The sequence below is a fragment of the Drosophila simulans genome, chromosome 2L (genome assembly GCF_016746395.2).
Source record: "Drosophila simulans strain w501 chromosome 2L, Prin_Dsim_3.1, whole genome shotgun sequence".
NCBI classification, from domain to species: Eukaryota; Metazoa; Arthropoda; class Insecta; order Diptera; family Drosophilidae; genus Drosophila; species Drosophila simulans.
The window spans coordinates 13,159,067-13,590,375 of NC_052520.2; the positions used below are offsets into that span (position 1 = coordinate 13,159,067).

General features: G+C 41.0%; 48 protein-coding genes and 2 long non-coding RNA genes across 89 annotated transcripts; 29 read left to right on the plus strand and 21 right to left on the minus strand.

Moving 5' to 3' along the window:
• Window positions 1–30,117: 30,117 nt before the first annotated feature.
• Window positions 30,118–31,291, plus strand: LOC6732192. The gene has a single exon (XM_002079285.4). It carries the CDS (start codon window positions 30,154–30,156, stop codon window positions 31,147–31,149), a length of 996 nt encoding a protein of 331 aa, XP_002079321.1. The 5' UTR covers window positions 30,118–30,153; the 3' UTR covers window positions 31,150–31,291.
• Window positions 31,292–34,303: 3,012 nt separating this feature from the next.
• LOC6732193 lies at window positions 34,304–39,564 on the minus strand. 5 transcript variants are annotated; one of them, XM_039294601.2, is made up of 9 exons: window positions 39,404–39,564; window positions 38,529–39,068; window positions 38,172–38,291; window positions 37,777–37,864; window positions 37,266–37,675; window positions 36,412–37,115; window positions 36,179–36,349; window positions 35,962–36,115; window positions 34,304–35,899 (listed from the first exon to the last, which is right to left on the minus strand). In XM_039294601.2, the coding sequence occupies exons 2-9, from the start codon at window positions 38,868–38,870 to the stop codon at window positions 35,360–35,362; spliced, it is 2,529 nt and encodes an 842-aa protein (XP_039150535.1). In that variant the 5' UTR covers window positions 38,871–39,068; window positions 39,404–39,564; the 3' UTR covers window positions 34,304–35,359. The 5 variants fall into 5 exon arrangements, with proteins under 5 accessions (XP_039150535.1, XP_044779192.1, XP_039150536.1 ...); XM_044923257.1 differs by having other exon boundaries at window positions 38,529–39,169; XM_039294602.2 differs by having other exon boundaries at window positions 38,529–38,859; window positions 39,360–39,564.
• Window positions 39,565–44,240: 4,676 nt separating this feature from the next.
• On the minus strand, window positions 44,241–45,904 carry LOC6732194 (phenoloxidase-activating factor 2). Its single transcript, XM_002079287.4, has 2 exons — window positions 45,615–45,904; window positions 44,241–45,144 (listed from the first exon to the last, which is right to left on the minus strand). The coding sequence occupies exons 1-2, from the start codon at window positions 45,828–45,830 to the stop codon at window positions 44,293–44,295; spliced, it is 1,068 nt and encodes a 355-aa protein (XP_002079323.2). The 5' UTR covers window positions 45,831–45,904; the 3' UTR covers window positions 44,241–44,292.
• Window positions 45,905–47,942: 2,038 nt separating this feature from the next.
• LOC6732195 (ribosomal RNA processing protein 1 homolog) lies at window positions 47,943–50,652 on the minus strand. Its single transcript, XM_002079288.4, has one exon. The coding sequence runs from the start codon at window positions 50,518–50,520 to the stop codon at window positions 48,460–48,462; it is 2,061 nt and encodes a 686-aa protein (XP_002079324.1). The 5' UTR covers window positions 50,521–50,652; the 3' UTR covers window positions 47,943–48,459.
• A 208-nt stretch (window positions 50,653–50,860) lies between these two features.
• On the plus strand, window positions 50,861–51,847 carry LOC6732196 (glutaredoxin 3). Its single transcript, XM_002079289.4, has 3 exons — window positions 50,861–51,179; window positions 51,244–51,506; window positions 51,567–51,847. Exons 1-3 carry the CDS (start codon window positions 50,970–50,972, stop codon window positions 51,742–51,744), a joined length of 651 nt encoding a protein of 216 aa, XP_002079325.1. The 5' UTR covers window positions 50,861–50,969; the 3' UTR covers window positions 51,745–51,847.
• Window positions 51,848–52,025: 178 nt separating this feature from the next.
• Window positions 52,026–53,416, plus strand: LOC6732197 (immunoglobulin-binding protein 1). The gene is made up of 2 exons (XM_002079290.4): window positions 52,026–52,272; window positions 52,343–53,416. Exons 1-2 carry the CDS (start codon window positions 52,150–52,152, stop codon window positions 53,360–53,362), a joined length of 1,143 nt encoding a protein of 380 aa, XP_002079326.2. The 5' UTR covers window positions 52,026–52,149; the 3' UTR covers window positions 53,363–53,416.
• Window positions 53,417–53,601: 185 nt separating this feature from the next.
• Window positions 53,602–54,576, plus strand: LOC27206556 (DET1- and DDB1-associated protein 1). The gene is made up of 2 exons (XM_016180090.3): window positions 53,602–53,765; window positions 53,829–54,576. Exon 2 carries the CDS (start codon window positions 53,844–53,846, stop codon window positions 54,171–54,173), a length of 330 nt encoding a protein of 109 aa, XP_016024877.1. The 5' UTR covers window positions 53,602–53,765; window positions 53,829–53,843; the 3' UTR covers window positions 54,174–54,576.
• A 103-nt stretch (window positions 54,577–54,679) lies between these two features.
• On the minus strand, window positions 54,680–55,519 carry LOC6732199 (NADH dehydrogenase [ubiquinone] 1 beta subcomplex subunit 9). The gene is made up of 3 exons (XM_002079292.4): window positions 55,252–55,519; window positions 55,035–55,174; window positions 54,680–54,975 (listed from the first exon to the last, which is right to left on the minus strand). The coding sequence occupies exons 1-3, from the start codon at window positions 55,347–55,349 to the stop codon at window positions 54,779–54,781; spliced, it is 435 nt and encodes a 144-aa protein (XP_002079328.1). The 5' UTR covers window positions 55,350–55,519; the 3' UTR covers window positions 54,680–54,778.
• A 308-nt stretch (window positions 55,520–55,827) lies between these two features.
• LOC6732200 (transcription factor TFIIIB component B'' homolog) lies at window positions 55,828–58,422 on the minus strand. The gene is made up of 3 exons (XM_002079293.2): window positions 57,116–58,422; window positions 56,726–57,054; window positions 55,828–56,664 (listed from the first exon to the last, which is right to left on the minus strand). Exons 1-3 carry the CDS (start codon window positions 58,122–58,124, stop codon window positions 55,909–55,911), a joined length of 2,094 nt encoding a protein of 697 aa, XP_002079329.1. The 5' UTR covers window positions 58,125–58,422; the 3' UTR covers window positions 55,828–55,908.
• A 24-nt stretch (window positions 58,423–58,446) lies between these two features.
• LOC6732201 (stAR-related lipid transfer protein 7, mitochondrial) lies at window positions 58,447–60,652 on the plus strand. The gene is made up of 2 exons (XM_002079294.4): window positions 58,447–59,584; window positions 59,644–60,652. Exons 1-2 carry the CDS (start codon window positions 58,931–58,933, stop codon window positions 60,271–60,273), a joined length of 1,284 nt encoding a protein of 427 aa, XP_002079330.1. The 5' UTR covers window positions 58,447–58,930; the 3' UTR covers window positions 60,274–60,652.
• A 294-nt stretch (window positions 60,653–60,946) lies between these two features.
• Window positions 60,947–62,960, minus strand: LOC6732202 (protein disulfide-isomerase A5). Its single transcript, XM_002079295.4, has 3 exons — window positions 62,119–62,960; window positions 61,448–62,059; window positions 60,947–61,384 (listed from the first exon to the last, which is right to left on the minus strand). Exons 1-3 carry the CDS (start codon window positions 62,774–62,776, stop codon window positions 61,122–61,124), a joined length of 1,533 nt encoding a protein of 510 aa, XP_002079331.1. The 5' UTR covers window positions 62,777–62,960; the 3' UTR covers window positions 60,947–61,121.
• A 292-nt stretch (window positions 62,961–63,252) lies between these two features.
• On the plus strand, window positions 63,253–66,770 carry LOC6732203 (coatomer subunit beta'). Its single transcript, XM_002079296.4, has 4 exons — window positions 63,253–63,753; window positions 63,886–64,505; window positions 64,569–65,151; window positions 65,384–66,770. Exons 1-4 carry the CDS (start codon window positions 63,399–63,401, stop codon window positions 66,568–66,570), a joined length of 2,745 nt encoding a protein of 914 aa, XP_002079332.2. The 5' UTR covers window positions 63,253–63,398; the 3' UTR covers window positions 66,571–66,770.
• A 6,692-nt stretch (window positions 66,771–73,462) lies between these two features.
• On the plus strand, window positions 73,463–76,519 carry LOC6732204 (interferon-inducible double-stranded RNA-dependent protein kinase activator A homolog). 4 transcript variants are annotated; one of them, XM_016180091.3, is made up of 5 exons: window positions 73,463–73,634; window positions 73,743–74,508; window positions 74,571–74,856; window positions 75,479–75,616; window positions 75,817–76,519. In XM_016180091.3, exons 2-5 carry the CDS (start codon window positions 73,787–73,789, stop codon window positions 76,063–76,065), a joined length of 1,395 nt encoding a protein of 464 aa, XP_016024878.1. In that variant the 5' UTR covers window positions 73,463–73,634; window positions 73,743–73,786; the 3' UTR covers window positions 76,066–76,519. The 4 variants fall into 4 exon arrangements, with proteins under 4 accessions (XP_016024878.1, XP_016024879.1, XP_016024880.1 ...); XM_016180092.3 differs by having other exon boundaries at window positions 75,820–76,519; XM_016180093.3 differs by lacking the exon at window positions 75,479–75,616 and having other exon boundaries at window positions 75,820–76,519.
• A 207-nt stretch (window positions 76,520–76,726) lies between these two features.
• LOC6732205 (inhibitor of growth protein 5) lies at window positions 76,727–78,230 on the minus strand. Of its 2 annotated transcripts, none has more exons than XM_016178314.3 (5): window positions 78,071–78,230; window positions 77,651–78,007; window positions 77,421–77,581; window positions 76,990–77,148; window positions 76,727–76,916 (listed from the first exon to the last, which is right to left on the minus strand). In XM_016178314.3, the coding sequence occupies exons 1-5, from the start codon at window positions 78,105–78,107 to the stop codon at window positions 76,815–76,817; spliced, it is 816 nt and encodes a 271-aa protein (XP_016024882.1). In that variant the 5' UTR covers window positions 78,108–78,230; the 3' UTR covers window positions 76,727–76,814. The 2 variants fall into 2 exon arrangements, with proteins under 2 accessions (XP_016024882.1, XP_016024883.1); XM_016178315.3 differs by having other exon boundaries at window positions 77,379–77,581.
• Window positions 78,231–78,423: 193 nt separating this feature from the next.
• On the plus strand, window positions 78,424–85,146 carry LOC6732206 (general transcription factor 3C polypeptide 1). Its single transcript, XM_016180095.2, has 7 exons — window positions 78,424–78,605; window positions 78,664–79,216; window positions 79,271–80,006; window positions 80,065–81,084; window positions 81,143–82,144; window positions 82,204–83,570; window positions 83,636–85,146. Exons 1-7 carry the CDS (start codon window positions 78,521–78,523, stop codon window positions 84,591–84,593), a joined length of 5,721 nt encoding a protein of 1,906 aa, XP_016024884.1. The 5' UTR covers window positions 78,424–78,520; the 3' UTR covers window positions 84,594–85,146.
• LOC6732207 (60S ribosomal protein L24) lies at window positions 84,959–86,044 on the minus strand. Its single transcript, XM_002079300.4, has 3 exons — window positions 85,893–86,044; window positions 85,702–85,777; window positions 84,959–85,636 (listed from the first exon to the last, which is right to left on the minus strand). The coding sequence occupies exons 1-3, from the start codon at window positions 85,895–85,897 to the stop codon at window positions 85,250–85,252; spliced, it is 468 nt and encodes a 155-aa protein (XP_002079336.1). The 5' UTR covers window positions 85,898–86,044; the 3' UTR covers window positions 84,959–85,249.
• Window positions 86,045–86,206: 162 nt separating this feature from the next.
• Window positions 86,207–87,042, minus strand: LOC6732208 (membrane-associated progesterone receptor component 1). The gene has a single exon (XM_002079301.4). The coding sequence runs from the start codon at window positions 86,933–86,935 to the stop codon at window positions 86,345–86,347; it is 591 nt and encodes a 196-aa protein (XP_002079337.1). The 5' UTR covers window positions 86,936–87,042; the 3' UTR covers window positions 86,207–86,344.
• A 92-nt stretch (window positions 87,043–87,134) lies between these two features.
• On the minus strand, window positions 87,135–89,387 carry LOC6732209 (dynein intermediate chain 3, ciliary). The gene is made up of 2 exons (XM_016178313.3): window positions 87,623–89,387; window positions 87,135–87,558 (listed from the first exon to the last, which is right to left on the minus strand). The coding sequence occupies exons 1-2, from the start codon at window positions 89,168–89,170 to the stop codon at window positions 87,223–87,225; spliced, it is 1,884 nt and encodes a 627-aa protein (XP_016024885.1). The 5' UTR covers window positions 89,171–89,387; the 3' UTR covers window positions 87,135–87,222.
• Window positions 89,388–89,733: 346 nt separating this feature from the next.
• LOC6732210 lies at window positions 89,734–97,035 on the plus strand. Of its 2 annotated transcripts, XM_016180096.3 has the most exons (7): window positions 89,734–89,926; window positions 90,003–90,445; window positions 94,056–94,187; window positions 94,308–94,720; window positions 94,783–94,855; window positions 95,237–96,529; window positions 96,586–97,035. In XM_016180096.3, exons 2-7 carry the CDS (start codon window positions 90,005–90,007, stop codon window positions 96,712–96,714), a joined length of 2,481 nt encoding a protein of 826 aa, XP_016024886.1. In that variant the 5' UTR covers window positions 89,734–89,926; window positions 90,003–90,004; the 3' UTR covers window positions 96,715–97,035. The 2 variants fall into 2 exon arrangements, with proteins under 2 accessions (XP_016024886.1, XP_039148719.1); XM_039292785.1 differs by lacking the exons at window positions 89,734–89,926; window positions 90,003–90,445 and adding an exon at window positions 93,675–93,890.
• A 67-nt stretch (window positions 97,036–97,102) lies between these two features.
• On the minus strand, window positions 97,103–97,611 carry LOC6732211 (vitelline membrane protein Vm34Ca). Its single transcript, XM_039292791.2, has one exon. The coding sequence runs from the start codon at window positions 97,546–97,548 to the stop codon at window positions 97,189–97,191; it is 360 nt and encodes a 119-aa protein (XP_039148725.1). The 5' UTR covers window positions 97,549–97,611; the 3' UTR covers window positions 97,103–97,188.
• Window positions 97,612–98,457: 846 nt separating this feature from the next.
• Window positions 98,458–99,469, plus strand: LOC6732212 (FAD synthase). Its single transcript, XM_002079305.4, has one exon. It carries the CDS (start codon window positions 98,549–98,551, stop codon window positions 99,311–99,313), a length of 765 nt encoding a protein of 254 aa, XP_002079341.1. The 5' UTR covers window positions 98,458–98,548; the 3' UTR covers window positions 99,314–99,469.
• A 218-nt stretch (window positions 99,470–99,687) lies between these two features.
• On the minus strand, window positions 99,688–100,589 carry LOC6732213. The gene is made up of 2 exons (XM_002079306.4): window positions 100,390–100,589; window positions 99,688–100,333 (listed from the first exon to the last, which is right to left on the minus strand). Exons 1-2 carry the CDS (start codon window positions 100,485–100,487, stop codon window positions 99,793–99,795), a joined length of 639 nt encoding a protein of 212 aa, XP_002079342.2. The 5' UTR covers window positions 100,488–100,589; the 3' UTR covers window positions 99,688–99,792.
• A 775-nt stretch (window positions 100,590–101,364) lies between these two features.
• On the plus strand, window positions 101,365–152,490 carry LOC27209149. Of its 3 annotated transcripts, none has more exons than XM_016184643.3 (5): window positions 101,365–101,713; window positions 105,987–106,524; window positions 108,799–109,140; window positions 132,342–132,538; window positions 152,208–152,490. In XM_016184643.3, the coding sequence occupies exon 2, from the start codon at window positions 106,158–106,160 to the stop codon at window positions 106,386–106,388; it is 231 nt and encodes a 76-aa protein (XP_016024893.1). In that variant the 5' UTR covers window positions 101,365–101,713; window positions 105,987–106,157; the 3' UTR covers window positions 106,389–106,524; window positions 108,799–109,140; window positions 132,342–132,538; window positions 152,208–152,490. The 3 variants fall into 3 exon arrangements, with proteins under 3 accessions (XP_016024893.1, XP_039146947.1, XP_039146948.1); XM_039291013.1 differs by lacking the exon at window positions 101,365–101,713 and adding an exon at window positions 105,460–105,475; XM_039291014.1 differs by lacking the exon at window positions 101,365–101,713 and having other exon boundaries at window positions 105,975–106,524.
• Window positions 120,537–125,028, plus strand: LOC6732214 (protein toll). The gene is made up of 2 exons (XM_002079307.4): window positions 120,537–122,574; window positions 123,687–125,028. The coding sequence occupies exons 1-2, from the start codon at window positions 121,529–121,531 to the stop codon at window positions 125,026–125,028; spliced, it is 2,388 nt and encodes a 795-aa protein (XP_002079343.1). The 5' UTR covers window positions 120,537–121,528.
• On the minus strand, window positions 129,945–131,518 carry LOC6732215 (very-long-chain (3R)-3-hydroxyacyl-CoA dehydratase 3). Its single transcript, XM_002079308.4, has 4 exons — window positions 131,334–131,518; window positions 130,898–131,249; window positions 130,486–130,831; window positions 129,945–130,419 (listed from the first exon to the last, which is right to left on the minus strand). The coding sequence occupies exons 1-4, from the start codon at window positions 131,412–131,414 to the stop codon at window positions 130,083–130,085; spliced, it is 1,116 nt and encodes a 371-aa protein (XP_002079344.1). The 5' UTR covers window positions 131,415–131,518; the 3' UTR covers window positions 129,945–130,082.
• Window positions 133,387–135,306, minus strand: LOC6732216 (heat shock protein 60A). The gene is made up of 2 exons (XM_016178311.3): window positions 135,214–135,306; window positions 133,387–135,163 (listed from the first exon to the last, which is right to left on the minus strand). The coding sequence occupies exon 2, from the start codon at window positions 135,148–135,150 to the stop codon at window positions 133,474–133,476; it is 1,677 nt and encodes a 558-aa protein (XP_016024895.1). The 5' UTR covers window positions 135,151–135,163; window positions 135,214–135,306; the 3' UTR covers window positions 133,387–133,473.
• LOC27208414 lies at window positions 135,375–137,943 on the plus strand. Its single transcript, XM_016183993.3, is given in 3 exon segments — window positions 135,375–136,355; window positions 136,357–136,416; window positions 136,419–137,943. Coding segments are annotated over 3 exon segments (438 nt in total). The 5' UTR covers window positions 135,375–136,046; the 3' UTR covers window positions 136,488–137,943.
• Window positions 138,093–162,039, plus strand: LOC6732217. The gene is made up of 2 exons (XM_044922317.1): window positions 138,093–140,689; window positions 161,499–162,039. The coding sequence occupies exon 1, from the start codon at window positions 138,206–138,208 to the stop codon at window positions 138,539–138,541; it is 336 nt and encodes a 111-aa protein (XP_044778252.1). The 5' UTR covers window positions 138,093–138,205; the 3' UTR covers window positions 138,542–140,689; window positions 161,499–162,039.
• On the plus strand, window positions 152,632–178,318 carry LOC6732220 (mucin-5AC). Of its 4 annotated transcripts, XM_039291011.2 has the most exons (7): window positions 163,143–163,286; window positions 164,962–165,021; window positions 174,679–174,786; window positions 175,321–175,519; window positions 175,584–175,762; window positions 175,821–175,980; window positions 176,036–178,318. In XM_039291011.2, exons 1-7 carry the CDS (start codon window positions 163,143–163,145, stop codon window positions 177,121–177,123), a joined length of 1,938 nt encoding a protein of 645 aa, XP_039146945.1. In that variant the 3' UTR covers window positions 177,124–178,318. The 4 variants fall into 4 exon arrangements, with proteins under 4 accessions (XP_016024890.1, XP_039146945.1, XP_016024888.1 ...); XM_016180100.3 differs by lacking the exons at window positions 163,143–163,286; window positions 164,962–165,021 and adding an exon at window positions 152,632–154,825; XM_016180098.3 differs by lacking the exon at window positions 164,962–165,021.
• Window positions 178,319–178,929: 611 nt separating this feature from the next.
• Window positions 178,930–222,207, minus strand: LOC6732221. Of its 5 annotated transcripts, none has more exons than XM_039291226.2 (6): window positions 221,982–222,207; window positions 219,651–219,904; window positions 207,735–207,854; window positions 187,514–187,839; window positions 186,612–187,101; window positions 178,930–184,713 (listed from the first exon to the last, which is right to left on the minus strand). In XM_039291226.2, the coding sequence occupies exons 2-6, from the start codon at window positions 219,667–219,669 to the stop codon at window positions 182,534–182,536; spliced, it is 3,135 nt and encodes a 1,044-aa protein (XP_039147160.1). In that variant the 5' UTR covers window positions 219,670–219,904; window positions 221,982–222,207; the 3' UTR covers window positions 178,930–182,533. The 5 variants fall into 5 exon arrangements, with proteins under 5 accessions (XP_039147160.1, XP_039147161.1, XP_039147162.1 ...); XM_039291227.2 differs by lacking the exon at window positions 221,982–222,207 and adding an exon at window positions 220,497–220,585; XM_039291228.2 differs by lacking the exon at window positions 221,982–222,207 and adding an exon at window positions 220,438–220,455.
• LOC123327045 lies at window positions 184,933–186,899 on the plus strand. Its single transcript, XR_006541504.1, has 2 exons — window positions 184,933–186,031; window positions 186,196–186,899. It is a non-coding gene; the product is annotated as an uncharacterized LOC123327045 (long non-coding RNA).
• LOC6732222 lies at window positions 198,822–201,538 on the plus strand. 3 transcript variants are annotated; one of them, XM_039291229.2, is made up of 3 exons: window positions 198,822–199,258; window positions 200,776–201,121; window positions 201,289–201,536. In XM_039291229.2, exons 2-3 carry the CDS (start codon window positions 200,915–200,917, stop codon window positions 201,442–201,444), a joined length of 363 nt encoding a protein of 120 aa, XP_039147163.1. In that variant the 5' UTR covers window positions 198,822–199,258; window positions 200,776–200,914; the 3' UTR covers window positions 201,445–201,536. The 3 variants fall into 3 exon arrangements, with proteins under 3 accessions (XP_039147163.1, XP_016024902.1, XP_039147164.1); XM_039291230.2 differs by lacking the exon at window positions 198,822–199,258 and adding an exon at window positions 199,298–199,681; XM_016180103.3 differs by lacking the exon at window positions 198,822–199,258 and having other exon boundaries at window positions 199,296–201,121; window positions 201,289–201,538.
• LOC6732223 lies at window positions 201,896–202,750 on the plus strand. The gene is made up of 2 exons (XM_002079316.4): window positions 201,896–202,334; window positions 202,392–202,750. Exons 1-2 carry the CDS (start codon window positions 201,945–201,947, stop codon window positions 202,545–202,547), a joined length of 546 nt encoding a protein of 181 aa, XP_002079352.3. The 5' UTR covers window positions 201,896–201,944; the 3' UTR covers window positions 202,548–202,750.
• On the plus strand, window positions 202,755–203,656 carry LOC6732224. The gene is made up of 2 exons (XM_002079317.3): window positions 202,755–203,288; window positions 203,348–203,656. Exons 1-2 carry the CDS (start codon window positions 202,887–202,889, stop codon window positions 203,507–203,509), a joined length of 564 nt encoding a protein of 187 aa, XP_002079353.1. The 5' UTR covers window positions 202,755–202,886; the 3' UTR covers window positions 203,510–203,656.
• LOC27206417 lies at window positions 203,834–204,654 on the plus strand. Its single transcript, XM_016174446.3, has 2 exons — window positions 203,834–204,355; window positions 204,407–204,654. Exons 1-2 carry the CDS (start codon window positions 203,978–203,980, stop codon window positions 204,563–204,565), a joined length of 537 nt encoding a protein of 178 aa, XP_016024904.1. The 5' UTR covers window positions 203,834–203,977; the 3' UTR covers window positions 204,566–204,654.
• On the plus strand, window positions 204,916–205,566 carry LOC6732226. Its single transcript, XM_002079319.3, has 2 exons — window positions 204,916–205,290; window positions 205,346–205,566. The coding sequence occupies exons 1-2, from the start codon at window positions 204,967–204,969 to the stop codon at window positions 205,496–205,498; spliced, it is 477 nt and encodes a 158-aa protein (XP_002079355.1). The 5' UTR covers window positions 204,916–204,966; the 3' UTR covers window positions 205,499–205,566.
• Window positions 205,593–206,598, plus strand: LOC6732227. Its single transcript, XM_016180104.3, has 2 exons — window positions 205,593–206,076; window positions 206,140–206,598. The coding sequence occupies exons 1-2, from the start codon at window positions 205,687–205,689 to the stop codon at window positions 206,317–206,319; spliced, it is 570 nt and encodes a 189-aa protein (XP_016024905.2). The 5' UTR covers window positions 205,593–205,686; the 3' UTR covers window positions 206,320–206,598.
• Window positions 207,776–208,701, minus strand: LOC27207877. Its single transcript, XM_016183516.3, has one exon. The coding sequence runs from the start codon at window positions 208,569–208,571 to the stop codon at window positions 208,248–208,250; it is 324 nt and encodes a 107-aa protein (XP_016024906.1). The 5' UTR covers window positions 208,572–208,701; the 3' UTR covers window positions 207,776–208,247.
• LOC6732228 lies at window positions 213,534–214,525 on the plus strand. Its single transcript, XM_002079321.4, has 2 exons — window positions 213,534–213,901; window positions 213,963–214,525. The coding sequence occupies exons 1-2, from the start codon at window positions 213,640–213,642 to the stop codon at window positions 214,436–214,438; spliced, it is 738 nt and encodes a 245-aa protein (XP_002079357.1). The 5' UTR covers window positions 213,534–213,639; the 3' UTR covers window positions 214,439–214,525.
• On the minus strand, window positions 214,496–215,436 carry LOC6732229. Its single transcript, XM_002079322.3, has 2 exons — window positions 215,011–215,436; window positions 214,496–214,857 (listed from the first exon to the last, which is right to left on the minus strand). Exons 1-2 carry the CDS (start codon window positions 215,297–215,299, stop codon window positions 214,541–214,543), a joined length of 606 nt encoding a protein of 201 aa, XP_002079358.1. The 5' UTR covers window positions 215,300–215,436; the 3' UTR covers window positions 214,496–214,540.
• LOC6732230 lies at window positions 215,481–216,379 on the plus strand. Its single transcript, XM_002079323.4, has one exon. The coding sequence runs from the start codon at window positions 215,481–215,483 to the stop codon at window positions 216,372–216,374; it is 894 nt and encodes a 297-aa protein (XP_002079359.1). The 3' UTR covers window positions 216,375–216,379.
• A 743-nt stretch (window positions 222,208–222,950) lies between the features above and the next one.
• Window positions 222,951–319,592, plus strand: LOC6726634 (disintegrin and metalloproteinase domain-containing protein 10). Of its 5 annotated transcripts, none has more exons than XM_039290991.2 (12): window positions 222,951–223,279; window positions 224,033–224,554; window positions 235,850–235,882; window positions 290,135–290,331; window positions 290,400–290,925; window positions 310,677–311,155; window positions 313,322–313,468; window positions 315,353–315,513; window positions 315,573–315,807; window positions 315,878–316,924; window positions 316,983–317,544; window positions 318,617–319,592. In XM_039290991.2, the coding sequence occupies exons 2-12, from the start codon at window positions 224,491–224,493 to the stop codon at window positions 318,823–318,825; spliced, it is 3,660 nt and encodes a 1,219-aa protein (XP_039146925.1). In that variant the 5' UTR covers window positions 222,951–223,279; window positions 224,033–224,490; the 3' UTR covers window positions 318,826–319,592. The 5 variants fall into 5 exon arrangements, with proteins under 5 accessions (XP_039146925.1, XP_039146923.1, XP_039146922.1 ...); XM_039290989.2 differs by lacking the exon at window positions 318,617–319,592 and adding an exon at window positions 317,713–318,107 and having other exon boundaries at window positions 224,013–224,554; XM_039290988.2 differs by lacking the exon at window positions 318,617–319,592 and adding an exon at window positions 317,713–318,107.
• LOC6732232 (sialin) lies at window positions 276,590–278,339 on the minus strand. Its single transcript, XM_016178305.1, has one exon. The coding sequence runs from the start codon at window positions 278,086–278,088 to the stop codon at window positions 276,640–276,642; it is 1,449 nt and encodes a 482-aa protein (XP_016024910.1). The 5' UTR covers window positions 278,089–278,339; the 3' UTR covers window positions 276,590–276,639.
• Window positions 301,085–302,986, plus strand: LOC27208539. 3 transcript variants are annotated; one of them, XR_006541488.1, is made up of 4 exons: window positions 301,086–301,316; window positions 301,375–301,558; window positions 301,611–301,632; window positions 301,690–302,986. It is a non-coding gene; the product is annotated as an uncharacterized LOC27208539 (long non-coding RNA). The 3 variants fall into 3 exon arrangements; XR_006541487.1 differs by having other exon boundaries at window positions 301,085–301,316; window positions 301,375–301,632; window positions 301,690–302,985; XR_001600914.3 differs by having other exon boundaries at window positions 301,103–301,316; window positions 301,611–302,981.
• Window positions 319,593–320,857: 1,265 nt separating the features above from the next.
• LOC6732234 (ras suppressor protein 1) lies at window positions 320,858–323,754 on the minus strand. The gene is made up of 4 exons (XM_016178304.3): window positions 323,365–323,754; window positions 322,469–322,629; window positions 321,192–321,813; window positions 320,858–321,129 (listed from the first exon to the last, which is right to left on the minus strand). Exons 2-4 carry the CDS (start codon window positions 322,605–322,607, stop codon window positions 321,039–321,041), a joined length of 852 nt encoding a protein of 283 aa, XP_016024911.1. The 5' UTR covers window positions 322,608–322,629; window positions 323,365–323,754; the 3' UTR covers window positions 320,858–321,038.
• Window positions 323,755–337,869: 14,115 nt separating this feature from the next.
• LOC6732235 lies at window positions 337,870–345,203 on the plus strand. Of its 7 annotated transcripts, none has more exons than XM_039297031.2 (6): window positions 337,870–338,512; window positions 340,426–340,804; window positions 341,002–341,117; window positions 341,175–341,696; window positions 342,789–342,948; window positions 345,121–345,203. In XM_039297031.2, the coding sequence occupies exons 1-6, from the start codon at window positions 338,204–338,206 to the stop codon at window positions 345,180–345,182; spliced, it is 1,548 nt and encodes a 515-aa protein (XP_039152965.1). In that variant the 5' UTR covers window positions 337,870–338,203; the 3' UTR covers window positions 345,183–345,203. The 7 variants fall into 7 exon arrangements, with proteins under 7 accessions (XP_039152965.1, XP_039152936.1, XP_039153060.1 ...); XM_039297126.2 differs by lacking the exon at window positions 345,121–345,203 and adding an exon at window positions 344,485–344,790 and having other exon boundaries at window positions 337,871–338,512; XM_039297048.2 differs by lacking the exon at window positions 345,121–345,203 and adding an exon at window positions 343,761–344,069 and having other exon boundaries at window positions 337,871–338,512.
• Window positions 345,204–349,171: 3,968 nt separating this feature from the next.
• LOC6732237 (hemicentin-1) lies at window positions 349,172–389,427 on the minus strand. 6 transcript variants are annotated; one of them, XM_016178302.3, is made up of 13 exons: window positions 389,115–389,427; window positions 386,106–386,299; window positions 362,652–362,693; window positions 362,246–362,451; window positions 362,111–362,176; window positions 362,008–362,047; window positions 361,754–361,909; window positions 361,508–361,636; window positions 359,733–359,870; window positions 356,601–356,765; window positions 356,444–356,503; window positions 355,346–355,432; window positions 349,172–351,436 (listed from the first exon to the last, which is right to left on the minus strand). In XM_016178302.3, the coding sequence occupies exons 2-13, from the start codon at window positions 386,269–386,271 to the stop codon at window positions 350,664–350,666; spliced, it is 2,028 nt and encodes a 675-aa protein (XP_016024917.1). In that variant the 5' UTR covers window positions 386,272–386,299; window positions 389,115–389,427; the 3' UTR covers window positions 349,172–350,663. The 6 variants fall into 6 exon arrangements, with proteins under 6 accessions (XP_016024917.1, XP_039152672.1, XP_039152703.1 ...); XM_039296738.2 differs by lacking the exon at window positions 355,346–355,432; XM_039296769.2 differs by lacking the exons at window positions 386,106–386,299; window positions 389,115–389,427 and adding an exon at window positions 388,177–388,246.
• LOC6732238 (glycerol-3-phosphate dehydrogenase, mitochondrial) lies at window positions 380,542–382,928 on the plus strand. Of its 2 annotated transcripts, none has more exons than XM_016180110.2 (2): window positions 380,542–381,226; window positions 381,302–381,367. In XM_016180110.2, the coding sequence occupies exons 1-2, from the start codon at window positions 380,708–380,710 to the stop codon at window positions 381,365–381,367; spliced, it is 585 nt and encodes a 194-aa protein (XP_016024919.1). In that variant the 5' UTR covers window positions 380,542–380,707. The 2 variants fall into 2 exon arrangements, with proteins under 2 accessions (XP_016024919.1, XP_002079367.1); XM_002079331.3 differs by having other exon boundaries at window positions 380,545–381,226; window positions 381,280–382,928.
• A 4,698-nt stretch (window positions 389,428–394,125) lies between the features above and the next one.
• On the minus strand, window positions 394,126–395,663 carry LOC6732239 (E3 ubiquitin-protein ligase NRDP1). 2 transcript variants are annotated; one of them, XM_016178301.3, is made up of 3 exons: window positions 395,505–395,663; window positions 395,041–395,447; window positions 394,126–394,982 (listed from the first exon to the last, which is right to left on the minus strand). In XM_016178301.3, the coding sequence occupies exons 2-3, from the start codon at window positions 395,407–395,409 to the stop codon at window positions 394,353–394,355; spliced, it is 999 nt and encodes a 332-aa protein (XP_016024921.1). In that variant the 5' UTR covers window positions 395,410–395,447; window positions 395,505–395,663; the 3' UTR covers window positions 394,126–394,352. The 2 variants fall into 2 exon arrangements, with proteins under 2 accessions (XP_016024921.1, XP_016024920.1); XM_016178300.3 differs by having other exon boundaries at window positions 395,524–395,622.
• Window positions 395,664–408,418: 12,755 nt separating this feature from the next.
• LOC6732240 (protein nemuri) lies at window positions 408,419–409,113 on the plus strand. The gene has a single exon (XM_002079333.3). The coding sequence runs from the start codon at window positions 408,509–408,511 to the stop codon at window positions 409,019–409,021; it is 513 nt and encodes a 170-aa protein (XP_002079369.1). The 5' UTR covers window positions 408,419–408,508; the 3' UTR covers window positions 409,022–409,113.
• Window positions 409,114–431,309: the final 22,196 nt, after the last annotated feature.

The following is a 431,309-nucleotide window of genomic DNA, read 5'->3' on the forward strand; positions in this document are numbered from 1 at the left end:
GTGCTCATCTATGCTGACAGTTGAGTGAGAATGCAGCACAAGAAATTTACTGTCAGCCAGAAAGGAATAAGGCTTTTCGCTAGAATTTATTTCGCTGGTCGCAAGAAATTAAAAGACAAAGGTAGCCGCCAGGAAATGCCAGGACAATTGTGGCAGTAGCCGCAGGAGGACTTGTTTCCTGCAACTTTGAGGCATGTCTACTTTAAGACGCACAACAAACGCTTACTTAAATGTTGCATATAATTTTAAAAAGAGAAAATGTTCCAATAGGCGAATAGTAAACGTTTTTACTAATAAGGTTTTTAAGTACTAATATATTTGAATTTTATTGTAAAATCTATATGAAATTTATAGTAATATTTAATATCTATAGGATAACCAGCTAATGAATGATTCATTTTACCAATAAATTTTCTTGTCACCCAAAACATTCGCTTCCGTATTCATGGAAAGGTTGGTATCGCACTGAATACAATTAGTGTGTGATAAATAGTCTCAGAAGACAAGAGTTCCCCCACTTGAGACATTTGATGCAATGCCAACAGGGGGCAACAAACATGATATATCTAAGTTCATCTATTGAAAGTCATTGTGCTGCACTAACTACCGACAGATGGCTGCACTTTCAGTCCTTCGGACTGCCATGAGGCATGTGGTTAGGGCCCCTTGGGTGACCACCAGGCCACCAGAGCACCCGACCGACCACCAACCCATCGGTCCTTCAGCTGACATATTGTGTGAGTCGAGTCAGCTGCTCGGCCTATTTGGCATTTTGCTAGACGACATCTCGGAGCCCTCCTGGCTGCTAGTAGTTTGGGCTGCAATTAAAATTGTTAACCCTTGTGTAAAATCGCATTGGGGCTTGCTGCTCTTGTGGGCCAAGATCCGGCAGCTGTCGCCTCGTTCGGCTAAAACTTGGGATTTATGGCATAAATAATTAAGTATAGGCAATTTAGTGGTGACGAGCAAATATAGAGCAGTTACTAACCCAAATGGAACGAGGCTAACATAGGTTATTGACATTGGCACCATGTGAAATGTGGCCATGACTCAAAGCGATGTGGTTCTCTGTGGTCAACGACCATCCTTTGGGTTCTGCAGTTGATGGCCAAAACATTCATTTTTCCCGGAATGCCAATAAAGCTTCCTTGGCCATTTCGATTCACAGATAAAATGTTCAATGATTTTACCACTCACATCTTGTGAGTGAGAGCATATATATGAACGTATGCGTAAATACGAATTGTCGCCATTATCGGGGGTATAAAAACTGCAGCAGCCAATTTGGGCACAACTCAAATTTGAACTGGAACATGTGTCATCCCAGCGAATGCAATGCCCGGAAATCGACAAGTCGTCCCAAGAACATGCAAATGGATTGCAAAAAGCTTTAGGAACTCTGGTTCTTTTTTATATGTCCTCCAAGGCGGAAGGCGAAAATTGTCAACGGCTTGTCGGCGCCTAAATGTATGCCATGAATTTGTGTGCGCCCGCACATTTGCAGATTTCGCAGAGAAACTTTTGCCATCGGTTCACAACCTTCGAATTTTCGCGGAGGAAAAGTTTTGCTGGCAGGGCCCCTAAAAAATACAAAAATATATATATGAATATATATATTCCCCCAGTTTGTCTGCCAAACAATTGGCAAATATTTATAGTCTAATTGTGAGTGCGATTGAGATTGTACAAATACGTTCTCTTTTCGAGCCTCCAGCCCACACCTTTTTGCAGCAATATCCAGGGACCCACTTTGTGGCCCGGCACAAAGAAGTCTTCAATTTAGTCCTCTAAAGGATGTGCAGTGGGTTAGGTTGCTCGGGTGGAGGACAGGGCAGGTCGGGTCGGGTTGGGTTGGGCTGGGTCGCATTCGCAATCTCATACATATATGTATGCATTCAGATATCTATACATCCATATCGAAGGCGCGCCTTTTGTGCTTCTGACACTTGTCAAAGCTATAGGAATTTCGAAATAAACAATGTAGGTATCAGTCGACAGTGCACAGTGTGCTAAACTAGTTGGAAAAGAGATTTCCGCATGACTTCACATTCGATTCGAAGGGCCTGAACTTGTAATCCTGGGGGATTATTCACTTATCGGTGACAAAATAAGTGAAAAGTGTTTCAACCACTCGGAGATTTGGGGAATTCAAGAAGACAAACTTTTACAGTTGCAAACAAGCATCAAGATGAATATTATAGCATTTATAAAGATTAATTTAAAATTTAACTTAAGATTCTCGAATGCTTATTATTATTAAGCGTGTGTATAAAGTCAGTCATAAAGCAATATTTATTTTGACGATGTTTTCGTTCCTTAGCCCACTGTATTTTTCCACGATACGAGCTTGAACATCCTAATGGTGTATATACGTATACGAAGAAACGGTTTGTTGAGCAGCTGCTGGTTGCAAAGGACATGGGGCACCAACACCACTGCACACCAGCTAACACACACACACAAGCCGAGGACCCCCAACTGTCATAAACTAGGATTATGTTGCATAAGCCTGCTTCCTCCAGCTTCATTGTTATTGTTGTCGTGAATAGAAGTGAGATGCCTACACAGTTTAAGGCAGAAAAAAGCTATGTTGCTCCAAAGCCGATAATTAGATTTTGGTTGAAAATTGATGGGTATGTGTCATTCGGCGACGAGGCCGCACTGCAAAGTCCTCGCAAACTAATTGCTGCCTATCGACCTAACCGGACTCCATTCCCTTTCGTTTGGCAAGCCAATTAGAACAGCCGACATTTGTTAGTCAAAGCTTAAATGCGTAATTTGATCCATTTGCCAAGATAAAATTTGCCGGCCCAGTGGCAAGGACAAGTGGACGAGCGAACTTTCCATTTCCATTACCGCCTCGCCTGGAACTAAATCAAATTTTCCCTTGCACGGCTAAAACGACAGCTTCCGGGGGCCGCATAATCAATAAGTTCGCCTGTGTGTGGCCTCTGTGTTCACGGCACCCAGTTCTCTGTTCTCAGCTCTGAGCTCTGTGGGCGCGGGCACAATGGCGAAAGTTCGACTTGCTGCTTCATTAAATTTAATTTATAAACTTGCCATAAGCACTAAATCACTGTGCAGCATCTGGAGGAGGGGCCATTCCAGTGCCAGGAGATACACGCTGCTGGCTGCGTCTCCGCTGCGTTGGCACACTCCTTGTGGAACTGCATAAAATGGCGACCAGTGGCCAAAATGGCGCTCCATAAACATCCGGTCTCCTCTTGCTCTTCCTCTTCCTTTTTCCCGTTTGCGTTTTTGTTTCTGCAGCTGCTGACCACCGTTATTTACATGGCAACAAAATGGCTGAAGGAAAAGGGGCGACAAAATAAAAACCCAAAATATGAACATATTTATGCAAAATAACCCAAGGCTGCGAGGAATGGAGCACTTGACAAACAATCGACGAATATTCTCAAAAACTTTGCAGATACAGAAGTTTCATCCTCGAATTCTGAAGCTCAGAAAAAGCCAATCAAAATCGTTTATTCTACCATACTTTGAGACTTTTGATTATTGACCAGCAAAAATAGTTTAATATCTATTTATTGAAGCGTTTAACACACTTTTGACTTGTTAAATGTTAATCGCAAAATGAGAGCAGAAAAATAAATAGGGCACAAAAATCAATGGTTGAAAAGCACCAACGACTAACATACTGAAATGGAAAAACAGCGGAATCAACTATAAAAGGGCTAACATTTGTTTAATGTTTTTGTTGAAGCTGTCTAAGTCGACATTCAAGCCATTTGTTTGTTGTTGACATTTTTCGTGCTTTTTCGCCTTCTTGTTGCTCAAGCATTTCCGCTCGGCGCTAAAATGTGTGCTACACTTTTTTGTTCGCCCCACACACACACACAGACTTTTTGAGCTGGCTGCCTGTTTGTGTCAGGGACCGTCTATAAGAAACGACAATTTATAAGACCACGCCCCCAGCTGGCGTGGCCCCGCCCCTATTTTTTTCTCATTCTGCGTGTGACAAGCGCGTGTGTCGAGTGATTTTTGTGCGAACTGACTTCTGATAATCGGAATTAGTCTGCTACAATTCCACTTGCCAACTGTGCGTAGATGGACCTGTTGGTGCCTTTAATTACTTGCTTCACTGCAAGGACGTGATCTTTGCTACATGAACTTAAGACATTTCCCATCATAATGTTCCTCTTCATAGCAAAGCTAAATGAACATATTTCACAATGAAATTGTTGCCCAGAGCTTCAATATTTATTTATTTATTCATAGCTAAAGAAGCTCATAATTAAGCAAATCAATGCCATTTGATTTTATTATTATTGATAAAACGAGAATGTATTCATTTTATTTATTTGCTTAGAAAATACGCACAATTAGCAATAATTGTCTGGAAAATAAATAGAATTGTTTCTAATAACAAGTCAGTTATTTATTTTAAAACTTATGCATCATTTGCTATTTAGTTAAGAAATAATGGATGGAAAATATAGCAAATAGAGCTAAGAAAAGTATTATGATTGAGTTATGTAGCCAAATGCAAATTGTAAGCTGTCTGTTTTGGACCATTTAAGGATAATCACGGCCTAAATCAGCAGCATTTGAGAGGCATTCAGACATCGCGGCGCCCACTAAAAGTGGCACAAGAGCCATTCCACGAAACCCTTCGACGCGGCCCATTGAACCATAATAACAGGTGAGAGACAATTGGCGCCATCCAAAAGGCGCTCCTTTGAATTATGTTAAGTGGACGAGTGTCTCTGCAATTCTGTCCATTCCATTCTGCTCAATTGTGTTTATTTGCGCGAACTGCGCCCAATGGCAGATGACAAAAAGACGCTTGACCTTATGGCGCTAAAGGCAAGTCCTGAGCGCTGAGTGCCCACTCACACAGGACGAAGGCGATGTGTCGCCAGAGAAAAATTCGTTACGCGCAGTGCGAAGTGCCACGCCCTCGGCCGGGCCTTCGCCCACTTTCCCAGGCTCATAATGATGAGATGCTTTTCTCCCCCTCTCTCTCTCTCTATCTCTCGCTCTGTCTTTTTTCGTCTGTCTTTTTCGCAACAACAGCGAAAATTTTCAATGTTGTACGCGAAATTGTTGACAAAGTTTGCCTCAAGGCAAACACAATGCCAAAGTGGGCTGGGAAGTCTCAGTTTCAAGGCAGCAGCAACCAGCCAGCCACCCATCCACGCCCCTCGTTGGCAACATAAAAATAAAATTACACAAGAAATTAAATTAGCGCAAATAGGAGCGCACTGCAAAGGAAAAAAAAGAGGCAAAATTAAAATTTACTTGCCATAAAAACGACTGTTGTGACACTTGAAACGACGCAGGACGACTGAGGGGGAGGGAAAGACAACAGCGGCCAACAAACGAAAACAATAAATTAAATTCAGAGCAGCAGGGCCATAGGCGTCAAAGGCGACTAAGTGCTCCGAGTGGCAGGCTCAAGGATCTGCAGTGCCACCTCCTCCTCCTCCTCCTCCTCTAACCACCTTCCCGTCCAGTCAGACGTCTCGCTATCAACATCAACCCTCCTCCACCTTCGTAGCTTCAAGTAGCCTCATAATAAACAGGCAAGTGCAACAGTGACGCATTTCCAGTCGGCGCCACTGAAATCCTCCAAAGCATCGCTCAAGTGCGGCGATGGATCATTTGGTGGGAATGGATATGGCACAATTAGACCCGAATGAGCGACAGGTGGACAGCTTAACCATCCAACTTAAACAGCTACGAAATACAGCAAAATTTTGATGTTTAGCTTAATGGTAAGCAAAGCTATCTATCAAATTGAACATTTTAAATTCAGTTTTTAAATATTACATAATATTATAAAAATATGAAAGTGTATTATATCACAGTATATTTTATTTCTCATATAATTTACTCATCGAACTTTTAACTTTTTTAAGATGAAAATGTTATAGCAAAGATGTATCTTTAGATGTAACAAAATGTCATAGAGGTATATTATTTTACAACTAATGCTACATTTTTGTGGGCGCTCTATAAGTTATTTGATTTAAAGCCATTATTTTAATTGCTTTCCCTCCGCTCATTTAGCCTCCAGGTCAGTCCGAGCATCTTGACAGCAAATTTGCAAATGGATTTTAGTGGGCTATTTTTGGCATTTGTAGCATACCTCGGGGAAAGTTGCAAGCGAAGGACAAGCGACTGCAATCCCCCCTTTCTCCCACTGCCCTGGCCATATATGTAAATCGTGCCATTTTTGCGCTTTACGTATGTCAATTTAAAATGCAATTCGAATTGCGACAGCTATGTGGCTGAAAACTGGCAGTGGGACTTGTGGCGTGGGAGGATATGAACCAGTTTATCCTTGGTGGCTGCACTGTGTGTGTGTGTTTTGATGAACGGACGTGGCTGGGGCCGTGCCAGCGTAATGAAACAGTGCGTCAAATATTAGCCATTCGAGGTTTTGCGAAAGTTTTGCGAAACTGCAACAAAATGCGGCAAAGGCCGCAGCACAGTAGGCGGGCAAAATTTGTACAGGCGCCCACATGAGCCGAACCAGATACAGATGCAGATACATACATGCAACTGTCTAAATACCCAACTATCTTCTTGTGTTCGTAGTTGCCCAGGGGACAAGTTCTAGGAGCAGGTTTAACTGGCTGCCAAGCTACCTTTTTTCCCAGCTTCCACAAAAATCATGCAACAAAAAATTGACAGATGCTGCAAGTGTTGTTTGTGAAATATTCACCCATGTGAGTGCCAAATTTTGGTCGAGAGTGCGTGGCAAAAATTCCAGAAAGTATTCTCCACGCCAACCTGACCAATTGAAAATAAAACGTGCAAATACCAAAAATGAGCAGTTATTTGCGCACGTTTTCAACAAATTTTCTTCGAAACACATTTGATGATAGAATTTTTGAACAAATTTTGCAAATGTTCAGCTGCCACATGTATATTTATAAAAAGTTAAAAACTAAAGTTGGCAACATTTAACTACTACATTTAACTAGCTTTCAATCAGTAGAGAGAGAAATCCTTTAAAGTATTAAACTTGCATAAGGACCATCTATATCTATCATTGTGTGTTTCAGTCAAGTTATAAGTGGCTGGCTTGGCAACCTGAATTGAAATCCGATTACGCCGTTTCAACCGCGCCCTGAAAGCTAATTAAATTTATAAAGGCCCGCCAGCACTGACTATTTTCCATCAGCCAACATTATGATGCACACACACCGCAAGGCAAACAATATGGGCCACAATTCAAATTTAAAACCGGCTACACGCAAATACAAGTCAATAAAGGTTCAATGCCTACTCATACCCCACACAAAGCTCGTTCATTATTTAAGCAATTTTTTGTGCAAACATGCGGTGGCGTCGAAAAGATACGTATAAATGTAAATTGAAGCGAAATGTAAACGAATTCCGAAGCGGGGGGAAAATCTGTGATGGGGAATGATGATGCTGATGGGCTGACGACTTTAAAGCCAGCGCAGAATGTTGCCTACATTTCGGGCTGCTGCGCAATCAATCATGGCCGAAATCAATTTGAACGAAAGAAGGCGAACGAAAACACATCCCAAACCGGTTGAAGTGCGTAGTTCACGGAATGACATCCTTGCCGGGAATCCATGGATTCATGTATCCATGGCGATGCCCTTGGTGCTGTCTATTATTTTGCCAGCTGCTGGGAGGTGAAGCAATTGCAGATGGGGAATCACAAGCTGCACGGACACAAACAATGCTCATTAAAATTGGCAAATCATGTGGAAAATGTGTAAATAGCAATTACACAGCCACCCAGTGCGCACACTGCGTATGCGTAATACTGACTTTGTTTACTTCACCGCTGTTAATTAGAAATATGCGCAGAACCATTTGCAAAACACTCGCTGAGATTAATTTACATATTTTTGTAGAGCTGTACCACAAAATATTTTCTGATCAGTTGCTTCATTGTTATTATCAGCTGGAAGTGAAATAATAAGTATGTTTTATATGTTAAATTTACCATTAAAAATAATATCAGTCCATTAGGCTTATAATTAAATGTACAATAAATAAATGTTTGTTTCAAGCTTAAAAGCTTAATGTAATGTATTATTTTATAGCTCATAACAGTCACATTTTTAAACATTTTAACAAATAAGGCCTATTTTATGCATTTCCGAAACACATTTTATAATGCAACTTGGTCATTTGCCTAAATTATAACCTTCTTAATTGCCCAAAATGGAATTCATATGAAAATGCTGTGCTCCTCTCGGCAATTTTTAATTATTCCTATTTGGGATACAAAAAGATAAAGGAAAATGAAAGTCACCACCCATGATTGATGGCCAATCGAGCGGCCTTGTTGGGCTGCCGAAATTTGCATTAGGCACGTCGGTCATTTCAGGCTTGATTGCTCGAAAAAAGTACATATTTGCGGTGGAGTAGAAAGTTTGTTTTAAATTATGGTCAATTATATAACGGCACATTAGCTTCGAATTATTTGAGCTATTCAAACGCTTGACTGCAGCTCTTAATGGGCATACGGAGTTTTGGGTGCTCGAGGTGTAATTATCAGTGATGATGCGACTGGGAGGTAACTACCCGATTAGTTTATTGAAACTGAAATTGATTTGCGGTTTTGCGAGTGCTTATGCAGCATACATATGTTTAAATCAACATTTAAATCATCCTGAAGCCAAAAACAAGATTTAATTACCCCCAAACCGCCGCTAGGTGGAGCCTGTGTATAGTGTCAGCAACATTCGTTTTATAGGAAGTGGAAATATAGAGTATCTAATAGTTTAAATGCTTAACTACAGCGTTTTCTAATACCTTAAGGCTAACGTTTTTTTGCTTTTTATGCATAAAATGCTTGGCAATTTGTATCATTTAAAAATTTCTAGAACTTTAGTGTATTGTACTAAGCTTTTCCATTTCCAACGAAGCAGACTAACTCCCCTTCTAGTTCTACGCAGTTGGTTTTTATGCTCCATTGAAGCGCTTAAGTCGTTTCTGCACCTAGACGGCAATTAATTTGGGGCAACTCTCGAAGGGAAGTTGGGCTTTTAGTGCCGCTGGCAGGCGGCTTGGCCCAAAAATCAATGCCACATGTTAAATATCGTGGGAAAAACACAAATACCAGCGGCGGCGCTGGGGGGGCGTGGCAGTTGGAGGGTTAAATGTTGAATGAGGCCAGCAGGCAGAGCAAAACATAATGAACATTGTTGTCGCACTTCCTGTCTCTCAGTGCCTGTTCTTCGGGCCGTTGTCGCTGGGTCATAAAAGATGGAAATACTTCAGGCGCACAAAAGCCAGCAGCATTGACGAAAAGTCAACATATCCTGCGAAAAACGTGGAGCACACTGCCTGGTGGGCCGTTAAGTGTGCAATATTTATTTTGTATAAAACGCGTGCCACGAATAACAACGGCTGGAAAAGGCGATGCCATCAAATGGAACGAAAAGGTAGAGACTAATGCTTTCACTCCACGAAAGGATATTTTCACGCGGTCATGAACTTTGGGCCAGTTAAAGAGTTAGTGCCGCAACTTGGAGGCACTTCATAGAATCGTCTCCTTTCAAATAAATCTATTAAATCATATATATTTTTGGGCTTTTGAAGAAACGCAATATGTTCCATAAATAAATGTAAAGGGTATTATTTTAGCAAGACACGCATTTTCTGCGATGTGCGACTGCGCTGCAACATTAATTGAAATATTCATGCCAGATTTCCTGCTGAAGTTTATTTTTAGCCTGGCCAAAGGACTGGTAATATTTTTTCTGTAATTATTTATTCATGGGCAGACTGGATAATATTTCGTGTTTGCAACCGTGGCTTTTACCAAAGTTAGTCAACTAAAACTGATAATCTGCCAAAAAGAATAAACCGCTTTTTTGTGCGATTTATTTACTGCCAACGCTCAGTTATTGTGAATTTTAAAAATGTATTTTCATTTATCGCCGCTGCCAATCCAAGCGCATCGAAACAGACCAGTTAAGTTTTAAGAAAATCAAACTCAGAAGCACTTATTAATTTACTGCACGTGCAACTTAAACATATTCTGGAATCAAATAATGGTATTAAATTTAAGTGTTTAAGTATGATGGTTCTGAAAGTATTAAACAGCTTAAACGATCAATATGAAATTGCAAATCGCAAAGTTTATGAACTTGTAGATATGTATAACTAAAATTTCCCAGCTAGTTCCGCATACAAGACGTATGAAAAATCCTGCAAATCATTCAATTAACTTTGAGACCTTTTCGGTTAATTGAAATTCGGGCGCTGATCGCACGCACTTGATAATGGCCATAAAACATTTTCCCACAATTTTGATTGCAATTCTTATGCCATTTGTCAATATCAACAGATAATTCAATATATATTTAATTGACTCAATTGAATCAGTTGGCTGCGCCCCTCATAAATTTCAAAATCAGACCAATTATGCAAACCGATCGATCGGTCAGTCGATCGATCAAAGAGGTGATCACCACGGATGCATTGACTTTGAAATATGTTCATTGTGACATTGCCCCCTCATCCGCAGTGGATCAATTTTTCGGGCTGGTGAAAGCGTTGTGTCAATTGAAGGTGATGCTTGCCACAAGCGAATGCGATGCGCGATGCTTCAGTTTGGGGCACGTTGATCAATCGAGCGATCGTGATCGTTCATTTGCCGCCTTGGTTCAATTAAATTGACCGTTCTGGTGACGTCGCACATGCAATAAACTCATCGGCGTGGGAGACCAGCCGCCTTCGCTGATATCTCGATGGTCTTCAGTAGAGAAAGTGCCACTGCCACTGCCGCACAAGTGATGCGTGTATGGCCGCGTGCGGCAAGGTCGAACAGATGTCAATTGGACCGCCGCACGTGAAAAGTGGAAAGTGGCGAGTGGCAGTGGCAAGTGCGTGTGCATCGCCCAAAGAACAAACCATAAATGGATGCAACCTGCAACGTGCAGCAATGCAGCCGTTGCAACCTCTGCTAGGAATTTATGCTCTCCGCTTAAATAATTCACGCGGTGTGGGCTCAAGGACATTGCCACAAATAGCGAGAGCCCTCCGAAGTATGCAACGCCAGGAACACTCGCAGGCTATACAGTATATATACGGTATGGAAGCCGAAAATAAAATGCCATTTTAATTTCATTGCAACGCGCTTCACTAATTTGTTTTGCTTTCTGTTTTAGTTCCCTGCCACTTCCACACCCGCAACCGCATTTTACGAGCCAAAACCAGTCCAAAAAATTTTAAAAGCACTGCCAAAACATCTCATTTTTATTTGTCGTCCATTAAAATGCATTAAGTGCAACGCTGGATTTCTAACACCAAGGAAATGGGGACTGTTTTCAAGTGCTGTTTTCTCTTAAGCCGTCTTTTAACTTTTAAATTTACACACTAAACATTCTATTCTGTGGATGCATCTATATATACTTAAGCTTCTATGTGCTTCCCACTTTTATTCAGAATGTGAATACAATTTCTTCTGGCCAAAAGCCGTTTCTAAACATACTTAAAATCCAATTAGCCTTCCTATTACCAAAATTCTTCCTGCTAGTTTGGCATTCATTTTTAATTTCCTTATTCCTGCTATACGGCAAAATTTCAGATAACAATTTCGAAGAAAAAAAGAATCGTTGTGCTCTGGGTAATTATGCGCTTATCTCTGCTTTCCATCCCCAACAAATTTTACCAAAGCCCGGTCTAATTTCATTAGGCATGCAAATCGCGCAGTTTTCGCCATCTGCCGATTGCGGCCAAGTTCTTTAAAAGAATTTCGAATAGGAATTTTCGATTGTTTCGCCGAAAAAAAAACGAAACGGGGGTGATTTTTAACTGAAAGTATAACGAATTCTAAATACCTAAATGGCGATATTGCCATTTGTTGAACCATAAAAAATAGACAACTAATTTCAGTCAATTTAAATCTGTCTTAAAGAAACATGCGTAAAATTATGAAAATTTAATTTTATAGAATGACAAAAAAAAAATATATATACATATTTATTACAAAATATATACATTTTTTATATATATTTTCTTTCAATGCTTGAAACTAAAAAAAGTATTAGTGTAAGCCCTACTTTTCAAATGTTGCAACAATGAGTTTAAATAGCAAACTGCTCATGATGCCTAATATGCCCCATCAGGCGGAAGGTAAACCAAAATTTGAGCAAAAATCTCATTAAAAGTTTTCGGCATTCTTGGTTCGTCTTTGTTGCGTCTCGAATTTGGCTCACACTTATTATATACATAATCAGCCAGAAGTCGCGTGCTAACCTGTCCAGGACTTTTGAGCGGGTTTATCGGTGGCCATTCAAGCGTGCAGCGAAGGGGATGTGAGTGCGGGGCAGACAAAGGCTACCCTATAATTTCACGTTTTATGTACTTTAATTTGTTTTGTTTTTGGTCGGACAGCCGGCGACTGAGAAACGCGTGCAGCAAACAATTTACAAATACGTTTGAGTCGAAAAAGTAACATGGTTATTAAACTAATTCGAAACCCTTGTGGTTATTTTTTGCGGTTTCAGGATATGAAACAGAAACGTGTGGTTTTAGTTCTTGGTTGTATTTTAATGATTACAAAAACGTGATCATGGAATCATATGCTTTTCTTCAAAAACCATAATTATTACATATATTTAAAGTAATTCAAAACAATATTAAAAATTTCATATGCATTTATGGTTTTTTTTGTTGAAAACTAACTTGTAATTCTGATAATTTTGCATTTTTAAACAAATTTAATTATATATTTAATATTTGTGTAAAGTAAAAGCCTAATTGCAAATATTAAATAAATGTATACAAATTTGTTTTTCTATAATATTTTCTTAAGAATGTATCTTTTAAAAATGTTTTGAACTAAAAATCGTTTAATTTCTTTGTTTTGATCCTGTGTGGGAAAGTTTGAAAAGTAAATACAAAAGAAAGAGGAAACGAAATACATTCTCATCTCAACTTCTATGAAACAAAACGAGAAAAACACACCCAAATACCTATTCAAATTGTTTTTAAACTTTTGCGGCTGCAAGTCGACGCTGTGCGATGGGCGAAAGTAATTTTAAAATTCAGCCGAGGAAAAGGCGCAGGGAAAGTGAATCGGGAAAGGGTGCTCCTAATTCCCTCGGCTGCTGGGTGCTGGGTGCACATGCCCCTGACATTTAAGCTTGATACGAGCCACTGGCTACAGGACGAGCAGGACGAGCTGGAGGAGCAGGGCGAGCGGGGCAAGAACAACAACGTGCCACCGTTTGAGGCAGCCAATGTCAGAGAACGCCACTCGCTGATTGGCTGCGCCCGCTGCATGCTGCAATCGGAATTGTTTTTCGCCTGGCCTGGCTTGGCCCGTGTTTTCGTTACGTCCTGCAGGATTTCTCCAGGACTTGTCGCATTCTCACCTGGACTTTTGGCGCTACATTTGATTGAAGACTGACGTCTGTCGTTCCGCTGCTAAATGGATTTTCCACTGACTTCTCACACAATCGAATCACTTGGCATTTTGTTTGTAAATTGCGCTTTCTGCGGTACAACTTTGCCCGTTTTGGGTCACACACACACGTATCTATTTGGGAGTATCCTTTTTTTTATTTGATTTTGGTGCAGGTGCAGGTGCTGAGTGTTTGCATTAGTTTTCACCAAAGATCTCCAGGTAATAATCACGGACCACAAAATTTCCAAGCTCTCGTTTTTCTGTCGAGTCCAGAGTCTGTCGCCCAACTGAAATTGTCGAGCGAGTCGGCAACGTAGAAAAGCAGAAAAGCTGCCTCACTTTCGTGCGTGTGTGTTGGTGTGCGAGAGCGGGCGTGAGAGTCGCCTGCGTGTGTGTATTGGTGCCAGGAGCCACGTGAACGTGCGTCAGCTGTGCTGGGCCAGAAACCAGCATAATTGCCTCTTTGAGTCGCTCTCAAAGCTCGGCTCTCCGAGCTTCACGTCACCTGATGTGGCGTCACTTGATTCTATTTGTTTTCGTGTTGTTGTTTGTTGCAAAAAGCCGGTTTTTCCTCCCCGTCGAACGGGTGTCCTGGTGCAAGGAGTCACATTAGGACCCACTCGCTTTGCAACAGCACTTCGCAGGGTAAGTCCGCGTATAGCTACTTCACTTCCAGCCAGGTGGACTCACAAATGATGGATGAATCATTTGTCGGTGGCGGGTATTTCGCGCGAATTGCCGAAAATCGATTCAGGGCGGCATACCGAAAAGGATGGAGACCTCAATTGATTTTGAGGTGTTTTGAAGAACGGGAGATTTTATAATCCAATTCAGGACAAAATGTATTTATTATACATTTAGTTTGGTTAAAGTAAAGTCCCACTTATTATTTGCTCAATTCCCATGAGCCCACTTACTTTAATGAATAATATTAAACAGCTCCATATAAGCTATTCTATCTTATAACTGAAATTAAAAATAATACATTTTAAGGACATGATCATAAGGCTTTTTGGAAATATTTGAAATCTAAAATAAATAATTTTATTGAATCATAATATAAATAAAGATCTATTTAACCTTCTAGTCTTGAAATTGAGATGACTGTGGAAGCATCATGCGACGCCTTGAGCCTCTTCCGTTTAGTTAGACACAGAGGCGTCAGCTCTCCCGAACAGGACCCTCAATGGCCGTGCTCTCCGGCTCTCCGGATGTCGCATTCTCTCGCGCCAAAGGATGCCGTGCACCTGCCTCAATGTGCGTGCTCAATGAAAAGCTTGGCCAAGCGAGAGAGCGAGCTCTCCGCTCCGAGAGTTGATGTAACCGAGCTTTTTTTGGCTCGGACTATGCAGGACGCTTCCTGTATGTGTGTGTTTTTTTTGCGATTTTTTTCTTTGCTCACGGGGGGTGGCGCCTCGCTTTTGCGGCCGCTGAAGGCCGTCGCAATCACTTTTTATTAGGAAAGGTTAGTTGTGGTTGCTGCTGTTGTCGTTGGCCCGGTTGTCTGTTAAGCAGACAAAAGCTGCGCGCTGTGCTTTTTGCGTAAGGCGTGGGCGTGGCACTCTTGCGGAGTTGCAACAACGAAAGTTGCAACAACGAAGAGGAACGAAGGAAATGTAATCACAATAGTCAAATAAAGCTGGCCAACAAAAGGATTGTTTACCCGCCGCCAGAGTCTGTAAATGGAAGTGAAAGTTGTGTACCCTTTTTGATGGGTGCTTTTGCTTATACTAAATTTCCTGATTTCAGACATTGATATTTTCCCTTAGTATTTGAGGCTACACGTACAATGACGAAATCAATAATAATTTAACTAAAGGTACTATATACATTATATATTTAATATACATCGAATAACATAAAAAAAAGACTTTACATAAAAAATTAAACATATTTTATGGGAATTAAAACAAAACGTTTAATACTAACTTGTAGGTTGGCCATTAATGGAAGTACCTAAATATTTAAATTTTATAATACTTTTCCATCGTACCAGTAATTTTCTCAGATCATTCAAATTTTATTTTAATGATTATTTTTTAATTTTATTTTTATTTACAAATGGAAACAGAGACTTGTTCGATTTAAAAATTGCAATAACGTAACGACCATTTCTTCTTACGTATACGTAATATGTTTGAATGACTAAAGCTTTCCGCACTGCTTGCTTGACTTGAAAAGCTCACAAACGATGGCTTTCAAATTCTTCAGGCTGGCCAGCTTTTGGAAAAATGAAGCGCAAGGATTGAAGATTTCTTACATCATTAGTACATATTCTTTACATAGATTTTACTTTTTACTTATTAGACATTTTTACAAATTGTATTAATCTAAATTCAAAAGAAGTGTATATTGAATATTTATTTAAATATTTTTGTAAGGCAAATGATTGAGTTTACTTTACCTTAAAATTAAAACTTAACGCTTAAAATTTTTTAAAAATCATTTTCCAAGTTTTTTACAATACAATGTTTACAAAATGTGTAAGTATTCTAAAATAAATATGAATTTGTCTATTTATCATCTTAAACTATAAATTTTAAGACAAGCTGGTTTCCTCGTTGTAGATAGATAATTATAATAAACATAGATAATTCCTGTTAATACTTCCCTTTACTTACAAACTTCTTGTTTTATAGCCTTTATTTAAAATCAATCCAACTGATTCGTATAAGCCCTATCATTGTGATACTTTAATCCGTTTATGTCCACGGGTGACAACAAGCCAAATATTAATTTAATTCCATAATACTCAATTAATTGATAAATATATCAATCTATATACTTACACATATTCACGAACACCCACCGCTGTGACAACACATTAATGTGAACAATTTCTGCATTTGTCAAATGAAAAACAGAAAACCGAAATGAAATTGGTGCTCGGAAATGTCCAGCTGAGTTTTTATTTCGATAAACAAACAAAAATGTGTTTACACGTAAAATATTTATTTTGCAATAAGGCTACAAATGTTTCAAAACTTCTACAGTTCTTTAAAAGGGGCATACCTTGTTTTGATTATTTACATACATTTAATACATTTGTTTAATATTTAGAATGCAAGAAAATACAATAAATAGCACCAGAATATATTTTTTTTATATATTACAATTTTTTCGACATATTATTTATTTTTCCGTTTAAACCGCTTATGAAATTTTAATAAACAGTAAAGCCATAATTTTTTCTGTGCGCCGCAAGATAAGTTCGACGTCAATTGAAGCTTGCCAATTCTTTTTTTTTTTTCATTCACATTTAAATTGTGTTTGCGGTAGTTAATTATGTTTTACAGCTAATGGCGAAATGTCAAAATAATTAAAATGCCCACAACAGCTCAGCAGTGAAAACCGACCAGCCGTAGGTACATATATGTACATATTCGTAATATATGTACATATGTACGATGGAGTTTCATATACGAGTATTCATGCCATAATTGACAAGCGGTTGTCAACTGTCAGCGCCGATTAAGGTGCAAAGCCGCTTAACTATAAATTAAATATAAATATATATGCGCTGTAAGTTACACCATTGTCACTCTAATTGACTTTGGTTTCAGCATTGGTTTAATAAAATTTAATACATTCGTTGATAAACTCTGAGATGGTTGGCTATGTAATTTGTTCTGTGGACAAACGTAGCTAATGCATTTAACTGCCGATTGCCAATGCATTTAATGAAGCGGCCAAATGCACGCAACTCTAAATTGGAATGAGAAATTTATTATTAATAGACAAATGCGACTAAAGCGGCGGAATTCGAAACGTTTTGTAATTAGCCAGCTGGAGTGATGCGCCCAAACAGAAAGGCGCACGCAAAAAAAAGTTGGATAATTACACGGCACGAATACAAGTTTATAATTATATATTAAAATCTAATTAAATTAGCAGTCTGGCAGGCAATTGTCAAACCGGACAATTTGCTAGGATTTGATGGGAATGGGTGCGCATAAATGCATTTGCACCCATTGACCGGGAAAGAGGTCGAAATATTACGCGCCAATGACATCACATACTGAAATGAGCATTTCAATAAATCACCGAACCAATTAAACCATTTGATTGCACTTTACGCTTCGCAAGAGGTTTTAAATTTTACTAAATTATCGTATTAATTTTTCACTGACAGAGTAATGGGTATCTGATAGTCGAGGTGTACAACCATAACGTTCTCTCTTGCTTTAGAAATGTTAATTTTGACATAGTCTAAAGCTTAGCTAGTTGGTAAATAACTTGCTGCTTTAAGCACTCAATATTTCGCTGGCATTTCGCTTGAGTCAACTGAAGTTCTTTGGCTAATTGCCGGCAGAGTTCATTACCAATGCCCTGCAACTTTCTTAAGTGCTACATATGTTTGTACATTTATGCCAGTCTCATTAGCATAGTGATATTGATTTTCTGGTTAACCATCAATCAACAAAACGTTAGACACACAGGCCCCAGATTGCTATGCAATTGAGGCTCCAAACCGCAGCACGCCATGCTCGAATGCCTTAAAGCGCCTGTTGGCATGCAGCAATTTATGTGCACATATCTGTGTGTATGTGTGTGTGTAGCAGGCTCCAAGGATGCGTGGCTGTGGATCCTTCGCCCAGAAGGGAGCTGCGCTGGAGGCAAAGCCAAATTCGTAGCTCAATGTCCTTGCGCGACCATTGGGTCTCGATAAACAATTATGCCAGAGCTTCGCACAGCCAACTGAATTCACAGAACGTCGAGAACAATTAACGTCTGCCCAGATGTCACTAATTAACTATTAAGCTGAATACTTACCACTCCACTCATAACATGTAAATATAACATGGAAAACCCATAGTGAACACAGATTTAGTCACTTGAATTCAACTAATGACTAGCGCACAAGTCAATGGGATATATTGCAAAAAAGTTGTCTTATATTTATTCGGTAAATCTACTTAATACATTACTTAACTATTTTAAATAGATCTATAAACGCAAGTTGTAAAATTCTTTGCATGTAGAGAAGAACAACTATTACAATTCTTTAACAGTCATCCTATAATACTTATTATAATAGCCTCTATATTTGTTGAAATTGTTTTTATTAACCAATTTATTCTTTAGTATTGGATATGGTTTCTATTAGATAACTAGCTCAAACTTTTTCCCACGTAGTTTGAAAATTTCAGCATGGATTCCAAGTTCAAATTTAAAGGATGCCGCACAGATATGTGTAAAGTTGTTTATGCCACAAATATTTCCCACATAAGCTGCAAAATCGCTAAGAATAAGTTACCACTGCGAAAGTGGCATCAGCAACTTGCATTGATTTCCACCCAGACGCACCCTGCCCTCCAGTTATTCTGGAAACCGCATCCGCATCCCCCATCACCCATCCTCCGCCCATTTCTTCGAGTCAAAGACACAATCAAGTCGCCTGAACTTGGTATTGCATTCGTTGACTGACTTCCGCTCTATTTGCTGCGACAAAGTAATAGTAAAATTTCATACTTCCGCAGAATCTGTGTTATCCGTTGCTTCTCAGCTTCACACGCAAAGTTCCTGTTTCTGATTTTGGGGCTGGGGCCACGCCCACATTTTTGTGCCATCGACCGCCCTCTGGCTTCAGTCGCTTGTCGCATATTTTGTGCTCGCTCAATTATACGCTAAAATGAAGCTGCTTTTCAAGTCGCGCCCGGAGGCCAACGTCAGTCCAACAGTCCAGGCCCCAGCAATTCCCGACCATCCTCATCCGACCCATTTACCCATCCCATCCCATCCCCACCCAGCACACCCCATCCCATCCCATCTCATTGCATCCAACCGAACTCTCTCGCATTCCGACTGCAGCCCTTGCCCAAGCGATTTAACTGTTTGGTTTTGTTGGCATTTCATTTAAGCGCAGCAGCATATTTTGTTGCCATTGTTTGCAATGCGTCCGCATCCGCATTCAGTTCGGGGAACACCCATACCATCTCCATCTGAATCCCATCCCATCTCGCATTCTGAATCCCCAGGAGGAGCGACATGGCCGGGCCCGCTGTTTCGCAGCTTATTTTGCGCAGATTTGGCGGGAATGTAAATCAGTTATTGATAGCCCAAGTAATGAACGATTTGCATTTCGATCTTGGGGTTTCTGTTTTGCCAGTGAAAAATTGTTTAAGACGATAAGTCTTGTGGTGAATCAAAAGGGCGTTGGATTCGAACTGAGAATATTATTTATGTACTTTGCGCTTCTAGGAAGTTTAACTTAATGACTGGCATGAATAACTGGGATATTCTAACTTTTATTCATTCTTATAAGTAACTTGTAATCCTTGAAGGTAGATATAAAAACCTGCGAAGCATTTTATTAACTCATAGAATAGCAATGCTTTACGAGTAGATTTCAATCCAAGTTTGTATACTTTGAAGCATGCATCACTAGAACTCACCTTTAAGCTTATCTTGATGCTGAAACTGAATACTTGGCAAATCCACCTGCACGAAAAACATCTCATTACGAAATCCGCTAAGTCAGTTGTGCGGCAGGAGCGGCACCTGCAACTGGAACATCAAAGAAATGTGTCAACTCAGACATGGTCTGTCCATGGAAAACGAGAACGCCAGCGAAAGTTTAGCAGAGAGAGCGCTGCGCCAAAAATTGGTAGCGGGGCAAAAAGCAGGATGCATGGCCATATGATGTATACGCCGTGTGTACTGCACTCACTCCTGGCTGCGGAAGAACAAAAAGCGAAGCAAGCGAAGACCCTTGACACGTGGACAGGTACGGGCACAGGTAGCGGGCAGGTGTGTGTGTGTGTGTCGGTGCAGCAACTGACATTGAGTGTAATATGCCAAACACAAGCCAAAGCCAAAAACCTTCCTGCCACCGCGTTCAACCGTTGCTTATGCGACGACGAGTGGCGAAAAAAAAAGATAAAAACGTGTTGCACATACGCCCCGGCAAAAACTTTAACTACTTTTTCGATTGTTTGTAAAATGCAAATGTGTCGCCTGCTCCCCACGAATCGCTGCCATCCAGGACAGGCTATATCCGTTTTTCACACAATATTATTCCCTTTTTTTTGCACTGCCTAGCACCTTTTTACATCCATTGTTTCTGCCAGTTAGGATAAATAATAATTTAAGCGAAACATGTACTCTATTCTAATCCCCTGCTTATTTAATATATATATTTAAATAATCTTTTATTGTTCTTTTTTACGAGCACATATATTTAATATTTCTTTACACATTTTAAAGCATTCTTTAAGTCCTGTCTTACGCTCTTTCGATATAAATAATATTAAATATTTAAATATTAAATCTTAAAGAAGAGAAATATGTGGCACGCATATACAATCAAATTGTTTAAATCTTGAAATATTTTTTCTTTGATTTGTTCAAGCCTTTTCTCACTTAATTTTGATCAGACTGAGGCATGATGGTTCATCATTGCAATCATCTTAGTCGACGGCAAACATCAATCAGTCTGCAGGCACTGAGCCGCACTGTCAATCGCTTTCCGCAGACAAGTAGGCAGCAATTTGCTCAAAGATACATATATTCCTGCATATTGATATGTACATGTATATATGTCTACGCCAATCTATATATACAACCCGATATCTACGGCACACGGACTAGTTCCCGCCAATTATGGCAGCTTTGATCATCAATCAAAGCGCACAGTGGCGGGCGGCAAACGATTGACCCCAAAGAAGCAGACATCGCCGAATCAGTTGGCCTCGAACTAATAGACCACGGTCTCAAGGACTTTGGGGGTACCGCCTGCTCCGACCCTGAAGCGTGTGTGCAAATTTTTGACAGCTGCCAAACAAACGTTGCACATTAACAGCAATTGCTTTTAAATTGATTGATTTGCCTAGGCGAGGAGATGAGCCGCCGCCGACGCCAAAGACTGTGTGAGCGTGGGAGTGCACATGCAAACATTAGCAGGACGTGCAGGACGAACAGTACGAGCAGGACGTGCAGTCCTGCCACTGACAGAGCGACCTGATTGCATCGCATCCCACCCACCGACAGACAGCGAAACAGCGAACCACCGCCACCCAAAAATCCACCGATGGCAGCCGCACCACTTCGCTCAAGCAGCTCTTGGCAAACAAAATATGATTGCTCGCAATTAGGCGCCACGATTTTGGCAGGCTTCAAAACCAACCGCGCCAGTAACACCCACAATCCACCCACACACCACCCACCAATTTCCCGAAACTCCCGGCAGGCGCATTAAATAAGAAATTTTCAAAAATTGCCCCACAACACGCCAAAAACTAATTACCCGCCGACTGACCCACGGCTGCACTTTCATCTGCAGTCGAATGCTAGTGAGGATGGGCCGCGAATGAGAAGGAGGTCCTGCCGATGGAGCTTGTGGTTGCTTTTTTCTCCGCCATCTGTCAAAATCCTGCCACAACAGCCAGGCAAATATAATCCATTGGTTAATCGGACTATTTTAATCGAGCTGCTTTGATTTATCACTTGGTGCAGTATGCATTTTAATGCAATTATTTTCACATGCCATACTCGTCGTTATGCCTTTAATACAAAATAGGCTTTTCAAATGAGGTATCGAGGTATCTGCATAGGTTCTGTTTTTATTCTTTAAATGATTTTAGTTTTCTTTAAAACAGGTATATTTAGTAGCTTTCATACTGAGTAACTTGCAACAACAAAATTAAGCCCAACGCTATTGGTTAATAACTGATGATTTCTGGTGGCATTAACGCCGAAAAGGATGCATGCTCTCAATTCTGGCCCAACGCACTTTTAATCAACAAACTGTTGATGCAGCATGCGGCTCCATTTGGCTCAGAAATCGACGCCCATCGTTGCCACGCCCACAATGGGGGCAACACAATGCAGTAGGGCAACTGAAATTGCCAATTTTACCGTATCGACAGTTTTCGGTGCAATCAATTTCGATGCAAATGCACTTGTACTTGACGACTCAATGAATGAGGCAGGAGTCCTTCTGCCACTTTTGAATGGCCAGCGACTGAACAATCTTGGTAATCAACATGATTAAATGCTTTAATCTTGCTTCGTTGCCTTGGAATTCCGCATTCCGCTTGATAGCTAGAACTTGAAGGATCCCTTAAACTCACTTTAATGAAGCTGTCTAGAACTATGCAAACAATTAAGTTGAAATCCTCAATGACACAACTGTGTATAAAAAGGAGCTGCAGGACTTAAAGCTCGCTTGTAAAAGCTTTTAAAGTCGTGTTAGACATACAATTAGTCAGTCACCTTTGCAATAAGTAGTAGCAATCAATAATCTGAATAATAATTCGTACTCAATAAAATGTTATTGACTATGGCAGCTCATCTAACTTACTCAACATATGACTCTATGGCCACTAATTAAAATATTTCATAAGCCTATTAAAGCAAAGCGAAAAGAAATAATTATACCCTTATTTATATTCAATTGTTTATTGCGTGGCCAGTATAAAATATGACTGTCTGTCTGGCAGGGAACATGTACGTGTTCGTGTGAATTGCATCAAACTTATGCGCATTCATTTCATGCCTCTTCCCATTCCGGCCAACATGATGCCATTTAAATCGCGCTTTAACTTAATTTTTATTGTTGTCGTGATTTCAAGCCGGCCGAACCGCTCGACGACCACCAGAACCAGCACCATTCCCATCACCATCACCATCCTCGTCAGCATCATCATCGTCCGTGGAATGTGTGGATTGCATTTTTATTTTAATTAAAAAGTCGTCATCACAAAGCGAATCGGCCGAGACCATTGCGCGTTTCAAGTGGCCATCGTCCGATGCCAAATGTATTTACGGCTTCATTTTGTTCGATTGTTTGCTTGCCGGCTCTTTTGAGATCCATCCAGTGCGTTAGTCAATGGTCAATGGGCCCCCTCCATTCGTACTCGCATATTGATCAATTAAAGCGACTTCGGTCTATAAATCCTGACGATAATTTCACATTATTTAAACTGATTACAGTGCGGCAAGCGCAATACTGAAGTATAGTGCAGAGCTGGTTGGAGAAGTCTTAATTGTTTCTTGAAGTACATTTATAATTAAGGTAAAATGTTGCTAAATTGTTTCAAGTAAATGTCTTAAGTTTGATATTTTGAAATAAATAAAACTTAGTAGTTTCAACGTATATATTTCGAGTAAAACCCTACATTAAATTAAAACTCCACTCAATTAACAATGTAGCTCAACTTAAACTCATGTCAGAATTTCTTAACATTTACACTCTTTTTCTCTTAATTTAACGAAAGAGCGGAATTTTTGGCTCAATGTTAGCACTTGAGCACCTTTTGTGCAGTTCACTCAGTGTTGAGCAGAAAAAGGACCTCTTCCTTTGCAACTAAACTCAAAAACAGAGTTGAGTAGATGATTTTGCACTCCACGCATTTTCCATACCGTATCTGCATAACAGCTTGCATTTTCAGTTTTCGCGCACTAACACTTGCACGTGTTGGAAAATTATGGCGCTCACACACACGCGTACAATGCAGCACAATGAAGTGCATACATGGCAGAAGGTGAATAAAAAATTGTAGCAATTTGCAATGATTTATGATTTTGATAAATTCTCTTCGGGTGACTTTATTATTTTTCCTAATAATGATCTATGACAATGTGAAGCTCTGTATAAAGCGGGTATTAAAAGCTGCGCTATAATGCATTTACGTTTAAATGATCTAAAGGTTGAACTAAAATCCCCAAGTAGAAAGGGTATAAAATGTATATTGATCATAAGGCTCAAATTCGTGTTTAATTTCCTATCAAGGTCGGGTATTTCTAATCAACAAATATGTAAACCTCGTATCCCCAATCTAACCATCAAAATGTGGACAAACACAAAATTTTGAACAATAATAAATGCATATTCATGTAATTACCTTGTCTGATAAATAAGTGGGTGGGTGGCCAAAAATATAACAAATTTATTGACGCAAAAAGTTTGGCATGTCAGCAAAAAATATTCGAGGCCACATAACAACAAATGCAAAAATAACAAAAAGGTAGAAAAGCTACAACACATAACTAATGAAACATTTCAACTATAACCCTCGAAAACTTTCAAAAACACCGTGGCCAAAACGAAAAATAAACAAAATTGTGGGCTTACTTCCAAAACGGAAGCATGTAATTAAATTACTATATATTTAATATAAATATAAATAAGTACTACATAGATATTCACACTTCTTCATTTTTAAATTACTGATTGTATATTAAAGCAGGCGTTTCAAAAATGTTAAAAATTTTTTGATATATAAGGATATTTTTTGCTAGGGTATACAAATGTCGCTATAAAAACTTGTTTAGATCTACGCGAAATTCAAAGTGAAATAACGCAGTGCGAAACTAAAGCAAACTAACAACGCGAAAAACACGCAAAATAGCCAGGCAAAAAAACCAACAAACTGGCTATTTCCAAACCAAAAATATAATAACAATCATGGAGTTGGGCAGCCGAAAACTGAACCGTTGCTGACCTTACTTAAATCCTTTAAAATTCAATCACAATCATCGACTTATCAAAATTTTTGGTTGATTAATTTTAATCCGTAAAACCAATTATTCAAAAGCTCACATGATTCGATTGACAGCAAATGCAGAGCATGAGGCAAAAATTCATATGATTTAGTGTAGTTCAACTAAAATTCGGATCCTCCGCCAGGACATTTGGCATGTCAACATAATTGCCTCTAACTTTTCGTTTTTGCCATCCAAAGCCGTTTACCAGCTACAAAATTTTTGGGGAGTCTGGTGTTTTTCCGGTGCGAGCTGAATCATTTTACATGGGCCAAATAATTTGGCTCGGACAAAGTTTGATTATATTTTTGGGGCCAAATAGTTTGGGCCAGGCGTTGTTTTTGGCTGCTTTCTGGCTGCTTTGTTTTGCGTTAGCTGCGTTGATTTATTCAGCACAATTAAATGCCAACGCAGTTGTCTGCGCTTGCTAATTTAATTAGCGGCTTTCATGGGTCTCCATTCTGAGAATAGTTTGCCACCATTCCGTGTCCATGTCCACCACGTCCGTTTGATAGTCGAATATTTTGGTAGGTAAATAAGCCATTTATACGATGCTGCCACATATTTAGCAAGTAGATATGGAAAATTTGCCACAACATTTTGCTATCTATCGATTCTAAATGCTGTGATAGGTATTCTGCACACAGCAAGACAATTAAGTCATTTTTATACAATATTAAAATATCCTTTTTACCAGCCATTACAGTATTGGTTTCTACTGAAGGTAGGGTTTCATTTAAATTACGAGCTAATAAACTGAGAAACTTCACTTGCTTTTGAATGTATAGATACCTTCGAGTATTGTGAATAATTTGAATTTCTTATTATTATATCATTGTCTTACGAACGACATTATCGATCGACTTGTCTTGCCTGTGTGTGGTGTACAACTTTCCATTTTCTGCAATTTAATGAACGAATTTCAATAGTCGCGTTGGGCCTACGGGGAAAATCATATATCGGGCAGATTTTTTAATAATAAATCCCCACGCACACACTCCATGCGTTTGCTTTTGTCACACACAGAGGCGGGCTCACCCACATCCAAAGGATTCGAAGGATGCACGCACACAGACGCCCACATGCATGTTTGCAGGCCTATCGGAGGTCCTGCAGACTCGACAACCACGTCGGCTCAGCTGCCTGGACTCGTGGGCTGATTAAAACAGATTTATTGCTTTAAATGCAATTTACATAAAAATCAGACAATAAGTTCAGCAGAAAACGTTGGCAAACGGAAGGTTTTCACTTTTGCGGGGGGAAATGTGTTCGGAGCTCACCCGAAAATTACTTCACAATACACATTCAATAAATAATTTCAATTTGAATATTTAATTTGTAATACATGCATACATCGTTTAATTATAGAAAATATTTATATATAGTTCAAACGCCATGTATGTAATCAATTTACACCTTGCTATAATTAACATTATATTATAGTTCTATAAATAAACAAATACTAAGCATATGCAACTAATAATATGTCCAAAATCAGTAGGATGTGTTGATAGAATAAGTGACCTAAAATATATATCTCGTTTCAATTAATTAAGTAATATAAATAAATAAACTAAGTGTGCAGCTCCCCAAAAGCCCCGCTTGGAGTAGCAACATGATTACAGTTACTTTTAAATATATAAATTAGCTACATTTCCCTCTTATTTAACGAATTAATTTACTCCCAGCTTTTGTGTCAGCAGATCGCTTGCCGAAATTTGCCTCGGCTGAAGGCAGGTGAATAAAGTGATGGCTCCTGCGGCTGGCCGCATATGTGGGCCAACTTAGTGGCAATAAGTTAAATTAGCATAAACTTAATTAGCATAAGAGTGCTGGGCCAACTGGGAGACGGTAGATAGAGAGACCAGTTGGGTGGCCCAGGTGGGCGGGGATGCTGGGATATATGCTGGAATATATGCCACCCAGGCCACCTCCCACTTTGCATATATTTCACAGCAAATCCGCAGCGCATTAAAAGAAAATACGTGGCAAAAAAAGAGTGCAGGCTTTATATGTATAAAATAAAATGCACAGCAAAACAATGAAGGCAGCAGGGGCGAGCATTTTCGAGTCTGGGGATTGTGCCAATGAAGTAACGACCGCACATACAGATACAATGTTGCCCAGCTCGTAGGTTGGTGGTTTGGATTGCAGAATGGCAGGATGGCTGGATGGCACTGCGCTAAGTGACTGCTGTTATACATTTAGCCAGGGCTGATGGGATTGCGCCGAGCGATACGGAGGAGCAGATATGGCCAGAGATACGTTTACAGTTGGAGCCGGGAGTGCGCGCGGCCTCACCTCATATGCTCGCATACTTGTACACTCGCCTCTGAACAACTGTACAAATGTACAAATGTACTCCGGTGGACTACACCGCGCTGCCACCTGGCGCCACCACCTGATCCCCAAAGCGTCCAGGAGCGCGACAAGATAAAAGCTGGCGCACTAAATCTGCTGCTATGTGCGCCACGGGACACAGTGGGCAACCTTCTACGGTAGCTCCTATTCTCGCACTGCTTCTTTTGGTCGGGCCACGCTGCGTATGAGCAATGCTGTGCGCGTTAAGTATACGTATTTGTTTGTCCTAAAGGATTTAGCCAAACGGCCCTCATCATGGTCGCCTGCATATGCAAAATAATGCGCTCGAAAATTTTCCACTCGTTGCACTCACTTAGAGCAATGGTATTTTAGGAAAATATGCAAGTGCACTCAGTGCTTTTATGTATTTCATTCTGATTTTCATGAAAAGTTATATTTATTGTGCTCTGTAAGTAAAGCAAGTGCACGGAATTGGGAAAATAATATAAAAATGTCCGAACTAGCTGAAGAAAATATTGATATATTTAACATATATTAAGATAATTGCTCAAAAAAATAACCGTGAGATGATTGTTCGGATTATTTTAATCTCACATGTGCAAAAACGAATTAACGCACTTTTATCATCGACTTTTCGCTGAAACTGCAATACATTTTGCAGGCCCCTAAAGCTCGATGGCCATCATTAATGCAGCCATTATTTCCCATATTTTTTATTTTTTATTTATATTATTTCTCCTTATCGGAGGCAGGCCTGAAAGGGGGCCAAGTTAATTTCAGAGCACACTTTACGTGCTGCAATTTGGAGCGTTTCAGTTGCATTCGGACCCGGGCCAGCAGCACATTTGGTAAGCAATAAATTGACCCGCCAGCCGACGCCATCATCTACTTTAAAAGCATTTGTTGCCACACCGCCACCACCCAGAACCAGTGGCCGCACCCCCAATCAGCAGCACTTGGAGCCATCCGCCGCCCTACCTACCTACCCCAATCCCCTCCAGCAGTTGCCAGAGCGCCATACTCGAAGCGGCGACGACGCTAAAAAGATACCGGAAATGTTACAGGAAACAAAATGACTTAATGGCCGCGATTGCAACGGCATGGAATCGTTTCAGGCATCCTCCTGATCCTGGTCCTTTCCATTTTCCTTCATGCTCCTTGGTCCACAGCCTGCTGGCATTCATGGAGGTTGCCGAGGTCAGCAGAAAAGCATAAAGGAAAGGTTATGGCATGGCCATGTGCTGAATGGATACCCTTCTTTAAGTCATCTTTTTTCACAAACATATTTTATTTCAATAAATCATTGTTATTATATTTAAGTGCTCAAAGAATAACTATTAAAAAAAGTAAAAATAACTATTAAAGTCTAGTTGTTGCGATACTGTTTTGTATGCACCCCATTCTAATAAAATACTTAAGACAATAATATTATATTAAGGTCAAGTGATATTTGTGAAGTAATCCCACTTACATCTACTTATTTGAGCAAGCATTTAAGCTCATGCCTCTCGAATGCCCCACATGAATTGCTTTCCCTAAATGGAGCAGACTCCCCCACACCACACATGATGTCCTCCAAATGAAGCCGATGATGAGCGTGATCCGCCAAAGGCAAGTTACTGCCCATACGACCCGACCCGACCTCTTTTTTTAAACAGGTAATTGCAATTGCGACATCATTATCATAAGCTAAACGGAACTGAATGCTATTGAAACGGTTTTGAGGTTTGAATTTCTTTTGAGCTGAAACATATTTCTAATTAAATTAATTAAGCGAAGCGAGAATATGGCAAGTATGCAAGCCAATTAGTGGAAAATGCAAAATTAAATGTCTGTGCATTGAGCAGACTGGGGTGTTGAGTGGATGGGTGTAAAAATAGCTGGGAAAAATGGCAACCAGAAGACTGCGGGAATCGCTCCGCCAACCCATTGTCCTTGTCCATGGAGCACTTTGTTGGCCACTCCGGCTATAATTGCGTTGAGACATGTAAGCTTTTGTTTTGCAGTTAGGCGTGTGGCTGTGCGACAAAGTTAATGACAGCATAATTAAACAAAACTAACAGCAGACTAATAAAATGTTCATAGTGCATGTCGCTCAAGGCCTCGCCACATCACCACCCTATCACCACCTCACCACCCACAATGCCAGCTCCTTTCCATATCACTAAATGTATATACTTATTCATATACCTGGCGAGCATTTCATGTCGTTGTGTGTCAACGTTTGTCAAGCGACAATTAAAGTCATAATAAAGGCATGCTAAAGACAATTATTATGCGCACGTCCTGCCACGCCCCCCAAAAAGGACCTCCCAGCTCGTTCGGTTAGTTATGCATAAAGTTCGCCACAAAAGGGTTTAACCTGAGCGTAAACATGCGCTCCTTTGTCTCGCAGGCATATAAATTTCAAAATTAAAGCAGAGTTTAACCTTTGTCCTTGTGCAAATGGGTAGGGTGGGGCTATAACCCGCATAAAGAGCCTTCGGTTTTAATGCACGCGAAATTGACTTATTTGATTTATTTTCATAGTTTAAGCCAAGGGCTTTTATTATAAGCATGCTTTAAGCGAGTGAATATTAAGAAAATGCAAGGCAAAAGTTTTACTATATTTAAATTCGCGTTCTTTGTGAATTATTTATTGAGTACTGTATTTTGCGGTGATTAAAAAAATAATGCTGTGTTTGAATAAAGAAAATCATTGTGTCCACAACACTGAGAGTACACTATACCATATTTTTTTTTAAATTGCACCCAAGTGCAGAGAGCTTTCTTCGAAAAGTTATCCAACCAGCATGCATTCGCTATTCGCTCATTATGGAAAGCGGCTGATTAAATATTAACTAATTTAATAAAATGCCGGCCTGCTCCAATATTGAAATAGTCAGCGAACGTATTTGCCCAAGCGCACGTAGCCGAGATATATAAAAGGTGGTGCCAGGTTGCGGAATGATTAGGCTATCCCTTGACCGACGATGCATTCGACCAAGTCAGCCGTTCTCCTGCTCGCCCTGGCCATCAGCGCTAGCTGCGTTGTTGCCACACCGCATCTGCCATTCTTGGATGAAATCTTCGACTCCATAAACCAGACTGGCCACCACATCATCAGTGGGTTCGTGAATGCCACCAGGAATGGCACGGCCATTGCTGGTGAGTTCCTGGACAGCATAAGGAACTCCTCCGCCCAGTACACCCACGAAACCGTAGAGTTTGCCCACAAAATCGCGGATGCAGTTCATAGAGCCGCCTCCGAGGCAATCGTCGACTTTTTCGTGACTCTGCAGGCTAGCATCGACATAGTGCATCAGCAGGTTGGTCTGGTGAGAAACATCCTGCAGCAAAAGGCTCTTAAGGATGCCCTCGCCACACTGCAGACCGTCACTGCCGTCGTAAATGATCTGGAAGTGGCCGTGAATAACCTCAATGATCAGTTAGACGAGAAGAAACTGGAGTATTCCGCCATAATCCAGGTGAAGTGGAGCCTGTGGACTGACGACCAATTAAACCGAGTGGATGAGCTGACGAATGGTGTTGGCAACGAGGAGGCCGAGGAGATCATGGATGAGCTGGTCTCCCGCTATTCCGGATATCTGCACAGCTGCCTGGAGGAGTTGCAAGTGCAGCAAGCTACGTATGAGCAAAATGTCCAAGAGGCCATCGTAAAGTACCACAATGCCACCAACAAACTGACGGCCCAGGTCGAGCTCTGCGTCCAGTCCAACCTCAACTACCGGTCCTGCCGCAATGGCATCAATACGGCGCTACGCGCACTCGACTCGGCTCCCGCGGATCTGCTCACCCTGAAGCTTCAGGGCATCCGACTACTGGCCATCGGCCTGAATGCCAACGGATGTGTGGGCCAGACCCTGGCTGATCACGAGCTGGAGAAGCCCAGCGTGGAGCTCAAGCTGGATGAGATCATTAGGCAGTACCAGGAGCAGCAGAATGAGGAAGCGACCACCATAAGTTAGACGGATTCCGAGGAGTCATCCAGCAATGAATATGACAACTCCAACAATGACGACGAATCCTCGTGGAAATGTTTACAAGAACGTATAGTTCTTTTAGGTGTCGGGTAGAAGCAGCAAAATAAATTACTCTAATGCAACTAAATTTGAAAGTGTTTTCCTTCTTCGTTTATCAATGGTGTTTCTTAATGAACAACGCCAAGTTTCTAAAATGATTTCTTACCTTTAAGCAATACTTCAAAAATTCCTCTACAAGATAAAACTTAGCACCCAGATACCGATTAACTTCATCAATGGAGCAGCACATTTTTTGTGTTTGCTCATGCTTTCGACTTTGTCACAATCAGTTATTCAGGTAAGGCACAAGGCGTGGCAATTTAAAGACATGAAGCTTTAGTAGATTAAATATTTAAGTGCATTCGATTCTACCTTTTTATGTAAATTAAATAAGGGTGCTGTTTAGCTATTGAGCTTTTTCAATAGCTGTTGCGAATAATAAACCACAAGAAAGTTTGTTTTATTACGACAGTTTTATTTTCCGAAATAGCGATAATTTACGATAGCGACAATGGTAAGGTTGGTCTTTTCCGAAACGCGAAGAAATTGCAACTGGCGGGCAGGCAGCCGAGAATGCTGCGCCCAAGCTTAGCGTAGGTAGCTAACAACAACAAAGGAATGAGCGCCGTACAGATAAATGCACGCGAGAGCAGCGGTTTGCACTATGGGCATGCTACTGATAATTTGGCTTAAATATTAACAAGTATGAAATTAGTCTACTGCACAGTTTTGGCGGCTGCATGACCCAACATCCTCCCCCCGTTGGAAGCTTGTGTTCCAACAGAGTCCTTAAGGGGGAGCAGACACAGCTTGTTCACTGCCCGTCTTATTACTCCAGACGCGGTCCTCAATTCTGCAACTCGAGCGACGCCGTCTCTGCCAGGAATCAACTGCATGGCTCTCGCCAAAGGCCATCTCATTGGGGGTAGATTCTCGTCCTTAACAAGAACGACGTTGTCCACGGCTGCGCCAGGCTTTGGGGTGCGCCACTTGGAACGCTGCTGGAGCAACGTCAAGTACTCTTCCTTCCATCGCGACCAAAATATATGCTGAAGAAAGGAGATGCGCTGCCAAGAGTCAAGCCGATTATAGTTTAGGCCCGTTATATCTGGCTCGTCAAACGACGAAGGCGGACCACCATTGAGAAAATGCGCCGGAGTGAGGACATCTAGATCGGCAGGGTTCTCTGAAATGGGAACTAAAGGTCTGGAGTTAATAACTGCCGAGATGTGGCAGTTATTCGGGTGGCGGCCATCAAAGTCCAACGACGAATTCCGGAGGCGACCGCCAACTCTAAGAAGTCCGAATTGATCCAGGAACGGCGAGAGTGATGATATGGGACTAGACGAGGAAACTCTTCCCAGCGTTTTTAGGGACTGCAGGTCCTCCCATAAATGCGCGCGCTGCACCAACCGCAGATGTTGGAATTTCTCAACGTTGGAGAGGTCCGGATCGCTGTCGATTATGCTCGTGAACACGGAGTGAAAATCCGCCCAGTTTGCGTAGCCGCCGCCAAACGTTGGCAGCTGCACAGGCGGCAACGGCATCGGCCTCGGCCGCGGCTGCGTTTGAGGACCACTACACTGGTGGGGCACAATACCTTCCGCAAGCGTTGAGTGCGGCGCGAAATGCACATTGCGTTTGGCTATTTCCGCGCGCACCCTAGCCTTGAATTCAACGATGAATTCAAAGAAAGACTCGCTCATTTCACTGCCAATTTCGTCGAAGTCCAATTCCTCCAGTTCTGTATGCAGAACATTGAAGGCACTTTGCAGCTCATCAATCTGCTCCAGCCTCACCGTAAGAGTGAATTCGTCGTATCCGCTTAGCGTCTCTATAGACAGCGACGTTTGTAGCCTCTGCAACCTGCTGAACAGCGCATTGGTTTTGCGCTTTAAAAAGGTCACCCTGTTTTTTTCACCTTCAGCGGGCATAGCAACAAATCGCCTTTGATTCGGTTCAGCGGGAAGATGAGCACAAAATAGATGCCGAAAATGCAAGCGGGGTCAATGCACGCAACGATATATGTAGCAATGTATGTATATATGCAATGCTAGCTAGCTTAAACACAGCCACTATCACCGAAATCTCCACTCACTTGTCCAACCGATTGCGATTTAATGTATTTATATTTATTTATAACAGGGATAAGTGCATTAATTACTGCATGCAAATTAACACAATCACGTCGGGGTCACCAAATGTTTAGCTATTGAGCTTTTTCAATAGCTGTTGCGAATAATAAACCACAAGAAAGTTTGTTTTATTACGACAGTTTTATTTTCCGAAATAGCGATAATTTACGATAGCGACAATGGTAAGGTTGGTCTTTTCCGAAACGCGAAGAAATTGCAACTGGCGGGCAGGCAGCCGAGAATGCTGCGCCCAAGCTTAGCGTAGGTAGCTAACAACAACAAAGGAATGAGCGCCGTACAGATAAATGCACGCGAGAGCAGCGGTTTGCACTATGGGCATGCTACTGATAATTTGGCTTAAATATTAACAAGTATGAAATTAGTCTACTGCACAGTTTTGGCGGCTGCATGACCCAACAGGTGCAAAATAATATAGAGAGGCTAAAACAAAACCAACTTGCACTCATAGCACCTCCCCTACTAACAAATGATACAAATGAACTGAGTGAATTCCCCTTAAAGGACCTCCCCAGCTGCTATAAACATAAATAGTTGTATAACAATAATAACGAACAGTATAACACTGAAAGTACAAGCTCAACTGCTATAGAAGTGAACTTTTGTGCTTTTGTATAACAGTTAATTGAAAAGGACACAGAACGCGTAGTACAGCGTTTATAAACTTTAATGCTGTTATATTTCTCGGTAGAAATGTGTTGTTTTATATCAAATATAACAGATTCCCTATAATATTCAAATTATACCTCCGTTAAACTAGCATACATCTTTGTGATTCTCATTTATAGCTCATACGCCCCGTATACATAACTAACATACAGCTGGGTAAATTACATTTATAACTCATACGCCCTGTATAACACGTGTACGATTTCCCCTTTATGACTTTGCGAGGGGCACTGAATGAACCACTTGAGAATAAATATTTGCTGAAATTAAACGCAGTCTTTCTATCTTAGTTTGCTTACTTGCAATTTTATTGACTTCATGTGTTTGAATAGATTTCTTTAGTATCTGAAATTGCCTCTTAATACCTAAAGACCACTAAATCTGTTTTCTGATTTCTGTTTATTATTTACTTAATGATTACACTTTTTGTGCGCTAAGCCAAACAAAAAGTTTACACATTTCGAAGCATTGGAAATTCGATTCAGTTTCGTGATAATACTAAACTTATCATTTTGCGTTTCTGCCTCATGCACAAGCCAAAAGACAAGGACCTGTAAATATGTCCCAAGCTTTTTTTAGCCCACTAATATATAGGCTAAGCGCATATCTCGAAGGAGCTTCTGCCTTACTAATTGGTAATGTTGCACTAACAGTTCGCTGGCAAAATATCGATACATATTCATTGTTTTGCTGCATGCATCGCCTTAATTTCATTCTTGTATACCTTATTGCTTACTCTACAACACGAAACAATGGCTTAGATTACATATGAATTTCGCATTAGGAATTTACTGAATTTTGTTTAGGAATAATTTTGCATTAGGACTACCAAAATCGGGAAAGCATATTTTCCAAATTAAAGAGAACAACCAAACAGTGATTAGTGATTATAATAATTTCGTAGTTGCTTCTATCTAGCATTTTTTAAGTATTTCTTAAGTCTCTCATCCCTTGTTTCATCGGAAAATATATCAACTAAATATTTGATTCAAAATGTAGATAAGTGAAAATAGGACTTGAACATTATGTAAAGGAATTCAAAATATATTTTTTTTGGAACAACCTACTTGATTTTCGCTGATATCATTGGCTTGAGATCATATTGCTACAATCATGTGTTATTGCTTCGATTCGAAAGTGCGTTCCTTTTATTCCTAGTGTGAGCAAATGAAGATACTTAAATTCTTAGGGTCAGTTACTGTGTTGAGCATTTGGATGATGACCAAATGAAGTTGAAAAACCGCACCGGAACACAACCAACTAAATTCTCAAACTAATTGGCACATAAATGAACCAAATGCCCCAATTTAAATGTTTCCAACAATGTCCCTATCTCATTGGTACTCCACCCTGGCCACGGGCACGCCCAAGTCATTGATCTCGAAGACAATCAGCTTCCGTTTCTTGCGAACATTGGCCGATGGAATCAATTGCTTGGGTGTCGTCGTGGTCCTTGTGGGTGCGGTGACCGGGATGGATTGCTGCTGCTTCGTTGCCGTTCCCTTCGTTGTTGCCTTCGTCGTTGTTGTGGCTGTGGCAGTGGCCACTCCTTTGATTAAACTCTCATTCGTTGTTGCACCCAATTTTCTCTTTGGCTCCAGCAATTTCGGATTTTCCTTGGGCTTTTCCTGGTGCTTCTCTTTAGTCTTATCATTAGTATTTTCCTTGGCTTTCTCCTTGGTCATTTCTAGGGGCTTTTCCTGTGGATTCTCCTTGGTCTTGAGCAACGGTGGCAAAGCTGGAAGATCGCAACGCTGACGAAGATGGCGATACACTGCATCCACGCGCTGGACCAAGCGATTCACATACTTTGTGGTAGTGCGATCTACAATCGAAGGAGCCTTGATGCAGTCGTTGCCACCGAATTCACAGACCTACAGAGGATAATAAATTTATAAAATAAGTATTTTTTGGAAACTTTAGCTTATATACTGACCCGATAATGCTGCAGGATGGCCTCCTTTGGCGGCACGTTGAGGGATCCCTTGCCAGGTGCGAATTCCCACACAAAGTGGTTGCCCGCCTCGACAACTGCCTCCGGTTTACAGATGTACTTGGATCGCTGCTTCTGAGGATGCAGTTTATAGCGCCTGAAGTCGTATAGTGAATAGTATATAAAATCCTTGTTGCTTCCCTTTTAAAAGTAAACTTACCTCCGTGTTTTACGTTGAGTGACTAGATTGGCTCGGACTCTGGCCAGTTGGTCATTACCACCCTCTATTCCAGAACTAGCCAGGCTGTCATCCGCAAACTGAAGATAGTAAAAGGCGTTCTGGAAGGAATAGGCTCCTGTGTTGCGATTGCGAAAGCGCTGATTAAGTGATCTATATATATCAAATATAAAAATATATAACAAATTGAGTAAATATCATGCTTATGTACTTACCCAATGAGTTCATTCAACGTATCCGAGTAGCGTGGCACAATGAACTCGTCCAAATCCACCAGGGCCAGATACTTGTAGCGATACATGGTGCGGTAGAGGCAGTCGTTTAGGGCTGCAAAGAGTCCTTCGGTTCGAATCTCCTTCTGGCTGCGCATGCGCAGATTCCACGGCAGGATGCTGACTGTGGGTCGTTGATATTGTGTCCTTAGAACACGGGGCGTGGCATTGTTGGCTGCCTCCGCTGGTGTCAGTGGCTCCAAATCGTGGGCGGTCAGATTTCCGGGCACCAGACCCCGTTGATAGTTATCCAGGACGCAGGAGGCGTGTGGTCCCAAGGTGTGGTTGTAGAAGGTGAAGTGGGACACACCCAGTAGTGCATAGAACTCCAAGTACTCCATCAGATACAGTGCCTGGTCGTAGTTGAAGTGCAAAGGTTTCACGCAGACGGCTATGCGATCGGGTATGTTATCGCCACTCGGCGGAGGATGACCCACTGGCGATCCTCTCTTGGCACTCGAATTAGGCGCTCTGCTCGCCGCAAAGTCCGCATCCTGGTCGGTGTTCCGCAGAGTCAGCAAATTACCAGGCGGAGCACGCAGACGGGATACCACGCTCACGAAATGAGGAACTGCCAGCGGTGGAGTTCGTACCGGACACAGGATGAAACAGGCGCTGTATTTCAGATTCCAATTCTCACGAATAATCTAGAATAATCAATTTATATTTGTATAACAATATATATCTATATTCGGACTCGATTCTTTTGTATTTCATTGCACGATTATCAGTGCAACAATATCAATTGAATTTCTGTGCGGACGTGTGGAAAGTGCGGAATAAATTGAAGGGCTCACCTTGACGCGAGCCATCACAGTGGCCGAGGAGTACTTGGCACGTGCCGAGGTGGAGCTCGCATCGGTGCCATTGCCAGGACTCGGTCCGTACCAGAATCGACACCACACCCGCTCCGGGCCCCGGGTCTTAGTGGCGCCCACCACTCGCACCAGGCGTGTTCCTTCGCGACGGTCGAAGTAGGCGGAGTAGACAAAGAACTTAAAGCGGGTGCCGTTGACAACCTGCCAGGCTCCATCGGTGGGCCGTGTGCCAAACGGGAAATGGGGCAGGGTCTCCTCCACCTTGTCCGGCAGCACCTGGCCCCAGGGTATGAGCGGTACATTGACGCCAAACGCTCCGGCTCCACCACCACCGCCACCGCCATTGAGAAGCATTCCGGCCAGGCGCTGGCCATCGGCGCCTGCGGCTTCTGTGAAATTGGAAAATGCATGAGACATGCGGCGTATACGTAATGTCCCATTGTCGCAACCATCTTCTTTTTCGCACAGCCTTTTGTGCTGGGATTCTTACCTTGAATTTTCAATTTATTGTCGCGCAGCTGTACAAATCCTAATTTATTATCACTCAAAATGCTGGCATCCAATAGATCGTAATCGTCCTGCAATAACAATTTATTTAGCAATGGAATTAAATGAATTGTAAAATGAAGGGCAACCTTTAACTATTTATTAGGTAAGTAAGTGAAGAAATTTGATTCGAATTAGAAATGTTTTAGGAACAGGAATTAAATAAGATAGTTTGCTAGTTTATAAATTAAGTAACAAACTTCATTGGTTAGTCATTCTTTTCTTTTCTTCAGCCTGTCCAATAGCACATTTTGATGTTCCCACCGCTTTTTTCTTTAGCCCCAATGAACGAGTTGGCCACTAAGCCGTCTGTGGTCCAATTTGCATAGTCCAACTTACCTTAACATTATCATAATCCGGCATGGAGTCGCCCATCCGTCCGCCCAGGCTGGCACCGCCACCGACGCCCGCCCTCATGGCCAACATGCCGCTGTGGGTGCGCTCGTCGATCATGAAGACCTGCGCGAAAAGGAAGGCGGAGGAAAGTCCTTTGGTAAATTTGAATTTCAAGTGGCTTTCGCCGTTTTGATTAAAATTGCTGGGCAAATTTACACTTGCAACTTGAAGATGTTAATCATTTCCAGCTAACTCTTTATGAACCATGCAATTTAATTCCATTCAATGTCATAATTTCAAAATCATTTGTTTATAACAAATCATTTTGAAATTCTTTTTGGTCAATATTAATGGACTTACCTCGGTTAGAATAATTAGTCCAAAGACGGCGAAGAAGGTGATGACGATGAGGAAGCTCATGCCGGATCTTTCCCTGGTGCCCCACTGCTTCTTGCCCCGCTTCATGGTGGGCGTGAGGGATGTCCGGGATCCGTGGTGGTGATGGTGCTGCTGCTTCTGCTGATGCGGCTGCAGTTGCTGCTGCTGCTGCTGCAATTGGTGCTGATAGCAGGCGTGCGAGTGAACCTGCTGTCCGTAGGCGGATTGGTAGTGGCCCAGCAGCTGGGACGCGGAGCTGGCGGAGCCGACGGAGCCCCCCGGCGATTGCTGCTTGTACTGGGGGGGGCTCCGGCTATTCAGCATGTTGGAGTGCAGGGAGCGGGGGATTAGATTTCGGTCTCAGGGCGATACTTTTCCCTATGTTTCGTTAAATTTTTGAACACTCATGTGCAGTTTTTCATCGCTATGTTATCGCTTTTCCAACTTAGTGCTATTCAATTTCCATATTATGGGCAAGCTTTAGGCATTTTGAGGTTTTCGAATTGTTTATTTGCGAAGAAGCTGAGCAAAACAAATGGGAAATGGAGAGCGGCTCTTTTCAGAGAGCGGAAAGGAAAAGCCGTGAGCAAACGGAGATTGCGCTCTCAGGACACTTTTCCTTGCTGGCCAATTGGAAAGGAAAAATCAATAAAATCTGTGCAAAGATTGGCTTCAATTATTTTCTATAAAGAAGCTAGAGTCTTCAAAAATGCCAATTATACATCCGTATAATACTTTATTCAGCCGATTTTTGTTTCAAGCGATTCTTTTATATTATTTTCACATAGTGAATGTAATCACTTTGGTTATCACCTTTTCAATGCAAATTTTATTGGCAAGTAACTTTGATTCTTTACCAATTATCGTAATACACTCGGATTGTATTAAACTATATTCATTGTAAATATTGATTTGATTTGTTTAGTTATTTATTTTTGGCATTTTATACAACATTTTTACTCGCGTCGACAACAGCAGGAAAACAATGCGGCACAGCTGAGTAGCTCAAGGCGAAGGACATGCGCACAGGACATTGAATGCCAACAGATGATATCGAACATTGCCAGATATTCGCAAAATTTGCTGTCAGATATTATATATTATTTATTATTTTTGCACTAAAATTTAAGAAAATGCATTTAAAAGCTAATTTTCAAATACTTTTTAATGCAGGAAGATATTTTTTAACCGAAATCTATTTTATTAAATATTGTTTAACGATTCTTTAATAAAAAGTATGCCTAAAATATCTAAATTGGTCATCTAAAGTTGTGTGTTCGTTAACGTACCTTTCAAACTGAATATTTAAAACAATTTTCTAAATGTGTATTTTATAATATATTTATTCAACAATCTATAATTTTGTATTTGCTTAAATCGTGCAGTTATTATTCAAGAACCAACTTTTTTGAAAGAATATAATAATAGTTTAATCTTGCTTTAAGTGAACCAAAATCAAGAATGAGACCAGCAACGCTGGTCAAAATCAAAGATTTCTCAATTCAATGGATTCAGTTTCCTGGGAAACTTTTCGACCAAGAATGGCTTCCCGAAGAATGGCCCCTCCACATGTCGGATTATTTCCTGCCCGGACTGGACAAAAGAAATTAGCGGAAACAATAAAATTTGCCAAACTTTTGAAAACCAATAAATTCCAAGTGTTTGGAAATCAATTGGGAACAAATTGCAACAGGCAGAAGCTAAGAAAAAGAACGAAAAGCGAGTGGGAGTGAAATGTGTGCTTGGCCAAATGCATATCTACATATTGACGCTCCATTCATGGCATTCCACTTTTCACTTGATATTTTTGCAAGGGAATTGCGGAGTTTGCAGGACAAATAAGCAAAGAAAAAGGTGCTCAAGTGGCTGGGGCAAACAGTTTTGTTTGCTAAACTTTTGTCATTGAGTGCGTTCCCAACAATAGCAAAGCAATCGACTGGGAAACTAAATTCGGGCTGCCAGCCAACCTTAAGTTTCGGGGAGAACAAGCCAAGCAACATTGTGGCAGAAAAATAAACATAAATTGAAGCCAAGTTAATTCTGAACAAACATGCAAAACATGGCCAAGATAGACGGCAGACTAGACAAACTATTTATGGTAAAATTGAAGTTGTAATGTGGCAAGTAAGTAAATACGAGCTGAGGTAACGAAATACCATTCTATAATTAATTTCTAAATTAAATATCACTAGATGCATTGTTGGTCAGTTATTACGATGATTTACATATAATTGTGCAAATTGCCAAATAACCAGAGTCAACAAATAGATTGGAAGGCAGTGCTGCAAGTAATAAATACACAGCACAAGCCCAAGAAATCCCCAACCATTGCTGCCACTCGAGAAGATCCGAACATCCAGTGCTGCACCTCAAGTGAGATTAAATAAAACTGCAGGGAAAATTGAAATGAAAATTCGGCAAGGCAAACACAAATTCGAGACAAGTTATAGCAGCATCTATGAGATACTTTCCCCTTCCCTCCCTGCTCCGGTCCTTCCTCCTTGGTTGCCAAAAAATATTTCATTTATACAGATAGAGAGAGCTCGCCTGCATATATTTGCCGGCAAGTGGGAACTTTCACGTCGAAACGGCGCTGTGGCAGCTTAAGTTACTACCCATTCCACCCAGCTACCAACTCCCAATCCCACCGATATTGGCCAGGCGTAGGCAACTTAACTTTGATGAGTTTGCGAAGAGTTCCTGGGTGGTGGGGTGGTGGTAAAGGCAATAAGGTGTAGCGGACTTAACTTATCCACCTACTTGTGCGGTCGGGTGTGCTCAAAATGATGATTAAAATAACGAAAAGGATGACTCTTCCACAGGCAGCTGAAGATATTAACATGGATTTGAAAACTAATAAAGGTGTAAGGACATGCTCCATTTGAAAATCTCTCTAAAAACTTTTAAGTATGACTCTTTTAATTACTAATTTTAAAGGATATTTTCGAACTCAGAACTTATTCGTATAAAATATATTAGCAACATTGGATTGTATTCAACCACCATGGTGATGCACCAGCAGATATCCGTTAAGAAGGACGACTAGCATGCTTCCAGGCATTTTATTAATTTCACTGCATTTTGATGCTCTCGTTATCCTGGCCAGAGGACGAGGACAATGATGTCTGGAAATGGCTGGCAGCACTGCGGGCGCACAACTGCCGGATGCGCGGGTTGTTTGGTAATTTCCTTAAAGGAAGTGCATGCAGTTGCAGGACCATAATAGGTTCCTCCGCGGTAACCATCCTTATCCTAGCCGCCGGCTGGAGCTGTCCGAAGACCGAAGTTCGTAGCCGGTTGGCTGGCCAGTGGAAAAATATGTGTGGCCAAAAATTTGCTACACACATTTCCGCAGCAATAAAAGAGCAGTCAGTAGAGGAGCATTGAACGCTTCCCAAGGCCGATTTTCAATTGATTAAGCACTTTTGTGGTCGACACCAAGCCACATAATCCAGCACATATGTATGACCACTATAATCGATGGTTGAGAAAATGTGAAACAAATCTACAAGTTCAATTGGCTGATATAACTTTGCACTTTGGAAAAGTTGAAAGCCAGGATCAATATATGAATCAATACTTACAGGACTTAGGGTTTGTTTCTTGGAATAGTTAAATTTCTGTATATTTATAAGTGCTATTATTTTTATTATATTAAAAATGAGAAGCAAAGACTGCTGTAGTCTATGTCTATGCCAACTTAAAAGTAATCGCTTAGATATTAAGTACGACAGCCATTTAAGTAGTGTGTGAAGTTTTTGCAATTGAGCACCACCTCCTTTTAAGCGTTGAAGTTTTGAAATAAGTACACATTATGGCGCTGACCGATTGTGAAGCAGTGCAGCAGGATGTGCAGTGGCACCCCAAAGACCATTAAGCCCAGGATGAATCGGAAGCACAATTAGGCTGAGTGCCAGGGGCGTGGGCCGTGGTAAATGCCACAAAAATTCGCCCTAAATTAGAGCTGAAACAGGAAGGGAAAACCATCAAATGCAGAGACCACAAGTCTGAGACGATTCCGAGTCGGAATTTCCGACATAAATTCAATAGAACGATGGCAATAAGTGCATTAGCAGCATATTTCACAGATTGGCAGACACGTCGCTAGATGTGGTTCCGTGGCCAGTCGAGGAGCATTCAGGAATCGAGCAGCCCAGCCAAGCACACCAGACCAGACCAGACCAGACCACACCACACCAGAATAGACCAGAACAGTCCAAAAGCAGCCAGACGATGGCCAAGACCAAGCAGTAAGCCACAAATTGCATGAGATCATAAATATTTCAAGCATAAAGTACAAAATATGCAAAAGTTTCCTATTTTTCTTTAACGTTCTGTTCGCTTCGGCTATTGCCATTCCCATTGCCAATGCCACTGCATTCGGATGCAGTGCAGCCAATTTATCCTTTTTGGCCGGACAATTTTCACACAACTTCAACAAACTTCAGTTTTGAGCTTGACTAAGCTAGGTAATAATTTTAATAATTGGATCATAATGTACAAGGTAAATGTTTTCATTAAAATTAAATGTATGTTAAAAACAGATCAATATCAATATTATCCAATATTAGTTGTTAAAAATATGCTATAAGAAACGTTTTTAATTCTTTTTTTTATATAAAAAAGAATATTTGTTTATACCCATATAAAAGGTATCCTTTTCGTCCTTTTTTAAATCGCTGCTGGCTGCACCAACTGCTGCTGGCTGCGGACCATTGCAGTTGGCCAGATACGAAGGACGTCAAACGGAGTAAGAAAAATATATTGCTAAATTCTCGCACAGGAAACAGCAGCAGGAGCAGCAGCATCAGCAACAGCCAGCGGGTGGACAGGACTCTTCCGTGCTCCCTGTTCTCTAGTCCGCCATCCTTCGTCCTCCGTCCACCGTTCGAATCCAAGTCCAGTGTCCGCTGTCCGTTGTCCGGCACGTGCACTACGCCAAAATGGCAAACGGAAGTTCAAAAGAGCAAAGAGCATGTAACGATATTTCGGTTCCCTTCTCAGCCATTCCGCATGGCCCAGCGATTGCGGGCAACAAATTTGCAATAAGCAATTTTTCAATTTTCAATTTAGGCACCAAGGCGGGTGGACAAGGATATGCAAAGCGGCGGCCACATATCGCCGAGCCATAATTCAACGCGGGTTGCCACAATCGCATTCGGCCCAAAGGACAAATGAGAGTCCTGCGAGTGACCCAAACCGTCAGTCAAGCGTAAAGCGCTATTAATTAACAGAGATTCTGTTTTAGTGACGAACTAAGCCCCCCATCGAAATGGAAGCTTTACTTACGATTCCGCCCAGAAGGTGATTCTAATACTTATTTTTTATGTTACGCCATCAGCCGGGCAGACAAGCTGATTCCCATGATGCACGCCGCATATGGAAAAAATGGAAGCGTCCGCTTCTTCTAAAATCTCTGAACTTTTCAGGACGAAGACAGAGTTCCTGCCATTGCAATCCACATGCACAATGTCATCCTTCTAAGACTCTTTCCTGGAGAATATATTGAGGCGAGGAGACCATCAGCAGGTAAAGAAGTTGGTTGCCACTTAAAGTAGGAACACTACTGCAGTGACAAATCCCTTGCCGATGGTCTTTATGGGTCAGTAAAAACATATTATATTACATATCGAAGAATCTGGTAAGGAAAGCTGGTCACGAAAGCTGCCTAAAGTCCAACAAAATAGTTTCCAATTCATGTGTTTGATATTGGGTTCAATGTTTTATTAGTTTCTCAATAATGGTTTCAAACCATGTAGTGTCGTATATCAAGATTGCGTTCCCTTAGCTTCAGATCGATCCACTGCCGGTACAACTTGACGTTCGTGTAAATTCCAAGAAGTTGCGGGCCATCGCACCGAGCTGTACGGGTCAGAAGACCGGCCAGGTGGAATCGATCATCGTGGCCGGAAAGAGGACACATCAGCGGCACAGCGGTCATGTCCACATCACCGCAGACGAAGTCACCCTTGTCGCCACCGGCACATAGAAGGCTATCGTTGTGGGCGTGGCGTCGCCCCAAGAGGGACAAACGCAACTTGGTCCTGCATTGATCGGGTGGTAGGACGTAGAGAGTCCAACGCTTGGGCAGGATCGCAGCTCCACCAAAATCACTCCTCTGCCAACCGGACACATAACACTGGCTGTAATTGTACATCATTCGCGGAGGCGGCAGGCAGATGGGCTGAACATTAGGTGCCAGCTGGAATGGTTGGTCCTTGTCCACCAGAAGTATGGCTATGTTGTGGGCCAGTGGCATTTGAGTGTAATTGGGATGCACTAATGTCTCAACCACCGATCTTTGCTGGTGCGCCTGGGGTTCCAGCTCCACAGCGGCATCCCATTCACCGGCCAACAGACGAACCTTCGCCAAGTCCGAATTCTGAACGCAGTGCGCCGTGGTGATCACCGCCAGCGGAGTGATAAGTGCTCCACTGCAGAGGTAAGCATCCGCCCCGTAGACCGCCACCAACCAGGGAAACTCCCCGAACTTGGCCTCCTGCTGTTTATATCCCAGCGGTCGAAGGTAGTACCAGAGATCATGGCGTCCTCCACACGGACAGCTCATCATCTCCCCAGGAAGTTCCGTGTTCGGGAGCTGTTGGTATAAAAGTTCCACTATCAAAAACCTACTGATTTGATTTTACTTCAGGCAATCAAATAAAATTAAGTTAAACATAACATCAGTGTTAAATGCTTGGCTGCTAGAAACTGAAAAACAAACTGTGGATTTTTTCTCGTAACAATGGGTAAAATATTTCATACAAATTCAAATTGTCAGCTAGCATAAAAAAATTTATTTCTTTGCATCAGGTAGAGAATAAAAGAATTTTTTCGATAAATCGCTTTATTTTGTTGACTGATTGTAACCAGTTAATCATTAAATGTGGCCGCAATTCAGAAAGCCAAACGGTTAGAAATCCAAAAGGGATTAAAGTTAAGAGCGTCGAGTGAAGGATTGTTTGTTTTTTATTTGATTTAATTCCAATGCGATTTAAACCATTTTTTCAAGTAGTCAAGTAGTTTTTGATACAGCATGCCGGAAATCGTAACCCTTTCAATACTCACTGTATCGAGTATATTACAGCACTTTTCCATATAGTGACAATTCTCATCCAAAGTCGTTCTACTGCGATCCGGATAGAATTTTCCGTCCACCATCAAGCCCTCGTTGCACTGCTCGTAGGGAACACAATGCTTTTCCGGTCCGCAGGCCTTGAATGCCCCTAATGAGGGCACTAGGGAGCCCAGAAGACAGATGACCACAACCCGATAGAAGCACATATCCGAGGATTCCGAGTCCGATTCCGTCCCTGAACAGGTGCCTTCGCCTTGCACTTGAACTGCGCAACTGGACGACCGATGGTTTTTATAGCCTCGCCAAAGTTCAAGTCGTACACCCCGATTTGATTGGGCAAAAAATAGATTGCGATCCATTAAAGTGCTAAAAATAGTCGACATTGTGCTGGGAAAAAGAGGGGCTGGACCTGGACAATATGATAATTGGTTTAGGCGGCAATGCACTCAGAAAATATTCCTCCTCCTCCTATTAAAAATTCGAAGAGCTGCCTCATAAAATCAAAGTTTATAATACATTTTAAGCCAGCAAATGGTTCTAGCCAAAGATATTTGATAGATAGTTTTGTCCTTAAAGATACTTTGTAAAGTTGTCCCCTGGAAAGGGTACCCATTCTATGCCCAATTACGCAGATGTATCTGGCACTTTCTTTAGTCTGCCGCCACTTACACGTATCCGTATCTATTACATTCGAATGGGACTGAAAGTGGGGGAGGATGCGGATCAGCTGTGCACTGGCTCAGGGATTGCGTCATATCTTAATGTACAATCGTCGCCTAAGTGCACGTAAATTGAATAAAATTTCGACAAAGTTTAATACACCAGACATGCACATGCACACAACACTCAGAGGAAAATGAGGTGGCGACAAGATGGCATGGGTTTTTCCGGGCAGAAATCTGCAGTTTGCCTGCCATTCCATTCGATAGACAACACCCAGCTTTCAGCATCTGGACAAATGTATATATATATATATTTGATGCACCGACTTGTTTGGCTGAGATTTACGCAACTTAAGCAGATTGTCAACAGGAATTGTGAGGGATGAGTTGGAATCGAGGACCCTGAGGTGGGCGAACAAGGATGCCAGGAGGAGAGTACATGCGTCAAATGTGTAGAAAGTTAACGTGTCCTGTGCCTGCCTGCTGGTCCTGTGCGAAACTTAATTTGTTCCATCGTGTTGCAACACTTCTGAACAGATGTTATCCTCGAGGAAATGAATCCTGTTATTGTTGCTGGCCGTCCACTTAAAACAGATTTATGAACATGTCACACCCTCTTCACTCGCCATCGATTCCCCCTTGCGGTGGCAAATATTCAATTATTATGAAAATTTATTATTCAACCAATTGTGCTGGGCGGATCGGAAGTTCATTTTGCATGAATGGGATCAAAACTGTTTGTAAATTGTGCTGTGCATCCGTATGAATCGCTTTTAATGCACCAAATAATACATATAACAACCGCAAAATGCCATCATCAAAGGATGGTTCTTATGCAATTTGCAATCACAATTTAAATAGATAAAGTATAACCAATTGCATTAACATTTTAATATATAGCATTAATCGAATCCTTGTGGTGTGAATTAAATGCCAATCATAAATAAAAAAATTCGAATTTTAAGAAAATTTAATTGTGTCTATAAAAATGCTGCTGCAAAAAAACCGGTGTTGTATTAAATATAAGTACATGTTATTAATACAATTCCATAATTTAAATATAATTCTTTGGCATGTCAAATTAATCTTACCACCGTAACTTTAAGCATTGATAAGTGTCACTAAAATGACATTTAACATTTGAGTATTATTTCTGCAGCTTTTTACACTCATTCTCAGTTTTTTTGGCTAAACTGAGTATTTTCATTGAGTGGGTGTTTTTAACTCTCTTAGCTGCATATTCCTCTCTTAAATGCAGTTTTTTAAGCTCAACTTCCAATTGAGTGAATGTTTACGGAATGTTAACTGCAGTCTCAAGACTCAAGCGCAGTTCTGAGTGAGTCAAATAAGTAGCTTTGAGTGGAACAGACCAAGCTCATAAGAGCCATGAGCAGAATTTTGACGAGTGAATTGGATTCTTTTGTGCAGCAAGACTTTTAAAAAATTATATAAAATAATAATGATATATTCATTTTCAAAATGTTGGTATTATAATAAGCTATTAACTATTAAAAAGTTATTAACATAAATTCGTTTTCCCCATGCTTGGCTCGAAAAAACGAGTTTGAAATTTGAAAGTTGGAATTGTTAGCTCATAAAAATGCTAAATGGCTTGGCTCTTTCCGTACCCCACTGCAAATAAAATAAACTTTGTGATTCGTATTTGATTTTACATATACTACGTTTGCTTTTATTTCAACTCAGATCAGAGGATAGCTTGAACATAAAATGGCCTACAAGCAATAGTATTTTAAGTCGTAATTGTAACTACTAAAAGATTAGGGGATTACATTTAGTACATGTCTTATACGGATTTTATTTGAGTAGAAATTAGTCAAGGCAACACGAAACTATCGTAAATTTCAACTATTTTAGAATATTGAAATATTTAAGAATAGTAACGGTGCTCTCGAAACTAAACAAAAGGGCTTTCACATTGTAAAATAGGAAAATATAGCATGGAAACTGTCGTGTGTATATTATAGACGTGTTTAAAACCAGCATAAGACATGCCTATTGTGTATGTGTTATCTTATACTGCCATGTCAGGAAGTAGTATAATGTGAAGCGCTCCCCCCCTCCTCATCGTCCCTCAGAGCACCAAGTCCAAATGAATCTTCCTCATCCTCTCCTCATCCTGTCCCAATCCCAGTCGCTGCCACTAGACGCATCGTCACAGAGTGTCGTTGAACAAGCGCTTGGCCTTGTAGCTCGGATGAATCGGTCCCGGTATCCAGTGTGGCTTAAGGGCACTCTTGCCGGGCAAACGATTCGCGTCGTAGGGCACCTGCGGAGACAGCTTCAGCTGGCGGTAGTAATCGCTCTTGGGGTAGACGCAGTTGCTCTTGGTCATGATCCGCACACGCTTGCCACTGCTAGTTTGTGGAGTCGCAAACTCTGCGCGCGGAGGCTGCTTGGGTGTGGACTGCGGCAGCTTACTGTTGGCCTGCTTCACTTGCTGTTTTCGAGAGGGAACAAAGATGTCCTGCTCACCGTCCTCTAAAGGGGCATCCCATCCGTTGGCCGGAGCATTATCCTTACCGGCAGCCTTCGTTTTGGGAGTCGGCTTGGCCTTGGACTGTCCCTCCTCCTTGGGTGTGGGCTTGGGCTGCTCGTCTGTCTTCGTCTTGGACTCATCCTCCTTGGACTTGGGTTGGTCAACTTTCTTGCGCTTCGCAGGCACTTCTTTCTCTGCCTTCAAAGACGGTTGCTCCTCTATCTTGGGCTTGGACTGGTCATTCTTCGGCTTAAGCTGGCTTTTCTTCTTCACCTTTGTCTGGTCATCTTTCTTCTGCTCTGACGGTTCTTCCTTTTTTGCTTTCTTCGACTTGGGCTCGGCCTCTTTGACCTCCTCTACTACCCATGCGTTGTTTATGCTGGAACGCACCTTTGCATTGTAATTCACCTTCTTTTGCAACTCAGGAGGCAGTGCCTTGGTAATAACCTCATCGTAGTTGTGCTCATCCACCTCCTCAAAGTTAATAGACTGCAGTAGGCGTTTGCGCTTGGATTTGTTGAGCTTCTTCAGTTTTCTCCCGGTTGCAAAGACCTCGTCCTCCATCTTATCTAAGGCAGTCACTTTTTGCTCCACCATTTCCGCCAGAGTTTGTCCCTCCACCTTTGGCATTGTCCTCACGCCAAGTGGAAACTCTCCTCCCTTGTAAGTCTCAAAGATCTGGATAAGTTTGCGCAGTCCCTTGCGTCTCTTGCTGTTAAAATCGTTGGTGCGTAGCTGCGTCTGCAGCTCATCTAGAACGCAGTCAGCGTTGAGCGGCAGCTCCGGCATGTGAATGTCAACGTTGCCCGCTCGGGGATCCAAGGATGTGGCCCGCGGCTGCTCCTCCTCGGCGTTGACCTCGTCATCCTCCTCGTCAAATCCAGAATCTAGTTTCTCGATGTCATCAATGGAGGCGGTGGGGAAACCCATCTGCTTCCAGGCATTGTACTTTTCGCTGTACTGTCGCCCCAAGTCGCTCTGATATATCAGATGATAGAGCACCCTTGTGCGGCACTGTGCCACTAGCTTAGCATCGCGTTGTGTAGCAATGTAGGTGACAAACGGACGCAAGAACAGGTTGACCTGAGCAGCAGTGATCTCACCATTGGACGCCTTGGCCAGCTCCTCGAAGAAAACATCTAGGTAGTGCATGGTCATGCCGCGAGACTTAGGCTGCTCCGACATCACAGAAAGCTGCATGCTGCTGTTGAAGGCGGCTATCAGTTCCGCATTCCAGTTGTGCTGTTTGAGGAATCTCAGTAGATAACGCACCATGCGGCGGGTGAGCATTAGGAACTTGTCCATGCGCCACTGATCTATGCCAAAGTACTCCTGGCACATTGTGCGCATAAACGCACTAAAGTAGGCCAGACTGCAGGCCGTATTACCGCCGAAGCTGTCCACCATTTGAGCCAACTTCTCGGCCAGCTCCTCCTGCACCAGCGGCTTGTCCGACATCCACATGGTGTAGTACAATCCCTTCCAGATGCGCATAAAGTCGTCCTCGTTAAAGGGAAAGGAGCTACCGGCACGGGCCTTGAACCACTTGCGCAAAATGCGGATCTGGCGATTACGCTCCACAACATCGTTGCAGGCAAGAGCACGTATGATTTTCACCTCCTGGGCGACCACCATCAGCTCCTTAGCCACCTTCGGCTGTGAAGCGTCCTCCTCCTCCTCGACCTGGATTTCGGCCGCCTCGGCGTTGCGCTTAACTGGCTTCTTGCGCGTCACCATTATACGGCTAATTCAACTTTTAGTTGCGAAAAATAAGTGAGCTGTGTATATTGAATACGGTACGGCACGACCGCACGTGTTGCCGTTCGGTGCTGCCAGATGCTGAAACGAAATTTTCCCCAAATTTCGTCTAACAGTTCTAAATGCCTAGCTCAGGCACTGACAACGGAAACTCAAGTTAGAGAAATAATTTTCAAAGCCTACGTGATTTAAATTCCCAGAATAGCTTATAAGAGTTAAGAATATTAAAATTGCTAGTTTCAATACTTAATACAACGCTTGCTTTATACATTTTTATAAATTTTTAGCCATTTATAGCTGTTTATTTTATAGCTACCAGCGCTGACTTTTTACGGAAAGTGGCAACTCTCTTTCACAGCTGATAATTCGGTCTGCCTTTTGTAAATTTTGCTTATCCAGCAAATTTAGTTAAATAATTCAAAGAAATCATGCCCGTGGTGAACGTGTCGGCTGCCGAGGAGTACCAGAAGTACATTAATGCGGACAAGACGACCGTGGCTCTATTCGCCGCCGACTGGGCAGAGCAATGCGGTCAGGTAAAAGACGCGCTGGAGGAGCTGGCCAAGATTACTGGCGAAAAACTGCAGTTCATCAGCCTAAACGCTGAACAATTTCCGGATATTTCCATGAAACATCAGGTACACTCGTATTTATTTTATGAAAATATAACAGTAGTGCATCATTCATTTGCGATGCCAACAGATCGAGGCCGTGCCGACAGTCATTTTCTTCGCCAAGGGCTCCGCCGTTGACCGCGTCGATGGTGTGGATATTGCCGCCATAAGCGCCAAATCCAAAAAGTTGGCCGAAAGCGCCAGCAGCGCGGCGGCAACAGGACAAACGCTGGAGGAACGCCTAAAGGCCCTGATCAATAAAGCTCCGCTGATGATCTTCATGAAGGGCGACCGAAATGGACCGCGTTGCGGATTCTCCAAGCAGCTCATCGGCATTGTGAACGAAACAAAGTATGCAAATCGATCAGTTGTATTTCATTTCCAGTTATAAAAGCAAATATCCTTCGATAGCTTGCCGTACGAGACATTTGACATCCTCGGCGACGAAGAAGTGCGTCAAGGCTTGAAGACCTACTCCGACTGGCCCACATATCCCCAGGTTTACGTCAAGGGTGAACTTATCGGCGGACTCGACATTATTAAGGAACTGCTGGCAAACAATGAACTCGAGTCCACGCTCAAGGGCTAATTCCATCGGATTGCATCTACTCCTACAGACACCTTAAACCAGAAATAAATTTTTTGCTAGATCCTTTGACTTTTTAATAGTTTAATAAAGGATTTTTTCTACATTCGGGTATTATTTTATTCAATTGTATAAAAGGAAATGAACTATAGGTAATCCATAGGACATCTTACACGGGGTTCAATGGTGTCACAATAAAATTTTACAAACTTATTAACGACATAAATAGTTTTTATAGCTAGAAATTTGTAAGAACTATTTATACGCCAACCCTGGTTTATCTGGTATTTTGGATACCTTCACTTTGTAAACAGCTGTTTGGCGTCGGCATCTAGCAAATTATTTTCGCAACATTATTTATATTGTTGAAAATACCCATTAACTACAAATTTATATCCAAATCTTTAAATGGCTGAGGGTAATACCGCTGGCGGAGAGGACCAAAAGCTGTCGGAAATCTTTTTAAAGGGCTGGAACATATTCGACGAGCTAGAAGTCACCGAACTGCCCTTCAATGGTAGCGAATTTCAGGTGTGTCATATTCAGCATGTGCATATATATGTAACTAAATAAAACATTAAATCTTTACCACAACGTTTAGAACAAAGTAAAGACTGCAATGGGCCTTTTCGAGCAGGCCACCGTCATTGTGAACCAGGTTAGCATGTTCAGTGCCAACGAGTTGATCGACGAGGTGTCCACGGAATCGCTTCCCTTCATGCTGCTCCCCTACTTTCTGGGCAAGCTTACCACCAAGATCAACAACCCCAATAGCACACACTCCATAGAGCTGGGCGAGATTTACTTCAAGGACCACCTGCAGCGCTGCCAGGAGTATGATCTCTGTGCAGCGCCCAAGTCTCAGGTGGCTAAGGCGGATAGCCAGGCGGAAAAAAGCGAGCAGCGCGAGCTGGTAGAGGCAGCTTTTAATAGAAACGACAAAATAGCCCAGTATCGCCGGATGAAGGAGATTGACGAGTATATGGCCAAGATGCGAGATGCAGTCAAGAACAAAACGGTCGACGATGAGGATAAACGCGTCTTTTTCCTCAAGTATTTGGACAAGAGCATAATAGACTCCAAGCAGGAATTGGAATCGTTGGGCGTAATGAAGCAGATGGCCCAAATACGCCTTGCCCGATTGGCTGGTGGCGAATCCGACAACGAAGTGGATTCGTTCCGTCCACCGAATCAAAATCAATCTTCCGCATCGTCCAACTCCCGCGGTCATGGTCACAGCCACGGACCAGGACACCACCACCATCATCAACAGGCCGCTAAGCCAAAGCCCTTGCAGCCCTTCATCATAACACGTAATGCCACCCAGAAGGCGGTTTTCGGCTTGGGATACCCCAGTCTGCCCATTATGACTGTTGATGAATTCTACCAGCAGCGCGTCGACGAGGGCATCTTTCCCGATGAGGAGAAGGTTGCCAAGATGAATCAGGCACAGGCCATCGCGGCCGCCCGCGATCCCAACGAAAAGGAGGACGAGGAGAAGGCCGTTGAGGAGCTGCAGGCGGAGCAGGATGATCCCGAGTATATAGACCGCATGAGACGCATGGATGAGTACAAGGATGTGGTGCGTCGCGGGGACGGCAACCGTCATAACCGTAGTTAAGAAACTCAAAATGTATGTATTTTTATAAAACCCAATAAAATGGTTTAACCGCAAGACTGGTTTTAAGTCAGTATACTCAAAAAATAATTCTAGTTTCTTAATTTTTTTTCTAAATCCGAGGGATGAGCTATTTATAAAATAAAAATTCTTTCCTTTTATTGAAAATTATGACAATATTATAGCACGTTACAATTATTTTTCAACGTTTCGAATAGTTCCACTGTTGCAGTATTGGTAGGCGTTTAGCTGTAATCGGGCATTTTGCAGCACTGATAGTCACCACCAGCAACAAAAACAAAAATCTCAAGCACAAGACAAATTTTTGTGAACTGCTACATAAAAAAACGTAAAAAAGAAGACTGTTCTCTCGAAATATTGATAGATCAACAAATATTAAAGTGTGGTGTGTAAAAAAAACAGCAGATAAGTGCTATTATCAAGTGCCAACACTTTTCGTACTCTGCAGCAACCCAAAAGCATAATGTCAGTACGAGACTTCATCAAGGGTCTGCCCATTCACGATTCGAGCAATTTCACCCATTTGAGCAACGAGCATGGGATTCGAACGTCGCAGAAGCGTGCCTCCGTCTACCTGCCCACCGAGGATGAGCATTCAGAGCAGCTGATCGTGATGGACAAGCGATGTGTCCTTCTGCGCTACCTCACTCAGCAGTGGGACAAGAAGACGCTTCAGCGGAAGAGGGAGCACGGTGGCGAGTCGGGAAATGGCAACGGCAACAGCTCCACGCCCAACGGCAACGGCACCAACAGCAAAAAGCGCCCGCGCTTGGACCCCAACGAGCTGAACTGAGCTGAGCGGCAGGACCTTAAGCCAAGCACACGATGGACATCCCGCGCAGCACTACGAACCCGAGCGAACCCACAGCAGCCACCCTTCATTTACAGTCATACATATATATTAAATAAAATATACTAAGTACAAAGGAGTTGCAGTCGAAAGGTCCTTTCAAAGTTTTGTAACACGCTGGTCATTAATCGAAAGCCCCAGTATTTCTTATTCAATTTACACAGCTAAATACTGTTTTTGTGACCAACTTACTTCCTTTTGCATGGAAAAACCAACATTCGTATAAAATGTCGAGTACAAAATTTTGTAAACTTTGTTACTGCTAGTTCATGTATCACGGTATTTTTTTCAATTCTGTGCACTCACCTTAGGCAAATATACTTCTCAAAAAGTTTTTAATTTAAAATGTAATGCGTTTCTAATCTGGGAATTCATCTGCCTACCCAACTGTGAGCACTATTATTGTAAATTGGCAATGAATTATTTTGGCAGAAGGAAGATCAACTGAATTCCAGTACAGCACATTTATAATAGCACATGCTGTGAGTTCCAATAGATTTACTTTTAAAGACAAAGATTGGATGTGATTTGACTACGGTACTCTAAGATTAGTGGTGTCCCAGGTCCTTGGGGTCGGGCTTGCCGTACTGCTTCTCCCACCAGGTCACAAACTCCTTCTTGCGCTGCTCCCGCTTGGCAAAGTACTCGGGGTACTGGGCCTTCTCCAGGGGATGCCAGTAGTCCAGGACCCAGTCGGGCGGAATCACCTCTCGTTCGAAGGCACAGCCACCGGCACTGTTGGCAACTACAACGATAACACACGTTAGATACACAGACATATGACCATACGTTCCATTTGTTTACAGTTTCGGGGCTGGAAATGCTTCGTCTCGAAGAGCTCCCTTTGTCCACAGGCCAGGAGGCGAATGCCCTCGCCCAGATCCTTGGAGCAGTTCTCGTCGAAGCGGGCACGCAGCTGCACAGCGCGGTAGCGGTAGACATCGCTGATGGGCATTAAAAAACAACCAGATGCACTTGCTCATTATATAATCTTTGGGAATTCTGCGCCGAGTGCACTCACCGTCGGTCGTACCACGCCTCCAGGTTGCGCAGTGCTCGCTTGTACAGGCTGCACACCTGGCGCTTGTGCGAGACGATTGCCAAGGGAACTTGGGCCATCGTTTGTTACTAAATTTGTTAAATTGTATTAAATTGCTACCGCAGCCGAGGCAACAACAACAACAGCTGTCAAAAGTCCAGTGCTCTAAAGCGCTGCGCCCGAAAATATGTGTTGCGAAGCGAAAAATAATTTTAGAGGACGACAACTCTGAAATTAATGGAAATTCAAAAAATATTTATAATTCTTAATTTGATTTAAATTTTCTATATAAAAGCAATGGCTATCTTTGATTTTTATATATGCTTTTGTTTTTGCACGACATCGAAACGATCCTGTCTAGAGTAAATACTTATAACCAAACTCTTTTAATACTTAAAAGACTTCCTACCTTATTTTATTTATAAAATAAGACTATTCGAATAATCTGTTATGAAGTATATTTTAATACCACTTTTTTAGGGATACTTAAAAATACCAAGAAACCTGACTTTCCCATATTCACATTTCCCTTTCAATACACGAGGAACAAGAAAGTCATTTTGTAAATACATCTAGCGAAATGCTTTAATAAATTATAACTGTTAACAAATACTCTTAAGACATAAATATAAAATGTCGTTAGTCCTCTGGCTGCATAACATTCATTATGCATTGAACAATATGCTCTGGTATTTTCAGCGGCGTTTCGCACAACTCGCCCGTCTTTTTGTCCAGCATGTAGATTTCGTTGAGCACACGATCCTCGTGCTCTGGATCCAAGGACGAGACGAGGGCCAGAGATCCTTCCGCAAGCTCGGCGAGAATTTGTTCGATATCCGGTTCGGTAGTGGACGGCGGAATGGGGTCATCCGGCGTTATAACTTCATGACCATGATCTTGGTCTCCAATGAAGTTTATTAAATATGTTTCTGCCTTTCGATTGGGAGTCTCTGTGGCGGGTTCAATGTCGCTGACATAGCTTAGGGTACCATCATCCATATTGATCATAGTTTTATCACGTGGCTTGTTTACATCTACGTCATATTCCACCGGATCATCCATCAGGAGGCCATTGAGCTCAGCCTGCAGTTCTCCCCCCGTTGGCAAATGACTACTCGTTTGTTCGGTTTTGATCGTTTTTTCCTGCTTAATGGCCGCCACATCCGACAGACTCTCCGTTGCCGCTGGAACTGGAACCTTGGGAGATCGTCGCTTAGCCTTTGGCTTTCGTTTAGCCGGCCCACTCCCGTCGTTCTCATCGGTCTCCAACTCCTTTCGCCTTTTGGCCCAGGCGTGCTTGCCGAGCTTTGTACTCGTCACGTGCTCGTTTTCGTAGACAACATCACCATCGTTTAGGGCCCTTGATGCCTTGCTCTGCGGCTGTACTCGAGAACGCTAAATATAATTAAGAAATGTTAAATGTTAAAATGTTTACAGTCAGCTATAAACTATTTACCTTCTTAGGGTTTCCCGGAAGAGCTCGTGCGATTTCCCTCCACTGGCGATCATTTTCTTCCCGTTCGCGGTCCTCCTCCTCCAGTTGATCCTTGAGCTCCTGAATGTTAAAGGCCTTAGGATAGAGTAGTGCTTTGTTTATGAGCTGCCCATTGGTTCGCTCTTCCTTTTTGTACTTCAGCTTTAGGTCCCGACGCGAACGTGTTGGAAACATTTGGCACATCAGCGAGAAGTCCGTCCCGATGATCTGCAGACTGCGGTAGAAGCGGACGGTCTCATCGGAGGTCCAGTATGGCGTGCGCTTGTGGCGTTTATAGAATCCATTATCTCCTGTAAAGTAAAAATCAATTCGTTAAGAATTCTACTTTTACGTATTAACTCTGCGGCGCACCCGTAGTCTCGTCCATTAAGATTAAAGATGAGTTGGCTAGCACCTTGCGTGCCTCCACCTCGGCCGTGGTTTCAATCTCCAATGTTTTCTCATCAATGATCATCTCGCCATTGGCATCAAGCTTTAGCTGAGGCACTAACATTGCGGATGTGGACTCTCCCTTGGGCTCCAATAGTTGACCGACTGCGGGCTTGGAATCATCGCCACCAGACTCATCCTTGATGGTCGTCACCGACTGTTTGGGCACCATGGGATTGTTCTCCGGATTGTAGAAAATCATGTCCATCATCTTGAATGTGGACTTGTCGGGCACACCCTTATTGAAACGCGTTTCAAAGTCTCGCCGGGCATTTAACCGCTGCCCACCTTGACTTTGCGACTTATCATCGCCCTTCCTCTGCTTGCTGCCTCCTTCGGAATAGGTGGAACAGGTGGATTCGGTGCGAATGCGTCCCATGCCCGGACTGGCGGGCGGAAGGTATTTATAGGGGGACGGAGGCATAGGCGAGTGCACCTGCTGCTGCAAAGGAGTTCCCGATGAAGAACCGCTAAGATAGCGCTCTCGCCGCGTGGGCGTGGCTGGCGACTGATAGTCGCCCTCATAATCACTGGCCATGGGTGAGCCCACGAAGCTGTTGCGTCGCTGGCCAAATACCGGAGTGGGTCGCACACGCTGACGGGCTTGAGCCTTGCTGGGCGACATAGGGAAGCCATTGGTGGTCTTCTGCAAGTCCATCTGAATGACATTGTCCTCGAGGTCCGAGTGGAATACCTCTTCCAGCTGCCCAGCCGAGCTTGCGGGCATCTTGAAGGCGATTGCATCAGCCTCTAGTTCCAATTCCGCAGCAGGGGCCGATGCAACGGGCGGGGACCCAGCCGCTGCTTCCACCACCACCTCCTCTTCCTCCTCATCCTCCTTTTTCGTCGTTGGGAGCTCCTCCCTGCGTGGCTTGCGTTTGATAAGCGACAGGTTGGCCGAAGCCTTGATGCGCTGGCGCCGCATGGACATCCTGCCTGGGTACTCTTAGGCTTCTTCCAGGCTCAACGGCAGTTTCACACATCAAATCGAATCAAAATCTGCGCAACAAAAACAATGCGGCAGCAACCACGAGTTTCCCAAGTCTAGTGTTGGCTAATGCCAAAAGGCATTCACAGTGGGCTGACCATGTAAGAAAGTATACAACCAATTTATTTAAAGTTAAAAGTTAAAGTTAAAAATTGCTATAGGAAACTTGCAGTACGCAAAAAGATTTTGTCAGAAATAGAAAAAAAAACTACGTTATTATAAAGCATGTCAAGTAAATTTATTCGCAGTGTCAAAAAAATTGGAATAAATTATGGCATACTTCACCAGATTAACGTCAAAAATTTGTACACAGTAAAAGTTTGGTTGAATTTAATATTATTTGTGTTTCAGTGTTGCAGAAAAGTGTGATCACTGATCGTAGCTGTCACCTCTCAGCAGGCGGATTGCGATTTTCCAACACTGCTGCCTGTAACGGCACAACAACAGGAACAACAACAGCGGAATAACAACAGAAGCAGCAGACAAATTGCAAGTTGCACGTTTTTTTTCTTATCGGGGAAACATGATAAGTCCGGTCAGATCGTAACCCAGCTCTCGTGCAGTAAGGCTTCCGGCAAACCGATCGGGCGTGTCCTGGCTAGAAGTACTGAATTCCCTAAGTTTTCTGGCGACAAATGTGCCAAGTGTGCGGGGGCACAGTAATAGCGAAGTAGCATTAACAAGTCGCCGAACTTTTGAGTAGGTTGTTATGCAAGCGGGCAGCCGACGGACAAATTGAATTAGCCGGCATGCTGTTCAATCGATTTGTACTGGCCATCAAGAACCAGTCCCGGGAAACGCTGCGGGCCTGGAGCTACCAATGCGAGTCGATTTTCGCCCAGCGCTCGCGCCGCATTCAGCAGTTGTTCAGTTTCTACCAGTCGGTGTATGGAACTCAGGGTCTGAAGCAGCTATGGCGCGCCTACTACCGCCGGGAGCTGCAGCCTCCGCTGCGGGGAATGGTAATGAGTGCGGTGGGTCTCGTCGGGCTGAATATCAAGCGAATGGGTAGTGATGGCTTCGATTGGAACAAGGAGCGCTTGGCCCTGTCCAACTTTGATCTGTGCCGCCGGGATATTGAGTTCATCAACGCCCTGCCCAACAATCAGCTATGCGACCGCTGCCAGGCCAAGAAGATGAAATACTGCTACTGTCAGCTGGGCAACCAGCGCTGCAAAAAGGGCCAATCCAAGCCGTCCACCAGCAAAGAGGCGGAGTCGGGGACGGATCCGGACACTAGCATCAGCAACTGTCTGCGACCGTTGGATCTGGACGTGCGCAATGCACCGGCCGGAACGGTACGCATTCAAGCCCAGGACGACCAAAAATGGGAGCCGTACTTCAGCAAAAACGAATTCAGCATTTGGCGGCGGCAGGAGCGCTCCTCCTTATACTCATACAAGGTAAGAGGTCTTCTAAAATATTTGTAGGGCTCATTTGTATGACACCTTTCCGATTGCAGGTTTATGCTCGATTCGACGACATCACAGCGGACGACTTCCTACACGTTCAAACGGATTTGGACTACCGTCGTCAGTGGGACGACACGGCCCTAAGACTTGAGCTCATCAGCGAGGATCCCGTCCCGGGCAGCAACTCGCATCTGATATACTGGGAGATGCAGTGGCCACGACTGTTCGCCAATCGCGACTATGTCTATTGTCGCCGCTACATTAAGGACGAAAACAAGAAACTGATATTCATTTGCAACCGCGGTGCCACGCACAACACCTATCCGGCGTTGTCTGGAAAAGTTCGCGTCACTGACTATTGGAGCCTGATGGTCATCAAGCCCTTTCGCGGTTTTCATGAGCCAGGCCTCCACTTTGTCCTCACGTACTTCGACGATCCGGGCATACCCATACCGCAGAATATTAAGTCCTGGGTTACTCAGAAACAAATGCCCGAATTTCTCACCAAGATGTACGTTGCCACCAAGAACTATGCCTGCTCACGGGCCATCAAGATGAAGGACATGTTTCACGGTTTCGCGCTTATCAATGACGAATATACGGCTAATGAGCAACGCGGCAGTTGGCTGGGCAGCTTGAGCCGGCGCAAGGTCAATAGTAAACCCGAAGCAGGTCGCTAAATCTTTTACCATTATATACCTGGCTGCTCCCGCTCCCATGAGACCTCCCTACCCAACAGAGCCACGTATGAAACCATCCGAAAGTCCAGTTCCATTTTATGTTAATACCTTCCATCGGCTTTAAAATCAATTCAGGCGAGAGAAATCGAAACCATTGAACACCAGAGCAAGTGTGCAATAGCTGGAAGTTTTGCTCTTAATATGAGTGCCACTTTGATGAAACTTTAAAATAAATATATATCTACATTAGCTATATGGCTAAACCAAAATATTTTAAGTTTAGAAACTGTTTTAAACGCAAATAGAAATTATTGAAATTAATTGTACAATAAAAGAAACGAAAATAGACACCCAGAGACTGAAGTCTACTAAAAAGCAATGTCTTGCATAACTATTGATATTTTACGGCATTAATTTTCATTCATAACATTATCTACACCAGATAGTAAAACTCGTGCTTATCAAATAATTGGCCAAGCATTATCTTGAATTACTTTCGAAATTTCTCACCCGAACTTCGGCTATTCTTATCGTGCACTGTATACAAATCAAATTGACTTAAATACGAGGATTACACTAATCTGATATGGTATTTCACATACTAGTTTATAACTTCAATTATATTTTATTATTTCAGTAGAGGCATAAGCGCAGTGTAAATGAAATTATACTATTAGTTTTAACATAATTTATTAGTATGCTATATAGTTACAAAATGCGCATACATTCTATAAAATATTCGATAGTCTAGACGACATTCAAGTTGAACGAATACAGTTTATGGTAATACAAGAAGTGAGATTGCAAAGTGGTGAGGGAGAAGCATCGTTATACTTGGCAACAGCGTATCACAGCTCTGTGCGGTCCGCTGAGGTAGGCGGGTTGTTCATATAGGCGATAAAGTCCTTGCTGGTACGTCCGCCATTGTAATCCAGCTTGGTTTTGAGGTAAGAGAAGTACAGAATGGTGGGATATCCGCGTACATTGTACTTTGCGCAGAGCGCAGCAAGCTTTGTGCAGTCGATGGCGACAAACGCTATCCGAGGATCATCCTGTAAGGCCGTGGCAGCCGCTGTGAACTCCGGTTTTGTGTGCTTACAGTGTCCACACCCTGAAGATGAATAGTTTTTGGTAAAGCTTTAAATATGTTTAACAATCAAGCGGCAAAACTTACAGGGTGCATAGAACATGACCAGCGCATGCTTTTTCCTCTTCAGCGTAGAAGTGAAGTTGTCGTCATCCAGAAATAGAACTTCCTTGCTGTCCTCCTCCTCCTCCCAACTCTTCTCGGGCGGCGGAGGCGGTGGGGGCTCCTTGGGATCTCTCATAAATTCAACAATTTTCGATGCTTCGCGTACATTTACTTCAAACTTAAAGACGCCATTCGAGAAAAACTTAACAGTTGGATAGCCCTTGACTTTATATTTCTCTGCGATTGACGGCTCCTTCGTTGCATCCAACGCGGCCAAAAGGCCGGGAATCTTTTTCTGCTTCATCTCCAGAGCAGCCTTTTCGTATTCCGGCTTCATGCGCTTACAGTGTCCACACCAGGGTGCATAGAACATGACCAGGGCGGACTTCTCGTCCTTCAGAGCGGGCTCAAAACCCTGCGAAGTGAGATGGACAATCTCCGAGTTGGTATCCGCCGACCATTCGGGTTCCTTGGGCTTTGGCGTTGGCTTGGCATTTGGGTTGAGCATAAAAGAAACCAAAGCGTCCTTATTGTTCTCTCCTTCGTATGTAAAGCGCAGCTTGCCATTTTCAAAGTAAATCAGGGTGGGAAAACCTGCAAAGGTATTGTTTAATTTAAATCTACGTGAAAATTGTTTATACTTGTTAACTTACCAGTTATGTTGAACATTTTGCGTATAGGAGCGTTCTCCTGTCGCTCTACATTCATTGCTGCCAGAATATAACCGCCCTTAGTTTTTAGCTCCGTAGACGCTTTTCCGTAGTCCGGCTTCATTTTCTTGCAGAATCCGCACCAGGGAACATAGAACATGACAAGCATGGGCCGGATGTCCTTGCGTAAATGCTTTGTGAAGGAAGCGGCGTCGCTGAAGTGCAGAACATCCTTGCCGGCTGGATCCTCCTCCCAGGGCAGATCGCCGGAGGGATCACGCATGAAAGTGATCATGGAGCTGACGCTCAGCTGCCGGTCGTAGTCCTTGTGAAAGTCGCCATCCTTGTAGTGTTTAATGGCGTAGGGGTCCGGCGATACTTTCAGCTTCTTGCACAGTTTCTTGCGATCCTGCTGGCCGCAATCCAGCAGCAACATTGTCCCGGTTCCCCGTATCGCCTCCGCCGCCTCACGGAATATCTTTAGCTCGGCAGCAGCGGACTTCGCACTGGTCACGTATAGCGCGAGGACATTGTTCTTGGTGCGCAGCAGCTTCTTGAAGTCCTTATACTCTGCGATGTCATCCTGCACCGCCGAGGTTTTCGTTTTTGCGGCAACAAGTGCCACCAGCAGAAGAAAAACAAACTGACCGGTGATCCACATCAGGCGGCTTGAACTTTACACCTACAGGTAACAGTTGACTTAACTGAAGCTATACTAGTTAGTGCGCTCTGGATAATTGCATGTTTAACACAACATTTGCGTCATTCTTATTTTACAAAACGAAAAACCGCAAGTAGAAGACGTGGACTAGTTGAGAAACCTATCGATAGGCAACTTTGAAGGAGATGGTAATAACAGCTTGGATCAAAGTGCCGGCTTTTCGAAAAACACCTGCACCATCACTAACCAGTGCTGACGTTTAGCAAGCCTAGTGGCCAAATAACTTAGCCATATGTACTAAAAACACTTAATCCTAAAATTTCCTATACTTAAATATTAATAACGAACAGCTCTTCTTAATTCAGGAACAGCTGTTGATTTATTAATAATATAATTGGAAATTTATTTTATGTACTTAAAAATAGCCATATCCGAAGAGCTTGCGACTATCGATATGCCGATTAGCAGCGCCTGTACGTGGCAGGCGACAACCCTATGCCAGCTCTGACACATTAACGAGCCGAAGAAGAAGAGCAGCGGAGGCAGCAAAAGAGTTTTTCTGGTCTCGCCGCAATTAATTAGTGTTTTCGCAGACAGCCGTAGTTGGCCCAAACCGTGGAAGATGCCTCTGAAACTAGACATCAAGCGTCGCCTGACGTCGCGCTCGGATCGGGTCAAGTGCGTCGATCTCCATCCGGCGGAGCCGTGGATGTTGTGCGCCCTGTACAATGGCCACGTACACATCATGAACTATGAGAACCAGCAAATGGTTAAGGACTTCGAGGTCTGCGACGTGCCTGTGCGCTCCGCCCGTTTCATAGCACGCAAAAACTGGATCCTCACAGGCTCGGATGACATGCAGATCCGTGTGTTCAACTACAACACCCTGGAGAAGGTTCACTCGTTCGAGGCGCACTCGGACTATCTGCGCTGCATCGCGGTGCATCCCACACAGCCGTTGGTGCTGACCAGCAGTGGTAAGTGTGATGTGGAGCGGCGGAGTGGTCTCACTCTCATTTCGTCACCCAATTCGTGTGTTTACCTAGTGCACCAGCTGGGAAGTATGCTTTGGTTTCGTGTCTTATTCCTGTTACCTCTTTTTTTTATAGACGACATGCTCATCAAGCTTTGGAATTGGGAGAAGATGTGGGCCTGCCAGCGTGTCTTCGAGGGCCACACCCACTACGTCATGCAGATCGTGTTTAACCCGAAGGACAACAACACCTTTGCCTCCGCCTCGCTGGATCGCACTGTTAAGGTGTGGCAGCTGGGTTCTAATTTCGCCAACTTTACGCTGGAAGGACATGAGAAGGGTGTCAATTGTGTGGATTATTACCATGGTGGCGATAAGCCATACTTGATTTCCGGTGCTGACGATCGCTTGGTCAAAATCTGGGATTACCAAAACAAAACCTGTGTGCAGACTTTGGAGGGGCATGCTCAGAACATCTCCGCAGTCTGTTTCCACCCGGAATTGCCGATCGTGTTGACTGGCTCAGAAGATGGCACCGTCCGCATTTGGCACTCTGGCACTTATCGCCTCGAGACCTGCCTTAACTACGGATTCGAGCGGGTGTGGACCATCTCCAGCATGCGCGGCACCAACAACGTGGCGCTGGGCTACGACGAGGGTTCTATCATCATTAAGGTTGGCCGCGAGGAGCCAGCAATGTCTATGGACGTCGTGGGAGGCAAGATCATTTGGGCCAAGCACTCCGAAATGCAGCAGGTTAGTTAAATAATAAGCATATCCTTTCAACTTTATTTCTTACTCCGTTCTTTTCCTTTAAAGGTCAATCTAAAAACTATTGCTGATGGCACAGAGATTAAGGATGGTGAACGCTTGCCCGTGGCCGCCAAGGATATGGGCGCCTGCGAGATCTACCCGCAGACCATTGCTCACAATCCCAACGGTCGTTTCGTCGTGGTATGCGGCGATGGCGAGTACATTATCTACACATCGATGGCCCTGAGAAATAAGGCTTTCGGGTCCGCGCAAGAATTTGTGTGGGCCCTCGAGAGCAACGAGTACGCCATCAGGGAGAACAACGGCACCGTTCGACTGTTTCGCAACTTCAAGGAGCGCAAGAGTTTTACTCCAGAGTACGGAGCCGAAAGCATATACGGTGGCTACTATTTCGGTGTAAAAACCTCCTCCGGATTGGCCTTCTATGACTGGGAGACGTTGCAACTGGTGAGGCGCATCGAGGTGCAGCCAAAGAATGTGTTCTGGAACGAAAGCGGCAGTCTGGTCTGCTTGGCCACAGATGACTCCTACTTTGTCCTGGGGGTGGACACTGCCCAGGTTGCCAATGCCGTAGAGACCAAGGAGGGACTGGAGGATGATGGTGTAGAGAGCGCCTTCAATGTGCTGGGTAAGTTGAATAAATATTGATACCAATTATCTAATATCTTATCATTAGAATACGTGTCTCTAACACGATTTCTAAAATGAGATTCCGCTTTCAATTTTTCAATAGAGCGTACAATTGTTTACTCTGTATTTCACCATGACAGCAAACTATTTTAAATTTAAACTAAAACAATATTTACATTTGACACAATAATTAAAGTATTATTGTATTTTATTATTCATTTGTGTTGCAGGCGAGGTCTCGGAGTGCGTCAAAACAGGTCTGTGGGTGGGAGACTGCTTCATCTATACCAACTCAGTGAACCGCATCAACTACTACGTGGGCGGCGAGATTGTGACAGTATCCCACTTAGACCGCACAATGTATCTGCTGGGCTACGTGCCCAAGGACAATCGTATTTACCTCGGCGATAAGGAGTTGAACGTGATCAGTTTCTGTCTGCAGCTGTCCGTGCTGGAGTACCAGACGGCGGTTATGCGAAGAGACTTTGAGCGCGCAGACGTTGTGCTACCAACCATTCCCAAGGAGCACCGCACTCGGGTGGCACATTTTCTGGAGAAACAGGGCTTTAAGTCGCAGGCCCTGCAAGTTTCTACCGATGCCGATCATAAGTTTGACTTGGCCTTACAGATCGGGGATTTGGAAATCGCTTTAAAGCTGGCCCGTGAGTCGGAGAACTCCCAGAAGTGGTCACAGCTGGCAGATGTAGCGTCTAGCAAGAACAACATGGCTCTGGTTAAGGAGTGCATGCAGAAAGCAAACGACTTCAGCGGTCTTTTGCTGCTGTCAACCGCTTCCGGCGATGCAGAGCTGCTCGATGTGGTGGGTGCAGCTGGCTCGGCCCAGGGACGTCACAATCTAGCCTTCCTCTCGGCTTTCCTGCGTTCGGACGTGGAACGCTGCTTGGAGATTCTCATTGAGACAAATCGCTTGCCAGAGGCAGCGTTCTTTGCCCGCACCTACCTGCCCAGCCAGATGTCAAGGATCGTAGAGCTTTGGCGCGAGAAGCTTGGCAAGGTCAACGAAAAGGCGGGCCAGTCGCTGGCCGATCCGGCACAGTATACAAATCTCTTCCCTGGCCTGGGCGATGCGCTGCGGGTGGAGCAGCATTTGCAGGAGGAGCGAGCTCGCAAGGCGCCGGCACGCCTCGCTGCGCATCTTCCACTGAATAGCGAACGTCATCCTCTGCAAGAACTTTTTGCCGCCGAGCAGGTTGGCGCCGGCCAGCAGTTGGAGGAGAAGGTGAAGCCAGCTTACGTTCCCGCCCAAGCTGCTGTTTCCAGCAGCCAGGTGGCCCAGCCTACATCCGCTGCGGATGACGACGACGACCTGGACTTGGAAATAGATGGAATCACGTTGGATGATAACATTGATACGACAGATGTGAACCTCGATGACGATTTTCTAAGCGACGATTAGGACGGGAGATCACAGCCAGATCTAGAATACCATTTAAACTATCGTTTACTGCTACGGGAGTCCCACATTTCGTGCATTTTGAGCCACAAAATTCCGCGCATGCATTCACATTTGATTTGATTGAATGTTGTTTAAATATATATCTATTAATATGTACAACAGTAATGGAGCAAACACTGCAATAAATACTTATACAACAATTTCAAATAGGGCGCTCATTTCAAGGATATCGATTGCATTCTAATATTTTATCGATACAACATTTAAACAACCTCACAATCAGTTAGAAGTACGTTTTTTTTTTGATGATCTGTAATGATGGACTACAAATTATTTGTATTTTTATTTTAGTTAAATTAGTATTCATGATCCATTTTACTATATATTTGTGTCGTCGCTCGAATGGAGTTGTCTTCAACGGCTACTACCCTTGGATCCCAAAGGAAAGGAAAGACTCTTCCTGGCAGTAGTAACTCGCTCGTTTTATTATATGATTGTTCTATAAGATTATTCAGTACTAGCTGACCCGGCGAACTTCATACCGCCTTAGCGTAGCTTTGATGCACTACTTTATTTTGTATAGTTGACCTATCTTAGGTATGAGTACCTATTCAATTTAAACTGGAATCTATAATATCCTCCATATATAAATTAATCCCTTCTGGAAACTGTAAACGCTTAAAGCTGAATGGCATATCGTTGGGTATCATAGGGATTCGTGGGATTAAAACATCTTCGCCTTTGTACTTCCCTTTCAAAATTGTGGCTTCGATGACGTTGTTCAATAATTTCTTCACCGCAAGCCGGGTGCCATTACACAGACGTGGCCGGTTTATGTTCCGTAACATAATAATTACTGATCCGATTTTTAATTGCAGATTATGAGGTGGTAACCCGGGCAATTCCAGCGAATTTAAAAATTCTGTTGGATAATTCACAACTTCATCTTCATTAGTAACGGAATCAACTGATTTGTAATTCTTCTAGCAGAAAAGTACGTATTTTGTTTGTGCTTTGCCAATGGTGTGACCGTACGCGGCTGGTCGCAAAATCACCCATAAATGTGGTGGTGAAAATTCATTAGCCAACACTGAACGCGCGTTTTTTTAAATATGCAAAATTAAATGTATACTTTTCAATATTTCTGAGAGATTTTCTAAATATTTTTTTCCGTAAGAACCATCCTTGGACTTCCACAAACATTTAAAAAAAAGAATTATCGAAATCGCATCAGCCGTTGTTCACACATGAACACGAATATATTTAAAGACTTACAATTTTGGGCTCCGTTCATATCTTATGTAAATGAATCGAGAGCGATAAATTATATTTAGGATTTTGTTATCTAAGGCGACATGGGTGCATTGCTCAAAAACATGTAATTTAAGTGCACACTACATGAGTCAGTCACTTGAGATCGTTCCCCGCCTCCTAAAATAGTCCCTTAGTGGGAGACCACAGATAAGGTCCTCGCCGCTCAAGATAGGCAGATGTGCCCGAGCGTGGGACCTCGATAAGGCGGGGACTATTTACTTAGGCCTCTGCGTAGGCCATTTACTTTAAGATGCGATTCTCATGTCACCTATTTAAACCGAAGATATTTCCAAATAAAACCAGTTTCTTACAAAAACTCAACGAGTAAAGTCTTCTTATTTGGGATTTTACATTTGGTCAATCGAGCCTTTAATCGACTCTGCAGTTTCCCCCTACCAAAGGTAAGGAACTCAGAGAAAGGCCAGCTCCTTTAAGCATCTTACAGCTAAAGGTAGCAAAAATAAGTGACTCTTGTTTCCCCCTACCAAAGGTAAGGAACAGAGTATAAATATAAAAAGCAAAAAGATACAAAAGAATCTTTTATGTTTTAAAACAAGCACCTTATAGTCTATAGCTAAAGGTTGCTTTGTGTACCATTATAAATTGTGGTAAGGCGTGCTTGAGGCCATACATCAGCAATTGTGAAATTAAAAAGTGCATAACAAAAGTGCCTTATAAATGCTCTAATAGCATTAAATCAGCTCATAAATAGAGTGCAGTGTATATGCCATAAGAGCATAAATTAAATAAAAAGTGCCTGAAAACAGTGCCTTATAAATGCTCTAATAGCATTAAATCAGCTCATAAATAGAGTGCAGTGTATATGCCAAAAGAGCATAAATGCCGAAATAAATGGCTAAAAAACAAAAAATCTGACTGGACTACAAAAATAATAAAACGTGCCAAATAAAAAAAAAAAATCATCTTTAAACATCAAAGGAGCCTCTACCAGCAGCAGAAGCAGCAACAACAGCAGCAGCAGAAGCAGCAACAGCAGTAGCAACAGCAGCAACAACAGCAGCAACAGCAGCAGCAACAACAACGACATCAGCTAAGTCAAAACAAGAATTTTCTGTTTATCCAAACACACATATATATATAAATACATATAAAATACATATACACGTACTATATATATTAAGAAATTACAAAAAATTTTTCAAAATGATGTCAGAAAAGACTATTCAATTCCTTAAGAAGCAGTCCGAAATTATTTTGGAAATTAGAAAGTTGGAAGTAAAACCAACATTAACAGATGTAGAAATTCTAAAATTAAATGAGCTTCAAAAATGTTTCATTGCTAATCATAGCAATTTGTTAAAGATCGGCGTTGTCGATCATGAATATTTTAACGCGAAGCAGTATGATTTAATAATGATGGTGTTAGAAAAAATTAAAAATAAAAATGAAAAAATTAAGGGCGAGTCGGTAGAAAACACTTTCCCTAAATCAAACACTGTCCCTAAATCAAACCCTCCCCCTACATTAAACCTTGAAATGTGTGGTCACCCTGAAAAAGAGGGTATAGCACAAAACAACGCTTTAAAAGTAGAGCAGGCATTTCGAAATAATGTTGGCCAATTTCGAGTATATCTAGAAGATACGTCTAAACTAATAGACAGTAGTCCAGATTTCCTTAAAATAAGGAAAAATAAAATTGAATTTTTATGGCATAAAATAGATAACCTGATTGAACAGGTGAATAGTCATTTTGAGAGCTCGCTATTCGAAGAAGAAATTAGCGAACTTGAATTTGACAAACAAAATATTCTTACAGCCATTAATAGTCGACTCAGTGGCACAATAAATAAAGCTGAAATGTCGACGGTTGTTAAGGCGGAGGAGTTACCAACCCTGCCTAAAATACAGATTCCCACTTTCTTTGGTGATTCCAAAGAATGGGATCTTTTTAATGAACTCTTTACAGAGCTCATACATGTGAGAGAGGATCTCAGTCCTTCTCTCAAATTTAATTATCTAAAGTCAGCATTAAAAGGAGAAGCCAGAAATGTGGTTACTCATTTACTGCTCGGCTCTGGAGAAAATTATGAAGCCACTTGGGAGTTTTTGACCAAGCGATATGAGAATAAAAGAAACATATTCTCAGATCATATGAATAGGCTTATGGATATGCCAAATTTAAATTTAGAATCCAATAAGCAAATAAAGACATTTATTGACACGATTAACGAGTCAATTTATATTATAAAATTAAAGGCACAATTACCAGAAGATGTGGATGCAATTTTCGCTCACATAATTCTTCGGAAATTCAATAAAGAATCACTCAATTTATATGAAAGCCATGTTAAAAAGACAAAAGAAATACAGGCACTTTCTGATGTCATGGACTTTTTAGAGCAAAGGCTCAATTCTATATCATCATTCTCACAGGAAGTAAAACCTGTAAAGAAAATGATTAATAATAACAAGAATAAAAATTATAGTGACAATTGTGCATATTGCAAACTACCAGGGCATTATTTAATTCAATGCCATAAATTTAAAATAATGAATCCAGCAGAACGGTCTGACTGGGTAAGAAAAAATGGGATTTGCCTAAGATGTCTGAGGCATCCGTTTGGTAAAAAATGTATAAGCGAGCAGCTTTGTTCGACTTGTCGTAAACCTCACCACACGTTACTTCACTTTGCAGGTCATAATCCAGAAAAAGTGAATACGTGTAGAACAACAGGTCAAGCCTTGTTGGCCACGGCCTTGATTCAAGTAAAGTCGAGGTATGGAGGCTTTGAACAATTAAGAGCATTGATTGATAGTGGCTCTCAAAGCACAATTATTTCAGAAGAGTCTGCACAGATTCTAAAATTGAAAAAATTTCGGTCTCATACTGAAATAAGTGGAGTATCTTCCACAGGAACGTGCATCTCCAAGCACAAAGCGGTTATTTCGATAAGAAATTCTCCGAAAAATTTAGAAATTGAAGCAATTATTCTCCCAAAACTTATGAAGGCACTTCCAGTCAACACGATTAATGTTGATCAGAAAAAATGGAAGAACTTTAAATTAGCCGACCCCGATTTTAATAAACCGGGTCGCATTGATCTAATCATTGGAGCAGACGTATATACTCACATTCTGCAAAATGGAGTTATAAAAATAGACGGTCTCCTTGGGCAAAAAACTGATTTAAGAGAATGTGTAACGTGTGCAAGGTATAAACAAAATACAGCTCAGCAAATAATGGGTAACTTGCCAAAATATAGAGTGACGATGACATTCCCGTTTCTTAATACTGGAATAGATTACGCAGGTCCTTATTATGTTAAATGTTCAAAAAATCGTGGCCAAAAAACATTTAAAGGATACGTTGCTGTATTCGTTTGCATGGCCACCAAAGCCATACACTTAGAAATGGTAAGCGATCTAACTTCAGACGCATTTTTAGCAGCACTCAGAAGATTTATTGCTAGACGGGGAAAATGTTCCAATATCTATTCAGACAACGGAACAAATTTTGTAGGAGCTGCAAGAAAATTAGATCAAGAGTTATTTAATGCAATACAAGAAAATATAACGATTGCAGCGCAGCTTGAAAAGGACAGGATTGATTGGCATTTTATTCCCCCGGCAGGACCTCACTTCGGAGGTATTTGGGAAGCTGGAGTTAAGTCAATGAAATACCATTTAAAGCGTATAATCGGCGACACTATTTTGACTTACGAAGAAATGTCAACTCTTTTATGTCAAATAGAAGCATGCTTAAATTCAAGGCCATTATACACTATAGTTAGTGAGAAGGACCAACAAGAAGTTTTAACACCAGGTCATTTTTTAATTGGAAGACCACCTTTAGAAATAGTCGAACCAATGGAAGATGAAAAAATCGGAAATTTGGATAGGTGGAGACTTATCCAAAAAATGAAGAAAGATTTCTGGGTTAAGTGGAAAAGTGAATATTTGCATACGCTCCAGCAAAGGAATACCCTGGAATTCAGCGAATGATAATGCATGTGAGATTCAGCCTCTAAAGCCAGATAAAGCGGCGAACTGCATCTATAAAACAGTAGTCGACTCTAAAAGTTACTGGGTAGAGTTAGAAAAGAAAAGTAGTTGGTTGTTTAAGGTTCCTGCGAATTCAAAAGTCCGTCTGCAATGTACTGGCTCTCAAATTGAATTGTTTGATTTGCCTCAGCAAGGAGTTTTAAGCATTGCGCCATATTGTACGGCAAGAACCGACGATAAAATTCTAGTTGCCCACCATAACATTCAGTCCGAAAGTGAAGAATTATTATCAACACCTTATATAGGAGAAGTTAGTGAAGTGCCGAAGATTATTTGGGATCCGCTGAAACTATCAATATTAAATCATACTGAGGAATTTGAACGATTGAATAATGAAATTAAATTTATGAAAGAGAACCATCAAAAATTGAAAGATTTACATTTCCATCATATTTCCGGACATGCTGGATTAATTATTGCTTTAATACTAATGATAGTATTAATAATATATTTCATACGGAAATGTGCTGTGCAACAAAGAATGCAAGCAATAACCTTTGCAGGTCCGTTGCCAGTACTATAAATATCAATAGTAAATAAACAATAAAATAATATAACAAATAAAAATATACAGTCCACTATATCGTTGTTTAATAGAAAATGTACTTCTACATAGAAAAAGCAAAATGTTTAAAATAAGTTAATTGAGTACAAATTGTTGAATTAAAAATAATATAAACCATAATTGTAATCCAATAAAATTAAAAGCCAGAAAAACTAGGCCCATTGAAATCTTAGTTGCAAAATAAATGAACATATATCAAATAAATACAGTCCACTACTGTTATAAATGCAACTAATATACTAATGTACATCTCAGCTTTGCTGGCCCTTTGGCAGAATGTTCACACATGAACACGAATATATTTAAAGACTTACAATTTTGGGCTCCGTTCATATCTTATGTAAATGAATCGAGAGCGATAAATTATATTTAGGATTTTGTTATCTAAGGCGACATGGGTGCATTGCTCAAAAACATGTAATTTAAGTGCACACTACATGAGTCAGTCACTTGAGATCGTTCCCCGCCTCCTAAAATAGTCCCTTAGTGGGAGACCACAGATAAGGTCCTCGCCGCTCAAGATAGGCAGATGTGCCCGAGCGTGGGACCTCGATAAGGCGGGGACTATTTACTTAGGCCTCTGCGTAGGCCATTTACTTTAAGATGCGATTCTCATGTCACCTATTTAAACCGAAGATATTTCCAAATAAAACCAGTTTCTTACAAAAACTCAACGAGTAAAGTCTTCTTATTTGGGATTTTACAGCCGTTCACACGTGATGCCGTGACAACGCGAAACGGGTTTCATTTTTATATATATAGAAGAAAGATAGAAGATAGATAAAGTATATTAACTTTATCTTACCGCAGTTTGCCCTCCACACTCTCGATCAACAATGGACGCTAAGTTTTTCGCGCCTTGCGATGGCGCTCATTAGTGTGCCCGCACACATTTATCCACCAAATCCTATCACTATCAGGAAATACTAACTACGCCTATCGATCCAATTGTTCTTTACATACTATTCAACCTATTTACTCTACGAATGGGGGTGAAATAAGTAGGCAATTCAAATAAAGTCTGGCAACCACAACTATCACTAACATACATACATCGTGTGTGCGTCTGGATTTTGCTGTATTTTTTATTTAAGAATGAATTATTAACTAACCATTAATAAATTATTATTGAATAAAAAACAGTTAAAACCGCAATTCAAGCGTGAGTATTCCCCGAATTTGGGCGAGAGTGTAACCTGAACTTCTCACCCGCTATAAGTCGGTGATGTATAGATTTTTCAAACAACTATTACCCCGAAATTTCAAACAGATACACACCGAATCCTTCCGAAAACCGTGCAAAACAAGAACACCATGGAACAGGAGAACTTCCACGCCTCCAGCTTGTCGCAGCAGCTACAGAACCTTCACACCCAGCAGCAGGCGCCCCCCAATCCTGTCCAGACGGGATTTGCTCCACGGCGGCACTATGATAACCTTGGTGGCCTCGGCAATGGCAATGCTGTCAGTGGTAGTCCGGTGAAGGGTGCTTCGCTGGGACAACGCCATGTGAAGCTCAAGAAGGAGAAGGTACCCCCCCAGGTTTCGCAGCTGTCTCAGCCAGGTCAGCTGCAGCTGTCGGATGTTGGTGATACCGCCTTGGCTGGCGGATCGGGCTTACAAGGTGGAGTCGGCCTTATGGGCGGAATATTGCCCAGCGACGAGGCCTTAAAGTTCGTCAGCGAGACGGACGCCAATGGACTGGCCATGAAGACGCCCGTCAGCATTCTGCAAGAGCTGCTAAGCCGTCGGGGAATCACTCCCGGATATGAACTTGTCCAGATCGAAGGCGCCATACATGAGCCGACCTTCCGGTTTCGCGTGTCCTTTAAGGACAAGGATACGCCCTTTACGGCCATGGGTGCAGGACGCTCGAAGAAGGAGGCCAAGCATGCGGCGGCCCGTGCGCTCATCGACAAGCTGATCGGCGCGCAGCTGCCGGAATCGCCTAGCAGCTCCGCTGGTCCGTCGGTGACTGGGCTCACGGTCGCCGGAAGCGGAGGAGACGTCAACGCGAATGCCACGGGCGGAGGAGAGTGAGTTGCTCTATTGATGTCTAATTCTAAGTTATCCAAATCATTGTTTTATGTGTTTGCAGTGCCGGCGAGAAGACCGTAGGTAATCCGATAGGCTGGCTGCAGGAGATGTGCATGCAACGGCGGTGGCCACCACCGTCCTATGAAACGGAAACGGAAGTGGGTCTGCCCCACGAGCGGCTCTTTACGATCGCGTGTTCGATACTCAACTACCGCGAGATGGGCAAGGGCAAGAGCAAGAAGATAGCCAAGCGCTTGGCCGCCCACCGCATGTGGGTGCGGCTGCAAGAGACGCCCATCGATTCGGGCAAAATCAGCGACAGCATCTGCGGCGAGTTGGAGGGCGAAGTGAGTATCATCCAAAACACCGATCGTTACGTGCAAGTCTCTAAAGATTTTGAGTTTATCAAGATCTAACCCAGAAGCAATTTATTAATATTCTTTGTGCAATTATTATGCATGCGCAGTCCCAGATTCACTTTGAATGGTTGCGGACTCTCTAGTTTATATAATAGTAAAAATTGATTTAAAAAATATATATCATTGTTGGTTAATGGTAAATATTATTTACTAGGTTTGTCCTTAATTCTTCCTTAAAAGTAGTGTTGTAAATATCATTGTAATCTTTTTAAAGATGTATCTAGCTGAAGTTCTAATACTAAAGCATCCCTTTTATACTGTGATGTCCGATTTTTATTATTGTCCTTGTTTTTATAGCTAGTAGTTTTGACATAATTATACAAATATTTAACAAAATGCTTAAACCTTATTTATATTTCTGGTTTTATTTATGGTTATTTTGGTTTATATCATATTTCATTGAACTTTTACTTGGCATGGTGATTGTTTTAAAGAACGAATCAGTAAAGCACCTTTTCCACACCTAAGTGATATGTTTCAACTCACCATTGGCGTGTGTGCGAAATGCAATGGAGAAAAGAAACCAACAACTTTGCGCTCTTATTTACAGCCCCGCAGTAGTGAAAATTATTATGGTGAATTGAAAGATATCTCTGTGCCGACACTGACCACGCAGCACAGTAACAAAGTATCTCAGTTCCATAAGACCCTCAAAAATGCAACGGGCAAAAAACTGCTTAAGTTACAGGTAAATTTCAATTCAATAACGCTCTTCAATTAAAAACGATCAAAAACATATATCTAACATTCGAACCTGATTTCCAAAGTACATTTTCCTTAAACATTTTCACTATCATAATAAAATTGATGTGGCTTGAAAGTTCAAATAATGTTTATCTAAAGTTTAATTTGACTCTGCTAATTCGACTCCATTTGTATTGTTTTCAGAAGACTTGCTTGAAGAACAACAAGATCGATTACATCAAGCTGCTGGGCGAAATCGCCACGGAGAACCAGTTCGAGGTGACCTACGTGGACATAGAGGAGAAGACCTTCTCTGGCCAGTTCCAGTGCCTGGTTCAGCTGTCCACGCTGCCCGTTGGGGTTTGCCACGGCAGTGGAGCAACAGCCGCCGATGCCCAGCGGCATGCCGCCCAGAATGCCCTCGAGTACTTGAAGATCATGACCAAGAAGTAGGGGGTGCAGCCAACAGCATAGCAAAATCTGAACGCACACCACGTCCACGAGTATTTGATGCGAGCGATTACCGAGCGCATACGGGATAACAAACGCCACCAGTCGTCAAATTGCTTTTCTTTCCAGTGTTTGGCTCAATCCAGTGGCGTTGTTATATATATTTTGTTTCTTTTCCACCGATTCCTTTGATTAGGCAGTTGTATTTGTTAACTATATATGTAAATGTTCATATATGTACTACACCTACCAATGAATGTATGTACGCTTGCATATACAGACAAGTGTGTAATCTATATTGGAATCTTCTAGTCGCTTTCAAATTCTGAAAAATGTAAAACGGCATATAAAAACCGGATTAATCCAATGAATCTAGCTAACTAGGTTAAGGTAGACTGCGTGCTGGTTTGCGGAGGTAAAAAGGCTTATGAATATAATCGGTATTTGGTAATCGCTACTTTTGCAGTTTTCTTTCACTTAAACGGGGAGATGTCTTTATTTTCCTTTTTTTGGGCTGAAAAACTTTGTAAACTTCAAATTAAAGGGCATGGATAACTGGAATTTATCAATCAACTTGCGGAATATTCTGTGAAAACGATATCTTTTATGATATGGAATTATTTAACTACAAATTAGTTAGGAAATAAATTGACAAATATAATACTGATGTTATATTAGCCGTGGCTTTATTTAAATAGGTAATTTTGTGCTTAATCTAGAGTGATATTCTAAGTTATTATAAAGGATTGCATCTATTTCTTCTTTCGGTCCTGCGTACACTTGGGGCAGAACCACTTGCCCTTTGGCTTTGTGGTGAGGCCAACACACGCGAAGTGAAACCACTCGATGGGGCACTAAAAGTAAGTAAAAAGGTTAAGTAAAAACATCTACAACTGACCACAGAGTACATAAAAATCGGATACTCACGTCGGGATTGTCGCAGCCAATCATCTCTCCATAGGACACCTGGTGGCATAGGCAATATGTGGGCTCATTGGGGTCGACGGGCATGTCCATAACGTCGCTGGGATGAGTGGCGGCCGTGTGGCACGATTCCTTCTCAGAGTCATCAACCTCGACGGTTTTCTAAATGGATATGTTAGCAAAATGCGTAAGAATGGGGTTTCGACTACAGTAGAGGCATGCAGGTACATAAGTGAAAATGCAAACGATATGGAAGACAATGGATAATGCAGGATTTCTATGGGAATAATCTACAAAAGTAAAGAGTATTTCATTTAGGGCCAACTAAAACTGGGAAATAGTAAACAAACGAAAGTTCTAAGAATGTATATATGAGAATGTGGATGGTTTACCTTTTGAGCGCCCCCCTTGCGAGTTTCTTTTTCTTGATTTACCTTAGACTTTTTCTTTTTGCTACCTTGCCCGGCATTGCTGCTCGAATTGACACTGGAATTGGCGTTAGATTGGTTGTTGCCGCGCCCAGTTTCCTCATCCGAGGATGCGGATTTTTTCTTTTTGCCCGTCGTCTTGCTGTCCTTGGTCTTTTTGCGACCTTCTGTGCAAACAAAGGAAACAAAGGAAGGGATCAGCTTAGCGAAGAATAGATACTTTGGAACAGTCTTACTCTTGGCCACCACTTCTTCGGATTTGGCACGCGTAGATGAGGCCTTCTCCTGGATCTCGCCCTCGAAGCGAGCTAAATCGTTGTCCAGTCGCCGGATCTGCTTGTCCACCAGTTCGTAGGTCTGAATGGCCAGCTGCACCTTGTCGTCGCTGTACTCCTTGGCCTTTCCGAACAGCGCCTTGATGTCCTCCTGGCGCTCCCTCCTCTCATCATCGCTCATGGCCCCGTTCTCGCCCAGCTTGCGCATAAAGTCCTTGGCATGGCTATCGATGCTTTTCATCGCTGTTTGTGCTCGATCGTCCAGTTTTCGCATCAGCTTAAAATTTCTCTCCAGCTCCGTTGGCAGACTTTCCAATCCTGTTCGTAAATCGTGAAAAATACATATTTTCGAGTGATTTCCATACTTAATTATCATCTTACCGTCCAAATAGGTCTCTAGGTATATAGCCGAAGACATTTTCGGTGTCAAATATCGGACTTAACAAAGAATATGGAGTGTGTAAGCAAAATTCCAGCGTCTGTTTACGATAGCAACAGCTGTATTGTTGTACATGGGCTATTTAGAAATGACAACTCGCTTTTTAAAGTTATCGATAACTTTACAGTGGTTAAACACATAACCCAAAACAATTGGGCAGAGCTTTTAATAATAAATTATAAGAAAAAAATAAAATAATTACATTAAGTAGGTTTCGGATCCATTTGTGGTAGTTATTTAATAAAACTGTGAAAAACTTTTATTTACGACTGCACATCAGCTGTTTTTGAGCGTGGTTACAACTTTATGATGGTTGGCAACTCTACCTCTAGTATACTCACAATCAAAATCACACTAATTTGTTTTGATAGCTCATAATTAAGTTTTGAAGAATGAGCGCCAGTTCCGGAGGATCCTGGATTAATGCCATATACGATGAGGTAGCCCTCGAGGGTCTGGAGGGTGTGACATTGCCCTGTAAGTGATTTCGATGCCCTCCACACTTCAAGCCCAAGTTATTTGCTTATGATTTTAGATCTCTGGGATCTGCTGGCCAGGCGACTGGAGTTTTTCCCCTCTCCGCTGCCTGACCGCATTCGGGAACAGACGTGGACCTTGCTGCTACGCACTCCGCCTCACAAGATCGAGTTCTTTGAACTGCCGGCGGAAAGACCACTAATGCCCTACTATGATCGCCTCAACGACATCGACGAACAGCTGGGATTGCCGGTGGTGCCTGAGCAGTGTCCGTACATGTTGTTCCCGGCCGCCTATGTGCAAGAGGGCGACATCAAGGGTAACTGCAACGACTTTAAGACACGTAAGCTGATCCCTTCCAGCGATCTGCATTCTCTTAATGCCGCTCAAGCCACGGAACAGTGGGCAGGCAGGCTCGTAGTGGTGGCCTCCCAAGAGCTGCGGGAGACAGCACTCACGCCCGAAAGCCTCCTGATGCCCAAGAATCTGCCACTGCCCAACTACATCTTCCTGGAGGCCATCGGACGGTCTCGGTACAGCGGACACACCACCGCAGGCCCTTGGTCGCTTATAAACTACAGCAAGGACACAGGGATTCTCTTCTATATCAAGTGAGTTTTATGAACTATACTTATATTTAATATTTAAAATTAAATTCTTTACAGAAACAAGTTGATAAATCTGCAGCTGATTATTGCCCAGAACTATAACGAAATTAACAAGGGACGCATCTTGGTATCTTCGCTGCTGATGCTACCGCGCTTTTACCGCATCTACAAGAACCACTCTCAGGAAAATCTTGAAAAACTATACTTGGGGATAATGCGGACGCCAAGCCGCCAAGTACCCGTCACCGAAATAACCGATCTTCTAGGCCGTCCTACCAATTTTAAGACAAAGAAACTCCTAGTGACCCACTCCTTTCGTAAGTTCTTCGAGACTAAGCAAGTTGAAAGGCCCGTTGCGCCACTGACCAAGTCGGGAAAGCAGTCCAAAGCAACCACACGCAAGGTGACAGTGATACAGCTGCGCAATCCGAATATGCAACTGAAGGACCTGTACAAGAACGATGACAGCGAGGAGAATCAGGTATCAGAGTTTTTGGATCTGGGCCACTGCTTTCTTGATATGCCTCCGGAGGAGGAAGTTTTCCGTGCAGTGGCGAGATTCGGCAAACGTGGTCTTAATAGCAACGAGTTGTGCCACTACACGGGCATCAACGCCACCTACATGCGACACTTTGTGAAGCGAGTGAAAAAGCACGGCCTGGTCAAAGAGTACTCGGAGCAGGTGGGAAAGAGCCGGCAGTTCCGCTTTGTGGCCGTAGGACATTTGGGGGACCTTTCAAAAGAAGACGAGATCAAGAAAAAGGCACTGGAAATTAGGTGTAAGGATGAGCCCGTAAGTATATATATAGTAGAAAAAGCGTTTATCCTAATATATCTGTAACCCTATATAGAATATTACCGAAAGCACTGATGTCCTGCTAAAGGACTTGCCCGAGATCGTGACGAATGCCCGACCCATAGCATTCAAAATTAAGAAGACCAGAGCGGCCAATCAGACACAGCGCCAAATTAATCGCCAGAAAATGATCGTGCGCCAGATCGACCAGAATTGTTTGGTGTCCCTGCCCCGCGTATTAAGATCCCTCCAGGAAACGGAGCGGCAGGCCGGCTTCAAGGACAGCCTATGTCGCCGCTCGTTGATGCGCCTGCTGCGTCCCATGGTTGAGGAAAATGTTATAAACGTGTTCGAGATCACACTGCACTACAATCAGCGGGTTCGGGTCTACCGCTTCGCCACGCATCCAAAGATCGGGCTTGACCACGCGGTCATGAAACGCGAGATTGTCAAGCTAAAGAGTAACTTCCACTTGATCACCGAGGAGCGCATGAAGCGGCCATCTCAAATGGCGCCCAAGGAGCGCAAGGAGGTACTCGCTCGTCGAAAACTGGCGCCAGAGCGTTCAAGTGCGGTGTTCAAGACGCAGGCACCCAAACTTCTTTTAGCAAGGACGCTGCACGAGTTTCTCTTCTATTTGCACCACGAGCTGTCGCCGGAACAGAAGCCCCTGTCCATGACCGCCGAGCTTGTGCAGCAGTGGCAGAAGTCAGAACCGGCACTGCAGCCGCGCCAGTTTTTCGACGAGTGGCAGGCGGATGAAACAAAGGTTCAGCCCTACACTGAGGATATAGGCTGGCGCACCTTTATACCGCCCCTGCCGCGCTACGTGGACAAACCATCTGGCTGGCTTTACTTCATGGATGCCATGGACCGAATGCCGCTCTCGCTCTTTATGCGCATTTGCCGCATTGAGCGCGAAGCCAGCGACGATTTGCGTCTACAGCTTCAGCATCCCATCCGTCAGCACTATCTGCTTTCCCAGCTGAAGCTGGAGACCATTGTGCCACGCCTGAAACTGCAGCAGCTTTATGTGGGCACTCTGCGACTGCTCAACAATATGGGTCTGATCCAGGTGGGCGACACTATTTTTCCTGTGCTTAAGTCCACTTATTAGAATCATTCGTATTTAGGTGAGCGAGCAAAAGTTAGGTCGTGACTCCCTGCACCGCTGGGTATTCCTGAACCAGCGAACCAGCTTGCTGGACACGACTTCCAGCACTGAGCACAACTATATGCAAGTGAGCGCCGATCGCTCGTATACGAAGCTTAACTTTGAGTTCTCCAGCGTGGAGCAACTGGGCAACTATTGGGCCAAGTTGCAGCACATCTGCATTTATACGAAACTGGGATACCGCAAATCGTTGAGCACGCAGAGAATTCTGCCGGCGCGTTTGAAGGTCCTAGTCTTCCAGCCAACGGTGGAGTTCGATCAGGCCGTTAAGCTTGACAATGGGACAGTTCCTGGTGATCACCTGGGTGCCGCTGGACTGAGCTCCAATTTGTTTGCCCACCAGTTCCGCCACTGGTCGTGGGTGCAGCGTCAGAATGGTGGTAAGTCGAATGCAGCAAGGGAAAAGGCCAAGAGGACAGTCCGGAAGCGGGCAGTAATTACGCGCCTGAAGATTGGACCCCGACTAGCGGTGCGCAAGGCACGTGAGCTATCTACCGGCAAAACATTAAAGAAGTCATCCGGCCCTCGAGACGATATTGATCGGGATGCCCTGCGGAATATGCGAACATTGCGCGTCAAATGGGCGCCAGAGGAGGATCGTTTGCTCAAGATGGGCCGGGCAGTCTACATGTTCATTGATGCACCCACAATGACCTTGGCCTTGTGCGACTTGGCCGTCGTCTGTCGCGATTTGATTCGCCGCTGGCTGGGCATCTGCAACAAGACAACTCAGGCCTGCGTTCGCCGCGTTCAGTTTATGGTGAAGATGAAGCGTGACATACCGGACGTTCCCAGCTGGATCTACGCTATGCAAACGCAGCCACAGTTCAACACGGTGTACAACGAACGATTTCTCAGCCAGCTGAAGCGGGACTATCCCAACAAGACTGATTTTCAAAACGCTCTGATGACTCACTTTGCTCTCATGATGGCCAAACTGCAGCGTATGATAGCGAAATCTGTAAGTTAAATAGAAGCAGCACATGTTGTTCATGCACTTATATCTTTCTTTATATCCAGCAAGGTTCAGTTAGTCGCCAGTTTTTGCTGCCCGACTCCTTGGACGCCTTCGGTAGCCAACTACGCGAGTGTCGATCGGCGCACGAGGAGCTGCAACTGCTCTTCCAGGACCCCGCTTCGGAGACTGATCTTCAAGTGGCCGTAGCTCATGGCGTGTTGCATAGCAACATATGCTGTGCCAAGGACAAGACTCTGCTGAACCTGCAGACTTTCGAGATATACAAGCACTTCTCCGAGGAAGTGCTCAACTCAGCATTCAACAAAGCGCGCGCAGATTCTTTGCTAGTAGCGGTAAAGCGGCGAAACATTCAGTCGGCGGCCAGCCGACAAATCTCCGGACCGGGACACTTGCTGAGCTCAAAGTACAAGTACCGCTTGATCTACACCAAGCTGACGCACTTCCTCTACGACTGTTTCTTTGCTTTGGACCAGAAGTTGCGGGCAGGCCAGGAGCAGCAGCTATCCTCGCCGCATTTTGGCCAACTACTGGTGATGGGCGAGTGGTTGTCGGAAAACAGGCTGAGTCTTTCACTTCAGCTGCCCGCGAATATCCTGACCGTGGACACAACCACCGTGGGCAGGCAGAGTGGTTGCCACTCGGATCGTATTTTGGATCATTACAGCTGCATCTTCGACAATGCGCCGCAAACCGAGTACTCAAAGCGGTTGGAGGGCGAGTGCAGTGGACGCCAGGCGTCGCGTGTGCGCTTCCATCCGGCCAACCTGAGCTTTCGCCTGCCGACCAGTGCTTACAACCAGCTATCCAAGCTGCAGTTGCGTGCTATGCACTTCTTCTGTGCGTTAGATGCCTTGGGCGAGGCCATCACCTTAAGTCAGTCGCGTTTGGAGCAATTCGATTGTCCCTTCACCAATTGCATTATGCGCAGTGGCAACTATTTAAACGCCGTCGAGCGGATTGCCCACGAGCAGCGACCCATTCTCCGGCAACTGGTGGCCGATGCCTTGCCATCGCAGCAGTTCGTGCTGGAATCGCATCCAGCGGGCACACCCCTCACAGTGACCAACGCGAATCTCCTGCCGTTTGCCCAGCAACTGGAGGCGTTTTGGCGAGAAAAGCAACAAGCAATGGAGCTGAAGGACTTGGGTAAGACACTTTCGGAACGAACCCAGCACAAGCTCACCGACTGGCGTTCCATTTGTGCCGAGCTGCTTGATGACGAGCCACATGCATGGGAGACGGAACGCGTTCAGGAGTACGAACCCGCTCTCAACAAGGAAGAGCGTGCCCGAGCGCAGGATGTGTTTGTTGTTCATTTGCCCACCATTGGAATTAAGGTTGTGGAGCAGCCAGAAGGCAAACAAACAATAGACAGCCTGCGTACTTCAGTGCTCGACAAGGTCCTTAAGTATGTCTTAACTAGAAACTTTTCCGGCTTGTTATCACTAACCACTTCTTTTGGTTAACTCACAGAACTACCTATTGGCAATACACGGAGAACAGCTTTGAAAGCCTTCGGCCGAAACTGCAGGAGAGTGGATATGACGATCGTGCCATCCGCCACATGGAGGACATACTGCACCACATTGAGAAGCATACACTCGGTGTGAAGGGCCTGGAGTTGCGTAGGATATTTCCCCTGGGAGATTTCCTGTTGGAAACACTGCATCTACTGGCTGACCACAGTCTTATCAAGCGAGTGGGCATTGTTAGTGTCATGTACGTTCATAAAAACCACATCCGCAATTGGGTGGTGCACACGTTCCACATCAAGAGATTGGAGCGGGAAAAAGTGCAGCCCATAGTGGCGGCGGCACCTGGAACACTCCTAGCCGTCGTTGGTCACAAGCGCAAGCTGGAGGCTCAGGAGACGACTGGCTCCGTTCCAGAAAAGCGGGTGAAACTTATGGAGCAACTGAGCACGGAGAGTGAGAGCGACGAGCCGAGCGGATCTGCTTCCAAGCGGCCAAAGAGGATTACACGAAAGGAACCCTCCCTCGAAGTGGCCAATGCCACGCTGGAAGCTTCACGGGATGCTATTGCCATGCGACCGCAGCCTTGGATACGGGTGAATGCATCCCTCAATAGACGCGTCCTCGATCGCTGGATGGGCGCCGTTCTCAGCGAGTGCATCGCTCGCGTCGGCTGCACCGTGCACAGTTTGTTTCTGAGGTTCCTCCACTTGGTGCCGGTGGACGTCATGTTCCTGCTGGAGCTTCTGCACGATCTGGGTTGCATACAACTCATGGAGATGCGACCTCACAAAGTGCACGTGGAATCACTGCTGGATGATGAGCATGAAGACGGCGATGAGCAGCCAGTCACGGAGCTCTACGATCCCATGCAGACCTATGTTCAAGTGCATGGCAATGCAATAAGCAGGCTCACCAACTTTATTGGCCTAAAAAAGTACAGCACTGAGTTTATTTAGGATTCGGCAGAAGTTTACCTTGTTAGTAGTTTAGGAGCACTAATTCAATGACTTTTCTTAGATTGTATGATCATATTTCAATGATTTCGTTTTATCTCTCTGACTGTTAGTTTTTTTTCGTTTATCAATTATTGTTATGTTTAAGTAAGTTTATCCTGTCCAACCTATTCATTTTGCATACTTTTTTAAACTTTGATAAATAAATGTAAGTTAACTAACTGATAGTGAAGCTATTGTGGTTTAATCTGCAATTGTAGGGCAACTGCAAAGATTTTTATGCGATTTTTATACTTTCAATCTGACGTCGGCTGTTCAATTGGTTATATATTCCGGATAAGAATAAAAGTCTAGGCTTAAATCGCAGCTATGGTATGAAGGTATATATTTGCCTTTAAATAAACATGACAATTTAAAACTCCGTCATCTGGTCTAAACTGATGGTTAAAGTTAAGTTGATGATTCATGACGTACACAATATAATATTCCTTTTTTGTGTAGCTTCCACACTGTAAGCCAAGCTTGATAGAAAGAACACGCGAAAGTTTTTTTTTTTGTCACCACGAATTCGCATTCGCGGCGTTTGTTTAATTTTCAATTCACGAGTGGTTCCTTAAATCCTGGACTAACTTTAGCACATCACTACCGGCGACAGGTGTTTACCGCTTGCCTCCGACGCGGGGAGCAGCCTTCTGCGTGACCTTGGCGGCCTTCTGCTTGGGCGCCGACTTCTTGGCGGGAGCGGGGGCAGCAGCCTTCTTGGCGGCCTTGACGGCACGCTTCTGCTCCTTGGCCACCTTGATGGCCTGGTCGCGCTGCGCCTTGCGCACCTCCGGCTTCATGTTACGCTTGGCCAGGATCTCGGCCAGCGAGGCGCCGACGATGGCGCGCTGGAACTTCTGGGTGCGGCGGGTGCGCTTCTTGGAGGCCTCCTCCTCGATTCCCTTGCGGTGCTTCCGGCGGTACAGCACGGTCCACGTAACCTTGCGGGGATTGCGCTTCATCAGGTAGGAGCGCTCGCACTTCTTGTCCAGGAAGGTGAACGACTGAAAGCGTAATCAAAGTCCATTAGCCATCCTCTATCGCTAGAGCATCTTCGCCGGAAACTTACCTTGCCATCGATCTTGACCATGGTCTTGCCATGACCGGGGTAGATTTTGTACCCGCTGAATGCGCACAAGCCAATTCTGTAAATACAAACACTCTCATTAGCAGGGGCACTGTTTACTATTGCCGAAATGGGGTTAGACAGTGCCGAATAACACAATTAACCGAGCATTTCAACGCTTTTCATTAACGTACTTCATCTTGCTGGCGTAGAAACACGAAAAGAAAAGAAAACGGAAGTGGAAACGAAAAGCAGAGCCAAATTAGTGTGGCTGCCACGGGCAGACGAAAATACCTAAAAAATACCACCACGTGCCGAAGGCGTGCTGTTAACTGCGCGCTGTTAGGCGCACAGAATTCAAAAATTAAAATAATAAGGGCATTCTTTTTGTATTCTTATTTGTTGTTTGTTATAAAATACACACAAAACATACAAATTATTGCAATGCAAAACCACCAAAAACTTCAAATAAAAACTAAAATAAATTGAGTTGTAAAATTCTGTGCAATTTTTCTGTACTTTTTAGCTTTTTCTAATTTTATTTACGTTTTTCTCAATTTTGGAATGGACAAATTAAAATTGTAAAAGTCATTTACAATGGAAGCTACTCTTATTGGGTCGATGCGCGCATAATTTGAAACGAAAGTCATATTTGGTCCACCAGCGGATCTGCTTGCTGCAGCTCCAAATCCTCCTCGTCGGTGTCGTTTATTTGTAGTTTCTCCTTGAGTTTTCCAACAAATGGGTACTTCTGCTTGTACTGCTGTTCCCACTCCCGCAATGTGTTCATTTGGTTGGTTGAGAGGTCGCTCAAATCATCAAAATCCTCGCTGTCATTTAAGTACTCTGGTGAATTGATCAAAATCCTCGAAATATCCCGACCGGCATAGTTTGGATTAACGCCATTTCGTCCGTAATAGTGAACGGATCGCGAGACATCGTAGATATTAAAAATGATAGCCACCAGGATGCGACCGTCCGCCCGTGTGCCGTCATATTTCCGAAGTTCCCTAACCGTAAAGTCCTGCCGCAATGGCTGAAGATCCACTTCCTGATCATCATCATCACTGAAGTGTGGTTCCTCGCCGCTCAGACGACGCACAAGAAACCCCAACTTGTAGAACAGGACACACGATATGATCAAAAGGGGGACATTGATGGGTGCTTCCCTAACGGAATTGTAGAATCTGCAGTACCAGCTGGTGGGGTGTTCCATGCCCTTGGAGCTGTCAGCCATCCTGGTGCTCCCAATTTCAGAGTCTGGATGAATAAAGTGAAAAAATTGTATGTAAACTCCCCTGACGAATGCCTTGTGCTGGATGCCCTTTGTTTATTGATTGAATTATTTAGTTAGGCCTTCTTTTTCTAAAAATTTAAGTAGTAAATTGAGATACCTTAAACCTTGTGGAACATCCATATCGATTATATTACACTCCTTAATAATAGTATAGCTATTGCTTTATTGAAATGCATAAATGGGTATAAATGCTGTAAGAAAATGCTGGTCAAGGTATAACAGGGAAATCAAGGGATGGGCTGATGCATCTCGAATACAGTGCGCTCCATGGCGAAAGTGCGCTTGGAACGCTGTATGGCGATATTTTCCATGGCTTCGTTGAAGTCCAGAAGGGCCTTGCTGAATTCCGAGTCGCTCTCGATCATCCTGAGGAAAATGGTCGCCTCGTCCTCAACCTTCGGCTCCATCTCCTTTTTGGCCTGACCCTTCTTCTTCTTGGCCTCCAGCTTTTCCCTGGACTTGCGTTCCTCCTCCAAGAAGATGGTGGTCAGGCGCTTCTTCAACTTGATCTCCTCCTCGCGAGCCTCCAGAAGTTTGCAGCGCTGTATCTCCCGTTCAAACATCTGAACTTTCAGGAAATACATTAGAAAACATTGGGATCTGAAAGAGATGGTAATCACCACTCACCGACATCATGAGAGACTTCTCCTTGATGGTGGCACTTCGCATACCCTCCTCCAAGCGGAGCATCAGGCAATCGCCGTTGGCCAGGCTCACGGTTAGCATTGTTCCATCCGGCTTGAACACCAGATGGGTGACGGCGTACTTGTATTTGATGGTGAGAATCGGTCGGGTGTGGGACATCAGCAGGTCCCAAAACTCCAAATTGCCCTTGTCGTCACCGATGCAGAACAGCGAGCAGCGTCCCGTGCTCCAGGCACCGCTCAGCACCTGGTTTTTCCGGCGGAAGTAGAAGGTACTGGGGCAGTTCTTCACCTCCTCCGACCAGATCCGCACCCGCCAATCACCCACCACCAAGAAATTCTTTACAAAGAACGGATTACGCATTACGCAGCGAATGGGACCGGCAAAAAGTTGATAGGCAGCAACAATAGTATCCTGCGGATTGGTGCCCTTGCGATTGCCCACGAACAAGTAACCCATATCGGTGCAGAATATGAAGCGCACTGGGATGGTGTACTCGAACTCGAGGAAAGTTACCCCATGTGCATCCTGGCGATTTTGAACTGTCTGGGGATCCGGTTCGGCCAGCACCTCATGCACCGGCATGAGAAGATCCCGGGTATCCCAATACTTGATGGACCCATCCAGCGACCCTGAGTAAAACTCCGTGTTGAGCTTCGAGTGCACCCAGCAGATGGCCGTGGTGGCCTCGCGATGACACGCCTCCAGAGGGCACATGCTCTTGGGACCACCCTGGTTCTCGGTTAGCCAGAAGCCCACCTGGCCCTCCTGGAGTCCACCCACCATGTAGCTCTCATCGCGCATGCACACCTTTGCGACCCGCACGACTCTACTGGAATCGTAGTGGGCAACCGGTCGGGTGGCATCATCCAAGTTCCAAATGTAGAATGCATGCGGATTATCGTTGCCGAAATCGGGAAGCGTGTTCAACTGCTTTGTGTAGTCCGGTGTCAGGCTCATTCGATTGGAAAAGAACAGGAGAAACTGATTGGGATCATTGTTAAGCCATTCGCACGTCATCAGCATTCGCGATGGTATCCACAGATCATGAAAGACATGGGTACCCCTGGCAGCGATCTTCATGCTGATGCCACGGCCCAAATCCTCTGGTAGATCCACAAAGAAGTCCTCGTAGATGTTGACTGCATTGTTGGCCGAACTGATGTCCATTGCGTCGTGCATCAATTGGCTCACCTCGATGCCCCAGGAGTCATCGCGTTCGACCTTTTTTCGATAACGCATTGTGGACTCCTCGTCCATCATGTTGACCTCCTTTACGTTCCAGCCGCCTTCGTAGTGATTCAAGCCATGGGAATCCAGGGTCACGTTGTGTGTCAACACCGAAGATGCTGCATACTGTTCGCTCAGCTGCGTACGTTCGTTAATCGGATTGCGCAGTATGTATTTGAGGCGCAGCCGTCCACTCGGCTGCACACTGAGGATCATCTCATTGCGGTCCGTGAAGAGGCACTGCCTCCCGAACCGGCGACGCTCCCGCGAGAGGATGAACTGATTGCCCAAGGTTCCCATTGCAATGATTTAACAGCTATCAAATATATATAAGTTTTGTTTATATCACAGATATCATAAGAATTGGGGAGATATGCGAAAATCCGTGAGTGCTACTTTTCGGAATGATTGTAGGTATTAGGTTTTAAAAATCGTCACTGGATAAAAACAAAGTAATTTTAACGTGTTTCCTTCTTGAACAAATCTATGAAATCGAATGAAACGGTGCGTAGAGATATACTTATATATCTGATTTATTACTCATGGAAAACGTGTTTTTAAAGCTTGTTTCTAAAAACTATTATGAAATATAGTCTACAATATAGGACTTAAATTTATTAGTTACATAACTACTATTATGAAATATAGTCTAGAATGTAAGACTTAAATTTATTAGTTACCTAAAATTTTTTACCTATTTATCTTGTAGTTCCTTCGAAATTTCCTAAAATAAGGCAACTTATTTATATATTATTTTAAATATATTTTAAATCCAACGCTGTTAATTAACAGTGAAATAACAGTTTCCGGTGTGTAATTTAACAGCATTCGGGTGACCACTTTCTAAACGCTGCTAAACGCGTTATTGTGCCTGTTGCGGGAAGTAACAGGTAGCCAAGATGCGGTCACACCGCATTGTTAGAACGCGGAAAACATTCAACTTTTTCGAAAGCAACGCCTAATTAACCCAATTAAATAGTGCGTAAAAAGTACAGAGCAAGCTTTGTTGCATTGGCATTGAATGTCCGAAAGAGAATTGAAGCATTTTGCAATATGGTGAGTTGCGGTCTATGCCAATTGGATGATGTACTTTGTCTGTTTTGATAAGCCTGTGCACTATCTGTTGATTTAGAAATGGATCTGCAAGAATTCCTTTCCCTGGAACGCCAACAACTGCAGAAGGATCGCCAGCGCCTGGGCACCCAAAATACCTGCCCCGCCGCCCAGCTAATGAAGTCAAACGACTTTAAAGTGCAATGTCGCAGGGCCAAGGAGTTTAAGGAGTCCACGGAGTCCAATGAACTCGCCACACAATCGTCTTCCTTGGCAACCGGCGGCCAAAACGAAGAACTTCACTTGGACTTGCACGAGGAGGAGGAGCAGCAGCAGGAGGAGGAGCAGGAGGAGCAGGTTGTGCTGCCCTCCCACCCCTCGAAGTCCACCAAGGAGCTCGCGAATCAGCGCCAGCTGCTCGTCGGCAGCGCTCGTCCGTATAAGTCGCCAGATGCGTCGATGCGACGCAATTTGGAGAACGAGCGGCCGCTCAGTGAGAACCGCTTCCCAATTCATCGTTCGGTAAGTGCACTGAAAGAATAGGGTATTGAATATAATTGTATTAAAGGTAGTACCCATTAATCTAGACCACAAAAGAGCTCATATTATTAAAATTGTTTTGACTTAGGCATGCAAAGCGATATTCATATTAAATTGCATGCACTAAAATTTAAATATTTGTTGAAAAAGTTTATATAGGATGTATTGTTTCGTATTGGGTTTGTTTTCGGTGCAGATCCACTGAATCAGCGTTGAAGATCGAGCTCTAGAATGTGCGTTGCGCTTCACTGGCGCCTCTTACCGCATCGCATCGCCAATTTGTCTGGCGATTGGCCATAAATGTGCGAAATGGTTTTCTCTACGCCTCGTTGCGCTGCTCAGCTTTTCCAAACTCAATTTTTTCGGAATCATCGCCTTAGTTGCCAAAAAGGTTTCACAGTGCTCTTAGTCTTAACTAGCTACTTGTGGGCAATTGGGTGAGTTCTGGACATTTAGAAAGCCTTAAGTATAAAATATATTACTATTTAGTTTGCTATTGATTAAAATATAAAAATTTACATATTTTCGAACAATTTAAATTCAGTTTTAGCCTTTACTGAAAAGGGGCTTCTATAATGCTTCCTAAAACGTTGTTTAAAACAACAATAATAAAAAGATCTGCGTTTGAAGTGTATTTATTAGTTCCTTGTGATTTGCAAGCACCTGTATGCTCATAAGCACCAAGCACTTACAATTTGATAATTTATATTAAAAAAATTTCCCATTACAATTGCAAAACCTTAAGATTTTCTTCGTAACTTATAAGCATACAAAACTGTCCGGTTTTCAATTTGCATTATTTAAATGCTTTGAGTTCTCGGAGGGCTGCTAAATAATTGCTGGCCAAATCGCTCACCCTGCCGCTTGGATTGCATAGCCTATTAGTTTGCAGCCTACCTAACGCGTGTGTGTGGATTAGAGAGCAGCGCAATTAGTTGGACATTTTAATTATTCACATTATTTCGTTAGACTTGTCCTTGTTTTGTTGCGTTTTGAGTGTGGCCTCGTTTCCTTCCGCTATCAATGTTGCATGGCCCGTTTCTAGTTGCTACTATTTTCTACTGTGGCAAGTCGATTCCGTGCTCCAGTTACCAACCATTTTGGCTCTGTGTGAACAGGCGACCATTCGCCTAATGAATTTGCTGGCACCGCTCTCAGTTGTAACTTGAAGCTCGTTTGTTGCGCTTGCTTTTGTTTGGCCTGAACTTGAAATTACCAAGTGCCAATTCGGTTCTCTATAGCAAACATACCCTATATACCCACAAAATACACCTTTATGAGGTGAGGCGTGCCGCTGATGGCCGGCAAATCAAAATCAACGAACGGAACGCCATAGAAAAGGCAGTCTAATTGACTTCATTTGCAAACCGGCGAGCGCCAGAAGTTAACCCAAAAATCAGAGTGACGTAAAGCAAATATTGAACGATTTCTAAAAACGTACAAACAGACCAATAATATATACATAGTTATATACAATATAAATTATTCACATATATCAAGAAACTGTCTGTTGGGCTGCTAGACAGCTTGTTATAAAACAATATTTCTATATATTTCATATTCCAACTTATACCTTCTACCTTATTTCCTAAAAGGTTTCGTTTTGCCGACTCATTTCCCTTTTTAAAGTGCATTGGTGTGAAAGTGCACAATTTTTAAGTGTCAGACACGCCCATATGCAATTGAAATGTTTTTTATAAACTGCTAATGATAATGGATATGGAAGTTATGAATATGAAGTATGCATTTAAAAGCACCTCGGCCACACAAAGCCAGAGAAAGTAGTTTATTTCATATATTTTTTAGAAATAGTCAAACTAGTAAAGCCAAAATGAAACACGAATGTCGATTACCAATAGGTGTTTACAAATGTACTGTGAATAAAAGTCATGACCTGGACAAGGACGTGAGCAGACAAGTGGTGATTAAAAAGGTTGTTAGCGATGGCTGGACTAATCGTTATGATGTACTTTGAATTAAATTGAGGTCATCTGATTGTCGAAGAATTAAAAATACCTTTCATACATCGGTTAAATGTCCTTGAACTTAGAGAGATGCGTGACAACAACAAAGGGATTCCATTCCCGTTCAGCTTTCATACGCATTTTCATTAATTTTCGCGCTTTTCGTACACAAACTACCTGGCACTTAGTTAACCCAATTTTGATGCGACACGCAATCAGATCCGATGAATGGACGTAGTAAGCCGGGTCGTTAAAGTTCGCCACAGTGGGTGCCAGAACTTTAAGGTGGTTTTAAATATAAAAAAAATATTTAAAATGCCAAAGTCGAAAAGGTGGCAGGAATCGAATAATATATGTAGGTTCCTTTATATTGTTGTCGATGTCTGAAAACCTCAATATGAAATTGCACCCACTGTTTGTGGGCTCTTGACTTCGGTTAATGGCACAAGAAAAACTAAGCCCACCTTTTCCCCCACCTGAGATGAACTGCGTGACCCCGTAATTTGGATTCCTTCTTGCCACCACTTACTCTTCCGATTTGCAGTCTTCATTTTGATAGTTCCCTTGACCTAAATTACTGGAAAGGCTTTGCTTTTACAGCTTTCAACGCTGGACTGAACGCTCTGCCAACTATTAACTATCATATTCATAAATTGCACTTAATTATGCAACGCAGAAACGTTACTCGGATATCCTCAGACCATTCAGGCACTTGCCTGAAATGATGAAAACGTTAAAACCCACTTTAATTAAGGCGCACATCATCAGGGCTAATAGTGAGTGAAGCGTAGTAATGCATGCAGCTAATAAATTGAAGTGCAGGTTACCTTCGACTAAAGGAACACCAGTGGGCTGAAACAGCTGGGTTTTGTTGATAACCTGGCGTGGAAAGGCGTCTCAGCCGAGTGCTGAAGGCGCCTTCAGTCGTTTTACGAAGCGCCTCGTCCCTTATGTTTATTATTTTTGTTACCCTTCACAAAACAAAGCATTTGTGGATAATGGTAGCCAATCAAAAACATGGTGACAGCCCCCTAAACACTTGAATACTGCAAAGAAATGATTTTAAGTTATATATTTTGTGATCCATAAATAGAAAAGGGTACTGGAGCCTATAGTACGGATAAAGTATATCTACATAGTATCGCCAGATGTTTTATATTTACTTACTATTTTGTATTAAGCTTATAAGACATGTACATGGGTAGTAGCTTAGTCGACCCCTTGTCTTAAGTTTGATGTTTGTATTATATATAATTTTGTTGATGCCATCGGTGCACGCGATTTGCGCCGTCGACGGCATAAAAATTATGTGCAAAAATGGCAGTAGGCATTGTGGAGTGTTCGCTGGAGCAGCTCCTGGTGAAGTGCTGGTGCTGCTGACCCCAAAAGCAGAGGAGGAACGAAGGCAGAATAATTTGTGGCCCATGCCACATGTAAAAATGTATACGAGTTTCTTGCTGGTGGTTAGTGTCGCCGAAGGGAACACAGGGAATTAGAAACAAGCAATGGGCGCGATAAGGAATAAGGAATATGTGGATATATACATATGTATATACTTACCCCTCAAAGGAACCACTCGCAAGTAAGGACGACGGCCCACTCACGTTCGTTTTCTCTCTCGCACGCAGGATGATATGGAGCAATGGGTTACGGACACATTTTATTCGTACTTCCCCGGCTTTAACAATGAAAATCAGAAGCGGCAAAATTATTTGCGTGAGCGACAGCGCGAGAACCAGCAGAACTTTCTCAAGCACCAGGTAAGCGTTTCAATATTACCATGAAAATAGTTTGATTATGTGCAAACATTCATGACGCCCCGTAGTGTTAGATTTACGAGCTTACAATACATGTTTATCATGTTGCTTTTACTTCTGTAGATGCTCCATCCGCCGGCTAGCAAGCATCACAAAACGGAACAAGTGAGGACAACACAACCAACTGCGGTTCCAGCACCAATCCGCTCAAGCCAATCCAGCACAAGCACCTCGAACCACAGCACAACGGATAAGACTGACCTAGAGTTAATTGTAAATAGTAATCCCAACTATGTGCCGCCCAAAATTCGGCCAGGCACAACACGTCATAAACTCCTCCAGGATTTGGGACATGTAGAGCTGTCGAACATTGTAACAGGAGATGGTATTATGGAGCGCAACCTGCGAAGTGCCGAGCTGGAAACAGCTCGGAAGAAGGACTACCAGCGGGATCTGATGCAGCAAATCGATGAGAAACGTCGCTCCATAGAATTGCTAAGAGAAAAAGAGCGTCGACAGGAGGAGGCTTTGACCAGGTAATAAAAGGTAGATTTTTCGTAGCGCATCTTAGTATACTACTATGAATATTTTCTTACAGGCGACTGGAGGCACAATTGAAGACAATACAGTTGGAGGAGCAGTTGGAAAAAGAGCGCGTGAGAGCTGAAAAGGTAATATATTATATGATAAAACTACTGCTGTTATTAAAAGCAATTTTTCATATATTCAAACTAAAATTGTCATAGTTTCTGTAACCCAGGATACGTTTGTATTGATCGACCAGTTAACTTGTTAATCCTAGAACCTTGAGTTTATTTATATAACTAGATTAAGATCACATATCAGAAAATTCGATTATGCGCTATTGTCGTTGATTGGTATTACCATTATGTTTGGGCCCAAAATAAATGGTGTAGGTTATTAGTTGTAATTGATAGGAATATTAGGGCCTCTGATTTCGTTTATCCACATCTAATGATAGCTAATTGCATTCGAGTCCAGCGTTATTAATTGAATAAAATTCCTCTTACTTTTCTTCACTATGCTGACAGGCTCGCATTGACTCGGAACAGAACCGCTTGATGCGCGAGCAATTGTTGGCCAAGCTGGAACAGGATGCCCAGTTGCTGAACGCCAAGCAGACCAACAATCTAGCCGAGACGCCCAGGACGTCGCGCATCAAAGGCAAAACCAACAACACCACCAATATAAGCACGGATAGCAACACCAATCGGGTGTACAAATATTTCAGTAACTCTGCACATCACGAGTACAGACGCGGTCAGCCTTTACCGCCGGCCGTTGAGTTGGACTTTGAGGTGCCTCAAATGGCCAAAATCGAGCGCGAGTGCTTCCATCTGTGCGACAAGATATGTCCGCTTTGCGATGAACCGCTGAAGAGCTACGAGAGCTGCTGTCTGCGATGCCAGCGGAAACTGGCCCTCAAACTAAAACAAAAGGACACCAAGCAGATTGGAGACAATGGGGAAAAACCGAGCGAAGACTCAGAGGAGGGTAAGGACGAACAGGATCGGGGTGATTTTCGGGAGGAAGATCCCGACCATAACTGCCAGAGCAGCTACGCTCTGGTGTGTCACAAGTGCGAGCGACTGTACGCCATGTGCCCCCAGTGCCTGACCAAAAGCGATGTCTGCCGGGCATGCCAGCGGGAACGGAATGTCTGCATGAATTGTCGTCGAAATCTCTGCTCGTTTTGCCTGGAGGAAGTTGCCTGCGGCAGGGACACAGAGCGCACGCATGTTAATGACAAGGAAACCTTTGGAGATCCGTCCTCAAACAATTCATTTCAAGTCCTAGAACTAAACTATGCTGTGCCACCAGGCAAGGACTCTACGTCGAGTAATCTGGCCGATGTGTCGCCACCATATTCCGTTAACATAGCGCGGAACTCGGTTTTCCATGCCGACTACAAGGCAACGCCGGTGAAGCCGTCTATCCTCGAACAACTGCCAGCGACTTCGGGTAGTGCCAACACCAGTTTCGAGCTGGACAGCGCCGATGAGCAGACAGTGGAGCGGGTGCGACGTCAGACGGATCAGCGCTTGTCGCGCTATCTTAAGAACTACGGCGATCTGGCCACCAAGCAAAATCAAAAGTTAAAGCAGTCTGAGCTGCATCGCAGCAAGAGCGAGTCCCGCCATCGGGGCACTCAAACGACACCGCAGTCATTGGCCAGGAGAGATGTTGTTCTTAGGGAGGCTGCCGGTCCCAATCTATCGATGCCGCTGCTGCGCGAGATGCCCAAAATGACGCGACAGGAGACAGGTGCACCCTTGGCTGAGAACGGACAGCGTAAGATTGAAAATCTAAAAAAGCGCTGGGAAGTGAGTGAATTAATTTAATATTAAATGTTAAAACTTACACATGGATTTCATTATAGGTTCCTGCAGTGCAAAAGTTCTCCGTTTCAACATCATCGCCTAAAATCCTAACTCAAGTGGGAGCCATAAGAAAACAGTTGCAGGCAGCGCGATTCTTTGACGATGAACTTGATCCGGATGATTATTAATGAGGTGTCAACCACTCGTTTTTAGAATAACGAAAATGATTGGATTGACAGCTCTTTTAAACCGAGCAAAACGAATTTAATTATTTTTGATGTCTTCACATTTGCCATTATTATTTAACACTTATTTCATTTTGTAAACAACTCGTGTAGTTAAAACTTTATAGCGAGCTGGTTCCAAGTGCTTCGGCTGTTTCATTCAGCGCCTCTAATACATAAGCCATAAAGTTTGTTAACGTTTATTGTTCTTATTTTAACAGAAATCTATTAACTGAAAAGGTTTGAACAAGATAAAGTCAATAATTAAAGAGGAACTTACCAGAATTATATAAAAAGTTGTTAAATTTCTAAAAGTTAAACCATTTTATCCCCCAAATTGAAACGTTTCAAGTTTTATGATTAAACATAAATATTTTTTTTATTTTGTATGCATTGCTGTTGTCGGTGATCAGGGGTTAGTGGAGTCTGTAGACCAGTTTACCACTGGATGGGCTGAGGAGCGTAGACGGGGGCGTACTGCGAGTAGGCACCGGCGGATCCATAGCTGGGAGCTGGGGCGCTGCATGGCACTGGGGCCAGGTTGGGCTGGCAGCTGAACAGGTAGTTCTTGGGGCAGGGAGGAGCCGGGATCGAGACCGGAGCGGCGGCGTAGGATGGAGCAGCTGGGGCGGCGTAGGCCTGGGGAGCGGCAGCCGGAGCGGAGTAGGATGGAGCCGGAGCAGCGGCGGGCTTGCCGTAGCCACCACCGTAGGAGGAGCCGAGCATCTTATCCTCCTTATCGGCGGCAACGAAAGCGGCCAGCAGGCAGATGGTGGAGACGATGGCGATGCACTTCATGTTGATTGATTGATGATTTCTTAGACTGTTGGTAGCAGACTGCGATGCTTCTGGCTTCGACACTTGAGGTTTATATACCCGATGCAATGCTATGAAAAGTGCAGATGCAAGCACTGACCAAGTTTTCAGTTTACCCAACGACCCCTCGAAGTCGACGTGAGTGGCGCTTTTTTTGCATGGCCAACAGAAAGCGAAAAGAACAAACATTTCCTCTACTTTTTTTGGGCCACTGAACTTGTTGAGTAAACAATTTGTCGCATGCCAAAAATGTAAATTAATGAAGTAACGGAACTAAAATTTGTTGAAGCACCAAGAATTGAATGTACTTAGCTTTGCATTGAGCTATATTATTTTACTGAACAACTTTAACTCAATTGAAATAAATGTAATAAAATTAATATTTTATGTGAATAAATTATTTATATCTAAAATATTTATTTAGTTCAATGAGCTTAATTTTTCACAAGAATTTGTAGTCGCGTGCCGAATATGCGGTCACTGCAAAAAATATTCGTTTATGTTTTTGCATAGCAACAATTGTTTTTGCATAAACCTTCTTTATAAAGTTCTTTAAAATCTGTTGATTAAGTAACCTTTATGCTTCTTTAGAATAAATTTTAAGCGATACTTTTTCCTAAAAAATTTAAAAAAATATTTGTATAGCTGTGCGTAGTTAAAAGTGGCTTATGTTATTTTAAATGATTAAATTATTTTATTCAGTTCTTAAAAATTTTGAATTTTAAAACTATATTCTAGTTTCATATTTCTGGAAGAAATCCAGCTTATATACCGTAGATAATCAGAAGTATCTTTATTAGTTTTTGTAAGCTCTATTTTCAATATGAAAAACATCGAAAATTTGTGACCTATATAATAGGAATCCAGCAGTCATAAAATGCTTTATTTCAATTTAAAAATCGATGTTGCTTTTATATTTACATTATCCAAAGCATTACATTACATTAACCAAAGGGCTTGAGTTTAATTTTATCTCGTCAAAATGAAACTCGCTTCGCAATTTTGGCACAAAGTCTGTGGTCATTATCGCACAAGTCGTGGGTTGCATATTCCACCAGTTGAAAAGAGTGAATCGAATGACCAATTGAGGGACAAACTCGAGCACACTGAAGAGGTAATAAAACGGGCCATGACTTTGTATAAGCCAAATGAGATGATGCTGTCCTTTAATGGTGGAAAGGATTGCACAGTCTTGCTGGATATTTTGGCCAGGATGACGCCACCCTCGATGCCACTAGGAGCGGTTTACGTGAAGTCTGCAAATCCATTCGAGGAGCTGGAGAAGTTCGTGGATGATTCTGTGCAGCGCTATGGACTTCAGCTGAGGCGATACGAAGGAGTCCTTAAGGTTGCCTTTGAGCAGCTAATAGCCGAGGATTCCCAGGTGAAGGCCATCTTCCTCGGCTGCCGGCGCAGCGATCCTGAAAGCTGCAATCTATACGAGCTGGAGCCTACTAACAACGGATGGCCAGCGATGATGCGGATCTTTCCGCTGCTTGAGTGGAGCTACCACGACATTTGGAGTTATTTGCGCTCCAACAATCTGCCCTACTGCTGCCTCTACGATCAGGGCTACACATCTTTGGGAGATCGCAGCTCAACGCGGGTCAATCCCAGTCTGCTGGCTTACGACGAAAAGCTGGACAAGATGACCTATCGACCGGCCTACGAATTGGAGGATGAGCGCCTGGAGCGGTTCAACAGGGATGAGCATGGCCAGGCCTCAGTCAGCGGATCCAAACAATAATCATTGGCCAAAGTTCAGGTCAAGCTCAAAGTTTCTGGCTCTGCTCTTGACTTGATTTTCTTTTCATTTTTTCCCGACCCAAAACGAGACAAAGTGGAGCAGCAAGTGTCAGCTAACTGGGCCGACAATTCTTCGCTGAGACCCCATTTCATTTGTTCACATTTCGCTTATCACACAATTCGAATAGCTTGAACAAACCGGCCTAGCCCCTTATACAACTTTTAACTACTGTATAAGAGAAATGCTAGTAAAAGTTTTAGATATTTGGTGAGTTTTGTCAAAGCTTTTCGCACCAAAAGCTCAGGAACTCTGTGGTCTTAAATGTTGAAATTTTGAAGTATTAAATTAACTATTTGTTTATCTATAAGTTACCATTACTTTAAAAAATTGATATTTATTCTGTAAACTTTTCTTTATAATGCCGAAATAAATATTATAAGCCCGAATATTACGTCTTTAGAGCTGCTATTTCTTTGGGTTTACTTAGGCTCCCTTATGAAATAAACCAGCTCATGTGTCGGTTGAGCTTGGAGTTTACTTGGCGGTAATGATGTCGTGGTACTGGTTCCCTCGTCATCCACCAGGAGCAGTCGGTGATTGCGCCTATGACATTTCTGCTTCTGGGTCGCCTTTTTCGCTTTTTCGACTTCGTTACCATTGGGATACTCCTGACTGGATGACTGTGCCTGAGGTGCGTACTCTAAAATATCACGATAAACTTTCCACAGACTCTGATCCTCGGAACGGTCCAGCCAGTTGAGCAGATCCTGAATGGTCTTATCATGTCGGTGGGCAACTTGCGAATTAAAAGGCGGATGCTTTCGAGTGGCAAACTGTGCCCGGTAGCCAGTTTTGTTGGTTTTCGGAGTAAGACTGACGCGAAACCATTGCTGATCCTGCGGATCCTCGCCTATTAGTGAGTATTCGAAGTCAGGAGCCACCGAGGATGTCTCCTGAAGAAGGCCCAAGTGATCAGTGGTGGACACCACGCTGTTGTTGACTGCCGCTAACGGTACTTGTCTACGAATGTTGCAATATTGTATTGTTCTAAGGAGTAAAAAATTAGAAATATTTACCCCAACTGAGAGTATCTGGTCAACTCGGTGGGTACGGCTCTTCCACCGCTGGCCAGCATATACAAAATTATTATTCCCATATACGGTTTGTTCCACATTTCGCCAATTTTCGCTGAGTGCTGTTAAGTTTTTGAGTTCACAGCGTTATATAGTGTTTATGCTTGGGTTTTGTCATTTTCCCGGTTGCTGGGGAATCGTGTTCGGCGTACAAACCGGCATGTAAAAGTAGCTGAAATGATTACGATTGAACAAATGCTATTTCTCGGATAGCTAACACTGGTGATATACTGTCACGTTTGAGGTTTGAGTTACAATATTGTATTTTAAATGCTGCTTTCTTTGGAATATCTCCCATATTTGCATTTCTAAAGATAATTAATGTTAGATGTTATTTAAGCTCTACTTACTATGTAGTTGTATTGGAAAGCTTAACACATTTTTGATGGGTGTCACATTTCTCTATTGTTAATTAGGAAATAAAAAGGATTTTCCTCTTCCTTCTTGTGGCTAATACGAATATTTGCCTTTTGAATTCATTTGGGGAAATGCCACTTGGCCAAGTCACTTCCGGTGCGCTCTTTCCGTTTCCGCTTCGCTCTCGCAACAGCTGTCGGAGCATTGCCAACATGGACGAATGTTATTATCAGTGAAATTGGCGACCTTTCCAATGTGGGTAAACTCTGAAGGATGTTAATCAACAAGGCTACTTTCACTTTAGCACACAGCTAGGGCCGCCACCCCGCACCCCTTCGTCCTGCGGTGAGCGTGCGCCCGAGAGACGACTTTCTCTCGCCCATTTCTCGGCACACTCTCCATTGCTCTCTGTCAGCCTTTTAACAGCAGCTGAGACGGCACAGCTGTTTGGCATTTTGCGCGCGCACTTTGCTAAAACAAAACGAAACGCATATCACACATACGCGCCGTGGTACGGCGAAGGCGACTCTCCTTGGGCTCGACAGGACTCGGAACCGTTTCGCACGCTCAGTAGACAATCTTTCCTCATTTCGTTAACACACTCACAGCACCTTTAAGCGAACCAATAATATACAGAAGAATTTCCCCAAAGCAACAAACAGCAACAGTAGCTAAATGAAATACCCAAAGATAAAACGAATAGATATATAAATACACATAAATTATTTTCCATTATAAAAAGAGCTTGAATAGATCCGTGTGTTGTTCGCCGACTAATATATTAACCAGCTATATTTAATCAAACCACATTAAATTGAATTAACTAAATGTCAACGTGCGTGTCAAGTGCAAAAAGCTAAATCCTTCGTCCTGTTGTTGTGGCTGTCGTCTCCTGAAACTTTAAACGAAAGTATGTAAAAAAAATGTATCTCTTATCAGGCAGCTTCGTTTATGCGTGGCACTTTAATGGCAAACAGGCAGAAATGGCCCGATATACGGCGGCCAACTGGCTTTAACCATTTTATCCAATTCACTTTCTGTATCCTGTTTTATTTGAGCTATTCCTTAGACAAGTTAGCCACTTATCAGTTGAGAAACGAACGCTATGGATTGTAGTTTGTGTGCAGAGTAATTGCTGTGCTCGGTATCTGATAACAATCACTTATTCCCATTGAAAGCCAATCGTTATTATAATTGATGGGCGGCCAACATCATGTGATGTCAGTGAGGGAATATTGTGAAAAAGTACAGGACCTTGAATGGTCTGAATAGTGGTGTCAATAGTATTTTGCATTTAATATGAATTGATTTTGTTATTAAAACAAAAAACCGTGCAATTAAAAAAAAACAATATATTCCCTTGAGCTAAGAGTTTATATTTTGGCCAACTTAATTTATTTCACCTTTTGTTCGGCATTATCTGTTATTCTTAATTTAATTAAATTTTTGTTTGGCCCATGTTCGTTGAATAGATTGTTCGTTGCCTGCGTGTTCAAGTGGCGTGTAAAGTAATTTAGCAAACCAGCAAACTTTTCGGTGGCGCTTAATTTTTAGCGCAAAACAAATAAGCAATTGCAAGAGGCACGGGGCCGAAACGAACAAATGCGGACTGCGAAAGTCCTTCAGAATGAGCCGAGCGGAGTAGAGTTTCAGCCAGGTTAGTTAAGCGAAAGAAAAAGTTTTGGCCTGGCCATTACTTTCACTTTTTCAGCATTTCAGCAGTGCTTCGCCACTGCAATATTTTCGCCGTTGTCTAAGCCAACTTGGGGCTTCACCTTAGGTGTGTCTACAGCATGTATAGGTATATATAAATATATATATATATATATTTTATATACTGGATATGTGCGCTCGAGTGATGTTGCGCGAACTCGTCCTTCAATAGTTCTGCTGTTAGATTTTCCTCATCAAATGCCTTTAAAGCGTTTTATGAACCTTGCGTTTGACTTACAACTTTCATAACTTTATACTTTAATTTCAAGTAACTTGGGTGGCAGAAGGGTTTAGGCGACTAACTTTCCTAACAAGTTTTCGCTTTCAAAGCTTTAATTTCGTTATCTGTTAATGTTAAAAGAAGTTTATTCAAAAAGCAGGCTTGGAATTTGAATTTAGTTTTTAATTATTAACACTACTTTCACTTGAAATATTTATCAAATTATAAATAACTTTTAAAATATTATGTTTGCCAATGTGAATACTATAAATACATTATATGTTAGAAAATAATTTATTATTTTCAATTATTAATGATTTTGATTGTTTTCATTCACAAAATGTTGGTACGTCAATATTGGTTAAAAGTTAGAAAATCCCCTAACATTTGTTCTACTTCTTTACTACCGTTTATTTTAAGAGTGTGGGTGCGCAGGAATAAAAACTAGCTTTTGTGTGAGCTGAGCTATGGTAACTATAAAAAAAAGTGCTACAACTCGGTTTGGAGTCGTAAATTGTTGATGTTGCTGTTGCCATTTGTTGGTGGTTTCTCCCACCGGCTTGTTGTTCCTGTTGTTTTGGCCCTGCAGCTTGACTTGTAATGAATATAAAACTGCCTTTTAACTGCCTTGGTCGTAATCCTTCTCATATCCTTGCCAGCTCGGTTTTTATTCGTGCCCGAGGGTTATGCGAATTCCTTTTCCTGAATTGTTTTACGATCTCCACCTAGAGGCTTTTACTCAACCAAATGCTCGTTCTTCAACACGAAACTTGTTGAAGCAAAGACGAATCAAACAATTGAATTGGAGAAAAAAAGCCGCCTGATTTTTGGCACACTATAAACTTGTGTATAATTTTTGCGAATCTATTTTTCGTTCGCCGCTTTGAATAGAAACGATTTGGACATTTCACTTTTGCGATTTTTTGCTCCAGTTCCTGTTTGGCAAGTCGCGTCGGTTTCTTTCGCCAGAGCAACCAGTGTTTTGTGTGAGATAAGCAGCTTGACCGTGGCCACAGCCATCCATAGGAAGTGGGTGTTGGCCTGGACTGGGCATCGCGTGGGAACCGGGCAGGATGAGCAGGACATCCATGGCACAAGGACAGGCGAAAGCGCCCGAGTCTTGGTTATCCAGGCGACGGCACGTACGGAGCCGAAGCGTGCACTGCGAGATGATAATTCGTTGAATATCCAAGCCAGCCTCGAATTTATTCCGTATAGCACCCCGTACGGATGGGAGGGGTATGGAGGTCTCTGGAAGTGCTAAGTGTTGAGCTGATATGCAAAGCAGCTATATGTATTGCTATGGACAAATCCGAATAAAACCAAACCGCACTCTGTTTGGGTATATCGATGGATATTCTGCTCAGACGAAAAGCAATTTTCGAGAATTCAAGGACGAAAACAGAAATTCCCACAGTAAACCGTGAAAAGATTTCAATTGAAATGTATGTGGGAAGCAATTTTAAAGAGAAAGCCAGGTTTAAAGAATTTACTATTAAGCAAAATATGAAGTAGTTTGATAATGCAATTTTTAGGACTATTTTCGAAAAATACACACATAATTGATATACTTATTTATAGTTTTTAGCTAGAGTTGTTTACTGACTTGAGATGAACTCGTATTTATCAAGGCTGCTTTTGGCGCTAACCCACATTGTGAACAGTCATTTGGCCTCCATTATAGACTCATTGACAGACACTAAGCTGAAAGGATCAAATTAGTCATCTTGATGGGCTGTATATCTTATGGTCGCACATATATTCCGCTCTGTATGCCAAATAAGACAATAACTTCTGGCTTTAATGAGAGTGGCCAATGCCAAAGCCAAAGGCCAACGTGAATTTGTTTCAAAGTCGTTTGGTGTGCGTGTGAGCAGCGCATGGATGTGGCTAAGAAGCTACGAAGCTGCCACATATGCACGAGTGTGGGTCGGTGGGCTTTTGGCCAGGCCAACGCCTGAATGTCTCAGCGTGAAGTGAAATCTTTTAAAAAGCCTTGAAGTAGTCCGCTGCCAACTTTTCGACAAGACAGCTCTAAAAGTTCAAGTTAAGTGCAGCGGGCAATAGCAACAGCATACCAGCCATACCAGCTAGAAAACATGGCCAACAATCGACGTCTTAGGGCCTTCTATATACACTCCCCAACTGTTGTTGTTATAAACAAGAAGCCAGGAACAGAACTGGCCAAGTTGGCAACTCTCCGGATGCTCCTGCGCGCGCATATACACATTCCGTCGAATCTGGAGAGCCAGAAAAGCCAGAAAACCGGAGAGCGAAGAGAGAGAGTTGTATTCCCACAGGACCTGAGGACGCAGCTGCTTGCCATCCAGTGGCAAACCCATGTCCTTTAGTATACAAAACGGCAGCGAGCAAAGCGTTTGCCATTCGGCCACAGAGAACGCAAAAACGGCGACAATTGGCACTGACAGCAGCCACAATATCAGCGCCAAAAGTTCGCGTCAAATGAAGTGAAAAGTGAAAGTTGCAAACTTGTGCAAAATTATACCCCAGCTTATGCCCAGGTGGGCCTGTCGCTCGGGCGCACGTGGCGTATGTGTGATATTTCCCAGTGAGATTGAATTAAACACGTTTGTCTCCTTCGCTCAGCTCAAAGGACTCCCTGGAGCATCCTCACCCATTGGCTAATATTTTATATGCCGCCATACGGTTCCGTAGATTGAAACTGGTGCGCGATTAAGTTAACTGCTGGGGAAACGAAGAGTTTCATGGCCAAGAAAAGTACAAGCATACATTTCACAGAAACAATTTTATCTTACAGATACTTATCGTAATTTCAAAAAGTATGAGTAGCCCATTTTTTCTCTATACATCTGATACCAGTGCAGAAATATATACAAATATTTTATCGGTTTATCAGAGGTTATTCAAAGCTTGTTTAAACCAGGGGGCTATATTTTAACAGCGTCTAAAACTTGAATAAATAATCATTACAATAACTATTCAACTCTATACTAAGCTAATATAAAGGAATGATTTTGATTTTATTATTCCAAAAGTCACAAACTTTCTGTGTCCTTACGAAGACCTCTTCCTTGCTAATCATGGTCAGTGTTATTCTAGTTGATGTTTTTCCTCAACGAGCAATCCTTGTATTTCCTTTCAGTTTAAGTTGGTGCTTCCATTTTATGTTTATTAACCTCTTGGCTTATTTGCAAGCAAATGTTTGATCAACTAACTTTAACTGAAGTTCTTCTTTGGTTTTTCATATATTTTATCGAAATGGCTACAGGAAAAGTTTGGCAGCCATGAAAACCCCCGACTTTGATAACAAACTGCGCGTATAAACTGCAATGGGAAATGAGCACACAGGGAGAAGCCATTGTGAAACTGTGAAAGTGTAATCAAATAAATTCCCTCGCTGAATAATCCGAGTCGCAGAATAAAGGTCAAATCGTAGAAAATGTGCATAAAAACCTGCAAAGACATTAAATTCGGTGAACACAGCGACGGTGGCCATGAAGGTGGAGAGAACATAGTCATCCGCACATCCAAATCTGATTACGAGCACTTCCAACTTCAACTGCAGCTGCAGGCCAGGCTAAACAAACAAAAGCACAAAGGCTACAAATTGCCCAACTTTAAGATTCTCATGTGTTGCTGCTACTTCATCATCATTGTATTGATGATATGAAAACGAAAGGCACAAACTACCATGCAATGAAACTCAATCTCCAACCAAAAATGCTTCAATTATATAGATAAATGCCAACATATTGAAACCACAAAAGCGAACCAGAAATTATTGTTCAACTAAACTCATAGAAAAGGTAAAAATTTTGTGTTGCCTACTTCTGGGCGGAAATAGTTAATAAGTGGTATATTTTAATTATGCCGAAAACCTGTGTAAACACCTACTAATATTTCATTTTAAGTTTTAGTTAATTGCCAGTGAAACCGTTTATGTTTTGTAATATATTATTTAAGTACTTTTTTAACATGTGTTCTTTGCGACTATATTGATTTTGTTAAATGGGGTTTACTATCAATAAACCATAAAGAATAGAAACTACCTGATTTACTGGGCTACACTGCTAGCAAGGTCTTCTAAAAATAGTCACGGGTTTTAAAATGCTAGACTAGTTAGCATGAGTTACTCCACCATATTTTCTACTTATCGAGTTATATCAATTGGCATTTTACGTGGCTGTTTGGTTTATTGAAATTAGCGCTAAATTGATTTATACCGCAATATGTTGCCGCCGTCAATATACGAATTACGCATACGGTTTGCTTTTTGTTTGTGCCCTGGCTTTGTTTGCTTGGCTTGTACCCGCTGATTACTCATACGACGCGTGGCACATTTCATGAAAATTGATTTTACACTGCGACAAAGCTCGAAGAACACACACACAACACCCCACACCCTCTGCTATCCCCGCATGTGTGTGTTGAGTATGTGGTATTTGTTTTTGTTTTTATTCTGATTTTCAATTCACATTGCTGACCTACATTTTCGGTTTGCGTGGGTGAGGCTCTGGTATTTTTTTTTATTATTGTTGGTTTTTGGGCCACAGGTTTCTGGAAAAAATAAGGAAAAAACAGCCTGAGGCTATAATTTATTCGTTTACTGCCAGGAAATTAATTAATCCGCGGAGCCACAATTTTTAAATATTCCCAATGAATAATTAAATGTGCCTTTAAATTTTGACGAGTGTCTGAACGGTTTACGAATTATTTATTCAACAATTGCAGTTTGAACGATTTTTTAGGCGCATAAATATTTACACGATATTTTTGCCGGCCGCTATAAATATATTTTGGTATAAAAATATTAAATGAAATTCCATTTCCATTCATGGAAAGTAGAGAGCAGCCTGGCTGGTTCCCTTTTTATATTTCGTAAAACCATAAGCCCCTCAAGTCGGAAAAGTGTAATTCTACCTTAAATGATTTTCTTTTATTTTTATTCCTTTGTATGGTCGTAAGCAGCGTATTTACAGCAGAGGCAACTCGTAAATGGAGGCAGTCGTTATTGCGCTGATATTGTCAGCTTTGAATTTATTTTTATATTATCGGACTTTATGGCTACCGTAAACATGCAGTTCGGGTGCTTTCTTCGGCTCAAGGATTTTTACGCGAATTTTAAATCCTTGGAAGGAACATGCTTTACAGCTAGCATTCTTATATATATGTAAATATTTGTACCCATATGTCATAAGCTGAAGTGAATTTCGATATTTTGTGAACATGAATGAAACGTGCAGTAAATGGAACAAATGGGATACCAATCTCGTTTTCTGGCAGCCTTTGCCACAGATGGTTCCATTTGGTAGATAAAATACAAAGAATTAACCAAATGATTGAGACTTTGTGAAAAGAGGTCGAAATTGTGAGATCTACATATATGCAGAAATAAGTCGAATGAAAATGTATTCATGTTATATGTTTGAAGAAGCAATTAACAGCAACAAGTTGAAGTTTCTAGCTTTGTTGTTCTTTAAAAAATGTTTTTGTATTGATTTTTATGTTAAGTTTTGTAAAAAAAGGTTATATACATAGTGTGTCTGACAAACAATTCTTTCCCAATATAGCCTATAGTGTCCTGATAGAAAAAATAGATTTTGCACTCGACTTAGATATATATTTTCGATTCTCAACCACTGTGAAACACGAAACATTTTTATGAAAAGGTACAGACAAACACATGTGACCCGATATATATTCTTTGTCATTTGTATGCGTAGCTAAACCCTTTATTATCCTTTATGTGCTTTTATACCAATTCACACACACACACATACTCACTGACCACGTAAGCATATCCTGTCCAAATGTTGTTGTAGCTGGTGTCTAGCCATTGTGCAATCAAATTGTTCGGTGGGCGTTGCTTTTGGGTTAGCGCCGCTTACGCATGCATTTACAACAAATTATACGAAGGGAATTGTTATTAATGCTTTTGGCAAGGTCACGGAATGGCTTTTTGGGAAATTAGATAAAGGGTTTTAGTTGGGTGGGCAAGAATGTGACTGAAATATAAAAAAGAGTCTTTTGTATTCATATCCATTCCATAACTAATTTACTTGTTTTTGTTCTATTTTCAGATCTCATTCGATTGCTGTCTATAGTATAAACCATCAGTTATTTCAATACATGTGTTACAACAAATTAAATGAATTAAATATATATATAAATATATGTGTATAGTTCAATAACGAAGTTAAATATTTTCAAATCTAGCTTAAAGAGAGCTATAAGCTAATGTTTTTGTGTGTGTGTAAAGTGCAATTGTTAAACCATAATCATTGGAAAGCATATGTTTAACTGCAAAGCAATCACTAATTCAAATAACCTGTAGCTGCAATAATAAACACCAATATTCAGCAATGAAATCGACGAATGGCTCCAGCAAGTGGCATAATTTTTGAAAATAATACCTTCGTGAAGTGAGTACAGCTGATTTTTTATACATGTTTTCAGTAGACCCATTCAATATTTTTATATAGAAAGTTTAGTGAAAGTTAAAAGGACAATGTGTTAATCCAACACTTTTTGGTAAACCCATTGTTTGTTTCACCATTTAATAGACTATAGAATTAAAACCCTTTAAAATTGAGTAAATAATATTGTATTCGATAGATTCATACGTATGCTCCGTAGAAACAGTAGTGAATCACTCGTAATTAGTTATTTCCCTTTGGCAAATAATAGCTGGCAAGTTGTCGAAATTCATTACAGTAGAGTTTAGCCACCTTGTCCACTAGTCGTATGCGTAATGTGGGTTGGAACATCTATACTCCACCGAAAATGTTTAGCAAGCGACAATATTGAATGGCAAAGTAAATTTGTGGATTATGTTGACAGACATGCGAGAATTCTCCCCGGGCTGGGCAAACAGAGTGTTTCAAACAGACAATCAGGTCGGGGAAGCCATTTCTCTGATTTCTGATTGTGTGTCCTGTTTGCCTTTTTCAGCTTGCCCACAGTCAATAGCAAATGCAATTTTAAACAGTTCCTGGTAATTGTTTTATGGCACTCGAAGGAGTCACAAACAAATCAAAGTGAAAAACAAGTCAACAAAACGACTTGCGACGAAAGATTTATGTGAGTGCCTCAACGAACAGAGCGGACATTATAAAGTCGTAACAAAAGACGCTCACTTGGCAATTTGGCTTATCAAAAAGCCAATAAATAATAAGCCAAAGAGCTCGTTGCACGGTACATGAAAAGTAGATCACGATTGTGGAGAAAAAACTTGTTTTTTGTATTTCACATGTCGGCGCAAAGAGCGTTCCATAGTAATAGTATTGTTATATGTGTGTGCTTGTCAACAGGACATGTTGACACTTTTTATGCATAGAAAATTCATCTAATTGGCACAGTCTGCATATTTGATTTCACTAATGGAGGCCTGTCAATGGGTCACATGATTGGAATTGGGCTGTGATTGAAGTATCTGGAAATCCATTGATTTTTAACCATAATTTTAAGGCTGCTCGTCGCTTTCGGCGAGGTCAAGAGGTCAAGTTTTCAGTGAAAATGCCAAACTCAGTGGCATTTACACACAGTTCCGTCTGTGAGCAACAAGGTCGAGGTCCCCGAAATTCGAAATACTCACCAGTTTGCCTTTGTCAGAGAAGTGCGTTAATTAAGTAATTTGCCAGGTCACGCTCACCTGTCCTTAGCAGAATAGAACACACCTTTAATGACCGCCCCGGCTGGAAAAAATCGATTTGCGTTCTCTTTTTTCCATTTTCATTGTGGAGCCACCAAATAAACGAGGTCTTTTCTTAAAATCGATGGTGTTTTGGACGCGTAATCAGTTAACAAATGCTCTTTTTTGGGGTTATATCATAAACGTGGGAATGATAACTTTCCCATTTCTTAATCTTAATTCTAAATGTGCAAATTTATTATTATCTTTAACTTCTTTATATTTATACAGTGCAAACTATTTACGTTGCTGCTTAGCTTCCGCAATGCAATTTGCATCTGAAATTCGAAATTTTCATGTTGAAAAGTTATCTGATGAGTTTAGAGGACGATTTATTTTTTTTGGCGTCAGCTCATTGCATTCATTTTAGATCCTTCTCCGTTCGACTTTTGCATAGGAGAAAGTGAAATACCTTTGCATTCTTTTCACCCGGCAAATGGCAAATTCCGCATTTTCCCTGACACAGTTTCTGCTGCTTCGAATTCTGGCCGTTTATTGCATTTTCTCGCATTTCCATTTCACCTAAAATGTTTTGCATTAATTAAAATTGGCTTATGAGTGAGAAGGTGACTAGTGGTTGATTTGGGTTTCGGCTTATTTCGGCGTTAGTCTCGAGTGTTTCTTGAGCGTACATAAATCAGACGCCACAACCACACAGTTCGCACACACAGCGAGGACATCGAGAACGCTTACATAATTTGTTAGGCGCGTCCAAGTCGCAGCCACTAAAAGCAATTTGCTGTAAAAGTAAATACGAAATCGTATTTCATGCCATGTCCCGACAGTCGAAAGACATATGCAAATCATTACTTAAGGACATTTTGGTTGTACATATCCTTGTATACACTTAGTAGTAAGCCGAAGTTGGGTAATGAAATAAATTGAAACAAAATATATTATTATTGTTATAGCCTAAAATTTATTTATTCAGTTATAACTATTTAGATGAAAAACAAATTCGTTTAATTTTGCTTTTAAAGTTTTAATTGTTACAAATAGTTTTATAGTTTAGGGCTCTGGAGATGTCAGCTTTTGTTGCCTAACATTCGGCGTTATTTGAAAAGTTTGCAGTTTTATTAAATTTTTAATGAACTGTACTTGGACGTCTATTACGATTAGAAATACTTACGAGTAGTAAGCTGCTTGTTTTGCTGCTGTTGCTGTCCCCTTTCCTGCTCTCTGGCAACTCGACGCCCAAGGCCGGAAACGGAAGTGTGCACATTGAGGAATGGCGCAAGGAGGAGCGGCAGACGCCAAGATCTTGAATGCGGTGAATGGGCCAAAGTAAGTAGTTGGCCTAGGGAATTTTGCCAACTTGCCGGGCCCAGTGGAGGCCACTTAAATACCTGAAAAAGTTTTTCGCGCTTCCGCCGGAAATTGCCGAGGGCGGTAAGAAAAAAGAGTTTTCCAGTTGCTGGCTTTGTGGGTGAGTGTGTGCGTTTCTGTTCCATATCAAATCTTCTTCAAATGCACAGCGAGACAGCCAGGAAATGCTAAAGGAAATTCGTTTTCTTTTGAGACACGCGCCAAAAAGGGGGAAGATCTGGCTAGCTGGCTGGCTGGCTGGCAAAAACAAGGCGAGGAAAGTCCTTTGAGCGCCTGCTGCAAATATTGCACAAGTGCTCGCCACTCGTCGAGCTGCACAAACACAGTAAGCAAAACAGCAGCAATAGCAGCAACATCAGCAGCTCAGCTCAGCGGGTAAAAAACAAAAGCAAAGCCAAAAGCAAGCTCGTTAAAATTACAAATAGAAGGCAAGTGGCAGAAAAGTGCGCTCAAGGACGCGTTGGCGTCTCCTCGCCCGCCCATCACCCACCGATCCGCCCACCCACTTTCTAATCTTCACATGTGTGGCATTGTGTAGCAGTCATGCAAAGCGTTGTGGCAAGACGAGGCTGCATATGAACTTACTGCTATTCGTATACGTATACGTATTCGTACTCATACCCATACCCATACTCGTATCATGCCATCAGAAACTTGCGCCTCAATTACGAAATGTTATGCTTCCCCCCCCAAAAAAAATGGAGTCCTGCATCAACTGCGCCCCTAGATCCCTAGATTGTAGGGGGCGTGGCATGCGTGTTTACCCTTGCATTAGGCAGCACAGAAAGTTTTCGTTTTGAGTAACTACCTTTTTGCCCGCTCTTGTTTGAACTGTTGCATTTCTGGTTTAGTTGGTTGATATGGTTTCGGGTTGGCATTAGAAGGTCACTCCTGCCACTGACAGGACCTCCTGGTGGGCGGCCATCGGTTGTGTTTCCCCGGCAGGACCAATTTGAAAGTCAAGTCAGCTTTCAAATGCCACCTAGCCAAGTCCGAGCCACGCAAGGGCAAAGAAAACGCTAAATGTAAATTAAAGATATGGCTTGCTGCAAATTTCAAACAGCTAAGAGTGGTTTTGCTTCAGATCGATATGTCTTAGGATTCTTGAACAGTTTAAACCAGAAAAGTCTCAAGACTTTCAAGCACTTGTCTTACACATTCAAGATGTTATTCGAAGCTATTCATTCTATTCAGCTATTCATTTTCCATTTTATAATTATTAGTATTTGTAGTTTAATAAAAGTAGCCATAAATAACTAAGGTATTTTGTAATGATTTGATACAGATACTATTAAAAGTTTTAAATTGAAACGTAGCAACTTTTAGTCCCTTTCCGCCGAAGAAAAGTGTAGCAAAGTTTTGTAAATGCAACTTCAGCACAAATTTGTTTGGCAATTCGCTCAATTAGGCAGGAAATTAACTGCAGCCAAACCACAAAACCAACGCCCATCGATCCCATTGGAATCGAGTCGTGCCCCACCACGCCGGAATGAAGCCCCAACCCCGGCCAGCAGACGCCTGGGATTTATGTCGACAAATTATGCACATTTATTTCAGCGTAAAAGCGAATGGCAAATTATGCAGTCGAAGTCGCAGGATAGACCCCAACCGGATTCCGTGCCGCATCCGTATCCACAATGTAGTCAGGATCGAGAATCGAGTGCAGCGAGGCCAAAGGGCACATAATAAACTTATAATGCGTGACAGGATGCGTGTCGTCGGGTGCCAAGTGGTGCCGAATCCGGTCGAGTCCTGGCGTATCCTGGCGAAAGCCATAAGTGGTTGCGCCTCATTTGGCAGCCCATGCATCTCCGTTTTGGCCGCCTCATTTCCACACCACTCCCCGGATTTATGTGCATTGCATTTTTATTCAAATTTAATTGGTATTTGTTTATGGCCATAATAACAATGTTGGCGCTAATTTAATGGCATTGCGTATACGCAACTACTCATCGTGCAAGAATTTACGATCCATGCCATCGACAGCGCTGAAATTACACTCCAAATGGCCTTCCATCGAGTGGCGTCAACGCTGCTGCTCCAGTTGACAACTGAATAAATGAAATGGCACTCATTTCCGCCTTCAACACTCACACAGAAGTAGTTAAGTTTAAATATTTGCAGCACTCACCATTTTCATGGTATATAACAACGATATCCTGGCTAAATATACCTAATTAACAAAAGTTGTTAAAACTTAAATCTTTTTATCGTGTGCAGCTGTGCAATTTAACGTAAGCAAATATTTGCGTTTGTGACTGCGGGTAATAAACCAGTCCTTCTCCTTAATTGCTTAAACTTAAGTAAATAAAATAAAAGTATGCTAAAAATTTAATTCTTAATTTAATAGAGAGAAAGAAAGGCAAATGTTTTCTACCAACATACACTTAAACAAATATATATAACTACTTAATTATATGCAGCTTCACCATACACGCATCTTCAGCTAATGGAGTGGTAAACAATGCAAATATTTAAACACCTCCCCGTTGCTGCGCCGTGTGATTTAATCACCATCGCATGTGCCACATGGTGCTCCTCTTGGTGTTGCCGGCGATGTTGCCGATGCGGCAGATAAGACATGCATTATGGCGATATAACAAATACGGCGGGGCACAGTGGCTCCGGGTCGCCTGTCGAATGACATAATCGACGCTGCAGTTTCCGCACTCCGGAGTCCGGACAGAATGAGTCCGGAACATTAAAGATGAAGGTGGGCGGTGCATACATGGATGTAAATGCTTGCTTGGATGCTCCACCCGTCGATGTGGATGTATTGCCGCTGCTGACGGGCGGCTTCCTGTTATGACGATGGGACCAACACAAGTGGCAGCTGATGAGTCCTGAAAGGCTGGCTGTTTCAACCATTATAAAACACAGAATGTTATGTGCTGGCTGCTTCCTTCTTTTGCCACTACGGAAAAGTTCCTAATTAGGCAGTTGGGTGTTCGGGGGGCGGGAATGGAGCTAAATTAAAGCTGCAAAGTTTCGCCATGTCGCTGCTAATTGCATTTCAAGTTGATGCTGCCGATGATAATGCTAATTATAATGATTTGGCTGACGTTGATTAGTTTTTTAGTTGGTGTATCTCATATTGAAAAGGAATTTGGCAAACTTATTGTTCATATGTATTTATTGCCAAAAAGTTTCTAGCCCCAATGAACCAAACTTTTCCACTATGGTATTTTAGCCTACTATTTCTGTCAGTGTATAAGATTTCTTCTTTATCTTTTTTATAGTAATAAATTCAATAGTATTCATGTGCTTGGAAGCAGAAGGCGCAATGATATAATGACCTTTTTAAGCTTAATTAAAGTGCCTTTCATACGTTATATTAATTAAACATTTTGAATGTTTTCTTTACTTTCATCAAAAGCTCACCGCTCACATATGATTTTCAATTATGGTTCAATTATACACATTACTGCAAGTCTCCGTTGCAGCAAATGCATTTTATATGAATCAATTGCATTTTAACTGAATCAAGTTAAACAGCTTAAAGTTGAAAACATAAATAATGTGATTTACACGCATGCAAAGCTTTTAATAATTGAGTCTTTCAATTATAAATTATTCAGTGGAATTACGTGCTCATTTGGCAATTCAACCGCTGGCTCATTAGTTCGATTTTAAGCCCAAAAATAAAATAAACTGGGAAGAATGGCGATGGTAAGATTTATTTGCTGCCTAATTTAGAGTTACTGCTGCGTTGAAACTTAGTGAGATAGGCAATTCCACGCCCACCACTTGGGAAAAGTCAAATGTAAAATTTTCGCAATGAAAATTTTGCGGTTCGCTGAATCGAATGATGCTGCTGCAGCTAAACTGCATAAATTGAAGCATTTTGCGAAGCGCACCTTTTCCATTACGTCTCATTAATTTCCACTGGCATTCCAAGTGCACTTTTCCGTGTGCCATGTGTCTTGTGGGCGTGGCCCTCTGTGTGGGCGGGCGGTTATAATTTATTGTATGTTTACTTTACACTCGAGCGCATGCAGCATGTGGAATGATTAAGGGGGTGGGAGCTGTGGAGCTGCAGGTTGGGCCACGCACCGATTTTCCTTCAACTTTTGCTCCGGCTTATGCAAATAAAAGTGCATAAAGATGCAGATGACTGAAAGCTGCACACACACACACACACACACACATCTGCCAGCTTGAATATTTTATGCGCTGCAGTTGTTTTGGGCAATGGGGAAAAGTAATCTCTACTTGAGAAGCCAACTTTTGGGACACTGCACAGTGGGCAATGATGAGTTAAAATAAGTTAAAGTTTAATCTAAAAAATAGCTAACGATGGTATTTTAAAGTATCAAGCTATGAAAGAATATGAATTGATATCACATAGTTATGGTAGTTTAAACACTTACTGTTTTTAAATACTACCAAACATGAATTCAGGAACTTCTTTTGCTGCTAATAAAAATTGTTGAGAAAGAATAAAGTATATCTAAATTATATATTTTAGCAATAAACATTTATTGTACATTTCTTGTACCATTTAAACAGTATTTCAAACTATATTTATGTTATGCCTGTGCTAAACGCTCCGCTTAAAGTTCCCAACTGCAATTGCATTAATTATCCACTGCTGACCATTGTCGCAAGCATCTGGAAAGTGTTTCCATCTTTCAGTTTAGAGCACCAGCAGGAGCTGGACCGATGCTTAAGCACAATATTATTATTATTACTTTCTGCCTGTCGAATTTTAAGCAAAAAGTTCATCCTTCGGCTGGCCGGCGAGGAGCTAGTCCATGCAGTTGTTTAAACTTGGCCCCAAAATGGGAAAGAAAGCAGCGCCCCTCGATGAGAAGGGGAAAATGAAGAGCTGCAGGCGGGCGGAAGACTAGGATGGAGAACTCAACAGCCAGGCACTTGAAAAAGTTGGACTCATCCCCATTCCGGCGCTTGCCCTCTATCTCGTTTCCATCTTCGGGGCGCCACAGGTAGGGGAGAGCAGCTTTCACATTCACATAGATACACAGATACAAATGTGTTTGCGAATATATAGTCTAGTATAAAAAAAAAGTGCACTATATAGAGCTGCCGCTGTGCGCTGTTTGCTGAACTCAACTTGCAACTTTGTTGCCCTGGCATTTCGTACTTTTTGCTATTTTTATAACGAAGAGATCAAGGGTATGTTGGGTATACAAACTAGAGCTTAATGCACACATTTCTCATGCACACATATGTATGAAAATGAAATATTTGTGATGCAAGTTAGAGCTATTACATTTGAAAGTTTATATGGGGTTTAAAGTTTTAATAAGATAAAGTCTTCTTTTGAATTAGTATAAGAGTATTAGTATATCCTTTTATAAAAAGTTAACCTATTCCTTAGAAGTTAGCAGTAATCCCAAAGTAAAATATTTTCTTTTGAACTTAAAATGCAAGCTATTTTCGCATTCAACTGAAATTTGCAGGGTGTGTTACAGTCGAGTTTCGTATTATTTTGCCATTGTCCGCATTTTTTATGTAGCTCTTTCTTTCGCGCACTTTTCTGTCGAATTTGTTGCTGCTGCCTCTGTTGCAGTTGGATATTTCAGTATTTTGGCGTAGTTGGTTCATGGCCCGATGCATTCGAACACTTGCGATGTCGCATGGCCTGCATCTGGTTCCAAAAATAAAATGAAAAAACTGTCATCTAACATGTCAGGAAATTCAAGGAGGCTGCGCTGCATCTGCTTAATTTCTTTGAATACTTGCAGAAAGTTTCGATCATTTTCGTTTTTTTTTTTAATTTATTTCCAAAGGTTAACCATACCCAAAGGGTTTTTGTTATGCTCCCTGGCTACGTTCTACTCGTAATATTTAATTTTTATTTTTGTAAAAGAATATTTAAGAAGAGGTAGTCCACAAACGAAACTTGCAAAGAAATCCACACACTGCATTTCTCAAATGCCATAGAAGCGTTTAATGTAGCGAACAAATTACAAAATGCAATCCTGCCAAGCCAAAGAAAAAACAAGATACTAGAAGGAGATACGGAGAAAGTCTAAGACAAAGGACCACACATGTGGCTGACAATAATGTTGACGACATTTTCTGCTGTTGCACCCAACAATGGAGCTGCGGCCAACAAACTGGAACGACAGTCGCCAACGGGCCAGTACACACCCACATGGATGCAATCCTTCGCCCTCGACGTTTTGCAACCAGTTAGATGGAGCAACACCTACCAGCAAACGGGCGGCCTCAACAAAAATGATTATAAAGGAAATGTTGGGGAAAGCCAAGACACAAACAAAGAGAAATACAAAAACTGGACGTGCCACAGTCACCATTTGTTGCCGCATTTTGACAATTTTGCCATTTAATGTGGCGCAAGCAGTAGCTCGTGGAGATGTGGATGCGGAGGGCAGGAAGATGGTTGCACCAGGATGCGCGCGTGCTGCGATGGGAACTCTAAGACACAATGAGAAATGATTTGCTTGTATGAGCAAACAACGGAAATGCTTATTTCTTTACTATTATTTATTTCTTTTAACTTTACTCAGTTTGAATGAGACCGCTCGTCATTTAAAAATGTCTTTCGTGTTTTTATAGTCATTATTTGAGTGCCTATAAAACCAAAGAAAGGAGCCCCAGAGGCACGCAGAAAATCTGATAATCTTGACAAATTTTCGACTCGGCACCGAGAACTGATTTTCACTTGACTCGATTCCCTTTTTGCATTTTCTATTACCCCGACTCACTCGACTTAAGTGCATAGTGTGTTGTACTGTGCACTAAGTCGCTAGTAAGAAAACAAATTGTATTTTCCCAGTTGTTTGCAATCCCGCCCACTTTGCACCCAAAAATGGCCCACATTGCGTATACGCAACGTTGCACATTTCGGTGAGGAGTCTAGACCGAATGCAAGGATGCCTTACAATCCGCTCGTACTGACAAGTAACAAAACTGTATTGATTTGTTGCTAATAGTTGATCCTGCTTCCCATTCTTATTCTATTTCATTTATTCGATTTTTTTCTGCGGATGGGTTTTGATTTGATTTTCCAAGTACACACTGGCACAGAGCTACTGACACACAAAAGCCACTCATCTGCGGAATGGCAGAGGAAAATGTATTTGCGGTTGGCGAACTGCAAGGGAAGCACAATTTGGGATGTTTATCCTGCTGCTGTTCGCTTATTTATCGAGAGAGCTTAGCTGTTGTCGGGGTTCTGTGTGCATTTTGATTTAATTTGGAATGCGCTACTCAAAATGCATTTCCGTTTTGGCATGCAATTTGCCAAATGTCAAATAGGTTTGGGCCAATCTCAGCTGCATGGCTGCCAACACAATGGAAACGGCTGACATTTGACAGAGGATTTGGAATCCTGTTTCTGGCATCACCACTGACCCAGTATGCCAGTGAGTGTGGATATGACGTTAATTTGGTGTTGACTCTTAGAAAATGTGACCCTTTGAATCATGATTCAGTTCAACTCTGATTGATGTGACTTTTTAGCACGTCCCCTCATTACAAAACAAGGCAGTACAAGTCCTGCCTACAGTTTTTCGGCCCCGAAAAGTCAAAAGTCAAGCGCCCTTTGTTTTCCACTGGCATTCACCAGCAGCCAGACTTCTCTTCCACCGAAGGCCAGATGGACAGATGCACTTGCATAGATAACCCGCATAATCGGATAATTGGATTTTATTTGATCGCTCTGGGGTGAATAATGTTTTAGTTCACTTTTAGCTAAACAAGTGCAAATCGGATTTAATGTTTTTAATTGGCATTACAATTTTGGAAAGTGTTTATTTCCAATCATATAAAATTAAAAAATAACAGTTTAATTAATATATATTTATGAAAATTATATTTCAATTATTTTGCCTAACATGCATATGGATTACAGTGGCAATAAAATAAAATGTCCGTTTTTTTTTAAACAGCCCAATCGTTTTATCATGTTTTCCACACAAAGTAAAGTTAAAGCAGTTAACTAAATGCAAAGTCACAGCCTCCAAAGAGCTAAAAGCCCAACATGTTCTCCAATTCGTAAGAGCACCTACTTCCATCATCACCAGCTCATAAAAACAGAATGTGCGTTAGCCTGTGTAGGCGTACAAAAAGGTGCACCACTCTGCCTATGCGTTTTGCAGACCACAGTGCGTATGCGTAATACGCAGACGAGTGGCGTGGGAAGTCCTTTGCCATCGTTTGGCTGCCGCTTGTGTAATTGGGCGTGTAATTGTGTTTGCCTTTTCACATTTAGTCGGGCCCAAAAAAGGTCACTTTTGATGTGTGTGTCCTGTGGCGATGCTGCACTGCATGAGTTGAGCGGGCTCACCCAATTAAAATGTCGCTCAAAACTTTTGGCCCAATGTCCCTGGCGGGAGCGAAAAACTGTTAATTGAGTTTCTGTCCGCCAACGCGAAATGAATTATGAGCAACTTATAATGAAGACGGCTCAACTTGAGCGCAGCAACTTTTGGCAACTCGACAATGGGCCAAAGTCCATAATGACGGGCTGTCCTTGGCGCGTTCAAGGCCACATCCTTCGACGCAGCGATTTAAGTGATTGACTTGGCCCAGCACGGCCCTTATTTATTTTTGAGCGTCTGTCCCACTCTTCAGATGTCGAGGCTCGATAAGCTCCGGCGTGGCATGCCACACACCTGTCAGGATGTGTCAGGATATGTTCCATGCGTGACAGTTCAAGGCGCGGCTTAGGGCGAAATATTGGCTCCTCTCATCGAATATTCATGGCGGGCACCTTTTTTAATGGATGAAAAACAGTTTAATTCCCATGAGTTATTTATTTTCCTGTTAAAACCCCTCGACCAATATCCTGAATCAAGGATATTAACGGGTTACGAGTCTAAGAGTACACATTCCACTAACTGATTAGTGCCGGAAATACCTAAGTCTGTAATTTAAAAAGTTAGAGAGCCCAAAATTATGCCACTAAGATAGAATACGGCCTGTGTGACTACCAAGTTATTTTGTGTTCGCTGACTCACGACGGCTGTTTTCTGTGAACGTGCAAACACTTGAAAGTTACCGCTCAAAGTTGTCACTACGAAATAGAAAAAATATATAAACACTTCTTATCGGCGGCTACGAAATGCAGAAACAACGAACATGAGCGAGCCATTAACATTATGACATTTGGGCATAAATAAATTCCGCAAGATAGCCAAAAGTAGGGTATTAAAAATACGTTATCTTTAAATTTATGTGTCTTGGAAATTAAGATGAATGTCGAATTAGTTGTATTCAAATGATTCATGTGGTGCCAAATACCCCCGATTATAAGCCGACGGATAGTGATAGGGATGGGTATCTGTACAAAATCGGACTAACTTTAAGTAAATTTAATGAAATGTACTGACATTTTGGTTGCTTATTTTTTAAGCTAACAGAGTACATAGTTTACAAATCGATAGAACAGGGCATGGAAAACTACCTGCGTTCTTTGACCGAACCATTTTACAATGGTCTTGAACTTTGCGACCCATCATTAAGATACCATCAAGGGTGAAAATGGTCGAGTGATTGCCTTCTGCCATCTCTATTCTGATAAAGGCGCCATGTCAATGGTGCTCTCGACTGCGATAGAGGCCGTGATAAGAAAGCACAGATAAAAAATAAAAAAATAGAAAACCGTCTGCAGACCAATTGGCTTGGCCTGATAAGCGAGTTGGCTGATTGGCAGGGACCCCAAACAGCTGTGATTTAGTCATAGCCGAACATTCGCCGTGTCCACATAACCACGTCGCAATTGCTGCTCGTCGCGAAAACCAGAAATCCAAATAATCATAAATATTAAATGCCAAGAAACGGCCAAGTGAATTGTGCGCGAAATGTTAACCTATTTGCCGGTAGTGTGGCTCTTTTTTGCCCACCTGGTGCTCCGTGCTGCCACGGGCCAGATCATACCACTGCCCACCTTTTGTTTGGGCCTTAGTCCGCAGTGCACTTGTGCCGCCGAGGGGAATGTGGTGCGGTTCCATTGTCCGGATGAGTACGCCATGCTGCTGGAGGTTTCCGAGCCGGGCGCATCGTTGTACATGAGCTACTATGCCTCCAGCGAATTGCAGTGGCTGCCGCGCTTCAATATCAGTTCGCTGGTGAAGATCGAGTTCGATGCGTACATCTTCTGGCCGGAGAAGTTCGTGAGCGAGTTGCTCGAGACCTTGGGTGTGCAGACAGTGAAGACGATTATTTTCCGCGATCGAACTTTGGAAACGGTAGTCACACGCGACGTTCTGAACTCGGGCGACGGGTATATGGAAACTTCGCAGCCCGAAAACATTACCACCTGGCACTTTGGTTCAGTTCCGGGCCTGAAGAAGTTCAAGTTCTACAGCCACCTGCCGGAGCTGCAGGAGTCCATATTCCACGGTTTCGACACCCTTCGGGATCTGCATCTCAGCGTGAACGTGACAACGTTGCCGGGAAATATGCTGTCCACGGTGAATGGAACTCTGAAAACGCTGACCATCGAGAGTCCGGGTATAGTGTCATTCGGGAATCCACTGCTCCGCGAACTGCAGCAACTGCGCAACTTGAGTCTCGCCCTCATACGTCCGTCTAATGAGCGCGACAAGCAATTGCAGTCGCACTTCTTCGGTTCCATGACTAATCTGGAGGAGGTGCGCCTGGCGTCCGCCACAAGTAGTGTGAATCGCACCATGTTCAAGGGCACCAACAAGTTGCAGCTGATCAAGATGAATGGCAACGACGATCTCATGGAGCTTCCGGGTGAAATTTTCCTGGACCAGGTCAATCTTAAGACCCTGGATCTATCCTGCAATGCGATCGTCACTCTGCACGAGGATGTCTTCAAAGGCCTGGGGAATCTAACGCTGCTGGATCTATCCAAAAATAGACTGACTAACTTGTCGAGGTGGGTGGAAAAGGGGGTTCTGTTTGTTGTTTTCGCCACCTGCTTGCTTGCGCTGATTAATAGATGGCCCACCTAGCGATAGGGTCCGGACTGGAGAACTTGCTTCTAACCAAAGTAATTAATCGAAGGCACTCTTCTCCGCCTTATCGCTGTGGTTGCGGCTGCTGCTATTTCCCTTATCAATACCCCGAGGCACGAGTAATGGCTCATCGAGAGTTCCATGTCTCCCCCTGACAGACAAGTGGGGTTATCGGCTCCTATCGTTCAGATACTAATTGCAGTATTATTATTGTACACAGATTGGCGCCAAAAAGTATGCCAAACATTATTAATTGGTTAATCCTTATCTGGGAGTAGTAATTTGTGCCCAAATCAGACTGTTATTTCGTATTTGTTACGCCACAAATACTTTTATGAATCTCTAAGCAATTCATTATGAATCTTTATCTTTCTAAGAAGCCATTAGAAACGTAAGAGGTATTTTATTTTTTTTATAAAGTTCTTGTCTATGGCAATCTTATTGTCGTTTGATAAGATGTGGTCGAATAGAAATTAATTAGATATTTTTGTGGCTGATAGATTTTAATTATAGAAAAAGCCTTTAACTTTTCACCGATCTTAAAAAATGGCTTTGAACAATGTTCTTAATAATATTGAGATTTACAATCAAAACTTTTTATACTGATTTTCTTGAAACCTAAGCATTATCATGTTGATTTGTAGACTTTATTTGTAGTTTTCTTTTTTTCATAGCAACGCCATAGACGTTTTAGTATAAATTTAATAGAAGGAAGGCGTTGTAAATTAATCATTCATGATTATTAGATGTCGCAAACATGAATATTATGCTTAACATAAAATTACTTATTAATCCCTCATCCACTTATGAAATACTATTTAGAAACCATTTTCATATTGTTAAATAAATTGTAAGTAACATGTACAAACTACAAATATTTTCGATAGCTTATCTAAAAGAATCAATGTTATTGTACAGCATTAGGAAAATAGTTTCAGGATGGTATGTAGATAACGATAGCCCCACTTGGAACCCGGAACTTTCTGATTAATGTCAATCTAATCCCTCTGAGATCTCCTCCTCCATCCTGCAGCACCATTTTCGCACCATTGACCTCGCTGAACGTTTTGCGTCTGAACAAGAACTCGCTGACCGCGATGTCGCCCAGCGTGTTCCAAGATGTGGTCAGTCTGAACTACATCGAGATGGTGAACACACAGTTCTACGGGGCCACGCTACTGATGAACTACGAGGCGGTGGTGTGCACCAATGACGAGGCCTGCCAGTACAAGTCGGCGGAGTGGCAGTGCGATCCCCGATGCATCTGCTGGGTGCAGCGGAGCATCGGCAGTCTGATCGTGGATTGTCGAGGAACCAGCCTTGGGGAACTTCCGGATTTGCCACGCACCACGCTGCTGAGCACGGTGCTCAAGGTGGGCAACAATAGCCTCACCAGTCTGCCCGCCGTGAGCGAACACAGTGGTTATGCCAATGTGAGTGGACTCTTTCTGTCGGACAATAACCTGACCACCCTTGGAAGCGGTGACCAGCTGCCCGAGAATCTCACCCATCTGGATGTGCGAGGCAATCAGATTCAGTCACTCAGCGAGGAGTTCATATTGTTCCTGCAGGAGCCGAACAACACAATGACCCTATCGTTGTCGGGAAACCCCATCTCCTGTGGCTGTGAATCCTTGTCGCTTCTCTTCTTTGTGCGGACCAATCCGCAGCGGGTGCGGGACATCGCCGATATTGTGTGCACCAAGCAGAAAAAGGCTTTCCAGCAGATGGAGGCCTTCGAGCTATGTCCATCGTATGTCCTGCTCATCAGCTGTGTGGTCGGTGGCCTGGTGATCGTCATTTGTCTGCTCACCGTGTTCTACCTGATGTTCCAGCAGGAGCTGAAGATCTGGATGTACAACAACAATCTGTGCCTGTGGTGGGTCTCCGAGGAGGAGCTGGACAAGGACAAGACCTACGACGCCTTCATTTCGTACTCGCACAAGGACGAGGAGCTGATCAGTAAGCTCTTGCCCAAGCTAGAGAGTGGTCCGCATCCCTTCCGGCTGTGTCTGCACGATCGGGACTGGCTGGTGGGCGACTGTATTCCGGAGCAGATCGTTCGCACCGTGGACGACTCGAAGCGGGTGATCATCGTGCTGTCGCAGCACTTCATCGATTCGGTGTGGGCCCGCATGGAATTCCGTATTGCCTACCAGGCCACATTACAGGACAAACGCAAGCGGATCATCATCATTCTCTACCGGGAACTGGAACACATGAACGGCATCGATAGCGAACTGCGGGCCTATCTCAAGCTGAACACCTACCTCAAGTGGGGTGATCCGCTCTTCTGGAGCAAGTTGTGCTACGCGATGCCGCACAATCGCAGGGTTCTGAAGGGTCAAAAGAAGCATGCGGGGCCGCTAATCTGAGGCTTGAATAAACTTTAAGATATTTTAGATGAATATACTCACTCTCTTTCAGTTGAGATTCTCGTAGAGATCCACACTGGTGAGGCAAACTTGGGCCTTCAAAGCTAATCTGCATGCCTTGCTTAAAGTTCTAAAGTTATTTTAACTATTTAAAAAGTATTGATACATACATCCTAAGTAATTTAACATATTTTTAAGCAAACTGATGACCTTACGATTTCGTTTCCAATTTATCGGAAATTATATATTAACAAAGTAATTTTACAAGTAATATTTAAAATATGATAATAATGTCAATAAAAGTGAAAAATATAAAAACATATCAACATACAGCTTCTATGACTGTTTAACCTAATTAATGCAGTTAATCTTTGTGTTTCAACGAATTCGATAATAAATTCCTCTTCATATTCAGATTGCAAGAGCTTTAATTTGAACAACTAATAAATTGTCACAATAATTAACTCAGACGTTAGCATCAACATTTGCAACATTTAATGGAACATACAATCGCTCGATTGCCATTAATCAATTAGCTCAATTAAAATGATGATTATGTGTTAATTACAGCTTCGGTTGAATTTATGACACTTATTATACGAATTATTTTCCGCTAAATCGATGATAAGAAAAAATAGTAATGTATATACAAGTTAGAAACTGCCAGATACTGAAATTAATATTATTTCCACGCGCCTTAGCTGCTTCTTAAAACAAGTTGCAAAGAAACAATGTAAAGAATATCAAATTAATCACGTTTAAAAAGCTTTTCATTGCTGTAAATTTTTAATTCACCGAGGGACCCACAAAGTGGACAGTGTTTGAGCCCTCGTCCAAATATCCCAGCTGGCTTAGGCTTTTGGATGAGCTGGTCCTTGTTGAGGGTCCTTCCTTTTGTTTCCAACAATGTATTCTGCCTGGATTGTGTCATTTTTCGCATGAGATTTTAATTAAATTTTAAATTCCAAAACATTCGGGTGCTTTGTGTGCGCAGATAAAATGCCATTTGGTCTTAAATGAATTTTAACAGCTGATGTGTGCATAAATAAACATGAACTGCTGCTCTTCTGCATGAATAAAAATTAATTTTTCCAAAGCTGCACGCTTTTATTCCACATTATTATTTGCCAAAGTCACCACATCATAACCATGGGCATTCGTGGGCAATAATATTTGCAATTTATACGGGCAGAGTTGCTTAAATATTTATTCAGGCACATGCTTTAAGCACCCTCATGGCCTCCTCTTCAAACTCTAATTATCCACTTCGGTAATTGCGCTGGCCTTCATTGCTCAGTTGAGTCGAGCACTGGAGCCCTTTCTCCAAATAGGCCGATTCAGGCCCAAAGTGGCGAGCCAAGCCAATTCCCAGCCAGATATAAGTGAAAATATATGTAATAACCAAGAGGGCAGAGAAAAACATTTGGCCAACTTGCGCTCCCTACACTGTCAGCCCTTTTTTTTTGCCGCACGATTGCGTGGCCTTTTGTCCACCCACCACCCACAAGCCACCATCAAAGTGGGTGGGTTGGGTGGTCCTGCAGAGCGTCTTTGAAGATTCATTGCCTGCCCGCTGGCCAACACTTTGTGGGCGAGTCGAACAAAAGAGTAAGGGTCATGGGGCAAGGGACACAGCTAGAACACTTATTTATAACGCTTGGTCTTAAAACTTAAAAACTGAAATATTTCCACTATACTTTCGTATATAAGCTAGAACTTAAATTCCCCAAATTAAAAATGCAACATCAACTGCATTTTTTAAAACTCATTACTATTTAACAACTGCGCGCTATGATAAATTACTTTTCTACAGCCAACTGAATGGCGGAAATTCAATCTTTTTGCAATTCAACATTGTGATTCGCTTTGAGTGCGGCATCCAGTTCAATTTTGATTGTAAAAATGCTCAGTTGAATTATATTTCGCTTTGCCTTTGTGCTGCTGTGCCCCTCAAAAAGTTTGTAAGTGATGACATTTGATTGCTGCCCCAACACTTTGCAGCTGCCATTGTATAATCATCTGGGCTCATTTTTCATAAACTTACACTTGAAGCCGAAGTCCGAGTCCTGGAATCTGGGTGTGAGTAGTTATCACAAACATCTGTTTGCCACTGCCTTTCATTTATCACGAGTTTTGCGAAGAAAACTATAATAAAACCGATGCTGCCCATTGCCAGGGCTTTTGGCTACGTGATTCTAAGGCCAACCGTTTGCCACATTCCTTTCGCAGTGGCTAGAAATTCAAGCTGGGATTCCCTGGCGTTGAACTACTTAGTAGCCATAAAGTAAGGATGTGTGGCTCACAAGGGGCTAGGATGGTTGGATCGTACGGATGCCATCAATGGATTTCTGGCCTGGCGCCATCAGCTCCATCAGCACCACTAGCAGCAGCAATTCGAATCGAAAGCGGATGCAAAATGCTAAATTGTTGCTGGCTCTGAGTCAGCTTTTGGTGGCTCCATTGACGATGTCTCCAGCCATTTGAGCACACAAATCATTGCAAATGCATACGGCGTATAAATGTATATTCCGCATATATGCGGTATAGTATTTGCTGATACCTACTTGGCCACAATTCATACACGTACTATACATGGCTTTTATTACATGGGATTTTATTGCTTTTCATTGCCGGCTTTCTCGCCACTTTCAATGTATGCAGATTATTAGGCTTACTTTTCAATGCCCCAATGAACTTTCAACAAGGGGGTGAAGTTCGTTTGGCAATGATAAAGTGTCAGCAACTCGATTTAATTAATTGATATTAAGCTAATAAATGTAATTAAAATATCCTGAGAGTTCCACGACGTACATTTCAAATCCTTGCATCCTTTGTGCTCCTTTAAATGCAATCAACTTCGTGCAACTTTCGGCACTTTGTGTGGGGTGTGTGTGTGTGTGGCTGCAACCTCGTTGCGGTTATGTCCTGCAATTAGTGGAAGTTTTATTGCACACTTTCGTGCCATGTGGCCCGGCCAGGAAATGCATTTCGATGTCCGACACAAAGAGGTCATTAACAAGTGCAGACTGCAGAGTGCAGAGTTGGTCGGGTGCGGTTTCCTTTTCTTCGGTTTCTCTGTGCTCCACGCGCCAACTGATGCACTCATTATATATTGACAGGAAATCACACCATAGCCATGGGATACAGATGGCCTGCAAAATAAGCAATGCGTATAAGTTTAAGATTGCATTTCAATCTGCTTCGTGAGCACAAATAAATCACTTTTCTACTAATCAAGTTAAACTAGAAAGTTCGAATTATTGGAATTTCTAAGAATGATTTTCCAATTAAGTTAGAGATTAACTGGATTCAGATGAAAATGATTAATATAAGAAAATCTTCATTTAGTTTCAAATCCTGTAATAGCTGTAAGCAGCGTCTCGGTGGCGTATACGTAATTTTTTCCTAAGCACTCCAAAGTGTTGATTTAATATTTCGCTTAATAGATTCCATGTTCCACTGTCCCCATGCTGGCAACCTGACAGCTTTGGTATTGGATTTCCCCCATCGCCTGGCAACCAGGCGCACTTATCTTTGATTGCGTGCAATTTACGCTGGGCCAATTGTTCATATTTTTGGTTTCGGGCGCGTGGCTTAGCTGCTGACCTTGCCCAGTGGGCTGCGCGGCCAGAGGCGCGGTTGATAAACGACCACCTCAAATGGGGGGAGTCCCAAAATGCAGGGGCGCAGGCCGAGTGAAAAACTACAGAAGGCGTTAAATCATGAATGCAAGCGACTGCTGATGGCTGCACTTCCTCCACATCTCCTCAACCGACGACTGCTGTCAGATGGGATAAGTCCGCACATTTTTCAGACACCGAGTGGCTGGCTAAACCGCTGGTTCCACTTCGCCCAGTGGCCGAAAATCAATCGCACTCGGCATTAATCAAAAACCCATTTATCAGCTAGTGAGCAGGCCGTTCTCCCGGAGGTTTATTAGCTGCCGGCTGGCCACGGTCGGTGATTAGTTGAACGTTAACCCCGGGTCGGGACACACTTCCATGCGGGACCCACAAAAACTGGAGGAATCGAGAAAAAAGTGCAGGCGAGCCGGGCGAGCGAACGAAAGTGCAAATTGCAATGAATATTTCACGCGAAATGGGACTTGATGGGGATAAATTTCGCTGGCTTGTTGGACGAATTGGCGGGCCGGTCGAGAATCATTAATATCGCCAACAGCAGGTGACAACTGCCAGCTGCACTATCGTCAAATCCATTAGTGTTCCACTTTGTTGAAGCCATGTGAAGAAGGTGCCAGCACGCTCACCTACAAGCCACACAAGCCACAAACGCCATTCGACCGGCTATATCCACCCACTTTCAATTTATGTTCGGGACAGAACTTGAATCCGGTTATAGTTAAAGGGTATCCACGTAATACTTGCCATAAATAATAAACGCCCTGCATGTGAGGCACTCTTGAAGAAATGACTAAGTTGGGAGCTGGCAGTGAGCTTCACCTGGAATTCAAAGCCAGTTCCGGGTCAAGTGGATCAGCAGCTAGTTGTGCATCGTCCTCGAGTGCAAATTGGATTACCCATCAAACGGCAAGAGAGGAACAAAATCCAATGCCTGACAGGATGCTTACCCTCAGTGCGCGTAATCTTTTGGTATGTTGGCTTTGTTCAAAAACATATGAATTACGCAAGCACGTTTCTTTATAAACCAACAAGAGAGGTAGTTTGCCTCGACTAGCAGATGCCTTGTACCAAGCCTAAGGTAGTCTAAGGAGATACAAATTTTTTCTATAAAGTTCCTAAAGTGTGCCAATAATGTCAACTTTTTATATGAATATAAACAATTTGAATACTCCTGGGACTATTGAATGTAAGTAAGGCATTATTACCAACTACTCCCAAAATTAAATTTTCTCGAATATGAGCAGAATAACCACTATGTTATGGAAACAACTTACATTTGCACTTAGATAGAAAATTTTAATGAACGTCAATGTTGCAATATATGGTGGATGTAGATATTTCTTTGGACTTTTGCTTACTTTAAAAGAAAATAGGAAATCGTACTGACATGCCTTGATCCAGGCAGTGTGTTGACTAGTCGGCGTGAAGGTGCTGTTGGCGCTTGGCGCGCCCCTTTCCGAGCTTTTTGGACCTAAGCTTGGCCATGTGCGACATAACTAGGTAGCTGCCCGGCACGATCAGCAGCATTAGGTATATTTTCAGGAAGAGAACCATGTCAAAGGTGATGTTCCAGGAATTAGGCATTTCCACGGTAAACCGTTTCGTCTCTTCGATGTAGGGAATATTGCGCAATACGATAATGCCCTCGCACAGGATGCCCATTGGATAGAGCGGTATCCAGATGGTGTACCTCAGCCAGGTGAGCAGGCCCACCTCGCGGCCCAGCAATTGAGCCAAGTAGTAGGGATATCTGTGGGGGTAAAGTTCAGTAGATAAGACATTTATCCATATTCCGATAAAGTCGCCGCGCACTCACCGCACCAATTCGACCAGAGACCATATTATAAAAACGTAGAAAACGACGGGCTTCGCATACATGCGCGGTTCCATGTCGATCATGAGAAACAGGATGAAGTTTCGTCCGGACACCTGGAAGAAGGGCACCACAGGACTGCCCTTGGTGTAACCGAACATGGGGTGCATCACCTCCAGATACTGCAGCAACTGGATAAACTTGAAGGCGTTGCCCACATTGGCGTAGGTTTTCCCTATGCTATCGACACCATCGCGATAGTAGAGTACTCCCATTACAACCATAATATACAGGTAGCCCACGAACATGGCCAGGTTGTAAAAGATCATGTATACCTTCTTGGTTTTCTCTGTGGGATAAACAAAAGGGGGTTGTTATCACATGACGAATGCAAGTGGGGTAAGATCTATCTTACCCTTAATGTAACCCAGCTCGCGCTTCTGGAGATCGGCGTACTCCTTCTCGTAGTCCTGGCGCACATCGCGCGGCTTCTCCTCCACCTCGACGTCGTCCTCGGTGCGCCAGCGATCGAAGTCGATCTTGAGCCAGTGGGGCTTCTGGGGTGTGGCCACCAGGCGGGGCCACCACTCCGGCTCCAGTTTGCGTATCTGAAGTTCGATCTTGTTGTCGCTGACCACGAAGGTGGCATTCTCGTCGTCGATCAGGGCGTAGAAGTGCAGCTCGAACTTGTAGGCATTCACTCCACGAGCTCCGTGGCCGTTGGCACTGAAATTCACCGAAACCGGCGAAAAGTCCGCGATGGCGCCCTAGAAATACATTTTCATTTAACATTATTGATTTTTCACTTGTGGTTGGCAAAATGGTACCTATGCAAATGCATGCCCACCTACCTTGGCATCTTTGAGGTCCACTTTCAGTAATAGGGTTTGCTTGGTCTGCGACCAGTAGACAAACGGACTGAGATTTGCCATTTGGTCTTATCAAACTAATATAAACATTTCCAAACCGAAAATAACCTTTGATTACGCTGCGAATGCGTTTTACAGCACTGGTTGTGTGACCACACAAGGGGTGTTGGATATCCCTCAAATCTGGTATATTTCAGATACCGAAAGCATATCTCCGCTAGCTGGTGGGGAACTTGGATGGGATGGTGTGGAACTTTGCTTGCTTTAGAATATGATTTCCTATTGGAACTTATGCCGTTAATTTTTTAATTTCCCAACGGAATTTTTCTTACTACATTGAAATTAAAATTATTTATTTTTTTTTATTAACTATCATCATCAATCTAAAAATTTATATAAATCAAAAATTGGAGTTTAAGAAATTATGTTTATAGAAATATTTTATTTTAATTTTGGCCGAATGTTTTGACAAAGATAACACTATCCTTAAAAATTAGTTTCTAAGCTACAAAAAGAGATAGCTTTAATTTTTATAAAAATAAGTCCAACATATTTTTGTGTATTTTTCTATCGTGAGAATTTCGGGTCATTTTGATTTATGGGCCGCCACCGCGAAAGTCGGAAGTTGTCAGACAACGGGGCAAAAACAAAGCCGAATAAGCGGGAAATCCTCGGAATCGTTGAGGACCTCGAATGGGTGTGTGTGCTCGTGGGAGTGTGTTTTTGGGGTATCTGGCGTATATATATTTATATATACATGTTCGGCCAGACATGGCCGCACTGCTGTTGTTCTTTGGGCTTCCTTCCTTTTTTGAGCCGGTGGCGTTGCTAAAACAAAAGGCGACAACTTGTCAGGCTTGTTTTGCCATTGGATTTTGTAACTGGAGCGAGCACAAATGAAATGGAGCATACGTGGGCTAGGACTAGGACTGCAGGAATCGCCATTGCTAATCCCGATGGGTATTACTATTTTCTACATCTCTTTCGCAGCCATCACAACCAGCACAATCCCATATCATTTTGCACACTGGCGTAGGCCAAGAATCGGGCGGCGGAAAAGAAAATGCTGCGATTTCTCAAGAACCGCTAGACACGGCGTCCGCCCAGGCACCGTTATCGTACCGCCCATCTATCTAAATGTATATGCTTAGCTGTATCTGTATCCGTATCTGTATCTTCGTGTCAAGGTAAGTCTACTCACTAAGCTCCCCTATAGGTTTACCTTTCGGAACATCGTAAGTGTTGCAAAGTTCTCAGGCACCTTGGCTAAAAAAGAAAAAAAAAAAAACAAACACTTGTTTTTCTTATCCGTGAAATTGTATTGATTTGGCTTTTAAGAGGGCCCTGCATTTGCATTATTGATGAATGCAATTTTGTGGCCAGCGAAAACGAACAACGACCCTTTGTGGCACTGACCCTAAAATATTCCAAGCCGTTTAATTATGCATGCTCGGCCTGTATGGGAAGGTCAACCTCCTTAGTAAACAGATGTTTCCCTTGGCCAGTCCATCGTGGCGTATACGTGATGCAAACTGACGCACTTAAGTGTCCCTAATCACCGTTAATGACAACGCTGTATATGCTCGCCCCAGCGACATATAGAACCTCCTATGTAACGCCCATATATCATGATAAATAGGAATGCGCCTCCTGACATTTCCTTCTACCCCCCGAAATAAACCCAAACTCAAGCCACAAATGCTTTCATATTTTGTTTGTTGTCCATTGGCACCCAAACAAAGCGCAGCAAATGGTTAAGGTCAAGTTGGGCGCGTGTCGAAGTGGAGGAACAGGAGACGGAGGACGTCAAGTTATGACTGAGTGTTTGTGGGTGGCAAAGGAGCCGGATCCGGAGTCTTCGGGTCTATTGAATGTGGCATGCGTGCTCATATATGTTCTAATTAGGGATTCGACAAGGAAACAAGTCATAAATGTCAGGGTATCGAGAAGTACACTGCAAAAGTAACTAACTTGAAAATAAAAAATGGGAGATGGAAATGGCTAAAATTATTTGGACACAAGAAACTCGAAATTATTTTATTTTTTCTTTGTATTAACCATTTATTTTTTCAACATAGAATTTAGGGCTTTCTTTTTCTTTCTCCAAAACGCACTATCTAACCTACATTCCAACAAGTTTAGCCAGATCCCTGGTAACCTGATTTTTGGGAATCTTCGGTTTGGTGGGTTGTCTAGTGATTAGCACCTCGGTGGTGGCCAAAAGAGAAGCAATTCCGGCGGCAGCCGTCATGGCTGACTGTAACACTTTTGTGGGATCCACAATTCCCCGGACCACAAGATCGTCAAATTCGTCAGCGGAGGCATCATATCCGTAGTTGCCACTGCCCTTTAAAACACGACGTAGTACCTCATTGGGGTCCACTCCAGCATTGCGGGCGATCGTATAGCATGGTAGCCGTAGAGCGTCCTTTACAATTTCCCTGCCAACCTGGTGCTCCATTATCTCGGTTGGCGGCAACTCGTCCAAAACTGGAATGCATCGAAGATAGGCGGTTCCTCCTCCGGGAACCACACCATCACTTATGGCCACTCGAACGGCGTGAAGGGCATCGTTGAAGCGATCCTTTCGCTCGCTCACCTCCAGCTCACTGGTACCGCCCACGAAAATGGTGGCCAGTTGGCCCTGCAAGCGACCAAGTCGTGTTTTCAGGCGGTCCAGTTCCACATCGGTGAAAGCCTCATCGATCAGCTCACGAATGTGCTGGATGCGGGACTGCACCTGCTCCTCGTTCACATTGATCGGTTGCAAAAGGTGCGTTTCCTTGGCGTCCACCACCGCCTCCCGCACCTCACCCAGATCCTCCTCGCTGAGATCCACCAGACTGGAGGCATCCTCCAGAAGATGGGCACCCGTAGCAAAAGCTAAATCCTCCATTTCCTCGCACTGCTCGTCCCCAAAGTTTGGGGCCTTCACAGCACAGACCTGAACTCGACCTTGCAGATTATTGAGCACTAAGATCTTAAGCAAATCGCTACCAAAATTTTTGGCAATGATCAGAAGGGGTCGTTCCTTTAATCTCGCCCACTCGAGAGCGGGAAGGATCTGATCCACTTGATCAATTTTGGCCATTGTAAGCAACAACAAGCAATTCTCCAATTCCAGGGTATGAGATTGCCTGGCAAAGAATGGCGAACAGTAGCCCGAAGCGAGGGTTAGACCCTCCTGGATCTTAGCCTCATCGATGGGACTGTGAGATTCCTTCAGCAGGATGACGCCGCTGTCGCCCAGCTCCAAAATCACGTCACCAATAAGCTCTGCCAGCCGTTCGTCTCCATTCAGGGCCACCTTGGCCACTGCCTCCACTTGGCCAATGGTATCCACCGACTGGGACATCTCACCTAGAGCATCGCACACAGCGCGCGATCCCTCGAGAATGCCCTCCCGCAGGAGTTGGACGTTCACCTTGCTCTTGCGCAACACATGCATTCCCTGGCAGGCTATTCCACGGGCCAGAATTGTGGCCGTGGTGGTGCCATCGCCCACTTTATTATTGGTATTATTGGTGGCCTGGCGCAGCAATTGAACTCCCATATCCTGCCGGCGATTCCCCAGCTGCACGTTATTGGCCACCGTGATGCCATCCTTGGTGATCCGCGGCGAGATCAGCAGCTGTTCGATGAGCACGTTCCTGCCCTTCGGGCCCAGAGTGGTGGCCACCGCGTTGGCCAGGACGTTCACGCCCTGCATAAGCAGGCAGCGCGCCTCGGCTCCAAAGCGAATGTCATTGGCAAAGCAGCGCACACCGGTCCAACCACTCCGGCCCAATCTGCTCAGCATCCTGATTCAAGATCTTTGATACTCACGTTATTGATCGCAATTTTGGGAAAACTTTCAATTTACCTTTATCAGAAGCTTTAACTTAAATTTAATTACCTTGCAATTGGTAAACTGGAGAAATCTGGAAAAGTTTTGTCATTTTTGAAGGTTAACTCAGTGAAATATATATAATGTAAGTTAAGGGAATATCTCGAATATTTTCGAAAGGATGTACAGAAGTCGCCAGCGTGAGAATGCCACTTTATTATGTTCCAACTTGTTTTCCGTTTCGTCATTTTATTTTAACAACAAATATTACATTTGCGCCATGTTTCCTGCTTGTTTTTCGGCTTTCGCTTATTAAATGTGGCGTGCACGTGTTGGTAAACTGAGGCACACAGACGCGGCCACTCACACTCGCGCAGACACGACAGTCGCCACACCAACACACGCGCAGCTTGGAGTCGCACAGACACGCTCGGCAGACAATGTGATTCCGCCATTAATATTAACGTTAAAGGAGCAACAACAAAACGCTCATCAAACATGCGGCGTTTAGTAGGCGCACACACACATACACAGGCACACACACACACACACTCTACACACACGCTTATAAAAAGGACAAATGCCTTCTTGCTTGTGTGTGTGAGAGTGAGCGAGCGCGCTGTCGGCCATTTCCTTTCGTCTTTCGCCTCTTTCCGGTGCGTTGAATGTTTCGCTTTCCGTTTTCGTTCGCTGCTTGTTTTTTCTTTTTCCACTTTTTTTTGGTGTCTTTCAGTTGGCGTCGAGCGTTTCCTTAAGGCAAACGCAGCTTTGATTTTCCTTCCGCGTGTGCTGCTCCGCAAAAGGAAATATATTTCAAAAATATTTGAATATACGCGCGTGTGTTTTCCGATCACTGATATTCGGTGATAATGGCTTTGGTGGCCCATCGAATGATGTTGCCTGCGCGGCATCGACGCAACACCACCCAGCAGGTGGCCCGCAACAAGGTGGGCGTGCTGCTGGTGCCCAGTGTGGCGGATTACTACGGCGCGGAGATGGCACCCGGCGTGGCCACGCCTCTGCCCACTCCGGCCGCCTCCCAGCTGCACCTGCCACAGGATGCGGCAGAAGCATCGGGCGATGGCAGCGGCTCAAAAGTGAGTGCAACAAGTCGGTGCAACGACACACATTCGATTGGCTGTGCATGGGAATGGAAGGAATTTCCACCGGGGATTTCCAACCAAAATAACAGCTTCGTTTTCTTGTTTTTCCATCTCCTACGGTTTATGTTTTCGCCTTCCTTTTTTTTTGGCTCCGACTGGCGCCAGCTTTATTTGGTCAAATGTGTGTTGTGCGATTTTGGGGCATAGTTGTGTTGTTCTTGGTCATGGTTGGTATTAGAAAAAAAAAAACACTTTTACTTAATCAAGTATACGACATGTGGCCGTCAGGCCATAAGGAATATTAAAGTGGGCCACATATGTACATAAGTTTGAAAGATGAATGATAGTTGGAAACGGAAAAACCATGTTCTTTTAAGGCGAACCAATTTTTTTTAAACAATTATTAAATAACTGTGATAACAACTGAATAGCAATATACTTTATGAATGTTCGTCGCCTTAAAAAGATAAAAATCTGCTAAAGCAAAAGTGGTTAATTGATTCTACAGTGTATTTACTGCTTATATGCCAACGAACCAATTAAAACCCAATTGTTTCTGATTGAAATCCCAGTATTTGATTAAAAGTTCCGAAGTGCGTGACGATAAATTGTTTTTTTACGCCTCATGGCCTGCTCCGTAAATCGAATTTTTAATCCTTGGCGGCACTGTCGATGTCCTTAATTGAATGGGGTGTGCTCCGTGGCTTTGGGCTGGCTTTGTTTTGGTGCTCGGACGCAATGGCACCTTCCATTATTCCGATGTTACCACGCGTGATGAACTTGTCGCCGACCACCACTGCACAGTAGTCCATAATTTATTTAGCCCAAAGGTTGTTCGCGGGGGTGGTGGCACTGACACCGGCTAAATTAATCAATAATTTCAGCTCTAATGCATGGCCTTGACATGGCATAAATAGAAACAACCTGCTTAAATTAGCCATGTTCGTTAGCCATTTAGCCTGCAGAAACAACGGATTAAAATATTAAGTAAACTGAAGTTTGTCGACTTAAGCTGTTTGTTTGTTTTTCCACAAAAGTTAGATTGTTGAATTGTAGAGCAATCATTTTTATGATATATAGGTATTTATATAGCCGTGGATGCCTTTAAGATTTAACATTTTCTTTTATAAAAAAGCTTTAAGTCAACTTAGCACTTCTTGATTCTTTTACTCAAAAGGGAATAAAATCCCTTACAAACAGAGCCTATCCCAACAATAACAATACTGATGAGAAAGGAAACTCACCACAATGAAGACATGAACCTAAAAAGCTTTTGCAGTTAGCTTTAAAGGACCAACAGCAAGCTACTAGCAAAAGCTTTTTAGAAAGCACCTTAATTTCCATGGCTTCCTACCTCAATAATAGAACCTTGAGTTTCCAAAAGCACTCCGTGGTTATTCGATACTGACCAGCTTGCACTGACCAACTTGTTGATGCCTCGACAGAACGTGCATTTGTTTATGTTTATTGCGTTTGGTTTACCGTCATTTATTTATTATGACTGAGAATTATATGTATAAATTCGAGCAATGCCCTGAAGTAGTAGAAATCCGCTGGCAGTTTATTTCATTTGGAGCCATCGGCAGAGTTGGTTTACACTCTACTTCTCCTTTTCCGCGATGTCTTCCTATTCGAGAAAGGATTTCGAGCCAGCTGCCTATGTGGAAGTCCGCAATGGTAGCTGTCTCAACGCGGAAAAATCACCTGGCAGGCGAGAGAATGAGATCATCAGGTCGGCTGCCCAAGAGCACGAACGGGAAATGCGACAGCGATTTGTAGAGAAATCCAACAGAGATCATAATAAAAAATTCAAACATAAAACTGAATACAACTAAGTAGACATAAAAATTTGTTTCAAATATATGACATTGGAAATTATTTTCTATTGGAAGTAGAAAGTCGGCTTGTTTGTATTTTCTTCAAAAATGTTTCCCACCTATTCGATCAATGATGTGGCCGCCAATGAGGAAGTAGATCATACCGAGGAGGAATTTTCTTCAAAAGTCGAAGCCGATATGCAGTCGATCATCCATTTGGCCCACCAGGAGCATGAGGCTGTGATCCACCACAATGTTACGAGCGCGATGAAGCAACGCGAAGAGGAGTTGGCCAAGCTGTGGAATATTCGATCATCATTATCAAGCTTAGCGCAGATGAAGGCCGCTCGTGATGAGGAACTTAGAGCTCTATTGGACCAAATCGTTACTAATGAGGACAGTAGCGATGATGATGAAGATGAAGACAAGGAAGATCCTTTTTAATGTCACTATCATCTGTTAATTAAATGCTTGAGTGGCTTAAGAGACAAGCGATTAGTTGTACCTCTTTGCGAATGGAGGGATATTTAGAAGATTCATCGGGAACCTATTTGAATTGATTTGATGTTGGGGGGAAACATCTTAAGGTAGTAGACAACATGATAATCCTTCTCTTATTTAATCCAAGTAAATTAATTTGGGTGTTGACATCTTCATCTAAATTTCAGCATGGACATTTCAATCAACATAAAATCTAGATTAAGCTGGGATTAAAAAGTTTGTGTAATGCTTGACCGATACCTTGGCAAAACATTTATACAGAGACCCAAAATGCGATATGCAGAAAGACATAAAAGCTTACAGGGATTTATGTATGAACAAAGTGGGTGGTGTAAATAATAAACCGACTTGTGTGGCAATTACGAGAATGATGATGATGATGATAAGGCGAAGCTGGCAAGGTCTCGTGTGCATCTTGTAAGCCGCATGGCCAATTGTCATAATTTATGCAACAAGGAGCCCCAAAAAAGCAAGCAGTCAACGTTTTGTCCCCCACTGAAACTTTAATTAAGTTGAACTTATCTATGCCTTACACATGAGACTTGAGCGTGTGCGGTATCCCCTGACTTTCCCTACCCTCTCGCCCCCTCTCTTTCACACTGCTATCGCCGTCTCGCTCTCTTCACGCGTAAGCCAGAAAGCGCTCTCAAATATGCAAATGAATGTGGCACTGGGACGTCAAATGTGGCTTTACACCCGCACACTCGCCCACACAAATACCCTGGCACCTTGGGGAACATGCATTTTGGTCATGTTTACAATGTCAGCTAGGATAACACACTGCGGATTGCAGCGGTTGTGTGTCTGTGTGTGTGCTGCCGAGCTTTTACACTGGAAAAAAATTGTGCACTTGGAAATATTCCTTGCATTTAAGGGATATGTATAGGTTTTTGATAGTTTCTGCTCAGGAACTATTGACGTACAAAATTGTCATTATCGTTTATTTTTTTAATAGGAAAAGAATGTTCAGGTTTTTCAATCTTTCTAATTAAGTATTGCTCTCTTTTGGGTAGGTAAATATATCACTAAAAATTAGTAACTACTTTCTGAAATTTGGAAATGCACCTTAAAAAAAGGCATTTTTCCATAATAAAACTAGGTTTTTATTTGTTACGTCGAATTTCTCTCAGTGTCTAAGCCATGTCAGCGAATTAGGCCAAGAGAGGGGTCGCTGAGAGAGCGCTGGCTGGCATCAGCTGTTTGCAACGCCCACGCACAGCTGAGCGGTACCGTGAGAGAGTGAGCTTTTTGGCAAGAGCGCGCCGCTCAGCTGGGAGCGTGAGTCCTTTCGGTTCGAAGGATTCGGTCGTCGGTGCTTGGCCAAGTCATGGCTCGGCTCGGCATCCTTACCTGGCCGAGCTTCGTCCTGGCTTTGTTTACATGCCTTTCAGGCGCTCCCGCTCCAGCTGCTCCTGCTCCACTGCCGCTCCTGCGATCCTGCCTGCATTGCAGGACGAGGACGAGGACGAGTTAGCAAAGCCAGCGAGCGACCCACTTCTGGCGGCGGCCAGGCGCTTTCAATTTCGTTCAACCTGAATCCTGTAACACACACACAGAGTCCTGGAAACGAGTCCGATTCGAAAGACGAGCCCATCCATCGGCTGCGGACTCGGCGCTCGCTTTCAATTTCGCCTCGTTATTCGTTGGTGGCCGTTGGGCGGCCTCAGTCGTGTTTTTTTGTTGTGCCCGTTCGCGCGTGTCCTGCTGGCTGCTAAATGCCAGCTGCCTCCTGTCCGCTGGCACTCCGTCGTCCAACAGCCGAGCTCGGGAGCTGCAGTTCGTCCGCGCCCATAGACCATATGAATTTCTACCAATTTTCTACTCATCGGTGTAGCGCTAATAACAAATAATAATACAAAATTCTGGATAATATGCAACGCGATTCGCAAGAAAGGGGCGAGTTGGCAAAGAAAACTTAGGACTAACGCCCACCCGAGAAGATGTTTGTGTGTGCAAGGAATGCGGTTAATAATTGATTCGGTCCACAACTGGGCTGCGGCGCAGGGAAATTCGTATCGTTTCGTGCAGAATAAATAATGCAAAAATTACAGTGCAAATGTAATATGGAATTACAATCACAACCGTATCAAGGTGACCACAACAAACCTGCAATTGTCACTGCAACGTCGCTGGGCGCCCTTTGCTTTTGTCGATTCTGACCACCAGGTAAGGAGCTCCATCAACCAAGAAAACTGGTGCTGGAAAAATCGGATCCACCAGGCACGGCGGCGTCGCTCAAGTGACAATTGCAAATATGCAAACCCAACGCAAACAACAGCACTCAAAAGCGAATCAATCAATAATAGAATGAAAAGGAAAAGCGACTAAAAGCAGATACTTTTAAATTCCACCTTCAATTATTTCGATTGACAGGTGTGTGCATTGCAAAGCCAAATACAATGGCCGGAAATTAAATATTCGTATGAATAATATAATTATGGCGACCCACATAAAAATTAAATTTCAATCATATATGTAAGAAATCGCCTAAGTTCAGTATAAAAAATAAAATTAAATTAAACAAATAAAATTATAAAACAAATTCAATGCAACCATAGAGTTAACGAAATTAATGCAATAATAATAATAATAGTAATGTCACAGAAATCAAGGCAAGATAAAAAATGCCATCAATTGGGTTATTAAATCACAACACATTATTTGCAAATGACATTTAATGTCGTGTTAATATACATCTGATTTAAATTGACAACATAACTTCCTATTATAATACATATTTCGTTACCCATACCACATATAAAACGGCTGATAAAATAATTGAATTTATAGTAAAATAAATACATTTTCATCAAATAAACGATATATTCAACTGGCAAACAGTGGGTAACAAAAGCGCAATCTGCGAATGCCAATCTGACAAGGGCCTTATATAATCAAAATAATTCATAACGCATAAATAATGATAAATTGAATTGCGGATAAGTAATAACAAAGGGAAACCTGAGAAATGCAAATGGAAGTCGTGCAAACAATTGGGGGAAAAAAGGGCGGAATGTCCATAAGTATACACAGCTGCTCAAGTAACCAAACACAATTCAGCCAGGCAGCATGAAAAATGATAATGACAGGCGCCGCAAACCAAACGTGAAAAGTGATTACATATAAACACACTCAAATGTATCTGCATGTAGCCATAATAATCGAACTGCTTATCGATGGTGAAATATTAATTCGAGCCGTGAGTTTTGTTGTTGTTGCGTCGTCCTAATGCCGATAAATCACAAGTCCTTGCCAACTGGCTCTTGGTGTTGTTTACCTGTAAGGACCTGCTAATTTGTTGCCACAGGAGCGTTACTCATTTCCGAGCAATTACATTAACGCCACAATCGTTTTAATTAGGCCAGCCACATGCAGACACACAGTGGGCAACGAAAGTATCTCTTCAGCTCGCATCTTGAACGCAATATGAAAAAATGCAAACGCAAAGTTTTCCCTTCGAAAAGTTTACCCTTTTTCGCTTTCGCCATTGGCGTCGTCATCGGCGTCGTTGTCTGCCAGTCGAGACAACTTTGTTCAGGTGTTGTTGGTTGTTTGGGGCACACGTTCCACGTTCCTCGTTGCTCGCTCCTCGTGTTTTCACCAGAGTGTTGAGGGTTGCCTCCAGGCGGTCCCACCTTTGACCTTTCGTCGTTTGTTTTTGGCAAGCAAGGCAGCCATAAAGGATATGATATAATTTTTTAAATATTTCATATTATATTAAGACATTTTCGTACACAGCATTTTGCATACGAGGTAAATCAAATCCTTACCATCAAAAGTTTCTTTATAGAGCATCAGTATCTTTTGCATATAAACAGATTTTTCAATTTCATTCTTGCGTTGAAATAGAAAAACACTAAACAATTATCAGATTATTGCTTTAATGGATTCTTGCTTAATAGTTTTTGGTGTCAAAGATGTGCAGTAAAGGCTTAAAATATTAACTATTTTCACACAACTAGATACATAATGAGCGCTCAAGTTTCCAAAATTGGTTTCAGATTGATTTAGAATTTTTAATTAAGGTAGTTTAAAAACTTTTAGAGGTTTCTGTCTATTATTTAACTATTATTATTTAACTAAACTAAAATATATATATATTTAAAACCTAAAGATGTTATTTCGGCATTCTTTTCATATAAAATTTCCACTTTCCTGTGCGAACGCGACTTTTTCCTAATTTAAGGCTTGCCGGAGTGACTTTTGCACCTAATTTCATGTTTCAAATTGGCTTTCGCCATAAGCATGTTGAGCCAGGGACCTTCTTTGCTCTCCCAGTTGACCTTCAGGGAGCATTTGGGCCAACATTTTTTGCCCACACTTGCCTGCTTGCCTTTCGTGCCTGGTAACAATTTTTCAAAATTCAGTTTTAGCCGGGCTAAGGAAGCGAAAGTAGTAGTGCAAAGTGGCCAACCGGCAAACGCATACGAATTAAATGTTGGCGAAAAACTAGAACTTGGCTCAAATTGGTTGGCAGGAGGTGCTTAGCACTCATCGCACAGGCTGCCATCGGCGAACGTGGCCATAATTCAAACGACGGCGCAAACTACTTAATGTTATTAGATATGTCTTTTTGGTCTCGTCCGCGGCCACGCCCCCTTCCTGCAGCTGCGGGGGCGGGCAAAACTTTGGCACGGATTTTCGAGCAGTGTGTGCGTGTGTGTGTGTGTCGGCCAAGTTTATGCTGATGTTGTTGATTACATCTGCCGCTCCTGTGGTCGGCCGCCTTTTGGCCTCGTCCTGCCACAGGCACATCCACTGCTCCTTTTTCTTTTTAATTTTTTGTGTGTCCTCAACTTTCGCTCGTTGACATTTCGTTTTCAGCATTTTTCATGTGAGCAAGTTTGTGCGTATTTCGCCATTTTTTTCCCCCCTGACTCTTCTAGCTGCAGGTGCTGCATTTAAAATGAAATATGGTCGACTTTTTTGCGGTTGAGATAAATGCGGCTCAGTTTGTTTGCTCCTGCGCTTTTTTTCTGCTGGCTAACTTATTAGATTTGTTACCCTGGCCCATTTCACTCTATGCAAGTGGTTCTTCATCTCGCTGTACTTGCTGTTTTTCAGACAGTTGACGTTTGTTTTTGCGGAATTACACGGTAGCTGAATGGGGTTTATTTACTAGCTCAGATAAAAATACTTTGTTGGAAGTCCCAAGTAGTTAAAAACTATTTTATTTTTTTATTTGAGGCCCAAGGGTAATTGAATATGATCACAGCACGTACTTAGATAAATCTTAGAATGTATTTCTACAAACATTTCCGTTTCTGGAATAGAAATCCAATTTATAGTTCGGTCTTAAAAGCCTCACTGCATTTGCATTGCAACAAATGCAATATCTGTAGACCAGGTTTGAGTTATCCTTGGCGCCCGTTTCCAAGATTTCAATTAGCCAGAGCAGCAGCCAATCAGGCAATGTGCGCCACTTAAAACTTTTAGCCAACTTGGAGGGTCAGTGGAGTGCTGTTACCAATTTGGCGATGAAATGGATGGCTTAAAGGGGAATCATGAACCGGAAAGCAGACTCAGACAACTTGGCAGCGGAATGCAATTGCCATTATTTGTGGATTTCCATGCGAGCCGTGAATAAGTCGACCGAAATTTCCATCTGCTGCAATGAAAAATCGACGTATTTAGTATTTGTCAGGTTCGCTGTGAAGATTTTAAGTCACTGGGATTAAAGAGACAAAAAAAAGGAAGGTTTATTTGTATTTGGCAAATTTACGCTTATTGGCGGCGGAATGGGAATGGCAGCTATTTTGGCCCGGTTTAGGGTTGTTTATGGCCTCAGCTTGTGTGGCGATAGGCCTGTCATTTATTAACTCGAATTTGCATCTAAGCTGTTTGCAATGGGGACGAAGCAAAAGGGCGTAGGCCTAAGAAAACATCAGCTAGGACAACAAATTAGGCACAGCATGTTCATGCAGCCCGATCTTAAAGAAATTTAAACACACAGATTTATCAAGATCTAGGGGTAAATTCCTTCTAACCCTTAACACTCACTCACTGAATGGCTAATTTGAAGCGGGCTGAACTGTTGAAGAGACCCTAAATTATGGGGGCATGTTTCGCATGGCGCTCTGATTTGCCAACTTGCTTCGCCAGCACGAAGCACACACACTTTTCCGTTTGCTTTAACTTTTAAGTGTTGCTTTGTTTTCCGCAGCAAGCAGCCTCCCTGCCGTTTTTTTTTTAGCTCTGAGTTTTGTGGACCATAAGCTGTAGCTGTAGGATCCTTGTAAAAGGACCTCAGACTCAGACTCGCTCGACGAGCTGTTGACATTGTGTGCGGTTATTGCTGCTGTTGTTGTTACTGTGCGCCAGGAAGCAAACACTCAGCGCCTACTTAGGCAGCTTTTTCGCCTTTCAGCCGTGTTTTGCATTGTTTTTTGAGCTCCGGAGGCTGCGGATGCAGTTGCTCGGGCCCCCAGCTCGAGTGGGCGTCCTCGAAAAAATGCCTGCCAGGGTCATTTGTTCATTTGCATTCGCTAGACTGGCATCTTTTATGCATTTAGCATTCGGCTCGCTTTTCTCGCTTTGTAGCCCTATCGAAATTCCGCTTTAAAATAATTAAAAAATTTGTGACGCAAATGCAAATGCAAATGAAGGAGTGGCCCGTGGGCGTCCAGTGGACATGTCAAACGAATTGGCATGTGTCGTGGCAAAAGTCTAAAACTAATTGGGTTATGTCCTCCCCAGACGCTCGTTGTCAGCCGAGTTGCTCCGTCCAGCTGAGCCCATCTCATCTGAGTGCCCAGCTCGTTGTCCTCAAACAATCGCATCGCCCATGACGTTGATGGCTCTTAAACTGCTCTTCATTTGCGCCACCACCACCACTCACCCATACTCATGCAAGCAAAAGTGGCAACACGAATGGGATACAAATCTAAGCCCTAACAGTTGCAGTTCATCCGTTTATGGGCCTTCTCATCTGCCATCTACAAGACTCACAGGCACAGATTTCGCGTTCGTGTTTCGGATTTCGGTTTACGGATTCCGAATTCCGGACATATACCTGTGTCCGTATCCGTCTGTCCGTCCGTTCGGACTGCATAATTTAGCAGGCCGTTAGTGCAAGCCCGGTCGGCCAAATTTCTTGTTGCCAATATTGTTTTGCGGTCGACATTGGGCATTGCCATCTGACAGTTAAATGGAACTTAATTTGAATAGTTGTTAATGTGGCTCTTGGGATGGAGGAAATGCACATAAAACTTTAATGTTCAATAATTGGACTTACGAATAGAAGGAATTATTGGTTTATTTTCTGAAACAAACATCTAAATCATATTGAGAAATTAAAAAGCGGCAAAATTTAAATAGTGATGGAAAAATTGGTTTGTTATGTTTTGAGAGCCTGCTGAAACGCATGAAATTTTTCACATTTCGATCAAAATAATTCAATTGAATCGTGTGCCTTCAAAATACTTTTCACTTCCGCTAAATCAATCAATAACAAATTTCGCAAGAGTTATATTTGTGCGGTTTTCGCATTCCCATCCAGTGGTTAACCGTGGGTTTGATCAGACCGATTTTCCGCGAATGGCGCGATGTCAACAATGTGTTTTGTGCATGTTACATTTTCCATTTCCCATTTCCAGCTTGCATTTGCATAAGGCGTTGCTCTTTCGATTTCCACCTGGCCGGATGGCTGATTCAGCGACTGGGTGACTGGTTGACTGGCTGTCCTGCCAGAGGCAGAGCCACCTGTCATTGTCATGGAATGGGAATGGGAATGGTAGGGGAATTGGAATGGGTAGGGTATGGTTAAAGGGGTTGTAACGGGCGACAAGTTGAGTAGATAACAATGACAATGACGGGCTCTGGTTGTTGTTTGTTGCCATTCGATGTATTTACACAGCCCTATTTGTATATATCACGGAGGAGACTCCATGCTGCACACACACACCACAAACAAACACCTCAATAAACAACGGCTATAATGGGCTGTTATCATTGAGGGGGCGGATCCATTGTTTTGTGATTCGATTGTGTGAATAGGGCACAAGTCACTGGTGACCGCCCCATGTGGTGCGTTGAATCAACAAGTTCCTAACTTATTATTTAACTCAGCGAGGAACGAAGAGAAGCAACGAAAATCAATCATACGCCAAGTGTGTCAATATGTCAGCCACTTTCTGCTTTCTGCTGACCCAGCCATTGTCTTTTCGTTATTTTAATATACGATTTTATATATATATATTATACTCTGATTTGGCCCTGAGGTCAGGTTGTCTAAACAAAGCTAACCTCATTTTGTTGCCACCCTTTTTGTTTGCTGTATTTGCCCTTTTGCCATGGACAAGCAAAGCCTCCTCCAAACAAACTGACCCCAATAGAGGGAAAACAATAAATTGCGAAATGGTTGAGAATGCAAAGATGCAAAAATAAATTCAGAGACTTCGACACCCACACACAAAGAGGTCAGCTGAGTAATGCGGCTAGTGCCTGGTGGATGGCAAAATAACAAAATGCCAGTGCAACTTTCAAGTGGGATGGTCCTTCCACTTGGTGGCAAACTTCCTCGGCTAGAACCTGAACCGAGCTCAACTCAACTAAACTGAACTGAACAGTCCGGCCGTGATATTTTATGGGCTCCGTGGACGGGCACAGCTAGTAAATAAAAAGTTGCCATTATAATTTTGAACCACCAGGGGGACGGCTGAAAGCGGAATACGGAAAGATAAATAATCCACGCGAGGGAAAAAAGATAGAAAGTTGCTTTTGCTTAGTCAGAAGTCAACTGCTATTTTAATATGGTAGAGACTGCAACTTCAAGCTTACGGCAATGATAAATGAAGGACTAGTCCTGGAAAAAATATTTTATTATAAATTAAAACAGTTAAGGAACAGGAGATATTCTCTACTCTTTAATAAGACTTCAAGTATTTAGTTTTAAGCATTTAATTTTGAAAATATTGTCCCAGAAAAATGTGCATGTCAAATTTTTCATTTAGCTCATGGTTTTTCCTAACCAAATTCCTCATGGGAAAAACTAAACATATATCTTTAAAGCTTAGAGGTCTTACGCAGGCTTTTAGGTACTCACTCGGTTGCATGGAGGGGTCAAAGGGGAAACCTCTCATCCGCCACTGAAATCCCGGCTATATGCGAATGCAGTCATTAAGCGGCACCATAAAAAGCAATAAACACGACGGGCTTCACATGCAGTTTATGTCATTTGCAGCGGGCTGCATGTGCCCTTTAAGCGGACCAAATGGCCTGGGGTTCTATTCATTTTTTTTTCGAGTTCTAGCCATTTCCTGGGGCCAGCCAGTAATGACCAACGGCTACCGGCGGCCAACAACTCCGGCTCAAAACCACTCGGCCACTTTATTGAAGTTTTTCCTAGCCATTGCATTTCGCCTTCCCGTTTTTTTTTTTTGCGCACTACCCCCTTGTAATTTATGGGCCAGAGAGGTGGAAATGGCCAGTCCTGTTGCCTGTGGTGCATCGGTGGAGTACTGGCGTACTTTGTCTTAATCTGGGGCTCATTCTACGCAACATTGCCCTTTGTCCGGCTTTTATGGGTTCAATTAAGCGGAAATTATGCCGTATGGTCATATTACGTATACGCCAGGTTAGTTGCAGCACTACCATTATTTAGTCGACTAGGCATTTTATGCTGAAGTGGATATTTGTAGTTTAAAAAGTTCCACAGCCTTTAATGCTTGAATATATCCATTATGGGTCCTTATCTCTCCTTCAACCATTGAGCAGTTCAAGTTCAGCCATCGTTATAAACTGACAAGAGACCCATTGCGAGTGTCAGAGAACTCCCTGAACTTAGTCTGACATGCAGCTCTCCAATGGGTTTTCAGGCATTTTGGGCAAGTGTCTGATGCCAAGGCGGCGACCCCTGCACGTCACTCAGTCAGGGAGTCAAGCACACGAGCCTGGTGTCAGTTAGTTCGCCTAACACTTTAATTAAAAATCTCAGCAAAAGGAGCAAAATCGAAAGTTATGAATGTTCAACTAAAAGTGTCAAGGAAGCAGAAACTAGACAGCCAGCTAAACGTAGGAAGGAGTGAAAATGTGAATGGGTAGCTGACTTCTCCTTAGAAAAAAACTAAATCAAAATCGAATGGATAGTAAGAAAATATTTGTCGCACTTATATATAGAGGCAAGTGAAGGCTTTCTGCCAGAAAAATAGGTGAAGTGATAGGAGGGGCTATAAAATAAAAATGTTATTCTCGCACAGCCAACGTGGTGAAACCCTGTGCATAATATTGAAATTGAAATCGAGAAAATAGAAAAAATTCCGAACGAAAATAAACGCTTATTGACATTTGCTCCAGCGATAATCAATAATATTTCCGGTTTCTACTGGTATCCAACGTATCCGTATCCGTTTCAATGTGTTCGTGCCTATGCAAATCGTCCACATTTGTGCAAAATTATTTTATTGACAAATTTGACTGGCAATGGCGTCGAAGTAGTACGAACTTTTGCCTTATTGAGCCACTCAAACAGCGAACATGTTTCATATTCATATTCGTGGATAATGCTAAGTGTGTTATTAAAACGATGCAATAACCCATAAGCGACACTAGATGTCAATACTCAAATAAAGTATAGTAAATAAATTCTAGAATAAATGGCATTATTAATGAGCGTTCGCATATCGCTGTATTGCCTAGCATTGATCGCGAATTTAATTGGCATAATCTTTGGTATGTGATTAGATTTGCATTTAAAAACTGTTTTGATTTTCCACTCATATTAATTTGTTCGCGCAGATACTGTAGTTTTAGATACATATCGCTGATAAATATGGTTTAAGCCAACTGCTCAAAATGTTTTCCATGTTTTCCTAGAGCCGGCTGAATAAACACCAACTTATTCACTTCGAGTTAGTTTAATTAGCAATAAAATCAGTAATTATCCTGCGCAAACACGTTGGCACTGACCAAAAATAAACGCGAAATGGGCGTGGCAAAGCAGCCATAAAACGCGAAACAATCCAAACCCATTGGCCATGCCACAGAAGTCAGCTTAAAATAAATTTAAATTTTAATTTTAATCTCGGTTCCGCTCGCTCGGCAGCGACACACACAAAAGCCAACTTTTTTGGCGGTGGTGAAAGTCTGTTGCCCACACCCTTTCCTTTTTTTTGGCCACCTCGCCCCCTGTTTCCATCCCATCATCCCTTAACCAGGGAATCCGTGCCACTGCTGCGTAGACAACTTCCAGTGGCCCAGCTGCCATCTCTGTGTGTCCCTGTGCAAGTGAGTGTGGTCTGATGGAATCCTTTGGCAGGTCCCTTTGCTTCCTGGAGTCCTGTGTGCGTTAGGTGAATCTGTGGAACTTACTCAAATCACTATGTAAGCTATCATCATTTTTTCGTATTGTAAAAATTATAAATGTATTCGCTTAATATCATATAACTCACCGTTCGTAAGTTATAAATAAGAAATCGCTGTATTTTGTATTATTTTTAATACAAAGAAAAGGGTATATGATATTCGTCATATTGTTGGCTGTAAAAGTGGCGGCTGTGGGATTTCTGAGCGGCTCTTTACATATGCATGCAGGATGAATAAATAAAGCGCAGTGCTTCGCTCCGGTTCATTTCTGCCTTCTACCTTTTGGCTGCTGGGCCACCACCTTGCGATATGACGTATACGCCGCGTTGTCTGACACTGAACGGCAGCCCTTTGATGCAATGTCTCCTGTGGGGCACCAGTCGGCTCCCTCTATTTGCGTAACCGAGCACATGTTGAGTCATCCAGTGGGCGTTTTTCCTGCTCTATATGCGATTTTGTGGCCGCAAAACAATTTCGGTATTATAGGCAAAATGGGCAAACGGTTGAATGCCATTAGACTGTAATTAAACAACTTGCATAATTTAGCAGTTTTTTTGGTCTTGATCTCCTGATACAACGCCCACGACATGGGATTGTTATAATTTTGCATTGCTATCGATTTTCACAGTGCCATTCATACTGCAGCGTTAATTGGTGTCATCTAAATTCATATTTCCTGGCCCAGTTTGCTGAATCAACCAACGTACATATATACAATAGGCGTGTGTTGACCTTTTTGGTTACAAATGGTCAATATGTAAATAGGTTGGCAATTAAAATGCTGGCAGGGTATATTTTGTTAATTAGCCAAGAAAAAATGTGTAATTGGCTTTGGGTTCTGCAGGTTGGAAAGCTCTTTGCACTACTAAAAGCAATTCTATTTTTTTTTTTTGTAATAAAAGCCTCCAATTTGACCTTTTAGATTTTACGAAGTGCACACGGACATTTTTATACGTATCTAATTTATTATTCCGCGGCGATTATAAATGTGTTTGAGAGCACTAAATGGAATAATATACTACTAAAGTTAAATTTAAACAGACGTGTTTTAAAAGGTAGTGGAAAAATTACGCTTTTAAACAAACTGGTTTGCTATCTGGTGTCCTATTTGTTTCAAATCGCTGTATCTCGTTGCTTGCCATTTTGTTTGTGCCAAAAATAAAATAAAATGCAGAGCCAAGCAACACGTCAGCGTCAGCACATTTGGGCCAACTTTCAACTACACTGTAAATATATTCGCGATATATTCGCTATATACCTGCCAGCTGGCATGGTTGGTTCCTATGTGCCTTATAGTTTTTTTTCTTGCTATTTTATGTTATTTTTTTGGGGCGTTGCCGGTGCTGACTTTTAATTAGCACTGAGTGCGTGCCGAACTGAGCCAAAAGCCGTACAAATTGTTATATAAACACATACACACGCCCAACAAAGTGTTTTCGAGGGCCTAAAACATTGTCGCCACCAAATGAAGTTGGCTAGCACGAAAACTACGCAGGTCACGAGGAAATTAGTTGCCCAAGGTGCTGTGTGTATTAAAAAAATAAAACTGGCAAGTGAAAAGTCTTGAAATGGCAGCGGAAATGAAATTAGGGGAAAGTGGGGAAAAGGACGTGCTTGCAGCCCTGAAATGGAATTTTTACTAACCCCCATATCCCTTTTTTCCATGGCTTAAGGTTAAATGTCCTTTGGAGAAAAAAAAACTAATAGCAAAAAGCGGGCGATGGCCTGCCTCGCTTATTTTGCATTTTTGTGTGTTGTTTCCCATTTTTAATTTGCATGTTTACGCCAAAATAGCATGCAGACGGTAAAATATTTGTAAAATATGAGAGAAGGAAATTCCGGTAATTTTTAATTGCCCAAAAATATTTAAAGTAACATTTACCAGCAATTTCGATGGAAAATGATGCATGTGTTTCTTGCAACGCTATAAAATGCAAAGAATTTATATTTTTCTATATTATAACCCTCACAAAATGTAGCTGGCATTTTGGCTTGTCTGATATCAGCCCCGAAAAACTTGAACTTTCATTGCACGAACATGTTAATGAAGTGGAATAAAATGGCTGAAAAGATATTGCAAAGAGTTGAAAGTTTAGGGGGCATGAAAAAATACTGCAACATTTCTTCTGATAAAACTGTTTACACGACTTTTAGCATTGACATTTTACACTATTTAACACTATTAAAGTTTAAGTTTTGAGGTGAAGCCATTGAGAACTTTGCAACGCAGATGTTAAGATCATTATTTATAAAAGATATTAATATTTACATTTGGTTTAACCCCTCTACACTTGGATACATTTTGCAGCTTAGCATTAAAATTGTAACATTTGTGTATATTCATATAGATTAGTCATAAGTCCGGTTATGCATAATATGTTATTCACATGTTCCTTGCAGTAAATCCGTCTCTGAATCTAAGTTAAGATAATGCTGTGCAATGAGCGAGTGAAAGCGAGAAGAAAAGTGGGAAAATGTAGCATTGTTACGATGATTAGCTGATTTATTCTATGGGTGTATTTTTGCAGCAGTTGTGCATGTCTCAAAATAAAAGATAACCAGCTAGGGAGTATTTGCCGCAGAATTCACTTCCAAGTATAGAACAAAGAAATCAAGGAGCTGCAGGATAACATAAGAAGATCAAAAGAAATTCAAAACAAAATAATATGATATATGTATATGTGTGAGTTTAGAATTTAGATGCTTTTTGATACCCCAAACGGACATTAGCTAGGCGAAAGGCAAAATATGCATTGAAAATTTTATAGAAAACAACGCAAATTAGGCAAAACATACAAAACATATATATTTAAACCAAATACTTTGTTTAAATGGTCATAATCCCACAAGGAAATCAAGCACAGCTCCAACTAAAACATGTCGATGGATACACCCAGACAATACGCCCAAAAGTATGCAATTTGATTGTGCAGATAGAATATTTTTTAAATGTTTATAAGCAGAGATTGAACTATTTGTAAAACATATTTTAATAGACACCGAAAACCAAAGAACAAACTTTTTGAAACATATTTTTTATATACAAACAAGACGACGAAAAAGTTGAACACTGCGAATATGCACAAAACATATATCTTTCGGATAACCCTAGCCTAAGTTAAACATTTGTACAATTTTCATTTCGGATACATACACATACACATACATTTACTTTCGATGGTTTCACGACAACTTATTTTAGGCCTGGCATACGAACATTCGGTTAAAGCTTAAGCAAGTAATCCAAAGTACAATCATTTATGTCAAACAGGACAACACCACAGCACACCAGATTTATTGGGCAAGGATAATTCTGAAATAGAAATACAAAGCGATAAGGTTGAACATTCGTTTTTACAGGGACAAACGAGATCGAAACACTTTTTGCTAACAATTTTTTAAAATTCGTTTTACACACTCGCTTTATAAAATTGCTAGGCGATTTCAGGATAGACCGCTAAAAATACAACAGCAGTATAGTTTTAAAACTGAAGCGAAACGGTTAATGGAAAACAATTGAAGGGAAGATATTAAAGATATTTAATATTAATTATTTAGACTAAACTTGAGCTTAGGTCCGTCGACAAAACCACTCCAAAACCGAATGTAATCCCCTGTACTTAGTGAGTAACTAGAGGTGAAGCTTCCCAAGCCCGAACCCAAAACCCAAACCCGTAACCGTATCCAAACCCGTAGTCCCTCCCCTCGATCAAGATGTATGCAGCTGCTGGTGGCGCCTCGCTGGCTTCGCGCCAGGCGCGTCAGCGCCAACGCCAGCAGAAGAAGACGCAACAGCTCCAGGCGAAACTGCATCCACCGAAGGCGGCCGGATTGGCATCCGATCATGCCGCCGAGGGCGCATCCACGCCCACTCGCAGCCAGTCGCGCCAGTTCCATCAGCTGCCCCAGAACTATCTGCGTGCCCCGCAGCCGCATGGACGGAAACTCAGCGCCACCTATACGACGCAATCGAAGCTCCTACTGCCAATCGAGGAGGGTGACACGCAGTCGGTGTCGCAGCTGCGCATGCACTCGCACGCTCATTCGCATGGCCACGCCTACGCGCACTCCCACTCCCATTCCCATGGACCCGCCCACGCCGCACCCGCTCCGCTCAGTCATCATGGGCAGACGCCCTACCAGCAGTTCGCCTCATCCCACGGACGCGTCTCACCGAAACTGGTGCACCGGCACTCCGGCAGCAGCAGCAGTGCCGGCTTCCATCCGGTCATCTCCGCCGGGCAGCTGCACAAATCCGCAACGGCCACGCTGCCGCTGGTCTCGCACATGGAAGCGGAGGCGATGGCGGTGTCGCCATCGGCGGTGGCCGGCGTTAAAACGACAGTGACCTCGTTGGAGACAGCCACGCCCACGTCTCCGCCGCTGGCCAGCACATCCGCTGCCGCTGCAGCCGCTATGGCGGCCGAGGCGGAGGCAGAGTTAGCTGGTGCCGGCGCCATGTTTGTTCCCCACCATGATGCCATCATTGTAACGCCGGCCACGCCCATGGCCTCGCCCGGCCACGTGGCCAAGCTGCGGCGTCCCGGGCCCGAGGAGCTCCTCTTCGACTCCTCCGCCGAACGACAGCCACTGACCGCCGACGAGACACTGGACGACGAGGATGAGCCAATGCATCCGCCGGCGCCGGGTCAGCTGGAGCGTAAGTGCAGCGTGTACAGGATGCGCAGGAGCGACGCCTTCGAGCAGGACACTGGCGGTGCCAGTGGTGGTGTTGGTGGTGCAGGCGGTGGTCTCAAGCGGCAACTGAGGGAGCTGCAGTTCAGCACCGGAGTCCAGCAGACGCAGTACGAACCACTGCTCGCCGATGAACCGCAGCTGATCTTCAAAGGATTGGGGGTCAATGGGCGCAAGATGCAGATATGCGCCTACTGCGAGGAGGGCATCTGCGTGTGCGAGCACCTCGAGGTAATTCCGGGCCCATCCTGGCCAACCCTGATCCCGATAATATATATCTATGATTCCTATTTCCCGATTTTGCTGTGCGCTTGCTTATGTGTCTTGTGCATGCTGAATAATTCTATTATCATTGTTTGAGTGTTAGTTTTCTCTGAGTGTTCTCCTAAATTTATGTTCCATGGTTAACATACGTAACTTATGCTTTGGTAATATATTTTTCAATAGGGAGTAAAAGTATCTTTAAAGAGGTGATTGGTTTTGTATGATAATTTGGTACAATATAAACTTCTATTGGGGCTACAGTATTATTTGAATATTAATAAAACATTGTGGAAGTGTGAAATGGTTTTAGGTGGAAGTATTCATTTGATTTATAAACCATATCTTAATGGTGCTTAACACTTCAATCAAGATTTAATATCATATATTTAAACTGAAAACGAAACCAATAATCTATTAAATGATGAGCGAATAATTTATGTGATAAAATTTATATGCTTTCGGGATGCTACTGAGTTATTATGGGAAATTGAAATTCCCCTAAGGTATTTTGTGATGTGTATGTGATTTTATCACATATACATTATCAGCAGGATGCATTTTCAATGAAGTTATCATAAATGTACACTAAGAAACTCAGAAATATTCAATCGAGGCTGTGCAAGCAGCTCTGACATCCCACACCCACGCTGTTTTGTGCATGTATGGCATTTATAATAAGGACAAGTAGTTTTTGGCAGGAGTCAACCGGTTTGGTGTGTCCGTGCAGCTTTCCTCTCGACTAGCCCCATTTTTGAGGCGATGCCATAACGGCGGCATCGACAAGGCAAATGCTAAAAACGACGACTGCAAGTGCATGCATAACAACAATCCCAGAATCGGAAGCGAATAATGTGCCTTTGTATCGGCCTGATAATGCACCCTGCCCGACTTAGGAGAAAAAATGCTTTGGCAGGCACCATCCACCCACTTCGGCCCCCTGTTTCCACCCAGCATCCCAGCCAGGTCACCTCCTCCGTGTGGCGCCACTTGCCAAATGTTGTGTAAAAGGCTAATGGCAGCACTGAATGTGTGCCATAAAAGTGCAGGGTGGCCGCCAACGCGACTTTAAGTTTCGTCCTTAAAGTTCCTGGATCACGACTCACTTAATGTTGAGTCCTGGATGAGTGCATGAGTGGTAAATTAAAAAACTCAGAGCTGCGCTATTATTTGAGTTGCATAGGCAGCGAATCAACTATATATAACATATTATATATGGATACTTCTTTATGGGGAATAAAGCTCTAAACTTGCGCAAATTAAACAAAACGTGCGCACAAAAGAAATCTCTGTAAGAACCGTTTTGCAGGCGGATGCGCCGTTCTAGGCGAATAAAACTATTTCAACAAAACAAATACATTCCACTGAATCGACACAAGTATACCCATTAGCTGATGGAAAGCTATTTTCATGAATATAACACATTTGTAAATTTGCATTTAGGAACTCTTTGAATATATACCAAGCTATCTTTGGGACTCTAAAGTTTTAAACTTTAGTGTTTATTATTAGCTTTAAAAATTTACTAGTATGCTGGATAACAAATAGATACAAAAATGTTATGGACATGAATACCCTTAAGATAATGTCCTTAGACATATTTAAAATACAAGTAGACCCATAAAAGGCATTTCTCGGCATAATTTAAAATGTTGCACATTGTCATAAGAGGTAGTTTCGTGTGATGATCGTACATCTGGGGATTTATTGCCAGTGCACATCCACAATAAGTCGTCTGCGTTCTCGCCAAAAACTGGGTGTACAAAAAAAATTTAAAGTGCCAAAGAGAAAGTGCAAAAAGCGAAGAAAGTAAACAGCAAAAGCGACTGGCGGCCGCTGAAATTTATTATATTCCCAGGGACCCACGCCAGCGTCATTTCTAGTCTCCTTTTCTGCCACTCGAATCGCTAAGAGAGACATGGATTTTCCTATGGCTTCTTTGTATGCGTTTCCGCGCGCGTGTGTGTGTATGTGTGTGTGTGTATGTATGCATTCCTGAGCGCCTCGTGCACAAAAACAACAGCTAGTAAATTAGCTGGAAAATAGGGAAAAAAGTACGCGGCAAAATGGCGGACGCCAGAAATGCGAAAAAATATCATCATCGCCATTTGTTCCACCCGCCCACGTCGCCGCTTTCCACGTCCCCGGGAAAAGTGTAAAATGAAAATGGGCAAGAGACTTGTAATAAAGGTGAAAATAAACGTGCTACCTTCGCTGGGATTTTCACGGGGGGCGGGTGCCTTGAATTTATGAATAAACAAAATGGTGACATTGAGATAAATAACTGCATTAGCATTAATTGCACACTGCAAACGGTTGTTAGAACGGATTAACTACCAGAAATCAGAAACTAATTCAAGCAAGTATCTAGTATCTATAGGTGCATACACCTTTTTCCAAGTAATTGTGCCTTTGGCATCCATTTCAGATTTTCAATGCTATTCCAATTCAGATTGCTCAACTGTCCAGCTTAGATAACAATCATATTAATTGAAAATCCATGTCAAGGACAGGCTATTAGACGGCTTTCGAATCAGCAGTATGCTGCAATCAGCAATTCGAGGCCGTTCGATGGTGATTATTTCAGTTTGATGAATCAAATCGCTTACGCTCAAGCGAACAAAATGCCTTGATTTACGGACAAGTCGTTCGTCGTGCTCGTAATTTAATTTCCAATTACACGAGATGTCTGCAAAAAAAAAAGAAGAAAGTGCGACACTGGGGACTGTTGCTGCCTCAGAATGCAGCCTCAATAATTACTCAAACTGTCGCCCAGATCCGGCGCCATCTTCCCATTCTGGCCACTCTATATCAATGCAGGGACATCCTGGTGGCCCATTTTTCGCAATTCTCGGCGGTCGCTGGTAATTGTTTGTCAGGCACGTCGGTCTTGTCCAGTTCTCGTAATTGTAACTGACATATTGCCAGTGCACAGCCTCATTCGCCACTCCATGCCGACTTACCCAAAAGACATCTCTCAAATAAAGTGGTAATCATGCCTGGGCACAAAATGAAAAAGAGAGAACGTTATGGTCGACTGGCTCGACTATTGGATACCCGTCAGTTAGGGGAATTGGGATCAAAATCAAGATAACGAAATGACAGAGCAACTGTTCTTGGGCTTGCACGCGGGCTCCACCTAGCGGCGGTTAGTTTTAGTTTCACACATCTTTTGAAATAATTATTAAAATTTTAAACAATATGAAAATTGAACCTGGGTATCTCGACGTTCATAGGGCATACCCTTTACGCTACGAATAATGGGTATAAAAAGGATCCGACCAAACCAACGACAGCTCCTTGTTTATTGGATACTTTGCGGCGGCTTCATTGAATTATTGTTGCATAATTCATTCACATCAAACACACACACGAGCAAGAAACCCTTCTCGTTTATTACAAAGCCGCATTTAAATTAATTTTCGATTTTGGCTCGATGCTTTTTTCTCTGTTTGCTCATCCCCATTCGCCAACATTTATCTTCGAAGTTTGGACAGCGTTGTTGTTGATTGTTGCCGCTGCCATCGACAATAAAAATCATTTAAAAAGACACAAATTATTCTGCACACTGCACACAGCTCCAAAATTGCTGGGGCAGCTTCATGGTCCCAGAGGGGTATTTATTTGCCTTACCAAAATGGGAAAATGGCTTTATGAAGAGTTGAGCTTCATGATATAAATACATCGATTTGCATTCGTTTAGCTGCAATACAAATGGTCCAATATTTAACTCGCTCATAAGAACCTTCAGCTTTAGTAGACGTGGATAATTAAGTAAAAACTCTGTGCACTGAAAATTTATATCCAAACATAAGTGATATCTGTGACAACCACAATATCCATTATTCCTGCTTATATCTGTGATAATTTTTAAACTCGAAACGACTGCGATTCTTAAGCTTGATTTGTTTTTTTGATTATGCAATTTTTTGTTTAAATAATAATAAGCTACATTGCCACAAATTTGGAGTCCATTAAGCCTGCTCCCGCATCGAAACAGCTCAATAACTTATGCTCAATTAACACCGGTTAGCGGTTGGCCAGGGCAAATTTGCCAGCCAATTTGGAGCAAACAGCAAATAGCAGACAACACACTCACTCACACACTCACACATTCGGTCGCCTCAATGGCTGTCAACAATCAAATAACATGACTCGCAACGAGGACAGTTGCCATTTCTCACGGCATTGTGGCATATGCAAATTCCTCCTCGAGGGGCGCCTCGCACGCCTTTAATTACCTGCAGACAAGGCGACCGTCGAGTGCCCGAGACAGGTGAGCACCAGGTGAACACCAGGTGAACAAGTCGGTGGGCGTTGTGCCAAAAATTCGCCAGCCATGGGATGTCGACATTCACATTAATTAACCCGAGATATATGCACTCACTAGAGTTGCAATTGAGCAACAGTCGATTTTGGTTGGCTACTTGGCTGCGGTTTTATGGGGCACATTCGTGCCTCCTGTTTGCCAGCATATTGATTTCCGGGGCTTAGCTGCATTTTTTACTGCCGTCGAAATGTGAAAGTTGAATTTGCATAAGTTCAAAACACTATAATGTTTTATAATAGCCCGCAAAGTGGCCACGAGTAAAGGTTAAGGGTAAAGTTACCTGGTAATATCTTGTACCTTCATTTCGATTTAATTTAGGTTTTTCATTTTCGCAAAACATTATTTCGTGTAATGGTTTTGTACGGTAAGAGTTTAAGCTGTATTCCAGCAATCGTTTACAATAATTACATTGCCTGGGGCGAGTGATTGATGACATTTTATAATTGAAAGTATAAGGTTAAACTATTATCGACCATCTATCATTTGGGGGGAGCTGATGAAATTGAAGTGCCCTTGGGATAAATCTCTTAAATATCCTTCAAGAGCATAGCGTATCCGTAGAGCTGTATAAATTTTCCCATAATGCACTCGACACAATTGGCCATAAAATGCATGGCACCCAGCAGACGATTTCTCACAACAGAATAGGGCAATTCAGTGTTAATGAAATTTACAGTAAAGCGTCATATATTATTTCCACTCTTCCGAAACCCATTATCCTTTCCCAGCCCACTTCTGTGCCTTTAGCCTGGCTACATGGCGAAATCATGGTGCACAAATTAATTTTCATAGTATACTTTTTATGCGCTTATGTTGTCAGCATGACATTGTTGCTGCCCCTGTTGGCGACTAGCTGCCAAATAGCAACATGTGTAGCGAAACGCACACACACGGACACAACACGCACACATTCCAATGCTGCGAGTGTGTGTGTGTGCTGCGTCTGTGTTTAATTGCGAAAATGTAGCAATCTTTTAGGCGTTGCATCCAGTCAGTCGGTGTCAGCCAGCCAGCTTTTGTTATGTCAGCTGCGCCTGTGTCATGTTTTTCTCCATTAACGGCCACGAGTCTGCATTGTATGCCAGCACAGCAAAGGTCATCACAATATATGCACTTATAAAAGTTAAAATCTACCTCGGATCTACGATAACATTTTCAGAATCTACATATAAAAAAACTCAAATTCTTTAGTGTATCAATACAGAGACCTGCATTTAAAAAAAAACTGACAATGCGACTACATTTATAATAAATAAGAGGTTCTCAATATTATCGACATTACTTTAAGCATAAAATATATAATATATTACTAATATTATATTAGTATGTAAATTAAAACGGCTTCTCGAAACCCCAGCAGGATATATGCTTTTGTATTATTGCCGCTACTTTCTTGAACTCTGCTGTATGAAGGGCTGTGCAAATGGGTGTCTGCGTTTGAGAGCGTGTGTGGCTTTTGCATGAATCTGTATTTCATTAAAATTTCATATGCATCGTTCAACGAGTGACTTTTTCCGCTTTGCGCTGTTGAATTATTGAAATTTTCGGCTCGCAGTTGCCAGTTTTGCTTAGGTCGCTGCTCCACTTGGCCAACAAAGGAAGGCATCCCTGGTGCGGCAGTGCCTCCGCTGCCGGATTTGCATATGAATTCCAGTTGCAGCAGTTGCAGCTCGAAGCTGGCGTAACTTTTCCACGGCCTTCCGTTTCTTTTCTCATCTCACAGTTGCCATTTGAATTATGGCATTGCAGGGCAGCTACATGGCTTATATGCCATAAATATTTTCCATGTTTGCATTACTCACCAGATTTTTGCAAGTGATTTGCAACGGCCTGGAAACTTTGCACTCGACATGTCTTAGCATTTCATTCACGAGGGGCAATGGCAATGAAATCGATTCAAGTCGAATATGTGCCAGAGTGCATTGGGTGCGTTCAAGTGGAGCTATCTTCATAAATGAATAATTTGGTTTATTGACACGGGCTCCATTGTTTGCAAACGGATTCTCGTTTATATTCATGGACATCAATCGATAACTTAATATGCATACTCAACACAAAAAGCTACTTTACCAAATTAAATTTATAAAAAGATGAACCATGGCATTCAACATTCAGCTTTCCAGCATGAATATATCAATCCATAATAAATAAACAATTACAATACAAAAGTAAAAAGTAAATATTATTCATAACAACGTACAATGTTTAACATTTCGGCCATTGATTTAAAGCCTTAACAATGCACACAGTAATACAGCCGCCAACTTAATCCAACTCATAATTGAAACCAAAAGTTATTTATTCATTCAACAGAAAATTTTAAATGGAGCCGCAGCAAAGAACACAAATAAAACATTCATATGCAAAATAAAATTGAGTCAAACAACCGAACGCCATGAATTGGAAAACTGCAACAAATGTGATATGATCAACTAATAAAATATAAATAAAGACACTTTTAGTATAAACCAAAACAACGTTAATTATGCCTCGGAAAATGGCAACAGCAGCAACACAGAACGATAAATCAAAACGAGCATATATTGTCTGGGCTTGACTTTTATATAGCTAGGCAATAATGACATTTAGTGCTACAGCAAACGAACAGGAAAAACAAAAAATAACGAGAAAGCTTTAAATATTTTTTCTACTTACTAAAAACTTAAATTAACTGCACCAAATGTGATCGAACCGAAATAATATATATTGAACAACCAATAAGAGTTACTTCAACAATAAAATTCGACAACGACATTGCCTTCTCTCATTGTAGCCTAAACGAAATTAACTCTAAAACTCAACTTCGTAGTCACTAACGTTAATTACTAGTCTAAGCCGACAATTGAAACTAAAACCAAAGGAATAAGTTGATCAACTTACAACTAAACTCAAAGACTTTTCTACGTGCAACAAGGAAAAATACAATTCGAATTGATTAAATTAGATAATGCATAGACTAAGTCGAGCAATCAATTACATTCTAAACGCAGTGCGCCTACGTTAACGCTGCGCTAACGAAAACGGTCAATTCATAGATATAAATAAATGTTTATAGCTTTCAATGCCAAAATCCAAACGAAAATGAAATCTCCTACGAACACAAAGCCGCGTGACGTGAACGCTACGTAGCAAAAGGCCAGGCGTTGCGTTACGCCGCGCTACGTAACGACATAACCACAGTCGAGTCCACATCCGATCATCCGATTCCCGTACTTCACGCCGTTTATGATCCAGGATTCGCTGCAGGAGCGTCGCAGGACGAGTCGCCGGCGCAGTCAGAAGCATCACCGCTGGAAAAAAACACAGCCTATACGAAACACACAGTGCAACAGCAACAACAGCAACACAACCAACCAACAAGAACGACTTAACGGAGCTAGAAAAGCAGCCGACCACTGGCGATCAACGCAGCCCATCCTCAGCCCGCCACTCAACTGCGCCAGCCCTTCGACTTCGAGGCTGACGCAGTTTTTCAAACGCCACAGCTACAGAAAAACCCCCCAAAAAACCAACCACCACAAGAACTACAGCACTACACATAGGAATCTGTTTTGAAAAAATCCAGATACAAGAATTAACATAAATATTACTCTTTGCTTCTATTTCTATACTCCTCCTCTTTGTGCCTATCAGTACGTTCTCGTAGTTGTTGAGAAAGTTGAGAAAGTAACCGTAACCGTAATCGGACTGAAAGCACGCCTTCTTTTTGGATGCTGCCCTCACGATCGACGTAACGCGCAGACTTCGTGACATTTAGTTTTGGACGTTATTAAGCTCCTAAACCTGTATTCTGTGTCATCCCATTGATTTCGAACTGTGAACGCAACCCCAACGGATACGCAATCACTGACGTGACGCATACGCACCGTTGTACAACGGACAACTGACGTGTTAAACATAAATACAAGAACTAAGAACTTTAACCGTTAACCAAAAGAACAAAAAAACAACACCAAGATGCAGGCCGCATTGATGCTAAGATCGAAATCTCGGGTGGCGAGAAGAAGAAAGCTACGAAAATTAGGTGGAAGACTTGAGTTGCCTAGTAATGTAGCAACTAAAGAAATAGCTCCATTTCCTCGTTATCCACCTGAGTCATGGGTAATAATATAAAATACCAAACAAAATACCTAATTAAATTTAAACCACATTCTAAGAATCTCTCTATATCTCTGTCCACTTCTGAACTGAAGAGCCCCAAAAGTAAACCAAAAACAAGTTCAGTAAAGCGAAAATTTAATCTTTGACCCTCTAAGAACCCAAACCTAAACCTAAACCTAACCCAAAGAGCGCAAGTTTCTTAAAAGTCGTCAAATGAAAATCATCAGCTTTAAAGAAATTCTAATTTCCAGCCCGATCCAAACCGAAAACCTCCACCCAAAACTACCCAAGCTATCTGACTATCTGACTATCTTTCTGATCTGTACTTCTCTCTCCCCATCTATCTATCTTTATCTACCCGTCCCCTTCTCTATTCGAGCCTCCCAAGTTTCGAGCCCAAGACACAATATCTTTTTTGAGTTTAGAAACACCCAAGAGTTTCCTACCATCAGAGCATACTTTTTTCTTAAGTAGTGTGGCAACTCTATGCTAGGTTAACCAAATAGAATTCAACTTTTTCTCCAACTATTTACTTCATCTTGGAATTAACTTAGTGTGTGCCCAACTATACCCGATTCTAGTACGTAGAGCCGCTTTTGAACGAGTCTTGAATTAACTGTTAACTCAGTAGACAATTTTATAATATACGATATATCCATAGATACTATATATTTCAAGTCTAAGAGCTCTGCCAGCCAACAACTAAATGCGCTGTACAACTAGCTTAACCACCTTTATTCAATTCTCAGCAATCTATTAGTGCTTTTGCTCAACTCTCTAACTCTATCTCTCTCTATAGCTATCCAACTATCTCTCTCTTTGTCTAGCTCTCTGCCTAACCCTTCTGTCTCTATCCCACTAAGTGTAACTTTCTATAAACCAATAACTATCTGTCTGTCACCCAGTCCCTCACTTAGCTTCAACTGTAGTTGAAACATTGCACAGACCCCGCCTTCAAGCCAATAACACCCCACTCCAACCCACCCCACCAGCCCAACAGAGAACCCCTGATCACCCAAAGCAATCTCAACCACTTTCGCCTACTTGCACTTGCTTAAACTCTATGTAACGTATAACTAAAAGCCAGTATAATCAAAGACGTGTGTAGTTCTTCACCCACAAAACCACTAACAGATCAGACATATCTAGTGCGCTCTCCCCACTCACACGCTGCACCCTATTAACTAGTCGAGTAGTACTCAACAGTATCCAAAGCAAGTGCTTCTAACTATTCTTCACTAAACCTAACTCAGATAAACTAAAACCAAAAACGAGCTATGAAATATCAAATACAAATTACCTACATAACAAATATAAAGCACATCAACTAATTTTTAATTTGAAACACACTTATGCCATTATTTAAAAACAACTACACCGATTATAGTTTAGTTTTGAAAGATGGTTTCATGGATCCGTTGAGTTTCTCAGGATCCACGAATCATCGAAATTGTACATTTTACTTTGCTAAACACGCACTAAGACAAACAATTTTCCACTACCTCTTGTTTCACTCATTCTACTCGAAACTACTATTCTTTCACTCTGTAAATTTCGCCTACCGATATTTGCATAAGTTTCACGTAAAACACATCACACAAATTATGTATCTTGAATCTTACATTTTTGATTTTTAACTTTCGCCAATCTCGATGTAATCCAATTGCGTAACTAGAAAAACACATACGTGACCACGCCCCCGGCGCCGCCGCAGCCGCCTCCGCCACCGCCGGAAGTAAGTGCCAAAGCATCCATTTTGAAAAAAAGAAAACACTCATTTGCATACCAAAAAATATGGAAGCAAACGTTTTATTTCCGTTCTATCGTTCGTTCATCACGTGCAAGTGTCCCACGTGTTTCTTTGTATATGTGTAACGTAATGATCACCTGCGTGATTGCCTCTATGCAATTGCGTTGTGCCGCTTACGTTACCGTCTTGCAGTTGGTTGTAATTTGAAAGTACAATGAAAATGCTTGTAAATAATTCACTTTGCTTTGCATTTGATGTCCTCTCTTCTCCCAACATACCTAACCCTCTATCCACTTTCTGTCTGTTCTTCGCTCCTTTTGTATGCCAATTTTGTTTCATTTTTTATTTCAAATTTTTTCGCTTAAGTTCATTACGTTTCGTACTAAGCCCAATACGCATTTGCACATGAAATATTAAAAATATTTTTCTTGGTCTGCCATTGGTGTGTGTTTGAGCATTATGCCGAAGCCAATAAAATATTTTAAATATTTTATTAACTGCAAAGCAGGGCTAGCGAGAAAAACGGTTTCGACCAACAGAATTGCATTGAATATTTACAAGCATTTTCATTGCTTTGATTTGAACGACCCCTCCATGGCATTTTGTGTAAGGATCCAGCGACTATACTGCAAGAACTGCCAGCTAAGCTTGAGCAATCGTGTGAACTGAGTGCCCATCCACATCAAATATACATGCCTAGGCGGAGAATAAGTGCCTACGAAATGAAATAACTTGAGCTTTAATACCACTTATTAAAGGTATCACGTTGGGCGCCAGATTTGAGCAACTTTGGGCCCCGCGTTGGGCGCCATATATGACAAATAAATTGCATAATTAGTGACTCTTGTAAAATTAGAGCGTTTTAATTAACATACTATCGCCGAAGTAATTAGCATAAATCAGTGGCGAAACTCAACAAGTTTGCCGACCGCCAATTGAACTCAATTTACATATAGAATACATTTAGTAGGCTCTCATTCTCTTCTTTATCAATTATCTCAACAATTAATTAGTTTCATAACTTTTTATTTGGTTTCTTACTTGATTTGTTGGCTTTGATTTTTTTATTTGTAGTCATCAACAAAAGAAAACAACAGACATATGAAACAATCAAACGATAAACTAAAAGAAAGTATGCAACATTAACTAACAACCAAAAACGAACCACCAACAGCAACCACAAAAGAATAAACATAACACTCAAACGCCAAACAAACACTCAAGCAAAATGCATTAATATAAAATAAACAAAATGGTATCAAGTTTTCCCAAAAGATTCTGTAAAGCTTACTTGCCTCTCATTCCCGTTTTCGATCTAGGAGCTCAACTTGATTCAATTGCGAAATTTGTTCCACAAAGTCAAACCAATCAAGAAGTCAACAAAAAATAACGCTTGAAAAAAAAAGAATTCAAATGAAAAAATCAAATTGAATGTTTTACAAAAACGGCAAAATGCAAATAAAAAAAATTTTCCCTTTGACAATGCCGACCGATTCGCGTCGAGTCGACAGCCAAAGTGAAACTTTTGCCTTAAATTGAAATGCACATTTTAATTTCGGCCCGAAACCATTTTTTTGTGGAACATTCACATGTTGAAGCAAGCGCTAAAAACAAAAACAACCCAAGAAAACAAAACGAATAAGGTAGCAGAAAAGAAAAACAGAAAAAAGGAAATACCAAAACGTGTACACACAGCATATATTTTGGCTGTGGGTTAAAAGGCTTTTTGGGTGGGAGTATTGTCGTTCTTTCGATTTGGGTTCTGTAAGTCAAAATGCAAATATATTTCCAGCGGTCTGGGTAAGTCAGAGTTGGCGTGATTCCTATAACAAATACAATTTATAAGTACAATGTAAGGAAATGTTTTTTCGTAGTTTAGAAAGCCTTTGAATTTAGCAATGGCTAAAAACCCAACCAAAATTCAAACCAAATTTCGAGCCCCACCTAGCCAAGCCAATAAAGCGCATTTCATCACCATCAAAAAAGTATCTATTAAATTTCCGAAAATAAAGTATTAAAGTGTTATTTTGCCAACGAAATCGAACAAATTTGGCACGCATTACTATGCATACTTTTGGGGCAGACTTAGCCTTGAATTATTATTACAAAGGCCCTTAAAAGTATGTATAAAGCCAGTACCGATAGGTTACACATTAAAATCATTTGTATAAATTTGTTTTTGATTTTTTTAATCTATGTCAACACATGTGGCACTCTTCTGGGAATATATACGCTGCGCGCTTCAATCGTTGCTTTTTTATAATTTATTTAAGCTCGAATTTAAGCCCTTCTTTTCACACACACACGAGACAAGATTTCTATGGTTTCCTTTCTACTTTCTCTCCTACTTTCTCTTACTCAATGCGAAGCACGCACTAAAACTCCAAAATGAACACCGGAAACACACCCACACACACACTCGTACTCCTGTTAAACACTGTTTTCTATTCATTTCTTTCAAACGCAGGTACGCGACATTTAATTACACCTATTTCACCCCCAAAAAGAAATCAACCCAAAAGTATGCAACGCTTGCTAAAATGAAAATCAATGAAAAATTCAGATCGCCAATTAGGTACAGTCTAAATTTAAGAAGTCTAGTTATTGTGATCCATTACCGATTCTATTCCTCTATTGGTGTCTAAAATTGTAATCACAATGCTCTCTCTCTCTCTCTGTATCTCATTATATAATATGTATATCTCTCTCTCTTTTTGTGCTGTGGCCCGTGCTCTGTGTGACTAAAAAACTTAGTAGCGTGCTAGGTTTAGTAGCTTAAATCCATATAAATATGTTTATCTATGTAAATGTGTGAGTGTGTGTGCGCGTGCAATTGTGTGTGTGTGCGCCAAATTGAACTTTAACATATTGGGACATAAAAACAGCCGGAATTTGAACAACAAACAAAACTATCGTATAATTTTCAACATTTTTTCCTCGCATGTTTGCATTACCTTGCTCGTCATTTTTTATTATATTTTCCGCTCTTCTCTATCTGTAAGTCTATATACCCTTCTCTCTGTCTATATATGCATATATATATATTTATATATGGAATGCAAATGTTATTCCGCTGCGTGCATTTTAATTGTCTTGTCGGTCTCGCTCTAATTTCGCTCAGCCAACTCTTTAATAAATTTATCTTGCAGTCTGTGCGTTTCTCGCATGCGCTTAATTACGTACAAGAAAAAAACATTATTTATTTTCCACTGTATGTTTTATTTTCCCACATGTGGGTACCAATGGCCTGTCATTTAAAACGGATTATTTCACTGACAGCGGGGTATCTATCAATTTCTTTTTGTATAAAAACCCAAACCAACACCCTTTCAAATGCTTTGTGTAACCAACGAGCCTTTTGCTGACTAACCGCAAGCCAAAGCACAAGAGTGAGTTTATCAACAAGTATCTTTGAACTAAGCACTGCAAAATGGCCTATTGACTAACCCACACATGCCTTAACAATACTAATACAACATATTTTCCAAATATTTTAAATGGCTTGTGGTCATGGCAAAGTTTCTTGGAACCAGATTAAGGATAAACAATCTAATAATGTTTTCTTTGTGGTCTTTAATTCACCTACCTAACTAAAATACCTACACTCAGAAGAAAATTATTAACAAATACTTTATAATAGACATTAGATTAGATTGTTATAAAAGCTGAGAAACCCTCTAAAAAATCTACAAAGCCAGGCTCAAAGTATGTGTATCATCAAACTCCAAGTCTTCCATCCCTGAAAACCCATTCGCAGACAAAATCCTAAAGCTTTTCGATGTGATTCTTCTCGCTCGCAACCTGTATACGTTCGTGTGGTAAGCTTAGCCAAAACAAAAAGTAACAAAAATGGTGGCAGTAAGTAATCAATGGTAATTCGACAAGGACTTAATCAATTTTCGGTGGCTAATGAAAGGCCTTGGAATGTGGCAGCCGAGAATTGCACAATTTGTGGTCAGCACTCGTGCGTGCACTTGAAAGGCCCGACTTAAACTTGGCTTCTTCTGTCAACTTGACTTACTGCCATTTGTGGCTAAAAAGTTTCCCAGGCTGCCATAGACTATTTCCCCTATTTTTTGCCAAAAACAACAACTGGAAATGAAAGGAAGGCAGCGGGAAAGGAAGGGGCGACGTAAGAGCTCCGGAAAAGGCGAAACTTTGCAGTGCAATGAAATGCAATCGAACGGAACCGAAAACCAGCGACATGCATTTTCCGTTCGTCCCGCTCCATTGTTTTCCACCAAAAAAAAAAAAAAATGAAGAAATGGAAGAGGAAAATTTGTCGAGTGTCGTTCGAGTGCCTCAGTGCTTGGCGCAGCACTTTAAGCACATTTTATTGCGAACAAATTATGTAGCATATTTTTCAGCGCCTTCTCCACAGCCCTTGGCTTGATTTATAGTGTCGTCGCTGAAATGTGAAATTGAGCGCAGAACAGACTGCTGATCGATGGCTTTTGCCATTTCCTTGACTCTCACTATCCCTACCATTTGTTTTTCCATAGGTTTTTTTCAAAGTCCGACACATGCATTCAATTAAACCGGGACTCTGGCAGACCGTTTGACATTTTCATTAGGCAAACAAAGGCAAAAGAAACGAACGCGGCTGCGACGTTTACATTTCATGGCCGGATATCCGGCTGCAAAAAGAAAAACCCAAAAGAAATGTCTACTTCCGTTTGAAGTCCAAGTCCGCAAGACCGGTACTCACACACAGCCACACCACTGTTCACATTTAGCCGCAAAACGACTTTAATTTGCGGTGCCACTGGCGCTGTTTCTTCCCTTGCCTCTTCCATATCGCATATATATACATATATATATTCTATATGGTCTGATTTCATTACACAATCTGCGCTTAAATGCTAACTTTTTCGGTTTCCCGGGTTCCGTTTGGGAAAACTTCGCCACTTTCCTTTGTGGCTTTGCCTTTAAATTGTTTTGTTGGCCAGTCGGGCAGCAGATCTCTCCGGTTGGTTTCCTTGGTCCTTGGCTGGGGATTTCCACTGGCTGCCTAGCAGTCCTGGGCCCCATGTGTTGCATGTGCTCCTCGCATCGATTCGTGCGTTTTACGCGAATTGAATTTAAAATCAAATCAATTTTATTAGAAGTGCCTTCCAAGATGTGGGACAAACAAAATGAGCCAAGCGTATTTTTAGAGTGCAGGGAGCACTTATCTGTGTGGGAAAAATGCAGTTTGAAAACAGTGAAGCTTCTAATACAAAGAAAGTATCTTTTAAATAATTCAATTGGGGACTTAAACCTTCCCCAACAAGTTAATGTGATTTATTGTATTAATTATATTATTTTAGTCTTTGAGATGATTTCTAGCTAATATTTATATCCAAACTTACCTGATCCCTGATTGAGCTTTCAAACTGCGGTCTCGTTGAAGTGGCCAATATGGAGAGCAGCCCCGGGCATTACTTGGCCTAATGAACTGTCTTTGGACCTTGGCTTAATGCTGATTTGTGTACCAAGAGCGTATGGCAAAGCCGTTACACACTCGCCCCGTGGCCCTGGCCATGTGCCAGTTTCGGGACAGCTCAGCTCCGATTCGCCGCATAGGCCGTGAAGCACCTTGAGCCCAGTCGCCTCAGGATTCCGGACACCAAAACACCCGGACAGCAACCGGAAACAAAGACACATCAGGCTGGACTTGGACTTGGTGAAGTGTGAGAAGGGCAAGGGCGATGAAGGGCAGCTCGAAAGCTGGGCCTTTCAGTGTCGTTTAGTGAAATTGCCTTTAATGTCTCCTCTCAGTGCCCCTGCATTGTGGTGCTGCTGCATTGTCTAACCACAGTATAGCATTAGCTACCACCTCGTTCTTTACGACTTGGTCGTGTGTCAGCTCCAGCTGCGGCTACTCCTGCATTTTTCATTAGCCTGCGCACTTTTTCTTTCCCAGCCACGTTCCTTGGCTCTCAGCCCACCTGTCCGAACATCCTGTCCCCCTGCCCTCCTCCAGTTGATTTTGCAAGTGCATTTTGCACTTGATTCTGCGCCACTCGGCTCAAGTCGTTGCTTTCCCTCGCAGCTGCATAATAAAATTGTACACGGGCCAAATCGCCGGGGCTGTCGGCATCTGCCTCCTTACGAGTCCTGTCACAGATTTGTTTTCAATTGTCGAAAGACAGAGATGTGGGTGCGAACAGATAATCTAGCCCGTGGAGTGAAAATATTCTAAACTTCGCAGCAAAAGTTTTAAACTGAAATCCACAGATACAATAATAATACTTATTTTTGAAGTCTTAGCCAAAATCATGGTATGGTCCCTCAAAGCGGATCCCTAAAGCCCAATAAAGGCATTAAATTAACCAATTAGAAAGCATTAACGATAAATATGTTTTAATTGATTCAACACATTATCGACATAAAAGCAAACCAAGTTGTGCACTTGAACAAACAATCAATGGGCACACATAAATTGCTGTCATTAATGGCCTACACTTCCTGTTCGCCAGGGAGAAATTGATGACGAGTACATGTTAATTTTCGACGCCGCCAGCCAATTGCGGCAAAACAATTTATTGTTATACAATGGAAACAAAAATCAATGGCGATAATAACAATGGAAAAGCCCACAACTCACTAATCTACGTATAAATGTGACCACTCTGCGGATAACGCTTGTGAGGCCTTCAGCCACTAATTATCATAAATTATAGGGGCATTATTGCGTCGGCGACATGTTTAATTAGGGATCTCGTTGTGAGCAAGAAATATTACCAAACAGCAGGAGAAGTGGAACATTTTCTAGGAACTCTAGTGCAACTCTTTGCTGTTTAATAAAGAATTTAAGGTTTAATTTTGACTAAGAATATAAGTTATACACACTTATTGACGTTGCTATGCAATTAAAAATGCTATTTTCAGCTGATTTTTGGGCATCTTTCGATTTTCCATTAGGTTCTTACACCCAGCTTAGCACATTTTCCTTCGGAAGCTTCCGTGTGCGGTGTTCATTAGCGTTTTGTCGCCTTCATAAGCCAAATCCGATTGAATGAACTTTCGACGCTTTGTTGTAATTTTTACAACATTTCTATTTAACCTTTATTTCTGGCATTGTTTGTTTCCTCGCATTGCGTGAGTTTCAACACACGGAAAGGCAAAGCTACTTGGTGCCTGACGCCCATATAAATAGCAAAAATCCATCGAAGGAACAGAGATATCAGCCAACCTGATGATTACAAATTGGCTGTGCGAAATATCGAACATTGGCAAAGGTGAAAGTTTAATGAATACATAGCGTGTGCGTAAGGGCAGCGTTTTTTTTTTTATCATTTGAAATGGCAAATATTTGCTGAAAACATACAAAAAGCCACGTGTCCCAACAGGCGTATGCGCAATATGAATAATATAGCGAAAACATATGAATATTAGATAGGCATCCGTGAAATTATTGCTTCGGGGATTTAACAAACAGCTGACTGACAATAAACCTTAAAATAACTTATTTAAATTAATGCAGAATGATTTATATAAACATATTGTTTACCAGCTTAATGAGAATATATTTAATGGTTAAATCTGATAAATTTTTTCAGTAGCAAAAGCAACAGTTACCATAAAAAAATCGGGTACCGCAAGCTATCCTTCTATTAATCAGCCCTAAAAACCAGCAGAAACGAATTATTTAAAAACCTTTTGGTTGTTAATGCTGCAATCTTATCCCAATTTTGGCTAGTAACTTTGTTAAGTTCGCCTGCACTTACTGGCCTGAACACCTGCCTGTCAGTCGACAAGTTAGTCAAATATTTTGAAACTTCCCGACGAGGTTGCACCTCGTCCTTTTGCCCCTTTTCCGCCCTATGAATCGTGGGAATAGCTCCTCTTTTCGTGCATCGCCTTTGCGTACGTGCGTTGCCTTTTGGAGTCTACGGGTTGGCCTTCGTTTGAGTCTGCTCGGCGTTCGTCAATCAGCGTCGCAAATTGTTGATTACACCTACATTAAGTCAAGGGCAGGACAGCAGTTACAGTTCCAGTTCCAGCCATAGTTATGTGGAGCAGCCGATCGATACTTTCTCTCCACTACTTTCCTTCCGACAGCATTTGGTTGCTTGTTTTTTTTTCTCCTCTGGCGCTCGCTTTGTGTGACTGCGATTTTGCACACGAAAAGCAAACGAAACCAGAAAACGTGGCACTACATACAAAGTCCATCATGTTCACTTATATACTCAAACGCCAACTATATAGTCAGTCATATGTACATATATATATCTGTTGGGGTTTCCTTGCTCCTTCGAATATATAGGCCAGCCCGTTTGTGTGTCGTTTTATTTGCCTTATTACTGGCACGCAGCATATTTAGTGGCTGGCTTAGTGACATTGCCATGTTTATACGGCTCCACCGAGCAGGCAGGCAGGATGGCTCCAAGCCGGGGGGTCTAGTCACTCATTAGCTCGTCTACGTGTTGGCCAGTGCACGTGTATCCAAACGCGGGTGGACAGGTGTATCTAGATGATGGCATCTATGACTCGCTGTCTGCGCAATTTAAGCTGGCATTGAATACTGTTTGTTTGATTTGCGCCAAGTTATAGAGGACACAACCTTAAAAGGGCATGTAAATATTGCGTATACGTAATATACATTACGTACATCAATAGGTCAAGATTATTTGTCGTATTTGGTACTTTTTAAATAAATCTTGGGTAAATCAGTAAATATATATCAGTATTCCCATAAATAAAAAGAGTAAACGATCTAGCATCAAATATTTTATATTGCAGAATCGTTCAGAAATTGTTGGGTTGCAGAGGTATTAATTTATTTGATTAACTGAAAATGTAATAATATTTTTTTAAAAATATTCTGGTTTTTATGGGGTTATTTCATGATTTATTTTTGTTGCATGGGCTATCGAAATAATATGGTATGTTTTAGCTGCTTGCGGAGCTGCAATGAGGCATGCTGATTAAGTTTTTTGGAATATATTTGACTTGTGTCTTGAAGTGTGCTCCCTCCATCTGCCATCTAAGTGTTTAACTCCTTTCAGTGTTCTCGTTTTCAGTTGATGTTCCATATTTTCCATTCCTAAGTCTTCCTTCCTCTCTATATATCTATGTTCTCCTTTTACTTGCTGTTTAACTGTTTTTAGTTACCATTTCCTAATTGTTAACTACTTTACTCCAATGTGCGTTTATTCCTCTAACTAACCAAAAAAAAAAAAAAGAACAAGAAAACCAAAAATGATATGAAATTGGCATCCAACTATATTTCCCATTGATGTTGTAATTGATGACAAGAAAGTACTCTTGGCAACAAGTTTGAAATTCCGTATTTCGTTTGACAAACAAATTTGATTGCTTTTGCATTAGACGTTCCTCCTGTGATGAATTGTATTGTATGCTTTTGAAAAAATATGTATTCCTATATTCTAAAGATATGTGTACTCCCCCTTAACCACAAACGAGAGACGATCTCACACAGCCCAAAACTAATCACTGAACTGTATATATTTTCTATGCATCTGCCCCACAACCACCACCGCCAAATAAAACCAATTCAATACCCAATCGCCACCGCAACCGCAACCACTGTGTGTGTTGTTGTCGTCGTCGTGCTATCCGTGCTATCGTTGTCACTCGGTCCTGGTTATGGTCACGATCACCTCACCTCTGTGGCCGGCCGATCGCCACGAAAAGTGCGCCCAAGGACGTGCCGCCTGGTTGGAGCGGGGTCGACGCTGCAGCGTCCAGGATCAGCAGCAGCAGCAGGCCACCTGCCACCGACGCTGGGTGAAGCGCAACCGAGTAAGTGCCACCACGAAGGACCGCCTACCGCCGTGTACATACTACCCGTTATCGTAATACCGCCTCTAATTGTAACCCCCATACATATTTTTTATCACCCAACCCCCCTGTCGTCACATTTCTTTCATGCACCACTTTCTCAATGTTCAGCGCATTATCTGTTAGGTGAAGCAGGCTACAAATCTGAATAAGTCATCATCTTTATTGCCTAGATCAAATGATTAACTTTGGTTTTCATTGGAACTCGATTGATGATAGGGTCATACCTTTAAAGGGCCCCTGAAAACTGCATAACGCCTGGAAGACTGACTTAATTATGTTTTTATTTACTAATCCTTTAAATTCATCTTCATAGAACTTAAAATATAGAATAAAGATGATTAGTAATTATGTTAAACAAAAACCATTTAGTAAGAACTAAATACTTGATAAGTAAAAACTTTACTTCTGTCTTCCTTGAGTTTTGCTCTAATGATAAAACCCTTTTTGCTATTTGCTTAATCATATACTGACAACGCCCATTTCCATTGGCAGATCCAGGACGCCTCTTTGGGCGGTTCATCGGACGATGAGGATTTCCTGGGCGTTCTGCGGGGTCCCAGCACCTTTGCGAATGCCTTTCTCTACGTGGGTCTGGGCACGGTGGCGCTGGGACTCGTCATCGCGTTCGTTGGCACCGGCGAGAAGGGCTTCAAAACCACGGAACTAAGACTTATAGGCCCCTCTCTCATAGGCAATAAAATAGCTAATGGCAAGTGTTAGTTGAACATGTGCTAAACGAGTTCACTTCTCTGCAGGATTGGGCCTGATCTGTTGCATTTTACGCATCCTCTTCTGCATCTGTCCATCGCACTGCATTTCATCTAGCAAAAAGACGCGGAAGAAAAACGGCAACAAGATTGATGCGGATCACACGACATCGTTGCTCAGAAACGAGAGCAAAAGAGTATCTATAGCGAGAGGTCCTAGTTTTCAGGTGGTAGATATATAATTATTTATTAAATTATTATGTTAATTAATTCCATCAATTCTAGCCCAAATACCCCATAGCGCACAAACGCAGCCAGAGCAAAATGCTCAACGAGGGAATGGAGGCACTGCGCCAGATAGCCACCACATCCTTGTTCATGCAGAACGAGCAGAAGACGGCCATCAATCGCGTAGTGCCGATCATCAATGAGCCGGAAAGCGGTGGTATATAAACTACATATGGTATAGTCCAACCCCCAATGACTTCTGTTCCTCCTAGATGCTCCACTGGAGATGAAGAAGCTGCAGACGGCTCTGAATGCCTGCGAGATGAGTGACGATGAGCAGGATCAGGACCAGGATCAGCAGAAGCAGCAGCAGCAGCAGATTGCCAAACGTACAACAGCCACAACTGCCGTTACGAGTAGTACCACCAAAGACCCAACATCAACAGCAGCCACATCGAGGATAACGAGAGTCACCACCCTGAGCACGGTTGACGAAAAGCCGGACAGCAAGCTGGTGCGTCAGCGGGTGGCACTGCAGCAGCAACGCCAGCAGCAACAGCAGCAGCAGCAGCAGGATCAGCAACATGTACCGAAGTCGCAGTCATTGTCCTCCTCCTCCACGGTCAAGGATTCGCTGGAGGTGGTGGAGGAGACATCCCTAATAGATGCCAGCAACGAGACCACAACACCTGTTGCAACAACAGCCGCCTCATCGACTGCTCCCATGCCCAGCAGCTGCAGTACGGGTGCGATACCTCGGCTCAATCGGCCGGGCATCTCGACGGGAGCCACGCCCAAAACGACGACCACGACGACGACGCCCACCATTACGGCACGGCTGCCCACGTCGCAGTCGCATCCGACCAGCTATGACCTGCCACCGGCCCTGCCGCACACCTATTCCGCAACGGCGACGGTACGCGGACCACTGGGCATGTCCATGAGCAGCTCCACTTCCGGCAAAGGAATGGGAACTGCCTTCACATTGCCGCCCACCACGACAGCGATTAGTTTGCTGCCGCTGCCGGCGCCTTCGACGGTGGCCACCGCCTCATCCACCAGCACAACGATAGCCAGTATTCCCGGCCAGGTGCTGGAAACAAGCGGAGTAACGAGTCTGAGTCTGAGCCTAATGCGACCGGCCACCGCATCCGGTGTGGTACTGAGCGGATTGACCACCTCATCGTTCACCACCGGCACGGATCTTCAAAAATCACATCCGTCATCCGCCGGTTCGGTGATGGGGCGTGGCAGTAGCCTACTCCTTTCGCCGCCCACAGCGCCAGCGGCGTCGTCGTCCTCGTCGTCGAGCAAATTCGAGCCAGAATTGGTGCTCAGTCCGGCTAACCTTGGCCAGTAGAATTAAATGGGATTTAGTTACGTTTTTAGTTAGCCACCAGGTCTATATATGTATATGTCTAGGTTCTAGACGCGAGTGTGCATGTGCAACAGGATGAGTGTCTGCGTGTGTGGTGAGCTGTGTGTGAGTGATGGTGAATGGTTAAGATCGACTAGAGTTTAGATACCTATGTACCCTAAAACTATCTTTTGAATGTGCCACAGGAACCACTAAGAGAAACGAATACACCCCTTAACTGAATCTCTACCAAAAAGTCATGTTCTGAAACATAAATCAAGTAAATTATATTAAAAACAGAAGCTACAATTAGGTACATCAATTGGCTAAATCATTAACAAGACTCCATAATTACCAATCAGAACATGTCGCTATTATTTCCCTTCAACTCCGCAACTCGCTTTCAGTGTCTAATCGAGTATATTTCCCGAGGCTTTACTCCTCTATTCTTCGCAAGCCACTTGATTTCCCTGCCCATCTTTTGGATGTATCATCCAATCTATAGCTAACGAATATTTTCCTAACATTCTAGATCTGTGTGTCAGGCTTTAGGTGGCATAAGATACGCCCGTGCTCAGCAAAATGTTGCCAACCTGCGCTGTTCGAAGCTATCCCAAATTAAAAACAAAAACTTAAAACATAGCCAGGGTATTATAAAGTTTGTATACCAAACATATCGTTAACTAAATACACAAACGAAAACTTAAAAAAAAAACAATTATAATATGAAAAGAAAAGTAAACTTGGAGCGTCGTCCTAATTAATAAAAACTAATTTAAACAAACTAAAAACCCAATTAGATATGTACGAATAAAGTTTGGGGTATAAAACTAAATGGCAAGAAGCGCAAACATTAGTATCTGGTAAATGTGCGGGTGATTTCAAAAAATACAAGTAAACCCAAACAGTTTAAAAAGTATTATGCAATCGCTGGAGAGCTCTCCAAAACATACGAAGTAAGAATTCTGATATTCTACGCAACTCTGCAAAGACTTTAATTCGATTCCAAAGCAAAACTGAAACTATTCTCGATATTTTTAATATCTTTCCGTTTCGAAAGCACTTTTTGAAGCAATTGCTAAATTCCAAAGAATATAATCGCTTGCTCTTTCAACCCCAAGAAAAGTGAGCCGAGTAATAATAAAAACTAACATAAACCGAATCCAATAGAATTGAATGTGGCCGTTAAATTATAAAAGGAGCGAAAATAATTAAAGGTAACATCCCAGAAACAAAATGTGTAAGATGTATGTACAGCAAACAAAGCAGCAGCAAGACATAGAAAATAATAAACAAACTTTATGAATTAGTATGTATGTATACTATATGTGCAGAAATAAAAATGAAATATATAAGAAATCTGTGTATGAAATTGTTTATTTAATGAATTAGAAAAAAGTTCAAATGGGTTTAAATTGAGGTATATGTAAAATACTCTTTTCTAATACTTAAATATTTTACGGCTAATGGTTCGAACGGTGTAGAAAAATCAACTTGACATGGTTTATTCTAGCTGTTTCTACATTTGACACAAGGTTTCCAAAATCAGAGCTAGATGTCGCTTTTGTGGTTTTTCGTACCGTAAACGATGTCAAGAAGATTTTTCGATTTCTTTTCATTATAATATTTGTCTTGCCAATTTCTTTCGTTATAGTAAAAGTTCCTTTTATAGTAAATGTAGCAATCTTAGATAAAAGTAAATTCTTCAATATTTTTCATCGTATCCCCTTCTTCCACGCAGTTAGTTAAGTAACAGGTATGTAATAGTCGATAGTACCCACACCACTAAAGTAAAGTTCGAGTAAACAGTTTGAAAAGATATTTTAGTTTATTTCACTTGTATGGGCTTAAACATGTTTTCCAAAGGGAGTTTTGTGTGTTTGTTAGCAATTTCATTTTATCTAGGTAAATATAAGTACAACGTGAAATATAAATTTGTATGCTAGACTTGATTGGGTCTCCTCAGTTAGAGTTAATTTGTTGAAGTGAGCTTGCCCTTGCTGAGGTCACTAAGCTGCTGTTAAGCAGTGACATCGATTTGCTCTCATACATACTTTATTTTCCATGGTCAGCGCTTAGAAAAAGATCTACTATAACAATTATTTCGTATCAGTTTTCCTTATATTTTGTTTTATTTCATGTGTGTATTCGTGTACCCATTACCAAACAATTCATTAGAATTCAATTCGTTTCAATTTAGTTCTCATCTTATCAATTCAGTCATGCCAAGCCCCATAGCAGGGCTCTTCTAAAATATCGATCAGCGTTCAGTTCCAAAAATCATCATCATTTTTCGTGAATACCTTAAGTTGGGTCTTTGTTTCATTGTTGGGGGATCTAAAAGTGCTACAAGGTTATATTTTTCAAATTTATGAATATATATTTTAAATAGTTGTTTATCTATATTTGCTGCTGTGTGGGCTCTACTACTGCTTGACATTGAGTTTCTAATTGATTAAACGTGTGTGAATTTCTAGGGATTAACATAGACACCAAAAACATGATTACTTAGTTCACATCATCCGTTTCGCTCCTCCGTTTTCATAAACCATTAAATTCTTATTGAAATTTATATTGCTTCACTATAAGCTGCAATAAAGTATATCAAAGGCCTGTTCGGGCGGCATTCTGGGGGCTTGAGTTCCCTCCCCTTTCAGTGCAATCGTTCGTTTGTTCATCCATTTCGTAAAAATTCCTGATAATGCTTGATTTCCACAACACGCACAAGTACGTGCATGTATCCGTTTTAGTACTGACTATATTTTACTCTGTTTAAAATAAATATTACATGAGACACTCGTTATGTTATTGCCCCTTGATTAAAACATTTGAATTTCTAAAATGTAATTTTCGCATATCCGATAGATATTTTGTCTGTGCTGCTCAAAAAAAAAATATTTAAAACTCTAAATATAATTCACAATATTTTGTTGTATAAATTATTATGCTGGCGGGTGGTTACTCGTTATGTTATTGCTATATCTTTATCAATTATCTGCAAGCACAGATGGATGATATACATATGTATCTATTTATAACACAAAGCTGATCTTGAAGAGGGCAAAAATAGATTGAGTGCGTTGTCAACGCTCACTTTCAACATTTTATCACCCTTGCGCTTCAGCGAAGCCTGTCTTACGTGTCTACCAACTATGAAATGCAAAGTAACCGCCACTGAGTACTCTTAGTACACTTAACGCATAATATGCCTGGGGCTGGGTTACGCCTCGTTCCTATTTATGTACAAAACACCGATATCCAGATAGCAAGTACCCTCGTTACTTAGCTACTATCACACACACTGACTGAACCTGTTGCTGTCGCATTGTTGCTTTGTCAGAGAGGTTTTACAACTAGTATCATAGCTATTTTGTGAGTATTGCTTCATTTTTATACAGGGTTTTTCTTTTGGTAACACTAGGCTTTTCTTACATTATTTATTGAATCGTTTTCCACCTTGATATTTTGCCGTCTTTGAGGGAGATAAGAACTAAGCTTTCAGTCGAATCTGAAATAGGTTGTATTTACTGATTGTGGTAGCAAATGAAATAAAATAAAAATTCATAACTTATGTTCTTGCTAAATATTTATTTATGTAGTACCCAATTGAAAGTGTATATATTGAAGGATCCTTCGGGCCATGCCGAAGTCATTCATTACACAAGTAAAAGTTTGGCATGTCTCCATTTCGAAACGGCTTCATATTTGTTTTGAAATTAAGACTAGAAACTGGACCTTAGTGTCTAAACTCTACTTTGAGACTGCACTTCTATATGGCGCGATAAAGTCACTTAATAATATGTTAAATACGTGTGTTGTATGCAAAGTTATGTGAGGTCATCGAACGAAGCGGACAATTAGACAGATTCAAATATGGTTGCTGGACATGCTCGCACTTTGATGTAATCGATTCGTTTGATTAACGTTGAGTTGTTGGGGGTAAAACAAGTAAACCCAACAAAACCAAGTTAATGGGTTTCCAAAAAAGAACGACAAAATACGAGAGATCGTGTAAAAGTTTGGCATTTTGCCCTAAAAGTTTATGCTATTTTACAAATATACAATGTATGCATATATAGATGTATATCGCTTATGATTTGATTTGACTTGTTGATTGCCTACGAGCTAATAATACCTTAGGTTTGAACTAAGATTTCCATATCGTATGTACGTTAGTATATGTGTATAAGTATATATATATCTATATATAAGTTATGTATACAATTGTATAATATTGCAATTTCCAAATGTTCAGTTTCAATATGATGTATTTTTTGTATGGGTTAGGGATCTGGGCGTTTAATGGATTGAAAGTCGTGGACTGGGTGCACCCATCTGTAGATTACAATACAAAATTGCTTGTCTTCACTTGGTTAATAATAATATTACAATTTCTGTTGTCATTTCAAGGGGGTTTTTCGTCGTCCACAGCGACGTCTCATTTACAAATTTGATCCCTATACTAATACTACTTTCTACAAATATATGTATGTGTAATTATATGTTACGATCGAGATTTTTCTTTACTTTCGTTTGGGTGTTTGTTGACCCAGATTCAAATTCTGTTTGAATTCACCATACATCATTCGCTTTGAATTTTGTATTATTGCAAAATAAGATATTTTCTCTACTATTGTGTTTTTTGTGCATCAGCGCCATATTGGATGATTAAATATAAGTCTCACACCCCCATTTCAAAGGGCAGACAGGGAAAAGTATTCTTCTTAAAATTGAGAGCTCCTCTCACGTATATGACAACGATCTTACATTGGTATTCTGCTGTAACCATTTCTTAAAATTGTAAGCAAGATAAAATATAAATTCATTTGATTTTGTGGCTGATTGCTCCAAAAGCCTATTCCAAACATTTTACCGATCTTATGCAAGGCCTCATAGCAAATAAATGGTGTCATTCAATTGTTCTCTGATTAAAAATTATTCTTATCTTTGTCTTGTACTCGAAGATTCTCATATAACTAAGATTCTTTAAATATTTAAAGAAGACAAAATTTACAATGCGCTAAACGTTTGTTGTCTATTGCTTATCAATGTTAATATACACGTGCTATAAAATGAAACTGAGAAATACACAATAAAAGCAAAACATAAATTAAATACTCTTTCTCTATTAAAAGGTATGTTTAAATTAAAGTAATCCAATGGCATGAAAATAAAGTCCTGTCAAAATCAGTTGGTAATAAGTAAAGTAAGGTATTTTTTCAATGAGTTAATTAAAAGATTAGTCTTCATTGGAGAATACTTCAATTTCTTTCGAGTACAAGACTATAAGATGGCCTTGGTAGGATCATGGGTAACATGAATCTTGCCCTCTTGCTTGCCCTTTTGTCTATCGGCGTTTTTAAAACAGGCCTTTGGCGCCGGCCAACTTACGTCGCCGGAATCACATGAGTCATCATTTGAGCGTATTGTAAATGTTATCCTCTCCGGCCAACTCCACGGTGGTGATGTGGGCAGCGTGCCTCTCGCCCAGCGGTTCCTCGCCCAGGTACACGGTATGGTAGCTGATTGCGCTGCTCTTCACCGCCGCCGTAGCTCCATTCACCTCTATCCGACTGACCGACTGTGGTCCATTGACCGAATACTTGAGCGATGCATAATCTCCATCATCGTCGGGCACATGAGTGAACTGAGTGGCGCCCGAAAAGGTGTCCACTGTGTGCGAGGGACAGATTTCGGCGTATATATTCTCCTTGGTGTAGTCCACAGCGGGAACTGGTCTGCTGGCGGCCTCCGATCGCAGGCAGTCCCCGCCGGAAATTACTAACGAATCGCGCACACTGGAGTAGGGCAAGTCGTCTTCCACCAGCGATGCGGGGGATATCGCCAGTTGGTTGAGTCCTCCTCCCAACAGAGAAACTCCCCCGGCTGCCCTTCTTCCAGTGACCGGTTCCTTGGTCAGCGCCTGTTGCTGCGCCTTTAGCAACATCAGATGCCGCTTCTCCTTCTCAGCCTCGTGGAGTTGCAACTTTTGCGGCAAGCTAAACAGAGGCAACTGGTGCAAACTGGACGATGACTTGCTGTACTGCCTGGTCTTCACGTGAAACTCGTTGTACAGCTTCTCCGTGATGAAGGACTGTGGAGGCGGGGTCTGATTCTCCACATCCTCCAGCTCGGTACCTGCCTCGCTGATGGCGTCATTGTGATTGTGGCTGGCCAGCAAATCAGGTCGTTGCTTGCATTGACCATTGAGCAGCTCAATATCCTGCAGGGACATGGACTTCTGCATCATCGTGTCCAGAGACCTCGGCTCCATGGTAGTCAGCATCGTTGTCTCGGTGTCGGACGCTGCTGTGCTGTTCAGGGAGATAGCATCCTGCTCTGGCTGTTCGGGATTCGCCCCAAAACGCTCCTGCAGAAGCTTAGACATATCCGTATAGCGCTCCATGCTCATTCGCTTGGCCTGCTCATCGAGATCTAAGTCAGATTGATGTTTCTCTACTTGTGGTTGCTGTTGCTGCGGATGATGCTTTCCGAACCACTTCTTCTTGGTAGACTGGAATACACGCATGCGCTCAGAGATGCGATTCAAACTGGATTCCGAGTGAGCTGCAGCAGAAGCTGCCGCTTCCTTGGCTTCCAGATTCTCCAGATCGGATTTGCTGAGAAAAATAATGGAATCCTCCTTCTCGTGCGCTGCTGCCATGGAGCTCTTCTCGCGTCTCAGGATCTTTGGAAAATGCAGTGGCTTCAGGATTCGTAGCCCCTCTCGATTTTTGCTTCCCGAACGTTCCGAGCGCTGAATTAACTCAATCTCCACGAGCTTCAGGAATGGATCGCAATTAAATTGACAAAACTTGAGCATATTCTGCACATTCGTGTTAGCGAGCATCCGTTGTTCGGAGTCAAAGCCTAAATAACTTTTTACCAGCTGAATATCCCGACTGGGATAGAACTTTCTCAGATGCAAGGGCGTCTGGGTATCGACGTCTTCAATGGAACAGCCAACGACCACGTCCTCCTTGCTCACTTGACTAATGCATAGCTGCTCGGGAATGTCGGGTCCGCCTGGACCGGAGATATAGCGCAGTGTTAGCGGTAACTGCTTGGCCGCCGTCACCAAAGCACTCAAACGATGCACGCACTCCGGATTCAGCTTGCGCTGCGCATCGCCCAGTTTCTGAAGCAGCTGAGGAATTCCCGGCTCAATCTCGAAGAACTTGCCCTTGGTGGACAGTGGGACGTACAACACCTGCCGGTTTTCATTAAGCAGCTGGGCATACCGGTTCTTTTCCTTCTCCCGTCCCATGTACCCACTGCCATGGGACCTGGTCGCATTGCCGTTGCCATGCTGCGACATATTGACCTGATCCTGTTTGCCATCCTCGAAGACGGCCAACAGACGGAATACCTGCCCGCCCCTTGCCGTCGTTTTCACGTACTGTGGTCGTCCCTTGTTTATGGGCAGGCATCCCTCGTGCGTTGGACTGCTCGTACTGTTGGGCGAGGATTCCGTAAACGCCGGCATGTTGTCCACTGAGACAAACTTGTAAACCCGTTCCCGAACCAGCTGTATCAGAGATCCGTATTGTGTGGCCGTGGGGAGACCCTTCTCGCTTAGCATCGAAAAGTAACCTGCGGGAAAAAGAAAAAATAGAAATGTTAAAATTGTCCTTCTATCTTACGTTGTATGCGTATCTCTTATATTAAACTGGGTTCATCTAACCACTATACATTTCATAAATAAATAAATTACAATTGGGTCAAAATAAATGTTCACAAAAGCTTCGGCTTCTCAAGGTCATGAAAACATTAAAAAAAAAAATAGCACAAATCAATAATTAAAAACTAATTTTGAAATCTCTTTGAACAAGACAAATATTTTGGTTCAGTCGCTGAACAAATCTGTTTACTGTCTAAAATCTGAAAACCATTTTTCCGACAGCTGACAGCTTCGAACAGAATATAGTACACAATTTGCAATCCAAAAATGAGTACAATAAAAATAAAACAAATAACGTGACGTGCGACTGGCCTTAGTATTGAGATATACGTATATGATTTTCTTAAAATAAAAGCATTTTTTGTCAATTAAATACAAAACCGACAAGTTTGATTGGAGGCTTTGTAAAAAATAAAATTCGAATGTAAAAAGAGTTTCAGTTAGCGCAGGTGGATTTTACAGAAAAAAATTCAATGCAATTAAACATTACATGTATCGATGAGTCCATTAATCATTTCATTTGGTTCAATTCGCGCCACTGAGTTTAAATTATAATGATACAATAAAAAAAATTGATGATAAAGAGGGACTAATGCAATCAGCGTCGAGACCAATTGAATCAACACAAGAAAAATCCAATATGCTCGTGCAAATTGAATCACTCCAATTTGCCATCCATTTTTTCCGGACATTGCAAGCCTAATGAATAAAATGATAATACCCAGCGTCGGTGAGTCTATAAATGGGCAGATTGCATAATATTTGCACCCATTGGTTTACATTGCGCCTCGCCAAACGGCTGTGAAAAGTCACATGGCGTTGCGATTTGAAACAATGGCTGACCGCACAGTACGGCGAAGAAGCAGCAGTGGGTGGTTGGGTGCTGCAGGTGGTGCCGGTGGTGCTGGTGGTGCTGGTGGTGTTGCTGGTGGGCCACCGAAGAAGTCACCGTTGCCAGACAGACTGGGCCAAAAACCATAACCACCGGCACTGGAACCCCGAATAGAGCTCATTGCATAACGCCTGATGAGCAATAGTTGCGATTACTTTCCATTGTTGAACTGTGACTGTGTCACGCAAAAAACATCAAAGTGCGGGTACATATGTCTGTTTGTATGTTTAGGGAATTGTGTACTTAGTAACCTCGCACTGAGAGATCAGAGTTCGCTTGGCTGACTCACTAAGCGAGTTGAGTTGGTTACGAGTGGACCGTGTAATCAGGCACAACTAGTAAGTATCTAAATGCATTCGTCATGAGAACACTAAATTGTGCCTTCAAAAGACCCGTCTGGATTATGTAAATGGGCATGCGACTACAATCTACCGTGTTCGTGCCGAATCAGTCACAGATTTTCCTCCCATTTTTTTTTTTTATCATTCGGTTATGCCCTTAGCTACTGCCAATCGGCGCATCAATCGGTGGGTCATTGAAGTTAATTTACTGTGAGCGATAAATTAACTTCCCTCAATGGAATGACAACTTGTTTGAAGCCGCCCTCGTCGGAGCCAACTTGTAATTACAATTAGCCGCAGCACTTAAGTTCTAGCTGTTCTGTGAAAAATGTATCTTTCGCTTTGCAATTGTAATAATCAATAAATAGCAGGTAATTAGAACGCAAACCTACTATAAACCTGAGATAGCATACATGTAAAAATATGACTATTTAACTATTGTTTCTATCAATTTTAATATGTTTGCTAATTGATTTTAGTTTATTAAAGATACATACTGTTAAGCGATATGACAAATTGTTATTTATGGTTTGAATAAACCCAGAACTCGATGCAATCATCCACTTCTGAAACTCACCCGCAAACTCCTGTGGAATGAGCAGCGTTTTCTTGCGCTGCGATGCCTGAGTCTTGGCGTTGTGTCCGTGGTAGATGTTGCGCTGTCGCACCAGCCTGTAGAGCAGAAAAAGCTCATCGTGGCCGGGTGGGGTGCCACCGTTGCTGCTGTGGCGACCGTTGTTGTTTTGGTGACCAGAACCAGAACCCGAGCCCGAGCCCGAACTAAGACCAGGACCAGAGCCAGTTCCGTTTCCGGTGGCGCTGCCTCCGCTGGACGATGAATGGGTACCGGTGCCGGTGTCAATGTTGCCACTGGAAATGTTGCCACCACCACTGCCACCAGAACCAAACGGATTCGCTCCCGTCGAGGAGCTGCTCGATGCCGCCGTGGAGGAGCCATGCGATGAGCTGGACTGCAGCGTTTCATTGGAGCTCTTACTCGCATGCAGGATGCGAACGACTCGTGGCAGGGAATTCCGCTCAAGGAACTCAATGGCGGTCAGCGCACCCTGAAAGATACATTGTTTATTAGTTGGAGTTTGAGTTTATTTAAATAATTAAGTTTTGAGAGTATTTCTAAATCGAATGCGGCTAGGAAACTTACAAATCGATAAGGAATAATTAACCAATCATTTTGCGCGATTAGAAAACTTTTTGACGTCATGTACACGAGAACATTTTATATAAAAAATTGTATTTATATATATATATATTTTTTTTTTTCAATCCTAAAGCTTTGTACCTTAATCTGCTTTTACGATATATTGTATTTGTAGAACATTCTTTGGGGGATTTGAAAACCCGTTTCTATAGTTATTCGATTTTTTTGCCATCAGATTATGTTACTATTTAAAATTGGTTTGGCGTAGATTTTCGTATACTCAATGCTTTAGATGTAAGTGTAATATAATTCAATCTTACTTCGCTGCTGCCCTTGGAGGCCTTGCTGTCCCCGGTGGAGTAATCGCCGCTGCCATTGAGTGCGTCACAGTATCCGGAATGGGCACCGCCCAGCAATCCTGAGCCCGATCCCAAGCCGTAGGTGCTGTTGTTGGCACTGCCGCGCACGCGTCGTGCCCTCCGCTGGTTCAGCTCGATCTCGTTGCGGCGAGCTAGGCGGGCGTTCTCGAAATCGGCCACCGAGAACATATTCGAGCTGGTGTCGTGGGAGTTGAAGCGCCGCAGTTTGGGCTTGCGCGCCCCGGCCGCCGAATGGTGGCCGTGATGGGCGCCAACGGCTGCTCCACCTGCAGTGGCAAGAGCATAAGGTACGAGAAAAATTAAAATAAAGAATAAAGAAACGCAACGCAACGCGGAGGAGTCGTGAGTGAGTGAGGTAGCACATTGTGCATCGGTGAGGTAATCGCATAAATATAAATGCACATGTGAGTGTCTAATTGCCACCCCGTTGTCTGCAGTGGGAAAAACCCACACACCGTCGTATCAACTTCCACATCTACGAGTACAGTGGCAGAGCTTCGTCTATAATGAGTGTATATTCCCCAAGCGAATTTCAGTTGGCGTGACGCAACAAAAAAAAAAAAAAATAAAAAATAAGGCAAGTGGTTCAAAACTGTTGCTAAGCGCAGCTAATTTTCAGTCAACGGTCAACGAGACGATGACACACAGTGGGCAAATATCGCCCCAAAGCGTAACCGCAAAATTAACAAGAATTTTCGCAATAGACAGGAAGGAATGTCGAAAGATCTTGCACTGAATTTAAAGTGGGGAAAATCGAACTTTTATTGTTGAAGACGGCCATTTTTAGACCACAATAAATTTAATGCACTGAATAGGTGCACCTGTACACAACATTCTTGCCCGCTCGACTTTGTTAAACATCGTTTCAAGGCTAAATATAAATGAAAATCTTTTGGCCAAAGTTGTGTATATGATTTGAAACCTACGAACTTCAAGTTCAACTGACCAGAAAGGCAATCTATCTCTATCTAATAATAACATGCAAATACTAAAAACGTAGGTATACACAAAACTCAAACTGCTCTATTTGCACTCGATTCTATAATTCAAAGTTTACTAATCAGTGATTATTTTTGCGTTTTAACAACGTTTACGCAAACAAATTTGTCACTAACAAGACTTTATTTGCAATACAAATATATTGACTATCAGCTAATTGATACTAAATTTTGCTATTGACGTTATTCATGGGTCATTAAAAATACCAGCTTGGTTTATGAAATGCTTGAAAATTGCCTAAAAACTTGTGAAAACATTTTAGATTTATTTCTAAGCATACAAATTCGTTATCGAATTAAGTCAGGTCATCGCCCTATGTGTAAGCTATTAATCAAATTATTTTATTATCGATTAGGTCATTTCGATTCGCATTTCCGGGTTATTGATTACTTTTTGAAGATTTGCTAACTTTTTGTTATATTCGAATGCACTTGAGTTAATATCGAGGAAGAACTGCGGGGGTCTATGACATGACAATTTTAAGGTCGAATTGTATTTTTGGCTGAAAGATCCAATCGGATCGGATATCGAGGCACTAATAAAAGAGTCAACAACTGGAGGCGATTAACGGCACACAAGTACGTAGACAACACAAAAAGATAACACCTCCCTCATGGGCAACATATATTGTATTATATCGTTATCGGGCCGACATCCAAAAAAGCAATTGTCTGTCGCCCCAAACAATACCGCATGAAATCACTTAGCCGTATTCGTTTTTTCCCGATTTTTTGTGTTGCTTTAGAAATACATATGTGTAGTTGAGTAAATAAGCGAACTTCGAGCGTTGCAATTAAAAAGAGATATCGCGACTTTTGATTGCTCATTGTTCGAATGCGGCCCATGGTGCGATTTGGATCCGCTGATTGGTGGTCGGTGGCGCATTACTCACTTTAATTGCGCACATTTGGCTTAATTTTTTGCCCCACACACAACACACATTTAATAAATGCAGGCGAGGGCAGAAATCACAGCATAACACCGGGAAGGGGCTAAAACGTTTTGTGAAATTGCTCTTATCTTTCGTGAAATATCAATTGCAGAGTAGACTTTCCGCCAGCGAGCGAGAGAGTAAGCCATATATACATACATATAAATAGAGAGAGAGAAAGCTATAGAATGGGTGAAGGGGGGGTGTGAGTTTGTCACGTTTCGTGTGAAATTATGCGAATCGACGCGCGCGCCTTTTGCGAACAGAAATCCCCATACAGACAACACAACCACCAGTTAGAAAAAAAAACTGCTTCTGGTAACGAGACTATTTTACCCTTCCAATTTGATCTAAACTCTTCTACTGATCTTACCCTTTCCGCAATTTACTGCAGATACACATACTTATCAACAATATGACTTAATCTACACATCTTAGTCTTTAATGGTAGAGATTTCTTTAGAACCATACATATTTTTGAATGGGTAGACAAAATTAGTCTTTCTAGGTCGTCTTCTTATCTACCATATATTTTATAGTTTAAGTGAGTAATTTTAATCACTTCATCTCTTTATTGTTCAGAGTGTTGATTGGTATTCCATCCAAACTAGCTGGCCATAAAAATAGCACATGTTTCGGTTTTCACTTTTAAACGTTCTGCTCGGATTCGATTTGCACAAAAATAAATATTTATACGATTTGGACGCTTTTCACAAAGACCTGTACAGTTGGTTATCAAATAGTTGAATTATCTAATTTAGATGCAAATTCGATAATCAAGAACTTTAAATCCCACAGTTCTTTTGAACTCTCTTTGTATTACACCACCATTGAAATTTATTACAAAAATATTAACACAATATTAATATTGCACAAATATATTTTCAACTATTGAGTTTCAGTTACTGAAGTTTACCTGTAGCTGTAAACTTGGATCTTTTATTACGTGCTGTAAAATCTTGTAATGGCGCACCTTGTACGGAAAATGACGTAGAAATGCACTCATTTTTAAATAATTGGGTGCTTTACTTTGTTGTAAAAAATTAAATGCATTAGTTTACAGCAGCAACCAGTTGTTCGTAATTACCATACTATATTGTGTGAAAATAGTTAGTGCCACTACTGTTTCAGTGTCATAAAGTTGTATTTTTCAAACTAATTAAAGGAATCAATGAAAAAACATTTTCATTTTCGAAATGGTACAAGTGAAGTCTTCAGTTTAATCATTTTTGAATTAGGGTTTATCTTCTTGGTACATTCCATTCCCTCCGCAGGATTATAAAGTGTATATAAGGATGATCTGAATTACCATACCCTAAATGCAGAGCATTTACAAAATAAAAGCAAAGGCGACGTCATTGAGCAAACAATTACCCATTGCGCTCTCCCGCTCTCCTCTCTCTCTTACGCTCGCTTGAAGCGCGTGCCTTGTCAACCTTCCCCACCACCCCTCCTTCGCACTAACTTCCACTCTTCGCGCTAAGCTTACAGTTACATGCAGCTGCTGCTGCAGCTGCGACGCTGTTGCTGGGTGCGCCCGCTGCTGCTGCTGTTGCGACCCCGTTGCCGCCCACTGTGCCAGCGCCTGCTCCACCCACTGTGGAGCCAGGATTTGTAGCTGTTGCTGTTGTTGTTGTTGCGCCCTTTGTGGCCGATGCAGTGGGTGTTGTTACTGCTGCCGCTGATGCTGTTGTTGTTGCTGATGCTGCTGCTGGACCGCCGGGCATGTGCGGTCTACTGTTCATCAGCCAGTTGGCCAGGTGCCTCTGCCGCTCGAGCTCGATATTGGTGCGCTGCATTCCGAGTCCGGACAGTTTTAAGGTCTCGTTCATAATCGCAATCAATCAAACCGAAAAAAAAATGAATGCGCCACTGCAACGAGCGGACGCGTCGCCGCCGTCGAAACGAATGTATTCCAACTCGGTACGTCTCGCGATGCCGATTTTCAGCGACCAACTGAGCAGACTTGTCCGACTGCAGCGGCGCCCTCCTCGATCGTTGCTGCTGCTGCTGTAACGAGAGAGCCACGGAGAGCGAGGAAGAGAGAGAGAGAGAAAAGCGTGAGAGAAAAACAACGGAGAGCACAAAATGCGCGCACAGTGGGCAGCGTTTACATAAGTGGCAGCGCGACCAGCGGAACTCAATTTCGCACAGTGGCCTCAATCTGACAGCTGCACACTCTCACAATTATCGGCTAAATAATATTTACCGAGCTGCTCAATTTTGTTTGGCAAATATTTTTGCCTTATTATTAGACTACCTACTTATTTATTGAGTGTGGTTTGGGCATTGTAGGGTACCTAATATCGGGGAGGTGTGTCACTCCCAATTTTAGTTTATGCATTTCTGAATCATCCGTATTTCACAAGAATGAAATAAAAAATATCTTATTTCACAAAAAGCTACTGGATGACAAATTGAAACGGTAAGATTTAGTGCTTCCTAGAAAGGTCGTTTTTAAAGATATTCAATATAATTGATTTCCAGAAATTTAATTTAGTTTTAGTTTTACGAATTTCTTAGTTGATCTTTTCTATTTTATATATTATATTTATGCGACACATATCGTTTAAGTTGCTTTTATTGTTGCCCTAATCAAATGATCAACTAAATTAGCAGCTGTGCAAACCTTTTTGCAGAGTTCATATACCCCGAATCCAAGTGTAACAACAACAATTGCAAAATGTGTAAAAAGATGTTGAGCTTTAGCAAAAAAAAATCTCCATCGTAATTGAGATGGTTGCTGTGTGCCTGTGTGTGTGAGATGGCTGTGCGTGTGTTGTGCATAAATTAAAATTGCGATGACGATGACGACGTTATCAGAAACTCGGCTCTCTCGCTCTCCCGCTCGCTCACTCGCCCGTTCGTTCGTTGGCTTGTTCAATGTCGCCGCACCTTTTCAGTTGTCGACCGCCCGCCGCCCACTTCGCCACCTCCCGCCCACCACCCACTCCTCGTGCAACAGCGTAGAAAGCAGAGCCAGTTCGTCTGGCGTTGGCAGCAAAAACAACAACCGCGCGTCATCTTCAAACGTTATGCGACAGCGTAATCGGCGCGATTGTTAGAAGAGTGAGCGAGATGGAAGGCGGAGCGAAAGGGATGGGGATAGTGAGGGAGGGTAGCCGTCTTTAAACTCGCACGGGCACCCATAGATAATTTAATTTGGGGATGCGCAGAACGATTTCTTCAAAGTTAATCAGCCTATCAACAATCGATCACTCTATATTAAATTGCTTATAAGTGGTCAAATGTAAATATTTAAATATAATGATACTGTAGTTTAAGCAATGGTCTGTTGCTACCTACGCACATACATACATACATAGATCGGTATTGATTTTTACTGAGAATCAATCCGAAACCCCCACAACTCCACCACTGTTTCCCCACTCGTACCACTCATTGTTCAGCACGTTTTTTGGTATTTGTTCGTGTTTTGCTTTATTTGCTGCTTTGTTTTCCTTTCGTGGTGGCCTGGCTCTTTTTATGTGCTTTCCCAGGAAAGAGTATCATAACTTTGTCATAATGTTGGCAAACCATTCGACCGGGGGAATTAAATGCCAGAAGGCATCAAGCCAAAAACCTAAAAACAGTGTTGCAAATGTTTCAGCATGTGGCTATACACCGCAGACAATTTTACAAGTGTCTCAATAAAAGAATAATAATCTATTCAGCTAAAGAGTTCCAGAGATTATGTTCTAAGCTCTCAAAGTGAGTGACTTATAAAAACATACTTTATAAAAAAAGTTGTTTTACAAAAATTCCACATTTTTAAAAATTGAATTTTTATTTTTAGTAAAATGGGAAACTTGTTCAGTGTAATTTCGTAAGCATGACGAGGCATAACAAACGATCTACATACAATGTATGATTTTTCGGGGTTGCTATGCCAAGCTTTTCTATTGAAACTATCAAAATTGAGTTGAACGATCTGCAAAATTCTGTACATATGTTTGTAAGCACATATGTATGTAGCAACATCTGTATATATGTACAGTATTAAAGTACTTATAGTCGGAAGCAGATGTGCATATGCTATAAAATAAAATGTGTGTGGACTCTTTTGTATCCGGAGTGTTCATCATGTTGTTTTCCCTCCTTTCGGAACACTTGTGTTTCAAAAAACTTGGGAGAATAGTCTAAGCACCAGCTGTTACCTCTTAGTGATGTATGTATGTACATATGATTTATGATGTGTACAAATCTGTCGATTAAATTCTTAGAGATACATATAAGAGTATTCAGGCCTTGACTCGTTTAAGGCGTGGGCGATTTCTGAATAACTGCATGTTCATTATACTTTAGATTCAACCTTGAATGCATCTTATCGGCGGACTGAAATAATATAATAATAATTGCCGTATAGTACTGATGTAATCGTGTGAATATAAGGAAATGGGTTGCTAATGCACTAATGCATGAAGATCAAAGAGCGGACTACAACCACATGATCAAAACAAAAGACGATCGTGATAAGATCATAAGATGTTGCATAAATGTTATATTTTTATATATATATAATACATTTAGATATGACGTAGATGTGGTTAATGGCCATGATCTATTTTTAAGACCATGTAGATAACAAACTCTTTTAACTTTTAATCATGTTATTCATCCATATGATCGTCATTTAATACCTTCAGCTTGTATTTTCTGATTAGATATTGAACTGATATATTATAAGAGCATACGGTTTTCGTTCGATTTGATTAATTTGCTTCCCAGTTTGTTCTTCTTTCCGGCGTTCGTTGCCTTTTGTCAACTGGTCCGCGGGTTCAACTAATAAAAAATAATCGCACGGAATTCGCGTCTTCCTAGCCACCGCCTCAGGTATTTCCCCAAGGGGGGTGTTGGCCCATTGTCTGCCCACTTTTTGTATAATTCATTTCTATGCGTAGCTGTCGGCCTGTCAGCTGTCGTCGCACTTTTGATGAATCACAGGCCTGCCTGCCCAGCACAACCCAGCACAGAGTGGACGGACCCAGCTAAAAATACGCGCCAACTGAAAATGCAAAATTCATGGCCGTTCTACGCTTTTCAGCCGCATGGAATGCGGTGAAGGCGCTCCTCATCGATACCAAATGAACAATCGCCGGTTAGTTGGGTTCGGTTAGCCGTAGAGGAGGAGACTGCAGACTTTTGGGGGCGATGGTGCAAAAAACACCTCTATCCGAGCCCCACGGACTCCACTCACCCCCTTCGTCATCCATTAAAGATAGGCGACACCGTCGGACTGTCGGTTAAACTAAAGCTTGGGTTAACATGGGTCAACACTTTGGGTTAACGTGGGTCAAACACTTTGCTCTAAACATTCGTGTTTTCGGGCACGTTAAAAAATCGAAGAAATTAACAAGATCATTTAAAATTTATACAATTAGAACATACTTGAAAATCGAATCAAATGAAATGAATCAACAATTAGTATTTTTCTTAAAATTTAATTTCGCTTTTACAATGATAATAACAAATATAAATTATTTATTTTTAAATTTTTGTTTTTGCGAACACACAATATAAAAGCTTACACATAAAAGATTATTTTTTGAAATTACTTTAATGGAAGTCATGAATTTACGACAAACTTTTTGCAACTGAGCACTAAATACCGGGAAAATTTACATTCTGTGCACGCAACTGCACAGCATGACAATAGTATATTTAAATGGTTGTTTTAGTTGATAAAGTGAATGCCAGATACATATTTCAACAACGTTTTCAACGGACATTCTAAGGCAACAAAGCGTTGTGGCTGGACATGAATGCGACCGAAAAGGTCGAATGGCCTAAAGCCGGCGTGCTTAAGACGTGGCTTAAATGGTCTTACTGTCTGCAGCTTCGACGACGGTCAGTCTTGGCCAGCAGCCGCCAGTAACAAGGGTGCAATTCGGAGGTGGAAAAGTGGCTTCGACCATCTGACGACCAGACCCGATGTTGCCGCACTCATGTGCAACTAATCGACGTGTGCTGGTTTATTGGTTTCAGCTTGGGTCTCTGATGCGGTGGCAATTACGCCGCTTCTGCATTTCGAATTTTGCATTTTGCATTGCATTTCGCATTTCGCATTTTGCATTCAATGATGTGGTCAGGGCCCAGCGATGGGGCTTTCAAAGTACATGGCCTAGCTTATGGCCACTATAGCTATGCGGTTGCCCCAATGCACCGTTAGCCGAAGGAAGACGCGAGGTGGAGCGGCATTGCTGCGGAGCACAGCATGTGGTCACCCGCTTTGCACTAGACTAAACTCGAACTATATATACAATGTGCTCTTAAGTTTGCATGTTTATGGTGTACTACGAGTATGTATGTACCTACTAAACGACGAACAATTATTTATCAAACAAGTGGCAAAGAGAATAACGATGAGCGCGAATATCAGGGTGTAGGGGAAATGCATTTTCCAACTGAATTGATTATGATGCTGGGCACTACGGAGCTGACGATTTCGTTTACTTTGACCATAATAATGATTACAAATGAGAACGGTACTGGCTGGGAAGGAAGTGGAACAATGAAATGCAATTTGCAAAATGTGTCTCAAAGAGGAACTGCCTCGAATGGTTGCAATTGCAAATGAGAGGAAGCCAAGTGTTGGTTAGGTCCATTTGAATATTATAGGTAGACAGACTACTCTTGAAGAACCTAGTAAATTACTTATTGCAGCAGTGACTAAATTTAAGCTGCACTAAGTATTCTATATGTATAATCATTGTACGTACTTCCCTTTGTGCAGAGCTAACCGTATCATTATACGCTGATATCACTTATTTATAGACTTTAATAGAAAAGTAGTGCAAGTATGATATTATTATCACGCAAGCAAAGTTATGGCAATATGCACAAGAGAATTTAGATTATTTTATCGGAACAGCAATTGCCCGCTTTCATTATCGTTCTTTAATACTAATTGTATAGGTCGTACTTATTCAAGTTCTTTAATTTTCTTTGTACTTTAATTTGCATGCCTTTTTTCCGATCCTTTGTACAAATTTTCTTGCGTTCATCGTTGTCAAGCAAAATGAAGAAAAATTCCGAATAGATGAAAATCGTTTAAGTAATGCGCAAATTTACAGCTTGGCTGAGCAGCTGACTGCCTCCTAAAATAAAAGCAGGGCAAATTCTCAGCAGTAACTATTTTCATTTCGTCTTACCATTTTTGTTTCTTTTTCTTTTGCCTCTTTTGTATTTTTGGGAGTTTTATGTTAATGCTTTATAGCTCTGGCCACGCCTCGCTTAAAGTTAAAGTTCGTTGCGGGTCTAAAGCCCCCCGAACTTTTATGCGTCTGCGGTGGGGCTCAGATGGGTGGGCGGTACTAGCGGCGGGGTGGCGGTGGTACTTCGGTTGGGGGAAGGTGGCGCCACATCAGCAGCTGCTGTTGGCCCACAGTTAACTGTGCTAACTGTGTTGCCTGGCACTGCGATTTATTAACAGTTAGCCAAAAGCCCGGATAGCTAGCTACCTACCTACTCAACTACCTACAACTGCTACAATTATTGTAGTTATTCTTCTGCTGGGCTCCACTGACATCGTTGTTGTTGCATTTGGAAGCTAGCCCCAAAATTTATTGCCTGCAGCCACATGATGAATGATTCTGATAATAATATTTTGTTATTGCCTTTTTGCCTTGGGTGAGTTTTTCGTTTGGTTCTTCTACGCTTCTTATTTTTTTTTTTTGCCGTTGCAGCAAGTTTTGAGCTGCGTTCTGTTGCCAAAAATTGAAGTCACCATGGAGCCATGGCCAAAAAGACCTTGCCACAAAAAGCTGTTAAATTCGGGCTATCGAGTAAATATATGTATGTTTGTGTGTGTTTGTGCCCCATGGAAGTTGCCCCCTGCTGTTGCGACGGCCGCTAAAATAAAACATTCGGCCAACTGACGAAAACATAAAGCAAAAGTAATAAACTAAAGGTTGTCATAAGAAAACTTAGACGGCGAACGGTCGGTCTTAAAGGGAAGCTCATTTGTCTTCAAGTTTTTCAGCGCAGGAACTGCACGTATAACATTTTTTAAACCATGAATTCACAGTGTTGGAAAATTTGTTGCAAGAGGTTTACAAAATTTCAACTTATTTTGAATTTTGAATATTGTTTCTCCATTTGTTTTAAAGGTATTATTTTCTAGTCAAGAACCTTTTCAGTAAATCTAAAATTGCACTTTGTCGTTTCTTTAGATTACTTTTTACAAATTTAAATTCTAAGAAAAATAATGTTTTAATGTTTTCAGTACCGAAACAATTGTTTAAAAGTACTTAAAATCGTGTAAAAGCCGCTGAAAGTTTAACATTCGTACGACCTTGGCAAGGCAATTTGATACAATAATTTCCGCGGAATTTGAAGAGACAGTTGTGCATGGAAAATAAAACCATTGTGGTGGTCGGAAAACTAATCCCGCACGGGGAAGTAGACTGCGATAGTAGACAAAAGACAGCATCAATGTCGACACGTTAAAGCTCCGCTCACACAGCAAGCGAGTACATTTTTTGACAAATTTATGATGATGGAATTTTAAGTGATTTTTAACGAGTGTCTGCAGCAGAGACGTTGGATTTTCGGCGAAGCACTGAATACTACACTCTCAGCTGCAAAAGCCACTGTAATGCTTGTTTTGGCCATAGTTAGCTAATAAATATTTAAATCGCTCGCATATAATTGCACACAGAAATAGTTCAATCAAGGGGAATATTTAAACATTCAACTTTGTTTATTGCCATTGCAACGAGAAACAGTTTAACGAGCGGAAAATGATCGGAAAATGTTAATAAATTTTGCCTTCGACAAACGGAATTTCTGGGCATCTTCTTTGGGGCTGCCACTCCCATTTGGTGCCAACTGCAGAGGCGCCCCATAGATGCGTAAATTGTTGATGCCACCACCTGTGCATTCGACTGTAAAATTTATTGATTGCACAAATAGGCCCAAATAGGCATCGGCAATGACGCAGATATTGGTATCTATGTATATACGCAGACCAAAGGCCATTTTCATTTTGGCCTATCCAACACACAACTTGGAGATTCTGTAACGATGTAAGCAAATTTTCGGCATAGATGTTATATTTACTTTGCCATATTTTTAGAATTTAGCAGTGCGTCAAAGCTTAAAGTTTGCCTTTGAAATGGGCATTTAAAATGAATTTCTAGTTTCTTTCTGCACATTGAGCAGCTAAACCTCAAGTTGCTAAAAAAGAAACCACAAGATACCTACTTTGATTTCGAAATGTCCCATCCTTTGTGATGGTTTTCTTGGTGGGCGTAGTCGTGCGTGTGATTGACAAGCATTCTCATTGAATTATTAATTATGTAATGCGAAACCAATCGACTGCAATTTGCATATGAAATGAGCCTCACACGCTCACAAAGACTAATTAAGGTCTCTGGCGCTGTGGTTTTCGCAGAGCTTCATATATGTAGGCTTGAATGAAAATTGCACAAATTTGCATAATATATATACACCTTGATATTTAAAATGCAACGCAACAATCTTTTCAGTTTGTTACCAAGCCACACGCTGGCCATTAGAAGAATTTTCCCGTGGCCCATGAGCACGGATGGGTTGTGTTAATTGCACTCGTACAAATTGGTCACTTAGGGAAATTGGTATATGAAAATGGGAAAATTAGTTTGTTTTCTTCAGCGCGAAAAGAACAGGTCATCGCGTTACGCAGCTCAGCAGGCGTATTGAAAGCAAAGGATATTGATTTCTAATTTCCAGTCAAGTGCTGCAGACAATTGAATAAACAAATTATATGCCAGCAAGTAAGTAAAGTAACTGAGAGCAATACTTTAGTTTCAATGGAAATGCATTATTACCAAGAACAAATATGAATTTAAGCTAGCAAAAAGTGAATCCTTCAGATACTTTAGTATAGAATCTATTGGTTGTATGAGCTACCGAACTGAGTGAGCCAAAAATGATGTTACAAGTGCACTTCTTGCAAAATCGCACACATTTCCGATTGAGATCTCCGAGTTAGGAATCCGCAATGCCGTGGAAAAAGCTGGCAAACACCCACACGCACTCCACGAGGATTGTGATGGCAACCAGCTGGGATGCACAGGAGGTAAATGCAGCGAAAAAAAAAGGAAAATAATAATAAAGATTTAAGCCCGACAAATGTTTACATAATATGGACCACAGCAGCATCCGCAGACGCGTCGAGACTCTCCAGATCCCAGACGGTAGGTGTGATGTTTGAACTACACTCGACTGGGCCGCTTGCGATGCCCGGCTCGTCTTTACTTTGCCTCACTTTGCCGTACACCACTCCATTCCGCTCCACTCCGGTGCGCATTGCTTCTCTGTTTTAAGGCCACTGTTTTTGCTCGGGCTGTGGGGCTGTTGGTAGCCAGGCAATCCAGCCCAGCCCAGCCCATCTGCATCCTTGTCGCCAGCCCCATCCTTGAATCCTTCTAGCTGCAGTTGGTTGGCGAGGCGACTGTGTCGGCGGCAGCACTGGTGTTATTAACATTTCTGTTGACATCCTTGGGGTCGCGTTTTGGGCCCCGAACACGGCGAGATATGAACGGGTGTATTCGACATGCGAGCATTCGAAAAAGCGTTTATAGAAAATCGATTTTAACAAGTTTAAATATGTACATAAAAACTACTGTTGCACGTATCGAAATGGCATGATTTAAAATAGTTTAAAATTTAATTTATAGCAAAATCTTACAAACATGTTTAAATGTTAAGATGATATCTGCTTTTAATATTTTTTAAAAGAACTCATCAATGTCACTGTGTTTCTTCTAAGTTTAACTTGACTTATGCCTTTTCCTATCATACACAAGTTTCATATCTCATTTAATACTGAGTATCATTATGGTCGAGAAAAAAGCGTTTCGCTTTCTTTTCCCCCCTTTTTTTTGATGCCTTTCTTTTTTTTACTCTTTTTGTGTACTTAGCCGCCTTCTCAACTCAATCTTTCCATACGTGAAACATTTTCATTTTACTTTTGAGTGCAGGCATATACACTTTTTATTTTTTGCACATCTGAAAGCGACTCAAAGACCCAAAAAGACCGAAGAAAAAAGTAACATGGAAAAATTATTTATGTGTATATGAATACGTATTGTTGACATATTGAGAGATTGCGGCAATTTAGACCAGACGACACCATTTAAAAAGCCATTAGGCTTTGCTCCGTCAGCTCATAATTACGAGCACAATGGAATCCCCCATTAGTAGTTGCTTCGTAGCCAGCCAGTAATCCACTGGCCAAGTCAAGCGTCTTCCGAATGTCTTTCCACAAGCTGCGTCTTCTCGTTTTCAGCTCGCTGATCAACTGCTCATTGTGTGCCCATGTGGTGTTCGTCGATCGCTTCACCTTCACTGTCGACGATCGAGACCTGTTCCTGTCCCAGAGTGCGGTGGTCGAACAGGATGGCAATCGCAGTTATCTATCTGGCCATATGATGATTAATCGATTGGTGAATGATCTAACATTGACTTCATCGATGGACATTACGCGTCCTCAGCGACCGGAACTACGGCTATATAATGTTCAGCTTAACTTCTGTTCGGTCCTCAACAATGGTTATAAGAATAAGTTTATCAGAATGCTGTACAATAACTATGCGGAGTTCCTGAACACCAAGCCCAAGTGTCCACTTAAGCCGGTGAGTTGAAAGTAATCAATAGATGGAATATCAATTTAAATAGATAAAAATAGCTATCAAATGTGTAGCACGCTTTTTGGAACTAAGAATGTTCATTCTTAGCATGTTACCATGTTTTAAGCTTTCTTGAAATTGTTCTAATATTTTTAAAACTTTCTTATTTTTAGAATTTTAACTACTCCCTGCATAGGGCCTACATCGACGAGGCCATGCTGCCAGATCTACTGCCGGAGTGCACTTATCGCTTGAAGATGTCCTTTAAGCACAAATCCAAACTATTAGCACACATGCAAATTGATGGTCGATTGCTCAGCAAACGTTAACACTAAAATATCTTTATTTGCTCGTTTTCAATAAAATAGAAAAGAAAATTATGTGCAAAGCCAAAAAATAATTTTCATATTGGGGATTCGGTTCGATTACTGCGATAATTACTGTCACATTAACCAATCGACGGACATGGCAAGAATGGTTCATAAATTGAAACATGCATGACTTTGGCAGCATTGGAATACATTATTCTAATGTATGGAAAGCCCATTATGATTGTCCAAATTATTCCATTATATTTATTTACATATTTTATTTAATAATAACGCATGTCCAGTCGATTGGTGTTTAATTTCACCGCTTGAACAAACGAAATAATACAGCAATATTCAATCATCAGTTATAATGACTTAAAATCGAAAATGCCCAGCGTTTTTCATCATTATTAAAATAATATCATTGGAAACCATCTTTAATTAAACAAAACGTTAAATACATGTCTGATTGAGCGTTGAAAAGAATTACCAAAAGGCATTTTAGTAAAACAATAGCCATGAAAACGTTGTATTTCATATGTGGACTTTACTTCCTTATGGACGTGGCTAAATGTGAAAATCGCAAGTTACGGATTTTCTTTGATGAGTTTGCGATCAAGTATAAGGTGCCAGACGTTTTCGAAAAGATGGATTGTAATTTGTATCAAGCGAATAATCGAAGCTACGTCAACGCCGAGATGAAACTGAAAAGGGAAGTTGCAGATTTGAATGTTCGCGCTGTTATGGAGTTTTGGAAACCAAATGCCCAAACTAAAATGAAGTTGTACGACGTTCGACTGGATGGATGTCTTATACTCAGAACTATACACAAAAATAAACTGTTCTACTTCTATGTGAAGAGCTTTAAGAAACATTCCAATGTTATTTTGTCGTGTCCCTTTAAAGCGGTAGGTTTCACTCAATTATAGTAAGACTTTTCATAAATATATTATGGTTTTTTTCAGAACTTCACCTACAAAATGGATGATTGGTTCTTGGACGAAGAGGAGCTACCACCTTTTGCTCCTGTTGGCCAATTCCGCACGATCACCGAATATTTTAACCAACAACGATTGATAATACGTGTTGTAGCACATGGTGCAATATTGCCAAGATCATAAGCCTTTGATAAAAATGAAACATTAAAGTTATAAATAATAGCCAGCCATTTTACTACATTATTAACACAGCAATATTCTACTCAATCCACTTGATACGTAAAAAATGTTTTTAAAAACCATCAATTATTTATTATGTTCAAAGCATTATACAAGAATATCAATTAAAATAGCCTTGTTCGGATGCACAAAATTGTATATTTTTTCTTACACACTTCTACTAAAACTATACTAATTATTTTATTATCAAGCAACGAGTTCTTAATTGGCTCGTTTTATGAATATACCATAATTCCATATTTGTGCCCTCAGCTCTCCTAATCGCAGTCGACTGTCATTAAAATGAACGCGTTGGCCACGTCTACTTTGTTTTGGCTACTGTGGTTTGGCAACCCCATTTGCCTAAAGTGTGAGGAGCGTAGTTTTCGCATAAAGATGGATGAGTTTGCAGTTAAATATAAAATGCGCGATTTGATACAGCATATAGATTTTCGAATCGTCAATCTGAACAATCGGAGTTACGTTAACGGCGAGATGATAGTGAAGTCTGATGTGGAGGATATATTAATGCACACAACCATGGATTTTTGGAAAACATCCAACCAGAAGAAATTAAAGCTATATGATGGTCGCTTGGATGCATGTCAGTTCCTAAAAACTTCACACCGAAATGGATTGTTTAAGATTTACGTGAAGAGTTTTAAAAAGCATATACATGGAAATCTAACTTGTCCTCTAAGAATGGTGAGGAAACCACATATCAAACTTTATAATATGTAATAAGAACTGATTTTCTTTTTTAGAACTTTAACTATACGTTGACAAATTGGCACATGGATGAGAAGGATCTACCGCCGTTTGTTCCCTTGGGAACTTTTCGGACTGTCACAGAATATTTTACACAAGAGCGATTGGCACTGCGAATTGTGACGCAGGGAAAAGTGCTTTCATACAAGACGAATTGAAAATGGAATGTATTTTGTATATATTACTCAACGATGCGAAAAGAGCCCCATAATTGCATTTTTACTTTGGAATCTGGTTACAATAATAGTTCTTGCTTTTAATATAAATAATAATATAAATAAACGAGCATTTCAAAATCAACATTCATATATTTATTTATTAAAAAGCTCTTGTCAGCCTCTAAAGTATCAAAATTTCAAAATTATGCAGCAAATTTAATTATATAAATTCTTAACATTTTTTATTGCAATAATCAAGTTAAATTTAAATTTTATTTGCTTGCAGCTAGCTAGCAATTTAATTCGACAATCGATTACAAGGAACATAATGAATAATAATGACAGCTAGCTTAAAAATAAATTTGTTTAGACAAAATATAATTCGAGAATTCTCTGAAATTACTTGGTTATTCGGTTGGAAAATTAATCATTAAGCGGTGGTCGAGCATTGCAGTTTAGAGGTTTAACATGGAAACTTTATTTTGGCTTTACTGTTTCTTAATTCTAAATTGCGTGGACTCTACACAGCGAAACTTTCGAATAGTCGTTGATCATATCAGCACTAAGATTTTCGATACTAATACCATCGAAACTTTGGGTTGCCAAGTCGATCAAAGTATTAATTGCAGCTTTGTTAATTGTCATATGCTGCTAAATCGTCAAGTCAACAAATTGGATGCTCGAAACCTACTGGATTTCGTTAAGCCAAATGGTCAAGAAATGAAGTTATACGACGGTCGATTAGATGCCTGCATCCTACTCGACAGTATTCAAAAAAATCGTTTAGTGAACATATATTCCAAATCATTTAAAAGATTTTCTAACTTGAAGTGTCCCCTCAAAGCGGTAAGTGTGGATATTGTTAAAGATATTTTAACATCATAACGTTTCTTTTAGAACTTCAACTACACCATGAAAAATCTTTATATGGACGAGCAAGATTTTCCCTCATTCGTGCCGTATGGAACTTTCCGATCCATAGCCCAATTTTATCTTAATCAAACTTTTATAGCATCACGAGTTATTGCCCGCGGAAAAGTTATACCCAGGCTCTAAATATATTTACACTTAAGAAAAGAAATTCTTAAGCAGAAATAAAAACATAAATAAACCCTAATAATTTGAATATTATGGCTCATTAGATGTTCATGTGGAAAAAATATGGAACAAGTTAATAATTATTTGGAGTAATATTTTGCGTGAAACGAATTAGCGGTGCAATTAAAAACGTATCAAAAACTCATTATTTCTACTCCTTTGACAAAATCACAATGGTTTTGATAAAGCTATACATTTTTAATGCAGTCATAAAATATTTCTTCACCAAAATGATACGTAAGAATTTACCCCTGGTTCTTACGGTCCTATATACATCCATTGGTTTTTATGTCTGGGCACGGGTTTGTATCTCTAAAAACATATCTTAACGCAGAAATTATTTATTTTGGTTTAAAAAGATGGACGCCTATATGACACAAATTGAGTGTCCGATTCATTCACCGGAGTTTGTTCAAAACTTTAGCTGCAGTTTGAATAAAAAATCGGCAAATTCTGGATCTAAATCATTTTCCGCTGAATTTTCGTTAAGAAAAGAAGTTAGTGACGTCAGAGGCGTTTACGTATTTTCCTTTAAGCAAGGCAAATCCATAATCAACTACACTGCAATGGAACTTGACTATTGTCAGGCACTGGCAGCTCTACAATCACAAATTTTATTTAAGATTATTGCCGATGAGCTGCGACGAGTTTCGAACTTTCCACTGCACTGCCCTTTTCAAATGGTAAGTAAACTCAATATAAATATAAATATATTATATTGATAAACTTTTATTCAAGAACAAGAGATATTTCATTGATGAATTTACTATCAACTCAAAGTTAATACCCAGCTATACGCCAGCAATGATATTTACATCGGACTGCAACATATTCATTAAGAAACGTAGAGCCATGCAATTAACCATCCATGGTCGTGTAGTTCGCCGCTGATCGGTCGGTAAAAAGCAAATAAAATAAAGTTGACTACGTCGATTAATAGAATGGCTACCATACGTTTTAATGGGCTATATATAGTAACAAAAACAGAACCATTACTTTAAATGCTTTGAAGAATTAATGTTCATATTTATAAGTTCAATGGATAAAAGTCGGTCAGCAGTTGTGATTTAGCTGTAGTCATGAAATTTTGGCTTTTATTCTTTAGCACCACGCTCATATTTCACTGTATGAGATGCGAGGAGCGAAACTTTCGAGTTTACATCAACGAAGTTAACATTACACATTTAGATACGGATTTGTATGAAAAATTCGAGTGTAAGGTATACCAAGTGGATAATCGCACCTATATGGACTCGATTCATATTTTCAAACGCACGGTTGATGATATTACCGTGCATGCCGCCCTGGATTTTTGGAAGTTAAACAGCAAACAGAAAATGAAATTATATGACGTTGAGTTTGATGGATGTTACATTCTGGAAAATGCTAACAAGAACCGATTGTTCAATATGTACGTACAAAATTTGAAAAAGCATGCAACCGTTAAATTCAAATGCCCCTTTCGACCTGTGAGTATAATCATAATATAATAGTAAAAGTCAAGAAAACTAATGCGCTTTACTCCACCACAGAATGTGAGCTATGAAGTTAAGAACTTGACGATGAGCGAGCAGGATTTCCCTTCGTTTGTACCTCTCGGAAAATTTCGATCCCTAATTGAGTATTACACAAATCAAAAACTGAGGGCGCGAGTCATCGCAAGCGGTAAAATTTTGCCGTACTCAACTGACCCGTTTAAAGTACTAGAATGATGAATTTAAAATGTATCAACAAACTAAGCAAACTGCTCGAGGTTATTATGGCTTTGCAAGAAATTTGTTTGTTTTAAAAGGAAAGATTGTTTATAAGCGAATTTCCTCATCCCTAAAATATATTCAACAGGGTCAATATTATATACATATATACACAGTCAATATTTTATATTATATATGTATATATGGAGCAATGTATGCATAATTTCTTGTATTATATATACTTAAGCCCAAAGGTTAGAAAATTGTGAAGACCTATGATATATGTATTCTTGCAATAATGAAAGCCTTTTTATAACCGCCCCACGGGGGCGCCACTTCTTTTGCATCGAATAAGTTATACGACAAAACTTGCAGTTTTAACTGAGTGGGTGATAAGTGTGCTTAAAACCTTTTATGAAAATAAAACTAGTTTGGATCGGTAGAGTTAAGAAAAATACTGAATTGTTAGACACAAACTTTCGTTGAATAATTTATGGCACGATTGAAATGATTTATGGTCGAATATGCACTTTTCGCAAAATACGTCATCCGAGGGGACATCAATTACTTTAGTTTAAACATCCTGCCGACAACGAACGTCACACACAAATATGAGCTCCAAGTCGAGGGCACCAGGAGGTTAATGGATGTAGTCTTTGTGTGCAATGGGAAATGAGGGAAAGGAGGGAAGTAGGGTACTCGCTCACACAAGCCTCAATGTACATTTTCCATATTTTTTCGTTGTTTTTCAGCGAAAAGAACTTGATTACACGTGCGCTAATTTAGTTGCACGCGAAAACATGCGAGTAATCAAAACGGTTGCTGAAGTGCCAGACCGCCAGACCCTTAACTCAGCAGAGGGGACCCACCGTGGCTCCTTTGCCTTTCGGTATATACATACATATTGTACATATGTATGTTTGTATGCACTACCTTCGTTTTGAAACGCCCTGCTACCCACTGACTATGCCCACATATCTTTCAGTTTTCCCCAGGCCAGGACATCCTTAACCCGTTGGCGTTGGAAATTCGAGTTCATGGCATGTTCATGCATGTTGCCGGTTGTTCGTCCTGTGCGCGTTCAAAGGCGCACACAAATTTAATTTATACACACACACGAACGAGTAGGTATACCGATATATATATTTCTTTTTTTCTTTCTTTTAAATACAAGCTTGCACATTTTTTTCCTGAGCCCACACACCCACACACAAGGGGCAATATGCAATGATGGGTGGAGCAAAAAAATATGCAATAAATTTTTAATTTAAATCAAGCCATCACGCTTTCCCCAACCAAATTCCCAAGTGCGAAAGGGATTTGGGGGCCGGGAATTATGAGAAAGCACAGTCTGCACACCTCCATTTATGTACATATTAACATATGAATGCAACTCATATGTACATGCATGTATACATCACGTATCTACATACCTGTCTCTCTTTGTTGACTTCGTGGAACAACGGCCAAATGCTTTTTGGTGGGCTTCGAATGAGCTTCGTCTGTTGCAGTGCTAAAACTCATAAATGAATTTGACATGGGATCCATGCAGCCTGCAAAGAGAAACGGAATTAAATTCGTTAGTATTTTGATTGTCATAATTCGGTCATTGGTGATTTCACAAATATGCGTATTTAGTATGTATATGTACATATATTTTGTATGGACTAGTTGATTGCCTATTAAGGTAGCATTAGAAGTTTTACAATCCTATGATTTGTTATAAATAATGTTGCTAAAAGTTTCTTTATAAATTAAAGTGACCCCCAACAAAAAACACATTCGTTAAAAGAGGAAGAAAATTTACATCCAAATGACATTATGTACATTATGTATTATGTATGACATTTTTCTTATTATCTTTATTTTATCGTAAACACTTAAATTTGGCACCACCTAAACCGAATGATTATGCATTTGCAAAGGAATTCTTCAGGCAGGACCCTTCACTCAGCATCCACATTCAGCCGCACCTGCTGGCAGAGGTCCTTCAGCTGTTTGCCCGACTCCTCCATTGCGGTGCGCAGCTGGGAGAGACTGATCTTCAGCCGGGCCATGCGCATGTCGCCGGCTTTTAGCCGCACCTCCTGGTTGGACGTAAAGCCGGTGGCATCTCGACGAGCTCGCTGTGGGCGTGGGTGCTGTGGGCGTGGGTGCAATTGGAGGTTCCTTTGGGTGACCAGATTGGCAGCCAGACGGGTGTCGGACTCCACCGTCTGGTCGAGGCCATTGCTGGGGCGGCAGTGCGTCTTTGGTTTCGTTTCCGGCATTCTAGCTTGGGCGGTGGATTATAAACTTCGTTCTAGTCGATTGTTGTCACAAAAATTTGGCTCGGGAAATTGACATCTATGAATACGTACATATGTATGTATGGTTGCTGCGTATCGAAGTGTTTCAAATTGTTTGCCTTACTTGTGACATCATGTGCACGAAATACTGAGCTCGCACAGGATGCGATATGGTTCGGTATTTTGTGGTGGCCACCCGGAAAAGTTTGCCGACGGAAGGGGCAACATGTGTGCTTTGGAGCATACCACTGAACTTTAATTACAATTAACCGCAAATGATGTAGCGCTGCTGGTGACTTGCGGTCATATGCGAAAAAATGATGATAACAAACTGTTACCCCGTCTCTATGCGACTTTAAAATGCCATTTAATAAATTAAGTTTTTAGAAAATCACATTTAAACCATAAAGATAGGTAACATAATGTACTTAAATATCTCAAAGGATTTAAAGGATATTTGGTATACTGTTGCTTAGACCCTGAATGTCAAATTCGACTTGTTCAATGCAATAACTAATTTAAATCAATTACTTAAGTTAAGGGCAATAATTAATTCATGTCTTCCATAATTGAAATCGACATCCCTGGTAGCATCGCCAATGCAGGATACTGCAAAAAAGTGGAAGTAAACCTATTATTGTGCCAGGAGTGCCCGGACACACAGACACACTCCTTCCAGGAGGCAGGAATCCAGGAGTAACACGGACACGAACGAGGACGAGGGAAGGACGAGAGGCGGGGCTGACCACATGGGAGGACGAAATGGCATGCGATGGCCGGGCAAACTCAGCTCCTGTTACCTTGAGCGAGATGTAGGGGATGGGTTGGGGCGGGGGTCTTGCAATTAATTAAAAATACATGCACCGTGAACGAGTTGCAGACATCCTGGCCGTCCTCCTGCCTCCTGCAGCTGCATTAATTTGACCGCAAAATAAGCCAAGTATTCGGTGCAAGGCGAAACCATATCGGCAGAGCGAATATTTTCCGTGCCACCGCTCACCGCTAAATGCATTACACTCGAGACCAGCAAAATGATGTCCTGCTTTCGTATAAGCCCCCCTCCCCCCTACCCACACTCTTTTTCCTCTTTTCTTTTGCTTTTTTTTTCTTGTCTGGGAGCCAGTGGTCAGCATGTGGCTGGCAGAAAAAGGTCCTTGTGCTGCCATTCGTGCTGCGTAAGCTGCGTTCATTTGTAAACAACATAGTCATCGCTCGAAAACAATAACAAGCCCAGCCAGAAGGACAGCAGCTAAAGTTAGAGTACGTAAGACCTGAATAATTGAATACACTTTGCGAGCTCTGCACAAAAAAAAAATGTTATTCGGGCAAATTGAGCACGAGAAATAATTTAAAAAATTGTACTGTACATGGTACATGGAATGTTATACATGGCATAATTTAGAAGACCAATGACAAGTTTCGCATTTCGTAGATAAAATCATAAAATCAGCCATCGCAAATCAGTGGCCGCCTTCTAATCGGAATTTTCTGCTATCTACAAATTACATTTTCCTGCATTTGTACATATGGCATAGACAAAAGCCAGGCCAAATTGCGTGGCTTTTGGCTTATATGTACATATGGGTACATGGGTATAAGCAGGGTATGGGAAAAGTAAACAAGGCCAGGACATCAAATAAAGTTAAGCAAACAAGAGCATTAAGTGCATTGATGTTGTTATTGCCGTTGTCCGGGGAACCCAGAAAGCGTTTCCTTTTCTTTTTTACTCCTCGCTGGTCCTTCGTGGTCCTTCGTCGATGCCTTTGCCGATTTAAGGAACAACTTCATTAGGCAAGTGCTCGACCGGCTCCAAGCAGCCTGCTGCCGTCCTTCTATCTCCTTTATCGCCGTCTATTGATTTTCCTATCAATATTTCCATTCCATTTTACTCTCCCTTATCCTGTCTTCTACACGGTGTTCTCACGGGCATATTGCATTTCTATTAAATAAATATAAATACCTAATCATTTATGTTTTTCAAAACCATTAACAACCTAAAAACTTATTTAATTTTGGTATGGATTAAGCTTACTAAGCCAATTTTACTTATTGTGCATAAGTTAACCTGGCCAGTAGCATTTAATGCTTTTTGTAGAAAGCTCTCTCCATGCTAAAACACTAAAAGTAATTCTTTACCTGAGTACCAGGTATTTCACGGTCTGGTTACTTGACAATATGACATCCCTATACCTATCAGTTTTTTTTCTTCTCCATTTTCTACTTGCTCGTGATGTTTTTGCTAGCAGACACGGCGAAGAGTGTCAAATGCCATTAAATGCCAACTAACCAGCAGTGGGCCATGTCTAAGCGCCAAGTGGCCAGGTGAGAAAATAGCCAGCTACTGATTGCCACAAGGATGGGGAAGCGGCGGGGATCCTCCTTGGTTGGGGATTCACCCGGAATTTTACTTACCTCCTGCCGTAGACAAGAGTGGCAAACGTTTTGACAGGCTCTTCAAGCCTTTGGCAGGTGTAAAGCAATTCTTTAACTAAACTGGGACTTTAAAGCATCACGTTGTTTAGTGGAAAGAATATAAGTTAACACACACTCTATTTGTGTTTGAAAAGGTTATGAACTATTTAAAATTAAGCCCTAATGATTTATCTTAACAAGGCGAAACTTCAAGCCAGCTATCCTATCTGTACATCTTGACCAACATCTGAAAAACAAGCCAAGAAATTATGAGCTTTATGATAATAATATGGCACGACGAAAATCCGCATCTTGCCAGGCGCTAATTGAATGCATGCTGCGCCAGTGGCAAGTCCTTCTGCTCCTCCTGCTGCAGCCGAAACTGCCGGCTTTGGCCAAGATGATAAACGAGCTGGCCCAGGGTAATAGGAAACAAACAAGCATTAAGGCAAAAATATCTCTAAACAAATATTATTTACGAGCTGGCCAAGCACGAAGCGCAGACTGGAACTTTTGGCAACGGTTAGACGCCTACTATATTTGCCCAGTTGCACCATTTTGGTTATATAGAGTGATATATGTATACATATATATATATATTTATCGTGCGGCACCGAAAATAATCAGCCACACCTCATAAATCCAATAAAGAGGCCGACACATTTTCAGGCAGTGTAATCAGGAAGGTTGCCAAAAAATGGGCTGGTGACAACAAAGGGTGCGAATTTAATTAACAATAATTTCAAATGAAAACAGCAATTAATTTAGTTAGACATGTGTTATGTTTAGGTTATGTGATTTGCTTAAGCCTAATGGAAACTCTTTGTAGAAGAAATATCCTTTACCTTAATATCCTTGCCTAGCAAATTTGAAAGGATTTTCATTAAATATATATGAACATTAATATATGTATAAATAGTAAAATCTTTTCTGAGCGTAATAATGATTGAATGATTTTATATCTGTTGTTGTGGGCAGCTTTCAAATCCCTTTTTGTAAAAATGATAATTTATAATCGAATGGATTTTCCCACGAAATGCATTCACGAAATTGGCTTTGTTTAAATCCATTATATGAGACGGACAGCACGATCGATTTGCGTGCCCCTCGGTGCCGCCTCAAAGTAGGCAACACAAATAAAGCTTAACATGATGCAGCCGAAGGGGCGAATTGGGAGCTGCGAGCTGGCGGATAAAGGATGGTGGCCACTCAATCCCAGTTGTTCTGCTTCAACACTTTCGCACAAACACCAATCAACTGGCAGATGAATCAAGCGCAGGCGTTGGCTGCCCAGTTAAGCCCACTCCGAGCACCCACAGTCCACACAGCCCACGTAAACACCATGCCCCCCGCCCTTCCCACGCCCTGAATTCAATTTTTTGGACAGGCGACAAAACTGCGCCACAAAGGGAGGAAATGGGGGGAAAAGCGGAAGCAGCGGCAAAGCAGGGAGATGCAGTCCATGGCAACAGCATCATCCAAAGGCAAACACACTGGCCGGCACATGCGAGTGGAAAATCAATAACGTGTACGTTTATCTTATTTTCTCGTCGCAGCGTCTGCTGTCGTTTCATTCCCCTCCTTTCAAATATATAAATATAAATCTTCGGCGCACTTAAGCCTTTTAAATGATAACAATGGCCGGACCAGAAGAATCATTCCTTCCTTCGCCCCAACAACCCACCGAATAAAAAACACGACCACTGAGTAGCAGGTGCGCACTGGACACCAAAGGACTTACTCTACTACAGGACAGCATCGGGAAAAGTTCCACATTCAAGCCCCTCGGATTTTGATTTCCCCACTGCAAATGTGCGTACTTGCTTGCCACATGCCACATGTACGTACCACCCGGGCAAGTCGAGATATTCCATGAATTTATTATGTCCCCTCTGCTTTAATAGAGTTTCATCGAAAAGTTTCCCTCGAACAAATTATGAAATATACGGAGACAGCTTTTTGCCATTGAACGGAAATTGTGGTTTAAATCTGGGGGATGAATTTTGATCTAAAGCGAATATGTGCACAAAAAAAAAAATATCAGATAATAAAATGGCAGTTTATGTGTGGCCTGAAGCAAAAGTTTTTATCTTATTTTATTTATTGTGCTGGTATATTAAAGTAGTTGTTGGATCTTACATTTCGCGGTAAATGGCTTTGACCTTGCAACTTCCTATAATAATTATTGTAATTAAATAGACTGTGTTTTTTATTCCCTTTGAAAGTTTTGAAATCTCAGTTGAAGAGCAACCCTACAGTTTGCTTTGGTTCCTAAAATGCACTTATGCAAAATAACATTAGTGCAGTAGACCGTCATAATTGTCATATTAGACAGGAAAATCCATAGACGACAGTCGACCCTGAAGTGTCGATGGACAGCAGCTTCTGGTTCTGCTGGCCAGACAGGAAAGGAAATTGCTTAATTTAGCGCAAAAATTATCCACTGGCCAACGAGGCTCAATTGCCGGTCTGCCAGGGTCGTTTGAGGCAGATGATAAAGCAACCCTTTGCTACGAATTTCAGCCAGACTGATTTTAAATGACACGAATGGTAGAAAATAAATTTAACTCACACTCATGATTTTCACACAAAAAAGATATTAAATCACAACGGCAAGAAGCGACTAGAAGACCTCTACATGCTAAGTTCAAGAAGTGACACCTCTGGAGATGATATCTCCATAACTGCACAAGCAGAAAAAAGAGTGGATAGCATCAAAGCGCCATCTGTTGGCTGGAATGTTGAAAACAAAGATGTCCAGATTCCAGAGGCACATCTAACCCACAAGCAGATTAGCAAGTGCAATTTTTTTGAGGAATACATCAAGCGCACAAAATGTGAATATGGACAAACAAGTGGACTGAAGCGATTCCGATCCGAAGAGTTAGCTATTAAGCAAGGTAAGATATATATACCATTTCGTTGTTATTGAAGGGCTAACAGCCTTTGAAATCTTAACAGAAGATCAAATCGGGGAGCATAGATCATCGAGTCTTTCGCGGCTATCGGATGTCACAATCAAGCCCACCTGCGAGGTGAGTAGTCAGACTTCGTGGACAGCAGCGGATGAGAGTAATATGGATAGCAAGGATTTGGAGGCGAAGCTAGCTGCTGTGTGCGGCGGAGGTATCGATCCCAAAACGGACAAGCCCAGCAAGATCCAGCAGCACACGATCCACATCGAGGTGGAGTCGGTGACATCGGCCACGGCTATGCAGAGACCACCACTGCACCAAAGGATGTGGCAGGTCGTTGTGCAGACGGCGTCTACGATAGTCGCATTCGTCTACACGATCGGCGAGAATTTACCAATGGCGCTTTTCATAGTCCTGTGCCTGTGGTGCCTTTACCTCTTACTAAGTCACTTTTATGGCAACTGGCAGACCAATGTCAACCAACAGAACGAGCTGAAGCGCAACCTATTGCCGTCCAAATAATTGTAATAAGAATGATTCGTTTTGCACGTGATTGTATAAGTAAAAATGCAGTAAACATAGTTAGCAGAACAGAGTTCCAACCAGCGAGTTGCGCATTCTAATTTATCTCAACATATTGGGTGTGCAACAACACATAATGGCGAGACTACAATATAGCGCCGAAGCGAAATCGGTAAGCATATAGCAAAATCGATCGGCCAGCGGCGGTCGACCCAGTGCATTTGGTATCTGGATGGAAACGGCATCGATGAATATCGTGTGACGTGTCGATTCGCAAGGTGCCAGAGCCGGGGCAAAGTCCACAGGACACACTCTGATGCGACGGCGCGGCTGTTCTGTCTGCACGCCGATCGAGTGGATGTCCTTGAGCCTATCGCTGTCCTTCTTCCTGAAGATCTCCACATCTTCGTCTGAATTTTCTGCGGGTTGATACAATTAATAAATGCGGGTGACATCTCATTTCACCAAAATGATGGATTTTTGACAGATTTTCAGAGTTTTCAAGGACAACTCCAAGAGACAGTTTCTATAATTTTTTTAAATTTGTTTATACTTCATTCTGATATCTTTACCTTCCGCCAATGCCTTGGACATCCAACCGTACCAATTCCTTTTGTTTGCTCCGCCTAGATTCGATTTAGAATTGGTGCGAACGGTGATCGAGCTGTGTGTTGCAGCCAGATCACTGCCCTCCAAATCCTCAAAACATTCGTCGGCCTGAAAGCCCAAAATGTCGAAGAGCCGCTGGCAGGTGTTCTTCTGCTCGGACAGTTTGCGGGGCTCGTTAACGGCATCCTGAACCAAATCGCCAATTAGCAAGTTAATGACGATCGCAGTCTGTGGTGGCTCCCTGCACGCCATTAAGTTTACAGCGTCCACAGATCAAATTTGGAAAAGTATCGAAAAATGTCTTACAAGCTACTGAAGTCAACATAATTTCGCCAAATACATCGATGTTGACAACTATCACACCGGAACTGAATTTATCACTCACTTTTTGTATTAGCTGGTCAAAAAAATTCCCAGTTTTCAACACAACACAATGGATAATCATATGGATAAGAACGATGAGGACAAGAGGTCGTCATCTCCGGATTCTCAACATCAAGTTATAATAAACATGCCACATGGTCGTGTTGTGTATCTTCAAGATGCGAATTTGGGCGCCACAGAGACGGAGGCTTCTACACAACTTGACCTACAGGAGCATCTTTCGAATGCGGATCGGATGGAGAACAATCGGGTGACTTCTGAGCTGGATAATGAGCCGAGCACGAGTGCTCAATCCACAGTTAAGCGCCAGAAATCGGAAGAGGATCAGAGTATCCAGACCAAGACAGGGATTTTAAAAATGCCGGGATCCCCTAAGCAGTTACATAATGTACTGGAAGTAATCTGTCGCTTCTCACGCGATATCCCTAATGCAATGGAGGGACGGGAGCAACCCCAACCGGCAGTGATTGTCCAAATACCACAATATCGCGAACTGGGAACCCAGACCGCTGAGTTGCCATCCCGGTCGCAGCGATTGCGTTTGGATCTGACCGACCTGAGACCAGATCCAAATCCACCGCCCTGCGAACGCACGCATCACACATTCACGATCAGTGGCAACAATCTGCCGGGCAATCCTCGCCAGCTTCGTCAAACGATCTGCGCGCGAATTGGACGCTCCATCTGTGATTTTGTGGCAGCCTTTTGTCTTTGTCTGCAGGTGAACAAGGATTGTGTCTTCTGTCTGGGATTCTTTGTGGCCTTTGTGATCAGTGCCAGCTTTCTGACTGCCTTCTTCTACCGCACCCTCAGCTTCTCCTCGTCGCCGGTGCGAGTGGTTGCCAATCCGGTGAGCGGCACCATGCGCTATGAACTTGCCACGCTGCGATTCAACGGAGGGTACTACTACATCTATAATAGCAGCCAACAAAAGTTTCTCTAATCTAATTGGAATTTGAGTTTTATTTTGGTGCGGGTTCTCTAGCTTACTTCTTAAATGTGTGATATAATGTTCTGTTAAAAATAGTGATCAAATTCTTATTGAATTTGTACAACCTTGTATTATAGTTTAATTTTAAAAAGAAAAAGAAATATATTCGTTGGGGTATACTCTTGATCAGGATCTCAAGCCGAGTTGATCTAGCCATGTTCGTATGAACGATATCCTTAGATTTAAAATACATTTTCTGTTTATTTTTAAGCTGCCTCGAAAAAAGTCGGGTTGCGAAACTTTGGAAATGCAAGCAAACCGCATGACCAGGTTCAATCAATGGTCTTTCAGCAGTTTTACTGGTTGTCATGGACTCCAAAGTTTGCAGTTCGCTTACGCCGCTGCCGCAATGGTACTGCCTTTCTTCGCCAACTTTTTCTTGATTTTTTTTTCTATTTTTTTGAGTTTAACTCTAGACAAAAGTCGCTCTGTATAGCGGGTGGCAGAATGGTGCATGAGTGGATGGAGCGAGGATAGACCTTGTCCGGCTTGACTTGACTTGACAATGGGTCACACAAAAAGTCGGCCTTTGGGTACGGGAAATTGGCCACAAAACGTTCGTCGCCTGCTGTGCCAGGAGCAGGGCGGTCGCCAACTTTTTGGCAAGATGCCCGGGCACAAAGGAATTATTGTTAATATAGGCAATGCCAGCCAGGCCCGGCCAAAACGAAGACCAGCAGGCCGGGAGGGGGACAGGCATTGACCGGGGGGATGTCTTTTCAATATAATTTATTTATGCGAAATATGGCAAATATTCTTTGGAAATTGTATGCCCAAATAAATAACGAACTTTTTATACACTTTTCAAAGAGATTTTTTCGGCATTTCATTTGCTAGCTTTTTTATATGTCCCCCCATAGTTTTAATATATATTAAGCAAAGAGGAATTACCAATATTTTTGTATTTTTTTAAATTAAGCATTATATTTTTATTTCTATACTTTATCTGAGTAACTTGAATTGGCATATATTTTTTGCTTATAAGATTACATAGCGATTTTATTTTCATTCATGCGAATCAACTGGCTTTTTCACAAAGAAGTACCCTTAATTTTATTGACTCCTTGGAGGAGGAGGGCTGCTGTCCAAAACGGATGAGCTGTTATGATAGCAAAATCAGCTAAATTGAATTTTACATAATACACTGCTGCTGTAGCCGGGCATATGTACATGCATACTCCTATATGTATGTATATGCACATAAATATCTACCCGATTTTCTGGCACTGTATGCTTAACGAAATTTGGTCGTGGGACAATTAAAGTTCGGGGGGGCGATAAAAAAAAGCGCCTGGAATTGCCAAACAATTTTTGGATAACATTTTAAACTTGGCTGGGAGGTGGAAATGGGGGCGGCTTCCTACTTTTCAGGGAGGCTGATGATGATGGGGTCGGCAACGAATGTTTGACTTCAATGGGCGAGTAGAGCGACGCGGGCTTCCGCCGGCAGGAAATTGAATTGCACGAACACGCGAAATTACATCATTTTGGAACCACGGTAAACAATTTCCCGTTTGAACCTAACACTTTTTTTCTCATATTTTATTATTCTCATTTCATTCTCGCTGCATATTTTCAACCAATTTTTGTCAGGCAAATTTTTCGTTGCCTAGGTGCCCATCCACCAATCCTTGTTAACGGCAATTTGTGCGAAAATATCAATTTCACTTTTTTTCCCCCTTTCTTTTTTCTCGTGCGACCATTTTGTGTGGGATTTGGGCAAAAGGAGAGCACCCGTGTGTTGCAATAAAAAAAAAAAAAACAGAAAAAGAAGAAAAGCATTATGATAACAACAAAGGCAGCCAAAACGTCTGCAGAGCCAGATAGACTGACAGCCAGCATATAGAGTACCGGATACACAGTAGATACATCGATACACATGCTAGGTTTCAAATGAAAAATAAGAAAAAAAGAAAAGTGGGGAAAAAAGCGAGAATCCATGGATCCATGCCACTCCCACTGGGGCACAAGCCCTTCGCGTTCTCAAACATGGCAGCACTGTCAAGTTTGAAAGGATTATTGCCACTTGCCGCTTGCGGCGAACGTTCTTAAAATGTAACACGTTTCAAACAAGTTTAGATACGTGTAGTGTATGTTTTGTCTGTCGGTCGAGTAGTCTGGGCCTCGATGGCTATATGGCTATATGACCGTATGGCTGGGCTGGCTAACACTCGTATCTCAGTCGGTATCTCTTCGGGCCAGCGTCTATGTAAAAAGTCATCAACGGGGGCCAGTTTGCCCAGGCCTAGGAATCAACAACAACAACAACTACAGCAGCAACAAAAAACAGCCAGCAGAGGCAAAAACAAAATACAAACGGCGGCGACTGGTTTGACGAGCTTTTTTCAATGGGCTCGCGACCAAAACCGAAAAAAAATTACGAAAATAATAAAAAAAAAAATATAAGAAAAAAAACAGACAGCCCTACACTTGGCTTGAACTCTCCTCTGGCCAGATCTTTAGCCAGCTTCGTCCCGGGTTCAAATCCGATTCCAACTGCGACTCCAAGCGGTTATAAAAATTCGCGCTTGGCGTTTCTTATATTGCCAAAACTAAAAAAAAAAGGCGAAGGAGAAATGTTAGACTTGGAGATGCTCTAAGCACGCAAGCCAAAAAAAAAAAAATAAATAAAAAATATGAACACACGAAAGACAAACGGATATATAGTGGTCGCCAAATATCAAAGAAATTCAAGCTCAAATTTTGAGGCAGACGAGGGGGGACAATTGTGTAAGATTGATGGGAAAGCTGAGGTCATTCATCATGCGATTCCCGTCTTGATTGGACAGTTCACAAGGCTTGATAGACGAAGGTTTCCAAATACATTTGCCACCACACATATATTTATTATCGAGGATTATCTTATAAACGTGCAAAAAGGGCAACGGAAGGCTCAAGTTCGGATTGTTGGGCACACAGTAGCAGATTTCCAATCAAGCTTTAATCGTGCTCAAAAACTTCTAAGGAATCCATATAAAAAACATACACATGATATGCTATATATCACAAAGCGATTTTCTGGGCACTCTACTTCTTATAAGGATTTTTAAGGATTCAGCACAAGGAACTGGTTTCAAAATATTTAAAAATACTTTAAAGAGGGGTCAAAGTTCACAGCGTTTGCATGCAAACTTCCAGCACTTGACTTCCCAAAATCGAGGGACTCTAGGTTCACCCAATTTTACGACTGCAGGGTATTTAAAATGCAAGACTTTAAGTGCGACTCACCTTTAAGAGGGACTGGCATTGGTATTGGTGTGCGAGTGTCTGGCTGCCAGCGGCATTGGTATGCGTGTGTATCTGTGAGTGCTGCTGCTGCTGCTGCTGTTGCTGCATCTAAAATCTAGATGATGACGATGGAAGCGATGCTGCACATCCTGGCGGCCATCTTTTCGACTGGCTGAATTAACTTTTTGAGCCGCCTCTCACATGTTGTTTTCTCCGGCGTTGTTGCTGTTGTTGTTTGTCGATTAACACTTCGGCTGCATGGTTATATGTATATATGGAATATATATGTAGGAATAAATTCGTTTAGACGTGTTTTTTTCAAACGGTTTTACGAGCGATTTGATATTGTTAAATTGATTTACTGCTGGCCGTGCGCACAAATCAAGTTTTTTGGCTTTATGATTCGTCGTATACGGAATAAATAAATAAATAAATGAAGCCAAAACTAATCGACGGAAGCCCCGAAAAAAGCTTTTGAAAGTGGCCCACGCAGGCGGCAAATAGCAATAGTTGAGAAATGAGATAAATAATGGCAAAAAATCCAAATTAAAGTGTAATAAAAAAAAGAGGTCTAACCACTTCTTTTTCTTTTTTTTTTATTTTGCCTTCCACCAGCCGAACAGCTGAAAAAACACAAAACTGTCGACGAACCTTTTGGCCATTTGCAGCCGGTTTGCAGGGGCAGAACCAATTAAAATAAAACTAAAAATAATACAAAAAAGAAAAATAGTAAAGAAAATTAGGAGTAGGGAGGGGTGGCGCAGAAAAAATGAAGGAAAATCCGAACCAGTTGCAAAGCGCCAGCAGCTGATCCGCCGGAAAAACTGAAAAGCGCGTCTACACAACCTGAGCAAAGGACCTGCAGCCGGGCACTGAAATTCCAGGAGCAGACCGCCTGCCACGGACGTCAACTTATGTAAAGCCGACTGCCGACTGCGAACTTCGGCCCACATCGCGCTGTTCACCCCCCACCCGCCCCCTCTTCTTCGTCCACAACATTTTCCCATTTTCCGGCATTACTGCCGAAGTAAGTGCGTGCGAGCGAGACGCCAGCAATGCAATTTTGCGGGCCAAAGTCAGGCAGTTAACCAGCAGGCTGGTCCGCTTCTTCCTCCTCTGCTGCTCCTGCTGTTTCTTCTTCTTCTTCTGCCTGCTTCCTGCTGCCTGTGGCTGCCACATCTGTGTGTGTGCGTGCTGGTGTGCGTGTGTGGCGCCTGCGCACTGAGCGCACAGCTGACGGCGGTAGGAACCAGGCCCGAAATCCTTCAACATCGGGGAGGGGCAAAAAAAAAAGCTAATCTCTGTTATTTCGTTAAACTTACATATTAAGTAAGGTATCATAGAAAGTCAAGCACTTTAGCGTTTCTGTATTTTTACTATATTATTATTTTTTTTCTGCTTAAGAGATAATATTCTGACATATGTATGCTCTACGAGATCATATTGATTAAAGGATTAAGAACTATATACTTCTGGGGTGTTTCTTCTAAAACTGCTATTTAAACTTTCAAAAAATTTAAAAACCATGCCAACTTCAAGATATTAAACCACAATTGTATCAGCCACGTGATTTTAACAATCACATAATGCCCAGACATACGAATATCCAAACTTGAGGTTGACAAACTTAGAGCCACCTTATGTAACGTGTTGCTCCCCTAGATTTTGAGCGCCCAAGCGTGAACCGTCCCTGTAGTCAGAGGTTTAACCTCTGTTGCTAGGCGCCCGACGCAGTCCCTCCACTGCCGACGCCGGCAGAGCTGCGCCGACAGCCGAGCCAGCTGATTTTTGTGGCAGAGCCGAGGAGCCGTGGAATGGGTACTTTTCCCGAAAAGTAACGGCTCTTTCGGGAAAAACCGTTTTCCGTATTGATTTCGGGGGGCGCTGCATGTGAGCTTCCCATAAACCAAATATGCATTCTAAAACGCCCGATGAAAGGAGTAGTTAGGTGCAGTCGGAACAGAGGAGTGGGGAGGGGAATCGAAAGAAGAGAAGAAGAAAACAAGTTCTGGGCGCACAGTGGGGCAAGCTTAGAACTGTAGTGACCACTGTGCGGCAGCAGTTGAGCTTCTAGTTTCGCATTTGCAGTAAACGCTTCTCTCTCTTTCTCTCTCTCGCTCACGCAGGAAACCTGTTTTCGAGAATCGTTTTTTATAGCTTTTGCCACTTGCCACCAGACCAGGCCAAAATAAAAAAAAATAAACAAAAAGTATTTCACAAGTTTTGTTTGCTTGCTTCTTTGCTGTTTGTGTTGTTGTGGTTGTTGCTGCGCTTGCTGGTTGTTTCGCTTCTGTTTATCATTCACTGTTGTTGCCACCGTTTGGCGTTTACCTTTTGCACAATCTTCGTTTACATGAAAGCGGCGACGACACGCGACCAAAGGCACACACACATTCGCACCTACACCCACACACGGACAGGGAACGCGGACAGAGGACAAACACACGGATACGCGAACGAAAGCACGAGGTAACGGTAACGGACAGAGAAAGCGAGCACGTCCACCCGCAGCAACACTCGATGAGCATCTGACACAGTGTTGCCAGGTGACACAAGTCAGAGCGTCTTCAACAAGTTTATCACTAAAAAATCCGAGCAAGTTAATAAAGGGCGCGCGATTCAAAGGGTAATAATGCTATTATTTAGGCATGCTCAAATCATCAAAATAAGCGTTCGGCAAGTTTAAATCAGTACTTACACTACAGAAGAAAATTGTCCTCTTTAGCTTATAAGAATAGGTAAATAATAAGCTTCTGATGTAAAAAGCTTATTTGTTAAATAAATCAAATTTCAAATAGTTTTGTTTATATATTCAATACATAAAGAGTGGCAACGCTGGCGCCATATGATAAAGGCTGCCACCAGGCGTACAAATATTTTCAACGAAATGTACCAGGGCTACAAAATAAAGTAAACTTTGGCGCCCTTTTTGAATTTCGCTGTGCAAAATAAAGATTTGTATAAATAAACGTCGAAGTATACAAGTTCACAAAATAAAACGATTTTAATCGTTAATTCAATAAAGCAAGTTCTCTTTAGAGTGTAAAATATTATTTTGAAATAATTTAATTTAAAGAACGTTATTGGTATTTTCTGTATTCCTTATGCGTAAGTATCAATGATGTTTAAGTTTGTTTAATTAGCTGAAAAGTATGTGCTAGTGTTTAAATCAGTTTTATTTAATACATTTAACTATTATCAATACACCATACTAAATACGAAGAGGCTATGTAATATTAGTATTAATGTACCCGGAAATGAACGCGTTAGGAAAATAATCTGTTTTTATTGTACTGGTCACACTAAAACGGGAGTACATATATATATGTGGTGAGAAATCGGGTAGTTTAAAAAAAACCACCAAGCGAGTAGGACGTGTGACTGTTTAAAACGGATCTCGGAACGCCGTGGGAGTCGGAAAGTCGGAAAATCGCTGGACGCGTGTTCGTGCGTTTGCATGTGTGCGTGCGTTCGTGTGTGTGTGTGTGCTAGTGTGCGAGCGGGTGAGCGAATTAAAAATAAATATATTGCCAAGCCAGGCTTAAGAAATGTGCGCTAATCAAAGAAAATGCCCCCAATTTCGGCCAATTGAGAATTGTGGCTAAACAAAATATTCGACGGGAGTTCAAGTGAGTGCCAATTGCGGAGACAAAATGGCTGCATTTCAACGCATTTAATTTACGGGCAACACAGAGCAAACGAGAGTGAGAGAGAAAAATGGAGAGAGGCAATCGGAGAAGACAACATAAAAGAGAGAACATGAAAGAAGGACAAGAGGCATACGAAAATAAGTAAACATGCAAAAACATTGTTAAATTAGCCAGCCCTATTGCGAAGTTAAACTCAACATAATAATATTCACGAAATCATTGTTTTGTTTAATTATTTTGAAACAGCATTGTAAACATATCGATTTGGTGTTCTCTTGTGCCAGCAACAACAAGCGTCTTAAAAGCAACAATAATTAATTTAATGCATTTTGTTGCGTTTGCGCCGCAGCTGTCGCTCTCTCCTTCTCTCTTTTTCCGTCTTCCGTCGCTCTTTGTCGTCTCTGTTGCATCTCCCTCTCTCGCTCTCCTCTCTGCGCTTGCCCATTGCCTTTGTGCGAGTGCAAGAGGCAAATAGCTGTTTTTGTTGTGATTTTATGTTTGTTTGTATTGCTAATGTTTTGATTTTCCAACTATTCAAAAACTTATTAAATAAGAAAAAACGCATACCCAACTTATGAATATAACGTAACTAAATAGTAAAAAAAAACATAAATATAAATAAAAACAATAAAATAAATAAAATTCGTCTATTTTTATATTTAAATAGTATATAAAAATATTAATAAATAATAATATTAAATCAATCTAAAAGTTTCGCTCTTCTGCCTTCAGAAATAAACAATCCAGTGAATAAACACACAAAATCAACCAAAAAAGAAGGTTTTTCTTTTTTATTTTCGCTTTTAATTTGTTAACGAGAAAATATTGGAATAAAATAAAAATAAAAATAAAAGAAAAGTGTACGTGACAAGAGCTCGAAAAGAAGTTGCAACAAATAGCAAAAATAATTCGTGCGTGCGAAAAAGTGCTGCGAAGTTTTATGGGCCATGCAAAAAGTGCTAAATTTGTAAATGGCATGGAAAGTGCAAAGCTCTGATTAAAAACCCGCGAAGATTGGAGTGCGAGGTGCCCCCAATAACGCAACCAACCAACTACTGCCACAAGGAAATTATTAAGACCAATCAACGACCTTCGCGGAAATAAAAAAATAAACAAAAACAATCAAACAGAAATTTGGTGCTAGTTCTGTTTAGTCGACACCCATCCACGTTGGATCCCCATCGCAAATAATGTCATCAAAATGTGCTTTCAACACTGTATTCGTATCGATCATTTTCATCATCATCGTAAATGGTAAGATTGTAAAACTACGCTTAAAAAGTGAAGTGAAGAGTGTAATCCAAGGGTTTCCGTTCCTATTTGATATAATTTTTCAAATATTTTAATATTATAATACATAAAGCATTAGTCTTTTATTCTGCACTTGACTCACTGGCAACCGAAGAAACCACAACAATCGTGGCTTAAAATGAAATACAGCCGAGGGTGCTGCAAATGACCCATAGACAATAACATTGGTGTAAGTGCTCAATCGGGCGGAAACAAAGTTAACATTTTCACCCAGAACCCTTCGAGCAACAAAAATAATTACGTACTTTGCCAGGATAATTGACGAGTGAAGGATATTAGAGGGGGGAAAAAGAGGGTATTGTTTTGAGGGTGGAGCACAGAGGATTCTCCTATAATTTTAGTAGACACTTTGGGTAATTGTCTTTGGGTTTTCTCGCCGCCCAAACTTGGCTGTGGGTGTATTTTGTTATTAAACAAATGGGGTTGCTTAGCATAATTAATTTAATTTCGCTATTGTCACTCCAAGCGAATTGACAAAATGTTTTTCTTGTGACCCAGAGTGTTTGCTTCCAGTCAGTCGGGTTTGCTTTCAGCAACATTCTCACTTGCAGGTGCCAAGGTTTCAAACTCAACCGACTCTAATAACAATCTACATACCCGTGAATATACTTTTCACATATGTATATGTTCATGTAAATATACAGATTCAGATTCTACCTATTTATTTTCACAAAGCAAATCCATTGTTGGGGCAAAAAGAGCGAAGAAGGTGGAAAGCATAAGGTATAACGTGAGTCATGAAAACCTGAGTAAAGCTCAGGGGACTCATCCATTTTTATTGTGAAATCGTTAGCTTGGGTTTAACAAAAGGGGACTTACAAATTTTGAAACTATATATTTGGATATGAAACATACTTTAGGAATGAAATATTTAGTTCATACAGCTATGTAAATACATATATCTTATCAGATTTGTAATACTTAAGTTATGAATATATTGTGTTTTGTGATAAACTTTAAATTTATGTTAAATAAAAAATGTTGTAAATGAATTGAAGCCCGTTTTTTCGCCACTTCAACTAATTTGTTTGCATGGCAAGATTTTCCTAAGTTCAACGTTACGAAATTCGAGGCGGGGCAAGGGCTCATGACAACAACAACAACATCCACTCTTGGCTAATTAGCCAAAGTCAAGCAACATGAACATGGGCAAAAGCAGCGAGGATTGAGGGCCAAGAATCAAGCCAAGAAGATGGCAGAGTGGCGGAGGCGAAAACTGGTTTATCCACTTGGCCGGCTAATCTGACAACAAAGAAAGAGAGCAGACAGAAGAACCGAGAACGGAGAACCCAGAAGCGAGGCGAATAGAAAAGGCCAGAGACAAACAAAAAATCAGCGAAAAAGGTCAATGTCTCGGCATTATCTGTCTGGGCTGCACAAACCATATTATAAAATGATTGAAAATGAAAAAATTATAAAAAATATATATGCAACAGCTGGCGGAGAAGAGTTATTCTCCCACAAATAAGCAGCGGAAGCGAAGGAAATGTATATACAAGAAGTGCTGTGAAAAGCAACAGTTCTGAGATACAGTAACAAGATACAGCTGGGAATTAAGATAAATATACTGTATCTCAGTTTCAACTTGAGATTGCGGCTACTTTTTACGTAACTTATCTGCAGCTTTTTGGTTTCGTTTTTATTTTGTCTTGAAAACAGAAAAAAAAACTTGAAGATGCAAGCTGACGAGTAAAATGAATTTCTAGAGTCACATCTGGCTTTTTCTGGATTTTATTATTGTTATTGATAAGCTGTTGACTAAAAGTTGCTTCAAATATAATTTCAGTCGGGAAAAAAAACCTGTCGTAAATCACATATTGGAGATGTGGTTAGGGGATGGGAGGAAAGTTTAGGATGATAGGGCCCAGAGAACAATGGACACTTTGTCCCGGCATTTATGCAATTTTCCTTTGCTTTATTTCCCGTACGTGCCGAGTGCAACATAGTAAACAAACAAATAATGAAGCCAACATCGAAATCTAGAGATGACAACGTGACCGTGGATGAAGAACTTCGTGCTGTTTCATAATATACTCGTACAAACAAAATGACCCACAAAACTCGTGGGCTTACTTGGTGAATCCGACCCAGATGATAGACGCGTTTGTTCTGTATTTGCCGTCGTATCTGCCAGATACAAATGTATCTCTCATTGCAAAGTGTGTTACTATCACCAGGCGGCTGACATTTATTGTTTGCCGAGTGCCTCTGCCAAATAAAATGTAATAAAAAATGAAATACATGTATGCATTTATATGCGAGAATGTATACATGCGGTGAATAAATCCCTTAAGCTTGTTGAATGACTGAAGCGCCTGGCACTTCAAATTGATGAGTAGCTTTAATGAAAGGGCGTGACTCGATGTAAATTGCCCTCTTCTAGAACGCTGCACATGCAGGGAAATGTAAATGGCTTTTCCGAGGGTGAAAGCATTGGTTGAATCGACACAAATGTCGTTATCCTGGCAGGTGAAACTCGTGTTGGCAATTTCCGTAACCGACTTAAAGGTTTCAATATGCCATTCATTAACATAATCCGCCAAATCTTTATCTTATATATGATTTTAGTAGATTTAAAATTACATACTTACATATATGTGCATTACATACTTATGAGCTCAAAGAAGCTGGGTTCGGAAAAATCGAATTTTTGAAATTTAAAAGCTGGAATCGTTTGCCCATTTTTTGCCCATGTTTGCCCACCAATTAGTTTTTTTTGCCCACGTCCAGTTTTTGAGATATAAATTTTCGAACAAGTTCGAAAATTTTCGAAGATCAAAAATTTCACTTTTTTCAAATTTTTTTTTTTTTAATCGCAATAACTTCGTTTGCCCACGTTTGCCCACCCTTTAGAATTTTGAAATTTTCGAAAATTTTCGAAGATCAAAAATTTCAATTTTCTCAATTTTTTTTTTTTAAATCGCAATAACATCGTTTGCCCACGTTTGCCCACCCTTTAGAATTTTGAAAAAATTTATACTTTAGAAAATATAAGACATTCAAGTTTACCTCGGACTACTTTGCCCAACCTTTAAAATTAGTTTATTTCGTTTGCCCACCCTTTAAAATTACATTTTAACGTTTGCCCACCCTTCGAAATTAGTTTTTTTCGTTTGCCCACTCTTAAAAATAAAAAATTTCGATTGTCCACCTCTTAAAACTAAATAATTTCGTTTGCCCATCCTTTAAAAATAGTTTATTTCGTTTGCCCACCCTTTGAAATTACATTTTAACGTTTGCCCACCCTTCGAAAATAGTTTTTTTCGTTTGCCCACTCTTAAAAATAAAAAATTTCGATTGCCCACCTCTTAAAACTAAATAATTTCGATTGCCCATCCTTTAAAAATAGTTTATTTCGTTTGCCCACCCTTTAAAATTACATTTTAACGTTTGCCCACCCTTCGAAATTAGTTTTTTTCTTTTGCCCACTCTTAAAAATAAAAAATTTCGATTGCCCACCTCTTAAAACTAAATAATTTCGATTGCCCATCCTTTAAAAATAGTTTATTTCGTTTGCCCACCCTTTAAAATTACATTTTAACGTTTGCCCACCCTTCGAAATTAGTTTTTTTCGTTTGCCCACTCTTAAAAATAAAAAATTTCGATTGCCCACCTCTTAAAACTAAATAATTTCGATTGCCCATCCTTTAAAAATAGTTTATTTCGTTTGCCCACCCTTTAAAATTACATTTTAACGTTTGCCCACCCTTCGAAATTAGTTTTTTTCGTTTGCCCACTCTTAAAAATAAAAAATTTCGATTGCCCACCTCTTAAAACTAAATAATTTCGATTGCCCATCCTTTAAAAATAGTTTATTTCGTTTGCCCACCCTTTAAAATTACATTTTAACGTTTGCCCACCCTTCGAAATTAGTTTTTTTCGTTTGCCCACTCTTAAAAATAAAAAATTTCGATTGCCCACCTCTTAAAACTAAATAATTTCGTTTGCCCATCCTTTAAAATTAGTTTATTTCGTTTGCCCACCCTTTAAAATTACATTTTAACGTTTGCCCACCCTTCGAAATTAGTTTTTTTCGTTTGTCCACTCTTAAAAATAAAAAATTTCGATTGCCCACCTCTTAAAACTAAATAATTTCGTTTGCCCATCCTTTAAAAATAGTTTATTTCGTTTGCCCACCCTTTAAAATTACATTTTAACGTTTGCCCACCCTTCGAAATTAGTTTTTTTCGTTTGCCCACTCTTAAAAATAAAAAATTTCGATTGCCCACCTCTTAAAACTAAATAATTTCGATTGCCCATCCTTTAAAAATAGTTTATTTCGTTTGCCCACCCTTTAAAATTACATTTTAACGTTTGCCCACCCTTCGAAAATAGTTTTTTTCTTTTGCCCACTCTTAAAAATAAAAAATTTCGATTGCCCACCTCTTAAAACTAAATAATTTCGATTGCCCATCCTTTAAAATAAGTTTATTTCGTTTGCCCACCCTTTAAAATTAGTTTTTAACGTTTGCCCACCCCTTAAAATTTGTTTATAATGTTTGCCCATCTTTTAAACTTAGTTTTTTCGTTAGCCCACCTCTTTAAAATAAATATTTTCAGTTAAAAACGTTTGCCCACCCCTTAAAAATGTTTTTTTCGATTTTTCACCTATAAAACCAAATTTGTACATATGTATGTAATAACTGTAAGTTGTGGCGCCAATTTACATATGTATCTTAGGATCGGCGGACAGAAGCTCTAATATTATATGATTATGATGAACACATATATGTATGTACATAAATATATATGTATATATACAAAAAACTATATATATGTATGTTCGTCAACACTTGCATGAAATTTATCAATGATTAAGAAAAATTGATAATTGGTCCGCCGATCCTAAGATACATATGTAAATTGGCGCCACAACTTACAGTTATTACATACATATGTACAAATTTGGTTTTATAGGTGAAAAATCGAAAAAAACATTTTTAAGGGGTGGGCAAACGTTTTTAACTGAAAATATTTATTTTAAAGAGGTGGGCTAACGAAAAAACTAAGTTTAAACGAGGGGCAAACATTATAAACAAATTTTAAGGGGTGGGCAAACGTTAAAAACTAATTTTAAAGGGTGGGCAAACGAAATAAACTTATTTTAAAGGATGGGCAATCGAAATTATTTAGTTTTAAGAGGTGGGCAATCGAAATTTTTTATTTTTAAGAGTGGGCAAACGAAAAAAACTAATTTCGAACGGTGGGCAAACGAAAAAATTTAATTTTAAAGGGTGGGCAAACGAAATAAACTATTTTTAAAGGATGGGCAAACGAAATTATTTAGTTTTAAGAGGTGGGCAATCGAAATTTTTTATTTTTAAGAGTGGGCAAACGAAAAAAACTAATTTCGAAGGGTGGGCAAACGAAAAAAACTAATTTTAAAGGGTGGGCAAACGAAATAGACTATTTTTAAAGGATGGGCAATCGAAATTATTTAGTTTTAAGAGGTGGGCAATCGAAATTTTTTATTTTTAAGAGTGGACAAACGAAAAAAACTAATTTCGAAGGGTGGGCAAACGTTAAAATGTAATTTTAAAGGGTGGGCAAACGAAATAAACTAATTTTAAAGGATGGGCAAACGAAATTATTTAGTTTTAAGAGGTGGGCAATCGAAATTTTTTATTTTTAAGAGTGGGCAAACGAAAAAAACTAATTTCGAAGGGTGGGCAAACGTTAAAATGTAATTTTAAAGGGTGGGCAAACGAAATAAACTATTTTTAAAGGATGGGCAATCGAAATTATTTAGTTTTAAGAGGTGGGCAATCGAAATTTTTTATTTTTAAGAGTGGGCAAACGAAAAAAACTAATTTCGAAGGGTGGGCAAACGTTAAAATGTAATTTTAAAGGGTGGGCAAACGAAATAAACTATTTTTAAAGGATGGGCAATCGAAATTATTTAGTTTTAAGAGGTGGGCAATCGAAATTTTTTATTTTTAAGAGTGGGCAAACGAAAAAAACTAATTTCGAAGGGTGGGCAAACGTTAAAATGTAATTTTAAAGGGTGGGCAAACGAAATAAACTATTTTTAAAGGATGGGCAAACGAAATTATTTAGTTTTAAGAGGTGGACAATCAAAATTTTTTATTTTTAAGAGTGGGCAAACGAAAAAAACTAATTTCGAAGGGTGGGCAAACGTTAAAATGTAATTTTAAAGGGTGGGCAAACGAAATAAACTAATTTTAAAGGTTGGGCAAAGTAGTCCGAGGTAAACTTGAATGTCTTATATTTTCTAAAGTATAAATTTTTTCAAAATTCTAAAGGGTGGGCAAACGTGGGCAAACGATGTTATTGCGATTTAAAAAAAAAAAATTGAGAAAAGTGAAATTTTTGATCTTCGAAAATTTTCGAAAATTTCAAAATTCTAAAGGGTGGGCAAACGTGGGCAAACGAAGTTATTGCGATTAAAAAAAAAAAATTTTGAAAAAAGTGAAATTTTTGATCTTCGAAAATTTTCGAACTTGTTCGAAAATTCATATCTCAAAAACTGGACGTGGGCAAAAAAAACTAATTGGTGGGCAAACATGGGCAAAAAATGGGCAAACGATTCCAGCTTTTAAATTTCAAAAATTCGATTTTTCCGAACCCAGCTTCATTGAGCTATACTTATGTACATCAAATATATAGACTTTTAAATTAGTATTTTGAGGCATTACTAATTATTCTAGATAAGGGTTTCATAGCACTTCCTTTGGGAAAGTGAACAATGTGTGCTCTTGTAACCTTCATTTCAATCAGGAAGCCCAAAGTTAGCCACTAAAAATGCGCTTAAATTGGATTTTATGTGCGAATTATGCTGCCTCATTATGCCAAATGGCCTAAATAACAATCAAAGCGGGACTCGCATGACACCAGTGGATTTCGGTGGTTTGAGGCCGGAGACTTGGAGGTTTGGTAGAATTTAATTAAATTATTAAAGTTACGCGGTAAGCCACAGAGATACGAGGGGTATACATAAACAAACAGACGAGCATCAGACAAAGGCATAAAAACTTTTCTTTTCCTTCCTTTCTTTCCCTTTGCCCCCTTTCTTCTCCTTTTTCCCCCAAGTCAAGTTGCGAAGCATAAACAAACAGAAGGCAAACGATTCGCCAAGACGGAGATACATTATGCACAGACGCAGCTACAGATACAAGATACACCATACACACTACTCACCATCGCACAGCAACAAAGCGACTGAACAAAAAAAAAAAAAGAAAAACAAACAAAAATGAAACGGGGAAGCACTGATAAAGGAGAAAACTAAGAGAATAAGACCAAGTCAAAGAACATTTTCGTGCTGGCATTCGCTTTTCGCATTCGCATTCAACTGCAGATTCATATTCATTTGACTTGGGCACACAATTATGCACATAGATACATATTTATCCATATATACAAATGTATATATGTATGCATAGTTTCGTCCTTTAAGCCACAGGATATGTTTTTTTTTTTTTGGTTGGAACTCTGTTTTTGCTTCTCCCTCATATTTTAATAAATTAAATATGGAATCCTGCAAATAACTGGTGAGATGTCTAGTGAAAAAAGGAAAGTATTTAAAAGTAAAGTATTTATTAAATACGTACACCATATATTGTGTTATGCACTAATTTTATATACATATATGTTTTTTAAACAATTACTTTTACTTTTTTCTCTTGTGGATAAGAGCAATTCTGATTTTGTGAAATTTCTGCCTTCCATTTTCCTCATTGTTGCGTCTTCATCTTTATGCGTTTTTCCACTTTGTCTGTCTCGCAATTTTCTTATTGTTGCTCGGGGTTACGACGTCTAAAGTTGGCTGGAAAATGGGAACGGGTTGCGGGGGGCAGGTCGATGATGATGATGGTGGTGGTGGTGGTGGGGCGGCGTTGGCTTTTATTTTTATTGTGTCTCCACTCTGCCACAGAAGTCGACATTTTTGTGCTGCGCGCTTTTCAAGGGGGTATATTTATCATCATCCCCCTTTTGGTGCCCGGCTTTTCCGGCGTTTTTCGTCGGTGTGCCAAAGTTGATTTTCATTAGTTTTAATGCCGCTCATTATGTTTCGGGCTCTGTCGGTCTGTCTGTCTGTCTGTGTCTGGAATCTCTGTCTATCTGTGTTTCCCCATGCCTGCGGGGCGAAAACTCGCATCACAGGCGACACCGTGCACGCAGATTGCTGCCAATAAAGGCAAACTTTCGGCCAAAGAGTCGTGTGTGCGGTTAAATATTTCATTTGCCATTCCGGTACTCAGATATCCAGAGGAATGTGTGTGGATGCGAAAAGTTTTCACGTCGATGATTGCTGTGCATTTTTTAGGAGAAACAAAAAATATGTCCACATTACTTTGCTAAAATAAAACTAAAAAATCAGAGGGAAAAGACTTTTAAATACGTACAAAAGATTTATTTTCAAATTTGACATACGAGAGAACCAAATAAATCTGTTTTTACTTTTCAAAAGTAAAAATTTCACAGAGCATTCTTTTAATTACTGTATGATCGTATTATTTATTTTGCAGCTATAATTTAAAGTGCACATAAATGCATAAGTAAATATTGCCAAATGCAACAGCAAATAGTTGCAATATTTCTGCTTTTTAACATCATACGATATATTCCACTTTTTGCCTTTTATGTATGCTGACAATATAACTGAATTGATATGCAGCAAACAGATATCAAACATTTCCATAAAAGCAGCCAGTGAAAAAAATTGAAAAATGGGTCTGCCAATGTCAGTTTTTATTTTTTACTCAATCAGAAATGGCATTAAAATGTACATAAAGTGTTAGCTTAAAGTTGTGAAATCATTTTTAGGAAACTGTATACCATTATTTGCATTTTTTCAATCCGTCAATTAAGATTTTCGTTTATACACAAATAAAATACCTTAAAAACCATAGCATATTATAAGTGCTATAAGTTTATAAGTGACACTAAAAAATTTAATTTGCACAATACTTGTTGTAAAATCCCAAATAAGAAGACTTTACTCGTTGAGTTTTTGTAAGAAACTGATTTTATTTGGAAATATCTTCGGTTTAACTAGGTGACATGAGAATCGCATCTTAAAGTAAATGGCCTACGCAGAGGCCTAAGTAAATAGTCCCCGCCTTATCGAGGTCCCACGCTCGGGCACATCTGCCTATCTTGAGCGGCGAGGACCTTATCTGTGGTCTCCCGCTAAGGGACTATTTTAGGAGGCGGGGAACGATCTCAAGTGACTGACTCATGTAGTGTGCACATGTTTTTGAGCAATGCACCCATGTCGCCTTAGATAACAAAATCCTAAATATAATTTATCGCTCTCGATTCATTTACATAAGATATGAACGGAGCCCAAAATTGTAAGTCTTTAAATATATTCGTGTTCATGTGTGAACACTTGTAGTAAAATGGCAACCATAAAAAAACAACTCATAGTACTGGAAGTTTTTAATAAAAGAATTTTAATTACTTGGTATGAATTGATATAAATTCTATTCTATAACAATGATTTTGTTGAATCTGGTGAAAAATATACATTATTTAATAGCCTCTGGTTCATTTCTTTGCATTTCGGTTTAGAATTCGAAATAAATGGGGTAAAATCAAATTAAAGATACATTAAAAACCATTTTTAAATTCGAATGTTTGTATGCATTTTATCGAGTCAATGAATGGGCAATGTTAGATGCACATACACCAGCAATGCTTCAGTTCACTTAAATGTGATTTATATACCATTCATTTGTATGTAGGTACATATGTAGGTTGCCATGGGTGATGGAGGTACGTAGAAATTGAAATGAATGTGTAACAAACTGAGTGGCATTTCCTGCAAAATTGTATTTCATTATCATATTTAGCATAGAGATCGATGTTTAAAAGCCAGTTAGCCTCGATATAATATAATATTTTTATCATTATACAATAATTTATAAGTTGGTTCATATAAAGACAGTTAGTACATTTGAGAAAATGATGTAAGTCTATTAATTGAATGCAATTTATTACTAAAATCCAACCCTTTGGAAGTAACTTGCTTATGCTGCACCACCAAAAAACACCCTTAAAATTAACCCCAAAAATTGACAGTACATAAAATGCTGTCAATAAAATTGTTCCACAATTGATAAAAAAACGCATAGAAATAATAAATAATTTAGAGCTTGCCTAAAGCTCAATAAATTATATTAACGATTCACTTGGCATCCGTTGAACAATTATAGATTGCAATATTAACTTTTAACTTTCTCTGAAGCCTTTTTGGAATTATTAATTATTTAATTTCTTTTGTTACCACGTTAGCTTTATACTTTGTAGAAATTGTACATTTGGTTCAGCGTTAATTTTATGTGTCAGCAAATAAGAATAGAAACAATACCACATTTTACGGTGGATATAAAATGTTGACAGCCAAATGAAAATAATTGTTACAAAACGCATTTCCGTGTATATTTATTTGTGCATGAAAATGCATTTACCTGTCGAACAAAATATTTAAATGAGCATGGGAATTTTAATGAGTGCGTAGATAAAATGGCAACAATTTTATTCGTTTTATACATCGCATTAGATAACAAGTTTAGGATTAAAGAATTAAGAAAGAACCATTCAGTACTCACTATATTATTTTATTTCTTAAAATTTTGGCTTGATAGAGAACCTTTAACGACCACTTTAACTCACTATATTATTATAAATCCTTAGATTTTGCTTCTGAATGACATCAGCTTTGTTTAATGGTATAGAATTCGACCTTTAACGAGAATTGTTCCCGTTGGCTTGTCGGCCTGTCAGGAAGGAAACATTTTGCCCTCCCATCTTACTTTTCTGCCCTTCGACGAAAAGCTGCACTCTGCTTACTCAAGTGGATTTTAATTTGAATACTTTTGCGTGTTTTTGTGCTGCAAGTTTACCCCTTTTTAATAAAAGAAAAAAATACCTGAATGAGTGGAGTCTCCTTTCCGCTTGTCGGGTTTTGTGTGCTGCTCGCATATTTTGGTCTTTGAGCTGTAGTCGATTCCTCGACTGCCAGATACCCATAACTCAGTTGGATTACTTGGGAGAAATTAAAAATATTGTTGACAAAACAAAAAGCTATCGCCTACGGATGTAGCCTGATCCGGCTACTGATTCTGATCAAGAATCTATAAACTTAAAAGGGTCAAAAACCAATCTATTATACATTTTTACTCTACGAGTAATGCGTATAAATTCCATAGAAATTCAATTAACAAACTTTTAATCTTATCTAAAATTGAAAATGTTTCTTTTTATTTTCAGGTTACGCAAAAGATATTTCTGGAGTTAAAAGAGGTAAGCGTACGTTTAAGTTAAATTGATTGGTAATGGACAGCAAAACAAACTGCAGATAATCTTTGCGAAATAATTCGTTTATTAGTTGGAAAATTTCCAGCTACTTGGGTTAACTTTAGTTTGAATAGGAAATTTAAAATTGGATTTGAACTAGGTGTTCGGAGTAAGTCAATTATCTGACTATGAATTTATTGGAATTCGGTCTAGGAAGTAGATTATTGTGGTTTGAAATGTAATAGTATTTGATTACAAAACGTTGATTGCTTTTTTGATTGCTTGTGTGTTGATATTATATCGTTAATTTGTTGCGGTTGCGTTATTAATTAATTCTTGGCGATCGGAGACTGCTAAATGCTGAATCGGAAAAGCCGAAAGTGTTTGCAACTCCCTTAGTTTCAACTCAATCTCTTCCACATTTATGCACCTATTTTTTTATTTTTTTTTTGTTTAGAGCTCCACACATTTGGCCCATTCACACGCCGGCACTTCGGCACGGCTCTCCGTGGTGCAATTTATAATATGTGGCGGCAAAGGAAGTCGAAAAAAGAGTAGCTGGAAAAATGCCCGACGTCGAGTAGCTCTAGAATTCGTTTAGGCTGTCCCCACTCTTGCTAGCCAGCCCACTCGAAACCCCGGGCTTTTCCTCAACTCGTCCGCGTTTTTCCAACCAGTTTTTCACCTTTGTCGCCATTCTTTTTTTTTTCCTCCTCAGCCCTTGCCTTTTGCAGGTTGCATTGCTGTTGACTTGTCAGTTGACTGACGGGCAAAAAGGAAAAATCGCAAAGAACTGCAAAAGTAGTGCCTTTTATTCTGTTTTGTTTTTTTTTCCCGCACATGCAAATGTTTGGGTCACTCGACAAGGCGTGGCATACATGTATTAAATATATGTATGTATGTATATAAAGTTGTTCGATTTTTTATGATTCAATTTTATGCTTGTAGCGGTTGTGGTTCCTGGCCAAATGGCATAAAATCAATGAAGCTGCGGCGCATTTGGGTGGAAAATGGCGGCCATTTTGAAGCGCCCCCGCCCAGCCGATTGTCATTATTTATTGAAAATATAGTTTGATGAGTTTTTACTTGGCCCGAGCCCAGGGAGCAGTGTGGTCGCCGGTTGGCAAAAGCTGCAGATGCTACCACGCGCCCACACACACCTTTTTCCGAGCCCCGGAAAACTCCTTCTTTTTTCCGGCAGTGTTGTTTTTTCAGCTGCGGTCAATGGAATGGCTTTTTGTGTCTGCCTTCTGTCTGTTTGCCTGTCTGAGTTTGTGTGTTTTTTAAAATTGGTTAAATCAGCAAACTTTCACCCTGCTCCCCTGTTTTTTTTTTTTAATATGCTCCGCAGTAGCTATAAGTTTTTTTAAGGTTTTTTTTATGTTGGCGGTTGATGAATTCATAAATTGACGGTTAGATGTGCATATTTTTGTCTGCTGCAATTCTAATTTATTATAATTAAATTTTATGTGGCAAATATTTTTAGCGCTAAATGTGTAGGAATATTTAAATGGCCAACTATAAGATAAATAAAAATTTACATTGTATCGGAATCATTTGCCTTTAATATGCAATGCCGTGATACAAATTATGATCAGTAATATTACGACAATTGTTTCTCTTTGTAAGCTTTGATTTTTTCTGCCTCTTTAATGACCAATATTTTTGATCAGGTTAAGTCCTTGATATCCTAACACCTGGTTTTACAAGTCCTTATGTCCATAAGTGTGCATTTATCATTCAACTGAATAAAATATACACGACACTAAAAAACAGTCTGCGGCCAACAAACTATAGTCCATTCCTTCCGCTTCATATTACAAATCTTCCGCTGATACGATTATGTGGCGGCTTCTAGACATCGAAAAAAAAAGTAAAGAAATCGAATTGGGATTGGGAATGGGAATTGCTGGCGTCTATGTTCATATATCCATGTGCCTTGAAGCGAGGGGTCATAAAAAAGCGGAAAAAAAACGTTGCTATTCCGTGGGGTATGACCAGTTAATAGCATTTCCCCCCCGGTTACGCCCACGCAATCGACACAATATTCAAGGGAGTATGTGCAACAGCTTTTTTTTATTTTTTTCTTTATTTTAGTTTTTCTCCATACCATAACCCCGTGTGCCAAGTATCTTTCCTCTATTCGCGGGCTGAACCTGGAGCTATGCAGTTTTTTTTTTAGCGGGAAGGAAAATGAGGGAAGTATGAAGAGTTGATTGCACCACCGGATGGGCATAAAAAAAGAGGAAAAATTTGGAGCCATAAAGGGACAAGATAGTTTGGAAAAAAGTTCATGCTGAGGATAGGGTTACATGCAAGAAAAATATGCAAACGAATAGGTTGACCGACTGATTAGTTTGCGCTCCGCTGCTCTCACGGAAAGTGAAATAAATAAAGTGTCAAGAGATGTGGGAAGTTTGTTACACAATATAAACTTTATATACTGTACATATGTACTTGTATCACTAGTGATCTTAGGAGGGTTATATAGTTATATTCAAAGTACAGTATGCCATATCGAAAGCAGTTAGTAAGCGGATTTGCTTCGATGTTTGCATGATAATTTCTTTATCTTGTGCAGAAAAACAATAATCGCTGGAACGCTTTAATTTGCGTCGCTCAACGCATTTTCATCTGCTTTCCTTGGTTGATAAACAAAAAAAAAAAAAGAAAAAAAAAAAACAAGCGGATTGCAATCCTCAACGAACTAAAGAGCTGCAAACATTGTGCTTGAAAACTTTCTGTTGCCGGCTATTGTGCACTTGCCATATTTTTTTTTTTAATTTTCCCCCTATTCCTTTTTTTTTTTTTTGCCAAACAGATTTGCCCGTATCAGAGACAGAGCAGACATTTCTGGAGTTTGAGCTAAATGCGAAGTGGTGGCAGGCTGGCAGATCCTGCCGAGAATCTGGGGATAGCTCCCCAGTTCCCATGGCCATCCTGCTATTTAGCCATGTTTTGTTTGTTTTTGTGCTTTGGCTGCAGTTTGAGCGCTGCCATTCTCTATATATCCCTCTCCCCCTTTTATTGTTTCCCTCCACCAGAGTCCTTACTCGCTTTGCAGCCATTTTTATCTTCAATACACGCTCATTTACGCCGTCTGATGGCTTTAGGGTATATTCATATCCGTTGTGTTTTCAGACAGGAATTCGCGAACTGGGAGCTGAGTAGCTTAGCGATATGGGTGCATTCCGCTCCTGATTACACTGGTAAACCAAAAAAAAATATAAAACGAATGAAAATATGAATTTTCTATATAACTAAAATATATTTAACTACCAAATTACAAGTGACGTGATTATCAATCTAATATGGTGTTCACACATGAACACGAATATATTTAAAGACTTACAATTTTGGGCTCCGTTCATATCTTATGTAAATGAATCGAGAGCGATAAATTATATTTAGGATTTTGTTATCTAAGGCGACATGGGTGCATTGCTCAAAAACATGTGCACACTGCATGAGTCAGTCACTTGAGATCGTTCCCCGCCTCCTAAAATAGTCCCTTAGTGGGAGACCACAGATAAGGTCCTCGCCGCTCAAGATAGGCAGATGTGCCCGAGCGTGGGACCTCGATAAGGCGGGGACTATTTACTTAGGCCTCTGCGTAGGCCATTTACTTTAAGATGCGATTCTCATGTCACCTATTTAAACCGAAGATATTTCCAAATAAAAGCAGTTTCTTACAAAAACTCAACGAGTAAAGTCTTCTTATTTGGGATTTTACATTTGGTCAATCGAGCCTTTAATCGACTCTGCAGTTTCCCCCTACCAAAGGTAAGGAACTCAGAGAAAGGCCAGCTCCTTTAAGCATCTTACAGCTAAAGGTAGCAAAAATAAGTGACTCTTGTTTCCCCCTACCAAAGGTAAGGAACAGAGTATAAATATAAAAAGCAAAAAGATACAAAAGAATCTTTTATGTTTTAAAACAAGCACCTTATAGTCTATAGCTAAAGGTTGCTTTGTGTACCATTATAAATTGTGGTAAGGCGTGCTTGAGGCCATACATCAGCAATTGTGAAATTAAAAAGTGCATAACAAAAGTGCCTTATAAATGCTCTAATAGCATTAAATCAGCTCATAAATAGAGTGCAGTGTATATGCCATAAGAGCATAAATTAAATAAAAAGTGCCTGAAAACAGTGCCTTATAAATGCTCTAATAGCATTAAATCAGCTCATAAATAGAGTGCAGTGTATATGCCAAAAGAGCATAAATGCCGAAATAAATGGCTAAAAAACAAAAAATCTGACTGGACTACAAAAATAATAAAACGTGCCAAATAAAAAAAAAAAAAATCATCTTTAAACATCGACGGAGCCTTAAAGAAGAGAAGGAAGTCAAATTCAAAGGAGCCTCTACCAGCAGCAGAAGCAGCAACAACAGCAGCAGCAGAAGCAGCAACAGCAGTAGCAACAGCAGCAACAACAGCAGCAACAGCAGCAGCAACAACAACGACATCAGCTAAGTCAAAACAAGAAATTTCTGTTTATCCAAACACACATATATATATAAATACATATAAAATACATATACACGTACTATATATATTAAGAAATTACAAAAAATTTTCAAAATGATGTCAGAAAAGACTATTCAATTCCTTAAGAAGCAGTCCGAAATTATTTTGGAAATTAGAAAGTTGGAAGTAAAACCAACATTAACAGATGTAGAAATTCTAAAATTAAATGAGCTTCAAAAATGTTTCATTGCTAATCATAGCAATTTGTTAAAGATCGGCGTTGTCGATCATGAATATTTTAACGCGAAGCAGTATGATTTAATAATGATGGTGTTAGAAAAAATTAAAAATAAAAATGAAAAAATTAAGGGCGAGTCGGTAGAAAACACTTTCCCTAAATCAAACACTGTCCCTAAATCAAACCCTCCCCCTACATTAAACCTTGAAATGTGTGGTCACCCTGAAAAAGAGGGTATAGCACAAAACAACGCTTTAAAAGTAGAGCAGGCATTTCGAAATAATGTTGGCCAATTTCGAGTATATCTAGAAGATACGTCTAAACTAATAGACAGTAGTCCAGATTTCCTTAAAATAAGGAAAAATAAAATTGAATTTTTATGGCATAAAATAGATAACCTGATTGAACAGGTGAATAGTCATTTTGAGAGCTCGCTATTCGAAGAAGAAATTAGCGAACTTGAATTTGACAAACAAAATATTCTTACAGCCATTAATAGTCGACTCAGTGGCACAATAAATAAAGCTGAAATGTCGACGGTTGTTAAGGCGGAGGAGTTACCAACCCTGCCTAAAATACAGATTCCCACTTTCTTTGGTGATTCCAAAGAATGGGATCTTTTTAATGAACTCTTTACAGAGCTCATACATGTGAGAGAGGATCTCAGTCCTTCTCTCAAATTTAATTATCTAAAGTCAGCATTAAAAGGAGAAGCCAGAAATGTGGTTACTCATTTACTGCTCGGCTCTGGAGAAAATTATGAAGCCACTTGGGAGTTTTTGACCAAGCGATATGAGAATAAAAGAAACATATTCTCAGATCATATGAATAGGCTTATGGATATGCCAAATTTAAATTTAGAATCCAATAAGCAAATAAAGACATTTATTGACACGATTAACGAGTCAATTTATATTATAAAATTAAAGGCACAATTACCAGAAGATGTGGATGCAATTTTCGCTCACATAATTCTTCGGAAATTCAATAAAGAATCACTCAATTTATATGAAAGCCATGTTAAAAAGACAAAAGAAATACAGGCACTTTCTGATGTCATGGACTTTTTAGAGCAAAGGCTCAATTCTATATCATCATTCTCACAGGAAGTAAAACCTGTAAAGAAAATGATTAATAATAACAAGAATAAAAATTATAGTGACAATTGTGCATATTGCAAACTACCAGGGCATTATTTAATTCAATGCCATAAATTTAAAATAATGAATCCAGCAGAACGGTCTGACTGGGTAAGAAAAAATGGGATTTGCCTAAGATGTCTGAGGCATCCGTTTGGTAAAAAATGTATAAGCGAGCAGCTTTGTTCGACTTGTCGTAAACCTCACCACACGTTACTTCACTTTGCAGGTCATAATCCAGAAAAAGTGAATACGTGTAGAACAACAGGTCAAGCCTTGTTGGCCACGGCCTTGATTCAAGTAAAGTCGAGGTATGGAGGCTTTGAACAATTAAGAGCATTGATTGATAGTGGCTCTCAAAGCACAATTATTTCAGAAGAGTCTGCACAGATTCTAAAATTGAAAAAATTTCGGTCTCATACTGAAATAAGTGGAGTATCTTCCACAGGAACGTGCATCTCCAAGCACAAAGCGGTTATTTCGATAAGAAATTCTCCGAAAAATTTAGAAATTGAAGCAATTATTCTCCCAAAACTTATGAAGGCACTTCCAGTCAACACGATTAATGTTGATCAGAAAAAATGGAAGAACTTTAAATTAGCCGACCCCGATTTTAATAAACCGGGTCGCATTGATCTAATCATTGGAGCAGACGTATATACTCACATTCTGCAAAATGGAGTTATAAAAATAGACGGTCTCCTTGGGCAAAAAACTGATTTCGGGTGGATAGTTTCTGGATGTAAAAAATCCAAAGGAAAAGAAACCATTGTAGCCACAACAATAGAAATAAAAGAGTTAGATCGCTACTGGGAAGTGGAAGAAGAAGAAAAAGATGATATCGAGTCTGAAATCTGTGAAAATAAATTTATCAAAACGACAAAAAAAGATTCAGATGGGCGATACATTGTGTCAATTCCATTCAAGGAGGATGTCACCTTAGGAGATTCAAAGAAACAAGCGATAGCTCGTTACATGAATCTGGAGAAAAAACTAAAAAGAAATGAAAAACTTAAGGTTGACTACACTAAATTCATGAATGAATACATGGATTTAGGACACATGATTGAAGTGAGTGATGAAGGCAAATATTTTTTACCGCACCAGGCAGTGATTAGAGATTCAAGCCTTACGACCAAATTGAGAGTAGTTTTTGATGCTTCAGCAAAAACTACGAATAACAAAAGTTTGAACGACATAATGTGGGTTGGGCCACGAGTTCAAAAAGATATTTTTGACATTATTATTAAATGGAGAAAATGGGAATTTGTTGTTTCGGCAGACATTGAAAAGATGTACCGACAAATTAAAATAGATAATAATGATCAAAAATATCAATATATTTTATGGAGAAATTCTCCAAAAGAAAAAATTAAAACATATAAATTAACCACAGTCACTTACGGAACTGCATCTGCACCATATTTGGCTACCAGGGTTCTGGTAGATATTGCAGATAAATGTAAAAACCAAGTTATTAGTGCAATAATTAGGAATGATTTCTATATGGATGACCTAATGACTGGAGCTGATTCGGTAGAAGAAGCTAATAAATTAATAACATTAATTCTCCATGAATTGCAGAAAGTTGGATTCAACTTAAGGAAATGGATTTCCAACAATTCCAAAATATTAACCACTGTGGAGGACACAGGGGACAATAAGGTTCTCAATATTATCGAAAATGAATGTGTTAAAACTTTAGGACTAAAATGGGAACCTCAAAATGATTTATTTAAGTTCAGCGTAAATTGTAATGATGAATCAAAAAATATAAATAAGCGCGTTGTGTTATCAACGCTAGCAAAAATATTTGATCCGTTAGGATGGTTGGCACCAGTCACGGTTTCAGGAAAACTTTTTATTCAAAAACTTTGGATAAATAAAAGTGAATGGGATCAGGAATTATCCATAGAAGATAAAAATTATTGGGAAAAATATAAAGAAAATTTATTATTGTTAGAGAATATTCGAATCCCAAGGTGGATTAATTCAAACAGTTCTTCAGTCATTCAGATTCACGGATTTGCGGACGCCTCCGAAAAAGCATATGCTGCAGTAGTCTATGCTAAAGTAGGACCTCATGTTAATATAATAGCTAGCAAAAGTAGAGTCAACCCTATAAAAAATAGGAAGACAATTCCCAAACTCGAGCTGTGTGCAGCTCACCTGCTTAGTGAATTAATCCAAAGACTAAAAGGATCAATTGACAATATAATGGAGATCTATGCTTGGAGTGATTCCACGATTACCTTAGCATGGATTAACAGTGGTCAAAGTAAGATCAAATTTATAAAAAGAAGAACGGATGACATTCGGAAATTAAAAAATACTGAATGGAATCATGTTAAGTCAGAGGATAATCCAGCAGATTTAGCATCCAGGGGAGTGGATTCTAACCAGTTGATCAACTGTGATTTTTGGTGGAAAGGTCCGAAATGGCTAGCAGACCCAAAAGAACTTTGGCCTCGGCAGCAGTCTGTAGAAGAACCTGTCTTAATAAATACGGTATTAAATGACAAAATAGATGATCCTATTTACGAATTAATAGAAAGGTATTCCAGTATAGAAAAACTTATACGTATAATAGCATACATAAATAGATTCGTGCAGATGAAAACAAGAAATAAAGCCTATTCATCAATTATTTCAGTAAAGGAGATAAGAATAGCGGAAACAGTTGTTATTAAGAAACAACAAGAATACCAGTTTAGGCAAGAGATAAAGTGCCTTAAAATCAAAAAGGAAATCAAGACAAATAATAAAATATTGTCATTGAATCCATTTTTGGACAAGGATGGGGTTCTAAGAGTTGGAGGAAGATTGCAAAATTCCAATGCAGAATTTAATGTTAAACATCCAATCATTTTAGAAAAATGCCACCTAACAAGCTTATTAATAAAAAATGCTCATAAGGAAACATTGCATGGAGGGATAAACCTAATGCGAAACTATATCCAAAGAAAGTATTGGATTTTCGGGTTGAAAAATTCGTTGAAAAAGTATTTAAGAGAATGTGTAACGTGTGCAAGGTATAAACAAAATACAGCTCAGCAAATAATGGGTAACTTGCCAAAATATAGAGTGACGATGACATTCCCGTTTCTTAATACTGGAATAGATTACGCAGGTCCTTATTATGTTAAATGTTCAAAAAATCGTGGCCAAAAAACATTTAAAGGATACGTTGCTGTATTCGTTTGCATGGCCACCAAAGCCATACACTTAGAAATGGTAAGCGATCTAACTTCAGACGCATTTTTAGCAGCACTCAGAAGATTTATTGCTAGACGGGGAAAATGTTCCAATATCTATTCAGACAACGGAACAAATTTTGTAGGAGCTGCAAGAAAATTAGATCAAGAGTTATTTAATGCAATACAAGAAAATATAACGATTGCAGCGCAGCTTGAAAAGGACAGGATTGATTGGCATTTTATTCCCCCGGCAGGACCTCACTTCGGAGGTATTTGGGAAGCTGGAGTTAAGTCAATGAAATACCATTTAAAGCGTATAATCGGCGACACTATTTTGACTTACGAAGAAATGTCAACTCTTTTATGTCAAATAGAAGCATGCTTAAATTCAAGGCCATTATACACTATAGTTAGTGAGAAGGACCAACAAGAAGTTTTAACACCAGGTCATTTTTTAATTGGAAGACCACCTTTAGAAATAGTCGAACCAATGGAAGATGAAAAAATCGGAAATTTGGATAGGTGGAGACTTATCCAAAAAATGAAGAAAGATTTCTGGGTTAAGTGGAAAAGTGAATATTTGCATACGCTCCAGCAAAGGAATAAATGGAAAAAGGAAATTCCTAATATAGAAGAAGGGCAAATAGTTTTATTAAAGGATGAGAATTGTCATCCTGCAAGATGGCCTTTAGGAAAGGTGGAAAAGGTGCATAAGGGGAATGATGATAAGGTCCGAGTGGCTAAAGTAAAGATGCAGGAAGGATATATCACTAGACCCATTACTAAAATTTGTCCCTTGGAAGGAATAAAGTCTGTTGACAAAAATGAGGCTGACCAAGAGCCAAAAAGACGAACTAGAGCGACATCGGGAATGTCCAAGATCGGAATCATTATGGCAATGTTGTTGTTTGTGTTAAGTTGTCAAGTTTCTAGCGCATTACCTAAAGATATAGCACCAAGATATTCTATAGACAAAATAAATAAAACCTCAGCAATATATCTAGACCCGCTAGGAGATGTTGAGATTGTGAGTACTTCTTGGAATTTGGTTATCTATTATAAAATGGATCCATATTTTAAAATGTTAACAAAGGGTAATGCGCTTATACAAAGTATGAGGAAAGTTTGCGAAAGACTTCATAGCTTTGAAGAGCAATGTAGTCTAGTCTTAGATAATATGCAAAGTCAGTTATCGGAACTTGAAGAAAACAATAAATTGTTTATGATGCAGTCTAGATCTAGAAGCAAGCGTGCTCCTTTCGAATTTATGGGTTCCTTGTATCATATTTTATTTGGTATAATGGATGAAGATGATAGAGAGCAATTAGAAGAAAATATGAAGAATTTGTTAGATAACCAGAACAACCTTGATAAACTAATTCAAAAACAAACATCTGTGGTTGATTCAACTTCTAATCTATTAAAGAGAACAACAGAAGATGTTAACTCCAATTTTAGAAGTATGCAAATAAGAATTGAGAACATGACAGAAGTTCTTAAAGAAAATTATTATGTTTATAAGGAATCAATAAAATTCTTTATGATTACGAAACAGCTACACTCATTGATTGAAGAAGGCGAAAAAATTCAAGCAGGCATTATAAGCCTGTTGATTGATATTAATCACGGTAGGCTAAATACAAATATTCTCAGGCCAAATCAGCTTAAAAAAGAAATTGCCAAAATTCAGCAGAGTCTTTCGGAGAACCTAGTAATTCCAGGAAAACGGTCAGGTACGGAACTTAAGGAGGTGTATACACTGTTAACAGCCAGGGGTTTATTCATCGACGATAAATTGATCATTAGTGCAAAAGTGCCTCTGTTTTAGCAGGCATCCATCCAAATTGTTCAGGCTTATTCCGGTGCCAATTCGAAATGAAGATCGGATAATAATGGTGCATACAACGTCCGAATATTTAATTTATAATTTTGAGATAGATTCCTATCACATAATGACGGAAGCCACATTAAATCAATGTCAGAAATGGCAATTAAATAAGAGAATATGCAAAGGAAGTTGGCCCTGGAATTCAGCGAATGATAATGCATGTGAGATTCAGCCTCTAAAGCCAGATAAAGCGGCGAACTGCATCTATAAAACAGTAGTCGACTCTAAAAGTTACTGGGTAGAGTTAGAAAAGAAAAGTAGTTGGTTGTTTAAGGTTCCTGCGAATTCAAAAGTCCGTCTGCAATGTACTGGCTCTCAAATTGAATTGTTTGATTTGCCTCAGCAAGGAGTTTTAAGCATTGCGCCATATTGTACGGCAAGAACCGACGATAAAATTCTAGTTGCCCACCATAACATTCAGTCCGAAAGTGAAGAATTATTATCAACACCTTATATAGGAGAAGTTAGTGAAGTGCCGAAGATTATTTGGGATCCGCTGAAACTATCAATATTAAATCATACTGAGGAATTTGAACGATTGAATAATGAAATTAAATTTATGAAAGAGAACCATCAAAAATTGAAAGATTTACATTTCCATCATATTTCCGGACATGCTGGATTAATTATTGCTTTAATACTAATGATAGTATTAATAATATATTTCATACGGAAATGTGCTGTGCAACAAAGAATGCAAGCAATAACCTTTGCAGGTCCGTTGCCAGTACTATAAATATCAATAGTAAATAAACAATAAAATAATATAACAAATAAAAATATACAGTCCACTATATCGTTGTTTAATAGAAAATGTACTTCTACATAGAAAAAGCAAAATGTTTAAAATAAGTTAATTGAGTACAAATTGTTGAATTAAAAATAATATAAACCATAATTGTAATCCAATAAAATTAAAAGCCAGAAAAACTAGGCCCATTGAAATCTTAGTTGCAAAATAAATGAACATATATCAAATAAATACAGTCCACTACTGTTATAAATGCAACTAATATACTAATGTACATCTCAGCCTTGCTGGCCCTTTGGCAGAATGTTCACACATGAACACGAATATATTTAAAGACTTACAATTTTGGGCTCCGTTCATATCTTATGTAAATGAATCGAGAGCGATAAATTATATTTAGGATTTTGTTATCTAAGGCGACATGGGTGCATTGCTCAAAAACATGTGCACACTGCATGAGTCAGTCACTTGAGATCGTTCCCCGCCTCCTAAAATAGTCCCTTAGTGGGAGACCACAGATAAGGTCCTCGCCGCTCAAGATAGGCAGATGTGCCCGAGCGTGGGACCTCGATAAGGCGGGGACTATTTACTTAGGCCTCTGCGTAGGCCATTTACTTTAAGATGCGATTCTCATGTCACCTATTTAAACCGAAGATATTTCCAAATAAAAGCAGTTTCTTACAAAAACTCAACGAGTAAAGTCTTCTTATTTGGGATTTTACATATGGAATATAATTTATTAAAAGAATAAAAAACGTGAATAGTGTAAGTAGCTTTTTATATTCCTAAAAAGCGTGCTGACTGTTTTGCTGCCATTGTCTGTCAAATGTTTGGCAAAAAACAGCGGATAAGCCACTGTCTTTTGGCAATACATATTTACTCGAAAAAAGTACATAAAGTGTATAAATCTGTACATATTTTAAATCGGCTCACCGAAATACGCTGCCAGCCAGCATTTTCGCTAATAAACTTTGTCGCCGGGGATTTAATCAACTTTATTTTATTGTTCATCCTTGCAGCCAAGTCTGGCCCATCCTTTTTTACGAGCAGCTTACTCCTTTCTAAGCCACGGCATCCTTTTTGTGTTGGCCAACAGGATTTCCATTCCATTGTGAGCTCTCTGAGCTGCCTGCACCCATTGAATGGCCTTGTGGGGTATTGAAAACATTGATTACCAAATGTGAGCCTTAAATGTCTGATTCGGCTGCAACTGTCAATTCAGTTGTTCTACCCTTGCCATTTATCGGCTTGTTAAAATTGCGTTTTATTGCATGCCACGTATTCATTTCGATTTCGGCCTTTATGAGGCGCTTTGTGAGCTTTTCAATGCCACTGAGGTAGTTTCTTCTTTGCTACCACAAAGTCAAAGTATAATATGGTATCTATAGTTAAGTACCCTCATATAAATAGCAACAGTTTCCTTTTACCTTTTAACGACTTACAAAATTAACCTACAAAATCATGATATGGGAAACATAATAGATATTCATGATCAGCCTACGCACTTTCTCCACAAATACGCACCCATTCTAGAAAGAAAGCAGCCAGACATTTTCTGTGGGACAATCTGAAAACTCATTACCCAACGCTAATCAAAGGCACACGCAGTGGGCCAGCAAACGTTTTTATGCTCGGTAATTAGGATGTTGTCAGTGCCAAAAGGGCGGGTTGGACCACATGACCCCACCCACGAATAACTCAGTTATCAGACACGAGCTGGCTAATAGAAGCATTAGACTGCAGGACTTCGCCTCCGCAAATGAGTAAAAAAAAAAAGAGGAAGGACGTAACAAGAGTGTATATGTATATGTATTTATGTATGGCTCACGCAGTGGGTCGCAAACACGCAAGCCAACTAATGTACACAACTTAATTATCAAAGGAAAATCGCAGACTTATGTATGAGATGCTCGATATAAATAATGGCCAACAGACAGGAGGCGTCTCGACTGGAAGGGGCACAAGTTAACGCATCTTTAATGGGCAAAGGTGTATCTACTATAGAAGCTGCCACTTCAATCAAGAAAATAAGTTGAAATATGGATTCTACTTAGAATTATGTGCGTTAGTTGTATTTACCTTCTTTATCCTTATATCATGTATCTAAAATACTATAAAGTTTAGCTTAAAAAGTTGTTGGTTGAATATAATGAAGTTTTATGTATCAAGTTGCTTCTATTCATAATTGAACAACATTGAAAGGACTGCAGGACATTGCCCAGTCTTTGTTTACAATTTCGAGACGGAAAAGGAGAAATATTTGTAAAAGGATTTCGCAATATTATGAATACACGATATTTTCGGTTTATATATATATTTTTCAACAGCGCCAGCCTTTCGTCTGCAAGTGGAACAGTGTTTTTTTTTCGTTGTGTTCAGTTTTATTTTCACAATTTCATCGTCCACTTGTTTTTGCGTTCATCGCTGTCCATTTTGCAATCTGTAGAGCTCCCCCTCGGTTTTTTCTTTCTGTTTTCGGTTCGTTGGAGCATTTGCCGTGTTCATTGTGCTATGCTGCATGTTATTAACCCCGGACGGAAAGTTTGGATTGAAAAGATCGATAAATTACAATCGAGGGCTGTGGACTACTAAATTGAAAGCAACGGAGATAAACCCAATTAGTTAAAAACAGCGGATTAAAACACTCTTTGATTGATATGCATGCCATTTACCAAGTTTTTGATGTAATTCTCGATAATCAATAATTTAAAGATATCTAAAAATCTACCGGCTTAGCATCTTGAATTTGCGTTCAACTTTTTACAAATTTTTTCCTATCAAACATTCACAGAGCTCTAATTTTAACTTTGTTTTCGTTGATTTTCCTTTCAACCCCACAATTTTTTGCAATCAGCCAATTTTTCAGGATTGCCTGCGAAAAGCCAATAAAACGCGCAGGGAAAAACAAATAAAAAGGGAAATAAAACACCCACAAAAGTCACGTTAATGCCGCCTTGGCAATTTCAATTTGTGTTTTGAACAATTTAATTTTTAAGCCGTCGACGGATGCAGTTGATGATTTTTCCATTTTTAGGGTTGCGAGATATATACATATATATATGTATATGGCCACCAAATACAATCAAAAGCTAAAAATCTATTATTCAGGACCGCCGTTCCCCATTGTTTATTCAGTCAAAGCTGAACGAAACAAACAAAAAACTGAAATAAAAAAGCAAAGTGTGGAAACTTGAAACTGAAAAAAGGCAATATTGCTGTGCAAAGAAAGAAGCTGGGGAAAAGCGTCGAAAAAAGTATTGAAGCGCATCTCAGTGAAATTTTCTGTTGTCATCCAGAACAGAACAGAATAGAATGGCAGTGGAAAACCGGCTCAGCCTTCAGCTTCAGCTACAGCTTTAGCTTCAGGATATATCCAAAGTGTCAGATGTGGAGAGCAGGAGCTGAGGATTTCCAATTCCACAATTCTCTTGGCGCAAACGAGCAGGCAGGCGACACAGAACTGAAATTGTTGAATCCCCCCTCCCAAAAAAAAAACAAAAATACAAAAAATGGAAGAAAAGAAATTAAGTCTGAAACATGAAATAAAGATGAAGTGCCTGTCGAAGAAGCTGACTCAGTCAGTCAGTTAGTGCACTTTGTCTTTGGGTGGGAGGAGGTGGAGTAGTTGTCGGATTTCCAACTGGGATTGCGATTGAAAGTGGGTTTCTGGGGATTGGACTCCTCTTGTTTTGTCATTTCTACTCCTGGTGATGATGGCTGACGAGCAAGTAAAAACTAAAACTTGTTTTTGTTTGATAACACCATATTTTGCGATACCAAAAGCAATTACACTTACAATTATTTAGCAGCCTAATTGAATGAATTTCAGTTGACTAAAGATATTCAACCACGAAACGAGATTGAACATCTTATTTGTCATAAGCACATATTTCCCACATATGCTTCATAACAATTGTTCTCAGTACATTCTGGGTAAACATCTGGCATGTCTTGTAGCTTAAAATCGTTGTCTTCGCCCGACTTCGCTCCGACTATTTGTCTCCTTCAATTTGTAATCATTTAAATTGATTTTTCTTGTCGTTTTCTTTCTGACGTCGTTCAATCTGCCCGCCATTGCGTTCAACTGATGGCTCGTTTTAATTGATGAATTTACGGACTGCCATTCCAGACATTGATAGGGATAAGCATCTTAACCTTTTTATAACACTGAGATGCAGGCTGTACACAAGATGAAAACTACTTACTGCCACAACTTTCCCTGCCTCGAAATTGTCCTTTTAAATTGATTTTATCATCTGCCTCGGACATTGAACCCCATGCAGTGCAGCACAAAGAAACAGATTTATGAAACGACACATCTTTCGTTATTGACGTCAGGAGCAAGAACCAAATGAGTTGCGTTGAACTTCCTGAAGTTTGCCCTGGTTCAGAGCATTTACCAAAATAAAAACCTTAATTAATATTGCATGTCACACACACACATACTTTTGCTGCAGCAGTATGGGTGAAAGGCAGGACTCGAGGGCACAATATAATTGAGATTGATGCAATTGCATATAAAATTCATATAAATTACTTGAAACTAACACAAAGACTCCTCCGACTCCATCGGGCTCCCAACTGCGACAGCAAAATGTTGGCCAAAAGGGCGAGGAGCGGGTTGGAGCGTAGGATAACTCGTTTGCCCAAATGAGTCATAAACACTGAGGAGGCCAAAAGCGAGTGTCAAATGCACACATGTGCACCATCATCACGATTGGGATGAACCAAACAACATTTGAACTTGAAAAAGTTTTCGCCGAAATTCGTTTTTCGTCTGCAAGCGAGCGGAAAGTTGCCAGCAAACAGGTAACTTATTTGCATATTGAAGTAGTGAATGTGTGTTGGATTATTATCCAGTGGGGGGTGTAGATTAACGCTTTTAACCTTGAAACAAGTGTTGTTTAATGACTTACCTTTTACTAACATATATATAAGAATAAGTAGTTTTGTGCTATGATGATTTTAGCTTATCTGAACCTACGTTTTTTGTGGTTCAGATATTATTCCAATTATTGTTAGCCCGTTTTTTTATACTTAACTTGGTCCACCCTAAACACTCCCAAGCGCAGCAGGAGAAGGCTTCAGTTTTCCTCCATGTTTGTTATATATAGCGTCATCGCCAGCTGCTTTTGATTAGCGCCTCCCCACATATGCATCTCGATACATACATTTATGCAACCCATTTATGTACACACATATCTACATACGAGGATGGAAGATAAAGTATTGGGTCGTTTGGTTTTTGCAACTCCGCTTAGTCAGCAATATATATTTTGATTCATGAAATATGCAAATATTATGAAGGGTGAAGTATCATTTAAGAACCATATCAGCAACATTGTATTTTAATTGTGGATGTTATCATCTACCTGAATATTATGTATATTAAAAATAATTTTTTCGAACAGTTCGAGCGAACCTCTTGTGTTTCAGCAGGGGTCTTGCATGCAAGGCACAACAAAATGGCATTTGAAACATGTGTCAAGTTCCATGCACTTGTTTATGTTTGTCGGCCAAATTTCCCGGCCCAAGGCCCCGCCCCAAAGTCCTTCTACCTCCCCACCAAACACCTCCCCCCGCCACTCCCCAAGTTTTTCTGCCAACACAACTACAACTAAAACGGAGAGCAGACTTGACTTTGGCTTATTTATTGTCATGTGCCCATTTGGCTTCCTTAGCAGCTGAGAGAGCCTCGTGAAACGTGTTTGTTGATAAACACAGCCATGAATCATTTCTCGTCACCGTTCCCCATCCCCAACATAGCACCCCCCCTTCTGACCACCACCACCACCCTGCCACGCCCCTACCCCCTTACGTTTTGCTTGATTTGCATATGTGAGCGTGTGTGTTCTGCACACAGAATTTTCTTGTTGCGCTTTTTATACCCATTACCCTTGGACTAAGCGGGTATATTAGATTTCGTGCAATTTTTGCAGCCCAATCATATATTTATAATTAAATATTTCATATTTTAAACTAAAATATTCATATTTGAAATTTAATTATTTATTCAATATTTTATGAACTATTTCATTATAACTTTCCCCTGTTTTCTTAAAGATAAGTGCTGTATGTAGCAAATCTTAGATGGTTTTAGAACCCAGATTACACGGTATCTCACGTGTCGGGTTGTCATTTCTTTCTTGGTTTTTTGTATGATTTGTTGGCGATTTTCACGCCTCGTTTGGTTAAGTTTCGTTGCGTTTCGCTTTTGAGCTTCAACTACTGTTTCGAGAATTTCATTTGTTTCCCATGCATACATGTCGCAATTTCTGTTGTATCTATGCGACTGGCTGACTGGATGACTACTGCCTGAATGGCTGACTGGCTGACTGGCTGGGTTGTGTATGTTATCTCGACAGGGCTACATGTCCATTGAGCTTTTGTGTTTTGAATTCGCTCTGGGGAATTGCAAGGGTTCTGCCTTTATCCCCAATGGAAGGGGAGCACTGGGAAACTCTGAGCCGAGCCCAGCGGCATGTTATGCTGATAAACACGCATAAAATTCATAAATTCGAGCTGCGAATATAGCTAGCACGACATTTTAAGCTGTTGAAATATATCGCAATGTTCTGCGAGTAGCACACATTTGTTGAATGCCTAATGAATCGCTAGTTTTGTGGCAAGGATGTGATTTCTTCACATGTCTAGAATTTTAATGACATTGAACAAACTACGATAACATAAAATACACTATTTCTAAATTGTTTTAAGACGTATTAATGAAAAATGTATGCTATTAGTTGGTATGCGGACTAAATGGGTAATTGCTTTCTATTAAATTTATTAAAAATATAACTAAATAACTAAAATCTAGTAAAAATATTCCCTTTAAACACTGTATCTTCCCTTAAATTATATTTCCTGTCACTTTTCTTTATTTTTGCCCCCAATTTCATTTGCGAGATTCCTTTGCAGCGATGTCGTGTCGCAGAATTGACACATTTAGCAGTCGTCATTTACTTTTGTTATGCTAATCTGCTGCCATGGTGGATTTAGCCACTCCCTTTTTGGCAGCTGCCACGCCCCCTGGCGCCCATTGTCGGGGGTAACCCTAATAAGCCCTATTATAACGCTTTGCTGCCACCGTTAATGCCCATCGCTCCAATTATTTTAAACATATTACAAGCAGATTTGGCACAGATTACAAATTAGGTTGGATGCTGCGGCTTGTTGGTGTGAATTAGTGTGGGAGGTGTGTAGATTTGTATATATATGTTACGTATAGTTAGTTGGCTGGGCTGCTGACTCTCGTAACTTTGAAGTGTTGCGAACTTGGCGCACTTGATGGCACTAATTTATGCAGGGCCAACAATGCCACACCGCATAATCATAATCCAGACCGCGTGGCTAATTTGTTTATAATTTTCATAACTTAACGTGTGCGCTAAGCGTAACTCATTTCCTTTCCTTAGCCAGCCATCCATTTTCCCAACGCCGCGTATGACTACCATAGATTTCGTATCCAAAATACGCATCTCTGGGTTTCCTTTATCTACATACATGCCATGTGTGTCTGCGTTTTCATTTTTGTGTTTTTTTTGTGCAACACTTGGCATCGCACGACTCGACTCTTGGCAGCCGGTGGCAGGGGTAATTTGGCCGTCATGTGCTGGCAAAATGCAATTATTATAATTATTTTTTGTTAAACGTGCCACAAAAAAAAAAAAAGATTGGAACACAAAGGCCAGTGGAAACAATAGAAAAAACTTAACATTTTATATAGGCGCACATATGAAAAAGTGAAAGTTGCGTTAATTTATGGTCTGAAAAATCGGATCTGAGCGCCTATTATTCTTCTTTTATTAAATTGTTCTGATTTTTTTAAACACTGATTTTTATTAATGATTTTGGCTTTATTAAGGTATTAGTGGTTCCACATGTTTTATAATTAAAATATTTGAAAGGAAAATCAACATGCACGAATTTCATAATTATTTTTTCAGTAGAAATTATATGTAATTTTTTTAGGGCTTACATTGCTTACAATTATTATTAGTTGGTTTTAATATTTATGTTGCATACAAATTATGTTTGCGCATATAGTAATAACAATGGAATTTGTATCGAGAAATGTGCCACAGAATTCATTAGTTCTGCGCTGTGAAACTATTCATTATTGAAACGCTGGTATAGCCAGCGGCCAGGATATCTGCTTCAAGGCACCCACATCCAATTTCCCAAGTTACGTGACTTGGACAGCATTGACCGTTAAACCGAATGTTGCATCAACCCGGTAATTAAAGGTAAAGCGCTGGTCGGATGAGGTGGCCAGGACATGGGTGGAGGTCCTTTGATGATGACGACGACCACCACCACGACGACGACTATGACTCTGACTCTGACTTTACCGACAACGCGCTATGTGTTTTGTGTGTGCACTAGTTAACGCCGTTGTTGTCCCTCGTAACTGTCGGAACCGGGACCCATTCCTCTGGGTGCAGTCCTGCTTTTGATTGGCATACGCGGGATGGATGCCTTCGTATATAAACGTGACCATAACCAAAATCCCCCTCCTGCTGAACCCCCTCACGCCCCAAAAAACCAACCTGCAGCTGGGGGCCACACGCAGCAAATGGCGACGTCTTGTCGGCCGTTGAATGCCGCATTTCATTAACTAGCACAACGGCATCGCCAACTGCAACTGCAACTGCATCCTGCATTCTGCAGTGTGCATTGTGCACGTTCATTGTGCGTGTGCATTAGCGATCCGGCCCAAGGCCTTCGTCCTTCCACCAACTGCCACCCACCGCCCAACTCCCCATCACCCCATCTCACCCATTACCCATTACCCACGGGCTCATTGTTTACTGTGGTGTGCAGCATATTGGTTGAAGTAAAACCCATTTAAAAATTCAAAACCAGTTCCTTTGACTTGCCTATGTAGTGGAATTTTGGTCAATTATATGCATGATTCCTTTGAATATAAATTTACATTCAAAAACATTCCAAATATTTAGTTCTCGTATATATATATCTTTATAGAAAGCTATTAGATCTTTTGTTTAATATACATATTAGAATTTGCATTGGAATGCCAATATTGAAATGACATTTTTGAAGCAAACTCCTTTAGATTATCTATTGCATTCATCCAGATAACTACGAGCGCACAGTGCATCGTGGAAAATGGTTGCACTGGGATGGTTGCAGTGGACTTCCGTTATGGTCATAGCAACCTGCTCAACATGTTAATGCAACGGCGAACCAAAATCCAAATTCCCATGCAGCTGCTGCTTGACAACAGCCCCACAGGGATTGGGTCGGTGGCAACTGGTTGGGGTTTAGTTGGAATGGGGTAGGGTGGGGTGTGGAGGGGATCTTGGCGTGATGGGTTTTGCTACGTGCATCCAAAATGCTCAGCACTGTTCCATTTGCCCAGCTGCTGCTTTTCCGAGGTGCTACTGCGACCTCTCTCCATCGGCTTTGAAAAGATAATTCCACATTCTTGGCTATCCGTTCCAGGATGCCGATGTCCAGGATGTCCCCTTCTTCCTTGCATTTTTATTTGATTTTAGTGCTTTCGCCCTTTGTTTTGGTTCTATTTTTGCACAGCTCCAACTGTGTGCTTTGCACTTTTATTACTTCTGCCTGATGTCTGTTGTACTGTGAGTTTAACTATCTATATTTGGTTGGCTAAGTTACAAGAATTTGGAGACGAGTTCTCTGCATTAAAATATCATACATGTCTATGTGACCGAGAGTATTTGCTTTAAATTTGGAATGCAATCAAAGATTTAATATTCTCAAAGAACAGCAATAAAAATTCAATTACTAGGTAAATTAAAACAATTTGAAATAATAATAATGAATGGAATGCTTTTATTGGTTTCTTTGTTTCAAGTTAATGATGCGACACATCTGTTTAAATATTTTAAAAGCGTACAAAGCGTATTTACATATCGCTTCAAAAAGAACTCAGTAATTATACAATTTGACTTTTTTGGCACAATATCTCCTTTTCCACTGGGAATGGCTACTAAAGTAAGATTCGGCGCAGTTTCCGATAAAATTTGACACCAACTGTAGCTCAGCAACTGAGGTCCCCCTGGGGCTCCACTTCATTCAATCGCTGGGTTCCCAGCTCATGTCGTACTTATGAATGGAATGGTTTTGTGGATTTCTTATCAGCTCAGCGCGAACACAGAAATGGACCGATTTTGTCGTTTTTCTAAAGAGCACAACTTGAGTAATACCATCACTGAACAAAGGGTTGATAACATATCAATTTGAATACAAAGTGATAGAAATAGAAATTAGTTCACATTCGGATAGAGACTAGTGAAAGAGCTTTACTGCCACTTTATCTTGCCTTACCCCCAAATTGCTTGCTATAAATCCAATCTAAGACAACATACATACTGTTCCACTTAAATCGTTAAGAAATTGGCTATTAATTTGCCAGCTTGACATTTGAACTTAGCATGCAGTGCGCAGCAAACTTATGTCAATGCCCCTAATTAATCGAGTTCATTGCCTTGACCAGTGGCAAAAAGGCGATGGCAAAAGAGAACTAACAACAGCAAAGTGCAAAAGGGAAAAACGAAATCAAAAGTAAAAGCCGAGCAACAGAGACAAGACCGATGACCTTCGCTTAAAGTTCAGATGTAAAGTACACCAGCGATCCAATGGAAACTGACACCCTGGCAAAACTCGGCCCCAAATGCACGGATACAGATACAAATACAAATACAAGTACAACCTTCCATTTCCGTTTCCTCCCCATCCATCTGTATGGCATCCCTCTCTCTTTCCCTCCTTCGTTCAGACTATGCCGTCATGCAAATGACAGGTAATTGACCTCATAAAGTATTCTCCACTCGGTTGGTGGGGTGGGTGGTTTGGCTGGTTGGTTAGGATGGTTACACTCTTTGGGGGTGGGATGCAACAATTTTTACTTTTCATGTGTAATTTGATGTATGTGCGCGGTGCATGTTCGCCCCCTTTTCCTTTTGCTCGCCCATTTAAGTGTAATTTTGTATGTCTCTGTTTTATTTCTTGTTTTTTTTTTTCGTACACACATTTGTCACGTTGCCAAGAAGGAGGCAAAAACAAAAAAAAAAAAAAAATAAAGAAATTCTAAAATGTTAATGTGCGGAGAGTCGACTACTCCCTTGTTCTTGTTCCGCTGTGGCACTTGAAGTAAACGCTCAAGTATTTCGCGGATCGGGGGTATTGTGGGGGCGTTGATGTGTGCCTACTTTACTTTCTTTTTCTTTTACTTTTTTTTTTCTGCATTTTTTGCCTTTGCCTTTGGGCCGCCATATGTGGGCTGTATGGATAAACGAGCAATTACGATTAATTGCATTTGATAAAATGCCATTAAAAAATGTAAAACAGACAGAAGTACCAGTAACTTGTGTTGCCCGACCCTCTGTGAGCTTTGTCTTTGGAAAATGCCAACGTTTTGCGTAGGCCGTTTAAGATCAACGGCAAGATGAGACCGCAAAATGTGTGCACTTAATGGGAAAGTTACACCCATGGTTTCGCAATCATAAGTAGTTTTTCAAATGTTATCTGCCGTTTTTCAGTATTAAATGTGAAGGCAATTCAAATTTTTAAAGTGGCAAATATAATATTTTCTATGGACCTCTTTGTCCGCACGGTTTTGTGTTAAATTCACATTATGCTTTTTAGCATAATCCCTGAAAGATTAGGAAGATTTTCTCTTGACAATTTCAATAATTTATTTTGCGTTTAGCCCGCCCTGTTCGGAGCACGGAGCAGACAATGGCATAATAAACCATAATCAAATATATTGTAATGTTTATTTTTCGTCTTCTCTTTACAGGTGAGTGCTCGGTTTCTAACGCTGAAAATGTACTTCATAAAAACGGAGTTCGCTGCTCCAGGTAAAGTTTGCTTTTATTATCAGAAGCGACAGGGACAACAGTAGCAGGATGAGGATGACTGGTTCCATTTTTTATATACATACATATACATTTTTTTTTGTCCTGGCAGTTTAAGGAGGCATGCACCATTTCCTCCTGCTCCCCTCCAAACGATGGCCACATAAATAATCGCTTTTGTGCGACCAGCATCCTTGCAACGAAGCACACCTTCGGCTTTTCTGCCTCGCCGTTTCATGTTTTCCTTTATAATTTAAAATTAAATGTTGCATTTGGCACATAACGATGTAAAATTGTTAGCAGCTCTTCTGCGGGCAGGCCGTGTAAAATATGCACAAATCCCTTGGGTCCTTCAGCGAGTGCATGTGCTTTAGATATGTACATATGCAGCAGTTGGGGAACCTTTGCCACTTCGGCATACTCTCCTCCATTTTCCCGCCTGACCTTCCCCAACGGCATTCGCAATGTCTGTGTGTGTGTGTGTATTTATGTGGTTGTGTCAGGGCAGTTTCCTGCAAGGATAATTGCAATTTCCTTTGCTTTTGGTTTTTGTCAATTAAAATAATTTAATTCTCAGTTCGCTTTGAGCACTTAAATGGCTATGTACCGCTAGCGATTAAGCGAGCTATAGTTTCAGCTGCAATGTGGTGTTTATAAATTGAGTTGTATGAATTTAATATAGTCTACAGAATGATCTTATCATATTTGAAAATTATATATGTTCATCTATGAGCAAGGGTTATATCAAGGGTTGTACATGGTTAAATTTACGCATATTAGTTATAGTTAGGAATTGGAACTTTAGCTTTTTAAAGAAGCAAATAATTCAATTAAAATATGTTTTTTATTTTGGAACTTGCCAACGCTGCTGTCATATTTGCTTTATATTCACAATTTTTTCATTAGTTTTTCATGCAAACTCAGCAGTAAATTCGCTCCATATCTCCTGTGTGTGTGTGTGTGTATGGCATTTTTATTCGCTGGATACGAAATAATATTTACGGCCTGTGGAGCGAAGTTGAACAGCAGGGACCAAAAAACATGGCCGAGTTCTCCCCAAACGTCACTGGCTGCAAATCAAAAAGGATAAACTGTGCTTTCATCTGCCATCCAATCCTCTTGCTCTGTAGGCTTAGTTATATGCTATGTAGTGCTGTGTGTGGGCGTTATGGGGGGCGTGGCTGGTCGAGGGGGTTATCCAGCATGATTATGAATTCGTTGCGAAAATGCAAACTTCCGTCATTGAGTTGCGAGTTTGCTTGTCCGTTTGCAGTTTGCTCTTTGATTTCGAGTTTGCATTTGCAATACTATATACATTTATGTATGTAGTGTGTGTATACGTTTTTGTATATGTGTATGACTGACAGAGGGCGAAGGATAAATGGATCGAGGATGGTCTGAAGGGTGTAGGTGGTGGTGGGGGGCAGGAGGATTGGATTAATGCCGGATAGCTCACTGAATGCGTTGAACTTTTGTGTAAAGTGCAATTGCATTTTATTTCATGCTCACTCTCTTTGCCACTCGCCTTTTTTATGCACAAATTTTTAGCCAGCTGAGAATCTCCATGGCGCCATTTGGCCATGTTTGTGCGGCCAACTAGTCCCACGCTTTGAGGCACAAACCAAAAAACAATTTTAGACCATAAGGAAATTGGTATATCAGCATAAAATTGTGAAAACAGCTTGCCAAGAAATAAGAGCACGTAACATGAATTTCTTGGAAATATCAATGAAAGTTTTGTTATGAGCTTACAGCTTAATTGTTTTTTTCTGTAATCATATAGCAAGTCTTCAATTACTTACAAATATTATTATAATGTCCGTAATATGTTTATAAACCTATTTGTCGTTATGAGAGCATTCGATATTCTTTACGTTGTAGTTCTTTTATGGCCATTTGCTTTGCTAATGAAAAGGATTCGTTTAGAATTTTAAGCAAATAGGACGTGAGTAGCAGGAAAATGTGGCCCAGACCAACTCATTTTTGCTACCTTGACTAGTGTAATTTATGCACGTGTGTTTTTGTATAATTCCGAACTATATATATGTGTATGGGAGTCATGGCAGTGCCATTGCAGTTACATTTTGCTTTCATGGGTTTACCCGAAGCATTTTAATGCTCATTATGCATTTTTGCTGGCGTGGCCTGGTCGTTGCCATTGGCATTACAACTGCCGCCGAATCCACCCACTCCTGCTTTATTATGTTTATTACTGTTAAATAATTTGTATGCAATTAATTTAGCTGCAGCGAAAAGAAGAGGAACCAGAGCCAGAACCAGCCAGAATCCAGCCTGATTATGGCACGGCCGAGTTTCCAGTTTCATTTACCATCTCTCATTAGCACGCCGAGCACTTTAACTATGGCTCTGTTCTGGCCAAAATGGGCGTGAAGTTGAACAAAGTTTGTAGTTTCATATTTAAATGAGCTATGCGAATGTTGCGCATGCCAGCTAGTTGTAGTTTGTTTCAATAATAATAATAATAATAATAATAATAACAAAAAATCATAAAGGCATATTTAATTGAATTTCTTTATAAATCCGGACGTTTTATACGTTTAGTATAATATTAATGGACAGGATTCGGTAATGTATAATATCTTTTCATGCAAATTTATGTGTGAAAAACTCTCACGCTGCTGTAATTAGTATTTCCATTAATTTTTAAACAAGAATTTTTCCGGGCAAAAAAAATTAAATGTATAGCATAAACAAAAACAGAAAAGCCGATGAAACAAGAAAAGAACAAAAAGCACTTCGCCATAAAAGCCATAAAAAGTTTGGCTGGAATTGGGAAAGCACAAAAAGTCATCATGCGGCCATAATTTAGACATAAAAACACAATAGGCTCTGCCCTTTAGGTATAGCCAAACACAAAGTAAAGACATATATATATTTATATTGTGTTTATTGACAATCAGCAGCCATTAAAATGCCAAGTCCGACAAAACAACAAATAGAAAAGAAAATTAGTCTTTCCATGTCCTTGGAGGGGAGAAATTTCAAGTTCATGACTTCAAAATGGAAAAATCGCCAGAATATGAATCAATAAAAGTTCAAGTATCAAAGGTAGTCGTTGTTTTCTATCATAATTTTTATAAGGCTAATTTAATTTATGCTTCTCAAGGTCGACACTTGAATTAATGCTGCGGTGTACCGTCAAGCAAAACTAATCTGCGAAACAAATCAAATGAGATTGTGAAATTAGCTTACAGCTAAAAACGAAAACCAAGTCAACCAAGCGGCAACTTACAATGCCAGTGGTTAAAACAAGGTTGTCGGAATGAGTTCTTCGGCATAGACATCGTATGTAAAATCTTATGTATTCAACTTGTTAATGAGTTTTACGAATTGTGTTGCCTTCGCGTGCAACGTGGGCCAACTAACTGAATCTCAATTATAGCTCATTTAAGCTCAGGTTCTTCATTACCAGCAATTAAATCATACGAGCCAGTTCGTTTCACTTGCAAGTTATTTTTAAATTGTATAATCTACTAAAGGTTTAAAATTATACATTATGTATTGCAAATATAGGTTTAATATAAAACAAGAGAGCACGCTCTTGCAGACTTTCTCGACTATCAGATACCCATTGCTCAAAGCTGGCTTTGTTCGCTCATCATCTAGTATTGTATAGTATCTAGATAAAGCTGATCAAAATAAAAAAAGTGCAAGAAGTAGGGCGTGCTTATCAATTAATAACTGCTATACTTAATTTGCTTGATGACTAATGAGGTTTTAAATCAATATACCCAAGACCAGTGCCACTGCTGCCTGGCATCCGGTTCTTAACATTATTATGTTTATAATCGCAATAATGAACACCCATCTGCACCCTTGAGATGGCAATATGCAAGTCGATGCAATGGGAAATGTATCAAGTGCAGGGAGCGGAAAAGCAGTGCAGCAATCGAGAATGATGATTATGGGGGACTGCGATGGCAGTGATGGCTGGGTTGGAGATTCGAACAGGTTCCAGCTAAGCGCTTGCATCGACATCGCCATCGCCATCGCCAGTTGGCTTTTAAAGGGCATTTGCTTTGCTACCGTCCATGTTGCGTTGTCATTGCTGGAGCAGCTATTGTGGATGTTGTTGCTGTTGGTTATCTTGTTGCAGTTTATATAATCAAATCTCATGCTTCGTTAATTCAAAATGTCGTTACGTGTAACATGACAAGCCAGCTCCTTGGGCACAGCTCGAAAGTCTGCACATTGTGCCACATCATCCTGACAGCACCAGCGGCAAACGAGAAGGACCATGACGCAGGACGAACCCATAACTGAGCAAGTGAAACGTAAATAATACTGAGGCGCAAAACGAATCGAATCGAATAGAACAACAAACTTTGGCGTAACCACATCATCACTACCCACCCGCTTATCACTTATCCGCAGTGCCACAAAAGACGCCCCCTTGTGTGTGCTACACTTTTGGAGAGACCACCAAAGTCTGTGGCCCTCCTGATTGCATGTATCTTGCAACACTTCCCTTCAACAATATTTCCACGACGTTGTTCGACATATGTACCTTGTCAGGCATTTTGATAAGCGTCACTCAAAGGGGTACATTAAAAATATAATGGAACGGTTTCTTTCAATTTATACTGCAATAAAAAATGAATTGTTCTGTAAATAAACATGAGTGCTAACTTTAAAGTTCGCAGAGAAAGGTGTTGTTGAACTGAATTAAAAAAGTAATTGTAAGGGTAAATAAAATTGCGGCTAGAAAAATGTCGCTGGTTTCTGTAATATAAGGAATTTCCTTTCATCCTTTTATTCCTTTTAAGACTTGTGAACATTTTTGCAACTCAGTTTTTAGTTCGTCACAAGACGGGACCGACTACGGTAAAAAAGCGATTGCGCGCACGGCACTCCGAACAGCTGTTTTAAAGAGTTGATATCTAAACCGTGCGGGATTTTTTTAATTTCTGGTACGCAACTTATACTAACATAGTGGAGTAATCAAAACTTAGTATTACGAACTTTTGAAAAATGGCTTTTTGGCCACAAAAAGGTACCATTCAGCCTATAGTGCGATGTTTCCAAGTCTTGTAAGGCCTCAATTGTGACTCGAAGTACAATTGATAAAGGGCAGTTTCCATAACGAGACTTTACCCTTGGCGCTGACAAAAAAAATTCAACCATAATCCATATCTGTTCATCTATAGTTCTGTTGGGCATTTTCCGGCTCGCCGCTGTGTTTAGCACGGTCATAAACTTTATTTTCGTTTATTGTTATTGGCATTGTCTGCTGCCATTTTATGTTGCCTATAAATTTGGGCTGGCTTCCAAAGCCAAGAAAGGCCGAAACAGGAATCTACTTTATTTATTCCTTGTAATTTCATGTTAATGGTTTTGTTGTTGTTTGCCAGATAGTTTCTCCCGGATCAGAATGGTTAAATTATTCCAAGGGTCAACTGTGAATAAATTCTATGTACTGTCATCTTAACTCTTTCTTGATGTTAAGGTGGTTAAGGCTTAAAGTGCGTTTAATGTCCAGAAAAATAGACAAAAGGAAGTTTCAGGAATATTGGCATTTTCTTTCCCAGAATTTCAGCGCGTACAAAATGTCAAAAAGGAATTCTGTTGAGTCTTTGAAAGTCTGAGCACACTTGGCAGCATTTTCCTCTCATCTCCTCACGTCTATTGGACATTTTTGGCAAACAATCAAAGCAATTATGGCAGACTCTCAGTTAATGGGAGTTTCCTTCCCAACCTCTTCGAAATGTTTTTCCTGGCCAACCAGGCGAACTCGGCCTACACCAGGCTCCTGGCTCCTGGCTCCAGACTTCCAGATTCCAGACGGGCTCCTTACCAATTAACGTCAATGGAAAGTAACACAAATGTCACTTAATGATGCTGACGACTTTTTCGTCTTCCTACCGAATTGTGCCCAGCATTTTGCCCTCTTTTGTGTGTATCTTTACCGACCGCAAATTAATTGGCGCACTCACAATTTATTTTGTAATTGTTAAATTAATAAGTTTGTGGCTGCCCCGCTCTGCTCCTGTGTGTGTGTGTGTTGCTGCCACAAAATTCAGTGCCAAAAGTGGGCGTCGCTGACTGCCTGCAACTTTTTGTGGAACATTTTTAATTGCTAGTGTCGGCGCTGTCGTCATCATCGTCACAAACCGTTTGCCAACTTCCAGACGACGGCAATTCCCAACAACGGTTTATAGTTTTTTCTCTTTTAATTTTTTTTTTTTTTTGAAATTTAGACAGCATTGGGCCGGGTTTGCCTGTTGAAACTCTTGGGGGTACTTAGGCTGGAAGTTACCTGGTACATGGAGCAGTCGGGCAGGAGGAAGAACCATCAGCATAATGAAAAAGTTTCGAACTGTTTTCCGTACAGTGGGCACGAAAAGTCAGCATTCACTAAGAAAAGTGAGCGAAGTGCTCACTAAGAGCAGGCTTTAACATATTTCAGCTAATGTATTCAACATTTGTATTCATCGAATGAAACATAATACACATAATTATATATTATATTATTATATAATTATATTATTATTGCATCCACTGTTCAATCGCAGTTCTGGTGTTCATTTCCTTTGCGTTTTTCTTAGTTCTGCTTTGGCAATATGCTCATTATAAATGTGCAGGGCTTGTGTGCAAAAGAGCGTGCTTATAAATCAGATGTATGTATGAATATGCATATATATATATATATTTTACTTTTTTTCCAACTCCACTTGTAAGTTGTATGCAAAAAAGGCAGGCGCAACTTTTGTAATGCTTTCCTCGCATTGTCTCTGGTTTTTTATTATTATTTTTTTATGCCTTTTTGTTGGCGTTGCCATCGTCATAGGCATGGTTACCCAGCTGCTGTGGTTTTTGCTGTGGGGCTGTGTAGCTATATTAGCAACGCCATTTGATAATGGATTCCTTATTTATGTATGAACAAAATCCCCATATAAACCGGGATGATGGCACTGAAGCGGAGTTTGGGGTCTAGCTGTCATGGCTTAGCTAACACGCTCAGTCGGGCACTGGCAACTGGAAACATGCTAAACGCTGACAGACTCATTAACAATTTAGAAATGAATTTCTTGTGAAAATTGAAAACAGAAAAAGCGGCGTACAAAAAAAGTTGCTCATTTGTTTTTTTCGAATTCGGCGTAAAATCCCTTATTTATTATTTAAATGAATCGATCGATGAAACGACATTGAAGTCATTAAATGTGAATAACGTGAATGTTAAAAAACGCTCTAAATTATTCAATTAAATTTAAACCTATAATGTGATGACAATGGTTAGGTCAGAAACTCAAATTAGGAAAGCGATTGAATTGAACTATAAGCCATGAAATAAATTTAAATGTGAGGATGCTTAAAGCGAGTCCTAAAAACACATTTCATTGAGAAAACTGTAAATACAAAATATGTTATAGGGACAGCAGATCAACAAAGCGCAACGAATTGTTACCAAATTTGGGAATGGCAAATATTCGGAGTGGATTTCTCAGTTTGCGCATAACCCAGTTTCTGGTTTATACATACATATATGTATATATGTATATGGCAATGGCAACAGTATTGATATTTGCATATGTGCCATATGTGAAAAATTGCACATGTGCCGGGGCGGAACGGATATAACAAGTGGGTGAAATGGAAGGATGTGAGGGTATTCATTTACCACAAACCCCTTTTCTAGGTTATTCATTGCTTTTGACTATGAAAAATGCTTTGGGGCTTGCTAGGTCAGACTGAGCCGTTTGTTACTGTGCTGCTGCCTTCATAAATTTATGAATGTATTTAATTGAAATTTTGTTTCTGCATGGCAGAAGCTTTAGCACTCAAATTTACAAAGGGCCACCTATTGGAAATCATCAAAAAGCATTCAAAAGTTAATGGGACGCATGCATGCATCATCATCAAGGGAAATTATTTCTGGTTTTTTTATTATGATCGTTAAATAACGAATTTATGTTTGCCTAGCACCAGTGAAAACGTGCAGAGTGATATTTAAATGAGTCATTAAAATATACAAAAAGATTAAATACAGACACGGTCTCCTCCAAGTTAAGCTATCTGTATGGGCTAAAAATAACAAAGTGATTTGCGAACTGCGGATTGTTTGTTAACGCTAATTGCATTTGTTAGGAGTACATAGAAGTTGGCCCAAAAATATTTGCTTTACCAAGCAATATACTTTTTATAAACGTATATAACTTAGTGACGATAATGATAATGATAACTGGCCAGCTAAAATTTGAGCAAAACTCTCGGTCAAATGGGAAAATTTCCATGACAGCCGGAAAACTTGCAATAAAAGTTGCACTTATGGCATTCGATGTTAAATGGAACGTTTTAAATTCTAATGCCCAAACGCTCAGGGCTCATGTTCGTGGTGTTGTTAGCAACATCGCTGTTGTGCCCTCCAGTGCAGCAAATGACATTATTAACCCAGTTTCTCGTACTTTAAGCTCACAATACACACTCTCACATGCTTTCAGCCATCATGCGCTTCGACACCCACAACAAACAACAAAAGCGGGAAAAAAACGACGACCCTAGCCGATCATGTTTATACCCTTTGTCTGTAACTTTTACACTTCGTAATATAAACCAATCAAATTTAAAAAATAGTTTCTAAGTTCAACATAATTTCCCTTAGTTTTAACTTAATCTTTTCAATATAACAAAAAGTGAATTGAAATTCGTTAGCATCTTTTCTAAGCTTATTTGTTAGGCGGGCCTTTGGTTGTTGTTTATTTGTCGCTTCACATGCTTCTTATTACTTTTTACTCCTAGTTAGTAGTTGGTGCTAAGCTAACGTCTTCGCCCTACTTTAAGCGGAGAACAAGCGACTAAACTTCAGCGAGGGCAGCTTCACTCAGTACTTACACAGTCAACGCCTTTCTGTTAAGCCAACAAGAAATATATCACACGTATGTGTAAATTAACAAAGAAAAAATATATGACAAGCAAATCGAAAGTCACAGTAATTAACTGGGGGTTTCTTCACTTAAAAATCGGACAGTAAAGGTGCATAGTATTCACTGATGTTTGCTGGATTTTAAGTTAACATAATAGTTATTAACTTATCAAAACCTAAGGTGAAACATTCGTGATTAAAACTTAGTTCGTTGGAAAATAATTACATAAAATGTTCGATGTCTTCACTAGAGCCTGCCAACTTTTTAATTATCCCACATTTTCCTAATTTACTTTTTCGGCGAACTACTTTTAATTACAAGTCTCGTTGAGTTTGACCAGTTCCCCGCCTAACTGTTGGCAATTTATGTTGCACTCGAAGAACGGCATAAAGTTTCTCAAGTGGTGAAGGCAATTTTGTACTTGACATGATGTGGCTCTGCTTTTTGGTCCGCCTGCCAAGTGGATCTCTGAATGTGGATGTGGTTTCCGGTGGGCGGAGGTTGGTGGGTGGTGGGCGGTGACTAGCTACGGTTAAAGCGGCGAAATCGTTAGTTAAATGAAGCCTAGTTTAGGTAAGTTTTTGGTTATGCAAATAAATCTGTGTAATTAGAAAGTTTCTGGCCATGTTTTTCAAGCTCTATAGTAGTTAAAGGACTTTATGCTTATAATTAAAAAGACCTGTTAAATGGGATTTATTATTAAATAATATGAATGTCAGGAAAACGCATGTGGTTTTGTTAGTCTCATTCGATTTCAATTAATTTAACGCTCACAAAAAAAATGTTCCATTCGTGGAAAGCAAACATTTATAATTACTTTGAAGAGTCATTCACAAAAGGTGCTGGCTGTCGAAGTTTTATAATTGAAAATACTTGCTGTGACTTTTTCGATTGGGGAAAAGGAGCAGGCCAGACCGACTTTACATCACCTACACGGCGTCATGTTGCACTTAGTCAACTTCAGGGAACCCTTTCCCTTAAAGTTTTCCCAATTAAAAAGTTTCCTATTCGCGTTCCATTTCCAGTTAACACACTTAACGCACTTCGGCATTTACACGCGTGAATATATTGTAAGTGAAACACGTTCAATTAATGTGAATGTTATTAACATATTAGTAACACATCTGGTAAACTTTTTGGGCCATCGAGGCCGTTGCATTCCAATTGCCAACTTCTGGACTTGTTGGGCCTGTTGAAAACTCTAGCAAATTAATGCTGTTGAAAAGTTTTCGCATTTCACAACATATTGCCAAAAACCGCGCGCTGCCACCTTGCAAAATCACAAAACAATTTGCATATACATCTATATTTCTATGTATATGTATATGTATGCTGTGCAAACTTTGTCCTTGGCCAGGACGAAACGAATGACGAAGATGACGATAGTGACTGCTGGGCAAAAGATACAGTGGCTAGACGAAAGTTTCATCCAAACTAATAACCTTTGAAATATCATAAAGCTGCCAGCATTTGAACCATCAACTTTTATAATAACAAAATAGCGAAGAAGGAGTAGAAAATATGCTTAATGAGCCAGAAGTTCGTTGTGCTGTTTGAATTTAACTGAGCGACAAGTTTGACTACAGATGCTCGCAACTTCTTCATAGAAATAAACATTATGAAATATTGACAGAGATGAGTTCAACTTGGACCAGCATTGTTTTTCATGAACGTCAAACTTTTCGGTTCAATGGGTGTATGAATTGATTGCTGGAAGTCAAGTTGCAGCTTCAAAAAGTTCGGAATCAGGAGTTTATCTGTTTTCGCAGGACATTGACTAATATGAGCTAATTAACACAATATATATAAATATATATTCCTTGTGCTAATATAATTTTAACAGTTTCTTGTTATTTGTTATCAGTAAAGTTACGCGAATCCTTTTCAATGTTTTCTTTGCACATAGAAAGTTGATTCGCTTTCAAGTTTTTAATTACACAAATTCCCCTTCTCAAGCTTTTCGAACTTCTTTCAACAAACTGACTAGCTTTAATCTAATTATAGTGATTCATGCCTTGATGGTTTTAAAGCCAAGCACCCAAAGTATTTACTGCATAGAATGTCTGCCGCGTTAGCAATAATCATATTAAAAGGTGAGATACTCGAGGGCTGATTAAATAGTGGAGCTATTTTAAGCACAAAGAAGCTCTAGTTTCAGCTGGAAAATGACATTCTGTCAGTCGGGGACTATAAATTAAATTCCATCTTCAAGAAAAGCCAGGTCTGGCTAAGTGCTCAAACAGACCTCGCAGCGCTTTTGTTTGCCTGCGACTGTGTGTAATTTATTAGATTTTGGCAAATATTTTGCCAGAAGCGCATTTCACTGTCAGAAGTTGTGGCGTCACAACCAGACAAACAGACAGACAGACAGACAGTCAGTCGGAGAGGATACTCGCGATATTTTTGCCTCATTCTTGGGAAAAATGCTTATGATGTAATGTTTTTATAAGCTCCACTATGTCTTTCCTACTCCTTGTCCCACGCAGGAGCCCCTTGTTTGAAGAGAAGTTGCTTTCCTAGACAGTTTTCCCTTTTGGACTGAAGCCTTGAACGTTTTCCTCCTTCCTTTGTTTTCCTTGTTTGAGCAACGAAAACTGCTCCGTCTCACTTCTATTCCACCAGCTCCTTGTGCTTTTCCCGTTTGGTTGCAGCTGACAGCTGCCTGCCAATAGTTGATTTTCCCAATATACGTTTTCCACTTGATTTTCCCCATGGCTGCATTCAGTTTCCCAGGCGAAATTCACTGGTCAAGTGACGCGCTTCTATGTGCTCCATTTTGTTGAATTAAACCAAATTTCAAATGCAAGCCAATTTGAATTATAATAATATTATAATATTAGTAAAATTATCAGGATTCTGCTGGACAGCTTCGTTGATAAAAGGTATACGTTGAAATTTAAACATTTGTAGCCAACTTTTGTATTTTGATTACCCATTGGAATCAACTTTATTACTCAACTCCCAATAGCTTAAAATAGCTAATAGGGAAATAAATCTTCTGCACCACTTCTCCCCGAAGACTAGGTACTCCCCATAATATCTGCCAATACGATCCACTGCCAAAAACTTTTTTTTTTTTTTCGACTGGCTGTAAATATTGATTTCGCGCACAGCACGTGCGCCACTTGAGCGCTTAGATTTTCGCTGAGGACCAAATAGGCTGAAGGATGAAGTGATGGTGGGTTAAGCGAGTCGTATGCTCTTTCTTCCTTTATATGTATATATGTATTTATATATATATCTATACATTCCAGCATATATCCTTTGCCTGTTCGTGTGGCGCTTTGGCACACGTCCTTGTGCCAGTTTCCAAGTTGCCTGCTGCCTTTTTCGCTGATGTCTGGCTTTTTGGCTGCCTTGGAAATTGAAAGTCTTTCCCTTTACTTGTGCTGAAAACATTTAACGTAATGCCAGGACACGTGCTCCGGCCATCAATTGAGCTTCTGTTACCATTTATTTACCCAACAGTTTGCTCCTATGTGTTAAGTGCTAATTGGGTTCTTGTATTTTATCACCCTGCCCGCACAGTCTGTTCCTAAATGAGCACATGTACTACTCGTCTGTTAGCTGATTAATTTTTAAAATTACTTGATGGCTAATGCCACTAATTATTTCAAAGTGTATTCTACTGCTTAAGTGCTGGCTAAGCTACAAAACAAAATAAAACAAAAGAATAGAATGGAAAAATCGCACAGGCTCTCTGTTCACGGGATCCTTCCAACTTTGGAGTGGCTAATTAAAGTTTTAAGTTTTTGCCCGGCACATTCAAGGCGGAGGATCTAATTTTTTGGCAGCAACGGTCCCAGATGCTTGGCCACTCAAGTATAAAAGTTTTTCAATTTATTTTAGGTAAACATATTTCGCAAGAATCTGGCTAATTAGGTTTCCTGTAAAAATAGGTGACTGTTAGAATTTTAAGTTCGCTTAAAAGGAGTTTTTTTAAAGTCAAAATGCTGAGAAATATATATGTTATTTATAGTCTGTATTAATGAACTTAATTTTATTAAAACATAATTGCTAAATTGTACTTTAACAGTCATATGCAGAAATTGTGTAAATTAATGGACAAACCGACATTTAGCATAAATATACCGATAAACACATCAACGCCCAGATAACAATTTTGAGTATCATTAAGGGCGAACACAAACCCCTTTAGGGCTAGACGATATCCCTGGGAAACTGCCAGACGCCAACACAAATAGACATAAATTTAAATGGCTAAGGGCCTCGGCATGCAATCTGCCATGCCCACAATACCGCATCCCTTCGCGCCGCATTTCCATTCCCCTTTTCCCCTTCCGTTCCCTTACCACCGACGATGGAAGGACCAGTCTGTCACAACAAATGTTTGCCAGGAGGAGCACGAAATGCAGGGCAACTGCAATATTGCAAGCTGCAGCTGCTGGTTGCAACCACCAACTGTGACTGTCCTTTGGTGGTTATGCTGCTGCTGCGATGCCACATAATCAGGACAAGTATCCTGGGTGTGCGACATTCTGCCAGGTTGCCGCCTGTGCATTATAATTATTATTTTCCATGCAATTCCATGCACTGGAACAAAGAAAATGCTCCTAGAAAAGTTAAACTAGTTTAAATAAAATGGTTTATATATCAAAAGCATTTATCCTGGATTCTATTCATGACTATTTCCATATTAACAGCATTAATAGTCACGCAAGCATTTGAATAAATCGTAAAGTAATGCACTTAAGAACATGCCTTGGATATGAACATCCATTTAAATTAGCTATAATAATATTAGTTTTATTTTCATGTTTATTGCTTTAAATTGTACTTTTTAACTGCAGTTAGTTGCATTTATTCCTCTTGCTTTATGCTTATTCGGAAAATAGCTCTTTAATCTTGAGAAAATCTATAACTAGAAATGAGTACATTTCTCTGTCTGCAAAGGGAGTTACCTTTGTGGCAGCTCCTCAGTCGGCTTTATTCATCTGGCCTGGCCTCAATGTGCAGGTGACATTACTACAGAAAAAGAATGAGGCAGCAGCAGCAAACTTAGCCTTGAGCTAAAGTTGAGCTTTAGGCCCCGTGATGATTTATGCACGTGTTTAGTGTGAAAAATGCACATTAAATGCATGCATGGTAGCGAAAGTGTTGCCAAGAGAATCCTTTCTGCACACTTCTGTGCCCATTTGTGAAAGTGGAGGCAGGACTTGTGGTCGGTCTGTGGCACAGGAAGTGAAAGTGTGTGTGTGGTGGGAGGTGGGGTGACTCTTGGTTCCATATTGGGGTCACTGGTCATTATCAAGATGGAGCTAAAGAAATGCCGTAAACTGGAGCTGCGACGCGTCCAAGTCCCTCGGCTCCAGCACCAGCTCCATTCGCCTTCTTGGCTCATTTGATATGCAGGGCAGATAAAGGCCAACGCGCATTCAGCCCTCACAGCTCCACTGTTTGCTCGAAAGAAGAGGAAGAACGGGCCAACAATGAGGCGATAGTTTAATGGCAGAGCAAACTGTTGAGCAAGCACATCTTCCTTGGCAAGCCATCAACCGAGGGGAGTTCCTTGAGTAACAAATAGCTAATATTACATAATAAGTCTGATTTACCTAGGACTTGAAGAATTCCTCGATTCATTCATGCAACAGTCTGACAAAACTGACTTTTTCTTTGAAGACTACATATTTCTCTAACATAAGAAGCATAAAAACTGATTTTTGGAAAGTAATTTTGAAGGCGTTTAGAATTGAATTTGCAAAATTTCTAAAAAACGTTACAGGTTTGAGAATTTAAGAATTTGCACTGATAAGCTTACGCTTTCATCCCCAAATTGACTTTCTTAGCTCCTTGAAAGATGTTTATTTCCCACTCGCTTTCTACCTTTCGTTGGATCTTTCAGGACTTCCTCCCGCCGAATGAAGTATTTGAATGGAGGCGCAATAATTCTTTTCTCCGCTGCCGGCATTATCCTTTCACACATTTCACGCCCAAAACTCGCTGGGAATGGCCTCGTGCCACGCCCATAGTCTGACGAACAGCCTTTCAATTTCAGCCGTACACTTTTTAGCATTGCATACCTTTGAACGCAGCGCCAGGTTTTCCTGCCCTGCAATTGTTTGCACTTTGCACCCCAACCGACTCCTGCGGCAGTCCGTCTGCAATTTACGCGTCCCTGTTTGCGCCTTTTGTTAAAAAGAAGCAACGAAAAAAGAAAGAAAAGAAATGGTGAAGGAAAATTGAAAATGAAAAGAAATTGCTTCAAAACTCACCTTTGGGGCCAGCGCCACCTTTTTGAGCGGTAGATTTGCACTTTTCCCTCTCGGAATCATGTATGCACATATATTACTGTTTTGGCGTTGGCCCTAAAACAAATTGCATAGACATTTGTTATTTCGGCTAAAGCGGCTTTCAGCTTGTTCTATTGGTATTTATTTTCTTTGGCCCTATACGTGCATATTAATATATGTACCTATCTTTGCTTATATACCATGTACTTTTCTTCTAGCAGATTCTTACATTTGCGAAATATATATATAAAAGAAATGGCAAAAGGAAATTGCATTTTTATAACCTTACTTACGTTTCCTTTCGAATTTCTTAAATCCCCTTTTATACCTGTTGTTTATTTATTACCTTTTTTCTCTTCGACTGACTGAGTTTGTGTCCTGTATGTGTGACTTTGCTCGCTTTTTTGGCTTTGTCTCTTGAATCTTCGTTGGGCTTCTACTTTTTGTCCTTTTTATTTTGGGAAGTTGGTAGTTAAACTTGCTTCTAACGATCTAACAGCCCCATGTGGCCCAAATGCGAAGGTGTGTGTTCAGTGGGTAAGGTAAAATTTATAATGTGAATTCTGGTATTTAAAGACAAATTTTATGGCTTTTTAGTTGACAGTCGAGAGCCGGGAGCATAATTCAGGTTCCCACAGAAGTAGGCAATGATATTTTTATGGCACTTGATGGCTTTCCTTCCATTTAAAACATTTTCAAAATGTTCCTTTAAAAATAATACAAAAGCACTTAGCTAATTAAACATTTTTTTCTTTATCTTTTCAGGTAATTTTGTTTTCTTTTAATGGTCTCCTTACTGGTAACTGGTATAAATATATATATAATTAAAAAGAAAAGATTGGAAATCAAAGGAAGTAATAGAAGTATATACAACAATCCATATATCTCAATGTTATATATTAATTTTTCCAACTAATCAGAATTAATTCAAGCAAAAAATGAATTTTCTTTACTACGAGAGACTGTTTAAAGTGATGATTTGCTGCCCAAGTTTGTTTGGCTCAAGTTGGGGAAAAGTAAATAAGCCAAACTGTCATGGCTGGTTGACCGATGACCAAAAGCCATTTATTTGGAAGACATCTATATCGAGTTGGCTAGGACGAAGTGCTGGGATATTCGGGCCAAGGAGCGGTGGAAAGGAGGAGCTATCTGTCATGTGTTGCATGTACATCAAACCGGAAATTATTTATTAATTGCTCACACCACCGCAAAAGAATCGAAATCTGCGCACAATTAAATCGATATAAAGAGTTGCACCAGCAAACATCATGGCCGGCTGACCAAGCACACAAAATATTTCATGCGTTGTCGAACGAAATGAATGCATAAATAATTGATTTAATTTTCGTGTTGACTACAAATGAAGCGCTTAAACGAATGGATAAAGGGGTGTGGAATGCGGTTCATTGGCCAAAACGAAAGCATGGCCCTGCGAATTTCGCATTATTAACGCGAAACAAACAAATAAATGCATTCTAAAACCTAAAGTGGATGCAGTGTAAATAATAAACCATTTGATGCCCATTGAAAAATTTGGAGCAGCGTGGCTTACTCAACACATTATGTATTTAACATTTTCCAAGTCTGTTTATATTTAGAAATATAAATGAACTTATTTCTTGTTGAATAAAACTCCTTTATTGATTTATATGGATATATTTTTCTTTTTGTGTAATGAATTTGGAAAATAAACTGAACTGAAAGTGAATTGTACAGGGAAACAGTAAAGTGCTGATACCTTTTAATTTTGGATAATTGTTCAACTATTGTGTGGTTTTTGTGACTACGGAAATATTTGCTGTAATGTAAATATAAATTATGCATATATTTTGCCTTTCTTTGTGTCACTGTTGTCATTCATTTTAAACTGGCAAATTTATGGTTTTACCATAATCACGGTTTCAGTTATGTCCTCGCTCATTTAGTTTATATTTAAAAGTGTTGATAGTATGACTTTAAGGGAACAATGTAACCATATGTATAAAAAGAAGCCAAACCTAGATCAACAACCCTTTTTGAAGCCCTATCAAATTAAAAGACCATAATGTGGAAGTCCATAAACTAAAAGTCCACTTTTAATAAAAAAGCCATTTATGTTCAGGCGGCATCCTTCTTCTTGTTCGAATTGGTGCCATCATTGAAGGGTTGTATCTCGCCGGACGCCCAAATACAATAGACAATCGCCGTGATGACAAGAACCGCAAATGCGACCCAGAAGACTAATCTCCACTCCAAGAGGGTGGCATTCGGTGTCATTACACCAACTAAGTATGGTGATACCACGCCCGTAATCGCACCAATGCCATTGGTAACGGCCATCAGAGTTCCAGCATAATTGGGGCTCATGTCCAATGGCGTGAGCTTCATGCCAGCATAGTAGGTGCCCATCAGACCCATGGTGATTGTGAATAGAGCAACGACCAGGCCGCGATTGCATCCAGCATAGGATGCAGCTACCATGAAGACAGCCGGTCCAAAGGCGGCCACTCCTGTCATGATTTTGCGCGTGTTCGTGGTGCTCATGCAGTTGCGTTTGATCATTTGATCGGCCACACAGCCGCTGGCCAGCGACATGATCCACATGGTAACGTAGGGCAGTGAGGAGTAGAGACCATTTGACTTAATCGAAAACCGCAACACATCTGACATATACTTTGGCAGGTAGGAGACCATGATATAGAAACCCCAATCGTGTCCGATCTGAGCGCTGATCAATGCCCACATGGGTATGTTTGTTAATATGGCAAAAAAAGGTGTCTTTGGCTTGTTCTTATCCGGGGGCGGTACCTCCTGAGCCAAAAACGCGCGTTCCTCTGGCTTGATGAATGGATGAGTGAATGGACTGCTAAAGCACAATAGCGTGAATATGACAAACCAGACAAGGGCGATGATTGCAAAAACATAAAATACCCATGGCCAATCCATGGAGCTGAGCACATAGCCGGAGATAATGTTACCAGCAATGCTACCCATCTGACCACCGCCGAGTACGAGGGCTCCCAGCATTCCTCTCTCGTTTGCCGGTACCCAGCTGGCTAGTAGAACGCTGAGTGCGGGGAAAGTGGTTCCTTCACCAAGTCCCATAAGGACTCGGAGGACAATTAATGCATCGGCACCACCATAGACAATGCAGACGGGAGTGAGCAATGTAAAAATAGCCGTAAAAAAGATTCCAAGACTGAGAGTCCACTTTCCGCCAAATTTGTCAGCCAAAATTCCGCCGGGCAAATGAGTGACAATATAGCCAATGTAGAAAGAGGCCAGGATTAGACCCTGTTTCTCCTGCGACCAATCATAGTCGCCTCCATCGAAACTACTCGCGGGATCAGACTCGGAATCCGGTTCACAGATCGCTTCGGTGTGGAAAATAGTATAATTCCTCTTCACCACCAGCACTGTGATGGCCTGGGATAGACATATTCGCATGGTGTACGCATTAAAGATGGCAAAGAATCCCATGATGGCCAGAATCCAGCGTTGGGGTATTACAAAGAATTTTGAGATCTTTATGCCCCATTCTGGCTGCTCCTTTGTTGGATCCGCCATATAAATGCGTCTTTTTTGTTTTATTTACTAAAAATTTACGCACGGAATAGAATTGTTTGACTTGCATGAAATTTGGATTTAAAACAAAAAAAAAAAAAAAACTAATTCTTTCACAGTATTTCACATTTATCAAAAACTCAAGAAACTAAAATTTTCATTTTTGTAATGTATGTGGTGAGACCGTAAAACCTGTATTGACTGTTTTAGATCAGTGAGGGAAAAATCAAATGTTACGCTGATGTCTGGCTAATGTGATGTATGAAATAGAAATATTTAAAAATCATATTCTTTACAGCAGTTCTTCTATTATTTTGGCACCTCTTATCACATCAACCATATGTTATGTGTAGAATGTGTGTGGCCTCGGTATAACCCACTTCCTGTTTCCTTGCACCATCTGTGGGGTTTTTCTTCTTGTCTACCCGACTACTTGGCCATACAGAGCAGTCCCAAGATGTCCCTAACAATTACATTTCCTTCACAATTTATGTATGTTTTGCAACCTTTTCAATTTCTTTAGCTTCGTCCTCGTCGTCATCTATTGTTTTGAATGCGAGTGAGTCAGTCACATGTGTGCATGTGGCGATGGTTGGGAAGGACGGGAGTTGGCTGGGTTTTGACAACCGCAGGCGCAGGTCCTTGCGGTGGCCTAACCGAAGAAGGGCTTCCATTTTCATCATCATAAAGTCTGTTGAAAGGAAATCGATATGGGCAACTTAATCATGAAATGAAGTCGCCGTCAAGTTGTCTTTCATTTTCAATTCCATTCTCAGAACCTCGTACGCCCCACCCCGCCCACCAACTTTTGGCCCGCCCAAGTGCTTTGTGTTTACCTATAGAGTGCGAAGGGCCAAAAACTTTTCCCTAGGTTTAGTTCAGTTCAGTACGGATCGTCGTGGTTCATTTTGCCTCGCTTTGCTTCGGTTTGGTATGGTATGGTTTGGTTTCGGTTTTGCCTTGACTGGAATTGTTTTGTTTGTTTGTTTTCATGTCTAAGTTAGCTTACTTTTGTGAAAAAGTTTCTTCTACTATCCGCTGTGGCGCTTATGCTTTCAATCACCCACGGTTCTGCCCCCTGTTGCAAGCATTTTTTGTTCATTTCCGTTTCGACTTCCGTTGTTGCTTCGTCAGGTTTTATCCATTCTAGTCCAGAAATGCAGGTCAGGCTGCTGGTTCTCAGTGCATTGTGGTATTATATTAATTTTTCATTCCTACCTTGGTTTTGGGGTCAAACGTCGTTCAGTGCCCTTTGGTAACCAGTAATAATTGGCAGTCTTTTTGGTAAGGGAACAAGAAACAGGGTTGCTTTAAATTGTCAACTAATATTGATGGTGTTAGTTTAACGAGGTATTTTTTAAAATATTATTTCAATGAAATAAACAAGATATTATATGATATATGATAACTTGAAAAGATAAAAAATGTGTTTTTACTCGTTGGAATCTTATTTGCTTTGCATTTGAATGATTGGAGAGTTTCATTGCGGAATGCTGTTGATTTTACCAACAACTCACTTCGAAAAATCGAAGTCAGTACAGATTTTGTTTCCACTTAATCCTAAAAATCAGAAATTAAAATGGGATTGTTAAGTTAAAATGTCAATAGGATCGGTGGCGTTGTCAATCCTGAATTTTATACTGCATAACGTCAATGGTACAGTGACCCACTTTAAGCGTGTAAGCTCTAACGAAAAAGGAGAAAATCCTTCAATTATTCCGAGCGTGTTTCAGCCCCCTGGAGGCCCCAACCCAACCATCTCAGCCCACTTTTCCGCCCACCCTGAATGGCCAGTAACTGACGTTGAGCAAGGTCCGCGATAAAAAAATGCATGACAGCAAAGGTCCATGGCAGCAGAAATATTTTATGAGGTAGCATACATTTTTCATGTTATTTAAAGTTCATTATTAAATGCGTCAGTCACAAGAATTGCTTAAAATTATGGAAGTATAACAGAGATGAACATGTTTCTTTATTTGCCGACTAGAAAATAACAAATACTTTATTCTCAAATTTTCTAACAAAAATTTTAGTCATTACATTAATTTTCATGTAAGTGAATGATATTAATTTGTTACTGTCCGGACTAAAAACCAAACTCAAGAACAGTTTATTTTCGCATCTCTTACTGTGGATTTTAATCAACTTTAAAGGAATTTTGTATTAATATCCCACAGAAAATAAGTCAACTTTGTTGAAATTATATATGCATGTGCTTGCGTTTTTCATGTACAATGTTTGACATCACTGTTCATCATATTTTCGTGAATAAATGAAACTTTTTCTTTATGTTTATTATGTGTATATATCCATCCATTTGCTTCGCTCGACAGTATTTTAAACTTTATTCATGCCATTCCATGTCACTACTCTGCCAGTATCCTTTTGTTTGTTTCAAAAGCGAGATGGGGGCCAAAAAAAAAATGGCAAAAAGTTATTATTATTTTTTTTTATTTTGTTTCCATACTATTTTTGCTGCTGGGTGAATGTTTCCTTATGCAAGTTTGCTATTTTGCTCCCCCGCTCGCTAACATTTTAACAACCAGCATATTTTGCCAGTTCAATCGCAGGAGCCTTCTCGTCCTTGGCCTGCGGAAATTTTTCACTTTTGTGATTGAAAGGCATTTTGGTTGGCTTAGTTTTGGGTAGTTGGCATGGCTGCGAGGCTTGTAATGCGTATGCTCCTCAGCAATTCCGTTGCATGTCACATTGTTGCCCGATATGCTTGCAACATAGTTGAGCACGGCTTTTTGTTCCTTTTCACTCGGCTGATAAGTGTGGCAGCGTGCAACTATTAAATAGTTTCGCTGCTGCCACTTTCAAGTTTTTGGCCCATGACCCATTCTTGGGAAACTTCTTGTGCCACTTGGATGGCAACTTAAGGGTAGAACAATTTTTGACTAAAGCTTAAATCGAAGTCGATTTTTTATTTGTTTTATTTTGATGTTATTGGGCAACATGAATTAGCTTACAATAGAACTATGTCTACTGTCGAAACTATTCATGAATTGCCAATGTCATTTCAGCACTGACATATGTAACTCCTTGAAGCAATAAATTAAGTACATTAAGGTATTCCTAAACACAGGCGAGTTGTTTCAGATATAACTGCTTATATAGGAGCAACGTTTACCTACTAGTTTGGAAATTCAACAAGCTCTCGGAATATTATTCAATCATCTCTGAGCATTCATGTAGTTGGACCGAAAATGGTTTCATAGTAAATTGGTTCAATTGCTTAATTATAATTTACTAACACAATGAAATATATCGGTTGCGCTTCCCCACCTGTCCGACATCTAATCATTTCTCTGGTCTGGAATTTTACTGAAACCACCGAACATCCATAATTATTTTCATATTTGAGTTTGTTTGCCTACTTCTCAAGAGATTTGGTTGCACTCAATGGATTTAGTTGGTAGCCCAAGTGGTTACCGTGATTGTGTGTTTTCCTACTGCGGTTTTGAAGCTCATTAAAATTGTGGTTTATGATTTTACGGAGTATTTGTACTTACAGCCAGTTCAAAGAGCTCTTTGGCTTTCAACGGCTGGTTAGCTGCCTATTTGTATAGCCAAAGTATGGATAATCGATAAATATCTTATTAATTTAAAATATATGTTCCTTACGCTCCGATTTCTTGCATTGCCTGACCATTTATAGCCCAATCGATAATTTAATTAAGCGAACTACAAAAATGCGACAGTATCCTCCGGAAAATGTGAACTGGTGAAGCAATTAGTGAACAAGGGCTTTCAGGTGGGATGGGTGTATTCCCGGTGGTATCCCAGTGGCATCCAGTGGCATCCCAGTGGTCATATCCGCTGAAGTCCGGTAGGACCTTTTATTCGGAGCTTCGTCCATCCAAATTACTGACACATCAGTTGGTATTGTCTTTCGCCTTTGTCTACGGAAATAGCGCAGCGGCAAAATCAAACTAATCAGTTGAATGATTGGCGTCGACAGCCGATGAACAATGGCCACGTCCGACATCCTTTCGATGTCCTGCGAATGAATGTTGTCGCTCCATTCAGGAAACTTTTCCGATACTTTTTCCCTCTTTTTTTTTTTGTTTGTGCATATAACGAGATTTTCCATTCTCTGTCATCCACGTCGTATGAATATTGTTCGATCGAGGGCATGCCATAGCTCAAATTACTTTACAGCTTGCTTCATTTAGTTTATAACGCAAGGGGTTCTTTTTTCCGCTTCTCCTTGTCTCGTGGCACTGGCAGTTTTTAATGTGCCTTAATTTGAACCTGCCTGGACATTAATTATATAGCTATCTCGACCAGCTTTGGCCTCCTTCGGCCAAAGTGGATTAGCTTTGTGCTGTTAGTGGCGGCGGAGTGCTACTTCAAGTTAATTTGTTATGCAAAAATTACCCCAGTGCTTTGGCCTATTAATGTTGGCATTTGTGGCTACACTTTTCAGAGGGAAAATCGCCTTGAGTGAATGCGGGTCAAGATTTCAGTTTATGGACCCGTATAGTTTCTGTTGTGGCAAAAATATTAAATTCTATATATACTTACCTTATTTTGAAAGCATACAAAGTGGGCATATTTATATTATTTGTTAAGTGCCATCCGCAGTATGCATTATTGGGTGTTTTGCCCAACGCCATAATCTACTTTTCTTAGACGAAGTAATTTTCCCTTCATACGTGCTAAGTTACGCAGTGCTTAGCTTACTGGAAAAATCTTCCTTTCCGGTCCAATTTCCATCTCTTTTCACTTACCTAATGAGAAGCTTTCAGGGCTAAAGAAGGGCACACACACAAAAAAAAAAACATTCTTTGAAAGACTAGCAAACCGGAGCATCCACAACTCAGTTGCTGTAACCGCAGCTAACACACAAAACCCACACACAAACACACACACTTGGGGGCTAATGCCATTTTGACGTTGCCTTCGGTTTTTACGCGCCCTTGTTTTCGAACGCCCAAATGTAGACTACACTTTAGTTGTTTCACCGCAGAACAGGGCACGCCCATAATCCATAAGTTAAGCTCAATGGTTTGTTTGTGTGTTTGCCAGTGTGTGTGTGTGTTTGTGTGTGTGTGTGGCGGTCGCCGTCTGTCGGTTGGCCAGATCTCTCCGCCCCCTTCAAGCGCTGCCCCCTTTGCGGTTTGGTTCGGGCCAAAACATATACAAAATCCCTCCCTCCAAAAACAAAAATTGCCAACAAACCCAAACCTCCAGGACAACAACTAAAGGGTCAAAGTTACTTTAAACGTTGCCACCAACAGCAGCTAACGAAGCGGCTTAAAAGGCCTCGTCTGGCAACAAAAAAAAAATATATACAAAAAAAAAAAAGGAAGGACGAATGTGTGGGGCGTGTGCTTTGTTAGCAATTTATGATTATTTTTACTCGCTTTCTTCTTTCTTCTTTTGGCCGCTATCTACTGACCCGCATTTTTGGTCGCACGGCCGAAAAGGCGGACAAAATTAAATGTGTGCAAGGGTCAGTTCAAATATTTTCATCACTCGAGGAATTCTGGTGTATAACAATGATGATTATGTGCTAATCCAATGGCCATCAGCAGCCATCACAAGTATGCCTTTGAGCAGTGAAAAATAGCCATGATAGAAGCCTTTTTGTCGTCTTAGCCTTTTTGCTGAACAATTGTCATGTATTAGGAGAGAACTCCTTCGTTTAAGAGAATTCGATTGGAGTAAATGACATTTAAAACAAACAATTTAAACAATAAACCATATTGTTATTTATAGCATTCGAAATTTAATGCAAATGACAGAGAATTAGCAATGACTTTAGCAGTTGATGACAAATAGTTTTGTTATTGAAAAGCAAAGGAGACGATCAGGAAAAAATACATTAAATATTCATTACAGACGCGTGTGTGTGTGTTTGTGTGTGTCTGTGTGCCTGGCACTATTCTGCATTTTCCCGCTGGCTAGTTGGCAAAATCAAATTAAATGTTCAAATTGCTGGCAACAAGGATATCGCATTGAATGCAACTGACTTGTGGAAATCCCTTTCGTATCTTCTGTTGATATCGCAAATCCAAAATTCGTATGGTAATTGGAATTCTAGTAAACATTTACATCCTTGCAAGTTCTACTGGCTCATATCTTGCCGTAATTTACACATTTTATTCATCCTTGCTATTTATTTTTGTTTGTTTCGAGATAAACTGTAATAAATTCAATTCAAAATTTAGGACAATGTCGTCTGCCAGTCTTCCTTGGACTTCTATGTTGCAATGAAACATAGGTATGTGCAATTGATTTTGGTATTTACATCTGAAATATTGGAAATAGTTTGTTAGTTGTGCATTAAATTAAATAATTCGCTTTAATAATTTTAAAACCCTTTTGAAGTTGACATGCTGACATATTTGTCCTTTGGCGTATACCCTCCATATTCTTTTTGCAATCTCTATCTTTTCCAGTCCGTCCGACTGGCTGCTTTTCAGCGAAGCGTTCCGGAGATAAAAAGTATTTTTTATACACATACATATTTTAAAAATCTCGGTCAATAAGCATTCGGCATTGTCAGCATTTCTTAGCCTATCTGCAATCTGGCCCATTGTATGCAAAAATACAACAAAGTCAACAGGACTCGCACAAGTCAGCCACGTTTTTTAAAAAATTTGAAGAGTATGTGGGTACAGAAATGTCAAACGCACTCGAGACTATATACATATAGTATAATATAAAGTTTGAGAAACTCTTTTGACTTCATAAATTTGCATGAATTAAGAGATCTTAAAGTCAAATTAAATGTCGTAATTCGAAAGTATCTACATCGAATTTTGGCTTAAGAGCTTACTCACACAAAGTCAATTAAGGAACTTTTAGAATATGAAATAAGCAACTATTGTTGAAGTAGGTGAACATTATTATTAAAGGGACATTTCCAAAGTGCAGTTAAAACGTTTTAATGGGGGTAACATATTGTTTTGACCCAGTTCAGAAGCTCAGAAAGTCGTGACCCATCGCACACTTCCGAAATTCGTTGTTCATCTGATGGATTTTTGTTGCTGGCATTTCTTTAATTTTTTTTATTTTTTTTTTGGAAAGTTGACTGGCTTTGGTTTTTAAGTTTGCACACAAAGTTGGCCTGTGTATTGGGTAGCAAGTGAAATTACTTGAAATGCATTACATGGAAAACTTTTTCACCCCTCCTGTTGTTCTTCTTACTGCCGATTTGGCTGTAGCCTTTAAGGCGCTTTTCCTACGACTTGGCCAAACTAATGGCCCTCTCTGTTGTCCTGGCCGGCCTTAGTTGGCTGCCAAGTTATTGCCCACATTCCCGTCGCCCCAGCCGGAGTTGGGTCCCACTCGGTTCAGTCTGGGGGATTATTGGCCAGTTTATGCAACTGCCGGCACTACTGGAACGAACTGACAGCTCGGCTTGGGGCGCTATCTATCGATATGCATGCCCATGGCCCCAACTATCCTGTGGTCAAATTTGTCTTGAGACTGCGGACCAAGTTTTACATGCCCTTCGAATTTAATATGGTAATTATTTTTTTTCTTTGCCCAACCAGGGTGGGGTCAAATCCGGTTTGCAATCGATCGATTTAAGCAAAATGTATAATTGGCTGATATTAAATAAGGAAAATCATGTAAAATTAAAATTAGATACTTCACATAACATCTAATATCGCAGTTGTCTTCCATTTAGTTTTTTCCAATCTCATTTAATGGTTACAACGTGTGCTTAAAGTGCTTTAGATATTCGGTTAGATGCAGATGCATTCTAATGTGCCTCATTGTCCTTGGCATTTGTTTTTATACAAAGGATAAGAGTCCGGGCGGATGCGAGTGTGCGTAGGTGGAAAGCTTTGCCTCTGTAATTGCTGTTATTACAGGTGTTTGCTTGTTTGTAGTTGCAGGTCTGCCATGTTGCTGCAGTTTGTTGCCTTCAAGCTAAAGACTTAAGGCGCTTTACTTGGCCAACACAGTACTGCCTGCTTTTACTCTATAGCCAAAATTTCTTGCAAAGAATATTCATCTGGAAATATTTTATATTCTAATCGCAGAGACAAGAAATACTCAGCTTGCGTTGACCTCTACTTTTAAATTTAAAGCTTAATCCTTTTTTTTTGACAATAAAGCTAAATTTTCTATGTTTTTATTTTCTTTGAGTAAGTGAACAGTTGACCAACTACAGGAGTTCAGCTAAAATCATGTTATTCCCGGGACCGTATTATGCACGTTTCACGTCATTAACCACTTTTTTTGTTAGACAAGTTCCAACTTCTTTAAAGTTTCTGCATTAGAATTTTTTTTTTATTTCGCTGCAATTTTCTAACCTAATGGGATGCACGTCATGGCCTTAGTTGACATTTCTGTTCGTTGCAAAACCACGAAAAAAAATCTCCAAAGAAAGTTTTCCTGCAACTTGGGTGTTTTGGAGAGCGGACCGCAGCTATGTCGGCCTTGGTGCTTTGCAACAAGAAAATAAAGCGTAAAAGCCGCACGAAAGGTTGTCAAATAAAATCCTGCAAAGTGCAATAAATCACGTAGCACTGAAATCATTTTATCAGCGCAAAGCCCTTCAAAAGTAAGACGAACATATATATATATTCATTTATTAGAGTGAAAACAAAAGAAAACCTTGCCCTAATCCACGCTGTATAAGTTTTGTCTATTTAAACTGAGTTAAAGTAATAATTTTCTCAGTTTTCCTTTTAAGAAATATTATTTAATAAAAGCCTTTGTAAAGTGCTTTTAAAATCGTGATTATTATATTATTTACCTAATAATGAGTTTGTCATCGTTCGGAAATTCTCATTTTCCCAGTCTTGGCAAATGTTTATTTTTCATTTGTATTCAACTTCGGGCTATTTAATTTTAAATTGATGCTGTACCCGCTAACGGGTACATAAAAATGTAAAATATTGGCAGAATAAATAAAAAAACAATTACAAATACATTTGATTACATTTTGATTCGAATGAGTAAGAGTAAATCACTTATTGAAACTTAAAGCATTGATATTTATTGGCTTTGAGTGTAGATAATGAACTTAAATACAGAATTGCATAAACATATGTGCTTACGTGATTTTTTTCTTGCCCATGGAAATTATATTACTCATCATTGAACAGATAAAAGATTTAACTTTGCCGATTTCCGCTTGTCCAATGACCTCAACATCATTTATCAATATCGGGAAATCCCAAACACAGGCTAATTTCATTGTGGCAGTCTTTTCCAACATTATTCCCCAATTTCGCCCACACAATATAAGCCTTCTTAAGCCTATCAATCAAAAACTAGCAGATTAAGCCAAAAACGCTGACCGAATCCTCAAGATATTTAACTCGAGAACCATTGAAGTGGTTTTTTCTTTTGCTGGTTGGCTGCTTGGTTGGTTGGTTGGTAACCACAATGCCACCAAATTGAATCATCATTTTCCACCGCATCGCCGAGTTGTGTGGGTCGAGCAGTTTAAAAATGAATAACTTCGAGTGGGATTGGCTGAGATTTCTCTGCTGGGGTTTTTAGCCCGAACTGTCATCGTGTTTTCGCAGTCATCTCTCTGTAGTCTCTTATCTCCATCTCCAGTGGAGCGCATTAAAGGCTCGTTTGTCCTGGCCATGGCGACATGGATCGATGGGGACAAGGGAGAATTTGGGTTAATGGAATATAAGTGAGACAAACGAAAAACGCTTTTCCCACTCGCCTTTTCGTCAATGCGATTTAAGTTGCTGGCTTCAACTGCAACCAGTTTTTCCGTAATATCGCTATATTTGGATTGGCTTTTAGTGGCAAACTTGCCAAATGTATCTGAGAAAATCAAAGTCGCTGGTCGAAAAAAAAAGAAACATTGAAAAGAAAAGTTTTTTCTTTCTTGGAAAAGTCGGGCACAGCCAGTCACCAGTCGCGTTTGTTGTTTACTTCATGTTTGTGCTGGCCTTTTCTTTGGTCAAGCGCATTTAGCCATATTCAATTTTCCGCAAACACCACCCCCTCACCCATAAAAGCGAATAGCGAAAGTAGTTTCCAGCGGGTTTTTCTTCTTCCTCGATTGTTTTCTTTTTGTTGTATTTCTATTTATTTGTGCCAGTTGTGCAGCAGCTGAGAAGAGAAGCTCAGCTGAGGGGATCGATGGGAAATGAAAAGAGCTGGCCGGAAAAACCGGAAAGCAACAGGCAAAATGTAAGTCAAGGTGTCACTGTTTGGGATAAATTCAAAACTCGACATTGATGTCAGCTTGATGAAATAAAATATTAAATCTAAATCAGCATGATTAAGTGATTTTAAAATACTACAATCAAAAGTGAATGTAAATCCTAATTTAAAGATCACGTTACATTGCTTTCACTAATGAATGGCCAATGTTTAGTGCGTTTTCGTGACCATTAAAATCTCACTTTCTGTAATTTCGCGGAATCTATTGATGCCACCTTTCGTTTATTTTTTCAAGCAATTCTTTTCCCCTCGGGTTTTTAGCTTTGTTTAATCAGTTGCTGAGAGGGTTTTCCGCATTGTTGAACCACAGGGAACGACGCTGGGTAAACCTTTGTACCGTTTTGTGGGTCAACTAGTAAAATGACCCCTTTGGCCAAGGGCTCCCTTACATTTAGCCCCACTGCTGCTGCAGGTTGTTCCCTTTTATTCTGGTTCTTGATTCATCATGACGTTAGCACAAAAAGGAGCGTACAAAAAATCGTTGTTTAATGTTTGCTTGAACATTCAGTTTAATTACCCAGCACTCAGCCCCCTGCCCCTATAATACTCGCTTTTAGATCCTTTGGCATTTATTTCGTGATGAGGATTTTTTCCTGATACTTTCTGGTTCGGTGTAATTTTTCCGACAGTCGTTTTGAAGTTGAACCCGCATCCTGCCGGCTTGTTTTTATGTTTCTTTTAAGCTTACTTTTTTTTATTTTTTAAACCAAATTTTAATTAATTTAATGCCGAATGGGCATGGACCAAACTAACGTCGCTCCTTTGGCTTTAATCAAGTACGGTAATTTATTCAAAATGAATTAAGAACTAGCCAATGCTTGGAGAGATGCATTTTAGAATTAACAAAGTGAATGCATTTTATTTGTCGCCCCTTTGTAAAGTTTTCAAAAGGTATGTAACTATTTTTTGAAACATAGAACGTATAGTTTATGATATCGTAACAAAACATAGCGAGAACATTCTGCTTTTTTGTGACCACAGCCATCCAAGGGCTACACACTCTAGTTGGCAACACACTCCATTAGGTAAGCAGGCGGCCTTGATGGCCTGGGCTCTTAGCCCTAACTGGCAGACGAAAATTCTCTGTTAAGTAATGCAGTTATGCGTGCAACTGTGTGCGTTGTAAGTGCATTAAAAACGTTGTGGAAGCTTCAACTGGCCTGGCCAGGAGGAAAAGGACGCAAAGCGACGCCTTGCATGCCATTTCCCTGTCGTCCTTGCTTGCCTTTCCATTTTTCCAGTCCATCTGCCAAAATAAATATGTTTGCGGCAGTCGTAGAGCAATCCAGCAACGCCCACACACAAGTGCCACTTGCCATCATCAGTTAGGCAGTTGGCTGTGGCATGTGCTGAAACGACTTTTAGTCATCGAAAGGGGCAACTGCAATAGTAAATGCATTACGGAAAACTGCAGCAAAACCATACCAACTCCATGCCATCCCTTATTGCATAAATGCAATCAAATGTTAAAAGTATTAAGTGAAGGTAGTGTTCGGGCGCTGACAAGGAAATGAAAGTAATCAAAGGACTTTCAGGCCAGTCCTGCCTCCTCCTGAGATGGACATAAACACGTCGAAAGTCTGGTGTGGAGTGTTCTGGTCTGGTCTGGTTGGTGTGGTGTTGTGTTTCAATTTCCGGTTTTCAATTTAATTTCAATTGCGGTTATCAAATTGTTTCTCGGTTTTCGTCCTGCAATCGATTTTCAAGATTTAACAAGCAAAGGATTTTCATGTAGTTTTTATTTTTGGTAAATATCTTTTATTTAACCAATGCTGCAGTCAAATTTCATTTGCTTTGATTTTGTGAAAATCCTATTGAGATATTCTCTTATTGAAAAAGCTTAGAATCTATATTAATATTTACTTATTTCTTCTCTTTTTTACAGGTCATGAACGACTTAACGAATACATATCCCACTATGAAACACTCAACTATGATCACGAGCACATCCGAGCTAGTCACAATAGAGCGCGACGATCAGTGACCAAAGATCATTATGTACATTTAAAGTTTGCATCACATGGAAGAGACTTCCATCTTAGATTAAAACGTGATTTAAATACATTTAGCAATAAGTTAGACGTGAGTATGGCTATACAAATCATCTGGAACATACGTTCTAATGCATGTATTGTATGTTGTATTTGCAGTTTTATGATAGCAAAGGTCCCATTGATGTCTCCACGGATCATATCTATGAGGGCGAAGTGATAGGGGATCGTAATAGTTATGTATTTGGTTCCATACACAACGGGGTATTCGAGGGTAAAATTATAACGGAACGTGATGCCTATTATGTTGAACATGCCAAACATTATTTTCCCACAAATCGCACGGCGACAACAACACCACCTTCGACTTCGACGACATCCACAGCAACAGCAGCCACAAAAAGCACACAACCAACACGGCCTTTGGCCAAAAGCAACACCAGTACTACTGCCGTTAATAGTAAGACAGAAAACTTTATAAAGAAAATTGCTGAATCCACAACGACGAGCCAGCAGCTTCCAGAGTATACCGAATCGTCGTCCTCGTCGTCGACAACAACATTCCCACCCACAACAGAGTATTTCGAGGACGAAAAGGAGCGTAATGCCGAGGACGAACTTGATTTTCACTCCATTATCTACAAGGAGTCACATGTCGAGGACGCCTACGAAAATGTGCGCGAAGGTAAGTCGAAATAAGTTGCTTTTCCCACTTTTCAAAAGTAAGTTGCCTGCCGATGCAGAAATGAAAAATACCCCCCAGCACATTGTTAAATGTGATTTATTTAGCCGGCGAGCAACTCGCCGAAAAGTTCCTGACTTTATTTTGCACTCATTCATGGTTGCTTTTCGCCGTTTCGAGGATGAGGACACAAGTCAGCCTTGAAATTGTTTGATAACATTTCGTTTCTGTTTTGACACCTGAGTTATGACAAGTCGCGAGTGGCTGCTAATCATTTCGCTTGTGCTCATCTCTTCAGTTGGCTGTCAGTTTGTCAAGCCACACAATGTTGTTAAAAACTGTCTTGGGTTCGCAAGTTGTAGAGCTTAACAACTTGTTTATCCGAGCAGTGAGAAATCTGGCTGTAGAGCTTAGTTAATGTCACGGTACGAGTTTCGGTTAATGTGATTTCAAAAAACGTTATCCTTGATGTCCTTGTACATTTATTATTGTCCATAAATATACATTATACGCAGAATTAAAGAGTATACTATATTTATTACTATATAGACTAGATCAGTTCATAAAAAAGTTATGATGAAGTACCGCCGCTAGGTGGAGCTAACTTCGAGATTAAGAGATACTTTGCTAGTAGTGTCACTCGACTACAGCGTTCTCGCTCATGTTTTTTAGAATCAAAACAAAAAAAACTTTAAAGTTTTCGTTTTAATTTTAAATTTTCTGATACCTAGCATATTAAAAGAAGTCAAGTTAGCCAGCTCTAATTGAAAGGCAAAGTTTCACAAATTTCGGAACAATGTTTTTCCTGCCCAATTAGAATATGTCGACTGAAATTGAAACGAAAACTAAGTAGTCTATAGCTAGAGTTTTTCGCCGCCAATGGCGATGGAAACTTTGATCCGTCAGCTGTGCCGACAAAGAAGCGACAGAAAAACTTTCATACCGTTGAATGCGGCAAAACGGGCAACGTGCAGCAACGTTTTTCATGGTTTATGCAAAAAAGGCGAAACCCGGCGACTTCATTTTAAAAGCAAGCCACGCATGAAGCGCCGTATAAAGCGAAGAAAATAAGAGGAATATTCTCCTCCACCCGGTTCAATGGTCAATTTTTTATGCAACTCGTCGGCAACAATGGTGCAAGCAAAGAAGGTGTGCCTGCCCCCAGAATCGCACACACACTCGACACTCGAACGTACTCGTACGTAATATTGCTGCAACAATGACACTGACAATGAAAAGTTGCAACTGCGAAACTGAAAAAAAAAGCGGATGCATCGCCGTTGTTATTGTGCAGGCAGCACCACCAACTATGACGACATCAGGTTCCAGACCGGCGGTTACTTTACACACATACATACACTGAACGAAAATGTTCTGTTTCTGCTGTTTTCATTAAATATGTAGATATGTTTCAGTAGTAATTTTAGTGGGATTTCAAAAGTGATTATAACCATTATTAACAAGCAATCAATCGTTTTTAATGCATAGTATTAAAATAACTTAAATTTATAGTTTTCAAAAGCAATTATTTTGTGTTCGTGTATAGAATTGATAAAGGGTAGCATATAAATCGATTTATTTTCTGAAAGTGCAAGCAAAAATGTTCCCATAACCATGGATATAACAAAAGGCATCTGCCACGCCCATGTAAAGTTGTAGCAACAATGGAAGAAGAAGAATCTAATGCATAGCTAAACAAGTGAAATGGGAGCAATGGTGGGTATTTTGGTTGAGTTCCAGAGAGCAGCTTTGTTGGCCAACTTTTTTTTTGTATCTCCTTTTTTTTTTGACAATCTACAAGCCATTGTTGGTGCTGGCAAAAAATTGTATGCAATTTGACATTCCCAGAAAAACACACACACGTGTATGGGGAATCAACAACAACACTTGAGAAAACTATTCTCATGGGTGCATTTAGCCAAGTAGCAAGTTTATATAAATATACATACGCGTTTTGGGGTGCGGTGTAATCAGTTTAATGAGCTCACACACCAGCCACGCCCACCTGTCAGCTTATTTAGTGCTATTTAGTTTGATTGCGACTGCTGCACATTTTGATGGATGTAAAGTGCAAATTCCGAATAAAACAACCAAATTGACATTTCATTTTATTAACTTAGATCGCATTACAAGGCAATTAATTGGTTTGCATTTGCAATTACGATAATTAAAAGTGTCTCAATCAGTTTGAAATTTGTTTCGATTGCTTCTAACCACGTCCGTTAACCAAGTAAATAATATATATAATATCCTATTCTAAAGTTCACTTTATTTAGTTATTATTTTGCAGCCACTTAACTGCGTACATATGTATCTCAAACGTTTGAATGACTCAGGGCTCTATTACTACTTTTAAATGGCACACTTAAGTGCTCAAAGTTGACATGACAAGCGTGGAAAGTAAAACAGCGGTGTCAAAGGTTTTTTTTTCACATAACTGCCATTGGTCACTTAGTCGCGGGGAGCATAACATAAACTTTAATTTGTGAAAAGTGCAAAATGTTCGCCTTTGCCACTCGCCACTCGCCGTTCGCTTACTCATTTTCTATTTATGAGTTTTTGCTACCCCCCAGTTCATAGTTAACCGCATTTGTTGCCTGGTTTTTCCCCTTAAGTTTTTCCTCCCCAGCTTGTCCAACTTTATTAGCCCCGGTGGGGTGGAGGAGCAAGTGTGTCGCGAGGTGTTTATGCTTCTGAAGTTATCAGGAGTTTCTTAACCCACTGGCGACACATACACACAGCACTTTTAATGCCATTTTAGCAGCATATTAACTTTTGTAGTGGAAATGAGCAGTCGTCGACGGACCCTAGATTACATTGTTGGTGTGTACACACTCATTCATCCATTTTAAGGGGGTGGAGGCGACAAGGGGTGCGTTAAGTGCGTGTTAAAACCGACCAAGCGGCGCACGCACATTGCTTATCCGCCCCCTACGCGGCACCCCGATCTCTTCCTCCTGCCAACCCATTTATAGCCCCTAGCTGGCACACTGTCTCGCTGCTCCACTCCCGCCAACTTGCAGGCAGCCAAGTAACGAAGCGTGAGCCCGGCGACCCCAGAAGCAGCCAAGGGGTTAACATACACCGCAACACAAGTACTCAATTACACTGACAGAAATTAACCAGCATCAGATTTGTTACTCAAATTGCTATGTGAAACTAAGTAAGTTAAGAACAATGGGCAGATATCTTAAATTAAGTTTCCGTTTGAAATGTTAAATAAATTTTAAATTTCAATATACCAACTTAGATAAGAACTGGTATGAAGATAACAACTTCCGTTACTAAAACCTAAAATTTTTGCCATAATATGCTTTCTAACCACAGAGAAGAAGTAATCTTGCAAAGAAATAAATTTTGGCTTATCTCAAACTTCATTTAATCTTCAATTTTCTTTCAGTGCAACCAAGTGCAATGTGTTCTTGAATACTGCCTTAGCTGCTGTTGCCTGGAAATCACAATTTATACACAATGTTGTAATATAATTTTTGCACAGCAAAACAGAAAGCAGCTCGAGTGGCACATTGTTTGCTGGCGTCACTGTTGCTCCTTATATAGTACTCCACGACAGGATCTCCCTCACTCCCTGCAACCCCTCTTTCCATTCCCCCCACCGCATTTTCCGGTTATCCTTCGGGCTCTCGAGTGCATTGACCATGGCTGTGGGGACTTTATGTGCAGTCGCTGCAAGTGCCATAAATGCAATGCGGCTCACATTTATTTACGACTATTTGATTGCACTTGCTATAACACTATGCAAATTTATAGAAAAATGCCTCTCTAGCACAACAGCTGCCCCGCACTCGACTCACTCCTTCGTTTCGGCCAGGATGCCCATTAACTTTTGCTGAACTGCGAACTTATTGGCGCATAAATGTCAATGACACGCAGATGTTTTAAACTCGATCCATTTCGAATTGTTTAAAACAGGGCTTTGGCAAAAAAAAATGAGTAATAGTTGCGGCTGTTGAAACTTTAAATAAATTGTAATTTTTAGCTACATAGCTTTGCGCTTAATGAGTCGCTGTTGTTCTTTTATTTCTTTGATAAATGAGCAACCATTACAAAATGTGAAAGTTGGAAGGCAAAAAGTTCTATTCATTAGTTTTGCTATCATTCTTGTGCCGTTCTCAGAGGAAACGATAGCAACTTATCTTTTTAAATTTTGAAGAAATTTCGGGCAACAAAATTCCAATGTAAACTGGCACCATCGGCTGAGTAATTGAATACAATTTTATCCAGTCCTGTGCTGGATCGCGCTTGGGTATCGTGTTGCTATGAATATGTATCAGTCAACGATGCATGAAATAAGCAGCCAAAAATACATAAATACAGGACTTACGCCGCGTTTCGATAACGATGATGCCGCGGGGGCAATGTTGACGTTGGCATAACATACAATAATTTCCGGTATTTGATAGCAGCGGCAACGAAAGCCGATGGAAGGAGCCGCTTTGCACAGCAGCATGGAGTGGAGTTTGCAATTGTAAACAAACAAATTTCATGCTACGTTGCACAAGTAACTTCACCCGCCTCCCCACCCGCCTCGCCACATAGTTCTTGTGATAAGGGAGAGCGACGGATAACATTCACAAAAAAAAAAAAAGAAGAAAGAAAGTGTGCCCAAATTGACATGCGACAGTCATAGCCGGAAGTTCTATTTTCCCTCTTTTATTCCGGTTTTTGTGTATTTCTTTTCATACCCTCGGTGTGTGGGGTATTTTGGGATGTTTATATACTCACTTAGTTTATTATATTATGTATATTATATTATGTAATTTATATATCTAACTATGTATACACCATAACTTAGACCCTGGGATCGGTTGCACATATATACAGGGTATCTGATAGTCTCATAACCCAACTAGTCTAGACTCTAGCGCTTTCTACGCCGTTTTTTTTTTTTTTAACAAATCGGATTGAAATCAGACTGCAGCACAGAAGGCAACCGACGGCCATGTTAATTGGCAACGCTGCCGGCTGAAGTGGCCATGAAAGGGGCAGATGGATATTGAAATCAAATGCGTTTGAGCACAATGGCCTCGCCCTGTGATTGCGATTGTGTGCGCCAGTGGACGGAGTGGTGGAGCTGCTCCAGCGGAGTGGGTGGATGACCCCGTCCAATCTGCTGCCCACGCGGCTGCGGTTGGATGAATCCATTTTGCATGCGTGGCGACATGTGTCAACTTCTATTAAGTTACCGTTGGTCATTCAACCCGCGGTCACCGACAGAGTCGCCTGCAATTTTTCAGTCTCTGCGGTCAGCAGTTGTTTGTTAGAACGGGTGTTTGCTGCATCACAATGTTCACAGACTATCTTTTATTTTGTAGTTGCAATGTCAAGTTGCAGGTATTTTAGTGCTCTGACTCATTCTCATTTCATATTAATACAAGGTGTTTAATGCATGACTTTAACTAATCATATGAATTAAAAGCACGTACCTTACATATTCAAACAGTATTGTAAGTATGCAGCATAACTACGTTACATGCCACCATGCCATATAGTATGTAGTGATTGATAAATATTTTATTACTGCTAGTACTATGTAGTTATTGGGTTAGAATTTTCCGATGAAGAAGCCTTCCTGCAGCAAATTTGCCTCATGCCAAATTCCGATTAATAAGCCACTCCCCCCTCTTTTCTACAACATACGATCCGCTTATAATTTAACCATAATGGTGCCCCTACTCCTCAATCGGCAATGGAATGTGCAACGAACATTTCCAATCAAATACGATTTCGAGCATGCAAATCAACTAGCCAGCAATCGCAGTCGGTTTCCTGTCTATTACACTGAAAGGGCGGCAACTGAACTGGACGAGCTAATTACAAAGCAGCTCACCAGAAATGGGTCATCTGCATCGTTAGTTGCTGCTGAATCTCAATTCAAATCTGACCGCATAATTACAATGCAAAAGTCAACAAAAATCAAGTGCACACAGATACAGATACAAACGCAGATACGGATACAGATTCAGACACACTCACACACAAATTGCAATTAGAAGTGACAAATTACGAAACAGGCAACAAGAGCCGAATGTAAAAACTGTCAGATAAACATTCATATGTTTTATTTTGCAACTGTACAGAATGCATATTAAATTGTAATTATTTTCATACTTCAGAGTCGTTATGTATGAGTGCTCACATTTTGTTTAATACTTTCTTTTTTTAGCTGACATCAGAATAATTTGTACTCTGCAAACTTTTGTACTACTATCTTTTATGTTTTTTTTTTTGTCAGTTGTCTGAAAATTGTTGTTTGCCAACCGCACAACAATTGCATTTGATAGAGGAGCGAACACACACCGCTCCCCGCACCGCTGGTATGGAAATTGCGGTTAATTGAATTCACTGAACTGGGTTCACAGTCAGCTGCTACTGCCGTTGACCGCTGCCCCATGTGCGTGGCACATTGTCCCCCCTCCAGCTCCTCCTCCTCCACTCACCATCCACCACCCACCATATCGCCATATGTGAAAATTAATTGAAGTTGTGCAGTTTTATGGGGTTTCGCAGCGCTGACCAACGCAGAATGGCGGACAACAACCGGCGACAACGACAACTACCAAAAATCTCGCATGACTAACTTTTTATGCCCCACCTCATACCGCCGGCCAAAAAAGTATGTTTGATGGGGGTGGGTGTTTTACTTTTTATAAGCACGCCGAACCGTTTTTATGAGCACCACACCACGAACACCAGCACCACCTCAGAAATGACAATGTCCAGTGTACACAGTGTTTATTATTTTTACGCTTTACTTTTAATTGACATTTGTCCCAGCATAATGAATCGCTGATATGCAACATGCCAACTTTTCATATTTCATGTTTGTTCAAACTTATGCCTTGTGTTTTTGTCCTTAAACACGAACGGAGTTTTGTATTCAATGTCAGTTGAATCGAGTAAAGCTGTGCTCTTGCAAATTATATTTAAGACTTTTTGGTTTATTAAAAAACTTAAACTTGTTTAATTACCTAAATGTATTTGGCTAAGCTCTGTTAAACTAATCTTTGTTGCACAGCCCTCTTTAATATCACACTTAGTATGCACTGCATGCTGCTATGTTCAGTTCCGTGCTGCTGCCCTCGACTCATCCGCGTAGTCATCCTCCGGCACTCCGGATTTATCCATAATGTCGCTTCTGTGGAGGAGGGCCTCTGCCCCCTTTTGGCATCCGAGTCGTCAGTCTGACTCATTCTCCTCGCGATGGCTTCTTGTGATACACTTCGTTTGGTTTTGTTGCTCGTACCCCTTTTGTTTGATGTTATGCAGAGTTGTTGTTCGTGTTGCTGTTGGTGTTCAGTCTATGTGGCGTGAAAATTTAAATTAGATTTTAAAATTTAATAAATGTTTTGGGCAAATGAAAAGGTGCGATAAGCAACTCACGTCGCAACACCTTTATACCTGCCACCTGACAGCTCACCTTCAGTTTTCCGCCGGATTGCTGCGAGTGCAGTTCAGATCAGAGAGCGTGAAAACATTTCGCAACATTTAAGTCGCTTTTAATGGCTTTTTTGTCTAGCTGGGTGGTACTGGGTACCTACCTGTACCATCATCATCGCCATCATCATCATCATTGCCATCAGCATTCTATGACAGACAAACACACCAGATGAAAGTTCCCAGCCATGACATTGTGTGTTGCTCTGTCACTTCAACGGGGGGTTGGGGATATCGCTTTTATTTTTCAGCAGCTATTTTCGGGATGGGGTTGCTGCAACTAGATTGCACATTTGTGTTGCATGCCACTTTGATTGCCTTGCCGAAACGCAACATGTCTGCGAATTGGGTTGTTATTGCCGATATATCACAATGAAGCAATCTGTCATCATAATCGTCCGATATGGAAGGGGAATGATGCGGGGTATAAAATCTTGCTCTTCATCTAATGTGGTCATCAAAAACGCTGACATTTTGACGTAGAGTGCATACTATAAAGTATACAATATACGATAGTACTCTGTTTTCACACATTTTTAGCGATTAAATAAATAAATGGGTGAATAAATGTTTATTTTAGCTCTTCATAGCACTTTATATTAGACGGCAAATATTTTTCTAAAATATAGTGGGATAGAATAGAACCGAGTCTAAGCCGCATTTATTTTCGCATTGTGCAGTCATATTCAATGGGAGACGCAAACAGACTGAAAAGAAAAACAAATAAATATAAATTGACGGAAATTAGATTTATGACCATCATAATTTCTATGCCAGGCTTAGTGGGCATATCAATTTAATCTAGAAATAAAAAATAAACAAAGGATTTTTGGCAAATATCTAAATATTTGGCTCTTAAATACAAATACCATATTTAGAGGTTGCTGAAACTGAATGACTTAAGCATAAACTCCATAAATTGGTTGTTCTTGTACATATTTTGTATCAAAAGAATCTTAAGCAGTCTCTAAAAACTGAGATCCTCTTTAAATGCATTTAATTTAATAAATGTCATATATACCCTGTATATTCAGCGCTCAATAAATGCGAAGTACCAATAGCAAAACCGCATCATACGAACATATCAGGACGAAATGAAACGGTGCAACGATTTTATTGACGCGACAGAATGGGATAATCGGGAATGGATGCGGAGGTGGAGGAGATGTGCATGTTGAACAATTCAATTTACCACAAACTCGTTATTTTGGGGAATCCGGCCAGGATTCCCCCCGAATTGATCCCCTTAACCCGTAACCCCATAGCCCCATAGCCCGCACCCTGTTCGTATCCACATCGCTAGCACCTGGACCGCGGACAGGGCTCAAACCAATAATTGTAGCCGACAGGTGTGGACCCCGAGTACGGAGTACTGGATGGCTGGCTGGTTGGCTGTCTGGGTGGGTTGGGGTGCAAAATGTATTTAAAATCTGTTGGCGTCATCAACGAAATGGGGACATTTTCTGGTTTTTCGGGGTAGATGGCCAGCACTCTACGAATCTGGCAAATATTTATGCAAATGTTTGGCTGCAGTACTGTTGCCACTCTTATCCAAACTGTCCAGGTGACAGCAGCACAGCGGGGATGCGTTTGGAGTCGAGTCCGCAGGCAAAATGGGTCCAAGGTTTTGGGTGTGAGACGTTCGTGATTCTGTCCGAGAAATATTAAATTAATCGTTGCGGTTGACGTTGCACAAGATGCCATTCCTGCCGAAAGGATTCTACTTTAAAATATCGTAGATTCTCTTTAAACAAAGTTACTCTGATTGCAGAAATATTCCAGCAAATCAATCTACCATGAAATATTCCGTTTTATAGAAATTAAAAGTGTTAAAAAAGAAAAATATAGTTTTATCTTAAGGCACAAATATTTGATTTTAGATTTCAAATAAATTACGTGTAAAATGCGTATGGAAACACAAGCTGGGTAAACACAATGGCACGAAAAATGCCACCCGAAACTTTTACAATCAAGAGTTAAGCAGAAGTTTATAATATCGTGCGGCCACATGGCGTATGCGTAATGTGTCCAAATGGGGTTTACCAAGCATTACATGACTCCAGAAAGTGGGCAAGCATGTGGAATTAGGATAAATATATATATGGGCCAACATACGACTATGTGCAACATGACAAGCATCAGCTAGAGGAAGAATCTGGTTGCTTTGGCCAATGTCTTGGAGCATTATTCGTGCGGAATCTGTAGAGGACTGCCTGCAGTTGATGTCCTAGCAACAGCTGCAGTACCAGACGAAATTTAAACAATTTTAAAATTCACACACACACGTGGTGTTTACCAAGGACATTGCTCTCTGCCCAACTTCAAAATATGCATAAATCTTGTGCTGCAAATTTATATTTACATGTTGCTCGTGCTATTTAACAACATTTGGTCATCACAACCAGGCCTGGCCAGGCACATTATAGGGCTTCCTCTTCCTCTGCATTCCTCTGCACTTCAGTTGCTGCGGCTTCCTCCGAAAGTTTTGCGTTTTAACACTTTGCAACTGTCCACTGCGTTTTGGGTGGATGTTGCCGGAGTTTCGGCTACAGCTTGCTACAAGTTGTTTGTTTTATTACAAGTGCCAAATAATTTAACTGCTAAATTATTAAATTTCCCTGTGAATGGTCGCCTGTCTGAGTTGGTGTGTTCATGTGGGGGAATTTGTGTATATTTATACGTAAATATATATATTTGTAAGTTGGCTGCTCTCGTTCGTTGTGCTCGTAAATTTGTTGGTGACCAAGCGCCTTGGGAGCCCAGTGTCAGTTCAATGGGCCATTTGGGGAATCTGTTTGTTCGTACAGACATCCATAAATACGCACATGTTTGTGTTTAATTAAAATGGGCATTAGGTTGTTGGGCTAGTGCCTGCTCACACAAATATATGTAAAAATACATCATTTGATTCGGAGATGGATAAGCAAATACTGTGCAGAGTACCCCATGCTGTGATTGCATTCAATAGGCTCTAATTAACATGTTTCTCATATGCAGACTCCAACTTGTCGTAAACTCAAGGAGCGCAGCAAGGACATCGTTGGAAACCGCAACCCTTGGATAAAACGGGGCAGTCATTGAAGGGAAATCCGGGCATTGAACACTTCATTTAGCAAGTTTAAATTGAAGTGAAAATTGCGGTTGGTCGGGAACCCAACACTGCTAGCAAACTTCGAAAAAAGTTGAATGTTTATAAGAATACAACTTTCTTGTAATAATTTGTTTTTTCTCAGGCCCCAAATTTGCTATATGAAGGTGTAATTTCGTTAATGTAAGCTTAAGAATATCCGAACTAGACGTTGTTTTTTCCAGTGTAAAAGTACTACCAACCTGTAACGACAAAAGCAACATCAACCATCGATTATGGTAGGCAACCTCTCAAACCAGACTTTTAGCCAGGATAGAAAGGAAAGCTGAAATAGACGGCGTTTGTTAGTCGCCCGCTGGCTGTCATGCGGTCTTTTTTAAGTGCTTTACGGTTTATTTTCGGGACAATTTCGGGACACGGTGGACGGAATTTTCGGAGGGGTGTCAGCCACTTGATAATGACGATGACAACGACTACGACATTGGCAACTCTGTTGTCATAGGCGACTGTAACTGCTGCCAAACACACAAACGTGGCCTCTTATGTCCTGTGGCTCGAAAAACGTAGCAGCCCCTCGAGTGTTTCAATTGAATTTGAAACAAGTTTCGAATTGTTCGCATTGGCCAAAGAGCTCCCTAGTGCTATTGACTTTGTGTAATGCTGATCAGAAATCGATGGTATTAGTGTTGTGCCCGGATTATATTCTGCCTAAATGCTAAATCCTTGGTAGTAAAGAAATAGAGAGTAAATATATAAATAAATAGTTTAATCCTGCCTGTCTAGCATTTATTTTATGGAGCAACATAAGCCCTCATGAACTCAACACCTCACACAAAGTTAGCAACATGACAAAGGGCATAATGCACTTCTTAACAGTGGATTATACTTGGGGGAATCTATAGAAGACTATAACCACAGCCATAAACCACTTTTATCATGGCCCTGCACAAAGATTCTCACTCCTCAGATCGACCGTTCACCACCCGCCCAACATTACTAGCCATCCTTATTTCGCCTGCCCGACTTACTTTGCCGAATCTCCGTCTCTTCCCCTTTTGGCCAAGTGGGGCAGGAAACTCCTTTCTGCTTATCTGTCGTCTCGCTCTGGCAAAAGGCAATGCCAAAATTTCAAACCAACCGGGCAAGTAAATATTTCCAGTTTTCGGCCACAAATGCAATTGGGCTTGATGATATTTGTTGCTTCCGTTTTGGTTTGCAGTTGAGGAAATGAAGCTTATGCAGTTATTTTCTGTGCTACACTGTTGTCTTAAATTGGTAAAGGTATTTATTTATTTCACAAATATTAGCCAAGATAAATATTGGCCTTGCTTTAAGCTGACTAATTTTTGGGCTGTGCTATCTTTTCTGTTTATGCTAATACTTAAACGTATAATTTTCGCTAGAAATTGCTATTTTTTACGGTTTACAACGTTACTTTCAGCTGGCTTGGCCCAACACTCTATTTTGTCAATCACTATCAGTTAGGCCATAAGTTCCAAGTGTCGTAACCAGTTTTCTGCGGCCCCCTTCAGTCACCTGTCCCTACATTGATATAAATGTATACAAGTGTGTGTGTGTGTGTGTGTGTGTGTGTGTGTGTGTGTGTGTGTGTGTGTGTGTGTGTGTGTGTGTGTGAGTGCGTGGGCTTTCAAACATGTACAACCGAATAAGGTTCTCCATTTATTTTATGGCCAAGCTGCATGCAATGAAAATTCCCAACAATTTGGTAAGCCCACCACCATTACACCACCATTCCATTCCGCAGACCTCGTCCATATGGTGTTGGCCACATTCTCCGGATTGGGTGGTTCAATATACCCACATTTGTGCATTCTCGGATGTCTTATCAGTGCCAGCCTTAGGCACAAGCCTCCGAACATAGTTTAGTTTAAAATTCCGGGGCGTATTCCTCGTCCTCGATGCGAAATTCTCTGTGCCTGTGTACCAGGTCCTGCGTTCAATGTCAGGCAGCTGTCCTGGTCCAAGTGGTAGTTTGTGCTTTGTGTGACAAGTCGACATATTTCTCTTGGTTTTTGGACCGGGCTTGTTGATATTGCACTTTGCCTTGCATGCAAAATGCTGCCTACAAGGAGTTGAAGCAGCTGCACACCAAAGGAGCAGGTCAAAAGCCAAACAGTTGCACTGCCGAATGAACTTTTCTAATTCCATGAGCCATGAGCAGCAGAGCAACCGGGAGGAGAGCCACTAACCTACCCCAACCTGCAGGACTATCCACAGGACCAATCAGGCTGGGATCCTGTGGCTCGTTTCCATTTGCCTGGCAGGGGAAATTATTCCGTCGTTAATTAGTGCCTGATAGAGACGAGCCCATACATTTGGCTTATTTCTAGACCATTTAGAGCCAGGCATCAGTGCTCTGTCGTTTCGGAAACTTTTTCTTTTTCATTTGCCCCAAAGTCATACCAGGAACCGCCGTCACCATCGCCATCACCATCACCGCCTTCATCATCATCATCATCATTGTCATCGTCATCGTAGTCGATGTCCTTGTCATCGACCGCCTTTAGTTTGCACTTGACCACAAATTGCTTGGCTACCGTTTGCTTTTGCCTTCTAACTAAGCTTTTGTCGTTCGACTTCAACGTCCATTCGCACAGATACAAATTTTGTTTATCTTTTGCTGGCACTTGAGTTAAGTCGAGCTGAGTGCAAAGTTACGGCTGATTGGAAGTGGAGATGCGGATCCGGATGCGAAAACGAATACGAATACGAATTCGAATGCCAAGCTGAGTTCTGACAGCTGCGACAATTAGGCTTCTATCCTTCTGCCTTCGAGTCCTTTGTAATTTGAAGTCCTGCATTGAATAACTCAATTTGAGTTGATTGTGACATGTTTTCCGGCTTGCAATGGAAGTGAATACGAAATTATTTGATTATGATTGAATTTCGTAGTTTTAATTAAATAAATTGGAGCAAATCATCGTTTACTTGCATTTCAATGTTAATAATACCGAAACGTAGCAACTTTCTAACCTAATTGAAAACCATCTTTTCATATTAAGCGCACATAAATAATTTATGCCTTTCCACCACAAATCTATTGCCATTCAAAGACGCATTTACTCCAAGTCACCCAGCATATGTAGAAACCACAAAAACTCCATGCATACGTACCGTATCACTGTTTTGATCAATGTATTTAATATTAATGTGTTCTCGTGTGACTAAGACCAGATGAAGAAAAACTACGGAAATGAGAGAATCGCATTCGAGGATGGATGGGTCGTAGGGTGTAATTCATTCAAAAGAAGGCCAAAAGGCCGGGCCAGAAAAACTAATTTGTATGCGGAAGGCAGCGGGTGTCGCCAAACGGACGGACTTTCGTTCTGTTGGACGTTTTGTTTTGCTTTTCGCCATGAACGCGGCCAAAATGCGTAATCTTTTTTGCTGGCCCAACGTGGCTTTGGTTTTCCTGAGTGTGGCTTTATGCGAAAGTGCCAAAGCGCAGGTGACGACGATGACGGCGACACTTTTTGCTGGAGAAGTGTGACAACAACGGAAGGCTGTCGCCACGGCCAAAAGACATTAGTTATCCATATGGGCGGGTGGATGGTAGGTCATGGATAAGGGGCCCCCTAAGACCTATTTAGAGTCCTTGGGCGTTGAAAAGCGTTAAGATGCCAATGTATACCAATGGAATGCAAACGAAACAATGTCGGAATATAGGAATATCATGTTGCATCATGTTGTTTAAATGCACTTTTCAGTTCAAATTTGTAAATTGAATAAATGGAATGAAGTTGATCAAGTAATATGTAATCAATAAACCAACTTAAATGTATGGAAAAAGGAACAAGCTTATTAATTTGATGATGTACCCAAAGGATACTCCATTCCTCATTTTTCATAGCAATCATCGCCGAACAATTGCTCAAATTAAAACATTTTTAATTAAGGCAAACATAAAAAGCGTAACAATTGTCGGGCAAACAAATTAAGTCTAAGTTGGCGAACAAAACTCGCTGACGATGCTCATGAGAACGCATGTGGGGGCCGAAGGGCGCGGCGGGGCTGGATAAACAAAAGAAGAAATGATTAAATAAATAAACAGCAGCGGGAACGGTAACAACGTGGTAATCAAATCATTTACAAAATAAAAGCAAATTGAGAAAATTGCATGAATTGTGCTCCCGACATTTACACATCAGCAGCAGCAGAAAGCAGGGAAAATTTTTGCGATGATTTTTACTTGTTAGTGGGAAAAGCAGCGCCAACAGCAAACTCGCACATGCCACGCCCATGTAATGTACGCCCACGACTTGGGGCACAGCATTTATTGCGCCCAGATGTATGCTATATTATTTTTGTGTTTTCCGCAGCAAGCGCGCAGATTTTACATTTTTCGTCAGAGTCTCGTTTAAATGACAAATTTTTTAGGAGAGCAAATTGCCGAACCAAAATTACTTTTTATTACTTATGTTTTCCTTAAAAAATAAAATCATTTTCGCTTAAATAAGCTAAATAAAATGTATATGTCATAGAAATCTGAAATATTCGTATTGTATTTCGTTTAAAACTAGATATATTTATTGGCGCTGCTTTTATTTGTGGCACAGCTGCACATTTAATGCCTCATTCCCATTTCTATATTTTCTGCCCTTCGAGAGTATTCAACGTCTTGGTTGCAACTGTGTGAGTTTGTGAACTTTTTGTTGCCTCGAATATTTGGTGTTGCTTATTCAGTTATGTTGAATTTTTTTTTGCTTTTCGCTTTGCCTGCTCCTTATTTTGCTTTTAAAGCGTCCAAATTGTGTAAAGCGTCTGTTATGGCCTTTTTGGGGTGCTGATTCAGTTTTTGGGCCATTCTTGGGGGTGGGCTTGAATGCTCTTTGTGTGTGCCACTATGTGTATGTGTGTGTATTTATGGGGTCTTTCGCCCTCAATTTCATTTGCAATTGAATTTGGGATTATTTTTCATTTTTGCTTGCGCATCTCACACACACACACACACTCGTTCACACTGGCGCAGTAAGCAAAGGCCACAAGTGGCTTGAATGGGTCCATGGTCGTAATTGGGAGCCGAAAGTGGGTGGTGGTGGGTGGAGGTTGGGCGGTGTTAGTGGCATGAAGCAGTAAATGGGGAAGTTGGAGGCAAAAGCCCAGCTACAAAAGCCGCTTGCATGTCTGAACGTCGTTTGTCTCCGACTCAAGCTGAATTTTTCCTGCTTCTGGTCTTCTTACCACATACCCAGTAATTGAACCAATTTTGGGTAATGTGCATATGGGTTTTTAATAAACGTAAACACAATAGTTATACACTTGTTATTAGCTAATGAAAGTGTAGAGATACAAAGTTTAATAGTAAACAAAGTGGGGTCGTTGAATGAAATACTTCCAAGAAGCAATACCACTACCCACTTACAGGGTATGCTGTAGTTTTGCAACTTATCTCTCAATCCTGGCTCCTTTCTTGTGTGTAAGGCTGCCAGGACGACAAAAACCCAAGCTTGCCTGAGTCCGACTAAAGGCAACGGAAGTTGTAAAATTCATAAGTCGAGCGGGCGAGCCCGTGGCTTTTGTTCAATTGGCGCAACAAGGAAAAGGCACAAAAAGCAAAATAAAATCTTAACAAATAAAACGAAAATGCTGCGACAAAAAAAAAAAACACGAAAAACATCGAAGTAACAGTGGAAAATCTTGTACAAGTGCAAACGTCGATCTGAACTGCAGTAAAAAGATGACACAAAAGTGCACTTTCATCTCTGTGCAGAAATCTCTACGAGGCGTTGGGCGATGCGATGCAGTCAAAGCCAAAGCGAAATATGATTGAAGTGTCCTCGCGGGGGGGATGGTGGTGTGGGGGGCTAAAAGGATGTGCAGGATGCTGGAGGCTGTGCAAGGAATGTGCGACAGCAAATGAAGGCAGTGTCGAGTGCACTCAGAAATACAATAAATGCAGCTCTCTATTTTATTTCAAAAAATTATCTTTTATTTCATTTTCTCCTTTTGCACTCGACACTTTTAAATAAGAAGAATGTGAGAAGGAAGTTTTGATATAATTCTTTTAGGAAGACATGTCTCTTCTGTTAAAACGAATTTCCAATTGAAATACCACAAGCAAATTAATAAATTTCAGAAAAATATAAAATTACTATAAATTAGTTAAGGTTTAGGAAATCCAAGAATATTTATGTGTATATTAATGAGAACATTTAAGGGTCCTAAAAAAGGCTCATTAAAGAAATTAAAAATTGTAAAGATAGCTATATCTTGTATTAAATTTATGAATTTTTTGTATTTTCTCATACATAATAACCATTCAAGCAGACAGCGAGATTCTTTAGCAAATCCTGCTGATTGCTAATCCCATCCTCGTTGACTTTCTCTGCCTGTAGGAAAAGGAGTTACCGTGGAGCCCAGAAGCGTGGGGCACGAACCAGGATGAGGATGGGAAAAAAAGCAGACTTTGAGTGGCACAGAGAAATTGGAAAAATGAAATGTGCTGGAGACGCGCGCTCTATTACGCTGGCGATGGCGATGGCGACTCAACAGCTGTTGATTGAAATGGGGAAAAAAGGGGTTTGGTAGGGGGTTTGGCTTAGTGGGTGGTGTGGTGGTTCAGTTGGTGGAAGGGGTCAAAGGCTGCGACCTAGCTAGCGTGGCATAAAAACCAAAAATCAGACAACATCTTGGGGTTGGCTAGGCAACATCAGATATGTCGATTGAATGCAGCCAGAGCCTCCTTGAAAACTCATAAGAGCGGCAGCAACAATAAAAACCTCGACCTGAAAGTGCGGGGAAAAGCGAAAAGGAAATTCAAGCAGAAGGCGATGCAGCAAAATGAAATAAAAACAGGTCATTGGAGTAAGAAGCGGCATGCAACAAAATAAAACATTGCTCATGCCACAAACACACACACACACATATATATAAGTTTGTATGTAGGTTTGTATATAGTATGCAGCATGTAGACGGCAGCACACTCGAGGGGCTGCCTTTGATATGCAAATTGCATGCCACTGTGGATTTTCCGGCGCCTTCCTGAAGGAGCACGGGGCATTTACGGAAGCTGTGCCTGCTGCGGCTTTGCTGGTTTCTCGAGGGCTTACGTATTTAGTGGCTCCCTCCTATGTCTATGGCCACGACTTTGCCCGGAGAAACATTCCACCTGCATCCCGCTGCACTGGCGAAAATATCATATGAAATGCGAACAAAATCTCTGATTTTAATATCAATTTATGTGCTATTGAGTAGGAACTATAGATATGCCTTATATATTATAAAAAATATTATAAAAATAATTTTTCGATTATCCAAACTTGACATTTTTGATTAGATACATACATACTATATTATACATATTGTGTATGCCAGCTTCCTAATGTAAATGATTGGCAAGACTTCTGCCTGCTACAATAAACTAAGAATCACAATTATTAAATGCTTACTTAAGGCATTCAGTCACTAAATAATTTTTGAAACCGTTTGAGAGAAGCCTTGCTTGTTGCACTTTAATTTCGAACTTACATTTTTGAAGTGTACTGATTTTGGCGTTGGTCGCGTGCTTGGCCACGTTGCCATTCTGCACTGAAGTACGACAACGCCGCCAAAATGCTTGTAATAAAGACAAACAGTTTGGCAATGGCCAAGTAAAAAGCGAGCGCGAAGAAAACGAAGAGGAATAAGCAAATGCATAATGGTAATGGCAAACAGTAGCAACCCAGCAAACTTCATGCCGCCCCCGCTCGCTTGACACAATGGCATCAGGCAAATAAAAATTTATGGCGCCACTGAAAGCTGCAACTGCAGCAACGTCGTTTCCACTGGGAGGCGAACTGGATGGCTCAGCGAACTGGACAGCGGTCCTTGTTGTGCTGCCAGGATGAATATCCTTGGCATTCGGGTGCCAAGAAAAGAGCGTTGGCAACTAGGGGAACCTGCACCCTGTTGCCCTGTTGTTATGCCTTTCGAGTCCTGGGCGAAAGGGTCCTCCAAGGATCCTCGTGGAATGCAGAGAGGATTTTTGAGAAGCAGCCAGGCGGGTGGCATAAATGATGTTTAATGAAAAGTGCAGAGCGTCTTCGATGTTGCTACAGTTGAACTCTTTGCCGAAAAGCGTTAAAAGCAATGTACTTTCAGTCCATTAATTTTCATTAAATTGCAAATATACATAGGTAATTTTAAATGGAAAGCCCTAGGTAATTTCGTTTTAAAATAAAAACAGGCTCGCAATATAACTATTTAAAGTTTACAAAAGCTCTTTCGGTAGCATAAAACTTCGATTATAAAATCAAAGTAAATAAAATGCATTCGACTTGTTAATTGAATCGATTTCCCCAGGCTATACCCGCAAATGGACATACATTTCTGATGGAATTCCATATGACATTTAATTTTATTCATTTAGCTTAACTTACAATTCGTTTCACTGCCCCAGATATTCGGGGCCAGTTGTCGTAACTCAGAAGATTATTCTGGAAATGAATGTAAATGGCTGAGACCATAAAACTCGTGCAGCTTTTAAAAATGTGCACCACTCTGTGGTACAGTACTTTATTCCCTTTTCCGCCCTGTTGCATCCCATTCCCCCATGCGCGCTTTTTTTCGGTTTATTTAATGTTGACAATCGCGATGAGGGGGAAAAACGCCAGCGAATCGCGTGCAAAACGCGTCCTCGCATTGTGGATAAAAGGCAGCGGCAGACCGCGTTTCTCCGACTGCGCTTAAACAATAAAACAATAAATTTTCATTACCGGCTAGCGGCTATTAACAGTTTCCGCTGGCCAAGACAATGCTCCGCCAGGAGCTCCTGGCAAAGCTGTAAATATAATTGTTGATATACTTTTAAAGTGCAGCGGGCGCCAAAAAGAAAAATGCAAAAAAATTCTAGTAGAATGCCCCACCTTTGAATCGCCACAGCGATTTTTCCAAGCTTCAGTTTGTTTTTTTACTTTTCACTACAACTTTTACGTAAACATTTCACTTTGGCATTTGCATTAACATTTTGTTTTTTTTTTCGAATATCGCTTCTGCGTGGGGCTGCTTTTAATTACATTTTTGTGGCTTTCACTTGGTAGGTCATAAATAATTTTACCCATTGAATTTGGTAGCATAGGGATGCGCCAAAATGCCGAGCTGCATCAGCAAATTAACATTCCTCATTCCGACTTTAATGTCTTTTATTTCGGTTGTGTCCATTCTGGCGAACTTACTTCCCTCATTCATTCTACGCTTTTGTTCCTCTTTGCAGGTCACGTGGCCGGCTGTGGCATCACGGATGAGGTCTCTCAGTGGATGGAGAACATACAAAATTCAGCCGTCGAAGAGTTGCCGGAGCCCATGTCAAAGGACTACCAAAAGCTCCACCGGAAGCAGCTGCACAAAAAGTCCGCCCCACAGCAACAACAGCAGCCCCATCCGCCCAAGAAGTACATCAGCGGGGATGAGGACTTCAAGTATCCCCACCAAAAGTACACGAAGGAGGCTAACTTCGCCGAGGGTGCATTCTACGATCCATCGACCGGACGTCGCCTGGGCTCATCCGCCAACGTGGCCGACTGGCATCAGCTCGTCCACGAGCGCGTACGCCGGGCCACCGACAATGGTGCTGGGGATAGGGGCTCATCCGGCGGATCTGGACGCGGTCGCGAGGACAACAAGAATACCTGCTCGCTCTACATTCAAACGGATCCATTGATATGGCGTCACATACGCGAAGGCATTGCTGACGTGAGTAATCTATATCGCATGATTGTATAAGTTTGAAACTGTTTTCAGAGGGCATATCTTAAGGTTCAATATTCATTCTTATAATTTGTATTTATTTTATTATTTTGGAATATTCGCTTTAAGGTAGCAATGATTAATCAAAAGTTTACTTTGAATTTTCCGACTTGCCAGACTTTAGTATATAGCACAAAATGAAGACGTGTTGTTGACAGTCTAGGGGCACGAAAGCCAAATTAAAAAAACTGAAACAAAAAAGCACGAAAATATCATCAATTTTGCAATTTTTACGAGCCAGCAGACTTCTCATGAAAGTCAAGTGCACATAAAACAAGAGTGGTTCAAAGTTTCTGGAATGGGAATATCAGGGGCCACGTAGACACCGTAGTTGTTAAGCATTTTTGATATTACATTCCATTTTCAAAGAAATGTATAAACAAAAATTGTCTGGTGCCCTACACCAGGATTTCAAGGCTCCGCTGTTCGTTCATTCGTGTTAATTCATAGAATACATATTTATGTCTGTGAACGAGAATATTGGAAAATCAATACATGTATCTGACAAATTAGTACAAAATGCAAATATTTGTTTTACACATTTTTGGTTTTTTCTCAATTAAATGAAATTTAACTGCATAATTTTAGAATTCGTTTAACATGTAAACTAATCTACATTAAATCTGTAGAACATTTATTCCAACTTTATTAGCATTTTGTTGTAAAACAGCATAATATCATAACTTTAAGAAAACATTGGTGCAATCGTGAATTTGTTTACTCACTTATTCAGCGGAATTTCACGCTCCATAAACTCGGCGAACCCTTTTGTCGCATTCCGCGGAGTTGCCTACTTTTTGGGGCATCTGCAGAGCGATTGGGGCTTAGCAATCATCCAATCAGCTGACCTCCTTCAGCGCGTACAGCGTATGCAATCAATCATTATGGCCCGCAACCGTGCTCCACCACCGGCGAACCTCCCGCTCCAAGTCACTCCCACCCACCGCTCCCCGCATTTAGAGCCATTCTCTCGCCGCACTTTTATGTTTACGTTCATTTTTTCGCATTGTACGCGAGATGATGTCGACGTCAACATCCTCGTCAACGGAGTGCCAGCCCTATTTCCGTTTCCGCTCACGCCCACGTCCTTGCTTCCACATCCTCCTCATTCTCTTTGTCTTTGCTTTCTCCTCTGGCCCTCTCTTTCTACTCCACGTGTGTTTATTTGCAATGAGTTTTGCATAATTCGCGCATTTGTTTCGCTCACTCTTCCTACGTTTTCCTATGTATTATATATCCCGATTTTTGTCGCGCTTTGTTTTTAAATCCTTGCAAGGGCACCATAAATTTGGCAGGCAGCTAACTATGTATACTTTTAACAATTGAAAAAACTATTAACATATAATATTTACACCTTTTTATAAACTAAACCATTTTCATATTAAACTATAGTTTTCTACAACGTTTAGATATTTTTATTTGCAAGGGTATATGAAAATCGGCTTCAACAATTTTCGCATTTTCCATTCGCCTTTGCCTTTGTCCCTGGCGCCCCGCGGCATTTTGATTTTTGAGCCAAAATCGGTGGAGAGCTGTTGCAGGATACGGATGTTTTGGGGAGTGCGCATAAAACCTTATAAACTTCAGCTGAAATATTCGACGGGCTTAGCTGAATTTGCATTTTTATACAAATATATTTGCGCAGCGTTGCTTGTTGGATGGGGGAGTGTGGGAATAGGCATGGATTGGATTGGATGAGCGCCGGATGAATGGGGCGTTTGAAGAGGTCCTTTTTGTTTGTCTGGCGTGGTGGGGGCTCACTACGCACCCGTTAACACAGATGTCAGGCGCATTTCTGCGCCATCTCCAACGCATTGCGGCTGTGGGACTACCACCCCACGAGCCAAAATAAGTCAAGTGATACCACATTAATTAAATCTGTCTACCTGTTCGTTCGGTTAACAAACCATTCCTTTTCAAACTGACAGTATTATAAAAGCATATCGAATTATTGCACAAGAAATTAGCATAGATACTAAGATTTGGTTAAACTACCATTTTGAAGTTTACACTTAAGGCTGATTTTAACAATTATTTCATTTGACTAGTAACTTGTAAATTGGCGTTAATTTTTGTCAACACCATTTGACGTGCTCTCCTTTTTGTTTGCAGCACGATCGTGGACGCAAGTACGAGGTGGATGAGAAAACGCGCGAGGAAATCACATCGTTGATTGCACATCACGTGACGGCCGTTAATTACATTTACCGCAACACAAAGTTCGACGGACGCACCGAGCATCGCAACATACGCTTTGAGGTGAGTACACAAACGCCCACCCACACACACACACAGACGCACACGCACGCACACACAGCGGGAATTCCGCGGACAAACAATGCACTATGGGGCATTTGGCCTGTTTTTTTTGCAAAAATGTGTTTTTCACAAGTATGCAAAATTGAAGTATTTTAGTATTAATACATTGGAAATACGTTAGACTATTATGTTTTAGCCGGCAAAAGTAATTTTAACAGTGTACTGTTATAATAACAGCTGTTAAAGTCGGCTGTTACTAACATATACGACGTGGCTGAAATGCGCCCAGAATTTAGCTTAACTTTCAAAGTCTTAAAATTTAAAAAGAAGACGAAGAAGAGTATAATTTGAAATTGATAATCAATCTTTAGGTTTTTATTATGTGTTGCTATTAATATATTGTTTATTGTGTTCGCCTATTTCCAACAATTTGTACATTTAGCAAGTGGTGTCAACATGTAGTTGTTTGAAACAAATTTCAACTTTGAATAGAGCTACAAAAATTTGTTCAAATTTGTTCAGTACGTGCTTATATCCATGTTTTAGTGTGTTCAATTCCTAACTCATATCAGGTAGTCTCTATGTGCGTTTTTTGCGGGTTTTTGAGAAATTTCATTTTTTAGGGAGCAATATCTCGATTGCCAATGCTGCCCTGCTGGAAGTGTGGCGCAAGCAAAAGGGTGTTCGTCAAAAGGAAAATTCTTTTTGCACTTTTATTAGTGGGCATTTTTCTGATAGCAAGCTAGACTTTAATGAATGATTAACGAATAGTAATAATAACGAATGTTTTCAGTCAATCTTTTGCGAAATTGGAGAAAATGCAATCGAAAAATATATGAATTTTCGAAAGTTTTTTTTAAAGTGGTTAGAAGGACACCTAGTCCTGAAGGTAAAAGAGAAAAATAAAAAGGAAAGGAAATTAGCTGGATGCCCGAAAACGTCATATTATTTTAAAAGTTTGAATGGCCGAAGACAGCAAGTGTATGAACTCGTATGGGCGCAGAACCACAACAAACGTCTTTTGGGTCAAGCTGCAATTCTAGCTGCACGGAAGCGCGGCCTGCTGGATCTTGCAGACATACTTAAAATTCTTTTTTTTAACCCAGCCAAGGCAAATATAAATAATATCCCATAATATCATCAATAAATATAAAGAGGCGCGTTCGAAAACATAAGCGACAATCTCTACCACCAGAAGTCATTCAAAATTTGAATTTCAAATGTTAGCTTGCGAATTTGAACCTGACACCGATTCTTCAGACTCTATTGATTGTAAAGACGAAGACGATTATGAATTTGTATACAATATTAAAATTAAAAATTAACTTTTAAAACATAATATTAAAAAAAAAAATAAAAATAAAAAATTGGGGCGGAGTTGGGGGCACGCCCACTTTTCCAAAATATTCCTGGAGGCATGTGTAACACATAAAAAAAAATTCATCCAAATATCTCCAGTAGTTTAGGAGTTATTAATTTTTGAAAAAAAAACAGGCCAAATGCCCCATAGTGCAATGATGATGCGATAAGGACAAAGCGACAGGACCCGCCTCACAGGATCCCCTGACCACATGCGGCCATTGGTAGCTGGTTAAACCATGCGTAGACAGGAATTTAGTGGAGCGTATATTAAAGCACCATCTGGGCTCCCCAGATTATGGTTCCTGTGACTAATTGATTGTGTTAATTATAAAGCGTATCAATAAATTGTGGGTCAATTTGTCGCATTCGTGAGATTTTCAATTGTAAACTTTAAATTCATATGTAAATGCATGAGTATCAATAAATTGTGTGTAAATGCAATCGGTTCTAGCTCAATTAGTGTAAATAATGTTTCAAAAACGAACTTTTGCGAGTCTACAAATGTATCCTTTTCATTTCCAGGTGCAACGCATTAAGATCGATGACGATTCGGCCTGTCGCAATTCCTACAATGGTCCACACAATGCCTTTTGCAATGAACACATGGATGTCTCGAACTTTTTGAATCTCCATTCCCTGGAAGATCACTCGGACTTTTGTCTGGCTTACGTGTTCACCTACAGGTTGGTCATTGGCTTAACCAGAATTTCCGGACATATTTTATAATCTGCATTTTCTACAGAGATTTCACTGGCGGCACTTTGGGTCTGGCCTGGGTGGCCAGTGCGTCGGGAGCCTCTGGTGGAATCTGCGAGAAGTACAAGACGTACACGGAAACGGTGGGTGGACAGTACCAGAGCACCAAGCGATCGCTCAACACGGGCATCATCACCTTTGTCAACTACAACAGTCGGGTTCCACCGAAAGTGTCGCAGCTTACGTTGGCACACGAGATTGGTCACAACTTTGGGTCACCTGTAAGTCTTTTAACTCTTGTGTTGCCTACAGTTGGTATACCTCTTTAACTTTAATTTACTCCATCCACAGCACGATTACCCGCAGGAATGTCGTCCTGGTGGCCTAAATGGCAATTACATTATGTTCGCCAGTGCCACCTCCGGTGATAGGCCAAATAACTCCAAGTTCTCGCCCTGCTCCATTCGGAACATTTCCAATGTCCTTGACGTGCTGGTGGGCAACACGAAGCGGGACTGCTTCAAGGCCTCGGAAGGTGCCTTCTGCGGCAACAAGATCGTGGAGTCTGGCGAGGAATGCGACTGTGGCTTCAATGAGGAGGAGTGCAAGGACAAGTGCTGCTACCCGCGTCTTATCAGCGAGTACGACCAGTCACTGAACTCCAGTGCCAAGGGATGCACGCGCCGCGCCAAGACCCAGTGCTCACCATCGCAGGGTCCGTGCTGTCTGTCCAACTCCTGCACCTTTGTGCCGACGAGCTACCACCAGAAGTGCAAGGAGGAGACGGAGTGCAGCTGGTCGAGCACATGCAACGGAACCACGGCCGAGTGTCCGGAGCCACGTCATCGCGATGACAAGACCATGTGCAACAATGGAACAGCGCTATGCATCCGCGGTGAATGTAGTGGATCGCCATGTTTGCTCTGGAATATGACGAAGTGCTTCCTTACCTCGACCACGCTGCCGCACGTGAGCAAGCGCAAGTTGTGCGACTTGGCCTGCCAGGATGGCAATGACACCTCCACCTGCCGCAGCACCAGCGAGTTTGCCGATAAATATAATATTCAAAAGGGTGGTATTAGTCTGCAGCCCGGTTCGCCATGCGATAACTTCCAGGGCTACTGCGATGTGTTCCTCAAGTGTCGAGCCGTGGATGCCGATGGTCCCCTTGTTCGGTTGAAGAATTTGTTGCTCAACCGGAAGACACTGCAAACGGTGGCCGAGTGGATTGTCGACAATTGGTACCTAGTGGTTCTGATGGGAGTGGCCTTTATTGTGGTCATGGGTTCGTTCATCAAGTGTTGTGCCGTGCACACGCCCAGTTCCAATCCGAAGAAGCGACGAGCTCGTCGAATCAGCGAAACTCTGAGAGCTCCTATGAACACGTTGCGTAGAATGGTAAGGTTTCGCAATGCGTTTTGTTAAAAGCAAACTAAATTTTATTACATTTGCACAGCAACGTCATCCCAATCAGCGAGGAGCAGGGCCTCGAAGCATCCCACCGCCGGCGCACGAGGCGCAGCATTATCCCCGCGGCGGAGATGGTCGCGGCGGCGGCGGTGGAGGCGGCGGTCGCCACGGTGGCTCTAGGTCACACCATCAGCAGCATCCGCACGATTGGGATCGCCATCAGGGCGGTCACTCAATCGTCCCATTGCCCACCGGCGGCAGCCATTCTAGTCGCAACTCGGCGGCGAATCAAGCGAGAAGAAGCGATGGACGAGGTCCACGATCCACCAGCAGTGGGCGGCCGCAGGCTACAACCAGCGGTGCCGCGAGCGGAGCAGCGCGATCTCATGGCGGGTACGGAGCCGAACAGGCGATACCGGGTTCCATTGGTGGTGGTGTCCAGGCGGCCATTAGCAGCGGCGGTGTGGTGGCTCGGGCCCAGCTGCCGCTGCCATTGCCGCCGCCAAATGGACAGCAGCAAATGCAACAGCAGCAACAACAACTGCAACTACAGCAACCGGCAATTTCGCCGCAGCAGCAGCCGCAGCAAGCGTTCTACACGCCGAAAGGTGTGTGCCCCATTTCCCCGCAAGTAGAAAGATAGAGCGAGCCCTGAGTTGGTAGTTTTGCCCCAGCCATGCTCCTCCATTTTCTCACTCCTACCCCCCTGTTTTTCTTTCCATAAACTTAATTTGTCGTTTTTCTTTTCGTTTGCGAAACGCTACAAAAAAATTCAGAACTACCACCACGCAATAAGTCCCGATCATCACGTACCAACACCTCCAACAACACAACCACCACCAACTCATCCACAGCGGCAGCCGGAAGTGGGTCGGTCTCGGGATCGGGGGCGGGCAGTAGTAGTAAGAGCAAGAGCGGGAAAAGTGCCAAAGCCAAAGACTCAAAGTCGCAAAAATCGCAGCAGGCCAGCAACAGTCGCAGCAGCAGCAAGGAGAAGGCCGTCAAGCCAGTGCGCCGAAATATCGTTTATTAGGAGCGGAACCATCACATTGCCATACACAACACTGAACGAAATATAGCCCCGAACCCAAAATATCAATGCAACCATATATAGAATCGCCCGCTGCTAGTCATCGAACTACATGTATGAGTTGTTGCTTCCCATCCACCGACAAACACAAACAGAAAAGAAATTATAATGATATTTCATTTAAACGATGCAATTGGTATGACATTTGTGATTTTCCCCCGGTTTGTTATGTTTGCTCCTCCATTGGTTTGAGATCCAATTTTAATTTTTGGTCGTATTTTGTCCTTCTCCTTCTCCCCCTGGAATGAGTTCCAAATTCTCCCCATATATTGTAGTAACTCCTTGTTTGGATAAAGTTTTTGTATTGTTGTTGTTATGTTTTGCATGTGCAGTTACATTGTTTATTTAACTCTTAACTTTTTTAACTGAACTGTGATGATTTTAAAATCACTGAAAAAGCATTTTATACTCATCTGCGTTGTTGAAATAAAATCATAAAAATCTGTGATTTGAATCTGTACCTTTTATGCCAGTATAAAATGCTTTTTATTGATTATTTTTTAATTCTTTAAGTACTAACTGCACTAACGAAGTATGTGAATTTTAGAAATAACCATTGTCTTTAATGCTCATTTTGATGCCTTTTCTAGGCGTCGCGCCCCCGCCGCTACAAGTAAGCTTTAGTCGGCCGACATCGTTGCACGAGCAACAGCAGCAGCAACATCATCTGCAACAGCAGCAGCAGCATCAGCAGCAACTGGAGCCGCAGCAACAACACGCCTATGCCGATGCTTATGCGGCCTTGGGGCGAGGCCAGTATGAGTCCACCACGCGGGCGCCCAACAACAGCAAGGTTTGACAGCCAAAAGTAGCAATGGAGCGCCACAAAAGGCCAAAGGCTAAGCGGCTCAAGCAGCAGGAGGAGCCGCATCCACAGCAAACAACAACACAGCCCAAACAGCAACAAAAGCAAAAGCAGCAAAAACAACATAAATCAAATGAACTCAAATTAAATGTAAATGTAATTTTTATGCTAATTATTTTTATTTAAACAGTGTTTGTATGCCACAAGGGAAAACAGCCAGCAACAAAAAGAAAAATACAAAAATAATACAAAAAAGGAGACAAATTTCGTAATACAGAAAAAGCTGAAAGTGAATGATATTTTTGATTAACTAAATTGAAATGAAAATACGAATGCAAATTATGAATAATAAAATTAATTAAAAACGACAACATGCATAATACATATAAAGTTGCAAGTTGCATATATATACATTTGTATGTATATATTTATTATGCATACACAATTATTAAATAGCAGCAGCCACAACAAACAAGTAATATACATGAAGAAAAAACTAAGGTTTAATTGTATGAGAAAGCATTCTATATGTCGGTGAGATTTCTAAGCGCTAGGCCGAAATACAAAATTAATTACACACTTGAATAACAAAATGTGTTTTGTACAAAAAAATGAAATAAGCGAAAACAGTGCGATTTAATTAAGCGTCATTATAAAAAAAAGAACGGAAACAACAAAGCATTTAAATTGTATTTATCTGTACCGAAGGCTAAACGTTTATTTAAAGCCGTCAAAATTGCATTTGTAAACTAGCAAAACAATAAAAACGATGAAAACCAAAAAGTATAAAAACCATAACTATTAAATGAAGAAGCGAGACTTAAACAAAAACGGTGGAAACAATCCAAACGTATTCATTTGTTGCTGAACGCATTTTTCTGTATGACTTTCGAACGTGGCTTTGATTGTTTTCCGTATACATTTTCCTTGTGCAGAAAAAGCAAACGAAGTAACTAATTTTTATATTTCATGTATTTTTACTATCTTAGGTACAATTTTCTATTGTCAATTTTTATTAGTATTAGGTTTAAAGCTTTATGTTTTAGCAATCTGGTAGCAAGACCGCCACTGATTATGTTTAATGTTATCTATCATATACGTGTATATCTGCCAACATATAAATCTATTTTTATGTACGTATCTTAAAGTGCGTAGATCATGCATACTACGAGTGCTTGTAATTTACTTTGTTGTAGTCTCATAGGTTACTAGTTTATGTTTTTTGTTTTTGTCTGTGTTTCGTATTTGCATGCTCAAGAATTAATCGTGCAACTATTCACGGAGTCCCGACTGATGTACTACTCCAAGAAAAGACATTTATAGCTTGAAAGCTATCTGATATTATTTTTGAAACCATTGTGTTCGTTTCCAATCTCACATCAAACTTGTATATCGTGACGCATAGCTATGGAATTTTCTTAATTCGATTTTACAAGCCGTTTCCGAGCTACTTATTTTGAGAAATTTACTGAATAAATGAATTTACATTTTTGTTTGATTTTCTGCCAGACTTTTCGTAAAAGAACATCTTTAACTCTTGTAAATAAACTCTATAAAATATATATAAATATAAATACTAAAATATACTTTAAGGAATAAATTAAAATTGAATTGCAGATACAGTGAAGGCGAAATACGTTTACAAAATAATTAAATAACATAAATTGATATAAAAAGTATGTATTCAATTCAAATTGACAAGTGAAAAAATGCAAAGAAACGAAACAAACTCAAAGCGAACAAAGCAGAACTTTTTGCTTTTAGTTTTTCTCAAACATAGAAAACAAAGAACAAAAACAAAAAACATTTAACTATTAATTTAATTAAAATAAATAAAGAATTAATTAATTGACTTTAAGTAAACTAATTAATTATGATTATGAACAAATTTCTTAAAAAAGAAGAATGAATATGAGAAAAGATAATAAAAACAAGAAAAACCTACTATTTTATAAAATACACAAACGTGTCTTTATTTAAACATTTCTGCGCAGAGGATCCGAAATTAAACTAACAGGAAAACATATATGTATATATTATTTTCTTTATTTTCATTAGTGAAACTAAGAGACAAGGCACATTGCAGAAATACGCATTAGTTTACAATTACTTATAAATTAGTATACAAAAACGGGTTTGGTTAACAACGAACGAGACGAACACATTTGTAATTCCATGGGATCTTGGGATCTTCTGGTGGAGAATCACTATGCGCGAATTCGAGAGGCCTTCTTGCTTTTGTCAGCTTTGGGTGGCGGTGGTCCACTGCGTCCTGCCTGCAAGTGGCGGTTGTAGATGCTGCCAGGGAAATGAATGATAAGTTAGAAATATTTTTTTGGATGTATCTATGGTGCACTCACATCTTATAGGTCTCCGTTTTAAGGTAGTCGATGACGTGACTAATGCCAAGTAGATATTGCTCAGCAATGGGATTGACCCAGGGATTCTCCTCCATCTTCATGACCGACTTGTTGCTCAAGAGGTCCAGCTGGGCGATCTCTGGTGGCAGCACCTGCAGCCTATTGTTTTGAATGTGCAGCTCCCGCAGTCGCACCAATTCTCCAACCTCGCGGGGCAGTTCCAGAAGATCGTTGTCGCGCAGTCCGAGTATCTGCAGATTCTTCAGCTGACCCACCTCCTTCGGTATATACTCGAAGTCATTGTCGCCCAGATACAGAGCACGCAGTGTCTCCATGCCAAAGAAATTACCAGGCAGGACCTGTTCGTTCAGATTGTTGTAGGACAGGTCGAGCACTTCCAGCACCGGAAAGGCTCCAAAGCCGCGAGGAAGATTTATCAGCCTATTGATGGACACATTGAGGATGCGCAGCTTTGGCATTGACGACAGCGAAACGGGAAGTTCGGTCAGCTGGTTGTTCGAGAGGTTCAGGATCTCCAGATTCAGTAGGTTCGCGATTCCCGGACTGATCACGCTGATCTTGTTGTGGGACAGGGTCAGGCGCGTGATGTTGGACATGTTGACTGCAAATATAAAAGAAATTATATTAAATAGGAATACTAAACACTTTAAAATACAAATTTTATTTTGTTTCTTGATATCAAAGATAGTTTCAAATAATTTTTAATAGTAGTCCAATGCACTGTAAATTCACCACTGGGTTCAAATGCAAACAGCTGATTGCACGCAACAAGTATAGACGCCAGAAGTTGGAGTGGGACAACAATATAAGCAGAGGCATGCGCAATGTTTTTTTCTCAAAAATTTAACATTTTTTTAAGATTAATAATTGTGGTATATTCGAATTTGTTGTAAATGAAGTCATAGTTAAGGAGTTTATCAAGGCACTGTAGTACATGTTTCAGATATATATACACATCTTATTCGCGGTATTTACAGTGTTTGTTTACGTTCTCTACACTCAAACTTATGCATTTTTTGCTGCTGGCGTCATCACAATAAATAAAACTAAACTAGTCCGTTTAAATAGATGATTAGACTCATTTCAAATGCATATTATTACGCCAACATAAATATATACGCTAGAATATTATTAATTTACAATTCTTTTAGCAGCTGGGCGAGGCTCCATTCTGCGTGGGAGTAACCGCAGTATGTTTACTCAGAAGTGCAAAAATCAGTATAATTCCTTGAGGATCCTTTAGTTTTGATACTTACATAGTCCGGGCAACTCCTCGAAGGACGACAGTCCCTTGTCGGCCAAATCCAACTCGGGATTGTGAGTTTCTCGGGCTTCATCCAAAACCTTCTTTGCCTTCGACATCTTTGCGCTCACTGGTATACAAGACTGACTCATTTTCGTTGATTAATAATACGCCCTAAAAAATACCAAAATAAAATATACATTTTTAATAAATTTATTTGAAGGCTTTTCAATAATTTTTTATTTTTCTATGAGCAGAATAGTAATAGAATTTTGAAAACTAATTTCAATTTTTTTTTTAAATTCTGTAAGCCATGTTTTTTAATGTAAGCTAATGTAATGCTATAACTGTTTTATATATTTGAGGGCTGCCAGACAAGCAGAAATATGTAATTTTACATCGACCGTAAGCAATGTAAGATAATGTAAATAATTTAACTAAATACGTATTGAGCTAATTTCTTAAATACTATTTATATTATTTTAAAAAATATGTACATCACTCATTTGTATCTATTTATATATGTTTGTGCAATCAAAGCACACAAAACTATTTTTAAAGAGCGGGTGCCAATAAAAAATTTTACGCGCGTTAGATGTAAGTTATCATTTTGACATGTAGAGAGTGGGAATACTTGTGATAGGTAAAAACTTAATTTAAACACATTACCGTGTGTTTTATTTATTGAATTTATAATAATATGCATTCTGGAATAATTATTAAATAATTTTGCTTGTTTTTATTGTGTAGTTCAAGTTAGTGAAATATTCAAATGCATTAAAGGACTTAACATTATTATTTTGTATTCAATTAAAATATAAAATATTGTTACATTAATGTATTTATTTCTATTTTCTATATATCTCGTGTAGTTGTTCTAAAACTAAAGAATCAACCACAATTACTTACAGAGCACTTCTAAAACTGTGTTCGCAGCCACTTCCAGTAGCTCTCAAACTGCGCCAACTGCACTTTTTGTTAGCATATGTTCTTGTTCGGTCAGTTTTTAGCACTTTTCCTCCACATGTATACAAATTTAAACATTTTTTAGGTCACTAGGTTACACAAACACTGCACTTGACCTATTTTTTGGAGGAAAACACAAAGGCTTTTCGTACTGTAAGCAGGCAATAGTTGAATATCTTGATGGATTTGTACTGATTTCTTCTGATTATATGGCACTCACGTTACAGAATGGAACATGGGTTCCTATTAGAATACGACCCCGCTCTTCGAAATTAATCACGAAAATAGCCCCAAACTGCGGAATGCGTCGTGCGTCGTCCGATCGTCTCGAGAAACTGAGGAGATCTCTCGCAGCGTCAGCAAGATCGATCGATGTGGATGTGGGCAAGTTTGGGGTGATGGGGGATCCAAATATCTCGGGGGCTGGTTTTGCCTTTTTGGATTGTCGCCACTGCCGGCAGACAGAAAAAAAAAAAAAACAAAGCGAACCCAAACCCAATACCGGGTTTTGTTGATTTTGTTTAAAGTATTTCGGTTTTACTCCCAGCATCTTCAGTGCAGTGTCGAAACCAGTTTGAATTATATCGAAAAGCCAAAACAGGCATAACTAAAGCATGAAATCGCTGGTTTATCGCTTTAAATGCCTTTTTGATTAGTTAGACCCCACAGTTGATTAATATCTTAAATGCAGCCTTCTTGTTGACTCATATGAGATTTTAATATGAAGTATCACATCTGCATGTAAACTGGGGCATTATGATTTTTTTCGCTATATTTTACGTTCTTGCTTTACTTATGCTGCTCACACGATATACACATGAAAGTAAAATTCGACATATAAGTGAGTAAGGACACGAATTGGTATAGTGAATATAAAGCTAACCATTGTTATAAGTTTGCAGGCGCAAAAGTGGAAAGTGGGGACGTTGCATTATAAAAAAATCGCCATGTCCTGGCATTACCCACTTAAGTCGCGTTTGCAATTCGGCAGCCATTTGCTGTGTGCCTGAGTCTCAAAAAGTCTGGGACAATATAAGTTATTTTAAGCGCTTAGAACCGAAAGAAAACAATATCGAAACTATAAAAATTAAGCAAGCTTAAGATATTTATTTATTGTTTAAAAACTGCAAACTGCAGTGCAATAACAATTGAGCTTAACACATATTTAATAAAATATTTATTCACTATATTCATGTTGGCTTTTAAGTTTTTTAATGCGTTTTGGATATGCTTTCTTTTAATAGTTTTTATTATAACTATAAAGCTAGCTATCTCTTATTTTTTGCCTATTTGATACAATACTGCTAGATACAAATTTTGAAGGGACTCTGATTTCTGGGCTGCAAACATGGCCGATATTATCATCTTCAGTATAAGTTGCTCTGGGATTTTTCTGCTCTGGCCATTGGCTGCATTTTTAATTTACTCTGTGGTGCTCCAGTTGCCGATGCAGTTTTGGATCCCAGAAATACGTAGGAACTAGATGTTTGTGTGGGTGGATGGCAACCCCGTTTTTTGGCTTTCGTATTAATTTTCATTCCGCCGGTTGTCGAATCCGCAAAACAGAAAGTTTGTCTTATGCGCCTGCATAATTTGCGTGTTGCACATACCATTTTTTCGCTTTTTTTTTTTTTTTTCTTTTTTTTTTGGGATGGGGGTAGTTGGAATGATGGCGAGTGCCTTTGCCGTCGCGGGACGTACACACTTCCGCCGTATAAAATATGCAAAACAATGCAAACTCTCGCCTGGCCAGCAAAACAACAACAACAAAAACAACAGCAGCAGCAACAGCAATGGGAGGGAAATAAAAACTTTCCCTGGCCCAAAAATTAATTTTTGTTTTAGATGGCGCGCAGATTTTTCGGCTGCATTTTTGTCTGCACTGCTAATGCTGCGGCACAGTCGCCACCAAACGACCGCCGGCCACTGTCCGTAATTTTTGTTTTAATTAACTTTTTGTTTGGCTTTTTTTTCCTGCTGACAAACTTTTGCAGCTCGGCGCAAATTGTGCTAATTTTGAAATGGTGGCCAAAATGTTTGGAAATACATAGTTCATGCTTAGTTCCACTCACAATAATATATGACTGCAATTAAGGATGCATTGTGTAGCAAAATCAAAGCCTGAGAAATGTCCTTTATTAGGTAATCGTTTCTTCCATAGAATTATATTAGACTTTGCAGTTAGATTTTCTATATAAAATTGTAACCGCAATAGCGGCCAAAAACCATAAATTCTTCATTGCCAAGCTCGCTTAAATTCCGAATCGGACATTCGGCGGCCATAAATTCGCATTAAGTGCTAACTCCATTTAAATGTTGTCCATGCCAATGTACGAATGTGCGTAGGAGCGGCAAATAATCGATCCGGATTCCACTTAATTGATGGCACTTGCCTGCCCTCACTAATTTGTGTCCCTTTCTCACCGAATTGACCGACCACAGTCCGAAAGAGTTGTCGGCTGATTGAATAGCTTCAAGTGGGCTTAAAGTGGGCCGAAAAATTCGATCCGGCTGCTGGCAACAGAAATATAACATCCTCCCTTATGGAGCTGTCAGCACACGGACATGGGCGCATACTTTTGGCCGGCAGTGTCCGGCCGTTGGGCGCTTACTATATTCCTGGCAATTTTTCAATGCGCTTTGTTTGGCCAGTTCCAAGGCAACTGGCATAAAGCCCGATAGCGCAAGGACCTGCCAGGACATGGCAATCATTGGCAACGGTTGCTTTGCAGCCTCAATGAGGCTTCGACCACAGAATGTGCCTTTTGCTTTTGGCTTGCACTTACTTATCCGGCTACCAGGCATCCTCCGCCCTTCCATAACAACCATTTCCCCCCAGCTCCGTGCCGTTTGATTTACTTCAAACAATTGGCAACATCATACATCAACGCGCTTTTGTTTTTGTTCTGGGCCTTCTTGTTATCCCTTTGCGTTGGGCAAATCCTTCGTCTTTGTAAGAAGGTTTATCGGTTTTTGGACCTCTCGTTTTGTCCAATTTTGTCAGATTTTGATGCATGCTTTACCTCATATTTAAACTGGTTGTTTATCTGAGTATAATTAAAACATGTTTACAATTTAAAGCAATTTGCTACAGTTGTTAAATATTTGTGCGAGTCTAACCGAAAAAAAAAGTTATTTAATATGCACACGCATATGATGGGAAAACTAATCCATTTTAATTAAAGTAAATAAAATTGTACTTTCACAGCGATAGTGGTCAGCAGAGCAAACAGAGGGATTATGCAAACATTACAGAATGAGAAAAAGCGGTGTAAAAAAATATACAAACGCAAAAACGAATCAAATGGGAATAATTATTGTAGTTCAGCGGTGGGGCAAGGTTAGATAAACGGATTTAAATTACGCACGTTATTTTTTCTTTTCGTCCTTATGTAAAATGCATTATTCATAATTATGAGCACGGCAAATAAATAAAATGTCACATTAATTTGTTGACAATGGCGAATTTATTAGCCGCACGCAGGGCTCAAATTGTGTAGCTTACAAAGCTATTCATTAGCCCTGAGCTGGAATGCGGACTGTCAACAAATATTTAACTGCTCATTAGTTGCGCCCGAAAGCCAAAACTCCGTGTCAGCCCGACCGACTGCATTAAGTATACGCCGCATATGACCGACAGAATCTGCACCTTATTAGGATTCAGATTGAGTAACGCCGCCTCGCCTCGATTCGTCTGAAGTCAGCTTCTGCTCCAGTCTTCCGCAACTCTAGCCGCAGAAGCAAATGGGATAAAAGACACACGGAAAATGGAAAAATGTGCGAGCTGGGGAAAAACTACTTGTTATTCAGTGCGTTGAGCTTCGTTTAGCTGGGCGAAATGTTTTAGAACTCGTTAGAGCGTCCAAGGACTCGGCAGAGATTGAAACAGGGTCCTGACAGGCTGCTGCCTCATCAATACACTCCTTCCACAGGCCCGAGTCATTGAATATCACTGGGTAATTGACTTACTATCAACTGTTGCTGGCTGCGCATTTTTGGTCAGATGACAGGGATAATTATGTTACTGATATGGTCACAATTTTACATAAGTCTACACGTTTGCAACCAAAGAAATTTGCTCAAACATAAATCTTTCTGAAACGAAAGCTTAAATTACGAACAGAGGAAAAGAGCTATAAACTTTTCTTTTTTCTTAAATAAGACCAATTTTTTAAGCTTGTGAAATGGCCATTAACATTTGTAGATAGTTTCTCATAAAATGGACGACATAAATTTTCATAGGAATGTTGTGTTAAAACTGACTGCCATTTGGAAAAATGCACAAAAAGTTTTCAAAAGCGACACTGATTGTGAACACCTGTTGATGCAAAACACCGAAATGGGAATAATAAAGTTTTTTCATTTGACAGTAACATCGTGTTGAAGTGATGTTTGCATTTAGCAATTGGGCAGTCAAACTATTGTTTTGACAAGTGAACAGCAAAACAACATCAAATAATTGCACAAATTATGAAGGGAGATAGGAGAGGATTTGCTTGTTTACCATAATTGCAGTATTTAAGTCAATCAACCCAATTAATTGAATTCTTATCGAAAACACAATTTGAGTCCAGGCAGCCAGGTACTCGAATCGAACTATTGACAGTCACAAAAGTCGTCCAATTCGCACAGTTGTTCGGTGATGAATGATGCATTTTCACTTGATTTATATCCAGTTTTTCTTTTCCATTTTGTGAATTGAAACCAAAACAAGACAGAACGAAAACTAAAAGCAGAGCTGTTGAATTTCATTGGCCAAATTGATAAAGTGGCTGTAGCAAAATCGAAAGGAATTGTAAATGCAAGTCGATTGATCGATAAATCTGCAAAAGGATTTCGGAAGATGCGAGATGGCAGGGAAGTCAGGTTTTCCATCACGGACCAAGCAATCAACGTGCACAAGTACACGGATTTTTGGGATTTATTTTCAACGTTTCTCCTTTGCCGATTGCTCTTGTGTTTTGCATGCATAAAAATATGTGTTTTTTTTATATATTTTCCAGCTTGGCCTGAAGAGATTTGAGAGATGGCACTTTATGGCTATGAGCGTGGTTTGCTGAATAAATCGATGGCAGATAATCATATTATTTTAAAGTGTATATGCTGCGAATAGAATAGTCTAAGTAACGACAATAAAGGTATAATATTTGACTAACAACATCCTCATTTCATATCCGAAATTGGCTCCTCAACAAGATTATTGATATGTTACTTCCGCAAACATTTGACCGAAAAAACGTTGACTTGCAAGCCAAGCCGGCTTGAAAAAATCAAGAACTTTTCACAGTAGCTTTACAATAGGAGGAGGAATAATCGCATCTCAAACATTTAAACAGATTTGCTTTCAAAAGGACCACAGTCGAGTGGAGTGCAAGAGAGAGGCAAGAGGATAAAGAAACAGTGAACACATCACTTTGCCGGTAAGCCAGTGGAGTTATGTTTTGGGTAGAGGGTAGAGAAGGGTCCTTCTGACGGTCTATGCAACGTAACATGCTCAATTTAAAGTGGCTCTGATTTACCAGCTTGCGAGTGTGTGTGTGTGTGTGTGTGCTGGCAACACGTCTCTTTTTGTTTGAACTGCAAATAGATGAGCCACACACAAGTGCAACTTGCAGGCGTGTGTGAGAGCTGCAAGTTATGGAGAGAGAAAAATTTTTGTAGCATAATTTTCGGCGCCAACAATAGACGTACGTGCAGTGGACGGGGAGGCGGTGGGCGGGGCACAGACAGGAGGCACATGGCATATATCAGCACATGCATCCATAAATCATATTGCTGCAGGCAGGAGCAAAGTGCAGGCAACCAGGAAGCGGCCGGGATCCTTCATCATCCATGTGCTCCTGAATGTGGTGTGTGTGTCCGCTTAGCAGCCGTGTTGGCTATTTTAAGGATATTTATACTGACAGCGGATTTTTGATGGAAAAACTTTTGTAAATTGCTTCGCCGGCCACAGGAGCACAAACTGGTGCAGCAGAATGTTGACCAAAGAACTAGCTTTAATTTTTGGCAGCGCCACAATGAGAAACCCAAGGATACGGGCCTCTGTATCCTGTGGACGTCCTCTGTTTGCTTTGGCCAGCCACATTTATTAAATCGACCTCCCCAATTTTTTTTTTAATGATGTGCTCGTCGGCTAAACTAGTGCTATACAAAGGGACGCTGGCCGTAAAATAACAGAAAATAATAATAAAACTTGAAGAAAATAGGGGAAGACAGAATTGCTTTTCCTCGGCATTTTATTGTCCTGCCTGCTGCAGGTCGTCCTAGATACATTGTGTATTTTCACTGCCGTCTCTTTGTTGTGACCACAATATTTTGCCATATCATTGAAGTTTTAAAGCCATTTATCAAACTATTTTTGTGCCTTTTGGGATTCATTTAATAATATCGTTAAACATTTAATCGTTTACATACAATTTAATGTTATTTTATTAAAACCCAATCAAATTTAAATGGCTACATGGCCAGTTTTTGTTTAGTTTCTTGCTTTAAAAATAAAATTCAGATAAAAGTTATAAAAAAATCAAATAAATACTGTTTCAAATTGAAGCATGCTAAGACCTATTTTAATGTTTTTGCGCTTTTCTTGTTTTTCTGCTGTTGTGTGGCCAATTAAATTGGAAAATATTGTGATATATTTTGATTATCTAAATGCCAACAATTGCGGGTGATACAATAAAAGCATAAACCGATACCAATGAAACGATAAATGGCAAATGATTCAGGAAAATAAAGCCGCATAGGTAAAAATAAATACATTGTATAAAACACACTGAAATATGTATAAATCCAATAGAATCAGTTTGTGGTCGGTTAGCGTGCAATTTGCAAATTGTTGTCAAACTCAATTCTGTAAAGCTATTGTTACAAAGGAAAGCACAAATACTCGTGCAGCCATTTGAATTGAATTTAAATTTTAAAATAATGCGTCTAGAAAATTAAAATTAATTTGGTCAAAAAGAACCACAAATGGTCTTGTATATTTTTGTTTTTATACCAGTTCTTTTGGGCTCTTTGATGACATCTGAATTCGGTTGTGTAGAACCCCTTATGACACTTATTAAATTACAATACATATGTTTTTGTGTTTATTAATTAAACAATATTCTCTTATATATGATTTGATTGGTAAATTCACTAGTACATGGACATGCAAGTAGGGCTTTATTCTAATGCCACGTAAAAAATGATTTCTCTATAGAAGAGCGACTTCTCCAGGAACAGTGCTGAGTAGGAAAATATGAGATTTGAGAGCCTTTTCTAGGAAGTGATTCCCTAAACTCGATTATTTGGACCATTTCCGGTGACCGGCGATCTCAGCTGTGTAAGAACTCGATGTCAAGGATACCAATCTCGTCCAGCAGCGTTAGGCTGCTCAGTGCAGGATTTACCAGGCCGTACATGAAATGGAGGCAACCGACATTGTGAACAGAAAGTGTTTGAGGTATGTTGCATACAGTCGACTGTAGAATTCTGCTGCCATTCCATAATGTTCATGGTGCTTAGGCTGCCAATTATGCTCAGTGCGATGTGATGACTCCCAAAATCGCTGCCATTGTGCGAAAGACTTTCACTGGTCAATCTTCTTGAGCTCTTCCAGTGCGGAATTCACTCGCAGTATGTGGGCGTACAATTCGAATTTCTGTGCTAAATAGTAGAGGAAGTAGAGAAATCATAGTTATACATATTTAAAAGTTTGTTAAGCATAACTATTATAAATAACTGATTTGTGCTCATCTTAACTCAGTTTTCCCAAGGATTCGCAGCCTTTTGTTTTATAGATGTATAAAGTATTCTTTAATATTTCCCGAAATCATCGCCTAAACTTGCTAGAGTTAGACATTTAACAAAGCTATCGAGCTGCAAAACCATTATAATCACTCTTTAGCCTCTTTCGCTCCACTGTACACCGAAAACAAAGCCAGAGCTCAAAGTGAAAAAAATCTGATGGCCAGGCAGCCGTGCCACGATTTCGCGTTTGTTGTGCAGCTGCTGGGTGAAAATGTTGCACAGCATGCATAAATAATAAACGGCAAGCCAGCGAACACACACACACACGTTGGCATTATGCACATTTTGCCGTTTTGCAAAATAGGTGTACAGGGGGTGGGGAGGGGGGAGCTGCACGAGCCTGGCAGCTTCTAAATTTATTTTATTAAGTCAAGCACACAGACAGCTAGCCTGGGTGCAGTTTTCCCGCCCGTCCGGCTAACGATATAAATAAAATAATTTACGGTAACTGCTGACGCTCATCAGGACACCAGAACCAGGACGAGAACCAGGACGAGAATGAGGTGGAGTACGAGGCTGAGGACGGGATGTTGGCGGCGTGTTGACAAAACCCGGCACAGGATCATCATCATCAGCAGAGGCCGCCAACAGTGAAGGACTGGATGGAAAAAAAACACATAGACGCAGAGTGAAGCATACATTTTCGCGTTGGGCTTTTGTGTGCAGCTGCTTCCAGGGCATTTTTTTTTTTTTTCGTTTTGCATTCGAAATTAATGCACATGTGGCTGTTGCTTGCTAAATATAGTTATAATTATGCGCGCATATTTTTAATTAAGTTTCGCCGCCGCGCCGCACGTTCATCTCCTTTTGGCTTTGGCTTAGCTAAATATTATGCATACGCCCCCGTTAAATTGCATTAATACGAACCGCTGTCAGTTTTCTTCTCGCGGTTTCTACGCACTTCGCTCGTTTTTTCTGTTTGTCAAAAATTACATATGTTAAACATCCGCTCGCCACGATTTTATGCAATGCAAATTTTCCTCCTTTGTTTATCACGTCCGGGCGGAAAATGCTTGAGAACTGGGTTGAGCACGGATACACACACTTGACTCAGAAGACGGGAGATTTCCCTTTTAGCAAATCTGCGGCCATGCCAAATCCGGCACAGAAATGAGCCAGAAATAAATAAGTAGACGCGTAACAAATGAATTCCCATTGTATCCAATTACCATTGTTGCAATGCCAAATAATTCTAGACGAAGGTAGTAATTTTTACATTAGTTTAAATATGCTAAGCAACTGAATGTTTTCTTTTCCACTTTCTATAAAACTTAGTTGCACCTTATTGCATTCAAGCTGCCATAGAATGCACTTCCTTCATACAACTTTGACATTCTATCCGAGTATTCATTGTGCAGCACCACACAACCACATTTGCTGCGGTAGCTCTGGTTTATGAATGTTGATAAATATTTACAATTTTAATAAAAGTTTAGTTGGCTACTTTCAGACTGTGTTTACTTTTTTTTTGCACTTTTCCTGGCGTTTTTTGCCTAGTGTCGAGTAGCTCAAAACACTTTTCTGTTTTTAACGCAAAAGTTTTGTTATGGAAATGCAGCAAGTTCTTGGTACTTTTTCATATTTTTCTTCGCTTCATGTCGCTACTTTTTTTGTATCTATTTCATTTTCTTCGGTGCGAAAGTTTTAAATATGATTTTATTATTGCTGGTGCAAGTTGTGCGGTTTTTATTTGGTCAGTTCGCAACTGATTTGGCAAAGTTGTTGCCATGGGATTTTTAAATAAAGCAAACTGCTGTTTTTCTAGCCATCGTTTTGAGACTATGAGAAGATTCCAACACCGCTGTAAAACTGCCAGGACGTTTAAGCATCCAGGCATGTCCTGTTCTGGATTTTCTTCTCTTTTTTTGGCAAGGTTTTCTACTTAAATGCATTTGGCGTTTTTCGGTCTGAAGATGTCCAGCCGTCTGCCCCCATCCATTTACCCACTGCGTCTGGTTTCGGGAAAAACTTTCACCGTTGACTTTATTCCGCGAGGGTCCTCTAGTTAAATTATTATAATGATTTACGCTGAAGTGGCTGTTGTTACTGGAGAACCAGGGTTCGGAGTCTTACCATCTGCCTAAGAGTGGTTAAAGTTGGGCTGTTTGTCATCATCAAATTAAATGAGACATCACCAATTAGAGTGTAAGACAGGACCCTTTCTTTTTTAAAACTAATTGACAGGTCAAAGGCTTTTTTACATATTTTTTGCCAGTTAACAAAATTAACCGCAGACCAGAGACCAGATTGATTTCAGTTTTGCCAAAGTTTTTAATCCGTTTCACACTTCAGGCATTATCATTCATTCCACTCAATTTCTTGTTCAATGAAACAAAACAATATATTTATAAATCTTTGCTTCATTTTGTATAAATGATTTAAATGAATTAATTTAACAGTAGTTTGTGAATGATGTGAAGTCTAGTTCATACTTATTGAATACATATCGAACTTCTTGAATGCTCTTCACACTTTGCTAGAAAATTCTCTAGGTGAATTGGAGCGTTTTCCACTTGTACCTATGTCAAATATGGGTACTTGGCGGTCAACCCTTTGGCGCATACATCTCCATCATTCGCACTTACATTTGAACGTTTCAATTTTCAAGTGTTGAGATTGGCCCACTTGGAAGTGGCCCGATGTTTCCTTCAAGACAGCTTTCAGCTTTGTGCCGGCCACATTCCACTCGGCCAGATTGCTCCGTATGAAGGGCCATATAGCTGCAACCCCAGAGTGATTCTATGTTTTATGAAAGGTGACATGTGCCAACAACAGTCGAGTCCCAGCCACATTTCTGGTCGACCCCTTGGCCCATTGTGATGTCAGTTCCATTGTTGCCAACCCGCTCATGTACTCCATGTTGGGACTCGGCATGTGTGTTCTTGTGGTTTCTTCTGCAACATGTTGTGAGTTATAACAAACTCAAGTGGCATTCAAGTGTGGCAACAGTTAGCTAAAGGAATTGAAAACTCAATTTAGTGCCTAATAAATAAATTAATTAAATTAGGGGCAGAACAATTTATTTATATTTTTAATTCATGAACATATAAGCAAACAAGCTGACCAATAAACAAACCACAAAGGCATGTAACTTTTTCTTAAAGCTACAAGTAGTGGTTTAAACTATAAATCATATAAGCTCCGCAGCGCGCTGAAGATTCATAAACTTCCGTTTTAAACTTTAGTGCAAGTGAGAATCGGGATTATTTTACTCCAGTTTGGAATCCGCTTCGGTTCAAATCTCAGCGCACTAATTTATGCCGCTACAGCCGTGGCAGCTCACTTAATATCCAGAGCCGTTTCTCCTGGCCACGTCGAAGGGTCTAGGGAGTGAGGATCCTTACGAGGAGTTGGAGCATGAGCAGGCGCGGATTCTGGAGCGGCAGAAAGGCGGCGACAAAGTGACAAACAACTAAGCGAAAATCGCGTGCGTGACGCGTGGCAGGGGCATAAAGTTTGTGACACGTTTCCCCAGTTGCATTTTGTTTTTATTTTCGCCACGCAGCGAGTCCTTGCGCCAAGGAGCAAAAAGGTTCGCAGCAAATGGCGATGGTGACACTTTACAGCCGCGTTGCATACTTTCGGGGCGTTATGCAAGTCACGTTAATTCCGCCAGCCAACTGTGAAGGCAAAACAAAAATAAAATCAGCAACATCGGAGTACGGAGTAAGGAGTCCGGAGTGTCGGCGAAACTTTTGCCATTTTCAAAGGATCTTAAAAGGTGGACGAGGCAAATCAAAATGTTACCCATGCTTATATAGTGCGAGTAGTAGGTCTGCTTCCTATTTGTTTGGCCTTCTCCTGGAAATTATGACCACCCACCCACTTTTTGTGCGCCGCGGCGTTGGGGAACTCATTAGGCGTGTTTATATAATATAAATTAGCTTAATTTGAAAACATTTTTTGATGCCAAAACTTTGCCTGTCTTTTCATCGGCGAGAAGATGCTCAAAGCGGCAAGGAGCTGGCAAACTTCTGTCTCGGCTAATTTATATGCCCGTTGGACATTCTCGCGTTGGCCAAAAAGTTGCCGCCAAGTTGCTCGTCTCCTGTTGCGGGTTAATAAGACGACGACCAACAAATTGCCAACATTACTCTTCTCCGGCAGCAGCAGAAGGGTGAAGTGATAAGGGGAATTGATAGGGTGTGGGGGGTTGCAAATAGACTTTTGAGTGTTGTACTTGGTTTCGCCACGCCAGCAGGCTGGCTGTCTTGCCGTCTTTTGTCCTGTTGACTCTTTTCGGTTTCGGCCGCCGATTCACTCTGTGCAAGTGTCAAAAGCGCAGGCAATTAATTTGGCCTAATTAGACTCTTGGCTGGCTGCTTGCCCGCTTCACTGGCTTCCATTCGCCCTTCCTTAGAAACTGCAGATTTTGTGGCTTTTCAGTCTGCTAGGGCCACAAAGGATTTTCGGCCTGTTGAGCGATTTATGGCTTAATAGAAAAGACATATTTAACGCAAGTTTGCGCCAGACTGGGGCGGAAGGGGTACATATCATGTGCAACTTGCAAGTGGAGTATATTTTAAAATAATAAATAGACTTAAGACAATTTATAAGCTAATGAGAGAAGATTACACATCTAATCTAAATGCGTAATTTAAGGTATTTAAGTTATCTTAAGTCTTGCGCATTACAATGCACGTTTAAAGCGCTCACAAATAATTTTATAGAAAATTTAACGTAAAATTAACTAGGTAGTGGAAAAGATGTTAAATTACTAGATAAAATGTCAAAATAATTATATCCTTAATACGAAATATTCTTTTTCTTTTAGAACTTAAAGAACTATAAAAGTCTGTTGTCAGCTGCATTTAACTGCTTTAAAGACCTCCCTCCATGCAAAAATCATATCCAAGAGTGCAGAATGCAGACAAGTCGAACTGAAACAGTTTACACTGCCTCTGTGCCAGGCCATAATTTGCTTAACAACTTTTGCCAATAGTTGTGCCGCCTCTTTTCCCATTGCCCCGCCCACATTTGCCTGGACTTTTTTCCGATTCTCCGTTCTCCGTTTTGGCTGCGGGCCAATTTCTTCGGCGCCATTCGACACTGGCCGCTTATATAATAATTTTTCAGCATAATTTATGGGCGGCAAAAGTTTTCTGTGGCTGCCCAGTCGAACAATTGCCACTATAATGTTGTGGGCTCTCTAGCATTTCTCATATTATTCGAGCCAAAAAATGTTTGCCGCTCCGTCCAGGCGTGAACTATGCGGTCCAGCATCCGCATCCTTCCACTTTGCCCCCTCTCTCTCATCCCTTCTCTCTTCGTGTTGCCATAAATTCATGGTGCTCCGCTTATCGAAAGGAGGACATGGAAAACAGGACCCGATCGGAGCGAATAGCATAGCACAGGCGTCAAAATTGATTTTAAATTGCATTCTTCGTTTGGCATTTCACTAAACAATTCCATAAATTGGGGTAATAGAATGGTTAATATAATAGATTGGCAAAGCCAATTCGAATTTCGAATGTTCGGAATTGAAAGGATAAGGGCATCTGGAACAGTATGTACGAAGATTGTTGATATTTGCAGATTTAGTTTTTCATTTTATTTTGGCTAGCTATATATCAACAATAAAATATATGCTTAAAATTAGAATTTTAAAGACAAGACTGATCAGCTTGTTCAGTTCTTTTATCAAGTATCATGTATATTCAACAGAACAATGACCTAATAATTTATTTTACATTCATTTCAGTCGCATGTGAGTTGTGTGGATTATCTGTCGCTGCAAAAAGATCCAACAGGTGGTAAAAGTTGCTCAAGCTCTTGCAAATCTGACCGATAGCCGAGTGAGAATATTCCACCCTCTAGTGGCGGCTGATAAGTGGTGTTTATTGGTTTTGAAATCGGAGACAACGGGACGCGGCTTATCATTCAAGTGCAGGGGCGGAGAGCGGGTTTTCGTTGCGAAATATTCAGACGCAGCCATCTCTAAACAAGCAAAGATATAAAAGTGATCATTGCGGTGGACCTGTGACTCACTTCAAAAACAGATACACTCGGTAGCTGAAGATATTGGAAAAAGCTCAAGAAATGTCATGTGAGCAACCAAAACAGAAACTCCAGAACGGGAGAGTGAAAGAGCGCGGTTCTGAGGAGAAGCGTTAACATTTTTGCAGTTGATATTATAAGATAAATAGTCAATTGCACTGCAAGAAATTTTATACTCTTCTCTTTAGATTATTTGTTTAGATATGAATGATCGATTTATGTATACCTAAGATGATATTGGGTTGCTAACTTTTAAAAGCTGACTTGTTTGTTGCTGGGAAAATGTTGTTCTTATTTTGACTTGGTTGCTAGAGTAACCGTTGTTGATCTTCGTCAATAAATTATTGTTTTTTTTTATAATAAAGAGAATATTTATGTACATGAAATGAATTTAAACTAATTGTGGTTTATTTTTATCGGATTTATGATAGTGCAATTTGTGGATAAATAGAATATACGTTTTTTATGCGATCCTAAAGCCGATCTTGCCCCGTTTCTCTAAGTGTGAGAGCCGAAAAGCTCAGCAACAGGTGAGCTTGCTGAGCGGACCGATTGGCAGTGGAACGCGGACTGAGCGCGCCTTTGAGCCGAGCTTTTCGCTCTGAGCCAAGTGAGTTTTTTTTTCTTGCTTTCTACCGTACGTGTGTGTGCGTTTTTTGTGGCTGTTTTTTGTTGCTGGGCGCGGCAGCAGCGGCAGTTCGACGTGAACTCGCGAGCGGCCAACACGTAAGCGGCGCGTTGTGCAGCTGTTTAAAAAACTCGGCAGCAGAATAACAAAAAAAAAAACAACAAACCCCAACAACAGCAACCAACTCGATAATAGGCAGCGGCGCAACTGAAGTGTGAATTCATATTGAGGTTATGTAACGCCATATAGTGTAAAATAAGGCGAAAACAAAACGCACTAGCTGCATTAGTCAGGTCACACGCTCACCTGCAAAAATTCAGATAATTCCCAGCACGCGCTTCGATTCGGTCTTATTACGCATTCGCAATGGAGGACGCAAAAGCTCCAGCAGCAGCGCAGGCGCAAAGTCATCCTTTGGAGGATGTGTCCCTCAATGGAAACGATGACGACAAGCAGGCGCCCAAAAATTGGGTTAAATTCGACGACGAAGCGGATAGCGGTGAAAAAAACAATAACAGTAACGACGGCGATGCCACACAGCAGCAGCAGCCACAACAACAAAACAAGTTAACTCTGCCGCCACCGCCGTCGGTGGTTAGTAGCAACAACAACAGGCGGGCGCGCTCGCGCAGTCCGGCCGCAACAGTAACAACAACAACAACCACACCTGTCCAGGTAACTTGCTCACTCTCTCCTTCCTCGCATCTTCCTCTCTCGCTCTCTGTCCCGCTTACTCCCCTGCGCCCTCTCGCTAACGCAACGAAACGCATTCCAATGCAAGTCAGGCCCTTGTTGGCCCTCTCGCTCGCACACCCGTTTGGTGGTACAGTAAGCACTCGCATTAGTAGAATGCTTTGGTTTTAAGAAAATAAATACAAATTTTAATAAAAATTTTAAAAGCGTAAACAAAGAAGAGAAGCGACTCCAAAATTTTATGAATTTTCCAATTTTGTATTGTCAACTAAAAGTAGGATTTAATACTCGCATGTAGGTTATATCGAGTCAAATCGTATAATGAAGTACAGATGTACGATAGCATGAAGTCAAATTGTTAAAATTGTAGTAATACAATTGTAGTTAATCAATATGCTTTAAATTGGTTGCTATTTATAGTATTCTAATAATGTATTTTGCTTGTTGTGAATTATCACGTCATTTAATATAATATATCACAGATCAGTAATAAATATTCAGTTGCCACTTTTCTGTTGCAATGTTTATTTTTTCTGCTGAAGCAAAGTTCTTTCTATTTCCCTCTCTCAGAGCGTGTAAAAGCACCTTCATCAAGTCCTCACTGTTCTTTTGCTGATGCCGCCTAATGTAGTTGTTATGTGAAGTGGCTTGGGTTCTTAACTGTCTTCTGCTTGATTTTGGGAACGTTGCACGCATGACAAATGAAGTTGGTTGCCCAGCTGAGAGTTGGGGCTGAAACGGGTCCCATCCGGTGATAAACTCTGACTCAACCTACCTTTACTTTCGATGCCTTTCATTCAGTTACCTCTAAAAAGAAGTAAACACAAGATTCTTCTGAGAGCATATTTTAGATTCAGTTGTTCTAAAGCTACAAAATACATAGCTCAGTTGAAGTTATTTTATTCACTTTTTTATTTAACTTTTTATTTAGATTACTCTTACTGTGGTAAGACGTTTTGTTGACGAGTACTGCAATTGTAAAAATATTTCCGCGGCCATGCTGATTATTTGCTTTTTTGTCGTAAATATTTGTCATTTATCTTTTTATATTTCATTTCGCTCACAGTCTGGGGGCTTCAATTACTTTGCACAACCCTGACACTTTCATTTCAAAATCGTTTATAATGCGATAGAATTTCAGGGTACTACAGTGGATTTAATAAAATAAGCGAATGAATTTAATAATTTCAAGGATCCTGTTTAGTTTACCTTATTACTCTAATTTTTACTTTGCGATTTCAAACAATTGAAATAGAGCATTTAAGTACTATTATGATTCATATGACTGCTACTTTGCTGAGATTCAGCTATATAATTCCCACTTATCTTTTGTTTTAAAGTTTACACCAGATTATCAAAAGTTTTGTTTTAGTTTGCCTACCTAATAGTAAATATTAATTTACCGAATATAATCTTTGTTTGGATTGCTTATCGAAAGTGATAGTCAAACTACAGAAAAGTGGAATGCCAAAAACGCTTTGTTACGTTGCAATTGTAAGATATTACGAATTTCTATCTAGAGAGAATTAGATACAACGTAGAGCAACGTCGGATTTGCTCAAGAGCTGAACGAAAACCAATAAATCGCATTTGGCTTTTCAATAACAGGCCTTTTGAAGTCAGTGGATTGCCTTCAGAAATCTGTTTTTGTCAACGGAGAACGTGCCCTGCCCCAAATTGCTTTCCGTTTTATTGTCGCAATTGAATGCGAACTTATAGTTGTAAGTTTTAGGCTTGCAGCATTTTAAAGACTGACTAAAAATCAATAAAATTGATTTTGCTTAGCCATTTGCATAATTCTCATGGTGGCTGGCCAGCGTTTGACCCTTGGGCCATTGTCGTCTTAAGGGCAAGACCATTGCAATGCTAAACCATACTTGTTTGCCTTTCCCCAGCGCCCGGCAGTTTCCTCGACCACAGCTGCGACACCGGGCGAAGTGCAGCCGCATGCCCCTCCGCCGGATGTGGCGCCCGCTGTTCTGACAACCGAGAGCACGCACGTTAATCTGAGTGCATCCGGCAGTGGCATCGTCAGCGGAGCAAGTGCGAATGCAAGTGCGAGTGGATACGCACCTGGCCCGGTCCGCCATACCCCGCAGCTACTAAACCAAAAAGCCGCCGCCGCCCCCTCTCCGTCGTCCGCTGGGGCGGCATCCTCCGGCCATCAGCATAATGGAGGTGGCGCCAACGGAACTGGAATTAGCCAGCCGGCGGACCAGGGATCCGGGATGCGCACAATCGAATTGTCAACGGGTCGTATACGCGAGGGATTCGGTGAGTGATTGACAGGAATTTTCGGAAACATCTATTCCCACTAGCTAGTCAAAAATATCAAAATTAATTCATAGGTATTGGTTGTTTACTTGTTTTGATTTGAATAATTTATTTTGTTGACAAATATGATGTCCTCTTTTAGTACAATTTTACGGTTTAATTTAATAGCACTTATATTTATATTTTACACCCTATAGCAAATGGCGATGTGATTGTCACACTTCTGCCGGCCAACACGAAGTGGCCGTGGATAACCCCTGCCATATTCCGTCCGGAACTGGTGCCCGAGGAGCTAATGGCTCAGGGTCTGACGGTAAGTCTGGCTAACTGTTCTAACTAGAAATAGTTAAATATAATTCTAACTTTCCAGCTCACTGTGGAGGACTATGTGAACGCGATGGAGACGCTGGTGAACGACTACCGCTTCACAGTGTACAACATCTGCTACAAGCGCATCCTGGTCTGCTGGATACTGTTCGCCTTTACGGTTTTGCTGGCCCTGCTTTTCTCCGGACTGCAGGGCGTGGCCCTGTTCGCCCTGGGCGTGGGATGGCTCTTCCTGAACGCGGCGGCCATCTTCCTGTGCATGTGGGTGAAGCTGCGCCTGTCGCGCGGCCTTGAGAAGTGCCTGGCCCGCGTGAACCGACAGCTAATGCGCCACAAGATCCTGCTGGTGCTGGACGATCGGGGTCGCATCTCGTGCCACAAGGTCAACCTGTGCTTTATGTACTTTGATGCCACACAGTGCGTGAATTTCCTGAACGAGTTCCTGGAGCATACGGAACAAACTGGTGGCGATGCCATCAAGGCGGGCTGGGAGGCGAAGCTGGACATTGACCTCAACGATATCGTTATCCAGGGCAGTCAGCCGGTGCGAATGCCCCGCAAGCAGGTGAGCTGGAAGTTTACGTTAACTATCGGAGGGGGTTGTTTCTAAGTAGGGGTAGTTGACTTCATCTCCATCTCCCGGGATCGCACTCGCAACCCAAATTACCACGTCTTTCTCTCACTCACGCCCCTCATGATCCAAATGTCCAACTACTCTCTTTAGGCCGTGGCCCAGGAGCTGTTTCTGAGCTACCTGCAGCGCTGGGGCAAGGACTTCCTGCGCCGCCGTCTGGATTGGACCGTCCAGGAGGCCGGTGTCCACGAGACGCCCCGCCATCTGCAATCGTCCATCTGTCCGTGCCAATACGAGGAGGAGTTGTTGCGCAACAAGATCAAGATCAGCCTGCAGCACCGCCACTGCTGCGGCATCAACTGCATGGGCTGCTGGCTCTAATCCCTGACATGTAATCCTCAAAAATGTTTCGTTTTTTAGATTGCCGAGAATCTATTAAATGTTTAGCCAAAAAGATTGAAACGGTTATTTTATTATCAATATTTTCTTTGACTCCATATTGCAGTTTAGCACTTAGAGTGAATTTTATGTATAGAATAATCGAAGTATCTTTTGTTTTCCAGTAATAGTAAAATAATTTAAAATATTTTTAATCTTTTAAAGCTAAAACGTATATCATATGACATTTTTATTTTTAAAGGGATTCCGAAGCTTTTGAGAATCCTTAACTAATTGCAAAATAGTGTTTCCCAAGTAAATTTTCAAATAATTGATTAATTGAATGTATAGATAGTAGTATAAAGTCTTTGAATAAGTTTTTGGAATGTTTATTATGCGATTGTTTTAATAGTATAAATATTATATAAACGTGTTTATTTATGTAATGTATTAATTACATTTTTATGTATCCATTGTATCTTATGACTTGTATGCACTTACTTACGTATGAAATTTGTACAAATTTCAGCTGCTGCCGAAAAGTATGCAGCATCCTCAGAAAGTAATTCCGGCTTACTAACCTCATGCCACATACAATCATCATTGCCCACGTTCCTAACCCAACTCACCAGCACAATCCAAATGCACCCAGCCCTATCTGTTTACCCCGTGTCTCACCACCCGATCTCCCCCGAATCTCTGCAGGAGCGCGGTCTGCAGCTGTTCCTGCGCTACGGATCCCGTTGGGGCATGGAGGCCCTGAGGGGCCTGGTGGACGTGACCCCCTTGGAGCCGGGACGCCACTGCGGACAGTTCCAGTGCCCCTGCCAGTACATCAAAGAGCACCTGCAGTGCAAACCGCGAGGCAAGTTCAAGTGTTGCAATTTAGTGCATTGGGTGATGGCATCTGAACGCTACGATATCGATAGTTAAATCTTGTTGTTCTTGTGAATGTCTGTGTGCTGTAACTAAATGAATTTACCGAGAGGCTTTGTTTGGAACCCATGAATTTATATAATCTCCAACAATCGCGTTATCCTACATGGAAAAACTTGCCAATTTTCCGCCTCTTATGCCAATGATCGACTCTCTTTCGTTTCAGATGTTAGCCCATAGGGCTGAGGCGAAATTTTGGGGGTCCATTGGCATCCTTCCTTTCTTTCCTTATCTATAACTCTTCCTTCTATGCCTTATTATATGTGTGCTAAATTAACCCAACAGATATTTCTAAATTTTTGATAAGCCACGTTCTTTTCATGCTTCCGCAATTGTACACAAAACAGTTGCCATAAACAGCATTGGCCAAGTAGTTTGGACCCGATTCCCCTTGTTTGGTGGCTAGAGATTTAGCTGTTTGTTGGCCACAATAATACCCAAGCACCCACACGATTTCAATTGGTGAAAAACAGAAATACTAAGCCGTTTCGATATTTTTATTTCAAAAACAAGATTGCGCTGCATATTATATACAATATATTAATCAAGCGAATGAACATCTAACATAAGACCTGTACAAATTTGCCTCTACGAAGTACTTATAACTTGTTGGTGTCACAAATAAATGTCAAATATACGTGTACAGATATATATATGTATTATTATTTGTCAGTCTTTTATTAACTGTCATCCGTTGCTTAATGATTCTATATGTTAACTTTCGTTGAACGCCTCTTACAGGTTATCCATGTGGTTGCATTGTCTATGGTTCGGATCCCAGTTTTCAGTATCGTTACTAGATATGTTCTGCCTCATTTTATCATTTAACCCAACTATCGGAACTCAGTGTGTGTTCAAAATGTGCAGTTTTTAAATTGAATGTTATGTAAGGTATTTCAAATAAATAAACAGTTCTTCCGCATTTTCAGTTTTCCTGCAATACGTAATAATTGCCGAGACGGCACAAATTTGTATATAGCATATGAAACTAACCTAATTGCACATCAATGTAGGTAAATATTTCAAAATAAAATAATTGTTACAAGTGAATTTCAAAATTGGCACATTTAAAGAGCTACAAAGTCTTTCCCTCAAATATCGAATTAATGTCAAGTTTTTTCAAGCCAAGGACTTACGTTTATGACTTGCAACTGTTCACATGTGAGGTTCCTATATCTCATTTTCTGCTCCCCCCTTTATTTGGGGTTTTTGTGGGCCATGTGCCAGTTTAACTATTATTGCATTATTTTTATTGCATAATTCAACTTAATGTTTTGCCGCATTTTAGCCACATTCGCGTTCCACAAATTGTGGCAAAACTTTTCCCGTTGCCAGAATCGCCCATTTGGTGGTGTTGCATGTGTAATGAGTCATTAACACATTGCCGCATTCGGGACATTCCATTTTAATGCCCGTCGGCCACTTAAATGCCTTAATTTTAATGACATCTCTGCATTCAAATTAGGTGCGAGGCGATTGTATCTGTGCTAACTGCAGATTCTCAGAATTCCCTTGATTGCGGGCTCATTTTTTTGTTTGCCTGGTGGTAAGTATAGTTTTTAGGGGCGATTTGAAACGGAAAATACACTCAACCGGCAGCAGGGCTCTTGCAGAGCCAACGAAATTAAAAACAAAACCCGATTTCACGCTCCAATAAAACAAATTTAAACTCTTGCGGCAGAGGCGGCGTGTGGCCAGAATGCGCCATTAAACTCCAACCCCCAAGAACTCAGTCCAAAAACACAGAACCCAGAGCCCAGCACCCAGAACCCAAAACCAAAAACCCAAGCCCATTTGCCGTGAAACTCTCGAGCAACTCGTTGGCCCAACTGCACTCCAATCGACAGCGAGTCAAAAGAAGTGCAGCCGGTGGCCAAAGGCATTCTGGCACCAGGGGCGCGTAAACTAATCGCAAACAAACAAACAAACAAACAAGCAACACAACCGAACGAACAAACACTAGCACCCACACACAATCATTACGCTTATTGCAAAAAACCAGATCCGGGGCTCATCAAAGTTTCGCCAGCGAGGCGGCTGGTGCTGCTGCTGCATTTTTCGGAAATTCAATTCATTTGTGTAATTTTCATTTGAATTACAGCCATCAAAAGTGCCATGGTTAGAGAAGGGGGCGCCCAATCCGGTGGGCGTGGCAAGTGCTGATGGCCCGCACTTTGAGCGGTTTTCACGGAAGAATGCGAATCTGGTTTCCCTAACTGAAGTCAATTCGAATGCAGTTTCTGTTGAATTGTTAAAATGTTCAAACAAAATGTTAATTTTCGGTTTTAATGAGGTTATTATATGTAAATTATATTCTTCTTAGAATACTGATCATCTAAGAGATGCATTTTAGTAAAATTTACATGAAACACTGAATAAATAATAAGGAATAATGAATAAATAATAATGAATAATCATTTTTATTAAGCTGCTTATGATATTTTTAAATCAATAAATTATATAACAAAATCATTTTCACACATTTAATTTTAACCAAAGATTATTGTTGATTATTTTTTAAATAAAAATTCTTTTTCTCGAATGATTCTTAAGCCAATCGTGTTTACACTTAACAAATTGGGAGTAAGAGTATTCAACTAATCAGGAGGATATTTTTGGGTATTTCCAAATCCTTGTTATTTTTGTTTTGTTTTTTGTTTGTTGTATTCGAGTATTTTTTCCTCCTGTCGACGCTGCCGTCGTCGTTTTTGCATTTATTTTGCGGCTAAAACTTTAATTGAGTTTTAAACCATTTTGCCGGTCCGTCCCGATCTCCGCCAGCGTTTTCACTGCGTCCGGATTGTTTGTGTGGATTTTTTTTTTTTGCTGCCCAGACTGGGCGGGACGAAAAGGGGGCATGGCCCGGCCTTTGAGTGATGAGTTTGGGCTGCAAATGTTTTTATTTTTGGTATTTTTTTTCGGTGTGCCTTGCTTTTCTTTTCAGCCTCTCAGGGATGCCAGGGGATGCATTGCTTTGCCAACACTTTAATTTTCGCATTTTTATTTGTTAGTTTCAGTTTTCCGGGCAGTTTGCATTTTGAGTGCAGGATGTTTGAAAATATTCTACTGCTGAGGGGTGAAAGCACCTGTTTAGTTAATCATAAGATCCTATTCAAAATAAACTGGTCGGTTGTGAAAAAGTAATTAAAAATGTTTGCGAACCATTTATGACTAACTTTGGCCCCTAAAATGAAAAAAAGGCGGATTCAAACTACGTATTAATATCACATAAGGAAAACTTTTTATATTTGCTTTTTAAATGTAGACCTAGCCCACTAGTTTTTGCCTTATTCTGTCAAACTAATTGAAATATATGCTATCAAAGTAGTACTATTAAGTATAAAACATTTTTAAATGCCCATATTTATCATTTTTTACGGCCGGGACTGTGATCTCGAATTTTGCCATTTATTTTCGAATGATAGCGGACTATCCTGTATGCAAACCATTAACAAAATTTGTGCGTCCAAAGGATGCGCACACACACATTAGTGTGTATGCATTTACACCTCTAATAAATATGGCATTAAATCCATTTTGACAACAGGCACCGGTGCGATAGCGAAAAGGGGAGCCGGTGCCCATCTATCATCATAAAAATAAACCGGACAGAGACCAACAGGAACGTGCTGTCTGCCTCCCCCTTTGGCCGCAGTGGTTATAAAACATTAAACATGAAATCGGTGGTGGATCGCGGATGGAAGAGGAGGGAGTGCGGGAGGGAGCGAACCGAACTGTTAGGCTCCCTGGGCCACAATCAACATCATTAACGCGTGCTCTAAAAGCCATTTATTTAGTGGCCAATGCGGACAGGCAGAGCCATGTTAAAAATGCTCAAAGGCTGCAGCCTTTGGGGCATCGAGTGTGAGTGTGGGAAACTATAAATTCAACGCTTTTAGCATAATTGCCGGCGCATGTGCGTGTCGCTCCAGAGACGCTCGAGCGTTGTGAGCGTTATGATAAGTGGTCGCCCAAGGATGTAAGCGTCAACACTGGCAAGCGCTATGTTATGCCCTCAATCCGGCCATTACTCGCCCGAATCCTGCTCTTGTTGGTTTACCACTCATATTGCCGGCAGTGTGGTAATTGCCATCGTTCTGCAGAGTCCAGACCTTTGTCAAAATATTATACAGCTTAATAGACTCGGGCGGCTAAGAGGATGACGGGCTGCTCTTTAACCCTTCTGCGGCATAAAAACACTCGAGAGCTGGCAGGCACTAACACTGGATATTTATCGTTTGTCTAATCGAAGCAAATCAGGTCAAAGTGGTCGGGCGACGGTAGCGGGTTAACGGGGTAAACAGGCTCAATGGGGCGTATGCTTGATTTATGCGTTTCAGGTCTGACTTAATTGCCGCAAATATGCGTGCAGGCCTAGTGATAATAAACATAGCTCTGGGAAGATGGATGTGATGGAGAAGTGACTGAAACTGGTATTATATTTCTCTGGCTTTTCTTTTATTGCACGCTTGCGGCTTGCACTTTAATTAGCATATATTAAACAAGTACTTCTAAAATTTATGGATAATTTAAGTTGAAAGTCGGGCTTTTTAAAGGGTATTATATTTTTGTTTTAGAAAACTTGGGCATAAAACAATTAAATCTTCGCCAATTTTAGACTGCGTCTAGACAGAAGTGTAGCCCCATTCCAGTGTCCCGCATGCTCACCTGTCTGGGCCAACCAGTGATCATCCTGAAAAGGCAAACAAACACATGGCCATTTACAGTCACGTTCACGGAAAAATGTCGTCGACATTTGTAGCTCCTTGGCCATTTTTGCTGCAGCCGTTTGTGCAGCTGGCAGCGTTTATGTTGACGCAGATTTAATTACAATGTTGGTGCTTCGTTCACGTTTATGCCACTGCAACTTGGACTGCACAGTCGTCCTTGTTATGGAAGTATGTGTAAACAGCTCCCGGCAGGAGTGCGATGGTGTGGGGATTGCCCTCTGGCGGGGAGTAGTAGCTGCCGCCTTTGTTTAACAACAAATACCCTGAGCGTCGAACAGTCGCATATATGTGTGACTGACTTCGCCATATTCAGGTCTTTCTGGTCTGGCTCGACTGGTGCTACCTTTATGCACTTTACAAATTGAATTTTCCACTTGCATTCGTAGCGGGATTGTTCCATTCGCAGAAGCCACGTGAAAGACAAGAGAGACCGAGTAACTCTGACAACTTTGTTAGCAACACCTTTTTAGCTACCTTTTGCAGTTTATATGTTCAAGTGTTTATTTTAAAATTGTATATCTTTCTTCTTTGTAATCATAATTTTCAATTAGTAGATTTGTAAGCTATTTTTAACTAACAAATAAATTAATAATAAATAAAAAAAAATTGACTTACCATAACATGATAGAAAATAAACAATACATAAGTTATCTGTAAAAAAAAGAACTTCAGACAATCTAAAATCTCTAAAGATTCCTGTGCCACCTTTACCAACGCGAAATTTCCTCCTTACAGCAAAATTGCATCGCTCATACGCACTGTGAGCCGCAAAGTTAGTGAAAGAGATGAAAATGACGAGAACGCATCGATTATTTGGTATGTTCCATTCAGCCTCTGCTAATTGCTTGGAAATTTCGCTCATTTCCACACCAAGTAATTTCAATGGCAACCGCAACATTTCAACAGAGGCAGCTGCAACAATTCCTATAAACAAGCTGCAACAAAAGCGAAAAAAGGGAGAAAAATCGGTTTGGCCTGGATTCAAATAGAGTCTACGTATGTGTAGGCATTTACTCTCGTTTTCTTCCATTGTGGCCTTGCTTTTGCTTTTATCCATTATACTTCACTCGTTTTTGTTCTTTTCGTGAATTATTGCATATGTGGGCAATTAGGCTCTCTTCAACGAGTGGACTAATTGCTATCCCCTCTATTTAAAATTTTATTGTATAATAATTTTTGCAGCATGTCAAGTTATATAAATCTAATCCCAAATAAACCAAGACATTGATACATAAAGAAATTGACTTGTAATACCTTATCCGTTTTGAATCCACCCCTGTGTTGAGCAACTGCATTTTGTATTGTTCTTCTGCTTGGTTACTTGCGGAAAATTGCATGGTTGTCTGCTACCCAGGACCTGGATGAAAAATACGATGCAGGATGTTGTTTTGTCCTTGGGAATTTAGTAACATTTGGAAGGGCTTGTTTTTGGGCTTTATTTTTGCTGTAAACTTTTGCGTACATTTACATACAAATATGTCACATAGATATGCCACTTATTCACATATATAGAGCTCAATACATATATAATAAGTTATAACTAACTTAGACGTTAGGTATAATTTTCCGACATTATATTTAAGTATTCTGAGCTTCTTAAGTAGGCTTAATTAAATAGTTCTCATCATCATTTTCAACTGCAAAATTTTGCTTGCTTTTCCTGCGGTTCTACATCTAAAGATATATATTTTATTTATTTAACGCGTTAACATTCATTTCAACTTGTATATGATAGTATGAGATAATTATTTACAATGTAAACCTCAGTGCAACTTATAATAATTAATATAATAATTTTTATTTGGATAGGGTCAGGTATGCCCTATGAGCCTCAGATGGAAATATATGTATTAGTAGCACATATAGTTTTCTTTATATATACAGCGAAGTTTCAATGGGTTTATTTAATACTCTTGCCTTGCACCATTGAAATATTTACAATTAATCTCTACAACAAAATCAATCAAATTAAGGTAAATTTCGTATTCATTGAGCTTTTTATTTATTATATGCTCTGTTTGCTCATAAAGTTAAACATATATTAATTGCAATGCAACCCAAATTAATTGAATAAGCGTATTGTTAACAGCTTCATTTTTGGGTTAACAAATTGCTAAAACAATTTCAATAGTTTGTTAAGTATCAGCTCTAAATCCAATAAATTACTTAATACAACACTTTTTTGTTTTAGCTATTGGTTCTCAATTTTTTGTTTTATTTTTATTTGCTCTTATAATTCTGCTAAATTTACTATGTAAATTCGCTATGTATGAGTATGCGTAAATACTTTCATCTAAATGCAAATTTGATTAACCGTATTTCCGTTTTTTTGCCATTCCAGTATTGCATTTTTTTGTTGATTTAATTAATTAATTTTCTTTTAATTGGTTTATACATAATGAAACATTTTTTACTTTCCTGTGTAATGGGAACAAAAACCATAATGATCTCTAATTGCTTTGAAAATTAATTGTGAGAAATGAAATGAAGATATATATGACTTTTTGTTTAGTAATATAACCTTATTTATATAAAACCATAAAAAAATGATTAAATGCTTTCAATATATTTTTTGTTTTTCAATACATTTATGAAAGTAATAGGTACATAACATTTTGTTAGACTTCCGATTAGTTCTAAAGCCCCATCAGTTGCCGAATGTCGGATGTAGCCATCATTATTTGCCGCACTTCAGCTGTCACTTCTGGCCAGCTCGTCCCTAACATGATTTTCATTTTACGCTCTAGTATAAACATATCTATATCTGATTCTCAACCACTGCAGTTGTCTGGACCGCTCGCAGGTCCCACTTCGTCCTCGTTATCCTGGTCCTCGTCTGGCCAAGGTTTGATTTCATTCTTCAAGCTGCTTGTGCCCTAAATGAGTTTCTTTTTGCCTTTGCAATTATTTGATTTCATCTTGAAAACATCCGGGAGCAGAGCATTTCGAAAGTACTTGGCCTGGCAGGGGTGGTATTTTTGGCGACAACCGTATTACCACGGTTGCCCCAAAATGTGCACATTAAATGTTGCCTATGCGTCGCGCTAATAGAAAATGTTCCGATGTGCCGGCCGATAAAATGCAGCAACATTGGCAGCCACCGAACAAAACAGCCAGCCAATATTACTATGCAAATGAGCATTGGCCACTGCCATTGATGTTGCCACTTCCACTGACATTGCCACTGCCACTGCCACAGCCTTTGCCATTGCCATTGGCGTTCGCATAGGCGTTGGTATTGCGTTGACGCGCCACACGGCGTATGAGCAATGTGAAATATGCGCGAATGCCGCGCCCACATCTGTGGGCGTTCGGTAATGCGACTGTTGCTGTTGTTGTTGTTGCTTTCGCTCACGCAATGGCTTCTGCTCTCCCAGCATTCGGCGGCGGTATCGTTGTTGACAACGGTCTCCGGTGAGTTCGGCCGATTTTCCACATTACTCATACGCCACCGACTTGGGGCTGAGACCAGCGATAACGTCGACAGCCAGAGAAGGCTCTGTCCCGCCGCCAGCGGCAAAGAGCTCGATAAACGTTTGAAAATCCCAAATGATTGCGTTTTAATGCCGAGCATTATTTTAGCAAGTAGATTATGCTGCGCCAGTGAGCCTGCAGAATTGTGGAATGCTCCGGGCGGATTACGCACGGGCGTTTGATTGTTATCGCCATTGTTTCCAGCATGGTTGCCTGCGGGTGAAAAGAGCGAGTGGGAAAGCATGTAGTAATCAGTTTTTTGGTTAGTGGGGTTTATGTTTTCATTTATTCTGTGCGTTCGGCGAATACCAAATTGGCACTGGATAAATTATCATCACGGGGTCTGGTTTTGGGTCAGGTCGAGCGGATATTGGCATTGGTAGAATGTGCCATCAAGTGGGGACATGGATTTTGGGTGGCATTAAAGTAAATTGCTCTTCCCTGCCGGCAAGTGTGCTGTGCACTTAATAGTTCGATGGTTGTGTGCGAGGGTTACTTTGCTGGTTAAATCGTTGGATATATGTTACTGACTGAAATCATCTATAAGTTTGCTGGCTTGTAAGGGTTGGTAAATTATGAAACTAGCCTTGCTTATAACTACGTTTGGGTGCCAACTCTAAGAAATAAATTTGTATTCACTTCACTCAGCTTGTTGACCTCCTACAGTTGCCCCTTCCAGAGTTTTTTCTTTATTTACACATATTTACCAGCACATTCCGCCATTTTATAGCGTCATTGTACTTCTTTACAACTCCAAGGCATTCGGACAGCGATTACTTGGCCATATTTCAACGTTCTTTGTCTGCCCTGTCCCAATTGACCACCCACTGTCTCCGGCTGATTGAGTGTCTTTGTGGCGTTTTCTGCTGCTGTTGGTTTTTATGCACGTCATTGAACGCACTTTGTTGACCGCACGTCAATGCCGGATATATCGCTATATATATGGATTGTATATGGATGGGGAACAGTGGTTGAGAGCAGACGAAAAATGACAGTCGAAATCGGAGCTGGTTGCAAAGTAATAATGAGTTTCAACTAAAAAATCATTCCCTAATTGCAGCCATCCATCATTATTCAACTTATTTTCACCCCTTTTGTGAACAATTCGTCCATTGCGGCCCACTGCCATGGGAAAGTTGATGGGGCAGGACCTGCGGGGCTATTAAATATATTTTATCTGCTTTTAATCTTTGGCGTTCGACTTTTCGTCGGCTGACCCCATAAATAACCACAAAGTGGGCTTTAAGAGCGCATTCTCTTGACTCTGAATGGTTTGTTGACTGTGCGGCATGAGGCTATTGCCACAACAACAGTCGGAGTCATAAATATAAAGTGATAGATGGGTATGGGTTGGCGGGCCAAATGCGAAATTGAATTGTCTACAAAAAGCTTTGATATAAAGCGTTGGGAAATGGGATTCTAATGAAATAGGATTCTCTTTAGCGAAATTCTTAAAAATCGTTATGTTAAGTGAGCAATGAGAGCATAATAATTTCGATTCCAACTGATAAACTGACTTCAAAAGTTTTGCAAGCGGAAATCCCCCACGATCCGACCCACATATGACATCCAGCATCACACCGATTGTTTACCTTTGACTGCCTGCTTAAAGGTAAACCTTAAAAGTGCCACATATGCCCCAGGCATTCGACTGATGTCAGCGGTATATAGATTGCGGTGGGTTGGGAAATCCCGAGGTAGCAGACAGTCAATGCCCGCATTTACGGTTGATTGAGAGCACGGCGAAAAGGTGTCAGCCCGACAGGCAGACAATTTTGATGGCATATTTCATTTGATGTGAGGCAATAAATATTTCCGTTTTCGCCTGGTTTTCCTTTTTGTTTTGTCGCATCCTTTTTTTCTGCCTTTTGGCTTAGTCCCCGCATACCTTTTGTGATATTTTATTTATAAGCCGTGGCGCGGAGAAATCAACGTCGGAACTGCCAATCGGCAATCAATCAACAAAAATCATTTCCCAATGCGATTTTGCGGCACATTTTTGCCAGTCGTTTGGCTTGAACTCTGTTAAAAAAATTTTTTAGAATACCCACACTATTTCGGCATTGCTAATTTTTACTAAATATCCATATATCCGAGTGAACGATGAAAAGTGATAGATAGATAGATAGATTTCATATTTCAGCTTAAATGGTTTTTTATCTTAGGTATTATGTGTTTGCAGATTCACATTTAATATATTTCTATCAATATATAAATCTGCTTATATCGAAATTTCATTTTATTTTATCAACAAACATAAATTAAATTCCAGCTGGTTCATTTCTTAATAAAGATTTTATATTCAAAATGAATCAACTCTAACCTTTGCTTTTATTTCATAAATATCATAAATATGAAACACTTATGATATCATAAATTATTTTCAATTATAATCTACCCAGTAACTTAAGCCCACCGTTTCCTATTCTCTTAATGCTTCTTGAACTCAGCATCTTCTGTTCAAGCTTCTTCATTGAGTTTTCCCAGACACTTGGAGCACCCAAGCTCCTATGTTGAATCAATGACGCCCCACCAGGAGTAAGTCCATGCTCTGCCCACTTCTCCCACTAGAGAGATATCCATTCGCCAGGTTTCCCCCTTCCATCCGTAGACTCTCTGCCATAATGAACAGACATTTTATCTGGATTTTTGCATTCTTCTCTTTTCTCCCCCCTTTTTTTTTCTGGGGGCGCTTGCAATGCTCGAATGCCGTTGAAGCCAGAATGCCTCTGTAGCCAAAAAGGGCCGGTGGGGGCTGCCACGCCCCCTCTGAAGCGGTTTGGGCTTCAGTTCATTAGTGCAATCGGTTGAACGGCATTTTACGGACGCGTGCCTTAAATAATTGCATTTTAAATGCAATAAGCACAGTCAGAAATATGCCCGAAAATAGGAAACCAGAATAATAATACCAGTCGGTCGTTGGCCCGGCAATTCAGCAAAGGATTAATTCAGCCCAAAGGCAGGCAGCAGAAAATTTGCAAAGCCATTGTTTATGGCTAATTTAACTGTCTGCTGCGGTTGGAATATCAACTATCACATCCGGAGGGCGTTTAGCCGCCAAATTTGATAGCCCATAAAAACGAATGGAAGTGGACACATGTCCTGTCCACACCTCCGTTCAAAACATACGCTCGCAAATACCAGATAGATGGCCAGCCAGATGAACCTTGTCGTTGACATGGCCAAAATGTCAGTGTCAATCAACAATGTCGCTAGTTTTTATTGCTCCCATCCGCTTGATGGTGTTGCTGGTGTCGCCCGTTGGCATTTTTATTGCTACAAAATGTATCTGACTTGCAAACGGAGGAGGTCAACATATCAACAAACCACAAAATACTATTGGGTAAAATATCTAACATGAAATATTTTATTGTATTTATCTATGTAGTTTTTCTTGTTTAACAAGTGCTATTATTATGACTTTTGTGGTTACGCGGTTGTGTGCATTTGCTAAAGCCGGCTTTAAATTCAATTTATATTGGCAACATTTGAATGCAATAGTAAACAAGTAGATATTTCTTTTCAAGTAAAGCTAAAGGAATTTATTGCCATTTAAAGTTGGCCTGTGTCTTCATCCGCCATTCTCTGTGCAAATTTCGGCTTCTTTGTTTGCCAAAGTTATTGTGGCATAAGCCCCATTTATTGCTTTTTCCGTCAATGCAATGGCTTATGGCACTACAACAGTGCAAGATTCCGGCAGCAGAGAAGTGCAATTTGTATTTGCCACGGAATGCGGATGAATGAAAATAACACAACACAGCGGCAAGCTGTAGGGAAATTTAATTAATCTCCAACGTTTGTGCTAAACACTTGGGCAATATTGTGCGCAGTCCAAGTTTTTCGGACCCAGGAGAAAAGATTAAAATTATGAGATCACACGGCGACGCACTTGAAATGAAAGAAATGCCATAAAAGCAAAAAGGCAACCACGAGGGGCAACTTTGGCCTCGCAATGCGCAAATATAGTTGAATATGCAGCACGGTCCATAAAATGCCACTAAAGGAGAGATAGCCATGAAAAAAGTGGGTGGGGGGAATGCGGTGATGGAGATGGCTTGGAGATGGGTCCTTCGGAGCGGATGAAAGGCTGAAGGTGGATAGAGATGTGGATATAGTACTTACCTTGGGCTCCGTCACGCCACTCCTCAACCCCATAATCAGGCAGAGCGTTAGCCGAGTCAAATTTATTTCTATGACGTCTCTTGCCATCTTTATATATTTTTTACACATTTTTAATTTTATGCAGCAAGCGTCAGTCGAGGAGTGTGCAATATAGTTCAGGGAGAGATCGGGATAACGCGGTTGTTGTCGGTTGTTGTCGGTTCATGTTGTTGTTGGTTGGTTGGAGAAGGGCATAACATGAAAGAAATATTCAAATTAGGAAAGGTTTTGGGAAACAACGAAGAAAAGGGTAGAAATGGAAACCATATAAAAAAGAATTTAGTAATACACATTTACACAGAGATGCCATGGGTAATTGTATGCTAAGGTATTTCTATTTAATTTTGCATTTATTTGCATTTAATAGCCCTTTGAAGCGGCTAAAACGCCGTACAACAGCCAACAAAAACAACAGCTAGCCAAAACAAAAACTGAAATCGCATGCAACTTTTTGACTTGATGGAGCTTAAACGAGGTGGATGGATGAGGATGGGGTGCGGTCTTATGTGGTGTGCTTTCCACGATGGTTCTTGTGTTTTTCGGCTATTCGCGTTGATTACTGTAATTTCAGGATGTTAAGGACTCTTATCGCTTTCACTTAGCAAATCTATGATGTTTGTGAGCCGAGGCTAAGTGATTTTTCTCAACGAAATTTAAAATCTAACCCTTTTACTTTTATCGAAAGATTTAAGAGATTTTGTCACACAGTATGATTTTTATGAAAATAAACAAAATATGATGTCCTTTGTTATGATATTCGTGATTATCTACCCTTTTTGAACCAATTTAATGCATTGTGCTGACTGTGATTTTGTGCTTTGCAGTGCATAAAATTAAAAACCCATTATATGTTGTTCTACAATTCATGACCAAGCAAAAAAAATTATGCTGCGATGCTTATGGTTGAAATTTAATCAATTAGGGAGTTGATCGAATGGCTGTGTATTGCACATGATGTGAATTTAACTTTTTTGTGCCACAATTGTTTGCTTTTAAAGCGTACAGCAAACTTTAACAAGTGAAATGCACTTAATGGTCAATAGAGAAAATAAGTCTTACCATAGCTGCGGTTCAGCAAGGACATTTCTGAAATGATGGCAGTAGTTGGTGTCGGCATTTCTGTAAGCAAAATGGATATATTCATTAGAAAAGTTAGCTGTGTATATATTATTTCAAGTGGTTTTTTATGTAGCAAATGCAAAATATTCTCGCTTACCGTCCAGTTTTATATTTCCATCCGTTTCGCCAAGCGAATTCTTAGCCACGCAGCGATATGTGCCGAAATCGTTGGGTCCAACGGCACGGATTTTCAACTTCATGTACTTTGTGTAACCGCTGACGGTTGATGTGGTCTCGTATTTATCGCCGGCTCGCGAGGTGTCTGAAAGTGCGAGAAATGCGGAAAAACTGTCAGTCGTCAGCGGCGGTGGTCTTTTAAGTGACAATTTTCCAGCCATAGCGATATGGTTGGAAAACAAGTGCATGTACGTGTGTGTGTGTGTAAGGGGAAAAAATCAATTAATTAATGTCACCTGCACTGGGTGGCCGTAGTTTTTGTTGTTTTCGCTGCCGGCCAAGTGCAGTGAAGTGAGTCGTTTTCTCAATCGGAGGACTCCAACTAATTACACCAAGCCCCTCCATACAGAAACCAACACCCCACTTCTTCGCCGAATGTGTGATTGTGTGTGTGTAATTAAAACTGGCGCAGTTCCTCAGCCATTTCCATTGCCATCGCCAACTAAAACTTTTCTCATTAATCAGTGAAAATCTAAAAGAAAAACTTTTGTTCAGCTGCCGTCTGTGGCTTTAATTTCGTTCCATTTCGTTTCGTTTCATTTCGTATTGTGTTGCCTACTTTTTGGGGCCCGGCTATGAAAACGAGAACAAGTAGCTGGCAGTAAGTAGCATTAAATATATAAACTTAATTTCACTTTGATTGCTTGGCGCATTGTAAGGCGATATCGCATGTTATCCATACGTCATGTTGTCCTTTGTCTATGCCACTTTGTGTATGTGTGTGTATGGTGTGTTCTTGGGTTCCTGTGACAAATGTCTTTAGTTTCCCCTGTTTTCTTTTTCGTCAGCACCAAACAATGGGGAAAAACAATTTTCCACATAGCGCCCAACTTGCATGTGACCCGCTCTTGCGACTTCTTTTTATAGCCCCAGTCACCTTTTGTGATACTTCTCCATCTCTCTGCATATGCCATGCCACTACTACATACGTAGGCCCACATGTAAGTCCCTCCGACACGCAAATATATAATTTTTCTCATAATCATCGGCGGCAGCAATTCTTTTCCCTGCCTGCCAAGTCTTTCCAGGAACTTTATACTTTTAATACCAGCCGCAGCGAAGGAAAGTTTCGGTTTCTCGAACTAAATGTAGAATTGCTTGTTCCGCAGACTGGCGCTCTATACGTTTGTGATATATGGCATCTGCTGCAGACAGTTCAGCGAGGGTAGCTCATAAACATATATGTATGTTTGGAAATCGAAATTCTTTTATTCAGAATGTAGCTGAGTACAAGAGAGTTTAAATGGATCATTAAAAATATTATAGTAAAATAGGTATAAATATTTGTATTTATTACTCTTTACACGTAAAATAATAGTGTAGCAATTTTTTTGCGTTTTGATTTCGAAATGTATAAAAGAGTATGGCTTCCTTCTTTTCAAGCTGCCCCGCTTAGTACCTCTATTCATGATAGTTATATGGAACCCAATGGAAAGGCGGTTAAAATTTATTACCCAAACTTTTGGTGGCTGTTGGCCATACATCATGAACGTGGCTTTCATATCTCGTATCTTGGCTCGCATTTTCCTCGCAATGACTTAGTTTTTCGCTTGTGCGTGTGTGCATATGAAATGTCATATATCCGAGTCGCTATTTCCTACCTGGGACAGCAAAAGCCTAGCCATAGATTTCCCTTTGAATTGGGAATGCTATGCCTATCGAACAAACAAAGTGACATTTAAGCATAAAATGAAACCAAATGACAGTTCATCAAACGCTCGTCCATATACATATATAGCTCTATTTTTATGCATATGAGCTGCCACCAGTGAGTCATTGAGGTTGATTTCCATTGAATTTCAGCCTTAAGGCGACGGAACTACATATTCATTGGAAAACTATCAACCCAAAAAAGAAAAATAACATTTGGCATCACCCTTCAAATTTTCCTAACCCTAGCATTTAAATTCCATTTTAATTTAGCAAAACTGCCATGAGTTCCGACATTCAATTCATGGCGTTTATATTTCCCTTTGGTATTTTGGCACAGATGCAAATGTGTCTGCAAATGTGATTATGTTTAAATAATTTCCGCAACAAAATAATATTTTCGGACGTTTTCATTACCACTATTCAATTTGTTTTGCGTATCGATTTTGCGAGTATATTTAATTGCTCATTTCCAATCCACCAAATATGTTTTTATGTAGTTTAGCAAATTTTAAATTTTTCCCGTACTTAACATGATTGAGTTTTGGGAGCGGCGAAATTAATTAATTTTGTTTCCGACATATTGATTGTTTATATGAACTTAAAGTTGGAGGACATGTTACTGTGAACCTTTAAAAAGAAATATCTATTTTTGAACTTTTCCTAACCAATTGAAAAGCCTAATTGTTTTTTAAACTTGATTTTGATGATTTTGGCAATTAAAACGTAGCTGTAGGTATAAGTCTTAAAGGCTTCAAGAGGTTTTAAGCCCGCTTCATACTCTCAGCTTGGGGTGAGTGTTTTGGATCTCTAGTCAGCTCTCTATCTGACACATGTTCAATCTCTGCCTGCCCCCTACATTTTGGCTTCTTCTGAAAACTGTCTGGTGTCAATCAAAGAGAAAACTGTTAAAACGTCATCCCATAAAGATGGGACACTTTAAGGCAGTCCTGTTCGAAATGCCACAATGTAGCTGCCTTCTGTGTGCACGTGTGTGTAAATGTGCATTTTAAGCCTGTCACACAGTGCGTATGGGCAACGCATTTTATGGCGAACCGTTGGACGCGGAAAGCCGAAAACTTCCATGTAAAACAATAAAAAGGGACACCACATTCAACATTCGCTTGCACTGCCTTGCATCTGAAAAAGCGAAATAAACGGGATCAGCTCAACTGAGGTTTTCCCAAGTTTTCATTTTGTTTTCCCTTCGGGCCTTTCCCATGTCAATTTTCCGCTGCACCGGCTCAAGCGTGTAAAGAAGTCCGAGGTGTTGGTTGGCATGCTTGAAAATTACATTGTAAGCTTATTTACACAGGTTTCCTGCAGTTAATACAAGTTCCTTCCTTATTCAAACTTATTTACAGGCAATGCTTCCGAGGACCGATTCACGGCCCTATCTTACCCGATATGATCATATCCCCGCGTTCCGTGGTCCAGTAGTTAATCGATGCTGGATAGGCCTCCGTGTGGCACTCGAGTATAACATCTTGGCCCAAATAGGCTCCCTCCAGCTGATTGGGTATGGAAAGCATCGGCGGAACTGTGAACAAGGAAAATGTATTAATTGTTTAAGCTAGCTGAATCAAAGTGTATTTTATAAATTATAAAAAGTGATAACTACATTATTTCAAACAAAATCTTAGACTGCAAGTTTGATGCTCGCGAAAGTAATCCCCTTCCATTATCTCTAAATTGAATCCATTATGCCATCAAATGCAACTACCATACATCCACAGTAATCTTTTCCAGCATCCGCAGCCCCATGGAATAGCCCTTTTCAGAGCCCACACCCATGCCGGGTGCGTCACGAACCTTTCATCAGCTATACGGCTCTATCCGAGTTTTACCGAGAATTTTGCATACCATTTTACGTGAGTTTACAAACTGTTTTTGGATTAAAATGCACTCAGTCATTAAAAGTGCGCCTGGGAGCGAGTGATTGTGTCTGGGACACGGCCGTCCATCTGGGCGGGGTGTGTGTGCGTAAATAGCTTTGCTTGCCACCACCGCTGATACTGAAGGGGAAAATTCGTGGGTGGGTATGGGTGTGGGTGTGGGTGTGGGCAAGGCAGTAACAACAACAACAACAACAAGAGTTGTTCTGCGAATGGTGAACGCATTTTGGCCACGCACACATCACGGGGGCACAAAATAACACCTGCCGACAAACAAACAAACAAGCAAACGCCCACAAACAAAGCGAAATGAGCGCAGTGCATCAGCGCAGGGCGACTAGAGATGGAAGCTGGGGGAAATATGCCTTTATAAATTCAAATATGTATATTTTCGAGTTTCGATGAGTGGTAATATTTTGATGCAGCCTAGAGTGTCATTCACATATTCGAACAAACAATACTAGGTACATATAGCCTGTGCTCCACTTGAGTACATTTCCACAATCATCACTCATCTGTTTGTAAAGCATGGCTAGTTAATTAATCCCATCGTAAGCTGTCCATCTCTAGCATTTTCGGCCACTGGCAGTGCGGCACACACGGTAAGCTCTCACAGGTAAATTAATTTAACGTGACTGCAGCTTTTGGTCGATTTTGGCCAAGTGCGTGGGCATTTCCACCCACTGCCCACCGTCGCCGCCCATCGCCCCTTTGTGTGCCAATGTTGAGGACGCGTTGCGGTTATTGCCCCAAAAACTGCATTGGCAACATGCAAGTGGGGGTGGAGGTGGGGGCGGCGAAGTGGGTGTTGCATCGCCTTGTTTTGTGTGTATTTTACGCATTGAATCCAGCGTTCGTCACACTTTCCAGTTTCCCCACGCCCTTCCTACTCAACGTGGCATAAATATTGCAAAAGAGTTAAGCTCGAAATGGATTTTACGTTATTTCTGCAGTTTCCGTTTTACGCAGCACAGAAAATCGGACTAAAAAAAAATCGTGATACACCCACACTCATTTAAATAACGAAATTGGTTACTTGGAGTGGAGCCACAAGAACCATGATGCAATAGTTTAATAAATTTAAAAAATAAGTTACAAATTTATCATCACATATTATACTGATTTCTTAAGAATTCCACAATTTATCACTATAGTAAGATATAATATGAAAGTATGGAATAGTATTTATTAAACGATAAGCCCAGTAGCAACTGCAACTTTTCGCTTCTTTAGCGAGTTAGCAGACTTTCGTGTGTTGGCCAACCAATTGACATTTACTCACATTGCACACGAAGGTGGACCCGTTTGCTAATCGAAGGTGGGACTCCGTTGGAGGCGACGCACAGATACGCGGCCATGTGCAGGCGACTCACTTTGGTGATGTGCAGCAGCTCACCGTCGACCACGTTGACTGTGGGGATCAGGAATTGGGGATTGGGTATAGAATTGGGTATAGAAGAGAGAAGGGAGGAGGGAGAGAAGAATCCGGTGAGGCCAAAGTGCAATGCGGCGAAATAGGGTCGCTTACCGTGCTCCCCGCCAATTAGCATCTCCTCGCCGTCCTCGCGTCGCCACATGACGTAGGGCTCCGGATAGCCACGTGCCTTGCAAACCAGCGAGATGTTCTGACCCTCGCGCACCACCATATCGTTGCTGGTCAGGCCCTCGACAATCATCGGTGGAACTGGATGGTTGGGGGAAAAAGCGAGCCGGGTGTTATCGTGGCCAATGGGTCACACTGGGGGTCAGTGGACGGCGATAGGGATTAGTTGTCGTACTCACCCACCACCTGCAAATAGCCCTTCCTGGAGCGCATGGGATCCTGTAGGGAGTGAAGAGATTAAATTGGTGATTCCCCGGACTTACTTAGGCCACTTGAGCTCACCGTGTTCACTTGGCACATGTACCAGCCGCGATCCGTCTCCTCAACCTCCTTGATGTGCAAGTACCACTGCAAAAATGAAATATTGTTTTAAAATGTAACTAAAATTTAACTTATTAATTTTGCAGTAATGCCCACCGATCGATGGTCATTGTAGGTCAGGCTGATGCGGCTGTTCTGCGAGATCACGTTGTGATGAATGGATAGGATCGTCTGCGTGTCCACCCGCACCCAGGCCACCTTGTAGCCCTTGAGGTTCTCCACCACACATGCCATTAGGGCATCTCGACCCACGGAAACGGTGACATTGGCAATGGGTTCCGCGAATCGTGGAAAGTCGGAATCTGCAAGGATAAACACGGGGTGAAACAGATAGTTTATTTTGTTTACTTAGTCCTTTTCAGTTCCCTGGGACCTTGCCGCTGGCAAAAGAGAGAAGGGACGGACATTTTCCTAGCATCCTGTGTCCGCTGCACTGCGGCACATTGCGCATACGTCCCGTGTGACGCTCGAAAAACAGAAGAAATGGGAGCGTATTAATTACCTTCCTGTGCCGTCTGCTGGGTGTCCAGTCGCGTGTGCTTGCCTGCAAGCGAAATAAACGAAATGGAGAGTGTTAGGACATTTAATTAATTTAATTTCACTTCTGCAACGACATTTCGGCTGCTCACTCCAAAGGGGTAATAAACAAAAATTAATTAGCCAGGCCAGCCAAAAAACTTGGTCGTGGACAGAAGACAGGACGGAAATTGTGTCTGTCGTCGTGTTTTGCTGATACGACAGAAATTCCGGCTGCGCTTTCAGATTTTTGTTTTTAGTTTCATTTATTGCACTCGTTCTATGACAAAAGTTCAAGTTTAATTGTTTCTGGCTGCGTTGGCACTTTTTACTCATTCTCCGCAGCTGCAGCGGAAACTTTTACTGTTCGAGAATGGCAGGAAATAATTGTGCCAAAAAAGGTGAAAGGTGTTGGCAGGGAAATTTTCCAATAAAAACTTGCAGCAAACTGCAAAACTAGTAATGTTACGTTCCACATTTTCGTCCCGATGGCAGAGAAGTCAAATTTGTTTGCGACTGTTATTTGCAATATCGGAAATATTGGGCTATTCATCTTCAACCTTTTTTTTATTTTTATGGCCATGCCAGACACTTTACAAATGAGTTCGGGAAATTTGAGCCAGCAGCAAAAGCAAATCGCATTCGCCTTGAAGAGCTCGACGAGCGATGTCCGTAACATAAAACCGGGTAAATTGAAAAACGCTTAAGCATTTTTACAGCTTTTAACACGGTGCCGCATATTGAATTACGTTCACTTTAGCCCGTCTTCCTTTGCCAGCAGGACAACTGCTACCGTTTCCTGCCACTGGCCATTGGCTTACCGCCCCCGATTTTCCCACCACTTTCCCCATTTCCCCCGTCCATCTGAATTTTCCTCGGGCACTTTTCAACTTCAGTTCCCCCGGAGCAGCTGCTGTTTATGCCTTTTCAGCTACGAAAAAATGCTCAACACGATTTTCGCTGTTGATTTACGTTTTAGCACGTTTTTCGTACAGCTTAGCTGCCGGTTTTTCCTGCTTTCATTCTTATATAGCAAAAGTTTTTCCATAGTTGAGCATGACAGGTTGCACTCGGCAGCTTTTCGCTTTCCATTCGAATGCTGTTTCACTTTTCCTTTGCTATTTAATGAGCACCTTTTTATCGCCACTGAGATTTGTCCCTGACTCCTTTGGCCTCAATCCTGCAGGACACAGCACCCGCTATTCTCTCGCATTTTGGCAATGTAAAATGAACCCCATTTGACTGCGCTTACCCCTTGCATTCGTGATTATGTTTTTTTCCTTTAATTTGTTATTTAGCTGCTGTGTGTCAACATGGCTCACGTGGCACACAGCCCTGGACTTTCCATTCTCGACTCTGGACTCTGTACTCTGGCCCCTGGACACCAGTCAATCAGTCGGAGCTCCAGAGCTCTATTCACGATCCGGCGACCGGATTCTATTTGTCCTGGGTCCACCTACACCCATTGGCCTCTTTGTGCAAACGCGGGCAACCATTCAATTTGTCAGGCTCGACGGCGGCAGGTTCCCTTTCCCGCAGCCTAAACTGCCTTTTGAACTTTGTGCAAACAAAACGCACCGGGAAATGTCCGAGCTGAAAAGTGCCAGCCACTTTCAATGAGCCCATCCTGTGCGCTTAAGCTCGATTTTGATGCCGAACACTATACGCAAACTAGAAAATTTGAGAAGTCCCTAAAATAGCACAAAAGTAGTTATCTGCATGTAATAAAATGTAATAGTTCGTTACTTTCTAAATTCTCTTAAATACGAGCATCCTCTATGAAATAAAAACAACATTCAAGGCTAAATTTAAATTTTGCGATTTAAGAAATGCATTCGATGCAACTCTGGTGTATAAACTTTAAGTGCGAGCATCCATTATGCACTGCAGTTGTTTCCCGGATATTGAACGGTTTAGTGGTAAGACGGATTACAGGTTGTGGCAATGGGTGGTTAGCCTGGCCGAAAGGAGATTCCACCTTCCCATCCGCTGGCCTAATCTCGACGGCCTCCGCAAACCAAATGGTCGTCATAAACAAAGGACACACACAAAAGAAAACTTTTGCCAAGACGTGCCGCCTACTCGATTTTCGACAATGCCCGCAAATAAACTGCGGATACAGTGGGTGCATAAAGCAATTATTCCAGTAAAAATTAGGTAGCATGACACAAGTTTTGGCCATTCAAAAAAATTCGTGGACATTTGATAAAGCGCTCGAAGTTCATAGCCAGTTCTTTATCAATTCTAAATACCCATAAATATCAACTAATCGGATAGGTTTTGTTTAGTTTTTACAAAAGCTTAGATATTGTTTGACATTTTTAAGTCTTTTATGCTTGGACTAAAATTAAAATTGAGTTCCTTTAAAAACGCTAGTGACCACATGTTATTATTTTTCTGCCCACTGTAAGCTGCTTAGGTCTTTGCTGAGCTTTCCTTCCGTTTCCCTTTTTATGGGCCCATCTTTTTTGTTGGCCATTTTTTCCGTTTATTTGGCTTGGGATGTCCTTGGATGGCGGAGGGGTAAAACTGGAGAAATACTTCTGCCGGCCGTTTATTGTCGTTTATTTGTCTTTCTGCCATTTTTATATTTACGCATATAATCGCTTTCAACGCTTGCCGGCGCCTTGGGAGGGCCTATAGCCAGGACGTGGGTCTGGAAGGCGCTTATAAATATGATGTTATCGCTTTTTATGGTCCACTTTTATTGCAGGCAATCAGTCTTGCGTTTTGTTTGCTGATTGCTTGCCATTATTCAAATGTATTTGTTTAATTCCCGGGGATTGGCAGCCACAAATCATTTTAAATCCGCAATATGTCAACAAATATTTGGACAACGAGCACATTCTTTTTGGTTCGTATCGCAGATGCTCCTTGTGCGGGTCATTATTGTGGCTTATATCCCTGGCTAAGGACTCTTGGCGGCCCATTACGAGCACCCACTTAACCACTCGTGCATTCCCTTGCCACCAAAGCAGCCTAACAAGCGGCGAGCTTATAATCACATTGCGTATACGTAATTAGTTCGGGGATTGATAAGGCGAGGAAATCTTCTGCGCCGAGCTCTATTGCCATACCACAAGCCGTGAGAATGTTCCACAAACTGATTATACTTGCACTTTGTTGACAAACGAGCTGATTAAATGCCGGCTCTCGCTCATTATGCAATTAACTGGCAACTCAGACCCTCTGAGCCGCCTTTATCGCCCAACACCCAACTGTGAATGTGAATGCGAATGCGAGTGTGCGGGTGCCTAATAAGATGACCGAAGGCTCTGGGGCCTATTTACCTTAAAGCCTAAGATGCGAAACTAGTTGATTGTATTAAATTTTGATTACCAATTGCTTAAACATTAGAGACGATTACATTACTGCAAAGGCGTTTGAGCCTACATGTGTAATTTAATATGGCAAGAAAGGTAAGCAAATCTTAAATATTTGGTGTCAGTACAATTACCTATGTTAATAATCAAACTGACTGATAACTGGGTTGCTACACAGCTAATCTAAACTTATGTTTTAAGAACATATTTTACCAAACCTTTTAGTATTGTACAAAAATCCTGTTTAACAACATTTCTTCGCACATTTTTGAATATTCCTTAGCGTGAAATAAACAAGAACTATTCGACAAACCCAACAGGTTAGCAACTGTTAATCAGGAATGCATACTACGAGTATAGCTGGCAGCATATGGAATGCTTTGTGCAAATTGTTTACTTTTTGTCATAGAGGAAATACCAAGCAGATTCCCACAAAATCCGACACAGAAAACCCAAGCGGCAGAATGCTGTGAATTTGAGCAAAGCGAGTTGAGGGAGGAGGTGTACGAAAAAGTGTCTAAGAATGCAAAGCAAATATCTACCCGACAATATATGTAGTTATATATTCAGAGAAAACAGAGGAGACCGCACAACGAACTGGGGATGCGGCAAAAGTGCATTTCGCCAACTTGGCAGACAAATGAACTCGAAGTGAACCCGAAGTACACATGTTAGGAGGATACTTATTGTGTGTCTTGCTGCCAAAATGCTTAGTCTGTGTAACGAGTTACTTGTTCGCCGACAAGACAATGGTTCAATTCCGGATTCAACCTGATCGATGACGCGATCCGAAAAACTCATTAAGAACTTTAATTAAATCGAGAGTCGGCCAAGAGCAAGTGCGAAGATTGCACTGCAGTAAGAAAACTCATTATTCATAACGACACGAAGGCAAAGGACTGAGAATCAGGGTCCAGCTGGAGTGGCGTTGGCAGCTGCAACAGCTCGACTCGGCTTTTCCCGCCCCTCCTGAAGCATGCTGCAAATAAAAACAAAATATGTGCGAAAATGTGTCGGAAAGTGAGCGAAAACATAAAACATGCCAGCCAGCAGAGTACGGATCCGGATCCACGGATCTGCCAACTTCCCCCTACGACTTATGTTCCAGGAACACAAGGACTCTGCTGCAGCATAGTGGTTGAGGGGGTCCTTTAGGTGTTGGCCATGGCTTCAGTCACCTGACAGCAGCTACGCTTAAATTGCGCTTAACGTTTTAATAAATGAGTGTGACAAACGCAGTTGAATGGATTACGGGCAGGTGAAACTATGCGTTTATAATTGCGGTTTGCTCACTTAAAGTGGTAGGAGTATGACTTAAAGGGACCGTTTAATTATTAAAGTAGATTCAAAGCATTATTGAACAGAAGTTATCAGAGTTCAATAAAGATTGAGAATTTTCAGGTGCAACAAAGTCCTCAAATTCTTGAATTAAACATGCGGCTGTCACTCACTCAGTTCGTTCTCCTGCTCAAAAGGCACTCACTCAACTGGGCGATGTGACAGCGGGAAATTAAACGGCATGCAAATTGCATGACCATCAAAAGTGGCCGACACTGTGCAGTGCATTACTCATACGCCCCATATGTCAGCGCTTCGACGACTGGCGACATCTTGCCACCGAAAGTTGGGCGAAAGGAGCGAAAGGAGCGAACGGAGTGAAATGAGCGAACAACGGAGCGAAACGAGTCGTAAGTGAATTTATTTCAAACAATTATGCAGCAATTAACAAACAGATGACGGCAATTAAACTGCAGCCAGGCAAGCGGAAAGGCGGTGCAACGGGGGAAGATGTCGAGTTGTGTCAAGTGCAGCAATCGACAGGCGGCAGCAGTGAATTCAACTTGTGAGTCTGCTGCATAATTCAGGCAATATTTCACACACTCACGCGTCGAGAAATGCACTTTATGCCTGCCATTCCCTTCCGTTCACTGCGAGTTGAATAATTTTTCAATAATTCAATTGGCCTTACTCGCTTTTTCCGGGCAGATTACGTATGCGCCGTGTTATCTTCCGGAGATGGCGGTGCACTTGCGTGCCTCAAGTGGCGAGTGTTGTGTTCGATCATTTTTGATTCGCCATTAAAATCATTGTTTGTTGCATACTTCTGGGCGAGCAGAAGAGGCCACGAAGTGAATTTCCGGGCAAACATTTCCGGCCGCAGAAACCACTTCACAAATTAAGTTGTCAACAATTTCAGCCATATCGCAACGATTTAATCTTCACACCTAAATTATTTATGTAAAAAGCCACGCTTGCCCCGCTCGCACACCATTGCCACACCACCCACCTTCCCCCCACACACCGCATTAATACATACACACAAGTGCCTTGTTAGCCGTCGCTCATGCAATAAAACGCTCAGCTGCTCTTACGCCTGTCGCTGTGTTGTTGTTCTGCCGTTGAGCCTTTTGTTTAATAAATTATGTAAAATGCGCCAAATTGAATTTGAAATTCATGCAGCCTTTCGCCTGGTTATGGGAATTAAGATATGTCGACAGTCAGAATGAGCGGTCACAGGGGGGCGGGTGGATAATGGTAAAGGGGACAGGGGCAGGGAGCAGGGAGCAGGAAAATGGAACTGAAATGAAGCCATTTTCCCAGACATAAAGTCGCCACTTTCAGTCTGGCACGTACAGACAGTTAACATATGCCTTGGATTTGGGATTGCGGGGAAAATGGCATTCTGTGGTTCGAGTTGGGCAACGATTTTGCTGGAAATAGGTGTAAATTGGGCTGACTCAATTTAATGAGATAAATATTCAAATTTATTCATATCGCTGCAGGTGGTTAAAGGCATTGTTTCGATTCGTAATTAAATAGAACTCTGGCGCTTGTGGCTTTATCAACAAATGTCGGTTAAAGTCAGGTGAGTTAAGTAAATTGAAATTTTGTTGGTTCTAATTTTAAGTATTTAAAAAGAATACATCTTTTAAAAGGAAAGTATTTATATTTTGATTTAAGTAAAAATTTAACTCTTCACTTTAATTTAAAGATTAAGGACTGACACGGATTTCTTAGTCTTTAATATAAGCCTTGGCACGTCTGGGTTGGGAAAAGTTTCATCCGAGCTGCTTTAAGTAGACCATAAAACCGAAGAAAGCCAAGAAAACGGCGCGGACAGAAAAACTTCTATGGCGATATAAAAACGAATGGGATTGCATTAATGTGGGCAAGTCAAGACCGCCGGTGCCCAGCATGCAATCGTAAACATAATTTACTCGCCAGAATTCGTGGAAATAATAATTAGGGACTGGATCACAACAAAAGGCCTTGGCCGTTCCGTCCCAGAATTATAAATGAAGTGTGAACAAGAGTTTGTGGCCACTCCCTTTTCCGCTGCCGAAGTCCGCAAAAAAAAAACAAAAAAAGGGGAAAAAATGTGCGCCTTTTGAGACATTATTAAAAGTTTTTCGTTTTCCCCCCTTTTTTGCGGGATTCTTTGGGGGGCAGTCATTTACATTAACATCCTTTCATCCTGTGTTGACAAAAATATCAAAATGAAATTGCTGCATAATTTGTTCTTTCCGCCTCGCGTCTCCGTTGCTGTTTGCCGAGTGTCGTTTGGGGAAACTTTTCTATTAATTTTTGTGGCCGTCATTTGGCGGCCAGCAAAGTGTAAATAAATACAACCAGCTCCACCCGCACCCGTTTCTACGCAAAATTTCTTATCTTGGGGACCGTCGAAGCGCAAACTTAAATTAAAATGTTGGCAGGACATTCGTTGAATTATTCAGTCATTTTGTGGCAAACTCTTTGGCTTTTTATTTAGCGGCCAGTTGCCTTCGCTGAAGACAAATGTAAATTTTCTCCCTTCATCTTAGCGACATCTGTTTAAATGTCTTTGAGGGATTCCGCGTTGAACAAGCTAAGTGAAGTTCGTTAGGTAATTAAAAAACAAGGGGAGTTGCAGAATCTTGTGTTCCTATTTACTCGCAATGCTTTAAGCAAATATTTAAATGTTAACGAGAAGTTGGCTATTTATTGCTGTAACCCCTCAATAAATATCGTTTAAGTAAAATATGCAAGGTATAAATAATTTATCTGTATACTTGGAGTATGGTGAAGCTATAACTTACGAAATGTTTGGTAAGGGAAAGGAGCATTTTTCATTCGACTCAAACCGTTTAACTTAAATTGTCTTAAATTTCAACAGGCTGTCGCCGAAGAGCCCGGCGGCCACAGCGGTCATAAAAAATGAATGTGGCCAACTTGACTCCAATCTGGAGAGTGGCTGGGAATGGGCTGACGACCACCCGCCTGCAGACTGACTGACTGAGGTGGCGAAGGCCAGAAAGTCAAGCAGTTGGCTTTTCACTTTGCTCTCGCAGCTCCTCCTCGGCTCAGTGCGTCCTGGGAGCATAATTTCCCAATTGCAGGCTCATGTGCCGCACACACAAACGGGAAATCCCTTTAGCCATCTCTCAGCAACTCGCTCGCTCCGGGATTCCCTCTTCAATCAAGCACAATGGGCCGTTGAATCGCTTAAGCGCTCGCTTTTCCTTAACTCCCCCCACACACACACACACACTTGCACACATAAAACAACACTTTGCCACGGTCAGTTACCAGTTACGCACAGGCCACGCCCACGAAACGCCCCTTTGCAGACTTGCCCCACTTGTTATTTATATTATGACCACTCACAGTTGTTGGCTCATTGTCATAAATTTTCCCAAGTGTTTGCCGTGCGGCCCATCCGGAAAAGTGAGAGTGAAAAGACGAAGAAAAGATTTCCTTGGCCGTGTGCGAGAAATGCTCGTTGTTTGTTTGTTTGTTTGTCTTGGTTTCGGCTGCCGTATCCCGAGGGTCATTGTAGCCAAACAATGGCAGCCTCTTGACCAATTTAATAAATTCCATAAATTGTTCATGTTCGACTACCAGCATTGACGAATGCAGCCTGTTGGTTGTCCGTATTTCGAAGTCAACCAGTCAAGTTGTCCGTGGTATCAGAGTGCGTATCTCTGGCCAAAGATAACAGCCAATTTATAAGCACCACTTCTTAGCACACTCGTCAGAAAAAAGAGTTTGCTATTTAATTACTCCCCAGGCAGAATGCGTGCTAGCCCAGATTCGTTTTGCACCTCGCCGAGAAAGTTTTCAACACGCCCGGAATGGAAGTTTGAGGTGCTCCATTTGAATTCATGTTAAGGCAACCACTAAGCGCATAATCTTGTAAACTTGGCCAAAATTCACCAAATGCCATAACTAAAATAAGCAAGCAGCCAACGAAGGATGCTCAAGCAAAGGGAGTGAAACATATTATGCCCGAGGGCACAGCCAGATTCTGAGCATGGCTTCTTTGGCAAAGTTTTTGCAATGGTAATGGTAATGGTACTGGTGCAAGTGCTTGATGCAAATTATTTGGCCTGGAGGTTAACTAGGGTCGTTTAGCAAATGCCTAACCCACAAAAAGACGCAGCAGTGGTGGAGATGATCTCGTGAAGGGAGAGCTTTAATTAGGAAAGCGAAAAGAGTGCTGTGAAAATCTAAGCTACAGTTGGGATATTCAAGATTTTAAAATATATGAACTAAGATTCTAATTTATTGAATTATATAGTTTTTTAGTTTTTGAACATTAATTTGTCGTGACTTTCGTCACGCGCTTCGTGAGCCTTAAGCTCACGCTGCCATCCCTTGAGCCGCCGTCTTTTTATGAGTCCTGCATGCATTGGCATTCATGAGAGTGAGCCCAGTATTTTTGTGAGCCCAACGGGTGGGTGGTAGATGGGCGGACCGGAGGGCTTACCACAGTCTGAGCTGCATCTACAAGCCCAACAACAATGGCAGGTACAATAAATGCCTTTCAACTGCGGTTTCACATGCACTTGAAGTGAAGTGGCGGCGAATGGAGGGTAGCATGAATGGAGGGGAGTTGACTTGGGGTCAGGGTGCACGGGCTTGGAGGCGATGTGCGGAAACTGTGAGGCACTGGAACTGGTCTGGTGGCAGTGTCATAAGCCTCAAGTGCTATTTGCAGTGAAGTGCAGCATACATGATAGTTGGGGTGTCGGCTCCATCTGCTCTGCCCAGAATTTTGGTCTCTACCATACCGCATCTTACTTGTGCATCTCCGTACTGGTCTGCTCCTAATGAAACTTTATCCCTGGAGTGCTAAATGTCTGGCCAGATGGCCAAGCTCGAGCAAAAGTCCAAGCATTTTGGGCACTTTCCCCAACTATGTTTCGGTATCTCCACTGGGTTATTACCAGCATCTGTATCTGAATTCTTATTTTCCATTTCGGAAATGGAATGTGAAGGACGCACATTTCCAAGCTGCCTCAGTCGGTCATAGTTGCACTCATCCAGATATGGATGAATCTTTCTAAAAGCTTAACTAACTCGATCCTTCAATTGAGCACTTCATTTCGTACAATTACCTAATTGTTCTGTTTCTGACTTTTAATGCAACAACAATATTTACGCACTGCTGGCTTTTCGAAGGGCGAATCAAAGAAAACAACACCTGCAATTAGTTTTCAATTGATGTGGGTGGCAGAGAAATTGGATCCTCTGGCAAAGAATTCTCGGTAAATTGGCTGAAACCTGGAAACTTCACTCTCGATTTGTGCCAAGGCACTGCGATGTCGGATTCTAATTAAGATTGATGTGTTTATGGTGTAGCCAACATTTGACTTTGCCCAACTAAAAGCTCGACAAGAGCTCGGAGTGGCGTTCGTGTCTAGGAGTCCCAGTCCCAGTTCCAGTTCGATTTCGATTTCCACTTTCCACAGTTCGGCATTTCCTGCTCCTTTGTAATTATTGATGAGCTTCGCTTTGACTTTCGACTTTTTCAAGTGTATTAACGTAATTAGCCAGCCATCCCAAACGTTAAGCGATTTCTATTGCTCCATTAAATTCGCTGCACTTAAAGCTCAATTGTGGGGCAACAATCGCTTGACTCTGTTCCGTGCTCCTTCTATTTTTCGTCTGTCTAGTCAATCAAAATGTCATGAAAGTCTGGCAGTCGATGAACTGATTGACAAGCAGGAGAAAAAGGAAACCTATGCTCCACTGACTCCTGGCTCTCTGGATGTGCGCATGCAAATTTCAGTCCGTGTCCGACTGTGTTGGTCTGTGTCTGGAATTCCATGGCTTGTGTGGTTAACCACAAGGCCAGGTATCGCTGTCGTCTGCTGGTCTCCCAGGTGTCTATTGGCTACCAAAAACCACTCACCTTAAATTGGTCTTTATGGTGGCGAAGTTAAAAGTCATAAAGGCCATTTAAACGACTGAAAAAATGCCTTTTAAACTACAAGTTTGATCTGATGGAGCAGGAAATTTAAACATATCTTTCGACTTCCTACTTCAACCTCTGTAATCGTAATCCCATTGAAAATCACAGCCGTTGTCTAGGGTCTGTAAAAATATCAATAACAGCAATTACATTTTCTATTAACGAAATCACAACAGAATGGGTTTCCCCACAATGTAATGCCATCACACAAAATCATCCATGTCTACCACCTCATCATACCCTTTCCCATCAACATCATCAAAATCATCTATAAAAACAATCGAAGCCAGGCAGCGGCAATTGCCGAACCGAAGGCAACTCCATTTTCCCCGTCTTTTCCGCGCTGGCAAGTTCATCAAACCGAGCAGGAAAACAGAAAATAAAGCGAGACTGGGGCGCAGGGAAAATCGGGAAACTGGTGGAAACTGTGGGCCGTGCATGTGGTCGTTATTGTTATTGCTTTTCGGCCATCTCCGTCGCATTCGCCAGTGGAGGCCCTTGCTCCAGCCTCAAATGCAGGATGCGTCTGAAAAAAAAATACCCGTAATTTTGGAGTTGTTTTTTTGTGGGTGCTCTTGTTGTTTTTGGCTCCATGCTGGAAACCTCTTCATCATCAAAAAACATGAGAGGCGCCATGGTCATAGATCCATGCGAAATTAACATAGACGAAAGGCGCCGAAGGGGAGCTTGGTTAGATGGGATGAGTCCTGCACAAAATTTGCACCCACCATGTGCGGCAAATGAATGGGAATGTTACTCGGAAAGCTGGTAAAGTCGGAGGCCAGAATTCATGAATTTCAGTCCCTCGAAAAGGGTTATCTTTATGAAGAAGTCGAAAAATGTGTTTCTATGCAATAACTTTAATTACATTTTACTTCACATATTAACATTAGCTGAAGCCTGGACAATATGGACAACACATATGGCACGCTTATATCCATAATCACTTTAATTGAATACGATATATGTACATGGCCCATAAAGTGCGAAAACTAAAGTGTTTGCAGATAGCAAGGAACCGTAACTAAATGCCTTTCCGGACAATTAAATAAACACAATTTTCCAATTGTATTTAAAGTACAAGCTGGTGCACACAAAACACTTAACCCGAATCGCCTTAGACGTCTGCTTAGTGAACGAGTCGTCCAGAAAAAGGCCGCTTAACTTCCGGTCAAATAGCCAGCGACATATAGCAGGACCCGGTTGAACTTCAACCTACCAAATCCTCAGCCTTCCACGGGTCCTTGGCCTCAGGACCTCGGCACGTCCGGCTGCAAAATTTACTTAGCCCCGAAATGGAAGGCAAAAGTGTGAAAAAGCCGACGAAATGTTGTTATCTAAATGCGCGCTGAACTTTTCATGCGAAAGGATAGAGGACGGAACACAAAAGGCGGACCCTTAGACAAAGGATATACGAACATATACATATATAGACCGACGCCCACAGCCAGGCATTCCCAATGCGCTTATTAAAATCCTTTTAAAACCGTACCGACTGCCGGCAGGAAAATCAATTAAGTCGAATACACTTCCCCGAGGATAATTGCTTTCGGAACGAGGAGAACTGCCGCCAGCCGAAAACTGAAAACTTTTGTGCCAATGAACATCAGCTCCCATAACGGGCTAAGCGAAGCGTTAAGGCCTAATGGCAACTTGGCCGATTTCTATAGGCCCTTACATCCTTTCGGCCACGAATATGGTAATGATGGGATTTGGCGACGGCGAGCGACAATAAATTTTTATTATTATGAATTACTCTAAAATTTTATGTTAAGATATTGGTCGCTTGTTAATGCTATATGCTATTAGAAGCATTTATATATTTAGGATATTAATTTAAAATTAGGAAAGCACGGTATACACCTTGTCTATCAGACAAACTCTTAGTTTGCCTTCCGCTTTTATAATTTTTCGCCAAAAGCTCAAATTAAGTGCGCTCCAGATTCTTTGCCCCAAATCGTTAAAGTTGAATAAGTTGGTTAATTAATTTCGTTGTTTTCAGAGACTTGAGTTTGCCTTCAGCGACTAAGTGATTTGTTAATTTGTAATAATACGGACGCCAACTGGTTACCGCAATTAGCAATAATGAATGGGCTGCTGCATTTGATTTTAGCAGCCAGCTATTAGCCGTAATTGTAGACTTTTACAGGGCCAAAAGCCAAAGTGAAATTAGCATGCCCGGTGGGCATAATTTGTGAAAAGAAATCCAAACTTTCACTGCCCTCCCTCCCCCGGTTCACCCAACCGAATTTCCCCGAATAGTCCGGCGCACATATACAATGCGGGGGCGTGGCCAGGACTCTGATTGCCCCGACGTGTTTACAAGCGTTAAGCGGAGCGCCATTAAATGTTATGGCCGTGTGGAAAAGCACGATCCATTGAATGCCAGTGTCCAACCAGGTGATAAAGTGTCGAATGTGGCCAGTATCAGGAGACGGGAGGCAGGAAGCGAGGATCCAGGTGCCCGGTGCCCGGTGCCGGGAGCACGGATTCTACAAAAGTGGAGGTGTTGGCCATTTGTGGATGGCCAATGCTTTCACTGCTTCAAACTGAAACACACAAATTGAAATAGAAAACTTTTCCGATGGAACAAAGTTGTGCGTTTTAGAGTTTAATAGCAGTCGGTTGTGTGCAGCTTTTGGTTAATAACAAAATGGTAAAACTTACTGACGGGCAGCCAAAATTAAATATCGATGTGGACACGAACTTACCTGAAAACAAAAGGAAAAATGTGGTTTATTAAATCATTTATCGTTATTTAAAATCTTTAATATTAAAGATATTTTTCTATATATACATACTTAGTGATAATCACTATGGATATCTGTTGCATTAGCTGATTATCTTAACTATCAGTGTTCTTTTAATACCTACTATAGAATAGCCATTAGTAAGTTAAGTATCCCGTAATTTAGAAGCCATCGCTTGACTTCATTCACAGCCAGTGAATTTAAATAAACCGCACCCTCGGGCTATTTATCAAACATGGTGATGTGGAGGCCACATTGATGGGTTCAAAGTGGTTGGTTGGTATGGAGTGCAAGTGCGATGCTCTGGGCAACCGCAAGTTTACTGTAGCACGGCTAAAAAGGCAAATGCGGGCTAAAACGGGGAGAGGTACAGGTATCGCAGTGGATAATCGATGGTTGGGGGGGAAAGGTCAACCGCAGGAGTTGAACCTGGTGCTTGTGGGGAACACAAATAAATGGAGCGACCACAGAATGACCACCCAGGCAGCAATTAAAAATCCCTCCTGGGGGCAAACAAGCAGCTAATGTCCTGCCTCATTGAGCCATTAATTTCCAGGGAGCCAAAGGTAAGGCGGAGGATAAAGCTGGTTTATGGGCAGATGGGTGGGTGGCTAAGCCTGCAACCTTTGCAATTTGTCCACATCGATTAGTGTCCGGCGCACATCGTCTTCGACTGACAGCATGACAGCCATGTCCACGTCTATTATTTTCAACTTAACATGGCCCGCGCCTCTGACAATTGGCCAGGACATTTACCCCCCCGTTAGCCCTTGGTGGGACCAAAGGGCGCCACAATACGACTTGCTCACCGCATAACTGCACAATGGCCGACCTACAACTCACTTCCTTCCGCCGCACGGCTGCCACGCCCAACTTTCTCACATTCCCGCCCATCCGCAGGACCTTTCCCTGCAATATCTTTAATGCTTTTTCCCTTTCTCCTAGCCTGGCCTTTTTTCCTGTCGTTGAAACGTGTGTCCAGCGGAAATGACAACGACAGTGGCAATTACATTGTTGCATGACACAAATAGTGTTGCCTACAACAAGGGGAACAACAATTGCTGAGACATGGGGGCAAGCTAAAGGATAAAAAGGGGAAACTAAATGGAAGCAGCAACGACTCGGCGATACCCTTACTCTGCATTTGGAAAAGATTGCCAGACACAAGAATGCGAATACAAACTCAGCCAAATAAATAGTTATTTTTTAAAAACATATGTAAATTTAAATACCAGTCGTACAAAAAAATATGTGATTAATAATACTTCAACAATTAAGAACTGACACTATTTTTCCGATAACGTATCATTTTTCATACAAAAATCATATTGATAACAATTTTTAAATGCAAAAATAACCATATTGGCAAACAACGATCGATCCACATTAAACAGCAAGGCACTTAAATTAAATTTTGCAATCAACGACGGCAGATTAAATACATTCAGTATATGCTGTCTTTTGCCTACTGAGTAATGAAAAGGCAGCTATAAAAATAAAATATTTTCATGTGGCACAGACACTGCGTGTTTTTCTGGGTGACAGAAAAGGTATAAATTTAATTGATGTCATGCCGCTGAAAATGTGTCACATTTACTCGCTTTAAACGCCTGGCTGCCCTCGTGACGTTTGTTCAATTGTTATCAAATGTCCTTTTGAAAAGTACTCGCTGCGTGCCATATGCCGAATTCCGCACAGTGTCCTGCGTTCTGTGTGACTATTTATGGCATCTCGTTTTGGCCAAGCCCAGTCGCCATCCCAATGCTGTTGCCATGGCCGAGTGCCAAACTAATTGCTACAAATTAGCGCCTTTATACACGACCCAACCAGCTCGAGCATCTGACAGAGAAAGCATTTCCCCTCCACTTTTCTTGGATTGGCGGACCTTGCCTCGTGCGTGCGCAACTCAATTATGCCACAATACACAGAAATACAACAGCTAAATTAGGCTCAATTCCTGGCAATTGAAAAGGACTTTCGGCTGGAATTTTGCTGATTAAAGGGAAAAAATATGCTAGGAGTTTTATATTTGTTTCTAGCTGTAATATATCAAAAAATGTGGCAAAAAATGTTATGTTATGTTACAAATTTAATAAAGCTGTTCAGCGCACCTGAGGCCGAAGAATTACATCTAGCATTGACCAAACGAAGCCATTTCCATTTGTCCTTATAAATCAAAACGTTCACCAATAAAGTTGGCAAAAATATATTCAAAATTGTGTAAAATGTTTGAGGGGCGGGTCTTAAAGAAAGCACCTTGTTGTCAGACAATTTGGGCCACTTAACACCTCGCTGATTGCCAGCCGAAGCGCAACAAATCGTTTATTTTGAATTATTTTAATTCTCGTTTTTTGCTCTTTTTGCCAGGATTTTTTTTAACACATTTTAGATGAATTTTTGTACGCCTGTTTGCATTTGCACCGCCCAGCTGTTTGTTGTATTTTTCACAGCGATTTTTCTAGATTTTTTCCTAGCTTTCGTTTGCTGTCGAAGGAAGGCAACATGGACAAACGACAATTTCTGTCGCTCGGTTGTCAGGACAACAACAACAACAACAGCAATTGTCGAGCGTAATAATAAATGAGAAGTGGAAAAGTTTTGCCGCCGCCGTGCTTATTGTCAAGCTCGGCCAGGCCATAAAAAACAAACTTCAATGGCAATAAGGCGACAAAAAGAGAGCTTGAATTAAAAAAAAAAAGGAAAGAAAAGCCGGACCAAAAGAACAACGGACAAAACAAAAACAGCCAGAGGAAAAGTTCAAGGCACTGACTTTATAGCTGCAATAATGCCCGTAGACCAACTGGGCGGTGGGTGGTGGTGGCAGGTTGTTTTGGGCGGCGAAGTCCAAAAAAAAAAGGTGAGCCACACGCCAGCAACAGCGAGCCGCAAAACAAAGCCAGTTGCAACCAGGAAAGGGGGTGGAAAGTCGGTGGGTGGACCAGCTGGTAAGGTGAACAGGAAACAACAAGGCCACGCCGTATCCCGCCGAATGTGTTGAGGCACTTTGGCGAGGTAACGAAATGTAACAAAGTGCCGGGGCGTGGCGGTCGCCTGGTTTCAGCAGGCAACTTTGGAGGAGGGCCAACATGGTCGTCTGCGCGGGGGAAGGTGGGAAAGGGGGGCTTTAGGTCAGGTTTGTTGTGTGGCTTACACCGGAAATTTGTATTTAGAAGGCCTCGGGCGCCGTTCTTGTTGCTCCTCTTCGAGGGCCCAAAGAGGGGCAGGAAGGATAAGACCCTAATATGGTCAACCAAATTTAACTTTTTAACAAGATCCGGAAGATTTATCTAAAGTTGTTGAACGGCAGCTAAAGATTAGCGAAACCATTTTGGCAGGACTCAAAGTGGTAAGAAAATCCGATCATTAGTTACTCGTTTAAATCTAAGCAACTGATAGTTGTAATAAAGAAGTTGAACACCACCTCAGAAAAAGCTAATATAAAGTATATAATTCAATAAATTTAAATTTTATTTCATGCTGGTCTTTTAACTCATCGAAAGTTATGCAGTAACTTATTTAGCGTTTCTTTTACTTAACTATTTCATACATTGAACTGATTTCTACGGAATTCAAAACCAAAACCAAAAACCGTCTTCCTCGATGACAATCGAATGTTAATGCGGGCAATCAGCCATCCAATCGAAAGTTGATCTATGCCGAGGCACAGTATTAATGACCATTCCAATGACAAAAGGACAATGTCGGTCGTGGGCACGCCAAAGTCAAAAGCACCGCATTCCCACAGGACATTCATTCACTCATTCAGTTGGGTAAACATTCAAACGAACCCGATGGCCAACACTTCGGCTCTGAGTGACGGAATGACAGGCTGATGGACAGACACAGACCCCGGGCACATTAATAGAGTCAATAGAGAGACAATAGTTGAAAATTAACAAATGAATTGAAATTACTTAAACAAACTCATTAGACGCGGGCCGTGTCAGACCGGAGCACCCATCTCCTGGGATTCGCTGCCAAGAGCATTAATATTGTGGCACAAACGTGGGTGGGCGGTGCTACTGTATCTGCCCCAGGTAAGCATTGGCCAACGCCCCCCGCAATTGTCCATCGAAAAGTGGCGAGCTTTTTACCCGTTTCCCCCACATTTCGCCATCGCCATCGCATGTAATTAAATTTTCCAACCTTAATGTGCTAAGCATTGTAATTTTCTCCCCCTCGCGTCTGCCAGTCACGAGTTTAAATTGTCAGAAACTGTGACAGCCCGACACCTTTTCGCCCAGGTGCAGAGGAAGCCGGCGAGGCGACAAGCCGCATATCTATAATTTTCATTAATTTTAATTGGCTTTGGGCGGGGGCGCAACGTCGCTCAATTACAATGTTTTCAAATTTTTATTGAATTTTAAACGTGTACAGGGCTTTCTGCTCGCCAAAGGGTTCAACGAAGTTTTTCAGGCAATTAAATGAGCACATTTAAATTCATGATTGAATGGTGAATAAGAAAGGTTTAGATTTTAGAAAGATATACAGTAGATATTGTTAGGAATTAAAAAAAAGCGATTAATTCCTGTTGGCATTTAAAAACAAATTAAGTCTCTAACAAAGTAGGTTTGAGAGGGCTGCCCTAACAGAATGACACAAGCCTTTTAAAACCTTCTGTTTGTATACCTTTTTGAATATTTTTCGAAAATTTGGGAAGCGTTTGGAAAACGGCGCGACCCCTCGAAATTCGAAATTTTTGTTGTGTTGCCTTCAATTAAAGGTCCGATTAACTATGTCCAAGTTGGGCGCCATCCTGGCGCAAAGTGCTGTTCATCTTAGCGAGCATCGTCAGCTTTTGAGCCAGGCCTTCTTATCGTCTAACACCTATCAGCGGAGCAGGGTTAAAGTTCGCGGAAACCACTGTTGCACAATGAAGGTGGTACCATCTCGCGCGGAGCACGTAAATGCACTAAAGGCCGAGGAGTTCGACGTCCTGGTGATCGGAGGAGGAGCCGTGGGTTGTGGTTGTGCTGTAGACGCAGCGTGTCGTGGTCTTAAAACAGCCTTAATCGAGGCAGAGGATTTTGCAAGTGGCTCTAGTTCACGAACCAGTAAGCTGATCGATGGCAGTGGTTCATATCTGGGCACTGCCCTCCGGGAGAAGGATGTCGAGCAGCTGTACATTATGCTGCAAATGATGAGCGAACGGGTGACCATGCTGAAGAACGCTCCGCATCTGAACCGCATACAGCCCATGATCATACCCATCTACAGTTTTTTGCAGATGCCCTGCACCTGGCTGGGATTGAAGGTAGGTTGGCGAGCTGAGACTGGTTGCCAGAAGTATTAAAGTTATGTTCCAAGGTTTATGACTGGATATCTGCAGCCTCCAATATCCGTGGATCGCACATCATCTCCAGGGAGGCCACCATGTATGAGTTTCCGCTGCTAAAAACCGATGGGCTTCGCGGTGGTGTCGTCTACTATGATGGTCAGGTAGACGATGCCCGGATGTGCGTTGCATTGGTGATGACCGCGGTGGCCCTGGGCGCCAATGTGGGCAACCACATGGAGGTGGTGGAGATTATGCCACAGGAGGGCTGCTGCCGAGTTGTAAGCGTTAAGGACAGAATCTCCTGCGAGCAGTTCTACATTCAGTCCAAGGCTGTGATCAATGCCACTGGCTCCAGCACTGATGCCATCCGGCAGATGGACAAGGAGGGAACCGCACCGATTCTCTTGCCCACTCTGGAAACCCAAGTATCCCTGCCTCGCTATTTTGGTTCCGGACACTACGGTTTGTTGAGTCCAGCTCAGAAAAATGATGATCTCACTGTTTATATGGTACCGTTTGAGAACCACATGGTTCTAGGCAGTCGCGAGGTGGACCTGGATGAAGTGTCTAGCCGTGGAAGTCCCACTCCCGAACCAGATGACGTGGACTGTCTTCTAGAAGCAGCCAAGAAAAGGATGGATCCCTGCGTGGAGCTGGGACGCTGCCACGTCCTTAGTGCCTGGACGGCCATCAAGGCCAGTGTGAGCTGTCCAACCGACAAAGAGAATGATGATGACAAGCGTGGAACACCGCTCAATAGCTACATGATCGAGGTTAGTCCCGACGGTCTTATCACGCTGGCCGGCGGTCGATGGAGCAGTTACCGCGTAATGGCAGCCGATGCCGTGGATTTGGCAATTAAATCTTGTGGACTATGCGACGATCACGTGACCTCCAGTTGGACACAGGACTTGAAGTTAGACGGAGCCGAATCATGGTGTTGCATGCTGCCGCTGGAATTCGTGCAGGACTACGGTGTGCCCATGGACGTGGCGCATCATATTTCCGATTCCTATGGGTACAATGGACATGCTTTGTTCTCTCAGGCTCCTGATATGAAGAAGCGCCTTCATCCGAGCTTCCCATATATAGAGGCAGAGATTCAGTATGCCATGCGAAACGAGTACGCCTGCACCCTTGTGGACATCATCGCACGACGGTTGCGCATAGCCTTCGTGGATGCGGCCGCCACGCTACACATGCTGCCCAAAATTCTCAAGATCATGGCCGCGGAAAAGGGTTGGGATGAGGATGAGCAAAAGGAGCAGATGGTGGCGGCCCAGGAGTTTCTGGTGCGCCAAATGGGTCTGGGATCAATAGTCCAACCCAGGAGCACCAGCAAGAGCAAGCCGAAAAAGAAGGGCTCCTCGGAGGGATGTTGCTGTCGGGCTGCAGTTCGCAAGGGGGCCAGGAGCTACTCGATGGAAATATCAAGGAAGATTTGCATTCATCCCTTGGTCCAACATAGATCCATGTCTAGCATGTTCTTGCCCCTTATGACGAGCTTTAGTTATGGACTCGGACGCTAATCGGTTGACATCGGACAAAAAGCGTTAACTAGCACTTGGCGCAACAAATTCATATGGTGAAATTTTTAAATAGCCAACGTTTCGTTGCGTGTGGGTCTTTCTATACCATTAAATAAAGTTCGGAACAACAGTTTTAAATAAAATGGCACTTTATTACTATTACTACTACTGTAGATCATATCCACATCTACAGTAGATCCCATCCATAGTTAATCATCTATTAAATTCTTGATACCCATAGACGTTATGGTATTTTGCGATATTGTTAGTTTCTGATTATCTAGGATCATGCAGAAGATCCTGATCCTGATCTGTATTAGTTTTCCACAATTTTCCTTTTTGAGTTGTTTTAGCAAATTAAATAATGATGCATCGATTTTTCATTTGAGCCCTGCCACAGCTTTCATAAATTTATTTTAATCTTCGTTTGTCATTTGTTTTTATAAATTAGTGTTTTTGTCATATTGGGGGCGATAATTTTGAATTATTGTTATTGAAGCCCAAAAACCATTTCTTCTTGTTTGCTATTCTTCGAATACGCTTATCGTTCATATATTGCTTTTTATTTATTGGCTGATTGGGGTTGGAAAATGTGAGTACGCTTGTGGGTGGCATTTTGTAAGTAGCTCATTTTTCCTGCCACAGCTCGTTAGCCATGTAAATGGGGTTTTTATGGCCCCATTTTTAAAGAGCGTCGAAGTTAACAATAAAATTAAATGAAAATTTACCACTGAAGTCTTATTTATTATCATTTTTAAATAGCAGCATTATGCAATAGTAACAAAAATTATTCCTTTTCACGGATTTGCTCGACAGGCTGGACATCAAATACTCACACATCATTTATGCACTTCATTTGAATGACGGTTGGGAAAACCTTACGTGAAATCACGCGCAAAATTTCCTACTGAATTAAATAAAACTATTAGCTGGCCGAAGTCAGAACACTTTCACTTTTCGCCTCACTTTTGTAACAAAAACCTGCAGTTTTTTTTTCGGCCGCATTTTTATGCTGATTAGTAGAGTTAATAATTTCAAGCACGCGAAACTATTTGGGGAATTTCTTGAAACTTCAAGCATAAATTGCAATGCCCACACCAATGGTCGGTTTGCCAGTGTGGCCAACGCCTGCTTCGCTTCATTTCCCCTTTCTGCAACAGCCACTGCGGCGTCGAAGAATTTTAATAAGTTTCGGGCAGCAGTCGGAGGAAGTAAGTAATAGGCTAAAATGCAGGCGATGCACACGCGAGCCCATAATAATAAGAATCCTTGCCAGCGATTTGCAAAAGGGAGCCCTTCGTCCTGTTGGCTTCAAAAATACCAGTCAAGGACATTAGCGGGTACCAAAAAAACGTATTAAATGAGAAATAACGCCTTAAAATGGCGAAAATAAGAAGCATAGGGAACGTATAGCGGAAGAGCCGCCATAAAATTCTGAATGTAATGGGAGGCGACAATCGGAAATAAGAGGAAAATAGTGTGTCATAAAAATGCTGTAGTACTTCTGGTGTAAAAATCACAGCGGCAGCTGAGAATAAAGTAGAGATTGAGATCTTGCAAAGGAAAATTTAGTAGGTGTGAAAAACACCGCGTAAATGCAAAAGTTGTGTTATGAAGTTATTAATACATATACCAGGAAATGCAATAAAGCATGAATTCGTTTTTAAAAACATAAAAAAAAACTTCTTACATCTCTATATATTTTTAACCAATTTTTGAAGTATGCGAGCCAATAATAATATATTTGAAAGATCCCTTTGCCATGTTATTCAATTATTTTTGCCACTTGCATACACGGCTGCATTCAGGCAGTTTCCATCTAGCCAAATAAAGTGCGAACTTGCAATGGAACTTTTTCATATTTCCAGCATTGCGAAAATAGTTATTCTTGGGCAAACCATGCATAAAATCATAATATATCTCCAAATACACGCAAGCATAGCTATCTCGAGCCGAGTTGAAGTGGAAATGGGAAAGTCGGTGGCCGGGGAAATGGCACTCAGCTGCAAAACATTGGTTCAAACGATAAGTGACAAACATGGTAAGGCAAACAAATGTGTATTTTATACGTTTGCCGAATGGAAAAGGCGAAGGCCAAAGATGCACAACTGTCAGATAAGTGTGGAGAGCATTTTGCGGAGTGTCTTTCTGCCCGCAGGTGACATGTTAAACGTCTTGTAAGCATTTGCATTTCCATGCTCATAAAATAGAAGGCATAAGATGGAAATAAGAAAATTTCCTTCCCCCCTTGGGGAACGAACGGGTGGAAAATGTTTCTGTAAAATATCTGCACAATGCATATATGTATGTGTGTATGTGAGGAAACAACTGAAATAGCATGACGTGGCAGGGGCCAACATCTTTTATCTGCAGTTCATTCATTTTGTTGGCAGCGACTTCAAAAGGGTTGAGTTGTTGGCTCTGGCTTAAAGCATATTTGATTATGTCACAAAATATCCTTGAGCGTTTTCTACGCCGTATCTGTCGGCCTCTCCGTTTGCTTAGCCAAAGATAAATTTCACAAATATGCAAATAAAACACTCCCCCCTTCCGCACGGCCGGATGAAAATGGAAAATTGTTTTCATAAATATTTCAAATATGTGCAATTTTTGTTCTTGGCCAATTGGATGTGAACAACCTTTTGAAAAGGCAGGAAAACTAGGCAAAGCAGCAGCGAACAAAAACTGAAATTATTTTCTCTTCCGAAATTGCTTTTAATGGCACACACATTTTTCTGGGCAGATCCAAATATCGAGGTCCATTAAGTTTTAATAAAAGAAAGTTGTTTTACCTGTAACTGTAGCACAGGCTTGGCCAAAGGAGGATTAAAATGCAGCCTTTTAAAGATTTTAAATTTTAATCGATATCAATAAAAATATTTTTCTTTTGGAATATTCAATGAAGATCTTTTTGATAATATACTGCACACATAATGGTCCCCTTAAGTTTGAGTCATTTATGGAAAGAAAACTTTTGCAAACACCCAAGAATCATTAGCGTTGAGAACTTACTAACTTAATCAGCTATACACATATTATTTCGCTGATTTATTACTAATTTTTAAATTATTTTTCATATATACTTAGGCAGCTTAAATAGATTCCACCAGCTTTTTAGCCCCAATAGAAATAACGTTTTGCAAGTGCTCAATTATTTTAATTAGCTTATATTGAAACCCTGTAAAATATCACTTGGTCTTCAGAGTAAAAATAAGTTCCTCTATTGTCACTATACTTCGACTTCCCCCGCTCGGTTCATCAGTCAATCAATCAATCAAACTAAGAAGCCCATCAAGAGTGTCTCATTAAATTATCAAAGCACTTACCCTTTGAGGGGATTTCGGCGAGTGTGGGCGTGGCTGTCATCAGCATGGTAACCGCGGCAGTGGCTATTATCGTGATGGCCAACTGCCGGACGTTAAACTCCGCCTGTGGGCGGAAGCGGCGGCGTGTATGTGGGCGTGGCAGGCGGTGGGGTCCTGCCATGGCCATGCAAATCCTTTAACTTAATTTTCTTCTTCTGCAACGGTTAATGTAACGGAAAGAGTTCAACACTACGGCTACAAAATGTTGCCAAATGTTCAAGCTGGATATTCACTGGCCGTCAAATGTTTTCACCTTTAATCACTTAAACGTCGCGTAATCAACAGCAACAACAAGGGGGCTGTAATCAACACCAACGGCGATTGAAATGGAGTGTCATGATGGCGATTATGATGATGACTGACTGGGTGGCCCCATGACGATGACGAGCAGCCAGCTTGCCACCACTTAACTGGGGTCCTCGGCCCCAAAGTCAAAATCCGAACGCGGATCCGGATGCGTGGAGTGATTTGCTGCTGCTGTTTACAGGCATTTTTCCTAACATAGTTTGGGCCACGGCCTTTTGACTTCTGACTTCGAGCCAAGTTTGTTTGCTTTACTTTGAGTTTTGAGTCCTCACTCCACGGTACCGTCGAAATTCATTGCCTGTGCGTTAATTTGAAGCATTTAAGGCTTCGGCTCAGCCGGATTAAATATCTTCAGACAGCACGCAGACAGTAATTTGATTTGTCGGCGGAAATTCAACATTAATTTAACTTTGGCCTTTAACCTTTTGTTTGTGCAGGCAAATCTTACACAAAGAGGGACGTTTTTCATTCAAACTTAAAGGGAAGGTTTAGAATATAAATTTTTAAAAATGACAAACTATCAATTAGAAACATAACAGTAAAAGGATAATTTAAACGTAAGTCATGTAAATTTGATTGGAAATGTAATGAATTTTATTCCGTAAAACTTTCGATTGCTTTTCTGTACAAATTTCAAAGTTTTTCAATTGGATTTCTGGATATCGCAGGAATGCCTTGCTGCGGACCCGTGAGTTTACTTTCCTCAAAATCTCAATTTGCAACGTCAAGCTGTCAACGCTGTGTTCGCTGGCAAATCAAGTCTGACAAATGAAATGATTACACAAAGTAAACAGCAAACACGTAACACACAAACCACCTGTCAGAAACTTTTGTGCTCCCACTTTTTTTCACCAGTCGAGGCAAAAAGGACAGTGGCAGGCAACATTTCACAGGCGGAAAGCCAGAAAGGAGTATGATCGAAGAGGCATGGCAAAAACAATATCGCCATCACAGCACTGACACAAACGGGAAGCGGAACGTACCAAAAATGCAACGGCGATGCCAGCAAAATGGCAATGGCAACACTTCCGTTTCCGCTTCCGACGCTGCGGGCGACTTTCTCGCACAGTTGGCAAAACGTTGAGCAAACTCAAACGCAAACTCGAAAGCAAGTGCGACGGTCGGATGGCGCAACATAACAAAGCTTGTTAGCGTTGCTGCCCCACAGCGGTGCAACAAGCGCCTCTTATTTTATTCCAATCTCCCAACAAAGGGATTGCGGATATCGCAGGGTGAGGGAATCCGCCACTTTTTTTATGTTTTTTTTTTTCGTTTCGGGGCATCAACCAGAACACGGAACAATGGCGACGAAAATATACGAAAATTTTAAACGCTTTTAATATTAAAGCGTCCGGTATAGAGACACAAACGTCGAAGAACCCGGCGGCACACGACCACCAACAAAATGCAACACGGCGTGCAACAGCAGCAACGTCGGCAAAGGCATGCGGGGCATGCAAAAAGCGGCAACTGCATGAAAATGCCACACAAAACCAAAAAAATTTTAGGGTACAGCGATGGGTATTTTTTGATAAGACTTTATGCTTCCTACTAAAAGGCTTTCAAATGGTATAATTTGTAAGGTAAAAATATGTTTAAAATTATGTTATTAAATTTTACACGTAATTAAACAAAGAAAAATTTTTTTAATTAAAATAAAAGGTTTGCTACTTTTTACTTAAATAAATTGCCCGCTATATTTTAAAACATAAATATTGGTACTTACTGAGATCCTGTAACTTGCTATCTATATAATCCTGGTTACCCTGTAAGCAAACCATCGACCTCGAGAACAAATTCGGGTACACTTAACAACCCAACTCCTGGGGCACCAGGACTTCTGCAATACCCATTCCATACCCTACCATGCCTCATGCCTCTTGGCTGGGAGGGCATTTTTTGCCGAGTTCTTAGACTGTGCGACCCTCTTCGTGACGAAAATGTTTCGCTTAACTGGATTTTCAAATATTTATTGCAACAAATTATTTTGCTGGTTACATGGCGGCTCTTTGTTTGTGTCTCAACATGGCCAACATCCCCCCTTCCCTTGACCCCTTCTCGGCATTTACAGTTCGTAAGCGGTTTTTATGGCCATTTAGTTTGTTGCATTCCACTAAAAGGATTTGGTGTCGGGATATTTGTGGTTTTTTGCACAATTTCTGACAAATTAGGGTATTACAGTTGCATTCAATTTATTTCGAGTGTAAAACCCATATATAATGGTTAAATTGCTATGGCGTGGCAAGTGCAAAGTATTTTCGTCATGAAAGAAAGTAGCGCCATAATCAAGTGTTGAAAATGAAAAAAGGATCTTAAGTAAATTAGTCAGCCCGTATGAAATTTTTAAATTATTATGAGTCAAATAATGACAATAAAATGGTTTTAAGCTCTAAAAATGTATTGTTACCATAGTAAAATAAATATTTTTATTTAATTAATGTAAAAAACTAAAATTGTTCAGTTTGCACGATTAAGTGTACTTAGTTCAAATCTCCAATAGGTGTAACTGAGAAATAATGACCCTATGTATCATCACCATTAAAGGACCATCACAAAACTTTTTCAGAGTGCAAACAAACGTGGCACATGTCGTCAAAAGGTTGAACCAGCAGTTTAGAACCACGATTTGGTTTTTTGCAAAACAACAAACAATTTGATAATTACTTTGAATTGGGCACGCAATTGCGAATGCAAGAGTAATGGTAAACCGAAGTCGCTCCGCACGACAAATGCACAAAAAACTTTCACTCGCTCACAACTTTGGCGAGGTCTGCCAAAATCCGGCAAATGACAGCGGCAGGACCAACGACAGCGGCAAGGATAACGACAACGCACCGAGTAGCATTTCGCGTGGAACGCTCGCGTGGAATCGCAACTCGCACGTCAGTTAGTTTCGTAGCGACCCTCGCTGCGGGCACAGTCCGTCCGTTCAGTTGAAAGCCCGATTCACGACTGAACGGGCGGACGACTTCATTGGTGGAAAAGGCACTGCAATAATGGCCCAAACGACGATGCCAATTCGTGACGCTAGTGACTTCGGCTTTCGGCCGCCATTCGGGTTTTCGAAATTCATCCGTTTCAGAGAAGGAATGAACTCTCGGTGGCGGAGAGTGGTTCACTGGAAAGTCCTACTACTATAAGCTATTTACTCTTCTCTTAAGCTGAAGATTCTATGGATTATTAACATCTCATTATTACCAATAAGTGTGTTATATGTTTTACGTTTAAATCAAATAAGTGTAATGGTTTAATATGAATTTTCACACACATAAAACCAATTTTCAATTAAAAAACTTTAAACACAATTTATATTAATAAAAAAACTACCCCAATTAAACGTTATGTTTCCTATGAGTGAAAACATTTAAATGACCTGAGAGTTCTAGCCAATTCCTACCATGAACAATTACATCCGACTTGCCATCCCAAACCACCCACGAATTCATGCCACGCTCAACTTTCACAGTCAAATTAACACGCATATTTAAAAAGAACAACTGAATAAATTGGCTTATCTGGCGAAACACACTGAAATGCCAGACCACTCCACTGGCCTCCAACCCCTTGGCCAATGTCAAAAGCAGCTACCACACAACTGAAAACTGGCCTCAACAGACTGCTAGCCACAATAAAAAATATTCCACATACGCAGCGTTGGCTGCTGGCATCATTTAGATAAACATAACTCGGAAACTTAAAACCAAGTCGGGGGCAGATTGGAAAGGACGGGCCATCTGACCAATGTTGAATCCATATACGTAAAGAGACAAATTCCCGGCAAGCAGTTTTGGCCATGAATAAAATAAACAGTAACACCAACTGAGTGAAACAGAAAAGTAAAATAACTAATAGCTACTGTGCCTGAGCTCTCAACATTTTTGAGTGGTTAGAAGAATTGTTTGAGTTAAAGCTAGAAAAGTTTTATCAGGAACTGACACAAATTCCCCTTGACCGACGCTCTAAAGTGAGCATTAGGAAAAGTAGGATTGTTGGTTATAATAGTGGCTCGGGCGCAAAAAGGATAATCCAATGATGTTGACGAGGACCTTCGAAGTTGACCAACGGGTCATTGTTTAATGCTTGTGCATATGAGTTCATATCCATCTACTCCTTGATAAAGTTAAGCATATAAATGGATTATTAATTAAGGAACTGCTTAGTTATTTAGCAATTATACTCAAAAACTCTTATAGTTAAAACTGTAAGACTATTTCAGACACGGCATCAGCTATTGAGTTAATGGCTTTCGTCTCAAAATCCTACCAATCTCCACTCTCTGGTAGTCAACTATTGCTCCTTAGGGATCAGCATTTAGCTGAAATCCGAGAGCATTTTCTGCTTTCTGCTGGTGTCATGCTGGAAACGACACCCAAAAGTGTGGGCATTAAACGAAAGTTTCTCCTTTTTTTGCTCCCGATGCAATTGCAGTAAATTGCCAGCAGAAAAAGAGGAGTTGTTAGAGGAAACAGACCATCCGGGACCATCTTGGAGCAATTGATTACTACGGGCGACTGCATGGGCGTGGCATGTGGCATACTGCTACTTAGAGCGCATTAGCAACAATCAGCCGAAGGAAAAACAAGCTGATTGCATTGAGTGCGAAAATTGCTGCTGAACTGAAGTTAAGGGCAAATATACCCAAATGACAAAATCATGTTAAATCGTTATCTACATCCAAGTTCTTGGTAAGAGCAAAATTTACTCTTGTTACTTCTGAATTTCAGTATAAGACCCCCCCAATGAAACAAAATAACAATGTTCAATTGTTTATGTAACTAACAAATCTTACACCTTTCAGCACAAGAAACTCTTCAACTCGAATAAAAATATTCTTTTTCGCCGTTAATCAAATAAATGAGTACTTAATAAATGCCATTACATTTTTATTACATTCTCGCCGAAAAGGAAAATGAAATTGATGGTAGCGTGTCTGGTCCATGGAAAGATACATAAATTGAATAAATCGTTCAGCAGCTTTTGGACATTTGAGGTGATATATATAGCTCAATTCGTACAATTGGATCTGGACTGGCTAAGTATATGGGCTATTTTCGGATTCCATTTCATCTTCTTGACATTTCAAACCATTTAAAGCTGTACTTAATAAATACATATACTTCAAATCAAGTTTTTAAAGTCATTTACACTAGTTTTTCATACCCACCATCAATGGTTGCTAATCCCGACCAACTCCCTGTAAATCGATCATGCGGCGCTATTGAAACCTTTGCCAATCTCCGCTAATCAAAGCTACCCAATATTGCCTCCCACAAGGACAAATCAATTCGTGCAGGCAACAGCGTCCTGGGACAGAAAAATCCCACCAAATAGCGTTTCCATTGCTATTTTCTGGGCTTCAACTGGCGAGTTATGGCCGCTATTTCCGTTCGGTTTTCACAACTCAACGCGCCGACTTGCTCGCTTTTCCTTTTGCACCTCCAGGTAGTCCAAAGTCCAAGGACTGGGCCAAATCGGTTAGCACAGCTTCCAGCGGATTTCAATTTTATCGCCGCCAATTTACTGCCGCCGTTCTGTGTTTTGCCGCTGTTTTTGTGTTGGTCTGGCCCATTCACATTTTTAGCCTTGGCAAAGAAGGCCGTCGCTGTTGCACATTTTTCTCGCCACATTTTCCTTTGTGCTGCCCCCGGTGATTTACCTTTGGGTGATTAGTGCTGTGCTATCGAGCTGTACTGTACTACTGATATGGCAGCGATTTACAACATTCGACCGATACAAATTCCAGTCCTTCGAGGGATCTGAAATATAGCTATAAAATAACTAGAGTCCTCTAACAAAATATGTTATATATTTGCAAGAGTAGTATTTATCTTAACTAATGTTGATGCCATGAATTAAAATTACACACTTATGAGACCAATATATTTACTTCGAAAATGAGTTCTTAAGCATATGCTAAAATTACAAACACCTGTTTTGCAGCTATCTAAAAATAATACGTTGCAACAACAGAAGCTCTTATATAAAGGAAAAGTTAGAGGTGAAGATGTGTAGAAATAGTGACATCTATTGTTCTCTTTGCTTCAAATAAGCTTATACAGTGGAACCTATGTCAAATGAACAGTATTGTTTCGTAAACAATATGTAGAATTACTTATGGTAATTAAATAAACAAAGCAAAAGATATGTATATAATTCGAAAGGCGAGCTATGTTTTACAAATATTTTAACATTGCTGAACGTATTTTATGTGTGGATCATTGGCACAAAATCCATACAAAATATGTAAAATATTTTATTATCATAGTAATGAATAAAAAACGCTATTTGAAAATGTTTATTTTATTTACTAGCTTGGGATGCCCAAATTTAATAATGAACAATTTGGGCCCACTGTAGCTACCAGCCGAGTGCAGCAAATGCATAAATTAAACTGAGTTCAGCTTGAAGTTTGGCCAACTACAAGTGCGTATGCGTATGCGTGTGTGTGTGCGTGTGTCGGCGCGGGTGTTGGTGTTAGTGTGCGAGCGTGCATGTGGACCATTATCGATACCGAAGGACATTATCGGCATACATGCACCAGCAGACAAAAAGGGGCAAGTTTGGCGCGGGGACGAGGGCATGGGCATGGGCATGGGTATGGGCATGCATAAAACATGTTTTGGTCGGTTGGCTGCAAATTGAATCAATAATATCCAATCATGGGTTAACAATGCGAATTGATTTCTAGCAGCCATGCAGGAGAACCACCTACCATTTCAGACTCGGAGCACCATCAGCATCATCGCCACTGGATTCCAGCAGCGGGAAGGAACCAGGAAGAGCGACGCCTGCACATATGCAAACATGACAAGATAAGGCCACAACAGCAGCTTTCACTGAGCCTTTAGCTTACTTCCTCTGGCGAAGGAGGACCCATGTAAATATTAATTAAGTTTTGGCTTTTGTTGCATTAGGCTTCGGTTTTTGCAGCAGGCCCTGAGGCAGCCAGTTAAAGGGCTCCCAGGTGCCGGCATCTATCATTGTATTAGCTGCAGCATTCGGTGGTTAGTTCGTTAGTTGCCCTTTGTACTGCGTCGTCGTCTTGGCTTAATCAAGTTAGCCGTACATGCCCTTTGTGTGTACCGGACCATTTAATTAGTTCAAAGAGTCGTGTTTGATTTGACACTAATTCGGTGTATACTTCATTCAATCGACAATATTTGCACAGATGTGAGCTCATCGCATCGAAGTAAACTGCTTGCAGTCCATTAATTTTCATTTGATCAGAGATCCCGTTTTCAATTGCTGGCTAAAATCGTAATGGCCCCGAAAATTTATCTCAGCTGGGAAATTAAATTTTGTACAATTTGTAAAACTTTTCCAAATGGTGTCGCCAACTGCCGCGAACCGAGCACAGCCAAACTTTTACCATTTCCATTATAAGTTTTACTTGATGCACCCACCGCAAGCCCAACCAACCGCCCACCCACAGAAGGAGCAACCTCAATCCCAGCTTATGCGTTTATTTAATTTCGCTCCAGCATTACGCATACGCCCGAGTGTTCACTGAGCTTCTATAATTGCCGCGTAATTGCCGAGAAGAATATCTGTCAGACACAACGACAATTTTAAACTCTGAGTGGCGCTAAACAATCGATGAATAAGTTAAAGTTTTATAAAAACTTTTGATCCTTAGATTATTCATTAGGTCCTACATTAAAAAACAACAAGAGCATTTGTTTGTTTTCTATTTATGTAACTCGAATTGCTGAAACATATTTATATTTTCATTTTGACGACTTTTGAAGTACGATCGTGTAATTTAAGACAGTGTAGCAACATGACCGTCATTCCAAAACAAAGGACGTGGAAAACGGGCAGCCAGTTGCGCTTTTGTGTTGTGTTACCAAAATGAATTTAGATATGAAGGATACCAGTAGGATGAAGTGACCCAGCATTGGCTTACATAAACTCGATGTCAGACAGCGGTGGCTGTACCATCTCATTCACACCGTCGACGAAGATCATGACCAGTCCGAGAATGGGGCGCAGATTCTCCGGCATGTGGGTGTTGTCGCCGCCCAGCACAACCACACACGGCTTGCCGGTGACCAGACCGGGCACCAATCGGGTGACATACTGACTCATGAGATGTTGATTCTCGCGGCGATCGTCCAACGTCATCAGACCCTCGGGCCAGCGATCCTCGTGGCAACGGTCAACCAGCATATTGAGCATATGCATCGGACAGCCGCTTTCACGCAAAACGTCGCGCACCATCAGGTGCATGGGATTGTCCGGAGTGGAGATCAGACTGCCCCAAGTGTGGACGGTGGCCAGACGGAGTCCATTGCCCCACTGCATCAGCGAGAAGCGGTCCAGCTGTTCGCCAATGTTGCGCAGCATGGGATTGGTCGATCGCAGTGCTGCGATATAGTACTGGAACAGCTCCATCTCTCGGCGCTGGCTGGAGTTCTGCTCCTCCATATCGGCATTCTTCAGCTTCAGATCGGAAACCTCCTTCACCAGTTTCTCCACCAGCTCGCGCAGTTCGAACACACAGTTGTGGCGCGACATCTCGTCCTTGGGAACCTTTAGCGGGAATATTATAGCTATCTTATGCAGTTCAAGTTATACACAGAATATTCACCTTCATTCCGCATCCCTTGCTGCACTCGACAACCACCTTGGGATTATGCTCGCAGGCGGCCACGTGGGTCCGGAACTCCTCAAGGGCCAGCATTTGGGAGCATCCGCTTTGCGAGAAGATGCACTTGATCTTAAGCCGGGAGAGCATGTTGCGCATGAGGCGCGAAACGGGCACCAGATGTGAGTTCAGTAGGCCGGAGCGGTCCACCGGGCAAATCTGCTTCTGGATCATCCACTTGTCGATGCAGGCGCGACAGAAGGCGTGCTCGCACTCCGATGACTGGACCGGCTCCTCCAGGACATCTGTGCAAATTGGACAGATGAGCTCCTCGTCAACGTGACCCACAATGCAGTTTAGATCAAAGCCCATGACGAAATGGTTTGATTTCGATACCGAAGTTTATGTCGCTGGAGGATCTGAGCTGTAATTTATTTATTTTTTTTGGCTTGGAGCCATGCACTTACCACTGAGTTCGATATGTACCTTTACCTATATCCGAAACTCGATTTTTACAATATTTCGATCAAAAAGTAACTTTTTACGTCGGCGCTGAGTTGTGTCCGAGCTGGCATCTGATCAAAAGCCAACTATGATCGCGTATTTTTGTATGACTTATACTTAAATGAATAGTTATATATATAGAATGTAAGGTTTATTTACAAAAAAAAATCTTTTTGTTAAGTTAAAAAATACTAGGCCTTCCTTTCGCTCATCTGTTATGCAAACAGCTCTCACTGAGCCTTCTACCATTTAGGACACTTCAATTTCAATTCAAGCGCAACTGAAACCAGCCAAACAACCAACAGAACACTGGGAGTCATCCATCCAAGTGGGCCAAAAGCAAGTGGGGTGAATGGGTCTGAGAAAACGTTTTCTTGAGGCACTTGCATATAGTGCGGTCGTAAAACCCTTTGCATATTTATAGTCCCAACTGCTGCGGAAGTTATGCAAATTGGAAAACTTATGGTACGACAACCCGGAATAATGCCAACCGTCCAGCCAACCTTCGGCGGCCACGTTTTGGCTCAGCCTGAGAAGAGCAGAAGAAGCGATGCGAGGAGTTGAATTTTATTTATAAAGTGAAATTTTAACAAATTAACAGCAAATGCTGGGACATGGGCAAACAAATAAACTTTCCATCTTCAGCTCCACAATGGCCGAAATTCGAACAAACACTCGTCAGACGACACACAGGCATGATTGTGACAACATATTGCCATGTCAAAATATTTACACTATATCAACTGCTCTATGCAAACTCGAATGTATAAACGTACGTATAGAATGGGCATTGTGTGACTGGAAATTCGGTTTTTAATTTCACTTGGAAGCGTCATTCGCTTGGATATTAAATTTCATGTTTTGCCTAAGAATGACATTTGCTTTTGTGTGCCTTTTTGCATTTTGTTTGTGAGACAACTTTACTGCATCGAATCCTTTTCGTTGGATTGCAATTTCAGTCTAGTCCTGCCAAATGCTTATCTTCGAATGCAACTGTCAGTCCGTAGCTGACATTTTAGTTTACTTTAAATTCCTGCTCAAGCCTTTTCAGTTTGCCATAATATTCAATGCTCATTCTTTCATTTCGTTTTTATCTTGAAAAACAGTAATCGAAATGCTTGAATTGATGAGTTAAATAAATCACAATTGATTTGCGATGCCCAACTTCGGCTGGTGTGAAATATTCTTTAATAAATCGCATTTTGTGCAAAATAATTAAATCCGTTTGGGGTGTGATGTTCGTTTTATCAATCCATTGGCTTTGCGAAGTTCAATGGCAATATTTCACATTTCTGAGCTGATGGAGCGCATTAGAAAATAATCAACAATTTTCATTTGACTTGGCTCCGATAAAACCCATCATCCAGCAGAGAGATAATCAAGCAAACACAAAACGAACCACTCAAGCAGGAAAATTTAATAAGTTTGTACGTAAGCATATACACAGCTCGCCACAAAAATGTTTTTCCAACTGATCTGACCGCATTTGTGAAAATCAACATTGATGATTCAAAGGCTCTAGGATGCGCACACTCTGATGAAATATTTGGGTAATAGCTTATGATGTTTTAAGTGTGTTATATATTATAAAAGTGCCTTTTTTTGTTAATAAACCAATCTGTACATTTATGTGCTCCTTTTTTTTAAGTGCAAGAAAATCATGTTCGGGTTTTCTCAGTGTATTTATGTACGATGCCCAACTAATAAGGTTAGCAACGTGTAAACAGTCATTACGTGAGTGGCTCTGTGTTGGTATGTAACGAGCCACAAATGCTTGCCACACAATGTTTATTTGCATTTATATTTGCTGTTCTTGCGCCGTTGTCATTTCATTGCAACATCAGTACGTGCCTCATTGTGCCCAAGTCCTCAGCATCCTGATGCCACATTCCCTCAACTCTGCAGATAGATAATCATTAATGACGGACTCGCAGAAGCATTCTGCTCACAGGTTTCCCGCTTCGTCTTAAGTTCCAAAATTGTTGATTGGCTGTGTAATTATGTTCTAAACATATTTACCTTATTCTTGAAGTAGAATTTGTTGGCTGTGTTAGGGATCCATATATATGTGTATATGAATTGTAAGTAGGTAAATCAATTATACTAATCACTTAAGTTGGGGTGTAGGGAAGGGGTGAAGCTGCGAAGCGGCTTAAATATATGTTGTTATTATCCATCGAAGAATTTTGATAAATTTTCACTTCTACACTAGCATTCATGTTATCCTGACTTCATGCCCTGGACATTAGGATCCATTTCTAGAGCAACAAGCAAATTGCCATCCGTGTTTCGACCGCCGAAAGATACAAAAAATTACCATGAATTACCGTAATTCAGCTCGTGGTGCCCCAAAGCCATGTCCATTACATGGAAATGGGACATGTCACAGGACATCGTCGGCGGCAGGACAGCCCAAGTGCGTTGCTCCAAATCTCCTGATCCTTCTATGGTCAAGCGGTCACGTTCGCATCGTATGACCGGAACGTGCAATTTTTCCTGCTGGACGAAGGAGGTGGAGGATTTTCCGGGGTAGGGGGAAGCGCAATAAGCACAAGTTTTATGCAATAAAATTAGCCCACACTCAGCACGCGCAGGACACGCAGGGTGCTTCAGTGGCTGATAAGATAATTTTATTTGGATGTTATTGCATAAAGTCATGTGAGGAGCGGAAATGAGTGGAACTAAAGTAAAGCGGCTACGTGCACCGGAATTCCGGATGAGATGGGGTAGAAACTTGACTGGGCAAATTAATAACGTAGTTTGAAAATGGTAGGGTGAAAGCAAAGGGAAAAGTGAATAAATAAGTTTCTTTTTAATTTAACTAAACTGAATTTGGTACGGACTGTGTCGAAAATTATTGTAATAGCTATAGTAATGCAAAAATCTAGATTAATATCAAAATATGATCTATATCACTGGACCTACGTCTTCTTCGCAGTCTAAGCTAAATCTCATTGCCATCATCATTATTCCAGGCCAAAAGGAATTAGGGCACAAATTAGGCAAAAAAGCCGAAAACATCGTGGACTTGGCTCTGACTTCATTGCTCGCTCAAGCGGCACTAAATCGCTTGTACAAGCCTGCCAATGGCAATGGCCTTTTCGCTTGTGAAGAACTTTATAGAGCCCAACTTATAAACATTATATTTAAATTAAATGTAAATTAAAGAGCTATAATGAAAGATAAAGAAGTCTCTCAAAGCTTGCTTCCTACCTTAAGAGCATTAATACCAGCTTGATCTTTACATTTTTAATACAAATATTCACATATTCGTTTAGAAAAATATTTTTAAATCATTTTAAAAATTAATTTCAATGTATGAATTGTTAATAATACAAAAATATACTAATTAAGCCATTAAAATATCCTATGAAAATATTTATAAATAATTTTAAAATGATTTTATACACAAAAGAGCATCTAAGCCACGCCTCGAGCCCCACAATCATAAAGCTGCAAAATGTTTGCTGCGAACGTTTTGCCGGAATTTAACAACTGACCGCACACACAAAAATATTTTTTTGCCACACCCGAGGCGACAACAAAAATGCGGAACGATGGAGCCCGTGGAGCACCAACCACAACATGGGGCATGGTGGTGGAGAGAGGTGACGAGGGCGAAGGCACGGGAAAGGCCTCGAGTGCCGCAAGAGCACTTAATACTAATTAGCTTTGCGCCTACGCCGTGACCTACGACCTGGGCGCTGGAACGGCATTTCCGGAAACGGAAACGAGTCTGGGGAGCAGATAGAGGGCATTGGCAATCTGTGGCGCGCTTAAGTGGCCGCCGCACGCAGGAACACGGTAATATTTGGGGGCTTATGGGGCGAGGAGGCGGGTTAACAGCTTGAGGGCGTCATTTTTATGAGCTAATTAAGTTGTTAGACTTGATGAAAAACTCATTTCGTCGCAGGTCCATATCTAATTTGCATTAATTACGACCTGGCGACAACAAAATGCAAGAAATGCGAACCAAATTATTGGGGTTATTTTTACTGTGTGCTTTACGGCACAAATCAAACCAGTTTTAGACAGGAAACATTCCTACTTGAAAACTAGCCATATAATTGGCTGGCAATTTACGTTTATTGGCAAGTGCAGGAATAAATAATGACAATTGAAACGAGCAACTTTCTGACCGGATTCCTACTTCGGACTTTTGCGTGCAACACTTGCAACAATTCGAGTCGCTTTTGCCCGCACTGCGAAGCTCAAATTTGCACATAGTTTATAATTTTCTTAACAACTTCGCTGCATTCAGCCAATTGAAATGAGAGTACACAACTTTTTAATGGCCAACGGCTCGAGGAACTTGGCCAACACACTTTCCAGTTGGCCTGGCCAAAAAACTTTTCGAATTATTGGCGAATGGCTAAGCGCTTTCTGGGGGTGAACTGTGCTGGAATGTCTGCGACATTATTTCGCAGCCCTTTTTGTCAGTCAAGGTCACTGCAATCTGACTTCCGAATTAATCGGAAAAGTTTTTGACTCGCCCAAAAAACTTGAAGCCCAATAAGAAACTGGATATAAATATTAAGTGGTCAAAGTCTTGAAAGTTTCGTGAAACACGAAATATACAACAATATATTCTATGCATCCAAGTGCAATCATGTTGCTTTAAGCCTTTATTTATATTTTAGCTACCACATTTAAAATGTCCATGAAATCAGTGGTATTTATTATTTTCGAAACCAGTGCCAAAATCCATTAAATGGACTTCTAAACCTCAATGGCCCACTCTATTAAAACACAGCCATTCCAAATCAAGCCCGATTTTTCCATGCCAAAATTGAAGCCAAAAAAAAACCGAAATCCGGCCAAATTAAGTGCTCCCTGGGGTCCAATCAGCTGGAGCTCGCCAACTGTTGGACATTTTGATGTATAGTCGTCAAAATTGCGGCCTGTCGCCCAAAAGCACAGCAAGTCATCACAATAAATGCCAATTTATTTTCGCTCTTTTCAGTTTCCCTTTTTTTATACAAAACGAGCAAAAAGGACTCGACATCGGCAGGCAAATCGAACAATGATTAATCATTGCTTGGAAGGACATAATTATTTCGTCAGTTTGCTAATAAAATCGTTGACGGAAAAGAAACTCGCCCGCGGCCATAATGATTATGTAATGAATATGTTGGTCTCGAAAAACTTTTGCAAAAGTTCCTTGCGGTGGAGGCGGGCAGCAAAAGTGTTACCTTATTGGACGCTGGTGTCGCCGTCGTGATAAATTATGTTAATAACGTTGAGTAGGCAACTTGGCTGAAAGTTGAAAGAGCTGCGAAAGTTTTTCCACGCTCATCCTTCGTCAGGAATCAGGCCACGTTCCACTGCCGCACTTATTATTATATTATGCTGCTGCTGTCCCGTTCGACCGTTTTTCGACCATAATATTGTGTGCATATCATATTGAGTGGGTCGCCCTAAGTAGTTGGTCACATCCCCCCCCCCCCCTTTCAGGATACTTTATTAATTCACTTAGCAAAGTGTAATCCTATCACGTCAATAAGATTATGGTTTCCAGAATCTTTAATATTTTGCAGCAGACACATGCGGCACTTGTTGTTGCTGTTTATGGAAATCAGAACCCTCGACTTGGCTTTGGCTTTGACTTTTTCGCAGTTGGCAGTTGGCGCCATGCATAACAATGACTTACTTCTTACTTCTGGCCAGGGAGTCGACGAAGTCCTTCTGCTCGACAAAGTCCTCCTTATCGACGAACCTCAAGTTGGCCGGGCGCTTTTAATATGTGGCAACGTTTATTCTTATTTAACTAGATTGTGTTGTGGGTGCCATTGTTGGCACTTTGGATCTCGGTGTTTGCTTTTATGATTATTAAAATGTTACACATGTTTGCCATTCTCGATGGTTGCTGGACGTCTGTCAACATAGGCGGATATGCGGATGAAAAAATTGTCCTAATAAAATATAGAAGAATATACTTAGGATGTGCTAGATTGATATATGAGCAGAGAATCATTAAATACCATATAAATAAAGCTTGTACTATTTGACAATTTTAAGCAATATGTTGTCTGCTGACAAACATGCGCACTTATTGTGATGGGGAAAACATAATCGGTCCGGAGATCTGCCGAGATTTTGTCGAACAAATTGTTGGCAATCCGCTGGCTTCTCAAGACGACGTACTCCCTATTGGAGAATCGTTAAGACAACAATGCCAGTACATGGAGCAGAAACCAAAAGCAATTACGCAGTCTTGTTGACCAGAAACGTTGACTAGAAAAACACAAAAGCAGCCAAGGACGAGATAGGATACGGCAGGAGTTGGAGCAGTTGGATGTGGGTGCACAGAGAGCAAAAACATGTACATGTCCGGTGCAATAAACATTCATTACGAATGGGCCAAAGTGCCACAAACAGAGAAGGATACGGACACCAAGTCCAAGTCCACAAGTAGTGGGTGTGGGTGGCTTCCAAGGACCTTAGTTCTTATGGCCCAGCTGCCATTCGAAAGCAGACGGCCGGGAAATCAAAGCAGGACTCGTACACACACACACACACTTACGCAGCGGCACATCCTGTAGGAAAGGACATGCTGCAGAGAAATACGTTACGCCGGAATTGAACAATAAAATAAATGATATTTGCCCAAGTAGCTGGGCTCCGTTTTTAAATTCAATAAAATTTTATGAAAATGCTGCGATTAAGTTGTATATGCGTGTCCTGGCACATATGTGTTAAAGGATCAGGGGCATAAAAAGGGTCAAGGCATGTCGGAATGAGATTGACTTTTATGACAACGGTCCGTGATCGAAGCGAAAACTATATAATCAGCAAGCGGAATGCAACAGCTGCTGCAACAATCCGAGAAAAACGGCAGCAATTTTTCCGCTTCACCCTTCGCTTTAGCCGCCCCACTGGAAAAACTCAGCGAATGGAACAGAGCGTGCTGGAAAAATTGCTGCTCATTTAAATTCGCACAAAACAAAAAACGGGGAAAGTGAAAACAAATAAATTTGGATCATAAATTTCACTTGTTTATAATTGGCAGCTTGGTTCGCTCGCGCATTCCATTTTAATTTGCCATTTGAACAAAATGTTGACTACATTGCGTTCTGAAAGTGAGTTTAATGAAAATGCTGTGAAACAGGAAAATCAGTATATTTTTAGACTTAAATTTTGTTTTAGGATTATAATAGTATTTGAGTTAAGAACGTCGTAAGTGCATATTTGCATGTGTTGCAAGCTTTGCATTTATTTTATAATTTATCTTACTCATACTCAAGACTAGATTTATATTTTAGTGCAACTGTGCCAATATAATTTTTCAGAATTACATGGCTCTTGTTCTTGTGTACGCTCAACGGTAAGGTTTCTTTATTCGGAATTTTAATTAAAAATATTTTTATTTATCGTATTTATTTGTGTTTCTTCACGTCGCTTGCAATTGAGAGTTCGCTTTTTTCACTTTTTTTTTTAGCCACAGCGAAACACGCGTGACAAATGCGTGGCCATAACTTTCTGGGCTGGCAGCCATGGCGTATGTGTGACATTTATTACAGCATTTTAAAGGTGCTGCCTTCGGGGCATCGCTAATAAATTAGCTGGCATTTGGAGAGCTGCGCAAATTGGTGGCGCCACACTTATGTATGTGTGTGTACGCATGCGGCGGGGATTCGAATGATGTCGAATAAATCATATATTTCAAATTAAAAGTCGTATACCTTTGGGCATTTATCAAATTTGCCACAGCGCAAGCCATTGGCAATTAAATTAAATTATCGTTTCTAATTATAAGAAAAATAAAGGAGTATATCTTAATGGCGCTGGATTATTGTCGTTTATTTATTATTTAATTGGCTTTATTTTATTAAGTTATACCATATATTTGAACTGCAGAATGGAACCCTTAAAGTAGTTAAAATCGTTAAAATTAAAGCATATGCAATTGGAATGGCCACCTGCCGTAAACATTACTCATACACGCATTACTCACACACACAAACAACGATAAATGAGTCCTTGCGCAGGAGTTTCATCAGTTTCCGGCGGAGTGCGAGTGCAAATAAAGCTCGTGCGGCTCACTTAAAATGCCTCGCAGCGTAAATTACGCGTATAAAATGAACATTAGATTCATATTTTTATACCTCAGCCTGTATGTATGGTTGTATGGATGTTTGTGTGTCTGCGTATATGTGTGAGAGGTGCACACACAAGAGGGCATAAATAAAAGGCAGAAACTCCTCGCACAAACACACATCCTTCCCGTGAATGCCAACAGCAGAGTCGCAAAAAAGGTTTTCTACCAAATAACCTGCAGCTATTTGAAGCACAAACAGACTCCCACTCACACTCCCACAAAGCAGCTCACACACACACACACACACACACAGATGCCTACGAGCTTATTTCCATTACAAATGAGCTTATTATGCGCTCAAGTCACAAAGTCATTGCGACTTAAAAGGATTTGCATGTGATTAGCAGTACGAAATGTAAACAAAACTCGAGTGCCAAAAGACAAAAACAACATAGGGAGTCGTATGAATGAGTGCGATTATAAGCAACGACCGTTTGATACTCATTATTTCGCATTTGAAACAAAATGATTTCAATATAAAAGAAGTTATAAACGTAAGGCAGAGTTTATAACACATTTTCATAATTTTAACGATTTGCAATGTGATTAATATCAGTAATGCTAATACTTCTAATAGCTATTATTATATATTAATCTAAGAACGTTTTCTGTTCTATTTTTTTATAATTTCCATAAATTAGGCATTTGTATGTATATGTTGGTCGTTATAGCTGATACATCCTTGAAATACAGGATATCCGGGGCGAAAGCCAAGACGATTTGTAAGCACTTGCCAAGTACATGTTACACGTGTGTCTGTGATCAAATGTACACATGTATGTGTGGAGTATGTGTGAAATTGCCGGAAGCTAAAAAGCGCGCCGCATAAAAACAATGAACACATCATAATCATAATTTTTGTGGCCTAATTTCAGGGGCCAGTGAATTAGAGACGAAATGCGCTGGCTGTCTTCATTTTTCGATGCATTAAATGGCCAGCAGAGAGCGCTCTGGCCTTGGCCCCGCCATTTCTAATTTTCTTTTTTCTTTTGGAAAATTCTATCCATTTCGATGACAGCGGATGGAGAGAGATGGAATTTTGGAGCCGGGAACAAGGTCTTTGCGCCTCGATTACCTTGCATAATGGGCGACGTCTTCTTTTGCATAAGCGCCGAGAATTTGCACAAGCGACGATGGCAAATAGAAAAGCACTTATTCGCCATTTCGGACGGGGGGTAGTAAGATGGGGCTGTTGGAGCTGTTGGGGCTGTCAAGGCTGTGTAATTGAAGCCGACTTGAAAGTGTTGCCCAGGCTTAGTGACAAAAGAAAAAAGTGCAGAGAAAATATCGATTATCTGGCGACAGGAAAGGCTTCGCTTTGGCTGAATAAAATATGCACTTCTTTTTCGCCATGTTTTCAATCACATTTTGAAGCAGCACAAATACTTAGGTATTATCTATACATAATATACCTTCCATCTAGCATGTTTGCCGACCGAATTATAATGACGTCAAATGGAAGCAATGACTTGCAATCGCCTAACCCAACCCCCCGAAAAAATAGGGAAAAGCCGGCAAGTCAGGAGTAAAAGACCAAGGAAATTATGCCAGGCGGAGCATGAATGGGACGTTAGAACGACTCGAGCCGAGTCCATTGAAATGGAAGTTGGAAGGCACAAACGACCAGACTCTAAGTTTAGCTAAAAGCCAGATAAATAAATAAACACAGCAATGTATGTATAGAAAAAAAGAGATTTGGGAAATTGTTGTGCTTTTGAATAAATAAATCGCAGAGCAAATAAAGGTGAATGGCAAACAGAGAGCAGACAACAATGAGCCATGATGCCGCCCAAGTACGCATAAGTGGGCTGCCGCTGCTGCTCCTGCTGCAGGATTCCAGCATTCTCCACTCGACTCCACTGCCAAGTACTTGGCCAAGTTTAAGCTGCACACACACACACGGACGACACTTGTTTGCTTTAAAACTGGCTAAAAAAAAAAAAAAAGTGGGCCAGCCCGTTGGGTGCGGGGAGGTGGATCCTGGGGGCCAGGAGCTGGAAGCACCAGCTCGTCAGCCAAATTAAGGATGTACAGCACGTGTGCTTAGCCCGCTGGCTATTAAGCGACACTCCGGAACGGGAGGGGGGAGTAAACTGTGCATAAAACTCAATCAAGTCGAGACAACAACCAGCACACATCAATGGCCTTTACATACTTGTCCGCCCTGCACTCGAAAAAATAATCCACCAACTTAATTAAAAAAAATACCAGAAATCGTTAAAGATTAAACCGCACAAATTGTTATTATGTAAGCGATTTGCTGAAATTTTCAATCACAACTAGAAACTATTTTTCTAATATTCTTCATTATCTTTCCATGTTCCATTTGAATATCCCACCATTAAAACATAATACTTAATAATGAACTTAATTATTATTAATTAAATTGAAAGTATAGACAATAGATTTACACAATTTAGTGTTAAATATATTTATTTTCAGCACCTAAAAGATTTTAGTGTTTTTCAATACGACAAGTGTAGTTTTCCCGAAGTGTTCCTGTCATTGTCCCTGCAGGCATGTCAGGCTCTAATGCAAACTCTGACACGCTCCCAAGCCCCCAGCTGCACACGGCAGCTCCTGGAGAAGATCCTGCCTGGTGTGGGAACCAGCGGGCATGACTGTGGCACAAACCAGAATCCAATGTTTTGGCAACAAGGCACCAGAAAAAGGCCAAGCAACTCCCCCATATTTTTGGCCTTTTGCTGCTCGGGGCCATTGTGAGTTACCCGGAGAAAGTCAAATAACTTAGGCAAATCCGGAAAGGCCAAAAGAGTTTTGTCTCAGCTCCGCTGTCAGGATGTGGCCCCCAGCTAGTGAATCCACGTCTTAGAGGAGCTCGAGATGGGGATCTGCGATCGAAAAAAAACCATAGCTTATGTTCTTCTTTGATAAATTTTAATTGTTACTGTGGTAAAAGAGGCAACCATATGCCAAAACATATGCGTAAACCTATATAAATCTAACATATTAGGTATATGCTATGTATTAACTCCAAAAAAAGAAGTATATATCTAATGGATTTACTATATTTATCTCTGTTCCACGTCTTAGAGGAGCTCGAGATTGCCATAAGGAGATCTGCGATCAAAAAAAGCCAAAGCTGATGTTCTTCTTTGATAAATTTTAATTGTTACTGTGGTAAAACAATTTGCGTTAACCTATATAGATATAAAATATTAGGTATATGCTGTGGACTTCAAGATTATATTTACATATATGTGGGATATTTAATTTCTTTCATACTTAATGAATCTATATTTATATCTCTTCAAGCATTCTTCACTTATCTGCATATCTAGAACGGCTTCCCTTTTTACTTTCAGAATATGGTTGATCTTTAAAAAAAATGTATGAAACAAATATATGAAAAGTACTGAACGCTTTACGACTGAAGCCCCTGTCCACTTAGACTATTCCCTTCACTGCATCCATGACCATGAAATTTCCGGAGATGGCTTCTCCCTGGAAGAAGACAATGCAGTTAATCGGAGGAGGAAGAGGCAGGACTCGGGATATCCAATGCCAGTCGTAGGGACATGTGAGCCCTCTTTTGTTGGCTGAAATTGAAAATCCTTTGTTCACCCACTAAGCGCTTTTTAATTAGATTTCAAGCACGCCTGAATAGGTGTCCTGCGAATCGGACACAAGGATCTTCCCATATATGCATTGCTCATACTCATGCCTGTCGTTCAGCCTTTAATCAGATTAAAGTTTCTGGAGGGTTTTTTTTATTTCAGGAACTGCCGCTTAGGCCAAAGAAAAATCAACAATTGTAAATCATTTCAACAAATGTCGACCACGTGATTTCCGGCGGCACGTGCTTCAGCTCCAAGACGCCCCAGCTTCCGGTTCCGCCAACAGCTGCCGAAGCAGAAATTATTGGCAAAGCGTTTAAGCGCAATAAATATGTTTGATTGCTGGCAAGTTGCCCAAAAAGATGTATATCTAAAGATAAATATATATACGTAAAGCTGGGCGGGAATCGCTGGCTCCCGGCATCCTGCGATCCTTTTTCACCCACACCAGCAGCTCCGAGCTCAGCGCAAATTTGTAATTCATTTAAACGCGCAACTAAACCGCTTCAAGCTGTTTGCTCTGCACTTTTTAATAGTCGCAGATTGTACTCCATACTGAGATCACTGTGAAAATCGAATGTATTTTGAAAAATAAGTATATATGTATTGAAAAATGCACATACAGTATATATGTATCTACTTAGCACATATTATATGTTAAAAATTTATTTAAAATTTTTTAAAAATTTATATTCAGTTTAACTTAAGGGACATGGCCGTTTTTTTTTTGCAGTGCAGTTTCAGGAAGCTGCACAGACGGAACTCCGCTGAATTATCCAGCCAGCCAAAGGGGCCACGAGCATTGCTCGACTAAATCAAACGAAAGCGCAGCTAAAACGCTTTTGTGCAATTCGATTATTTACGTTTATTCTTTTTAAATGATATTTCCAGTCTGGCCAGTGGGTTCGGTGGCGCGTGGAACAAGAAACCAATTATTTGCCGACGGAGCGGAGTAGCTGTTAGCCAGCCGGAGGGCAAGCAATTTGTAAGGAAATGAAGCGCAAGCAGGGGAACCGGAAAATGTGCTGCAGTTGAAAGGCGAAAGGGTAAACAAAAGATCAAATTAATAGCCGCACAGCATCGATATCGAAACCGGGTTGGTTTGGTGGGGGCAAATACAGCTGTGTGTGTTGCAACATCTTGCAGTGAGCAAACATTGAAACAGGTGCCATGGCTTTGGAGCTGCAGCAGATCGGATAGGCATAGGTATAAAAAACCGGAGGTGACACCTCGAAAGCATCACAACCACTTCCGGCCTTCCACAAGCAACAGTTCGACTGCTAGCCACGATATGTCAGCCAAATATACCCTGATCTTTGCCCTGGCGGCTCTCTGCTGCCTGGTGGTCTCCACCGAGGCGGCGGCCCAGCGCAGCCGAGTCCTCAGCTCTCGCCGTGGCTCCGAGCTGGTCGAGAAGACGTCGGACAACAAGGAAGAGCCCGAGCTGGCCGCCCAGGAGCAAGAGCTCGAGCGCCAGGAACAGGAGGAAGACAGACTAGAGGGACGCAGCGATGATGTTGCCGTGGGCAGCGACAACAAACAGGACAAGGAGACCGCCACCAACAACAAGGACACCATCGTGAAGCCCAACAAGGATGACGCCCGTGCCCGCCGCATCGTTCGTGCCGGTCGTCGTCGTGGTGGACGCCGCGGTGGCCGCCGTGGAGGTCGTCGTAGTGCACGCAAATCCGTGCGCCGTGGAGGACGACGAGGTGGACGCAGGCGCGGCGGACGACGTGGTCGTGCCGGTGCTCGCCGTCGCACCTCCATCAAGAGGCGTTCCGGCAAGGGCAACAAGGCCTAAGAAGTTCCAATCACAGATATAAGACTAACTGCCCGATCCACCGATTCGATACATACACAAATAAATTATGATTTTAACGAAAACACGCTAAATTGATTTTTTCTTTATTTTTATATTAATATACTTTAGTATAAGTATTTTCCAAGCCTACAGCTTAGATCTATACCTTATTTTCTCTATCGACTTTCATCTAAATGAAAATACTTTTGACCCATAACATTCTGCCATAATGTTTTGCCTGAACTCGTTTTGAGGAGTATTCTTTTTTTAATATCGATCAACTGACTACAGCTGGCTTAAATATGTTTTATAGGTCAGTCAAATTTAAAACAAGTGTTATTGCCTCTTTGTTAAAAAACGAGTAATAATAGCCATAATTAAGTTTGATAAACAGGGTTTTATGCTTTAAAGAAGTACATAATGTGTACTCGATTACAGAATCGTTAAAGACCTTCTAGAAGTGCCGGCAAACTTTCAACAGCCTTTGGTTAAAAATTCGCACAGCGCAGGGCAGTGTCGGCCTGATTCGCATTCTTTGCGACGTCCCGTCGTCCTTTCGTACCATCGTCCTTTGGTCCTTTGGTCCTGTGCCATCCCTGCAGCGACGTGACATGTGACAAGAAGTTGCCGCGATGTTGCTGCAACAGCTGCTGTCGCCTGGCGGCTGAAATCCTTGGTCCTTCCTGCTCGTGCGAGCACCCGAAAAATGATGAATGTGCCAATGTTGCTGGGCTGTTGCCACATCCTCTTGGTCTTGGTCCTGGCCGTGCCCCTCATACACTCTGCCAAACTTCCTTGGCTTTGTGCTGCAGTCGTGGCGAAAGTTTTGCGGCCGCCGCCAAGTTTGTATCCATTCCGAGATTATTAGACACCATTTGGTGCAACATGAGCTGTCCGTACCCGCGGCGGCACTTGGTGGCAGTATTAACTCCAGCTGGGAACACCGCCAGTCCATCAAGACAGAAGTTTGTCCAAGTGTAGCACTGTACCCGATCTCTGAAAACGTCAAATTAAACCACAAATAGTTTGCGGCCTGCAGGAAATTAAACTCATATATGAATGGAGTAGTGCATCGGCCAGTGCCATGCTGCACATTTTGATGGGACCCTCATAGTGTCATCATCATCATCATCCTCCAGGATTCAGAATTCGGGTAACACGGATAATGAGCCATGTATGTTACGGCATTGGCTTTCGGTTATCGTTTAATTAAGGCAGACCCATGCGAAATGTGCATTGTGAAATGTTTGGAAGTTTGTAATTTCCTCTGCAGCTGCAACATGTGTCCATATTCATTGGCATTCACTAAGCGACACCGAGATGTAGACAAAAAGTTTGGCCTTTGTCTGAGTTGATTCAGCCAACAATAGGCGGCCATTGTTTGGCTTTTAGCAGCAACAAAAGCCAAAGAGCCAAACAATTTAGATAGGACAATAAGCCAACGGAAATTAAATTGGCTGCTCTAGTTTACATAGTAGTTCTCGCCCATCATCACGAAAAAGAAAGCAAAGAAAGCTGTTTTGAAACGAACTTAAATTAAACATTCAAACGAATATATGTACAAACGGAGAAAGTCGGAATTAAAGCATAATTATCATTACTTATCCATACGCCAGTCTCATTTATAATCTGCCTGTGTTTGATAAGCTTAGAACTTAATTTAAATTGGAATTTACTTTAGGAAAATTTTAAGTAGTGTCTTTAATTATCAATTGAGCTCTTAGATTATACGTTCATTAATTTTCACTTCATCTTAAAACCAACCAATGTACCAATGTTATTGATGCAAAAAATCAAAAAAATACACGAAACAACAGCTTGAAACTTGGTATTTCTTGTTCAATTCAATTGAAACCGCCGAAAAAGGAACTGAGAATATTATTCAATAAATTTAATATTCCACAATGGTTCTCAGCTCGATTGCCTTCCTTGAATGGGACTTAATACAAATCCGCTGAACAAGATGAAAACAAAAATCTGTTATTCAGATTGACTTGGCACAAAAGCCGACCTCGGCCAAAAAGCTTGTACATATATATGTATGTATTCAGTTTTTCTTTGCTTTATTAAATACTTTTTCGAGCCCACTGTTACTTTCCGTGCGGGACAACAAGAATAACGAGTAAATTTTCGCAGCGAGGGGGCAGAAAAATGGAAAATCACTTGCCGATTTTCAATTGAGCGGCGGAAATGTAACGGAAATAAATTTACATAAATACAATATGGTGCGTGCTTCTCGGCGCCATTTTATTTGCACAACACATACGCGGTGCTCTATACATGTGTGCGTGAATGGAAATGCACACACATACGCACACACATGGAACATATTTGCACCGAAGTGCGTATTGATTTGCGGCATATGCATGTGAAATGCTTTCCTCGTTCCGATACAAAAAAATGTGAATTTAAAATGGCCGCTCCATCTTCGTGTGCCCACTTTGTTTAATGCCAGCAAATATTTTCAGCACTTCGTGACCAAAATTTCGGAGCGCACTATCTCGAGTGTAAATAGTGCACACACCTGCCTTAACTGCCATTCGAATGGCGTCAGGTAGATTTTTAGTTTTTTCCTTTTTTTTATTTTCTTAAGGTTTTTTTTAGCATGCACCTGGCATTATTTGCATAAGATAAAAGATGAAAAACAGACCTGAGTTAAGGCGCCCGTCCTTCAAGTGCTTACCAGCCAAAAAGCGTCGTCCTAAATGTGTTTTCCATAAGAGCCAAGCAAATCCCAGAGTTCTCCGAAAAGAAATGGCGGCGATGGCGAACCTGATAAAGACAACACATATTGAAGGAAGAAGGACGAAGGACCTGGGCTTGGAATGGGGCCTCTGTCGCCATTTTGTAGCATTTGCAACTTATATGCATATGTGGTCGAGGAGCAGCCGACTCTTGCCAGGAGAACAAGAAAACGAGCAAAACTCCAGACCGCCAACGTGCTCTGAAATTACATTTTCCCTACACGAATATTTCCCACGACCAACTGCACGAAAATGCACCAGATTTTTTCGCTGTTCCCACATTCTACACTTACCCTCTTCATTCAGAAATCGGCATTCGTCTGCACAGTGGTTGAAAACCCTTTTGATAATATTCGATACTTTTCCTGAATTTTCCAAGTGTAGCAATACAAAAATTTTTAAAGCAATCGATATAAAAATAGCCCGTTTACAATACAAAATGTGGTTTTAAATATGTATAATATATATTTAAAAGAATATAATTTTAACTAAATATACAATTTTAAAAGTGAACTATATGAGCGTTTAAAGGGAATTACCATGATGAATATAAAATACAAATTCGAATGAATAAAATTAGCTCAGATAGCACACTGTACCGTCTTAGTTTGACTGGCATGGAAATCGGTGTTACCACTCGTAAGTTTGCCGTATTTTACAAATGCATTTGACATAAATTTTAAAAGGCTTAAGTGCCGAAGTCCCTGTCCTTGGCGAGACGACGAGAGCCTTGGTTTCCTCGATAAGACGGGGCAGAGCGGTCCTTTGAATCCCAGTTGGGTGAAGACATAAAATAGAGCAATTACGGCAAAGATCATAAATTATGCAAAGCCCGGCAACAAGTGCGCGATAAGTCCGGAAACCGAGCCTGCGGAGTAAAATATGTGTGAATGCGGATGGAAGTTTGTCTGACAATCATCACTCACTCGCAGGCACTCACCACTCATCGCGAATTGAAATCACTCCAAAAGCGTCTTCCACATACTACTATAATATATATATATATATATATGGGGGAAAAAACCGGGAAAAGCAAGCCAGAGACACTCTAAGAACTGAGTGCACGTCGTTTATCAACTGGCGGTGGAAAATGCATTCCGGCACTGCAAGTTGCCAGCTGTATTCACACTCACACTCACATTGAGATTCAGATTCAGATTCAGACTCGTATTCAGCCACCTCCGCCAGTTGACAGTGGCAGTGACATGCAAATCGGGTTTATCCTTCTGCCCAGGCATTAAGTGTGTGCGATTTTCTTTCAACAAGACAATTTAACAGAAAAACTCATGCTCGACAGCTTGGCAATGCGAGTGTGTGGGTGCAAAAAGGGCGCCATTGCAATTGCAGTTATGAATAAATACAGATAGCAGTTTGAGCCTTACACACTCGCCGCCACCTAAGTGCCACCCCCAGGTTTTCCCCCCATTTTTTAGCTTTTTCTAGGCCTTCAAAGCCACCCACTCTACCCACTCCGCCCACACATTGGCGTGTGGTGAGGCGTGTTATCGTCGGATTTGCATGCTTGCACAAGCCATAAATGTCAATTGGCATGGCAGGCGGGATTTCGAGGAGCCAAGTGGCTGCGAAAGCACATAAGTGCCCCAGCTGGTGTCATAATTACAGATGACTATCAACCTAATAAAGCGATAAGAAAATCCACTTAAAGGAGTAAATAAAAATAGTGCTCGAATTGCTGAGGGAATTCTCTTAAAGCTGTGATCTACTTTAAGTTCCAGTGCATAATGACAAACGATTATCAACTTAATAAAAATGAATTGCAAGATATAAAACATTTGGCCTCTTCCCTGGTAACTCCGAATTAACCCTAGTATTTTGATTCCTAACCCATCAGATCTGTAAGTCTGTATTTATCACACAAACAGGGAGCTCCAGAAAGTATGGGGTCTTGCCCCTTCCAAAGAAGCCAGCAGAATGAACTGATTTAAATGCTAAAGTGAACGATTATCATTTCGATTTTGTATAAATAGCACATGAATTATTCATTGCCACTTACTTATGCGCCATCAAAGTGACTTAGGGGCTGCTGGAGCTGCTTATATTCACCCCCTGCTGCCCAAACCAACTGACGCCTTTGAGATGACAATATGATGATGATGCCGGGGCTTATTGAACCCAAGACGAGGGAATACAATATTTGTCGCCCACATTAACACCAGCCGTCGTTTAGATATCATAGTTTGATAAAGTCAACTTTTCGAATTAAAGTAATTTCCTGTTGTTGCTGAACTTGTACCCACACATATAGTCGAACTGGCGTGGAGTGGGGAAAAGTTGTCACAATTGTTATTCCAACAGATGTAGCATTGCGTCAGAGGGAGACAGATAACACACAAATTACTGTCGATTTCATTTTACGCCTTGAGCAGGAAAACTTTACTCCACCGAATCCTACGCTGAATAGGAGCCACAATCCTCCGACGCGATGAAGTTGCGTCTGCGGCGGCATCCTTGTCCTGAAATTCGATAAGGCGACAGACACGACAGCGCTAAAACCTGGAAGCAATTTGTGCATAAACGTTCACAACGATAAAATTCGCAGTTTTGTTTATTTTTCTGACAGATTCCAAGGAGCACGGAGCCGTCGAGGATGTTGCCGTCGGCAATGAAAAGCTTTGAAATCCTGTTCTCGGTTTGTTCAAGGATGTTTCCTGCCGGTGAGTTGGAATTAGTTTTTGATTTGTTCCCGTCTCGGTATTTTGGTTTGGTCAGGTGATTGCTCGGAATATTAAGAAGGCAGCTTCGATTTTAAGCTCAAGCCAACTCAATTTCGATATGAAAGTAGGTCTTTAAAGAAAAATAAAATATATGTTTGCTTATAATAAGAGATTTGGCACACAGTTTGAATTATATGATATATATGCTTCAATTTTAGTTAGTCCCATATGCGATTTAATCACTGCGAAACAATCATTAGCCAACTTATAGCCAACGGCCACACCCCCAATCGGCTGACATTGTGCCCAAACGCATAATGGTAAATCAATAGGGAGAAACAAAAACATTCAATCAAATATCTGGCTTTTTATCCACGTGCCGGCAACGTAAATTAAATTCGAATTGAGGGCCACAAAGTGGGTGGGAAATGGTTAGCCTGGATGGCAGACATACCACAATGCCAGGCTAAAACGTCAATCACACTGGCAATCAAAGTGGCAACAGAGTGGGGTCTGAAAAATTGCAACAAATCCGGAAGCTATTCGCATGTCAGCTGGAAATTATAATTGATGCGATACTAATACGAAACCCATTTTACAGCCGCAACACATTCGCTCCCAACTGATGACGATTGATGCGATGCAGTCGCGGAAAAAGGCTTGGGAACTGGCGCATGATGGGAATGATGGCCATGATGAGGAAGGGGATCCTGGGAACTGGAACTGCCACCCATAAGACTCGCACTGATGGCGTATGTCATTAATGTCGCCAATGATGTTGCTGACAAACACACTCATGCCACACCCACACAGCGGCAAACATTGGCTACAAATGGTACGCAATTGTCATCCGAGCGTAGGGTCCTTCGCATGGCCATGGCTTTTTGCAGCCTGCTTCTGTATCCTGTTTCCTGGGTCCACTCTGCGGGTCCTGGTAATTAGATGAGTGTGCCATAAATCATTTTCTAAATCATTTGTTGCTGCTCCCTCGCAATTGCAACTGCTGCTGATGGCCCTGATAGTCGTCTGTCCGACTGCTCACTTTTTCCATCCAATTCCTTTCGGTTGGACAGCCTGAAAGAGACAGGAACAATCACAAACAGCCAGTTGAGCAATTGCACGAAGGCTAAAAAAATAAGCCAATGAACAAGGGTATCTTAATCAAACTGGATAACTCTTCTGCTTAGTACTATAAATATACAAGTAAGTTATAAAGTCTATATAAGTATGAATATTCTGCTTAAAAAAAGATTTCAACTTCTTTTTAACATATTGAAAAAGTAAATATGTTTTTTTAGTTATTTTAAGTATAGAGCTATTTCTATTGAAGGTCAACTTTAAATCAATCACACTGAATCACCACCATAGAGATTAATCGCAGCCGTTGATCAGGCCATTGTCCCTTCCTTAAACGCTTTCAATTGTTGGCCATAAACGGTGGGCTTCTTGGCCAAGCCACAGCGGCCTACGACAAACATGTTACTCATTATGCAAGTCACAGTCACAGGAACCGGGGGAATACATGCTACACTATGTGGCTGAAGGACTTTTCCGGGGTTGGGGGTATTGGTGGAAACACAAGACGACCAGGGGGCATAGTGTCTACAATCTAAAACGCATATTACTCGTACAATGAGCCACGCCCACCGGCAACTAACAAGGCAAACAAGCCGGCCAACGGGGAAGGACCCACAAACAAACAAACAGGCCAAAGGGGAAATGGGGCAAGGGGAGTGGAGAAGCCTGGGGATAACACGGGGATAACGCGAAGGGGGTCGAAATGGCAATAGCTGCTAATTGTGTAGAACAACGAAGAAAATTGCAGGGAAAACAAAATGTACGATCCATGGGAATGTCGAGGGGAGAGCGCACCGGGCGTGGCCGGGCGAAAGTTTAACTATAAAATACTGCGACACATCCAACAGATACCAACTATGTACTAACTACTAAGCCAGCTGACCAGCAAGGAATAAAGGAGTCAAAAGGGTCAACAGTGGCGCACGAGAATGGGGATGAAAGAAAAGGGGGTTCACCCGTTTTCAGGATTATATCCCCAAGAAAAACACAAATTTTCAATTTGTAAATTGACTTATAGATACGTACCATATCTTTCGATTGTTACTATATCCTTGAAATCGCACGCCACTGTGCTGTGAAACTGAAAAGTGGTCAAGTTTATGGCAAATGCACTTTAAGTGCTAAAAGTCGAAGCTGCATAGTTGCATTGACGCCGACATTAATCGCCTTACCAAGTGCATGGAGTGCATCTGAATGGCTTGTCCTTAAGATGTCCCAGATGCGGCGAATGGCCAATGAAATGGCGAACTGCGGCCACTTTTCATGTTAATTAAGATGCGACAAACCCACATAGATATCGGGAGTGAAGAGATCTGGGGATTCGGCTTATGCAGATTTATGGGCGCCAAAGGGCCCAACAACTGCTCGAATAGCAAAACTTTTGCGACATTTTGGCTATTGTGTCCGTCTAGCATGGACATAATTAATAGTTGGCTAAAAGGTGAGATAGTCGCACAAAGGCCGCACACACAAATGTGGCAAATGTTTTGTGAACTACTCGGTGTGCTGCTGCTGCTGCTGCTACTGCTGCCTCAATGAAAAGTTGCCCAGATAACATAATTATATTTCAGTTTTAATTGTAATTTATGTCCTGGCCAAGCGCATGATTTATTGGCCGTATGTGTTTTTGCACCTAAAGAGCTAAATTTATTGAATTTCGGCTACCCAGGGAACTAAGTTTGCTCTTACCTTAAATAAGCTGAATAGGGACTTTTAATGCAATTATGTTTTAAATTAAGTTATCGAAATGCTTTCATATTTGCCACTTACTTAAGCGTTGCTGCATTTTATTTAGCCAGCATTGAAATTAATATAAATAATAAACATGGTTTAATTTTCTTCATTACACATTTACACAATTCATTAATTATTAAAAATAAAAACTTGTTTAATCTATTAGCGACGCATTCGCATCATTTCGAAATAAAAAAAAATGAAATAAAAAACATTTAATTAGCGAAATTAACGCAGTTTGAAGAGCAACAAAAGCCATTTCTTTAATTGCATTACCGAACCCATTCCCACCAAACTGATTAAATCACGTTAATTTTCGCGTGAGTTGTCATGGCAATAAAGTGAGCCAATTATGATATTTAAGTGGGAAAATATTTGCCAGCTGTCAGCCGCAGAGACCCGTGATCCCTATTAGCCTACTCGAGCATTATGGACAAGTGGCCTTCGCTGCTGCCAAACTTAAGCAGTGTCAACAAATCAATGGGAAGTCCACAAACACGACACAAAGGCATCGAACTAATTAAATGGCGATTTGTGTCAGCGATAAGCATAATAATTGCCGGGCAAACAAATCAACACAGAAGCCCAGGAATTTTCCACGATTTTCTTTCATTTCCAGATGTGCGGGTGTCGCGTTGCCTAATGAAGCATTATGTCATAGAATGATATTTATATATATATATACACATGGTATATAGGTAAGCTGAGAAAAATGACGAAATGAAAATATACATTTAACTACTTGCCGTGCACTGAACCAAGAAATTACAAAAATAAGACGAAATCAAACATCACGTCTTCTATTCAAGTCCCCACACCCACGAACACTGCTCCATCGTTGTCCGTATTTGGACAAGCCATCATCAAGATGTTTCGAGTCATTGAAACAAAGGCCAAGTCGAGTCAATCAAACAAAAGAACGGCCCGTGTCCCATTTCTCATCTTCCCACTCCAAGTCGCAGATACATCCGAAGTCAGGAGACGAAAGACAGAAGCCTCCACCCCAACTACAGATAACGCCCAGCAGGAGGAATACGGACACGTTTGTATTTCGATGCCCATTGAACTGTGGGAAAAATGTCAACATTATGAGTTGATGATAGGCCGGCGATGGGTAGCCGATAGTCGTGGAATTTAGGGCGAAATATTTGAGCTAAGAAATACGTTTTGTCCATCACAGCAGGGGGTCAGTGGGTCATCTTTCCAAACATCTCTCTTATCATCAATCTTTGCGCCTCAACACTTTGAGGATGCTGTGGCAGCTGAGGACTGTTGAGCCCTGATGAAGTTATAATATTTATTTGGTTTATTATCCCAACTGTTTGTGGTTCCCGGGGGGTAGGGAGTGGATCTGCTTAGACAGTCGCTGATAGCTCATTTTGTTACCACCATTTGGAAGGAGTTCATTTCACAGAATGAAAGCCCATATCTTAGTTTCTTATAATGGTACAAACAGTTAATATGATATTCTACCCTTTTTAAAATTTTATTTATTTTGTTTATAATAACTCATTGCATTTGATTAAAGCTGCAAGATCCATAATAACTACTAACTGTATTGGATTTAAGAACACTTGCAATCCTTTCCATTGAAACTTCTTGGCTAGCTTTTCATGCCAAAAAAATAAAACCTATATACACCGAACTGTGTATCTTTATTATTCCAACATCAATATTCCAGCTGCATCGATAAGTCATGCCCCCCAACGACGATGGACATTTTGCACCGTATACCCTTGTATATTCCTTTCATAAAGAACTTTTCCCGAGGAGCAGAACATTTTTATCAACTTTGCCAGCGGTATCGAAGGCAGCGGGCTCAACAAATGCCCTGTCAGAATTTATAAAAATGTATTTCGGCAAAAGTGAAAAATCATTCACATAACCCACCCAGTCGCACACCCATTTACACACACACACACTTCTCATTGTCGCAGCTTCGGCACACGTGCTGCGGAATGGCTAAAGAATGGCAAAAATGGCAGTGATGTGGCCTTAACACCACTTTGGTGGGGGTGAATGGGTGGTGGTGGGTGGTGGGTTGTGGGTTGTGGGTAGTGCTGCTCCTTGCTTGACACTGCCCCAATGCCCCATTGTTGTTCTGGCTGTGCGGGTGATTGTGGGGCTGTCACGCTGTTTTGGCAACATTGTTACGTATGTTGGCTAAATCGTTTCGGCTGTCTGTCTGTCTATCTGCCAGCTTCTTTCAGCCGAAAATCTCACCGGCAACGAGGTGTTAAGCAAGCAATTGTATTAACCTTATCGCAACTTTGATTTATGCATGTAAACACAGAAAGCGATGCTTGTCAAGAAATCGATCACGTCAAGAGCATCCGCTCAGGCTTACTAATGAGTTCTTATAAATAACAATAGCAACAAATTCTCAACTTGGAAAAAAACAAGGGAACGTAAAAAAAAGATTGTGTAGTTTTCAAAATTCTTTTGTACTTTATCCTAGCTCACAAAATTATAAGTAATATTTAGCATTTTATGTTGGAATACAAAATCAGCTAGTTAAGTAGGCCATACAATGCGATACTTTTATATCAAATCGCCTTTTGTATCCACTACTTAAATATATAATTTCTAAATATTTCCGATTATTATTATATTTATTCCGACAATACTCTGACATATATCACTATTTAATGTTGACTTTGACTGTAGATTCCTAAAGTAGTACATCAAACGGTTGATTTGCATGTTGAGAACAACCCTTTAATGGATACTACTTAAGGAAGCTTCCATGAACAATTTTTTCTTTGAACTCAATTATTTCACTTACTATTGCAAACTGAATGATGCTGAAGAACACGCCTGTAATTTATAGGCAAATCTCTTAACTACTCAAACCCGATTACTGCTTATCAACAATTTTCATAATCTCTGTTATTCCCCAAATAAAATCCCAAAATGCCTCTTTAAACGGTGCCTAAATAAATAACAAATATTTGCTGTTGATAAAGTGCTGCTTTTGTGTTTAAAAATTACAGTTCAATAATAATGCAAGTACATTTTAAATCGATTGAATTATTTATCAAATATGGTTGTGTTTTAAAAATTATTAAGTACATGCGTAATATAATCAGACTAGTAAATTCCAATCTCTCATCTCTTAATAAATCAAATTAACAAAAAGATATTATCAATGTATTATACACAGTAAAACCCCTATGAAAACTGTTTTAAATAGTAAATTAGTAAATTTACTTCGCAAGTACTTTAAATGCGGCCCTCCACATAATCCCAGCAGCAATCAGTGCCACGCCGAGCCGGAGCTCGATGAATCTCGGCCAGCTCGCAGGACGAATAAGAGGCAGACCCTATCGCATATTCACACACAGACACACTTACTCCCGGTTTAATAAAACAAAATCCTGCGGCGATAATTTACAACACGATTGTGCTTGGCAAATTGCTTTGATTTAAGCGCGCCAACGTGCCAGGACTGCGCACATCCTGCGCTCCAAAAAAAAAAAAAAAAAATGGAATAAAAACAAGCAGTCAACATTGGACAAGGAAAACCAGCCACAAGATGCTCCTCCACACACACAGACATTGAATGCTCTGTATATGTGCACGTGTAACGAGCACACACACACGCACACCTTCACACTTGAGTGGCAAGCCGAGACGAAGGCAAACCAATTCAACATCCGTTTGCCGCTAATTCACACGCACACACACACGCGGTGAGGAGCTGGCATCCTGGCAGCAAGGATATATGAAATACGCGCAAATAACGTGTTAGGAAAATGGCGTGAAAATTGTTATATATATTATATCCGTACGTTGAAGCACTTGATATGATTTCTTATGCTCCATTCACTGCAAAAGGTGTTGAGCAGTTCGCGTCCCACGCACGCTCGATTGGAGCTGGAAAGGATGTGTGCCAGCGACGGGCATCAAAATCAGGGGCATGCCTCTGATTCAAATTAAAATGTGGCAAATTCACGCTGTTTCAGCTGAGATTGGAGGTGGGCTAAGGTAACAGGAGAAGTTAACTTGATATATCTTACATGGACAGAACTTCAATGAGTTATCTAAAAGCATTATTGTACTAAGGCTAAGGTTATTTAAGAATAACAAGTTTCTTAGCTAATGCTTTTCCACTTTGATATGTATGTTTGATGAGTTCCCATTCAAAGCTTCAACACTCTTCATATGATTCTTCCACTTACTCCTTATTAATAATTTTACCAAACGAGTTTCCACAAGCCATGTATTCTGTTTCACACTAAAGAGATACCAACTTCTTCGCAGGGAAAACTGCAGTTTAAAGACAACGCAACCGTATTCTGACTGAAATCCATTTTACGGGTGCCAAGTGCCAGACCAAACCGAATGTCTGTAAACTTGCACGTGAGTTTGGCGCAACTTGCAATATTTGCAGCTACGGCCAAAACCAAAACTAAGCTGCCAACAACAATGGCAACTCCCGGCCAAACTCCTGAAATCAAAACTAAAAATTCTGAAAGTCACATAGCAGAAAGTTTTCCATGCAGGTATCGTAGATCCAACGGAAGACTGCCAAAGTCTGTGACTGTTTGCTTAAATGATTTCGCAGTTTTTCCCCCTCACACACTCTCGTCCCGAACTTTTCTTCGTTTTTTGTTTGCAAGTGTACTTGTTCGGATGGCTTTCGTTTTATATTTTTTGGCTGGGCGCCGCATAAAAACTAATATTGTGCTGGGAGTTTATTGGAATTTGGGCAAAGAGGAACTTCTAACAGGTAGTATCTTGTAATTTTATGGAGTTAGCCGTGGGGACTTTGCTTTATGGAAATCGCAGCCAAAAATGTCGTAAAATCAACGCAGGCCACGCATACAAAAAAAAAAAGAAAAATCGAATGGCGCTAAACTCCTCGGCAAACTTGTGCGACGGATTTGGTCTTGCGGTTAGTTTCTGCCAATTCTGCAGATGCCACACAAAAGTAACCCCCCCGAAATTGTTATCCACATTAAACAGTTCGTCGCAGCTTTTCGCCAGTTGCGTATCCTGCGGATTGCTCGCTTACGTGACGCGTATTTGGCATGCAGGACACGTGGACCCCGGGTCCTATCAATGGGTATTTTCGTTGGCTGCGCATCGATGGCTCTAATTAATGTTTAAACTCCGGCCTTCATTATTCAGTGATTCCAGTGCCATGGAACGTCCGGTCGCCACATAAAAACTAAGCATCACACGCTGAAATGATTTTGGCCAGCCCAGTGTTCAATGACCGAAATGGCCGCAAAATTTAAGCAAACTAGTGCAAAATTAATTTGCATTTAAAAAAGCACTAAATATGCAATTCATATAATAAGTTCCGATATTAATGGCATTGAGGCACTTAACAAATATCTAATTTCATAAAATGGGTTTTAGCTTCATATCATTCTTAAAATTGATAAGCTTAACTTGACTAAAATCAAGCATGTAATAAATTTGAATTAAAACTATGATATATGCAACGAATCTAAGCAATAACATTAATTATAAAGCAAAGCGAAGATAGCAAAACCAAAGATATTATATTAAAGCCATAAATAATTCTTAATATTAAACTTCAATTGCTGTGAATCAAGAAATGTAATTTCTTATTATACGATAAATCAGAACAACAATTCAGCCAAGATTTCTTGATGAAGGCGAGTACTCAGAGCTTAAACAGGAATTGACCAACTTGAAATTATGAATAGCAATTCGTTAGTGGAAAGTTGTGACCAGCCACCATGTGGCTGCTCCACCGGAAATCCACTGGCGGAGATGACCCAGCGGGATGAACTGGTGGGCGGAACTGGGTGGAGCTTGGTGGGGGAGTGCGTCAAGTGGCATCGCCCGGTATGGCAAAAGTGCTTCAATCAAGTAAAACTTGCAATATAAATTCAAACATTTTCCATTCAATGCGTTTTTGTGGTTGTTGCCACTCAAGCATCGGCATTGCCATGAATATTCCTCTGCAATTCCTCTCGCCACGGAGTCCTCGATATCCTTTCTCCGCATCCAGAGTTTCCATCCAAAATGTAGCTCCGTCGGGCTGATGCTATTATTTTTGGTTTTGTAGCAACATTTACCTGGGCAAGCAAATTGCAATTCGAAGCCAAATGCCACTCCTTTCCGGCCACGCCCCCTCCGCCACGCCCTTGGAGTCGCGGTCAATGCAACAAATTGGATTGCATTTGGTTTGGTTTTGAGGTAACTGAACAGGTAGCTTTATTATTGCTATTATTTGATCCTTAACTGCTGACTTCACAACGTATTTAATTTAATTATGTTCTACTAACCTTTTGCGTGGCATGAAAGTACATAATTGTTAAGAAACATATGTATGACATTATATAGCTATCTTTCACAAATCAACAAGCATAGCGCACCCATTCCACATTAAATTATTGGCATTATTCAAGTAATTACGGGAACAAAACCAAAATCATTTAAGCCAACTTCCTGCGAAGCCAAAACGACTTACGAAATCGTCTTAAATTTTCCCCTACTGCTCCGCAAAAACCCATCCACATTCGGCTGCCACAACTTGAGTTAATTTAATAAATCTTGAACAACTGAATAAGCTTTAAATTAATGACCCTGTAAAGTTCATATAAATTATTGCGTTATCTCGAGTATTCACCCCCCAATTCACCCCCAGTTCACCAACCAAACACCCATCCACACCCAACTTCCAAGCTGACACGTGGTGGCACAATATGCTGGGCATACGAGAGAGATTGCCCCCAAAAGTTTTCCGCTTTTCCTGCCTTTCCTCCTTCTTTTCCCTGCTCAGCCGAGTTTTTCCAAATGATTTCTCATTTCCAATGCCGACAGCCGCCGCAGCCGCTGGAGCAACACATTTTTACTCCTTGCGAAATCAAATTTGTATCAATTACAATTGCATTAACATATAATTTGTGAGCGTCTCGGATTTCGCAGCATCTGTTCGGCGCCCAGAATCGAGCATTTAAATGGCCAGCAATTCACCCACTTGAATATCAAATAACAGCCTGCTTATTGGGAAAAATCGATGAGCATTAGCATGGGTAAGAATGTAAACTTAGCTAAGAAAACTTCATAGTAAAAACTGTGTAATTTACTTGCTTAGCATCTATGTATTAAACTAAACATTTGCTCGATCCAATTAAATTTCCAAGAATTAACAAACACCATAGCCATTGGCAAATCAAATTACCAATCATGCTCAGCTAGTAAAGTAGAATTCTATTACTTCATTATACGCAATTAAATTAAGCCCTTGCAACATAATGCTGCTGGCTTCATTGTGGGCCAATTAAATTCCATGTGCATATTCGATGAGCCAACACCAAGTTTTGCCACCTCGCATCCAATGGCTGGGCAATAACAAATTTTGGATACGAAACCTTGGGGCTGCGGATCCTGGGATATAACTTCGCACCAGCTGCCGTGGAAAATCAACAAGGGCGGCTCCAAAGCTTGGCTTGTATTCGTGGCCTCAAGTAGATTACACTGCCAACAATGGCTTCCAAGGAGTGAATTTAGCCCGACTCGCCGCGGCGACCCAATTTCCATATGCGGCAGATGGCGGTTTTTGGCTTAACTAGCCGAAACTTGGCTCCAACTTTGCGTGCCAAGTCAAACAAATCGAGTCGAGTCGAGGCGACTTGGTGTGGGAAAGTGTTTCGGCTATCCCTGTTCACATGCCGTCCTTTGGGGGCCTTGGGGGCTGGAATTCGGAGACCAGATTCGGATTCCCAATGCGGTTGCAAGGCGCAGGCAAACGCAAAAGTTGGCGACCACAAGCCGAATATGCTCCGAATGCCAGCAGCTAATATTATTGAATAAAATTGAATTTCGCCAGCGTTGTTGGCTTGGCGAAATTATTAAAACATGACTCGGGCAACTCCAGTTGGGTTTTCCGTTCCGTTTTCCGTACCCGGCTTAGATCTCTGGTCCAACAATTTCATTTTGCGGCTTGGCGGGGTTTTTGTTGCGGCACGCCGCACGGATAATTCAATTAGGTTCTGGAGTAGTTGGTGCTCCAAAAGCGGAAGACAGCAAATTGCAATACTTTTGCAATTATGCGGAGGAACTATTGGATGCAGCTTCTAATTGCCGGAGGGATTGGCAAGTAAGTTGCCATGGAGAAATCCCACCCTTCAGACTGGCGCTTGGGCTCCTGAAATTTTACCAATAACAAGTTAAATGCAACTTGGTCATAAAATATAAAGTATATTTGTAGATTATATTTATCATTGTTAATGGTTTTTTAAAGTATCTAAAAATTTCTTAACAACTGGTAACTTTTCTGGAAAATACTCCTTTAAAATGCACATCTTTTGTAAATTGTGTGTAATCTGGATTAAAAAAGGACTACAAACCAAACTACTTACTCAGTCCACAAAACATTAATCGTCCTGCCAATGGTTTGCCTTATTTTCCGTACTATCGAAATTTTATAACAGGCAGCTGCTCAATTGAATTTCCATTGGCAACTGAACAACAGGCCATCTCGGTTTCCACTGCTTCCATTTCCATTTACATTTCTCATCGGGCTCCATTCCGCTACGTTCTGGTCGACCGACTGCCTCAAAGTAAATATCCAACTGTAAATCCACAAATCAAATGCAATCAATTCAAATTTCACACTTCAATATTCATTAGAAATTTATTTTGCATTTTACAACTGCAATGTGCAAGGATATTCGCCAAAGGCAATCGCCTGGTAAAACCAAAGAACCAGCTACTCGGCATCTCAGCTCGATTGGAGGACGAGCGAACGTATAAAAAATAGCTTTGAATTTTCAGGAAAATTAGCTGCCAATTGTTTTCACCGCTCAGCATCGACATTCAGCTGATAAATGGAGAACGGACGGAACGGAAATTGTGCTAAACCAAGCGGGAAATTTCGAATTTTGCCCGATTCTGGTTTTACCCGACAAAGAGTTGCACTTTAAGTGGAATACTTTAATTTGGCAGACTGATTTTGTAGTTAAGGAAATCGCACAACTTCCGACATCCCCAAAATGTTCGAAAAAAGGTGAGATACAAAGTCAACAGTGTACAGCAGCTTGTTTAGTGACGAAGCGCACCGCGAGAGTACTTTATAGGGTAAAGTGGGTGCGAAGTCTGGGAAATTTACTTAATTCCTAAAATGTATTATCAAACTTGGTCACAAAATTCGAAACGATATATTGTATATGCTGACCGTGGTGCATTCGTCACGTGAATATGGTTGGTGTTTCGGTAGCACATTTAAATGCATATGTTTTTGTCTGTCCAGTGCAGTGCATATAACTTAATTATGCAGAAATGTAAACGGGCTCGAGGTTACAGGGTTGCCGAGTTTCTCTATGCGCCGCTTGAGGTCCCTGCAGAAGCTCAAAGTTCATAATAGGATTTAGTTGGTACAGCTTGTTGCAGCACTTTTGGTTGCCCCTCTTGCCCCTGCTACCAATGGATGGCTGTGGCCTGCTGAAGATGATGATGATGGTGCAAGGCAGTCCTGGTCGCTGCTTCTCTGGCAGCTCTTCTGGCTTTCTGTGTCAAACGCAGAACTGTGGGCACGTCCATCAGATTCAAAGCACTACTTGGCTACAGTTTTTGTTTTAGAATTGCGGATTTCGCAGGCGAATTAAATTACATAAAGTATATACAAGGCTGTGAAAAACTGGAAAGTGGAATATAAAGGGTTTAATAAGTGAGAACTTATATTGAAAGTGTATTTTATACTTTTGGAAATATTTAAGTTTTTGAAAAGTGATTTTATCAATACTCCCACTATATTTTAAGCTGAAGTCTAAAATCTTTAATATCATATGTTATAATTTTGAGAAGATCTCACTTCTGTGTTGTATTTAGATTTTAAAGTTTGAAATAAGCATTTACTCCACTGTGCATTGTCAAATATGGTCACTTTCTAGCTTCTTCGTGCCTGGTGGCAGCCACCTGACCCGTGGAGTTTTTCCTGGCTGACACATAAATTATGCACACTGGCAAAAAGTTGGGGGCCTTGGTGGAGAAGGGGACGACTCCAACTGTTAAACGGAAAGGAGCAGGGGGTTTTTGTGCGGCTTTCCAGGGAGAATAGAGTGCGCTGCATCTTATAATTCTTGTATGAAAATAACAGCAGCCTAAATGTCTTGCATGTGATAATGAAAATTTATGAGGGAATGACACGGCAGCCCATCTCTACGTACATTTTTTGTTTCCTTTTTGACCACAACGTTTTGCTCGCTAGTGGGTCATGCATTTTTAAAAGGGCACTCTATGGCAACCTCACCGGAAACCTCAACCATCAACTTTGCCAACCTGCCGCCGCCGGCTCATCAGCATCATTTCTGCTGCTGACTGCGTAATGTATTGATAAACATTAAAAGCCAATCAGCGTAATGGGTTGTGAAGTGAAGTGGGTTTTCCCCCGCCATCTCGTTCCACGTACTTCACTTTCAACAGCTCATAAAATTGCAATTGACTTCGAGCCCGGCATATACGAGTACTCGTGTGCTCCTTGCCTTTTGGCTTCGCAAAATGTCGCAGTCACATATGTGCTTAATTAAGTGAATAAATTGATATTTGGTGCGAGTTTATGACTGCATTGCAGTTGTGCTCCGATTACGTCGAGAGTGCGCTGCAAATGATGTACTTATCCACACTTACTTGCGCATTAATATCCACTCGGGAAACTGCTCAAGGGTGTGCGAATGGCAATAACATTAATGTTTTTTATCAACAAAAAATTATCACATTTTCTCGATCGTTAAAATGAAATTATGATTTGGGGTGTCTCTTTAAATAATTCGTTTAGTTATGTTGAAAGTAGAGCATTGTTATCTACTAATTAACTTATTTTCCTTGAACAAAGCTGGCTCACCACAAACTCTAGGTCATAATTTACTCAAAAAAAAAGCGAGGTTGTTGGTGGAAAATAGAAACTTTTACCATTGGACCACAATAACCAGCTAAATAACAAGCCCTTGGAAAACCAGGACAACAGCCAACTATTTAGCATACCACGTAGCCCGAGAAGGAAATTTAATTAATTTACTCCGCCTGGTCATCCTGTGAGCATTTGTCTCATGGCCTGGACAAGCCATAAACTGGAAAGTTACGAGTATTTTCAGCAGCTGCAGCTACTTCATTATGTGACTGATGATGTACAGCAGAGTTCCTGGTAAGTTATCAGGCTTTTTTCCCTCCATTTTTGATGTCTTTACTTGAGCGCGCGAAAGGATGGACGGAAGCATCCAGCTTGTCTTTATGGCCGTCAAGGAGCGATGTTCAAGGAAAACTTTCCAGAATGGCGGCGGCGAGAGGAAAAATTAAAAAAAAAAAAGAATAAGAAAATTGGCACATAAAAAGTTTTTTAATGAATGGAATTAGTGTTTGAGCTGCAGCGACTTTGCTAAATCGTCCGAGCATCGCCTCGGAAGTCCACTCAGAGTGCCACTCCTCCATGTCCGTAGGAGTCACTGCGTCAACTTTTGGCATGCCATCAGCATCGGGCGGTGGCGGCTGCTCCTCTTACAGGGCTAACAAAATTAGCGCTTATTAGTGCCAGTTGGTCAAACTTGGCTGTGATTCTTTTGGACTCTTTTCCACTCCTTGCTTCCTGTCATAATTTCCCCAGAGTGCGACTACCACGAATCATTCCCTAATTGTTTCAAATGGATTTTTGCCAGCACGGATGTGTCGCGAAATAATTTCACTGACCTAGTGAAACCACAGCGAGGTGGAATAAAATATAATTAGAAAAAATATTTTTCGTATGCTGTGGCCTTTGTAAGGCGATATATATTCATTCGCTCTAAAAATAATACTACAAATATAAAATATATAGAAAATATTACTACTATAATATCGAACCAGGACGCTTTCCTTTGAATTTTAACTTAAATGGAAAGTACCGAATTTTTTTTTGAAATATACTGCATGTCAGCTCTAATTCATTTTGTTGTGCAACTCAAAAAATTGTCAAGGCTGGCCATCCTAAAGGAATGTGTGTGCAAACGAGGACACGACTTGCATTATAATCCTGGGGCACGATATGGCTTCCCAAAAGCGACGACCACAACCGAATAGTGGGATGGGGGCCAAAAAGAAAGTAAGCCAAAAAGCCGCAAAAGATATCAATGAACAATCGATGCTGCAGTCTAACCACAGACCCACCTCCACCTTGGGGATGCGGCAGAAAAGGGCAACTATCGACGAGATACGGATACATGCACGTCCAGCAGACGGAGATACAGATACAGATACAGTTTCGTCCTTCGGAGGACAAGTCGTCGCAGTGAATTTGTAAAATACGTGACAAACATTTTCAATTTGGCGGCTATCTTGGCCGCTCCTCCCCCCAATCATCGCATTTCCCCCATTCCAGCTGCCATCATCTGCTCTACTATTTACAATTCAATTGTTCTAATTTCGTTTCTTTCGCTTGGATGTAGCAAAAAATGAAGTTCAATTGAATCGACAGTCTCGAAAGTTAAATGCTTGGCCACTATTTTCCAACTAGTTCGTTTTCACCCGTCCACTTGTTTTTTGTTCTGCTGTATGTTTCTTGCCAAATTGATTTATGTTCGATGTCTGTTCAGTGGTTTTTTCGCACTTTGGCAGCTCCTATCGCAGAGCGAAGCTTTTATTGTCTGGCTAACCATATTTTGTGGTCCAGGCGGTTATAAATTTATCGTAATTTTTGTGCCATTTTAAATGGCAACATAAATTTAAATTTATAACGTGTCCATGTCCGCTGAGGTTTCTTTGTCGTTTTTTGGTAGTCAGTCTGGTTGCATCTCACTTAGTTGAGCTTATGTTTTTGATAATTTGTTTTATTTCATAGTTAAATAAATCTTTTTTATAATATATCTAATAGTTTTTTGTATTTGTATTTGATTCAGGAAATAGTGAAAAAGTTGTAATTTTTTTGCACATGTGATCTCATTTAATGTCATGTGCGTAGTTAAAATGAAATTAAAAATTAAAATTACATTAGTTATGACTGTGATTAAGCGGAATCAAGGTAATTCCACTTACCTGCAGCTGTCGCAGCCAGCTTTACACTTCAGGCGTTAAGTATCCGCCCCGATGGCCATCAATTGAACAGATTCGCAGTTGAGTGGAGAAACTTTTAAAACCGAGAGCGCATAAAAAAGCCCTACAAAACATTTCAGCAACAACAGCTCTTAAATGGCTACGACATCTGCCATATGTTTCAATGAATGGGCTTAAAAGTGTTTGGAGGCAACATAAAATGTAAAAATAAAAAAAAAACAAATTAAAAACTGCTGCAGCATTAAGTGTGTGATGGCATTGGGGATGTTGCATTGCCGCTCAGAGCCTGGCAATTGTGTGTGGTGCTTGCCAAGTGCATTATTGAGTTTACTCGCTTATTTCATTGCGGCCCAGCGCAAAAAGTTTCATTTTCAGCGCGTTTAAACGCAATATGCACCTTAAATGCACCTCCAACCAACCTGGACCACCCGGACCACCTGGACCACCAGGACCACCGGGAAAAGCGCTTAATGTGCTTACATGGCCAACAGGCGGATGCAGTCCGAGGACTGCCCGAGCTCCACTGACGAGGTGACTTAAGTAAGGCGAAAGCCGTTAAGGTATTTATGACCATCAGCAGGGCACCACGAAGTCAGACAGAATCGCAGTCCAATGATTTTCCTACTTTGCGTGAAGTTTGTTCGTAAGCTTTTCGCAGAAGAAATAAGTCATTAAAAACATGGAACATGTTTTTATAAGGTATTAAGTAAAAACTGTAAGTAGTTATTAAGGACGAGCCTGAAACACAAAATGAGCCCAGAATATATGAGATCAAGGAAATGAGAGTTTTATTTGTAAGTGGCAAAATTCTTGAAATGTTGGTGATAACAAAGCAAAATCTTGTTAGCCTAAGTATAAAATACCTTTATTCTCCAATTTATTTACTTGCATTTTATTCTGCAAAACTCAAGACTAAGACTACATCCTAAAGTCCTAAGCTTTCAATTGCCAACTTCCCATTGCGGTAATTTGATTAGTCGGCCGACTTCTCGACTTTTTTCCTGCTGCTGTCTGCAGGCTGGCTGACTTGTCTGGGCAAATTTATATAAATGCCCG

Bases quoted from the DNA above. Each gene is read 5' to 3' on its own strand.
- LOC6732192 (XM_002079285.4), top strand. From the start codon at position 30,154: ATGCATTCGACCAAGTCAGCCGTTCTCCTGCTCGCCCTGGCCATCAGC.
- LOC6732193 (XM_039294601.2), bottom strand. From the start codon at position 38,870: ATGCTGAATAGCCGGAGCCCCCCCCAGTACAAGCAGCAATCGCCGGGG. The intron at 36,350-36,411 runs GTAAGTACATAA...TGATATATATAG, and splicing joins ACGTTGAATGAACTCATTGG to ATCACTTAATCAGCGCTTTC. The intron at 36,116-36,178 runs GTAAGTTTACTT...ATACGACTTCAG, and splicing joins ACTCAACGTAAAACACGGAG to GCGCTATAAACTGCATCCTC.
- LOC6732194 (XM_002079287.4), bottom strand. From the start codon at position 45,830: ATGTGCTTCTATCGGGTTGTGGTCATCTGTCTTCTGGGCTCCCTAGTG. The intron at 45,145-45,614 runs GTGAGTATTGAA...TTATACCAACAG, and splicing joins GCTGTAATATACTCGATACA to CTCCCGAACACGGAACTTCC.
- LOC6732195 (XM_002079288.4), bottom strand. From the start codon at position 50,520: ATGGTGACGCGCAAGAAGCCAGTTAAGCGCAACGCCGAGGCGGCCGAA.
- LOC6732196 (XM_002079289.4), top strand. From the start codon at position 50,970: ATGCCCGTGGTGAACGTGTCGGCTGCCGAGGAGTACCAGAAGTACATT. The intron at 51,180-51,243 runs GTACACTCGTAT...CGATGCCAACAG, and splicing joins ATATTTCCATGAAACATCAG to ATCGAGGCCGTGCCGACAGT. The intron at 51,507-51,566 runs GTATGCAAATCG...ATCCTTCGATAG, and splicing joins GGCATTGTGAACGAAACAAA to CTTGCCGTACGAGACATTTG.
- LOC6732197 (XM_002079290.4), top strand. From the start codon at position 52,150: ATGGCTGAGGGTAATACCGCTGGCGGAGAGGACCAAAAGCTGTCGGAA. The intron at 52,273-52,342 runs GTGTGTCATATT...CACAACGTTTAG, and splicing joins TCAATGGTAGCGAATTTCAG to AACAAAGTAAAGACTGCAAT.
- LOC27206556 (XM_016180090.3), top strand. From the start codon at position 53,844: ATGTCAGTACGAGACTTCATCAAGGGTCTGCCCATTCACGATTCGAGC.
- LOC6732199 (XM_002079292.4), bottom strand. From the start codon at position 55,349: ATGGCCCAAGTTCCCTTGGCAATCGTCTCGCACAAGCGCCAGGTGTGC. The intron at 55,175-55,251 runs GTGAGTGCACTC...AATGCCCATCAG, and splicing joins GAGGCGTGGTACGACCGACG to CGATGTCTACCGCTACCGCG. The intron at 54,976-55,034 runs GTAAACAAATGG...TTATCGTTGTAG, and splicing joins GCATTTCCAGCCCCGAAACT to TTGCCAACAGTGCCGGTGGC.
- LOC6732200 (XM_002079293.2), bottom strand. From the start codon at position 58,124: ATGTCCATGCGGCGCCAGCGCATCAAGGCTTCGGCCAACCTGTCGCTT. The intron at 57,055-57,115 runs GTGCGCCGCAGA...TTTACTTTACAG, and splicing joins CTTAATGGACGAGACTACGG to GAGATAATGGATTCTATAAA. The intron at 56,665-56,725 runs GTAAATAGTTTA...AATTATATTTAG, and splicing joins TTCCGGGAAACCCTAAGAAG to CGTTCTCGAGTACAGCCGCA.
- LOC6732201 (XM_002079294.4), top strand. From the start codon at position 58,931: ATGCTGTTCAATCGATTTGTACTGGCCATCAAGAACCAGTCCCGGGAA. The intron at 59,585-59,643 runs GTAAGAGGTCTT...TTCCGATTGCAG, and splicing joins CCTCCTTATACTCATACAAG to GTTTATGCTCGATTCGACGA.
- LOC6732202 (XM_002079295.4), bottom strand. From the start codon at position 62,776: ATGTGGATCACCGGTCAGTTTGTTTTTCTTCTGCTGGTGGCACTTGTT. The intron at 62,060-62,118 runs GTAAGTTAACAA...ATACCTTTGCAG, and splicing joins CAAAATGTTCAACATAACTG to GTTTTCCCACCCTGATTTAC. The intron at 61,385-61,447 runs GTAAGTTTTGCC...ATTCATCTTCAG, and splicing joins GGTCATGTTCTATGCACCCT to GGTGTGGACACTGTAAGCAC.
- LOC6732203 (XM_002079296.4), top strand. From the start codon at position 63,399: ATGCCTCTGAAACTAGACATCAAGCGTCGCCTGACGTCGCGCTCGGAT. The intron at 63,754-63,885 runs GTAAGTGTGATG...TTTTTTTTATAG, and splicing joins GTTGGTGCTGACCAGCAGTG to ACGACATGCTCATCAAGCTT. The intron at 65,152-65,383 runs GTAAGTTGAATA...TTTGTGTTGCAG, and splicing joins GAGCGCCTTCAATGTGCTGG to GCGAGGTCTCGGAGTGCGTC.
- LOC6732204 (XM_016180091.3), top strand. From the start codon at position 73,787: ATGGAACAGGAGAACTTCCACGCCTCCAGCTTGTCGCAGCAGCTACAG. The intron at 74,857-75,478 runs GTGAGTATCATC...TCTTATTTACAG, and splicing joins GCGGCGAGTTGGAGGGCGAA to CCCCGCAGTAGTGAAAATTA. The intron at 75,617-75,816 runs GTAAATTTCAAT...TATTGTTTTCAG, and splicing joins AAAAACTGCTTAAGTTACAG to AAGACTTGCTTGAAGAACAA.
- LOC6732205 (XM_016178315.3), bottom strand. From the start codon at position 78,107: ATGTCTTCGGCTATATACCTAGAGACCTATTTGGACG. The intron at 78,008-78,070 runs GTAAGATGATAA...ATTTACGAACAG, and splicing joins CCTAGAGACCTATTTGGACG to GATTGGAAAGTCTGCCAACG. The intron at 76,917-76,989 runs GTGAGTATCCGA...ACTTACTTTTAG, and splicing joins TTGGCTGCGACAATCCCGAC to TGCCCCATCGAGTGGTTTCA.
- LOC6732206 (XM_016180095.2), top strand. From the start codon at position 78,521: ATGAGCGCCAGTTCCGGAGGATCCTGGATTAATGCCATATACGATGAG. The intron at 78,606-78,663 runs GTAAGTGATTTC...TTATGATTTTAG, and splicing joins GGAGGGTGTGACATTGCCCT to ATCTCTGGGATCTGCTGGCC. The intron at 79,217-79,270 runs GTGAGTTTTATG...AATTCTTTACAG, and splicing joins GGGATTCTCTTCTATATCAA to AAACAAGTTGATAAATCTGC.
- LOC6732207 (XM_002079300.4), bottom strand. The intron at 85,637-85,701 runs GTAAGTTTCCGG...TTACGCTTTCAG, and splicing joins TGGTCAAGATCGATGGCAAG to TCGTTCACCTTCCTGGACAA.
- LOC6732208 (XM_002079301.4), bottom strand. From the start codon at position 86,935: ATGGCTGACAGCTCCAAGGGCATGGAACACCCCACCAGCTGGTACTGC.
- LOC6732209 (XM_016178313.3), bottom strand. From the start codon at position 89,170: ATGGGAACCTTGGGCAATCAGTTCATCCTCTCGCGGGAGCGTCGCCGG. The intron at 87,559-87,622 runs GTGAGTGGTGAT...CTGAAAGTTCAG, and splicing joins AGAAGTCTCTCATGATGTCG to ATGTTTGAACGGGAGATACA.
- LOC6732210 (XM_016180096.3), top strand. From the start codon at position 90,005: ATGGATCTGCAAGAATTCCTTTCCCTGGAACGCCAACAACTGCAGAAG. The intron at 94,856-95,236 runs GTAATATATTAT...CTATGCTGACAG, and splicing joins AGCGCGTGAGAGCTGAAAAG to GCTCGCATTGACTCGGAACA. The intron at 96,530-96,585 runs GTGAGTGAATTA...ATTTCATTATAG, and splicing joins ATCTAAAAAAGCGCTGGGAA to GTTCCTGCAGTGCAAAAGTT.
- LOC6732211 (XM_039292791.2), bottom strand. From the start codon at position 97,548: ATGAAGTGCATCGCCATCGTCTCCACCATCTGCCTGCTGGCCGCTTTC.
- LOC6732212 (XM_002079305.4), top strand. From the start codon at position 98,549: ATGAAACTCGCTTCGCAATTTTGGCACAAAGTCTGTGGTCATTATCGC.
- LOC6732213 (XM_002079306.4), bottom strand. From the start codon at position 100,487: ATGTGGAACAAACCGTATATGGGAATAATAATTTTGTATATGCTGGCC. The intron at 100,334-100,389 runs GTAAATATTTCT...CAACATTCGTAG, and splicing joins ACCAGATACTCTCAGTTGGG to ACAAGTACCGTTAGCGGCAG.
- LOC27209149 (XM_016184643.3), top strand. From the start codon at position 106,158: ATGTGCATAAAAACCTGCAAAGACATTAAATTCGGTGAACACAGCGAC.
- LOC6732214 (XM_002079307.4), top strand. From the start codon at position 121,529: ATGTTAACCTATTTGCCGGTAGTGTGGCTCTTTTTTGCCCACCTGGTG. The intron at 122,575-123,686 runs GTGGGTGGAAAA...TCCATCCTGCAG, and splicing joins AGACTGACTAACTTGTCGAG to CACCATTTTCGCACCATTGA.
- LOC6732215 (XM_002079308.4), bottom strand. From the start codon at position 131,414: ATGGCAAATCTCAGTCCGTTTGTCTACTGGTCGCAGACCAAGCAAACC. The intron at 130,832-130,897 runs GTAAGATAGATC...TTTATCCCACAG, and splicing joins CGAGCTGGGTTACATTAAGG to AGAAAACCAAGAAGGTATAC. The intron at 130,420-130,485 runs GTGAGTGCGCGG...TTACCCCCACAG, and splicing joins TCTCTGGTCGAATTGGTGCG to ATATCCCTACTACTTGGCTC.
- LOC6732216 (XM_016178311.3), bottom strand. From the start codon at position 135,150: ATGCTGAGCAGATTGGGCCGGAGTGGTTGGACCGGTGTGCGCTGCTTT.
- LOC6732217 (XM_044922317.1), top strand. From the start codon at position 138,206: ATGTTTCCCACCTATTCGATCAATGATGTGGCCGCCAATGAGGAAGTA.
- LOC6732220 (XM_016180100.3), top strand. From the start codon at position 153,614: ATGTATGCAGCTGCTGGTGGCGCCTCGCTGGCTTCGCGCCAGGCGCGT. The intron at 174,787-175,320 runs GTAAGTGCCACC...TTCCATTGGCAG, and splicing joins GCTGGGTGAAGCGCAACCGA to ATCCAGGACGCCTCTTTGGG. The intron at 175,520-175,583 runs GCAATAAAATAG...ACTTCTCTGCAG, and splicing joins TATAGGCCCCTCTCTCATAG to GATTGGGCCTGATCTGTTGC.
- LOC6732221 (XM_016178307.3), bottom strand. From the start codon at position 191,335: ATGAACGAGACCTTAAAACTGTCCGGACTCGGAATGCAGCGCACCAAT. The intron at 187,102-187,513 runs GTAAGATTGAAT...TGTATCTTTCAG, and splicing joins CCTCCAAGGGCAGCAGCGAA to GGTGCGCTGACCGCCATTGA. The intron at 184,714-186,611 runs GTGAGTTTCAGA...TTTTTCCCGCAG, and splicing joins CATTCCACAGGAGTTTGCGG to GTTACTTTTCGATGCTAAGC.
- LOC6732222 (XM_016180103.3), top strand. From the start codon at position 200,741: ATGTCTTTCCACAAGCTGCGTCTTCTCGTTTTCAGCTCGCTGATCAAC. The intron at 201,122-201,288 runs GTGAGTTGAAAG...TCTTATTTTTAG, and splicing joins CCAAGTGTCCACTTAAGCCG to AATTTTAACTACTCCCTGCA.
- LOC6732223 (XM_002079316.4), top strand. From the start codon at position 201,945: ATGAAAACGTTGTATTTCATATGTGGACTTTACTTCCTTATGGACGTG. The intron at 202,335-202,391 runs GTAGGTTTCACT...GGTTTTTTTCAG, and splicing joins TGTCGTGTCCCTTTAAAGCG to AACTTCACCTACAAAATGGA.
- LOC6732224 (XM_002079317.3), top strand. From the start codon at position 202,887: ATGAACGCGTTGGCCACGTCTACTTTGTTTTGGCTACTGTGGTTTGGC. The intron at 203,289-203,347 runs GTGAGGAAACCA...TTTCTTTTTTAG, and splicing joins TAACTTGTCCTCTAAGAATG to AACTTTAACTATACGTTGAC.
- LOC27206417 (XM_016174446.3), top strand. From the start codon at position 203,978: ATGGAAACTTTATTTTGGCTTTACTGTTTCTTAATTCTAAATTGCGTG. The intron at 204,356-204,406 runs GTAAGTGTGGAT...CGTTTCTTTTAG, and splicing joins TGAAGTGTCCCCTCAAAGCG to AACTTCAACTACACCATGAA.
- LOC6732226 (XM_002079319.3), top strand. From the start codon at position 204,967: ATGGACGCCTATATGACACAAATTGAGTGTCCGATTCATTCACCGGAG. The intron at 205,291-205,345 runs GTAAGTAAACTC...CTTTTATTCAAG, and splicing joins TGCACTGCCCTTTTCAAATG to AACAAGAGATATTTCATTGA.
- LOC6732227 (XM_016180104.3), top strand. From the start codon at position 205,687: ATGAAATTTTGGCTTTTATTCTTTAGCACCACGCTCATATTTCACTGT. The intron at 206,077-206,139 runs GTGAGTATAATC...ACTCCACCACAG, and splicing joins TCAAATGCCCCTTTCGACCT to AATGTGAGCTATGAAGTTAA.
- LOC27207877 (XM_016183516.3), bottom strand. From the start codon at position 208,571: ATGCCGGAAACGAAACCAAAGACGCACTGCCGCCCCAGCAATGGCCTC.
- LOC6732228 (XM_002079321.4), top strand. From the start codon at position 213,640: ATGCTAAGTTCAAGAAGTGACACCTCTGGAGATGATATCTCCATAACT. The intron at 213,902-213,962 runs GTAAGATATATA...AAATCTTAACAG, and splicing joins AGAGTTAGCTATTAAGCAAG to AAGATCAAATCGGGGAGCAT.
- LOC6732229 (XM_002079322.3), bottom strand. From the start codon at position 215,299: ATGGCGTGCAGGGAGCCACCACAGACTGCGATCGTCATTAACTTGCTA. The intron at 214,858-215,010 runs GTAAAGATATCA...ATCAACCCGCAG, and splicing joins GTCCAAGGCATTGGCGGAAG to AAAATTCAGACGAAGATGTG.
- LOC6732230 (XM_002079323.4), top strand. From the start codon at position 215,481: ATGGATAATCATATGGATAAGAACGATGAGGACAAGAGGTCGTCATCT.
- LOC6726634 (XM_039290989.2), top strand. From the start codon at position 224,491: ATGTCATCAAAATGTGCTTTCAACACTGTATTCGTATCGATCATTTTC. The intron at 311,156-313,321 runs GTGAGTAATCTA...TTTTGTTTGCAG, and splicing joins TACGCGAAGGCATTGCTGAC to CACGATCGTGGACGCAAGTA. The intron at 317,545-317,712 runs GTGTGTGCCCCA...AAAAAAATTCAG, and splicing joins AGCGTTCTACACGCCGAAAG to AACTACCACCACGCAATAAG.
- LOC6732232 (XM_016178305.1), bottom strand. From the start codon at position 278,088: ATGGCGGATCCAACAAAGGAGCAGCCAGAATGGGGCATAAAGATCTCA.
- LOC6732234 (XM_016178304.3), bottom strand. From the start codon at position 322,607: ATGAGTCAGTCTTGTATACCAGTGAGCGCAAAGATGTCGAAGGCAAAG. The intron at 321,814-322,468 runs GTAAGTATCAAA...TTATATTTGCAG, and splicing joins CGAGGAGTTGCCCGGACTAT to TCAACATGTCCAACATCACG. The intron at 321,130-321,191 runs GTGAGTGCACCA...TTTCCCTGGCAG, and splicing joins AAAACGGAGACCTATAAGAT to CATCTACAACCGCCACTTGC.
- LOC6732235 (XM_039296965.2), top strand. From the start codon at position 338,204: ATGGAGGACGCAAAAGCTCCAGCAGCAGCGCAGGCGCAAAGTCATCCT. The intron at 338,513-340,425 runs GTAACTTGCTCA...GCCTTTCCCCAG, and splicing joins CAACAACCACACCTGTCCAG to CGCCCGGCAGTTTCCTCGAC. The intron at 341,118-341,174 runs GTAAGTCTGGCT...CTAACTTTCCAG, and splicing joins TAATGGCTCAGGGTCTGACG to CTCACTGTGGAGGACTATGT.
- LOC6732238 (XM_002079331.3), top strand. From the start codon at position 380,708: ATGTCCAAGTTGGGCGCCATCCTGGCGCAAAGTGCTGTTCATCTTAGC. The intron at 381,227-381,279 runs GTAGGTTGGCGA...TTATGTTCCAAG, and splicing joins GCACCTGGCTGGGATTGAAG to GTTTATGACTGGATATCTGC.
- LOC6732237 (XM_016178302.3), bottom strand. From the start codon at position 386,271: ATGGCCATGGCAGGACCCCACCGCCTGCCACGCCCACATACACGCCGC. The intron at 362,048-362,110 runs GTGAGCTCAAGT...CACTCCCTACAG, and splicing joins ACATGTGCCAAGTGAACACG to GATCCCATGCGCTCCAGGAA. The intron at 356,766-359,732 runs GTAAGATAGGGC...TCGCACTTTCAG, and splicing joins CGGGGATATGATCATATCGG to ACACCTCGCGAGCCGGCGAT.
- LOC6732239 (XM_016178301.3), bottom strand. From the start codon at position 395,409: ATGGGCTTTGATCTAAACTGCATTGTGGGTCACGTTGACGAGGAGCTC. The intron at 394,983-395,040 runs GTGAATATTCTG...TTCCCGCTAAAG, and splicing joins GCAAGGGATGCGGAATGAAG to GTTCCCAAGGACGAGATGTC.
- LOC6732240 (XM_002079333.3), top strand. From the start codon at position 408,509: ATGTCAGCCAAATATACCCTGATCTTTGCCCTGGCGGCTCTCTGCTGC.